The 445,995-nt window shown below is 45.5% G+C and overlaps 21 protein-coding genes and 5 long non-coding RNA genes across 60 annotated transcripts; 15 read left to right on the top strand and 11 right to left on the bottom strand.

Moving 5' to 3' along the window:
• Positions 1-19,945: 19,945 nt before the first annotated feature.
• On the bottom strand, positions 19,946-32,661 carry MYADM (myeloid associated differentiation marker). Its single transcript, XM_083584088.1, has 2 exons — positions 32,200-32,661; positions 19,946-23,031 (listed from the first exon to the last, which is right to left on the bottom strand). The coding sequence occupies exon 2, from the start codon at positions 23,018-23,020 to the stop codon at positions 22,115-22,117; it is 906 nt and encodes a 301-aa protein (XP_083440214.1). The 5' UTR covers positions 23,021-23,031; positions 32,200-32,661; the 3' UTR covers positions 19,946-22,114.
• Positions 32,662-36,520: 3,859 nt separating this feature from the next.
• ODAD1 (outer dynein arm docking complex subunit 1) lies at positions 36,521-59,897 on the bottom strand. The gene is made up of 15 exons (XM_083584093.1): positions 59,839-59,897; positions 56,951-57,033; positions 53,914-54,013; positions 52,331-52,520; positions 51,792-51,914; positions 51,591-51,704; positions 50,741-50,808; positions 49,236-49,423; positions 47,179-47,304; positions 46,881-46,963; positions 46,067-46,235; positions 43,528-43,691; positions 42,796-42,899; positions 39,584-39,662; positions 36,521-37,975 (listed from the first exon to the last, which is right to left on the bottom strand). Exons 2-15 carry the CDS (start codon positions 57,015-57,017, stop codon positions 37,868-37,870), a joined length of 1,683 nt encoding a protein of 560 aa, XP_083440219.1. The 5' UTR covers positions 57,018-57,033; positions 59,839-59,897; the 3' UTR covers positions 36,521-37,867.
• Positions 56,943-80,462, top strand: EMP3 (epithelial membrane protein 3 (MAM blood group)). 3 transcript variants are annotated; one of them, XM_083584120.1, is made up of 7 exons: positions 56,943-57,073; positions 69,048-69,172; positions 69,828-70,167; positions 74,428-74,520; positions 77,944-78,046; positions 78,154-78,294; positions 78,945-80,462. In XM_083584120.1, exons 4-7 carry the CDS (start codon positions 74,443-74,445, stop codon positions 79,112-79,114), a joined length of 492 nt encoding a protein of 163 aa, XP_083440246.1. In that variant the 5' UTR covers positions 56,943-57,073; positions 69,048-69,172; positions 69,828-70,167; positions 74,428-74,442; the 3' UTR covers positions 79,115-80,462. The 3 variants fall into 3 exon arrangements, with proteins under 3 accessions (XP_083440246.1, XP_083440247.1, XP_083440245.1); XM_083584121.1 differs by lacking the exons at positions 56,943-57,073; positions 69,048-69,172; positions 69,828-70,167 and adding an exon at positions 73,840-73,976; XM_083584119.1 differs by lacking the exons at positions 56,943-57,073; positions 69,048-69,172; positions 69,828-70,167 and adding an exon at positions 74,029-74,057.
• A 3,515-nt stretch (positions 80,463-83,977) lies between these two features.
• Positions 83,978-96,768, bottom strand: TMEM143 (transmembrane protein 143). 6 transcript variants are annotated; one of them, XM_083584099.1, is made up of 8 exons: positions 96,674-96,768; positions 95,425-95,620; positions 91,012-91,119; positions 89,931-90,125; positions 88,701-88,838; positions 87,379-87,654; positions 86,136-86,325; positions 83,978-85,973 (listed from the first exon to the last, which is right to left on the bottom strand). In XM_083584099.1, exons 2-8 carry the CDS (start codon positions 95,617-95,619, stop codon positions 85,807-85,809), a joined length of 1,269 nt encoding a protein of 422 aa, XP_083440225.1. In that variant the 5' UTR covers position 95,620; positions 96,674-96,768; the 3' UTR covers positions 83,978-85,806. The 6 variants fall into 6 exon arrangements, with proteins under 6 accessions (XP_083440225.1, XP_083440228.1, XP_083440224.1 ...); XM_083584102.1 differs by lacking the exon at positions 96,674-96,768 and adding an exon at positions 96,014-96,625 and having other exon boundaries at positions 87,379-87,658; positions 88,705-88,838; XM_083584098.1 differs by lacking the exon at positions 96,674-96,768 and adding an exon at positions 96,014-96,624.
• On the bottom strand, positions 91,568-92,224 carry LOC310748384. Its single transcript, XR_014541313.1, has 2 exons — positions 91,814-92,224; positions 91,568-91,781 (listed from the first exon to the last, which is right to left on the bottom strand). It is a non-coding gene; the product is annotated as an uncharacterized lncRNA (long non-coding RNA).
• A 23-nt stretch (positions 96,769-96,791) lies between the features above and the next one.
• On the top strand, positions 96,792-115,652 carry SYNGR4 (synaptogyrin 4). Of its 3 annotated transcripts, none has more exons than XM_083584112.1 (5): positions 96,792-96,985; positions 98,854-98,995; positions 100,449-100,686; positions 106,301-106,437; positions 115,392-115,652. In XM_083584112.1, exons 2-5 carry the CDS (start codon positions 98,900-98,902, stop codon positions 115,605-115,607), a joined length of 687 nt encoding a protein of 228 aa, XP_083440238.1. In that variant the 5' UTR covers positions 96,792-96,985; positions 98,854-98,899; the 3' UTR covers positions 115,608-115,652. The 3 variants fall into 3 exon arrangements, with proteins under 3 accessions (XP_083440238.1, XP_083440237.1, XP_083440239.1); XM_083584111.1 differs by having other exon boundaries at positions 96,792-96,997; XM_083584113.1 differs by having other exon boundaries at positions 96,975-97,087.
• Positions 106,490-109,665, top strand: LOC310748383. Its single transcript, XR_014541312.1, has 2 exons — positions 106,490-107,049; positions 107,265-109,665. It is a non-coding gene; the product is annotated as an uncharacterized lncRNA (long non-coding RNA).
• KDELR1 (KDEL endoplasmic reticulum protein retention receptor 1) lies at positions 115,653-242,587 on the bottom strand. Of its 4 annotated transcripts, none has more exons than XM_083584116.1 (8): positions 242,195-242,587; positions 240,414-240,488; positions 197,257-197,320; positions 125,334-125,475; positions 123,440-123,540; positions 122,007-122,165; positions 119,799-120,051; positions 115,653-118,480 (listed from the first exon to the last, which is right to left on the bottom strand). In XM_083584116.1, exons 4-8 carry the CDS (start codon positions 125,422-125,424, stop codon positions 118,446-118,448), a joined length of 639 nt encoding a protein of 212 aa, XP_083440242.1. In that variant the 5' UTR covers positions 125,425-125,475; positions 197,257-197,320; positions 240,414-240,488; positions 242,195-242,587; the 3' UTR covers positions 115,653-118,445. The 4 variants fall into 4 exon arrangements, with proteins under 4 accessions (XP_083440242.1, XP_083440240.1, XP_083440243.1 ...); XM_083584114.1 differs by lacking the exon at positions 242,195-242,587 and adding an exon at positions 241,782-241,954; XM_083584117.1 differs by lacking the exon at positions 197,257-197,320 and having other exon boundaries at positions 242,195-242,562.
• GRIN2D (glutamate ionotropic receptor NMDA type subunit 2D) lies at positions 137,136-195,671 on the top strand. Of its 3 annotated transcripts, none has more exons than XM_083584091.1 (14): positions 137,136-137,152; positions 138,224-138,294; positions 165,279-165,700; positions 166,307-166,899; positions 168,565-168,679; positions 170,096-170,292; positions 170,763-170,916; positions 171,352-171,505; positions 172,494-172,619; positions 172,777-173,006; positions 178,590-178,750; positions 182,738-182,925; positions 190,036-190,268; positions 193,002-195,671. In XM_083584091.1, the coding sequence occupies exons 3-14, from the start codon at positions 165,302-165,304 to the stop codon at positions 194,442-194,444; spliced, it is 3,993 nt and encodes a 1,330-aa protein (XP_083440217.1). In that variant the 5' UTR covers positions 137,136-137,152; positions 138,224-138,294; positions 165,279-165,301; the 3' UTR covers positions 194,445-195,671. The 3 variants fall into 3 exon arrangements, with proteins under 3 accessions (XP_083440217.1, XP_083440216.1, XP_083440215.1); XM_083584090.1 differs by lacking the exon at positions 137,136-137,152 and adding an exon at positions 137,402-137,589; XM_083584089.1 differs by lacking the exon at positions 137,136-137,152 and adding an exon at positions 142,262-142,359 and having other exon boundaries at positions 137,625-138,294.
• A 1,199-nt stretch (positions 242,588-243,786) lies between the features above and the next one.
• On the top strand, positions 243,787-248,944 carry GRWD1 (glutamate rich WD repeat containing 1). Its single transcript, XM_083584096.1, has 7 exons — positions 243,787-244,099; positions 244,943-245,060; positions 245,314-245,479; positions 245,561-245,774; positions 245,888-246,030; positions 247,373-247,570; positions 248,055-248,944. The coding sequence occupies exons 1-7, from the start codon at positions 243,802-243,804 to the stop codon at positions 248,364-248,366; spliced, it is 1,449 nt and encodes a 482-aa protein (XP_083440222.1). The 5' UTR covers positions 243,787-243,801; the 3' UTR covers positions 248,367-248,944.
• A 1,253-nt stretch (positions 248,945-250,197) lies between these two features.
• Positions 250,198-256,045, bottom strand: TSEN34 (tRNA splicing endonuclease subunit 34). 4 transcript variants are annotated; one of them, XM_083584105.1, is made up of 5 exons: positions 255,966-256,045; positions 254,583-254,855; positions 254,027-254,189; positions 252,209-252,454; positions 250,198-250,744 (listed from the first exon to the last, which is right to left on the bottom strand). In XM_083584105.1, the coding sequence occupies exons 2-5, from the start codon at positions 254,829-254,831 to the stop codon at positions 250,557-250,559; spliced, it is 846 nt and encodes a 281-aa protein (XP_083440231.1). In that variant the 5' UTR covers positions 254,832-254,855; positions 255,966-256,045; the 3' UTR covers positions 250,198-250,556. The 4 variants fall into 4 exon arrangements, with proteins under 4 accessions (XP_083440231.1, XP_083440232.1, XP_083440234.1 ...); XM_083584106.1 differs by having other exon boundaries at positions 255,760-256,034; XM_083584108.1 differs by having other exon boundaries at positions 254,583-254,839; positions 255,964-256,034.
• Positions 256,046-256,186: 141 nt separating this feature from the next.
• Positions 256,187-269,978, top strand: MBOAT7 (membrane bound acylglycerophosphatidylinositol O-acyltransferase MBOAT7). The gene is made up of 8 exons (XM_083582135.1): positions 256,187-256,508; positions 261,995-262,075; positions 263,417-263,546; positions 264,439-264,565; positions 264,655-264,811; positions 265,594-265,954; positions 266,168-266,353; positions 268,282-269,978. The coding sequence occupies exons 2-8, from the start codon at positions 262,000-262,002 to the stop codon at positions 268,661-268,663; spliced, it is 1,419 nt and encodes a 472-aa protein (XP_083438261.1). The 5' UTR covers positions 256,187-256,508; positions 261,995-261,999; the 3' UTR covers positions 268,664-269,978.
• Positions 269,979-271,145: 1,167 nt separating this feature from the next.
• On the top strand, positions 271,146-286,839 carry TMC4 (transmembrane channel like 4). 2 transcript variants are annotated; one of them, XM_083582108.1, is made up of 16 exons: positions 271,146-271,590; positions 272,637-272,871; positions 273,746-273,894; positions 273,995-274,156; positions 275,126-275,211; positions 275,300-275,445; positions 275,540-275,687; positions 277,250-277,423; positions 278,582-278,745; positions 279,503-279,629; positions 279,985-280,082; positions 282,167-282,353; positions 282,538-282,668; positions 283,924-284,079; positions 284,621-284,699; positions 286,056-286,839. In XM_083582108.1, exons 1-16 carry the CDS (start codon positions 271,542-271,544, stop codon positions 286,107-286,109), a joined length of 2,145 nt encoding a protein of 714 aa, XP_083438234.1. In that variant the 5' UTR covers positions 271,146-271,541; the 3' UTR covers positions 286,110-286,839. The 2 variants fall into 2 exon arrangements, with proteins under 2 accessions (XP_083438234.1, XP_083438235.1); XM_083582109.1 differs by lacking the exons at positions 271,146-271,590; positions 272,637-272,871 and adding an exon at positions 272,912-273,341.
• Positions 286,840-287,791: 952 nt separating this feature from the next.
• LENG1 (leukocyte receptor cluster member 1) lies at positions 287,792-293,837 on the top strand. The gene is made up of 4 exons (XM_083582154.1): positions 287,792-288,008; positions 290,732-290,905; positions 291,668-291,921; positions 293,061-293,837. Exons 1-4 carry the CDS (start codon positions 287,877-287,879, stop codon positions 293,272-293,274), a joined length of 774 nt encoding a protein of 257 aa, XP_083438280.1. The 5' UTR covers positions 287,792-287,876; the 3' UTR covers positions 293,275-293,837.
• Positions 288,015-289,914, top strand: SPOUT1 (SPOUT domain containing methyltransferase 1). The gene is given in 3 exon segments (XM_083582141.1): positions 288,015-288,330; positions 288,332-288,626; positions 288,629-289,914. Coding segments are annotated over 3 exon segments (1,107 nt in total). The 5' UTR covers positions 288,015-288,171; the 3' UTR covers positions 289,282-289,914.
• A 949-nt stretch (positions 293,838-294,786) lies between the features above and the next one.
• On the bottom strand, positions 294,787-317,898 carry CNOT3 (CCR4-NOT transcription complex subunit 3). Of its 4 annotated transcripts, XM_083582106.1 has the most exons (20): positions 317,775-317,872; positions 315,696-315,728; positions 311,213-311,270; positions 310,283-310,357; positions 309,730-309,797; positions 309,394-309,468; positions 308,611-308,700; positions 306,499-306,627; positions 305,335-305,430; positions 304,871-305,090; positions 303,390-303,523; positions 303,151-303,207; positions 302,216-302,531; positions 301,686-301,791; positions 300,591-300,768; positions 300,241-300,340; positions 298,949-299,150; positions 297,594-297,726; positions 297,284-297,409; positions 294,787-296,139 (listed from the first exon to the last, which is right to left on the bottom strand). In XM_083582106.1, exons 4-20 carry the CDS (start codon positions 310,305-310,307, stop codon positions 296,041-296,043), a joined length of 2,154 nt encoding a protein of 717 aa, XP_083438232.1. In that variant the 5' UTR covers positions 310,308-310,357; positions 311,213-311,270; positions 315,696-315,728; positions 317,775-317,872; the 3' UTR covers positions 294,787-296,040. The 4 variants fall into 4 exon arrangements, with proteins under 4 accessions (XP_083438232.1, XP_083438230.1, XP_083438231.1 ...); XM_083582104.1 differs by lacking the exon at positions 315,696-315,728 and having other exon boundaries at positions 317,775-317,898; XM_083582105.1 differs by lacking the exons at positions 315,696-315,728; positions 317,775-317,872 and adding an exon at positions 312,211-315,614.
• On the top strand, positions 309,418-311,851 carry LOC310747611. Its single transcript, XR_014540955.1, has 3 exons — positions 309,418-309,499; positions 310,348-310,443; positions 311,655-311,851. It is a non-coding gene; the product is annotated as an uncharacterized lncRNA (long non-coding RNA).
• A 2,686-nt stretch (positions 317,899-320,584) lies between the features above and the next one.
• Positions 320,585-324,150, top strand: LOC310747515. Its single transcript, XR_014540934.1, has 2 exons — positions 320,585-322,665; positions 322,771-324,150. It is a non-coding gene; the product is annotated as an uncharacterized lncRNA (long non-coding RNA).
• PRPF31 (pre-mRNA processing factor 31) lies at positions 323,704-334,863 on the bottom strand. The gene is made up of 14 exons (XM_083581967.1): positions 334,721-334,863; positions 333,267-333,451; positions 333,014-333,074; positions 332,712-332,795; positions 332,160-332,257; positions 331,757-331,863; positions 330,572-330,741; positions 329,786-329,943; positions 329,593-329,682; positions 329,335-329,462; positions 328,454-328,526; positions 327,294-327,422; positions 326,522-326,620; positions 323,704-325,180 (listed from the first exon to the last, which is right to left on the bottom strand). Exons 2-14 carry the CDS (start codon positions 333,438-333,440, stop codon positions 325,052-325,054), a joined length of 1,500 nt encoding a protein of 499 aa, XP_083438093.1. The 5' UTR covers positions 333,441-333,451; positions 334,721-334,863; the 3' UTR covers positions 323,704-325,051.
• Positions 334,864-335,253: 390 nt separating this feature from the next.
• Positions 335,254-340,027, top strand: TFPT (TCF3 fusion partner). Of its 3 annotated transcripts, XR_014540933.1 has the most exons (7): positions 335,256-335,565; positions 336,713-336,946; positions 337,834-337,904; positions 338,190-338,259; positions 338,373-338,609; positions 338,952-339,483; positions 339,525-340,027. XR_014540933.1 is itself a non-coding variant. In XM_083581969.1 (6 exons), the coding sequence occupies exons 2-6, from the start codon at positions 336,722-336,724 to the stop codon at positions 339,084-339,086; spliced, it is 738 nt and encodes a 245-aa protein (XP_083438095.1). In that variant the 5' UTR covers positions 335,254-335,637; positions 336,713-336,721; the 3' UTR covers positions 339,087-340,027. The 3 variants fall into 3 exon arrangements, 2 of the variants coding, with proteins under 2 accessions (XP_083438095.1, XP_083438094.1); XM_083581969.1 differs by having other exon boundaries at positions 335,254-335,637; positions 338,952-340,027; XM_083581968.1 differs by having other exon boundaries at positions 338,952-340,027.
• Positions 340,028-340,552: 525 nt separating this feature from the next.
• On the bottom strand, positions 340,553-345,077 carry NDUFA3 (NADH:ubiquinone oxidoreductase subunit A3). The gene is made up of 4 exons (XM_083581970.1): positions 345,002-345,077; positions 343,451-343,525; positions 341,564-341,641; positions 340,553-340,775 (listed from the first exon to the last, which is right to left on the bottom strand). Exons 1-4 carry the CDS (start codon positions 345,015-345,017, stop codon positions 340,684-340,686), a joined length of 261 nt encoding a protein of 86 aa, XP_083438096.1. The 5' UTR covers positions 345,018-345,077; the 3' UTR covers positions 340,553-340,683.
• Positions 345,078-348,410: 3,333 nt separating this feature from the next.
• Positions 348,411-357,933, top strand: LOC310747285 (T-cell-interacting, activating receptor on myeloid cells protein 1-like). The gene is made up of 5 exons (XM_083581635.1): positions 348,411-348,903; positions 349,392-349,676; positions 351,875-352,162; positions 354,822-355,082; positions 356,261-357,933. The coding sequence occupies exons 1-5, from the start codon at positions 348,867-348,869 to the stop codon at positions 356,398-356,400; spliced, it is 1,011 nt and encodes a 336-aa protein (XP_083437761.1). The 5' UTR covers positions 348,411-348,866; the 3' UTR covers positions 356,401-357,933.
• A 1,211-nt stretch (positions 357,934-359,144) lies between these two features.
• LOC310747601 (uncharacterized protein) lies at positions 359,145-372,694 on the top strand. Of its 9 annotated transcripts, XR_014540945.1 has the most exons (5): positions 359,574-359,779; positions 361,404-361,580; positions 362,809-363,039; positions 367,050-367,147; positions 372,465-372,694. XR_014540945.1 is itself a non-coding variant. In XM_083582156.1 (4 exons), the coding sequence occupies exons 1-4, from the start codon at positions 359,620-359,622 to the stop codon at positions 372,536-372,538; spliced, it is 642 nt and encodes a 213-aa protein (XP_083438282.1). In that variant the 5' UTR covers positions 359,145-359,619; the 3' UTR covers positions 372,539-372,694. The 9 variants fall into 9 exon arrangements, 4 of the variants coding, with proteins under 4 accessions (XP_083438282.1, XP_083438284.1, XP_083438283.1 ...); XM_083582156.1 differs by lacking the exon at positions 367,050-367,147 and having other exon boundaries at positions 359,145-359,779; XM_083582158.1 differs by lacking the exons at positions 359,574-359,779; positions 367,050-367,147 and adding an exon at positions 359,851-359,899.
• On the bottom strand, positions 367,373-395,835 carry FAM83E (family with sequence similarity 83 member E). Of its 2 annotated transcripts, none has more exons than XM_083582130.1 (7): positions 395,737-395,835; positions 388,462-388,788; positions 384,509-387,195; positions 382,863-383,030; positions 382,161-382,285; positions 373,129-373,735; positions 367,373-368,122 (listed from the first exon to the last, which is right to left on the bottom strand). In XM_083582130.1, the coding sequence occupies exons 3-7, from the start codon at positions 384,959-384,961 to the stop codon at positions 367,883-367,885; spliced, it is 1,593 nt and encodes a 530-aa protein (XP_083438256.1). In that variant the 5' UTR covers positions 384,962-387,195; positions 388,462-388,788; positions 395,737-395,835; the 3' UTR covers positions 367,373-367,882. The 2 variants fall into 2 exon arrangements, with proteins under 2 accessions (XP_083438256.1, XP_083438257.1); XM_083582131.1 differs by lacking the exon at positions 395,737-395,835 and having other exon boundaries at positions 384,509-384,964; positions 386,979-387,195; positions 388,462-388,731.
• A 10,041-nt stretch (positions 395,836-405,876) lies between these two features.
• Positions 405,877-437,994, top strand: SHISA7 (shisa family member 7). 3 transcript variants are annotated; one of them, XM_083582132.1, is made up of 6 exons: positions 405,877-406,195; positions 421,245-421,886; positions 423,717-423,871; positions 427,012-427,077; positions 434,628-434,780; positions 435,248-437,994. In XM_083582132.1, the coding sequence occupies exons 2-6, from the start codon at positions 421,339-421,341 to the stop codon at positions 435,862-435,864; spliced, it is 1,539 nt and encodes a 512-aa protein (XP_083438258.1). In that variant the 5' UTR covers positions 405,877-406,195; positions 421,245-421,338; the 3' UTR covers positions 435,865-437,994. The 3 variants fall into 3 exon arrangements, with proteins under 3 accessions (XP_083438258.1, XP_083438259.1, XP_083438260.1); XM_083582133.1 differs by lacking the exon at positions 405,877-406,195 and adding an exon at positions 413,441-416,509; XM_083582134.1 differs by lacking the exon at positions 405,877-406,195 and having other exon boundaries at positions 420,591-421,886; positions 435,251-437,994.
• Positions 429,632-430,163, bottom strand: LOC310747248. Its single transcript, XR_014540911.1, has 2 exons — positions 430,036-430,163; positions 429,632-429,661 (listed from the first exon to the last, which is right to left on the bottom strand). It is a non-coding gene; the product is annotated as an uncharacterized lncRNA (long non-coding RNA).
• Positions 437,995-445,995: the final 8,001 nt, after the last annotated feature.

Raw genomic sequence — 445,995 nt, 5'->3', positions numbered from 1 at the left:
GAAGCAGAACAGAAGGATGATACGAAGATCTTGTTGCAAAGCAGAACCCACCTCCTCTTTGCTACTCTTGCAAACCACAGTCAATGGCAGTACATTCCAGACAAGAGAAGGAACAGTAAAATTGCAGACGCGGGTGGCGCTGTGGGTTAAACCACAGAGCCTAGGACTTGCCAATCAGAAGGTCGGCGGTTCGAATCCCCGCAACAGGGTGAGCTCCCGTTGCTCGGTCCCTGCTCCTGCCCACCTAGCAGTTCGAAAGCACATCAAAGTGCAAGTAGATAAATAGGTACCGCTCCGACGGGAAGGTAAGCGGCGTTTCCATGCTCTGCTCTGGTTCGCCAGAAGTGACTTAGTCATGCTGGCGACATGACCCGGAAGCTGTATGCTGGCTCCCTCGGCCAATAAAGCGAGATGAGCGCCGCAGCCCCAGAGTCAGTCACAACTGGACCTAATGGTCAGGGGTCCCTTTACCTTTACCTTTACCTTTACCTGCAGATGGTTTAAGCCAATAAGTGGAGCCACACAACGCAGGGGGAGAGAAATGCCCAAACAAAACCAAGGTCACTTGCTAGCTAAGCTGACCTAGAGCAACATGTTCTCCCAGCCCAAAATCTGAAATAAATCAGACTCTGAATTTCAGAAGGACTGAATCTGTCAGTTTCTATTCCTCTTAGTTTCTCATTTTTCTAGCCTTAAATTTAGTCTTCCACATGTCAGAATGAAATTTATTTTTAAACTCCTTTTGAAAAATCATCTACATTTTAGTGTGACATTACCCTAATATATACATTTTTCTATGCAATTTTGCCAAATATACCTCTTTCACAAAGCAATTTTCCCAGACAGAAAGCATTTCTGTATAGTATTCTTTCACTAATATATGAGTTTCTATGCATACTTTACCCTAGTAGATGCATTTTTGTAACAATTACTCGGTTTACTTGGCTGGAGAATTGCACCGTAAAATCTGCAGAAGTGCAGAGTATTGTTTTTGGAAACTGCAAATTAGGTAGTTCCACCTTTAAATGCAAACTTAAACAAACCTCTCCCCCATCCCTACTTGGGATATAGCTTCACAAAAAGGAAGTTTTAATGGAGGACAATTCCCTGTTGCATAACATCCTAAGAATTCCTATCACCAGGCAGGTGATTTGCATTGTTAGGTCACTTCCTGTCTCATTTAACAGCAATAGATTTCAGCTGAGGCGTCTTTCACCTCAGCCTTCCTAGAGTCCAATTAGCTACCCTTTCCACCCTGACTCTTTTCCCCACAGCATTTGGAACATTTAGGATGTAGTTTGTGAGCATTCCGTTGTTGACACTTTCCCCATCAACAGAATACAGTGGTACCTCGGGTTACATACACTTCAGGTTACATACACTTCAGGTTACAGATTCCGCTAACCCAGAAATATTACCTCAGGTTAAGAACTTTGCTTCAGGATGAGAACAGAAATCGTGCTCCGGCGGCACGGCGGCAGCGGGAGGTCCCATTAGCTAACGTGGTGCTTCAGGTTAAGAACAGATTCAGGTTAAGAACGGACCTCCGGAACGAATTAAATACTTAACCCGAGGTACCACTGTACTAAGTAAGGTATTTGGGGCAGTGAGTGAGGCCCATTGTTTAATGGCAGGGCCTTCTAAGCTCAATAGCACTGATGAGTGTTGACAGCAGGCAGAAGCTTCTACATGGTGAAGAAGAGTCTGCTCCTAGCTAGGAATGGAAAGATCTGTCGGTTTCGGTCCTCTCCTTTTTCTCATCTGGAATTCAGTTCTCCATATTTCTGCAATTTCTTTGAAAATCCTCATGAATTCTTTCTAGTATTATAGCACATATTTATCCTACTAAACACAGTTTTGTATGTAATTTTGACTAGCATACATATTATTGTCTCCTAATATAAGGCATTTTTAATACTATTTTCTTTCTAATGCACATTTTCCCCTTCCATATGCATTGTTGTAAACACTGGTTGGTCAGAGAACTGCATCACAAAATGCAGATAAGCCAAAAATTTCAAAGGATGGCTGAGATTCAGCTCTCATATTGCTTCAGAAAGTGCAATATAGTTTAGGCTTTAAATTCGAACCGAGTCTTGCACTTCAGAAAGTGCAAGATAGTTTAGGCTTTAAATTCAAACCGAGTCGGGGTTTTCCTCCATTGCTGCTCCTGGCTCTTGTTGAATTGTCGTATGATGGCTGATTCTGAACCTTCCGACAGTTGTCCTATCTGTCCTGTCCTTGGACCTATTAATGATTTGCAAGCCATGAGCAAAGGAACAGAGTGTGAAGTCAATGGCAGGGAGGAGTGGGCGGAAAAGAGGTAGGGTCTTGCCCAAGAGCAGAGAACACAGTTCCCTGTCCATAGTTTTCCTAAAAGGTACAGGCTGGCCTCTAGCGAGGGATTCCTGGAAAAACTGCCACCCTCCACTTTGGCAGCAGGTATGTTCCTAGATTGTCTGATCAGAAGAGCCCACAGCACTCAGTGGTGAGACAGTGTCCTTGCAGAGTCAGTAAGAAAATCTAATTCCAGTTACACATAAACACAGAGGAAACACAGCTTAGCCTGGAAGCAGATTCAGTCAATTATGGAGATGACTTTCACGCATAGCATTAAAAGTGCTCTTTGCCTTTCCTTGTGTTTGTAATACAAATGGAAAATTGCATTTGTAAATAGCACTTGCTTGGTCACCACAGGCAAATACACCAAGCAGCTAGATAAGAAAGTGTCACTTGTACTGGGTTTCTCCCACAAAAACCCTGGGAACTAGTTTGTGAGTGCTGAGAAGTCTTTGTTTTAAGATCCCTTATAGCCTCTGTGTACATCTTTGTACATTGGATTGAGTTCAAGAGCCTGAAACTGGTTTAAATGTGCAGTGGAAATTTAAGTTGCAGGGATTTAAGTTGCAGATTCAGGGCAGGAAAGAAGGTGGGAAACTGCAACAAAATGTTGCAGTATGGAGTGCACCTGTTTGGTGTTCCAGGCATGCCTTCTTCCATGATCTGACACTCCATTCCCCTCCACTTCTCAATTTTTTTCCTCCCAGCAGCCACCCAACATTCCATAGTTACTGAGAATATGCAATTCCCCCCAGGCTGTTTTGAGGATTTCCTCTGCTTAGGGATTTTTAAAACTAAAAATCTTCAGCAAACCTTGCAGTTTCCTCAAGCCTACCAATGCTTCTCTCTTGTGCATGGGTGGTGCTGTTTTGGCTGTATAAGGAAAAGGAGTTTGCTATTAGTATACAGGACAAGTAGGACAAAATTGGAATATATTCTCACTTTTCAATAGGAGTGCTCTTATTTCAGGTTCCCAATAGCAATGCCATTCCATTTCCCCTCGCTAAATACACTTAAAGCTCTTCCAAACTGTTACTATTTTCAGGTGGGATTCAATCACCAGCAAATTCAGGTTGTGCAATTAAATGTTATTTGGAGCTCTAGTACAAAAAAAAAAAACCACATCCCCTCAAAACCGGACGTTTTTGCAACAAGGAAAGCGTCAAGAAGATGCAATGGAAAGTGTGGCAAAACAATTGCTTGAAACGGAGTTGGAGAACCAACCTGCAAACAAATAGGAGTGTATGTTCAATACATAGCCAGTCTCCCCACAAGCAAATCAAGTTGCTCAATAGGCAAGTCATGTGAAAGTAACACACAGAGTACTTGCCCCACCCCAAACCTGGATTTGGCATCCAGGGAATTATCCTTTCTGTATACCTATTTTTCGCCCTTGCACCAACACAATCCTCATGAATCCATTTAATGTGCTGATACCTCCCTAACTTATTTCTCAGCAACCCCATTTTAAAGCTTCATTTCTGTCGATAGCACTTACCACTTGTGTTTGCTATTAAAGGGAGTGATGAGAGAGTGGAATTCTGACATTGTAGGTGACCTGCTGAGTTAAATTGACTCCTCTCCTTAATGGGATTGTGCAATAAACTAAGGTACTAGCTGTCCCGAGACTGCAGAGCTGAAGGGAACAGACTCTGCCCTTGGCCACTGACCAGTGGACTAAGGGCTGCTAGGTTGTATGCATGTTTCATCCTTTGTCAACCTGGTGCCAACAGCTTTGCCAATCATCCGGAGGGCATCAGGTCAGTGAGGACTGGTGCACTTAAAAGCAGGGAGGCCCACCTGTCTAGGTCAGATAATAATGCTGACCAGTTACGCAACTTCAAGAATTGGGGCTTGAATTTGTTTATCATAATTGTTCCCTGCCTTGTAAAAAAGGTAAAGGGACCCCTGACCATTAGGTCCAGTCGTGACCAACTCTGGGGTTGCGACGCTCATCTCACTTTATTGGCCGAGGGAACCGGCGTACAGCTTCCAGGTCATGTGGCCAGCATGACTAAGCCGCTTCTGGCGAACCAGAGCAGTGAACGGAAACCTTCCCACCGTTTACCTTCCCACCGGAGCGGTACCTATTTATCTACTCGCAGCGGTACCTATTTATCTACTCGCAGTTTGACGTGCTTTTGAACTGCTAGGTTGGCAGGAGCAGGGACCGAGCAACGGGAGCTCACCCTGTCGCGGGGATTCGAACCACTGACCTTCTGATCAGCAAGTCCTAGGCTCTGTGGTTTAACCCACAGCGCCACTCACGTCCCCCTCTAGTAATCCAGCCTTTTAGATACTGAGCCTGTGGGCAAGGACTGTCTTTTATTCTCTATACGGTGGTTAGAAAAGATCATAAGTTATAGATAGATAAATAAATAATAGTAATAATAGTTCATAAATGGGTCTCTCTGAAGTAATACAGTCCAATAAGTCTAACAGCCTTCTTCCATCTCATTCTGCTGCACCGATAAACTAGGCCTAAGGATGTGGCATAGGAGAGATTTCTCTTGCCAAACGCAAGGCACATGCAAATGGCTTCCACATCCACACATATAGTGGTGCCTTGGTTCTCAAACTTTAATCCATTCCGGAAGTCCATTCCAAAACCGAAGTGTTCCAAAACCAAGGCGCGCTTTCCCCTAGAAAGTAATGCAAAATGGATTGATCCATTCCAGACTTTTAAAAACAACCCCTAAAACAGCAATTTAACATGAATTTTACTCTCTAACGAGACCATTGATCCATAAAATTAAAGCAATAAACAATGTACTACAGTCACACAATTAATGAGTCAGTATCTGAACTGGGTTCCACACAGTCACAAAAACAAAACAAAAAAGAGCCGCAAAATAAATAGCAAAAACAGACAGACCTCAGTGTAACACTCAAAACGGAGCATGCCCAGCTTCCGAAAAAAGTTCGCAAACCAGAACACTTATTACCGGGTTTGCAGTGTTTGGGTTCCAAGTTGTTTGAGCACCAAGGTTTTGAGAAACAAGGTATACACAAACACACCACCATTCAGTGAATGCCTGACTGGAATTACAGCTACCCCACTACCCCCACCTGATGCACCCACTAGCCACACTTCTAGCAGCAGAGTAAAATGAGTTTACATGTAGGTATGCAGATGTCTGCATACAGGGCTCATATATACCATGGAAACCCAAATCTGAATGTGCAGAGATCTTGTTTCAAACCACTAGCAAATGAACTTCCACTCAGCTTGGCTTGCAAACATACTGAATATGTAGTTAGCAGGCACAATCCCACTCCCCACCCCCCCAAAAAAATTACAGCAGGCTCCTCCAGACAAACTGTTCTTTTAGCATTCATACCGATTTGCTTGCCAGAACTTACACAAAGCTTAGACTGTACCCAGCTTTCATTGAGTATTGAACATCTGATTTGTTTGTGGGGAGTTTGGACGACAATGAGGGGGAACTAACTTTGCCTTCTGACTTGTTGGCAAAAATTCAAAGTTGCAGTTTACAAGATACTACAGTAACCACCAGATGGTGCTACTGCCACAAGTTTCAAGATGTTGGCTGGATAGTAAGTATGTACTGGGTAGGGTTGCCATATGTCCGGATTTTCACTTTGTGAAATATTGGCAACCCTATACTGGGGGAGTATTCTTTTTAATATATATTGTAGTGATGTCATATTATTTCAGCTGGATAACAGATTTTGGGGGGCAAGGAGCTCAACATATGACGAAGTTCCATCCTTTTGCAGACAGAAGCAAGGGCTTAATATAACAAGTGGCAATGTAATATATAAGAACATATGAGAAATAATAGCAGGGCATTTAAGAGTGCTGTGATGTATTGAAGCCAAGATTGTGTACAACATATTGTTTATTTGATGCAATTCTCCTAAACTTTTATTTATATAAAAAAACCAAACAAACAATTGTATTAAAAAGTAGGCATCATCCATCATGTTCTGGAACAGCAACTTTCAAGATTATGCTTACCCATCAATATTTTTCTCTAGGTCTTAAGGTGTGTTTTTTTTTCATAGAACACCTTTCCTTTTCTCTTGTTGATCTAGCCAAATCCCAGTCACTGATGTGAATGGGAAATTTTGTTCCAAAGGCAAATTGCAGACACCAGGGCCCAATCTGGATCAGGAACACAGCAAGGGTAAAGGGTTTAAATCCCCTATTTCCATGCATAGGTTCCCAATCCTGATCAGAGCCCCTCCTCCGGCCATGTGTGAAGGATTCAATCCAGAATCTTATAACCTGGGGCAGGGACTTGGTCCAGTGATTGCGAGTTCAGGCCACAATTCCCTTGAGGTACTGAAGGAAACAGTGTCTAATTAGTGGTATGAAGCCCTTGGATTGACTAGGCTTCAAATAAATACTAAAAGGGAGGCCCAGGAGCTGCAGTGACCCCAAAACTCAAGCAGGGGCCACCAGTATCAACACCTCTCCCAGCCCCACCATACTGGATGGTTGAGAACATGCCCTTCAGAGACATTCCCAGAATTACAGAAGCCACCCCAGCTTCTGATCTGATCTGATCCCTTCCCTGCCCCGCCACCACCAAGCTCAGGAAGGAGGATGAGCTGATTCAGCTGGCTCCCACAAGTGCGACATCAAAAAACACACATCCCGATTTTCATCAGAGGAATGCTGGACAGTATGTGAATATGACAAGCCACCATTTAAATTTCCCACAATGCCCCAGAGTGGGAATACATTCAAACAACATTCAAAGCCCCTTTGTTATCCTCAGGAGAATTCTGGGCACAGCAGTTTATCCCACATAAATTACAGCAACCCTTAACAAACTACACGGCCCAGAATCCTTCAGGGAAAGCTGGAAATATGCTTTGAATGTGCTTTTGAAGTGTAGAGAGTACACAACCTACATCTGGTGCTTGTTGTCCATTTTAAATGGCGGTTTCCAAGGCACCCAGCATCAGGAAGGATGCTCACTGAGGAGGAAGTGGGCCTCTAGGTGGCAATTTTCCACACTGGAGATAGTCCAGCTTCCCGCTGGTTTTCCTTTCTGCCTTTGCCTGGCTATCAAAGTAGATACTTCTTCCAGCTACTCCAGCGCTGTGGCTCAAGCCCCAGGCACCAGCATGGTGTCAGGGATCATGAGTTGCAGAACATACCCTTCTGGGCCTGGATTTTGTGCATCTGGCCACAGCACTGGCATGACATATCACGTTTGATCTCTTGGCACTTAATTTCCCTGCCAGTGTGTGACGTTAGAAGCTTACAAAGGGCTGCTGCTACGTACAGGAACATGCACTCCATGAGGAACGACTCAACATTCGGACCTGGCCTTCCCATGTGGCAGAATGAGGGGGCTGGATGTCTGAGGGGGCTGTCCCAATCTGACTGCAAGGGTGTGCACCACATTTTTAAATGCCCCCTCGTGAAAACTACACCACAAGTTTAAATAATAAGAATTAACCCATAACTGGGGGAATGTTCTGTCCGAGCATACTCCCAGCCATACTAGATATCTTAATCTCTACGGTTCTATGTAGACAGAGAGATTGCTAACATTACAATCCCCACATTTGAAACCTGAATGTACCATCTCCTCAATAGTTTAACCTCGAATTCCTAGCTCAGTATGTTGAACCTGTAAATCAGAACTGGGGGCCATGGGTGTAACATTTAATCAATAGATTTACTAAAAATGTGTCTCTGCATATATTACTACAAACACTTATAAAAACTGCAGGTGGCTAGACACCATTGTTAAGGAGTTTGGGTTGTAGTGTGGGAACTGATTCATAATTCACAATGGTTCATTTTACTCTGGAGTAGATGGTTCCAGCTTGAAGCAGAACCAACAAGACATTTTTAAGAAGTCAGAGTAGAGATTACGCAGAGATGTTTGTAACATTGAACTCCTATTGGTGTTTTTAAGCAGGAAAAGCCAATTGTGGGAGGGTGGTCCAAATGGCTTCTAAGAAACCATTTTGCAAAGTTCAAAAATGTGGTCAGTTTCTCGTTTTTTGAAAAAGCACCTGGGGGCAGTATGAGGAAGTTTGGGAAAGGGTTAAGCGCCCTCCCCCTTCCACACTTTCAATCCTAGCTGCTTCTCCAGAAGTAACCTGTTCTGGTTAAATAGCAGAAATCTTACCTGCATCTTTGTGTAATGTTTACTTTTGCCCTCCGGCAAACCAGACACACATTGTATTCATTTAGTACACAATGCTTATCTCTTTACCCTCCTGGTAGTTTTATTTCTTACTCCTAATTTAAGGTTGGGCTGACAGCAGTCTTGCATTGCCTACTTCCTTAAAGATAATTCCCCCTGCTCCACCCGTGTGTTTTAAATGTGCAAACGAATAAAAAGTCAGTGAGGAAAAGGAAAATGAAAATAAGCATACAAAGCAAGCAGCCTTTACAAATCTCAAGATCTCTTCAGAGTTCAGGCACAACTAATCTGGGTTAAGAGATCCTGTTGTCTTGCCTAGAAATATATAGACCTGCCCCCACAAGGTCAGACCAAAGTACACCCATCTGGCATTCTTTGCAGAAATCCCCAATAACCAACAGACACTCTGTGGTTCAGCAGAAATTGGCCAGCGGTCTACCACAATCTACTTCAGGCTCACCCCTGTGCAGACTTGTGCAGACGTCTGTCCCTAGTGTAGTGGCTCCCTAAGCCCAAGCTAGACTTCTGGTCATAAAGGGGTTTTTTCCCTCTCTCTCCTGTTTCTCAATCCATTAGCAGCTCTCTCGGAAATGACTTCTGAATGATTCATCGGAGAGAAGGAGGGAACCACCCTCTTAGCTCATGGCCGGACCATCCTCACCCCACCTCTCCAGGGATCGAAAAGCAATCCTATTAAGCCATATTTACAGAACAAGGCAGGAGCCTGGGAAGGAAGCAATTTATTATTGCAGGGAGGAAAGAGCTAGAAGGAACAAAGAAATGGAGACACTTTCTGCACAATCCTCCTGTCTACATGAAATTTACTAGTAGGTTAATTTATTGTTTCAGCCTGGGGGAAAGCAGGGGACGCTTGGGGGCGGGGGCTTCCATTGTCAGACGTTCATAATAAATGCATTTTATTTCACCGTATCCACGTGACACTGTTGGCATAAAAATGGCAGCCCATATTTCCCCCTCTCCCATCTAATCCAGATTTACTCTTTCCGGGAAGAATCCAAGTACAGTAAAAAAAAAAATAAGGAAAAAATAAACCCTGTTACCAATACCTTTCTTGCAACATCTGAACAACCCGTTTACAATATTAAGCTCCACCTTGAAGCACCTGGAGAGAATAATTCCTGCATTTACATTACATTTCACATCAATCAATATTGCAGGGTGGGGGAGAGGGAAGAAAAAACGGGTAGCCCCAATTTTATATATTGAGTCTTAAACTGGTGTAGGAAAGACTAGTCAGTCAAAACATCCCCACCCCACCCCTTTCTACCACTAGTTTGTTTTTCAGATTAAAAGAACAGATAGAATCAGAAACAGGAAATATGACACATTGTACAGGGCAGCCTGTGCGGTATCGGTAGATTACACACATTTAAAAAACCACAACAGTATGCAAGATAAATAACACAAATAAATAACCTTCATACAAATTTGTTCATTTGGCTGAGTTTGCGCAGGGGTTGGGGGGCGGGGTGTTGTATCCTTTGAAATTCAGAGTTGAGCTTCTGGGATTGGAACCAAATAGCAATGTCTCATTCAGCACCAGCTTCCCATCAGAATTTACATAAAACTCAATATGTTGGTCCTCACTAGAACCATCACAGGACTTGCTTGCTGTTTGCAGCCATAATCATTACAAATTACTTTTGTCCACCTGAACTGGAACCTGATAAAAAGGCAGGATCCTTCACATGGGCAGAAACACATATTGCACAAGAAGAGCCTTTACTAGATCCAACAAATTGATCCATCTAGTTCCACATCTTGCTTCCCTTAATTACTCAACCAATTTCCTCCAGGAAGCCTCTGCTAGGACAGCAACCTCTTCAGAGGTATCCAGCACTGCTTCTGAATCCAGAGGTTCCAATTTGCCATCACCATCATCTTTTTTCTTATTATTTATCACTTATAAAGTGTCTAGAATTTTCTAAGTGCTGTACAAAGAATAAAAAATAAGACAGTCATGGCTGATAGCCATTGATTAAGACTACTCTCTGTAAAGTTATCTAATCCCATTTTAAAAATTGCCTAAGGCTATTGTCATCTTGCAGCAGTGAACATAAATTAACTGATGTCCTATGAAGAAATTTTTTATTTTGCCTGCCCTGAATGACCTGCCCATCAATTTCATTTGGTGACCCAGAGTTTTAACTTAGAATTTTGAGACTGGGCGGGTGGGGTGGGGGGATGGGACTTCCCTCTATCTACTTTCTCTATACTCCCTACCTAATTTTATAAACCTCTAGCTCATGGCTCCCATACATCATTTTATTATATGAACAGGTCATTGGATGACTTGACATTTACCAAATAAACTCCATCCGCTAACTTTAGCCAGGAGAAAAGGGCATCTTTAACATTTTCACTTAATCTTTACTGGGGAATAGATAAGGAATAGAAATAGCTTTTTAAAAAAGCAACTTCAAAATGCAGCTGTGTGATGAAAAGACCAAAATTTAATAGATGCACGGATGCTGATTTTAAGTGAAAAGTGACAAAGACACAGGACAGAGAAAAGTAAGTACAGTGGTACCTCGGGTTACATACACTTCAGGTTACAGACTCCGCTAACCCAGAAATAGGGCTTCAGGTTAAGAACTTTGCTTCAGGATAAGAACAGAAATGGTGCTCCGGCGGCACAGCAGCAGCAGGAGGCCCCATTAGCTAAAGTGGTGCTTCAGGTTAAGAACAGTTTCAGGTTAAGTACGGACCTCCGGAACGAATTAAGTACTTAACCTGAGGTACCACTGTACACTTCTCCATACAGTGCTGTTCATTGTCCCCCATTACAGAGGCCAAGCTGCCTGCGTGTACAATGTGTGCCAAAGTAAGGGGGAATGAGACAGCAGAATGGGCTTCACACTGCAGGTATCAGACAGATACTGTACTTGAAAGCTGCCCCATGAAAGTCAGCCAGGACAACAGAGAGAAGTATTTTAGTCTAGTTTGCATACTGTGCTATTTTTTTTTTACTCTGCTCTGGAGCTGGAAAGTGGATTTTGTTTCCCAAGCTGACCCCATTATAAAGCTATTCCCTCTCACCCAATTTAGCAGAAAGGACCTCACAGCTACAGATCACATATTTTTATTTTATAAGAATATTTGTAACCCTCCAACTCATTAAAAAAAATATAAGATGAGGTTCAACAAAAAAATGATCACAAAACTGAAAAATTATGAAATCCTGAAGTACAGAACAGTGGTACAGCAATAAAACAGCCAGCACATTTGCATAGCTAAGCTATGCTTTCAAATTGGATGGGAGACTGTATGTTGAGATTCCTGCATTGTTGGGGGTTGGACTAGATGATCCTCAGTGTCCCTTCCAACTCTACAGTTCTCTGATTCTATGAGTCACATGCTCAGGCATCACATGCAAAACCACAAAGAGAAGCTTATACTGTGGGCTTTCTACTTCCTAAAAAATTCTTTTATAAATAACATTTGACATATGGAGAAGAAGCAAGAGCTCTGTACAAGGAACATCATACCAAGTTTGGCCCTCAGGGGCTTTAACGTCTACAGACCTGGCAAAATAGAACTCCCAGCATCCCTGACCCTGGTACTGTTGGCAGCTGGAGTCAAAGAAGATCTGTAGGGCCACACATTCCCTAAACTTGCTGAAGAACAAGAACACGGCTGACTCAAGCATTTGAGGAAGATGTACCCAGGAGGCGAAACTAGAGATAGTAAATAACCGAAGACAAGACTAGGTCCAGAGAGTTGGGAGTTGCCCTGAGAAATAAGGATGGACGGTTATATGCCGTTTCCTCGTTGCAAGCAAAAACGTTACAACATGTTGCTTAAATGTTGGCAGGTCACGTCACTCCCCACCCATTGCATGGGTTGGCTAGAACTACTTTGGTGCTGGATACAACTCATAGGCTTGTAGTACCGTAGTTGCCTATCCCTGCTCTCAGGCCTTGGTTAGCAACTAGTTTTGGTGATGGGTCATTTTTTAGACGAGAGCTAATGACTCACTGGAAGTATGTACACACACGCTCTCTTCCAAATTGCCGCCTTGTCCCTATTGCATCAGCTCATCTCCTTCTTGTCTCCTTCTGAGCTGGAGACATGGGAGTCAGGCTTGGCCCAGAGACCATGAGTTGACTAGCCCTACCCCAAAGCATTTGCCGCCTGCTCCACAGTTTAGTGCAGCGCTTCCCAAACTTGGGTCTCTGGACTACAACTCTCATTATCCCTAGCTAGCAAGACCAGTGGGAAGGGACGATGGGAACTGTGATCCAAAAACAGCTGGAGATCCAAGTTTTGGAAATGCTGGTTTAGTGGAAGGACACATTTTAACCTGTAAGTAATGCTATAAATTAGATCTATTAAAGCGTATAGCCCTACATCAGGTGCAAGAGACCTTTGGCCCTCCAGATGTTACTAAACTGCAATTTCCACCATTCCTGATCATTGGCTGTGCCTGCTAGGGCTGATGGGAGCTGTAGTTCAGGAACAGGTGGGAGACCAAAGGTTCCCCATTCCTGCCGTAGATCACAGGTGCAAACTGGACCACACTATTTGAGGCTGTGCCTATGTTGCTGAATCCTCCCCTGCTCCGTTAATGGAATTTGGGAAGTCAAAATCTCTTCTGCATGAAAACAAGTCTGTGCATGAGAACTGGCTCATCCTCAAAAATGTTGAGGAACACTGTCTTGCAAGCCCTTAATTTAGCAAAGCCAAAGGTGGAGGTGCTGGTTTGCTTGAGGAGGAGAGCTAGGTTTAAAGGTTACAAAAAAAAAAAATCAGAGTTGTTCTAGGTCAGAACATTCTTCTAATCTAAAGTACCATTTTCTCCTGCCCTTCCTTCAAGGACAAACTCGGGGCAAAAGATTTGGTTCTCTTCTCACCACCTCTTTCATAACTCTATGACGTAGGCCAGGCTGAAAGTTAGTGATCAGCTCATAAAATTAATGGTTGAAAAAGGTCTCCCATGTACAGTATCTCTGGCTCTAGATCTGAAGGTGGCAGGGACACTATTCACCCCAAGGGCCTCCTTCCCTCATGGCTACTCTTTCAAGGTCTGCATGCCAGAGGTGGGCGGGCTGAAACAGAAGGGGGAGGGGTCACCCCAAAATGGGCAGGATTACACCCACGTCGAATGTCTAGTACACAGCCATACATTTAAAGCACATTTTCCCCACCTAAAACAAACCCAGCAAGCTTGTTAAGGGTGTTGTGAATTATAGCTACAGTTCCCAGGATTCTGGGGGTATGTGTATACTTTAAAAAATGTACGGTGTCCATGCAACTGTAGTCTAGATGCACCAAAGAACTCTCTAGACCAGCATTCTGTTTCTGACTTTTAGCTGGAAAGATGCATGTGGGCTCTCAAAAGCTACTAGGCCAAAAGGCAATGACCTTCCCTAACTGGGTGCCCTCCAGACATTTTGAACTAGTATTCTCATCAGCCCCAGCTGCCTAATAACAAAATCTATATGTGTATAACTGCTCTGGCGAGAGAGAGGGTGGGGTGGGGTGGAGGTAATGCAGCCATACCCATTTTGCTTTGGCCATGGCCACCGCTGGCATGTGCCCCTCAGAGGGTTTCAGTTTTTGTTTATTTGTTTGATTTTTATACCTCCCTTCATCCAAGGATCACAGGGTGGTTTACAACATAAAAACACAAAAATACAGGGTGAGTCCTTTAAAAGAGACCCCGTGGATACAGAGTACACATGTTCCACGGGGCCTCTTTTAAAAGACTCACCCTGTACATACCATAGGTAAAGGTAAAGGGACCCCTGACCATTAGGTCCTGTCGCGGACAACTCTGGGGTTGCGGTGCTCATCTCGCTTTACTGGCCGAGGGAGCTGGCGTACAGCTTCTGGGTCATGTGGCCAGCATGACTAAGCCACTTCTGGTGAACCAGAGCAGCGCACGGAAACGCCGTTTACCTTCCCGCCGAAGCGGTACCTATTTATCTACTTGCACTTTGACGTGCTTTCGGACTGCTAGGTGGGCAGGAGCAGAGACCGAGCAACAGGAGCACACCCCATTGTGCGGATTCAAACCGCCGACCTTCTGATCGGCAAGTCCTAGGCTCTGTGGTTTAACCCACAGCGCCACCCGCGTCCCCTGTACATACCATAGTAACGAGCAAAAACAATATCCCCAACCGGTGTTTTCCCCCCCGGGGGTACTCAAGGGTACGCAGTACCAGCAGGGAATGCTGTCCTCCTGCTGAAACACATTAGACACCAGGGAATGCTGTCCTCCTGCTGAAACACATTAGACACCCCTACTCTAGGGAAAACCTTAAGCTGTTTCAGGGGGGCTTTTGTTGTTGTTGTTCTTTCCCAATTTTACTCTGCTTAAAAAAAGTTTGTTTTGGGGGGTTTTCTTAATGGCACTCTATAAATATTCTAAATAAGTATCGAGAATGAGCTGGAAATGGTGAATGGGAGGTAATGCCTAATAATAGCTGCTGGACACACCCAGCTAGCCGGAGTTCGAGGACTAAACATAGAAGACTCCTTATGTATTATTCCACAATGGGAGCGATGAAGAGTCTCCCTCTCCCTCACCCACACCCATAGACCTGGATCCTGCTCTCAGCCTGGGCGTGGATTTAGCTTCAAGGCGAGCCACAGTATTGGGAAAACACATTCCTGCCAGATACACACACGCAAAACACACACACACATATTACGATGACCTCATCCCAAGGCTGAGGCACAGCCAGAACTTGCCACTGGAGTGGAAGCAGCTGCAGCCGCAGGAATTCTTTGCACAATCCTCGGGGGGCAGGGGGGCGGAGGCGGACATAATAATCATAGCGGCTAACAAGAATAAAACTAACACAGCATTCTAAAATCAATTCATTCTAAAATCAATTCAAAATCAAATTAACGGCAACCATTGGGCTAGAGTTCTGTGAGGATTACCAAAGCAGGGTGGTCAGACTGTGCCTTGGCGAAAGGCCTGGTGGAACAGCTCTGTCTTGCAGGCCCTGCAGAAAGATGTCAAGTCCCGCAGGGCCCTAGTCTCTTGTGACAGAGCGTTCCACCAAGTCGGGGCGAGTCCTGAAAAGGCCCTGGCTCTGGTTGAGGCCAGCCTAACCTCCCTGTGGCCCGGGACCTCCAATATGTTTTTGTCTGAAGACTGTAAGGTCCTCTGTGGGACATACCAGGAGAGGCGGTCCCATAGGTATGAGGGTCCTAGGCCGTATAGGGCTTTAAAGGTTAAAACCAGCACCTTACACCTGATCCTGTACTCCACCGGGAGCCAGTGCAGCTGGTATAGCACCGGGTGAATGTGATCCCGCGGCGAGGACCCCGTAAGGAGTCTTGCTGCTCCCACTGTAGTTTCTGGGTCAGTCTCATGGGCAGCCCCATGTGGAGTGAGTTACAATAATCCAGTCTGGAGGTGACCGTTGCGTGGATCACAGTGGCTAGGTCAGGGCAAGAGAGATAAGGAGCCAACTGCTTAGCTTGGTGGAGATGAAAAAATGCCGCTTTTGTTATACCTGCAATCTGTGTCTCCATGGAAAGGGAGGTGTCGAAGATTACACCCAAACTCTTAACGGACGGTGCTGGCACTAATTGCGCCCCCACAAGAGATGGTAGTTGCCCCCCCCCCAATCCCATATCATCCCAACCCGGCCAAAGGACCTCTGTCTTCGAAGGATTTAACTTCAGCCGGCTCCCACATAGCCATCCAGCCACAGTTTCCAAACATCTGATCAGTGTGTCTGGGGCCGAGTCAGGATGGCCACCCATCAACAGATAGAGTTGGGTGTCAACGGCATACTGATGGCAGCCCAAACCAAAACTCCGGACAAGCTGGGCGAGGGGGCGCATAAAGATGTTGAAAAGCATCCGGGAGAGTATCACACCCTGTGGCACTCCACACAACAAGGAGTGGTGCGATAACAGTTCCCCCCCAAGCGCCACCCTCTGTCCCCGACCAGAGAGAAACGAGTGCAGCCACTGAAGGACTGTGCCCTGGATCCCCACGTCGGTGAGGTGGTGGTCCAGGAGTTTGTGATCGACTATGTCGAAGGCTGCTGTCAGGTCTAAAAAAAATCAGCAGCCCTGACCTGCCTCTATCCAGCTGCCTATGGAGATCATCTGTTAGGGCGACCAGAGCCGTCTCGGTCCCATGACCAGAGCAGAAGCCGGATTGGAATGGATCCAGAGCTGATGTTTCATTCAGAAACCCACCAAGCTGTTCAGCAACCCCTCTCTCAATCACCTTATCCAGGAACGGAAGATTTGAAACTGGGTGGTAATTGGATAGAGCTAAAGGATCTAACGATGTTTTCTTTAAGAGCGGGTGCACCACTGCCTCCTTCAATTCCCCTGGAATTGAAACATTCAGCCAGAGATCCCTTCTTGCTCAACAAAGCTGCCTCCCAAGTTGTGGGCAGCCCCATACAAGGCTCTCGGACCTAGTACTGAGGAGAGGAGAGTGTGCATGTGCAGTTTTGGCCCAGGGTCACCAAAATTGGGGTTTTCCTCCAGTGCCTGGCTGGGTTACACAGGCAGTCCAGGCAGGGCTGCGCATTGGACAGGCACAGTTTGATCCAGATATGTGAAAGTGGTTTTGCACAATTAACTACACGTCCACTGTGCCAGTACCTTTCTTCACCGCCACTCAGCTAACTTTGTCCATGCTCCCAGCACATCCCGTGAACAACAGCTGTGTTCAGTCAGCTTTCCAAAGCGGAAACTCCTCAGCGAGTGAGTGAGAATTTCCATCGGGTGACATTGTGCTCTGCTCCTTCTCTCTCTCCCAACTCAGCCCTAACCTCAAGCTCCAGAGGCTTTTCGCTTCCCACTGCAAGCAAGATTGTTCCTTTTCCCTCCACCCTGCTCTGCTCGCAAGGTTAGCCAGCCAGACTGTGACCCAGCATAGAAGAAAACTGCTGTCCTGTCCCCTAAACAAGGGGTGCATGTTTGTAAGGCCTGTTCATACCATCACCAGAATCAAGTGGTAAAGCTGTGTATGGACCATACCACTTTCTGATTCAGGCCCAAGGTTGCAAGTTTGAATAGTCTCCCAAGTTGGGGGCAGAACTCCACACCTATAGGAAAACAGAGTATCAGAGACCGGAGGGGGTTTCTCGATGAAAAGGAGTCACATTCAAGCATGCAATTCCACCCCTGCCCATAGACTAAAGTGGCTTAGCGCAGAAGAGACCTGCAGGATCAGGCCAATGGCCTATCCAGTCCAACATCTTGTCCTCACAGTGGACACCCAGGTGTGTGTTGGAAACCCACAAGCAGGTAGATTTCCCAGGAGACGAGGAAACTGTTGCCCTCTGGATCAGGGCAGTGCAACACATGGCCTGGGGTCCACATGTTATAAATTTTTTGGTGGCCCTCAGAAACATTTGATGCTCCCCCCCACTCCTTGTGCTACCTTTCAGGAACTGGGTAAAGGAGGCGCTGGGCTTTGTGAAGAAGGTGTGACGGCCCTGACGGGTTCCTAGAGTCCTCTTGCCTCCTTCCCGAAACCTGGTTAGCACTTTGCCAGCTTTGGGGAGGAGATCAGAGGTGCTGTAGGACCCTGCTGGAGCCTTGCGCCTCCTTCCCAAAGACCGGTGCCTCACTTAGCCAGCTTTGGGAAGGCAGCATGGGGTGTGTGTGTGTATGTGTCAAATTTTGGCCTCGTGTTCCACCCCCCACCCCCACCCCCCGCCACAAAACAAGGCAGTGTATGAAAAGTTGGGCCGTCCTGCTCTAGATGCTGCTGGACTCCAACTCCCAGCTAGCACGACTGATGGTCATAAATGATGGGAGTTGTAGTCCATCAACATCTGTCAGGCTACAGGTTCCCCACCCCCTTGCTTTACCCCTTGTTTCTATTGAATGTGCAAAGCATATTCCAGAAAGAATGCTTGACAGGTGGACCCTGCCATGTTACTAGGCTGAAGGACTGAGGTGTACTCACCTAAATTCCCCTTCTCTGTAACTTTCAGAGCCCGGCCTTTCTCTCTCTCCCTCTCTCTCTCTCACACACACACACAGCATTTCCAGGCAGAGTCCTCTGATGGGCTCCTTCTCTGTCAGTGGTTCCTGGCAGATTTATCTGGCTACAGTGGCAGCACTTCCTGCAGTGCTGGGACATTTATTTAATTCCCCACAATGCCTTAGCAATGCTAGGTCTGGGGAATTGTGGGAAACTGGAAGGTTGCTCAGATCCAGCCACCTGTTGTGGTGCAGAGTGCCAGGCCAGGGGTGGGTGGGTAGGGTAAGGCCCAAGGTAGGCCTGTATTCTGTCCAAGCATTACCAGATGCCAGCACTGCTCCTACACATAATTGCAGGTGCAGAATGACAGAAGATCACTCTGCTCACAGCAGGAGCCCCAACCTGTTTTGTTTTGTGTCCAAGAAGCACATTTGGAAACTGCGGTGAGCACCACAGAATACCCACTTCTCAGAATCCACCCATGACAAGCAAAACACACAAATACACACACACACACCAAATACACGGAGACCAAAAAATAAAAATCAGGCACAACTCCCACCCCCCCAGCAACAACAGGCAATCCACTCAAGCAAGCAAGCAACCCATGTAAAAAATAAAAGAAATTCAATTAAGAAAATTTAAGAGAGCAGAAGGGCATCTGAGAGTGCCATGATGCTGGTGGGTGTCCCCTTGAGGACCCCAAGCTAAGAGCAACGAAATGCAAAAGATGAAACGGCTCCTATAGAAGAGTACATTTCGGCAGGTAAGCGTAGCTGGTCATAATAATAATAATAATTTATTTATACCCCACCCATCTGGCTGGGTTTCCCCAAGGACTCTGGGTGATTTCCAACAAAAGATTAAAAATACATTAAAACATCAGTCATTAAAAACTTCCCTAAACTTCAGATGTCTTCTAAAAGTCAGATAGTTATTTTCTTGACATCTGATGGGAAGGCCCTCTGCCTGGTTCCCCGTAACCTCACTTCTCACAGGGAGAGAACTGCCAGAAGGCCCTCAGAGCTGGACCTCAGTGTCTGGGCTGAACGATGCGGGTGGAGATGCTCCTTCAGATATACTGGGCCGAGGCCATTTAGGGCTTTAAAGGTCAGCACCAACACTTTGAATTGTGCTCAGAAATGTATTGGGAGCCAATGTTTGTAAAGGTGTAGTGGGTTTAGGAAAATCCACACCAGATGAAATCTCTTAGCTTATCTCAGAGGGTTGTTGTGAAGTTGAAAAGGGGAGGAAAACCATGTAAGGCAATCCTGTGAGGTGGATTCAGCTGAGAGGGAGTGACTGGTCCAAGGTCTCCCAGTGAGCTTCATGGCCGAGGGAGGATTTGAACCCTGGTCTCCAAGGTGCCCGTTCAAACACTCTTAACAACACAGGCTTCACCATATAACTCTGAAGACAGACCCACCTGGTGGTGGTGGTTCCCCCCTCCCCCAGTTGCTCCAACTCTAAATGTCTGAATGTATTGTGAGCTTCTTTGCAGACACAAAAGAAAGGGAAATCGCCACTGTTTATTATATCATTGCTCCTTTATTTTATACACATATATTTACTTGCATTTAAAAAAAAAAAACCCACACATTCACAAACAAGAGCACCGCAGTTAGGGTGAAATGGAGCAGGGAGAGCCTATATTTCTGTCTCTATGCTATATGACATCTAGAAGTATAAAAAAGGCAAATTATGAAAATAATATTGTAAATTCATTTCTTTTAAGTACATGAAACTAAACTCTAGTGCTGAGCAGAAAGGAAGAGAACGTTGTTGTCTTTTTAGGCTGAAGGATGTGTCCCCTGGTATATATTCTCTTTTTAAATACTGGTTCAGCAACCAAAACAGAGGCAAAATAACATATTTAACACTCCACTGAACATGTATGTTCAATTTTTCTATCCACCCTCCCCCTGCCATAAGAATATCTTGCTATTTTTTTTCAGCAAGAACACTTAAAGCAGATTATTAGGCACTCAATAGAAGGCAGTTTTCAAAGAAGTGTAAAAAATAATAATTAAGCAAGCTTATTTTTCAGGAACAATATTGCCCTAAGTGTAATGTTTTGCTTTTAAGAAAAATGCAGGCAAGGATTTTTAATCCTTAGGTGAATAATTAAAGGCGCTTTTACAGCGTAGATGCTGTTTTTCAGGATAGCAAATTGTTGGCTTTAAGCCCCCCCAATAGTCATTTTGCTTTCAACCTCCAAGAAAATACTGCTTATTTTGCTAAAGGCAACTAGAGGCAACTTCTGAATGCAGAGGAGTGAAGTCCCCTTTAGAGATTCAAGGCACTGCGATGGTCAACAGCTCACACACAAGCACTTTTGAGAACGGTGTGCCTTTCTGTCACCAAAAACCATCAACCAGAAGCAAGCACGTTGCCTTTAATCTCCCACCAAGCAGGATGAGAAGTCTTTACTCCCCAGACATCAATAAGAATAAACCATAGAATAAACTCTCCATGGAGGTGGCAGAGGCAACTTCTGGAGAACTAGCCATGCAGCCCTGCTTCTGTGCAGCTCCTGTGTGTTCTGACATAAGCCACATGCAGCAAATTGCCCCTTTGTTTCAGAGACCTCTTCAAGCACATCTCAACTACCTTTCAGGCATCTGTGTTCATTAGCAGCCAACAGCCCCCAAGTGACATCTTGCAAAGTGAGACAATGCCTTTAAGGCTCATCAAAAACTTTTCTTTTTTTAAACTGCCAGGCAAATATGTTAATGAAAGGAGAGGTCTCTCAACCCTTCCTGTCTGCAAGCAGAGAGGTCTGTTCTCTCAAGACTCCGGCACTTTTAAGGCCCTCTGAGCCCCGAACCAGGATCCCCTTGCCCTTTGAAAAGAAGATGCTGGTTATACACATTTGAGTAAGCCAGGGTCCTCTCTCCCTACAAACACGCACACACACCCATGCAACTTTCAGAAATGCAAGCTGGCAGCCTGGACAGAGAGCAGTCATGAAGGTGGAAGATTTCGTGGCTGGTGAAGGAGCATGCATGCAATGGAAAAGAAAGAGGTGTCTATGAACTGTGCAAGAAGAATGCAGGAAGGTCTTGTGTTCATATAAAAACATCTGGCCGGGGATCAACATGGGAATATTCTGGCAATCTCCTTCAATCAAGGATAATGCCCCCAGTGCAATTCCCCCCTCACAGGGATGTGCACCTCCAGTACCACCATTAGAAAACAAACAGAAGCACCCTCAAAACCCTGAATATTGGAGCTCTTAGCTAGCCACGCCTTGCAAATGTACAGGGAGTGGCAAAGGACAAGCATGCAAAAAGGAAACGATGCTTGTGCAAAGGGCAGGGAATGAAGGGGGCAGAATGAGCATGGGAAACGTGAAGCGTGTGAGGTTTTGAAACAGACACACTTGTGCAAACAGCGGGGGGCGGGGAGAAAAGATTGAGCGTGCAACAAGTGACGAGCACAAGGCAAAACCAAAAAAGGTTAACTGGGAAGCAGGAATGTAAAAATGTGAAAAGATTAATGGAAAGAAAGAAAAATAGAAGAAAAGAGTGGAAGAGACAAAAGCAAAAAAGAAGAGGGTGGGAGCATGGAAAAAGATGGGAAGGCAGTGCTTAAAAGATGCCTTTGCTTTCCCCTTCTGCTCCCCTTCCCCATCTCTTTACATCCTCCCTCCTTCTTGACCTTCTCTGTCCTGACTCGCGTTGCCACCAGCTGTTCTCTACCCTTGGATGAATATCAGCCGTGCGGAATACACCAGGTCAGCCACATACACCAGGAGATTGATGGCTGTCAGGACAGCTATAGCAACAAGCTTGTCCCAGTTACACGTTGTGGTTGAACTGCAATTAGGGGGTCGAGACGGACGGCCATTATGCTTGCTGTCGAACTTATAGATGGGCCAGATGATGGTGGCTGTCGCGTACATGAGCACAGCCAAGAGCGTATAGCCACTGAGGAACTTGTTGAACGGACACGGCAGCCAGCCAGTGCATTCGCCAATGCAGAGGATGATGACCAACAGCGAGAGGATGAAACAGATGCAGTAGACAGCCATGCACCACTGGAGACCTTCTGGGCTATCGTAGGAAACCGGATCGCTGATGAAGACGAAGATGATGCAGGCAATAAAGGTCTCCACCACCTTGAGCAGCCCAGGGACAGTGGCCATGTAGCCAGTGACTTCTCCTGGTTTGGCTTTGGTTATGCCAACCTCTGTGGAGTATGCCAAGAAGGAGAGACATGAGAACACAGTGGCAGAAATGAGGTACGGACGTTCTCTGCGGGAGGGAGTTTGGTTCTGAATGTAGGTGACCGGGTAGATGATGGAAGCCGAGAGGCACATCAGGGTGGCATACATGGCGAATGTGATGGGGAAGTTCTTCCAGGAAACTGGCATGCGGTGCTGGAGGCCGGCAAACTCCACCACCAAGATGACAATAGTGATGGCGAAGGAAGCGCACCACGAGAACATGCACCAGTTGCCATTGTGACCATTCCACTTGTCGATGTGGACCACCAGGCTGAAGGTGACACACGTGAAGAGGACCTCCAGCAGACGGACAATGCCCAGCTGAGAGGTCAAGGCGGAGGTGTTGCCCACGGACTTTGAGCGGGTTACCGGCATCGTGCAAAGATCTAGGGGAAAGAATGCAAAACACACAATGCAAGATTACGATGGAGCAGTTCATGGCCCAGTAGTCAGGGTGATGATCTGGAAAGTATCTCATTACACTCACTGATTCACGTTAGTTCAGGTTTGAGGAACCTGTGGCCCTCCAGATGTTGCTGGGTATGGCTCCCATCACTTCCATCCCTGTCTGGATCCCTACAACATCTGGAGGGCCACTGGCTCCCCATCTCTGCCTTCAATGTTGCTGTCTCTCGGAAAGCCAGTGTGGTGTAGTGGTTAGAGTGTCAGACTAGGTCCGGGGAGACGCAGGTTCAAATCCCCACTCACTGAGTAAACTTGGGCCCACAAGAGTCTAATAAAAATAAAAAACCTGGGAAGAGGACCACATGCACCATTTCTGAGCTCCTTGGAGTAAGGATAGGATATAACTGCAATACATACCTGTCTCGTCCTGTTACCCAATCTGTGACATGTATGTTCCCAGTAGTGTTACTGCCCCTCTCTCATGATAGAAACCGAGGTAACCCCCACAAAGCAGAGAGCAACAGTTTTGCTCTTGCCATGGAATAAATATTAATGAGAGATGAACACCTTTAAATAGGTGCCTAGAGTCTATCAAAATAAACAATGGCAGCTGGATATATGATGCCAGACACAAATTGTGATCCACCAGTGTTCGCAGGAGATATCTGAGCTGACTTCAGAGAATCCAGATCGGTATCAGATGCCTGGCCAGATATTGCAAGCCTCAGAACCACCACTCGCCTACAGCAAGAAAGAAGTGACCTCAATAAGGTTGAGGTAGGAAACGCTTGTGGTATAAAATAATGCTGGGGGGTTTATCAGCATGGCTGTTGCCAGGACAACAAAACTGTTTAGCAACGCATGAGCAATGAGGAAGCAGATGTGGGGGAAGAGTGCAAGGGGTCTACCAAAAGGCGGGTCCTCTCACATCCGGAGCATCACCACAGGAAGTGCAACAGGAAGCACCTCAAAGAGGTAGTCGCTCTTGCTGCACGGTCTTATCGTTTCCATCATTGTGCTGTCTGTGCCAATTCTGCTGGCGTGTTTGAAAGTTAGCAGCAATCGCAACAGGGGTCAGCAGTGCACAGGCATGGCGAGGCTTGCAGAGGCTGGGCGCAGCCTCTCTCTCTCTCTCTCATATACATACACTGGTGTAGCCAGAAGCCACCTCCAATTCACCTCATGGGGACATGGGTGGCGCTGTGGGTTAAACCACAGAGCCTAGGACTTGCCGATCAGAAGGTTGGCAGTTTGAATCCCCGCGACGGGGTGAGCTCCTGTTACTCGGTCCCTGCTCCTGCCAACCTAGCAGTTCGAAAACACATCAAAGTGCAAGTAGACAAATAGGTACCGCTCCGGCGGGAAGGTAAACGGCGTTTCCATGCGCTGCTCTGGTTCACCAGAAGCGGCTTAGTCATGCTGGCCACATGACCCGGAAGCTGTATGCCGGCTCCCTAGGCCAATAAAGTGAGATGAGCGCCGCAACCCCAGAGTCGGCCACGACTGGACCTAATGGTCAGGGGTCCCTTTACCTTTAACCTTTTATCCAGAAGCCACCTCAAATTTGTTAATTGGGTGTATTTGTCTTTTAGGGTACTAACCCTTCCAAGGCGGCTAGCAAAGAGTCCATAAAAAAGGTGTAACAAAATACTTAGACCTTTAAAACTACCAAAACCGGCAGCAGTTAGGGCCAACATAAAAGCAAAGGTGGAAAAAAGGTGGAAGAATTCCCCCCTGCCCCAAATCCAGTTAAAAGCTGCCAGTGAGGGGACTCAGAAATGGGCAGCATACAAAGCTGCCTTCTTTGGGTCCATCTGGCTGAATATTCCACTGACTGGCAGAGGCTCTTCTGGGTTCTCCCAGTCCTACCTGGAGATGCAAGGGATTCAACCTGGAACCCTCCTACCTGCAAAGGAGATGCTCCACCACTGACTTAAGACACTTCCCCAGGCAGGAATTCAAGCACACACACTCAAAATAATGTAAGAGTTTTAATCATCCTGTTCTCCTACTCCCAATCAGCATGGTTAAAGAGCATGCCTTTCCCACCATCTGGCTTTCAACTGACTTTCCAATCTCCCTTAGTGATTGTGTGCTATTAGAAGAGGGGCTTGCCTTCAGCAATGCGTTTGTTGGGGGTCCCAAGACTACTCCAGAACCCACTGCGCCAACAGCACTGCCCTCCGGACGACTGGTGTGGTGCCACAGTTAAAATGCTGGCCTAAGATCAGTGAGACCCAGATTCAAATCCTCACTCATCCAAGAAGTACACTAAAGTAACACTTGGCAAGTCATAGTCCTGCAGTCTAACCTACCTCACAGGGTTGTTGTGAAGGATAAAAGGGGGGGTGGGGAGAACAACATACCTAATCCTGAACTCTCTCAGAGGAAGGACAGGTTTAAAACCACTGCATTTTCAAGTCCCCCAGAACGATTTTGGAAAAATGGTCAGATACTAGAGAGCAAAGGTGTGTGTGTGTGTGTGTGTGTGTGAGAGAGAGAGAGAGAGAGAGAGAGAGATTTTACTTTTGCATGGGGGGGGGATACATTTACTTCACTGCATTCACACTTCCTCCAAACAAATATACAAACCAGAGCACAGCTATCTTTCGAAATTCATGTTTCTCTTAATTTTGCAACGCCGTTCCAAAAATAACCATATAAAAAGGAAAGCGTACAAAGATTACATTAGAGAAAAATGTACAGAAATTGCTTATATAAATGAAAACAATATGCAAAAAAATGCCTGTTTGGGTAAAATGGCATACAAAACTGCTCACAACAGATGTGTATAATCTGGGTCTTTGCACGTCTCTTGAAAAAAATACAAGCTGATGTGAAAGCCTGGCAAACTGTACTTAAAATTATAAAAATGAAAAGTGGAGGGATGTATTTTTTTTAAAAAACCCAGAATCTTTATAGACCACAGACATGTTGTTAGAGAGCGAGATAACTCTTATTTATTTTTAAACTACTTCAATGTTAAGTTCTCCTGAAGACAAAACAAGACGATGGGGAAAGCCACGGTTGCATCTCCTGAGTTTGTTTGAAAAATAGCTAATGCAGCCACAGGATATGAAGATAATTTGGATCATGACTGCAATGCAGAGGAAGGAGGATTCTGTAGTCTCCCCTCGTCTCTCGTGGGGCTAAGCATACAGGTATCCCACTTGGTACCTCAGCCTGCTTCAGTTAAGTGTAGCTACGAAGGACTTAGGAGAAGTTCTTCCTAAATTTTAGGGATCAAACATAAGCTTAATGAGATGGGAACAAAACACACAGAACGTTACCATAGGGATATGTTTTAAGGGATAGGAATTTATTTTCCTTCTCCCTTGGAAGAAGAAAAAAGGCTATAAAGTAGCCTGGCATCAACACCAGTATCTTTAGGCGCCAGGCAGAAAGATTATTATGTACCCAGGCATTTGAAATGTTAGCATTAGTCCCTTTTGAGGTTTTCTCCCCTGGCTTCCTGCTCTTTCGCCTGTTTTCATTATTATTGAATTGCTCAGCTTTTAGATTTTGCACATCACCCTGAAATCTACCGTGGCAAAGGGTGGCATATAAATGTTTTAAAATAAATGAGCATAAATAAATAATATATATAAACATAAACAAATAATAAATTAGCATCAAAAAGGTGTGGGGGGGTGTGGCTAACCCAGCCTTTGCCACTGAGGGCATCCCACGTGGTCCTTAACCACTAAGAGCAGTGTTATGCAGGCATAACCAAGTATTCTGCTTTACAGAAGACGTCCTCTCTGTCTGGTTTAAAGATAAAGATATAAATAAACACATATAAAAATAGAATAAATGCAATGCAATAAATAAATGCAATGCAAAAATTCATTTCTTTTAAAAAAATCAACAGTGAGCATCTGGACAGCAGATTGAGCAGGACACACAGGAGCTCACAGTGTTTCCCACTAGGGCAAGACATCTCTCAGACCAGCCTACCTCACAGGGTTGTGGGGAGGATGTACTGTATTTTTCGCTCTATAAGGCACACCAGACCACAAGACGCACCTAGTTTTTGGAGGAGGAAAACAAGAAAAAAAATATTCTGAATCTCAGAAGCCAGAACAGCAAGAGGGATCGCTGTGCAGTGAAAGCAGTGATCCATCTTGCTGTTCTGGCTTCTGGGATAGCTGGGCAGCCTGCATTCGCTCCATAAGACGCACACACATTTCCCCTTACTTTTTAGGAGGGAAAAAGTGAGTCTTATAGAGCAAAAAATACGGTAATTCGAAAGGGAGCAGGGAGAAAAACCATGCACACCACCTTAAGCTCCTAGGAGGAAAGCTGGGATATCAATGTAGTAACAAGATGTACAAATCAGTAAATAGCCAGTATATGCAAATCTTATGCAAACCTGCACCATCTCCTTTTATCCCATTTTTAGCGATGCATTTCTTTTCATTTCCTCTTTTTTGGCAACGCAAAAAGTGGCCAGTCCTAACTGTGACTCCCAAACAACTGGGCGAGAGCAGATGGGAATTCCTAGGGGAGGAGGGTCTGGAAAAGCACCTCAGCTGGGTTAAAATTAGGTTAGAGGCATTGGGAGCAACATTCTCTCTGTGTGTCTGTCAGACAAAGGCAGAACTGCTCTTGGCCTTTCGTCAGGGGAAGACACTTCCTCATCTGGATTTCCTGCAAGGGCCCAGGCAAGGCCAGCAGGCAGAGATATTTGCCTGGAGGTGGGGGGTGGGGAGGTGGGAGCCATTTGCACTGTTATCCATATAAGGCCAGGAGAAAATCCCGCTTTACCCAAAGTTGGACATTTGGTTTCAATCATGCGCTGCTTCCCAGCTGGAAGGGAGGAGGGAATGCTCTGGCTGGGCTCACAGCCATCTCCTCTGTCTCCCTTCTGGGCCATCTCTCAAAAAATCACAATTCCCTTCCCTCCCTTTTAGAAGCTGAAGACAGTTCCCCCCCACTACCACCACCCCACCTCCATCAGCAGCTACAACTTCCTTTCCTTGTTTGTGTTTGGGAAGCCAGAGTCCCTTTAGTCAAGATGCTGGTTTGGGTGGGCGAAGAGGTGGAAGGGAGGAATGGCAGAAAGAGAAGGGAAGCAGCTGTGGAAGGAGAGAGGCGACAATAAAAAGGCGTTTCAAACCCTGCTTGGCATGTCGCAAGAACCTCTTCTGAGCTACCCACCCTCTTCGCATTTGGGTCACTGATTGGGCAAAGGGGTAATCAAAGCAGTTGTGCAAGTCGTGAAACAAAAGTAGGGTTGCCCAGTAAAATCTAACCAGCCTGCCCAGACAAATGCAGCTATGTCAGTTATTTGGGGGAAGAGACCAAAGAAGTGAGGGGCGGGGAATTAAGAGAGAGGACCAGTTCCTGTGACACTTTCCTGTCCGGTTTTCCAGCAGTAATGCACAGGTCCAGTTTATACATAACAGCAGAATCAAGGGGGTGGGGACCTTTCTTGGACAGTGCCACTTCAGGCTGCAAGGAAGGACCTGCCACTGCCACACACACCCTGCATTCCTTGCATTTAGAAAACTAATGCCTTGTGGAGAGTTTAACCCTAGCAGGCTGGTTTACTGTGTGCAGGGGGCCTTCCCCCCTTCCAAAGCAGCAGCCTAAGATGTTACTCCCTACCTGCAACCTGAAAAAGTAGATTCCATATTATTCCCCCGTGCATATGAACTGAGCAACTATTCACAGTCCCAAATTATTCCAAGAGCATTATCAAAACCCACCACTACAGCTTTCAAGGCTTTAAAGAGGGAAGAGTGCCCAGAGCTCTTTACATTATCATCACATGGACAACAGGGAGTGGCTAATCTTTTTTTTTATGCTGAAGGCTGCATCGCCTTATTGCAATGTTTCTGGGGGTTGCATGTCGCTGGCGGCCATGCTCAAAGAGTGGGCATAGGCAGCTCATGCCCATCACACACTGAGTCCCCCATCAGCTGATTTATGCAGCTAAAAATACTGAAGCACCTCAGCAGTGCTGTGGAAGGCTCTTCCAAGAACAAGAACCGGGTTATAATCTCCATTTGGCAAATGTGAGGCAGCTGAGAGGGCAGCAGGTTACTTAAGGCTGCCCTCAAAATCCATGAAAGAAGGAGTGTTTTCAAGCAGGGTTGAGGAGCCTCCCTCAGCCGGGGGCCACACTGTCGCAAGGAGAAGCTTCCTGGGGCCGCATCCCAGTGATGGGTGTGGTCAGAAAAAGGGCTGTGATGCTCAGGGATGTGAAAACTAGGCTACATTCCAGGCATGCAAAGCAGGACATTTCCAGCTTCCCCGCCCAAGCAAGTAAAAGGGACTAGTACACCTCAAGAACACATCTCAAGACAGGCAAAAAGGCATTTGAGGAGGACTGGTGTGGAGAGCAGGCTGAGGAGAAAGGTGTGGCCTCAAGAGAGCCTTGAGGACCAGACTGAGAAGACTTGAGGGCATGGGCGTGATCAGAATTTATGTTGGGGGGAGGGCAGAACCTCAGTTAGTTAAGTATTTTTATTGATTTACTTGATTCGGGGGGGCAGCTGCTCCCCCTGGCTATGCCCATGCTTGAGGGCCACATTTCACCCTTATGCCTGAGGCTCCCCACCCCCAATTTAAGGCAAAACTTTACATGATCCATTATCTATATGCAATGAAGCATGATGCAACCTCACACAGCTCTTTAATGCTACTAAAAAGGCTCTCTGAAGAAATGGCTCTGCGGATCCACTAAGCAACACAGATCATTATCAAGAAAGTATTAGCTAACTCTTAGCTAGAAACCTTGAGCGTACAAGGAGGAAATGCCCAAGGTAGGGAACTAAACATGTGGCAGAAGAACAGCCACCACCCCCACACACACTCATGCCCACTTCAGATAAGGAGGCTGGAAAATGGTCAAGCTGTAGGAGAGGTGTCACCCAAGGACAATAAAGAGCTAGGTCTTCATGACCAGATTGTCCAGAAAAACTCAAATCCCGTGAGCAGGATGAGAGTATAATGGGAAGACAAGGTTGGGAGTTTGGGAATCTCTGGACAAGGCATCTCATGAGGTGAAAGAGATCAAGAGAGTATGGGATGGGGGTGATTCGAGGTTTGCATAAATAAGGCTCTCTGGGAACCTCTCCTTTTTAAGTACTAAAAGCCATGAGACGTTCTGGACATTTCATCCTATAACTTTCCAAACATGATGATTTATTGATCAGCAAATCAAGACACCGGATTTGAAAAAGGAATCTTTCCATGCAACTGGAGGAGAATGGAAGAAAACCAAAGGTTAATATTTTAGAAAGTTAGTTCCAAAATCTGTCAGTCCAGGCGGTTTTCTTTTGCACTAAAGCGTGTAAGTGGAGCTACAGGTCTTCAGTACGTGCCACAAGTAGCTAACAACGGGATTCACTGGCTAGAAAAGTCACTGTGCATTAAAACAGCCTGCAGGCTTTTGTGAAGTCTCCTTTACAAAAATGCATCGCACACTCTGAGGCATGCTCTCTCACACTGCAAAGCATGCAGTACTGTCACAAATGCACATCACACATGTATTCCCCCCCAAAATGGCATAAGCTATCAATCGAGGGAAATCAGCCAGCCTGCTGTGCGCATCATGCATGACATATGCAGCACACAGACGCTGTGAAACATGACTTCCATCTTGAGAAACGCAAACACTCCCATTGTGGCCGCACCCCGTGGACAAACCTGGGAATTAAATAGACGTGTCTGGTACAGTTTGTGCAGAAACAAGCCCCACTGCGACCAATGGGGTTTGCTTTTGAGTATTTGGGATTGCAACCTCTCAAGGATAATTTCCTGCATGGGTTCCAGAGAGACAACCATGGTTCTCTTTGGTTTCTTCCCTTGCTAATAATAGACTAAAAGCCTTCTGGCAACAAAGGTGGACAAACTACCCCAGAACAGTGGCATAGCGTGGGTTGTCGGCACCCGGGGCAAGGCAAGTAATTTGCGCCCCCTAACCCGTGGATTTGTGCCCCCTAACCCGTGGATTTGCGCCCCCTAACCCGTGGATTTGCGCCCCCTAACCCGTGGATTTGCGCCCCCTAACCCGTGGATTTGTCCTAACCCCAGATGTTGCGCCCAGTGCGGCCGGCCCCCCCTGCACCCCCCACGCTACGCCACTGCCCCAGAAGGAGCACGGCAAATCCCCCACCAGAGGTACTGACCCTCCCCTTCTGCATGGACTTGAGTATATTTATTTGCCAGGCTTCTTCCTTTAATGGTTTATTTTATTTTGCCCCTGAAGTGTTTCTGGTGTGAATTGCGTTTCACTGTCAGAGCCCTGTGGCACCTTAAAAGTCTTGTTGTTCTTACCGATAGTCACACCTTCCAGAACACACCCAGGCCAGCATGCCCTGCCCTGGCATCCCTACACACAAACAGCTGCCAAAATTAGGTTCACAAGGCATTCCATTGTTTCTATTATTGCTACTATTTTTAAGGGAATGAGGAAGTGGAATCAGAGGTATCAATCAAATCCCATTAAGTTCCAGGTCGGCCACAACTGCCCCTCAAAACTATATATAAGGGTCTGGTGACTTCTGCTTCAGTGTATCTGAAGAAGTGTGCATGCACACGAAAGCTCATACCAATAACAAACTTAGTTGGTCTCTAAGGTGCCACTGGAAGGAATTTTTGTTTGTTTGTTTGTTTGTTTGTTTCGACAAACAGTAAGTGGATCACTTAAAAAAATAAAAAAAAATCAAGAGGGAGAGGTGTTACTGGCTTGGTGTGGTACCCCAAAAATGGTGATGCACAAAAAGTTCATAAACAGAGCAACATCCTAAGGAAATCTCACGGCGGTCACGCCCTTTTCCCAAGTTGGCAGAAGCTGGAATACACACCATTCCTCGGGAAATCCAGTAAGCTCCCAGCCACCCACTCCCCACAATATCCTGGCTCTCAGCGCTTCTTGGGTTTAACTTCCCACGGACTTTCCTAATGAACCAGGAGTCCGGACGGGTTCCCTGATGCCCCCCCCCGCCCCTAGTTTTAACCCTCTGGAACCTCCTTTCGGCTCCCCAACTCTCTCTCTCTCTTCACTGTATTCTTCCCTTTCTCCTACAGAGAACCCAGGAATTCTGGCTCGAACCCCTTCGCCCCCAGCGCAGCAGCGCGCCTCCCTCCCTCCCTCCCTCCAGCACCCAAGACTTGACTTTCCTGAAGAAGCGACTTACTTCCAGAGCGGGGTGGAGAGTGCACGTCTGGAAGGAAGCCTGAAGGTAGGTAGGTGGGCACGCACGTTGCAGCAACCGAGGCTGGGAGAAGATGCTCTGGTCTGATCACGGGAAAACGGCGAGGCGAGGGACTCGTGGCTGGGACAGGAGGAGAGAGGGGTGGGGCGAGTCCCCCACCCCACAGACAGGCAGGCAGGCAGGAGGTTGGGCCGTGGGCGGAGACAGGGAGGTAGTAGAGGAGGCGGGGGCGGCGAGGAGGAGGAGGCGGGCTAGGTCGAGGGGAGAAGACCCGGGAAGGCGGAGAGTGGACTTTGTGTTATTGCTGTTGCCGGGAGCCAAAAAGTACACAACGATACACACACCACGGCACCCGCAAGGAGGGTCCCCCCCGCTGACTCAGACAGAAACGATTCACGGTTCTCGACTACTCATTACTCAAAGCGGCCAGCCAGATGCGTGCAATACGCTGGTGCAGCAGCAGCAGGGCCTGCAGGCTCGTTGCGCGCCCGGCGCTCAAAGCAACAGGCGTTTTGCACGCACGCTGCGCCTAGCCATGGAGGTTTCATTTATCCCGCGCGGTCGAGAGTTCCAGCCCTCCCTGCATTTTGCTTTACTCTTTAATCACGTGGCAGTGAGTTCCGTAAGCCAACTGGGCACGCGAGACGCAGAGATGACATTTCCCTGCTTTCCTCCCCCCCCCCCACTTTTTTATTTATTTTTACGTGTCCTGACCCGCTGCCTTTAACACCGAAATGATTTAGCCGGCGGTGAAAGCCCCCGACACCCAGCAGACCGTGGAGACAGAAGTACTGAGAGGAAACTTCGTCTACCAGATCCAGGCGTGCGAAAGGCTGGAGGACCCCTCGCCGCGCTACAATTCCCATCACCTTCAAACCACAGCTCCCAGGATTCCTTCTGGGGCGTGTGTGCTTTAAATGCAGGGTGCATGCATAGTCCAGAGATCTACCTTGCCTATAAACAGATGCCTCTAAAACGCACCTAAGGTCAGGAAAGCATAAGGCAGTAGCCCCTTCCCCTTTGCATCCACACCCGCTACCAAAAGAGCTTCTCTGCAGAGGGAGACTGAGAGATCGGTGCGATAGGGAGGACCACGTTTAAATCCCCCCTCTGTAGTGAATCTTTTCCTTCTATCTAAGCTAGTGGCTCGTCCCCCTCATATCCTGCGGCAGTGAATTCCATCAGTTACATATGCATAATTTAAAGACCTTTCTTTCTCTTGTTCTGAATCTGCTGCTGTTAATTCCACTGGCTGGTCTCGAAGCTCTTACGTTATTATTTTATTATTATTGTTTTATGAACTTTTCTAATACCTCCCCTTTTGGTAGTCTTCCCCGCTACCCCACCCCCTGCTCATATTTATATCCTTTCTCTTTCATGCTCCAAAAAAACCCCCGTGGTTATTTTCACTGGCATTTTCTGTTTCTTCTCCAGCTTTGGGCTTCTTAAAAAGTGCCTGCTGAAGGTCTGGCTAGGCTGCCACTCCCCACTGTTACAGGCTGATCCCATTACAGCAGACCTGTCTCCTCCTCTTCTTCCTGTCGTATTTCCACTGCCCATCTCTGCAGAACAGAAGGTTCTTTCACACCTAACCTCTCCCCTCCTTTTATAAAATGGGAAAATCAAATTAGATGGCCTCTCCCATGTAAACACAAAAACAAAGAACAGCCTTTTTTAGGGCTCATGCAGCATAGCGGCAAAGGGAGTGCTAGCATCCCATTTGAATATCACCTCTGCCATGAACTCAGTACAGTACACCACAACAACAACAAGGCAGTACAGCGGTACCTCGGGTTAAGTACTTAATTCGTTCCGGAGGTCCGTTCTTAACCTGAAACTGTTCTTAACCTGAAGCACCACTTTAGCTAATGGGGTCTCCCGCTGCCGCCGCGCCGCCGGACCCTGATTTCTGTTCTTATCCTGAAGCAAAGTTATTAACCTGAAGCACTATTTCTGGGTTAGCAGAGTCTGTAACCTGAAGGGTATGTAACCCGAGGTACCACTGTATATAACTGCAATGAATGAATGAATGAATGAATGAATACAGTGGTACCTCGGGTTACATACGCTTCAGGTTACGTACGCTTCAGGTTACAGACTCCGCTAACCCATAAATAGGACCTCAGGAACGAATTAAGTACATAACCAGAGGTACCACTGTACATGGTGTTAGGGCAAACTACCCTTGGCTGCCAACACTCCATACATTTAAAGCACATGGCTTTCATTCAAAGAATATTGGGAACTGTAGTTTACCCCCCAAGCTACAGATCCCAGTACCCTTTTTTTTAAAAAAAAACTATGGTTCCTAGTATTTTCCTTTTTGTGTGTGCTTTAAATGTACGTGGCCTCAGTCCTCCCCACACCATTTGCAATATGGGGGATAATAATACTACCTCATGAGACGACTCCGTGGAAAAGACCCTGATGTTGGGAAAGATGGAGGGCACAAGGAGAAGGGGACGACAGAGATGGTTGGGCAGTGTTCTTGAAGCTACCAGCATGAGTTTGACCAAACTGCAGGAGGCAGTGAAAGACAGAAGTGCCTGGCGTGCTCTGGTCCATGGGGTCACGAAGAGTTGGACACGACTAAACAACTATAAATAACAACAAAATCTTATAACACTGGTCTTCCACTGGTGGGGCAGCCTGATCCAAGCTGGGTGGCCACAGGAGCATCATGCAAATAAAAAGTTAGAGCATTTGGAATCAGAGCCTTTTGCAAATCGCCTAGAAACCTACCTGTAAATTCCTAATCTGTCTTTTATTCATCCTTGGTTTCAACCCCCACCCACAGTATGCAAACCCCACTGCAGTGCAGGTTCATCTAAACACAGATTAGTTACCACCATAACTCAATTCAGCTACCTTGCCAAAGGTCTCTCCGCACCTATCCCCAAAACACCCCTATAAGCAAAAGTGAGGCTTCTAATCTGCAATAGTCCAGAACAAACAGGTAGCACTTATTCTGGATCAGTTCATCCAGAATTCAGCAGGGCAATTACGTATATGCAGCATTACAGAAAATCCAGGGGTTTTATCTACTGGACTTGACCCACTTTGCCTTCCCAGTAAACCCAGTCTCCCCAGCTCCTTGCCTTATTTATTCCAATCCCCAGCACCCCGCTATCCTCCCATAGCTCTTCCCATAATTGTATGCTTATCCTCTTTTTGGGACACTGCTGACACCTTGTGGCAAACAAATGGTTCCTTAAAAAGCTTGAGTAGGACTTCCATGACGGCTGGTTGGGCTTTTTCTCCCACAACCAAGTCTCCAAGGCCAGCTCTACCATTAGGCAGCATGAGGCAAGCGCTTCAGGCATCCCACTCCTAGCTAGTCCTCCAAAGTCCACTGGCTGCATCCTTCTACTGAAGGACAGAGTAGTCTGCTATATGTCCCAACCTGCAACTTAATAACTTCACAGTGGAGGACAGTATCTCATTGCCGGTTATGATACTAAGATTCAGCTTCCAGGCTTGTGTGTACACCCGCAATGGCTGGAGCAGGGACATTCTGTCTCTCACCTCACACTGAAAAATGTATTTGGGGAGTGTGGTGTAGTGGTTAGAGCATAGGACTATGCGTAACCTGGGAGACCAGGGCTCAAATCCCTACTTGACCATGAAGCTCACTGCCTCTGTTTAATCTACCTCACGGGGTTGTTGTGGGGATTAAATGAGGAGGGGGAGAACCATGAGCATTACTTTGCGCTCCGGGGGTGGGGGGGAGTTAGGCTAAGATTGCAATAAATAATAAAACAACAAATTCCCAACCATATTGTTTACTTCCACACCATAGCCCTTAAACACAAGAGGATTATAGAGGCACAGCTTTTCTGTGCTTAGGTTGAACGTGGAGTTTAAACTACAACCATAAAATATAGTGTATGTTGTTGGACTACAACTCCCATAAACTTTTGGCTGCTGGCCAGGCTGGCTAGTTCTGATGGGGTTGTAATCCAAAATATTTGGAGGACATCACATTAGCTACCAATCTAGCAAAGAATTTTCCTGTGACCAAAATCTTCTGCTACCTTTACTCACACAAGGAAGGCCTGTTTAGCAAAGTTCACCTGCAACGTTAATGAAAAGATTATTCCTTGGAGGTCCTGTTGCTTTACTGTTTCTTGTTGTGTTTCCCCTCCCACCGTCTCAAATTTCTGGGAGACGAATTTAGATAAAATTCTTTAAATTTGGATGGATGGTAGACCTCTGCCTCATCCAGAGGCACATTCAACCTGCATCACACTATCTCTGGGTTCAGTTCCCTCTCCCCCCCCCCCCCACAAAAAAAATCCAGTCGTTACCTCACCAGTTAAACATTTTAATCATTTTAGTTTCCAATTTACACTGATAATCAAAAAACGCGATAGTTTTTCCCCACTTGTCACAGGGACTGTGCATGAGTTGCCCCCATCAGAGGGCAGGCCCCACCCACTGCTGTGGCCTCCCCAACACGCACCGCTCCCACATTCCACACCCATGGGAACGACAGAGATTTTTTCCATGATGATTATCTTTGGGAGAGGAATGGATTCCCCAAGATTATTCTCTGGCGACACTGTAGGAAGAGGGCACTGCAGGGGAGGGTTTGGGTGAGGTGAATATGATGGGAGTATCACTCTTTTTGAGGATTAAAAAAAAACACCACTCATTCTAAAATCAGGGCTAAAAGAACTTAAAAAACAACAACCCACACCTTGAGGAAACTGCTCCTCACCATAAAAAGCAGAATTTTTGCATAGACGTTTACATGTAATCTTCAAAACTCAAGACGCTGCAGTTTAGCAGTGGTAAACGAGTGCTCTGGGTGGAACTGACACAGTCTCATTTTAGATACCCATGTGGTAAAAAACACACTCTGAGGAACAGGCTAGTTGGTTTTAAAAAAAAGAAGTTAAAACATGTGGCAAATGCTTTGAACACACCCAATTTCCTCTCACACAGCAGAGCAGACACTTTATACCCTTCATGGGCCTCAACCACTCTGTCTAAGACAGCGAACGAGACTTCATTAGACTCTGGCAATTCATAGCATGAGGGAGCTAACATGCCGGTTTCCTGACACAAGATGGCTGCTGGGGAACAGAGCTGAGTTTTAGTCACCTACTTCTAAGCCCAATGGTGAATCCTGTTAGGACAGGGAGCTGGGCCCCCTTGCTCCAGAAGGCTTCTAGAAGTGCCAGCTCACTAAACCAGAGACTCCTTTATCAGAGAGGTCGCAAGTCAATGTACCATGACAACAGCCAGAGGTGTGTTTTTTTTAAAGACGCATTCTCTCTTTGCAAGAGGATCTAGAGTCAAATTATGAAGAATTTAAGCAAGTGGGCAGCACGGGAGTGAAGAGCGTTGTTGATATGGTGGACCATGTGTTATGTATCATCGGCACAGTCCATCTGTCCTGATCGAGCGAGCAGCCAAGAAGAGGGGCGTTGCACCAGGAGGAGGGAGATCTTTGGAGATCCACGGCAGGGTGGAGGCTACATCCAAGCACGCCGATCATCCCAAATGGGAAGAAGGCTGCAGAGGCTACAGGTGTAAAGGCAGTGGCGCAGGACCACACCGTAACACAACCCTGCCAGTGGCAAACTTGGCTTCCGTCTTTTGCGTGGCACGGGACACAGACCGCGTATATAGCTTCCTACTCCAGTCAAGAGGCCTGAGATTGTTTCTTGGCCGAACTTAACCCACCACGTTCATCCGCTAAATCAGGCTGTGTGTTCCTCTTTATGGAAAGCGCTGCTGTCTTGCTTGCGATCTGGAGGCCGGGAGAAGAGAAACCTCAGTTAATTTTGTGAAATGGTTTCGTAACCGCATGTATCTGTGGAAAAGGCTCAGGGGAAGACTCTTCGGCGTCACATACAAGACTCTTGAGATCAGAATACCTGGATCAGTAACTTATTGAATGCCTTAACTGCTACTGTATGGTGTCAGAGGTTGGCATCTTGGGTTCCCTGCAGGGGACCCTCTGCCAAGTCCCATAACCTCTGGAGACCTCCCGCTCCTCCTTTTCACTGTTGCTGCCAATCCATTGCACCTTTTTGAAGATGCAAGTAAGGACAAGTGTAAAGAGAAGGAAAAGTGTCCATCTCCACTTGCCCTGTGCTCTTTCTCTCTCTTGACAGAGAATAGAATCATAGAACTGTATAGCTGGAAGGGACCAAAAGGACCATCTGGCCCAACTTCCTGCATTGTGCAAGATGTGCCCATAGGAAGGAGAGGGGAAGCTGCAGCAGTAACAGTGGCAAGGAGGGAGGTGGGCCCACACAGGAGGGGGGGATGCTGAGAGTATCTTTCCCAAGGGCTCCCCAAAACCTGCTACTGACTAGATGGCGAAATACAGCAAAATCCTGAATTTGTGTTTAAGTGTTGCTGTTATATGAAGCACCATCAATCTGCATGGCATATACGAAGTACAAGTGGGCAGGTCCCTGCCTTCAGGAACTCACTATCTAAAAGGTGGAACAGGGGAGACAATAGAGGAAGGGAGGGAAATGGAGGAGTTGATAAATCCTGGGAGCAGGACATGCATTTATTTTAGATATACATACAGTGGTACCTTGGGTTACATACTCTTCAGGTTAGACTCCACTAACCCAGAAATAATGCTTCAGGTTAAGAACTTTGCTTCAGGATGAGAACAGAAATTGTGCTCCGGCGGCACGGCAGCAGCAGGAGGCCCCATTAGCTAAAGTGGTGCTTCAGGTTAAGAACAGTTTCAGGTTAAGTACGGACCTCCAGAACGAATTAAGTACTTAACCCGAGGTACCACTGTATTACAGTGGGAAGAATAATTAAAGGATAAGACTGTTGTTGATAAATGTTCCTTCCTTTGCTTCTTGGGGCCATAAGGGACACTAAACGTTTGTATCCAAGCACACCCATGATTGCTTTTAGGGCAGCCTGCCTTGATTTTGTGTTGCCCTTCGGATTTTATTTTTTAAAAGCTCTATGGATTTTGTTGTCTCCAGGCTTGTTTTATGACTCAAGTTATTTGCATTTTGCCATGACCTTTTGGCTTAGACAAGTAAACTAATAAATATGCCAAGAGGTAGGGAAAATATCTGCCCCTGTGTGAGGATTGTTTACTCCGACTGCCAAACTGCTTCTCCATGAAAATGTTTTTAGAGCAGGGGCCTAATCTACTCCCCCCGCCCCAAGAGGCAAGGAGAGTTGCAGAAAGCAAAGCAGAAGAGGAAATTATTGTATGGCTGTTCGGAATTAATTTTGCTGTATATAAATATACTGCAGTCACAAAAGGTATGTAAATAATAATCCAGTAAGGAACTTGCTTCAGAAGACCCCGATCTGAGTAATAGTAATATTAGCTCTGCATCCAGGACTCTGTCTGGCCTTTTGTACTCACATCATTCATAATTTTTTGCTTGAGCTCTTCATGAGTTAAGGGTTTCTCGTCTTCTTCTGTTATTGGCTCATGGCCAGTTCTGCAAAGAGCAAACATTAAGATGATAAAAACGAAGAGTGTCTTTTGCACTAAGTACTGCAAACCAGTCCTTTTAAAAACAGGGTTTTTTTTCAGGGCTCCTCCCAAGACCAGTTTTTATTCAGCATTTATTCCAACTTGTTCATGAGGCATTTATATGACAATAAGCAATCATCCTGATGTACACATCTTCCTGTTAATCATTCATTTACCCCACAATTTTCAATGCATTTCCCCACAACTTTCTAAGAAGTCCAGTTTTGTGGATTTGTTGTACTAGGGTGACGGAGTGCTTTAACCTACTTTAAAGGCACAAACCTAAAGTTTTGCACTTGAATCCCTCCTGCAGAACACTGGCAGTCTGGAGGCACCCAGAGAGATGGAATACGCTGCATCTGTTGAATGTTCTGCCTGCTGCCAAGTTATTCAGAGTAAAATATTTCCTGGGAAGAGGGCAGCTGGATCTAACCCATTGCATCCCAGTTCCATCCTAAAATTTCTTCTATGGGTTTAACACAGTAAACCTTTCTGCTCAGAAAATCTGCTACTATTCTCCTCTGCATGAGTGCTTTTCCTACCGTGTGTGTGTGTGTGTGTGTGTAAACCAAGGCCTCTTATGGCATTTAGTCTTGATTGCATTTTTTAAATATTTATCCAACATGGGTCTCCAAGGCAGCTTTAAACATAATTAAAACCATCCATTTCAATATAACAATTAAAAAATAATTACAGAATCAGCAACACACAAACATATACACAAAACAGAAAGCAGGAAATCAGTTAAATGTTTCAAAACAAACATGTCTCTTGAGCAAACAAGAACACGCAGAATTGGCAACTACAACTTAATAATGTAGGCACCCAATGACAGAAGCTAGACAGGGTGCATCAAAGAGCAGGGGCCATCCTAGAAAAGGCCCCGTTCTCCATTTCTTCTCCTTTAATGCTGGAGGTGGGAGCAGCCAGAACAGAGCCGCAGCAGAATTATTTGTTTCCCCAGCTTTTAATGTGTCTTATTTTATAGAAACAAAAATAAACTATACATTCTAACTAATGATCCTCATGTCATCTATCAACATTAAGACACTGCGAATTAACATTGTTTTATAGAAATCCACAAACGATCTTGATATTCTACCAGAGGCTTTCTCTATATAAATAATACATTCCTATACAACATAAAGACATAATTGCTTTATAATTAATTAATTCTTACTACTGCAGTTCTTTCTTTTACAAATTAGGCATAATTTGAATCTTATATTAATTTCCAGTAGTGCTTTCCAAATATTTTATATTGAGTTTTACAATTCCAATACAAAATACATTCATGCAAACACTTTAAGGACTTTATCATCATCATCATCATCATCATCATCATCATCATCATCACAGTACTATTCCAGATTGTTTTATAGTAAAATATTTTATGCATTAATATTCTATGCCAAATATCTTTTGCTCAGTCCCACACAGATGGCATTTGCTGTTTCTTCCGGTGTTTAGCTATCCGTATCTGGGGACACTGCCAACATATTGCCCACCATTTTTCTTTCCTAATAGCATAATCATAGGATCCATAATTTATTCATATCCTATGATCTCATCATTTTTCCTTGTAATTTTTTTTAACTGTAAAACATTTTCTGCAATAACATTCCATACCAGATATCTTTTTCTCATTCCCTTAGATGTTTCTTCCAGTGTTTAGCTATCTGTATCTTGGGGTGTTACAAACATAATGTTATGCACAACCCCAATCTCTAAGCAGTGAGAGATTCCAGGGGTTCCAAGCGCTCACTCGGGGTTTGGCTTCCTTGGAACAGGGGTGCTCACTTGAATAAAATGGGCAACGCCAATCAATATTTGGGGGGGGCTAGCTCCCTCAAATATTTTATGGGGGTGCAAAAGACCTTTGGTCCCTAGGAGTTGGCTCCTAAGTCTTGGAATGAAGGTCAGTGGAGACTGAGGTGTCTTTAGGGTGTATGGTTTTATATGCACATGTGTACAACCTGGATATAGGATTTGGGGGTTCACAACATTAACACATGGGTCCTACTTCCCCTTTAGGTTTCCAGAGAAGCCTCAAAGTCCACGACATGTTTTTGTTTCCCAGCTTCCAGCTCTGGCACACAACAACTATTTTGGCTATTGTTCTTCTGCCTAGGCTCACATGGTCTCCAGCCAGTTGAGGGGAGTGCAGGGGGACACCTGTCAGTTTGCATTTCTTAGTGCAGAAAGTATTGATCTGATGTGTAGAGATCTTTCCTATTCTACTTAGTTCAAGAGTGTTCTGGAAGGTTTCTTTCTATGTGAAAGAAACAGGCAGGTTTCTGATGTTTGGGTTATTCCTTCTGGGAAGCTGAGTACAGCTGGTTTAAAACTGGTTCTGTTATCTTTCTGTCAAGGTCATGCTGACTATAATAGTCAGGTCAGGAGGAGCCTGGGTTTCACACACTTCCTTTTCTATCTCTTTGCTCTGGTGTGGTGTTCCGTTCTGTATGCTATAATGTTAAGGTTTAGTCTTATTATAAGTTCTTTTTAAGTTTAAGTTAAGTCTGCTACAACTGGATTTCTTATGGACTGTGCCAATTCTGAATGTATTGGATTTGTGACCATTATGCTCATTTGCCTTCAGTAGCAGTAAAGCTCTGCTGGGTGAAATACAATTGCCTCTAGTCTATTTTTTGGGAACTCTGCAACGTGTTTAAGTCCTCCTCCACATGCACGACGACACCTACCCCATTTTCCCAGACAGAATCATCACTTAGCTCATTCTTTGAGATGCTGATGAGCAGTTAAACTGGACAGCTAAAGCCATTACAAAAAGAATACACACTCATAACAATATTCTCTAACATCTTCCCTTAACATATGCTAATTCAGTTTTCCTAATAACATAACCATGAGGTCCCTTCATAAACTCATATCCTATGCCCTCCAATTTTCCTTGTTACCGCAACCCAAAATATCTGAACTTTCCATGATCTCAGTATAGAATACCCTTTGCCAACCCAGTAACCTCCAGCTGCTGGGCTGGCAGGAGCTGATAGGAACTGTAGTCCAAAACAGGTTGATACAGAAAATCTTAAACATACAGGCAGGTTCATGTGGGGTTAGGCAGGTCTCCTTACCCAGCAGTGGGTGGCCGAACAAGCATAGGCTGTGCCCGAATCTCAGGTTTCTGCCCCAGAAGCAGTTGCACTGTCTCCAGAGTGTCGTAGGGCCGATCATATTCCTGAGAAAAGAAGAGGCAAGGTTTATTGATTGCTTCCCCTCCCAGTAGAGATTTAAAATAAAACAGCCTGAGGTCAACCACACTGCCCCACCTATTAATCCAGATCTATCTATTCTTCCTACTAGATCAATTAAAAACCGAGTCACTTCGCTAGCTGCAGCTAATATGAGAATTTTGGTTTTCAGTTTTTTTAAAAGGTTACTAACCCTCACAATTGCAGAAATGCATTTGATAAAATAAAAGTAAATGTGTTAAGGGATTTGAAATGAGGCTGGCAAAGCAAAAGTAATATCATGCTTTCAAGCCCTGTGGACTCCATTGCAGAGTTGCAAAGTAATTTCCCTCTGTACCAGGACATTTTGAAAGGAACACATACGAACAGTTATATCAGAATGGGATTAAAACCCTAGACTATTCAACAGGAAAGATTTGCAAGCAGGTTTGTCCTGCAAAATCGATAAGGGTTCTCACTCTCAGTAAAATATTTTGCACACGGTAATTGCAGCAGGGAATTGGACTCAGAGAAGTGAGTCAAAAGGTTGTCTTCTCCTCTCCCTTTCTCCATGATCCCTGAGCCATCCTTTTCTCCTGCCCCTGTTGTTGTGTCCTGCCCATCCACCCTGCATACCTCAGCCTTGGCGAAAGAATACATAGCCAACAGCTGGTTGGTCTTTTGTTCAATCAAGCCCAGGTAGATCGCAACGTTCTCGTCCTGGGCAGTCGTCGACCCCCCCAGCTTCTTTTCCAGCACTGAGTAGTCACACTGCAGTTTCCAAAAGAGAGCCTCGATTGCTTTGAGAGGAGGAAAGAAAGCAAAATGAATGAACCCCTGCCCACCCACACAGCTCTTAACTTCAAGCACTCATTTCCACTCACTTCCTAGAGAGCCTGGAAGTCTTGAGGTCAACCTGGATAAGTGTCTGGGGGCACCCCTTCCCCAATTCAAGGTGCCCAGTACCTAAGGCTCGCCAAATTATTCTGCACATGAGACAACACCCCATCCCCCAAAATAAACACCTCTCCCTGGGAGCAGAAATATAATAATAATAATAATAATAATAATAATAATAATAATAATAATAATAATAAATGATTTATCATTTTTCTGCTCTTTCATGACACACAGAATTCGCTGCCCAAGGCAATGGTAGCTCCAGCCCTCCTAAGAGTCAACTTGATAAATGGTGGCCTGGTTTGCATGGTCTTATCTTGGCATTTAATAAGCCAGGATATGCATGAGCTACTGCTGCTCGCAGGTGCCAGGCAGCTCCTTTCCTCAGCCCAGCAAGCAGGCGGCTGAACAAGCCAGGACCCAGCTGTCTATCATAGCTGCCCATTATCTGAAAACCCAGAAACTATGGTGAATGGCTTACAAACCAGCCAGGGTCTTAAAATCAACTTTAAGCCATGGCTTAATATCCTGGCTAGTTTGTAAGCAATCAACCATAGCCTCCAGGTTCGCGCATGTCAGGAAGTGAGAAAGAAGCCATCGATTTCTGTTCCAACCTGCGTTTGCTGCATGCAACGCTGTTTCCATTCCACTGCAGTTTGGCTTCTGACAAGCAAAAAAACCAACCCCTATGTTATTCAGCTCACTGTCCACTGTGGTGGAACTTGACAGAACTTCTGGCATTATTTCACACCATTCGCTGCACTGCAAAGGAAACATGATGCAAAGCGGGAGGGAGAGTCATCAATTGTGTATCTTTTGCAAGCTTTAAATGGCAGCAACAAATACCGCTCATATTCGCGAGATTGCTTTCCATCCCTGGCATGGGATGTATAAATGAGCACTGGCAATTTCCACCCCCATTCCCATCAGAATTCCTCAACAACCCTATGGGAAGCTATAATTGATAGCTGAGTCCTGGCTTGTTCAGCTGCTCACTTGTGGGCAGAGCGAAGCGGCAGATAACACTCATTCACATCCTGGCTTATTGAGCCAGGATATGATAGTGCAGATTTGCCCTGCATGTTCTGTACTTTTTGTCTACATGGCTCTTTGGAAGCTATCTTCAACTGGCCAGCCATCAGCCCATCTTGTGACTATGAATTCCAAGAGACAGGCTGGAGTCAGGTGACAGCTTTCTTTTGTCTGTTTTCCCAGAAAGCTGAAGGCAATTTGAAAGAAGGGTCCATTGGGAAAGGAAAGCCTCTTAAAATCACTCAGCTTTCTTAAATGCTGCAGTTTGTCTTCAGTCCTAATTACACATTGCATGGGAAATAAAAATAATAAAAGAATTTTTTTCCTTTGTCCCACACCTACTGGCAACCAATTCCACAGGATAAGCCTGAGTATTACTGTTTTGACAAAATGATATTCTCTCCCTCTTCCAATTTTGCCTTTCAGACCTCCCCCCGCCTCAAGCTTATCTGTCTGCTGAGGATGATACAGCCAGGATCTGTGCTATTTTCTGTGACTAGCTGTGCCTGTTGGCTGATCATCCTGTTCCTCAAGGGAGTCTATGGACTGCATCAGGCCCATACAGCCTTTTCAAACCAGAACACAGAGCTATTTCCCTCCCCACCACTATCCCAACTACTGGCAAGGAACCACAACCGCATCTTCCTTTTTTAAAAAAATAATGGTGCTGAACGTAACAGGGCCTGGTGACCAGGGCTGGGCACTGGCATTCGCTGTTAGAAAGTGAAGCCTCTCATCCTCCACTATCTGTGTAGTGCTAGCCTAGCACTCAAACCTGCCCAATAGTGAGAGCCAGTGTGGTGTAGTGGTTAGAGTGTCAGACTAGAACATGGGAGACCAGGGTTCAAATCCCTCCTCAGACATGAAGCTCATTGGGTGACCCTGGGCCAGCCACTGCCTCTCAGCTTAACCTACCTCACAGGATGTTGTGGGGATTAAATGTGGAGTGAGTGAACTGTGTATGCCACCTTGAGCTCTTTGGAGAAAAAGGTGGCATGTAAGTGCAATCAATCAATCAATCAATCAATCAATCAATCAAGCGCTGGCCAGATTCCTTGCTGCGAGAGCTCAGCAACTGCTATGAAAAGGGGCATCCCGAGAATCTACATTTTCAGTGCAAAGACAAAACCAAGCCCCAAGTTCAGCAGGTTGCAAAGGAAAGCTTCAGAACATGTTTCCAGTTCCTACAATGGTGCCTCCACCATCTTTCTCTTCCTGGCACACAAACACAGTCCCTGCTTACCGTTCTTGAGCTGCTCCCAAATCTTGTGGTGACCCTTCAATGCCAGCTCAATCCGGTTCGCCTCTTTCACAGCTTCCTCCTGCTGCGCTTCAGCCTCCTTGAGCCGCAACAGCTGCTCTCCCTCGTCCTGGGCACTTTGCTTTTGCGCCTCCTGTATCTCATGGTAGAGCTAGAAGAGTGGAGGAGCAAGATGGAGAAAGCGGGGGGGGGGGGTCGTCATTAATTTCACTATTACAGGAGGTTGGCAAAAACAAGGCGCAAATAAGAGATAAGAGGGTGGGAGGGCATCGTTCCTGAAAGAAGCTTGTGCAAAAATAACACTGTGGTGCTAGGACATCTCAAAAGGGAAAGAGCCCTGATGCAATGTGGTGCAGCCCAAGGTGTATTTGGGTAAGCAGAGGGCAGCCACAGCATACATTTAAAGCAGATTCAATGCACATAGCTTTCCACAAAGAATCTTGGAATTCTAGTTTGCCCCAGCACCCTTAACAAACTACAGTCGTCGTCCCCAAGCCGCATGCTTTAAATCTATATGGTGGGGACACATACTACTTGTTTCTGCACTTCTGTTGAATAAGGAACTGGGAACCAGGAAGCAAACTTCAGCCTCGTTCAGCAAGATGCGGCAGGAATCCCTGCTTGCTAACAGCAGCAAAGGTTGGAAGAATTGGGGAAGAGGGTGGGGAAGTATGGGCTGGCATTGTGATGATGACAGCATTGTGTAGAGACTTCAAAAAAACTTGCTTGCACGAATATCACTAATTCTATGATAAATTGTAATGGGGGGGAGGGGAAACCAAGACACAGCACTAACCTCAGTGATTTGTTCCCATATCTGCTCCTTCTGATCGTTCTGATCATTGACGTAGTTGAACTGAGCAAAGTTCCGTTCCTCCTCTGAAGTGGGAAAGAAAAACATCGGTAGCAGATCTTAACTCGCATCCCACTGCCTGAACCAGCCAGTACCCAAACTGATTCAAGGGAAGTCCCTATAAAGGGTAAGGTCCCAGATCTCATTCTGTTCTTCCTGAGCCAAAAAGACCCAGAGGACAGTCATGGTTCAAAAGGAAAATGGACCCTCTCCCATTGCAGCCCCCTGCCTTGCCTATCACCTTGCACGTATATATTCAATGCAGCATCCAAGGTTGGCGCGTCGGTGAGTTCCAGGACTTGATCCACGGTGGTGTGTAAAGATTCAAGCATCTCCTCCTCGGGGTCTTTCCGTTTGGACTCTTCCTCTGATTGAAAATAAAGAGAATCTAGGAGCCCCGGTTCCTAGGGCAACCTCAAAGTCATGTGAATCCCCACCTCAATCAGAGACATGCATTAAAGGAGTGGAAAAGCCGCCCATCTTTTTTAATCACTTGTCTTGACCAAAGCTGCAACATTTCAATTATTATAAACCGCAAGAGGAAGCAAGATGTGACGTGTAAACCAGCGCTCGTGGCTCGATTCTCCTCCAACAAACCACACGAAGAAAGCAAGGTTGATGTCCCCTATGACAAGGTTGCAGCACTGGGGGCTTTTTAGCTTAGAGAAAAGGGGCACAAGAGGCGGCAAGACAGACATTTATAAAATTATGCGTGGCATGGAAAAAAGGTTTTCTCCTTCTCTCACGGCAAGAGAAATAGAGAAATCCCCATGAAGGTGAGCGTTGGAAGATTTGCATGGAGAGAAACAAACCATAAGTGGTGGTTTGTTGCTGCTTTTCAGTAAGCTATAGTCTGTTTAGCAATGGCTTGCCGTTGACCCAATTACTGTTAATAATTGCTATGCCAAAGGAAGTAGGCAGATTGCTTTAGAAATACTGTTTTACCCACATGCGAATTTAAATCAAACTCACATGATAATTTATTAAAACTCACATGATAACTTATTAAAATGTTTTAATTGGGCTGCAGCCATACTCTTTAGCCAACTATTTCTCTGAATACAAAAAAGTTCATTAAAATGTGTGTGTGTGTGTGTGTTTTGGGGGTTACTGAAGATAACACAGATTGATTAGGTATTAACCCCCAAGATCCTCTGCTTTAATTCACAAAATTCTTCCCAGAGAAGCCAGAAGTCCTGGCTCTGAGCTGTTCCACTATAAACCACAACACACGCTTGCCTCCCAAAGGCCAAGGGATACTTCTGGCACCAGACAAAGAAGCAAAGACTGGCCCTTTTCTCACAAGCGTCTGATTGTGCAGTTCTTGGCTGCTGGTGATATCTGCTGTTGGTAAGTTATACTGTATGGTGATTTTGCTTCTGTAGATCCAAACAGATCTTGCTATTGTGGGGGGAATTTACTACAAGCTTTTGTGGAATTTAATACATAACTTTTAGTTTTGCTCATTACGTATTATTATTCAGGACATCTTGATTTTCTAACTGCCTTTCACCGTGAGTTCCCAGGGCAGATTACAACAATTTAAAAATATAACATTAAGAACAGTTAAAACAGAATACAATTAAGAGAATAGGGTGGACCCTGAGATATGTATCTCAGGCGTCAGAGGCCAGGATAAAGAGGTGCATCTTCAGCAAATGATGAAAACCACATGGTGAAGGTGCAAGACACACATCTGTGGGAAGGGAACATAGTCTAAAACTGCCACAGATAATGCCCTCTCCTGGGCTGTCCCCCTCAACTGTTGAAGATGGCAGAACTACCCTACAACATTCTAAATCCTGGAGAAGGTCTGTAGGGAAGCAAGCGGGTCTTACATACATTTGACGCCTAAGTCATTTAAAGCTTTAAATCCTAGCATGAGCACTTTGAACTGAGCCTAGAAATGAATTGGCAACCGATGCACCTGTTTTGAAACTGGCTATGTGAGTTCTAAATGGATCCCCAGCCAGTAGCTGTCTTTTGGACGTGCTGAAGTCTCCCAAGTCATCTTCAAGGGCAGCCCTACAGAGAACATGTTGCAATAATCCAGTTCTGAAGTTGCCAGAGCATGGGTAACAATGTCCAAGTTATTTCTGTCCAAAAGGGTCCATGGCTAACAAACGAGCCAGAGCTGGAAACTGGCACTCCAAATCACTGAGGCCACCTGAGCCATTGCTTAGTTTCTATTTGTTCTGTACCTGTTTTGTCTTGCCACAAAACCACTTCTGGGCATGTGGGAATGAATGAATGACTCAATAAATAGCCCCTAATCATACATGACACACACAAACAAACCTTTCTTTTGCTTGGCCTTTAGTGCCTCCTCCGTCAATGTCCTCTCCTGCAGCTTGACGGAAATGAAATCATTCAAGCGCTGGTCATTCTCTATCTGGCGGCATAATTCTTTCATCTCCGATTCATACTGCGCTACATCTTTCTTTGCCTTGTCCTGCAGCTGGCCTAGGCGCGTATGTGCCTCATCCCTATAGTTACCCCAGTGGACAAATGGGATGGGGACAAGATTTGGATATGTGAGAGAGAACCACCAGCAATTCCACTTCCCAACTTTTCTTCATGCTCTTATCCCCATTCCTTCACCACCCCTGAAATCTAGCTTAAAGATGAAGAGCGTGAGTGACAGGCAGGAAGTCCTTGTTTCAGATATTACTTCACCATTTAGGAGAGGCCACAGCTCCCCCGGCATAAAACATCTCTGCGTGCAGAAGGACCTGTGCTCAACTGCTGCCATCTCCAATTACGGAATCTCAGGTAGAAAAGGCTGGGAAAGGCCTCAGTCCATGATACTGGAGAGCGGCCGTAAGTCAGGACTGAGAGTGCATTGTGTTCAATGGGCTAATGGCCTGGTCCACTCTAATGGAAAACGCAGGTGCCGATGTGCAATCAAGAGCCTCAAAGTGCACTCCTTGATGCACTGGAAAAGGAAAGCAGGCTTTGGCTCTACCACCCCATCACCTGACGGTTTGGTAAAGCCTCGCATTCTTTTAAGCACTGTGCAACGCTCTTTGCAAGCTTTGGGTGTTGCTGTGAAGTCCCAACTATGTGACATCAGTAGCCATGCCTGCATGTCAAATTTGGACTGTGTGGCTTGGATCTGACCTACAGAGCCAAAAAGGTTCCTCAGGCTTGCTGCACAGGTCACAGAATCCTGCTTTTCCTGGTGCAGAATTTTTGTTTCCCTGAAGCAGAATTTCCATTTTAGTCCACAGGATATATAGCCCTGTCTTTTATATTAAGGTAAAGGGACCCCTGACCATTAGGTTCAGTCATGGCTGACTCTGGGGTTGCGGCGCTCGTCTTGCTTTATTGGCCAAGGGAGCCGGCGTACAGCTTCCGAATCACGTGGCCAGCATGACTAACCCGCTTCTGGCGAACCAGAGCAGCGCACGGAAATGCTGTTTACCTTCCCGCTGGAGCAGTACCTATTTATCTACTTGCACTTTGACATGCTTTTGAACTGCTAGGTTGGCAGGAGCAGGGACCGAGCAACGGGAGCTCACCCCGTCACAGGGATTCGAACCGCCGACCTTCTGATCGGCAAGTCCTAGGCTCTGTGGTTTAACCCACAGCGCCACCCGCGTCTTTTATATTAGAGTGATGCTTAGAAGCTAGGACTTGGAGGGAGCATGGCTATTGCTGATTAAGTTGTCACAGTGCATGAATGGGTGGAGGCAGCAGGACAATGGAAGAGCAATGAAGAACCAGGGTATGAACATGAGCAAGGTTTCTGCAGGGACACTCCTCCCTGCCCCACCGTGCTTGAGTACTCCCCTTCCCCTAACCTTGCTTCGTAGGCTGCAGAGGATGTGCTGATGACTGCGCCAATGGCTCTACGAGTTTCCAACAGCTCCTAGAGGGAGAGAGAGGAAGCATTCAGATCTAGTCCCTAATTGCAACACAGCTGTACTATCCTGTTCACAAAGTTCTATCTCCTCACTGTAGCCCAATCACAACAGCTCTTCCCTTCTTTCCTAACCATTGTCATCCACACCATAGCAGAAGCACAGTCCATAGATTTAAACTCCACATGAATCTGCAAGTGTTAAAGAGGTCCTGTGAATTGGCCTTCAGACCCTGCCCTGTCAAACCCAAGAATCAGAAATCCTTAGGTCCAAGAGGATAGGAATAAGGCAGGGGGCATCATAATTTTTGTTGTCAGAATCTAGTTGGTCAGTTACAATCCCTAGTTTAATAAGAAAAAACATACCGTATTTTTTGCACCATAACACTCACTTTTTTCCTCCTAAAAAGTAAGGGGAAATGTCTGTGCGTGTTATGGAGGGAATGCCTACGGGTGGCATGCCTACGGATTTTCCTCCTCTAAAAACTACGTGCGTGTTATGGTCGGGTGCGTGTTATAGAGCGAAAAATACGGTACTTTCCAAAATGCATGGTTTAGCTTTGTGATTCTCTCCCAGCCAATAAAAAGCCTTGATATATTTTTTAATACCACTCTCAACAGTCAATCATATCCTTCCATTCCATGCTGGAGTTCTCTCCAAGCAACCAGATCTCACAATTCTATAACAGAACCTTCATTAGTCTATATCACGACTCCAGTCCCTCTCAGAAACTCTCTTGGGCAATTACATCCTGTCAACTCTCCTCAATTTCCTCCTAGTGTGAATGTACCGTCTCTAGACGTTTATAAAGCTGTTCAAAGCGATCGTGTTCAAGCCGGAGAATTTCTAGATCCTCACGTAGCTGTGAATTCAAGACGAGCTGAGAATTGAATTCTGTGGTGGTCTGGAAATAGAAAAGTGGAGTGAGAAACTAAAGACAAGCCAAGAATCCTGGCTCTCAGAAACCCTGGGCACTTGCAACCATTTTTACCCGGTCAAGCTGATTCTCAACTGTTCCTATCCGCTTCAGCAAGTTGCCCTTCTGTTCCTGGATCAGGGTCCCAGTGCCCACCACCAGCTTCTGGTCAGTCAAATGCTTGTTCCAGTTTTCGATCTGTCAGAAATGAAGAATGAAAGCAGGGAAATGGGATGAGAAACTAGTATTTGGGATAGGACTAAAGAATCCTTGGCTCTTGGATCTCCTGTTCTAATGAATTCAACCCTCAAGTCCTAGCTGCCAATTCCCTCTGCATTTTTTAAAGCCCCACACCCATTTTTAACCCAAAAGTTCCTCCTCTCCTTTCTAGAGTTTCTCTTTGCCTGTTTTTTTTGGGGGGGGGCAGGTGAAGGAAAAAATCTTTTTCTTAGAGACTTCCATTCTGCTCTCAGGGCCTCACTTCACGCTACTTGTTCTCTGTACCTGCTATTATACTCCCCTCCCCACCTGGAAAGCTTCAAAATCCTATCTCAGGACACTACTTCACATCAATAAATGCCAAGCAACTTGGTACTTAGCTCCCTTCTCCATACCTCTTTATCAAGCAGGGCTACCTGCTTCTTCTCTTGAATTATTTGCTGCTTCACTTCATCCCGCTGTCCCAACAAGGAACGGAGAGTGTCACCGTGGACCTTTTCCTGCTGTGCGTTGGCCTTGCTCTCAGCCACAGCGTGCCTCTGTAGCAGCTCTTTGTTATCCTTCTCCAGGCGCTTTATCTCTGCCCTGTCCAAGAGAAGAGGGGCAGAGACTCTGAGGGGCGGCAGGATGACACGGCGAGACACAGCTGCGTGGGCACGTACGGGAGCGCCATGGCAGCAGGTGTGCTGGTGAGTTTTGGTTGGGATTGGTGGCAGCGCCAGCTCAGAGGAGCTTTTGAGACACTGCTACAGAAACTCCTGGAAAGCTGGCGATTTGAATCTGAGCATGCATCTCCCCAACTCTGGATGGGACAAGATGGAACGGGGAAGGGGGGGAATCGGGACAGGATATACTCTCAAAAGAGAGCAGGCTTCAAGAGTTAGCAGCTCTGTGTAAAAAGGCACAATAGATTTCAGGCCTTAGGATGACATTGTGCCTTTTTTATCCCTATGAAACAAGCAGTGTTGGGAACGCAGAATTTCTGATTTCCCTACAAAGAGAGTACTATGTTTTGTAGGTCAGGGTAGAAGGCCAGAACTTCAAGGTTCTCAGGGGCAGGGATGATGAGTAATGTTCATTAAGTGATCTAAACCAGAGTACGAAGAGAGAGAAGAATCCTAAATTCTCTGGGAACATTTTATACTAAAGGGGCAGGAAGAGGTTGGACACACAGAATCATAAGTAGAAGATCTGAAACCATGTCAGCGTGCAAAAGCGCATAATGGCAAAAAATAAAATGTTTGTACATGCATGTACACATATGTGCTAGATTGTGGGAGATGGAATTTGGCCGCATGTGCTAAAGAAAGGCAGGTTATATGCACAAACATGTCCACACTTGATGTGACCAAACCAATTGTCAGCTGTATGTTGCCAGGAGCATATCAGTTGCTATGTGCCCTTGTGTTAAGTCAGTATCTGCTTCAGTACATGAGGTGGGGATTATTTCTTAATGCTCAGCTTACAGCTCTCTCCTTGCAGTAGGATGTACAATATTCAAATGCTCCCCAAATCCAAAACTGGATGTTTCAGAACAAGAGATGACAGGCTGTGCTCTGTGCCAAGAAAAATGGACAGGAGATAGCACCCCTCAGTGCGATTATATACCACTCTCTCATCAAATTGTGGCACAACTGAAAACTAAAGATTAGACAACTGGTCCAATGAAAGCAATTTAAGGCTGGTGATGGGCAACAGGCTTGTTTCTATTAGAAATCTGAATATGATGTAAAAGAGGGATCAGCTCATTCTTGCCCCCAATAAAAATATTTTGCAGGATTTGGTATAGCCTCCAAAACCCAAATGCATACACTGTGATGGTCTCTCCCAGACTATTTCCAGCTATCTAAAGAACTATGTCCATCTCCAGCGTAAGAGGACAGTACAACCATGACGTTCCTGCTGTGAACAGGGAAAAACAAAAGGGATCTCCAAAAGGGATCCAGAATTTTAGCAAGGGTATGAGATGAATACATACTTCTGCCTGCGAATGATTTCATGGGATTCGAAAGCGTAGGCATGACGGTTGCCTTCAAGGAGACGAAACTGGCGCTGGAGTTTGGCTAACTCGCTTTCGGCTAGTGGAACACAAAGCCAGTGAAGCAACAGGTGGTTTGGGGAGACAGAGGAAAGAAAGGTGGTTAGAAAGTCCAGCATGATGGCCTTCTCTTAAAGACCCCACCTATCACACCTGGCGCAAGAATTAGGGCAGAGACTAATGTGGTCCAGGATTACAGAAAGAAGGGAACCTCCCTGCTGTGTTTGGCACAGATTTGATGAGCACAATCATGAGCAACTTAATGACTACCAGTGGTATTCCATTTATATAATGAGCTCCAGTTGGCTTTGCTAGGCTCGAGACAAACAGCTGTTTTTAAGAGAGCCAAAAGGGGTTTGAGAGAGGCTTCACTTTCCATGAACATGCCCACAGGTTTTGTCCCAATGTCACTTCTAAACAAACAGGTTTCGCAGGTTCCTGCAACAATAAAAAAGCCTCTAAGACCTGCCTGCCAGAGAACATGCTTTTCCTCATAGAATTCTGGGCAATGTGGTTAGTTAAGAGTTGCTGAAAATTATAACTCAGTGAGTGTGGACCCTCCAAGTGTCCCTATTTTCCAGGGACGCCCCTGATTTAGAGAAGCCATCCCGGTTTCTGATTTGATCCTGGAATGTCCCACTTTTCCTTAAAATGTCCCTATTTTCACTGGAGAAATGTTGGAGGGTATGGAGTTATCTGACCCCCAAGCCATCTGAAGGCAATCCTGTATAGGGAAGTTTTTTAATGTTCAATGTTTTATTACCTTTTTATGTATGTTGGAAGCTTCCCAGAGGTGCTGGGGCAACCTAGTCAGATGTGTGGGGTATGAATAGTGAAATTATCATTAAGGAATGGGACATCCCTATTTTCATTGGATAAATGTTGGGCGGTATGCAAGTGCCCAGAATTCTTTGAGGGAAAGAATGTGCTTTAAAGGTATGGTGCATACACAGCCTTCATGTACACAGCAATCCTTCTTTCAAAGAGCCTTCAATTCTCTGAAGAAACAACACATACAGTACACAAGTGTCAATAACCTCCATGTAGCCAAATGATAGGTCTCTTTGATCACTATCAGGTTCCTGGACCCAGGGAATCCTTGAGTCTTCAGAGCTTGGGAAGACGCTGGGAGGAGTTGGTAGAGCTGCTTTTGCGCTCCTGATCTAGAAAGCCCTGATGTGTGGCATGCTTTGATCAGTGCTGAGCCCAATCATTCAGTGCAGTTTATGAGGAAAGGACTGAGGAACAGAAGAGGCTGTGCTGTCTTTCAGGGGAGGCAGCCAGGGGAGCGAGGAAATACCTGTTCCCTCCTCATCAGGACATGATTGCTTTTCTAATCAGGTGCTAATAGTGCCAAGAACAGACAAACCTTTATTCTACACTCCAGCCTTATGGACTCCTGGTCCCTTGGCGACAGACAGGCTCTTGTTTTGTTCCTCGACTGCCATTTTTTGTTCACTCTCAGCAAAGCGAATGACTCAGTCTCTGGATCCTCACAAAGCCACTGACTCATGCCCACATGTGTCCCCCGTATGCTAGCAAGGATTTGGACAATTTGTACCTCCGCTACTTTAATTTAGTCCCTGCTGCTTTTCAAAGCCAACATTCACTTAAGAGGCCTAGTTCAAAGAGTAATTCTTACAAGCTAACCAAGACATGTGGAAAACAGCCAAGGCGCCCTGGTTCTGTCTCTTTGGCCTCATTCTTTGGATACAAAGGCCTTATTTCTCATCCCTCTGCTCCCTTTCAAAAGCAGTCCCCTTTAGCAACATTTTTGCTTGGCTTGAAAAATATCCCCCAACTCCTTCCTAGTCACCCTGGCAAAAACTGAAAGGAAATATATATTATTTCATGTAGCTGTCAAAGAAGGAGATACCCTCTTAGCTTTATTTTGCAGAACTGTCTGGTACCTTCAGTTTGCTTCAACCTGGGATCAGTTTCAGTGAGTCTGATGTAGTTATACACATTTCACTGCAGACAGTGAGCTACTAGCATAAATCTTCTCAGTAAAAATATTTATTATTGCTGGTTTCATAGCTTTCTACATACATGCACTGGCCTAAGACCACAGCAATATTGTCCATGAAAACCCTTTATAAAAATGCCAAATATGTATGTGTATATGTATGTGTATATGTATATGTATATGTGTGTGTATATATATATATATATATGATGACATGGGGGCTTTATAGCAGAGACTTAGGCTAAGAAGTGTCATGGGAAGTTCCCTAACCACAAGAACGTTTGCCATAACGTCAGCTGAATATCCACATGTTGTCAATGCATTAAAGCATGCAGCAATTCAGAAAAGCCTGCACTAACCCCAAACTTCAAAAGTTTAAACTGCTCTGTGAGACAACAAGAGTGCTCTGCTGATATTTCACAAAGTTTGGGGGTGGAAGGATGCTGTGAGGGAAAACAGCAGCCGCTAAAACACTATGGGAAGAGCAAGAATATATATGGATTTCAGCCTGGAATAATCACATTGGTGGAAACAATATTGCAGTGAGCTCAGCGAAATCAGGGCAAGCCCTCACCAAATCCAGACTTCGGCCATCATCGTTAAAGGATGTCTCCCTGTTCAGAGAAAGTAGACCTCTAAATACCAGATGTTTGAGACGAAATGGGGACTGTCACTTCCATGTTCTGCTTGTGAGTTTCCAAAAGCATCTGGCCAGCTGTCAGAAACAGAATGTCTTGGATCCAGAGAGACTTAATCCAATCCAAGGGGACTTTTATGTGCACAGCAAACTGAATGGAGAAAGTGGGCCAGAGAATGACCTTTCTGTTTCCCTATTCCAATGTGTGTGTGTGTGGGGGGAATTTTCCATTCAAATGACACTGGGATCACATCACAAGCTGCATCCAGGGACTCTAGTGTTACAAGCTTCCCACAACAATATTCCCAAATGCAAATTCTGGCTATGCAAGTGTTCCTACAGCGCTATCCTCACTTCCCTCCATAGGAATTTACCAAGGCCTTCCAAGTCCACGTCACTGCCATCTGAGCGGAGGCTTGAAGCAGATTTGAAGAACGGCATCTTCAGTTTCTTCCTGCTGGTGGAAAAAATGATAAAACAAAGTGGGAGGCTAGCAGGTGAGAATCACTGTCATAAAATAACTCATTCATGAAAAACAGTGCAGCATACTGCATAAAACATTTGAACGGGGAGACCCAGGTTGGAACACTGCTCACCATGACCCACCATTTCCCAGTCTGATCTTGGGCCAATCACATGAGCTTAACCAAGGGGGGCGGGGGGGGCAGCTGTCCCCCCCAGATCAAGTAAAACAATAGAAATACTTAACTGACCAATCACATCAGTTCTCCCCCCCTAACAAAAACCTGGCTACGCCCATGGCCAGTCACTACATCTTAGTCCAGTGGTTCTCAAAGTTTTTTTTTCTGGGCCAGGCTTTCAGAATAAAAATTTGCTTGTGCCACACTGATTTTTTTATTGATAAGAAATACAATGGAAAACAAAAAGAACTCCTAGCAGTGCTTGATTTATAACAATGAACACAACACTATGAAAAACTATCCATCCATATTCTGCATATTCTGCAAATAAAAAAACAAATATTTTGATACTAATCTACACTACGCTACACTGAATAATGTTTCTTTGATTGTCCACAAATCTTTCCACCACACTTGCCATCATCTCTTGCCACACCTCAGGGGTGCTAGGACAATTAACGGCAAGGGAGCAAGACACCTCTATTCTGTATTCTGAGCTCCCTGAATAAAAACAGAAATAAATCCAAATTAAAGCACACATATAAAATGGCAATCCAACATTTTCTCCCGCCAACTGACATTCATTCTACCAGCGTGCACGACGCCACAAAAACCTCTAACCAGCTGCGTGCATCTAAATCAGGGCTCTGCTTTGTTCCTGGCAATTATATTTTCATGTATTTTAGAGTCTGGCAAACGGCCTTGCGAGATCAATGCACCTTGAAAGGCAGGTTTAAAAAAATAAACTTCATTCTAACTCAGTACTTCATATGCAGTCTCTTCTGCTGCAATAGCCAGGATACTTCTATCCATTACACAGAATCATAGAATCATAAAGGGATCCCAAGAGTCTTCTAGTCCAGACCCCTGCGATGCAGGAATCCTGCCCACAGCCATCATTGGGTGGGTTCAAACCACCAAGCTTCTGGTTAACAGCCAGGTACACTGGCCCATTGTGCCACCTGAGGGACAATTTGTGCCTTCAGTATTTCACCTTTTAAAAACTCCCATCCATCTTGAATTATCTTCTCTTTGAGTATTTGTGACCATGAGACTTCACCTAATAGTTCCTTAAGAAGTATTGAAAGACTTCAAAAGGTACCAATAATGTTCAAGAGCCCAGACTTATAAATATAATCATTTCCCTGCTTGCCTGAGGTGGCAGAGAACTGCCTCAAGATGCCTATACCCAGGAAGCTTTACAAGAGTTCCCTCTTTCTTTCAGTGTTAAGACATCAAAACTAGGGGGGCTTTGGGCTAAAATGGCAATATATAAATTACTTAAAACAAATGATTAACGTAGGTGGTGGTAGCAATTAAAAAAGTTGTGGGCCAGAAACTTGTGCAGACTTATCTGCATATCCTCCAACATTTCTCTGATGAAAACAGGGTCAACCTGTTAAACAGCAGCAGCAACAATCATTTTATTATTTATACCCCACCCATCTGACTGGGTTGCCCCAGCCGCTCTAGGCAGCTTCCAACATATATAAAAATATAATAAAATATTAAACATTTAAAAACTTCTCGATGCAGGGCTGCCTTCAGGTGTCTTCTAATAGTTGTATAGTTACTTATCTCCTTGGCTCGGGGGTCACATAGCTCCAAAGAAGATAGGGACACCCTACCACACCCTCCAATATTTCTCCAATGAAAATAGGGACATCCTAAGGAAAAGCAGGACATTCCAGGATCAAATCAAAACTGGAGTGGCTTCTGTAAATCTGGAACTGTCCCTGGAAAATAGCAACACTTGGAAGGTCTGTATTTGCAAGGCTGCAAAATACAAGAAAGGGGTAAGCCATACAGTGTGAGTGATATGAACACTGGCAAGGCCACGATACACGATACAGCTGCAGAGTGAAAACTTTTTAAGCAGTCTCTAATGAAACAGCCAACTATGTAACAACAAGCCCTTAAAACTAGTGTCTTAATAGATCAACTTCTCAGTAACAAAGAGGATGTACAAACCTTGTAATGCCCACGTCTTTCGCCTCACATTTTATTGGCTGAAAAACTATGAATGTAATTAGCAGAGCTGGAGGGTTTTGTGGTTGTTGTTTTTTAAACAATTCCACTGTGGGTGCCTTTGTGGTGAAAAGGACAATCCACTTTTCATTTTAAAAATGAACATTTAAACTAAAATCAGGTGTGCATGCAGCATTTCCCTTTGTTGCCTTTATTGCTTTCTTGTGGTCCAGCTGAATGACCACAAAAATGCTGCTGCTGTAAGTAACATCTTAGTAGAACCACCCTTCCTGAAACAGAATAACCTCTGGTACTTAGCACAAGACACACAGAGACACACACACCATGTTACTTCTTAAATATATCCCATCCAATAGTTTTACGACCACAGCAAGCAGCATAATGCATTAGCACTCACTAAATTTTGCCCACACTTAAATCCGCTCATCTCTTTTCAAATCACACATCTACCTCATCCTTCTTCATATACATACCATTCTCCCCTTTCCATCCAAATTCATCCCATGCCCGTTTTCCCACTATACCTAAACACCCTCTTATCCAAAATCTGTATAAAAATGCAGCTTTCTCAGCATCTGTGAACTGGATTAATCAGCCCCACCTCCCGCTCCAAAAGCATTAAGTAGAAGTACCTTTGCTCTCTACTGGAGAGCCACTCTGACAGCTATGCACTTTATGTATAGGCAATCTGTTTGGGGGATGCTGTGGTGCAAACTCCTGGGCTCTCCTGCCAGCAGCACACGTTGCCTTTGTCAACTCAGTTGTTAGCAACCGTCTCCAGGAAATGCATCAGCTCTTCACCAGTCCTAATGAATGAGGAAGGGCAAGAGGAGAGTAAAAAGAGAGCAGGTTACATACAACTGATTAGGAAGGCATTATGAGGATTCCTGGGTTCTCTAAAAGGGTAATCTAGGGGGCCAGCTAAAACAGGGAGCAAAAGTAGAAGAGGGCTCCAGGGTTTATTTGATAAGGTAAAGCAGGGGTTGAAGGATATGGTGGACCCGAGATCCAAATGAGCTCAAATGAGACTGCTGTCTTAGAGCCCAAGAAAGAGCAAGTTATTTTGAATTCTCAAAGATAAAGGGAGGTTAAATTTGTATGAGTTATAGAGCAATAGCTTCTGAATCTACTGGGAAGGTAGTAGGGTATAATGAGTTATAAGTCATGAAAGTCAAACACACAGAGAAAAGGCTTATCTAGGAACATCTGGTTAGTTTAGACACATTTTTCTCCTTTTCCTACCCTTCCTTATACTTTGCAATCCCTGCCCCCCAGCCCTACATACAACAGTCCTTTAACTTTCCACCATGCCACACAGGGTCCTAATACTTTGAGATGTACCTAAGGCTCTACCAGGACATAACATCGTAATTGTCAGGTCATCTTGTTCCATGGATTTCTCAGGTCAGAACGTCAGCTGCCTACAACTACTGCTGTGTGCATTTCTAATCACAACAGCCCGAGAAAGCAGGAATTTAGTAGCTATATTTCCATTTACTGTCCCCGCCCCTTCTCCTCAGGAAGTGCTTCATCTGCTTAATTTCTGTGTTCCATACCACAGCGACAGTTAGAAAAAGAGATGGCAATCCTAACTAGCATTGTATATTGTTGGTGGGCACCAAGTAAATGCACCAAAGCTCCTATCTGCTTCCATGACCAACTGCCAGCATGTTATGCCAAAGCTTTAATGTACCAGATCCAGGACATGAGAGTTCAGGTATCAAACAAGTGAAGGGTCACAGCTCATGCCAATATCACTGAAGATCATGCTAAGACCCTGTGAGGGCATATGATGCTTAGCAGCTCCAAGGACCCTAACAGGATGTGGCAGTGCAGTGTAGTGGTTAGACTGTAGGACCTAGCAGGCCAGGGTTCAAAACTCCACTCAGCTGTGAAGCTCACTGAGCAACCTTAAGCCAGCCATTGTCTTATCAATCTAAACTACCTCACAGGGTTGTTCTGAGGATTACATAGGGGCAGGGAAGAGCCATATACACCACCTTGAGCTCCTTGGAGGAAAAATAGGATACAAAGGTAATACTAAAATCCCAATACTAATGTGTTTGGAGGTACACACCTACTCCAAAGACCCAGCAGGTGACCCCAAAGCCTGACCTCACCAAAGTTCTCTATAACCATGCCAAGGCACCTGAACCACCCCCTAGGTCCTGGTAGATCATGCTAAACCCCCCATGTTGCCATGCGGCTATGGGGCTCAGTCACACTGCAACCCCTACAAGTCATGCCAAATTCCTTTGAATGTGCTAAGTCCCCCATGTCCTGGAAGGCCACACTGGAAGTCCTGCAAAGTCACGTGACTCCGAATTATCATCTCACAATCACACAAACCCCTCAATGTCCCCCTGCTTCGCCCTCTCCAGATTTACTCAAACCATACAGAGGATCCCAGCAGTCCCTAAGCCCCACCCCTTCTGGTAAGCCCATCCCTTTACCTTACAGGCCTGCATTCCCACTGCGCATGTGCGAAATTAACAGTTCCTTCCTTTCTCCCCCCCTCCCTCTCTAGCCTCTCGTTCTACCACCTTCCAGATTAGTTCTAGGCACATGCGCAGTGTGAGACTTCGTAGCTGCCCGGCGCGGGGCGGGCGCGGGGCGACGTACGTAAAGGATCGACGACGCGGGAGGGTTGCCATGGCAACTTTCCATCGCCAATGGCCCTTGCCAAACCACATCCCTCCCTCAGTTTGTCCCACTGCTGCTGGTTGCCATGGAGACTGTTTCAGAAAGGAAGCTCGCGAGGGCTGCGAGATAATGAGGCACCGCGAAGGGAAATATGACAGGCTTTGGATGGGGCAGGAAGAGGGCTGCTTCGGAAAAAGGGGGAACTTTGCACCAGCCCCTCGACTGAGGGGAAATTTTGTATGGAGGAGAAATGACTAGTAATTTTGAGTATTTTTTTTGCTCGACTGGCAAATTATAAACTTCCCCCGCTGCCTTCCAGTTATACATTCATAAACTAGAATGTTACGTTTTTATTCAATATTCTTTTTGTGCCTTTTTAGTGAAGGGCAGGATATAATTCCCATATTGATATGGGGAAAATGCAGGGTTCCATGTCAATTTTTACTTATAATTGTATTTATAGCCCATCTTTTCCTCCAAGGAGCTCATGGTGGCTTACATGGTCTCCTCATTTTATCCTCATAACAACCTTGTAGGCAGGTTAGGGTATACTACTGAGCTTCAAATCCTCACCATACATTTAAGGCACTATTATACTACTTCAACTGTAATGGGGAATCCTAGGAACAGTTTTCTTAAGGGTGCTGACCTCACAGAGCTACAATTCCCAGCACACTAAAAAAAAAACCCACTACAGTTCCCAGTATTCCCCGTAACTGTTAAAATGGTAAAATTGTGCTTTAAATATATGGTGTGGGTTTGACCTTATAGCTGTGTGGGAATTTGAACCTTGACTTCCCAGATCCTAGTTTGATACTCTTAATCAGACAAGTTATGTTTCTAGCCTTCATGGTTATGGATGAGGAAAGGGGTTGCAAGGAGGCAATCTTAAAACAGAAAGTGCACACATTCTTGGGAACTGGGAGATGCAATAGCATTATAAGCAAGCCCTTTCCTGTCACTTCTTACCCTCCCACAGAATAAATCAGGTTAACATAAGAGGGCAGCCTCAGACTATTCAGATAGCTGGGTTGGTGTACATCACTGCACTGAAGTTTCTGGTTGTGGATGACAGCTCTGCTTGGGGAACCTCACAACATTGCAAGTCTCTAGCTCTCCCTTTATATGTGTGTGTCATTCAATACTTAAACCCATGTTCCAGTCAAGGTGAATGGGCAGTATTTATATTTTACTAGCACACTTTCATTAGGAGTCACACCTCTGATGGGGTTGATCTGTCAATACTCCAAAATGTGGAGCTTTGACTGAATTTTGCCATGGCTTTGCTTGTGTGCTCAGAGCTTGGTTTTGTAAAGTGGAGTCCTGTAATTTTTTTGGTGTCCAAGAATCAGGTTGGGGGATCAGCTGAAATAAGGGATAGATTAGTTCTATGATAGTTTTGCTCTGTGTATGCAGAGTAGCTGGCATTCTGAGGTGGAAGAATGGACTATATTACATCTGAATGCTGATGGAGGATCCTGCGCATTGTCAAAAAATTCCTGCAAGTAGAAAAATAGTATACCAGGAAGCAGACATGGGGTGGCCCCATGTCCCAGGTCTTGTCTGTCAACATGAGAAGACCTACCGAGTTCATCATTGGCCGTTCCCACAGCGGCCAACCAGATGTCTATGGGAAGTCTGAAAGCAGGACTTGAGTCCAACAGCACTCTCCCTCTCCAGCTGCCTTCATCAGTGGAGAGAGAACATACTGTAGCCATTGATCTACTGTGGGGCATTGGATCTGGTCACCTCTCCTGAAAAAGGATATTGTAGAGTTGGAAAAAAATTCAGAACAGGGCAACCAAAATAATCAAGGGAATGAAGCAACTCCCCTATGAGGAGGAAAGGTTACAACATTTGGGGCTTTTTAGTTCAGAGGAAAGGTGAGTAAGAGGTGACGTGCATAGAAGTGTATAAAATTATACACGAGAAAGTAGAGAGAAAAAGGTTTTACTCCCTTCTCTCATAACGCTAGCAATGTACCTAGCAGTGCCCTTGAAGCCTGGACTATAAGCATTCTCTCTAATATGCTAATAGTTTCCCTTTACTTGTAGGGAGATTTTTGGTTGGTTTTTGTTTTGTTTTGTTTTTTGTTTTAATGTAGGAGAAGATAAAAAAATTGTACACACACCCCGCCACTCCTTGCAGCCTGAATTCTACTCTACCACTTGCCTATTCATTCAGATGCCTCTTTGTAAACCAGGCAATTAGTGGGAATCCGTCTGGGACTATTTTTAAACTTGTGCTATGATTTCCATTTTTGCCCTTGAGCTTCACTTTACTTTCTGGATAAATAAATACTTTCATTGAAAAGGCAATTAATCCAGTCACTCCCTGTTCCAACTCTTCTCTTGCCAGTCCTTCCCTTCCCCGTACCTCTCATCCACTCTACACCAGAAGAACATATATACGTGATCACACACTCTTGTACTCGCATGTTAATTATTCTGGAATAGTTAACAGACTCTGGTCCTGTAACCATGGCTATCTCGAGTGCATATGCAGAAAGGTGAAATAGATACTTTACAAAAGAATGTAATATTTTTAAGTGCCCAGCAGGATAGAAGCAATAATGATTTGCTTATTTATTTATTTAACCCCTGCTCTTCGGGATCCTTCTGGATGGAAAAGAGGGGTTGAACTAAAATAAGTAAACAAGCTATTATAGTATTGTTATGGTATAAGAGATAGAAGATAGGGTGTGGCAGAGGGGGAGAAATAAAAACACCGTGGAAAACAGAGTATATTCAAGTGTATATGTTAAACTTCTGAAAATTTAATTAAAAAAATAAGTAAACAAACAACTGTCATAAATAACTTCATCCAGAAAGGTGCACTAAAAGGCAGTAGAAAATCCAACCTTTTACCAATCTATAGACACCATGACTATAAATATGGCAGGGAGGTAAGTGGGTATGAGCAGGCCACTAATCTGGATTAAGTGATCTTGAAGATGTACTGTGGAAAATTTCCCACAGTTTTAAATCTTAAATTGTTTATGGATTGTATACTTTGCATTAACAGTAAATTTAAATATTGCTATAGGTTCTGGGTGCCAGAGTTTGTGAGTGCAAGTCACCCATAATTTTTGAATTCAGTAAAAGAATTAAATTTAGATCCTGCTAATGAGCCAGGCCAGCTCCTGCAGAGCTAGCTGGATGGGGGCTATTGGAAGAACAGGCTGATGATGGCCTGTCATTAAGTCTTCTTTGGCGATCACTTGTAGCTGAGTAACATTGTCTTCCATAAACACGGTTTTAACAATGAGTCCATAAGTGACTGTGGAGGCCAATTTTCTGTATCCACACGTCCTTCCATAGTGGGGATATTGGTTTCCAAGCGGGAGTTGATCACAGTGTGGATTTGCGAAGAGTGCCTTCCTCTTAGCACGTTTCTCCCTTGCATCCTGAGTTCGAGTGTCTTCAAAGCCCATGACACCTTTGGTAAAGGCTGTTCTCCAACTGGAGCGCTCGCAGGAAAGTGTTTCCCAGTTGTCAGTGTTTATACAGTACTACATTTTTTTTAGATTTGCCTTGAGACAATCTTTAAACCTCTTTTGTTGACCACCAGCATTAAGCTTTCCATCCAGTTCAGAATGAAGAAGTTCAGAATGGAGTAGTTGCTTTGGAAGACGATCATCAGGCATCCGCACAATCTGACTAGTCCAACAAAGTTGAAGAATCATTGCTTCAACACTGGTGATCTTTGCTTCTTCCAGTACACTGATATTAGTTCACCCGCCTTCCCAAGTAATGTGTAAAAAAATTTCAGAGACACCGTTGGTGGAATCTTTCAAGGAGTTGGAGATGGCGTTTATAAGTGGTCCATGTTTCACAAGCATATAGTAAGGTTGGTAGTACAATAGCTTTGTAAACAAGCGTTTTGGTTTCCCTGCGAATGTCCCGGTCCTCGAACACCCTGCACTTCGATCGGGAGAAAGCCACACTCGCAGAGCTCAGGCGATGCTGGATTTTGGCATCAATGCTGGCCCTTGTGGAAAGATAACTGCCTAGGTAGGAGAAGTGATCGACATTTTCCAGTGTTACACCATTGAGTTGGATTTGTGGTGCTACAGAGGGGTTATTTTGTACTTGTTAGTGCAGCAGTTTGGTTTTTTGAATGTTGAGTGATAGGCCAATATTTTTGTAAGCTTCTGCAAAGATATTTAGGATGGTTTGGACTTGGTCATCCTCTGAGCGTGCACACACTACGTTGTCATCAGCATACTGAAGCGCTATGACGGAAATTACGGTAACCTTACTCTTTGCTTTCAGCCTGCTCAGATTGAAGAGCTTTCCATCTGTTCGACACATGATTTCTACTCCAGTGGGGAGTTTCCCTTTGACAAAGTGTAGGATCATCGCAATGAAAATAATGAACAGAGTTGGGGCAATAACACAACCCTGTTTAACACCTGATCCCAATTAAAACCATCAACAAGGCAAAATACTCTGATACAGAGAGGAAATACTCCACTCTGATCTCTAGGTAATTAACAAAAGATAGTACCAGAGTTGGGAGGAGAAAGTTTCCAGGGTTGTAGTGGGCAATAATATAAGCAAACAGGAAAAAAGTGTCCCTTTTGCAAACTGGGGGGGGGATAGGGCAGAGCATGAGGTGGGTAATCTGTTTTCTGCTGCAGAGAGAGTGAGACACAATGTTTAGGGTCTCTTGCAATCAAAGGCTGCAGCAATGGAAGGAACAGGGCTCTTTTAGGATGTGAATGTTCTGCACTCTCTCCAGCTAGGCTTAGGTTGTATATATGTGTAAATAAACCATATATCATAAAGACGCCACAGTCTCTGCTGTGTCTCATTGTCCAAAAGAAAAGACAGACCCTAGTAAGCATGCCTGGTACCCCTGGAATCTCACACCGCTCAGACATTGGGCGGTGTGTAACAAGATGTTGAGCCATTTAATGTGAGTGGGAGGGAATCTCCCCCCCCCTTTTAATTTTTGTTTCATTACAGAGTTTTCTGCAAATAATTAGCTTCCCATACCTTGGTCGCTTCCAGATTACCTATTTATTGAGCACTCATGCTGATTTGTGTGTTATTGAATCTTGAAGTGCCCATCCTACAGTCCAGTTTCTCACCTCAAGGGTATGTTAAAAATAGTTACACATTCTGGAGTAGTGAATATGCTGCCAGAACAGTCCTCCCTTTTCCTTTTTCCCTTTTGTGGAAAATAAAGTACCCTAAACTGCAAATAAGTTGTCATAAGTAATCTGAGCTTTAATTTCTTCGTGATTTTTTTCTACCATTGCTAGGAACCATAAATTGGATTACAACTGTTGATACTATTAATCATGCAGCTATCAACATACAAGAAATGAATTACTTGTGTAAATGTCTTTGTTAACGCCTCACAAAATATTTAACAGACTGTGTACACATTGTGTACACACCATACATTTAAGGGCACACACACAAATTCTGGGATCTATAGCTTATCCCTCACAGCTTCAATTCTTAGCACTCTTTAAAAACTATGGTTCCCAGGATTCTTTGGGAGAAGCCATGTGTTTTAAATATATGGTGTATACACAGCCTTATGCTGATGTAATATTTACATTTTGTTGCAGGATACAATTTATTCTTTAAATGTCAGTTCACAAAACAAATAATTCTGCCCCATTTGTATATTTTCTTGCTCTCCCTTCAATAAGCTAACAGCTATGTACTTAGCTTTCTAGTGCAATCCCATGTATATTTAAATAGAAATGTTCTACGGTATTCAGGGCAGTGTACTCCCTAATAAGGGTATTTACTATTGCTACTCTAGATGTGTGCTTGGATTCCACCTGATTTTGGTGCCCCATTGTGGAAGTTGTTAATGTGAGGCAGAGAAGTATCAGACCTGGATAGAATGACCCAGTGGTGAAAGAGAGGTAGTCTACGCATGCTTGGGGACACATTCATTTTATGAATACTTTGGGGCTGGATCACCATAATTGTTTTTGGAAGGAACTGGGCTGAGCCTTGGCTCAGATACAGCCCTTGTTACTTCATTGGATTGATTGATTGATTGATTGATTGATTGACTGATTAATTGATTGTGAGGCCCAGGCCCAGTAAATTTTAGACTGTCCTAGGAATACAATAACCCAGATAATTGGACTAATGGTAGAATCAGGACCGACTGGAGAAAGCACTTCTTTATACATTTTATAATTATTATATAAAATGTATAATATCAGGGCTTTTTTCAGCCGGAACTCACCGGAACTCAGTTCTGGCACCTCTCATGTAGGCACCATTGCCATTATAAGAGAACAAGGGAGGCGTTCATGGTGAGTTCCGGCACCTCTTTTTCCAGAAAAATAGCACTGTATAATATGTATTATTGATTGTCACAATAAGCAGTGATGGCCGCTTCACTGTCTTAGGACATTTCCAGAGAGTCACTGTGGGACTCCATCACATACCAGCAAATTCAGGTTGTTCAGTTAAAGCTTATGTGGTGGAGCCCTTGCACAACAGACCCCAAACTCCAAAAAATCTGATTGTTTTTATAATAAGGAAAATGTGGGGGAAATGCACAGGATAGTGTGGGGCGAGATTTGCTTAACATCCCCATAGTAAAGGCAGAAGAGTGCTCAATCAACAGATTGTCTGGAAATGACCTTACGTGCGGGTTAAACCACAGAGCCTAGGACTTGCCGATCAGAAGGTCGGCGGTTCGAATCCCCGCGACAGGGTGAGCTCCCATTGCTCAGTCCCTGCTCCTGCCAACCTAGCAGTTCGAAAGCACATCAAAGGGCAAGGAGATAAATAGGTACTGCTCCGGCAGGAAGGTAAATGGCATTTCCGTGCGCTGCTCTGGTTCGCCAGAAGCGGGTTAGTCATGCTGGCCACGTGACCCGGAAGCTGTACGCCGGCTCCCACAGCCAATAAAGCAAGATGAGCGCCGCAACCCCAGAGTTGGTCACGACTGGACCTAATGGTCAGGGGTCCCTTTACCTTTACCTAGACAAGTAAACTGAGCATAGGTCTGTCCATAGTCATTAGTAATGAAAGCTGCTCAGACACAGTGGAGAGCCAGCCTCCTGCTTGTGGTCTTCTTAGGGGCCTCTGATTGGCCACACTCAGAAATGGGATGCTGAACTAGATGGATATTTGACCTGACCCAATAGGAGTCTTCTTATATACTTTCTAGCTTTTCTTTCCTATTCCAGTAAACATATTTTCCTTCCAAGGCTCCAAGGTTGAATATGATTGCAGTACTTCATTAAAGATTAAACGGAGGCCAGGTTTTCCTCTCCTTCTACAAGTAGCATAGCAAAAGAAGGAAGATGGAGTTGTCTGTCCACAGTTACTACAGGTATGGACAGTTATTATATACTTTAAAGCTTTGTACAGGAATGCCAGAGTGTACCTCTTTGCCTTTTGGGACTTTTTGGCCCCTCTTTACATTTCTGACCCCTCTGTGGGTGCTTCCAGACTGTCGCTAAAACAAAATTTAATCACAAATTCAGGTTGTGTATTTATAACTGAATGAGAGGTCCTGTGCAGCTTCTTTGAGTCCAATCACCCCACCTTTTCTTTCCAGTAAGGTGAAAGGGAAACGTACTGGAAAGTGTGGGATAACACTTGTTTTTGCACAATGGCCATCCAACCTCTCCTCCATCTAACTTCCCTGCAAACAAATCGGGATGAATGTCCAAAAGCTGGTCTGGCAAGTCCACACAGAGGATAATTCTGAAGATCATTCATTTGAAGAAGTGGGTTCCAGTCCACGAAAGTGCATGTCACAATAAACTTGTTGTGCGACACGTGTGTGTGTGTGTGTGTGTGTGTGTGTGTAGGGGGGTGGTTCAGTAATAGGAAAAGACCCCCCTTCTCACCTGGCAGCGCTTCTGTGTCTTAATAGTTTCGTGACAGGCAGATATAGGTTCCCCCCACCCCACCCCACCTCCCTTTCCGGACAAGAAAGTGAAATGGTGAAAAAGACTGAGTGGTTTCTTCCTTCCGTGCAGACCGAGCCCTTGTCAGCCAGGAGGAAAAGAGGCAAAAGAGACACGACACAACTGGAGGAGGGGCGCTACAATTTTCAAGAAGTCGGGCCCCTCCCAAATGAGCCACCCTTCCCCAACTCCGTTCTTCGGGGCAACTGGCCAGCCACGCGCTCTCTGGTCCCACCCACGTGGACCTTTGCCAAGGGCAGGGCTGGGTGAGCCTGGTGCGATGTGGATGAGCTAAACTGGGGGATTTTGTGTGTTTTTTTAATCCAAGGAGGGGGTGAAGAGAGGAAACTTCAGGAGCAACAAGAGCAGCAGGAAGCTGCCTCCGTCCTAGACCCTCCATCAGCACCTCCAGGTACCTATCCAACGGGTCAGGGGGAAAGTTGGGTGCCAAAACTCCTGGGTTCTCGAGGGAGAATTTGGGAAACGAGACCTGGGGAAAGGAGGGGGGGGTTAGAGCAGGGTGCTAGGTAGGATCCCATAATATTCCCGTTTTGGGGGTGGAAAGAGAGATCGAGAGATCTTGCCAGTTAGGCTGGGAAGAGCTGACAGCCAGATTTTTTATTTTTTTTAGGAAATAGAAAGGGATTTGTGAGAATTGAACGGGAGAGGCATCAATTTGACGCCTGGGGCTGGGGCTGGGGGGAGGAGAAGCCTTAGCAAACCACTCCCCTCTGTCAGATTGCCAGCCCCTCCCTCTGCTCTAAGCCTCTGGACCCCGCGTCCTCTCCCCAAAATCCTCTCTTTTTCGCCCGCTCGTCGCTACGATCCATTTCCTTCCCCAAGAGAATTCAGGGAGCCTTCCTTCGGACACACGACCCGATCGCTCCAAGCTCCCTTAGCAGCGCTTTTTAGATGGAGTCCGATCAATACATTGCTTAGGCCGATACACGAAGGTCGTTGTAAAAGGCAAATTTTGCAAATGGAGGGTAGCCCCCCCCCCCAATAAAGCTCACCCAGCTCCACCTCCTGAATCGTCCACGTTTCAGCCAACTCACGGTGCACCGTAAAAGGGTAGCTGCGAAACTTAAAACAAAAGCCGGGGGGGGGCGGTGTTCCCTCCCCCGCCCCCCCCACTGAGACTCCTGCCTGCCTTGAATAACAAGGTACTTGAGGTGTTGGAAATCAGGGAACCTCTCAGATCCCCAGATGCTGCCCCTTCTCCAAAGCAGTGGGTACTGCATTTTGGGATAATGTGATACCTTATGGGGGTGCGTGCTTCTTTCAAAATGGGTTTCCTAGCATCCTATATACTTCAGTTATTTACCCTAAGCTCAACAGACTCTGCTACTACAGCTGACAAAACCCAGCCTAGGTTTCTAAAGGGCCTTTTCATGTATGAGGTTTAAGATTAAACTGGATGGTGATAATGGAAAAGTAAATGCTGTTGTTGGTCTCTCTTCCAGTTTTTATTCCCCATTTGCAATTTTCATGTGCAGCAGAAATGAGATGCTGAAATGCCTTTAATTGTGTGAAAATTACCCCAGGCCTTAAACTGATGGAGATATACATTCCTAAAAGATATATCTAGGACAATGATTTTGTTTTTTTGGTATTTGTTTAAAGTATTTTGTATCTGTTTAAAAAGTAGACTAAGGCCGCAATCCTAAGCAAGACTACGCAGAAGTAAGTCCTGCTGAATTCATTGGGACTTATTCCCAGGCAAGTGGGACTATGATGCTGCAGTCCTGTGCACATTTGGAAGTAAGTCTCACTGAAGACTTACCCTGCTGAGTAAAGTTATGCAGGATTGTGCTGTACTCCTAAACAACTTTTCTTGGATTCAGCCCTATCAAACTCAGTGGCGCTTGCTTCTGAATGTGCATACTTAGGACTGTATTGTATTGTGCCCTCCACATTTTGTGAATTCTAATATTTTTTTTACACCCTTTATTTTGTGGATGCTTGTTTATTGTTAACATTGGTTTTAGTATCCTTTTAGTAAGTTATTCTAAAGAGCTCTTCTGTGATCAAGCAGTTTAAGTTGCCTATCCATGGATTTTGACCTCTCTGCCTAGGAGCCAGATGTTAATTGCCAGTGTCAGAAAATTTTAGTGACATATGTGTATGTGTGTTGGCAGTGTTCAAAAGAGGAGTGCCTTTTCAATCTGGAATGAGTCATTTGCAAATGTTATTCATAGGAAACAAAAAGCAGAAGAGAAGGTTTTTTTCTTTAAAAAAAACTCCCAAATATAAATTCTAGTCCATATAGCTTTCGTATTCAGTTCACAAATTAAGGGCATGCACACACAATTTAAAAAGTTGGGGGAAGCTAGAATAATTTTACAGTTTTGTAGAGGAAGCAGAATAGCGTGAAAACCTAGTCATGTGGTGCATGGTAAGATACCCAGATAGCAGAGAAACAGATCAACCCAAGCAGATACCAAAAGTCCTGTCTCTCACAGCTAGCATATGTTCTCATGGCACTGCAAGTTGCTTTGAGTTTACATTTTAGTAAAAAAAGAGCAACTAATAAGTGCAATACATAAATGATAAATACCAGTAATAATAGGAGCCACTTATCCTTCTATGTATTATTATCCTAAAATGAAAAGAGTTCTTTTTCTGCCTTTTTTTTGTAAGGCAGGCACTGGGTTCCTTATTTTTCAAAGCTAGGAATGGCCTTAAGTTGGCTGCTGTGGGAAAATTCAGAGGTATGCAGTGGCGTAGCTAGCCGCTCGGGTGCCTGGGGTGGCGCACACCCCATTTGCGCTATCAATTTAATGCAGTGTTATTCTACTTCAAACAGTCATGGCTTCCCCTGAAGAATCCTGGAGACAGTAGCTTGTTAGGGTGAGGAGAGTACTTAGGAGATCCCTATTCCCCTCACAAAACTACAATTCTCAGCATGGTTTAACAACCCAATGCCCTCTTCCCATGGAACTCTGGGAATTGTAGCTCTCCTAACAAGTGCTCTTAACAAACTACAGTTCTTTTGTGGGACTCCTTGTGGGAAGCTGTGACTCTTTAAAGTGCTACTGCTTCAAATGAGAGCATTGAAGTTTAACTGGGAACTAGGAGCTAGAATCTGTTAAGTTTTCTGCGATGAGACAAAGACCAGGAGGCAGAATTTGTGGATCCGGAAGGAGAATGGACTGTGCTTAATTTGAACCAGGATTCAGCCCAAGCACTTGTTTTCAGTACCAGGCCATGATATAGGACTTCAATACTTTACAGTGGGGTGGGAGGGATGTGTGTGTCAGACTTGGAGGCCAAAGCTCACCTTCCAGACCTCTCTATCTGGCCCCTGTGACTTTACCTAGATAACACCCTCTTACCTCAGGCCACACCCTCTCACCAACTTTGCTTCACATCCCTCTTGAGAGTTTTTGCCTGGCTGGAATGTGTCATTGATAATGCCTCTTGATAATGCCTCCTGCTTGCCTAGGTGGAGGCTGGAGCAGGCTGTGAGGGTCAGTGTAGAAAGTAGTTTAATGTACACAGGTAAAATTTACATGAATTGCTCAGCCACTTTTGCTTCTGGTTCCACGTGGCACTGGCATGTGGTCCCCAGAAAAGAATGTGGCCTGGCGGCTGAGAAAGTTCTCCCATCCCTGTTTTATGGTTAAGCCACTCTAGGGATTGTAGCTCCATGTGGGTCTCCTAAAAACTCACAGCACCCTTAGCAAACTAAAGTCCCCAGGATTCTTTGGGGGAAGCTGTGACTGTTTAAAGTGGTATGATCTTGCCTTAAAAGTCAATTTAAGAAATTAACTACTGAGAAAATGTAGTCAGAAACTGTAGGTTTGTTGCTGCTGCTGGCTTATATTATTATTATTATTATTATTATTATTATTATTATTATTATTATTAAAAACCAACCTCATGTTTGCAACTTCCTTTTGCCTTTCTTGCTGCTCTGCAATTTCTGATGTATACCATCAGGATTCCCTCGCTGCTATTTGAAAGGCAGGGCCCCTTGGTGGGACTGAAGGAGGCGGCAGCGACACAGCCAGGCTGTTGCTACCTCCACCCCTGGCGTGCCCAGGGCTCACATGACTCTGCAACATCTGGATCACATTAGGGCAAAGCCTAAAGCCACAGGAATGTGAGCTGGGTGGATGAGCCCAGCTCCTTGCTTCTCTGGGCTGGAGGGGGCTGGGAAATACGGCGTGTCCAAGGAGGGGCTCGGAGCTCTAGATATCCCCAGACAGACCCAATGAGGTGTGGGCAACAGCTAGACAGAAATGTACAATATGTGCTTAGAAGCTGGGGCTTGCGATTCCTCTGGGAGTGATGCAGTGGGTGAGAATAGTGGGCCTGAGCCTCAGGACTCCTCCTGGCTTCTCTCAGTGGGTTGTGGCAGGGGAGACAGGCCTGCTGCGAGTCAAAGACTTTGGGGGAATGGGATCTACTCGTTTGAGCGGGGGAGGGAGTTAGAATGGGAAACCAGGGGCCCTTACATTCCGGAGAAGGAACAGAGTGGTGTCTAGTTGCTCAGGCTGGAGCTGGAAAGATTTCTGAGTGAAGAAGGTGGGAGGTCTGGAGTTGGAAACTCTGCTAAGATTTAATCAGGTTTTGGACACCCTCACCTATCCCTAATATTAAGTGCGGAAAACAGGTTGTTTTCGTTTTGCGAGGGTTTGTTTAATGCTGCCCAACCTTCTCTCTCCAGCTTCCAGCTGCCAAGATGAGTTTCCTTCTCTTCGCAGTCACTGCCCTCCACGTCCTCATTCTCATCTTACTCTTCGTCGCCACGTTGGACAAGGTGAGAGAACACAGAAGCTGTCGCTCCCGGTCCATCTTGTTTTCCTCCTCTGTTTTAGGTTTGTTCAGCTGGTAGCCTGTTGTGAGCCGGATCTGGCCCTCGGAAGCAACTTTTCATTGGCCCCGTGCCTCAGTGGGCATGCCAATCCTAAATCCAGGTGTGGTAAACAGTTTCATTCACCCTGGAAGCAACCAATCTCTCTGTGTGCCTGTCATGTGATTCTTACTACATTGTTCTTGCGCACTGCCTATCCGGGGAGATCTTTCATAAAGCCCATACTGCTAGGTGGCGCTGAATTTATTATTACGGAGCCTACCATCTGTGATAGACCCTGGAGCTGGTCTGGAGAATAGAGAAGCCCCGACTGAAAGTATTGATGCCGGCTGTCTCTTCCTGCTCTGGATCCCGAATTCTCCAAGGGCCCAGACCAGCCCTTAGGCTTCTCCATAGTCCTCCCCTGCCCCACCCTCACAAAAAGGGACAGTCAGTTTCTGAAGGTGCTAAAGGAAATTGTAGATTCACTGAAGCTCTCCAACTTATTGCATAGTAGCATGTTTCAAGTACATGGAACCCATCAGAGGGTTGTAGGCCACCCAGAGTGGCTGGTGAAACCCAGCCAGATGGGTGGGGTATAACTAATAACTGTATTATTATTATTATTATTATTATTATTATTATTATTATTATCATCATCATCATCATCATCATCATCATCATCATGTTATCACATCCCTCCTGAATGAGGCAATTAATCTTTGGGAACATAAAGTTAATTTATTGCAGAGGATAGCTTTCTTTAGAATGGGATTTCTGCCTTTGACATGGCATATAATAGGCTGCAATCCCAACACCATTGACTTGCAGGCAGTGCTTTTTTCTGGGAGGACGCAGGGGCACGCATACACATTTTGTGAATCTAACTTTAGCCTCATTGAGGGGCAGTATTTCATTCAATATGAGTAGGAAAATGAGAGTATCCCTAAACATTTTTTTTAAAAAAGCACTGCTTACAGGTATGCCTCACTGAATATAATAGGATTTACTTTTGAGTAGACATGGTTAGGCCTGTGCTGCTACGTGAGAAATTGGAGCCAATTTTCTTTAGTACTTTTTGTGCTTTGCCTCCTTTATTTTGATCTCAATATTGATTTTTATTTTTGGTTCTGTACTGCTTTATTCTGGTCCCTGGAGACAAAAAAAGGAAAGGGAAGAAGAGTCCTAATTTTATTTTGGTGTGTCTTAATTTGGCAGCTGTAGCCTTGGAATATTTTTGACACTTCTACTCCTGACTCAAGGTGTTTTGTTAACTTTTTAAACTGATAATTGTGCTAGAGCCTGTGTCTTCAGCCAGTGTTGGGGGTGCATACACAATTTATTCACCAACCGTGTCTGTGTGTACTTCATTGTCTTCGTTAAGTCCTGACATGTGTTTCCCCGAGATGACAATTTATTGAAAATGAAAATGGAATGGCACACCCATTAACATAAGTTATGGGCTGTACTGCAAGTGTGGATGTTTCTTCTGCTTTGCACAGACTATTTACATTTGTCATTATTCTTTTATTTGTGCAAATACTTCAGATTTGATGCCATACAATATTCTCCTTACAAAAAAAGGAACAATTAAAACTCAGACCTTGTGTAGTTGAATCCCAAGGGTTTTATGGTGTATCTGGGGGTGAAACAACACATTATGAGGCTAACTTTGCATTTGCTTCATCATAGGAGTCAGGGGTTTTTTCAAGGGAGAATCTGTAGGTTAGATTCCTAACCATTCCCCAATCCGTCCACTCTCCCCTGCAGCCCTTTGGCTGCCCCCCTCCCACTCCTTTGCCTTAGAAAATAAGGTCCTGCTGGGGTGGGAAAGAGAAGCAAAGATAAATTATGGAGGAGAATCAGCGAATGAGAGAACAGTTAAAAATGCTTCCCCTCCCACTCACTCATTTTCCTTGCCCCACTTCTACATTACTTTTAAATAGAAAGCATGGGTTTGCAATCATACATATATATTTATTTATTATATATGCAGTGTAGCTTATTAGGATGTCTCAGGCAAGCCACCCTCTCTCAAACTTGGTCCCCAATCTGCAGTAGGGGGATAATAATTCACAGTAAAGAAGGGCAGTACCATTAGCCCTGGGAATTTAGGCACAGTGAGTTACTGACCCCATAAGTACAGTGAAGTCTGCAGCCTCTCCACTCCTCTTCCTTGGTCTGGGGCACACCCTGCTGCAGGCCTGCATTAGGAGCCCTGCTAGTGAGTTGTCCAGGAAACTGTTTAATAAACCACATACCTTTCCAATACCTATGTAGAACCCAAATCCTCAAGGCTCAACAAGCAACGCAAGCCCCCGGTTATTCATGATGGTGCAGTACAGTGGAACCTCGTGTTACGTACCGTCATCCTTGCAAATGCTTCGGGTTATGAGCTCTGCTAACCTGGAAGTAGATGCTCCCGGTTGCAAACTTTGCCCCAAAATGCGAGCAGAAGTTGTGCTCTGGCAGGGTGGCAGCAGCAGGAGGCGCCATTAGCGAAAGTGCGCCTCATGTTATGAGCGGTTTCTGCTTAAGAATGGACGTCCGGAACGAATCAAGTTCGTAACCAGAGGTACCACTCTATAGCGGTGAAGAGACATAAGATACATATCAGAAAGTCTCCAGTTCTGCTCCCACCTCTGCCATGCTCATTAAGATGAGTTTAAACCTCCACTCTCTTCCACACTCCCTAGCTTTGACTCCCTCCCACAACTACAAAATGGGGATAATAGCATTGACTTACCTTATAAGGTTGTAGCCCTTTACTGGACTACAACTCCCAGCATCCCTATCAGCAGGGCAGGGGCTGATGGGACTTGGAGTCCAACAACATGTGGATGGCCACCGGTCAGCCACCTCTGCTGTAAAGATTGCTAACAACAGTGTCTATGAAGTGCTATAAACATAGTGCTATATCAGCCCTGTGTGTGTTTACTATTAATTGGTGCACCCATGAAAATGTGCTATATGAATGACACAAACACGTTTGGAAACACACATTCATGCAGATACACTTGAGAGCCATGATTAATGCTAGTTCCCGCTTATGTGGTCCCAAACGCATGTTTGTTGCTATGTTAGGTGTGGAAAGGCCTTGAGAAAGCCATTACCTTGGTGCTTATAACGTTCAAGTTTGCTCTCAAAAGTAAACTCCCTTTGAACTTTGAAAACTAGTCTTCCAAGCATGTCCAGTAATGTTATCAGCCCACTGGCCACACTGACCTGTGCAAGCCATTTGTGGTGGGAAATAACAGGCTTTTCTAAAGTTTTGCTGACTGCTTGGTTGGAGTCAGTTCTTACTTGGCTTCCCCAATGGAAAAGCTCAGCCAGCCAGCCAGCCCTCCTTGGAGGCCTGCTTCTAAAATCTCCGTTGTAATTCTCTTCCAGTCTTGGTGGGTCCTGCCCGACAAGGAAACCGTGAACATCTGGTATGAGTGCACACTTAATAACCACACCAACACCTGGGCCTGCAAAACAGTCTCTGACAGTGGTGAGTACAGCAAAGGCTATTGCACATCATATTAACTGCTGCTTCTCTACTGCATGTATATAGTCTCCTCCTCTCTCATCACCCCCATACTTATCTTTCCCCCACAGCATGGCTTCAGGCAGTCCAAGCCTTCATGGTTTTAAGTCTTCTCTTCTCCAGCTTAGCCTTCATTATCTTCATGTGCCAACTCTACACCATGAAGCGGGGAAGCCTGTTCTACGCCACTGGGATCTTCCAGATACTTACATGTAAGTATGGTGTGGTGATTTGCTGTTTAGAGACCAGTTTAATTAGCAAGTGGCGAGTAGTAAATATCACAGGGAGAGATGCAGCATAGGAGCCAGAAAGGAAGTAATACTTTGGATGGGGAGAAGTATGAGTGCAGCCCGGGATAAAGCAGTGTGATGGGGGGGGGGGCATGTATATCTGTAGGAGCTGCTCTTGTGAGGAAGTGGTGAGGATATATAGGAGAAAGAGCCACGCAGGTACACCATAAGACCCAGGAACACCAAATTGCTAAGTATACTACCACTTTTGGGGCAATTCTACTGGATAAATCTGAAATATGTTATAGTTCTCTTCTCTTCGATGTTATCATAAAATATGCCAAGATGCAAAGTGCAGATTCCAATATGGATGCCGGTGAGATTTATGCCTTGGGATTTCATTGTCACGTTGCAAAGGGATCATACATTTAAAGCGCATGGCTTTAATCTATGGTTTACATCTCAAAGAGCTACAATTCCCAGCACCCTTAACTACAGTTCCCAGGATTCTTTGGGGGGAAGCCAGGAGCTTTAAATACCTGGTGAAGATGTGAGCATTGAATGCAGCTTTAGGCAGTAAGATGTAGCTAACAGGGATCCAGTGCTAATTGTCTGCTTGGATCTGTTTCCAGCTATCTCCGTGTTCACAGCTGCCGTGATCTACACCACCCACGTGGAACAGTTCCAGGGTGGCCGACCACCGGGTGGGTCTTTTGGTTACTGTTTTGTGCTGGCGTGGCTGTCCTTTCCTTTGGCTCTTATCAGTGGAATCATTTACATCCACCTTCGGAAAAAGGAGTGACCATCAACTGGATGATCTCTCCCATTTGCCTTGGAAGGAGCCCTGTTCTCCTCTGAATTTAGCTATGTATTAACTCTTTGCAGTTTTCAAAGGCAGTTATGGTACAAAATCCTATGCGATACATGGATTGGTCCACTGGGGTTCTGCATTGTGAGTGTATCACCCCTTGTTTGCATGTTATCAGGTACTTCCACATAATACAGCAAGTTAAAGGGGTGTCATCTTGCACTTGGCATTTCCCAGGGCTCTTCGATTTTTCAGATTTGGCAAAAATGGAAATATACATTAAAACTCAAACTTGCAAACATTTCTAGCATTCTTTTTTCCTTTTAATCCCCATTTTTAAAAATGGAGGGTTGAATATGTTGAATTGTGGTTTTTTTTTTAATAAATAAAAAAATCAGTGTTCTTTCCACATTTGCAGCTTGGAAGCTAAAATATCAAACGGGGGGGGGGGGGGGACCCTAATAAATTCATTGAAAGAACTGAAACCACAAAAATCGTAGAAAGTAGGACTTAATCACGTTGTCCATACAGAACTGTTTGTCATGAATTGAAAAATCTGCAACTCTCTCTTGTTTCTTAACTGCTGGGACATTATGCACAGAGCCTGATGATAGCAGAGTTTGAAACTGGTCATTGAGATCACCATGAAAAATGAATTTCATCTTCTGAATTTCAACCATGAAACATAAGGGCATTTTTGCATGTGATGTTAAATCATGTATTTTTAGGTTTTCACCTAAGACATTTTAAGCAACAGCCTAAAAATGCGAGGCGTGATTTGGACAAAACCATTTGCTAATACTTGCAAAATACCTGCCCACTGTTCAGGGAGTCACAAGTGATTATAACTCCCCCTTGAGGTCAACCTTCAGTAACAAACCCCCGTTTTTCTGCAGAATGTGTTAAAATGACCCTGGTGAGAACTCAGATAGCATCATTTTCCTCTTCCCCTCCAGCCAGTAACTACTTTAAAGGAGTATCTCATCCCCCCGCCCCCCAGTCTGAGGGTATACTCTGTACATTCCCCCAAAACAGCATAGGGTGGGGGATTTAAGCTAATCATATCCACCATCCTTCTAAAGCTGGGAGGATGAATCCTGCCTTCTTGCCCCATAGCAATTACGCACAAAATATTTGGAAAACATGGGAAAGATTTTGCTTCTCCAGTAGCCTTACCAAGCAGCCTGCTTGCAAGTTATTAAAAACGGGTTCCTTCCAATGATATTTCTGTAACAGTATTATATATGTGCTGGCTCCCCCAAAGTCCCCTTTCACCTTCTTGACCTGGCCTTTTAATATTTTATACGCATTTTAAGAATAAAAGAAAACCTAATAAACAAAATTCAGCAGAGCCATGTGTTCCTTTGCGGACTACAGTGTTTCACATTCTTGTCTCACATTCCCGCAGTCTTCACAAGGAAACTTTCCTTTGGCGAACAGAACACTGCAGACTTAGAGTATCTTTTATAATAATCTGTTTATTTACAAACAGTGCAGGCTGACTGGATGAGAGTGCAGAAGCAAACATGCTGTTCCAAATCCACAACACCCGACATCATTAAAAAGCTTTCCTCCTTGCAGAAATGCTTGTGGCCTCTTCCAGCCAACTCCGGACTGCTGTTATTCATTCAGTCCCTCCTTGCCCAAACTCTCTGCATTCCGACTGAGCAAACTTGTTTTTATTGCATTTCAGTCTCCCCTTCACAGAAGCTTCCTTCTCCACCCATGTTATTCTCAAAACAACCTGTGATATCAGTAAGGCTGGAAAAGATGTGCCAAGGACACTCAGGGATCTGCATGGCCGAGTGGAGACTATGGTTGGAATGCAGCAAAGTTTTACTCCGAGTAGACTCAGTGAAATTAACGAACTTGGCCAAGTTGCATCATTCACTTCAGTGGCTCTGCCCCGAGTAAAACTTAGTTGAAAGTAAGACCCTACGAACCTTGTGCTCGCTGGTCCTGATCTGCCAGCAACCCCACCCCACCCCAGTTCTCTAGGTACAGCTGCTTTCCATCCTCACTGTGCACTTGGGCTGAGATAAAAGTGCAGCTTAATGCCTGCCAAGAGCACTAATATACCATCTGGTGGTGCAGAGATCTGGGCACGTGAACCAATAAATATTTAACCTAATTGAAATCTGAATGTTTAACTATCCACCAGCCACCCTAAAGCTTGTCTTTTTACAAGAGTAGAAGCAAGGGAATGCAGCTAGAAAAAGGCAGCCGACACCACGGCAGGTAGGAGCAAGCTAATACCGTAGAACGGGTGTTGCTAAACTACGACTTCCACGAGCCCCAGCAAGTCAGTGGCCAGGGATGGAAGCTGTAGTTCAGCAACGCCTGGAGGGCCAAAGGCTCCCCACACCTGGCTTAGAAGATAGTGGGCTCTGCTTTGTTACAAAGTTTTTAAGCAGAGGCTGGACGGCCACCTATCAGGGGTGCTGTAGTAGTGGATTTCCTGCATCAGCTGGAGCTTGGATTAGTTGACCTTTGATGGCCCTTCCGATTCTGGTTCAATGGGTCTGTCCTAAGTAGAGGAAACATAGCCGCATCTCCCAAGTACAAAACACTGCTTTGTATCCCATGGTTCATCTGACGCAGATTGTCAGCCTTTTCGAAGGCGTGCTTCTAGTCAAGTTAGTCATGAAGGCAACTGGGAAACAAGCAGGCAACATTAAGGGGTAGGAGGGTGGTCCATTCTGGATTTTGCATACTCAGCGGGGATTCTCTGTTGGGGGAAAAGAGGGGAACTCTTAACAATATTCTGCTACCAGCCACAGTGGCTGTGTTCTGCCTCCACTGTCAGAGGCATAATGCCTCTGCATACCTGTTGCTCAGCATCACAGGTGGGCAGAGTGCTGTTGCACTCCTGCCCTGCTTACAGGCTTCCCAAAGGCACCTGGTTGATTGCTGTGGAAACAGAATGATGGACTAGATAGGCCTTTGCCTGACGCAGCAGGTTCCTTAAACTGTACGGCTGAGATGATTACCATAACATGCAATCTGTCTGACCTGTAATCTTCCATTTTAATTAAAACAAATGTAGAATTACATCAGGGGTGGGGAACTTGCGGCCCTCCAGATGTTGTCAGACTACAACTCCCTTCATTCCTGCCCTTCAGTCCTGCTGGCTGAGCCTGGTGAGTCTGCCAACATCTGGAGGTCCCCCATCCTTGAATTAGAGGCTGTGCAACTGCTAAAAAGATCCCATAGCCCAGGGATGGAGAATATGCTTAACTTAGGGGAAATCAGACTCAGTACCCTGCACCTCTAATTGGAAGGGGGCAAGGCTGGGAAAGATCTCTGCTCAAGGCTAAGGAGTGCTGCTGCCAGCCCATGTAAACAAAACTGGTCTAGATTGACCAGTGAGCCGACTGCCACTAAACAATGTCCTGTGTAGCCCCTTTATCAAGGAGACAGTTTATTAGTTCCTCTCAAATATCATGTCAGGTTGTTGGCATCTTAGATGAGGGGTTGGTAATCTGCAGCCTGCCCACCTCATTTCAGAAGTCCTCTGCAAGCTGTGTGTCCATATCTGTCTCTCTTCTGGCAACCGGCTGACTGGGGAGACAGGAAGAACATGGCTTCAGCCCCACCTCGTGCTAGTATGCTGCCTCCAACTGGTTAGCACCTCCAAAGGAATATGGCCTTTGACAGGGGGAGCCCCTTCCCCGAATGTTTTAGGTGGTACCTCCACCATTAGGCAAGGCGTAGGATCAGCAATCCTGTACATTGCTCAAGAAGCTATATGACTGCATCAGAACCTCTCCGGCAACTTTCTTCTTGAAGGAAACCTCAAGATAAGAGAGCTCAAGTAATTTTTTGTGGGGAGCCCTTGTCAGCAAGTGGCAGGATACTAAACAATGAAGCAGGCTGTTTTATTGTGTCACTTGTGCTGGTTTTCTTTTTTAAAGCCATAATTGGCTTTTTCTAAGTTTATCACTGCTGGAAAAGTGATATATTAGAAACAGAATCTCCCCTCCACTAATCTGCCATAAAATGTTCAATGAAGCCAAGAAAGTCACTCAGGGGGTGGTAGTTTCTCTGCCCCCCCCCCAAAATATAGTGTGTCTGCCCCAATAAAGTGTCATTTGTCAGGGAAGGGGAGCTGTGTGCTCATTGGTCCCATAGCAAAACCCAGCAGCATGAACATCTCCCACAGGCCACCTGCTCTAACAGCAGGCATCTCCCAACAAAGAACACACAAAAACCGTCATCGGGGGCCATGATCACTGCCTAGGACTGCCGAGCTTCCTGTCTTGCTTGCTGCAGGAACAAGTGGGTGCCTCACCATGATGTATCTGTTTGTTCTGTAATGTCCTAGGAACTCATGGGATACAAGTGAGACACATAGCTACAGGGAGTCAGGGAAAGCCAGAAATAATGATGCCGTCGTTCAATGAATGTTAACGGTTTTCAAATACCTGGCTGTTATTTGCTCAGTCAAGTATCCAACTCCAGTGTGCAAAATATTATAAATAGGGATTGTTAAAGAGGGGCTCCTGGTGCCCCTATTGCACACAGGATACTTTGAGGGTGTGGAGCTACAAGGAAGCTTTAGGGGATTGTGGGATGTTTCTAATGTATTTCTTTTCTCCTCTTAGTTTTAATGCATCTATGTGGGTGGGTGGGGTTGTCTGTCTTTAGGTTTGGGTGTAAGGTGCTTTGGGTTGCCCTAGGCAAGAAAAAACAACTAGCAAATAATATAATAATAATAATAATAATAATAATAATAATAATAATATGCATCCAAGCATAACTAACCACTGCCCTCTTGGCTGTTCAGTTCAGTGAAGTTACTTTAGGACCAAGCAGTGCAAAATAAAACAGAATAAAAAGTAGGAGAAAACTTGTCAATATGGGAAAATATTTTTTTATTGCGCCGAAGATACAGACATTCATGCAGTTTCCCCTGAGCCACAATGGCTTCCAACATGGGTGGAGGGTTAAACAAAAACAAAAAACCCCCAACCACTGCTATTTTAAGACTAAGAGCTCACTTTAGGCATGAGAAGCTCAGAACAAGCTGTTGTTAGAGGGCCTTCTCACACCACTACACACCTGTAGGTAAGAGACATGTTACAAGAGACAAAAACTTCAGGTAGCACTCTCTTGGGGAAGGGAAGAAATCAAAAGCGAAAATCCGGGCAATGCTACCATGTAAAATATCACAGAGGCATTGCCCTGTTGTAGACTGAAACAGCAGACCAGTGTCCACAAACAGCCTCCACTTTGCTCCTATTTGCGTCAAGTTCTCTGTCTGAGGTTTTGCTGGCAGGTGCTGCTTCAAAGACAGCATCATGGCTGATGGGAGACTGCACGGGAGGGCACGGCTGGTACATGCACCCCATAAAAAAAAGGACAGGAGACCGCTCAGGGGGGCCAGCTGGCCCCCAGTCTAACACAACAAACAGTGAACAATATCACATCTGCTCAGTTACAAGGGCATTCATTAGGGTGAAGTAGTTCCCCCTCAAGCACACATACATACACTGAACACACATGCACTATTTAGAGATGGAGGCAGCAGAAGTCAGGTACCCTCCATGAGGGTAGAATTAAGACCTTATTGCATGCATCAAAAGGAGGTAGCAGATGCCTCAACTTCAAAATCCATCAGCAACAGCCCTCCTAATAATTCCTACTACTTGTGCAAGTTTCTGAACTCCAAACCTCAACTGTAGACTGATGACCAATTGACAACCAGAAAACAAAAAACAGCGTGGTTCAGTGAGTACAATACTGGAACTTAAAAAACACATAGGAGCTCATTCATTAACTCAGAGCGTAAATTTGTTCCAAGGCATCCAATCTGTTCTCAGTATAGCAGCCTGAAGCTGGAACATCTGGGGGCAATAATATGGAGAAGTGCCTCTAGAAACGTGCCGAGTGGCCTTCCCTAACAAGTCAAAGCACTGCATGAACTTACTGAGTTGTCCAAGACCATGCAGTGTGTGTGTCGTCTCAACCTCCGTGGTCTCTACAAAACAGGCAAAACAAAAACCAAGTGCGTAGTAGTCTTCAAATTCCTCGTAAGCGTATACTGTGAATTTCAAAGTGCTATAGAAGTGATTTAATATGTTTTTTTAAAGCCCCCAAGTAGCAGAGCAAAGGAATATTTCTAAAACCCCATCTTGCCCTAAACGCAAGCAATTCATTGCTTTATGCCATTCTCATTTCAAATGTAAACAGCCCTGCAAGAAACTTCGCCCCCACATTCCTCAGATACAAGAAAAAGCAGGCAGCCCCCCCTAAAGGCAGCAGCATATAATAAAAGGGTTTTTACAAAAACAGGGACACCTTTAAAAACAAGCTTCCCCCGTCAAGCCTTCCAAATAGTTGAGTCTGAGGTGTAACATGCCCCCCTTGTAATGAGGTTGAATGTTGTATGCCGGGTGATATTTACACCTCTTATGGTGTTACATGCTTGAGTTTCCTCCCAACATGGATTCCTGGAGGAACATACACATCCAGGGGAGATACAGCAGTGGTAGAAGCAGAAACCCTGAGGCCTCTGGGCAGCATCGACAACTGCAGCCCTGGGCACTGCTCCCATAATGCCCCGGGAAGGCAAGAATTCCCCTGCCTGCGCCTTCAAAGCCTCACATGCTCAGCGTTAGGGGCCTCAGCAGGTGGCCTGACCACTAGGAACCAAACGTGCTGGCCAGAACAATCCTAGGAAGCTCCTAACCAGTCACAGGATGGGTCCCCGTTGCAGGAGAGCCCCCTGCCCCAACTCCCAGTTCCCTGAGATGCCTGCAAGCACGGTCGGCACAGAAGGTTACATCCAGACCAGAGTGGAGGTGCAGCCAAGCCTGAACCTCTTCCCTCATGCGTTCAATGGTTTTGGAGTCTGGGGGACAGAGAGAGAGAGAGAGAGAGAGAGAGAGAGAGAGAGAGAGAGAGAGAGGTCAGAGAAGAACCTTTCACAAGTTCAAACCCATCCCAGGGGATGGCTTAGTTTTTCATTGCTTCAACCCTGCCCCAACCCAAAGAACCAAGGCCAGGCAAATACCTATGTCCAGGGGGCGATAGTGCTGGTGCAGCTGGAGGAGGAAACTGTGTGCCAAGATGACCTCCTTGGCATGTTCTTCCTGGGCACGCAGAGCAAGGGCATCCAGTAGCTCAGAGTTGTTGGACGTGCTGCGGTAATACAGCATGTGCACCAGCTCAAGGGAGTGGATATTCCGGCGCTGGCCAAAGACCTTTAACAAGAAGAAAGTCCACAGGAAGCAAGACTGCTAAGAACAGCCCTCCTGGATTTGGCCAGTGGCCCATCAAGCTCAGTATCCTGTTCTCACAGCGGCCACGCAAGTGCCTGTCAGAATCCTACAAGCAGGAGCTGAGCACAAGAGCCCTCGCCCCCTTGCAGTTTCCAGCAACTGGTATTCAGCGTAGCCATCACAGGTAGTAGCCGCTGCTATCCCTATCGATTAATTTTGTCTAATCGTCTTTTAAAGCCATTCAGGTTGGTGGTGATCCCTGCCTCCTATGGGAGCGAGTCCCATAGTTTAACTATAGCAGTGGACAAGTTGGGATTCAGGCCTCCTGGGTTTACAGCCACAGTTACAGCAGTGCTTTTGAGCAAGGTTGACATGTATTGCGATTCCCTAGCAAAGTGTCCATCAATAGGAGGGACAGGGCGTGAGAGGAGGAAGGAGGACTTGTAGCCTGCAAGTACCCACATGGGGAGAGTAGTGCATTTAGAGGTGTGTATTACAGGTTTTGTCCTGAAGGCAAAGGTATCTTTAAGTGCATCTTCAATGGGTAATTCCCCCAACTACCCCACACAATGGAATAAATGGTAGATACTTCTATTTGAGAAAATGACAGGGTGCGTATGACCATGTGGGCCTGTTCTGTCCAGAAAAACCAGACAATTGTTCCAATCTGTCTACCTGACAGCAGCTCTCTGGAATCTCAAGGAGAGATCTTCATCATAACAGTTAAATTATGAGAAGTAATAATTATGTTTGGCTTACTGGCTTTGTGACCAATAGATTGGGAAATGCTGCCCCAAAACAGTGGCAGAAACCTCCAGATCTTGCTGGACTACAGACTCTGTTATTTTATTTTTATTTTAATCCCTGGCCATTGACCATGCTGATTGTTGGACTCCAACTCCCATCAGCCCCAACGTCGGAACTGTCCGCCCCTTCCTTAAAGGCTATGTTACCAGAGGTCACATGGCTGGCAATCTGTTTTAAGAGGCAGGGCCAGTTTTCTAGAAATAGCGGCGGCAGCATCATCATGCATACCTTCCAAGCCCGGAAGGCCATAAAGGCAGCGAAGAAAAGCAGCAGGGAGGTGGTGCCAATCTTCAGGTCAGAAAGCACCACCATGCCCACGTTGACGAAGACGGCCAAGCCGCTCACTATCAGCATGCCGTTGAGGAGGGCCCTGTAGAAGATGGAGGTGCGGACCTTGACGGCGGGCAGCAACTGCTCCAGGCCTTCCAGGGGAATGTCCTTAAAGCATTTTAGCATGAGGTGAGCATTCTTAATCCGGGCAGCCACCACCACCCGTTTGAAGTACTGTCTGGTTTGGGAGGAAAAGGGGCAAAAAATAAAAAAAACCACAGAGGAGAGAAAGCATTTTCATTTTATTTATGGATAAATAAAATATTTCTGTACCAGTATATCAAAAAATATCAAGGCAACATAAAAGATAATTCAATTAAAGATATAAGCAGATAGTCATTAAGGTGACTTCCCCTAAATAACCCTAGGAACTGCAGAATGTTAAAGGCGCTGAGGGATGTTAGGAGATACCAACCCCCCTCACAGAGGTACAGTTCTCAGAGTGCTTTAAAAACTGGTCCCTCTTCCCAGGGAAGTCCTAACAACTCTCGGCACCCTTAACAAACGACAGTTCACAGGACTCTGAGAGAAGCCCTGACTGTTTAAAGTGGTATAATACTGCTTTAAATGTATAGTGCAGATGGAACCTGAGGTACAATGTATAAGCACTCATCAAAACCCTGCAAAGTTTACTCAGTACTGTATATTGTTAGACATGTATCATTTAAAATTATAAAGTATTGAACAAGAACCATAAAACACAATGTTGACTGAAAGGCAGAAGAGATTATCATTAAATAAACTGAGGTGGATAAAACACCATACTAAGTGGCCAAACACATTTTGTCCATGTGGAGGCAAATACCAATAAAGCATGGATGCAGCAGACGAACAGTACTGAGTTTCCTTTTCAAACAGCGATCATGCTCACATAACTTTAAAAAAAGTTAAGAAATTCCTTCAGTCTCTAAACTATTGGAAACTGCTTTGATTAAAAAGTGCCCAAGAATCCACAGTACGGTATGTCCCTGAATTATCCATCCGCATATGAACAAAACGTATTCACTGCCTATCTTCCTGTCCACTTAATGCAGAGCAGACTTCCCCAAGCTGCTGCAATCCAAATGCAGTTGGTCTCCAACTCCCAATAGCTTCAGCCTAAGGCCTAGATTTATGGGAGTCTGAACAGTGTAACAAGCTGGGAGAGGCAAATGTAGAGTCAGGGGAATAGCTCTCCCCAAAAGGATTTCAGGGTGGGATCTATTTTTATTATTTTTCACTTGCCTGTCTGGTGGAACCCGAGGTGTGCCAAAGAACCCCCTCTGATTCTGAAGGGTCGTCATCACACGCAGTGGTCCGAACCGTTGGCCAAGAGCCCAGAATCTTATGTATTCATACTGATCCAGATTTACTGACACCTGCAAAAAGGAAGGCATGAAAATACATTTACTTTTTGGGGCAGGGGGTCGTGTTGCAACTACAGCTAAGGAGCATTCCATACCGACCGATAGCGTGAATGTTTTGAGGGCATGCGCACTATTTTTTATTTTAAACATTTGTACATAAATGTTACTATGTGATGTACAAATTTAAGAAATAATAATAAATAAATAAGGCCAACCTGCCTATAAAATAAGGAACCAAATCTACAATGGTGGCAAAAATTTAAAAAAAAAAAATCAGTGCCAAGCATGTTAAGTAATCTGAGGAAATGGATCACCACGGAGAGCACTTTTCAATGTAAAAATGAGACACAGGGGCTGAAGTCACAAGGCTTTCATGTAGCAGTGCATGAAATCTACAGCCCTCCAGATGCTGTTGGGAGCTGGAGTCCAATGGGTTCACCTGCTCTAAAGGTGTGCCTTTAGCTTCACATCTGGGGATGCTGTGCTGTTGATCTCTTCAACAATATTCTGTACATTTTAATAGGAATTTCTCATGGTTCTTGTATGAATTCTATTGCTTCAAGCCCTAGGATAATAAACTGATGACAGGAAGGCTAATAGAAAGAAGAAGAAGAAAAAGAAGGAGGAGGAGGAGGAGGAGGAGGAGGAGGAGGAGGAGGAGGAGTAGTTTGGATTTGATATCCCGCTTTATCACTACCCGAAGGAGTCTCAAAGCGGCTAACAATCTCCTTTCCCTTCCTCCCCCACAACAAACACTCTATGAGGTGAGTGGGGCTGAGAGACTCCAGAGAAGTGTGACTGGCCCAAGGTCATCCAGAGGCTGCATGTAGAGGAGTGGAGACGCGAACCCAGTTCACCAGATTATGAGACTACCACTCTTAACCACTACATCAAACTGGCTCGTATAATAATATACGAAGAATATACGAATATATGAAGAAGCTCAGACACAGGGAAGCTGAAGGGCCTCTGGTGGAGCTGTGCCTGAACTTAATCTCCGCAGTGAGAAAACTCCCATAACATGTATGTACAGAATCTGGCTTTGTTAAGAGTCACATTGTGTTACGGGGAGGAAAAATGGCCCTATCCTGGGACAGGTCTCACCTGGACTTCATCTTGAGGATGGTGAACCACAAGGGCATAGGCCAGGGTTTCCTCTGACAAACTGTTGAAGTTGGCCTGGTCCAGCAATGGATCCATCCTGGCCAAAACTTCCTGTTCTTTTGCTAACCGCTCAGCATCAGTCAGAGAGAACTCCTGCAGTGTGTCCTGGTCGGGATTAATAGGAGCGTAGAGAGCCTGGGAAGGGGAGAAATAAATAGCCAGTATTAATGCCATCAACAGTGTTATTATTATTTACTGCATTGATCGGTCATTTTACACAATAAAAAGCCTGGAAGCAATTTGTCAAGGTAAAATGGAATGCATAAACACAACTTAATACCATAAGAAATACAAAACAATGGGCCCTATAAAATTCCTTTGACGCTCCTCCTACAATATACAGTGGTACCTCGGGTTACAGACGCTTCAGGTTACAGACTCTGCTAACCCAGAAATAGTGCTTCAGGTTAAGAACTTTGCTTCAGGATGAGAACAGAAATCGTGTGGCAGCGGCGCGGCAGGCCCCATTAGCTAAAGTGGTACCTCAGGTTAAGAACAGTTTCAGGTTAAGAACAGACGTCCTCCAGAATGAATTAAGTTCTTAACCTGAGGTACCACTGTAGTAAGGACAAGTCCTACCCATCCCACTAGATGACCACCACCTCAGCAGACCACACAAAAAGGCCTTAGCCTGCCAGCTAAAGATTGACAAGGATGGTGCTAGGTACATCACCCTGAGGGAGCATTTAACAAACAGGGGGCCACCACTGAGAAGGCCTGATTCACAATCTGTACCTACTTCAGGTGCAGCACAGCAAGAAGGGGTCTGTGATGAAAACCACAGGGTCTGAGCTGGTTCATATGGGGAGAGGCAGTCCTTGAGGAATTACAGAGCTGTGGAGTGCTTTAAAGATCAGTTCCTGTACCTCTGAGCCCGGAAACTAGTGAGTAAGCCAGGATCTCATCACAATGCCTCCCACTAGCTTCCGGCACATGCTGTTCCCCAACCCCTTCTGCATTTGGATGAGCAATTCGTTCAGAAACAAGGCCAGTCCCCACAAGGAGCGTACTTTGTCATTACCTGTAATTGCTCTAGGATGGAGTGGTAACGGTGAAGAAGGGACGAGTCCACTTGAGAGACAAATGCCAGGAAAGTAGCGCGATCTGCTTGACTAGAAGAGTGGAACTCCTGAAAGAAGGAACAGACAAGGTTAGTCCAAAGGTGGTTTAGAACCAAATGACCTGTTTACATACGTTTGTTGTGATATGCTGAATTGCAGCAGATTATTAAAAGGATGCCTTACTTTGTCCTGAGATATTGTTATAATTGAGGCAACAGGCTGACAGATTATTCCATGCTGCTACAGCAGTGTTATCCTTAAGCTTCCCTATCAATCTGAAACAACTTTTTAAAAACTTAGTCCCCAACTGGATTGATAAGAATTAAATCAATTTTGCAAATTTGGAGCCCTCTGGGCATTTTTGACTACAACTCCCATGATAGGAGTCCTAGTCTAAAACATCTGGTGCGCACCAAATTGGTAGAAGCGCCAGGCAAAAACATTCCTTTTCAACCAGGCCTTTGGCTGTTAACAATCCATGGCCTTATAAAGCTTGTGTGTGTGTGTGTTTTAATGTTTTTCTTTTTTATAAAGTCGCTTTGAGTTGCCTGCAGCAAGAAAAGCTAATAGATTTAATAAATAATAGGCAATAGTAAAGGTTGGATTAAGTTGTTGTTGTTTACAGGTTTGATCTACATATAATTAAGAACATGTAACACACATACATGCACGCTAATTACTAAATTCACACCCTGCATACATAAACAAGTTATGAGCTTCCACTGGAGAACTCCACACACACACACACACACACACACACACACACACACACACACACACACTGCCACCAGTTCTAGGCAGATCCAAGCTTTTGTGGTGAACCAGGCTCCCAGAAAGCTCCTTTCAGCATTTGTGGCTTGTTTCATTTTTAGCTGGGGTGCTTGGCGTCATTATGAGCAAGGCTTCCATGTTCCAAGCTTCAAGTAAGACAACGCACGTCAGCTTCCTATTACAAAAGGGACCACAGTCCATTGGCCGATCCTGTGCTTTGCACATAGAAGAGATCAGGGATCGTAATGACCAGATTACGTTTGTAGGTTTGCAAGAAGTTTTGTGAGGTAAATTATTTGAATTATTGCAAAAATGGTTAAAGAGGTGGATTGTGAGTTAAGATAATTAACGGCAATAGGAATTTAAGAAATGCAGAAGAAATGATAAAAATGGTGGATCATCAGAGGTCTGATGGAAGTCCAAAAAGATTGTATAAGAATTGGTATGTTGAAATTAATAAAAATTATATATATATATATATATATATATATAATAAGAGATCAGGGATCAGGTGATGTGAAGGGACTTGCTGCCTGAGACTCTGGAGAGCCACTGCTAGTCAATACTTAGGCTTCATATACATCATACATTTAAAGCACATGGCTTTCTCCAAAGAATCCTGGGATCTGAGTTTACCCATCACAAAGCTACAATCCCTGGCACCAGTGCTATTTTTCTAGAAAGATGTCACTGTGACCACCACCCTCATTTTCTTAGAATTGCAATGGCGCTCACCAGAGAGGAGCCGGAGCTCACCTATACTGAGTTCCTGTTGAGTTCCCCCTGAAAAAAGCCCTGCCCAGCACCCTTAACAAATTACAGACCCCAGGATTGGGGGGGGGGGTCATGGGCTTTTCATGAATGGTGCGTACATAGTCTTAAGCTAGAGGAACAAATAGTCTGACCTGATACAAAGCATTTTCTTATATTCCTATGACTATAAACATGAATGAGTGAAGCTCAAACGTTAGGTAATTTATAATTGGCTTTTGTATGTTTTACACCTCCCACAGGGGAGGGGGAGAAAGGAGAAGATAGTCTTCTAGTCCTTACTTTATAAGTCTCTTGACTATAGCTGGGGTGGCCAATTCAGCAAGAAAGAAATCCTGGATGGAAATAAAAGAAAATACAAAAAGATGCTTGCTGCAGGTTCCATACACCGTTAACATCAAGGTGGGAAAACATATAGTGCTCTCTCTATTTATATATACACCCACACCCCACATACCTACTCGCAATGGAACATGATCTCATTGCACACTTAGCACTAAGTCTGCTCCATATTGTTCAGTGTCGCCAGCCCAGAGGGCCACCAGCTATCCCTATCTGGTTGTCAATGAAATGTGTCAGGAAGGCATTCTCTTGACCTAGCTTCTGAAGTTGATGCTCTCCAAGAACACGCAGCCACTCTGTTCTTTCCTTCCTTCTCCCAATTCACAAAGGGGGGCTTTTCTCTCTGACATAAAGCTCCTATCAAAATATTCCATTCACATACTGAAGATAAAAATATGTTAATAAGGTTGACAATAATGTATACAATGGAGTTCCCAAGGGTCTCCAGAGTAACATTATACAATTTCTGAACCGCAGGGAAATCCTGGAATGCTAGAAGTTCTTAACTATAGCTTCTCTTTTACCTCTCCTTGTATCCCTTTCTTCCCTTTCTGCTCTGGAACAACAGCCCTCTTCTCAATAATCCACATCCCCTTTCTGCCTTCACTTCCCTCATTTTACACTTGTTCAGCAAATAGTGTAGTGGCTTCGGAGCTACAGAAAAATCCCCTTCAAAAAACTCATTCACTTCCCCCCGACTCTTTTATTATTCTTTTATTATTATTTCCTATTACAGGAAGCAACCATTCTAGGCACATCCAACTGATGCATGATCACCAATGCACAGAAGGCAGCTTAACAGGGGCATAATGGGGGCGGGATGTGCTTATACGCACTCTGCCAACATATGCAGGGGTTGGGAATCGAATCCCCGTGTGAAATGGTCACCCCGCCTGTATTTATTTAATTTATATCCCACCCTTCCTCCTCAAGGAAGGAACTGATGAAGATATTATTATTATACCAGATATTTGGAAATTAGTTGAAGTTTTCTTACTGCGGATTTTATTCTATTAATATTAATTTTTTAGTGCTTTAACTGAATGTATTGTATACGAGCAGCCTCATACTTTTTGCTCAGAAATTCCAAGAAACCAAAAAATCAGTAGTTAAAATCAGGCTAGTTTTGAAATGTTCAATCTGTCATCTTCGTTCAGAAGAACACCCAACTGTATCCAAACACAGGAAAAAACCTGCTCCTTGATCTCAGGAACTATCATGCAAAGTTTGGTTACTATACTTAAGTATGCACAGTGATATACAGTTTAGCAGCTTCTGGCATTTCTAATCTTGCTCAGTACCTTATGATTGTGTGTTGAAAGTCAGCTTAAATACTCTTAAATTATTAGACATAAATTTTACCTGGCCCAGCCATTGTCATTAAGTTTTCCCACACCCAAATATTCATTTCTTAATGTCTGTGCTCTTCACACACCCCTACTTGGGCCATCCTAGTAGAGTTTAAACTCTCTAGAAGGGCCATCATCGCTTGTTAGATTCAACACCATGCACTCTTGTAGAATGCAAGATGTGTTAAAGGGCAAAAGTTTCGTACTGTTTCCACACCAAGCATCAGGATGCAGCAGGCTCTGGGATTGGGGTGGGTGGCTGGGAGGAGCAGGCTTCAATATAGAATGAGTTGCACCCAAGAACACATACAATCATTGTAAAACAAAACATCTTCTGTACCAAGGTAGCCCAAGTTACTGGGCCAATAAATGTGATACAGTACAGCATCCAAGGATCTGAATGCCTCATGCAAAAGTAAGCAAATTGCCATATGTATTCATTTAAGTTTAGCTTCAGCTTAGCTGTACAATCTTAAGTACGACAAGCTAGCTGAGAAGAGGATTCTGAGTCTGACACGCAACATATTGTTGCACACCACCCCAATTTCTGAGCAGTGTGAGATTTCCAGGGGTTCCAGGCACTTCCCCAAGGTTTGGTTTCCTTGGAATGAGAGGCAGTGGAGACTGTGGTGTCTTTAGGATATCTGGTTTATTTACACATATATACAACCTTAGCCTACGATGGAAGGGCTCACAGCATTAAGACTGCAAGCAGTCTTGCTTCTCCCAGCCACAGCGTTGGATTCAAGCATGGTTGGATTCAGAGATCAAGCATGGCTCTCACTCTCTGGCTTCTGCCTGCACACTGATTCCAACCCAGCTTTGACACAGAGCTCTGGCTACTGTCTTTCTCACTACCAGTCAGGTGTGGAAGGGGGCCCACCCATTTGCCGTCTGGCACAGGGCAATCTCCTGTTATACTAATGACCATACTTATATGGTATTTAGGTGGCAACTACGACCTTTGCTGGACTAATTTAACAATGGAATTCTCTATTAGCTTTTAACCCTTGCTGGATCCAGGGGATCAGAAGGGGCTCAGGCATCATACAGACTGACCCACCCCAGCAAAAAAAAAAAGCCCAGTCATAACACTATGTTCATAACTTATTATGAACCCATGCAGAGCCCATGTTATACCTTCACTAGAGCATCAACCAGGTAGTCCTTGGAAAAGGGGATGTATCTCTCCCGATAGTCCACCGCCCAGTTCTCTGGCTCCACTGGTCTCCGCATCTTCCGGTATTTCACCATCTTGGCAGCGAGGGAGGCCTTGCCACGGGATGGCAACCCTACAACCCCAGCCCCTAAGGCTAACCGCGCTGCGCACAGCATTCTAGGAAAGTTCAAGGTTTACCAGTCAGGCATGTTCAGCTTCCTTTCCAAAGGCTTTCAAAAATGGCCCTAATTTGCAAGTGGGATACAACAGGCATTAGCCAGTAACGGGGCACATCTTTCTTCAAAGCAACAAAGTCAAAGACTTTCAAAGGCTTGGCCACACCATGGAGGCCAAAATCTGTCCCTGGACAGGGGAGGGAAGGCTCCTTGCGGTCAGAGCCTTGGCCAGAGCAGCCAGGCCAGAGGTCTTCCGCACAACGGTGCCGCCACCACCACCTGTGCAACTGGGCCTGGTCCAAATCAGATCAGCCAAACAGGAGGTGAGGTCACTGCCCCAAAACGCATTAAGTTGGCTGAACTGATGAGAATAGCGATACTCTCACCAACTTACAGACAAAGCAGTGATTCCTTCCGCCTGCTGGAAGAAAAAGCCTTTGCATTCACTTTGGGCCCGTTTCAAACGGGACGGAGGGCGGGAAGCCCACCATACAAGGCAGTAGGTTCCTAACCTCTGGGCTGACATTGGTCTTAGTGCGCACGCGCAAGCTTCTTTCCCGCCCTTCGTTCCTTATTTGTGCCCGGGGGGGCGGAGCCTCCTTTCCCCCGCAAGCGCATTAGCGCCTTTGACTTCAGTTCCCCTGTACGTCAGGCGCTTTGCTTAGCTGTTCAGCACTGTGCTCGCGAGTTTATGCTACAGATCTAGAAAATTTGTAGAAGGGTATCATGCACAGGGTTAATTATGCACAGTTTAAAAACTGGCATTTTACTCCCATTTCCTACACAGTTTTATACAAGAGTCTCAGCATATCATTTCTATGATTCAGAGCGACGCCTTTCTACGTCGGCAAAAGGCAGATTTCCTTTCATTTTTTATTTGGAAATTCGATCGTTTCATCACTCTACCCCTTTCTCACTCTATCTCCATGACCGAGTCACGGTCTATGTTGCGGACCGGCAAAAGAATCCTTCAACTTCAGAAACACGCAGGCGCAGAGAATCGTTCTCCCCCCGCCTCCCCTCTCCTTTGCTAAACTGAGCGCGCAACACGTACTCGTTCCTTTCCCCGCACCCGCCTCCACTTTTCGGGCTGTAGGTGCAAACTGCGCACGCGCAGCTTTGTCTGCCGTCTGCACCAGCATACAGAAATGTAGGATCCTCGCGCACGCCGTCGCGCGCTCCTTTGGCGCCCCGCCCTATATCAACCGTTCTTTTCCAACTGCCTTGCTGAGGCGGCGGCTGTCCGACCAGTCAGGCTTCGAGTTCGCTCACACGCTCTATTTGCTTTCCCCACCCTACGTGCGCGGGGACGCAAAAGGCGGGAAAATAACCTCCAAGTCTAAGGGAGTTTCTGAAGGGGTGGGAGGTGAGGAAGAAGGTGGGTTTATGAAGGAATTTTTTTAAAAAATAGGAACTGAGATGTGGTAATACAGCGAGTTCCTCATCAGTTTTTGAGGAGGCTCAAGTGGTCAGTCCCGTGATGCCAAGGAGCATATTTTTTTATTCCTGTCAGAAAGGGCCATAATTGGGCTTTCATAATATCTCCTCACACCAATCCTGGATAATAGTTTAGGTTGAAAGATAGGCACTCTTGCACAGCAATCCTCCGAGATTAATAGCCAAGCAGGGATTTGAGCCCATGTCTCCTTATCTAAACCCAACACTCATTAAGCACCGCACTTGCTGGCTCCTGCTTTTGATGGAAATTGCCTCAATGAGTTTCATATTTACCAATGAACGTTTAAGATACAGGCCACTTTGTTACTTGCCCCACTACTGTGGTGAATGGGAAATGTCCAAGTAGATAAGTTCTGATTTTGATTTTAATGGTGAAGGGAAAAAGGTCAAAGGATACAGCCAGGTTCACACCAAACCTATTTTGATGAGAAACAGTGAGAAATAAACTGCAGACATGCTCTTTATGTCGGGGGTCAGGGAATATATCCATGCAATGTTTCATCCTGTTTTTATATGATGTGTGAAGCAGAAAATGTTTAAAAATACAGGAAAGTTAGAAGTCAAAACAATTCTCGAGTTTCGTTTACTTGCTTGGAAAATCAATACATTAATTATGTGCAGAAAACAAAGACAGAAACTGGGGGAACACTTGTCTGCCATACAAAACAAGTTCAATTTTTGATCAGTGCTAGTTTGGCTGTTGGGGCTTCATGATGGTGCGGTGTGCTGTGCAATAAACTATTGCCCATGATTTTACTGAATAATTTCAAGAAGCTTGCTCAGATTCATTTTGTAAAATAGAACTTTGGGGTAAATTTGGAGAAATGTTATTCAAGCCCATAATACTTGTACAATGCATGGGTAGTTCCAGTACATTAGGCCTGGAGCACATGCTAGATTGGTCTAATCCAAAATGTTCATAGCCTGTCCTTAATTTAGGCAATTATTTAAAGAGTAATTGTCTTAGAAGAATTGCCATATGATGCTTGTGGAATCAAAAGACAGCAAGTATCAAAGGTTGGAATTCAATGTCTTGCTTTTTCAGTCAATTCCATCTGTGCAACACATCCACCCCCCATTCTTCTGCTGTGTGTTGTTCTGGGGGTTCCCCCTAACTTTCCCCAGAACCAATTTCCGGGGGTGGAGGGGAGAGGAGAAGGGAAAGCCCTGTTGTGCAAGTGGAAGCTCTTGTTTCTGCTAAGGGCCTGGTTAGGTGAATCCTTCCCAACATCTGTAATAAAACTCCGTAGTTCTCATTGAAAAATAAAAATGCAAATTTCTCACTACTGCAGTTTCAGGGCAATATATATATATTGGCAATTAAATTAAATTTGGTCAGTCTCATCCCAATGCACTATTACTTATTGCTTCATTAAGGTTTCCCAACCAATATTATGGGCTTTTTAAAAAGCAAATGGAGCACTGCCTGAACTGAACCACCCAATCAATTTAATCTTTACAAAACTTCAACTACATATCAGTTAAGATTATACATTTGCTTTGCTTCTTAGTAAATTCTAATCTAAACAGATGTAGAGAATAAATTTAGTAAGTTAATTTTATTGGCTTTACAGTGCTTTTGGCATGACAGTGGTCAGATACTCACCTTAGAGTTTGGTGATTGGGCGAGACCCTTGTAGGTCTGGGAAAGATGCCTTGATATACCGTACTACTTTTGAATTTTCAGGTGTTGGTAGGTAGAAACTTAGTAGTGTTTTCCTGCCTCATGCTTATTTTCTAATCTATTTCATGTTTCCCAACTTTTGTTTCCCGCAGCTCTCAAAATCCATCTTTGTTCTAGTGACAAAAAGGAAACTACAGAATGAGGAAAGTGATTACAACTTTGCGGGAATTCTCAGACCATGACCTGGTGCACTTCTTCATAAGACCTCAGATCATTGCTCGGATGCTGGCAGGGGTGAGAAAAAGTACAACAAAATCAAACACCGGTTCCATGACTTCTAAATTCAGGATCATATTTAGACATTGATTTGGTTTTGAATCAAAACAATCCCTCCAGAATTACTTTCATTTTTTTTCTATTACAAACTATGAAATTCTAAAGAACATATCCCAGTACAACATGCATTGTTTGGACATCACCAGACACTTTCTGGGGCATTTATGCAAAGGTTGCACTATACCTGTGGAATATGCAAGTGTAAAATGCACCAACACCAACTTGCACTCACACACACATGCCATCCATCTACACAAAAGATGTACACAATTTTTGTTACCAACTAAGATCTAGTTCTTTGGTTTTATAAGCAGGGCAGCTTTTCCTAACCCCATGGCTAGATTGCCTCTACATGGACAAGCTTGAAGCACTGAAGTCAAGTGTCTCACAGCTCTCACATGGATAGGAGCAGGAGAGCTCCTGATATTATTTTCTGTCTCATTGAATCTTTGTTTAGCATGAGGTATGAACCAGAGTCCTGATTTCAAACACACTCTGGTCAATTTCTAAATAAGCTAACTTCAAACCATAGGTTATGATGCTGATTTAATAAACTAGCTGGGGTTTGTTTCAAATCAGAATTCCTTATTTGTACACAACACTAAGCCAAGATTCAGTGAAACCGATACTAAACTTGGCAGCTCTCTCCTCAGCTGTGGGGGAGTACAGGTTTTTCACTCAGGTTTGCTAAGTCTCATTCAAGTTGCACTAAACCATGCAAATGTAGCCCATGTTCTTCCATCAACCTCATTTACAGTACAATTTCCATTATATGAACCAGAGTTATGTACCAGTTGTGTTCCCATGGGCGTAGCCAGGTTTTTTGTGGGGGGCAGGACTTTTTGGGAAGAACTGACGTGATTGGTCAATTAGTTAAGTATTTCTATTTTATTTGATAGGGGGAGCAGCTGCCCCGCCTTGGCTAAGCCTATGTGTGTTCCCCATGATAGTTTTGGTTTGTGTAAGGAGTTTATACAAATCTCTGACTTTTGTATATTTTCTATGCTATTAGTAAGAGTGATGTTGGTACTACTTACATTGCTATTTTGTTTTTTTTTAATAGTAACCAGCCTCTAGCATCTAGGCAGTGTAGTATGTTTTGGATTTGTCTCTAAATTCAAAAGCTTTATATGAACAGCATGATTATTTTCCAAATATGTAAGCAAAAACTGCCCATCTGCTAAGAACCTGAGACTTTCACTTGAGATATATGTGGGCCATGGTTAGGAAGAGCAGAGAACTAGACTTACTCATCTTCATCTCAATGCATACACTATGGGATTTGATTATTGGAGAGGACACAAAGACAAGATAGCTTGATTGTAAATATAGGCAAGAGTTTTACATGAGACATAATATTGTATCTCAACAACAATCATACTTAACTCTTTCTTGCTTTCGCCCTTCCCAGGTTTTATCCCTGACTATCTTTGCCTCCTTGGTGACGGAAGGTTATCAGAACCTGACAAATTCTTCCCAACTACACTGTGTTTTGAATGATAATGGGACAGCCTGCTGCTACGGCATCACAGTTGGCATACTCGCTTTCCTCCATTGTCTTCTCTTTTTGGGTTTTGATGTCTATGAACCTTCCATTACAACTCACAAATTCAAATATACCATCCTTGTCCTGGATGTCACCTTCTCCAGTGAGTTGACTTCCTTTCTTCCAAAGCCATGGGATAGAGTTTTGATATATGTGATTAGTAGATTTGTGAAGCCCTGACACAACCAGATGCAAAGCCAGCATAATCATATATTCTAACCCCTGTTGTCTCCCAAAACTAGTTTACATCACTGTAGCTATTATTTACTATACCTCCTACCACCACTTCTTGTTGTGTCTCAGCAAACCAACCAGCAGTTTCCCCAATGTATCAGCCTCAGTTGCTTTCCCACTTATCCCACTGCAGCTCTTTGCCAGTTGATAGTGTTTAGTACTCTGCTTTATCTGTCCCAATGGCCAAGGTGGTGGAGCCAAAGTGACAGACCTAATTATAAGATGCCATTCTGAAGCACTGTAGCTTGTTTCCTATATAAATCAACTCAGTTATTGAAATCTGCTCCAGAGACCCTGCTTTGGGTCCCCTTGCTGTTAAAAGTGCAGAGGAAGGGGGTTTATCTAAGACCTCCTTAGTGAGGAGGAAAAGAAATGAAACTTAAGATCCAAATTATTCTATATTCACTTTTATCAATATGTAGTATGTATCAATATGTACATACACATTTTCCATAAGAAGCAGAAGCTATCCATGGGTGGGTTACACCTTCCATTTTCTGGTTAGACAAGGCTATGTAAATACCTTCAAGCTTATTTGTTTGGTGGGAAGAGATCTACCATTTACAGTCCTGTCTGCTTTGCAACGATGAACTTCAGATGGTTGCTATTTTGCAGTGGGATTCACTTGGCATATCTACAAATTCAGTAAAATGGGTTTTGTGCTCTTATGCTCTTATGCAGTAAACCTGCTTTTGAAAAAAAATCCAAACTTTCTGGGTTAATGGAAGTGATGGGAAAACAAACAGGAATATATGAGGTAACAGTTGCTTGATACAGCACTATAACCTCCCTGCAAACAAATCAAAATGGATGCTCAATAAACCGGACTTTGTGTAACATCTCCACAAATGTTATGCAAACAAATCAGGATGAATTATCAATAACTAATTCATCTATAAGCAACCTCTGGCAGGAAGTGCTAATCACCAGTGGTTAATAACCAGCTGCTCAGAAAAGTTACCTCAGAATACTGAAAGCTAAAGCTCTGCAGTCTTCAATAACTAGGTTGGAGCAGTATTATCTGATTGTCAAGGGCATGGAAAAATGGCTATGTCTCCTCAAGGTGCTCGTGGAGATCCAACAATAACTGGATTTATTGGTTAGTTTTTCTTGCCAAATGCAACTCAAAGCAACTTACAACCAGATAAACAGAAACACACAAGAGATACATTAAACAAAAAAGTACATTAAAACAACACATTAAAAATACCCCACTACCACAGTTGTCTTATACTCCTTTCCCCATCTCTTTAATAACAGTCCCTCACATATGTGCCTTACCCTAGCAGCATTTTTTTGCACAGGTTTCCACTTTTCCCCACTCCCACACAGAATTATCAGAATCACATGTCAAAGCTTAACTACATCTGCAGGAGATTGAGGCGTTCAGGTACTCTGCCATCATATTCAGGTAGGGAAGGGGAGGAGTACCTCTGTGAAACCCTAGAGAGCTGCTAGTAGAAATCATGAGCTGGATGAATAAATGGTCTTAGTGGGTGAGGAAACCTAAGACCAGGGAGCCAAATCCAGGCCACAACCCTCACTAACCCTGTTCTGCACCCTCAAGTGTTTTTGCCTGGCTGGAATATGCGTTTCCATGAACCTATAGTGCTTTTCACTTGCTTGGGTTATGGGTAGAGAGGCGTGTATATGTGTAAATAGTTGACGTGTGTGGTTGAAATGTAGCCTATTGTATAAAGGCAAGGGAAGAGTCGCATATGTTACTCTGGCCACTTTTTGCCTTTGTCCCCACTCACAACTGGTCCCAAAGGTTGCCCATGAGGGAATGTGGCTATTGTACTACAAAAGGTTCCTGTAAAATATGTGAAAGAATCCATGCTGCTGATGGGCACTCTGACTGCCTTCTTTTATACTGATTGAGTATTGTATTGCCTTCTTGTACCTCTGCCTGTTGTTTCATTTCTTGATGAGCGAATCCCTGTGCTGGGGAGTTCACAAAAGACAACAGACAAAACATGGAGACAGACAAGGAAACAATAAGAAAATACCATTTCCATACAAAATGCTGTCATTTCCACATGCTGTCTTATCTGTTGCTGTCAGACTTATTGGACAAGCATGATCACAGAAAATGAGTGCTTCAAGTAGGGCAATGAGTTGGCATTATATATCTGAATGAAACATTTTTCAGGCCCTGGCTTTTGGCAACTCATCAGTGCTCAATACAGCTCCAGAAATGCCACTGAGCCATCTCATCTGGTTTTTTTGCCTTCCATCTGTACTGCCTGTCAAAGATCTCCACACCTTCTGTCAGATTAAGCTATTGAGTACATTTCCTTCCCACCCCACTGGGTATTCATTTTAGGCCCTCTTTATCCCTAGAAAACATATTGGTCAAATTAATTACTTTTGCCCTATATGTTGTTCTGTGCCTGTACAAATCTAGCATAGTTTCTTTATCTCGGAACCAAAGAATAAAGTTGAGTTCACTGAAATGGAAAGGTATAGTTTAAAATATAGTTAAACCACATCAAAAGGAAATACATTTTACTATGCAAACATAAAATCCAGCAAAAGAAAGGTCAGATGTTTCGGTGATTTCCTCAGGAGTGCAATAGATAATACTACCAAATTTGTGAGGAAAAGCAATACATTTTTGCCTCTGTGTTTAAATCCATATCTCTAATAATTAAAGATTAGTAGAGACCAGATTATCCCACACCTGCTTATTATGGGGCTCTTGCCTCTAAAACATCTGGCACAAGTCTTATTTGAGATAGGATGTTTGGCTGGCTGGACCATAAACAAAGCTGATGCAATCTGGCAGCTTTCCTTTTCTCCCTTATTGTTCATCAGCTACAAAGGCAAAAGCTCCTTTTAATACACCTGTCAATTGTGCAGTGTTTGTTTTAGGGAATGATTGCCCTTCTGATCCCTGAAGGCAGTTGGTTTATCCATGAATGCAGGAGCTTTTATTAAATTTAGATTTTGCTGACTTAGTTCTGAAGCTGCTATAATGCTGCTGCTGCTGCAGTTTAGAGCCACCTTCTCAATTTCTCACTATGAGATTGGTCAGATTTTGGAATGTAACAAGAGCCCAGCTGGAACAAATAAAAGGCCCATCTAATCCAGCACCCTGTTCTCACAGTAGCCAGCCTATGGGAATCCCACAAGCAGGATAAGAGTGCAGCTGTGCTCTCCAGCAGCTGATATTCAGAGGCATGCTGCCCCTGATAATGCAGGTAATTCAGTTGCCATGGCTAATAGCTGTTGATAGAGGTCTTAAAAGGTAAAGGGACCCCTGATCATTAGGTCCAGTCGTGGCCGACTCTGGGGTTGCGGCGCTCATCTCGCTTTATTGGCCGAGGGAGCCAGCATACAGCAAACAGCATACAGCTGTGGCCAGCCTGACTAAGCCGCTTCTGGTGAACCAGAGCAGCGCACAGAAACGCCGTTTACCTTCCCACCAAAGCGCTACCTATTTATCTACTTGCACTTTGACGTGCTTTCGAACTGCTAGATTGGCAGGAGCAGGGACCAAACAACGGGAGCTCACCCTGTTGTGGGGATTCAAACCACCGACCTTCTGATCGGCAAGTCCTAGGCTCTGTCCTAGGCCACCCGTGATAGAGGTCTTACTTGTCATTAATTTGTCTAAACCTCTTCAAAAACCATTGAAGTTGGCGGCCATTGCTACATTTTCTGGTAGTGAAACACACTATGAGATATGTAAAAAAATACTTCCTTTTGTTTGTCGTGCTGAATCTTCCTACAGTCAGTTTCATTGGATGACTTTAGGTTCTGATATTATGGGGTGGGGGACTTCTCTCTATCCACTTTCTTCATGTAATGCATAATTTTATACATCTCTATCATGTCCCCCATACCTTTTAAAAACTGAACAGCCTCAGAAAATTTAACTTTTCCTTATAGGAGAGTTTTTCCAGCCTCATGATAGTTTTGGTTGCCCAAAGCTTTTCCAGCACTGGAATATACCTTTTGAAGTGCACCAAGCAGAACTGTACATAATATTCAGAGTGTGGTCACACTTGTATCACAGCACTACATATAATATTTATGATTTTATTTTCAATCCCTTTTCTAATGATCCCCGACATGGAATGTGCCCTTTTCACAGCTACTGAACACTGAGGTGACATTTTCATTGAGCTGTTCATCATCACTCTGAAGATCTCTTTCCTGGTCAGTTACCAGTCACCACCAATTCAGTTTCCATAAATCTTTATGTGAAGTAAGGATTTTTGTCCCGGTGTGCATCACTTAAACTACTTTACTTTGAATTGCCATGGTAATATTTATTTAGTTACTATTTTATTTATTACATTTATATACCACCTTTTTCTTCCAGGGAGCTCAAAGTGGTGAACATGGCTCTCCTCCTCCCCATTTCATCCTCACAACAACCCTGTGAGGTAGGTTAGGCTGAGAGTCAGTGGCTGGCCCAAGGTTACCCCGTGAGCTTCATTGCTGAGTGGGGATTTTAACCCTGCTATCCCAAGTCATAGCCCTACACTTTAACTACAATACCATTCACAGAATTTGGAGAGATTATTTTGGAGCTCCTTATAATCCATTTTTGCTCTTACTACTCTGAACATTAGGGTGTCATCAGCAAATGGGGCCACCTCACTGCTAAGCCTCTAACTGCAGTTCATTTATGAACAAGTTGAAAAGCATCAGTCCCAGTATAACTTTTTGGGGACCCTACTTTATACATCCCTTCAATGATAGAACTATTCATTTATTCCTGCTCTCCATGTCATGTTCCTACTGATCCAAACAGGTCTTACAGTCTGCTTATTGCTAAGCTTACTTGGTAAGGGACTTTAACAAAAGGTTAACAGCTTTGTGTGTTGTTTTTGTTTTACAATCAAGCAATATATAATTTTTATGAAATTACATAAATAAAGACATAAATAATCTCTATCCATATGCTTATTGACATTTTTAAAGAACTCTAAAATGTTGGTTAGAGGGAACTTACATTTATGAAAGCCATGCTGGTTCTTCTTGGGCAACATTTGTTTTTTATATGCTTCTATCTTTAATAATATTTTCTACCAGTTTTTCTGGAAAAAAACGTTAGCCTAATTAGTCTGTAATTTCCCTGGTCCTCTCTGGATTCCTTTTTTTTAAAATTGAGGCTACATTGCCCATTTCTCAGGGTTGCCATATGTCCTCTTTTTCCAGGATATGCCCTCTTTTTTATGAGTAGAGTCGTCATAGTGAGCCATAGTTAAAAGTGGAAGTTGGCAAATGTGTCCTTTTTTTGCTCTTCAAAATGTGGCAACCCTACATTTGCTATATTTTACAGCAAAGATATCCAGAGAGAAGAACTTTTATCAGTTAGAAAGAACAGAGCAGTACGGTGAATACCAGAGGCTACTGAACCTTATATTATCTTATTCACCAGTTAGCACAAAAAGTCCTGCTCTAAAATGAAGCTTCATTTGAGTTTTTAACTGTTTGTATTACATTCTAACCTCTTATTTTCTCCTCAGTTATCTGGACATGCCTGTGGTTTGTTGGGTTCTGCTTCCTAGCCAATCAGTGGATCAGATCGACAAGCCACTACCTGCTGGGAACTGGTGCTGCCCGAACCAGCATCACCTTTGCCGTCCTCTCCGTTCCATGCTGGGTGAGTCAGTCAAGTACTCCCCTTTTATTTCAGAGTAATGAGAAAACCTGCTGAGTCAGCCACATAAGGGGGGTCCCTCCCTGCAGAGTGTCAATAGAAAAGACAAACCCATCTTATCAAAGCCAAAGTTGATCCCTTCCAAGAAGCAGGTGGCACATACCCTAGTTATTTAAGGAGAAGAGGGTGATGCCACAAGAGGCACTATTTTTCCTTCTATATAGTGAATGTTATTTATTTTTCTGAAATGTTGTATGATAAGCCTAATTCTCTTTAGCATGTACACATATTTTTTTAAAATCAGAGAGTGTTTGATTATGAATCAAGAAACAGGCAGTGAAGCTACATTTTAGTTGGCATAAAGTGGCATATAACAAGACACACAAGTCCTTTCTGGGGAGGAAAGGTAGGTGGCTAGTCAAAGTTCAGTTAATACTGAGAAAGTGAGCTCAGGGCAGAGTCAGGCCTAGGCCAGGCCAGTTGTCTTTTGCTAATTGCAGCCTCCAGTTGTGGGTCCTTGGCAGCGGAAGTGCTTCTCTGAGACAGGTGTGTCTGTCGTCCAAAGGTGTTCTCTGCAGTGGTTGCTGGTGTGTTTGACATAAGGTAAAGGTGAAGGTACCGCTTTATAGCGGGAAGGTAAACGGCGTTTCCGTGTGCTGCTCTGGTGCCGGTTCGCTAGAGCAGCTTCGTCATGCTGGCCACGTGACCCGGAAGTGTCTGCGGACAGCGCTGGCTCCCAGCCTCTAGAGTGAGATGAGCGCACAACCCTAGAGTCTGTCAAGACTGGCCCGTAAGGGCAGGGGTACCTTTACCTTTACCTAAAGGTGAAGGGGACCCCTGACCATTAGGTCCAGTCGTGGCCAACTCGGGTTGTGGCGCTCATCTCGCTTTATTGGCCGAGGGAGCTGGTGTACAGCTTCCGGGTCATGTGGCCAGCATGACTAAGCTGCTTCTGGCGAACCAGAGCAGCACACGGAAACGCAGTTTACCTTCCCACCGGAGCAGTACCTATTTATCTACTTGCACTTTGATGTGCTTTTGAACTGCTAGGTTGGCAGGAGCAGGGACCGAGCAACTGGAGCTCATCCCATCACAGGGATTCAAACAGCTGACCTGATCAGCAAACCCTAGGCTCTGTGGTTTAACCCACAGCGCCACCCGTGTCCCTTAGTGTTTGGCATATGGCATATGGCATTTGACATATGGCAGTGTAAAATGTGTGAGAATGTTGTACATAGTACTTCCTGGAGTGCAAGGCCTAATCCCTTTAAGCATATACAGGTATACTAAAGCTGCATTAATGCAAACTAGTGCTGTATTACTGCTTAAATGCACTCAGTTTAGAGTTTGTGCATTAGAATGGCTGCCAAATTGATTTACGGTGGCAGAAGAACATTTCAAATCATTCCCAGGAAATGAGAGAAAAAAGAGTGTTGGTCTAACGTCAGCTTTTGGTAACATTGACATTTTTAGAACCATACAGTAGGCAATTCAGATTAGCAGTTTATTGACTGGACTAGCAAATGGAAGAAGCAAGACAAATAGATTGTTAGCAAAGTTAATACAAGAAAAAAATCTTGAAGCAAAAAAAATTAGGATTATGCAGGTCAGAAAGTTGCAAGTTTCTGCCACTGGCTGCCAAGGCAATGTAAAGAAACTAATCTTTCCTGACATTTCCTCCTTCAGAATCATATGGTTAGAGATGGAGTACTTAATTACAAGTGTTGCTAATAGAAACCCACTGCTGAATATGGCTAGAGTAGCTGGTGAATTATAGCCACAGCAGCAGTAGCAGTAGCACCATTTTCTTTTAACTCTTAGTTGATAGCAAGATTTACCGTTTCAATCCAGCTTTGGGGTTAAATGCACCATAAGTTGGCCATAAAATTAAAATACCTTGGAATAGCATTAAGCATGGCACCACTTGCAAGTAATAAATAAATAAATAAAACCTTCATTGAAAACCTTCATTTTTCAAATAAGTAGTATAGTTTAAAAAAATCAGGATCAAGAATGAACTTCAGTGTATAGTGCATAATACCTACAAGAAAGGGGTGTGTGTGGTCTATTTGACCCCCCAGTTGTTGGTTTTTTAAATGTTCCATTAGCATACAGTTATGTTAGTATAATAAAATACTGCAATAATGAGTTGTTAATTATCTGCAACAACAAATTTTGCAGAAGGTGCAACTGTAGCTCACACAACCTATATATTTACCACATTTTACAACTGCATGGTCTAGATAAAATCTTGAAGCACATGATTTCTGCAATTTTCTGTCATTACTTCAATCACAGAGGTGGCATCTGCCCCTTTTGTGGGTGTCAGCCATAGCAAACCATATCAGGTCTGAAGCTGCCTTTTTTTGAATAGTCCCAGACAAGCTGGCTATGTTTCTTGATTCAATCACGGTTTGTTAAACTCCAGGCCCAAGTCTACTACAAAGCTACATCTTTCATCCCATCCACTGCATTGTTGGTTGTTCAATTGCTAAAGAATGCAAGCATTTAAATGGGCATTATCTTCTGTATTTGAAGGGGACACTATTGGCCACAATTTGATTATGATTTTTAATATTAAATGCAGCCCATGTGGTTATACCAAGATTTGTCTTAGGATTTGATTTGTTGTCTGAGATAGCTGTATCTATGGATTTAAGAAAGGTGGATCACTGTCATTCGTTTACTTGGCAGATAACTTACAAATGTCAAATATTTTGGAAAACCAAAAATGCTGCTGTTGATATTTCTTGATTTATGGACAAGGAATAGAACCCTGCATAAGTAGGGATTCCCCTGTATGTGTGAAGGGATATGGAATGGGCCACACACATCACCTTATATAATCTCAAGAACACAAATGTGTCTCAGTGCATGGGAGAAAACTTGGTTTGCAACTTTTCTGCAGAATGCAGTTTTCACAATTAACTGTGTTGTATGAGCAAGGTGCTACCTTAATGCCATTTGCTCTGAAGTATGTGTGTGCTTGTCAAAGAAGAAGAATTATTGTAATAGACAGTTATTGACTCACACTTGCGTTCATGAAAGGGTTAACCTGAGCTCAAGTTGCCAGTACGAGTTGAGCTTAGCCCCATTCCTTTCCTCAACTTTCTCTTTCTGCTTTCTGGAACAAGCAAGAAGCTATGCAACCCATGGTTCCCAGTTGCAAGAAAAACCAAGTGAACAGAATCTCTCTAAAAATGGATTTATAAAGCCTGCATCTTTCAAATATACTGGTAACCAAGTTTTAATGTGCTTTGAGCAATTGCCATTGTGTTCACTCTGCTACAAGACAGTATGGATCTCTCTTCCAAATCTCTATCTCTTAACAGAAACCCTTTGCCCCAACCAATGTTCATCACTATCTGAGAACGGGCCATCTGAATGGACCCACTACCCTTACAGGGGGAAATTGCTGTTACCAGTCCAGCTTCACCAAATAATGGTTCAACCATGACAAGGGAGTGCACTGCACCCCCTCCTACCTTCAGACAATCCCTCAAATCACATGGGGGAAAGACAACATCAAGGGTGTGTCCTGTCCTGTATGTTGGACCAATGGTCATTTGAGACAGCCCCATGGTTGAGGCCACAAAGTCCCATGCCAGATCAACAGTAGCCTTTGCTTGGATGTTGAAGTCACTCAGAAGTATTCTCTAGGGGTCCTCCAAAAACGTGGATCTAGAAAACTTGGTATTTGTGGCCCTAGAAGATTAGGAGAAATATCATAGGCAACTAATCCTTCCAAAAGATATATAGCAAGTATATGTACATATAAGAACTAAAATTATGATGCAAGTAGAACAGTTTGGGTCACTTTGATTAGGAAACAGTTCCTTGCTGCTGGTATCTGAAGTTGCTGGTTCATAATTAAGGGAATCCAGCTCATACTCTAAGCCTAATATAGTTTACATAGGGGGTGCCTAGTATTTAAAGCACATAAAGGGAAAAGAAAGCTCTTGCCTACTCTGCTTTAGTCCTGAGGACTCAATACATTTCTACCAATTTTAGTAGTGAAGAAAACTGCCTCAGGACCGAGCTCTTTGGTGCATGTTTATTCCTTCATTCCTTGTGGAACTGAGTGACTCACACTTCCCATCAACAAGCTGTAGAATTAATCAGGAGGAGCCTTCATATAGAAGCAGTTGCAGCAGGCCTTCATTTACAATCTGGCACAGAATGAGCCCAAGCAATTCAAGACCCAGTCCAGCCTGCGGCTGGAGTTTGTTAGATCCGGAAGGCTGAGCAGCTAACAAAGATTTTAACTCCAGCAGGGACCATTGGTAATGTCTAACCTGACCCCCTGTCAAGCATAGGGCAATTGAATTCCCTCTGCTAACCGTAGCAACCCACTAAGTAGAATTTGCAGAAAGCACACCTTTGACCAAAGTCGTATTTTACAACTGCAATGAGAAACTGGAGGATTTGCAGTCAGTTTTTTTTTTCAGTAATGAGGAGAGGTGATCACAATACCAGTAGATTTAAGGACAGTTACCAAAACACTGGAAACAGACTACCCCATTTTGAATCTTTTTACAGTGGAAATATAAAATTTCATTTTAAAATATTATTTGTTTTCCAAGAAAAATCAAACTTGCATATTTTTATAAGATTTTATTAACTTTTTATTGAGTTATATTGCAAATACATACAAATCAAAACTTTTAAACGTGAAAAGAAAAAAGATTTTAAAAGGTTGCAAAGAACAAAAGAAGAAAAGCAGAAATTTAAATAAATTACATAAACTAATACAATTAAATCTTAATGAAGAAAAAAATCATAGATGGAACAGCGTTAATTCATTAATTATTAAAGTAAGACTTTGCAAACCAAATGCATACACTTTAAACAGTTACCTCTTACATATCGTCTGTTTTCCTAAGAAGCTAACACTTAGGTGTTTCATTTTTCATATTCTTTTGTTCTTTGGACATCCATCAGTCTCACAACAGTTCATTATTCCTAATTAAAACCAACTTATCTGTATTTCAGTACATCCCTCATCTTGGTATCAGGGACCTTTTTACCTTTGCAGCGTTATTCTAGACACAACCAGATCTTCACTGCTGAACCTTGACTTATCAGATATTTATTTAGGTACTCCCATTCTTTCTTAACTGTGTTGTTTGACTTGTCTCTTATTATATCGGTCAGCTTCGCGAGTTCCAAGTGCTTGCTCAGCTTACACAACCATTCCTCTTTGATGGGTATGGGTTCCTCCTTCCAATATTTAGCCACCAATACTCTTGCTGCTGACGTAGCATAGAGAAATAGTCTTATTTTATCTTTAGGGAAATTGTTTGTCAAAATTCCCAGAAGAAATGCTTCGGGTTTTTTTGCAAAAGAGTTTATTAATACTTACACTGCATTAAAAAACAAGCCTAAAGAAACAGAAGAACGCAAAGTCCTGTCTCACAGGTAGATCTTAACTCTTGTTCAGCACAGAAAGAGGTAAACCCTCCCAGCTCTCACCTGGTTTCCCTCTCTTCTCCCAGCCTTCCACCCTGGGAGATCTTCCCTTCCTTGCTTTTCACACAGGGTCCTTCACCAACCATCCATCACCGTCATCTGCTTGCAATCCCCTCCTTACCCCAGAGTAGACAACAAGAAGCAAAAGCACAAAAGCAAAGCAAATAATTGGGTTGCCATATTTTGAAGAGCAAAAAAGAGGACACATTTGCCAACTTCTACTTTTAACTATGGATCGCTATGATGACTCTCACTTTACATGAAAAGAGGACAAATGAAAACCCTAAGAAAAAGTAACAAAAAGATAAAAGTAATAAAAGAATGAGAAAATAGTAAAGGAATAAAAGATAAAGATAAAGAAATAAATAGGACTTCCAATTTTCCAACTGTCAGTTGTATGTATAAGAGTCATTCAAAATACTCAAAATGTTTACTCCAGGCTGGTATCTAACTGTTCCTCCTTCTACTAGGCGATGTTTTCACAGTCTTCGGGCATCTGGAATGCATTGATTTTTTTCTTCCACACAAAATGTCTAAAAGAGGTTCTCCAATTACTATTACGGATAAAAGTCAACAATAAGTCTTCCTCCAGTCCAACGTAACAACTTTACCTCCAATACTGAAAAACAATAAATCCTAGATCTTTATTCCCTCAAGAATCTATTCGCTGTGGCCATATATTGAGACAATGATTCATAGTTATTTACTTCTATTTTATTTTCAGCCTTCTAGTGCTGCCTCTTCTTAAGTCAGCAGTAGGGTCTTATTTCAGATGTGCCTTTTAACCATTTAATCAGCAAACAGAAAACTTGTCATACTTTATAGCTGTTTCAGAAGTAATTGAAGGAAGGAAGGTTTGCCCTAGGGACTGATCCCTAGGGTTATTAAGTGGTGTTTGGGCAAGATTTTGATTCTTCCACTCCCTGATCACTTACCTGTCCAGGTTCCTTGAAGGTTCCTTGGTCCCATGAGGAGACAGCAGGCCTTCCATAGCATTGGAAATTAATCAGTTATCTCTGTTCCCCCAATGACTTTCATTAATCACTATCTAATTATCACTGTTGATGGAGTTTTCACAGGAGACGTCTAATCAGCCATGATTCTGATCCAGAAGTCCCAGTCCTTCCCCCAAAATTCTAATACTGTAGGCTTATTGAGAAGCAAAATAGTACAGCTGTTCTCTTGCTTACCTAACACAAACACTGTACTAGAATACCATTTTGTATTCTGATATTTGCCTCCCTCAACTGTTTACTTCCTCAAGGCTCACCCACACATCCCTTCCAAGCTTCCTTCATCTCCCAAAACCCGCTTGCCAGTTCCCTGAGAATATAAGAAGCACTCTGCTGGATCAGACAAATGACTTATCTAACCCAGTATCCCATTTCCTGCAGTGGTCAACAATATGAATTTCTGTAATCTCATTTTAAAGACATTAATTTAGAAGCCATCATATCTTGTGGTAACAAATTCCAGAGTTTATGCATTGTATGAACTTTGCTGTATCCTGAACAATTCAGCTTAATCAGGTGACCTCAGATACTAGTATAAAAACGATTTAAAACTTATCTCAAACAACTTTCTTCACACCATGCATAATTTTATACACTTCTCTCATGCCTTCTCTTGCCCTTTTCCAACTCTACAATACACTTTTTATGTTATGGATTTTGTATGTGATGCCAATAAAAGGTTTGATGATGAATATACTTGTTGAGATGCAACGACCAGAAATGTACACAATATTCAAGTGTAGCATTAAAATATTAGTAGGGAGGCGTTTTATCCCTTTCCTAATGATTCCTAGCATGTACCACCTTTTCCCCAGCTGGAATATTGTGTAGATTTCTAGTTACCACATCTCAAAAAGGATAGTGTAAAGCTAGAAAAGGGGGAAGGGGGAATGACTAGGGGGTCCTAAAGCTGCAGCAACTTCCTCAGGAATAAAGGTTACCTTTTTAGGGCTGTTTGGTTCAGAAAAAGGGTTGTTTTAATTGAGCTATCATCATGACCCCAATATGTCTTTCCTGGTAAGTCATTGCCAGTTTATATTCAGGTTTTTTGCTTGAATGTGAATCACTTTATAGTTGCTTGCATTGAACTGTGCTTGCCATTCTGATGCCGTCACCAGGTGTGGAGAATGCCTCTTTGTTTTTATCATTCTGAGTAATTTGGTGTCATCCACAAACTTGACTACTTGGCTGTTCACCCCTATCTCCAGGTTATTTATACACAAGTTAAAAAGTACTGCTCTCAATACTGGGGGCTTTCTACATCTCTCTATGAGACCTGTCCATTTATTCCTATCCTATTTCCTGTTCCTTAACTAGTTACTAATTCATAACTGAACAAGTCCCCTGATTGCTAAGTTTACTCTGGACCTTTCAGTGAAGAACTTCTTAAAACCTGAAAATCCAAGTACACAATGAGCACTGGAATCCCCATAAATATTTTCTTGTTTGCACAAAGAACTTCAAAAGATCAGTGAGATAGGACTTACCTTTGCAGAAATCATGTTGACTCTTCAACTTGTTATTCAATATGCTTGATAATTTTATCTTTAATAATGCTTTCCAGCAATTTCCCCAAAGCATATTAACCATGTAATTTCCCAGTCCTCCAGTATGGAAGCCAATCTTAGGGACCAGTTACAAAATCAGTACTTCTACATTTGATTTTTAAAGATATTTTAGATGGATAGAATTTCCTCTGACAAGCCAGATACAAAAAATTCATTCATCGGTTGCTTATCCTCCTGAAGCATACCTCCAGCTCCCACCATCCTGAGGTTCAGCTGCCTCCGTACTTCGTTTCCTGCTTCTGATGTATTTAAAGCATTTGCTATTGTTGGGATCAATATTCAGTCATGTTCGGCAAATTATTTCCCCCACCCCAACCCTTATTGTCTACTTGCATTTCTTTTGTCAGTTTGTCTTTTTCATTCTCCACAATTTGGCAACACTTTCATTTTCAGAAGGAAGCTTTCCTGTGGCTAATGGCTTTCATGATTATGTTTGTTAACCACACTACCATCTTCTTGAAGTTATTGGTATTTTTGTAGTATATGCATTTGAGCCAAGCTTTTATTGTTGAAGATTTGTATAAACTCCCAAGTGCTTTGGAGAGGTCAAACTTTCTTGACTTTTGCTTCAACTTCCTTTTTACCCTCCTTTTAAAGACATTTCTTCTTTGAAGTCAAATATTACTTTTGCTGGACATTTCTGGCAATTTTCTTTTTGCATACATGTTGTATTTGATAGTGCTGCAGTCAATGTTCCCAACTGGTTGAACACTTAGAATGTCTTGCACCATATTGTCCTCACAAGTTACTTTCTAAAGGCCAATACATTTCAAGTCCATGACTGTGCTGTGGTTTTAATCCACATCTTCTGGAGCTAACCATTGCCCTTCACTTGCTCTTTAAATAGTTTGTGCCAATTTCACAGTTGCATACAAGTGCCTGATCCACCACCTATTCTCTCCCACAGGTGTACCTGGCCTATGTGGCTCTGAAAAACCTGCAGGCTGAGCCACCTGTTCCTTACAAGCGGACCTTGGATGAAGGATCTGTTGCATTGACCACCCTTTCATCTTCCACTAGCACTTCCCTTCCAAATATGGGTTACCCTGAAAATGTGGGTGTAGCCTCCTACCCATCCACTCCTGTACCCCACCGGCTGACATTAATGAATACTGATGACTAGGCAATTATTAATTTCACAGTAAATAAAAAGGGGATAGAAAAAGAATTTATTGCCAAACATGAACATTTATTTTATATGTGTAAATCTGTTTCCGCTAAAGTTGAGCACCATGAAAAATAGGGAGACCAACCACCTCCTAAGCACAATAAGAACATGGGGCCACAGCTTTACAAAAGAAGTGGGTGCTCACCAACTCACCATTCCCATTGTCTAGGCTTGCCCAGCTTCTGCAGCACTAACTGTTATTTTTAGCCCTTTAAAGCCAGGATTAATTGTAAGAATAGTCCCACACTGCTGCTTCTATATGAACTGCTCTACTATGGCAGCTGTGCACATGTGTTGTTTTCCAGTCACAAAAAGCCAAAGATATTACAGCTAGGGGAGATAACAAAAAAGGGAGACAATCTGCATGTGCAACTGCCACACATTTTTTTCTCAACTGGATATAGCAAAATGCAGCTATTCTGGCTGCCAGTCTCAGCTTTAAGAAATCAAGGAAATAATGAAAGCACTGGAGTGACATTTGCCCTCTGCCACCCAGCTGGTGTGCAGCACTTCAGATACAGTCCTTTCCACATTGTACTGGTTCAACGCTACTTGTTTAAGCCTTGTGAATGTTAATATATGGACTTGTGTGAACAATTTTATACATCCTGAAGTTGTCATCTCCATAGCCGTTGTTGCACTTTTGCTAGCTACTGTAATCAAATAGATGCTAGCCACTGAAGGCTGTATCAGTATAGAACCTAATCCAGTAAAGTTTCTCTGTGATTCTGTGAAAGATATAAATGATTAGCTTATATGTGTATGCTGCCACAGACTCAAATTTACCTAGTAACGACTACTGAATGTTTCAAGTAGCTACTAGCTTTCTGTAGCAAGCAACAGCTCCTTAAATATCACAAATATCTGGAAAACAACTGGCTATTTATGATAACCAAAACAGAAACCTAATGACTGCTACTGGATAATCATATTAAAGGTATAGAACTTAAAACATTACTAGTCATTGCCCTATGACTAGTCACTCAAACTATGGCAACTCTTAGGCTTTACTTCTATTTGAAATAGTTTTCTGCCTTTGATGCTGAAAGAAGTTTAAGGGGAAATGCCATCTTGCTCCTGTGCATGTCTGCTCAGAAATAATTCCAACTGAGTTCAATAAGACTTACTTCCAGTAAAGTATGCATAGTACTGCAGCATGAGTGCAATTTTTTATATATCTCAATTCAAGAAGAGAAATCATCCATATGTAAAAATCCATCTGCATGTGGGTGCATGTCCTCATCTGCAGAGATAGAAGCGCTCCCTCCAAGCAACATGTATGACATGTTCGCATAGCATTTCCAATAAAGTAGAAAACTTCTCATACCATTACTTGCAAGCCAGTAATTCTAATTATTTCCCAAGCAGCTTTCATACATGAGATTTATAGCATTTTTGCTTAAGACTCTAATCTTTACATATTCATACATGGGAGTAAGCCCCACTGAACTTGGCAAGATTTACTTTTGCATCAGCACACTGTAAATCGGTCTACAATGCAAACTGAGAGCTTAAATTGACTAGAACATGCTTTCAATTTATCTTCCATATTCCATCTCACATTAACATTTACATCTAGCCAGAATAGCATTAGAGAGGCTCAAAGGCCCCTTTTAGTGTCATGTGGAAACACATGACATTTTGATTGGCTAAGATAAAAGGTAATTTTGCTGAGACAGCAGCGTCTTTTGAGAACCAGAGAAAAGTGGCAACTACAGAAAATGTGTTTTATCATAACAAATATTAAGGCTACAATTGTATGCCTGCTAACTTAGAAAGCCCCACTAAACTCAGTTGGTTATATCCAACTAAGCTTTATTTAGAGCAGGCACACTGAAATGAACTAATCGAAGTTAGTCTTTTCCATTAATTTCAATGAATCTATTCTGGTAAAACTTAGTTTGATATAAGCCAATGAGTAGAGAGAGCTTCAAGAGATGGGGGAAAGCAGCCACTGTTTTAACAGAAAGCAGCAATACTGTACAGGAGAATAGTATGGGAAATGAGGATGAATGTACAGGAATGGGAAACACAAAGATTTCAATACAAACAGGCAACAAAACAGATTTCTTTTTATTTAAATTCCCATCCCTCCCACAAAGGCACTAATTAATTGGGATGATGGTTGTTTGTTTTATTTAAAGTAGATGAAGAATTAACCATCAAATAATATTCAAAATGAAGCAAGTGTAAGAATGTATTAGGGTGGTCTTTTCTTGCCAGCAATATTTTTTAAAAATAGAGGAAAAATAATCAGTATCTAAAGAAAATAGATTAAATTTGTAAGTGCTCCTGTTTATCTGGATAGACCCACGGCACTCAGATTTCTTCATAGCTGTGGTCAACCCAAACCCCAAAACATGAGCACAATGTGAAAGGAGGGAGATGTCCAGTTGTTGTTGTAGTTGTTGTTTTAAAAATATTTCCTACCTCTGGCAGTTCATTACCAAAATAGAGTCAGGAGTATAGAAAGTGAGGTCAATGATAAAAAGGGCCCTTGAGAAACCTACCACCTATATATCACCAGGAGTAGTCATTATAAGCTTGGAGTCCAAGCTGTTGCCCACCTCACCCCTTCTATATCAGTCTCTTGAGCAGAAGGACAATCCATTGTTTTGACCCAAATCACACTCAGGTAAAAGTTCAGGGTGCAAGAAGAGATCAACAGGTGACTTAACTTCGTTGGTAAGAATAAAAAAAGAAAAAAACCCAGAAACTTTGTTTTTAACTTCCTGTGAAGGATTCCCCTCATCCTTCTTGGCCAAAGTATCTTTGTCATGGGCTCAGTGTGAACTATGCCGGCAAACTCAACTTCTTGCCTTTTAGAACTGAAGAAAGAAAAGAGAAAAAGTAATGTATGAGAATTTTGTCTTGCTATAGCTATAGAGCTGTTGAAAGTACAAAAATACAACCACCTCTGGTAAGGGAAAAATACATTTTCAGCAACCTCTCAGGAAAAAAAGGTGCATCAACCAGGAATAGTAATTATAGCCTTGAAAATAAAGTAGCACTATAAAATGCATGGTCACATCTGAAAATTCTGCTCATTATATACATATAATAAAAATGCAAGTGTCATGCTGCAGTTTGCTTGAACACAGAGCTCTGCAAACTACAGTGTGACAAGAGGTGGTAGATGGGAGGCTAAAATTAGCCAGAGGTAGAGTCAGAAAGTCTGCAGCCCCCACCCAATCAATTGCCCTGCTCCACTGTCTGTTGTAGTAATGCAATTTGTAATGCAATAAAACACAACGTAAGAAAAAAGAAGCAATAATAATACAATCAAAACCAATATACTTAATGCGATGGATATACAATCTCCTGTCTTCAATCAAAAATCCATGGAGACACTGCAAATCAGAGGGAGGTAGCAGGCTAGGGAACCGTGAGATTTGCAGAAGCAGGAAAAAAATATTTCAGGAAGGGAATCCATAACAGCCCAATGGGATCTACGCATGTGCTCAATGACCACAATATGATGTACATGAAGGGAACAGGACCATTCCACACTGCAATATTTGGTGTGCAAATGTGTGTACACATACACTCAGCCCAAATATACCCTATCATTATCTTTAAAAAACAACAAATGCCTAAATTTTCAACATCCTACAAGATATATTCCAAGTCATTTTTGTTCTTGAGACAGAAAACCCAACAGGCACCCCTACATAAGTAAAAATACCACAGTACACTAAGTAACTGACAACCAGATGCCTGGTAGGCCAATTCACTTGGCAGAGCTGGACCAGATGTGCTCACAGTACTGTATTTGGATAAGTTCCTAGCATTTATACTTCTTCGTGTGGGAAATATTTATCTGTATCATCTCTTCCCAGTTACAAGGAGAAAGAACTAAGAAGCTAATTAATTTGTTGCCTATTTACAATAAGTAAAACGTCAATAAGTCTTTCCAAGCTACAGAGGTGGAGGCCTGATACTAGCTGTACAGCACCCTCTAGTGATCTTTAAGACAGCAGCACTGCTCATTCAAGATAAAATATGCATCTTCTTGAGATAGACTCCCAACTCATTGTACTAATTCCACTCCACTCTAGAAGCCTTGAATCCTAGCCTCCCATTTTATCGTATATACACATGATCACATAAAGAAATTAGTTTCCACCCCTGTTATTTCCAAAATACCTTTTGTAATGTAGAGGTAGAAGAAATCACAGTAGAGTATGGTTTGCACCAAGCCAGCCACAATGGCAATGAGGTCGAAGAAGCCCTCAAACTGGTAACGCCAAATCCAGTTGAACAAGTAGAGGGCACGGTAGACACCCAAGGCGAAGAGATAGTGACTTGTGATGGTCTCGGCCTCACCTGTCTTACTGACCATGAAGAGCTGTGGCAAGATAGCCACCGACTCCAGATAGATGGAGAAAGTCCAGAGAATCTGGAGGCATCCAAGAGAGATACAATATGATTGTAATTTACATATTACTGACAATGAAGCACAGCTCTGGGCCAGTCCATAATAACCTCAAAGTTGTGCTGCCATCCCAACATTAGCTTGAGGATTTTAAGAAGGGAAAATTGAGAATTCTAGATGCTGAGAAGTGAATTATTTGGACTTTCTACTATTACACAGCAAGATTCAGGACAGAAATTAAGGGTATATCTGCCCCAACTCATTTTTACATCATTAGCCACTGGAAGTACTGCAACGAGTAGATGCAGCCTGCATTAGATTGCCTGGAACTAGCATTTGCTTTGGGTGTTGTGTGCAAAACCTTGTACCTCACTCAAGAGATACAAACCACTCCCTAATTCAGAAATAGAGACCAGATATCGCTGGACTCCAACTCCCATCAGTCCCAGCCATCATGGCCAATGGTCAGGGATGATGGGAACTGTAGTCCATCAACATTTGGAGGACAAATATTCTAGTCCTAGCCATTCTGTCCCTCTGCCCTTCCAATTATAGGAAATGTTTTCCTTTTTTTAACAAACTGCATTTCTTTTTTGGCAGAGCAGCATATAGTCTCAGCTACATCACAATCCCATTTGAATGCCATCCACCCCTCACTGGAACAAATTTTGAATAATGAACTTCAGGTTTATTTGTCTGTGCCTAAGCACACAAGTGCAGTTGAACATATTATTTGTTGCTTTAGAAAACAAAACTAAGCCCAATCCTATAATCCTAAAAAGAGAAAACAAATATATAGAGAATTAGTACCGAGACAAAATAAGACAAAGTGCAAGAAGTCAATGCCAACACATAAGATGGAAAGATATCCCTTGGCCAGAACACTAAATGATGCCAGAAGTTGGTGATCCCTGACTGCTCCCTGTGTAGCTTTGCTCCAGGAAACACTGCACTTTCTCCCACTGCTCAGCTGATCACCCAAGAAGTGGGGGATAGATTAGATTAAAATTAAAAATTGTTGAGCTTTCCTTTTTTAAGGAAGCCTCACCCAAAAACAGTGACTTTGGTGCTGTTTCCGCAGCATTCCCCATCACATTGTCATACATCCAATTTAGCAAAATTTCCCCCTTACGCCATTTTACACCCCAAAACCATGACATCAGGAATTTTCCTGACATATGGCAAGCCTAGACTAGAGTGAATTTGGTTGCATAGGGTGAAGGGCTTCAGACGCAGCCATCCTAATGTAGAGAAAGCAGCACCGGGACGGTCACCTCTACATGCCTTTCTCTGCATTTTAAACCCCCTGCCTTCCAAACTTCCGACTGGGAGGCTCAATTACGCTGGGGGGTAAAATGCACAGGGAGGGACAACCCTGCATACCTTTCATCTCCATGGGTTTGTGCATTTGCGCACACGCAACTAGACACTGCTGTATGGATGCGTTACTATGTGGACAGGCGGGACTGAATCTTGCTACGGCCTCGGCCCAGTATACCTGAAAGAGCGTCTCCACCCCCATCGTTCTGCCTGGACGCTGAGGTCCAGCGCTGAGGGCCTTCTGGCGGTTCCCTCATTGCGAGAAGCAAGGTTACAGGGAACCAGGCAGAGGACCTTCTCGGTAGTGGCGCCCGCCCTGTGGAACGCCCTCCCATCAGATGTCAAAGCGATAAATAACTACCTGACATTCAGAAGACATCTTAAGGCAGCCCTGTTCAGGGAAGTTTTTAATGTGTGATATTTTAGTGTATGTTTGGTTTCTATGGAAGCCGCCCAGAGTGGCTGGGGAAACCCAGCCAGATGGGCGGGGTACAAATAATAAATTATTATTTTTATTATTGCTACATTTGCCAGCGTGTGGCTCCTACAAACCCCTGCATGCGTGGAGCCAAAAAGATTGCCTTCCCCTGTTTTATGAGACAGCCGTTTGGGGGCTTGGATCTTAGTGCAAAACAAGACCAACCTATACATTAAATTACCTCTAGGGGAGTGAAATCATGATTCACTAGGAAAGCTAACACTGCTGTGGGAACGACCAGGAACTCCACTCGGAAGGTGTCATGGTTGCCATCATAGGTGGCTTTGAATTTGCTATAGATCATCCACACTGTGGCATAGGAGCATGCAATATAAACCACCTATAGGAGACAAAATAGATCAAGAGGGATTACCGAGATCAACTATCACCCCACCACCCCAAGTCTTAATGTAAACTAGCCCTCCTATAGTCTACTGTTACAGAGAATCCCTAGGAAACCTGTCTTAAAAATTAAATAGTCCCTCTCTTATTTCTAGATTAAAAAGCCCTCTTTAGCATCCAACCAACCTCCCCCATGCACCCCAAGTCCCTTATAACAATGTATTTCCCCCCTTTTCCTTAATTCTACTAGCCTCACATTGAAAAGTGGTACACCATGCTTGTAGATCTTCTCAGTACGTTCTGTAACTTACTTTTCAGTACTCTTTTTCAGAGTTTTAGTTCACTGTTTTGCTTTTAACCTTCTGGTATAATAATATGCTGTCGTTAAGCTTGTCCAGAAATATGGGGCAGAAAGACTTCAAAGTCTTAGACTATAATTATTCTGCTTGATGAAGTGCCCTGCAGAACTCAAAAGTTTGCTTCCTCTTATATCAACATTTTACAACTGCATCCTGCACACACATACCTGGAGATAAGCTTCACTGAGCTCAGCAGGACTTACTTCTGAGTACAAAGGCCTGCACATGTCACAGTTGAACAGTGCAACTCTACCTAAAGGTAAAGGTAAAGGTACCCCTGCCCGTACAGGCCAGTCGTGTCCGACTCTAGGGTTGTGCGCCCATCTCACTTAAGAGGCCGGGGGCCAGCGCTGTCCGGAGACACTTCCGGGTCACGTGGTCAGCGTGACGAAGCTGCTCTGGCGAGTCAGCACCAGCGCAGCACATGGAAACGCCGTTTACCTTCCCGCTATAAAGCGGTACCTATTTATCTACTTGCACTTAGGGGTGCTTTTGAACTGCTAGGTGGGCAGGAGGTGGGACCGAAAGACAGGAGCTCACCCCGCCGCGGGGATTCGAACTGCCGACCATGCGATTGGCAAGTCCTAGGCACTGAGGTTTTAACCACAGCGCCATCCGCGTCCCGGCGCAACTCTACCTAGTCAGAAGTAAATTGTATTGAGTTCAATGGGGCTTACTCCCAGGTAAGTGGGCACAGAATTGCAGCCCGCCTTATCCTATCTCCTACTACTGTAACTGACTGTGGTGTCAAGGTGTTTCAGGCAGAGTGAGGGGTAGAAGCTGAGAACAAGGCCTTCTCTCCTACCTAAACATTTCCCTTTCTCTCTGATTTATGCTAGACCCACACTTCATCCAAGCCTGTTAATGCTCTCCTTCCACCCAGTCCCATCTAACCCACGGTCGAAGCCAGTACCTTCATGGAAGTGTTGTACAAGGAGATGTAGTTGGTGAAGAGGTCTAGGTACCGAGTGGTGAAGACAATGGCAAACAGAATTTGGCTCTTCCCAGAAATCCCTGCACAGAGAAGCACAGGGCAGTGAAACTCACAGATAACCACAAGGGTTCTGTGAAATAACAAACGTTTAAAGTAGCCATGTTCATTCACAATAATTTTACACACACACACACACACACACACACACACACTCAAAAGCAATATAGTAATCAATATGTTTATTAGGATCAACTAAAAGATAATGAAGAATTCAGCAAACTCTTCAGGATTTCACCATCCAGCCTCACAACCGCTCAAGCCTCAACACAAAAATACATAGGCATACCACACATAGGCACAGAATAAAAATAATCCAAAAGAGCTACAGAGGCAGGATGGTAGTGTGCTGGGATGCATCTCCGACTGGGCCTAATGCATGATATAATCCACGGCCTTTCCCTGTTCTGCCCAGCAGGAGGAAGTTTCCTATTCAGGCCTGAGGAAATCCACACATGTGCAGGGCCTCTGGCTTCCGTCCACCCAAACCTTTTACTCTCTACAGACCACCCAGACAACTAGAAAACCAGATTCTTTTTTTTTTTCAGGAGGAGGAGACCTAATAAACTTTGCCAGTCTAGTCTGAACTATCTTCCACGTCATCATCCAGCCTCTGTCAAGTTCCATGCAACCAGCTTCTCCCCACTGAATTCCACAAAGGATAAAATTAAAACTTCCACTTTGATTCCCCCTCATTATAGCTTTCTTCCCCACCCCAAAGGCCAATTAACCCATGCCTGGCCAAGATAACTATGCTACTTTGGCAGGGGGAGGTAACCTTTCCTAAAAGCAAGCTTCCTATACTATGTTTTAGTTATAAAGCATTGCTATAAAAGATGAATGGTAATCTTTTAAAGTACAAGTTGAATTCAACACAGATACATAGATCCTACACATAGAAAAAATTATTCCACAATCAGCCACCACCTTTAACAAAATCATTTTTTTTCTGTAAGAAAAACTCCCAAACACATTTAGGAACATAGGAAGCTGCCTTATATGGAGTCAGGGGCATCGTTCAAGAGAAAGCAAACTCACAACATTAGTAAAGTTCCTTAATTACTGAAGTTTATACGAACTCTTAAGATGATATGGAAATGGATGTTTAAATCTATTATCTGAAAACTTTTAAAATGATAAAGGGGGGGGGGCATTTTCATATCTTTAAGGTTGCAAAATTTATGCACAGTTACCTAAAAGTAATCCTCACTGAGCAACGTGGGGCATGACTTCAAGTAAACATCCATAGACTCAAGTGTCTGTAGTTTGAGAAGGTACTATTTAGCAAAGGAAAGGTTTAACAAATAATAACCAGCTATATGGTTCTGCATTCCTTATGAAAACAGATTTCGTTGTGCATGATGTTTCAACGACAGGCAAGAAATAACTTTTCTATTATCAAAACCCAGTATCACATTTTTAAAAATCACATTTCATAAATCTCCAAGTCAGGAAAAAAACAGAATTGCAACAGGACTGTCTTTCAGTTCCTGAAATAGAAACCTGGAATAAATAAAGGGAAATTGCTTAATTTTAATAAACCAATAGCTAAAAAATAAAGCTAAGTTGTCACTATGCAATCCTGTGGCAGGTTACTCAGAAGTAAGCTCCAGTGGGGCTTACTCCCTGGTAAACGTGCATACGATTGCAGACTTCAAAGGAAAGGAGAGTAAGTAATTGCATGAGTAAATTACAAGCGTAAACTAGTCAATTACAGGTTGTCTCCCATTGTTATGTGATCACTTTCAGGCCGGAAATAAATAACATTTTCCATTCCCACGTAAGAGAGTGAGCAGCGGAACGCCTTCTTTCTTACCAGCACATGATCTTGTCTTCCAGATCTTCAGCAGCAAGATGATTATAGCTAATAGATGAGAGATGTCTCCTAGGAAGCGGAATACATTCATGGTGTTCCGGGTGTGTTGTGGAGAGATTTGCTTAGCTGCCTAGCGGGAAATCTGCGGAAAGAGTAGACGAATATAACCTTTGGGAGCAGGAGCAGATCCCAGGAGGATGGGGGTGGGTAGTGCGTGATCGGGAGGAAAAGATTCTTTTGTTTTTATTTCTTCTTCCCTTTTGATCTAAGTAAGCTGGCGTGTGTGGATGTAAGGATTCCTGGGAAAGAAGGCCACAAAAGGGGGCGGAGGAAGTCTCGCCACACCCACAGCTGGGCTGGGTTAGGGCAAGCTGGAGGGTTGGGACTCGACTGAAGAAAGCAGCGAGACTTCCAGCTCCTATTTCTGGCTTCCGAGCCGAGGGGCGGAATCACTAGCTTAGGAAGGTCAGAAGGGTGTTCCAGAGCCTAGAACGGAAACTTCATAATAAACACCAGCAGATAATAGCTTGCATGCATACTGAAACGGGGAGGAGAGTGGACGACACACACACTTTTGGTAATCTCCAGGCATCAGTACTGGTGACGACATGCTTGAGGTGGTAGACGGTTTTGTCTACCCGGGTTCCAGCATAACCAGCAACCTCTCCATCGACGCTGAGCTGGACAAGCGTACAGTGGTACCTCGGGTTACATACGCTTCAGGTTACAGACTCCGCGCTAACCCAGAAATAGTGCTTCAGGTTAAGAACTTTGCTTCAAGATGAGAACAGAAATCGTGCTTTGGCGGTGCGGCGGCAGCAGGAGGCCCCATTAGCTAAAGTGGTGCTTCAGGTTAAGAACAGTTTCAGGTTAAGTACGGACCTCTGGAACGAATTAAGTACTTAACCCGAGGTACCACTGTATTGGCAAGGGAGCTATGACAATGGCTCGCCTCTCCTAAAGGGTGTGAGAGAATGTGATGCTATTACATCCAATACCAAGATGAAGGTTGACCTGGCTTACTTGTTGAGCATGCTGCTTTATGGAAGTGAGTCGTGCACCACTTACACATGACAGGAGCAATGCTTCAACATCTTCCACATGCACTGTGTCAGGAAGATTTTGGCCGTCACATGGCAGGACAGAGTCTCAAACAAATATGTGCTCTCCCAAGCTCACATTCTCAGCGTGTTTGCACATCTGTGCTGGCTTGGTCATGTCCACAAAATGGAAGATGGCAGGATCCCGAAGGACATGTTCTGTGGGGAGCTGGCTTCAGGTACTAGATCATCTTTGCATTACAAATGTGTCTGCAAACATGACGTGAAGGCTGGTAATATCAACCCCACCCTGTGGGAATCCCTTGCAGTCGACTGCAGTGCCTGGAGACCAGAGGAGAAATGACCACTGGGAGGAGCAACAGAGAGAAGAAACACCGTGGTGCATCTGCAATAGCACAACTGGATGCCTTCATCTGCGTCAGATGCAACAAAATATGTCTCTCCTGTATCATTCTCTACAGCCACAGCATTGTAACTGTCCAGCGGTTTGACTTCACCCCCAAAGGCGGTGGTCTTTCAAGACAGACGGATGCCAACCAACCATCTGATCCACCAGAACAGGGACTGGAAACCTGTTGCGCTCTAGGGGTTGCTAGACTACCACTCCCATCATCCCTCACCATTGGCCATGCTAGCTAAGGATAATAGGAATTGGGAGTCCAACTGGAGAGCTACGGGTCCTGTCCCTCCTGCACTGCAGCCACTTCCCATCCCAGTAATCACAAGAGCTCGTTCCAATCCACTCTCCAGAGTTTGTGTTTGGTAGCATTCTGTCTTTCTCTTCCTGTGCTGTGGGGAAGGGGTGGCAGCTCAACTAGGAGAGGGGTACATACTGCAATGTTACTGGGTATGGAGTCTCAATAAGTCTTTAGGAAGTGGGCAGAAAAAAGCTTGGCTCTGGTAGGGGCAGCTGTGCTTCGTAGGAGGCCCTGGGCCCAGCCGAGGGCACTGTTACTAGCTAGTGGAATTTCTGCAAAACTACAAAGCTCCCCAAAGACCTGCCCTTTCCCCCTCAGTTATGATGGCATATTGGTAATAAAAAATTAAGCTAGTTTAATTGTCTTGGTGTAGCCAGTTATTAAGGGTGATGCACACGCGCGCGCACATTAGATATGTCTGCATATATCTGTTCCTGTCCTGTTGGATGTAATTTTTGCTGCCCCCTCCCAATTTTCAAATTTAGATACTTGATGTAAAATATAATAGTAAAAGTGGTTTGGAACAAACAGTTCAATGAAAATTACAATCATAATCATAATCATATGTATGCAATGCAACATATCTACATGTAGTGGGAAGTTGCAGCGAATCATGTCTTCCCACAACATGTGCATATATGTCACATGTTTAGAATCATAATGCATGACAACCTATGCACACTTCACAGAAATGCCTAGGCAGCAGTGACTCCCATGCAGGAGTTTCATCATTTGTGAAGTGTTCCTCACTGAACAGTGCCAAGCAGAGAGGGTACCGCAGGGGGTGTCAGAACAGTTACTTAAAACAGAAGGCAGGGGGTGTCAAATTTTGGTGTTGCACAGGACACCACTGAAATTTGAAAGCCCACTGCTGAATCCCACCCCAAAATAATGAGAGTCTGAAAGCACCCCTAAAGAGTGAAAAAGTGGTTTGTCTTTTCTTCATCTGCAGTCTCCTTTGTGGACAACAGAGGGCAGTGTAACCTCAGGATTGGTATTTAGTCCCTTCCTGTTCACACTGGGTTTTTTTTTTAAAAAAAAAAACACTTTATCCACAGGTGGACATAACTCCCTATCAGTTGAAGAGTGTTTAGGGACATGTTTAAAAGCTTTGTAGACAATTACAGCTGTGGATGATTTCTGCATTTCTCACAGTGCTGTGAGACTTTCTGGCCCAGACTTTCATAAAACAGGCAGCTAGGATAAGTCTGCTCTGAATCCAGCGAGCGCTTTCTTCCTCCCCAGTTTGTACTGTCAGGTTTGTGGCTGCTGAGTCTGGATTTGACAAGACCCTGCCTAACTTGTGGCATCTCACTAAAGTGCTGTGGCTCCACGTTTGATCAGTTCTACTCCAGCGAATTGGGGCAAATCTTTCACCAAGCCAGGCCACTGATCCATCTAGCTCAGTCTTGTGCTAACTGCCAGTTGCTAGTTGGGATTTCTGAGAGCAGGGTCTTTCCCAGCCCTACCCGGAGCTGCCAGACATCAATGGGACTAGGACATTTTATATTCAATGTGTTTCTTCTATCGCTGAGCTACAGCTATTTCCCTCCCCCTGCCCCCCATTGCTTCCCTTGCTTTCTTCAGAGGCGCCTGTCTGACCAATAGTCTGTGCCTCTGGTTTTCCATTCAGGAAGAATGTATTCAAGGTCTGAGTGCGAGTTGTGGTAACCAGGCCTGTAGTTAGCTAAAGTGGGAGTCATTTGGTCTGCATGCAGATTCAGCTTTGTCTTCTCCAGAGAAAGGGTGGCATGTTTTGTGGCCTCCAGCTTGTTTGAATCCTGACAATCCCATCTCTTTTTTGAAGAGACAACATGATTCTAATCGGGCTGTTGAAGCATTCAGGCAAATCAAAAGACTCAGGAACACAAATCTCTATTCATATGAGGACAATTCACATTAAAAGCGTCCTTTTTTCTCTTTTTTCATTTAGAGGGTTGCAAAGAAATCTCCAGAGAATGGGATGGTGCCCTCCCTCCCCGCTGTTTCCCCTGTCCAAGTCACTGACCTATGGCCGCCTTACATCTTTTTTCTCGCTGTTCAACTTATGCTATTTCCAAGATTAGCATAGAATAAGCACAGCACCCCTGTTGACTGCTGCTTGGCACCTGCCACATCCACATAAACTGTATGAAAATGATATGCATTTAAAATGTGCTATTAGCAGTGGCTTTCCAGCTCACGGCATGTTGTTTTCCATCTGGTCCTCAGAGGTGAACAAACAAACCAATTCCACCCTTCCTGTGGAACTGCACAAGGGGGAGAAAGCTTGGAATGGGGGAAAGCCAAGAAGCCCAGCTCCAGAGAAACCCTGTCCCATCTATAGATTAATTAACAAAATGCTATCCTTCCCCTTCTGATCTTCCAAAGAGCCAGGCGCCCCCTTTGTGCCTCCTCCTGCCAGTCCCCCTCCCCATGTTCCGACTCAGTAGACTGCAGACTCTTGCATGGCCAACCCCCAACTCTCCCATCACTGTATAGCTCGCTAGGTTCTTCCAGTGAACCCAAAAATCCTGCTTCCCAGGGCATAATAGTTATTCTGGCCTCATTCGTGAGGAGCAGAGCGTATCCGAAAAAGCAATTAACAAAGTATTTAAAAAGCAGGGAGACATGAATTTCACTAGGCAGCAACTGCCAATGGCAACCACCATGGGGTGGGGAAGAGGAATAAATGAATCACTCTCTTTCCCATTCACTGCCACAGAGACCCCCAAGGCCAGATGGTACCACTTTCCTCCTCATATAGGGGCAATAAACATAATGGGCTTTCCTTCCCTTCCTCGGGAGCCAGCTTCCACCTACCACATCCAATACCTCCCAGGAAATGCCGCTGCCAGGTGGGGGTGGAAGAGGAGAACACACCATTTGGAGGGAGGGACAATTCAGGACCTTCAGGGGCTTATGAGGGCTGCCTTCTGCATTAAAGCAAGGGGTGCCTGGAATCAAAATATGAGGGGTTTTCTGGGATTGAGTCAAATTTGGTGGGCCAAAGCAGGGGAATTTTGGGTGCTGGACTTCCAGGATTTATCTTGTGACAGGGCTCAGCCAAGCCTCAGCCCTAGAGCCTGCTTTCAATGCAAGGTCCATCCTGGAAGAGTGAACAATAGAGAAAAGGGCCTCTAAATGTGCACAGGGTGTCTTCCCTAAATCCTGAGCAAATGCAGCCTGCCTTTACACAGCCTGCCTCAAGAAGTGAGGCTTCTGGGGAAGATAAAAGTGCTGAGGCTCAAGTCATGTCAGGTTAAAAAGAAAAATCCTGAAGGCATGCAGGTGAGAGCATGTCATTTGGATCAGCTGGAAGCCTGGAATTCCTGAGTGGAGAGGACAAATCAAAACAAAGAAGTCAAGCGATGCACACATCAGGAACAAAGTCGATCCAGATAGGTTTGAGTAGTGTAACGTTTCATTACACTTCCAGGTGTCGTCTGGGATGTACATTTTCTAGCTTCTACCTTGGTTGTAGGCCTGGCTTTTTTGATGGTTGTTGCACCGGCTGCTGCTGTGGCAGTTTTAATTGCGTTGGAATGATTAGGGGGCTCAAGTGATAATTTTGCACATCTTCTGTAACATGATGTTCCCACATCTACAAAGAACACACTGTTCCTGCACAAGCTCCCATACTGGAGCTGGAGAGAGAGAGCATGAGAGAGACGGAAGAGGAGTGGGGTGCAGGGAGAGAGAGAGACTGAGGAAAAATGTGTATGCAGAAATCTCTGGATTCAAGCACCTGTGTGAATGGGGAGCACCTGGCAAATGTGTATGAAAACACGTGCAGATTAGTATATTTCTCTTCACACTGTATACACACCTGCTTGTGTTTTGTTTGCCCTGGGTGAAATCGAGAGCCTAGAAACATACTTTCATATCAACTGTATAATGTGTGTATCACAAACCTGTGGATTGTTCTGGTGAGCGTTTGCTTGTGAAAAAGTCATATCTGCAAGCAAATGTTTGTGCACAGAATGGAAAGTGTATGATTGTGTAGCTCTTGGTGGTAATCCCACAAGAGAATTCTTCTTACATTTTCAGCTGGGAACTTTTTAGTTCTGAAAAAAGGAAGGTGGGGTAGGACATGAGAGAAATTCATAAAATTATTAACTGTGCAGAGAGGAGGAAATTCATTCTTAAGAACAGAATTCAAGATCACCCAGTAAAACTGTTCAGAAATTGGTTCAAGACTGGTGCCAGGACATCCTTTTTCAAAGAGCTCATCTTTCACCTATGGAGTTCACTACCATATGAGGCAGCAATGGCTGTTACCCTAGGGTGCTCTAACAAAAAGTCTGATTAGACAAAAAAGTGGAGCTGAGGGCCAGCAACAGCTTATTTGTCACAGCAGTGAAATGGAACCTCCATATATAAAGTATACCTCAGAAGAACAGGGGCTGGTGACATCAGAGAGGAAAGCCACTGCCTTCATGTCCTTGTGAGCACCCAGCAGCCTTTGGCTTGCCTGCTACTGGAAGCAGGATGCTAAACAGAAAGGATGCTGGTTTGATTCAGCCGGGCTATTCTCCTCCTAGGATTGGGGCATATTCAGCCCTCAATATATACACACCTGAAAATGTAAAAATAAATAAATATGTGTGTGTGACTGTGTGTGTGTTTCTATATCAACATTAATTTCCTCCAGGGATGTTTTTTTAAATGAGTGGCTTAGTTTTACACCTGTGTGTCAGTAGATATTTATCACAGCATGTACATATGTGTTGAATGGGTGGATCTGTATGCCCGCACAGCATCTTAGACACCCACCTTCTTAGACACCGATCTGCAGTCTTAGGCACACCACTAGTCTCAGCCATCTCCAGTGTTAAGACACCCCACTTCCCCTCTCTTAATGACTCTCCAGTACCTCCACTTTAAACCACTAGAATATTCTACCATGCTGTCAACCATGATTCTAATGTGGGCTTTTTCTCTTTGTCTGTAAAAGAATACATATGGGAGGGAAACACCCAAGTGGGGGTGTGTGGAAACGGTACGTTAGAATACAGAGAATCCACAGGGAATTTCCAGGAAAGATCTGTGAGCAAACACAAGCAGGAATTGTGTCTCCTACTCATGAATTTTGCCTGCCAAATGTACTTGAATTTAAAAATCTGACGTAAAAGTATCTCTGCTCCTGCTGGCCCCTGATCATGAATTTTTCCTTCATGTGGATTTTTAATTCTGATGTCAGGCTCTTCCTTGCCCCCACCCCTACCCCGAATGCTCAGAACCTCAGTTCCCAACACCCCCCTGTTGCTCTAGTCCCCTGTCACCTCACTGCTCCCACTTAGAGAACCCAGGAGTCCTGCCCTCCTTCCCTATGCTATCCCATTAGCCCCCATTCCTTTCCCTGAAGGGAGGACAGATCTCTCTCATTAAAGGCAGCTGGAATCCTGGTGCTGGACATTTTCATTCTCTCTTGTGTCTATTTTTCTCTCTCTTTCTTCCTCATTCCCTTGTTCCCTGCCAGCAAAAGTCGAGTGTCATGAATAGAGAAGGGTTCCTTTGTTCCTCTGAGCTGTTCTGCTTTCCCACTGCTGCTAGAAGGACTCAGCCAAAATGCTCCCCCTTTTGTGGTATGTGTGTTTCAAACTTCCCAGCCCTAATTCTATGGTTGCAGCAGAAGCCGTGCGCTGTGGAAGAAGAAGTGGGGCAGGGGGACACAAGTGGGAAACAGGCATCTCTCAACAACCTGGAGGTAGCTGCATCTTAGCTCAGTGGTGGAGCATCTTCCTTGCATGCAGAAGGTCCCAGGTTCAATTGCCACCATCTCCAGGCTGGGAGAGAGCCACTGCCAGTCAACTTGGACAACATTGAACTAGATGTGCAAATGGTTTGGCTCAGTATAAGGAAGCTAGAGGGAAAAATCCCTGGAGAAATAGCTGATCCCAGCAAAAGCTGCATCAAGGAATGAGGGTGACACCTCCATACTATTGTGAGTTTGGGGAATTCCACATTTTTTAATTAGCCAGGCAAGGGCCATAATGGCCCCTGGGTATGGGTCCTTAGTGTAATAAAGGAGGTTGCTCCGTGCCAGAGGGCAAATGGGTGCCCCCCTCACCTGGCTGGGAGTGAGGAAGACAAAGGCAGAGTTGAGTATGTGAGCTGGGCTAGAGGCAGAAGCCTGAGAGTGAGAGCCATGCTTGATTTCTGCTTGAATCCAAGGCTGTGATGATGGGAGAAGCAAGATCTCCTGCGCTGTTAATGCTGTGAGCCCCTCCATCATAGACTCAGGTTGTATACATGTGTATATAAACCATATACCCTAAAGACAGTCTCTGCTGTCCCTCATTCCAAGGAAAACAAACCCTGGGTAGACCCCTGGAACCTTGCACCGCTTGGAGACTAGGGTGGCGTGCAAACTATAAACAGCTGCCCCAGCCTGCCAACAAAAGCTTCTGGGTTCAGTGAGTATTTGGATATAGGGACTGGACTAGAGCCAAGCAAGGCTTGGTGCTAGAGAGGAGGTGATAGGTGAGTTTCACAGCTTGTAGGTTTGGGTGAAGGGAAGGGAAGCAAAGGTTGGGTTGTTTTGATTTTTTAAAAAGTTTTTAGGAAAAAGCATTAAGATGGTAACTTTATGTAAACTTTATGTAAACTTTATTGCTCCCAACCCAGTATTGATTGGATTGCTGTTTATCCTACAAACTATTCTAAAGCAGTGGATCCAAAGTTCAAAATATATTCCAATCTCAGGTTAGGGTACGTGTATTTAACAAACTCAAACAGCAATATGTGAATTATCTGAAAGGAACACCATCTGCACATAGACACAGATATACTCTCCTCCCAAAACAGATGAGGAATACTTTCCTCCACTGAATAATTGCTATACTGCACCAAAATTGTGCCACTTTTTATAGCATGCTGCTTCTATTAACATGCCAAAAGAGTGGCATCTTGATTTAGGAAGTAGAGAGGTCTTCCACATCCACCCCTTTTATTCCATATGAAGAGTTAACACTGGAGTTTTGAGCATCTCTGGTACACAAGGGCTCTGCCCCAATGCAAGGGAGGTATTTTTATTTATCCTTACCATTATTTATGGCATTTATATACCATCCTTCTTTTCATAAGAGCCCAGGTTAGGCTGGATCCCCCAAGTTCCCTTCCACCCCACACATTTTACGAGTCAGATATCAAACAGCTACAACCAGTAGGAAAGTTTTAGAGGAATAAATTTGTGGTCTGAGCCACAAGATAAGTAGAGACGGAGGTGGCTAATCAGGAGGACTTCCAAGTATGATACTCTTTCAGAATCTCAGGGGGCAAAAGCGATGGAAACTCGGGAAATCAGAGACCTGGATTATTTCAAAAGGACTCGCTTTTATTCATATTTGCCAAAGCAATATTGGCTGTTGCAAAGTTCTGGAAAGCCCCCATCTCCAATATGTTTGAAACCTGATACCAACAGATTTGGTTTTTAGCTTTAATTAAACAACTGGCCGTACATAGAACTACACATATACATAACACCTGGACTGACAACTTCAATATGTATTAGTCTGGTTTTATTACATATGCAGCTACTAAAGAACGCAACCAACCACTCTCATGGGCGTAGCCAGGATTTTTGTGAGGGGGCAGAACCAACATGATTGGTCAGTTGGTTAATTAGTTCTATTGTTTTACTTGATGGGGGGCAGCTCCCCCCGTCTCCCTTGGCTATGCCCATGACCACTCTCCACACACGGATTGCTATGGCAAGACACCTTGAGATATCAGATATTTTCAAAATCTGATCATTTCACATAGAAAACAGTTTTTGCATTGAGTGGGAGTTGTGATTTCTTTGTTGGTGTTGTTTTTGTTTTGTTATGGTATATACAAAAATAAACAAAGTACATATTTAAAGAACCATAGACAGAAAGCTCTATAGGGCAGGGACCTATTCTCTTTATGTTTCACACTGATATATATAGTCATATAATAATTCAGCTATTGACTAGCAGCCTGCCATGAAATGATTTTGAAAGGAAACTGTGACCCAGAAATTACTATTTTCAATTTTCAGTGGAGGATTTTGGGGTGGAAACTGTGTCAAAAAGGAAACAGGGATCAATGAGAACAAGAAGTGGGCCTTTCTAGCACTCCACATAAAGTTCCAAAGGGCAATTGCTCTCCAGGCCTGGAAGCGGGGGAGGGGGAGGGGGAAGAGGCACCCAAAGAGATTTTGCAACTAGAGTGAGTTACTGGGTAGAACAGACCTGAGTTCCAGTAAAATTCCCCCAGGGTATATGATATGGGTGAATTTTGCATGGCACCCACGCCTCTCTGATCAACTCACCTGGGTCCAAAGAAGAATGTTTGCTCCCAGGTCAAGATAGTCAGGGAAGCTGAAGGTGTGTGTGCCTTCTCTTAGTGTGTGTTTTGGCTCACTAACTTGATTCACCTGGGGCTCTCCTGCAAGCACGTTGGCAAGCAATCTTGGCAAGAAATCTCCCCTTCTCTCTTACTCTCTGCTGCAGCCTGAATTATATGGATGAATCTTGGAGGACTGAAGGGTAGAGCTCAGCTGGTAGAGCACGAGACTCTTAATCTAAGGGCCATGGGTTACAGCCCCACGTTGGGCGAAAGACTCCTGCATTGCAGAGTGTTGGACTAGATTACCCTTGTGGTCTCTTCCAGCTTTCCAATTCTACGAATGATGTGTGTGCACGCATGTGTGGAGGGGAGAGTTGCACTTCAAGAGTCTTTGCTATCTTCTTGATCCTTAGGGGGCAGATGCTGAATCACATTACAAATGGCAGGTGGGAAGAGCTTAGAACAGTTTTGTGTCTGTAGTGCTGACTGGGTTGTAAAAAGGGACGGTGCAATTCTCTTGGGCAGAGCCAGGGAAGCTGATGGCTTGGAGGAAAGTCCACAGCTCAGTGGTGGAGCAGTGCAGAATGTCCCACGTTCAATCTCTGGCATTTCCAAGGAGGGAAATACTGGGAAAGACTTCTGTCGGATTCTGAAACCCTGGAGAGTCAACGGCAGAGCCATGTTCCTTGCGACCCACCATGAGTCTTTGAAATATGGCGGGCTATAAATCCACTTAAATGACAGCAGGGCTTCCCCACCTTCCAACTGTTACCGCCAAAAGATCCAACACCAAACAGGATTCTTTTGCTCCCTCCCCAACTTGGACTAAACCTGCCTTTGTTCTCAAATGGCTTCCCCGCTCTCCGTGGCTCCTGCACTTCCTCTTATACTCCGCCCCCATCCCTCCCGCCGCGCTCCCCAGGCTGCCAACAGAGAACCAAATGGCAGGTGGGGACCTGGCCCGTGCAGCGCCCTCTAACGACGCCCGGCCTGTACTACCACAGCCATTGAGTCGTTTATTTGACTTCACTTCTCCCACCAGCGGCTGTGTGACAAGCTCTCCCCTGCTTGGCTTCTCATAGCCCTGTGGTGTCTCTCTCTCCATCCTGCATGACGCTACAGGGACAGAACCAAAAAACCTGTTTTTACTGCCTACCTTTGGTAACACGGGAGCGGGATGCACGATCTTTTTCACTGCTTTTTAAAAATGCCTTCTCCAGTCTCCATCCATCCTAAGCATCTCTCTACAGTCTTCATGGCAGGGTGGATGGCAGCCAAAGGAAGACTGGCATGATCCCTCTCTACTCCGCCCCCCCTTCCACTCTTCTGCAACCCGGCTGGCTCGCCTTCTGATCGATGCTAAGCAATGGGCAAGCTATATTTGCATACATCCCAATGATCAACCATATGCAAATGGTGTGGTCTTTTTACCTCCCCCGCGGGGGTCGCCTCTTTCTTTCTCGCTCTGGGTCAGTTCGCACCTCTAATGCTGTGGGCACGTTGGGAAGGCAGAGGGAGGGAGGGATTTTTGCAGGCAAGTAAGCGGACACTGTCAAACTTCACCTTTCTCTCTGCGTTGCATTTCCGCCTCGACCTCCTCGCGTGGCCGTGGGAGACAGACCACATCTCCCACGCAGAGGGGGCGAGCCCCCTCCCCGGGTGTGGGTCCCCCCCCAACAACACCCCTTGATTTCCCCCCTGATGCCGGCCTCTGCCAAGAAGACCCAGGGCTCCCAGCCTCACTTCAGTCGGAGGAGCCAGGTTGGTGCGTGCCGGCTCTCTCTCTTTTTCGCGCGCGCGTGGATGTGTGTGCGCCCCCCTTACTTTTGAGAAGGGATCCGGGGAAGCCAGGGATCCGATCCAGCTCCCCCCCCCCAGCGCCTAGGACTGCAGCGCTGTGCTTCGCCTGCTCTGCCTCGCTTTGCAACCTGCCTCTGCCGTGGTGCTGGTGGGGACGTGGTGTTGGTGCGGAATGCTAATGACCCTCTCTGGCGTGTGTGTGTGTGTGTGTGTGTATGTGTGTCTGCGTGTGTGTATCTTTGCTTTGCGCGAGAGAGGGGAAAAGAACAGACGACGTGGTCTGGTCTGCGTTAAAGGAATAAAAATATATCAGCGCCCGCTCGCCCCCCCCCCTCCTCCCCATGCGCTTCTCTTCACCTCCCCCTTTTTTCCTTTTTGCACCGCCGCGTGTTTTTTAGAAAGGTGACCCGGGAAAGGGGGGGGAGAGGAAAGGAAAAACCGCGGGGGGGGGGGCGTTGAAATAAATAAATAACTCAACTCTCCGAGCGATGCGGAGATTTCTAGGCTCAGGGCCTCGGGGAAAGGCAGCCTGCGAGGGAAGAAGGGAGACTTGGGCTTCTTTCTTGTCTTTCGCGCGAGCCCTCCCGGCCCAGGCGACCCTCCGCCAGCTCGCCCACCCGCCTCCCCGGCGCCGGTTTCTCTGCTTTAACTTTGGGATGCAACATGTGTAGCGCGGAAGCTGCAACAACCTTGAACGGAGACAGACGCGGAGAGGGCGCGGGGGGGGGCACGGGGGGAAAGGAAGGCAAGCGGGGCGGGGGGGGGGGGCTGAGCGGTGAATGAAGATCGGGAAGAAATTTTTGGAAGGGAAGGGAAAGGGGGGGGGAGAGATAAGAGGACGAGGTGGGGGGAGGAGGAGGAGGAGGATGCTGTTGCTGCTACTGCTGCCGCCGCTCCTGTGGCTGGTTGGATTTAGCGCTCGTTTGATTCCCCGCAGGAGGAAAGGAGATTAAAGCGAGGGGGAAATGGGGATGATAAATAAAATCATTTTTTTGCAAAAACGAGAGGAGGAAAAAACCTCTTTTTTTCTCTCCAGACGCGGAGAAATTTTTGCACCCCTTCCATTCACCTCTGGCTTATTCTGTCCTCGGGAGTTGTCATGAAAAGGTAAGAGCGGCTCCCTTTATTTATTTACTTAAGACACCCCCGTCCGTCCGTCCCCCCCAATGCCGAGACAAACGTCCGTCCGGGTGTTGTTGTGCAGGGTCACGGGCAGAGGGATTGGGGGCTTGGAGGAGGTGGAGGGAGGAGGGGGCTTCTCTGGCACCTCCCCCCCAGCACCTTTCTCTCTCGTGTGTGTGTGTTTAAAGAAAAGTGATGGGGGGAGCTTGAACTGCCCCTCTCCATCATATGGATGATCTCGAAACACGTCGGACTAATGTGCAAGCCGTCCCTAGTTGGAGAGAAAAGCCCGCACCCCCTTGATTTTAGGATTTTGCCCTTTTTCCGGGGGGGGGCGATGCCAAGGTTTGACTTCAGACTTCTAACAGCACCCTTTCTCTCTAACACTCGCCCCCCCCCTCGACTGGGTTGCAGGGAAAATAATAGTGAGTGACACCCCCGTTTCTCTTTCCCTCCCTCCTCTCTCTCTCTCTCTCTCTCTGTGTGTGTGTGTGTGTGTGTGTACACGCTCGCGCGCGATTTGTTTGTGGCATTAATCACCCAGACTGCAAGAGTATGAGATGCAAAAAAGAAAGAAAGGCTTTTTGTTGTTGTTGTTTAAAAAACCTTCCTTCTTATTATTCTGAATTAATTCCAACCTATGCAACTGCAAAAGAATATCAGAGAGACAAGAGGCGTACAGACTTGATTGCAGCGTCTGGCTTTTCTTAGCAGTCTGTATTTTTTTTTTTAAGAGAGAGGGAGAAAAGAAAAGAAAGCCAATTGAAGGGCATCTACCTTTTTTCCCGTTGAGAGACAAAAAGAAAAGCTAGGAAAGCGGGGCCGGGGGGGGGATCCCTTCTTCCCCCTTAGAGCGGAGTCTTTTTCTCGTTGTATTGAACGGCCTCCGTTAAAGCGGCGTAAGGGAAGGGGGGGAATCTAGCAGGATCGGGTCCCGCGTTCCCTTGGGAGAGCGGAAGGGTCTGGAGGGGCGAGTGGGAGGAAGACTCCCCAGGGACCCTCTGGGAGCGGAGCCTAGGCAGTCGGAGCGGATAGGAGCCAGGAGACTTTGGCATGAGAAGAGCGCCTAGTGGTTAGTGGGCCCGGGCAGTACTAACGAGGAGCATGAAGGGGTGCGGTGGGAAAGAGCCAAGGCTCCTGGGTCTTCTAGGAGGAGCGCGGGGCTGAGAGCAGGAGGGAGCCCAAAGCAGGAGGGAGCCACTCGATCTTTCAGGAAGGGAGTGGATCGCGGTGGTTCAAGTGAGGCAAGGAGCCAGACATCTTCAGATTTCCACTGGGGGCTGGAGGACTGGAGCAACAGAGCCCCACCCCCCAAAAGGATTCTCCCACAAAGGGGAGGGGCGCTGGAGAACCTGGGGTGGGTGGGCGACAGTGTGTGAACATTGCAGGGTTGTGCCCATTCCCCGAACGAACACACACACACACACACACACACACACACACACACACGTCCGTCTGGGTCCTAGACGCCAGCGATGCCACGCGCCCTCTAAAATTGGGTTTGGAGGTGTGAGAAGAGCCAGAGTCAGGCCCCCGCTTGGGTCTGCCAGAGGATCTCGCTGGGTGTGAGCTGCAGGACAAAAGGAAGCCCAGCCTGGCCTGCCTGGATCAGAAGCTAGCTGAGGTGAGAGCGGGGTTGAAAAGCCTGGTGGAGCTGGGGAGGGAAAGGAGACTTTTCCCCAGCGCGGTTTGGTCAATGAATGATCATGGAGGGACCACACCTCTCATCATCAGCAGCAGGAAGGCAGCAGAGGGAATCTTAAGATGGCAGTTTGCAAGACCAGGGACGTGTGAATGGAGGGGTCCCAAGCCAGACCATGCCAAGGAAGGGGCTGCCTGAAGACGCTTAGGAGGTATTCAGGTTCCCCACCGGGTGGCAGGCTGGCTCTTACAGAGGTAACTCTCCCTCGCAAAGTGGGGCGGGGAGGGGGCGTTGATAGGAGGCTTGCCTAAACTGGCCTCTTAATAAGGGTTTTGACAGGTAGGATGGGAGTTAAAGAGGATTTTATTTGTGAGCGGGTGGAAAGGCTGGGATGTTGAGACAGAGAGTGATTTATCTACTGGTCATTAAAAGAAAAGAAAAATCTGCCATTTGAACGCCAGGGCTGAAGCACAGCAGAACCCTTTCTGAGTCTGTACTCTGCCCAAAATGAGTTGGGAATGGATGTATCCAAGATCTAGCAGCAGAGGGGGGAGAGAACCCAGGCATCCTGGTTGGCTCAGGCCCCTCCCCCTCCCAAAATGACAGAGGGGGCTGGTTTCCTAATTCTAACCCTGGATGCAGAGGACTGGGTTCCCCACCTTCCCCGTTCTCAACCCAGGAGCCTCCTCCTACACCACCCCAAGAGTCCAGATAAGGAGCACACTTCCTTCCCCATCCTTCCTTGGCTCCATGTGCCTGAGGAAGAAGACATCTCTTGGCCTGCCACATCTGCCTTCCTCCCCAGCATGCATGTGTGCACGTGCACGCATGCACAGCAGTGGCTCCATGCTTCCCATGCACTCGTGGGCCCAAGGAGGAGGTAGGTGGCTTTGCTGGGTGCCAGTCAGTCACTGACTGAATAGTGGACTGGGAACTGGGAAGGGCACAGAGGTAAGAGAGAGGAACAGAAGGGGGGTGTTGATGACCAGGCCCCTGAACGCCTTCAGAAAAGGTTTGGTCATTAAGAATTGGATGCAGAATCCCCTTCCAGCACCTTCTGCTTTTTCCAAAGAATTCACAAGGTGATTCCTCACATTCCCTCCTAGTGCAAAATTTACTGGGCGCAGTGGGGGGCGGGTGGGTGAGAGGTATACTTTTTGTGATGCCTCTCTTTAAAAGGCATGGTTTGGCTAAAATGGGAGGAGTCAGGAGGTGGGGCTTGTCCATTTTATTAAGGCCCTCTACCCTTACCCCCATAGTTCAAACACGGTGCCCTCTCTCCCGCGTATGTTGGCATCTGGGCAACTCTTTTCATACGTAAGGTCTCATGCCAGCCCATGGAAACAGCCGTCTAACAGAAATAGCAGCAAGGTGTGAGTGTGAAAAGGAATTGAAGGGAAGGAAAAGAGGGGGCCAGGGAATTTAGGGAGTTGCCTGGCGAAAGGCCACAGATCCCTTCTTTATAAGAGGATTCTTGCGATTCAGCATGCAAAGCACTTGCACCACCTATGATCCCTCAACAAGGCAGAGGGGCAGAGGCTTGGCTGGAGAACGTGGGCCACAATCTCATGACCACTTGCATGTCAAGCAAAGGGTGAGGCAGTAGGTGAAGAAGGTCCACAGGGTGCTGTTTAATAGAGAGGAGCAAGGCAAGAGGTGCTGTACCACAGGAAGAAAGGTGGGAACCATTATAGGACCTTTGGCGCTTGAGTAAAGAAATACTGGCTTGTTTTTGTGTGTGTTCCATTCAGTATTCCCTTTTCTCTGTGCTGCTGCCTTCTGCTAGGTTCAGGACATCCTTCTCTAAAAAGCTCTCCTCACACTTCATGCACAGTCCTTGAAATACCTATGGAACTCATTGTCACTGGACAATGCAAATAGGTAGGGATTCAAAGTGGGTTTTTGTTTTTGAAAGGAAGGGAATCCTTAGAGAGAATAATGGAGAATGGGGTAAAACTGATAGCAGCCAGCAAAGATGGGTGCAGGAACCAGCCTCTTGCGGAAGATGACTGTGAAGCTGAATGCAAGGCAGAGGATAACATCACTTTGTAATTACTACTGTGGTTTCCTCAGGAAACAATGTTTTCCGTGTGGGGAGGTGGGGGCGGAATCCCTAAGGTGATGCTGGCTTTTCCGAAAGGATGTGAGAGCTCCGGCTTTTCTCATCCTTTTTCCAACCCAGTTTCTTTTGCAGGTGGGTGTTTTGCTACAGCCTGCAGGCTAGCTGGACCACTTTTCATCTTTTGTGCAATCTTGGGGGCAGTCTGTGGCTGCCGGTCACAAAGATGTTTCTGCCCGCTTTTTCCCTAGGATTGGAAATGGGGCCACGCAGTGGGCTCCGCAGCTGTGGGGGCTGAAGCGCTATTTTCCTTGCCGGATTCTGGAGACTAGATTAAGATGGATCATTGGTATGGCCCAGTCTGACGGTGACTATGACCTTTGAGTGTGTGCATCTTTGTCTATGAGTATCTGCGCTTGGGACCCCACATCGTTGGGTGTGTAGTATCTGAGCGTGTGCTTCTTTTCATGTGTCTATGTGGGCTTTTCACACCTGGAGTCTGGCCGTTCACATGTGAGATTGCTAGCATTTTACAAAGCAGGTGTGTCCTTGGCTGTATCAGTGGCTGTTTCTGCCTTTCCAATTGTGCATGTGTGTCAATGATCCTCTTTGCTGCTGTTTCGGGTGCATCAAAGGCTGCCTCTCTTTACTGATCACTGTACTGGGGTGTGTGTGTTAAATCTCACCTGCTGTGTGAACCTGTATCAGAGGCTGCCTCTCCCTTTTGTGCACATGGCTTGTTCTCTCCTCTCTGACTGTGCGTGTGGATCAGTGGCTGCCTCTGCCCTCTGACTGTCTGCTTTGCCGATTGCCTCCTCTCTTGATTGTGTCTTGCTCGGGTGACTCTTCTGGCATGGGTATAGCTCAGTATCAATAACTGTCTCTCTTCAGGTTGTGTGCGCGCGTGGCTGTTTTAGTGCATCTAAGCAAATCCCCCCTTTCCTGACTGCCAGCATTATTTAGCATGCAGGGGTTGGCCACAGTTCAACCTCAACGCCCCCCCCCTCACCCCCGCCGCCTTTCCAGCTCAGCCATCAATTCACTCAATGGACTTGGACCAATAAGTCTCAGCCATTCTCAGCATGGCAATATTAGTCATCTACCTCCAGAGGATGGACTAGGTAAGAATGGTTAAGCACATTTGCCCTCTTGGTCTGCTGTGGATGGTATTACAAGCAAATGAAGCTGTATTATACTGAGCCAGACCACTGGTCCACTTTGCCCATTTGTTTACCCTGACCAGCAACAGTTCTCCAGCCTTACCGGGAGATACCAGGGATTGAACCTGCAACCTCCTGCATGGAAAGCAGGTGCTCTGCCACTGAGCTACGGCCTTTCCCCTCTCCATCCTTGGGTCAAGGCAACTGTCTCTGCTGCTTGAGAAAGAGACCACATGTGTGGTCTCTCCCTCCAAGCACACAATCGGAATGGCTTCCTCTCTCCTCCTGCCACTTGTAGATTTTTCTCACCGGTTGTGCCTTTTCTCCCTTGAAGAGGCGTTGGCTGCTAGAAGAGCCTCCTAGCAACAGATTAGCTGGTTTGGGTGTGGTCAGTGAGAGATGCTGAGGCACACGACTAACTCTGCTGCACAGATTTAGTGCCCAGAATGCATTAGAGTGCCTACAGCAATGTTATTTGTTGAGATTTTAAATTATTGAGGTTTGAAAGGTTGGCGGTTTAATTTATGTTTTAAATTTTGCTTATTGTAATTTTATGGTTATAAGCCCTTTTGAGACCTGCATGGTAAAAAGTGGGATATAAATTTTTGAATAAATAAATGGTATACAGTGCAGCACTACTAATAGTATTATTACTAATAGCAGTAGTACTGTGAACTTGTATGAGGAGGCACACACAACCAGGAATACACACTGAATACAGTGGGGTCAGGTAAAAATTTGACACTGCCTGTGGCAACAACAGCCTTCCACCTATATTCCCATGTTTTTCCCAAATATACAATGAAATTGCAGCAACACAGTTGCATAGTGAACCCATCTGTCTTTATACACCGCGGTAGCTTTATCTGCAGGCCTTGAGACAGAATCAATAGTTTGCCCCCACCATTTTGCAAGCGGTTTTCATCAAATGTACTTCCAGCAACGTAGCTGTGTTCTTTTAATTATTGATATGTATGCTCCTTGGTGATTAGTAGTGTGAGTTGAATGGAGAACACACATGAGCACTGGTTAGTTTGCACATTCGCTAGATGTACTCAGTGTATTCAAATGAAGAGCATAAACAGGGAACTCTGCATATGTGCAAAAACTCAAGTGATGCTGGGAAATGTGTGCAAACTTGACGGCATATTTCACACACACGCTGGTCATGGTGAGTTCACCACTTGGAAAACATGTACGTTCTCTGGTCAGGTGTGAAATGCTCAGATTCACTAATATCCCTTGGAGGGCTATACACATTGACTGGTCAGTGTACACAATTCCCATTTGTTAAGATATTCTCCACATTGTCCAGGGAGCGTGCACAATTGCCAGCATTTGTCAGACACATTTTCCCATGTTAACCATATTTCTGAAATATAGATGCTTTTGTGAGTAGGGTTCTATCTCTACATATCTTCCCCATGTGGTTGCTGGAGAATTTTAGGTACATGATTTATCACTGCTCCTTCTTGCAACAGCTACAGTTAAGTATACTGCCATATCTATTCCCTTGTGCAAATATGGACTACTTACCTGCTCTTGGGGTGTTACTTCATGTTCTCAAATGCTCTGCCTACCTTCATTCAAGGAGATGTTGCCATCCTACACAATGTGAATTGACACCAGTGTGATTCTGCCCTGTCGCTACATAGCCTCATGGCTTGTATGACACAATTTTTGTCATGCAGGATGCCAACATCTTTTAAGACAAGGGTGAGGAAACTCGAGTCCAACAACTTTGGGGTCGGGGGGCGGCAGCAGAGGACAGGTTCACCATATGCACATCCTTTATGTCATTTTACCAACAGGTCAGTAAACTCTGCAACAATGTTCTACTGCACACACTACTTACACAAAACAACATGGTTGCATATTAGCACACACACCTACTTAGTCATGCCATTGTGTTTTGGGGCCATAAATACACTTTAATGTAGTACTTTAAATAGCTCCTTTGAGATGATAGTCCTCACACTGCACCATTGTACCTATATGTTAATGCGCTTTTAGATAATACCTGCCCGCTTTCACGTTCTTCAGGCCCATATTAAAAAATCTATCTACAAGACAGTAAGCTCTAGGAAGGCCTCAGCTCAGTAGTAGAGAACATCCTTTGCATGCTGACGATCCCAGGTTAATCCCTGGCATCTCCAGGCAGGGCTGGGAAGGATCCCTGTCTAAAACCACAGAGAGAGGCTGCCACTCAGTGGAGGCAATACTGAGCTAGATGGACCAGTAGTCTGACTAAGCATATGGCAGCTTCACTTGCCGTCTAATGTCTGCAATTCCACAGCCGACATCGTTGCACACTAAATTACTCCAAATCTGCAACAACTGGGCTGTCAAGCTGTACGATACTTTAGAAATACATCCCCTAATTTTTGGCCCTGTTTCTCACACATTTCATCAAGGGTACTGTTTTACTCCATAGCTACACCTTGCTTCTAGAGAGAAGTGTCTTTGCCTTTTAATGCCCAGGTTGAAATAAAGGAAACTGTCATCCTTCCCACCCTTGGACAGATTCTTTTGACTGTAGCTGCCAATATTGATCTTGTGTGTGCAGCCCATCCTATTACAAAGCTCATCCAGGTCACAGTTTATCACAGATACACTCACAACCAAGCAAAACCCTTCTCTGGTTGCAATGTTTTCCATGCTGTCCACAGGGATCCTCCTGAATCTAGTTTTGGGCTGTAGCTCTTACCCCTTCCCCAGACACACTAATTCAAGCTGCAAGCAAATACATGGGAATAATTCTATAGATAACACCCATTCAGAAAGAGATGCCACGATTGTAAATGGCTGTATGAGAGAAAGTGCCTCCTTTTCAACACACTCTGCCTACCCTCCTCTGCATATAATCCATGGTGTTGTTTATTAATACCATTCTTCAGCCAAACCTACAGGCTCTTTCTGGCAGTGCCAACACTGATTCTCACCACCGGCCACTTTTTTCATACATGCTGTCTCTGTGTTCATTCACACCCTCTCTCATTTATCTCTCACTGCCTGCTGCCCGCACCCTTGTTCCTTCCTGCAAAAAGCAGAGGATTCTGGGACCATTGCCCACCCACCCCCTTCCTCCAGGTGCTCCAGTTTCCAGATCAAGCCATTAATGGATACTTATGAAAAGCTCCCCCCCTCCACCGCCCCATGCCCAGCTCATGCTCCACTAAAGAGCAAGAGAGTGTGTGGGCTTCACAAAACTGCCAGGCACAGCTGTGCTAGCAAAAGTGGCCTGTTGTCCGGGTTCCAGGAAACAGAGGTGATCCAGCGCGAGGCAGAGGGTTTTGGCAGCTTTGCATGGAATCTGTGCACACACCAAAACAGCTGGGAAAGGGCCTTGCCAATGGAGGGAAGAAATGAAAGAGAGTTCGGGAGCAGCTGTTTGGGCAGGGATTCTCCTTCACCTGGCACTGAGAGGCAAGTGCTATAAATTAAGAATGGAGTGGTTTAAGGTGGTGGAGTTTGGGGGGGAGGTAGATTGCAGAATCCAGGAAGATTTAGGCCACAAACACCTCACCTATTAGAAGTTAGTAACTTAGGAGAAAGGTTTCTAAAATGAAAGGTAATGTGACTCAAGCCTCTTGTTAGACCCTGAGCCAGAGCAGCCAAATTGAAGTTTGGCTGCAATTATACAACTGAAACGCACTCTGCACATGCTTTATCACTACTTCACAAACTGAATAACAGAGGCTCTGGCTAATCCCTGACTCGGCTTAAAAGTTGGGTATGGTGAGGTGTGTAGGGCTGCATAAAAGTAGCAGGTTAGAACTGGGAGAGAAAAGCCCAAAATGGAGGTGGGAGGGAGGAGTATTAACCTGGGATTACCGGGCATCAGCAGGGAGAGATTTTGTGCGGGCAAGTCTTGAGTGTGTGCGCGCATGTGTGGCTTCCAAATTAATTACAGTCAGAGAAGAGCCTGTGAGCGTCACTTGATGGGATTAAGGGTTTGTGGGAGGCGTGAAATTGACGCATGAAACCCTAGACCCTCTCATCTCCCCTCTGGCCCTGGGAACCTGGTGATTGGTTCCTCTTGGCTAATAACTCCCCCCCCCAATTTCCTTCCCTCGCAGCCTTTCTTGGTCCCCCACTTTTCCTCCCCAAAAAACCTGTCGCAATCCAGGGGGATTTTGCTCCTGCAGGCAGCTGGCAGGTGGAAATGAAACCTGCCGACTTTGATTAAACCTCTCTGAGGCGTGTGTGTCGTCTCATCGGTTGTGTGTCTCAAAGAGAAGCAGGGGCTGATCATCCCAGCATCACCTTCCCTCTTCCCCAAATTAGGATGCCTCACAACTTTCAACACCAACTGTTTGGATTTATTTATTTATAGTTTAGAAAGTGAGGGGGATAAACAGGCTTTATAAATATGCCCAGTGGGCAGAGAAAGTGGATACTGATGAGTTTTTCCTCACTCTCCCCTAACTTGGGGTCACCCAATTATGTCAGTTGGTAGGAGGCTCAGGACAGAATGAAGAGTTGCCTTCGTGCAATGCATAATTAACCTGTGGAACTGCTGCTGCAAAAGGTGTGAGCAATGTGTTTAGAAGGCTTTAAAGGGGGATTAGATTAATTAATGGATGGCAGCCTTTGTGTGGAGCTTCCAGGTTCAGAGGCAGTGCCACTGAATAACAGTTGCTGGGAAGTATAAATGTGGTGAAAGCTTTGTTTGTAGGCTTCCTGGCAGCATATGGCTGGCCAATGTGCAAAATGGGAGACTAGAGTAGTTGAGCCTTTAGTCTGATCTAATGGAGCTCTTTTTTCATTTATTTCTTGCTTAAGAGAATCATAGAGGGGAGAGTGGGACCAAAAGGATGTACAATCCACACAGGCAAATCCCCCCCCCCCGTTTTTGCCCCATTATATGGCAAGCAGACGCACCCACAAAGTCACATCAAGGGGTCACCCAATATCAAACTGTTCATTCATTCATTCATTTCATAGCATTCATACACCGCTTGATTGTAAAACAACAACAACCTCAATGTGGTTTATAAAAAGATAAAACAATAAAATTGAAATAAAATCATGGCTATACTTAAAAACATACAAAAGTTAAAATGCTGAAGCAGATTAAAATCGCTTCAACTTCCTAGCATCTGGGTAGACTTGTCTAAACAAGAATGTTTTCACCAGGTGCCCAAAAGATTACAGTGAAGGCACCTGCTTGATCTCAATAGGCAGGGAGTTCCAAAGTGCATTAAACAATCAAGTTCTTATCAATGTAGAATGGGTATATGTGGCACCTGTGGTAGTGCCAATTTTGCTGATCAAAGTGGTTGAGTGGGCACGTGGAGCAAGATGATATCCTAGGTAAACTGGTCTCAAGTTGGTAAGGGCTTTATATCAGGGGTCAGAAAACTTACCACGCCTCGGGCTGGTGTCTCCAGTGCCGATCGTGTGGCGGGCCGGAGGGCGGGGGAGTGTGTGCCCATACGCGTGCGCACACACTATTTCTGGCGCACTTCCGGGTCGGAGGAGCACCGGAAATAGCTTGTGTGCACGTGCACGGGCCTCCTCCGACCCGGATGTGCACCGGAAATAACTCTTGCGCATGTGCAAATAACGCTTGCGCATGAGTACAAACTGTTTCCGGTGCTCCTCCGACCCGGAAGTGGGCAGCTGCGCAGCGCAGCACCGGTAAGCGCAGGCGGTGGCAGAAGGCGGCGGGGGTTGCCACGGGCTGGATAAACGAGTCCCTTGGGCCTTATCCAGTCTGTGGGCCTTGGTTTGGGGACCTCTGCTTTATATGCTAATAGTAGCACCTTGAATTTGGCCCAGTAGCAAATTTGCAACCAGTGCAGATCTCTGAACACATGTGTTATATGCTGACAAGGCCTCACCGATGTCAGCAATCATGCTGCAGCATTCGGCACTAACTGCAGCTTCTGGATGAAGCGTGAGGGAAGCCCCACATACAGCGCATTGCAGTAATCCAGTCTTGAAGTAACCAATGCATGAACTACTGTACTGTGGCAAGGCTTTCCTAGTCCAGGAATGGCCACAGCTGTCAAATCAGCTACAGTTGGTAAAGTGTACTTCGAACCACTGAGACTACCTGAGCCTCCAGTGACAGAGCCGAATCCAGAAGCATCCCCAAACTGTGAACGTGCTCATTAAGAGTCAGTGCAACCCCATCCAGGGTAGGCAACTGACCAATTCTTGGACACAAGAACTACTCTCACACAGTGCCTCATTGCAGTAAGGCCCTGTATCCTATTGTGCTCCAACCTCACCCCAGACCCGTTTTTCCAGGGACATCCCTGATTTAGAGAAGCCATCCCAGTTTCTGACTTGATCCGGGAATGTCCCACTTAGGATGTCCCTGTTTTCATTGGCAAAATGTTGGAGGGTATGGAGTTATCTGACCACTGAGCCATCTGAAGGCAATCCTGTACAGTTGTACCTTGGTTGTCGAATACCTTGGTACTCGGATGTTTTGGCTCCCAAATGTCGCAAACCTGGAAGTGAGTGTTCTGGTTTGCAAACATTCTTTGGAACCTGAACGTCCAACGGGACTTCCGCGGCTTCCAATTGGCTGCAGGAGCTTCCTGCAGCCAATCAGAAGCCGCGCTTTGGTTTCCAAACATTTTGGAAGTCGAACGGACTTCCGGAACAGATTCCATTCGACTTTCAAGGTACCACTGTATAGGGAAGGTTTTTTCCATGTTTAATGTTTTGTTATGATACTTTGTATGTATGTTGGAAGCTGCCCAGAGGGCTGGGGCAACCCAGTAAGATGTGTGGGGTATAAACAGTAAAATTATCATTATGGAGTGGGACGTCCCTATTTTCATTGGAGAAATATTGGAGGGTATGTCACCCCACAATAAGGATGCCCATCAACTCTAACCCATAGATGCCTCACACTATTTTAGCCTTGTTCTATACTCAAGCTGGACCATATTTCTATCTGTTAGAAGGCTCCAAAATTTCAGGAAAGGTTCTTTTCAGCCCTGCTATCTGATATTCTGTAACTTTGGGGAGAATGGGAGCTTCAAGATGGTGTGACAGAAGGAAAGAAAGAGCGAGTGCTAGATGAAGTTGCAATGCTGCTCTCTCCGCCCACTTTTGGTTCTGCACCCACCCATGGCCCCCAAGTTGTCTTTTCCAATGGCTCAATGGCCCTTCACAGGGCCCACTTGTTTCAGCCAGAGGTGCCAGGGGGACACAGCCAGGGTCTAGGTTGGACCACTGAACTATGAGTCTCAGAATGTCTTTTGGATCTAGCAGCCCTCCCCTCCATCTGTACCCTCCATCCCTCATGTTCCCCAGACCCTGTGATTCTGCCCCTCAGACACACGGACCTCACAGTCTTTCCAAATGCGAATGCGGGATCTCTACACCAGACTCAGCTGCAATTGCCTTTGATTTAAACAACAAAAACGGGGGATTCAAGAAGGTCTTTCAAAGCTTTTCCTGCAGAGGACTTGGACGCCTCTCTTGCCCTCCCTCAGCCTTGAGGTGCTTGAGGGTGTCGGCTTCATTCCTCCAGTACTTCAGCAGCATTTGTGTTTGTCATGCCAGTGAAGAAAAAGTATGTGAGCTTCGCCAAGCCAGTGTCCCTGTTGTATCCCAGCTGTCCTTGAGTACTAAGCAAGGGATCCCTGTGTTAACAGCCGCCATCCCAAGAGCAGTTGTAGAGGATTGCTGTGCCCATAACGTTTTTGTGTTTGTAAGTCCTAGCATAGAGGCAACAATGGTCTAGTCAATGCAACCACCCACCTCCACCCCAGAAGCAGCTGCCTTAGTCCCAGGCAAAAGTGTGTTGTCTGCTTGCGGGGTGCGGAGGCTGTTTGCCCTGGTGTGTGGCATCCACCCGGCGATGTCAAACACCCGGGGGCCTTGTTCGTTTCTGTGTTCCTCTAACTGAGATGCGCGGAGGAAAGAAAAAGCGAGAAAAAGGACAAAAACGCAGCACGACTCGGGGCCCCGAGGGGAGAGAAAGAAAAGGCAGGAAAATCAATAACTCCGGCAGGAACCAAAGAGAGAGGGGAGAGGAGGAAGAAAAGGGAAAAGAAAGGAAAGCTCATTGAGGGAGTGGGGAGAAGAGGCAGTGCGAGGGAAGTGGGGGCAGAAGTCTTACAGCAATGGGGGCAGAGCATTAGGAAGGCCTCTTGCGGTCTTCTGGAGGATGTGGAATGCAGGCGAAAGCGTCAGCAATAGCCGGCTTGCTTTTATGTGGTGTGGGTGTAAAGGCAGGAGCTGGCTGTTTGTGTGTGTTATTTCACATGCGTTTATTTAAGAGCTGAGACTTTGTCCATTCTATGGACTGCTTTGCAACAGTGAAATTCCTACATGCAGGGGGCCTAGGAACATAGGAAGCTGCCTTTTACAGAGTCAGGACCCAGATGACTATCTAGCTCAGCACTGTCTACACTGACTGGCAGCAGCTCTCTAGGATTTCAGGCAGGGTTTTCTCCCAGCCATATGTGGAAAGGCTGGGAACTGAACCTTCTCTGTGCAAAGTGGGTGCTCAACCATTGGGCCAGGGCATATTAATTCCTACACAGAAGTGGTATCTCTATAAGAATTTATTCTTCTTATTATATATTTACCCTGTTCCTTGTCCAAAGAGATCATGGTGGTGTACGTGGTTCTACCCTTCCCTGTTTTATACTCACAACAACCCTGTGAGGGAGTGGGGAAAGAGAAGGGGGGCAGGCACGGGGTCCATGGGTTTAGCGGCTGAGCGGGGATTTGACACTCTAGTCACTAGACCTGGCTCTTCACCCTTCACATCTTGGCCAATGTGAAGGAGTCTCGGGGGGGGCGGTTAGGGGAAGAGGGCAGCTATTTATTCCTAGTCCCCATGTGGGTACATTGTGCACTGCTCACTATTCATAATTTACAGAGCACTTAAAAAAAACCGACTTTGCAATCTACATTGCTTTCACAAACAAGCCCACAAGGAAGCAGATTATCAGTAGTCCCATTTTACAGATGGGACAAATAGGGCTGCAGGAAAAACAACTTATCCAAGGCTGTACTAGTGATCTGTGGCAGAGACGCCTCTTGGACCAGCTCTCTAACCACTAGGCATTGGCATATCTATTCACCCACCCTTATTCTTTTCCCTCTTTGGGGTCTGTAAGATGGTAAGGTCTCCGTGTCTGTTCCTGATAGTGGTAGGGTGACAGGAGCATGAAGGGGGGAAGAAGGGGGGTCTTTGCTTGCTGAAGGCCCTGATGAGCCGGGCAGAGCGCCGGCTTCTGATTGCACTCCCAGGAATAGAAACACTTCTGTGATTGCGGAAATTACTGTCTCCTCAGCAAAGAGGCACAGGGGATATATGGGCTTAACCTCCTCTCTTCCAACTGAGATCATACTTGTATTCCCACTTACCCTGGTGTCAAGCCTTGTTTTCATGTGGCCCCAGGGTAGACCAAGAAGCCCATGCGTTTCAGTATTTAGCCTTCTGTGGTGAATGTGTGGGTTAACAGAAATGGTCTAAATACAGACATATGTGTATGTTTGCTTGCCTGAGTGTTGCTAACATCAGGGCTTTTGACTATGTATACGGTATTGCAGTTTTAAAAACCCTGGTGTCAAAGAAAAAGTCATCGTTCTGTTTACTAGCAGATGTCTGCAAGCCAACCTCAAAGCAGGGTCACCTGAGGGAAAAGAAAGCCAGTGGACTAGCAGAACCCTGCCCCTAGTATGTGGGGAAAGAAGGGAACTATCCGGGATATAATCAGCAATTACTAGAACACACTGGGTGCTCAATACGGTGTGGCCATCAATATACTTCCCAGCAGATTTGTGCCAGATATTGCTAGTAAGAGGTTCCAATCCTGGCCTGACTGCACTGGCTGCCAATTAGTTTCCAGGCCCAATTCAAAGTGCTGGTGTTGACCTATAAAGCCTTACACTGCTCAGGACCTCAATACCCAGAGAGGCTCACCTGGTCCCATCATTACATGTCTTTAGGCACCAGGCAAAAACATTCCTCTTTACCCAACCCTATGGCCATTAAATAATCTAGGGACTGTTAAAGCAAGTTTGTGTGTGTCTGTTATTGTGATTATATGATGATGACGACGATGATGCTATCTATTATTATGCTTTTTATTGTGCTCCATAAAATATATTCTTAATGTTGTACACCACTTTGGAATCTTTTGATAAAGGGCGATATATAAGTACAGTGGTACCTCGGGTTGAGTACTTAATTCATTCTGGAGGTCTGTTCTTAACCTGAAACTGTTCTTAACCTGAAGCACCACTTTAGCTAATGGGGCCTCCCGCTGCTGCCACGCCGCCGGAGCACAATTTCTGTTCTCATCCTGAAGCAAAGTTCTTAACCCGAGGTAATATTTCTGGCTTAGCGGAGTCTGTAACCTGAAGCGTATGTAACCCGAGGTACCACTGTAGTAGTTGTAGTAGTAGTAGTAGTAGTAGTAGTAGTAGTAGTAGTAATGTGTATGCATGGGAAGAAGCTACAGCTCAGTGGCTTTGGAACATAGTGTGTGGTGCCAGCTAGAGGGTAGGGGGCAGGGTGTTTGCCCCCAGTGATCGCAAGATCATAGCTTTGTGTTCCAAATTAATTAACTCAGATTGCTTACACAGCAGCCCTTTTATCTGGAACTGCCATCTTTGGATCATTCACTTTTCACTGAGCATCCAGACATCTTTGTCTTTCTGTTGCATCCCGGTGTTTTCTTCCCATGTTTCTTCAGACCTGATCTGTGATCATCATCATTATTTTTGGTAATAAAACTTAATTGTAGCAGCCGCCGCTGATCTAGTTTGTCAGGCAAAGCAGTACTGAGACTTAAGCAGCAGTGGAGCCCTCCTGCCACCGGAAGCACCGCAGCTTACCTTGAGGGAGCTGGGACGGGGGGGGGGGGCTTAGCATGGGCAAGACTAGGGCTACACAGATGCACTGGCAGAACCGGACTTGTGCTCCTGCTGGTGCGTCTGTGTGACCTGGACCTTCTCTTTGCCCCAACTTTGCCCAGGTAAGCTGCAGTAGTGCCAGAGGCACAGCGTCTCTATGGCTCTTCCCCACCACACCAACTGCAACTGCTTTTCAGTCAAGGGATGGGGAACCAATGGCCTTCCAGATGTTGCAGGACTACACCTCCCATCATCCCTGGCCATGCTGGCTGTGGTTGACAGGAGCAGTAGTCCAGCAACATCTGGAGGGCCACTTGTCCCCTGCCCCTGTTTTAAGTCCCTATTTGTCTTAAATTAAAGGATTCCTATTTACAGGTTCATCCTGTTTTATTGCTTCCTGATGTGCATAGGAGCAGATTAGAGGTGAATAGCCTTTAATGCACCTTTAATCTGCTCCCATGCATCGTAATTGCCACTCGGATAGTCTCTTGGATTTGCTCCAGTGCTAATTTCTGTTCTGGGGTGGGGTGGGGGGAGGCTTTATATATAGTTATTTCACTATAAAAATGAAGTGGGGGGAATAATGAAAGGAAATCAATAATTAAGGTCTCCCCCATCAGAACAGACTCTGACACTGAAGCAAATCAGAGAGGATATTCAAGGGACAATTAAGAGGCTATTCATCACTACTCCCCCATCAACCCTCATCAGGAAAAAAAAATAAAGCAGGCTGAATGTACAAGGAGGAAACTTTTAATTAATGTTGCTGGTATCCTCTGCTGAAGGGATGTGAAGCCTGTGCCGTCCTCTCCCCACCCCCAGAGATGCTGCTGGACTACAACTCCCATCATCCCTGACCACTGGCTTTGCCGGCTGGGGCTGGTGGGAGCTGAGAGTCCAATGATATCTAGAGGACTTACTGAATAGTACTTACTTGTGAGCAAACATGATGGGAGGATCTTAACCATGGAGAAGTGCATTCCTGCATAATACAGTGGTACTTCGGGTTACATATGCTTCAGGTTACAGAAATAGTATCTCGGGTTAAGAACTTTGCTTCAAGATGAGAACAGAAATTGCGTAGCAGCAGTGGGAGGCCCCATTAGCTAAAGTGGTGCTTCAGGTTAAGAACAGTTTCAGGTTAAGAACGGACCTCCAGAACGAATTAAGTACATAACCAGAGGTACCACTGTACAGTGCTACACTGTCCTGAGCTTTGAGCTGCCATTCCACCCGGCTGCAGCAGAGGAAGAGAGTGGCCAGTGCGGTGCTGCTGCCCTCCCAAGAGTGGCATTACCAGGATGGGGGTGGCAAGGTTGGGGCCGTGCAGGCCCACTGGTGGTACCAATCCGATGCACAGACCTAACCTTGCCACCCCATGCCCATCTTGGCCTGTTAAATGGCAGCAACACTGCTGTTGAGAGGCCCACGGGGCAGAGAGGCCCACATCATCGGTTAGCCTGTGGGGCCAGCTGGCATTTGGTTCATTCTCGCTCTGAACTGTTTCCATTCAAGCTGGCAATTATAAGAACAATTATGCGACTTTAATAACTTGTCCCTGAGTTTGCTTGTTTCAGATAGTAAGGCTGTGTGGGGAGAACCTGCTTTATTTTTAATTGGTGATTAGTATATTTTAAGCATTTAAAAATAATGTGATTGAATGGAGCTTCTGTGGAAGCTGTTTAAAATCTGTTTCTATCCAATTGCGGAAAAGCAGGGCTTTTCAGCTGTGCTAAGCTTAGGGCCCTGGCATGGAAGCAACCTCAGAATCATGATGGTTGCTTGGCTCTCTCCTGCAACTAGTAACGCAGATTGGCCTGGACATTCCACATATGATCTACTGCAGCAGCGGAGGGAAAACTTCTCATTTCGCCACATTTCAAACCCCTGCAATGAAGTATGTAAAAAGGGGGCAGCTGAGAAGAGAGATAAATTATCCATATGAAGTGATCTTACGATTGTCGTTTGGATATATGAAGAGAGATGTTACTGCATAGCGGCACTGTTGTGCGTTTGCACCTATGCCTCCTCAGAAAAGTGTTTGGCTGTCATGCGTGGCGTAAAAATGCACTGTGTCTGTGTGTTAGTCTGAGGTGTGGTTATAATTGGGTTTGTCATCTGGCGAGCTGTGATGTGTTAGGGAGCTCAGCATATATGTAAGAAGGGTTCCCTGACAAGTAGGCATAAAGTGTTCTTCTTTAGCCGTGCATTTCCAAACTGGGAATTAAGCACTATCTGACCTGCTTCATTCCTGCTTGTTTTAAGGTGCTGGTTTCTATTTTGGTCTTTATGGTAATTATTTACTGTTTTATTGGGAGTTGTATAACTTCGTAATATGTGATTTTTGTGACTGAAAGTGGCCTGGAGCGGTTATGCTGAAACAGGATATAAATTTAATGAAGAACAATATTAATACACAAGTGTCAATGCTTGGATGCCTGCTCCATGGGAGCCTGCAAAAAGCTTCACTGCTGTTTGTGGATGTTTGGAAAGCTTCACCTATATATATTTACTGTCTGGCATGTGTATAACACATTTAATGTTCCTGATGGTTTTTACTGTTTCCACCAACACCCTGTGAGCAGTGCTGCAAATAATTCTCAATACTGGAGCTCCCTGTCCCTCTCTGCTCCCCTCCTATCCATGCCTCACCTACTGCTCTTTGCTGCTGCTTCTCTTGCCCTATCACAGCTTCCACTGTGAGCTCGTATTTGCAGCTTCAGAAATGATGCCCCCTTGTCAAGTGAGACAGAGTTGTTGCTGTGCTTTGCTATCTTCCTGGCACAAGGAGTCAATGGGAGGCTCTCTTTCCCCTCTTCAAGCTACAGAGGAAAGGGCACCAATCCGGGTGTGGGGGGAGAGGGAGGGAGTGTGCCCACTCCATGAGTTAAATACTGTTCTATCATTGTTTCCTCACTAACATTATATTGCCAGTAACTCTTCAGGATAAGAATGATGGTGAATAAAGTCACACGTAGCCCTGTCCATACAGCCTGTGTGCATTTGCCTTGTTAACAATCTGGAGGCAACCAGGCAAGTGGATAACTGTAAGCCTGTCTGTGAGGTCGATCCATTTGACAGAAGGCAAAACTGAGGACAAAAGGAACTTGCCCAGATACTTTTGGTCTAAGCAGGAACAGGCTGAGGACTCCTGAGTCCTGTTCTTTGTCCACTGGGCCACATGGGCTGGTGTGTGTGTGTGTGTGTGTGTGTGTGTGTGTGTGACTTTCCCTTGGTACGAGAGTGTGGTTTTCTATTTTGCTACAAAATATTGCCATTCCACCTTTCCATTAATAATGCTCAGAACAGCTAGTGTGATTTTTAAAAGAGATGATCAAGGCAAAACCGAACCAAATAATGGTATCCCTGGATGCATGGGTCAGTCTGCATGAGTAGGCAAGGGTGGTGTTCATGTTACTGGGTGCTGATGGAGATGGCTGGGGCCACACTTGCAAAATTTGCATTGCTGCAATGGAGGGAGCCTGTGTGTGTGTGTGTGTGTGTGTGTGAGAGAGAGAGAGAGAGAGAGAGAGAGAGAGAGAGAGAGAGAGAGAGCGCACCCATGTATCTATATAGTCATCTGCAGTATGTGGGGCTCTGTGTATGCTTGCATCTACATACAGAGTGTGCCTCTCTAGCTTCCTCCCCAGTCACCAGTCATGGGCATTTAGCACCTGCTGTCCAGGCTCTATATCCTGGTACTTCCTGCCTTGGCACCATTTGGTTCCCCTGCTGGTATCACAGCTTCTCAGGTAGATCAGAGCCCAGAGGAGATGGGGATGACAAGCTAGCTCTGTGCCAGGGATTTGTGTAATGTTCCCTTCTCAGCAAACACCTGGTAGGAATTATCCCCACATTTCTGCCCAGTTCAGCAGCTGCTATATGCCCCCCTTCAATCAGCTTGCCCTAGGGAGCCAACTGATGATCACCATGCTATTGCCAGGATTACAAACAGGGCTATGGGAGGAGCATGTTGGGATGGAGATCTGTGCACTGGTAGCAAGGAAGTCAGGCCTCTAAACTGACCTCAAGCAGGTTACCTGTACAGGGCAACCTCCACCAGTAGGCTGGTGACAAGCCACAGTTGGAAAACCCATCTCTATTGGGTTTAGGGCAATCAGGCATGTTCAGAGTCTGATTTCCAGGTCCTGTCTAAGTCCAGGAATGCAGTCTATACAAAAAAGAAGCATGAGGTGGTGAACAACAATGAGGCATGTATGGATGTGTAGACCTTGAGACCCAACCACTGGTGCCAAGAAATGCCTCTTCAGAACCAGAAAGGAGAGTAGTTTGGAATCAGGATCCCAGACAGATGAAGCAGAGAACCACATGGTGTGTTCCATTCAGGATCAGTCTATTATCTGTGCTTTGGAGAAGATTAGTGCCCTGATCAGGGAAAATATGGAATTCTCAGTCCTTGTGATACAGGAAGTAAGAGGAACCCTACTGAATCAGTGCAAAGGCCCATCTAAGTCCAGCATTCTGTTTCCCCTAAAGGCCAAGCAGATGCCTATGAGAAGCCCACAAGCAGGATGTAAGACCAACAGCACTCCTGCTGCTGTTCCCTAGCGACTAATAATCAGAGGCCTAATGCCTCCAATTCTGGAAGCAGCATATAGCCATCATGACCGGTAGCCATTGATAGAGGCTTTGCATTTCAAAGGGGCAATGACCAGGTTTGGGGAGCAGGTGCCTATTCAGCTCAATGAGGAGTGCGAGGGAGGACTTTGATGGTTTGCCTAGTGGTGCTTGGGATACTCAGATCAGAGGATGCTTCTGGGCATGAAGGCCAATTTAGGAGGATAAGTCATAGCAGCAGCCTCTAAGGACCAGCTGACTATACACTCCAGGGTGGTGGGTGGTGGTGGGAGCCTTGAGCCAATGTGACACACATTAACATAAACCAATAGTGGGCACTCTGGAATGTATGAGAAATCCAGACTGGAACTGGCAACCACAAAAGCAGGCAAGGGCAGACAGGGGACAAGGTGGGGAAAGTGGCATTAAGGTGGCTGGAGAGGTCCAGGCAGTGGTGTAGTGAAACAGGAGTGGGAGGAAAACAGAGCCTTTTTTCAAAGCAGGAACAATAACATCATCTGCCAGACTCCACACACACACCCCTCCAAGAGCAGGAGGAGTAACATCATCTGCCAGGGTAACTGACATCTTCCTTGATCTGCCAAGTGAATGAAGCAATAACAAGGCTTTCAGCTTTTACTATTGCTTGTGAAAGATTAGTCAGGAAGGAATCAGGACAGCAGGTAGCATGGAAAGTGTGAGGGCATATGTTATAGATTTTTGGGGTATAGATTATGACAACTTCCCATGGGGCAAGCGTATCATTAAGGGGAAGGAGAACTAGTGGAATCCAATCTTGGCTTTATAATCACTGAGTGGGAAGAGCTCACATGGGTTTCGGGAGCCATTCCCGGTGCTTCTCCAAACTGCACAGCCAGAAGCCTACAGCCATCTGAGGCCATCACCCGAAAGATGGTTCACCTGCAGAACACCAGGCCTTCCTATTATCCTTTGGGTCATAGAGACGAGATAGTCTGGCCAGAGGGAATTCTGGTCTGAGATCAAATGGTAATTCACTTTGCATTTCCTGTTTCAGGTTTGTAGTCCCTTATTATAGACTTGGGGAAATCAACCATACCAAGGGCTGGCCTTACCCCAAAGCAGCAAGAAGCAGTTGCTTTGGAGCACAAATGGCAGGAGAGGCAGCATTCTAGTACAAATCCCAATAAAAGAAAATATCTGACAGATCCAGCATTCTAGGCATGGACACCAAAGCAGATTGAGATCCGTTTTCAGATAAGCTTGGACAAAACCTCCCTGGTTAACCTTCTGAATTCAAAATGCCTGGATTTGGCAAGAGTCTGATGCAATTTTGCCTATTTTACTGCAGGGAAATATCTGTTGGCGCTGTTGTCCTCAGTGGGGCTTTAGCCTGTTGGTTTTTCTCCCTACTGTGACCAGCGAATTTGCCAGGTGGCAATAGACCAGGAGCCAGAAACTTGTTCAACACTGCGGACTGCATCAAAATAATATCATGAGCCAGAGGGCCATATCTAATTTGCATATTAGAGCGGCACATAATTAACATACTTGGCATAGGATTTTCCTAAATGTGGCAGGTGGTGGCCATATTATTATAAACTATAATCCCCATAGCACTTAGTATGTGTGAAGGGTTTTGCAGTTATCTGTCCATCTCTTTGATCCTCACTGCAACTTGGTGAGGTGTCCCATTGGCATCCTTGTCGCAGTCTGCTTTGGGAAACAAGGTAACTTCTGAAAGTGAGGAGGGGATCTGGCTGCCACTTTTCAATGTACAGTAATGATTTCCAGAAGGATATCTGTGTTGGTCTGTCGCAGCAAAAAACAACTAAGGTTTTATGGCACCTTAAAAGACCAAAAGATTTATTACAGCATAAGCTTTCATGGACTAGAGTCCACCTTTTAATGTGGACATTATGGACAATCTTCTTGACCATTCAACTCTTCAAAAAAGAGCAAAACATACAGCCTCCAGGGACTTAACTACAATTGTATCTGGTCATGTTGTTCCAATTGTCTCAGTACAAATGTTAGAGAACAGGTCTTTACTGCCTCTTATTATCCTATGCAGCAAGTTTATTTCTCAGAATGGGTATGACAAGCAAAACACCACTGTGCACTGCATTGCTTCTAAACAAATCACCCTTATTATTTCCCCCCCTTTTGTTTGTTTAGAAAGCATCCTTGCTGTTGCTCTTTCTTGCCTCCAGTAGTTTTTGCTCCAGCCTAAGTACCATATTTTACCTTCACATCCATCTATAAGAGGTTTTCTGTGGTTTTTTATAGAGAGCTCCTAAACTGTGAAGAATCTGTACATTTTTTTCAGGGAAGAAAGACAGACAGGTTCCTCTCCCTGACCTTGAAGGTTCCACTTCCTCGTCCCAAGTACTTGACTCATAATTAAAGTAATGTAAAGAATCGCCAAGCAGAAAAAAGTGTGTACCTCATTCTAGCTGGAATATGACGCAATCATTTTATTTTAAACACTTGCACTTCATTTCACACATGCTGGAATACACATTTTTCCCTATGCGGGTTTTATCTTCATGGGGGTGGGGGACTGTAATTTATGAAGGGTCTCTTGAGGTTGCCAAGCGTGCTAATGATTTACTTCAGGGGATTGTTTTGAGACAAAACATACTAAAGATTTAAAGCAAGTTAAAACATGCTGTTTAAATGATAATAAATATGAAAAGAAACTTGAGCCAGTCCTGGGGGAGAGAATCTAATTCAATAGACTCCTCTTAGGTGAGCTACATTAGTTGGTAAGATGGGAGGGATGTCATCACCTTGCCCAGAGTAAAAGGTGAACAGAATAAGCAGCAGCTTAAAGGTTTCTGACATCTCAAAATGAGCATTCTGAGAGAGCTTTGATGTTGAAAGACCAAATAAAGTGGTCTAATGAGCGGTGTAAGCCCTAATTAAAATTAGCATAGGCAAAATAAGACTCTTTCTTTGTAATGTCTTGTCCTATGATAAGGGTTTGTATGGAGTGGTTAATTGTTTAATTAGTTTTTTAAAAGATGGTTCTCTGAGGGTGGAACCACATGTTAGAAGGCTTGCTTTGTAACCATACAGCATCTAGCACTGCACATTACAATTGCTACAACAGGTAGAAAGATCTTTAAGTGGTCCACCAAGGCTCTCAACAATTTTCAAGTGGTGCATGGGGGGAAATATTTGAGAGTCACTGCTCTGAGCTAACTTGTTACCCCCCAGCGCAGTGGAAGATGCTGCCCTACCACCTATGTTGAAGTCAAGAGACAACTGCCATTGGCGTCTACTTAGATTTTATCTGCAGAAGGGGCCACCATCTTATCCCTTGCCTCAGGCAGCAAAATGTCTTGGGTGGCCCTGATGTGGGGATAGAGCATCAGAGGGGAAGGAGGGGGATGTTGAACCTAGCCTGCATCCCGCGTTCTTCCCATCAAGTGCACCCCTGGCTATTTTTACATTAGTTTATCCTAGCTGGGTTCTGGGCCTGAAAGTAAGACCAGCTGGGAGAGTTGCCGGGGGGGGGGGGGCATCTGTAGGCATGAAACGTTTAAGAACCCCCACTCCTTGTGATTGTTTAATGCTGATGCCCCCCCTGGCCCTCCACATTCATATTGCTTTGGCAAATGTGGGCTTGGAAACATACATGTGCTAAGGTGATCCAAAGTCCCTGGAAGTGTGGACAGTGTGCAAGGGATTTCACTGCTCACTTTAGAGGCATAGTGGGAGACTAGGTAGTGGAAGGTTTTATTTTGGTTGCTGAGAGTATAGATCTTTATCTCCTTCCCTTCCCTTCTCCCTCCCACCTCCACCTCAATTCCTTTGGGGCATCAAGAATTGTCCACCTGTCCATAAGGAATGTTTGAATGGGGAACACCCCACTAGAATTTATCACCGAGGTCCCGCTCGATAGTTTTTGCATGGACTTATGGTCAAAAAGCCAAGCTATATAAGCAGCAGAACTGTATATGGCAGCTTTTGCTGGACTGTGCCACTTCAGCCTGCGAGTGGGGAATTGCATATCTGAATACTCACTGTCCCTCCTCGGAAATATTATTCCCTCTCCCCCTGGAACATAAATAATAAACATGCTGGGAAAGAATAGGCTAGAGCCGTTCTCCTTGACATGCTCATTTTTTTTATATGCCAACAGATTATTATGGATGGGAGCATTCAAAAGGCAATCACACCCTTCAATGGGAAGGATTCCACTTCAGCAAGAAGTGAACCACATGATTCTCCTGGCCACACAGTTCATCATTATCACAACACATGCTTTTTATGCAGCCTTTGGGTCTGGGTCACACCCACAATACTACCATAAAACAGACAAACCAGGAGTCTAATTAAAGAGCCATACAGGAATTCATCTCCTCTCCAGCTGATTGACAAGTGCTCTGAGGAGGCTCTGCCTGCAGCCAGCAACTTGGTTTGATTCATTGAGTAATTTGGAACTCTCTTATTGCATGCTGTGATTGTGATTTTTTTTTTTTTTTGTAGTGTGTGTGTGGGGGGGGACGCCTAGTGTATAGATTTGTATAGCCACCAACCAATGAATAGATCTGTACTGCCAATGCTGGTGGGATTTGGAGTGGGATTTGGCTGCTCGTGCCTGACAGACAAATAAAAATGAAATGAAATGAAATGGAAATAGTGCCAGTCACAGGCAAAGAGGGACAGGACCACGCACATGTGTTGGAATAATCTCCTGAGGGTAGTGTGGCAGAATGAGGGTAACACACCCACCGTACATGAACCTGTTGCCTTGTGTGATGCTACTGTAACCAATGACAGGTAGGGAGTCAGGCTCACTCTGATAAATAATTTGGGAATCTGCCCTAGAGCTGGCCAGCATATAAATAATAATAATCTGAGTGGGTTTTATCAATATGTAGAAGGACTGTCTACATATTACATATGTATTATTGGGCAAACCTGATGTATCCAAAAAGGAAAGTGTGTGTGTGTGTGTGTGTGTGTGTGAGAGAGAGAGAGAGAGAGAGAGAGAGAGAGAGAGAGGGAGGGAGAGAGAACTGGAATTATAGCAAGTGGAGAAAAATAAATGCATTGAGGGTGCTGGGTGAGGTGAAACCAACACATTAAGTCCACTGTATCTGCGACTGGTTTCATTTAGTGCCCACCTCTGCACTTCACTCACTTGTCTATTCTGACTAATAATTGGCCCATGGAGGATAAATGGAGGGCAGGATGAGCTCCTGACATCTGGCTCAGCATAGTGACATCTGGCCAAACCAACAGCTGAAATCCTGGTGTTCTACTGGCTGGTGTTTGGGGAACTTGACACGTTTTTCCTGGATAAAATGGCCCTTCCCGTTCCTCTACATTTTCAATTTAAAGCTTGCTGCTGGGAAGAGTCATTTCTTTGGCCAAATCATACAGCGTTCTCCCTGGGTCAAACATCTCCCCTGCTTATGTGGAATGAAGAGGGCGGAGAGCATTGACTGATTAATGGATGAAAAGATTAAAGACATTGGTTTTCTGAGATAATGTGCATCCTATGAATCTCTGTCCAAATGCTTGAATGACCAAGATGTGTGACTTTGCCAAGTCGTTCCTGTTTTCCTTGACCCTCACCAGAGCCTCAACTCTTCCTCTTCAAGACCCCAATATCTCTCTTCCAGGGGTTAAAATGTTGCCCTCCAATGACCTGTGGGACCCTCCCAACTCACAGCACTGCCAAAACTCAGTAAAAGTAATATTGGAAGGAAAGGGCATTGCTGATATGTTTCTGTTGTCACAGAGAATGTGTCTGGATTGGGCAGGTGTTGAATACGCTGGAGAAAAGTGAGGTATTGAAAGGCAGGAATGTGTAGAAGATGGTCTGTTATTCAAAGCCCTTGTTTAGGTTGTGAGGCCATAACAGCAAGCAGGGAAGATGTAGGTGGTGTTTATGGGGGTTGTCATGGAAGAGGTAACCTCCTGCTTAGGGTTGTGACTTTTTCTTGAGGTGATCTGCCATCCCATTCAGAGGCTTCCACGGGTTTCATACCACGGGGTGTCTTTAATCTAATCTGTAACTTTCTTGGTGAACTTCACACAGCTAATAAAAGAAGCATGTATTGTGGCACATACCATGATAATTCTAAGGCATACCTGAGCAAAGATGCTGTTCTGCCCTCTCCTCCAAAGATCAACTCCAATGACCTGCAGCTCAGGCAGAGCTCTGGCTGCCAAAACCTAAACCATTGGCATCCAAAAAGCAGCAGATGGGCCTTCCCACTGGTTGACAGGAGCTCTGTCGAAGCAGTGCAGTACAGAGGGTTCGCAACTAACAACCCAGACACCATATGCAGCCCCCTGAGGTGAGCCATTTGCTCACCTATAGTTGCTCCACAAGCTCTGATCTTGAGGGGATGAGAATGTGGGAAATATGCAGGCAGGAGAGAGAATGGTTTCCTTCTACAAATCCAATGGCTTCTCACTTTCCTTCTTCTCCTAACCCTGAGCTAATCCATGTAGCAAGGTGCATGGGGTGGCAGGAAGAAGCAGTGTGAGTGTATTTGTGCACAGGTGAGCATGTTTACACACAGGTGAGCAACACCTTAGTTTGCTTTCAGGCCAACTGGGGAGGGAGACTTGATTCTATGCTACTCCCTCTGCCCTGCCACCAAAGTGGCTCATCACCTGATTTGCTTTTTAAGCCTCCCTTTCTCTTTGCCTGTTCTTTCCTTCCTCTCCCAACCACTTCCAGGGGGAACGTAGAGGCCCTGCGAGATGAGCCTGCCCCCGGGCACCCCCGCTGCTAGGATGCTCTTTGTTATGGCTCTGGCCTGTGCCAGCCCTTTCCTGGACCTGCGGCGGCGGACCATCAACATCCCCATCATTTTCAGTGGCTCCACCTACACGCAAGAGAGTGCCCGGTTCTCGCCCGAGGACTTCCGCAACTTCTCAATGGAGATCAACCCCATCCCTGTGGTTCTGAATGACACGAACCCGCGCAGCCTCATTGTGCGGCTCTGTGACGTTCTCTCCTCCCTGCACATCCATGGTGTGGTTTTTGAGGATGATACACGTACAGAGGCTGTGGCCCAGATCCTGGACTTCATCTCAGCACAGACCTCTGTTCCCATCATTGGCATCAACGGAGGATCAGCCATTGTTCTTACACCCAAGGTAAAGTGATTTATTCTGTCTATGTTCACTCTCATATCCTGTGTTTTTCTCTGCCCAGATTATGTATAACTATTTTAAATTCTGCACTTCATAAAATTATACAACCTGAATCTATTACAAACATTTACTCACTGATGCTAATCTGCTTAATTTGCATACAGATAGTGCAGAACTTGCCTTTATCTTAGTGCAGAATTTTGGATACTTTGATCAAGATTTTTTTTTCATTAAGTGCAAGGAAGGCACTTAATTGAGGGGCTTTGGTGTAGGGACACTGGGAGGGCTGAAGATAACAATAGATATGTCACACAAGCTCATACTTTGACCCCTTTTTCAAGGTTAGATGGGCATCAGCAGTTCAGAGAGGAGGACAATTTCAGCATAATGCTTTTCTGCATGCAAGCACTTTTGGAATTATTTGTATGGTGTACAGAGGTGGAAAATGTTTTGCTGGAACTAAAAGCCAACCTTTATTCCCCAACTAAAACTATTCTGAAAGCTCTCCCATGACAGGAGAGAGGTAGAAATCAGAGAGTAGACCTATAATGGGATGGCAAATAGGTAGCACTTATCACCCTTGTGTCTTTTGCTCCCTCCTAAATCCAGGAGAAAGGATCAACCTTTCTACAATTAGGTTCTTCGACCAAACAGCAATTGCAAGTGATGTTTGAGGTCCTGGAACAGTACGATTGGACGGCATTTGCTGTCATCACGACACTGTTTCCCGGCTATGAAGACTTTGTAGATTACATTGAGGTCCTGACTGACAGCAGTTTCATTGGTTGGGAGCGCCGCAGCACTGTGACCCTTAATCTCACTGATGACCCAGACGGGGCCCGCCTCAAACGCCAGCTCCGGGAAATAAATGCCCGCATCTGCCTTCTCTACTGCTCCCGTGAAGAAGCAGAAAGCATCTTCCGTGCAGCCCGTGAAGTGAAGCTCACAGGCCCCGGGTATATCTGGTTCATGGCAGGTGCCAACTTTGGTAGAACTGAGTACATGCCGGAGGAACTGCCCGAGGGTCTCTTCATGGTGCTTTCAGCAGGATGGAAAGATGATCTCTACCACAGGGTTCAAAATGGTGTAGCCATCATTGCCAAGGGGGCAGAGGCCCTATTCCAAGTCTACGGCTCAGTTCCAAAATTCAACAATGATTGCCGGGCACCCAATCTCACCCAGATCAACGAGAACCTGCATCGGTCAGCAGGGAAAGAGGCTGGGGGGATTTTGCCTGGAAGGGGGGTGGAATCAAGAGCAAAAGAAAGTGCTGTTGTCCACAAGGGATGTATAGCAGATCTGACTTATCGCCATACCCTTCTCCCCTCCCATTCCTTTCTTCATTTGCAAATCTGTTCCTCAAAGCATGCTTCCTACATTCCTAACTTGTTCCTCTTCACATCCATTTCAGCCATTTTGACTTTCACCTTGCTTCCTTATCTCCATTTCTCATGAGCCCTTATGCGCCACTGGGCGCAGGAGTGGAATGCCAGGCTGAGCATGAGGAAGAGAGGGAACAGGGGGTGACTTGGCAGGGGGCTGAGACCGGGGCAGGCGGGATGACAAAGGCAGGAGGAGGCAGGTACTTCTCCCAGGATATGGCTGCTCCAGATGAGGAAGCTGGACTCCTACGTCCCTTCCTGGGAAAAGGAGCACAACGATTGAATCTGGGAAGAGTGTTAGCCAACCCAGTAGTGGTAGAGAAACCTGAGTCAGGTGGGGAGGGCATAACCTGGTCACTGAAGACCCAGCAGCACTGCTGTCACTGGGAAAAGGGAAATCCTCCCCTATGCAGTGAGCATCTGCACAGCCAACAGTTCTGCAAGGACACCTCTTCCTTTCTCTCAAGTAAGAGCCTCTGTCTTCATCTGAGCAGGAGCCAGGGATTCATGAATCCCTATATATCCACTCACCCTATGCACCAACATCCAGCCAGTGCTGGATTTACACAAAAGCTATATATCTATTTCTTTACATTTATATACCACCTTTATATTCCAAGGATTGGCCCAAGGTCACCAGTGAACTTCATGGCTGAGTGGGGATTTGAACCTTCGTCTCCTGGGTCACAGTTCAGCATGCTAACCGTTACACCACACTGGTTAATCTACAGTTAAGGGCCTGGCAACTACAACCCCCCAATTTCAATGACTCTGCCTTTAAAAAACCCCATAAATGGTTTAAATTTTATGTCCCATGCACAACACACACAACACATGTTGTTTGGCTCCTCCATTTAGAAAGGGCTAAACAGTGTGTGTGAGACCACTCTTGCTAAGTCAGAAATCAGAAGGTGTTTTCATTTAAATAAATTACATATGCAAATAGGCTTATTGCAAGATAGATGATTAGTTTTCAGTTGTAATCTTGCCTATGTACGGGTTATATATGCAAATATAAAAGTTTATTACTTTTATTTTCATTGTCCTTTCTGTTAGAATAATACACAGTATTATGGGGCCTTTTCAACTTGACATAGCATAGGCTTCCAGCATGTTTTTAATCTGGCCTGCATCCAGCTCTTTCGCTAGCTCTGCTTCCCACTAATTGCATACCATCCCTTCCTACCACCTCCCCATATATCCAGTTACACCCCGCACCTCATCCATATTTACCTACCTTCGCACACCATCCACCCTCACTCAATACCCTGCCTCCCCTTTCAAAATGGGCCTGATTCCAAAAGGGCTTTTCCCTTCTTGATTTCCAAGTCCTGATCCACAGCTGCATCTGAAATACTAGACCAGTGCCCTGTGGGTCAGGCTTGAGGGGGATGGCAAAATGAGGGGGAGTGAAGCTGCGATGGCAGCATATGGAAAGTGGGCTCTAGACTGACACTGAAGAGCTTCCATCATGCCTCTTCGCAGGTACTTCATGAATGTTACCTGGGGTGAGAAGGATTTCTCCTTTAATGAGGATGGGTACCTCATCAATCCATCCTTGGCTGTGATCTCCCTCAGCAAAAACCGAACCTGGGAGGTGGTGAGTTTGAGGGAGGTTTGGGGGGAAGGTGGTTGGGTTGGGGAGGAAGGTTGATGAGTCAAGGGGAGGGGGTGAAAAAACGTTTGGACAGGTCGTAATCCGGAGTCCATGTGAGTTGGTGGAATTGTGGCAAGGTTGATGTTTGGGGAAGGTGTACTGTTATCATGGGGTAATTATGGGGCAAGTGTGAATTCAGGAGATGGAGTGTGTTTGGAGAACTGTCCAAGGGCTATAAACAGAAAGAGCTGAGAGGGCGCTGAGTCTCAAGCCCCTGCTATAAGGCACAGCCGTTCACATGCCAGCACCCCACAGAAAGCCTCTCACAGTCCTGATGGCACCATGAAACAATCAGAGATTGCAAGTGCCCAACAAAAAAGCAGCCAGAAGAGCAAAGTAATGTAAATTTCTTACACATCAAGCCAAACCCTACAGGGAAAGGCAACCAGTCTGGCAAGGGTGGTGGATTCATTCCTGAATCTCATTTTGGCAATTGCTGAGCCCTTAGCTGTGAGCAAAGCCCATCCACCGAGTCCTCACACAAGGTATCTATTTGGCTAATTTTGTTTAATTAAAAGTATTTATAAGTTGCATATTTTACACATGTCCTCCCAAAGTAAGAACATCAAAAGAAACGATACAAAAACAATAGCTATGTGGGCACATGATGCTACTAAAGAAAGCTGCTCTGGTTAAGTCATTCAAAGCCTTAGTTGAGGGTCGTAGTCAAGGAAAAGGTCTAGAGGGCTTCCTTAAATGCCTGAACAAGGTGTAAGTCATTTGGGAAGTGACTTCCACAGCTGTGGGCCACCACCAAAAAAGCCCTGTCTTGTGCTCGCCAGCTTCACCGTTTTTGCCAGTGAAGCAACACCTCCCTAGCCTATCAAAATACATCCTAGTTTTTAACTAGTTTGTTTTTATCACTCTGTATTTTATCACTGATGTTTTTTAAATGTTGTAAGCCACCTTGTATTCCAACTTGGGAGAAAGATGGGATATAAATATCAAATAAACAAAATATAGGCAAGATCATCTGAGATATGGTATTGGCTACCCAATATCCTGACTCCATGCTGGTCATGGATGTCCTCAGTGGATGTAGGAAGCCGAGGAATAATGTGAATGGAGGATGTGATTTTTAAGACAAGAGTTTGTATTTCTTTCATGTAGTAAGCCACCTTAAGCATGGTTTGAAGTGGCATACAAATTAAATTATGTATGTATGTTTGCATGTACAGTATGTCTGATGTGAAGATTCAGAAGTTGGTGCAATCCTGGAGATGTTAGTTGTGGGAGGGGGCTTTCAAAACTGAGTTTCTTGAATATGGCATAAATTTGGGGCCAACACTGGTGGGCTGGCAAGAGTCTGGAGAAAGGTTTGGGGTGTATCTAACCTCTTCTCTATGCCCCGGGAGGCAGGTGGGAAGGTGGGAGCGCAGAATCCTGAGCATGTCACGCTACAGAAAATTCCTGCAACCTGTGGATGACAACAAGCACCTCATGGTGGCAACACTGGAGGAAAGGCCCTTCGTTATTGTCGACAACATTGATCCAGCCACAAAGACCTGCATTCGTGATTCAGTTCCCTGCCGCCACCCACTCAACCATACCAACAGGTATTCCGTGAGACACTGGCCAAGTTTACCACAGTTGAGTTCAGTGTTATCAATTTTACATTTAAATCTTTCTCTTCCTCAGGAAAGTTCAGAGTGGCTTGTGTAGGCCTCCCAGTGGACACCCATCCAAGCACCTATCAATCCCATTCTTGCTTATTTATTACTTAACCCATTAATATTGCCCCATTCCTCCAAGGTTCTCAAAGTGGCACACATGGCTTTCCTTCTTTCTTTCTTTCTTTCTTTCTTTCTTTCTTTCTTTCTTTCACAGCTTTGCTGTGAGGGTAGGTTAGTGAATGGCCTAAAATCAGCCAGTGAGTTTCATGGCTGACAGGGGATTTGAACCCTGTCAGCCACCGCAGGCCTAGTGCACTATAATAACTACGTCATGCTGGCTCTGTGTTTACCTTCCACAGTGCTCCTAAACCACTTGCTGAGTTCCTTTCCCCCCCTCCTTGTGCTGTTCACAGCCATCAAATGGTAAAGAGCTGCTGCAAAGGATTTTGTATCGACATCCTGAAGCGTCTGGCTAAGACTCTGGGTTTCACCTACGATCTCTATCTTGTCACCAATGGCAAGCATGGCAAGATAGTCAACGGCATGTGGAACGGCATGATTGGAGAGGTAACTCCATCCCCTCCCCAAGGAACTGGGTGGTCTGGACTCACGCACAAATTCTTAGAACTCTCTGCATTTTGTTCCTCTTAAAAGAACTCAGGAATTCTGGTTTCCCACCCACACATGTGTGACTCTCAACTCCACTTGAGAGGACCCACAAGTCCTGCTCCAGGCTGTTTGGATTGTATCCTTGAAGTAAAGGACTATTGAATAGTGCAGACATAAATAGTAGGGTTAATCTGCTTCAAAGGATATGGGAGGGTTGCCCTAGGCAATATGGCTCTGCCCATTCCTGGATCTGATAGGCAAACAGAATTTTACATCCTCAGGGTGGGTTACACTGTTTACTCGGAAATGCTGGACTCTCCCCTTCCTTTCCAGAAAACCCAGGATTGGTGGCTATTTGTACTTTATCCATCTCTCTCTCTGTGTGTCTCTCAGGTGTATTACAAGCGAGCTGACATGGCGATTGGATCCCTGACCATCAATGCGGAGAGAGCTGAAGTCATAGATTTTTCTGTGCCCTTTGTCGAGACAGGAATCAGTGTGATGGTGTCTCGTAGCAATGGAACTGTTTCACCTTCTGCCTTCCTAGGTGAATACCCAGCCCTGGGATGTGTCAAAGTAAAAAGCAGGGGGGAGCGTTGGCATGAGATGTGGAAGGAGTCTTCCAGGTAGTCTGGTTTCAAAGTAGGGTTCGTTATAGTAGAGAAGTCAGAAGTCCTAATCTTCCCCCATCCTGTCATCTATTGGATCTAATGTAGTTGTGCACCCAATCTTGGGGAAACAGTCCCACTAAGGACCTGCTTTATTGCTGAGGTAGAGTTTTGAATTTTTTATTGTTAATTTTATTTTAGCATTTTTAACCCACCATGTATGCTGGAAAGGTGGGGTATAGATAAAATAGGAAAATGTTTAAAACAATTGTTAAAATGGACATACAAAATGTCCTTGGGCTGAAGGAAAATGGCCTGAGAGAAGCCATAAGCAGAGAAAGAGAGAGAGAAAAGAAAACTTGCCCATTTGTGGGTATCAAGTGGGCAGCTGCCAATATGTATCAATGGGAGTTACATAACTGCAGTTAACACAGTACTTAGGATCACAGTGGAAGTACCAGCAGACAGGTTTTTCCAAATCCTGGGAAAAGACAATTTCACCCAAATAGACTCACATTAACAAATGTGCATTTTTCAAGGAAGACATTTTGATCTTTCAGATCAAAATAATAGCTTTATTTTTTTGCCATGGAGGGACTTGTGTAGCACCCTCCCAAAGCCACTATTCCCTCAAGGATGGTGATAATGGTAGATCCATTTTTTTTCCTGCTTTGGGGTTCATCTGCATCATACTCTTAAATCAATTCTGACAGACTATCTCAGAGTCTCCACATGACCACAACTCGCACAGCTCCTCAGGAAAAGCCAATTTAAAGAGGCGGCCTTAAATTATACCATTTTTAAAAGCGTTACTCGTGATTTAGGGTGCCTCTTTTATGCCAAAGGTTCAGAACCCCTGCTTTCACCCACTAGAGCCTAGCTGTCTCGGGCATACCACCACCGTGGTCCATGTTTCTCTTCCTGCAGAGCCCTACAGCCCTGCTGTCTGGGTGATGATGTTTGTCATGTGCCTGACTGTCGTTGCGGTGACCGTCTTCATCTTTGAATATTTCAGCCCAGTAGGCTATAATCGCAGCCTCAGCGCCAGTAAACGTGAGTGCACCAAGGATAAGGGAGGGGCATGTGTCTGAAACTGGGGTACCTATGGAGATAAGGAAGGGCAGCAAGCATGTGCAGCCTGTTGCGCTCCAGCCTCTACGGCAAAGTTCAGACTCTGATTCATATTCCCCCATCCCATCCTGCCTGGTAGGCACTGGAGGCTCCAAGTTCACCATTGGGAAATCCATCTGGCTGCTCTGGGCTTTGGTGTTCAACAACTCTGTGCCTGTGGAGAACCCCAGGGGCACCACCAGCAAGATCATGGTGCTGATCTGGGCCTTCTTCGCCGTCATCTTCCTTGCCAGCTACACCGCCAATCTGGCCGCCTTTATGATACAGGAGGAATATGTAGACACGGTGTCTGGGCTCAGCGACCAGAAGGTGAGAAGAAGGGAGGGCTCCCAGAGGGGGGGGGGGAACAGAGGCATAGTACCCAATTTGTGGAATTCTCTCCCCAGGGAGGCTCGCCTGGCACCTTCATTACATATCTTTAGGTGCCAGGTGAAAACGTTTCTTTATAACCAGGCCTTGGGCTGATTAAACATTCTATAGCCTTTTAAATGTTGGGGGAGCGTTATTGGTTGGTCTGTTTTTGTTTTATTATGTATTTTGTGTTCTCATTTTGTATTTTTATGTTGTGAACTGCCCTGTGATCTTTGGATGAAGGGTGTTATACAATTTTAATTAATGATAATGATAATAATAAGTTCCACTCCCTCCCTCCCTCCCATCATAGCTCTCCCTACCAGACAAAATTCCCCATTCATTCCTTTGCCACAGCTCTCATTTTATTTCCCCTTTCATTTTCTTTTCCACCACCAAAAACAACATGCCAGGCACATTGTTTTCCTTCAGACCAGATTAAACATATCCCCATTTCCACTAATATAAAAAAATTAAGTGACCACCACTGCTTCCCCAGTGTTTGACAAACGATGAAAGGGATGCAAGGAAAACCATGAGATGTGTGTATAATCATGGCCACATGTTAAACCAAAACCAAACAACCCTAAAATCAAAAAGATGTGTACCTTTGCTACACTTTAACACAAAAGAGTAAAATTGAGTCTCTGTTATTTGCTGTACACATTTCCATCAAATCACTTTTAGAAGCCATGGTCCTACAATGTCTGCTTGCAGTGCCTTAGATCTCAGCTGTCTTGACTTCACTTGCATAGTCTTGCAAGGGCATTCTTTTTTGACTGAGCAGCTCAGGTTTTGCAAGGTTTATTTTAAATTGCTTGGGGAGGAGCTACCTGGCTGTGACCACTGCAAACTCAGCAACTGGAAAGTTTTGCCTTCGGTGCCAATAGTGCTGTTGGGGAAATGTCAGTGAAGGTGAAACTGCCCAGAACAAAGGCAAAGCCAGAAGATCAGACAGGCAGGCAGACAGGCAATTGCACATCTTTGTCTCCTACTCCAAAGTACCAGACCTGCCACTGAAAAACCTCTGAATCCTAGGGAGCTCTTAGTAAGGATCTGGCTGAAACCCACATACCAAGTGTGTGCATTCGTATTACAGTTCACATTATCTAGCATGAGCTCACCGCCACTAATCTATAGCTCTTCCTCTGGAAAAAGTGCTAGCAGAGCCTTGTAGATTACCCACCTGCAGAGCAGGAGAGCTATTCACGTTGATGCACTCACGGCACACTTATCATTTTTAGAAACTAACGGTGGCACTGAGAACAGATTCTAGCTCTTACCTTCAGCCCTAATTGCTGTTTAATTTTAAAATGTTACACTTGCTTGTGCTGATAGGCTTCTGGTGGGCAATGCTTGCTTTCAGAAAAGCCACACATACCCACAATCAGACCAGATCCATCACACTCCCCTTAAGACAACTGCAACAGGAAATATGTCGGTGTGCCTGTGCATGCATACATGCATGTGGTCAAGATTAAAGGGTGGCTGACCTAAGCAGTGGAACTCATACCCTTGGTAGCTCCACATAGCCCTCCACTGGGATACTTTGCTGGTGCCCAGCATGCATGGTGTGTATTTATAAACCAAAACGTGGCTGATTATCCCCTGGCAATTAGCCCCTGACGAACAACCACAGCTGTGGGGAAGGAGGGGGCCACACAAACCGGACCAGCTGTGGCAAGGCAGCCTCACTCCAATTGAATCCCTTTCGTTAAGAACTAACGAGCTGGGATGTAATTAATGGGCGTAATTAACGTCCAACATGAAACACAATCGCAGATAAATATTAAACAGCTCAGATTAACCAACTCGCACTGAGTAGGAAGCGGTTTGAGGGAGAGGGTAAAAGAAGAAAATCCAGGCAGAGGAAAAGAATAAGTGTTTCTATAGTGGAATCATAGTAACATCTATTCAGAAGTCCCACTGAATTCAATTGGACCTTACGCCCAGGTAGAGATGGGGGAGAAATTTGATTCAATTCACCTTTAAAGATGAACTTACTGAATTCACATTTTCTGAAAAAGTATGTGAGCTGAAACACAGCTGTCCTTCGGACTTACCTACATTTTGCATTGCAGTTCTCCAGTAAGGTAATGTGTACAAACATGTATATACAATGGTAACATTTGCCTATAAATGCATATATTAATGAACTAACATACAAAAATGCATCATAGTAGGGGAAACTGTTTTCCAAAATGTGTATATTAGGCAAAACTGCATATAAAAATGTGTATCAAAGGAGAAATTCCCACAAAAATGGTGACAGATTTTCACTAGGTCTTTTTTTTAAAAAAATATTCAGCTGATATAACCCTAACATAAGATTGGAAAAGTGAGAAACTAAGAGAAACCAAAACTGATATATTTGCCACCCATTCCTAGTCTCAGGTTAAATAGCAATGCAGCCTTAGTCTTGTGAAATTCAAGAGAGGGAGCCATGTTATCAGGTTGCAACAAACACAACCAAAAGCCTTGTGACACCTTAAAAACTAACAGATTAATTGCGGCATCAACTTCTCTGGACAAAAACCCACTTAACACGGCGACCCCCTCTGGACTTTGCCATTAGAGAAGGCACTGCATTTAGCCATCAAAGTGGAAAGCCTCATTCTGTGCATCTGACAAAGCAGGTTTGAGCCTATGAAAGCTTCCTGTACAATAAATGAACATGTCTTAAAATGCTACAAGACTCTCGTTTTGTTTCTAGCTGTAGAAACGTTTTCCCCTCCCCTCTCCATCCTGATGGTTTTCCCAGTATTCTCTTCTACCTCTATTTGCCTCTTTTCCATTAATTCTTTCCCCCATTGCTTTGTCATACACATTCCTCTGTCAAATTCCAGATAATCTCTACCAATCTCCCATCTTCTTTTCTCACTTTCCCCAGCGCTTTTGTCTGCCTAATGGCTTCTAAGCTTTAGACACCTAGAAGCCTCTTTCCATTATCCCCATTTGCAAGAAAACCATCGCTCCCCCTTTCTTCCTCCCCGCACCCATTGCTGGCACTCTGTATTTTGTCCCCAACCTGGGATGCATTTCATTTTTGCTGTTTCTTTGCTTCCCATTTCCATGTCGAAAGGCCCAGTTGCCCCAGGAATATCAAGGAGGGACTGAATTTGCTCAGAGAGCTCTTGTGTGAAGCCAATTTTGTGATGCTCAAAACAGACCAAAGATGTTTTTCTCCATCTACAGCCTTCTTGAAGCAGACTCTTGTAATAGAACAAGCAGGCTGCCTCTGCCCTTCATACTTCTAAATGTGTCCCCGTCTATTTCAGTATCACTGATCTCTCGGTGCACCTCTCTGTCAACAATCCTGTCTGCCAACTGCTGAATCCATCTATACCCAGAATTACCTGTTCATTGTGTCTTCTATTTATGAGTCCATTCCTGGCCTCTTTCCACCCCGCCCTGCTTGCCCCTTTCCATTTTTCTCATCTGACTCCTTTCTGACTTTGGTTGCGCTAGTCAGTGGCGTAGCGTGGGTTGTCAGCACCCGGGGCAAGGCAAGTAATTTGCGCCCCCAAACCCGTGGATTTGCGCCCCCTAACCCGTGGATTTGCGCCCCCTAACCCATGGATTTGCCCTAACCCCAGATGTTGCGCCCGGTGCGGCCCGCCCCCCCTGCACCCCCCACGCTACGCCACTGGCGCTAGTGTCACAAGCATCTCTTCACTAGGGGCCACAATGTAGTATCAGAAGAGCTACACTATTCCCTTTTTTCCATCACATCGTATGCACTTCTGAGCCCCCTCCCCACCAAAAAATAAAATAAAAAAAATTACCAGGAATTTTACTTGGTATAGGGAGCAGAGGCTATGTTTAATCTGCTGCTCAACTCATGCAGAGTACTGCATATCCACTGCAGTCGCCCCCATCCTCTGTATTTCTCCCCTTACCATAACAGGCAAACAGGAATAAATGTGATTGTTGCTAAAATGCTGTTTGTAAGAGCATTTTAAAATGGAAAACATAGGGCTCGTCTATGCCTTTACTGATCATGAAGAAAGGCTCTCTGCAGCTTGACAATAAACAAACAAACAAGCACATTAGTTGAAGAGGGTGTGTGTAAGCATAGGAAATGTGCAAAGATGGGTCAAAAAAGGACAAAAAACAAAATCAACGCTGCCTGGGTACTGGTACAAACACACCCTCAAGGTGTTTCATCTTGCATGGCCTTCGAGTTCCACATCCCACTGTTCCTTTCTCACTCTGCTTCTCCCTTCGCTCTATGTCTTATTTCCCAAACTGCCTGTCTCACCCTCCTGTCCTTAGATAAATCTCTAAAAAGTTCAGTTTTCTTTTCCTTGGCTTGGGCACTGGTCTCTTGGCTGGATTCTAGAGGACAAACTCAATAATCATACATGATGTTTCTTGCTCGTATCTATTTAGTCTTCTCTTCCATCTCCAAATACTACTGTCTGTCTGCTTTCCTATCGTGTCACGGAACTGTTTGAGAAGGAGGAGGCTACAAGGCCCTTAGTCTAACCCCTGCCACCAGCTGGGACAGACCACCCGCCCACCCACCCACATCTTCCAAATTCAGTGTCCATCTGACATTACAGGGATGGAATTCCCTTCAAACTCTAAACATCATGAACGATTACACCCTGTGGAGTTGAAACTGACCCCCAAAGCCATTATTAAATGAAAAGCAGGTTCAGGAGAGGAGAAAATAAGAGTGGCAGGAGGATGGACAGGAGGAAAGGGTGTACATAATCCCCTCTCTGTCTGCCATTTTTCTGCTTCAAGTCACGCACAAAAACACAAATTTTCCGTCTGCGGGAATCCAAAAGCATGTTGGAAACACAGAATCACAGAGCTGGATCTGCCCCTGCTGATACGGTGTTTCCTCTAGCGGCTTCTAAATCCCCCTCTCCTAAGCTGCTCTTTCTAAAAAAAATGTGTGACATGAAGGTCAACCCTGAGCATGAGCAAAACTTGTTCACTCAGGTTGTGGCAGTTCCTGATGCCCAGAGAAAAATTTAGAACTTCCAGATATCAACCCTTCCTGACTATCCTCTTCCCCAATCCAGCCTGTTTTTCTAACTTACCTCACAGGGCTATTGTGAGGCTAAAATGGGGAAGCAGAAACCATATGCTCACCCTTAGCTCCAAAGAGGATGGGGTTAAAAATGGAAGCTCATAAATAAATCTGTTGGCTCATTTATTCATCCTCAAATAAACATGGTATTTACCTACCCATCCATCACTATATGCATCTCTCCATTTCTTATCCATACCACTCTGCTCGTCTGTCTCATCCATCACACACAACAGGGTGCTTCTCCATATCCAGAAATCATAATGCTTGGGAAGGTGAACTCTGCTCTAATTGATGCCAGCCAAATTTCCGTTTTATTTCTCAGCCAACTGAGCACAACAATACACTACTCCAAAAGTAGCACCAGCAAATTTAAGAATCTCCCTCCTCCTGTCCTTGCTCAGTTTTCACATTTGGGAGGAGAGCAGGGAAGGGGTCGGGGCAAGATCCGCAGAAGCACTCTTCACACTCCAATTTCCCTTTACCTCCCTCTACAGTTCCAGAAACCACAGCATCACTACCCACCTTTGAGATTTGGCACTGTTCCCAACGGGAGCACCGAGAAAAACATTCGGAACAACTATGGGGAGATGCACGAATATATGGGGAAGTACAACCAGCGCAGCGTGGAGGATGCACTCCAGAACCTGCAGACAGGGTAGGTGGGGGGAAATGGAAGCAGCAGTGGTGGCAGCAGGAAGGACAACTCCAAGACCCTTAGTTCTCAGCATATATTTTCATCCTAAGCCTTTCTGCTCCCTGGGGCACATGGCCTGCAGCAGCCCCTACAGTGGGACCACATGTGCCCTATGTTTCTCTCCACATAACCCATTTTTTTACACAACAGATGTGCAAATGCTTCTCATTTATGTCGCACACTCTCGTCGTCATTCCATGAGGCCACACTCCTGTTGTAGAGAAGCCACCATTTGCTCACACTTGGAGTAAATATTCAGTGAAGTATATGCAGTTTTCCCCCTCTGCAACATCCTCTCCCTCCAGCGGTAGTACATTAATTGCTGTGGCAATTGCTATGTGGAATGTGACTGTGTGAGTGACACAGGCTGCTGCTGGATGTTGCTTGTGACATGGCCAGCTTTAATGCCCATGCTGTTTTGTGATCCTTTAACAAGTTTATAATTATAATTAGTCAATTTTCATTAGGCTGTCATCTGATTAAAGAAATCTTAGCCAATTTAATAATAATATGAGTTTGGGTCAATTAATCAGTGAATTAATTAAATCTGCAGAAATGTGCATATGAGCAAAAATTACTCTCTTTTTTTAAAGCATACTTTGTTTTTAGATGATGCACTGCAGACATTAGAAGAGGCATCCCCACTTCTCTCTCATATAGGAGTGAAGGCCTGGTGCAAAAGCTGTGCTTGCCATGTGCTGTTAATGCAAGTAATTGCATTAAAAATATTTTTTTTAAAAGAAACTGTTGCCTTGCTCATTGGGGACTCCTTTTTAGTTGAATGAATCTAACCAATTAATTAAGGCTGCAAGCCTATGCCCGCTTACCTGGAAGTAAGCTTCGTGTAAGATCTGATTATAGAAACTGCAGTCCTAAAAAAAACCAAAAAACACCTTTAAAGGCTGTGCACTCCTTCTGTGTATAACTCTGGTGAGCAAGTGCTTGTCTAGCCTTGGTAGCTGCACACACCAGCAAGAGTGCCTCCCCACTGTTCCCCACAACAACACTTCTGTGAACTTCTATGAACTCCTGCTGGCTCATTTCATAAATAAACCAAATAAGACAAGTCCACAGTGAGGCATTCAAGTGCAGGATTGAGCTGCGCCATCATGCTGTTAACTAGACTTCGATGTGGGGTTTTTGTATGTGGATTTTGGATTTGTGAGCATTTGTGACTTAAACGCTAATTTTTTGCTGCTGTAGGAGTGCATTGTAGCTCTGCCTGTTTGAGCGCCCTTTCAGGGTGGTTCCCACTGCTGTTGGAACTGCTGCCAATCCTACTAACAATTTTTTAAAAGCCAACTGGCAAGGTTATGGGTGCGTGATTCACCATTTAAACACCCACATACTCTGCTAATTAACCCAAATTAACAACCACCTCCCAATTCTACAGTCACAATCATTTATATATGGATTAGAATTCCTACTCTGTACATATATGTACTTAAGACAGGCACCTCCAACTTTGGGCCACCAAAATTTATGTGACTTCAGTTCCCTTCACTCCTGACCAATTTGTCAAGCTGGCTGCAGGTGTTGGGGTTGTACTGTAGTGATGGGCTGGATGGGGGCTAATAAACTGAGTCTGAGTCCTGGCAAGATTGAGGTTTGTAGGCTTGGGAAGTCAGTAAGTTGCCAGGCCTGGATGGGGCTGCTCTCTCCTTGAAGGAGCAGGTGCAAAGTCTGAGGATTTTCCCAGATCCAACTCTACCACTGGAGGTGTCCTCAGTGGCTAGGAAGCTTGGCTGAGAAGACAGATACAGTTGTTCCTGGATCAGGATAGCAGTTATCCATGCATTGCTAACCTCACAGTTGGATCACTGCAACGCACTGTTTGTAGAACTACCTTGGCAGTTGATCTGGAGGCTGCGGCTAATGCAGAATGCAGGGGTCGGCTTGCAAACTACCACCAGCAGATAGCAACTTGATTTCTGGATTTGCACTGGCAAATCCCTCCCTGCATGTTGCCTGCATCGACGTGGTGACCTGTGGATGTGGGTCTCTGATGTGGAGGTCTGTTCCTCAGGAGGTGCAGGCTTGGAAAGTACAGATTCCTGAACTCCTGCCTTGGGTTCCTGAATGCTTGATTTGCTGGGCTCAGGCTGTGACTCAGGCTTGCATAGGATACCAGGGCCTGTGATCTTCCTTGTAGCTGCTGGACTGATAGTGGCCCGCCTTGTCTAAATTGGAGCTGCTCTGGCCAGGAGTTCTGGCACTGGGCCATTTCAACAGTGCTGAAGATTCTAAAAGGATGATTTTGCCACTATTGCAGAATTCAACTATTCGGTTCTTGCTGCTTTCCCCTATGCTGTCCCTGTCTGGTGCTTTGTGTGTTTACTGCTTGTTAAGTTCTTCCTTCTCTTTTTAATCAGTGGCCTGCATCTACTCTTCAGGGTTAGTTTGTTCTTGTTCTTTAAAGTTCAGAGTTTTTTTGTTTTTAAACACCACCATGTACATTCATGGCCACCAAAACTTTGCCGGTATGTGTGAATGGTTGCATGGGGATGGGTACAAGGGGACAGGAAGGAGACACCTAATAACCCAATCCTATGCGAAGTTAAAGTTATGGGCGCTGTGTAGGGTCAGCCGGTTTTTAGGACTGTGAAACAGAGGGCATTAGAAAGCAAAAGACTGAGAAGAAAACTTGGAACCAAGATATCTAGATAGAAGTGGCTGAAGAGGTGAGCCTGTCTATAATAAAAAATAAATAAAGGGGGGGGAGCGAAGATAAAATAGAGTGGGACAATGGCTGACGTGCAATTCTAACAGTAAAGGGCACCTTTTCCTTATGGGCCTATTAAAAGTATCTCCTATGCTATATAACTATGGCTGAAAACTTTAACAGCTTTAATGGGAAGATTAATCAGGCTCATAATAAAATCCCTGCACCCCAGTTAATTGGTCAGGCTAAGCATACGGAAAGGTTCAGTCATGTTTAAAGGCACGCTGCCGGGCAATCATCTAGTTTCTAGCTCCTACCTGTGACATATTTGATGACAACGAAGAATAAACGTAAAGGTGTTCTATCTTTCTAGTTTATTACCCAAAGGTGGCCACCTTTTGGCTCTCAGGAGTCGTATACTTTCATGTAATACTAAGAACCAGTTTTTATTTAACTGATTTTTATACTGCTCTCCTCTCACATTCAACTGAAGGCAACAGTGCTCTGTTGAATTAATTCTTAATATATTTTAAAAAGCCTGACCCTTCCACAATATTGATGGGCCTTCAATGTGTTTATTTTTTGATGCCGTTTTGACTCTGGTGTGTTACTATAATAGGAAATATTCACATATGGGATCAGAAACAAGCTGTGAAAGTCAGCCTCTCCATCTAACAATGAATATTACTATTTGTTTAATAGGGACGCGGGTGGCACTGTGGTCTAAACCACTGAGCCTCTTGGGCTTTGCGATCGGAAGGTTGGCGGTTTGAATCTGTGCAACGGAGTGAGCTCCCGTTGCTTTGTCCCAGCTCCTGCCAACCTAGCAGTTCGAAAGCATACCAGTGCAAGTAGATAAATAGGTACTGCTGTGCAGAAAGGTAAACAGTGTTTCCGTGTGCCCTGGCTCCCATCATGGTGTCCCGTTGCACCAGAAACAGTTTAGTCATGCTGGCCACATGACCCAGAAAGCTGTCTGTGGACAAATGCTGGCTCCTTCGATCTGAAAGCGAGATGAGCACCACAACCCCATAGTCACCTTTGACTGGACTTAACCGGCCAGGGGTCCTTTACCTTACTATTTGTTTGTTAAATGGTAAGCTGTCTCACACTTAAAGAAAGCTGTCCCCTTCCCTCAAAAATATCTTTAATTGCAATATGAATGTCTGTAGTTCTAATCAATAGGTCTGTGCAAAGGTGGACAAATAATAAATGGAGGCATTTTTAATGCGCTAAATGCTGCATCCATCTGTCCTTCTCTGCCTGCCTTTCTTATCTGACTGCAGGAAGCTGGATGCCTTCATCTACGATGCAGCCGTCCTCAACTACATGGCCCGAAAGGAAGAAGGCTGTAAACTTGTCACCATAGGGAGTGGGAAAGTCTTTGCCACCACAGGCTACGGCATTGCGCTGCAGAAAGGTTCCAAGTGGAAACGGCCCATTGACCTGGCCCTGCTCCAGTTTCTGAGTGATGGTAAGGCTTAGCTACATGCCAGGTTCTAGGGAGAGCACTGGGAAGTTGAGAGATGCCCAGGTTTTTGGGATGAGAACAAACTTAAGTGTGAGTAGTTGGGAGGTGGGGGGGGGATATTTTCTGCAACTTCTGTGTGAGTGGTATTGTTCTCTCTCTGTCTCTGTCTCTGTCTCTGCCCCACCTGCTCTTCCACTAGGCAATGATTGCTGGGTGCGTATGCGTAAGGTACTTTGGAGCAGGGGTGTCTGAAATAAAGGATATTTATCACTTGCTGTGGACACTCCTGAATAATTTACACTGGAAAGGAATCTATGCATAATCCTACTTCCTGCTGCGGGGCAAGACCACCCCATTCTATCCATACACTATGAAAAAGCATGAAGTTGAAATATGGGGCAACTGGTCTCCTTCTTTAGATACTCAGCCCCCACCCCACCTCCGCACCCATTTCTAGTAAGCTCAGAGCCCAGAAAAGTACCAAACTGCCAATCCCACTCCTTATGAATGGGTCATGTTCTTCATAGTGATTGGTGAACAGGACTTTCCCTCACATGTTTGCTGGGGCAGAAGGCTTAGTCAGGTAAAGGAATGCTGGTCTGCCAAGATGAAACATTCATTACCCTTTGCAATAAAATGTGTTATCTGGATTCTGAAGTTCAGTTAAAACAGATTAGTTTCCTTTAACACACTTTTACTATGTATTTGGTTGAATTTATTGTTGTGTGCTCCTTGAATTTTGAGAAGTCATGTGGCAGTGCTATATGGGATAGTTTCCTTTGAATGAAAGAGTTTTGTATGGTAAACCGCCCTGTGATCCTCAGATGAAGGAGGTATATGGTGTCATTGTAATAAAAAATGTTAGCATAATGGAAGCAAATAGGCACCCCTACAGCACAGAACAAATCCACTAATCCCATATCAGATGTTCAGAGAGAGAGACACCTTGCATTCCAAGCTGTTTCACCTTCAGCTAACTCACAGCTCCTTATCTGTCTGTCCCATTAAAAAAATGAAAATGCTTTCTTGCTGTCTCCCTTCCTCCCACACCCCAATTCTGATGGGTGTTGCATTTACAAGCTAGAATGAGATTTGATATCATTAAGGGCAATTAAAGCCCATTTGTCAAGTCCCTGATCAACGGTTGATTTGTCAGGCAAAACCAATGTGACAGGCCCATTCATGTTAATCAAGTGAGCAAAACTCATATTACCAGCAGGAGTGTGGATTTCTCCAATTCTTTTAGTGTATGTTTATCCATGGAGATGGGGAGGGGTTTCTAACTCAAAGGTAGAAGTTTGCTGAGAGGACTTATGGGCCCTGGAACTGACATGGCTCCCTCATATACACTAATGCCCCCACACCAGCCTGCACACCCTCCCCCATTCCAATGCTCCAGATAGCTGTCACAATGCACTTCCCTGACTATCTCCTAGCAGACCTGCAGACTGATCAAAGTGAACATGCAACCAGATCATGGTATTTTATTTTGGATTAATTAATCCAGGCTGAAAGGGAGTAGGAATCCCAAGAGAGGTGTGGAGCCCACTCAGTTCATGCAAGGAGGTCTGGAAGCCAGGACTCCTGCGTCTCCTGGGAGAGCAAGCAATTCCTAGTGGGCTAGACTCAGAGCAAAGGCGATGGGAGACAGACATCCTGCTTTCTATTTCTAGCTCCAGGGATAATGAGCAGACACAGCTCTGGTGTGTTTGATCTGAGCAGAGGAACCTGGATTCCGTCTCTGCTGCTGCTAATGGGCTCAGTCTGAGGCTCTAATTGCTGTTAGCCAACAATCTTGCTTCTCCTAATAGGCCTGACTGACTCTGGGGATATCCTAGAGAACAGCACACGGGGCTTTCCCCGCCCCACCAGGACATATAAGCAGATGTTGGGGACGGGGCTGTGTTTCAACTGGGCCACCCAGTGTCCATGACACTTGAATCATTTTGCCTTCCCTGCATCTATTAGGCTGAATGAAAAAGCTACATGGTTTACTCTCCAGCTCTCTCTGCTGCGATTAACAACATTCAGAAGTGAAGCATTCCAGACAGAGAGGCGTTCTTTGCTTCACTTGTGAAAAATGCCCTGTGAGGATCATGATGTGTAAGAATTGTGTGTGGGAGAGAGGCCGACAGATGGCTGCTTTGTAGAGTTTGGATGCGTTACAATGAATGTCCAAAATGTGGTGAATGTCAACTATTCACATGTAAATACTGACAACTTCAGATGAATTTTATGAATGCCACAAACAGACAGACATACTCCCATTTTGGGGACAGATTTATTGCATAATGATAATCACTATTTGACTGTTGGCATTCGCCAGGGTATCTCCACCTTAATTAAGCATTCACAACATTCACCTGGGATTGCCAACATTCACAAGTGACAAAATTCCAGATATATATATTAGAACTTCTATTTGCTTGCAATTACTCTATATTCCAAGCATCTGTGCACAAGAATAAAGCATGCAAACTAAAAAAATGCATGTATAATAATCAATGTTTAAAACTTACTTTAATTGCAGAATTTTCACTTTAGGTTCACAGAATATCTATAACTTTGTTGGTATATAATTCCACCAGTATGAGGGTATATAATATATACAGGGGAGATTTCATCTGTTTGGAATCCTTCAGTGTATTGATGCATAACTTCATATGTTGAATATGTACATGCTGAAGGGTGCTGGGTATTTATTATTTATTTATAGTTATTTTTTAAAAATATTTAAATAATATCCTCTCACAATACATCAGGGCAGTGTACCACAACAATTAGACATTTAAAAGCAATGCAAAGTAATCATCAATGTGACTGGCTACTCAAGAGACCTTTTAAACAATTGCTAAGGCCTGTCAGCATAAAAAAGTCTTAAAGAGACACCTGAAAGTCAAAGTTGCCTGCCAAATCTCTATTGGAAGAGCATATCATGATCTTGCATGGATGTATGCATTTAAAGGAGCCTGTTGCTTGGGTATGAAGGAACACACATGCACACCATTGTAAGCTTCCAATTGCTTATTAGGGGAGAGGGAGGCAAGGAACAGTTGCCCAGCAACCCACCCATCTGTCATATCATACAACTGAAACCTGTACTACCTTTTATACCACACACACACAATTTTAGTCTGCAGCATTAATCAGTCCTGAAAGACTACCACTGCATAGCTCCATCCTTGCAATCACTCAAGTAGATCAGGATTCATAGGATCAAAGAATTGTAGAGTTGGAAGGGACCCAAACACCATCAAGTCCAACCCCCTGAAATGCAGGAATCTCAGCTACATCATATATGGCAGACAGCCAACCAACTTCTGCTTAAAAACCTCCACGGAAGGAGAGTCCACCACCTCTTGGAGTTTGTTCCACTGTTAACAGCTCTTACTGTCAGAAAATTATTCCTAAAGTTTCATCTGAATCTCCTTTCTTGCAACTTGAATCCATTGGTTCAGGTCCTAGTTTCCAGAGCAATAGAAAACAAGCTTGCTCCATGTGACAGCCCTTTAGATATTTGAAGATGGCTATTATATCTCCTCTCAGTATATTTTCCTGGCTAAATATACCCAACTCCCTCAAACATTCCTCATAAGGCTTGGTTTCCAGACCCTTGATCATCTTGGTCGCCCTGGTCTGCAATAGTATTAACCTTTTTTTGCTGCTTCATCACACTGTGAACTCATGTTAAACTTGTGGTCTACTAAGACCCCTAGATCATTTTCACACCTACTACTGGCAAGCCAAGTGTCCCCCATCTTATATTTGTGCATATTGGTTCTTCCTGCCTAAGTGCAGAACCTGACATTTGTCCCTACTGAAGTTCATTTTGTTAGTTTTGGCCCAGCTCTCCAATCTGTTAAGGTCATCTTAAATCCCAATTCTGTCTTCAGTGGCATCTGCAAATTTGATAAATATCCCCTCAATGTCTTCATCCAAGTTATTTATAAAGATGTTGAACAACAATGGGCCCGGGGCAGAAACCTACAGCACCCCACTTGTCCCCCCTTTTTTTGCAGGATGACTAGGAACCATTAGTGAGCATTCTTTGAGTATGGAAATGAGCTACAAACCCACCTAGCAGTTATCTCACCCAGTCTAAATTTTACCGGCTTCTCTGCAAGAATATCATGGGGGAATTTGTCAAAAGCTTTACTGAAATCAGGATACACTATATCCACAGCAGTTCCTGATCCATCAAGCTTGTGACTCTATCAAAGAAAGAAAGAAAGAAATGAGATTCGTCTGGTACGGCTTGTTTTTGAGAAACCCATGTTAGGTCTTAGTAATCACAGTCACCTTTTCTAAGTGCTCACAGACTGTTTAATTATCTGTTCTAGGACACTGGTAACAATGTCAAGCTCACCAGTCAGTAGTTACCCAGATCTTCTTTACTCCCCCTTTTGAAGACAGGGACATCATTTTGCCTGCCTCCAGTCTCCAGGGACATCACTTGTTCTCCAAGAATTCTCAAAATTATAGACAGAGGCTCTGAGATTACATCTGCAAGCTCTTTTAATACTCTTGGGTGCAGCTCATCAGGCCCTGGAGATTTGAACTCATCGATGTAGCTAGGTGTTCCCTTACCACCTCTTTTCCATCTTGGGCTTTAGCTCCTTCCTTGCATCATTTATTCTGTTATCACCAGGTTGGGCACTGCTTTCCTTTGAGGTAAAGACAAAAGGCAAAGTAGGTGTTGAGCAGTTCTGCCTTCTCTCTGTCACCCAACAGCATTTCTCCATCCTCTTCACACAAGAGACCTACTACTTGCTTGGTCTTCCTCTTGCTTCAAACATAGCCGAAGAAACCTTTTTTTATTAATTTTAATCTCTCTTGCAAGCCTGAGTTCATTCTGAGTTTTGCCCACCTAACCTCCCTGCAACTGTTGGCTACTCATATATGTTCTTCCTTTGTGATTTCTCCTTTCTTCAATTTCTTATTCATGCCCTTCTTAAATCTCAGTTCACCTGTAAGCTCCTTATGCAGCCACACTGGTTTTTTAGGTGTCTCCTACTTTTCTTTCTTGTTGGAATTTTCTGCCTTTCTGCCTTCACCTTTAAGAAACTCCCATTCCTCTTGGACTCCCTTCTCTTTGAGTTTTTCTGATCATGGGGAAGTTCCTTAAGCTTTTTGAAATCAGTCTTCTTAAAGTCCGGAGTGCATGTTCAACTACCCTCAGCTTTCCCTTGCTTATATACAATGAAACCCAATATTACATTATCACTTTCTCCCAAGGTTCCCTGTACTTTCACTTTGTTGACCAGCTTCTCCCTGTTGGTGAGGACCAGGTCCAATAAAGATGACTCCTCTGTTGCTTCTTCCACTTCTGGGAAATGACATTGTCAGTGAGGCAATTGAGGAAGTTGTTGGAGCTTTCATTTTTGGCAGAGTTTGTTGAAACTCAAACTCTGCCAAGAATCAAAGGTCCAATCATTTCTTCAATTGCCTCACTGACAATGTATCTGAGTAACTGAACTCTTCTATGACTACTATCTCTCTTCTTTATGAATGTTTGGGAATCTGCTGTAGAAAGGCATCATCTGAGTCCTCCATTTGGCTTGGAGGTCTATAGCAGACACCCACAATAAGGTCACTCTTGTTTCCCTCTCCTACAATTTTTATCCACATACTCTCAATCTGTCTTCCATGCTCCAAGTTATGGATCTCTTCACAAATGTACACGTCCTTTACATATAATCCTACTCCTCCCCTCTGTTTGATCTACTCCTTTTGAACAGGTTGCACCTCTCAAGTTCCAGTCATGAGTCTCATCCACCAGGCTCAAGTAATGCCTACTTAGGTCATATTTGTACTGAGAGCTCAAATTCTTTTTGCTTGTTTCCCATACTCTGTGCATTTGTGTAGAAACAACTGAAACCATGAGTCATTCGTCCACACACTGCTGCCTCTGTCCTCTTCCATGGAGAATCGCCTGCCACCACCACACATCTCATCCTTCTCTGGGGAGCAGAAGGAATCGTTCCATACACTGTACTTTCCACTGCTACCTTGATGTATTTTAAGGTCTGCAGCTGCTGTTCTTGCTACGCTGGCTGAGAACTGGTGTCCAAAGTGAGGGCATGGAGTCAGTTTTGCAGCTGCAGAGACACAGCATGGCTCTTAACACGGCTCCTGCTTTTTGTGTCATGTTCCTCCAGGAGTTTGTCTCCTGCACTGCACAATCTTCTACCTCCCTAGGGACATCCCACCTGCCTCTCTGTTCCAGGACAGTCCACTCTCTAGCAAGAATTTCCTCATCTGCTCAGTAGCTCAAAGTGTGGATAGGTGGGCCTCAAGTTGCTGTGCCTTCTCTTCTAGCTTGGATTTGCTGTAGGTGTAGTAGGTCACTGCTGCAGCTCCCTTGTCATCCATGTCTCTTGGTCCATGAGACAACACTCCAGGCTTCCCCCTCAAACTCCGCCACTAAACACCCTTGCAAATGCCCCAGTTTACAAGTCCTAGTCACAAGAGCTTGACCTGCTAGATTTCCTCCTGTAGTGCTTGTATTAAACGTGCAGCAGACCCGCCTTCCTTCACCAGCATGGAGGTGTAAAAATAAGCAGATACAAATAAGTCCAAGCTGGCAAATTGGCTTAATGTTGGCCAGTGCTTTTTTTCTAGAAAAATAGGAGCTGGTACTCAACATGAAATTGTTACAGTAAGTGTCACACTTTTAAACCAAAAGAGAGAGGTGCCAGTACTCACCATGAAGCTGTTACAGTAAAATGCTGAAGGTTACCCACCTATACATGCCTGGAAAGACAGGACGAGAACAACCTCTCACAACTCTAAGCATGAAAGGATAATTAAATAGTGTCAATGGGTAAGTACTTTGTGATACCTGACCTTTAAGTATGTACCTAAGCTCAGAATGGTTCTGCTCCCTTGTCTCCTGTTTCCACAAGCTCCCACACTCAGATTCTATACTGTCACTAGATAAACACAGCTTATTTCATTTGAGACCTCAGAACAAAATCCCTATTCCCTACCATTGAGCAAAAGGGCTCCTGCATTTTCTGGGACTGATGCCTAATGGACCATACCAAGGGAAGGTTGTGAAAAGGCACATTTCTTGTGTTCCATCTCTTCTTCCCATCCCCTCCTCTGTTTCAGATGAGATTGAACTGCTAGAGCGCCTGTGGCTATCAGGGATCTGCCACAATGACAAAATTGAGGTGATGAGTAGCAAGTTGGACATAGACAACATGGCGGGTGTCTTCTACATGCTCCTGGTGGCCATGGGACTAAGTCTGCTGGTCTTTGCCTGGGAACACCTAATCTACTGGAAGCTGCGTCACTGTATGAGACATACAGGGCGGCTGGACTTCCTGCTCGCCTTCAGCAGGGTGAGGTTGCAAGATCAGCAAGGGACAGTTGGGTGCCCATTGATCCTCTCACCCACTAAGCTATTTTCACATCCATTACTGTCAATTTCTTTGTCCAGAGAGTAAGCTCTTCCCTCCTTCCACATCACTCTCCTTTCACCCAGGACTGTGAATAATCTATGATCACACCACACCTGTATGCAGAAATCAGCATCCTTAGAATCTCACCATTCTTTTTCCCCTCAGAAAGCAGCAACCATTTCCAGCCTTTATGGCTGTGAAGGTAAGCATGGAAGTGTATGTGCAGAAAATGACTTATACAGTCTCAAAAGCAAAAGGTGGGGTCTCTGCAAGTTTTCTAGTGGTCTAAAGATGGGGCTATAGAGCCTGCATCTTTCTTTGCCATTCTGCTGTGACTAAATTATGCAAAAGAAGTCAGTACTGTATATGCAGGTTTTCATAGTACAAATCATAGACTTTGGGTTACCTTAACATGGAAAATAATGTATACACCCGCCTACATTTTCCCCTTTCCCTAGCTATTAATTTATGGTTGTGTACATACAGGTGGTGACCATTCTGTGTGGTGGTTCCATTCCCAGCCCCCATGTGCATCAGCGCAGCGTTCATCAGCATGCCTGGCCCTTTACGCCCCTGGTCTTCCCTCTTCTGGATCCAAAAGGACCCATGTGTCAGCGATCGCATGTCAATTGGATGAGCCTAAAGTGGTCACCACCTGTACATGCCTAGCCTGAATAGTAGGGGTCACTGTGGGACTGATATGAGGAAAACCAGTTCTGCCTGTCTGCAGCAGAAGCTGGATGCACAGAGCTAATTAGCTGGAACAATTTTTCAACTTTTAAAAAATTGTGTTGACGGTCTTTTAAAACTAAGGTGAAAAATTGATGTTCAGGTGAATGAATCTATTTGCTGCACTTCAAAAAATTAAAAGGGAGGTTGGCACTGTACCTGAGCAATCAAGTAGAACAGTACCAGAGAGACTAGCATATTTGCATTTTATTTGCTGGTTACTACATCCATCAAACAAAATGCGATATCTACTGGTAGCTCACTTGCAGAAGAAAAAAATGCAGGAAGTCCTATTTCAGCATTATGTCCGACTCCATTGCTGTCTCTATATCCCTCTCATTTCTATGCTGGATTCTTAGTGACTAACTCCTAAAGATGGGTGTTGAGGTTTGAGCCATACTACTTTATTTTAAAGCCCTGCTTTCTGCCACCAGATTGGCTGTGGTTACTAGGTAAGGAAAGAGGAGCATACTCATCATGTTATGTCTATACTACAAATTTAAACTGGTGTCAAGCCTTTTAAATGGTTCTGGCTTACAGAGGGAAACCTGGGGCACGGTATTTCTATGATATGGCTGGGAAGCCTAACAAAGACTTGCTGGCACACTACAGACCACATTCCACAAGGAGGAGGGGAAGCCCGGTAGTTAAGAGATTTCAAAATAGATTAAATTTGTAGTGTAGTGATGACGTTAACAGGCCATTCCCCTGGCTTTCAAAACAGATTCTCATTGCTAAAGCACAAATTGAGTTCTTTATAGTTCTCATTTGCATATGTTGATCACTTTAAATGCAGATTAAAAATTGCTGCTGCCTAGCACTGAGGCTAAGTTTGTTTTGCTTTTAATCACTCAGCCAGGTGGCAAAAATCCCACCCTACTCTCTGATTCCTCTACCTGGAGAGTTTCCATTGTCTCTTTTTTGATCTTCACTATGTCAGTTTCTCCACTTGTATTTATCTCCTCCTCCTCTCACTGTATCCTCCTCTCTGCTTCCCTCCATTCACTGCCACAGTGATCCATCTCTGAAATAAATGACCTACTATGAAGGACAGGCTCAGGGCTGGTGGGAGGGAAGTGCACTCTTTGTTAATAGCAGAAGGCTCTCCATGGTGGAGAGTGATCTGGAGTAGCATTTGGGGTGGAAGATTGTATGCATGTGAAAGATAGAAGGGAAAGAATTCCAGTTCCCTGGTGTTTATCATTACCTGGTACAGGAAGACGGTCTTATAACAAGAGGCCCTTCACAATCGAGGGATATGGGATACCATCAGGAATATGAACACTCCAGGGTTTTCCAAATTGTGGGCTGTGACCCCATGAATATCACTGAGATGGAGAAATGGGGTGAGGAATCTGTGAGACTAGTTACCTGTACTCAGGGGAGAAGAGTTGTGTAGCAGCAGCCAGGATGGGGCAGGGTGAATGGTGCGTGTAGAAAATCAATCATGGGGTGAAGTGACACAAGGAGCTGGTGAGCAGAGAAGAAGTGATGTTGTAGGTGGTGCTAGAGCTAATTACCCCCAGTGAGATTTCTAGGCTATGGGTTAGAAAGTAACTGCACTTTCATGGAACTGGAGAAACCGTTCTTTATGATATTCTAGAAAGAACTGCAAAAAGAGCACCCCCAAAAAAGAGAGAGCATTATGCCTGCAATACTTTATCATACAGAGGAAGTCCTGATGGGTTTCACAAAGAGCATGCAATACAGATGACTTTTACACTCTTCTTTGTGGATCCCCTCTGCCCCTCCACCCCCCCCCCCCAGGGAAGGAGGGGTAGTATGCACTGAGCCTGCCCCCAGGCTAGTACTCGGGTTCATCATGGTCCCCACCATATTTCCCATGCAGGTCTTACAGCAACAGTATTCCTCCCTGTAGTTTGGCAGTTGTGCTACAGTTCCAACAGCCCCCTCATTTATCCCTCTTTCTCCAATTCGCTCCAGGGCATGTACAGCTGTTGCAGCAGTGAAGACCCCAAAGTCCCAGATCAGCAGCAGCTACCCATCCTTAACCACACCTACGGCCCGTCGCGAGGTGCAGCCCCAGCGTTGCCCAGCCCCCCTGGCCCTCCACTTCCCTGTTCTAGCTTCCTGCCTCGCGAACGGCGCATTGTGGAACGGTGGCGCCACGCTCGTAGTCCCAATTGCTACAAGGATCTGTACCCTCCGACACCTACAGAGCTCCCCACAACCAAACCCCCACGCCATAGCCTCAAGAGCCCTTTCTCAGATGGCTTCCACCGGTTCTATGGGCCCATTGAACCAGAAGGGCTGTCCGATCATGTCAGTAGCAAAAAGATGGCGCCCTGTCAGCTGTCTCCGCCACCACCCTCCCGGGGGCTGGAAAATCCTCCCTCATATTTTGCCATTGTGCGTGAGAAAGAAACTCCCGACATGCCACCGGTGGCATCGGGCTGGCAACGCAAATCCCTCCGTGGGTTGTATGAAAGTTTCCAAGCCGGGAAAGCGGCGAGCCGAGCCCCAGAGGTGAAGAAGTATGATGGCTCCTCCAGTGGCTATGCGACCAAAAGCCCTTGTGAGTTGGAACGGGGCAGCAGTCGGCCTTTTGGGAAAGAACGGGGTCGGTATGGCTACACACGGCTGTCCTATGAGGACGAACGCTCCCCACCTGTTTCCCGCTACAGACATGCTGAAGAGACGTCTCTGCCTCGAGCCGAGACAGAAGTCAAATGCCCGACGTCATCCAGCCGAGAGAGGAGCTCCCGGGCTCACATTTGCCGCAGTCATTCCCACCCGCTTGCCGTAGGTGCCAGCTTGCGCAGCCAAAGTCATTATGTGGATTTTTCTGACTCTGATTCTGACATCTGTGAGAGGGACAGTGATGGGCATAGCTGCTGGTACCAGTCGCCGGATTATTTCTGCACATACCCGTCCCGAGAGAGGCAGCTCTTTGCCACGCATAAGCCCCTGCACTACTGGTCAGCCGACAAGTTGGCCAAGTGCCACGGATGCCACGGTCCCTGCCAGCACTGCCTGAGCTTAGAAATGCTCCCGCCACCCACCCCACCATGCCGCAAGGAGGCCTTGCGCTACTTGAGCTGTTCTGAGGAGCGTCTGGAACGCCGGCTGGACTGGGAGCACCGCCACTGTAGCCTGTATGGATGCCTGGCTCCTCGCCACCGCCACGGCTTTCACCGACGCTGCCATCACCATTCCTGCGAGCTGGGGCCAGCTGGCGGAGTTCTACATCCCACCTCCCGCAGCCTGGAGGACCTCAGCTCTTGCCACATGGTGCGCTGCGGGGCCTCCCATCGACACCAGGGCGGCTTCTCGCCGGAGTGGCTGCCACGCCGGGTGAGCAGAAGCGGGGAGCTTTTTGCCCGCCGTGGTTCTGCCCATTTCTCTAGCCTGGAGTCAGAGGTATGACCAGCAACAGGTGGGGTGGGGGTGGGGGTGGGGTGGGGAAAGAGGCTTCAGATGGGACAGCAGGAAAAAAAAGACTGAGCTGTAGTTGAGCTCACACAGTGGGGACTGAGGTGGTGGAGATGGCGCTGTGGTTCAACCCAATGGAAAGAAGGGAGGACCACGAAGATGACTGCAGAGAGGGGGAAGCAGAACAGTGCCACAAGTGAACCCACCAAGACAAAGGGCATGCCACCAGGATGCCACCAGGAATATATGTGATAGGACCACATCTCCCTGCCACAGAAAAGGGGAAGTGTTCAACCAAAAGAGTATCACAGATAAAACAGTGGGGACTGGAACCACCAATAATCCCATTAAAAAACCCAGGGGAGTGGAGATGATATGTCAGAGAGGGGTAACACCCTGAGACTGCTACCCCAAGTGCCACCAGAATAGCTCCCTGTGTCAAAACACCCAGTCCCATCCACCAGCCGATTTACAGCAGGGGGTAGAGGGGAACTGGTCTCTCCTGTGTATCCATAACAGACCTTTTATATCCAGAAAAAGGGCTTTTCTGCCACCCTGTGGCACATTGATGGGGTAGGTTCCTGTGGCCAGGGGCAATTGGCTACTGCAACAGCAGGGCTGTTACTCTCTGAACAAAACCCAAGAGAGTGCCAATGAAATGAACCAATCATGAACCTGGAGAGAGTCTGTGTCCCCACGTAGACTGGCAGCAGGGGGGAAGTGCCATCAGTCAGGCTCCGGAGGGGGTGGGGAGGGGCTTGGACAACAATAACCACAAAACTGTCTGGACTTCTGGGTGGGAGGGGATGTTAGGAGACAAAACTGTGACTTTGTTCAACAGAAAACTGTGATATTTCCCCCCCTGCACATTTCCCTCTTCTCCCTTCTTGCTTTCTTTGCTCTTCTTAACCACCACCTTCTTTCTCCTTCCCCCCTGCTTTAATCTTGCAATCATGCACCCATTATGATAGAGATAGCAACACATGCAAACATCATGGATGCTGAAATGAAAAAACATACACACACTTGTGCGCTGTAATGGGCAAAAGCAATCACTGCCCCCAAACCACATAGACAAACCAGTCCCATGACTGAAAGTGTCTGTTTTCACAAATCCTACATCAGTGCACCAAAGCTCTCGGTATTAAGAGAGCTATTGAAAATGACAGAAAACATGACTATATAAACTGAAAGGGCACCTGCACTACAAACCAAACAAAATTAAATCTAATAGAATAAAAACCTCATTCAACAGATAATATACTGTATATTCTCATCACCAAAATTACTACACACCATCTTAATGCTGGTTGCTCTAAGCTGGGAAGCTGGAACACTGGAGTGATTATAAAACTTATTTCCATGCTTCCTGCTTGAGGGGGGAACTGTGCATCCCCCATTGCAGGGAAAGATAAATGTGCTCCCAATGCAGCTACATCTTGCGCACCTTTCCACAGAGAAGATACACAAGTTCTCGTTTTGCTGGAGACTGCTGATGAGTGGGAAGGCAGACCTTAAAGCCAGCTGAAAGCCCAGTCTCTGCACTATTCTGGAAAATGCCCAGCCTTAGAATTTTGCAAGTTTCTAGGAGAAACTTTTGCAAATATGAGAAGCCAAGTGTACTTAAGTAGAAGGTCTGAAGGAAAGGGTTTTTCACTCAGCTTGCAAATGATCTGAGATCCATTGCAACATGATGTGGCTATTAATCGGCAAACTGAGCTACTTCTTTTTTGAAAAAAAGGAAAAAATAATGAGACAAAACTCATGGAAGACAGGAATATAAATGGTTAGTAAATAAGATGGGAGTCTTGGCATGGTTCTAAATCTTAAGACAGCAGGAATCCAGAAGAGAAAAGGGGGAACAGGGTATTCTTTTATTATATTTCATCTCTAGAATGTTTGGAACTTTCCCTAAAGCAGAGGTGAGTAACATAAAGTCCATGGGCAGCATTACAGATTAACTCAAGTTTTGGGGGCAAACTAGAGTTGAAGGCAGCAAACCCATATGATACAACCAGGTCACTGCCAAGTCCAGCACCACAACCACTTCTCCATAAGTAGTGTTCCCCTGATGGGGTGAAACCAGAAGTAATAGCTACCAGGAAAAAGGCAGCTTAGGAGAAGTGGTGGTGGTAGTAGGGTCATGGGCAGGAAAAATGTTCAGCATCCACCTTCCCCCTGTGCTGCACTCTTTTTCTCATCCTGCCTCTGCTCTATGGGAATTTGGCACAACCCACATTTCAACACAAGGGTCATGGCAAGAAGCAGTCGTGTCATTTTGCCCCTTACCCAAGGCTCTCAGTCTTCTCCAGAAACCTTGAAAATGAGGATTCTGGGGAAATCAAAAAGACCATGCACATGAAACAAAGCCTCGCCAGGGCCACGGGTGGCTTGTAGACTGTGTGTCACCAGTCCCAGCCCCTCTCGGAGACACAGCCAGTGCTGTGTGTGCTACAATTCTAGGCAAGTGTCAATTTGGTGTTAGGGACAGAATGTTGCACTCTGCAAATCTAATGTTTGTAAGATCAATTTGAAGTGCTCAGCAGGTCTGAAGGCAGGTCTGGCTACAGGCTTTAGAGGGCCCTCAACAAAGTGTCCTCTGCTGGGGCAGAGGCCATGCATTGGTGGCCATAGGCTTCCTTAGCAAGCATCTACAAGGCACCATTTTAAACTTCCCGTAGTGCTCCTGTTGCAGCAAAGCAGGAAGTTTAAAATGGCAGCCCACAGACCGAGCCACTTTACGCTGGCGGACCCTGCCAAAGTGCTAGACTGCTCAAAGGACGCCACAAGGTGAGGCTGGGCTTACCAGATTTGTAGGCATCTCCAGGGCCCAGAGGGTGGTCTCTAAGTGCTCTGTGGCACTTCTCTTTCTGTGAAAAGCAGAAACAGAATGAAGCAACAAAGCAAAGAAAGCCACTTGTTTCTTTAATCTGTCAGCTTTCCTCGGCACTGTGCAGGAGCTACCCTGGCACGCAATTTCAATGACACAGGTCCAGGCCACCACTTTGACCAAGTAAAGCAGCAGCACCTCTCCTCTCATCCATCCTCCCCTAGCCAAGTGAGGCTTGTGCTCAGCAAGGCCTCGTTTGAAGTGCTGTGTTTGGTTTTGAGCACCTCAGTTCGAGCAGGATGTTGACAAATTGAAAAAGATTCAGAGGAGAGCTGCAAGGATGATCAAAGGTCTGGAAGGCAAGTCATATGTGGAGATGCTGAAGTAACTGGGTCTGTTTAGCCTCGAGAAAAATAAGATGAAGGGGGCGGGGAGAGAGAGAGAGAGAGATGTTGACAGTTTTCAAATATTTAAAAAGGCATTGGAAAGCAGAGGGAGAAAACAGCAGATGGAGAGGACATAAAACAATGAGCTTTAAGTGTATAGATCTGGCCACATCCTGTCAGGCTGGCATTACTGAGCTGCAAAGGGAGAAAGAAGCAAAGATCCTCACCGTGTCTGGTCACAGGAATTGTGAGGGAACTCTGGTGGAACCAGTGAATCCTCTTTTTTACTGAGGTGCTAGCATTTTTGCGGAAAAAGTCCAGAAATGAAGTCCTGATGAGGGGGGCAGTACTGGGATAAGGCCCAGACTGCTTCTGGGAAAACCAGCTGGTGCTGGCACACCCCTAATTATTCAGCCACCAAACAAACCGGCAGGTCTCCTATTTGCTGAGGAGACTTTAAGTGTACAGGATGTCCTGTCTCAGGGCTGGAGTTGGATCCAAGGGTCTCTAGAGTCCCTCGCAACTCTAAAAGTTATCCAATACAGTGGCAAGAAGAGTGGCACGGTCCCAGGTGCCAGAGTCACATACGGTCACTCCCAAAATGGTGCACACACTGCCAACAGTGAACTGCAGGGAGGGGAGGGGGAACACACTCCCAATCACACAGCCACAGTCAAGCACAAAGGCATACAAGCACACACCAAACAATCACGCCTGCAGGTAGAGAAACGAGCCTCTGCATATAAAACCCACCATTGCGCAAAACAGACTTAATGTGCCGCTTAATGGAGCTTGCACAGCAAAAAAAGGTACCACAATTTTTTTAAAAAACAAACAAACATTGCAAGCACACAGCCTCCATCTCAGATACAGGTAGGCAGGATCGAAGCCACACAAGCATTTCAAAGGAACCCACAATCACACATGTATACAAATCACACCGACAGAGGCGTTTGCAAAAAGCAGCCGTGCCAGGACTGCGGCACACTTGACGTTTTTTCCCGGCGTGCAGATAAGGGTAACGTTATTGCTTGCCTTGTGGCAGGACTGTGGGCCTAAATGGTTTAGGAAGCGACGTCACGTGTGAAGTGGCCCCTGAGTCTATAGCAGCAAAAGGTGGCGCCAGGAAGGGCAATGTGTTTGTTGAGACGCGCATCTTTTGTAAGCAAAATCTGCTAAAGATTTCACTAAGTGTGCACAGGACCCACCGACATGGAGATAGGAAAACCATAGGAACTGTAGCATACATGAAAATGTGTGACATAAAATGCACCACAGAAGAGGTGCACCCCCCAAACCTCCAATAAATGAACACTGAGATACAACTACATGTGCAGAATCGGGACCACATGCAGTCTCCCTCACAAGTAAACTAACAACCATAAATAAACCCATAATAACCTCAGACTCACACTCCCAACCTTGCTTTCTCTTTCTCTCTCTTTGTGTCTCTTTGTCCCTTTTCCTATTTTGGGGGGGCAATTTAGTAATAACTTTAGAACTGCTGTTTTAGGGAGCGGGCTATGTGGGTGGGGGTGGTCTTTCTTGGAATGGGTGGGGTTTCGCTGGGGTGGGGTGGGGAAGTGGGACCATGGGGCAGCGCCCCACGACAGAATGGGGCAGGGTTTGGGTGGGGCAGGGACCCAGGCATCCGGATGGGGGGGAGGGGCTAGGGTTTTCGATACTATTTTAGGGCGTTCATAAGAAATAAAGGCTTTTTTAATCCCGCTCAGACCTTGCCCCAGTGTGGTTTCTCTGCGTGTGTGCATATTTGGGGAAGCTTTCTTATTTAAGGTTTGCGCTCCTTTCTTTCTATACTGATGAGTCACAAAAAAACAAGGCTCATCCTCTCTTCACCCATCCTCTCTTCACCCACCTCCCTCTAACAAACCGCCAGCCTTGTTTCAATCTCACAAAACAGCAGAAAACAAAAATAAGAAGAGGAACCAAGGAAAAAGAGGGAGCAGGTAATTTGCTTACATTAAGAACCAAACTATAGGTGGTGTTGATCACATACATAGTTTGTCCTTGAGTGCACAATTTTTATTTCATAAATAGCCAGCAGGAGTTCCTCCACTGCAGTTCAATGCAGATTGGGCCCCTGCAAGGCTTTCCCCCACTCATGTAAATTGCAGCCATGCCTCCCCCCTTCCAATTGAGACTGCAGTGAGCTAAACAGCACTTATGCCCCACTCTCCAGAGTCCCAGTCTTGATTTCTGAAAGAAAAAATCATGCACTCAGGGGCAAATCATGTGATTAATGTCATGGACAGTTTGGCACTTCGTCCCCAAAAATAAGCAAAGATAATACCAGATTTTCTTAATGTGGCTCTCCTTGGCACAAAATATGGAGTCTGGAATTTTTAGCTGTCCAGTGTCACAACTTTACGGTTAAATGTTTCCCAAGTCCCCATTAAGAAGTCTAGAGGAAGAGCCATAGGGTGGCTTGCTTTAGACAAGGCAGCACTGGAGACTTATGACATCTATTTAACATCTGCTTGTTTATAAGTATGCAAGCAGACCCTCCAGACTCGTGTTTTATTGTGGATGTATTCTGCAACATGTCCTTAACACAATAATAGTAAATTAACGGTGGATTTTGTCTGTTTTGTTGGTTGTTCTGTGATGCTTTCCCAGTGTTATGGCTGTCTGAAAGGGCTACAGAGCAATAGAAGTGGGACAAAAATAACCAGAAGATTTGTGGAATAAAGTTATGAGATTTCAGCAGGATGTTACAGGGCATGCACTGACTGAAAATGAAGCAATATGAACACTCCAAAACTTTTTGCTGGCATAAATAGTATCGAAAGCAGGATCACGCATGACCACCCTGAGAGCATCATGAGCACAAATTACCATGAACGCACAAGAAAAGGGATTTTTGAAGCAGGCAGCTCTACCACCAATTTGGCATGAAATATCCAAAGAGCAACTGTACCTCTCTTAGCCATGCCCCAGCTTTAAAAAACAAATAAATCTCACAGCTCTCTCTGAGGGCTTATCCACACTTACCTTTTGCCCCAGAGCTTTCATGGAGATTCCCTATGAAAAACTGCTCTTTAGCGCTTAATCAGAACAAACAGCAGATTGACGTTTGCTACGATTGAGCGCTAAAGAGTGGGTTTTCACAGGCAGGGGAAAGCTCTGGAACAAAAATAATGATGCCTAGACACGTAGCTTTAAAGTGCAGACCTTGCCTGGAAAGAGCGGGGAGAAAGCTAAGTGTGGATAAGCCCTGTCTCTGTTCCAGTTCAAACTTGCTGGTTTCCCTTTCCCTGCCAGGGTGTCACCTTCCAACAGAAGTGGGGGAAAGACCTTTCCTGTCATCAAGCAATATATATTTTAAAATTCAGTTCCTGACCATCCATAACCTGCCCAGTGATAATAAACAAAAATTTCCAAAACCTTAACAATGCAGGCTGGCCTCTGACAATACATGACACTCCACTGTGTACCTTGAGTGTGTTGATTTAACCTATAACAACACATAGCATTGACAGAATCATAGAGTTGGAAGGAGTTGGAAGGAACCCAAAGGGTCATCTGGTCCAACCCCCTGCAACCAAGCAAGACTGGATTATCCATGGTGCAGTTGGAACAATGGCACCAGGGCCCATGTCTGCAAGGCAGCACAGAGTTTGAACTCCCCCCCCCCAAAAAAGTACATCCCTAGTCCTTTGGGAAGAGACGTTATAAATCATAATGTTCAGGGTACCAACATGATTGAAGATAATATTTTACTGAAGTTGGGGGCGGGGAGGGGAAACAGGTTTCATGTGGAATATATATTTGTAAGCAGTGTTTGTGTGTTTGTTGGTGTGTGTGTGTGAGAGAGAGAGAGAGGGGGGGGGAAAGAAAGAAAGAACATGACTGTACCAGAATGCACAATGAAACTCATTGCTAAACGTGGGTTTTAAATATTATTTGATGGAGATGCCTTTGATCAGGCATGTTTATACCCAGTGCAGAACATTGGAAAGCGGGAGCAGGCTTTGTTTTATTTTTTAGGAACATAGGGGTCTAAAACTCAATAATCAAACCAGACTAAAAGTGGTTGAAGCCTCGGAGCTGTACTAATTAATCTGTGATGTGTGTGTGCAGAAAAACACAACCCCTTATTGAACAAAGATGCATCAGTTTAGTTAAAGGCACCAACATTTGATGTCTATGATACAAGCACTAAGTTCCCTTTTGCAGTCATTTTGCACCACCTAAATCTTCACAACCACCATTGAGGTATTTTAGGCTGAGAGTTGGTGACGGGTCAAAGGCAGAAAGTGAGTAAAAGCAGTGATGAGTTAAGTACACATGCCCAGAGTATTTTCTTTTTGTTTATCAAGATTGGCACACACAAACAAACAAACGTGTTTGCAGTTTGCTGACAATTGTGAAACTGCATATGTTCAGGATTGATGTTTTTTGTAATCCATGAATATTCAACACCATTGTAAATGTGTTTATCTTTAAGAGACCACAATATTTTTTGTGGTACATTATTTCAAGCATTCCTTTTTTGGAAGTAAAGGGCCCCTATTTTGGGAATTGCACCAGGGCTCCCAACTACCTTAATCCAGCCTTGCAGCTAAGCCATATCTCTGGAGGCTAGAGACTGGATAGGAGGATGAACCTCAGCAGATGTAGCATTTAATTCCCTGGCTTGAGAGCAAGGTGGAATCTCAGAGTCCAGGCTGTCAGCCTCAATCTCTTCTATTTCCAAAGTGAATTCCAACTTTTTTTCCTAGCAGGGATTTTTGCGTTTTACCAGCCGAAGTTCAACAGCTGTAACTTTCCAAGCATGGAGATGCAGTGATGGGGAAAGCTTCTCCTGAAGTATTCTAAGGTGTTATTTACTATTATATTATATTATATTGATCTGTTTTATATTTTATCCTGCCCTTCCTCCAAGGAGCTCAGGGCAGGGTTTTACTCTGTCTACTGTATCCTCACACTGTACCCTGCAAGGTAAGTTAGGCTGACAGACAGTAACTCACTCACTGAGAGGTCACCAAGTAAGCTTCATGGCTGAGTTCACACCCAGGTTTTCCAGTACTAGTCTGAGACTGTAACCACTGCACTGCATTTCCATGCACAGAAAATGAAGAAGAAAACTTCAGTTTGGTTGTTGTTTAGAAAGCACTTAAACTCTGTCCTGCTCTGTCTAGCATTTAGGACTGGAAATGCATTTTCGCCTATAATATAGGAATAGCTCATGACATGATAATTGTTGGTCTTTTGTGTAGGTATTATATCCCAAAAGGATAGCATTTTTAAAACAGAAAAACTAACCATGGATTCAGTGGCCCTGTTTACATGGCACAACCAAACTGCAGTTTCCCCACCAAGCTTTGGGGTTGTGTGCTCTGCCCTCACATGCCTCTCTGCCCTCTCTTCTCATCCAGTGTCCCAACTCCCTCTCTCACTTCCTAGTTTGCAGTATTGCCTGCCATGAAATCTGAATTGGGCAAACTACAGCAACCACAAATCCCAGTTCCAATTTTTTTTGAAGGCAAAATACTGCTTGCAATAGGCATTGTTTGCCTGATCAGGACATTACAGCAAGCTAGAGAATATTGCAAAACAAGGAAATGAAGGAAGGAAATAGAGTGCACCAACCTGAGGCGCTGACCGCCAAACCATATTTCAACATTTGAACTAGACCAGTGGGTAAAGCTACTTTCTCCCTAAGAATGCAGCAGTCCTATCTCCCCACTTTTTCTTTCTCCTCACAGCTTATAACCACTAGGATCCCTAGGATCTGCTCTCCTTCTCATCCTTGTGATTGTCTGTACACGTGGAAAAAAAGGGGATGTGGAAAGCATAAATCAAGAAGATGAACGCATCAAGGGACCCAAGGAAAGGCAGGGGTCAGAAGGGGGCACCAAACGCTTCTCTAACTGGCAACAGAGGAGGCCATAGGATGGATGGATTAAGCCTAACTCATTATCCGTCTTCGTCCAGATGCCTCGCTGCAAAAAGCAGCAGAGCCATTGCTTTCTGTTAATAAAATGAAAAATGTGCTTTTTTAGCACCCCACCTCCCTATCTGCTAGCTAGGAAAATTTATCCTCCCCCACCCCCGACTTTTTATCTGCACCAAAAGCACAGATGCTCATATTGGTTGTCTGCCTGCCTGAATCTGCAGACAGCCCGGAATAATAGCAAGAACAGGAAGGGAAATGAAATGATACCCCCACAGATATGCCTGGAAATGCAGGCCAGGGTTGAAGGATACCACCTAAGGCAATGGGAAAGTTCGGTTGCGGTGTTTTCCAGTATGCAGCTTGGAACGTGTGCATGCATAGACAGAGGCTGCGTGTCTGTCCTAATGTGATCTAGCATATTTTGCCCCTGTGTGTGACAGCACAGTCAGTTTCCTCCTGGCCCTGTGCCTCCCTCCCTCCCTCTTTCTCCCCCTCCCCTTCCTCCTGGCCCAGCGTCTTGTTAATCATATTTTCCGGCTGAATTACACATTTGCACTAATTTAATTTTTCATTTCTATGTAAATGAACTTTCTCCAAAGTTCCAGACTGACGCTGCGGTGACAGAACAGCCCACAGAAAGGAAGAAAAAAGAGTGGCGAGAGAACAGCCAGCAGGGACTGGCACTTGCCTCCAACCCACTCAGCCCCACGCTGCTCTCACCACCAGCCTAAGGGTTTGAGCTCCCAGGGTTCCCCTCCTTTGATCCATGGGATCCCTCCCATTTAGAGTTGCCAGCTTCTGAACTAGCCCCTGCTCCTATTCCTTTAACCATGTAGTGATCATTTTTGACTCTGTACCCTGAAAAGCTCCACTTCATGACTCATGCAGATTAAAACACTGTTAGAGTTGCAAGAACAGGCCAGGTCAACATTTTCTTGTCAACTCCCATTCTTGGGAACCCAGAGGTTTTGGTTAATAGGTGTCCTATCAGCTAATAAAGGGGATGTCACTCCTATCACCTCAGAACTCCACCAGAAAACCCAGAAATCCTGCCTTCCCACACAGGCCTCTTTTATTCTAACCTCCCAAACTCTGTCCCATCTACTTAGGTCCCCACTCCCTATCCTAGCTGCTTCCCTTGGGGCCACACACTCTTTCCTTGAGGGAGGGAGGGTTAATCTTAAGTGCCACATTCAGAATTGATGCATTTTCTGCCCTGAGCATCCACTTCCAGCTTGAGCCAGGCTTCAGCAGACTCAGCCCCAGGATCTGTTTTCAAAATTTTCTTCAAGACAGAACTAAATCAGGTAAGTCACTATTCTCTTCAGTCTGAGTTTGCAGATGGGGAAATCAGGCTGAGGCAGCAATTGGGCCAGAAGTGGGATAGGAACCCAAGTTTTCTGCACTTCATCGTCTCTATGCTCAACTATTCTAGACCACCAGCCCCACCCCACCCCGTTGCTCAAGACTGCAACTGGTGTTTTGAGGGGGGGCTATGTTAGGATCAGCATCTTTCTCCCCCTTCTCTCAGAGGACAGATACCTTTCACAGCATGAACAGGTAGACTTCCAAAGGGACATAGCGTCATGGAAGAGTGTTGCCTGCTCATCCTTCTTCTGTCGAAGGGACAGACACCTATGTCAGGAGGCGGGAAAGGGTGTCTGGCAACCCAACATCGCCCAGGCTGTCCTTGGCCTCAAAAAAAGCATATGTTACAAGGCAGGGCAACTCCCGTCCCCTCAGCATTTGGCTGCCTCCACCCTCTCAAGCTGGCAGGCCCCCAACAAGTCTCACTGGAGCAGAGGAGCAACTTGTTGTGTTTAAAGATTCATGTTTGGCCTCTGAAATATTCAGCAGATGTCAAGCTGACAGCAGTCGCCATGCAAAAGGGGGGAGTGGACTAGAAAGCTAAAGGGATCTTTCCATTCAGGAGATAATGGGACAGTGGAGCACGCAGCCAGGGTTGTAGCGGGGAGAGAAACAGGGAAGCCAGATGTGTGTGTGAAGGAAGGAAGTTGCGAGTTCAGGATGGAAGGGTGTCAGCAGCACATACTCCGCAGAGGAGAGAGCGAGAGAGAGAGAGGCTGGCTCAGCTGCTGGCTCAGCACAGCCTGCGTCTCTGCTTAGAGGCCCTCTAATATAGGGTAATTGCCAGTAATCTGCGACAGAGCCATCCATCCCTCCATCTCGTTATCGCCTAAGCTCGTCACCTGCCTCTGAACTTGGAAAGTGATGCTGAGCGAGCAGAACCGGGCCCTGCCTGCACCGCTGGGAGGACTCTCTGCCTCCCCTCCTCTGCTTTAACCCAACCAGCCCTGTTGCTCTTGGAGAAATCCTGGCCAGTGTCTTTCCCACTTCCCCAAACCACCAGGGCAACAATTGCCAAAATGATGCGCTGTGAAAGAAGAGCTGGCAATAGCGGGCATCTGGTGGGCGAAAAAGTAGCCATCTATGCATGAGGCTGACTGCTGCACCTCTGACTGGTCTGGCATATTTTATTTCATTTTACTTATTTATTTATTGCATTTACATCCTGTCTTTTCTTCCAAGGATCATGTACACGTTCTCTCCCTCATTTAATCCCCACAACAACCCTGTGAAGGAGGTTAGGCTGACTGGCAGTGACTGGCTCAAGGTCACCCACTGAGCTTCATAGCCAAGTAGGGATTTGAACTTTGGTCTTCCAGGTCCTAATCCAACACTCTTATCACTACACCACACAATCAGCCTTCATGAGGGAAGGGTAATTCTGTCCCACCACTGCCTCTGACACAATTCAGTAACAATGCAAAGATTCTGCAGATTTACCAGCCCTCAAAGGAATATGCTTCCTAGATTTCTGCATGAGTCACTGCTCCGGGCTTGCTTCCTCATAAGAAGGAAAGCATGCTCAGAAAAAAAATGGCCTTTTGCAGAAACACAGGGGAGGAGAGGGGTGGCTAACCTTGAGAGTTGTACGCATGCAGTATACACTGGGCCATTTCTCTCTCCCAGAGGTCCAATTTCCATACCCTCCTAACCTGCTTAGAAGGCACCAAACTTCTTGCATCCAGTCGTCTCCCTTTCCAGACTCATCCACTGTTTAAATACCTGGGAGAACCATTTCCCAGCTCCTACGGTTTTACCTCTCCCCACAAAAGCACAGAATGTTCTCAGAAGGGTTGTCAGAGCTAGACCTTGAGAGCTAGATCCTGCTGTACCCTTACAAATTGGCTAGAAGGGGAAATTCCACCACTGCTGCAATGTCTTGGGTGGGAGTGAAATGGCACCTGCTGAAATCCTCCCTTTTGAAAGGTCTGGCAGCCAGACCGGGCAATCTTGTTTCCAGTCTCCTACCTCCTCTGTCTCCTGGGAAAAATAACAATACCTCTTTCTATTTATCACCCCAGCCCTAATTCCCCTCCTGGAGAACCCAGGAGTTCTGGCACCATATCTCTGCTCCTTTCCTATTAGGCACATGGCATCCTAGGTTTTGTTCCTTTAACAAGGGTCAGGAGGAAATAGAACAGTTGCACCTTTTCCAGAGACGGCAAAGAAAAGATGGTGAAATGTGCAAAACATATGCCTTGAAACAGAAGGGGAGACTGGTGTGAGCCTTATTGCACCCTTCCTTGTACAACCGCTCGCAAAGTAGTCTAGCTGCGCTTTTCAAATTATCCAGTAAAGCCACCACCTTGTAACATTTACAGCCCCCAGTGTAAATCACCACCATGATCTTCCATCTCCCTGCCGGAGGGTTTAATCTATAACTTGTGGATCAAAGAGGTTTAGCGGGAAGGACAGGAAGAAGGAAGGAGGGTGCAGCTCTCGCTCAGGGAAAATGGAGGAGAAGGAGATCAGACTTTGTCACATGCCTGCCGTGCAGCTCTTCAAGGTTGTGGTGGGGGGGAGGTATCAGTACAATTCCTATAACAGAGAATCTTGGGGAAATCCTGGCTCTCAGTCCCTACACAGCTCTATCCCACTAGACCTCACTCTGCTCACAACGGATACAGCAAGAGGCAATGTTGTTTTCATTCTTTCACACGCACACACACAGCATCACAAACACCCCACATGGATGAAGCCAAACACAATCTGTCATCTGCCTTCTGGAACATATGGAGAGAAAGCGCCTTTCTCATCCGGCTCTTTTTCTTGCTCTAAGTGCTTTTGGCTTCACACCTTCAGAGCATGTAAATATTGTAATGATACGTGTAGTCCAAAGGAGGTCCCTTGAGAGAATTATTGGGCCCTGGATAGCCCACCATAGGAACCTCTTCCCCTGCCCCCAACCCCAGCCAGACAGCCAAACAGCCAGGTCTCCACCTGCTCCCCTTCCCCAGGCTTTTCGCCTTGCTTCGGATCTGGAAGCCTTCCATCCCATTTCCAGATACAGGGGGACTGGATAATTACATTGCTGCACAATGTAGATCTTGGCACTGGGGCTGGCTATGCATTCTCTTGTATCTGGAAGGGGGCACAAAATAATCAAAAGTATCTCTTGATTATTTAGATAATCAATACACTCTTCACCCCTCCTGGTTCATCCCCCCTCCCCACCCCCCACACTTGGTGTTGATTTTCTATTTTCTCCTCTGCCGCTGTTATTTATGATGGAAGATGATTTGCTTGGTGCCTTGGCTTGCGCAGCAAAAATACAGAACGGGAGCCGAAGGCATGCCACAAAGCAAAGAACACCCAAGATCTTCCTTCCCCACTCAAACCAACCAGACACCCCACCCCCCGCTGCCGCTCCTCTTCTAGAGAATGCAGATGTCCTGACTCTCAGCATGCACACATATATGTACATGTGCACTCACACACGCACGTAGAAAAGATTATAACACGTTAAACATCACCCCCCTCTTTCAGCAGCCAGATCCTGACACCTCCCTTCCTTTCCCTAACCCGCTACAGAACCCAGGAGTCCTGCCTCCCAACCCTTCTGCCCACATACTTAACCCCCAAGCCTAAACACACAGGCAGCCAGATTTGCATAATATACAAATCAGCGTCCTAATTATGCAAACTACATATGCTAAATGTATTTAATTTAGAATCAGTCCTCCTTCATCTGCCAGGAGAGAGACAAAGAACGGGTCTTTTCACTTAACAGTTCCCCAGTGCCAGGTGAGAGGATCTCCTTATGCCGTAAGACCAGCTTCTAGACTTCAAGGGCACAGCACAAAAGCAGGCAATTTGGGGAGGACAGGCTTTTCCATGCCAGAGTTCTTTCTTCTCCATCTCCTCCAGTCTGTGTAAATCAATTTAGTTATGAGATGTGCTAGCCAGGCCCTGAGGTCCATCGCCACTTCAGCTCCCAGTGGCTGCTGTCACAACCCAACTAGACCTGCTCCACACTTAGACAATGTTGGTGCCCAACTCTAAGCATGCACATATATATGAACATATATATGAACATGTGCATTATCTCAAACACACATACATAAAATACTACACCTCTCATCCCGCCCCAAGCAGCCTGATCCTGACACCTCCCTTCTTGCCCTAACATGCGCTAGAAACCAGGAGTCAGCCTGCCTTCCAGCGCTCTTGCAATGTTTCATAGAATTATAGAATCATAGAATTGTAGTTAGAAGGGACCCAAAAATCATCTAGTTCAACCCCCTGAAATGCAGGAATCACAACTAAAGAAACCCTGACAGATGGCCATCCAACTTATGTTTAAAAACTTCCAGTGCAGAAGAGTCCACCACCTTCCAAACAAGTCCATTCCACTGTTGAAAAACGCTGTCTGGAAATTCTTCCTAAAGTTTAGTCTGAATCTCCTTTCTTGTAAGTTGAATCCATTGGTTTGGGTCCTACCCTCTGGAGCAGCAGAAAGGAAGCTTGTTCCATCTTCCATGTGACAGCCCTTTAGATATTTGAAGATGGCTATCATTTCACTTTTCCATCTTCTCCAAGATAAATGTACCCAACTCCCTTAACCGTTCCTCATAGGGCTTGGTTTCCAGACCCTTGATCATCTTGGTCACCCTCCTCTGCACACGTTCCAGTTTGTCAATAGCCTTCTTAAAGTCTGGGGACCAAAAATGGACACAGAACTCTGCCTTCTGACCAAGGCAGAATAGAGTGGTAGTATTACTTCCCTTGATCTGGACCCTAAGCTTAAGGAAGCATAGTGGTCAGAGCTGGGCAATCAGCAGTCATTTAGAAAAGCAGAGAAAGATACACAGACTATGCCAACAGAAGATGAAGAAGCTTATCAGGCCTGATATGGCCCCCTGTCAGAAGTAGAAGGAGGGACAGAAGTTTAGGGCCTCCTCCACATGCTTCAATTGTACCAATTTACTTGGCAGAGGGCCTGGCTTTAGGATCCTGTACCAGAGAAATTAAGGACTGTTTTATGTACATTTTCGTGTGCATTGGGCACATTATGATCTCATGCTGCTTCTGCCCTGGGTGGCCCAAACTCAGAGGTGAGCCCATCTTTGTGATGGTGTAAAGGATTCTGAATTGCACATTCAATCAATGTCAGCAAGACCACAGGATGGATTCACAAATTGTTTGTTCCCTAGAATCCTTGGCTGCCCTCACCCCACCTCCACTGCTCTCTGCCCTGCCCTCTCCTCCCCATACTAATCTGGCTTCCATTGGTGCTGGACAGTGTGCTTTCCCTGCTTTCCACAAATGCAAGCATTTTAGGGATATTGTTTGCTTGTTCCAATTTCAAGCCAAGTGAAAATAGCCCAAACTCTAGATGCTTTTTAGTTTTAATTTTAAGCACTTTTAAGGTGGGTCCAGTAAAATCAGGCAAGAAAACAGGAATGAGAAGCAATCTCAACATCCAGAGAAGCTTAAGCCAGTCAAAGTAGAAACAATAATAATAATCAAACAGCATCATCAAAATAATTACTGAAAGTATGCCTGGTATCTAGGTCATTCGTGGATTTCTGAGCAAAACTGCACCTCCTTCTCCACCATATATCTCCTGTTACAACCACCACAGCCCACTTAGGATCCCCTCCTTTTCCACAGGATCCAGAAGCTCCTACCAATATATTTGCTCTAAGGAGCCACACCTTCCTCTCCAAGGGCTTGTCCACACTTCTGCTTCTCCTGTGATTTCTAGGCATGGATCTGAGAGGTTTTTCTTTTGTCCCGCCACTTTCTCTGGGAAAACCTGCTGTATACAGCTGAATTGGAACAAACGTCCATCCGCAGCAAACCTGAATGACATTTTTTTCGGATTCAATAGTAAACAGTGGGTTTTCCTGGGGAAAGCAGTGGGACAAAACTAAAATCTTTCAGACCCATGCCTAAAAGCATGGGACAAATGAAAGTGTGGGTGAGCCCCAACTCATCATTCCTCTTACTATGGAAATATCCTTCCACAAAAAAAAAAGCAACTTTCAGCCTCCATGCTCTGGAATTCTGACTTTCTGCCCTGCCTATATTCTTATGCCGCTAGTCCTCACTCCCCTTTAAGAGCTCCCCAGAGCCCTGGCCTAGTGGCTGCCCTGAGTTCTAACAAGTTCTCTTTCGTTCTCGCCCTGTCAGTGGATTTTCACTCCTTCCTCTGGATTTAATGAACACCTCCAAACTGCACGACAGGTAATTTAGTTTTGTCCTCGTCAATGTCAGAACTGGGGCCGAGATCCAAGACCTCATGTGGCTTATCAGGCAACCAGGAGTCCCCTTTCCTGGGCTTTAGCTGCATCCCAGAGCTGGGCTAAGGAATTCTTGTACAAAGAGCAGTTCCTTCCCTTCCCCACTCCACCCCAGAGGCAGCTGCATCTCTCAGTAATGCCATGCAAGAATCACGTTGTGTTAGGGCTCGGCCTGCTTCCATCCTTTTTGACCTCAGCTGTCACAGAGTCTCTTTGTCTCCCGAAGAGGGAAAAGTCTCCCAGGTTTCCATCACTTGAGGGACTGGCCTGGTGCCACTGGATGCAGACGGGGCTGGGGATGGCTGTCGGCTGCCCCAGGCCTAGCAGGACAAAGACACAGCGTATCTCATACTATTAAAGGGCCTGGGCTTCCTGCTGCGCGTGTCACTTCCATTCAGGATCAGATCACCGAGTGTGGGAGTGTTTGTTTATGTATGATATGCGAATTCACACTTTTTCTCCTCCAGTGTACATGCGCACAAACATTTCCTTCTAAGAGCCATTCACAAGATCACATTTTTAAAAAAAATTAATCCATTTAAGTCCATCTTGATCTAATTTCTGTTCCTAGAGACATTCACTGCTCTCCACTGGAATGCAGGGAGAACACTGTCCTTGTTCATATGAACACTTACTTTGATTTAGCCACTCTCACGACTCTTTACTTCCGGTTCTGTTTTCATAAAAGGAAGTTAAATCAAGAACAGGGCAGAAATACACCCTCCCCTTTGGAACAAACACCAATGTTTACAAATAGCTATTCTGCTTCCATAATAGGAATGGCTGCCCAAACATTCATCTTCTGGAGTGAGATGGAAGCAGGATTATAATGGTGCTCCCACAAGGCACTTGATATAGCACTATATTCCCCATACCAATTCAAAAGTCTATCCCCACAGGCAAGAACATGGCCACATTCACACTATACATTCAAAGCGCTATGATACTAATATAAACAGTTATGGCTTTTGCCAAAGAATTCTGGGAGCTGTAGTAAGTTAAGGGCGCTGTTAGGAGATCCTTATTTTCTTCCCAGAGCTACAGTTCTCAGCTCTCCCTGTGAAGACAGATGATAACTGTTTGACCACTCTGGGAACTGTAGCTGTGGGAGGGGAACAGGGGTCCCCTAACAACTCTCAACAGCCTTAATAAACTACAGCTCCCGTAATTCTTTGGCAGAAGCCATGACTGTTTAAGGTGGTGTCATAGTGCTTTAAATGTGTGGTATAAATGTAGCCTAGGTGTCCTCAGAAGAATGTCTTGTCCAGCCAAGGTCTTGCTTCTCCTAAATACTTTAATTATCCATTTTCGAACCTCAATTGGCCCTCTCATTAGGTGTTTCGTATTTGTACCCTGAGCAATCCTACTACTGCTGTGTTAATTTTCTTTAAATCCCCTTTATTACCCTTTCATCAGCCCTTTACTTACCTATTTCATAGGCTGAGCCATCTGTGACAGAGCAGCCTTGCTTGTTTCTTCATGTGCCTGCCTTGACCATTCATAAAGTGAGAGACCATCTTGCTTTGACATGAAAAGTGAGGCCCATGTGAAGGGAGCTGAACGTGGCCACATCCTCTGCCTGCCCTCACTGTGCTCCATTCACTTTAAGCACCAGCAGCCTGGTTCACTTCCGGTGTCCTGGAGAGAAAGGTTTCTGAGGTGCCAGAGGGGAAGGAGAGGAGTCAGAAGATGCCGGGGTTCGGCTCTCCTTACCTGTGCATGCCTTTTCTTCTAAAATTTAGAGCCACCCTCTCCCTGCTTTGTATATGAAGGGGCAAAGACGTGAACAACAAACATGGCCACCTGTCAGGCTTACTTTGACCCTGTTTTTGTGCATTTAAACCAGGGTGCCAAGAAAGCAAATGTGCTACTGTGGCTAGAGGGTTGAACTATGACCAGTTCCAGTGTGAAATCCTAAGGATAAAGGGGAAACAAAAACCATAAAGTCTTTGGAAGAAGAATGGGATTCAAAATTATTAAATAAAATCCATTAAAATAACAAGCAAAGTTGTATTTGTATCCCAGCAGTTGTCTGGAGATGACCCTTTCTGGAGCTGCAGGTACCTTTCAGCATGCACAAAAGAGGTTTTGTTGTTGTTTGGAAGGGGGCCTTCTCCCACCCCCCGCTCAAGCCATGCTTTCAGTCATAGGCACAGCGGGTGAAGAGGACAGTCTTTCTCTAAAAACAAAATAATCAAAGAAAGCCCCTGCGACTCGTGCATAGCACAATACTGGCAAATGCTGAAAGGCAGCCCTTTGGCTTTCTGTACTGGCCACTGCTATGCCATGTGCATGCTTGAGTGCCAACTTATTTCTTGAGGAATATTTTTTGAGAAGAATTTTCTCCCTCCTATGCAAGCTGACTCCCATGGCTGTATTGGAGATGCTTGATGATCAAATCAGCCTACAGGCCTTATGTTTACTGCTCTTGATTTAGGCAACCATTTAGGCAACTACCATGTGCAGCCCCCATTCACTACATGCAAACGGCATGGGCTACGGTAGCAACAAATTCTGTAAATTAATTGTGCGTTGCATTAAGAAGCATTTTCTTTTGCCCATCCTGAATTTGCATCTCATCGATTTCATTGGGTGATCCTAAGTATAGCAGAGAAATAGAAAATGCTACCTCCCTTTTGCATACATTTCATACCCTCCTTTATTCATCTTTTTCTAAACTAAAAAGCTTCAGATACTCAGCCTTTCCCAAAATAAGAGGTGCCTAAACCTCACCAAACCCTCCCGGGTCTAAAACTTCCTGACCATTGCAGTATGATCTGAAACTTTTTCAACTGTTATCTATCACCCAAAGCTCTTCCTGAGTGTTTCACTTTTCGATAGAACATGCCATTTCAGGACCATGCTTAGCTAGAAAGTCTAGAATAGATAGTTAGTTGGACACATTGAATATGATTGAGCATTTTCCGGGCAGTTAAGTACCATTCAGCAATATCTCGTAAAGGATATCACAGAGCTGGATAAGGTTCAGAAAAGGGCAAATAAAATGATCAAAAGGATGGAGCATCTTCCTTATGAAGACAGTCTTAAAAGGTTTAGAAAAGCAGCGACCAAGCCAAAGGGGAATTGAGATGGAAAATTATAAAATTATGAATGGTATATGCAGACGGTGGAGAGAGGCATCATTCTCAGAACACAAGAACTCAGAGTTTTCAGCAAGAGAAACTGCGGCAGAGAACAATGAGGCTGCGTACACGAGAGTGTTAATGCACATGTGGGTGCTCACTGTGATCAACTCCCACCTGGAAACCTATGTCCCCACTGTGGAAGGACGTGTGGATCCAAAATTGGCCTCCAATTACTTACAGACACACCGTTAAAAACAATCTTACTTGACGATGAGTGGTTGCCAAAGAAGAGTCATACAGATTAATTTTTCCGTGTGAGCTTTTGTGCACATTCATTAACAAATGAGTGCTTTCAACTGAGTGCAATCTCAATGTTTCCCAGTGGGTGGTGCTTAATGGGATGTAGTCACACTGAGTGTTGTTGTCTCCTCCCCTCAATTAGTACTCCCCCAAGTTCCCAAAACCTGGTGTCCATTGTGGCCATGCACACAGGTATTTGTTTAGCTATGTGCATGGCCTTTTTATTTCTCTCTTTGAGATGCAAGTTTTCCAATATACCAGACTTGCACCAAACATCAGGTTCTTTTTTTAAAAAATAGCATGTTGATCCTGTTCCCACCAGCAACCCACTGAGGAGTGCCTTACCAATGGTGGTAGTAGGTGGCATGCAGCAAAACATCACAACACACACACACACCTGCCTATGCAATGCATTTCAGTCCATCCACAGTTGGGTAATGTAAGTTCTTAATGTTAACTCTTTACTCTCAACAGAATTCTCATTGACTGCTGTAATCTAAACAACCACACTCCACCTGCTTCTCCACCAACCCATTGTATGGTTGAATATCTTCTCTACTGAAATCAATTTTGTTGATTGCTTTTAGCAAACAATTCATGTACTTTTCCCTCCACCCCCATCCAGATCTAAAATCCTCACTTGTTCCCAAGCATCTTTGGGCTCACCCACACTTCGTTTGTCCTATGATTTATTCTGTTTGTCCTGTGATTTCTAGTCATGGGTCCGAGACGTTTTAGTTTTGTCCCAGCACTTTCCCCGAAAAAAACCGCTGTTTACTACTGAATCAGAACAAACATCAATCTGCAGAAAACCCGACTGACACTTGTTCTGATTCAGCAGTAAACAGTGGCTTTTCCTGGAGAAACCGACATGCCGAAACAACCTCTCAGAACCATGACTAGAAATTATGGGGCTAACAGAAGTGTGGATGAGCCCTTTGTTCTTTAGGGGTGAGGGCAACTGAATTTTCAAGCAGCTCTGTGACACGGCTGGTGTGGATTCAGGTGGGTAAAACCAAGCTACAGTTCCCAGGGGTCAATAAAATAATGTGCATGGTGTGGTAGCCATAAACTGCTTTGATATTTTATGAGAGGGCAGCATCTAAATGCTTTTTAAAACAAATAAAAATGTGTCAACATTAGATCTGGGAAAGAGTTTTTGAGAAACAGACTAGCTTTTTCTAAGTGCTTGCAAAGTTTTTGGTTGAATAACTTTCTTGTAAAGAATTTCATTTATTTGGAACAGTTAGATATTCTTGGCTAGTTTGCTTTTTTCCTGTTTTGGGGGATAGGCATTTCTTGGATGTCAGGTTGCTACTGTGGTATTTCAAGAGTACTCCCCAAGAACTCACAGGTGGACTTCCTAGAACCTTATCAGAGGTTCACAGAAAACAAATTTGGTAATGGAAGACAAAGACAGCTTGTTCACCGTTATATCTTCCATTTCAAGGAGCATCTTCAGGAAACCTCTCTGTTTGCACGGGGTAGCAGTCGCCTGGCGGGCTCCCTATATATAAACAAACAGCAGGTCTTAGAACATCCTTCCCCAGCCTGCTACCCTCCTGATGTTTCGGACTACAATTTCCATTTGCTCTAGCTAGCATGGCTGTGCTGGCTGAGGCTGAGGAGAGTGTTAGTCCAAAACATCAGGAGGGTACCAGGTTGAGAAGGCTGCCTTAGAATGTGCCCCAGAATCCTTTGCAACACACAAGAGTTCTGGCAGAGAAATGATATGGAAAGAGTTCCTGAAGAGAAGGAAATGTGGAAGCTACTGGGCTCTTGCATAGCGTTTTCCCTCACAGGAACAAAAGTCGGGGCAATTTCCCCCCATGTTGAATTGGGTAGTGCCCAAATTTTGATGGGTTTTCAAACACTGATTCCCATTCCTGTTCCCTGTGTGTTTGAAACCAGTTCTCCATCCCTCAAAGTCCAGAAAGCTTAGAGAGAAAAGTTCGGTTGAAAAAAAGTCTAATAGTCGCATAATTTCTGTGTAGAGAACAAATCAAATTCAGTTCAGCTTCTCTTTGTCAAACTCCATCTCTCACCCCCCCCCCCCCGCTTCTTCCACCCTCCTGCGGGTGACTTCTCTTTTGAATAATTTACACCCGCACTTAGCATGACAGAAGGTTGCTAGTCTGACAGTTCGTCTGAATGAATGATGACTTTCATTATGTCAGGGTGGATGGCAAGAAGAACATGCCCCTGCGAGACCTCGGCCTTCTGCACATAGGCCAGCAACACTCCGGAGCCCCCTCCCACTCCTGGTGCCCCTTCTGGGTCCCTCCTCCTGCTTGTTTGCGTTGTGTGGCTCCTGCACGCAGCCCCTCCCGGCAGGCGGCGTGACAAGTGCTGCTCTCATCTTGCTAGAAAATTTCTAATTAATTAGGTTTATTTATAACAAGAAACAAACAAACATCGTCCAGAGAAGAACAGGGCAGGGCACACAAGATTTGACAAACTGTACTAAGAAGCAGATGGTGCTAAGGCTGAGAGCCAGGATGCCTGATTTCTCTTGGGATGGGACTAGAGACAGAGACAGGGGGAGGAAGAGGGAGGGGATACTTGGGGGTTTGAGCAAAAGGGAGCTCCTGGGTTTGTGGGGAACTGGAGGATCATGCTTTTATAGAGTTGAAAGGAACTTGGTGGTCATTTAGTCCAACCCCGGCTCAGCACAGGATCCCTGCAGAAACACACTCAGAGAATTAGGGCTTGTCACCTCCCGAGTCATCAGGATCCACAATTAAGAAGTTCCTTTTAATGTTTAGACAAAATCTGCTTCCCAGCAATTTCCACCTATGAGTTCTAATCCTGCTCACAGAAGTGACAGAGAACAAATCTGCCGAGTCTTCTACATGACAGCCCTTCCAGATATTTGAAGACTGCTATTTATCATGTCACACCTTAATCTTCTCTTCTCTAGCTATGTGCATCTCAGTGGGGAAGGAGTGCCATAGACCAAAGGCCACCACAGAGAAAGCCCAGTCACTCTCACCTGCCAATCAAATTGACCTTGTGGGGAAGGCTGCAGCTCAGTGGTAGAGCATCTGGCTTCCATGCGGAAGGTGCTGGGTTCAATCCCTGGCACCTCTAGGTAGGGCTGGAAGAGACACCTGTTTGAAATTCTGGAAATCTGCTTCAGCCAGTGTAGACAGTTCTTAACTAGATCGGCCAATGGTCTTACTCTGTATAAGGCAGCTTTCTAAATGCTCCTTGCATGAAGTCTCTGTGTTGCATCTCCTGTGGACATGCTTATTTGTTGGACACCTTAAAATGCCATGCTGCAAACTGGACACAGTACTCCAGAAACAGCTTAACCAAAAGTTAGGAATCTTATGGGGAATACAGGGTTAAAGGGTATAGCAGCCACGAGCCCCAAGCTCTCTGGAATGGTAGTGGAGCCTAGTAGTTAGGTCTAGCCCATATTTGTGGCAGAATGGGGTGGTAGAATGCTGAATGCACTACAGTGGTACCTTGGGTTACATACGCTTCAGCTTACATATGCTTCAGGTTACACACTCCGCTAACCCAGAAATAGTGCTTCAAGTTAAGAACTTTGCTTCAGGATAAGAACAGAAATTGGGTTCCAGCGGCGCGGTGGCAGCAGGAGGCCCCATTAGCTAAAGTGGTGCTTCAGGTTAAGAACATTTCAGGTTAAAAACGGACCTCCGGAACGAATTAAGTACTTAACCCAAGGTACCACTGTACTTCAGACTCCAGGTGGGTGATATCATTTACGACGTCTTCTTTGAACTTAACTGCAACAACCACCTCCCCCCTTGAGAAGAAAATTAGCACAGCAAAAGTGGTAATCACTTGGACCATTTTTCATTGTACTTGCTTGTTGGTTTACTTGCAGAAAATTCTTATACTCTAATACTTCAGGATTTTACCACCTCATGCTAATGCATGGATAGACAGGTATACTGTGAAGGAGCTAGGAGCTGGGATTTCTGGGTTTTCAGGAAGTGGCGACACTCCCATTTACAACCGTGAGGATGGAAAGAGGTTTTAATAGTCACGACTCCTGGGTCTTCCGGAGGAAGAGTAGGGCCCAGTGCTACAGAAGGAAGTAGACTCTCCTAGGTTCTTTGCAGAATTGCCACAAACAGGTCTCTTACACTTTAAAAACTGCATGAAAAGTGAGCATTCAATGTGTGAATTTCTATACTGGGGAGGTGAGGAATGTAGGAAGCTGCACCTGTTCAATTTCTGCCTGTCACACAGGTTAAAGAGACAAAAATAAAATGGGGAAAAATTAAAAGTGAACCCACTCTTTCCAGAATAGTTAAAATTAGAAAATGCCCTCAAAAACAACTATAGAGCTTGAAAGTATTTAACTATTCCTCACTACCTGCCCCTCCCCATCTTCTTTCCTCTTTGTTTCTGTGGTGAATGGGCACAGCTCTCTCGTTCCTTTTTTAAAAAAAAAAAAAATAATTTTTATTAACCGGCCAATCAAATCAAATTAAATCACATCACATAAATTCCGAATTACAAAGCCGAATTTTTTTTTTTAAATATATATATTTTTTATTAAGGGTTTTCTTGTTTTACAGTGTAAGTGTAATGCCTCGTGTTTTTTTTTTTTCTTCCATGTAACAATTTTACAAATCTGTTTCATTTGATGAGGCATTAGGGAGAGAAGAAAAGAAAAAAGAAAAAAAAAAGGAAAGGGGGTGGAGGGAGGGGAGATGGATGGGGGTGGGGTCGGGTAGCGGTGTTTCTGTTATGCTTAATGTATGTAGAGTTTGGTGTCAGCGTGCTTGTGTTGTTCACTTGTGTTCCTTTGGTGGTGAGAGAGGTTGGGGTTGGCCTAGGGTGTGATTGTTTGTTTGTGATTGGCTGTGGTGATCTTTGTTTTCGTGTGTGAGTGAGGTGGGTGGGTGTTTTGGATCAGGTTAGCCATATTGATTTGTATGCTGTTGGTGGATTATTGTCGTTGTCCTGTTGGGCTGTGTATGTGATAAAGGGGAGCCTCTCTCGTTCCTGGAGAAACAGGATCTCTGCCCAGGAAAGTAAGGTGGCTACCAGAATGACGCAGGATGGGGATTAGGCCTGGTGGGCTGGCCTGAAGAGAGACTGTGGGACTGGACTCTCCTGGGTTTTGTTTCCCAGCTCTGTAGGTCTTCATCTGACTGCACATTCCACAGCACAAGACCCTTATCTCTTTGCTACACAAAGCCAGTGGCTGCTTGGGCTTCCCCTGGGCAGTTAATACATAACCTGTTTCCCTTTCTGTTGTTTTTTTACGGGAGATTAGTGGAAGGATTAAAATAACAGCACCTCCTACCTGCTGCCATCCCATGTTCCCTTAACAGATTAAAATGGCCCAAACTTGCCTCTCCTTAGCCACTGCTGTGAGTTTCTGCACAGCACTATCCTCAGTCACATGCTGTCCACTTCTCCCTTAGCGCAGCACCCATTGGGGGATTTATCCCTATTTTCTCTTTTCTCATCCAGCATCTTCCAGTCTCCCACGGGACTTGCACTTTTCATGTGCACCGCAGCACTCCCCCCGCTTTATTTGTTCCCATCCAAGGGGCAACGGGTCTTGTTTACTCGTCTAGGAACAGAACATCTGGAGCAATTCGGCACTTAATTACCGCACTTGTCACCGGCATCACCACGGATACAGCGCACGGGAGGGGAGACGGCCAAGAGGATGAGATAAATAGATTAGTGGGAGATGGAGAGGGGGAAAATAAATGGAAAAAAGAGGCCAGCAAACAGCATCCTATCTAAATAGTCGTTGTAGCCCAGATGTTGGGTGCTGCTTGACACCATGTAACAAATACCAGTTGAAGTCCCTCTCAGTCTCTCCAACCCAGAAAAACCCACCAGAACATTTTGCAGATAAGGTTCACATGCTGGCAATCAGAACTCACAACTGCTTCTGAGTTCTCTGAAAAAGGAGATGGAACAGAGAGTTTTGGGGAAAGACGGAGCCAATTAGATGCAGGACTCCTGGGAGCCAACTGGAAAGGACTGCAGGAGAGGGAAAAGACTAGTAGGTGTCATGGAATTCTACTCAATACTGATCCAGAGCAAGGATCAACCCTGCTAAGTCTAAACCTTAACAGTAGGAGTCCTGGTTTCTTTGTGATTAGGTTTTGACCTGCTAGGTTAAGGCCTATCTCAAACTTTAAAAATCACCCACCCACCTTTTCTACTTATTAGATCCTTTTTGTCTTCCCTCAACCCAGGAACCTAATTTGGTTTATCTGTCTGGTTCCTACATCCTTTGGGCTGCTTCTTCCCCACCTACCTGACTACACACGCCTCCACCATGTCGCCTCTGGCTCTCTTTCCCACATACATAACACCACCTGAAGTGAGTGGACGGCCACATTTCTCCCTCTCAGCAACCCCACTGCAGTTGCAGCCCTTACTTTGGGAGGCTGAGATAGCTTATGGCAGGAGTGGAGAACTTTTTTCAGAGGGCTGCATTCTCTTCTAGGTAGCCTTCTGAGGACCACATGCCAGAGATGGTGGGGCAACAAGCAAAAGTGGACAGAACAATTAATGTTAATTTTACCTTTGTGCAGTAAGCTTGTGTTTATGTCCACTCAAACACATATTGTGTTTATGTCCACTCTCTATCTCCCACTGAGATAAGCAAGAAGCATTATTAGGGTTCAAGGACATATTGCATCTAGGCCAAAACACCCAAGGAACGTGCAAAGAAGGGCTGGTGAAGGGTGTGGCCCAGAGGGGCTGTATCCTGACAACCAGATAAAGAGGCCTGGAGGGCCACATTCAGATCCTGGGCAGAAGGTTTCCCATTCCTGGTTTACAGGCACAGTAAGAAGTCACAGAAAATTGAATGTTGTACCATACCCCTTCCCCCACCCCCTGCTTTTTCATATTTTCTTAGGAGAGGCTGAGAATAAGGAACATAAGAACACAAGCCTGTAAGAACAAGCCAATGGCCCATCTAGTCCAGCATTCTGTTTGCGCAGTGTCTGACCAGATGCCTGGGGGGAAGCTTGCAAGCTGGACGTGAGCACAACAGCACTCTGCCCACCTGCGGTTCCCAGCAAGTGGGATTAGAGGTATAATGAGAACAGAAAGGCAGATTCCTCTGGAAAGAAATCCTTGTGGGTTAGAGAGATGGGAAACATTGGGAGCCAGGATTCCTGATTGTAAACAAGCAGGTTTGCCACTTTTTATTTTCTTGCAGGGCTCCTATCACGTAACTGTCACATAACAGGCACAAGTTCAATAAATGCTGCCTTTTCCTGTATGGAGCTGCCCTACTGGCATATACTTAACCTGCTGCCTTCATGCCCTAAAAAAAAGGGGCACAGCAAAGAAAGAGAGAGAGAGAGAGAGAGAGAGAGAGAGAGAGAGAGGAAGGAAGGAAGGAAGGAAGGAAGGAAGGAAGGAAGGAAGGAACCAGCCTACCTACCTACCTACCTTTGGATGAGTTATATATGGTTCAGTGGGTTAGAGGGGGAAGAAGAAGTTGGGACTCCAGGGTTCTCCGTATGCAAAATGTGGTTTAGAAGGTTCCAAGGATGGGGGAAGCTGAATTTTCAAGTTCTCTTGAGAGAACTGGAACCAAATGGTTTAGAAAAAGATTTTTTGTGGGGTGGGGTGGTGTTATATGTAGCATTCCTGAGTTCTCCAGAAGGAGAACAGGATGTGGCAGGCAGTTTAATCTGCATTGTGCCTGGAGCTGTTGGGGGTCCCACTGGTGTTAAATGGCTAACAAGGGACTGACGGCGCCATAGCAACCACTACCACCTGCCATTTGGGCATCTGACACTGTGCGCTTATGCTTAAGTGTGATGGTTTACATTATAGGCACAGATCCATGTGTATCTGTGGGTGAGCCACAATATCTGTCCTCAAGTTTGTGCAGAGGTGTTCAGGTCACCACTATGTGCCCATGTGTACACAGGGAGGAGAGTGCAAGCAGAAACAGAAGAGATGTTCTGCAGGTCACTGTGCACCTCTACATACGAAGGCACCAAAATGGCAGCGTACATGTGCCTATGAATTTAGGTATATGGTGTGTTATTGTGTGCATGCAACTAATGTGGGCACATGCAGAGAAAGGCAGAGTATGCTACATGAGCTGCAATGTGTTTTTTTCTCCATGTCTGTAGAATGATTCCCTTGTGCTGCGTTGATTAATTGGTAGTGTGTAAGTGTGTGAGTGCATGTGTGTATGGCAGAGAAAGAGACGGAGGGTACCTGCACTGGACAGTCTGCCATGGTTATATGGCACTGTGTACATGATGTACACAAGCCAAATTTAAATATATATGCTTTATAATACAAGCAGATTTATATGTATTCATGGAGGATAAGGCTATCTGTGGCTACCAGCCAAGATAGCTATGCTTTGCTTCCATTATCAGAGGCAGTAATGCTTCTGAATACCAGTAGCTGGAAGCCACAGGAGGGAAGAGTGCTCCTGTGCTCAGGTTTAACTCATGGGTTTCCCACAGGCATTTGGTTGGCCAATGTGAGAACAGGATGCTGGACTAGTTGGGCCATTGGCCTGATCCATAAGGCTCTTCCTATGTTCTAATGTTTGTTTACATCAGATCACTAAAAGAACCTAAATGTGCAAATTCAGGCATCTCTAGCCCCAAGTCTTCACCACCATTGATTTTAACCCAGTAGTACCTATTTTCCACAGAAATACGGAATGACTGCCCGCACCGATTCACCCACCTACCCATCCATCCTGGAACTATTTGTTAATACTGCTTAATTTCCCGTCTTACTTAAAATATTCCCCCGCTGTCTCATAGTCCTTAGTCTAGAACATGGCATCACTGTGAAATGTAAAAATGTTTGTGAGCAGGAAGAAACAGAAATATCCAGCAGTCAGGCCTAGCCTTTAATTGTGCTCTCAAAGGCTGGTCAAATCCTGCTGTTCCAAGGAGGAAATCTCCAAGAGATTCATCCGAGAGCTTTCCCTCCACATCCCCAGGATATGGGGGGATTTCCAGAGGCTGAGATTTGCTTATTAAATGGTTGGTCAGGGACTGGCAGGATGAAGGATGTGGGAATCAAATTAGATGTAAAGGATAAGAGCAGGGATGGAGGGTGGGGGGAGAGAAGTGAGAGAAGGTATAAGAGAAAAGGCCTTAGGAATCCTAGCTCCTGGCTGCTACTGGAACATGGGAAGCCAAATTATATACAGTCAGCCCATTGGTCCATTGATCTCAGTACTGTTTACTCTGACAAGCAGCAGCATTCTCAGGATTTCAGACAGGAGTCTTTACCAGTCCTAACTGGAGATGCCAGGGATTCAACCCGTGGCCTTCTGGATGCAAAGCATATGAATCAACCCAGACCCTGTGATCATTCTCTTTTTCATGTGCCTCCTCCGTTAGAGGTCCAGAGGGTGGCAACACAAGAACAGGCCTCTTCTGCGGTGGCTCCCCATTTGTGGAATGCTCTCCCTAGGGATGCTCACCTGGCACCTTCATTACATATCTTTAGGTGCCAGGTGAAAACATTCCTCTTCTCCTAGGCCTTTGGCCAATTAAATAATCTATGGCCTTTTTTAACTATGTGGGGTTATTGTTTTCATTTGTTACTATGTTATGTAGTTTCGTGTTGCATAGAAATTGCATAGAAGAGGGAATTATTGCAGGCAGTGTTTTTCCCAATTGTGCATGAAAAGCTATACCTATCCAAGTTTTCTCTTCTCCATAGCTACTCAGGAAAGAAGAGTCCTGTCCTCCTTGGCATCTGGTCTATCCTACCTTTTATATGCAACTTAGGTATCCTGATCATTGGCACACATTCACAAACATGATTTTCCTTACAGATGTTACTTTCAGACTACTGCCTGTTAGTGCTGTTGAGGTTTTAATTTTTTGCAGTTAGGTAGACATGGAATTAAAGAGAGGTTCTCTAAAAACATGATTCAGCAGTGCCCTTTTCCACGGCCAAGATCCTTCTATCTGTATACTCAAAGCAAGTCCCATTTAGCAAAGATCATCAGCAACATTGATTAAAAGTTTTCTCCTCAGTCTATTTTATTTCTTCTTTTGTTAGTAGATTGGTTGTTAATTTCCATTTAACTCTGTTCCCCACGGCGGGATGGTATTTTCCCCCTTTTATCATTCTGCTATTTTGTTATAAAATAAAGAAGAGGAAGGAAAATAATGGATGAAAACCAGTAATTCACACATAAACAGGCACACAGGGAATTTAAGGTGAATCAATCACTAACCATGCTGTACAGGATACAATAAAACAGTGACTGCAATCAGGAAGCTTTACATTAAAGGCACAATAACCCTTAAAAGTCTCAATAGCACTTTGCCTGTCATTACTGGATTACAACCTGGCACTGCAATTATATTTCATTCCCCCCACCCTCCAAATCACCACAAATCAGGTCTGAAGGGGAAACAGGGGAAGGCTTTGCAAGAAAAACTGGCATGTGACAATTTAAAAATGACATTGGGTGGACTCCTTACCAAAAGTGAGTGAGGAAAGGACAGTGATTCCACAGAAAATTCTAGTGTGAATGCCACTTCTGTCTTGGGTGCCAAACAAGAGTTGGGCAGGAGATGACATTACGATAGGTGCAGGTTCTTTTACCCCTGCAGCATGAAGAGCTGCACAGCCCTTAAAAGTACAGGAGTACCACCTTCCTTTGCATCTAGTCATCCTGCTCCAGCATCATTCTGTCAGTGAGAGCTTCTCACACCTGAAAAGAAGCATCTCTAACCTGCCAAACTCCACCTATATTCCAGAGAAGCCTGAAATAATGGCCAGCACACATGCACACAGCTTTCTCAATTGTGACAAATAAATAGATAAACCTACTAGACCTCATTCCCCTTCCACGAGATCCCTGCTGACCTTTCTCCCAGGTTACAACTCAGAACCACTATTTCTCTCACATTCGCTGCATTTTTCTCCTTCTCCAGAATGCTCACTAGGTCTTATGCTTGTCAGTTAAGCACCCTGAGCCTTCAGCATCCCTCTCCTTTGCTGCAACCACTAACCCTCTCTTTCCTCCCAGAAGCTTCAGAAGCCGTGGCTCCCCTCTGAACTATAAAACAATGCTGGGGTTATGACATGCTGGCAAAATGCCAGGACTAGTCGCCCAGATAAGCTTCCCTAGGCAGTGGGATTAGAGGCTTCATTAGGGATGGATTTCTTGCCCGAACCAACCAAAGTGACTCGTTAGAAATAATGAGAAAGCCAGCCAGAGCCCAGAGAAGAGAGACACATTCAAGAGAGAATGGTTTAAGGGAGGGTATTTTCTTCTCTAGGGAGCCCCTGTTCTAATCTGGGACCAGCTGACTTTAGACTCCCATCCTCCAGCCCCATAACTGGTCACCTGGGTCAGGTCGGAGCAAGATAAATTGGTAGCAGCTCCAACATGACACCCAAGTCCTTGAGCCCTGGCAATTTATTATTCATTAAAAGCAGTGCGAGGCAATCACCTTGGATAGAGACATCTGTCTGCATTTATGAGGCAGCCCAGCAGTGGAAAGCATCCAGCACCTGGGAGAAAGAGTGGGTGGGTGGAAGGTGCAGATGGATGGATGGATGGATGGATGGATGGACTCAGTTGTATTCTTAGTAATAATAAGGTTTAACCATGATAGAGAGCACATTTCAAGTGTTCAGTGTATTTCCCATATACATGATCTCAACATTCCTTTAAAAAGCTTTGCAAGACTGGCCAGTCTTATGATCCTCATATTGTAGACCACAGGTTTGAGGCTGAGGGAAGTGTTGCTCTCATGAGGTCACCTAGAAAGTGGGGACCTAAGATGGCACTGAACTGGGATCCTCCTATTACTGCCCACCAACTTCACGAATGTAGTTCACTATGCGGCAACAACAATCACATGGAGCAACTGAAAACAGTCATTGTGTAACATATCAAGTGGGCATCAATAAGATGACTTGATATTTCACAGGACTTAGCTCCAGAGTCTGTTTTCAGTGGCTGGGTTTGAACCTAGACAAGTATAAAGCCATCAGAAAAATAAGTGCATTGAAACATGCACAGAGTGCATTTTCTTCCACAGCACACTGAGCAACAACAAGCCACAGATCTGGGATTAGGACTTCCAAGACAGAGGGCATGACTTCTACTCTGGCCCTGGCCCAAGAGTCCTTCATTTTACGAATTAAGCAATGAGATGGATGGCTTGGATAGGCGAGTGGAGAAAGAAACACAAGGTTAGGCAGTTCTGAAAACGGTATGAAATGGAGTAGGATGCAGGGGTGAAGACACCTTCTTTTCACCCCACTAAAGTTTGCTAATGCACCCTGTACATTCCCCAGCTTCTTCCCGGATAAGCCCTAGCCAAAAAGCTTGCCCGGCCTGTGCATAAGCAGGGCGTAATTACTTGTTAATTAAGAGCCTAACAAGATGAGCAGATGGTTTGAGAGAATCCATCACAAGCCCTGCCGCTCTCTGAAGAGAAGAAAAGGTTACGCTGTGAGAGCTGGAGGGGGAAGAAAGACAGAGGGGAACCCAGGAGTCCTGCTTCTCACCATCCTCTCTTATAGTTCACTAGATCTGCCTACACCTGCTCCTTGATGAACCCTCAGCCTTTCCCTGTTACGTAAACCAGTGGCAAGACAGGAGTGAGCCTGAACAGACAGGTATGGAGGTCTAGCAAAACATTTTTTGCCCATTTTTTGCTCACTGAGCTCAGAGTTGCAGTATAATAGTAAGATAATCCCATTAATTCTGGTAAGGAAGGGGGAGACCATAACTCTGTTTTTAGTTCTAAGCTACTATACCACATTCCTCAGCCCCCAAGAACCCACGGATCCAGTTTCGGCCAAACTATTCCTGAAAACCCAGAAGTCCCAGCATCTGGTGTTCCCCAGTTCTACTCGTTCCCTCTTTCAGAAAACCCAGACTGGCAAGAGAATAAGAGTGTGTGTCAATAAACTCAGGTTAGGGAGGAAGGCGTGATCTGCTCCTAGTGGCCCCTGCTGGGCTCAGTCAGACACCACCGCTTTGCTTTTCAACTTGTCAGGGGCTTTATTTTTTAAAGCCAGGTTGACTCCTTGCTCCCTGAGGATGGTTTTGGGATGGAGAGATAAGCTTCCCTGCTGGGTAGGGGAAATGAGGGCTTGGAGAGAGGTGGGGGGAAGAGGAGGTGTTAAAGAGATCAGAGCAGTGACAGACCCATGGCACTGTAGGCACCCTCATTTAAAAATGAATGTACAACCTGCTGTTCAGGTCTTTAAAATGTTCTTTTACTTCATAATCCTGCCCAAATATGCAGGTTTTGAACCCATATCTAAACCCCATGGTCTCTCCTCTGCACACAGCACCACTAGTCTGTGGAGCAAACACCTCGTAAGGTAAAGGTAAAGGTACCCCTGCCCGTACGGGCCAGTCGTGTCCGACTCTAGAGTTGTGCGCCCATCTCACTTAAGAGGCCGGGGGCCAGCGCTGTCCGGAGACACTTCCGGGTCACGTGGCCAGCGTGACGAAGCTGCTCTGGCGAGCCAGCACCAGTGCAGCACACGGAAATGCCGTTTACCTTCCCACTATAAAGTGGTACCTATTTATCTACTTGCACTTAAGGGTGCTTTCGAACTGCTAGGTGGGCAGGAGCTGGGACCGAAAGACGGGAGCTCACCCCGCCGCAGGGATTCGAACCGCCGACCATGCGATCGGCAAGCCCTAGGCACTGAGGTTTTACCCACAGCGCCACCTGCGTCCCTACAAACACCTTGTACCTGACCACAAACCCTCCTTGTCATTTCTCTGCCCCTTCCCAGCTCCTTGTCTTGGTGCTCCCACAATGCCCCCCACTCTCCTAGCTCTCTCCAGGACCCTTCCTTGGCTGCCATTTACTAAGGTGAATAATGATATGTGTCTTTGGAGTCATTCAAGGTAGGAGTGCATGAGCTTTAGTATTCCTTGTTGGACAAAAGGGAACATCAGTGATGTTGCTTAAAACCTCGCATACTCTTATGCACGTCAGTCTAGACATTGTCATCCTGTATCCTAGAGTTGAAGTGCAGAAAAAAGCATCAAAATTCATTAGGAGGTTAGAGCATCTTCTCTACTGGGAAAGGCCAAAGCGTTTGAGATTTTTAGTTTTGGAGGGAAGAACTATGAAGAAGGGACAGGAAAGAGGTTTATAAAATTAGATGCAGTGTAGTAAAGTACTGTACAGTAACTGGATAGAGTGAAGTAATTGTTTTTTCCTTCCTCAATCTTATAATACTAGTTCACGTGGGCCATCAATGAAACTGATGGGCAGCAGAGTTGGGACAGACAAGAGAAAGTGGTTCTTTCCACAATGTATAATTAATTCATGGAATTTGCTGCCAGAGGATGTGGTGTGATGGCCACTGGCTTGGAAGGCTTTAATGGGGGATTAGACAAATGCATGGAGAATAAATCTATCAATGGCTACCAGTTACGGTGGCTGTATGGAACATATTCCGAGGCAATGTGCCACGGCATAAATAGTTACTGCCTGACAATGGCAGAAAATATCTACTGCCTTCATGCTCAGTCTGTGAGGCTCCTGAAGGCATCTGATAGGCCATTACAAGAAGCAAGATGCTGGACAAAGTGGATCTTTGGTCTGATCCAATAGGCTCTACGGGCAGCCAGGGTCAGAGGTGCCTTAGTGTGAAATTCCAAGATTTGATGCCCAATAGTCACATGAGCCATGCCAGGCTCCACCCCTTTCAATGTCTGTTAATTAGTAACTTAAATGTGCCCTTATGTGTAGGTTTGCTCATCAGCCCGATTCCCTCTCCCCTTCATTTATCATGGTCTGATATAATCTTCAACCTGCAAAGGATATATAAAGCCAGGGAATGTTCAATTACCAAGGTAGGCATGAGATGCAGAGGGGGGACTTCACACAGGAGAGACCAATGATATTCCATGCTGTTGTTGGGAAAGGATGCAGAGCAGTGTAGAAAGCAAATCTCACAAATTGGTCCAGAGCCAGATCTTTGGCTTCAGGGCTCTGGTTTGGGTTAATTAGCATATGCAAACTAGCAACAGGCAGATTTTTTTCTCAGTTTCCCCAAGGAGATACAGCAAAGATCTTCCTCCACTCTCACCCGCCTCACTGTAGCAAGGAGTCACTGAATTTTGTCTTTGTTTCTGAATTTCTTGTAAACATCCCCCTGGGCTCACAGCAAGCCACTGATCCAATCTTCGCCTTAAAACAGGAATCTTTCTAAGGCAGACAGTGACAGCCAGGCCAGGCCTCGTCCTACATTCAACTCAAGAAGAAATGAAGGTGACGGCAAGAGGAGACAACAGAATATGTCTGGTTACTTGCTGAAGGCAGAAAACTCCTACAGGGGACAGCGGCTCTGGCCTGATACTTGTAAAATTAGACAGTACCAGACCTTCTACCCTAGGAGGTACCAGCTCAATCCAATTTGGCACCCTGTTTGTTAGCTGGGGGCTGATCCACAACCATAATGAACAGTGCTGGCTTCCTCTTTGTGCCAGATCACTGGCTGTTTCCTGCTTTCTGCTCTTGGGTCAAGGCATAAACCTTTGGCTTCGACCACAGAGCCATGATCTGGGCATGCAGTGAGAAATCTCCCAATGATAATATTACAATGTCAGGGTGAATACTGTTGCTATTCACCCCAGTCAAGAAAAAAACAAACCTGGAAGAATATGTGCCTCAGCTCAGGAAAGGGGAAGCAAACCAGTTCCAAATAAATGAAGTAAATTTGAAATCAAATAAATCTAAAGGGAAGGTTTACAAAATGTTAGAACACCACTATGGGGTGAGGTATGAGTGAAAACAGAGATAGCCTCATTGATATTAGTCACTATATGAGCATTTTACACAGGGGCTGTATAGCTGAGAAGTATATGCACAAACTCCCAATATTTTTTTAAAAAATGATTTATTTATTTTTAAAACCCATTAACTTTTAAAGTTCATGATGGTAGGGTGGTTTGCTGGGAGAGTTGTATGCCATTTGTCACTAACTACGAGACCAAAGCAAATTCCAGTAAACACCATGAGACTCCACAAGCCCATTCCACAATTTTTATTTTTATTTTGATAACAGGAGTAGATGCTCTCTTTGGTTAAACCACTGCATTTTCTCCAGGCAAAAAGTAGTACACTTGCTCAGAAAAAGCAACAGAAGTGAAACCTTGGGGAAGATGTCTGCAAGGACAAAGGGGTGTTTACCAAGTACTGCAATGACTGTGTAAGAAAAGCTCTGAGGGACAACTTAGAGGCGTGTATGCATCAAGCTGCAAATCATCTCATGTGACCCTGCACTGCGTAGATCATTCATCCCCAACCTGGTGCCCTCCAGATGTTTTGGATCACAATACCCATGGGCATTGCCCACAATTCATGGGCATTGCCAAGGGAGGGCAGGGGAACAGCTGCCACCCTAAATCAATCAAAATCAATACAAATCTGAGGTTCTGCACCCCCAAACAAAAGCCTGCCCCCCCAACAAAAATCCTAGCTACGCCCATGCCATTATCCCTCACTACATTCAGCCATTCCTTCTTCGCCACAGCTTTCCAACCAGCAATTGTTCCCTCGCTTTTTCATCCATCCATTTGTCTCTCTTTCCCTCACTTGTCCAGGCATCCACACAGAAGAAAACATTAGGGTTCAGAGATCCACCTTAGGACTAACAGTTCTCATATACAGGCTGCAGGCCTGGAGTGCAGTAAGATGCAGGTGAAACTTGCTGCTTCTCCTTGTCCCTGCTATGTAGTGCTATGTAGTGCTTTTTCATTGCTGCTGCAGCAGCATGCTTCTTCCTGATTTCAGATTGGGACACTCAGCTGGATTCAGCAAAGTGAAAAAGGTAGCCCAACACCAGGCCTCTGGAATAGCTTGCCCTTGAGGCATTCTCAGAGGAACAGAAATTGAATTTCGGATGGCATGAATCTGCTTAAATTCCAAACAAACAAACAAGTCCTCCAAGCAAACAAGGCAGCTACATGTGCTCATAGGCCAGGATCTGAGCTTTTATATTTGAGGGCAGAAAACAACTTCACATACATATACACGTGGCAGTTTACGAAGACCAGTTATTGATCCTGTAGGATATTCCTCCTGTAGGATCTTCAGCTTTACCATATGACAGAGCTTGCTGGCTAGAACCACATGGAGCTATCTGGCCTATTCTCTAATACTACATGTCTACTGCGGAAGCTGTCCACGTTGCAGAGGATTTTCAGTACATCCTATGACGCACAATCAGTTCACACAGTGCATTAGCCAGGCGTGGGGTGGCCTCACTGGTGGTGAGCCTGAGAAGAGAGCATGACCAAGAACACAATCCATATATCTTGTGGCTCTGCATGGCAGGAGAAGGTGGGCGATGATGGGCAAGCTTCACAGAAAGACACGCCTGCCCTTCCTAATCTCCTTATGTGAGAGAATCCTGACAAACTTCTGGAAAGAAACGACAACAGAATACAATCTGAAAGAAGTTTCTCTACGATGGCATGTTGCCCATACATATGTTTAGAGATAGGTGTGAGCCAAGGGGCTTCCAAATTCACTGTACTCAAGGCCCCAGGAAATATCTGGACAGCCTGATGACGATCTGCCTATATAGCGACATCATGGAGCATGGTGCTTCATAGCACAAGAGAACAAGTCTCTGCCCCAAGTAGCTTATAATATAAAATCTGACATAAGGGAGAGGAGAGCCCTTTTACTGCAAATGTTAAATTGTGAGCCCCTTGGGGCGGAAACCTGTCCACTTCAATTTTGTAAAGCGCCATGTATTTAGGTTTCACCACAGCAGGATATGGAGGCTAAGGGGTTATGCCAAAGGCTTCATGGGAGAGGTCCTCTGCCATGTCTCCCACTAACCATTCCCTAAACACCCTTCCTTTCTTTCGATCCACTTATTCCAATGTTTACAACCAGCCAACAGTCCTTAACATGTAAGCACACGTGACTCCCACTAAACAGGTTCTTCTTCCCTTGAACCCCTTTCCTGCTTTCTTTTCTTTTGCTCTCTGTCTCGTCTCCCCCCCCCCTTTCTGATTTAATCTCCAGGATCTCCACACTTCTTGGCTGCATGATGCCAAGTTATTATCAACTCAGAGACAGAAAATGATTCCCTCAGTCATTCTCTCCCTGCTGATGCAGCTGAACATTGCAGTTATTTCGTAGAGAGCCTGACGATGAGGGGTGGGATTCCCGTACAAATAGCTGCTGCCGTCTCCCCAGAGTCAGCTGCATCTCAGCTCCCTGGAAGCCTCCAGGTGCAAATGAGAATGAAACTCAGCTCAGTTACACACTAGTCTGCAACACCACTAAAATCACACACATTTGGGTATAGTGGCACCTTAGTCCCATCAGACACATACAAAGAAATCACAGCAGACACAATGATGTACTAGATAAGGTCTCTCTTTGAAGAGGTGTCTACTACGCACTTCAATGTGACTGCGGGAATATATGTAAACACCAACACAAACATGTAGCACACATGTTCCCAGTGCCTATTTCATGCCTAGAAAATGGCTATGGAAATGACCATATGCAGTACACACAAATACAGCCTTCGAATATACCAGCCGCATAAAGACATCATCCATCAAAATTACACAATACGGGCACAGAAAATAACTTTGGGGAAGAACACACTCACACATCAGTACTACTGCAAACATTTCATAATATACCACAAATACCATCATAATGGTCACACACGTTTACAGCGGCATGGTGGCTATAAGAAAACAGCCAGAAATGCATCACAGCCACGCAACACCACCAAGACACACAATGACACCTAGACAACATACATGCCACCAATGTAACAAATGCACAGGAATTTATAGCAGAACACACAGAGACATAAAATCAAGCCATAACTCAGCCCTCGTGTTAAAAGTATGATATCAAATCAGCCACTGTGTCAGGATCCAGGATAGCTGTTGAGAAACAGGACTTTACTTGACACGTTACTTCAAGGAAAGCTGCTCCCAGCGCCTTCCATTTTTGCATTAAGAAACTTGGTTATAACCCAAGATTGCGCTACGCAACCTTTTGACCAATGTTTCAAGGCACAAAGACAGGTTACAAAACTGTAAAGCACACAAAAATACAATTGCAAACACACACACACCAACCAGCAGCAGCTAAAGATTTTTTTCCACGTACAGCACAATTGAGCCAATGCAGACTTGAATAAATGAGGCTTCAGAGGTTTTGGGGAATTGGGTGAGAGAGACCAGCAGCAACGAGGCTCTATGAATCTCTGTGGGTGGGAAGTTTCCAAGGTGTGGGATCGCCACTGAGAAAGCCCTCCCCCTTCATATTAATCAGCCTGATGGGTCTCAAGCACTGCTCTTAAGGCTTGGTCAGGCTGTAGGCTGCAGGTGTATAGCTAGCTCTGCAAGGGCTAATGAGCCTTTAGGACAGAGAGTGGATGAACTGTCTCCCCTATGGCTTGATGGTGCCCTTGCCCTGTTCCCTCTCAGACCTTCTCTTTTGCCAAGTAAAGGCTTTGACCTCCTGTGACAGGACATCTAGAACAGCCTTTCCCAACCCGGAGCCTTCCAGATACCATTTGTGCCCAGGCTGGGGAAGGCTGATGCAGAAAGAGCATCTGGTGATGTAGCAGTGCCAAAAGCAGATGGGCTGCCCCTGCAATCTGCCTCTGCTCGTTTTGCTGGCTCACAGGCCATGAGTGATGCCTTTTCACCTTTGAGCATCGTCCTATGGACTTTTCTATGGCAGGGTAGCTCACTCAGCTGAAGTCTGATTTTTCTTCCCCCACCTTTTAAAAATCCCATGCCTTTTAAAGTCTTCTGATGCCCTCAAGCCCATAGCCCTCTCACTCTTCTCCCCATCCTGTCATGCGCTACCCTGAATCAGGGCGGCTCCTTTTCATTTTCCCCTCTTGCTTTCGGAGCGTTCAGTGACTAGCGTTAATTTTCATGCTGACTGCAGCCCTGACAGGTGGCAAGTCCCATGGGAGGCCTGCAGCAAACCCACGAGGTGCCAACGCCTCCCTGGTATGCAGCGGGCGAGACCCGCAAGCCATGCCACTGCTTAATTTAGCTTTCATATCAAATTGGGAAATCAGCGGAAAAGCTACAACATAAACAGGCCCGAAGTCCCAAGGGGAGCCCGTTAAATTAACCCAGTATGCTACAGGCTGGCTTCTGTAAAATACCCCAGGCTGAGATAACAGAGGGAGGCTTGTGGGAGTTGAAGGAGGGGGAGGAATAACTCAGGTCTGGGACTATGGCAGTGGGGAAGGAGGAGGAGCTATGATTAGAACTGGCCCATAATCTAGACGGATGGGACTTTTGTCCCGGACGCACTGGCTCTGCAGAGGTTCCAAACCGCCAGCTGCCACTGCTGCGGCAGGCACAGGGCTGTGAGTTCAACCCTTTTCAGCCGCCTTGCAGTTGTGAAATTAGAGTGCCACCCAGTGGCTGCGACCTGCAGTGAAGTCCCTAATTTCCATTCTGCTCATTGCCCCGTATTTTCCAGCACCACAGAGAAAGAATTGCCACTTCAATGGAGATGGTGAGGCTGGGATGGGGCAGAATCCAGGACAGCTTCTCACTGACACAGATCAGATTGTTTAGATCCAATTACTGACATGAAAATGCATCTTTAAACGCAATAAAACTGAACAGTGAGCTAGTTTGGAGTGCTACCCATTCACGTTCCCCCATAACATGCCCTTGCCCTACCCCCACCCCAAACAATGAATTGGCAATGGAGCAATCCCAGGTGGCTGGATGAATCCAGCCTTTCTCCTTAATTGATAAGGTTCCTTGCCAACGCAGGTGGGCAAGAAGCCTGCATTTGAACAACAAGGGTGAAGTCATTGTCTGGCCTACACACCGGGAATGGGGAGAAAGGCATATTTTTGCCCTCTGGCAGAAGAAGGAATGCTAGATTAAACAAGTTAAACAAGGGAAATTCAGAAGGAGAGTAGCAAAGGGGGCAAAAGGAAGTCCACATGGCCAACTTTGGAGGGGAGAGATCTCCTGCAGAGATCATGACTCTGGAGTGGAGCACAGGCTTGGGAAGACCTTCACCAGAAACCCTAAAGAGCCACTGCCAATCAGAATAGAGAATACTGGGCTCGATGGACCTATGGCCTGATCTGATATAAGCCAACTTCCTATGTTCCTACTGAGATGGAAGCAGGAGCTGGAGCCACTAGCCTGCTGTCAGCACCTGACATCCTTGGGCAGCTGCCAGGTCCCCTGTGCAGGGATCCCAATGTAGATGTCCACCCTCTCAGTGTCCTTTGAGGGACTCTGAGCAACAAAAGAAGGCTAGATCGAGCCACTCTTTTATTTTTCCACTCTGCTCTCAACCCAACGTTGCTCTGGAGCATTGTGGGAAAACTAAAGGGCTGAGAGACCCAGTTGCCCGCAACTGCTTGGAAGGGATACAGGCTCCTAAGCTTGCCAGGGCTCGCTGACAGAGGAAGGGGCTTACCAGAGGATTGTTTGCCCAGGACACTCCTCAAAGCTAGCGATCACTCATGTGTGAAACTGCCATTGACTCATTTAGTTTAGTACTGTATACTATTGACTCCCAGCAGCTTGCCAAGGTCTCAAGACACTAGGAGCTGAACCGCAGAACGTCTGCATGAAAAGCATGAGTTCTACCACTAAGACATCACCAGCAGTCCTCAGGGAAACCTCCTAAATTAACTCAGTATGTTACAGGCTGGTTTCAAAAAAACCCCACTCTAGGTTGAGATAAGTGGGGAGGGCTTTTAAAACTTGGAAGGGATGGATCTTTACCTTAAAAGAGGGAATTGGGGTCCCACTCACACCAGCACACATACACAAATCAGTTGCGTTGGAAGGTAACTACTGGAACACGAGTATAAACTAGAAATTGCATTTGTATTTTATTTTGTTCAGCAACTTTGTTCTGTATTCCTCTTACTCTTTATCCAACCGGTCATTCCTATCCTAACAAAACTCTTCTTTGGTTTACCCTAATTGGACAAAAAAAGCGCATTGTGCTCATGAAGTAGGACACTGAGGTAAGCTGTCAGCTTTAGGGTACTGACTCTACGGAGATACCGATTCTTTATCTAATGGTCACATGCTTGAAAGGGCTCTGGGACTGAGGCAGGCACTGCTGCAGTTCCCCACAAGTACAAATTTCAAGAGAAATTTGCTTGCAGCTTGGGATAGATGAGGCTGGGCACATACCTGATGCCCAGGTGTGAGTGAGTGGGAATTCACTGGTGCTGATTTGGCAATACAGAAAGCCTGGCCAAGGGTATCAGAAGAGTTTGTCACATTTGTGCAGCAGTGGGATTGGAGCTAGTGTTGGGAAAGACTGCTTTAAGAGGAAAGTCTCTCTCTCTCTCTCTCTCTCTCTCTCTCTCTCTCTCTCTCTCTCACACACACACACACACACGATTCTATGAATACACACAAACACACCCCTACACCTGCTCTTCAGGAATTATTGTTTGCACACAGCCTTGGGTGTGAAGCACTATTTCAGCTCCTTGCTCTGCCATGAAGCTCACTGTGTGACCTTGGGAAAGACACAGTCTCTCAGCCTAACAACTTGGCTTCACGGGGCTGTTGTTATGAGCTGACAACTGCAAATCCCATCCTACGTTGAAAAGTGTTACAGGCATTATAAATAAGAGAAAGCTGAGGCTGAGCTGTAAGGAAAAGCCCAAGATGGAAAGCAAACCACCCTGGCAAATTATTTGTGCAGGTCTTTTGACTAGCCAGGTGGCTTCTAACCAAGGAGGAACTGCCCCACTCCACAACTATCTTTGCTAACACTCAACTCCTTGCCCCCACCTGCATCTGGCTTCAGGACCTGGTTTGTTAGCAGATATAAAGAAGCAACTTCATGAGTCAAACCAGTGGACAGTCCAATGCAGTAATGTCTGTCCCGACATTTTAGGCAGGGTTACCCAATATTTTTGACAAGAGATGATGGGGACTTTACACAAGTAAAGCAGGTGCCACAACCACTGAGCTATGGCCCTTCTGGAAAGTTAGGGTTGCTGCCTTACTCTGGCAGTTCCTGGAACCTTTCTTAGCTGCACCATAGAGAAAAATTCATTAAGTAAAAGCATTCCTCATGCTGAGAGGAGCCTCACCTATTGAATTTCTGGCTGACATGCAGCTGTTTTAAGGCACCAGAGCCTTGCCAGAAGAAATGTAAAAAAGGCTGCAAGACTTCCAAATTGTTGCTTTTTTTCAGCATTCAGGAACTTGACACCTCTCAACCTGCCAGAAAGGTTCTTCACCTCTGTTCTCAGAGGCAGCTCAAGACAGACAATGCAAAAATGCCACCCAGGCAAAAATCACATCAAGTAAACTAAATCATTGCCAGTTTCATGCCTTTTAAAGTGTGGCACAACCTTGGACTTCATAACTGTTGGGTTATCCCCATGTGCTGTAACAAACATATAGTAGCACCTGCCCTTGTTCAAAAGGTAGGAGTCTGGTGCCACGTTGATGTGACCCTGAAGTGCCATAGCCTGTGATGCCTCTACTGTGGTGCCCCCTGCTGATGCCCTCCAACTTCTCAAGCTGCTGTTTCTCTTCTTCCTTGCCCTTTCAGCGGTGGCTTACTATCGTACAGCATCCAACTGTCACTGTCACCAGCAGCCAGCAGCTTCAGCTGCCCGCCACCAGAACCTGCCGGTGCGCTGCCTGCCTTGTCACATTATGGGATGCGACCCTCCCGCTCGACTGCACACAGCAAGTTTCTGGCTGAGCCGTGGCAGCCGGCAGGCTTCGGGACATGCTTGTTAGCAATTTATGATCCTGCTGAGGATAGATGGCAGCCTGCAGGGCTGGGATTCAAAGGAAACTGGGATTGCTGTAATCTCAGAGACACAAGGCGGGGGTGGGGCAGCGGAGAGAGCGCTGTACCAAGGCCAAAGCAGTAGGGAGTCCTGTAGTGTGGATATCTGGCCAAGGCGAAGCACTGGTGCAAAACACAGGAGCTGCTGGGGTTGGGAACTGGTTTCCCAGGGAGCAAGTTTTGTCTCTACTTGGCAGCCCTTGGATAAAAGTTTCAACAGATTTTAAGAACTCTTTTTGTTTGTTTCTTAAGCAGGCTTGTAAGTTATTTACCAAGTTGCTTATGGCGAGTTAGAATCCCCTTCACATTTGCAAACGAAAAGAAAATGGTTGGTGTTTGTTATTCTTAACAGAACTAAATCTAGCTATGCCTGGACAGGCAGATTGCAGCAGAGGGAGAGAAGCAAGGCAGGATCACCCTATCAACTCTGCTGAGAAACCAATTCCATCAGGCTTCCCCTCTCCCCCATCTATCATTCAGTCACATCCATTCCATCAGGTTTCAGCAGAGGGAGAGATGGGTTTGGCTCCTCTTCTGTTTCAACCATTTCTATTCCAGCTGGTTATTGTAAGAACTTTGCAATTTAGAAATAAAGTCTGAGTTTGCTTTTTTTTTTTTTCCTTCTTCCCTCTTCAATCTCTTCTTTCGTGCCATGACTTTGTGCCGTGACTTTGTAATCCTGAGATCAGGGACTCTCCTATTTCTGATCTTTGTAAGCCACTCTGGGAACCTTTTCGGCTGAAAGTCCAGGTAAATATGTGCTGATTAAGTCATTAAATAAATAAATATTGTTCATATCTAGGAACAATTACGGGCTTTTTAGCAAAACTGGGTAGTGGTGTTATTTTAAAGAATGGCATGTGCCACTGCTGAATGTCGGGTTTTCCCATGAATATTTTAAATTCAGTTTGTAATAAAATGAACGTAAGAAGAGCCTGGATCAGGCCAATGACACATTGAGTCTAGGAGCCTTTTTCTCATAGCGGCCAACCAGATGCCCGAAAGGAGCAGAGTGCAACAGCACTCTCCCACTCCTTGGAGTTCCAGCAATTGGCATTCAGAGGACTACTGCCTCCAACAGTGTACATTCAGGTTTCTGTTGACACAAGGCTCTGAACTGAGACCTGAGTGTACGCTGTTTGTACAGTGGAGAGGGCTCAGTAAGTATGAAAATTGGGGAACTCAATTGGGAGTTTCAATTTAAAATGTTGGGAGTGTATGCAAGAATAAGCAAAATCCACATGAATATAATGGACTAGGGTGGGTGAAAGGAGCTTATGCTGTGATTGAAGTATTGCTTTTGCCCTTTTATTTTATTTTCACCTAGTTGAGTATGCACTCAGTGACACAGGAGATTGCACAGTAAGGTTGTCACCTTTCTTTGTCTCGACAGGGACTTCTCATGTGTTTGACAGTAAAAAATCCAGATATTCTACAGTGGCATTGCCATGCAGCTGTTAAAGGCATACACCTTAAGGCGGTGGGCCTTTTGCTGCTCTCTCCTGCCATTTTTAAACCACTCAAGAGCAAGAGGATTTTGCTATTTTATCCTGTGTGTGTGTGTGTGTGTGTGTGTGTGTGTGTTTTGCTTTACACCTTAGGATCTAGAGGACTCTGACAACTCTGACTTGGCCAGATTAACCCCCCAAAACTTGACTCTGCCACTGCCAGATCTGTACTTAGCTCCACATCCAGCCACCATTTTTTTTTTATTTCAAAAGTTGGCGATGCCAAAAACTTTGTGTGTTCCCACTGCCCCTGACACAAAAGTAGGGATTTTATAGTTCAAATTGTCCTCTCCTTGAAAGCTTCTTATATTTTCTCAGCCACACACATATCGGCTGGGTTCTGGGGAAATCTCTTTCAGTAAAAGGATATTACATATAATGACATCTCATACTTCTTAAATTCCTTGAGAGTTTGGTCAAAAATCCAAAATACAGAATTAGTGCAACTTTGTCAGCAGAATCTTCTACAGTTCTCTACTCACACAGAGGCATAATTATTCGTAGCTGACTAAGTGAGCTGCTTCAATATAAACTCACCATGTAAGTACAGTACTCTTCTCTAGCAGGCAAGTCACGCCAGTCCCTATGTCCCGCTGAAATCCAGTGGATAACCTTTTGAATAAGAAAAAGGGAGAAAGGTGAATGAGGTACTAACAAGCGCACTCCTATGTATTCCCTCAAAATTGAGCCCCACTGGACTCAATGATGATTACGCTCAGGTAAGTGCAGCATAAGCTAGGCAACTGTAGGAAAGGAGACTATTTGCGACTCTTTTTATTTGGTTTTGTTTTACGTGGTGGAAAATGACATAGTTGAGGTCATACTGAATTCTGTCTTCCAAGAGCGGTTGGGATTAGAAATCATAGAATTGTAGAGGCAGAAGGGACCCTGAGGATCATCTAGTCCAATCCCCTGCAATGCAGAAATATGCAGCTGCCCCATATGGGGATCAAACCTGCAACCTCTGTGGTATCAGCACCATACACTAACCAACAGAGCTATCCAGGCAATTAATTCCTAAGAAAATAAAGACTGCAGTTCGCACCTGCTCAAAAAATCACCTCCTTTGACATAGAAATCCTGCCAGAAATCCCAAATGTTTGAGAGCTAGCTGTGGCTATTCAGGAACAGTCTGCCCATGCTCAGAGACACAAGTACTTATTATGCATATGCCATGGCTAAGGTCTAGTGCTAAAAATAAACTAATGCTCTAGTTTGCTTAGTATGGCTGGCTGCTTTTGTTCTTCTGCGTATATAAACTCCTATGTTTGTAATAAAAACCTTTAAACCACTTTCACGGATGTCTTACTTATGTACGGTGGTACCTCGGGTTAAGTACTTAATTCGTTCCGGAGGTCCGTACTTAACCTGAAACTGTTCTTAACCTGAAGCACCACTTTAGCTAATGGGGCCTCCTGCTGCCGCCGTGTGATTTCTCTTCTCATCCTGAGGTAAAGTTCTTAACCTGAAGCACTATTTCTGGGTTAGCGGAGTCTGTAACCTGAAGCGTATGTAACCCGAGATACCACTGTATATATTAAATAAATCTGTCAGCCAATAAACTGGCCCTTTGATTGATGACAATGTTCCACTTATTGCCATATGAAGGACCATAGCTCAGTACAAGCCAAAGGTCCCTGGTTCCATCTGCAGCATCTGTGGGTGGAGTTGGGAGACTCTTGCCTGAAACCCTGGAGAGCAGCTGCCAGTCAGTGTAGACAATACTGAGCAAGATGGACCAATTGTCTCACTCAATATAAGGCAGTTTCCTATGTTCCTATCTCAGTAGTAAAAACTGTGTATTTGTATGCATTTTAACTAGATAATTAATTCATTGAAAGTGAGGAGAGAACGAGAGGATAGTGATTTTTAAGTGCTGTGAAGTAGAATAATTTATAGAATTACCGCGGCTGGGTTTATGGGGAGAAAAGCAACAGGCGCCTGAAATGGAGGATACCACTGAGCCTTTTAGTAGCACTTTAAAAACAAAATTTAAATAAATCAATAGGGCTGCGGTGAATAGTCGGTTGCCATGGTAATGGAACCAATTGCCCTTTTCTGAAATGGCGCTTCGGGATAGCGCTCTTTGTGGGGGAAGGGAGTCCTCTGCCCTGTTCCAATATGTCCTTTGATAACTTGCCCACACTTAAAATGGCCGTTTCGGGGGAAAATTAATAGGTGTATCAGTATGCAGTGCACGGCCTCTTTAGAGACAGCGCGGCTGCCGACTGCCCTTTTCTAAGATGGTGGCGGTCCGGGAGTAGCGCCTCTCAAAATGGCGGCAGGCATTCTCTGCCCATACTCAAAATGGCGCTCACTTTTTACCGTGTTTTCAAAGAGTAAAGCCGCGCAAACCATAAAAATGGGCTACCGCCATTCCATCTTCCCACAACTCTGATTTCCAGCGCTGACTTTCAGAGAGAAACTTCTCTAAGACTGCATTTATTTAAAACAGCAGTTTCCCTTAATAAAGATGGCGGCATTCTTCTCTTTTAAAAAATGTGACAGGGTGCTAACGCTTAATACGGCTTCTAAACTCTCTTACCTAAAATACAGTATCTTAATTTGAATTCAAAGTGCGGAAAGAAGGCTTTGACCCGCTGAGTTACTAGGGGCAGGTTTTTTGAACCCCAACCGTGAGAGGGAGAATGACTAACGTTTTCCAATATGGCCACCTGCTCCTTTTTCCTTTTAACTGAATTAGCGTTTCCCTTTTGAGAAACGTAGACTAAAAATCTTAGAGCGATCATTCCAATAGTCAAACACGGGACAATGATCGTTTTGACGTAATTTTCCCTCGGATGTCGAGTGAAAGTGATAGCAGCCCAGAGGACACAATGCAGAAATTCACTAATATGTAGTGTAGCTATGGTTGGGCAGAAGCGTGCCCCAAAGTAGAATCTACCTGAAACGGGGTTTTATACTCTTAAGCTCTTGTTTTGTGTGACGAATGTGCGTGTCTGTTTGTATAAAATCTCAAAACATTTGCAAATTGTGCCGCAAATGCAAATCAAATACTCAGCCTTCTTTTTTATTCCTAACGGGTAGGATGGGGCGCTGAAGCTGAATAAATTACAAGAACTCTGCAATTGAAGTCCAGGGATTTTATATTTAAAAATTAACGCTACACCGCATCCAGCCTTTGGCACAACAAGCACCCTTTTAAACGGTGTTTAACAACTTTATTAATAATTTAATTTATTAATCACTTCCTATGAAACATCCCAAAGCGATTGATGATAAAAAAGGTATAGCTTCATAGGGACAGAACTACCTAAACCGTACAGAAACTTATTCTTGTATGCTACTACAGTGGCAAGAACGTTAATTGCCATAAAATGGAAAGAAGCAAAGGAAGAATGGATACAAAAACTTACGGAATTTGCAGAAATGGCGAAACTTACCAGAAGAATAAGACATCAAGATAACACAATTTTCATAAAAGAATGGAAATGGTTTATTGAATATTTAGATAAATTGTAAACAGATAAAAACATTGGCAGGATTATTGTAATAACCTGCAGTTTCATATATTTAAAGATGAATAAATGAGCAAATTAAGTTAATTCGGACATGCAGAAGATATTAAAAATAAATTTAATAAACCGTAGAAAGAGGGGTTCTGAAATGTCAAAATGATTGCAAAATTAGTGTATAAACTTGAAAAGTAAATCTTTTTTTAAAAAAAATAAGGAAGGTCTAGCTTCTCACCTGACCAAGTTATTTTGAAAATTGAAAATCTTCCATACAAAATACACCTCAGCGGTATTTAAAGTTTAAATCAATTTAAAGTGGTCTCTGGAATGCCCTCGCAACTCAAAAGTCAGAGCTTTACATGCAGTGAAGTCCTGCTAACGAGCTCCTCAAACAGAAATGTGGACACTGTAAATCGAGGTGCTCGCGGTAGTCTCCCATTTCTGCGTCTATGTTGAGTATACGTCATCGAAGGAGGAAAAGGGATGCCGAGCCCATAGTGGGGCGTGGCTATGGAGAGCAGCTGCCCGCTTTCAAGATGGAGGAGCCCAGCACATGGGATGAGCCGAGCAGCGGCTCTAGTAGCAGCAATGAGGAGGATGAGGACATGGAAATGGAGGAGAAGGGGCAAGAAGAAGAGAAGGGTCGAGGGGGAGCTTATGTGCCAGGACAGGGGGCTCCTCCAGCACCTGGGGAAGAACTGGTGATGGACGAGGGTGCCTATCGCCTCTATCATCGCGCAGGCACAGGTCAGATCATGTATTGGAAGGGGGTGGGGTCTGTCTTTTTGGACTGGAAGGTAAGGGGACGCTTGCTAAGGTGAACGGGAAAGGATTCCAAGATTGTAGACAGAGAGGAATGGAGGTGGGAATTTGTCAGGGTATAGATGCATTGGTTCTTCGACGTGGACCACACGGGTTAGTTTGGTTGTATAGACGAGCCTGATTCCTAAAGACCTCAGCCACAAATATTATGGGAATGTGGCATGGCATGTGATGAGTGGCTGTAGGTTAGGAGCATCCTTTAGGGGCAGGAAGATATGGTGTGTGTGTATGTATATATATATATATATATATATATATATATATATATATATAGGATAGGTTTAAAGCGACAAGGGGTATGCACTGAACCTCATTTGTAGCAAACCCATGACCTCTTAACCCTCACCAGCCACTTTGGTAAAGTTGCAAGAGCTGTGGCTAAATAGTAAGATTCAAAATAGATTCCACTGCATGTTTTTCCACAAAGTTAGTAATTGTGAGTACAGAACTAGGAGCTGAGGGCTGTGCCGGACCTCCTGTTGTACTATTTATATCAAAAAGGTGAAACAAATATTAAAAACACCACAAAGCAATTTCAGCATAAATATTTCTGGCAGAAAGGCCTAAAACTAAATCCGCAGTAAATTTACATACCACGTGTTACATATGTGTATATGTTAAGATACGAACAATTGTTTGCATACGGCAAGGAAGGTTATGACTGTAAATCAACGTGATGAAGAAAACTCACAGTAGATATGGGGGAAAGAGGGGAATTGCCACAGAAAGGAATGCTGATGTCCCTGTGTCTCCTTCAACCCTGTGCAGGTTCCCCTTGCTTGAGCTTTGACATTTTGCGAGATGCCCTGGGAGAGAATCGAACCACCTACCCGCTGAGCCTTCTCCTTTGTGCTGGAACTCAGGCTGAAACTGCCAATGCCAACAGGTGAGTTTGTGAGGAGCTTGGCTTCCAGCAAGCCAGCCACACTTGTCCTACTGAAGCCAGGACAAGAGGGTCTATAGCAGGGATGTGGGACCCCTGGCCTTCCCTTGTTAGACTCAGCTTTGCAGTCAGTTGTCGGGAATGCTGGGAACTGTAGTTCCCACCATCTGGAGGGCCAGAGGTTCACCATCCTTGAAAACACCTTCTTATAGACCACTGAAATGTCTCATTTTCTCTCCCCCCTCCCTGCAAATAGGCTGATGGTGATGAAGATGCACCACCTCTATGGGACCAAACGCGCTGGCAAGGATTCTTCAGGGTCAGAGAGTAGCAGCGACAGTGAAAGTGATGAAGACGAAGAGAAAAAACCCCAACTGGAACTGGCCATGGTCCCCCATTATGGGGGTATTAACAGAGTTCGGGTACGAACCATATTTCCTGCTGGTCTCTCACTCTGCTCTGGCACAGTTCTCTACCTTAATGGTCTGTTGTTGTTTTGATAGGTGACAGAATTAGGTGGATCACAGATCGCAGCGGTTTGGTCTGAGAAGGGGCAGGTGGACATATACGACCTACAGCGCCCCCTCGTGGCCCTGTCCGACTCTCAAGCCATGGCAGCCTTTCTGCGAGAAGAGCAGGCCAAGATCAAACCTGTCTTCTCATTTGCTGGGCATATGACGGAAGGATTTGCTGTGGACTGGTCTCCCAAGAAACCAGGTAATCAGCTGGGATGGAATGGGAATGGAGTTGGCAGAGCTGGGAACATAGGCACAGGAGACCTGGACCGGCGGGACTGCAGTTCAGAATAACTTGTGCCTCACCTATTCCAGGGACTCTTTTGACTGGTGATTGCAACAAGAACATCCATCTGTGGACACCCAAGGAAGATGGATCATGGCTTGTAGACCAGCGGCCTTTCACAGCCCACACTGCATCAGTGGAAGACCTGCAGTGGTCCCCAAATGAAGCTACGGTGAGGAAGTGGTTTGATGGGTGCAGCTTGCTTTACAGTGAAAATTTCTGTGCTTGAGGAAATGTTAATGTGCTTCCTAATTACCTGGGACTTAATCAAAGTGTTTCAAATCAGCTAAGGCTGCATTTTTTATTTTTTAAAAAGGCAGTTGCCTATTATTTCTCTTGCATATACTTGGCCACAAGATTGGTTGAATGGAATCTGAAATCAGATTAGCCTTGATTTATATTTTTAAAAAAGCTAAGTCGAAGATCAGATCCTGGTGTCAGGTGAAGTTTTCCTTTCCAGGTGGGCTTGAATTTAAGCTGGTATTGTAAAGCAAAAATGTTCCTTTGCCCACACGGTTTTCCTTTCCTCACATGCTTTGAAATCAAGAATTTTCCTTTATGCTGCCTTTGTGGTTTGAAACCAAATTGTGTGGGCAAAAGAAGCAGGTCTTGTTGACACTTGCACCTGCAAGCCCCACTTTCTGTAGGGGTTGGCTCTATAACTGAGTGGTTCCTGAGTGGAACCAATTCCAGGGTAGCTTGCATTTGCCACTACATTTCAAAGGAATTGAATGTAAGCCCCGCTTGTCAAAGAACAACTCCTGATCCTCTGCAGCTGTATTTTTACCTGCACCCAGCTTGATAAGACATCGGGTGGGGATTTCTTAGGGGTGGGGACTGCCTTACAGCGGCCATATTAAGACCCCTGCCAGGCCTAATGCTATGCTCTGCCTTTGCAGTCAGACGTAGTGATGCTTCTGACTACCAGTTGCTGAAAACCACAGGAAAGTGCTCTGGTTTTGCTTGCAGGCTTCTCATGGGCATCTGACTGGCCACAGGGAGGACCGGAAGCTGGGCTTGATTGGCCTGATCCAGCCGACTCTTCCTGTGGTCTGAATTAGGCCTGCAATACAGAGGTTCTCCACTGCATCACTTTGCATGGCTTTTTCCACATTTCCTTTTACCTGTGTTCCACTGCACTGGATATACCTGTGCCTTTTCTCCTTCCTATTCATTGTGGACAAAATCTCAAATTCTGCAAAAGCTTGACACGAACAGCACAGAATGAACGTATTTATTATACGAAGGTCAATGTACCTAGGCACTGCTTTGCTAACCCAAGCACAGGTCGTTAAGCCAAGATTTGTAATTACCAGGTAACTGGCCAGATTCAGAACATCAGTGCACAAGTTTTGATGCTAAACTTCGACAACAGTTCACAGGGGAAAGGCCGATTTATACGACTTCATAAGAGCATACTGGAATTTGCATAGGGAACAAGGCCTGATGCAGGGACGTGAGAGTTCTCTGCTATATTTAACCATAACAATTCTTTGCTCTTGTACTTGGATCAGGTTTTTGCTTCCTGCTCAGCGGATGCCTCCATCCGCATCTGGGATACACGGGCGCCACCGGGGAAAGCCTGCATGCTGACTGCCAGCCAGGCGCATGATGCAGACGTCAACGTCATCAGCTGGAATCGAAACGAGCCCTTCATCGTCAGTGGTGGCGATGATGGGATCCTCAGGATCTGGGACCTCAGGCAGTTCCAGGTTAGAAATCGCTGTCAAAATATGTTAGGGAAAACCTTTAGATCAGGAGTTGACAACCTAAGGCCCATGGGCCACAAGTAGCCCACGGGAGTCATTTAAGCTGCCCGCGAGCCGAGCCACTCGCTCAGCGAGTCCCCGCATGCTGCGCTAAACCAGCAGCGGCGCAGGGACTCACTTCTGCAGCACTGGAAATCGCAGTCGCGCTCGCTCATGCTCACATGTGATTTGGCCCACGGAGGTATCTCTGCTGGAGTGAACTGGCCCAGGCGAGGTAAACCTTGCCGACCCCTGCTTTAGATGTTGCTGAACTACAACTCCCATCAGCCCCAGTGAGCATGGCCAGGGATGATGGGAGTTGTAGTTCAGCAACATTTGGAGGGACAAAGGTTCCCCACACCTGTACACATTATTTCCCCTTCAAATCTTCTTCACAAGCAATAGCCCTCAAACTGAGCCCTTCTTTTGTCCTCCCCTTTCTCTGCAGAAAGGGTCAGCTGTCGCCACCTTCAAGCAGCACACGGCACCCATCACGTCCGTCGAATGGCACCCTACAGACAGTGGCGTATTTGCAGCCTCCGGCGCCGATGACCAGGTGACGCAGTGGGACTTGGCTGTGGAGCGAGACGAGGAAGCAGAGGCCAAGGACCCAGCTTTGGCCTCCATCCCACCCCAGCTACTGTTTGTTCACCAGGGAGAGAACGACATTAAGGAGCTGCATTGGCATCCGCAGTGCCCTGGCACCCTCATCACCACAGCCCTATCTGGCTTCAACATCTTCCGGACTATCAGCGTCTGAGGGAGAGCGAGGCTTTCAAAATGGCCGCCTGGGGTTTGCGGACCTGTTGCCAAGGGAGGTGCTAAGCCGCAGTACCCTTCGTTGCTTCTTTCAAGATGGCTGCAGTCTCTCCTCCCTGTGGACTCTAAAACCTTCTAAAAAATTGGTTCTTTTGTTGGTTTAATAACTAACTTTTGCTTTTGGAATAGGTCTTCACAGCTGCCCCGATTAAGCTTTGCAGTCTTTTGATGAGGTCATCACCTCTCCCTGTCATCACGTTAATGAGTGATAATGATTAGAATAGCCTTTGCTCTGCTTTATCTACACTCATTCCTCGAACAAATCGGATGATTCAGGTCTCATTGAGATGTTTCCACTCCGCTATGGGAAGAGTTCAAAACAGACTTAATGGCTTTTTCTGTGTGTGGAACCATCCAAACGTACCATGTATAAAACAGTTTGCAAGCATCTAATTAACTGTTCATCAGAGCCTACCACTGATGCTATGGGGGGCGGAGAGGAAATTGTTTGTAAAGAATAATGTATTTTAAATAAATATAAATTATTTTGGAGGGAAGGTGGAAACCCCGTCAACATTTTGACAGGCTGCATTTTTCTAGTTTTACCTCTGCACAAGCTGGGACATACTAAGCCCGCGGCCCTGCACCAGCCATGCAGAGAGAGCCCAGCAGGGGCTCTCTAAGCCTGATCCATTTGCCACTTACTGAAAACAGAGAAGAACTGGGGGGCAGCATTACCCTACAATAATTTCTCTGATCATGTATAATACGGACTACATGATAAGGCAGGGCTTTTTAATAATTGTATTTTTTATGTCGTGAGCTGCTCTGAGAACCACGAGTGATACACAAATTTAATAAAAATTAATTTTTTAAAGTGGAAGCTAGGAATTCCCTTTGCCCCGTGTCGCTAAGAGCCAGTGTGGTGTAGTGTCAGACCAGGATCTGTGAGACCAGGGTTCAAATCCCCACTTGGGCTTGGCGCTCACTGTGGGTGACCCTAAGCCAGTCACTGCCTTCCAGCCTAACCTACTGCCCAGGGTTGTTGTGGGGATTAAATGAGGGGGAGAACAATTTATGCCACCTTGAACTTCCCGGAGAAAATGGTGGGATATAAATGCAAGAAACAAATAGGCCTGTACCTCCCTTAGCCTCTCATGCCAGAGAGGAGGGTGTCCCTGCTTTCTTAACTGGCCTTAGGAAATCTGCCTAGGTCACATACCCCTTTCCCTAGGTCAGATCCCATCACCTTTACTCCACACCTTCCTTGTGTGGCTGATGTGTTCTTGAAGTATGATGCCTCTTGCTCACCTGCGTGGGAAGAGGGGTTTGTAGTTGCAAGCAGAGAGGCCTCTGCCTGAATGTAAAGGTAAAGAGACCCCTGACCATTAGGTCCAGTCGTGGCCGACTCTGGGGTTGCAGCGCTCATCTCGCTTTATTGCTGAGGGAGCCGGCGTACAGCCTCCGGGTCATGTGGCCAGCATGACTAAGCCGCTTCTGGCGAACCAGAGCAGCGCACGGAAACGCCGTTCACCTTCCCGCTGGAGCGGTACCTATTTATCTACTTGCACTTTGACGTGATTTCGAACTGCTAGGTTGGCAGGAGCAACGAGAGCTCACCCCGTCGCGGGGATTCGAACCGCCAACCTGATCAGCAAGTCCTAGGCTCTGGTTTAACCCACAGCACCACCCGCGTCCCCCCACCTGAATGTAGCTTTCAATAAATAAAGGAAGACTCACAGCTGTTGCTCTGGCCCCACCAATTCACCACAGGCTGCTCACCCCCCACAAAGGTTGCCTATGGAGGAATGTGGCCTTTGGGCTGCAAAAGGTTTCCCCTGATAAGGCTCGAATCTCTTCCCTTTATTTCTGAGCACGCACAAACCTTGTCTCCGGGCAGCTGGAAAAAGACAAATTACACTACTGCAGAAACGCTGCCAAAGTCAGTCCAAGTATTTCTCCTTGGCCATCTTATTTATGTACACAGAGATGCCCTCCACGAGACATTCGCACACGGAGATGTCTGCTGGGAGACCACACACACTGACAGTCATTTGCACAATTGTAATGTGGAGGGTGAACTGTAAACGAAGTAAGAGAACAGCCGGAGCAGACTGTGCTATAATAGCTTAAGCCCAGCCCCGCGCCACTGTCGGAACAGCAACCCTAAATCACCACTGGCATCCTGTTCTCACTGCATCCCACTCCACTGCAAGGACGTAAAGACTGCACTCCCATCCTGGTCCACCGAACACAGCAGCACCGTCTTCTTCACGTTGGTGCCGAGGCGTCCTGCGCTGACAACATCACACACGGAGAGAGGGGTGTCTTTAGAGACACACAGGGCAATGTAATGGGCATGGAAACGCATGGGGTCACCTGTAGGAGGGAGGGAGAAAGGCGACGTTAGAAGAGGGAAATAGCCCATTGGCTTCCTCCCTCGTTAACAATCGTTCTTCATTCTAGAACGAAGCCGTTTTGAATGTTGCCATAGCAAAAAATGTCCTCGAGTCAAGGAAAGGGCAAGTCTTTTTTCCTAAGGTTAGCAGCAACCACTACCTGCCCAGCAAGAACCCTGGGAGCAGCAGCGCTGCAAAAAAAAGGGGGGCTAAGTGCTTGGGATTTTGTAAGTTTGTGGCAGGCGGGCAAAGTCCCTTATACCATCAGACCACTGTCAATGGGGAACTTTTCGGCTGTGTGGGTCAAATCTTTCAGGCATCAAATCCACCTATCACGTGATGACATCATCATGATGTCACCCACGTGTTAAAAGCATAGCTTTGCAAGTCTTCCTACTTTAAACACTCAATTTCAGAAGACTATGCTGGCTGGCAGTGGCTCTCTAGGGTTTCAGACAGAATTTCCTGCCTGGGAGGCAAATGGAATAGCATGGCAAGAACCTTGTACAGAGACATTCAACCCTGCCATAATTTGTTGTATAGTCCCACTTCAGACGCGGGTGGCGCTGTGGATTAAACCACAGAGCCTAGGACTTGCCGATCAGAAGGTCGGCGGTTCGAATCCCCGCGACGGGGTGAGCTCCCGTTGCTCGGTCCCTGCTCCTGCCAACCTAGCAGTTCGAAAGCACGTCAAAGTGCAAGTAGATAAATAGGTACCGCTCCAGCGGGAAGGTAAACGGCATTTCCGTGTGCTGCTCTGGTTCGCCAGAAGCGGCTTAGTCATGCTGGCCACATGACTCAGAAGCTGTACGCCAGCTCCCTCAGCCCTTAAAGCGAGATGAGCGCCGCAACCCAAGTTGGCCACGACTGGACCTAATGGTCGCGGGTCCCTTTACCCACTTCAGAGTTCTATCTACATACACATGTTCTTTAATTTCTGCACTTCCCTTCATCCCAAGGAGATTTCAGGGCAATGCACAGCAAACCAAGGAAATGCAGTATTTTATTCTGTAGAGATTACTCCTCAAACCATTAGAGTACTCCTGCCTTCCCCATTTTCAGCAGACCTGTATTCACTATATAAAAAAGGAAGGCTGTTATTCATTGCAAAGCAGACCAGGACTCTGAATCCCTGTGTGCAAGGACAGAGGGAGGCATTTATTTATTCAAGACGGGGCCAGGAATCCTGCCTGCCTCTTTAAATGCCTCTCACCCTTTCAATAGAGGGCCAGCTAGGCCTTTCAGCAAATATTCCATTCACTCCTGGGCTAAGAGGCAAAAACGCAGGATAAGATTGCTCAGCTTTTTATTATTTGTATTTGCCTTTGTGACACAGGGGAGTTTTGATATGATCTCTGCTCAGAGGGGCAGACTCTAAAAACCATAGCATTTGTCACTCCGCCCCCCGGCTTGGATTCCCCAAGATCCACAAGCCTGCCACTACCTGGATAAACAAGGAAGTCGCCCCCAAATTTGCTCCCACTGGTGACGTAGTAGCCCCGTTCCCAAAGATTCTGGAAAATGCGGTAACGTAGCTCGTGGTCCTCCTGTCCAGCATAAGGCCAGTCTTGGGATTGGACATGCCAGTCCACCTCTTCTTCTGGGCCTGGATGTACTCGTTCTGTTGGGAGCTGGACCATCATAGATTGTCGAGGAAGCACAAAGGTGGATTCTGGTTCTGCAGGAGGATCTGGAAATATAATACAGAGTGGCTTGTAACCGGGCTACCTTAAGGACTACCTTCTTCCATGTATTCCCTCCTGTGGCTGTGGTCCTTGTCTAGTCATTACCACCAACAGCCTGAGCTATAACAGATAAGTACCAGGGCAGGTCCTTCTTGGTTGTGGTGCCAAGCTTAAGCAAAGCTCTCCCCAAGTGAAACCCACCTATAGCCTTCCTTTAAGTATTTCCTTATTCAGCTAAGATGTGGTTAGACATCTAGTTAGCCACTGAGAACAAAATACTGGACTAGAGGAGTACTGGCTTGATGCAATAGGCTCTTCTTTTACAGAGATGTTTGGGGAAAGCTGGCTATTATGGTTTTCTTTGCCGGTGCTCCAAAAAAGCAAGCAGGTTGGTTTCCCCTTGCTGCATCTTGAAAACAGCCCTGCTGGATCAGGCTGAAGGCCTAACTAGTCCAGCATCCTGTTCTCACAGCAGCCAGCCAGGAAGTGGGAAACCAATAAGCTGGACCTGAGCACAACAGCCCTCTCCCCTCCTGCAGTTTCCAGCAACTGGCCTCCAAATGTGGAGGCAGAGCATAGCTCTCCTGACTACAGTAGCTCAGTTGGTAGAGCATGAGACTCTCAATATCAGGGTTGTGGGTTCAAGCCCCACGTTGGGCAAAAAGATTCCTGCATTGCAGCAGGTTGGACTATTTATTTTTAATTTTAATTTATATACCACCCTATACCCGGAGGTCTCAGGGCAGTTCACAGAACAAAATCAAAATATAAAATCACAATATATAATCAAAATAAAAACAACAACCCAATAACACCCCCCTTGGGGTGTCTTCACACTCCACAATTCTATGACTAGTAGCCACAGGCAGTCTTACTCTCCATGAATTTGTCTAATCCTCTTCTAAAGCCATCCAAAAATCTGTCGTTATTGTGCCCTGAGTGCTAGTGCCACAACTGAGGTGAAAACATTTTTCTCTGTCCTCCATAGGTTCTGGGACTACCACTCCCATGAGCCCCAGCCAGCACTGCCAATAGTCAGGGATGATGGGAGTGGAGTTCAGGAACATCCGGAAGGCCACTGTTTTCCCACCTCTAACCTATACCAGTCATAGTTTAGTCCTCCTGCAAGGGACGCGGGTGGCGCTATGGTCTAAATCACTGAGCCTCTTGGGCTTGCCGACTGGAACGCCAGCAGTTCGAATCCCTGCGACGGAGTGAGCTCCCGTTGCTCTGTCCCAGCTCCTGCCAACCTAGCAGTTCAAAAGCACACCAGCGCGATTAGATAAATAGGTACCACTGCGGTGGGAAGGTAAACAGCGTTTCCGTGCGCTCTGGCACTCGTTGCAGTGTCCCGTTGCACCAGAAGCTGTTTAGTCATGCTGGCCACATAACCCGGAAAGCAGTCTGTGGACAAACGCCGGCTATCTCGGCCTGAAAGCGAGATGAGCACCGCAACCCCAGAGTCGCCTTTGACTGGACTTAACCTTCCATGAGTCCTTTAACTTACCTCCTGCAGCTTCCTGGGGCACTTCCAAATAAAGCAAAATAGTTGCCACATAGCAAACGTTGACGCTCACCTCCCTCTTCCTGCCGCCGTTTCTTTGCTCGGCCCTGGGCTATACGTTCCGCAAGAGTACCCAGCACAGCTTTCCTCTGTTCAGCCGCCAGCCGAACCTGCTCCTGATAGCTCTCCTCTTGCTCGCTTTGGTAGGCGGCCACCTCCTCAAGGGCTGAAGGATCCTGCAGACACAGAGAAGCAAGTTCAGCGCTTCCCATTCTCTGACCGCATCCACACCATGCATTTAAATCACCCACGGGCACACACATGTCCACAGAGACCTTCCCTGGTGCCCACTGGGTCCTCATGCCACCCCAATGAAATTAGGCTTGAAAGAAGTATTCTGTTTTAGCCAATATAATAAGTTGCAGTGTGCGCTCAGTTGCAGCGTGTGTATGGGGCCCACAACAGTGCCTCTGGTTTGCAAATGTGCCCTGGGGTTCAAAAAGGTGGTGGCCCATGATCTACACTGCACAATTTGCAGCAATTAAGCAGAGCATCCTTCACTTTGGCTCCTGGTTTGGGTTTTTTTTTGGGTTTTTAAGAGAACTAGCAATGATTGGTTGAACCATCACCTGGCTTTTATCATCTCGAAGGGGTTGGGACGCTGCGTTTTTGAACAAGGCTGCCAACCCCTTTTCTGCGAGTAACCGGACCTCTTCCGGGAGCAGCTGCAGGGGCAGCCCCAGCCGCACATTCTGCCGCGGCTTCCGAGCTAACGCTCCAACCAGTGTGCCGACAATACGATGCTCCTCCCGCAATCTCCGCGCATCAGCAGCATTCCACACAAAAGCCTTTCCCTCCAAGATGTGGATTCGGATCATGCCTCGGCCTGTACCTGTGCTTCCCTGAGAAGATGGGAAAGGAACCACAAAAATACTATAACAATCACTTGACTTCAAGATTTTTTGGGAGGGTGGTGGGATCCACTCCTCTGAAAGGTTTTGCCAGCAGCCTTTGGGGTAAAGGCAATTGGTTGTCGGAGGTTCTTATACTAAGCACTGAAATGTACCTAAAATGGCAGAGGCAGGTTACTTTACATATCACCTTTTTAAAAAACAAGTGGGTTGGCTTTACTCTGCTCTCTCCACTATTTAATAGGTTTGTAATTTATGTAAATAGTTTTATTGTTTATAAGGCTTCTCTTATGCTGATCTACGGGCTACTTTTAAAATGAGGCTGCATTTTAAATTGCATTTTAACCTGTATTTTAAATTGGGGTTTTCCCCCTATTATGTTTTTACTGTAATTTTACTGGTGTTAGCCGCCCTGAGCCCAGCTCTGGGCAGGGAGAGCGGGGTATAAATAAAATTTATTATTAAGCAGCATAATCTCTCTGCTCCCAGAACCCAAAAGGATATGTTGGCCAATCTCTTCTCTCTCCCCGAACAGAAACACAGCAGCAATACAATGACTGGTACAGGAACATAAATAAGAATAAAATGGGTGGCAGGGTGGGGGGATGCTTGGGGTGCTTGCAGTGGATTGGTTGGGGGCACCTCTCTGGAATAAACTGTTTTATGCAAAGGGAAGCAAATACATGCAAATACATGCATATTGCACCGTAAGTCTGAAACTACACACACACTTAACTAGGCAATAAGCTTCAAGTTTCAGACAACAGCGATCATTATGACCAACGGGCCTTACGTCTGATCTTCGGATGAAGGGCGGTATACAAATTTAAGTAAATAATAAATAATAATAATAATAATAATAATAATAATAATAATAATAATAAAATAAATATACCAGATGAAGAGTAGGCTGCTAATAAAGGTTGGGACGATGTACTCTCCCTCCCCTGGCTGACACAGGCTCTTCGTTTCCTGCAACATCACCCCAAAATCAAGATCCTTCCCTAAATCACCAGCACCCCTGCCCCTTCCTCCTTCCCAGGACCCAGGAGTCCTAGCACCCTCCCCAACCCGTTTTAATCCCATAAACCACTTTCACACCGGGTCGCCTTTTGCTTTTAAGCCATGAGGTTCCTCTTGCGTGAGAATCCCGGAGATATTTTCCTCCCCTTAGTCCCCGCCCCCTTGCTCTAAATGACCCTCCAATCACTCTTTCGCCACAGCCGAAGAGCTTGGAGCGATGGCTCCGCTGGCCAATAGACGGTCCGAGAAGGAGCCAATGGTTTGGTCTTGGGAAGACAGAGGTGGTGCAGAGGAGGAGGAGGAGGAGGAGGAGGATGAGAAGGAGGGTGGGGAAGCATGCACACATCGCCTCCCCTTCCATCGCGCACAGTTCATCCTGCAAAGCAAAGGAAACTGTGCAAGAGGGACAGGAAGCGCGCACCTAAGATTGAGAAATTGTTTTGCAAGGCTGCTTGGAGGCGAAGGGGGAGGTGGGGCAGCCATCTCAGAAATGGATTTTGCAAGGAGCTGAGCTCTTTGCATCGCGCTCCTAGGCTGCCGCTTCTTGCCCTTGCCTCCTTCAGCCCCGCTCTCGATTCCCCCTTTGGGCAGCAGCACGTGCTGAAAGGGCCCTCCGAAGAGGTGAGTGCCGGGCGGGGTGGTTGATTTGGGAAATCTGGGTGGTGCTGGGAAGCCGGACTCCTGGGTTCCATGGGAAAGGATGAAGCGGGTTTTAGTGGCTCACCAGTATGGGGCCTAAGGCTAGGAGCCAGGGCTCCAGGGTTCCCTAGATCGCTGTCAAGCATAGATGGGGCAATTTTATTTAATTTTTTGCTCAGGCATAAGATCTAGATGGGGAACAGATGACTTACCCAGGAGTATAGCGGGGATAAATAGGAGCCAGCACGTCTTGGTGCTCTATTTTCAGGTATTATACAGTGTAGTTATAGCCTTAAAATCACCCACCCGGGGTGTGCAGCGCCAGTCTCCCCGAACCCTGCTTTTTGATAGATCTCTTCCTCACAAGGGCTACATCATTGCATTCAGTGTTTTTCTTCCCATTTTAATCTGGTATGTGCGTACAACACCTACCTGAGGAATGACGCTAGCACTCTTTCCCCCTCTAGTTTCCCAGAGGATTTTAAAAAATATTCTTCCTTACATTCCTCATCAGATGAAAAACCCCACAGAAATATGCTACCAAGAATTTTTTTCCCCTTTCATTTTGTGGTTGGTGGAGCCCTGGAAGTTGACAAGTCGTTGTGTTTTGCTCCTAAGCAGGCAGATGATTAGCTCATACCTGTAACCCCAGATTTACTGGGGTTGTTTAGTGCTGTTAACTGGGGGAATGCATTCTGCACATACCCAGAGGCTCTAAAATTAGGGCTGAATATTCTTCTTGCTCTACTACAGGAATTCTGCTGAAGCTTTTCCACTTTGGGTATCCTAACCCAGCCAACCTGGTGCCCTTCAGATGATGGAGAGCTGTATGGAGAGTAGGCAAGGAAGTATTTGACAGAGGTTAAAGGAGCATTGCCATGATGTTTTCTAGAAAGTCTTCCAAGCACAATTATAGCTGTACACAAGGGATAAATTAAGTAGGTGTCATTTCTTTTCCCAATGGGAAAAGAATTGGCTCAAGTTGTGCTTTGCTAAGAAATGAACAGATGCAATTACAACACCCCTGGCATGTGGGCCTCTGCTGAAGCACCTCCAGCCTGCTCCACTGCCCAGCTGATACTGTCAGGAAGTTCCTCTTAATGTTTACCTGCTTCCCTGCAGATTTGGATAGTCTTGCCCCCGGGAGCAACAGGTAACAATTCTGCCCTGTCTTCTGCATGGCAGCCCTTCCATGTATGTGAAGACTGCTTGCTTAATCTTATATTCTCTAGGTTAAACCTCTCTGGCTCTGTTGTCCCATCTTATTAAAACAAAAAATAAAACCTGTAGCTCCACTCCAAATTCCTTGGATGTTTAAGAAACTAGTAATTTCATATCAGATTTTTGCTTTAGAAAAGTTCCTTAGGCAACTTTAACTCAGAGTTGTTTTCCTTTTCCTTTTAGCCCATGTTAACTGTTTTCATTCCTGCCTCCTATAATGTGCACTTGCCTCTGCACCATCAAGTCTCTCTGAACGCAGCACTTTCTCACCTGTAGCAGGGCATGTCAAGACGTCTGTTCACTCCCTCTCAAAGGATCATGGGAACTGTAGTTTAACACAGCTACAATTCCCAGCAACCTTAACAAACTACAGGTCCTGGGACCTTTCAATGTACGGAGCCTTAGATTCCCTCACCCTCTTCAGTGTCTCTTCAGCTTAATATCTTATCTACTTCCTATTTCCCTGTCCTTTGCGTAACACTCCTGTCTATATACCTCCATCTATTCCTCACACAGAAAACCACCCAACTTTCCAGGATTCTCTGCACTTTCTTCACCTAGCAGGGCTTCCTGCACCCTCTACCCCCACTTTAGTCCATGTCTTTGCTCTCAGCAACAATACCCTTGCCTAGTTCAACAGCACACATGGCTTTCCCTCCCCCAGCAACTCATGTCAATGAAGGAGCCTTTGATGGAGGTGGGCCACGAAGCTGCCAATTTGCAGGGGGAATTGGAGTCAGCCCCAGCATTTACCTCTGAATCCAGCAAAGGGAAGGAGATGTGTAGACATTGCGATGCAGGGATTCTCTCATCCCTACGTCGGATGGGCTTGGGTGGCCATTAGCTGTTCCTCCAAAGGTTTGGGTAAGGGTTGCAAGTAATGAGTATTTGGAATTCTCCCCCTACCCAAGGGATGCCAGGCAAAGTGGGATGGGCTGCGGTTGGCCTGCAAAACTATGCATGGTACAGGCCTGCTGCAAACTCTCGTCTAGTGATTCACTGGAGGGGAAGAGAGTGTGTGTGTGTGTGCGTCTTGCTGGACTCCTTAGATAGACACTTGCTTTTAATCTAGCTGAAGGATTCCTATTTAAATATAGAAAGCATGGGGTGGAGGAGTGAGGCGAGGGATTATAGGGAGACAAGGACATCAGCACAGAGGAACGGGGAGAAAGTGGCGGGGGTGGAGTGTGTGGAAACTGGTCTGGGTGTGTTCAGCTACAGTCATCCCCAGCGGGGACAGGAGGAAAGGGGGGTTGCCTTGCAATCTGTCTTTGTAAATGAAGCTCAGAATGTGGAAGGCTGGGAGCAAGGTAGAAAGAGAGCACCTGTACTTTTCAGAGTTGCACAAAATTGGTTTTTCCCCTCTTCCCTCCCTGTCCCTTTCCCCTTGTGTGTCGTGTTTCCCCCCAATATTATTACTGTAAGCCTGCAGACAGGGATTGTCTTGTTTTAACTGATTGTACATAAGCCACTCTGGGAGCCTTTTGGGCTGAAGAGTGGGATACAAATACCATCAAATCAATCAATAAAAAGAGGGGGGGGTTCTTCACCCAGTGTGTCTTCTTGTTTTGTGCTGTGCAACTCTGAAAGGTGTGGTAGCCTGCAGCTGACAGTTCTTTCTGCGTGTGACTCAGTTGGTAGAGCATGAGACTCTCAGTGTTGTGGGTTTGAGCCCCACGTTGGGCAACAAGATTCCTGCATTGCAGGGGTTGGACTAGATGACCCTCATGGTCCCTTCCAACTCTACAAGCCTATGATTCTATTTCTTGTTCCACTCTCCTTCTTAGAAGAAAGCGAAGAGACCTGGCTCATACCCTTGACCCCTGTTTGGTCCCCACAAGCTGCCCCACCTGTCAGTAGCCTGGACAATCCATAGGGAAGATGCTTAAGAAAGCATGTGCGTAATATCCTAAGGCCCCATCTGCATGATATGTATGATAATTGCTTTAAATGAATATTGTAGAAGTAGCCTTAGAATGGTATAAAGCTGGACTACTCCACCTGGGATGCTTTGCGTGGGGATTCCAGTCCCAAAATAGAGTTGCCAGCTTTCTCCCCCTGGCAGTGCTCCTCTGTGCCTTTAACACAGGGATGGGGAGCCTGTGGTCCTCCAGATGTTGATGGACTACAACTCTAGGAACTCCTGGCCACTAGCTACATTGGCTAGGAATTGTAGTTCAACAACATCTGGAGGGCCACATGTTTCCCACCTAGCAGGCAGAAGTTGAACAGGTGGTGTCTTTCCTGCCACAGAGATGAAGTGATAGAATAAGCATCAGCTGTTATATTTCTGCTGGCTGGACATCAGGCAAGGGTGGCTAACCTGCAGTTCTTTAGGTGTTGCTGGACTACAACTCCCAGCATCCCTGACTATTGTTTATGGTGGTTGGGGCTGATGGGAATTGCAGTCTCAACACCTGGAAGGCCACAATTTACTCCTGTGTTAAAGGCATAGGAATGCTGTTTGAGGGAGGGCCATGATTAGGGGTGATGAGTTGCATTCCAGTAATTCCACAAGCTCCCCATCCCTACCATAAATTTGCAGAAGTACAAAAAAACCCACCTTCAAATAAGAGACCCTAAGATCCTTTCTGGAAACGGGATAAAAGAAATTGGGGACATTATTGGGGAAACTGTGACCCTAGACACTGAATATTTTTTATTATAATTGTTTGAAAGGGGTAATGCTTCTCTTGCTGAGAAAGTTTACTTGCTGGTTGCAACCAGACGGATCATCTCACAAGGCTAGAGGGAAACGTCATATGTTGCTTCAGATGGATGGTATTCAGAAATGCTTTTTATTGGTGTCTCACAAAAACTCAACTCATTACTTAAGACTTCTTTGAAGCCAAGCTGCACCAGAGGACTTTGCAGCAGTCTGGTGGAAGTTTATAATCTGTATAAACAAACCGCCACATCCAACTATTAATCCTTCTACGTATGAGGTTATTTGGTGGAATTTGCAAACTTTCATCGTTAGTTTCCATAAGTTTGTCTCTCCAACAACCTGAAACTTGGGTGGGAATGGAATGGAGCAGTGTTCTTCAACCTTGTGTGCCCATTTGTTGTTGGACTACAACTCCCATCATCCCTGCCCCTTGGCTAAGCTGACTGGGGATGATGGGAGTTGAATGTCAACAATATCTGGAAGGCGACAGAGCACTGAGGAGAAGCCGTCCGCACAGGCAAGATTTCCTTCCAGGTCTCATCCTGTCATGACTGGTAGCCATTGACTAATACACTGAGAGCCAGCATGGTGTAATTGTTAGAGTGCTGGATTAGGAACTGGCAAACCAGGGTTTGAATCCCCAGGCAGCCATGAAGCTCCCTGGGTGAGCTTGTGCTAGTCCCTGTTTCTCGGAGTTGTTGTGAGGATAAAACAAGGAGAGGAGAACCATGTAAACTGCCTTGAGCTCCTTGGAACAAAATAAAGACTCGGGTGGTGCTGTGGGTTAAACCACAGAGCCTAGGACTTGCCGATCAGAAGGTCGGCGGTTCGAATCCCCGCAATGGGGAGAGCTCCCGTTGCTCAGTCCCTGCTCCTGCCAACCTAGCAGTTCAAAAGCACCTCAAAGTGCAAGTAGATAAATAGGTACCGCTCCGGAGGGAAGGTAAACGGCATTTCCGTGCGCTGCTCTGGTTCGCCAGAAGCGGCTTAGTCATGCTGGCCACATGACCCGGAAGCTGTACGCCGGCGCCCTCAGCCAATAAAGCGAGATGAGCACCGCAACCCCAGAGTCGGTCACGACTGGACCTAATGGTCAAGGGTCCCTTTACCTTTACCTATAAATGTAATGAATAATACACCTGCCCTCTCTGAATTCACTTTCTTCCCTAAATTGCATAAATTAATCAGGCATTGTGTGTGAAGAGGTCCTGTCTTTCCTTTGTCCTGAATATATTGCTCATCCGTTTCATTGGGTGACTATCCCCTCCCTCCCAGTCCCACCCCCACCCGAGTACTAGCATGCTGCAAGATTATTGCTTTACGCCACCATCCCTTAGGTTTTCCCTCCTTTGATACAAGAATCCAGGTGCCTTGACAACCTTGCTTTTACCTTTCTGGTATCATATTAATATGCAGCCCCAAGCATCTGGGTCACTTCCTTCAAAGATATTCACCCTACCTCAAACCAGCTGCTGGACCAGTAGCACAGCCTTCTCCCTGGTTATTTCCAGTATTCCCAGCATTAATCTCTACAAACCATTGTGCACAGCCTGTTCTGACTCTCTGCATCTCTTGCCAGCCACAATGTCACCCGATGAAGTCATCTACTTGGCAGTCCTTCTCGTTTCCATCCCCATCGGCTTCCTCTTCAAGAAAGGGGGTGAGTGCTAAATCTGGGTGGCCAAAGTGAGTTGGAGGAGATGACGTCATGTCTGGGGGGGGGGGGACAACTGTTGCAGAGTCAGATTTAAGCAACCCAGCATTGCCCAAGGACTCCTAAGGCCCTGAGATGAAGTTCTTTCTTTTGATATGTTGCATTTATATAGCTGTCCATTTATGCAACGGTGGTCTATGTGTGTGTTTTTAATGAAGTGATACAGAAATCTTGCTAGGTACACAGGTAGCAGGCAAACAAAACAGACAAAAGCAGTTCTTCAAAATACAAAATATCATGATTAGAAGTCAACAGTAAAAGGCCATAAAGCATACCAGAGCAAATGAAGCAGCCCAGATTTAAAACACAATTTAAAAGCCTGGCTGAGTAAGAAAAGATGTTCACCTGGTGCTCAACAGATCACAGAGAAGACTCCAGGAGAGCCTTTTTGGGGATCACATATTGCATGGTCAGAGTGGCACTACCAAAAATACTCTCTCCTTGGTAGGGACACCTGTTGCTAGATTTCTGAAGGGGATCTTAAGGTCCCAAGCTGTTTTGGGCTCTATAGATTAAAATCAGCACTTTAAACTGTGTCTCTAAATGGACTGGGAGGCAGTGTAGCTGACAAAGTCCTGGCATAATAAGATAAAAATGCCCAGTTGCGGAGAATGCAGTATTCTGCTCAGTGTGGATTTTACTATTCCAGAGCTGTAATGACAGGAGAATCTGCAGCCTTAGTAGAATTTTGTGCACCTTTAAAAGGTACAAGAGTCTGTACTGGTTGCTAGTATGTTTCTGCTCTGAATTCAAGCCTTTATCAGTAACACATAAAGGTGTTGAATGTTATTCATTGAGGGTGTAGTGTTCTCCAGCCCAGGGTCCTTGGATTAAGGGCGGGCTATAAACTTATAAAAAAGATAAAATAATTAATAAGAATGGAATATTCTATTTGGGGTTTTTTTCTGGAGCTGAAGGATTGCCGGGGGGGGGGGAGTGGAAACAAGAAATGGGGACTCCAAAAAACTGCCTTATTCGAGATAAAAGTATTTCTCCCTTTAGTTTAATGTTCTCTGCTTCGGAGCAGCTCTCAGTGGTCTTGGGCAGAAGTCTTTTCCATCACTTATTATCTGATCTTGAACAGGAAGTATTGTAATGGGAATTGACTGAATGGTTGTGCTGGGGGGTGTCCTGTGCATGTAAATACTTTGCTTTAACACTAAGGTCTAATCTCTCTTTCCCCGCATTCTCCTTTGTTGAACTGACTTGCAATCCCTAACTCCTGAACCCACTGGGTTGGATCTGTTCACAATTGGGGAATTTTTTCCATCTGCTTATTCCCCACAGACCTGAGGATCAAGCAGTTTGGAGGGGCAGCTGCGGGGCTCGTGCTCACGCTGGCCACCTGCCACATCCACACCCTCCACTCGCTTATCACCATCTTGGGGACTTGGCTGATAATCAACATCTCACCAAGGTAAGGAAGCTGGGAGGTGGTGGAATGGGAAACATGGGGGGGGGGCGCTTGTAGTCCTGTGTGGCGGGCCGGGAGGCCTAGTAAGATGAATCAAGACACCTTGCAAACGTGGTTTGGTTGTTTGCAGGTGGCTACAGTTTAGCAGGCAAGGTTGAGGTTGTGGGAATCTGATCTCCCGGAATTTCTACCTCTGAGGTTTGAAAAGTTGAAGCAATGTGGGGCTTAAGAGCAGGGCAGATAAGCCAGTGGTCATCCAGAGGTTGGGCTACCACTGGCTATGCCGGCTAGGACTGATAGAAGTGGCAGTTGATTATCACATAGTAGGCCACAGACATTCCCCAGGTTTAGAGAAAAGAAAGTTTTGTCCCTTTTGACACAGAGACATAGAGCCAGGACCCTGAAAATGGGACAGACGTCTACCAGATTATTACTTTACTGTCATTGTTGTTGCTATATTTATTACCTGCCCTAAAGTCACAGGGCAGGTTATAAGAATTTTAAATTCAACATTAAAAACACACAGTTTGAAAAAAAATACAGTCTGAGGAAAGAAATAGGGCAGGTCTTGAAAATGTGTATCTTCAGTAAATTTACAACATTAGGATATTGGTCAGTGAGAATGGAACTATTATTATTATTATTATTATTATTATTATTATTATTATTATTACCCTAATGTCGCAGGATGGATTACAACAACAAAAGCACAGTGTTAAAAATATACACCTCAAATGTCAAAAGCCAGGTTAAAGAGGTGTATCTTTAGCATTTGCCGAAAGCTGCATAAAGAAGATGCCAGACACACCTCTGTGGAGAACAATTCATTAAAGAATAATGAATAGTTCATTAATATTTACAGCCTTTTATCTGCTTCTCCCCTCTCACACACCAGGGCCTGTCACTACCTGACACTTGGCTGGACCTTTTCCTACCTTCTCTTTTTCCGCACAATCGCCTACTTTGGCTTCCCAGAGCCAACACCTTTCACCAATGCAGTGCAGCTCTTACTCACTCTCAAGGTAAGAGGGGCTGCGCTTTGGACGGGGGTATGGGGAAGTTGCTCCCTAGGAAGCTCGTTTCCCATGATGCCTTAATCTGTGTCTCCCAGATGGTGAGCTTAGCCAATGAAGTACAAGAACTCACTTGGGCGAAGAAACAGGATGTGACATCATTTGCCAAGAGTCCACTGATTGGCGTGATCCCTAAAATGCCCGGACTGGTGGAGATACTGTGCTACAGTTATTGCTATGTTGGGCTCATGACAGGTACCTGAGTTACCTAACAGAAAGCAGTGGTCAAACTGGCTAGGGTGAAATATGTGTACAGCACCAAATTCTAGGGATGGGTTTGTTTGTTTTTTAAATCATGGTTACCACAGCTTTAGTCTGTATCCCTTCACCACAAATATGAAAATTGATGACAGGAGACAGAGGGTCTGGGGGTTCCCATTTTCTGTTTCAGTTTTCTTTTGAGGAGAAAGCAATGTAAGAGATAAGAACAGGAAGTCAAAAGAACCAAGCATATTTCACCTTTGCCTGTTGTTCTAATCGTCACAGCTGCTGACTTTTGGTTTTTTGTTTTGTGGCATGATTGTGTGTGCGTGTGTGTATCCGTAGTAGGACTAGCATGCCTCTGACCCTTGGTGTTTATGGAAATAATATGCTTTTCTTCCTCTCTCCATTCATTATCTTTGTGTGTCTTTCCAGTTCATGTGTGGTAACGTTGATTATTCTTTCCTTTTCTGCTTTGTGAGAACAGCACGAAAATATCCAAACGCTACTTCTGCGACAGATAATGAGGGCTTGGAATGAATGCTGAGATCCTGCAGGTTCTGCTAATGGCACCAGATCCTGTGAGAAGACATAGGGCTAGGCTGCAGGGCGCATCAGACTCTTACCCAGCACCCAAGCTACACATCCTCTTAAGACTTAAGTTATTAAGATGTGTGCTTGCATGAGAGGCTTTTGTGTGTCTTGGTTTTTCTGAGGAACAATTCATTTCTGTCTGCTCATTGATCTCAATTTCTTTTCTTTTCTTTTGCACCTAGGCCCGTTTTTTCGCTACCGCACTTACCACGATTGGCTGAACCAGCCTAACTCCACAATCATCCCTAGCTGGAAACCGCTGCTTTCGAGAATGAAAATGATCCCCATCTTTGGGGTCTTTTTCCTGGTGGCATCTCACTTCTTCCCCCTCCAATATGTCCGGAGCGACGCCTTCTACGAACGGGGACTTCTGTTCCGAATCTTCTACATGATACCCATCTTCTTCGTCTTCCGCATGCGCTTCTATGTCGCCTGGCTCTGCGCTGAATGCGCCTGCATTTCTGCTGCCTTTGGTGCCTATCCAACCACCGCCAAATCACGGTCAGGCGGTGGGCCCACTGTGGAATATGTGCCGATCAGCAGGTTAGTCAAGGAGATGTTCCCTGTCTGCAGTAGAAGATGGGCTAGATTTAGAGAGTGGCATGGAACTGTCCTGCCCCCAGAAGGCAAGGTGCCATATTCTGACACTAGCTAAATCTTCTATATAGTCTTCAAGGGTAGCCCAATGTAGAGAGCACTGCAGTAGTCAATTCATGAGGGCATTAAGATGTTCTTGTTTTGTTTACATTTCTAAAGCAACTCGGATGAAGGGGGAGCGTCCAGCATCACCTATGATTATGAGACAATCAAGAACATTGATCCACATGGCACTGACTTCTGTGTCAAGGTGAAGGATGGCATGCGCTACTGGAACATGACTGTCCAGTGGTGGTTGGCGCAGTACATTTACAAAAGCGCACCCGTCCGGTCCTATGTCTTAAGGTGAGCAAAGCCGTACCATTGGGGGGTATGGGGGAGATAGCCTGTTGGGGTGGATTGGTGTGAAGGTGGACTCTGAGGTTCTGAGGTGAATTGCAGGGAAGGTTCTTCTGGGAACAGCCAGTAAGCAGGATTCTAGGATACATGGTTGCTTGGTTGGTTGGTTGATTTGAAGACAGGTAGAGTAGAGAAATGCAGGCATGAGGGGGAGTAGCATAAATATGCAGGTGAGAGTTAGGTGAGCAATAGTGAGTAAAGAACTAAACATTGAGCCAAAAATATTATTGCGACCTTGGATGGTGCAGTGGAACATTCTGGAATACAGTGGTACCCCTGGTTGCGAACGGGATCTGTTGTGGAGGTCTGGCTGTATCCCGAAGGTTTCGCAACTGGAGAGACTGCTTCTGCGCATGCACGCACGGTGATAGAACGCTTCTGCTCTTGCGCAAGCGGCGAAACATTTCCGGGTTTGCCGCTTTCGGAACCCGAAGTTTACGTTACCCAAGGGTAACATAACGCGAGGTTCCACTGTAGATGGAGAAAGCAAGGCAGTTGGCATGAAATGGTGGGAGTTGGTATATTCCTCCCCACCTGCTCCAATTGTCACCCAAGTCCCTCCAAGAGTTGCCCTCAGGGGCTTAAGGGCCCAGTCACAAGTCTTTCCCCCATGTTGGCAACCCAAGAGGGCAGGGCTGTGGATGCAGCAGGGTCCAAACAAACCAAGGTTCAGTGCAGAGAATCCATCTAGGTCCAAACATGAACCAGGGACAAACTCAGGCATGTCCCAGATCAGCCTCACAGGGAGTCCAATTAAAGTACAAAGCAGTGTTCACACATTAGAAGTTTATGAAATTATGCATGGCATGGAGAAAATGGACAGAGAAAAGTTTTTCTTTCATGACATTGAAATCATGGGTGCCCAACAAAGCTGAATGTTGGAAGATTCAGGACAGGTAAAGAAAGTCCTTGTTCACACAATGCATTGTTTTACTATGACACTTGTTCCCACAGGAGGTAGTGACAGCCAGCAACTTAGATGGCTTTAAAAGAAGATTAGACAGATTCATGGAGGTTAAGCGCCTATTGTCCACAATGGCTATTCCTCCACAGTTGGAGGCAGTACTGCTTCTAAACAGCAGTTGCTTGAAACCACAGGAGGGGAGGGGATATTCTTATAGCAAAGCAAGGAAGCTAGAATCAGTGCCGTGAGCCAGAGACTTGTGCCGTTTCCAGCAGCTGGAAGATTCAAGAGGGAGGCCTTATATACTTCAACCTCCTAAACCACACTCCTGAACAGCAGTTGGCACTGAAGGGCCTACGCATTGATTTCAGGGGGCCCTGCCAGTTCCTCAAGGTCCTCAGTCTCTGGTGTTCTGCTTCATCCTCTGCAGGTCTGCATAACATGACTTCAGGATGTGAGGCTGGTGTCAAGTAGCTCTAGTGTTTTTGCTTTTGTGATGCCTATCCTGGCTCCATCACTATATTTTGTCAGGCGATTGGTGAAAACCTGGCTTTTTGAAAAGGCCATTGGGTTAATTGTGTCATCTTGCTGACTCAGTTCTATGTTTCAGAATAGAAAATAAGAATAAAAAAAGTATCAGACATAGTATTGTTACTGTTCTTGGCAGAGTATGAATAGCTGGTTGGCTGTGGGCCAAGAGAGGAAGAGCTGACAGAAGTGTAGGAGATCAGCAACTTGGTTGTAGATAAACTGAACTAGGAAGGCAACAAAATGTAAAGGGAGGCTTGGCTTGAGAGCTGCAGTGAAGGATTCTGGGATTGACTTGACCAATGTGTAACAACAGCAATGGAGGAGTCAAGGACTGCTAAGTGGGGAAGTGTGAGGAGAAATGGTGAAGGGTTCTGGGATATGTGCTGGAATTGGCCTGAGGGGAGGATTCTCGGACTGAGAAGGCTCTCTTTCTTCCTAGGAGCGCCTGGACCATGCTCATCTCTGCATACTGGCATGGGATTCACCCCGGCTACTACCTCAGCTTCCTTACCATCCCACTCTGCCTAGCAGCTGAGGGGGCGATGGAGAGCGGCTTCTTGAGGCACCTGACCCCTGCCGGCCGTCTCTATGGCGACTGGGTGCAGTGGTTCCTGAAGATGAGGGCCTACGACTACATGTGCATGGGCTTTGTGCTGCTCACCTTCGAGGACACCGTCCGCTACTGGAGCTCCATCTATTATTGCATCCACGTGGGGGCATTGGCCATCTTCCTGCTGGGGAAAGGGCTGGGGCTCCAGAGAGGGCAAGCCTCCCAGAAGGACAAAGATGGCGCTTTGGAGAAACCCCAGCGGCAGGAGTGATGTGGCTGAGGCAAGGCCGACATAAGCCCGCAATGTGGAGTGCTGCCGAAGGCCCTGGAGGCTGAGGGAGCAGATGAAACTCAACATAAGACTTGTTTTTTTAACGTGTGTTTCATCGTTGAAACCATCGTTGAGGATCCGACTATAAGGAACCGGGAGTTGTGTCTCGAAAACTCAGCTCCTCACTACCTGAGGACTTAGGAATACCATAACCCAGTGCCACCTCACTTGGCACCAGTGTTTCCCTGGGGCGTGTGTGGGGAGGGGACTCCCAGAAATCTTATCTTCTAACACCTTTGACTATTAGATTTTCCTACTGGCTTTTGTTCACCTTCCAAGAAAGGTCAGAAGTCCTGGCTCCTAGCATCTCTCCAGAACTTTCTTCCTCTTTCTTTTCTGTTTTTTTTATAAACCCCAAAGACACCCATGTTACAGGAAGAGAAACTGGGACTTTGCAAGAATGAGCAGAGCTCCATCCCTAGCCTCATTCCCATCCGTTCCCAGCTCTCACCTTGGAAGTGGGGGTTTACTGCCACAATTGTACCTTTTAAAGTGTATGTGGCAGGGGAAAGAGAATATTGCAGATTTGCTTCTGGGTAGTAGGTCATCTGAGGATACTAAGGTAAAAACACCGGCTCCCTCGGCCTGAAAGCAAGATGAGCGCCGCAATCCCATAGTCACCTTTGACAGGACTTAACTGTCCAGGGGTGCTTTACTTTTACCTTTTACTAAGGTAAATGAAAGCCCCAACTTCCTTCAGGGAAGGAAAAACCTGTGAGGCGGCTGTTTTGCCCTGAGTCAGTGATTTCCACCACCCCCACCCCCAGAAAAAAAACAGGGATGAGATTCTTGGAGGTGTAAGGACACCTCTGTGTCAAGGAGTTTAGCACAGTAAGGCTAGTGCTTTAAGTACTGTGGAATGGGAGAAGCCGAAACTAAGAAGCAAAATGAAATTTTGCACGCCACATCAGCCACATTTAAAAATGTATCAGTGGTGATCTTCAGTTATAGGGAGCTGGTTCAAAGTGCAGCAAATTTAAGTTTGTGGCTTGCAGAATTTGCTTTAGGGGACACAAATTCTTGTCTCAAGGTTCTAAAACTTTTTTATGTATGTTGGGTTGGGAGTCCTGTGGGTTTTACACTGCAGAACCCATGACTTGACTGTATTTTTTGCCTGCCTCATGGATTACGTCTTTGCATTCTGAAGAAAGTAAGGTGTAAAACAGCTCATCTCTATAAACATTGTGATCCAGGTCTGATGCGGCTTTATTGGAAGCCTGAATGTGAAATAAAAACCTTTTTTTATTAAAAAAAAGAACCATCTCTTATTTATTCAGCTCCTTGCTTATCCTCCAGAGGGCAGTAAATGACAATCCCCAAGCCTTGAAAACAGTGTTCTCTTTATTGCTGTTGCAAATAATTGGATTTCAGCAGTTCCCAGCATAGAAATAATTGCCACATGTAATTTGAAAGTGGACTTATATTAACTGTGCAAGAATCGTTCCCTGGATATATAAAGCAACTCTGATTTCCTGCTGCTGTCTCAGGTCCAGTGCTGGCTGGTGCCCATTTGTGATTGGTAGGATGTAAGGCAAGGAGCCCAAGTGGTAGGTAGAGCCAGGGAACCAGTGTCTGCCAGTGTGTTTTATTGTTTTTCTTCCCTGTTATGGATGCTTTGAGATCCTTGCATTTCAGGGGGTTGGACTAGATGACCCTTGGTGTGCCTTCCAACTTTGCAGTTCTATGACTTCTACAACAGTTAACATTGAGACAGAGGAGGAGGAAGCTGGCAGACAATACTATCCCCTGTACTGGGCTGTAAGTAGGAAGACAGGCAGGTGGGGCTGAGGGTAGACTGAAGATGGTGTAGCAGTGCCCCATTTGCTCTAATGGTCCAGCCCTCGCTGCAGCCAGATCTCACTTTTTATATGCATAAGCAGCAGTAATCCCAGAATCCTTTGCTGTTTTGCCTTTCCAGTTCAAATCAGCTCATCACAAGTCTTACTGTTCAACCAAATCCCCACAAACTTCTATCAGTATCAGAAGCCTCTGCAGCTTCACCTTTTCCATGTCAGACGATGCCGTGTGGATATGTGTGCTTTTTAAAGGACCCTTCTGGTGACTTTACTATTAAAAGACCGAAAGCGGCTGCGCACATTATTTGATTAGACATAAGCCTTACGACATCTTAAAGAGTATACAGTGGTACCTTGGGTTACATACGCTTCAGGTTACATACGCTTCAGGTTACAGACTCTGCTAACCCAGAAATAGTACCTCGGGTTAAGAAATTTGCTTCAGGTTGAGAACAGAAATCATGCAGCGGCGGCGCAGCGGCGGCGGGAGGCCCTATTAGCTAAAGTGGTGCTTCAGGTTAAGTACAGTTTCAGGTTCAGTATGGACCTCTGGAACGAATTAAGTACTTAACCCGAGGTACCACTGTATACACACTCAAGTGCGTCATGTGTGAATGTGACAAAACAGCAAACAGATGTATTACAAACACATGCTTGTCAACTTCCTGTGGAGTGGTACACCCAGGTTTGAGACTGCATAGCACCTCAAACGGCCTGATTTCTATTTTGATCAAATTTTTAAAAAAGTGTTTCCAAAGGGTCAACATACACACACTATTCCAGAGGCAATTATACCACTTTTAAAAGGTATTGTGGTAAAGATAAACATCTCTTTGCCACTGCTACTGCTTCTAGGCTTCAGGTCTGTTTGTTGCCAAGTTACTGCCTTTGTTCATGGGACAAGCTATCCGGAGAAATCATTAATCCATGCCCAGCCTTGTCTTAGTTCCTTGTTCCTTGTTCCTTCTACTGGCAAGAGTAAAGTGCACTGAACAGAAACTAGAGAAATACAACCTGCAGCCATGGGCGATAGCCAGGAAAGCAGTTATGAGAGGAGAGAATACAAAGCAGGTACGTGGTGGGCTTTTCCCCCTATAGATTGCTGGTTTGATCTGGGACTGACTGGTCACAAAAATCCTCTAGCTTTTGAAATCTGTTGTTACTCTACCACTGTCGCCGCCTGATCTGGAAGCATTGTGTGCTTCTGCGATTTAATTAAAAGTGTATTTGAAAGTGGGAGAATGGAATCAGCTTCCATTTGCAGGGCCACTTTAAAAAAAAAAGACTTCTGAGGAAAACTCATCAGCAGTTGGGGAACCTCTGGTTCACTATGATCGACTTTTGAGGGAGGGGGTGGTATAAACATATCAGGCCCTTTTAAGGAGAGATGCTGTGGAACTTGACAACGAGCATATAGATAGAATCTGGGACCTTCTAGTAAAGGGCATGTAATGGTAATAATAACAGCCCCAGAGCTACGATTCCCTTAGTGGTTTAACAATCCTCCTTCACAGGGAACTGGGAACTGTAGCCATGGGAGGGGAATAAGGTGGTCTCTGAACAATTCTCAGCACCCTTAACAGTTCCCAGAATTCTTTGGGGAAGCCATGACTGTTTAAAGTGGTGCCATAATGTTTTAAATGTATGGTGTCAGTGTGGCCTAGAAGGGGTCAGCAAAGTTTTTCAGTAGGGGGCCGGTCCACTGTCCCTCAGACCTTGTGGGGGGCTGGACTATATTTTTTGGGGGGCGGGGGAGTGAATGAATTCCTATGCCCCACAAATAACCCAGAGATGCATTTTAAATAAAAGCACACATTCTGCTCATGTAAAAACACCAGGCAGGCCCCACAAATAACCCAGAGATGCATTTTAAATAAAAGAAGACATTCTACTCATGTAAAAATACGCTGATTCCCAGGCCGTCCACGGGCCAGATTTAGAAGGCAATTGGGCCGGATCCGGCCCCCGGGCCTTAGTTTGCCTACCAATGGCGCCTAGATAGTATGTTGGATTTTTCTATATGCATGCATTGATATCTGGTGCAGGGTGCATTGAAAATGGGCTGCTGCTTCCTGAGCCATGAATGCCTCCTGTCTTATTCTGCTTCCTCTCTCCAGGGTCCAGCTGGGGTCGCCATGGCCCACCATCTCTCTATCTCCAGCTGCCAAGCAACCAGACACTGCGTTTCCGTGGCAACAAGGCAGCGGCCTGGGGAGCTGCTTGGGAGGGGGCATCCGAATCTGAGGTTGACCCTCAGGAACTTGTCCCAGAATTTGTAGGAGGGGAGGAAGAGGAAGACAGCAAGCCACTGAAAGAGCTGCCCCTCTGCCTTGAGGAGAAACGGAAGCTCAGGTAGTGCCAGGATGCCTGGGTCCTTGAGAAGGGGGTGAGGGCTGATACTCAGAAAACCCGAGGTGCTGCAGGCTTGGGCAACCTGTGGCCCGAGGGCACATGCAACCCTCAGCTTAATTTAATGTAGATGTTGACCTTATCTGCATACACACCATAACATTTAAAGCACATTCCCCTCCCCAAAGAATCATGGGAACTGTAGTCTACCCCCTGACAGAGCTACAATTCCCAGCACCCTGAATAGCAAATGGGGGTGACAGAAAAAGAGGGAGAAAAAAAGGAGATGGCCCCGCCCACCTGTGGTTCTGACCAAACCTTTTTTCTCTGGCCCTTCCCCACCACCTGTATACAGCCCCTGACAGGAAAAGAAGACCCCAGGTTTTCCAAACATTCTTATGGGGTAGAGAAAAGGGAAGCAAGAACATCTGGGAAAGAGAATAAGTGTTTGATGAATTTCTTCTAAAAGACAGGTGTGCCCAGTTGTGGGGGACACGGGTTGCAAGGGGAGGGGCGTGTTTTGACTGGAGGGTGCTGCACAGCAACTAACGCTTAATCTATAGGTCACAACCACATCCATTTGAAGCACACGGCTTTCTCCAAATAACTGTGAACTGCACTTTGTTCACTGGGAAATGTTGGGAAGTGCTTTGTGGAGGAAACTACAGTTCCCAGGGTCCTTTAGGAGAAGCCATTTGCTGTGTGGATGTGGCCTCCGTGTCATGTTTGTGTGGAAAATTAATTAACATGTAGAGAAGCTGAGGGGCAGCGTTTTATAGCATTTTGAGATATGGTGTTGTATTAGTTCATGTCATGTCAACGCTCTGAGGTTCCCTGGACTCTTTTCCTCCTCCCTGATCCTCCACCCCTTTTCAAGAGTTCTGCAGGAGCAAGCAGCCAGCAGGCTGAGTGGTTATGAGCTCTGGCATGTGTGGAAGCGGAGGACGCTCCGGCGTGTGAGGAGCCAAGCAAGCTCAGTGGTCGCCTATGGGGAGATGTGGAGGAGCACGCTTCGCCACATTGGAGGTATGGGGAAGGGGCTCTTAAATGTTTAGTGGCGAGGGGGACAGAGTAGGACATGTTTTGTGTTTCATGGGCTCCGACTTGTCATCTTCTCTCCGCACAGGCCAGTTTGGAACAGGGATCCAGTCCTACTTTAACTTTCTCCGTTTTTTGGTCTTGATGAATTTTGTTGCCTCCCTGCTGGTGGCAGGGTTTGTGATTGCTCCGAATGCGGCCTTTGAAGCCTTGTCGCTCAATCGGACAAGTCACCAGAACAGCAGTTTAGGTAAGCCATTGAGTAAGGAGGGATCCTGATTAAGGTAAGGAGTTATTTAACTCTTCAGCAGGAGCTGGGCTTCCAAGGTTTATTGAGGCATGACATTTCTCTTCGAACAGGACTCCTGTGCTTTGGACAGCTGTGTAGGAGGCAGAAGTTAAACAGGTGTAGCTTCTCCATCACAGCATTTCTGTGGTGTGTGACCTGGTGTATTTCTAAGCCTGTCATGCTTGTAAAAAAATAAAAATTTAAAAAAATTACACCCCACTGGGAAGGGGAATGGAGCTAAGAGGGTTGAATCACAGACTTTAGGAACCAATTCTGTAGAAGGGAAGGGAACTAATTTTATTAGAAAAGGTGTACCACAAGCTCAAATATTTTGGTCCTGGTCTTGTTATTTATTTATTTTTTGAGCCCCTAGGCAGGAATGCGTTATGCTGCACTCAAATAAAACAATCACCCCTCAAACTCTGTAACAAAGAGACCTTATTTTTGCATTCAAAAATATATTATGCAAATGCTAATTAAATTTCCACATAGTTACCTTGTTCTCCATTATTTCTTGAGTTTTTCTGATTTAGATCTGAAATAATGGAAGCAGACATCTGTTGTGTGTGCATGTGTGAAGGTGATGACATAGAGGAAAAGGAGTAGTAGGAAAGTATGGAAACATCTCTGTGACACTAAGGGCTAGGCACTTATATCTAAAAGTTTGAAGCTGAGCTTCTCCAGATCCTCCGTCCCCAGGAATATATGTGAGATATTGCACTTATCTACCAAATCCACAGAAGGTACAGCCCTATTCTTAAAGCAGATCGAAGTATCTCCCTTTCCACCCTGTCGGATCCCAGGACTCTTGGGTTCACCAAGAGATTAACAGGGTCTAACAGGCTAGAGAGAAATAGGCTTCAGGACTCCTTGATTCTGTGGGAATGGGAATGGAACAGGGACAATGATCTCTTCTTTCTTCCCTTTCAGTGAATGAAGCTTGTCTGGCTTACAACCCCACACCCAGAGGCTTGGTCAGCTTTTTTTCCTACGTAATGGACCTTCTGTCGGGCAAGGTGAGAGGCTGTATCCCCAAGAAGAAACTGTGGGAGGCGGCAGCAGTGACCCATTTTCAGACTTGGTGTTCATTTCTCTCCCTGACAGAGTTTCATGGAGCTCACCTACCTCTTCTATGGCTACTACCAAAATTCAGCCGTCAATTTTATCGGCTTCTCGTACAACTGCCCCCTGGCGTATGTACTGACAGCACTCTTCTACCTCCACTTCTCCCTGATGTGGATTGTACGGAGGTGAGGGCAACTTCAAGTCATCTTCCACACACCCCAGACAGAACTACAGCTCCAGGAATCACCTTTTTCTTTCTCTCCTATCCACCTTCCATAGATCAGTCTATTGCCTCAAACGTAGCCTGGTTAGTGAAGATGCTTCCCTCGGATCCTACAGCAACAAAGTCTTTGCCGGCTGGGATTTTGGCCTGGTAGAGCACAAGGCGGCGCAATTAAAGCACAACAGTATTCGCTACGAACTGCGGGTAAGACAAAGCAGGCAAGCCAGAAAAAGGAGCTTGAGGCGTGCTAGTTGGCACTTAGGATTTGATTTCAGGGGTTTAGTACAAGGTCTACTCATGGCCTCAGGCAAAGATGTAGACAAGGATGGGGAACTGGATCTGGCCGTCAGGATAGATCAGGCATAGGCAAACTCAGCCCTCCAGATGTTTTGGGACTACAACTCCCATCATCCCTAGCTAACAGGACCAGTGGTCAGGAAAGATGGGAGTTGTAGTCCCAAAACATCTGGAGGGCCAAGTTTGCCTATGCCTGGGATAGATCATTATCTCCTCCACCCACTGTGGACCAACTTTGACAGGTGAGCAGCACCACCCATCTGTCAGTCACCTGACATCACAGTGATGTCACACATGATGTCAGACACAGGGCAAGTAGGGTGGCTTGGCTGAAACGGCCTGGTGTGCCAAATGGGGAACCTGGTGGGCTTAATTAGGTTTTCTCCTCCTTTGGCTTAGATCCTCCCTCACCTGCTTTGCACCAGCTCTAATGGGAGGAAACCCAAAGCTCATCTCCCAGAATTCCCACGTCACATGTAGCTTGATCCTATCTCTTTCTAATTCCAGTGACAAACTGTTCTTTGCCTGCTACCCTCAACTAGAGATTTGTCACCTTTCCTGAAGTCTGCTTCAGGGAACCTATGCCACCACCTCCGTTTTGTTGGATTCCAACTCCTGTCAGCCCTAGCCAGCATGAACAGTGGCCAAGGCTGACGGGAACTGGGGTCCAATGACATCTGGAGGGCCAAAGGCTCCTCATTCCTGGTCTAATGGGTGCCTCCCCAGACAACTGGAGAGAGATTCCTCCCAGAGTCACTCGAGCTGATGAAACATCAACTGTTCCTTCTGGGGTTATTTGCCTAACAAAGCTGGTGAGTAGCCACCAACTTTGTTAGGCAAAATAACTCCAGTACTACAGTAATTTGGTCACTAAAAATGGCAGCTAGGGTTGCCATCACCCACCCCACATCCCCTCAAGCTCCAGTGCTTTTCAGCAGCTCTGTCAAGAGGGTGAAATTCAACAGGTGCAGTTTTCTACCCAGTTCTACTTTGCATGCTGCATACTATGCTTGTTGAAATTTCTGCCTAGCTTGCTGTTGTTTAAAAGCTACCAGAGCTTCACCAAAAAGGTGGCAACGTTAAGTACATTTGCCTTCTTAACTCCCCATCGAAGCACTGCTTTTTAGCAGTTGAATGGCAGGCAGAAATTCAACAGAGGCATCTATCTTCTTCATCTGCATCTGGCTTTGTTGGATTTCAGCCTGCTTTTCCCCCCTGTGCTGCGGGGTGGGACAGCTGAAAGCTGCTAATTGCATTTCAGCTTTTGACAAGACTTGCAAGCAAAACAGAGAACAAGCGCTTTGATGACTTTTTTTTTTTTTTGGTCCCTGGAGTTAACTAATATCCAGAACAAATGAAGATTTGGATAGGAATAATCTCACAGGAGATGCACACTGCTTATCCCTGCCCCACCCAACACCCTAGGGTGCTCAAGGGTCTCTTTCTCACCTCTTCCTCCCCATCTCCAGATGGATCTAGAAGAGGAGGCAGTTCGCAGGCGCCAGGCAGAGATGACCACGGCACAGCGCACCAGGCTCTATGTCCTCCGGGGGTTGCTCAATATTCTGGTTGTGGGTCTGCTAGGAGGATCTTTCTACTGCATCTACCTGGCAGCGACATATTCCCAGTCACTTCTGGGCGGGGTAAGGAAATGGCTCTCACTTCACATGCAGGAGGCAGTGACGGTCACTAACTTGGATGCCTTTAAAATAGGTTTAGGCAAATTAATGGAGGAGAGGCTATTGATGGCTATTAGCCATTATGGCCATGCTCTGTCGCCACGGTCAGAAGCAAAAATGCTTCTGGATACTCGTTGCTTTAAACCATAGGAGGGAAGACACTCTTGTGCTTAAATCCTGCTCGCTACTTTCCCACAGGCTACTGTGAGAACAAGATGCTGGACTAGGTGGGCTATTGAACTGGTCCAGGAGGCTCTTCTTATGTTCTTAAGCTGAGGCATGTGGGTGATATTCCTGGGTTGACTCAACACCATAGCTGTCAACTTACAGATTTGAAAATAAGGGACCAGCAGCCTAAAAAATAAGGGATCAGCAGCCAAAATAAGGGATTTTTCAGGCACAGGTATGTTCAATTTCTGAGCCCCTCCGAGCCAAAGGCAGAAAGCCCAGCCAGCAGCCAAATGAAGCCTCAAGCAGTGGTTCCTACAGCGCAGCAACCCGGCAAAGGGGATGCAGCAAGGAAAACCACCGTCACCTCTCTGCTGGGAAGCGCTGAGCAAAGGTGAGTCCCCAGGCAACGCGGCCGGGCACAAGGCATGCAAGCTCCACCCCCCAGTCGTTCTTAGACTCCTTATTGGGTGAGCAACGCAGCCAAGCAACACAGTTGGAGCCTCTCTTCTCCCTGGCCGGCAGGGAGGGAGGGAGAGGAGCTGCTTCCTTTGAAACATGGGATATTTAAGGGACATCATCAATAAGGGACAGCAGTGGGACATGGCGCTGGGATAAGGGAGTTTCCCGCCAAATAAGGGACAGTTGACAGCTATGCTCAACACTAGCCTTCCCATTATCTAGATGAGCATTCCAAGTACTGGGGTGGGGGGGTGGGGGAATGGACTGAGATTCTGCTTGCAATGGCTCTGTGTCTTTAACAGCTGCACAGCAGGCAGAAATTCAGCCAGCATAGCTCTGCCCATCGGTGCCTCACTACCTGCCTGTTGAAGTTCTGTATGTATGAAGCCCGGTTTCTCACTCTCGGAGAAGGCAGATACAAACCTTGTTCCATTTCTCACTGCAGCCATCATGCCCCCAGATTAACCTCTCTCTTTCTCTCTCATTCTGCAGACAGACTCTCAAGTCAAAGGCCAATTTGTCCTGGAGCTTCTGGTGGCTTATCTCCCGTCGGTTGTCATCACAGCTGCCAACCTCATTGTCCCAATGATCTTTGAGATCATTGTTCAGCTAGAGAAATACCCGCTCAGCTTCCAAATCAAAATCACGCTTCTCAGGTACAGGAAGTGCTGAGTCCTTGGGAGTGCCTGGGACACACCAGCCTCCTCTTGCAGAGGCACCTGTAGCTTCCACCTCTGAGTAACGGACAGGACTGGATTGAGCATCATGCTACGCAGGCTATAGGGTGGGAGCCAAGGCCATCAGTTCCCCTTAGTGAACAGTAGGGAGCCTGTCTGGATCACAGTAGCCCCTGAATTATTTTCAGCTCTGTTCTGAATCATAGCCAGGGCCAGATTAACAATCATGCTAAGTAAGTCACAGAATGGGTGCCATTTACAATATTTCTGTGAGATCTCCATTGTCAGCCATTGCTTCCTGCAGTTCCTGAATTCTCTTTGCAGGAACTGTGCCATCATAGCCCAGGGATCATGCCTGGCTAGTGAAGTCAGGCACTAGTTGAGGGCTGGGTTGGCTTCAGGGGCCTGAGACTAGGCCCTGAGTGGGGCAGACGGTCAGTTCATGCTCTCATTTTGCATCAGGCTCATTCAGGCTGCAGGCAGCAAGGGCCAACAGAGCTGGAACATAACAAAATTGCATCATACTGTGAGTCTGACCATGGGTCCATCTAGCTCAGTGCTGTCTACACAGACTGGCAGCAGCTCTCCAGGGTTTCTGATGGAACTCTTGCAGCTTTACCTAGATTTGCGAGGCCTTGAACTTTAGAAGACCAGGAACAGGCCATCTCTCCCCCACCCACCCCCCACTTTCCCTGGTCACTTGGCAAACCTACATATCAATCTTTCTGACTGATAGGAGCGTCTTCCTCCGTCTTGCAAGCCTGGTGGTTCTTCTCATTTCTCTCTGGAGCCAGATCACCTGTGGTGGAGATCTACAGAACCCTGAGTGTCAGAAATGTGGCTATAACAATCATCTCCATCCGGTGAGGTTAGAGGGAGACAAGAGGTTTGGAGCCAAGACTCCTGAGTTCTCTGGGTGGAGAATGAGTGGGCTAGAAATCGGGATGCCTTCGTTCCCTAAGAGGAGCTAGAATTCAGCTGGCAACTGCAAGAGGTGGTCGTTCCCTTGCGGGGGCAGAATTTTGTCCAGCAGGGTAGGGATCAGGAACCATGATATGAAAGTTTAGGTAGCTTAGAGAAAGGGCTGTTCTCAACTGTGATTCCTCAATTACTGTATATGGGAGAGAAATTGTGGGGCTCTTTGAATGGAGCAGAGGGGAAATAGATAGTTATAAAATAAGATAAAAATATTGAGTGTTTTCCCTCCTGTCCTTCCAGTGCTGGGAGACCTCTGTGGGGCAGGAAATGTACCGGCTGATGATCTTTGACTTGCTTGTCATGCTGCTTGTCATGCTGTTTGTGGAGTTTCCAAGAAAGTAAGTGTTTGATACACCCCATGTTAGGTTTACTTGCTTTCTTATATCCCACCCTTTGACTAGAGTCCTCAAAACGACTCCCAGTGTTTATAAAATACCATTGACACACCATGGACCATATGCTAAAAAAACCCCACTACAACCAGCCCCAATGGAACAAGTGCCTCCCCATCTGATGTGCTTTCCCACAGAGCATTGGTATAATAACATGGCCAGCATTAAATCACTTGGTTTGGAGATTTGTTTAATTTGGTGGTGGGGCTTATAGCTTACAGCTTTTGTGTTTTTCCTTCCTTCCTATGTATGCGTTTAGTTTGGCCTGCCAGCTAAGAACAGATTGTTTCCACACCAAGAATTCCCATACTGTCTATTATTCCCTCACTTGAATCCAGTGGATTCACTCTGTGGAATCAAGTCAACATTGTTGCCCTCTGACTGTATTACATTGCTTTTGTGCTGTTCTGTCTTTCTTCAAACCTGCTTTTTCTGCCTTTCTTTCATTTAAAATGCAGTTACAGCACCAACCTGTTCTATGTTGACTAACAAAATGCTATTGAAGCTCTTCAGGGTTACTGTGGCTTTAAGTAGCAACTTCCTCCTTGCCCCCCCTTTCCTATTCAGCATGGTAATAACATTGCCCGATGACAGCTTTTTAATTGCTTCCTAATTATAAGGGGAGAAGTGGGGGAGCTTCCATTACTGATTTCCCCTCATTATTATTTTCTTTTCATGTTTAAATTATGAGATAGAGCTCTGTTGAAATAAAACTAGCAATAATAAAGTCTGCTACATCCCAAGACAGGAGTCAGAATGCACCATCAGACTTGATGTCATCCCTGTGTTTGTGTCATGTAATAAATTACTTTGGCTGCAGTCCTATACCCTTACTGGGAGTAAGCCCTGCAGAACCCAGAGGGACTTGCCTTTTGAACACATGCGTTTAGGATGGCGTGATTTTCCACACAGAGTAATTAAAATACAAACAATAATGTTGGTTTGTTTTTGTTTCTTCTTCCCACTCCCCACATCTGTTATGCTGATGTTTAGGCCCTTCTATCCCACACTAACCTCATCCACTCAGGCTCCGAAAATCTGAAGCAAGAAAGGCTCAAAAGCAATTTTAGTATTTTGTATGAAAATGGCGTTTTCCTAGCATGCATCCCTGCCTCAGTTCCTGTACCCGCCAGTGCTGTTTAAAACTTGTATACATTTCAGAATAATTAGCATACTATATAATAAAACCATTCCCCACCACCACCCTTGGGAAGATGCAAGCCTAGCTGAGTGTATAGCAACCAAGGGTGCCAACTTGAATAAAATATTTGGGAGGCTCACCTCACGATCACAATACTCTGTGTGCATACATCATTTGAATGGCAGTGCCCATTAACTTTGCGGGAGCTCAGCCCCCTCAAATGTTTTTTTTTTTTAGGGTGCTCAGAGGGAACTTGGCCCCTAGGAGTTGGCTCCTATGATAGCAACAGAGTCCTGGGCACCAGTGGTGTAGCAGGTAGGATGTTCTACCTGCTAGGAAGACCTAGGAAGACCTAGATTCCTATCCTACCATGGCCATGACTCTCAGTGGCCTTGGGCCAATCACACAGGTTGTTATCTTCAACTTAAGTTCTACTCAAGAGTAGGCCCACTGAAATGAATTAAGTTATTCATGCTCATTAGTTTCAATGGGTCTCCTCTGAGTAGGACTAACACTGGATACAGCCCTTTCCCAGTTTTCTTCAACCTTAGGTTCCCAAATATTGCTAGACTTCAACTGCTGTCATCCCTGACCATGGGCTATACTTACTGTGGATGATGGGTGTTGTTGTCCAACAACATCTGAGAGACCCAAGGTTGAAGAACACTTGGACTTAGCCAGACCTACTTCACAGGGTTGCAGCAAGAATAAAAGGAGGTGTGGGGTGGACCATTATTTGCCACTTTGAGCTTTCTGGAAGAAATCTGTAGTATAAATGGAATGAATGACTGGAGGAACAGAAGAGCACGTATTTGTGGCTGGGCTGCAGGTGTCAGATGCCGCCTGTGGGATCCATGCCTGCCTTCAGCTTCTTTTCTTTGCCTTCTAGGTTGCTGGTGACTGCCTTCCCTACCTGCCGCTTGCTGAAATTCTGGGGGCAGCAGGAGTTTGTGGTGCCTGGCAATGTCCTGGACCTGGTGTATGGGCAGACCCTGTGCTGGACGGGGGTTCTTTTCTGCCCCCTGCTGCCTGTACTCAATACCATCAAGTATATTGTAGTCTTCTACTTGAAAAAGGTGACCCTCATTTAAAAGTTATGAATGTTCTCTGGCTATGAACTGGGCAACCTTAGTTGCAAAGGATTCTGGGACATGTTCTAAGTGGCACACTTAGTTCAGTGCGCCATCTGGTCAGGCCTTCAAGGATCACAGCGGGAGGGTCTCCTGAGCTCTTTTACATTTTCTTCCATCTTCCTTCCAGCTAACCCTCTATGCCAATTGTCGTCCGGCCGAACGGACGTTTCGTGCCTCCAGCTCCAACTTCTTCTTCCTGTTGGTTTTGCTTTTGGGTCTGGCTATTTCCTGTGTCCCTGCCCTCTACAGCATGTTTGTGTAAGTATAAATGCACCCCCTCTGAACCCAACCGCCTCCCAATAGCTATTTGCAGCCACAATTGTTGTTCGCTGCTGGCACATCTTGTGTCTTAAATCTGACTGTGGGGACTTAATGTGCTCCTTTGTGCAAAACTGCTTGCCCCCGCCTCTGGAAAAGGGAAACCCAGAAGGGCTGGCCAAAGTATAGTGAAAAACCAACACTATGTGGCTTACAAGATATGCACATGGGCAGTCAATGACCAAGGTCCTTGCAATGAAGGACATGATGACAGAATTAGAGAATTAAGAGCCTAAATGACTGGCTGCTCCATAAAGAATGGAGGGCTAAGTAGAGAGTTTGGAAACCATTAACGCAGTTGGCTTGGTAGGGTCTGCAGCTCAGTGTTGGAGAATGTGCTCATCATGCCTGGAACCACCAATTTAAAAATTATTTTGCGATGGGAAGAACTCTGTTCATCTAAAGCAGGGGTGAAGAACCTGTTGCCCTCCAGATATTCCTGAACTACAACTCCCAGCATCCCCAGCAAAGTTAGCCAAAGGCCAGCAATGATGTTGTCCTCCACTATCTGGAGGGCCAAATGTTCTCCACACCTGATCTTGGACAGCTTGGTGTCAGTGTGAGTAGGCAGTTCTGAGCTAGAAGGACAAATGGCCTGGCTCTGTAAAAGACAATTTTATACTGCTCCCTCATCTGAGTGAGAGAAGTAACTGAGCAAGGATCCCTTTGCTGTTAGATCTGAAGTTTCCCATCCCCCCCCAAAGATCTTGTTATGGGTTTGGAGGGTCAGTATGGGTGATACCCATGGGGTCCTTTCAAATCTTATGTCTGTGGTCTTAGAATCTATGAGAGGGAACCTGCTGAATCAGTCAGATTAGTCTCTTTCTTAAAGGCCTTGGTTGGACAGTTAAGTAGTGCAATTTGCATAGGATAATAGAATCATAGAGTTGGAAGGGACCCTGGGGGGTCATCTAGTCCAACCCCTGCAATGCAGGAATCTCAAGTAGATCATACATGACAGATGGCCATCCAGCCTACCCAAAGAGGAGACAAATGAGTGAGCCTTTTCCAACCTCACCTTGCTGGAGGTCATTGTTATCCTTGTAGCTGTTTCAACAGACAACTGGCCCTGCAGAAGCTGGCAATATTTTCATGGAAGCTTTTGATGCTTTTCATTTGTGTTAACCTTGAAGTTGCCCTTCACACCGGCCGCTGCCAATTCTTCCGCTTTATCCCTGCTCTCTCTCTCTTCCAGTTTGCCTCCTTCGAAGGCCTGTGGTCCATTCCGGGGGGAGCCCACTATGTGGAACACTGTCAGCAGTGCTATCTCTGAGTTACCCCGCACTGCCCGGGACTTCTTTGGATATGTGGGCTCCATAGCATTTGCTGTGCCCTTGTTCCTGCTATTGAGGTGAGAAGGAGCAGGGTATCGGAATGGGATGCTAGTGTGGTATGGATTTGAGGAGTAAAAGAGAGAGGTCTTCTGAGTCCAGAGTCCGTCTTGTGGAATGGAAAACACTGATTTATTTAAATTCTTTTTACCCCATTGTTAAGGTGCAAAAGACACCCAGCATGGCAGTTTACAATGATCACTAGTAAGATGGCCCCTCCCCTCAGGTTTACAGTCTAAAGAGCACAGCACAAAAGGAAATAAAATTGGGAGGGAGGAGGAAAAAAACAAACACAGCTGCTAGTTTTAAGTTACAAAGTTCTTTGGGGTTCTTTTGCTGTGTGGGGAAGCAAGCTCTCTATGGTTGATCCTTCTCTGGTTGATCCCCTCCTTGCTATTCTTTTTTTTTTGGGATATGGAGGGAGCAGCCTCACAGCGCAATGGTCCCCTGATGGCAGAGACCATTGTGTGCTGTCTTTCACCTGTATAGTCTCAGGGGAACTGCAGTGCCATTGCCACCTGTCTCCTCTCATCTGTCTCTTTTCTTTTTAAACCTTCCTAGCATCCTCATGTTCTTCCTCAAGGCACTGGCTGACTCCTACAGCTCTGTGGTCAAAGGCCTTAAATGGCAGCTCCGTTTGGTAAGTGGTTCCTAACAGGTTGGGATAGCCAGTGTGATGCCTTTCAGGTGGTTTGGACTGCAACTCCCACCTTCCCCATCCAGCGTGGTCAATGGTGAGGGATGATGGGAGTTGTAGTCCAACAATATCTGGAGGATCCCACATTGTCCACATCTGACAAGGGTCACAATTAAAGAATGGGTGGGTAGTGCAATCCACTCTCAATCAATTTTATTCTATATAGCCAAAGGTCTTTACAATGGATGACAGAGAATAAAAGGAAACTTTCATCTAAAATCATAAAATGTAACCTGCAGCAGTTTACAACATCAAAAGAAATTTACAACATAAAAAATTAAGATTGGAGTGCATTCACATAGCTGGAACAGAGCTTCTTGGCTGCCAGTGCAAATTTGGCTACCTGGTGTGTAATATATAGATGTTTATCTGCTATGAGTTCCACTGTCACTTCCTGTGCGGATCGACCTGGAAGCCAATTAAGAATTGGTGATATAAATTTTCCTCCAGGCATTGTATACAAGGGGCAAATCCAGCGTTGACAGGTTCAAATTGGCAGACTCAGAGGAGGAAGAGATTAACAGTGTGGTGCACACATTGATAAATGTTTTGGAAACTGAGATAATTTCCTCTCTGTTAATTCTGTTATCAGTGGCCACCAAAAAAGTTCAGTGGGAGAGATTCAGTCTCTGGCTTCGTTGATAGTAGGGCTGGGAATACAACGGCCACTTAAGCATCAGTCAAAGAGAAGACACTGCTTTGCATAAAGTTTACACATGCATAGATCAGAGGTGAAAAATATCTGTCAAATGCAGCCCTTCAAGCCTCTCTCTGGTCCTCAAGTCTCTTCCCCAGGCCACCGCACACACTTACCCTGGCTTTTGACACTTGAGGTGTATGCTTTTAGGACTCAACTTACTATCTTCTGCCAGTATCAGGAGGAAACCTCTGCTGCCAGCCACAATAACCAGTGTGATGCTAGAATAATCTAACTTGCTATTCAGCAGTTTCTTTAAAGATGTCCGTCCAATCACTATCCTGGTTGTGTGTTGCGGGGGGGGGGGGAGAGATGGGGGGGAGAGAGAGAAATTGTGGTAGGTGAACTCCATCCAAAATGGAGGGAGAGGGGAAAGGAAACCTAGTAGCATCCTCTCACCATCATTTCCAAAGTTGAGGGACGAATTTTATTTCTTCTCCCTCTTAGAAGAAAGGCAGATCTCATTTTTTTTTATTTTATTAAAAAGGAAGATTAAATCCTGAAAAATGTTAGTGATTATATGGGCTCCTTCACTCAGTGCAGTATAGGAGAGATGGTGAGATAAATGCCATTGTTTTTAATTCTCTCTTTCTGTCCCTCAGGAGGGTCAGGACAAACTTTTCCTGGTGAAACAGATCTCTGAGCTGAGCCAGTGAAGCAAATGGATGCATAATGAGAGATCTCTTCTTCTCATCAGAAAGAATGTTAGGATATCACTGATTTTGGCAGTATTGATTCTGCAGATTCCATCAGCTCTGTTCTTCCATGCTGGATCCCCTGGCTTTTTCACCATTCTTCATAGACAGGACTCTGACCAATTTTGCTCTACGACAAATGTATTGTTATGTTTTATGGGTGCCAGAATGGTCCCATGTACACAGATCCTTGACCCAGCTTTGAAGTGAAATGCTGCTAGATATGTAATTGACACAAGAAACAAACACCTGTTGGGAATTAAGACTTCAATGCTGCAATGAACCAGAGAACCATAGCTCAGTGGTAGATGCAAAATATCTGAGGTTCAATCCCTGGCATCCCTGGTAGGACTGGGGAAGAGCCTGGTCTTAAAACCTGGAAAGCAACTGCCAGACAGTGTAGACATTACTGGGTAGATGGATCAATGGTGTGATCTTGCCTTAAATCCTGGAAATAGGGTTGCCATATTTCAAGCAGTGAAAATTTGGACGGAAAAGTTGGCAAAGTTGTTGGACATAGGGCAACCCTACCTGAAAAGCTACAGTTCAGTCAGTACAGACTCACTAGACTAACTTGGAAGAAGGCCGCTTCCTGTGTTCCTAGTAGCTAAAAAATATATGCCCCCCCCTTGGAACAATGTTTCAATATATGTAAATGTTATGCATATTCAATAAAATTTTATGCAATTTCTTAATTGGGCGACAGCCTACTAAGAAAGGAGACTTTGCACATTAGTTCAGGAAGAGTTGGGACATATTGAAATTTATTTGTTTACCATAATGTAGTTATTATGTAGTTATTATGAGTTCACCTGTGTTTTCTTAATGTATTTATGAATGGTGAGTGGCTTTGGAATACTGGTGCTGAGGACACAACTGTGGCTGAAGTAGGGGAACTGCCTGCTTGGTAGGTGCACCCACCCTGTGGAACGGCCTCTCATCAGATATCAAAGACTTTTAAAAAAATATGCATTTTTGTAGACATCTGAAAGCAGCCGTGTTTCTGGAAGTTTTTAATGTTTGATGTTCGGTTTTGTCCCTTTATATTTTGTTGGAAGCTGCCCAGAGCAGCTGGGGTAGCACAGTCAGATGGGCAGAGTATAAGAAATAAATTCCTCCTCCTATAACTACACAGGGCCTCACATGCAATTGATGGATTCAAGTACAGTATAACACATAATTGAAAACGTTTCAAAAAGTGTAGCTTTATGCAATGTGTGTTGAGGCAAGAGGGAAATGACTGTTTCGAATATATGAAGAATAAGCGGTAGTCGGTTTATGCCGGAGACTAAAATGGGGGTCATTTTCCGTTTCTGATGTAATCTGGGCACACGTGCAATAGAAGCTATTATTGGAAGAAGACTTGTAACAATGTGTCGCAAGAACGGAGCACCTCCCGGGAAATCGGGGGTTTGATTTAGATGCAGTGACGCAGAGCCTAATAAATTCTCAGGCGCCGTCGCGGAAACGACCGTGTGTGACTCTGCACCAATCAAGCCGCGGAACCAAAGGAGCACGAGCCAATCAGAACAAAGTACGAACTCAACATTCCGTCAGATTGTAAGAGCGGCGCGAGATGATGCAAGGGGCACGTACAGAGACGGCGCGAGCACCCCACCAATCAAAAGCAGAGGGCGGGACTAGATTGCCGGAGAATAGACTGACACCGGAAACGGAAGCTGGGAGGGAGGAGGGCGGAAGCTTCGGAAAGAAACAGCAAGAGCCAAAATGAACATTCTTCCCAAGAAGTCATGGCACGTGAGGAACAAAGACAACGTGGCCAAGGTGCGGCGGGACGAGGCGGAGGCCGAAGCGCAGCGGCAGAAGAAGGAGGCCCGAGCACTACTCGCTGAACAGGAGGTACGTTGTCGTCAAGGCGCATGCGCGAAGATTTGCGCGTGCGCTTTTTTCTAGTCTGCGCGACGTCTCCATTGCGCGTGCGCGTACTTTAGGCATCTACTCTACCAGTTTAAATTGATGTCAAAAGGCAAACATATGAGGATGGTGGTTGGGCGAGTGGAACATGGCGGAGAAAAGCCAGGCGAAGCGCTTACGGGTGGGAGAAGACAGGACAATGGACTGGCGCAAATGGAAGCAGGAAAAGAAGAAGGAGAAGAAGAAATGGAAGGAGCTGAAGCTGTTGAGGAGACTGGAGAAGAAGATGATGCAGGAAGTGGCAGAGGAAACAGAAAGAGAAGGCAGAGCCCATTGAAGATAAAGGATGCAACTACACAGTCAGCGTCGCCCTTCCGGGCTCCATTCTCAGCAACACCCAGTCGGCAGAGTTGCGGACAAACCTTGCTGGGCAGATCGCCAGGATTTGCGTCATCTTCTGCATGGACGTGTTTGATGAGCAAGGGGAGGATTCAAAGACGGTGGAAGGTGAATTTGAAGGGAGCAAGAAGAGAGGTCAGGCCTGTGTGCAGCTGGCCCGGATTCTGCAGTGCCTGGAATGTCCCCAATACCTTAGGAAGGCTTTTCCCCCAAACACCAGGACCTCCAGTTTGCAGGGCTCTTAAACCTCTTAAAGAGCCCCCACCACGTGTGGATAGGTGAGGAATCAGAGTATCGGGAAGGAGTGGTTTTGTCACGGCCCACCAAGCCTGGCCGGGGATCCTTTGTGAACTGTGGAATGCAAAAAGAGGTACAGATTGATAAGCAGCTGGAGGCAGGCCTTCGTGTTACAGTGCGTCTCAACCCACAGAAAAATCCAGAGAGCCAAACACAGAAGGGGGTGGTTGTTTCATCACACCAGCTTCGAACTGCTGGGCTCTACTGGGGCTACGGTGTCTGCTTGGCATCCTGTCTGAGTGTTGTGTTTGCTGAGTCCCTGTATAAAGAAGGCTACGATCTCTCCATTGGAACCTCTGAGCGAGGGACCTCTGTGGACCAGGCAACACTGCCTCCTTTCAGACATGCTTTGATAGTTTTCGGAGGCTTGCAAGGCCTGGAGGCAAGCGTGGACATGGACCTGAACCTGGAGGTCACAGATGCAAGCACCTTGTTTGACTTTTATTTGAGTACCTGTCCAGGGAAGGGCAGCATCATCAGGACTGAGGAAGCAATTCTCATCTCTCTGTCGGTGCTGAGACCTCATATCAACGAAGCAGTGAAGAAAGGCGGTGGCCTCTGAATAGAAGTAGAAACTCAAGCATCCAACACGGGCAGACCATCATCAATCTTTACCTCTTCCAGCCAACTTAAGACCGAAATGTGAAGCCGGACCATCTTCTCTCTCTGTTGGGAGGTCAGGAAACTCACCTCCCTGTTGCCACTGGATGATTTGAGAGTGGAACAGGTTGGAGCATCCAGACACAAATAGAGGGGGAAAGGGGGAAGGACTTTGAGACTAGCTCAGCTGCCACTTCTCAGAATCATCAAACTTGGGAAACAGTGAAGACCTAAGTGTGGCGATTGACTGGGGGATGATGCCCTCTAGCCCAAATGCAATCTGCTGCAACCACATTCATGTTTAACACAGGAGCAACAACTTTATCCACAAAATTAAGACTGCTATACCTACAGTTTAAGAAGAAACGTATCAAGTGTGTGACCTAATGTGATAATATTCCAGTAGTATCTTGATCAATGAAATGGCCAAACCTTTTTAGGTGTGAACCAGTGGTTCCCAAAGTGGGCAATACTGCCAACTGGTGGAGGGCAGTGCAATTACTTAGAGCAAAAAGGACTACCAGGTGTTAAAAACCTGGTATCACTGGATCAAGTTCATCAATTTTGTTGAATTAAATTAAATAGTTTTAATTGGGGGGGAGGCAAATAAAAGTCATATAACATATAAAAGTCAAGTATAATGAAGCACCTGAATTCATACACACTATTTTCAAAACTTGCTATATTAAATAGTTAACCACCAGTTACCATTGTTGTGAATGTCACTGTGCTTGATCCTGTATACATTTGAGCACGGAACAGAAGTGTTCCAGACATAAGATACCTCTTGCATTTCATAGAATATTATATATTTTTTTCTATACCCAGGAATGTGTTGTTGTTGTTGTTGTTTAGTCGTTTAGTCGTGTCCGACTCTTCGTGACCCCATGGACCAGAGCACGCCAGGCAGGAATGTGTACATATATGCTACTCTGCCAACTATGGATAACATTTCATACATCAGATTTAACGGGCCGTAGTCCACAGAAACGTTTGTCACAATAAACCTGATAGTCTTAAAATGCCACAAGAATTTGTGTTGCTGCTCTTGTGTTCGTATTGTATATATACCATGTTGCTGCTTTTTTTGTTTATAACACTTGCTCTTGACTTCTGTCCACCCAGTTCTTTGTGAAAATACATGAGTTTAAAAGTGGTGGACTTAGTGGTTCCCCAGTACATGCACACACTTAACATTTTTGCTTCGTCCCTGTCTTATTCTATCATAACTCCTGTCTCCAGTAATAGAATAGATTTATTGTTAATTTGACTGCAAAGTGGCTATCTTGCAATTAGCCACAGGCTTTTAGAGAATAATGTAAGAGACTGGGAAGGAAAGGGCAGGGTGGCTATCGTAGCAGATGGAGGGCAGGGAATTGCACCTTGGACAAATTCTTCTCCTTTGATCCTAGGCCCGGACTGAATTCCTACGCAAGAAAGCACGCCTGTCAGCTCCAGGAGGTGATGACAGCAGCTCGGACACCCTCGCTTTAGGCTCAGAAAGGCCCTCACGCCATCTAAATCTCTTTCAAGAGTTGGAAGAAAGTGGCAACAAAGAATATGAGGAGGAGAAGAGGCAAGAGAAGGTAATGGGAGGAGGGGAGCTTGTTGTGGAGGCTTTCTTTTCACCAGCTGCAAACTTGGTGGTCTAAAGGGCTCCAACCCAGCCAGGGTGCAGCATGAACTCCTTTGCCCCACTTGCAGAAAATAACTCTGGCAGAGTTGGTGTGGGGTGGTTTGGGTTCTTGCTACCCTCTGGCTGTGCAAGGGCAAAATGTGGAGGGCTAGTAGCATACATATTCAGGGGTTTATTTATCTGGCAAAGAATTTTATTTTTGAAGTATCTGTTCCCACGTGCCTGTCATACATATGGAACCCTGGTTTGCCATGTCCTTTGTGCTCGGTGTGTTTCCCCTTCCAGAAAATATAGGCTTCCAGCTTCCACCCTTTTGGGTTAGCCTTCATTGAGTACTTGTAAGTGCCGGGTAAGTACTCACTGGAAGGAAAAGAATATACTGCAGTGAGGGCCAGTGAATGGTCTGGGAGCATCCAATGCTGTAACATTGTTGAAGCTAAGTGGATAGAGTAGTATCTGGGTTGGGGATAGCCAATACAACCCCCTCCATATGTTGTTGGGACTCCAACTCCCATCAGCCTTAGCATGGCCAATGGTCAGGGATGATGGGAGTTATAGTCAAGCAGCACCTTTGGCTTCCCCAATATAGATGGTCTGAATTTTGTTAAAGGGGGAATAGGGATGTAAGTTGACAGTCCATGGAGCAATCTCACACAGGCAGCATTAACAGTGCTTCTAGTAACACTGCTTTGGGTTATTTCACTCCTCCCAGGAGCGTCGGGAAAAAGCTCTGGGTATCCTCACGTACTTGGGCCAGAGTTCAGCAGAGGCCCAGACGAGTCGTCCCTGGTACCAGGAGCTGCCAGAACGCAGTGAGGCCGTCGCCAAAGATGAGAAGCTGAAAGGGAAGTTGGATCCCCTGGCCGAGATGGAAAGGCACTTGCGGAAGAAGAAAGGATCCCACAAGAAAGATGGGAAGAAAGACAAGCGGGAGCAAAAAGGAAGCGGAGGAACTCTGGCTTTCAGGTGCGTTCCTTTAGCAGCCTAGGCCACAGCACAGGACACTGCTGCTTCTTCCTGCTGGCTGAGACTGGACGCCCCAGACAATAAACACCCACCCTTAGGAGGGGCGGGAGAGGGAAGCCACACATGTGGGAAATGCAAGGTGTGCGTTTCAGGTAGCACCTCCCAACTGTAGGTGGCTGCTCTGAAAAGAGGAAAATGCTCTTTTGTATAAAGTAAAGGGGAGTTTTACAGAGCAGCAGTTACAGCCAAGTCTTAAGAAATAGGTCAATGAGTGTGAGGGGGTCGTTTGCCTGCTTTTGTGCTGCTTCAAAGAATCCAGCTCTCGAAGATAAAAGACTTAATAGTAACTAAGTTAGTTCTTGGTATAGTTGGTCTTTAAGGTGCTACTGGAAAGAATTTTTTTTTTTTGTTTTGACTATGGCAGACCAACACGGCTACCTATCTGTAACTGAATAGTAATTTGTCAAAGTAATAAAATTGACTCCTGCTCTGTTGCAGGGTGGGATATTGGTCCTAGAAAGGTGGTGGAGGGGGACTGGAAGTTCAGCCTTTAAGTATTGCCCCCTACTGGTCAGGCAGTGCTCTTTTGTCAGGTGTTGAAAGGAGAATATAGGGCAGGTGTGGGGAACCTTTGGCCTGACAGATGTTGCTGAACCTCAGCACTACCCCTAAACTTACGTCCCCTCCCCTACATTTTATTGGCAATAGCCTCTGTCGCCTCCCAAAACAGCAGGACAAGAGCACAAAATAAAGGATTCCTGTAGGCAGGATGGTGAGGATTACAGACATTTGCAGGGTCCCATCAACACTTCAGTTTCTAACCCAGGCATGCGGAACCTTAGCCCCAGGTGTAAACTCATCCTTCTGGGGCTCTGTTTGGCTCTTGAGACTTTCCAGGCTGCATCCTTCTCCGTCAGCTCCGCTTTGCACCCTTAAACTCTGATATTTTTTGCTGCCTCAGATGGATAGAGGATATGTAAGTGTAAAAAAAGGTAGTCTACTGTGTACAAAGGTGAAATTCATATTTTTTGCTTTTGGCTCTGGGCCTGCCTACCACCAGAATGCCCTCTGCCAATACAGCCTCTGGGCTGAAAAAGGCTCCCCACTCCTCTTCTTAAACCCTTTTGTTTCCATTTCAGGCTTGCCCCTTCCTCGGCATCATCGTCATTGGAGCAACTGCGCCAGGAGAGGTTGCGCCGCGAGAAGGCAGAGCGAGCCCGGGCTGAGAGCCTTCTAGCCCAAAGGGCAGGCACCCTCCCACTCCAGGAGGAGGAAACGGATGAAAGAAAACGCGGCTACAACTCTCAGTTTAACCCGCAACTGGCAAGAAAGAGGGTCTGGGAACCACAGTGAGGTGTCGTGCAAGCGTGATATTACCAGACACTGCAATGAGACAATAGCAGTAGCAATGCTGTCGGGGAAAGCATGTTATCCTGCAGTATCAAGAGACGGATACTGTCAATTTTCCTCAAGAGGAATATGCATAATTTTCTTCTTGCTCGATGCAACATATTATTTATTGAATTCATACCCTGGCCTGGGGCGTGGACACGTTCTGGTCAATGTACAGTAATCAGGATTAGGCTGAGGAAGACTTTGGCATGTGGGCTTCAGTAATACGCTCACCTTATCACTATCGTTTTCTAGATTAGGGCTAGGCCAGAGGCTGCTCCACCAGCTATGCAATCAATCAGTTGCCTGCCTTGGGACCATTATGTACAATGGCAGTTGGATAACAAGTTCTGCCTATTTTCACCCCCGCCCCCTCCCAAGACCTCACCTCTCCCTATTCATCTTCGTTTTCCTCAAGGAAACTGGTATAGGCCAAAGCCTGTCAGTATCTATTGTGCAGGATATGCGTCAGTATCTACTGTGTTTTGAAATGGATTCTGGGTAATAAAGGACGCAGAACATCTGGTGCTTTGCGTTCATGAGTCTCCACAGGAAGTAGTAGCAGTGTCATCCTTCCACCAAATTGGCTCAAGGACCTGGAGGCAGTAACAAAAACATCCCTCTGTAGGGGAAGACATCTGTATGCATGCTAAAGTTCGTGACAAAAAAGGCATGGAAATAAGCTTCCATCCATTTTAAAAAAAATTAGTCTATACTTTTGTATATGTGTGAACGTGTGTCCTAGGCAATGCAGGCCAGAGTCTCAGTTAGAAGCCTGAATAAGCACTGGAATAGAAGCACCAACTGTGAAGGGGGAACATTAGAAAAACCCTTGAGTCAGGGTAGCTGCCAGACTGGCCAGGGCTGCTGTGAGTTGTAATTCAGCATCTGGAGACAGCACTGTTTGCTGCTGAACTCTAGTAGGGGAAGCTAATTTCAGCGTACACAAAAATCTACATTCCCTCTTGTCACCCAAGTAGTACTGGGGGAAGATCTCTTCTGTTGTTTAGTCGTGTCTGACTCTTCGTGACCCCATGGGCCAGAGCATGCCAGGCACTCCTGTCTTCCACTGCCTCCCGCAGTTTGGTCAAACTCGTGTTTGTAGCTTTGAGAACACTGTCCAACCATCTTGTCCTCTGTGGTCCCCTTCCCCTTGTGCCCTCAATCTTTCCCAACATATTTCCCAAGAGAGTGTTGACTAAGCGTGATCCACCTGGAGCAGGAACCGGCAAGCCACTCCAGTATCCCTGCCAAGAAAACTCCATGGGCAAAAACAACAGGCATATAAAAATATCTCTTCTGGGCAGCTTTTAAACATGTGGCACATCCCACCTTAAACATACAATCACTACCTTGAGTCACTGCCCCTTCTGAGAGGCACAAAGAGAAAGCAGGGTTATTGGATTTCTTCACACCCCTTTGTTCCACCCCCCCCATTTTATCTCCCCTTTTCTCTACAAGAGAAGAAGAACATTCATATAAAACTATTTATTCATAAATATTTTCCAAAACGAAAATAGGCTTACGAAAAAATATCTTAAACAGCGGCATGGGCGGGGTGCTCCAGTTCAGGGGGCTGCATGAGGAGGGAGATGGTGGGACACAGCTGTCTTTCCATCTCTCTCTGGGTTTCCCCAAGTCTTTCCCCTCCAATCAGGAATAAATTGCAAGTCATCAGGGGGGAGGGTCTCTCTGTGGGAGGAGCAGCAGATTAAGATATGAGCTCAGATACCAAATTTAGGGTGGCAACAAAATTTTGGAAAATGGGGGGTGGGGTGGGGGGGTTAGGAGAGAAGCAGCAAAGGGGGTGGGGGTGGGGATATACTCCCTTAAGTCAAAGTTTCAGTCAGGAAAGGGAGCTTTGGGAATTTTTCCAAACTGAACTGATGAGGACAGGTGGCGTTTTGTGTCCTTCGACAAAATCACCTGCAGAAGCAAGTGAAAAAATACGGCGGCCTATAAAATGTTAACAGAAGGTACCAGTCCACAAAATACTTTGTACTGGGATCCTTTCTGGCAGCCGGCTGACTTCACTGGTTGGTAACATGTTGACGTCATTTTGCTTTTTGCCATTTCCAGCAGTGACAACTAGGCAGAGGTTGGAGCAAAGTCACCCTGAACTGTTCCCAACACTTCTGACTATTGGGGATATTTATAGAGCCCTGCGCCCTCATCTGTCACACACTTGGGCATAAGATGGCAGCCAAATCGGGGGTGACGTCTGCACTTGAGAGGTTGGCGAGGAGGGCAAAGGAGGACAGGACGTTGGTGTTTGCTGCAATTGGTGGCGGACGGGGCATAATAAATTCTCCAATTTAGAAGACACACAAAAATGTAGATTGGGGGGAAGTCACTCTTTTGGTGGGATTCTCAAATTCTTTTTTAATCTCCACTCTCTCACCCGAACCTGGTGCACATGAAGAGCATTTCCCCTTTTTTCCCGACCTCTTCTTATGCATTACAGGCAGAAGAGAGCAAGGAAAAGGCAGAGGAGAATCCCGCCACTGCCGCCCCTCCTCCTCCGTCCCGCGGTCACTTTTAAAACTTGCATGCATTTTTTTTTTTAAAAAAACGTGCAGCTCGCCCCGTTCCCCCACGGTTGTGACGGGTGGGGTGTGTGGGGGGTGTGATGTGGTGTTATTGGTTGGTCTTCCTTTGCTGCTGCCCCAAGCGCACCACAGTTGTCTCTGGAAGGAAGGCTTGGCACCCCCTGCTGGCCCCAGGTCATCACTGCAGGTCCCGGTCTTCCAGGTAGCGGTATTCAAAGGTGAAACCCTCCTTTTTGCGCTGGCCCCATTTCTCGTAGTCAAAGTAGATGTAAGTGCCCTGCACAGAAACGAGAGAGACAAAGTGTATAGGAGAACGAACTTCCTCTTACCCAGCAAGGAAGAGTCAGAGAATTAAGAGCTTAGCAACTCCGCTCTCATGTCAGATTAAAACTTGATAGCAGGAGGCAAGGACTGGGCTACTTCCCAGTGAGGAGGAAGGGCTTTGGGGGCCCTCAGGATCCCAGTTTCATCCTCTTAAAACATTCAGACCTGCTGAACCCCAATGCCATATAGCTATGTGGTGAGAAGAGACATCAGAATACCCATTTCCGGGGTAGGTATACAGCAGAAGAATACAAACCTCCCTCCCTTCTCTCTATTTTCCTCGAAGGGAGAAGTCACACTCAGGTAACTAGCTGTCCCTGCGGACAGTGGCATGAACCACAACTCCCGAGAACCTCAAAACCTTTTCTGCATTTACTAAATGCAGAGAGAGCTGAAGCAAAGCTGTATTAGAAGCGACTCTTATTCAAATCAACAATGTCCACAAGAAAACTATGTAGGACCTTGAAAATGGGAAAACTGTCCTTCCTGCTTTCTACTTTCTCCCCAACTCTCTGTTACAGAAGAAAACCAACGATTATAAAATTCCCAGTGGCATCGCACAGTCATTTTGTACTCTTAAGCCCTATCCTCAGACATTCAAGCCAAACAACATCCTCATGGGAGTTACAGCGGAATTCATGCAGACTGGAATCCTTAAAAAAACCCAAAAATTTACAATAAGGGTTTCTAGTTTTCATGACACTGGAATTAACTGGCTCAAAACTCAACAAGAAGCTCCAGGGCTTAGCAGGCAAAGTTTCTATGCTTCACCTGGCTACTTACTCTGGTCCCCTCATTATTCCCCCCCCCCCGCATTCTTCTCTTCCAGTAAGAGAAGGGCCATAGCTCAGTGGCAGAGCATCTGCTGTGCCTTCAGAGAAGGTCCCTGGTTCAAATCCTAGCATCTCCATGTAGGATTGCATAGGAACCTGTCTGAAAACCTGGGAAAGCTACTGCCAATCAGTGTAGACAATGCCAAGCCTGATGGACCAACGGTCTGGTTCAGTATAAGGCAGCTTCCAGGGGGGTTGGGAATCCATGTGCTGGGCCCATCCCCATCCCCACCCCCTACATAGGAGCTTCTGTGGTCCCCTCACCTGCTCAAATTCATCAGTGATGGTCTTGGGTTCTTCGTGCCGCTGGAACCACATCATGTACTTTGTGTGGAAGCGCCAGGACTGCTTCTTCAGCGCCTTCGCTGCCAGGTATTGTGCCTTCGTGCCCTTTAAAGCATAAGGGGACAGGTGAGGGCTGTGGGATACACACATTGGTACCAGTTCCAAGCGATGGATGCTACTAGCACATCCGCGGAGCACTTTTAGGCCCCAGTGGGTGGCGGTGGTGGTGGTGGAGAAAGGGTGGAAAACCTGTCCATCAGAAACCACCGACAGAAATTCTACTTCTTACCTCCAAATAGTAGAAGATGAAGAAAAGGGTCTCTGTAGAGAGGCGCTGGTAGAACTCCACCGTATCGGAGTGTGGGGGAGGCATCTGGTGGTGGTACGGAGGGGTCGGGCAGGGGTTTCGCGGCAGATATTGCCTATGGGGTTAAGAAGATGAGAGTGTTCAACTCCAGCCTGGTGGCGGCAGCGGCGGCAGCAGTCTCCCCATCCCTTCAAACCCCACAGATAAGCTGACTGGAGGGTTAAGCCAGTAGTTCAAGATGGCAACTGGAGTGGAATGGAGGAAGCGAACCAAGGAAAACAGTTGAAAACAATGTCAGCAATTCCCACCGGATTGTGCCAAACTCTCCCTCCATCTGCCACTGTTTGGTGACTGGTGGGCCTCCGTAATTTCCAACCATCTCAAGGTGTGGGTGGGTGTGCAATCTCAGGGTTTGGGTCCCAAGTCATTAGGGACATTATATGCTAGTGTTATAGACTGAATTCAGTCTGTGAGGACCGTCAGCCAGTGCAGATCTTGCAGGACTGGTGTTACGCTGCGTGGCCACAACCCTCCTGAATAGTTCAGCTAAGGAACTTGCTTCCCACAGGAGGCAGTGACAGCCTTGGATGGCTTTAAAAGAGGAGGGGGCAAATTCAGAGAGGAGAGGGTTATCAATGGCTACTAGCCATTATGGTTATGCTCGGCCTCAATAGTTGGGAGGCAGCAACACTTCTGAATACGCGTTGCTGGAAACCACAAGAGGGGAGACTGCTCTTGTGCTTCCTGGTTTTGCACAGGCAACTATGTGGCACCATGAGGATAGGATGCTGGACTCGATGGGCCTTTGGTCTGCTCCAGCAGGCTCTTATTTTCTTACGAACACTTGCCCCCCAAATACTGGAATTGATGATCTAAATCCTCAGGGTCCAGGGACGGTGTCAAGGGCAACAGCAATTGCCAGAGTGGCTCAGTTGGCATAGCCTGAGACTCTTCATCTCAGGGTCATGGATTTGAAATCCCACATATGAGCAAAAGATTCTTGGGTTTCGGGGATTGGACTAGATGATGCTTGCAGCCCCTTCCAACTCTACAATTCCTTGATTCTAGGATGGCTCTTTTCCTCACCTAGCAGGAGCATCCCCATGCGTTGTGTCTCCCATGTGTGACAGTGGGTTTTTGTTGCATCCTTACAAGCAAAGGGAAGATTTTGAGCTGCGCTGGCGATATGAAAACTGGACCGACAATTTACAGTTCAGAGAACTCTTGAGGATGTGACTTGGACTGTGAAAGGCAACACCACTCGTGGCCTTCTGTTCCCAGAGGGAGCAAAGGCCCTTGACACACACACCCCACCAGACCAGGGCAAACCCTCTTACCGGATCCTTTCTGAATCAGAAGGATGAGGCATGTGGTGCCAGGCAGCCTCCTCCATGGCCTGTTGGTAGAGCTGCTCCTTGGTGAGAGGCACAGGCCCCAGGGGGCACACCCCGAGCGAAAGGGGGATGTTCACCTCAGATAGCTGGATGGGGGGCTGGTTGGAGGCTGGCTGGGAGGTCGTGCTCGTAATTAAGATATCAGCTGGAGCAGAAAAGGGGAAAGAATCACTCAGCGGGGACTTGACACACGCTCTCGGGATACAATTCAAGCGAGCCTGGACTCTGAAGGCTGTATTTTTAAACGCAGCTCCTCCTGCTTCTCACGACAAGTACTTTGATTCATCAAGAGTTATTATCCCTGCTACCATCTCTTAAAAGGTGGCTGCGGATTACAGTTCATGTCGATCTCATTTCTTGCTATTGCATGTATAAGCAAAATCCTGTAAAGGCAGAACATCCCCTAGCAAGCTAGGGGAAAAGAGAAGCAAATCTCCAACTCCTCCACAAATCTCTCCGGCCTCCTCTGATCTCTTTCCAGCAGCCTCCCAAATGTTCTGCAACCTCCTCCACTCTCCAACTTTTCAACTACACCCAAACGTTCTCCCAATGGCCAATGGGATTCGCCAGCCATTTTTTTCTGCTCCCCCGCGCCCCATTTCCCACCACGCTTGGCATTTATTTATTCGTGACCTGCATAAAGCTGTGATCGTGTAAGTGAAATCAGTGATCTACCTGTACTACTCAGAACTTGGGAGACTTCATTTTCTCCTCCAAAACGTCTTCCTTCTCTTGCACAGACCCACAGCCTCAGAGAACACTTTCATTTAATTTTTTATTATTATCTCATTTTAAAGCAAGCTTGACTCTGTCACAGATTCTTGGCTTAAAATATAAAGCAATGAAAAGCTCCAGGGACAACATCTGGGCCAGAAAAAATTGATTATTGTGTACCAGATGGCAGCCTGCTCAACTGCCAACACAAATGGTGAATGGAAGGGCTGAGATCTATAGCAGAATGACTTGCCTGTAGGCCAAGGGTTTTTGTTGTTGTTGTTGTTGTTGTTGTTGTTGTTGTTGTGGGTGAGTGTAGAATAGAGCAGAGAGAAAAGAGTGGAGACTGGTGGTCTTAGAAACCACCACCTCTCATCCAAAGTAGCCACACTTCAATTTCTGATCAAGGTTGTCAGGCACACTCAGGAATGCCACAGGATTCAGAAATGTGCACCTGAACTGTGCTGACACTATTTGGCCTCCCCCCGAGGCAGGGGTAATGCCTCTCTCCCCACACTTACCCCTTTCAGCGAGATGAAGCGATGGCACGGGGTCCTCTATGCTAGAGCCGATAGCTGCCCTCTCAGCCATTGACTTCAATGTACTTAGAGGCTCAGGTGCCTGCAGGACACACAAACGTAGCAAAGGAGGAGTGAGAGAAATCTGTTTTTATGAAAGCTGCTGCAGTGATTAAGACTCACAGGGAGAACACAGGTAGTTAAGTCACCTTCTCTCGGGCAAACCTACCTTCCAGGGTTCTTTTGAGAGGATGACGTGGGACAAGCACAGCCACAAACACCAGCCCAAATTCCTTGGGAGGAAAGAGGGCTGGAAGCAGCCTGTTGCGTGCGGAGCACAAGCGATCGCTCACCTTGATCTCTGCTGCGGAGCTGAACTGGGGTGGCCCGTTGAGCAGGGTCTGGGCAGGCTTGCTGTCAGAGAAGCTGGGCGTGGGTGAGGCAGGAGGGTTGGCAGTCAGAGGCACCAGGAGGCTGGATCCAGTGGTGTTGCCACCGCTCGGTGGCTGCGAAGCTGCGCTGGGCTCTTTGCTGCCAAAGGAGGCGAGAGACAGAAGTCAGGGTTGCACCTCCTTCAAAGCTAGAACACTTTAGACCTCTCACCCAAACACAGGAAAGGAGAGAACCTGTCAGATCTCCCCAGGGAGGATGTTCCAAAGTATAGGTGCCATCATCGAAAAGACCCTCTCTGGTTGCATCTCTGGCAGTGACGGGAAGCCAAGGAGGGGCTCTGATTTCAGACAGGTTTATGCAGACTAGAACACCTTTCTTGAGAACATCCTGGCATAGCCTGAGTCTTTATAAAAGTCTTTATAAAGGCACTCTAAACTGAGCCCGGAAGTAAATACAAACATAAGAAAAGCCCTGTTGGGTCAAACCAATGACCCGTCTAGTCCAGCATCCTGCTCTCACAGTGGCCAACCAGATGCCCCAATGGGAAATCCACAAGCAGGAGCCAAGCCCAAGAGCCCCCTCTCCCTCCCTGCAGTTTCCAGCAACTGGCATTCAGAACCACTGCTGCCTCCGACCGGAGCTAAAGAGCCAAATTGTATTTTATTTATTCATTAGCAACATTTACAACCCAGCTCCTTGTGTGCCCAAATACCAAGATACACAGAAGTTTTTTATAAAAAAAAACACTGCCAAATAATGCACTTTGCTTTGATATTTTTTGTAGTTTTGTATTCTTTTCTATTATTATTGTTATTGTTATTGTTGTTGTTATTATTATTATGGATTTCTCTTTTGTAATTTTGGTTGCTTATATTTACCTGTATTTGTTTAAAGCAAAATTAAAAAAATGCACTTTGCCAAAAGAGGGCAAAAAAAAAGAGAGCAAAACACCACTTGCAACCGAGTAAAACTCTATGGTCTGCCCACTTGGAAAAGTGGACCATGGTGGGAAGAGTGAGAAAGGACAGCCCGGGAGGGACAAGATAGAAACTCACACAGAAGCGCTGGGCGGGTTGTGCGACGCCGTCTGATTAGGCAATGCCTGGTTGCCGCTGCTTAGCGTGGAGTCTGAACTGCTGTCCGCTACCACAGAACTATAACCTAGGCAGGAGGGATTGAAAAAAAAAAGAAGCTCTGGCTTGACTTCTGGGCTAAACAGTCACAATGCTACACAAACGAGGGGAAACTGAGCTTCCTGGCCTAGGTGTCAATGGAGCAGCTCCTAACTTTGGCTTCGTCTCAACCCTCCCCTCCCGTAGCCTATAAAACAGCACCTGCCGGCCTCGCTACATTACAGCCTGGCCTTTAGCTATTGCTGGATAGGAAAGAACTGGCAGGCGACACTTTCCGGAGCATGGAGGATTATCCCCTGCGGGTTTTCAAGATGCTGTTGAAAAGGCACAGCTACATAAGGCAACATCAGGCGACCCTGCTAAACACCTGGCATCTGCAACACAGCAGCCATTCCTAACCCCCCAGGAATCTTTTGGGAAACTTGAAGCAATGGCCCAGACCCCAGACTCACTGGTTGCCCCGTTCTGCTTGCTGGCGTTCTGCTGGGTGCTTGGAGGCCGGGGTTGAGAGGCATTGGTGCTGGTGGGCGGGGGCGCCACAGCCTGGGCGTAAGGGGTCGGGGTGGTGGGTGCGTGCCCTGCCGGAGGGTTAGCTTTGCCGCTCGCGTTCCCACTGCCAGCCACAGCCCCGTTGCTGTTGGAACCAGGCCCGTCCCCCAGCGAGGACGAAGTGCTGGAGCTGCCGCCCATCGGGTAGCTGGTGGGGATTGTGGGAGGCGGCTGGTGGTGGTGGTTGTGGAGGCTTTTCGAACCATTCTTCGCTGGGGACTGGGGGGAGAGAAGGATGGGAGAGGGGGGAGAGAAGATTTAGGATCATAACTGCTGCCTTTCTACTCAAAAGAGGGCAAAACTAGGAACCATTCATGTCTCGGTTCACCCGTCCCTCCACTCTTTTAAGAGCTGGCCTAAAACATACCTTCCTTACGGCGATGGTACAGTCCTCTTATTGGGCTGTACCACCTCAGAAAATGCTTTTAGAGAGGGGAGCCCATGGGAAAGCAAACTCACACGGACAACTCCTGGCCTGTAAAAGCTAACTTTTTAGGAGGTGGCCATGATAGAAACTGTTCCCCTCTCACATGCAAGGTGTTTGTACGTTAAGGAGATTGTAATGTGGGTGTTACTCTCAAAGCAAGCGGCTCTGCCCAACCCCCCTCCCCCCAGCCCTACTCTTGCATGCATTCTGGAAGTGGTACATCCTTCACAACAGAACTGAACCAGATCAGAAGTAACATGCTGGAAATGGCTCTACCTAACTAGTCCTGATGCCCCTCTGTCCCAAGAAGCCTGGGCTCCTCTTCCCTTGCCCAAATCACCAAGGGAGTTTCTAACTCGTCTTCCAAAAGCCGAACCCTTGAGAGGAATGAATTCTGGGCTCCAAACTCACTTGGCTCACTTCACTGTCTGTTGATCGTCCCCGTTTCTTGTCATCTTCAGAGTTCTCCTAAAGGAAGGAAGGAAGGAAGGCCTGATTAGAGGAGCTGTTACCCGTGGAACTAAGAAAGCAAGCTGGGTTTCTAACAACCTGTAGAAGCATTCAGTACTATTCGCTCAAGTTGATATAAACCCGAAAGGTCCCCTTTCCTACCCCCCACCCCTGGCATCGTAACAGGGGAGCCTCCTTACTGTTGTGCAGTTCGCAGGGCTGGGAGGGATTGGGGAGCTGGACGTGGTGGAGGTAGGCGTGCTGCTTGACTGGTTGAACATCTCATCCTCCATGTGACTGTGGCTGGGTGGGGAAGTGGCAACCAGGGCCTGTGCTGTAGAGTCAAGAACAAGGAGATGCTTATGAACCCAAAGAGGCTACAGTTCGCAGGCGCTGGCACAATCCAGCAGGTGGGTACTGCTGTTACAGGGTATGATCCCACTGTCTGGGCTTTGCAAGAGTTCACTGCTGTGCCACTTTATATTTGAAAAGTATACTGATATCCTGGCAAGCATCGTCCTCCCAAAAAAAGGATTAAGAGGAAATCAGGGATCAGTACGCCCAATTCTTTACACCAGTGTTTCCCAACCTTTGTTCTCTAGCTGTTTTCGGACTACATTTCCCACCATCCCTGACCACTGGTATTGCTAGCTAGGGATGATGGGAGTTGTAGTCCAAAAGCAGCTGGAGACCGAAGGATTGGAAACACTGCTTTACACCAAAACCCACCACTACAATGCACTGAAGTAAACCAGCCTAACAAGTTTCTGGGACACAAAGACCAGCATACGCTCCTGGAGTTTTGAGAAGGGTCATGACGCAAACTTTCAGTGTCAGTAGCCCAGGTGAACAGATATAGTTCAAGCAGCAACAAAACAAAACCAAATCTCAGAACAGTTAATGAGCTGTCTAGCAATAATAAAATGCACAGAACCACAGCAGACTCTCACCAAATGCTGAATCTGCGACAACAGGCAAATGGCAGCGCCTACCCAGTAAAAGCCCAAACTTCTAATTATTATTAGGAAGAACTTCCTGACAGTAAGAGCGGTTCAACAGTGGAATTTGCTGCCAAGGAGTGTGGTGGAGTCTCCTTCTTTGGAGGTCTTTAAGCAGAGGCTTGACAACCATATGTCAGGAGTGCTCTGATGGGTGTTTCCTGCTTGGTAGGGGGTTGGACTCGATGGCCCTTGTGGTCTCTTCCAACTCTATGATTCTATGATTCTATTCAGTGGCGTAGCGTGGGGGGTGCAGGGGGGCCGGCCGCACCGGGCGCAACATCTGGGGGTTAGGGTTAGGGGGCGCAAATCCACGGGTTGGGGGCGCAAATCCATGGGTTAGGGGGCGCAAATTACTTGCCTTGCCCCGGGTGCTGACAACCCACGCTACGCCCCTGATTCTATTATTATTTATTGAATTTATATACCGCCCTATACCCCGAGGTCTCAGGGCAGTTCTAAGGGTGGATGGGTATCAAGCTAAATGCTAAGCTCAAACTGACAGTTGCCTCTAGGCCACAGGTTTTGTTAGGAGGGAATAACTCGTTGATTTAAAATGATTTGAGGTTTGCTAGCGCTGCAATACTACTTCTTCCCCAAGTGAAGGACCTACTGAGTCTCAAGGCTGCTTTGGCTTCCCCCACCCAACAACCAGAAGCAGCCCACCCAAAGGAGACACTTACGAATGTCTTCTAAGTCGAGGTCATCATAGAGGAACTCGTTCTCCTCAAAATCAGGGTCCTGCGAGGAATCCACATAGTATTCCACGTCATCCTTGATCTTGCGGATGGAGTCCACGTTGATGGAGTCATTGTCCAGCATCCGCAGGATGGTCTCCAGCATCCGAATGTGGTACCGGTGTTTCTCAATGTGCCGCTTCAGGCCCTCGATCCGGTCTTGCTTCTGTGTGGTGAGGAGGGGAAGAGAGCCAGGTTCAAATCCTCACCCATCCAGGAAGCTCACAGCATAGCACCCAGGCACCACCTCTCAGCCTGACCCCCAACCTCACAGAACCTTGTTTCTTGTGAGGTCTCAGAAGTCCTAGTTCCCATAGATACCTCCACCTTGGCTTTTGACCTGTGAGGTGATGCCATTTCCCCAAACACAGCCCTCCGTCCTCCAAGGAGGACATCATCCATCGACTCACATCCTTGTCTCCTTTCTTCTTGCGCGTCTGGACAGACAGCGACTCCACTTCGCTCTCAAACTGATCCACCTGCATGTTCAAGGTGTCTATTGTGTTCTGAAGGAAGTACAGACAGAAAGAAACATGTTATTCTCCCCAGTCCTCCCTCACCATGGAAAAGAGGTTCTCCCTCTTGCCAATGAGTGGCTAACCGTGGTCATCCAGATATTATTGGACTAAAACTCGCACCATCCCCGGCCACTGGCTGTGCTTGCAGCACCAACGGTATCTGGATGGGCATAGATTTCCCCTACAGCCCCAGACCAGGCCTCATGGCTCTCTGTTTCCTAGCATTAGAAAACAAAGCCTGGCAGGCAGAAGCTCTCGGGTTCAGGTGAAGTGACAAAACTTTTTTTGGTGGGGGAGAGGGAGGAATCTGTCTCCTCCCCCCCATGTCTGAACCTCAAGCCTCCAATGTCAACTATGAGTGGAAAGGGAGGACCACCTGTATCACATGGCATAAGGTCACAGCTTACATCCAGTACTATAAAAAGAGGAAGTTTTAAAGCAAGAAGAAGAAGAAGAAGAAGAAGAAGAAGAAGAAGAAGAAGAAGAAGAAGAGGAGTTTGGATTTGATATCCCACTTTATCACTACCCAAAGGAGTCTCAAAGCGGCAAACATTCTCCTTTCCCTTCCTCCCCCACAACAAACACTCTGTGAGGTGAGTGGGGCTGAGAGACTTCAGGGAAGTGTGACTGGCCCAAGGTCACCCAGCAGCTGCATGTGGAGGAGCGGAGACGCGAACCCGGTTCCCCAGATTACGAGTCTATCGCTCTTAACCACTACACCACACTGGAAGGGGTTATTGGTGGTCCTCTGGTTGCTAACAGAGTCTATAACCTCCATCAGTCCCAGTCAGCACAGCCCAGCTTCAGCTGGGGAGGGCGGGATATAAATAATTTATTATTATTATTATTATTATTATTATTATTATTATTATTATTATTAATGGTCAGGGCTGATGCCAGTTGGATGTAGTCCAAGGGTATATGGAGGGCCTGGGGTTCTCCTGCTCCTGCTTTAAAGCCACACCCCTTAAAAACCAGAGCTTCCTTCTCCCTTCCTCTGCTAAAAAGCAGCTCCTCCTTCCAGGCACTTAGCAGCCAGCCTCCACTTGTCCTCACCGTCAGCCACTGCCCGACTTCCTCCTTTTCCTTCTGGGCTGGGTCCACCTTCTGCGCCAGGCCCAGGCCCTCCTTCGAGTAGGCTTTCGTCTTGGTCTCACGTTCCACTACCTTGAACCGCTCCATTTGCTGGAAAAGACAGACCAGAGGCAACTAGATGAGCTAAGGGCCGCTGAGAAGTCCAAGCTATCAGCATATATTCCCCGCTCAGTGAAAAGGCAGAAATCCTCAGAAGCAGCAAAGGAGATAAATTGCAAAAAAATAAAATAAATCTAGATTAATTACTCCCAAGTATGTTTCAGCCCCAGTTTTTAATCTTCAATCAGGGTGGGGAAAGGGTAACTCTTCCCAGGCTTTTCATCACTGGTGGACTGAAAATTCTATCTGCAGTAGGCATTTAAAGGATACAAAATGGGATCTTACTTTGTTAAAAGGGACCATTCAATCACACAATTCTCCCACCTAAATCCTGAAGCAAACCCCTACGGGGAATTGGTACTTTTCCTGAACATGGAGACTGCTTGGTTCTGGCCTTAAATTGCCCAGCACGCTTCCGCTGGGCAATTCTTCATCACAGAGACTGCAGATCCAGCCCAAGAACCACAGGCAGCAGAATGAAGTGGCAGAATCCTCAGGTGGTAGAATGGACTGTTCTATTTCAGACAGCAATGGAGGGATAACCATTTCTAAATCATTCTTGTGTGTTTTTTTAAAAAGCCCACTGCAAGTAAAAAAACCAGCGCAGTAGAAAGGATGTGGTTGGATTAGAATCTTTCTACTACTGTGTTGCTTGTTCCCTGGCAGAGGCATTTATTTTGGTGGGTAGGTTAGGGGTGGAGGTCCTTTAGGGACATTTAAAAACAGCTTTGCCTCATCTGTAGTTTGAAGTGCTACCTTCCACCCCAAGATCCTACCACCCCAATTCAGCCGCCACGTTTAAACTGGACCACACAGCTCCATGCCCTAACAGAGCTCTGCATCCCATCCCCTGTTAACTAACGAATCCTGGCTTCCTAACCATTAGCTGGAATTTACCAGGATCCCTTCCTACCCAGGAATCCCAGGCTTCAGGTCTATTTTTGTAACTTCGCCGACAGCTTTTTCAACCATCCCATTTTGTCTCTGAAGCTTTTTTTTTTTAAAAAAATGAGACCTTGTGAATATAGTGTGTGTGTGTGTGTGTGTGTGTGTGTACGTGTGTGTGTATGGAACTCAGAAGAAATGGCTCTGCACACATTACCTTGCAAAAGGAGATTTAAGGCAAACTCATAAAAATGTGTATGTACCAATGCATTTTCAGTCACACATCACATGCCAAGAAGCCAGTGTCAGCTGCAAGTACCCACAGCAATAAACATGTAAGCAGCCATTTAATACACAAAGTTGCCCTCAAGTTTGAATGATCCAACTAATATGCAATTTGTGCCCCCATGAATTGGTCAGTGATCACCCTTTCTTTGCCACAGTGAACACACAGCACTTGGGCTTGATGGTTCTGCATTAGAAGATAACAGACGAGATTTACAGCAGTGTAGAACCGTGCAGAAAAGAAAAGAAAAAGTTAAAATCTGAATATGCATCATGCCAGTCTGTGCACATCATCATGGCAAATACAAAACTCTGCTTGCCCGTTGCAAAACAGCTGTCCAAGTGTTAAACTCCTTTCCAAAAGGCCCCAGGAAAGTCTTGGCTCACAGCTCAATAGACCTTTCCCTTGGGTGTCTTTAAACCATCTCTAAAACTTTACCATCTATCCCATATTGTCTCAATCAGAAGACCTGCTCCAAAGGGATCCTGGGCTCCTCACAGAACCCCTTTCTGCAAAAGTCTCCCAGTCTATATCTGGACTGTAAAGGCAAGCTGGCTCACCTTTATGAGGTCACACTACTTACAAGCCAATTGCAATGCTGTGGGGGAGGAGCTAAGCAAATTAAGCCCACGTATAAACAGGAGATCCTCAGCAAAACTAAGAACCAGTATGAAAATAGCTGAAGGCAATAAAATGTGTTAGTTTTATACCTTTGGAAGACACATAATTTCCCAAAATAAACCCCCAATTAATTAGGTATCTTGACAGGCACCAATATGTAGCAGGTAGCGGATTCTTCTTACCGTCTCAATGAGTTTTCGGTTGTCTATTAGCTGCCTTTTGTCCTTAATCTCATTGGATGCAACCCACGTCTTGATCTGGTCCCTCAATCTCTGCAGAAGAAGAAGAGCCAGTTAAGCAGGTAGGTGGGATCAGTTGGGGGGAAAATGCCAACCTACCTTTCCTCCGATGAATGAAGGCTAGTGGTCAGAGGTATGAGCAAACAGAAGTAGCAACCTCTAGATTGTTCATCATATGCTATCACTGCTAGAATTGGCAGCTAGCCTTTCATTGCTCCAACAATTAGAATTCACTTTCTTTTAACAGAATCTAAACTCACTAAACAGGCTGTCCTTTGTGAAAAATCTATGCTTTTCCAAGCCTCATTCTTACTCAAATTCAGCCTTGTCTGATCCGATTGCTCCAGATGTTTTAAAGCTCCAGCAAATGGTCAGGGATGATGGGAGGTGTGGTTCAAAACATCAGGATGACAACAGGATGGAGAAGGCTGATCTAATCTATACATCCTTGCTACCCCAAGGCATTCTCACAATGAAGCTATGACACCCGCTCCCCAAACACCTAGGTTCTTCCCCCTTCTCAGTGGAGCTATACCTGTGTCCAGGCCACCCCAACCTCTACTCTCTAACTATAAACCAGCAAGCCCTGTGGGGAAAGAGTGCCCCATCTTCCTCTGCTCCTTCCAAAGGGGCCCCTAGAGTCCTGATACTCAGATCACTCCAAGCCCAACATTCCCTAAATTTGGTAAGAAAAGATCTGGAAACAAGCCCAGGCAAAATGTTTACCTGGAGTTTTTTTATTTCTTTTTTCAGATCGGCTTCATATTTCTCCTTCTGGTTGGCATTAGCTGCATTGTGGAGCTGTTGCATAGGGAGAAAGAGGAAACAAGAGGTGGGGTGAGAAAGATGGGAGACCCCAGGGCTCAGGGTGCAGATCAACCCAGAGCAGAAAACAAACAGGGAGCTGAAAAGATTCCAAGCGGGGGGGAGAGGAACAGAAACCTCTGTGGACATAGCAACAAAAACAATTACAGGGCAAAGTGATGGTCTAAAAGGCTAGTGTGGGGCGGATGTCAGAGAATAGGGCAGAACCTAGGAGGAGAGGCCACTGCCAGCCCTCACCTTCTGCCAGATATCTTCAAACTGCTCCACGCCTTCCGACACCTTTTTCAAACACCGATCAATCTCACCTGGGGAGAGAAAATCCCTGCTGAGAGCAATCGTAAGATCTACCTTGCCCATACCTGGCCATTCCTTCCTCCCAGTCTGAGAGGAGCATTCTGGAACGGTGGTTCTCCTCTCCCTCAGCTTCCCACAAGCCTGCCCCTCTCACCTTACTGAAGTGCAAGATCCGTCCTTTGACCAAAACAGAACCGAGCCACCTCTCCCCTTCCTAAACTCCTCTCTCCCTTCAGAGCATAGTTACTGCTTTCTAATATCCCAAGTCATTCTCCACTTCTAAAAAAAAGAGGGGGCCCCTCTTGCTCCTTTAGTCAACCCTTCCCTTCCCTCCACTCTAACCAACGAGACCCCACCCTCTCCAAGAGAGCTCAGAGGAGTCCTGGCTCTGGCCCAGCTGTTCTGATGAGCAGCCCCGCCCTCTTTTGCAGGCCAGCCAGGTGCCTAGCATGTATTAGTAGCCCTGAGCTTGGAGAGTGCAGGTAGGCTCCCTTACCTTGTAGCTTCCTCTTGTCTGCCATGTTTCCTTCACTATAGAGGGGCTCTCTTCATACTTTATAGAGCGTTGACGCTTTAAGAAAAGCCAGCAGAAAGGCAAAGTTATGAAGCAAGCCCAGGACAGAAGTAGCACCTCCTGCTGGAAGGTGCTAAATGGAGGTAAGCAGGATGAGTAAGATTTGAGCTACTGCTTTGTTTTAACCAACAGAACATTTACTGCTTTCAGCAGCTGGATATATAACAAAGTAGAAGCCACAGGTAAGGCTTTCTTCAACACTGTGCTTCCCCCTGTTGATTTCTACCCGTTAAAAGCAGAGAGTTTCTGTCCAATGAAAAGTAAAGGCCACAAACTTGGCTGAATCACAGAGATTATCCCAGGAGAAAGTGGGCAAGTGGGAGGTAATGCTTTGGGGGAAGTATTCTATAGACAGGGAAACTGGACCCAGTGGAATTAAAGAACTCCTTCCCACCGCCCCCCGGTGACCATGCAACAGGCAAACGCTCAGCGTGTGGAGCTTTACTCAGTATTCAGGTGATGCAACACTAGGGAAAGCCTCATCTGTCGAGTTTGGGTTTTTTTAATCATGCAACTCTTAAAGGCACCCAGTCTTCCAGAAAAACGTAAAACACATTGATCGTCCAAGGTGGAACAGATTTGGAGCAGGGATTTCCCCAACCCCATAATACCGTATCCTTATCTGCCACACTCTCCTACAGTCTTTTCCAGACTATGAGCCTTTGGTGCACAAGACAGTTAGGCTTTTTACAAGGCCCTGAAGACTTGGGTGGTTTCACAAGCCAAGCAGCTTTTTATTTTGTCCATTTCAAAAAAAAAAACAACTGACTAGGTGCCAGCTTTTCTTTGCTCTGTTATTTGACAGTGTTGCTTTAACCAGGCTAGGGGATGCATTGTAAGGCTTGCACTCACCTAGTGGCCCCTGGGCGCTTGTTGTCTCTCTCTCTCTCTCTCTTTTCCAGCCAGGTTCCTATGCAGGTGAGAAAAAGCACATGACTAACGGGGGAAAGAGCCCCACCTTTTCCTCCTCCCCCATCTAGCTGCCCACCATGTCAGGCAGCAAGCTGGGAAGCACAAGATGCACCTATAAAGGCTCAGTGGTGGCTGGCTAAGGCTACTGCAGTCTAAGGGACTCAGGCCTGGAATAAAGCAAAAGTACAGGGCTTGCAGATGGAAGAAATGGTTTCTGGCTCCCCAGACAATGGGGTTGTCCTAGACTAGCAAAACCCCAGCACTAGGGGTTGGTAACATTTTTTCCTGGCAGGGAAACACCTGCCACCCCATCAGAAGTTTAGTGGGTTAAGCTTTCCTCATCTATACATCAGGGAAAGCTGAATTTCTCCTTGTCACACAGGTATTAAAGGCACAGGAGCCCTGCTAGGGGGAAAGCTGGCAATCCCACCAGTCACTAGTGCAGGTATGTGAAGAGATGCTTGCAAAGGTGTCTGCAAAGCAGGATGTTTGTTTTTTCTTCCCAGACTGAAAATATGCCACAAACAACATCCATTGTTAAGCCTGTGCAATTTGAACGAGTAAATGTTTATGGGTTTATTCACATGTCTGAACTAGTCCCTATTCTCTCTCCAAAATTCTCAGCTAACGCAACACATTTTCCATTCTCCTCTTGGAAAATCATGCAGCAGAATTCTGAGGTAGCAAAGTGGACTGGACCACTTTAGACTTGCGGGCAGGGCAAAGGGGAGAGGGAATGCAGTGGTTAAGAGACAATGAAAAAAAGGGGGGACCATAAGGAGGAGACAGATTCTAGCCTAGCTTGGTACCTGCTGATGGATACTAGTTTCCTACCATTTTGAAACAAATGTAAAGGAGCATTCAAAACTGTGATCCACATCTGCAGTGGCGCAGCCCAACTTATCACTTCCTTGTGCTGCCTGAGTTAGACTACATACCTACCAGGTTCTTCACCATTTCTCTCCCAAAGATTCCATACTCTGGTAGGCATCTGCCCTTCAGCTTCCTAACCTCCAGAAAACTTAGGAAGTCTTTCCTTGCCTGTTTATCTACTGCAAGATCCCATCATACCCCCCCAAAGTAATTGTGAGTCTGGGTCTCCCACCTCACCCCTTCAGAAACAAAGCTTTCTTCACAAAGAGGCATCAGTAGATCAACAATAAATGTGAATTTGGGGTGACCCAGGAAGTTCCTAACATTTTCCTATTCCAAGCAGGGGACCTGGGTCAAAAGCCAGCTCTGGAATAAACACAACTTGGTTCAGCGCATGTCTACTCAGAAGTAAGCGCCACCAAGTTTGAAGGGAATTATTCTCCAAGTAAGCATGCACAGAATTGCAATTTTTGGAGTTTCCAGGTCCTCACTTGGAGATGGTACCTATACCTCTAACATGCTGTGTTCCTCTTACCTGCTGTGGAGGGAAATCAGAATCTCACAAGAAGCTGGGGAAGAGGGCAGGAAGGGCTTCACTGGAAGAACTGAGCATTTTAAAGAAAATTAACCAGATGCTGTTCCAGTGCCCTTAAAGGCAGGTTCATCTGCAAACATCAGCAGGTGGCTATGCTTCTTTTCACACTACGAAAAGCTTCACCTGCCGATTTCTGCATATCAAGCTGCCATTAAAGGCACAGGAGTCCAGGCCAGGCCCTCTGATAACCTTAGACCAGGGGTGGGGAACCTGTGGCTCTCCAGAGGTTGCTGGACACCAGCTCCCATCAGCCCCAGCCAGCACAATCAACGATAAGGGAAGATGGGAGCTGTAGTCCAACAGCCTGAGAAAGAAGAAAAACAGTAGTGACAGGAACAGCTTGGTGAGCAGAATCAAAAGTAAAACAAAAGCCTTACACTAAGCAATGGTGACACCAACATCTAAGATGGCAAACTTGGGCTTTTACTGAAACTATTGTAAGTTATAGGATTCCTTCTGGGTTTTTGTTGTGGGTGTTTCTTTTGGTTTGTATTCTGTTCCTGTGGCTGTCATAAAACAGATATTTACAGGCTCATGTCGGTTACTTACATCTGGCATACTGATACAGCTCAGGGTCTACATTTTCTACATTCAAGGAACAACCCCAGTTTGCCAAGGAACCACTGCAAAAGATTGTGGGGCATATTCTAGAGTAAACAATTCAGTTAATGTGAATCACTGCATCTTGAGCAAGGGATTCATGTAGAAAGCTGCCCTATACAAAGTCACACTACTGGCCCATCTAGCCTAGTAATGTCTACACTGACTGGCAGTAGCTCTTCACAGTTTCAGACAGAACTCTTTCCCAGCTTGGAGACGTCAAGCCTTGAACATGGAGCCTTTCACATGCAAAACATGTGTCCTACTGATAAACTACGAACCTTGTGTTGTATATAAGCAACACTTTCTGTTGTCTAGCCCAACTGATTTCATTGCCTGAGTAACCGAGTTGTACTGTTTTGGGAAATAAAACTCTCTCGAGCTGCACTGTACATATCAACCTACCTAACGCAGCCCCAACAGCCTTCTGACTTGCTGCAGAATATGTCCTACATGCTTTGCAAAGGTCTGGGTTTTGCTTGATGTGGAGTGACAGGGGGTTGGTGGAAGGAGGCATATCTGGAGAAGACTTACAGCTGGATCCCATCCTGTATCTGACATGGAAGTGATTCCCACTTTGCCCAATAGGACTGAAAGCATGTTTAGAATTTCAGCCTTAGAGGCACCGCCCTCATGAATAGTGACCGCTGCAAGTATCCTGAGGCTTTCGCTACATTTATGTCACAGTTCACTGGGCTTCAATTCTGGAGTGTTCTAAAGCTATCTCTGCGTTTATGCATCCTGTAAAGTGCACCCCCTGGAAATATTTATTTTTATATACCCTTTATATTATTTTGTAAAACTGCTCTGTGCAATCCCCATAGGATATATATTTCTGGTGGGGGAATTGCTGCAGAGGAGACCAGAGTTAAAAGAAAACCCTAGACTGACACACAGTCCAGAACCTCTGGTACCCAACCGAAAGGTCCCATTTGCAGAACATGGTGGCAACATGGAATGCAGCCATGTACCCAGTGTGTGTGAGTGGCCCCCACTAATTTGTGACGGCCTGAAGGAGGCAGCCAAGCTAAATGCAAACAGCCTTGCTTCTCTAAGTGTGGTGTAGTAGCTAAGAGTCTGAGCTGCGATTCAGAAAATTCAGGATTCGAATCTCGATCTCCATTATGAACTTGCTAGGTGGCCGCAAGAAAGCTACTTTCTCTTTGCCTCACCTGGCATCTGCAATATGGGGATAATAATATCAAAGGAATTGGATGAAGTGGGCATGGCTTGTTCTTTTTAACACATCCGGGGGGGGGGGTTAACCAAAGTAGAGGGGAACACACAAGTCTTTGTAAAGTTGAAGAAAAATCAAGGAAGGCAGGAGATGGTTCACAAAAAAAAAAGATTGGAGATGCTTTGGCATTGTTGCTTTCTTAAAGGGCTAGATGAGTGCTACTGCACTTGAATGATGAGCAAGCTCAGAGAGAGAACTTTTACTGTGATTTATGTCACAGGTAGTGACCAATAGGTAGCTAGGCCCATTAAACAACTCATACATAAATGCAATCGATACTCTATATGGAGGAAAATGGCAATTTCCCACCTATAGTTTTGAATGCTGGGTAAATGCAGTTCTCCTGCAAAAGGACCACAATTTTTTTACAGGGACATCTGGATCCTGTGCCTTAATAACTTCTGGAAAGACCCCTTCCCACCCACTGTGAGCAATAGGGAACACTGTCATCAAACTGTTCAAGATTAACATTTACTAACAGATTTGATATATTAGCATTTCCCAGAGTCAAAGGTTTAAGGACAGCCTTGCCATCAGGTTACCATAAGCTAATGTGGTCCAATCCACCTAGGAATTCAAATCCCATTTCAGTTGCGGCCTCAGAGTGTTCCCCACAGATGAGTCATTACCTCTCAGCCTCTAGTCCCTGACCTGGTACTGTCTATTCTAATGGGCAGTAGCTCTCCCAAAGCCTCAAGCAGTGGCCTTTCTTAGCCTGGCTATTAAGAGATAATTTGACAGTCAGAATTGAACCTGGAACTTTTATGAACTTGCACATCCATTTAGATCATTTGGAGAGGCCCTTTTCCATCTCCTGCTGTCATCAAGAGATTGGGCTGGTGACAATATTGGAAGCAGTTATAGAATCTCCTGCTCCAAGAAATGTTCTTTGCTCCTACACTGCTGGTGTTTTAAGACCACCTGAAGACTTAATAAATATTTTAACAAGCTTTTCAATTTCTGCTTTTTTTTTCCTTTTTAAAAATCTGGTGTATTGCATTTTTTAAAACTATGTTGTGTTTGATATTTTTAAATATTTTTGTTGTAATCTACTGGACAGCTTTTATAAATATATAAACAAATGCACATATACTGTATAGGCAAAGTGCATTCTCTACCTTCAAGCCTTCAACATGTCCTGAACCCAAGACCTGAAAAAATAATAATACAGGGATCCCACCTGTGCACATAATCACTGAGCTATTTACGGTACAATATTAACAGTGTGCCTTACAGAACAGAAGAAATATTCCAAGTTCCTAGGATTTTTAAGCATCAACACTGAGGAGAAAGGGGAAATTCAATATCTTAGGTAGTAGCCTCAATTTGTAAGCAGCTTAGTAGTAAAGCACACGTTCTGCATGCAGAACATCCAAAGTTTTGTTCCCAGCATCTCCAGGTAGGACAGAGAAATACCCCTTTCTGAAAACTTGGGAGAGCTATGACAGGTCAGTACAGACAATACTAGACAGACCAATGATCTGTTTTTTTAAAACATGGCTTCCTATGTTTCTGCCAAAGTACTGAGATTTCACTAGGTCTTGACATATTCTACATAACAGCTGTAAGGCTGACAAAGGTGTGACTTGTAATGTACTTTTTACATTACAGTCAGTGACTGGCTATAAGGTAAAGGTACCCCTGCCCGTACGGGCCAGTCTTGACAGACTCTAGGGTTGTGCGCCCATCTCACTTAAGAGGCCGGGGGCCAGCGCTGTCCGGAGACACTTCCGGGTCACGTGGCCAGCGTGACGAAGCTGCTCTGGCGAGCCCAGCACCAGCGCAGCACACGGAAACACGTTTACCTTCCCACTATAAAGCGGTACCTATTTATCTACTTGCACTTAAGGGTGCTTTCGAACTGCTAGGTTGGCAGGCACTGGGACCGAACGACGGGAGCGCACCCCGCCGTGGGGATTTGAACCGCCGACCATGCGATCGGCAAGTCCTAGGCGCTGAGGTTTTACCCACAGCGCCACCTGCGTCCCCATGTCTCTAGCCTTAAGTCTGCAAAGTTTGCAGGTAAAGGCCAATGAAATCTCAAAAGCCAGCAAGCCATCCCATAGATAAGAGGCTGCAGCTTCATTCCTCTGCCTACTTACTGCCTTGTCTCTGCCTGCAACTAGCAAAAATCAAAACCAGTTAAGAGAAAAAAAGCAAATAGATATGCAGACATGTTGACAGCTAGCTACACATTCCTCTAGTAATTCATTACGAATTCTTATTATCACTCTAAAGTTACTTATGGTTAAGAGATGCACTTATATGCTAATAGGGGTTTTCCAACCATTGAATGCTACCTTGAGAGAGAAATACTCCAGATCCCTCCCCAGGTGCACAGACGCCCCTACAGGACCCTGTAACACACATCCACACACACAAGCGGGGGTAGGGGGGAGAGGTGGCTTTATGAAAGCAACGTTTTTTTTCTAACGGGTTCCTTTATTTCTTTTAGATACTTTAGCAACATAACAAGCATTGTGGAACCTTAAAGACGAACACATTTTATTACGGCATAAGCTTTTGCAAACGAGAATCCACTTCATCAGATGCCACAATGCTTATACTATAATGAGATCTGTTAAGTCTTTAAAGTACCACAATACTACTTTGTTGTTTCTGCCTAAACAGACTACCCCCTATAGGAATCGTTTCAGTAATAAAGATCTCTCTCTCTCTCTCATACACACACACACACACACACGCGCGCCTCTCAATGGACCTCTCCAAATCAGGTATAAACTATATGTGCAAGTTTTCCAGGTGATCACAAGGACCCACAACCCTCCTTGGCTCAAAGTAGCCCTCATCACACGGCGCCCGCCCCACATCCTCCTGCCAGAGGCTCTCGCTCCACCCCAGGCGCCTCTTCCCCACAGAGGCATGTGGGCCTCACATCCTATAGGTGCAGGTCCTACCTGTGGAACCGCATCGCCCCCCGCATCCTCCCCAGCAGGGCGCCCTTCGTGGCCCCTGCGCCCCGCTGCAACCCCAAACACCTGGCCCCCAACAGAGGCCCCCTCCGCCTGCAGCCCCCCGCGCAGCAGCGCCTACGGAAACACCTTCCCCCTATACAGCGCCCACCACCTATAGAGCCCCCTATAGACCTCCCATTGGCCACGCCCCCTACGGAGCTCCCGTAGGTACTCGTAGGCCCCGCCCCCTAGGCTAGGCCCCGCCCCTTCTCGCTCTCTCACCGGCGGCTCCGGAGTCTCCGGGTCTCTCTCTCTCTCTCTCTCTCTTTTTCCCTCTCTCTCTCCCTCTCCCCCCTCTCTCGGCCTCCGCGGCATCCAAGATGGCGGCAGCCTCCCCCCCTCTCCTTCCGCTCGACCCGCCTCTGGCTAAACTCCATTGGATGAGTCACCCGCCCTTCAGGATAGTCTCTGTTTCTATTGGGTGGTGGGGAAGGGGCTGGTGGAGGGAAACCGGGGCGGGACGACGCGGCGCAGCCGCAGCTGTCATTTACATAAATACCTTTAATTTATTGGTTAAGGGGAAAAGTCCGTCAAAGCGTATCCGTATACTGATTGGCTCAGTAGGTACGGATGTAGCCAGTGTGACCACGCCTACCAGCCCGCGGAAAACAACCCGAAGGGGCAGGGCTTGTGGCAGAACAGATCGCCTAATGGTCATAAAAAACGTCCCTCAAGTCTTATTCGTTCATGATTGGCTATACTTCTTCCAACGCGCGCACTCGTGGGCATAGAATCATTTATTGGATAGCAGTTCTGCCACTCAGTCTAATAGTATTGCTGTTTGGCTGCTAGAGGGATTCGGAGGCGAGGGATATTTCCAAACGGTAATTCTCTATTGGCTGTAGCGAAGCAAGCCTGCACACGTTGGCCTCCCATTGGATGGCTGTTCTGCCCCCAAAAAACCTTCTTCCTTTGTACTGGCTTTCATAGTTTGAGGCGGGTCACAGTGAAAAAACGTGAGGCGGGGGCGAGGCCAAGGAGTTTTCCCAGAATCCTGATTGGTACAGGTAAGTGAGGTACCCTGTCACTTAAAATCACAATAGCCAATAACACAGGAGGTAATGAGCTCACTCTAAGGTGGGTATTGATAGACTTCTGTCTCAGCCAACATTTGCCAACCTGGCGCCTTCCAGATTTGAACTACAGTTCCCATCAGGCCTTGGGAGCCTTGTAGTCCAAAACATCTGGAGGGCGCCAGGTTGGCGATGGCTGGTCTAGACATCACTATTTTCACTCCTAGCTGCAGCTCACCTCTTTTAGAGGGATAGTTGTAGCCTTACTAGGATAACCTCACACCCTTCATCATTCACTGCCATGCAACTGAGACGAGTCCACCCCTCACAAACATTTCTCTGATGAAAATAGGGTGTTCTATTAAAAGACGCCTGCTCCTTGGGAGAAAAGCAATGACAAACCTAGACAGCATCTTAAAAAGGAGAGACATCACCTTGCCAACAAAGGTCCGTACAGTTAAAGCTATGGTTTTCCCAGTAGTGATGTACGGAAGTGAGAGCTGGACCATAAAAAAGGCTGATCACCGAAGAATTGACGCTTTTGAATTCTGGTGCTGGAGGAGACTCTTGAGAGCCCCATGGACTGCAAGAAGATCAAACCTCTCCATTCTGAAGGAAATCAGCCCTGAGTGCTCACTGGAAGGACAGATCCTGAAGCTGAGACTCCAATACTTTGGCCACCTCATGAGAAGAGAAGACTCCCTGGAAAAGACCCTGGTGTTGGGAAAGATGGAGGGCACAAGGAGAAGGGGACGACAGAGGACGAGATGGTTGGATAGTGTTCTCGAAGCTACCAGCATGAGTTTGACCAAGCTGCGGGAGGCAGTGGAAGACAGGAGTGCCTGGTGTGCTCTGGTCCATGGGGTCACGAAGAGTCGGACACGACTAAACAACTAAACAACAACAACAAATTCAATAATAATAATAATAATAATAATAATAATAATTTTATTATTTATACCTCGTCCATCTGACTGGGTTGTTCCAGTAACTGTAGGTGGCTTCCAACATATCAAGGAAATAAGAAAACATTAAACAGGGCTGCCTTCAAATGTCTTCTACATGTTGAATAGTTTGGCTCAGGGGCCGCATAACTCCATAGCCTCTGATGAAAATAGGGAAACCCTACTATACCCTTCAACATTTCTCCGATTAAAATAGGGATCTCCTAAGGAAAAGTGGGGTATTCTGGGATCAAATAAGAAACCGGAACAGCTTGTGTAAATCTGGGGCTGTCCCTGGAAAATAGGGACACTTGGAGGGTCTGTAATCGCTCCCACAAGAGCCAGCGGTGGTCACCAACTTGGACTGCTTTAAAAGATGAGTCAAATTCATGGAGGATAAGGCTGTCGGCCTCCATGGCTATGCTTTGCTTTCACAGTCATGCCTCTTTATGCCAGCGGCTAAAGGATACTGTTGTGCCAATGTGCTGCTTGCAGGCTTCCACAGGCATCTGGTTAGCCACTCTGAGAACATGATGCTGAACTATATTATTATGACCGGCAGTATTGGCCAAACTTGGCCCTCTAGCTGTTTTGGGACTACAACTCCCATCATCCCTAGCTAACAGGACCAGTGGTCAGGGATGATGGGAACTGTAGTCCCAAAACAGCTGGTGGGCCAAGTCTGGCCATCACTGTGTGAACCCCAAGGTCCCGGGTTGGATTACAACAATTAAAGCACAATATTAAAATCAGTTAAAATGACGGAAATAAAAAGAGGGTCCTAAAAATATACACTTCACATGTTGAATGTGGGCTGCTGGCCTGATCCAGCATTCTCCAATGTTCTTTGAAAGAAGCTTCATAGTATTAAGCAAATGCATTGGGGGTGCCTGAACCATTTACCTGAAGAAAGAGAAGGGGGCGTTCACACTTGCACCTCTTAACACCTGCTTGCCCCACTTTTGTGAACACTGCAGAAAGGGGCCTTGCCTGCGTATCTGAATGCATAAAGCTGCCTTATACTGTTGGAGGGCACCTAACCCTTTCACAGCCCAGCTCTTTCCGCTATCCAGGGGGTTAAGAACAAGAAGAGAACCCTTCTGGATTAGACCAGAGGTCTGCCTTGCCTAGCATCCCGTTTGCCATAGTAAAGCAACCAGATGCTTGTGGTAAGGACGCAGGCAGAAGATGAGTGCGATGAGCCCTCTCCCGCTGTTGTTCTCTAGCAACTCTGCTGGTGGGGGGCGGGGAGGTAGGAGGGTTAAGCACATGGCTTTTTCCTCCATGAATTTCTCTAATCCCTTTAAATCCATCTAAGTTGGTGTCTGTCACCCACATCTTACGCCAGCAAATACCATAGTTCTAACTATCTGCTGTGTGCAAAGTACTTTCTCTAATACCACACGTAATTCTATAAACCTCTATAATGTCTCTCCTTCCTGATTTTTTTAAAAAAAACAACCTAAAAAGCCTCCAGTGTTGTAGCCTTTCCTCATAAAAGGGAGCCGCTGCAGCCCCCTGATCATTTTGAATGCACCATTTCCAGTTCTGCAATATCCTTTTCAAAGCTGGCATAATGAGCTATACACACTATATCAAGTGTAGTCACACCATAATTTACATCACGGTATTATGATATAGGCAATTGTATTATCTGTCCCTTTCCTAATGATCCCTAGCACTGAATTCATAACTTTCACAGTTGCCATTCACTGGGTTCAATTTTTTGTTGAGCTTTTCCCTACAATCCCAATACAGTACCAGTCAGTGAACATCTATGTGGTTAGGATTTTTTTGCCCCACACATTTGCTACTTTAATGTTCACCCCACCCCCCACAACCTCTTTATGAACTTTAACATCACTGGTTCTAATACAGATCCTTAGTAGATCCCACTTATACCCCTTTTGTCAGAACTGTCAATTTCCCCCCCAATTATCTGCTTCCTATTCTTTAACTCAGCTACCAGTCCATCCAGTCCAAGGCCCTTGGTGAGGGGCTTTGTAAAAGCTTTCTGGAGGTCCAAGAATACAACATCTAGTGGATCACCCTGCCCACATAGCGCTTTCAAAGAACTCCTAAAATATTAGTGAGACAACTTACACCCACAGAAATCATGTTGATTCTTCTTCAATACTTGTTCTTCTAAATGCTTGATCATTTTATATTTAATGTTTTTCACCAGTTTACCCTGAACAAACATTAAGCTAACTACTCTGTAATTTCCTGCATCCCTCCTGACTCTTTTTAAAAATTAGTTTTACCTTGATTGCTTCCCAGTCCCCTGGTACAGAAGCTGATCTTAGGAACCAGGTAACTTTTGTTGTTGTTAAAAGACTAATAATTTCCACATTTGAGTTCTTTAACAACTTGGGAGGTGAGAGAATCCCATGGTAGCTTAATTTTTTAATTTGCTATTAAGGCCTAGAACTTTGTCTCTCGCCACCACTGTTGCGCTTAGTTCTTCCGACTCCCCTTCCTGAGGGAGTCAGCTCCAGCCCTGCAGTGAAAACGAATGCAGATACGTAATTGATTCAGCTTCTCTGCAACCTCCTCGCCTCCCGTTTAAGAGCAGGAATGAAAGTTGTGAGGTATCCCTTAGGGTGTTTTGTGGGGGGGGGGGTTGCATCCCTTTATTACCTGCTTGTGTTTCTTTTGCCAAAGTTTATGTTCCTTTTTGTGTTCTCATTTGGACAAGGCTTCTATTTTCTGAAGGGAGCCTCCTTGCCTCTCACAGCCTCCTTGCCTCTGCTCATCAGCTATTGCTTGGGCATTCTTGCTGTGAGGACGTTATGGGTGCAAAGCAGGGATGGAGAACCTGAAGGCTACATGCCCTTTTGGGCACCTTTCCAGCTACCACATGCCTGTGGTAAGTGGAGCAGTATATTATGTTTTCCCTTTGTACTGTAGATTGGCTTCTACACACACACCCCTTTATCCTCCACCCAGACACCAGAGTTCAAGAACACATTCCAGCCAGACAAAAACACTCAAGGAGATTGTGGCTGGGTAGGGAGCGTGGCCTGAAAGTCTAGAGGGCTGGGTGGAAAGGTCTGGAGCGCCACACTCAGCCTTGATGTTACCCATGTGCTCTAGCACTAACTTGTGGCCTATTCCTTCCCCAGGGAGCTCAGAATACCCAACGAAGTATGATATGTTGTTGTTGTTTAGTCATTTAGTCGTGTCCGACTCTTTGTGACCCCATGGACCAGAGAACGCCAGGCACTCCTGTCTTCCACTGCCTCCCGCAGTATGATATAGTCATGACAAAATACCAAGTTAGGAGGAGCTTGGTGCAGGACAAGCACAGCAATAGCAAAGAGCTGATTTAAATCCACAAAGGCCTAGTCCTCCTCCTACCTTTGTCCCACCCCCGCAGCTGCTGGAAACTTTATGTAGGTCCTTTAGGTAAAGGTAAAGGGACCCCTGACCATTAGGTCCAGTCGTGGCCGACTCTGGGGTTGCGGCGCTCATCTCGCTTTATTGGCCAAGGGAGCCGGCGTACAGGTTCCGGGTCACGTGGCCAGCATGACTAAGCTGCTTCTGGCGAACCAGAGCAGCGCACGGAAACACCGTTTACCTTCCCTCCGGAGCGGTACCTATTTGTCTACTTGCACTTTGACGTGCTTTTGAACTGCTAGGTTGGCAGGAGCAGGGACCAAGCAACGGGAGCTCACCCCGTTGCAGGGATTCGAACCGCCGACCTTCTGATCAGTAAGTCCTAGGCTCTGTGGTTTAACCCACAGCGCCACCCGCGTCCCATGTAGGTCCTTTACCACCTAGCAATAAGACAACTACTTAACAGGCTGTTGTCTAATAGGCATCACTAATTCTTCTCTAGGCAAGCAGGGATTAAACAACAAGCCTAGAAAAAATAGCAAAGAGGCAAACCCTAGAATGCTTTGCGGTTACTGGGCAGAGCAACCACAGCCTCAGCTCTGGATTGTTGTGCTATGGAAATGTAAACAACCTGTTTAGAACCAAAAATAAGCTTGTTTTAGAATGGCAAATTCTATGCCCAACACAGGAAAGCAAAGCCCTGCCTGAAAAGTAGAGGTGTGGTATGGAAAGGGGTGGAGGAGGCCTTTCATGCTGCAAAGTTATAAAAAGCAGGCTCCTGCAAAAAGAATCAATATGGAGAGTTTCCTTAGGAAGTACTACCCTCCCCAACCCAGAAAGATCACAAACACAGACTCCAAAGGTGCCATTCTATTTTTTCCAAAAATGTACAGGTTACAGACAAAGAAGTTTCATGCTCCCACTGTCAAAACAGACACCCCATAAATCCTATATGTCTCTCCCCACACGCAAGGCATCCAGAAATCAGCATGAATTTAGAGTTTTTTCTAGACTGCAGAGAGAAAACATGGCATCTATACATCAAGTCTTCCTCGACTGTGCTGGCTAGGGTTCATGGGAGCTGTCCAAAACATCTGGAGGGCATCAGGTTAGGGAAGGGTGTCCTACATGTAGCAAACATAGGGCCAGATCTAATTTACCCTCCAGCGAATTACATCTCCCTCCTGCCTCCCTCCCTGCAGTCCCTGCAGTTGTCTCACCTACGGAATCAACCAGTCACTTCTCTCTCATGGGAGAAAAAAGTGTCTTATTCTTTAATAACTATTGCTTTTTCCTACCACATCTGAAAGTCAGACACCACGAGAAAAGTGTGATTCCCTTAATGAGCCACTCATTTCCACAGTAAGAAATGGAATCAGTTACCTTCATATCCCCCAAAGTTGCCAGTCCTGCACTCACAGTTCCATGTAACTGCAAAGCTATTTATTCTACCACCCCAGCACATTCATACATAGATATAACCTTCCATAGAACTTGAGCATAGAGCATTTTGAAATTTCAGTTCCTGCCAAATGACAGCGCACACACAGCACAGTCCTTTTACAGGACAAACTTGAATCTACTTGTATGGGGAGAGAGATACACGCACTATAACCAGTAAATCTGTTGTTTAGTTCCAGATCGTGAAACAGGACGAAGGGTTAGTAACTCCTAAACCAACACAGCAAGGGAGAAGTGCTCTGGTAAGCATTACTTGTATTCATGCTGGTATTTTTACAACCTCAGTTTCATTTAAAACTTGGGCTAACAATGAAGAGGATCGTACTCAGGATGATATAAAGCCATGGTTGGGATGTTGTAAGTTCATTCAAGTTACTCCTTTAAGCTAACCACTCCATGCCCTTATAAACAGCTCACACCTTCAGTAGCCTGCTTCTGAATACTGCATGAGACCAGGGAAGAGAACTCAATCCTCTCTACTGCTTGCCTCCCCCTGCTGCTCCGCCCCCCCCGCCAGAATACTAGGCTCCCTGACAATGACGTTTCTCAAGAAAGAAAAGCAGGGTAGGGAGAGAACCACAAGGCACCACTTGGGCCCGGGAGAATGGAGAGTTCTGAACTGCCAGGCCATCTTGGAACACCAACAAAGGCCTGTTTTCTGTGCAAAGGCTCCTCTTCTTGAATTTGGGTCATGGTTCAAACTGCTAGTCAAAGGGGAGGGACAGCGTCCGTGGCAAGAGGGCTATGTGGTGGACATGATGCCACTTTTCTCGCTCTTCACCTTCAAGAATTCAGCCATGCTGGAGAAGTACTTCTGGTTTGCTTCGGCTACCTTCTTCTCAGCTGCCTGAGGGTTCACAATCTCCAGACCCTGGAAACAAGAGGAGAGGGGAGGTGAATATGAGAGAGGGAGGCTATTTTAAAAAAATGCAGGGTCCAGAGATCTTGCTGCCTTTAGAAAGTAGGAGAGGCACTGAATTACGACAACACGCGCCCTCCAAATCTCCAGCTTCTACGCCTTGGACAGAAGTAAATTGTTTGGTGTGCTCCTAGTTGGTGGAACGCTTTCCCAAGAGAAACCTGCCTAGCACCATTGTTGTATTTTTTTAAGTGCAAGGCAAAAGACATTGTTATTTACCCAGCTTTCAGTTTTTCACTGGGAGGGTAGTTAGCTATGTCCAGGGCCATTTTTGCACTCATCCATGCGGTGGGTACGATTTCTTCCTTGAAATAAATTTACAATACTGTATTTAATTTTTTCTGTATTGCTGTTTTTATATCTGGCTTTAAAGTCCTGGTCCTTTCTGTTTTTACTGAGACACCTTAGTGCAAAAATACAACTAATGTTGTTGTTGTTATTATTATACAATAACAACCGATATTGCACACATGAGCTTATAATCTTTCCTCCTCAAGTGCTGCAAGCAGAACAGTGAGGGTGGGGAGACAGAGAGGTATTAGGGTTTCAGCCAAGAAAAATGTATTCTAGCATTCTATAAAAAGGTAAAGGGACCACTGACCATTAGGTCCAGTCGTGACCGACTCTGGGGTTGCGCGCTCATCTCGCTCTATAGGCCGAGGGAGCCGGCGTTTGTCCGCAGACAGCTTTCGGGTCATGTGGCCAGCATGACTAAGCCGCTTCTGGCGAACCAGAGCAGCACACAGAAACGCCGTTTACCTTCCCGCCGGAGCGGTACCTGTTTATCTACTTGCACTTTGACGTGCTTTCGAACTGCTAGGTTGTAAGGAGCTGGGACCGAACAACGGGAGCTCACCCCGTCGCAGGGATTCAAACCGCCGACCTTCTGATCGGCAAGTCCTAGGCTCTGTGGTTTAACCCGAAGTGCCACCCGCGTCCCCATAGCATTCTATAACCCTCATTAAAAAAACCCTAAAAACTACAGCAAACAAAAAGTATTTAAGAACCAAAGAACCCTGCTGGATCAGAGGAAAGAAACATAGCCCAACATCCTTTTCCCAGTGTAGCCATCCCAACGCTCGTCTGGGAAGCCCCAAGCAGAACATGAGCACAACAGCACTCCCCACAAAGGTTCTTCTTTCATCCGTTGGGACTTCTCAGCATCTTTGCCAGGCACACACTCAGTTCTCCAAAACTCCTGGAGCCCAGCACACACAGCTCTTTGTACACTCAGCCCCTGTCAGTGCCACTTACAGGTAATTCAGGGAATGCAGAGCCAGGTGTGGTGCTTACCTGCAGCGGAGTGAAGGCCACGCTGGACGCAGTGCCCGAGGAGCGGTCCCGGATGGTGGACTTCCCTCCATACACCATGCTCTGCTTCTGGAGTGTGCGCTGGTTGGGAGGACAAATGCAAAAAGTCACGGGTGTTAGGCCTTTCATAGAGGAGACAGTGAAGTGAGAGGGAAGTGATGCTAAAGCACGGGGCAGGGGAACAACCAAATGGCTGGCTGTCCAAAGCCATGCCTTTAATTTGTTACCTTCCCTAGTACCAAAAAGCATGTCAAACGCATGTGACACTCATATCCTGCCCTCCCTGGCTCAGTAGCCGCTCCAGTAGCCCTGACACATTATTTCTCCAACCACAGACAAAACCTAGTGTGGCACCCTTCACCTCAACATTAAAAAGCCACTTGGAACAGGGAAATTGCCTACCCTTATCAGAGACTAATGGCCAGCAATGTGACCATAGAATTAGTCTAATTCTGTGCCTGCTGAAGCTCTCGAGGGCTGCTCCACACAGAGCTTGTTGGCCTGGGAGTATTTCCTGAGCGCTCTGAGTAACAATAGGACATACATGCTCGGCATAATTACACTGCAGTAAGAGCTCTGATCTGGTTGCTCAGTGCAGCTGTTTGCCGAAACCTCAAGAGGACAATGTGATGCTGCCTTCAGGAATGAACAGCCCCAGCCCAGGTCCAGAGGCTTAGAAATGCAGCCTTGATGGACCCAGTCATAAGATGATTCACAGCTCCCGGCACTCCACATCCAGTCCCCATTTCCTTACTTGCAGCGTCTTTGAGATGCGGGCCTTCGTGGCCTCGTTGACTTGCGTCTGCCGGACTCGGCCGCTGCCTGACTTCCCTAGGTGGCCCAGACTGAAACCAAGGTCTTCCTGGTAAGCATCTTCTTCAATCTAGCAAAGGTGTGGAGATAAGAAGCGTAGCACAAAGAAAAGGCCAAGTTTGGATTAGATAGTACAGGACTGATGACCAAGTTGACAGTTTCAATGAGAATGCAACCCCTCCCCCCCACCCCAAGTGGCTCAATAAAAGACAACAGGTGCTTTTGAAATTCCCTTTTTTATTTTAGCCTATAGATCCAAAAGACAGCCCCACCACTAACCCTGCAATCTAGGAAGAGGCAAATTGGTCCCTATATTTATATCCAAACTTTCTTCTAAGGTGGTAAAGTTGACATAAATGGTTCCCTCCCTCCATCCACACTTTGTTCTCACAACAAGCCTGTTGTAGGGTGATCGGCACAAGGTCATGTGATGCACTTTATGACTGAGCGAGGATTTGAATCCTGGCCTGAGCCCAGCACTCTGATCACTACACGAGAGCGACTCTCCCTGGCCACAAAGGTAATTGTGTGCCAAGGTGAGCCTCCCTGAAATGGCCTGGGTTGGGTCACATGCAAGTACATCCAAAGCAGAGGGGACAGAAAACTTATTATTTGTCAAGGCTATAAATACATCTAGTTATCCGTCCGTTCCATCAGCCTTCTCAGAACCACTTCTCATCCTATTTATCTAATTTAAATTAAATTTATCTAATCTGTGCACACATAGAAGTGTGAAGCCTGCATGTGGCCATATAACACATAACCGCTACCCAAAATATTCCTGCATGTAGATGTGGGCAGACGTGCAGCTTCTGGACACAGCAAAATGCACATGTGGCTTGTCAAATTTAATGCTTTGTATTACTTGGAAGTGCTTATCTTACATAAAATGTAAAGCAACCCAGAGATCCCTGCCCCACAAAAGATTTCTGTTACTTCTCCCATTCCATTGTACCAGTTAAAAAGGCACAGTTGGGGAACAGAGTCTGAACCGTCCGAAACTCCCAGTTTCTACTCCTGCCCTCCTGAGGGATTAGACAGCCCCTAACACCCAAAGACCAAGAGAAATCCTACACAAGGAGACTATGCAGGACTCCTTACCTCTCCAAAGCTCATCCGGTTTGCCTGCTTCCGGATTTCCGTTAGACCGAGACGCTCCTTCATCTTGCGATATCTGAAGGAGCAAGGAAAAGCACTTTTAAGATTGGCAGCTGAGAACTGAATGATGCAAGGACAGAGTGTTGCTGCCAAGAATGAAAGCAGTGTTTGGCATAGAGACAAAGGGCTGAAATGCCAGGATTCCTGCGTTCATCTCAACGAGACACGCAAGTTTACAGAATTCTGATACAACCTGACCTGACCCTCTCCTACCTCCACTAATGTGGAAATTGAAACTTTCTTATACTCCACACCTCCCCAATATTCTGGCATAATTCTGGGCTCAAGAAACATACCAGTGACTGTATTATGAGGAAAAATAAGTTTTAAAACTAATGTTTTGAAAAAGCAAAATGAATTGTTGCATTAAAATCTTTTTTTCCATGAGAAAAGAATATTTGATGGAAAAGATAAAATGCCATTACTCTGGTTTGATTTTAACAGGTGTGTATATATTAAAAGTAGATCAGGGATTCCCTAATACAGACATACCTTGGATCTCAAATGCCTTGGCTCCCAAACGATCGAAAACCGGAAGTGAGTGTTCCGGTTTTCGAACGATTTTTGGAAGCCGAACATCCGGCGCGGCTTCCGATTGGCTGCACGAGTTTCCTGCAGCCGATCAGAAGCCACACTTTGGTTTCTGAATGTTTTGGAAATCGAACGGACTTCCAGAACAGATTCTGTTTGACTTCCGAGGTACAACTGTACTTATTTCCTAGCACGCTTAACACCACCCTCCTAGCTGCCTCAGCCAGCTCAGCCAGGTCTGCCTCCCACCCTGCCCCTGCCGCAAGACATCTCTTCAATTCTCTCCGCCGCACCTGCGTCCTCCACGTTTCTTCCTTTGTCCATCCAAGGGTGCTGGCAGTGGCTTCACTTGCTTGACAGGAGGTGGCTCCTGCCACTTGTCAAATTTCCTTTCAATTTCCTCCTTGAGGTCATAGCCAACCTGAATGGTAGCAGAAGGATAAAAGAGCAAAAAGTGCTTACAAAGCAGCCACCCCCTTGGGGCCCTCCTTTATGCTTCTCACACCAGCCACTCCCCCAGGATCCCGGAGCTTTTGCCTTGTACCACATACCTTCCCTTCAGAGCTCTCGTGAAAGCTGTCCACACGCGCTGCCAGTGTACATTTTGCTGATACCAAGCGAGCTGCCTTCCTTCGCAAGTCCTGCAAGGAAGGAATCAAAGGCACAGGTTGGCTGGTTGCTGTTAGGAAACTCATGCATCAACTCAACAGAGAAAGGAGGAGGGGCAGACTCACTCACACCTACCGGAGGCAACGACTGTACAATGTCGCTGTGATAGATGTAGCCAGTGTGAGGCAGCACCGAAGTGCTGGAAAATCCAGACAGTGTCTTCCTCTGGGCCCCCAGAAGCATGATGTTGCAGGCTGGCATCTTGGAGAGGTTTGTGAGGCCACCGGCAATGCCTTGAGAGAAGGGAAGGCAATATGGAATGAATGCTAGTTGTGGGACCAAGGGCCAAGGTGGTTCGGGGTTTTTGATCAGCCAAACCATGGCTTCTCCCTGGCCTGTTGGGATTTGTAAACAAAGTTCCTCTCCTTGTGTGCAAGGAGAGCTCTTTGCTGTTCCTGGCCACAGAGACCTGCCAGAACTGATCATACATCAACAACATGACAGATGCTGCTAAATTTCTTGGACCATTTAATTCATGGCTTCAAGTTTATAATTTTTTACATTAGCACTCGTGTTCTTTTGTGAAATGCAGTACTTTGGCAGTCTTTGGATTTGGAAAGATGAACTGTAAAAATTAAATGATTTCCCCATAGTATCCAATCAGGACGGGTGTTTGACCCTTTCAGAGAAGGCTTTACATTCCTTTCAGAATCTAGGGACCTTTGTGTCCCTCTCTGCCAATGACAGACTTACTTATACATTCAACTAAATTACACTAGAATAGACCCATTTACATTACAAGACTTAAGCTAGTCACATCCATCAATTCCAATGAATCTACTCCAATTCTGATACAATCCCAAGTTTCCATATTCTGATACACGAGGACCCAAGCCCACAGAGCTCCACTGAGAGTCTCACCCATTATTTTAGCAGCAGTGGAGGCTCCCACAATGATGGACAAGTTGGGGGCGATGAAGGACATGCGGGACTCCACATACTCGTAGATGCGGTGTTTAGACTGGTTCAGCTCCAGGGCCATGTCGCAGGCCTCCTCAATGCGCTCCAATTCTTCCTCAGTTAACTGCTGCCTGCAGCAGGAGAGAGGCAATGCTTGAGGCCGAGATACATAGGTCATCAGGTCTGGTTCACTATATCCGCACCATCGCTCCATGCCCAGAGCGTGGCATTTGTTTCAAAGCTCTCAAGACCACCCTATATGTTAATATTCTATCTCTGAGCATGGATCCTTACATAGCCTTACATATGGCACTATCCACATACACAAAATGGGAGATATCTGTGGATTTTGAGAGCCCCACAGTTTGCAGTCATACAGCAAAATTGTTGGAAAGCCCAAAGGCAGGGGAGCCCCAAATGCAGCCCTATAAAGACTGAGCATGCTTAGTGGTCAGGGAATGCTGGCTAACAGTTGAGGATGGGAAACAGATGGCTGAAAACCTGAATGGGAGCAATTCAACTGCAATGTTTTGCTGCAGGTCCCCCTTGCATATTTTGATCTGCAACCCCACACCCTATCTCCACCAGCATATGTAAGCCGTGAGTCATCAATAAGTTAACTCATACCATTTATCATGTGATCTGCCAGGTGCCTCCTGTCTCTTCATGTGATAAGACAGACCGTAATTGTCTGAAGGCCACTCTCTTGACAACCAAGCAGTGACCTAAAAGCCACACTCTCTCATCCAAAATCTATTCTCTGTGGTAAAATCCCATAAAGGGAAAACTGCCATGATTCTGGGCCTGCTCTATAGACAGTGGAACAAGTGGTACAGTAGACTGTAGTACTCCATGCTGCCAGAGATAAGATATTATTTTTCAATGCTCCCCTATATATCAAGAGAAATCTGTAAAGGGAGGAAAAAGCACTAGCACACCAAGGGGAAAAGGGCTAAGCTAGACACTGTCCCTTCAACATAGGAGTATTCTTCTTACAGGGAATTTTGGAAAGTAATTCCCTCACCTGCAGCCTGGAATGGTACAGCACCATTTGCAAATCCAGTCTATATCCCTCTCCCAGTCCAGATGCCCTCCAATCTCCCATACCCTTCCAAAAACCTCCTCTTTTCCTGTGCAGAGCCTTACCCCTGGGTAGTGGATGCCGTGACACTGACCACCATGATTGTAGCGTTGGTGAGGATCTGCTGAAGATTCTCATTGTTCTTGCATTTGTCCAAACTGTTCCCTAGTTCCTGCGAGGTTCAAATGTTTTAAAACAGAAGTTAGCCATTGAAGAAGACAGAAAGCACCCCCCCGAAAAGCACAGGTGGGAGGCACTGTAACCATGTTTAACTGAAGCCCCAAGCTTACTTAGAGAATCCTGGTCTCATAATACAGTATGTATTATCTGAGTTACAATCTTAATAGCCATTTGAACATAGAGCACCTCCGCTAAATGTGGCAAAAGTTATATGAGGGTTGGGCTAGTCATCGATGCAAATGTAAAGAATTGACTTTGCAAAGTTCAAGACACGGACAGACACAATACCTTGACAGTCCGGATGTAGTCCAGTGCATTTGGAACAAGGGATTCTAGTTCAGGAAACCGCTTGGAGTACTTGTCTCGAATGAACTTGTGAATAATATCTGAAAAGAGAGAGGCAAAGACGACCTTTTACAAAACAGACAGAAACGTAGAGCGTCATTACACTAGTGAGAATAAAAGTAGGCCTCCCAGAATATACTAGCTCAGAGACGTTTTAATGCTGAGCCGTATAGCGTATTCAGAGATTGGCCAGCCTGAACCTTTTCTCCTGCCCAAGAAAGAAAGTGCTCTTATCAAAACAGTCTGTGTTCTACTGTGACACCAACACACAAATGTCCTCTGCATCCCAAAACTCCTGTGAAGGTTTGTCTGGCCAGTATGTGCCCTTCTATTTACTAGATCGCACCCCCTGGTCCAATGAAGCCAGCCTTTCCCAATCTCACTACTTCCCTAGCTCATCATCTGCCACCCTCACAGGGTAGCAGCTACTGTATTGTTTTCAAAGCCTTCTCAACCTCCCTCGCCCCAAAGCGAGTGGCTAAGGTTAGCACTTACTTAGCTCGTTCTCAATCTCCACTGTGAGGTTATTGGCATCCACAATGACTCTATATTCGGGAGCAGCCTCTACTGGACCTAGAACTAATAAGAAAGGAACATGCAAAGTCAAAATCCATACAGGGCACCTCACTATAAGGTAACAGGGGGATGAACATATGGGTTCATTAGCTCTGTACTGCAGGACAAGGAAGTCCTGTAGCAGACTCTATACTGCAGGAATCAGATTGGGTGATGTGTGCATACACATCTGCTGGGTGACCTCTTTTCCAAAGGAAATCTCAGCCAGAGACTCTCAGTACCTTCAGATGCTTTGGGCTGTTTGCTGATGTATTCCTCAATCTTCAGCAGGATTTCAGCAAACTGCACAAGAGAAAAAACAAAAAGTTGAGTCTTACTTTTTGAAGAGGGTACCTTTAAAGGGTTAACTTCCCCAGACTATACCCAAAAAGGAAAAGACAGTTTATAGAACCATTGGACCCCAGGTTGAACACTATTTTGAAAACCATCGCTTCTATACATATTGGCCCGGCAGCCAAGCTCATTTTCTCTCACCGTCTTACTGTCCCAGAGCTTGGCAATACTCTTGACTGAATCAGTTGCCAGATCCACTTGCATTTCCTCCTGGACATCCTCAATGGGAGGCTCGTCCTCTTCATCTGCAAAGCTGCCATCCTCTTCTTCTGCTGCCTCTTCGAGGTCAGCCAAAAGCTCATCTGCCAAAGACATGATGGATCAGGCTGCAAAGGAGAAAAAGGGAGGGGCACAAGAGAAAACCATAATAAGTGACATAAATATCCAGAGTCTTATTGATTTGTTATTTCCCACAGTACTAGACTAGGAGAAAGTCTAACCACTATCTAACCCAAGGGTAGCCAACACAGTGCCCTCCAAAGGTTGTAAACTGTGACTCCAATCATTCCCACCCATTAGCGAAGCTGGCTGGGGCTGAAGGCAGTTGAGGTCCAACAGACTGCTGGAGGCCACCACACTGATCTAATACAACACTTATGAGGTAGCAGCAACCCCCAGAGAGCCACACACATTTGCTAGACACCCATCAACACAAGATCCAGATCCACTGTACCCCTCAGTTCAAATGTGTCCTTTCCTTAGCCCCCTCTCTAAAAACATCTCTCCCTTTCCACAAATACAAGTGCCCCATTGGAACCCCCTTCAATTTAAGAGACCTAGAGTTAGCTCTTCAGTTTCCAACTAACCCACCTTTTGCCTTATAGAGATTTTTAAAAAATGAAATCACAATGAAATGCTTATAATCTGTTAACGAAGTATACATTCTCAAACACAGGATACAGACAGAAGAGGCAGTGTAGGTGTAGTGCCAGAAGGGTCCTCAATGGAAGAAATATAAGTGTTCCATGACTATGCAGAACACAAATGAAAAACAAGATACTGCCCAAACAGCAAAAGATCCAACTAGAAGGAAGAGCCATAATGTATTCCCAACCGATAAGAGTATGGAAGAGAGTATTACTTTTGTTATTTCTACCGTATTGTTGTTGTTGTTGTTGTTGTTGTTGTTATTATTGCTACCACCACCAGGATAGGCCAAACACTACACTGTAGTGTAGTGACTGGGGAGACCAAGGTTCAGATCTCTGCTAAGCAACCAAGTTACTGGACGACTTGGGGATAGCGGTTATCACTGAGCTTGACCTCTCTTACGGGACCCTGAGCTTCTCAGGGAAAAGGCAGCACAAGTGCAGCAAACAGACAAACCTTCCTCCACCTTTTCTGCAACTACCGAGAAACCTCAATCTACAGCGCAATCCTCACCGCGTTTGTGTAGGAGGAAGTCCTATTGACTTCCATGGTGCTTACTCCTAGGTAAACGGGGTTAGGTTTGCAGCAATACTGTAGCGTCTCTCTCTCTCTGCCCGCCCCCAAACCTTACACTTCTCTTTACCCCTTAGGAAACCAAAGGCCAGGGCTCCTTTTTGGTTGCTCCCCAGTTAACCTCTCCCTCCCTCCCTCCTTTCCCTCCTCACCTTCTTTTTCTTTCTTCCACTCCTCCGCCGCACAAACGAACTCCTCACGTTCTCTCTTTCAGTCTCGCAAAAAGTACGTCATGCACCTGGCGCCCTTGGTGTCGTCATCAACGAGCGCCTTCGCTCTGCCAGGCATTAAAACGGATAGAGATAGAGAAAAAGGAGAGGTCACGAAGAGAGTTCGCGTTCGGCTTCAGCCCAAGTGCCGCCATATGCGTGGCACCAACCTAGGCCAGAGTTGGGGTGCCGTTCTAACTTATGTCTCTATGGCATTGCCTATTGCGTCATCTCTTCGCACTGGGTGACCCACGCACATGCCAAAGGGAGCCGGAAGTGTCTTAGGGTTTCGAGTCAGTTTCCTTTGAAATAACAGTACTATTTATGGCAGCACCCCAACCGTAGGTTTCTAATACGCTATACTGAACTATGTCACTATGTCAACTGACGCTTCCGTCAGTTTTTCATAATTTTTCCTCTGACTTACCTATTGGTCATAGAGCTAAGAGAAAGGCAAAGAATCACCAACGGCAGCTTTCGATTTTTACCGGAAGTTTAGACTGTTACGTTACTCTATTTTTCCTATCTCTAAGGCCACGACGCATCCAAAGGCGTGACGACGCAACCGTATTTCACCGCGCCAAGCGATCCTGTCCCCTACCGGAGAAACGGTATCAGGGACGCGACCACTGTTTACGTTAACACGGCGCGACGAAACGCTAGGACATTCCACAGTGGGCTCTTCTATAATACGTAATAAGCGCGCGACACCTTCTCTTCTACCGTGGTTCACTGTAACCGAGGCGTCTCGATAACTCAAACGCTTTTGTTGTGGGCTTACGTCACCGGTAAGCGACCGTCCATCCCATTACCTTCATTCAAGGGTTGCTCATTTCGCCTATAGGATCTGAAGGGTTAAGGTACGTCTGATGTGCTAGGAAATCCCATTGCAAAAGGAATCGGGCATTTTAAAATCGCCAATTGCCATCCTCCTCCTTATTGGCTCTGGAGCCTTCTTTCCCTGGAGGTTCGTCAGAAGCAGAGCCTGAGCTCCTTTAATTGAAGTCGAGGTGCTAGAACCAAGTTTTATTCAGCTTCTTTTAAGCCTGTTCATGTACTGCATTGCAGTCTTTTCTGAACCATAGAGATGGATAAACGCGGAAAATAGTATGACCAAAGTATCTTGTATTCTCTAACTGAATAACAGGAACAGTTGTATCTGTTTTCTGGCAGGTATTCGCCTTTGCCTGGACTTAACCATCCAGGGTCCCTTACCTTTTACATTTACTTTCTGGCAGTATATTGGAAGATTGTGAATAATACATTTTTAATTTTGGTGGGACACCTACTCATAAAATGGATTGTGGCAACAGCACATGGCACAGTGTCTACCCATTTAGAGGACATGCTGTTTCTCCTACTTGGAAATTAGAAATCTCAATATTTTATGGGTTGATGAAATGATTTTTTAAAGGAACTTTAGTATGTAAGGAAAATTTAAACTTCTGAAAAATTGAGTATTTAGGAATATAGATTATAGAACATTTAAATACAAATTTGTGCATCCACAGAGAGCTGTAAGAAAATATATTTCACTGTTTGCTTTTTTAAAAAAATTGCAGGTGGATTATGCTCCCAAGCCCATAATAGTGGCTGCCCCTTTGGTCATCTCTTGTGATACTAATACCCTTGTCCTTGTTAATCAGCAGTGTGGAGCCTGTGGCCCTTCAGATGTTGCTGGACTGGAACTCCCATCTTACGCAGCCAGAATGACCAATGGCCAGGGAAGATGGGAATTGTCATCCAGCAACTTCTGGAGGATCACAGGTTCCCCATCCTTTTTGTAAATGTACCTGTTTCCTGTCTCACATGACATAGGAAATTGGGGTGTAAAGGGAATGTAGCTTTTTGAGTACCACCATTAGATATTCAGATTGGGGAGGAGGATGGTTAATATTGGTTAGTATGTCAGTTTCTTTCTCTTTACATCTCCAGAACGCAATCATGGCTGGTGTGGGCTTTGAAGAATTCTCTGTGCCCCCTGGATCAGAGCTGGCACTGCCTCCTCTTTTTGGTGGCAATATCCTCGAGAGTGAACTGGAGACAGAGGTGGAGTTTGCCGATGGTGGAATACCAGAAGAGGAGGAGGAAGAGGGGGCATTGAGGCAGCAGGAAATGACACGGCGCAAATGCCAGGCTCTTGCTCGGCGCTGCAAGGAGTTAGAGCAGGTAAAGGATTGGCTGAAGAGGGGGAATCATTTTAATACACCAGTTGGGGAAAAATAACAAACAGCTGCCACAGTGGGTTGAGCTCTGCTTTGACTTCAGGTATGAGCTCATGGAGCTGCCTTTTTATTCATTTATGTAGCCCAGGACTGTCTGCTCTCATTGTCAGGAGCTCTCATTCTTTCCCAGCCAGGGACTGGACCTGGGACTTTCTGCTTGCCAAACATGTGCTCTGCCAAAGTATTTGGAAATCAGTGACACCTTGGGTACAAAGATCATCCAAAGATCACAGGGTGATTCACAACATAAAAGCACAAAATGAGAACACAAAATGCATAATAAAAGAAAAACAAACCAATAACCCCCTCCTACAAACACATTTGAAAGGTCATAGAATGTTAATCAGCCAAGTGCCTGATTATAGAGAAACATTATCACCTGGTACCTAAAGATATGTTATGAAAGTGCCAGGTGAGCCTCCATGGGGAGAGCACTCCACAAACAGGAAGCCACCACAGAAAAGGCCCATTCTCATGGAAGAGGCACACGAAGAAGGGCTTCAGATGGTGATCAGATGAAGATATTAAATATATTCCCAAGAATCCTCTGAGCAAAGTAAAACGAGACAAGCCCTAGCCCAATGTCCCCCAGCATCTTTGGGGGCTGAGTGGAGTTTTAAACTTGGGTCTGTACTCTACCCACTATGCCATACTAGCTGTAGGTGGACAAGAAGTAAGAGATTCTTGGCCATGGGGTGGTAAACTGGACCAAATGAAGACCCAAACAGTGACCAAGGAGAAGGGACCACTGGGTGGGTGAGTGGAATACAAGGCTGGGTGTGGGAGAGGCAAAATTCTGATGTATTCTGGTGACATTACCCACAAATACAGGTGAATGAGAGGATGTTAAACCGGCTGCATCAGGTCCAGAGAATAACACTGCGGCTTAAACAGGAGAGAAGGTATGTCTGGTAGTATGTCATGGGAGTGTGAGGGGTGGGGAGATTTAAATACCTTTCCCTGAACAAGGAGGGTCTATTAAATTTTCATGCTCAGCAGACAAATTCTCCATGAATTCATCAGATCCCTCATTTAGAGCCATCCAAACTGACAGCTGTTACCACATCTCATAACAGTGAATCATCTACATCAACAACACCTTGCAAAAGAACAGAGTTATTAAAGAGGATTAGTGGGGATGTCTTGTCAGCAGATTATCTTTGTAATAGACTCTTACTTCCCTTCAGGTTCCTCATGAGGGTCCTTGATTCTTATGGTGATGATTACAGGCAAGGCCACCTTGATATTGTCCTGGAGGTAAGAAACACACAGCTGGTCTAAGGAAATAAGGACATGTCCATGTTACCTTCTTATGGGTGGAAGGAATGTTAGGATGGAAGAGTTATAGCTGAATCATTTTCTCTGACTAGGATGAAGGTAGTCACAGCACTGATGCTCCAGCTCCTGGCAACACAGAGAATGAGCCCCCCGAGAAAGACACCCCCAGGTGTCTCTCGGGTCCTTTGCCTGCCCCAGAGGCTGAAAGTATCTCACCTACTGAGGGCCCCACCAGTAAGAAGCGGCGGCGCCACATGCGGGAGGAAAAGGAAGTGAGGTTACGCCGAGCAGCCCAAACGTTGCTTCCTATGGAAGAGTTTCCTGTGCAGGTACGGGAGAACATAAAGGCTTTCAACTTTGAGAATATATAGATGACCATACAAACTTAACCTACACACTACCTTTGGGGGTTAGGCAGGGAATGTGGCCAGATATAATTGTAGACTGGCATATTCCTGGGTTATATATACTCCAGCCGTCGGCTACACAGAATCTGCTACCATAATACAAATTCAGGATTTTGTCTTCTGTTTTTAAACAAGCTTCTAGTCCTGCTGGTTTATCACACATAAGAGTTTGAAAGCATCCCCTTTCTTCCCCCCTCACGCAGAGCGCTTCTGTTTGGCTTGAAACTGTGTTTTGAATCACTGCTTTGGTTTTTGTGGCTGCAGATAAAGTCTGAAGAGGATTTCCAGTGTGAGCAAGAGGATGTCCTCACTCCAGCCTGGCAGCAGTCTAGTCCTCAGGATAAGTTACTCCATTATTCAAAGTTCTCTAGCCCAGGGGCCTGTTCTGATTTCGACTGAGGCTGGCCACTCATGAAGGAGACTCTATATGTATATCTGAACGTCAGTTGCCTCCCTCCTGGGTTAAAGAGGCCTCTGCGCTGTCCGCTGATCAGTCATCTGGGGACGCGTTTTGGACTGAAAGGAGCACAAGCACATTTTAAGAGCTAGCAAGAGACGGACTGTGGAACTCTCAGCTACTTGGAGTGCACTCGATCTGAACTGACACTGTGCGGCTGAGGGGCAGGTGCTGGAAGACAAAATGGACTGCGCTAACTTAACAAAATTTGAAAGCCAATGTATTAATAGTGTTCAAGTCTATCTGCATTAGGGACATGAATGGATTCTGCTACCAATGTCCAAAAGCTTAAGTATGGGGTGGGAATGGGTATGTATGTAGAATTTGTATGTCTTACATGTCTTGGGCCGCACAATTTGTGAGTTTCTGAAGGAGTTAAGTGATCTCTGACTGAGGCCACATGGGCACCATATGTTTATAAGCACTTTTATGCCACTTTAAACATTCTTGGCTTCCCCCAGAGAATCCTGGGGACGGTAGTTTGGTAAGGCTGTTGAGAGTTGTTGGGAGCTCCCTATTCCCCTCCCAGAGCTACAATTCTCAAAATTCCCAGAGAAGAGGGATTTCTAAACTACCCTGGGAATAGTAGCTCTGTCAGGGGAATTGGGGTCTTTGGAGGAAGCCACGACTGCCCCCAAAAGTGGCATAATACTGCTTTAAATGTATAATGCAGATTGAAAGTGGTGTGCAGGAGCTGGCTTCCATGCACCGTTCAAGAAAGGAAACAGAATTAGCTGCTGTTTTGTGTGACAAATGTTCTCAGTGAATGAGGAGTCTTCTTACAGCTGCGAGAGAACTCTGCTGCTTTGCTTTCCAAGCCAAGATTTTTATGAGTATCTTAACCGTGAGGCACAATATATTAAAGCCAATTCTGTACTAAAAACAGTAGACTCCTACAACATGTGCAAATTATGCAAGATTAGCAAATTTGTCAAGTGTTTGCTTATTTTCTCTGCCAGTCAGAGAGAGGAAGGCACTAAACCCCTCTCCCCCATTCTTCTTCAAAGCCATAAGGACTAGGCACTTCTTCCAGATCTACTGCAGAGCAGTGGTGCCTGGATTAAATTCTGCCCACCCGTTAAGTTTATTTTCATGTTTCTTTGAGGGCTGCAGAATACTGCACACTTCCTTTCCTTCCCCTTCCTCATTCCCTCCCCAACTGATCCATTTCAAGGGAGCTGCCAAACCTAACAATTGGTCTCAGGGCACACTGTCATTGCTTCCCTTCAAGTCTCCTGGGCCAGGCAGTTTTGTAAAGGTGCCAGGAATTACTCTCAGGTGAACTGCAATACCCAGTGTCCCTTGAAAGAGGAAGCTGTGATACCTAAGCTTGGTTAAGTGTCCCAACCCCTTTAGCAATGCTTTGTTTTGGGGGAGGGGGGTCACAAAGAGAAAGGTTGAGGAAGCCTTCTTTTAAGTTAGCAAGTTTATTATATCCTGAAAATGTTACACATGTACACAAAAGAGCAGAGAGCAGTGCAGGCCTGGGTTGCCCCTTCAGTGTTGGTTCTCTAGGCCTGTTCATCACAAGGGCCCGTCTCAGAAGTTCTTTAGCCATTCAAGACTTGGTCCTTCCTTGTCACAAGGGTGGGAGGGAATATCTGGCATATTGCCATCATCCCGAACTGGAACTGGAGAGAGGAAAAGAACAGAAATCAAGTGTGTCTATCTCCCAACTGCAGCTTGGATACAATCAAATACTTCTGTTAGGGAAGGACACAACAAGCATTTGACTAAGAGACCCTGTACAGAACAAAATGGTGCCTCAACACAAAGTAGACCACTGGCTTGTCACCTCGCCACTGCATCTCCACCCTCATTTTTGGAAAGTGTGTGCGGCCATCGTTGACGTTTTTCTTCCTGACAAAAGCTGTGCTACAGGGAGAAATGCTAAGGGAGAACCATTTCCTCCTAGAATAGAGATGCAATGATGGGAAAACTATGCCCATTCTGGTTTTGCCAGCCAATCAGCTTGCTTTATAGGTGCAGACCCTCTGCCCACAAATCAGTGTGTAGGGTGGTAATATTCAACGGTACACTGGTAACTATGGATTCATTTTCAAGAATGTGTTGGCCAACTTTCAGTTCTCCTGCAAGGAGGCCAATTGTAGTGAAAATTTGACTTTTGTTAAAAGGTGAACAATATGACAATTGAGCTATTTGGGGAGTTCTCCAGTACATGCCTTCCAGACCTGGCAGTCAGTTATTTTATTTGGGTGTGTATGCTTTAGTTTTTTATTTGTCAAGTATCCCAACAACAACATCACAGCTCACTTCTATTAGATCTTCAGTTGCCTTGCTCCAAAGAAGTGGCTCAGCCATAGATTCCTGTCTAACATCAGCTGCACTAAACATGGAGTCAAATATTTCATGCTGCTCTTCTGCTAAGGAACTGCCTTTAAAGGGATAGGTGTTATACCTGGATATGTATATGGTACAGCCTGGGTCATCATGGAACTGTATTTTGTTAACGGACTGACCCACGGTGCCACCAAAGCTGAAATCGGAAAGGAAAAACACAGATGTGAGTCAGAAAGAAACTGAAAACATAAATTGCACACCAAGCCACTAACAACAAAAGAAATAAACTCAAGAGTACTGCTCTCTCTCAGTGGCGTAGCGTAGGTTGTCAGCACCCGGGGCAAGGCAAGTAATTTGCGCCCCCTAACCCCCAGATGTTGCGCCCGGTGCAGCCGGCCCCCCCTGCACCCCCCACGCTACGCCACTGCTCTCTCTAGGTCAGTATAGGGATGGGCAAGACTTAAGCCTCGAGGACCTGCTTTGTTTTCTAAAACTCAAGAGATCCGCCAACCAGAGTCCACTGCAAAAGGCTTCAAAGTCAAGAATTCTGAGTCCAGGAATTGGTTTCTAGTTCCAGAAACGAGCCCTTCCATAGAAGAGTTACCTCTGGTTACCTGTTTTCTTGGCTTTCTACATTTCAACAGTATTAACTTGGGCAGGAGGTTATCTCAGAGTTGTCATTTTTAAGCAACTGGGAGTAAGAAATAGTCGCCAATCTACTTCAAATTACACAAAATATCCACCAACAAATCCTAATCGTATCTTCTGGCTACCCTTTGTCTATATCAGGGGAGGGGAACACCCATAATAGAGCATACTGATTTTAAATACAGAGATAAACACCGGCAATTCTCTAACTGGGAGAAAAGGGTATCTATAGATTATGTGACCTGCTGTCAATGGTTTATTATAAAAATAATAAACCATTAACAGACAAGCTATGCCAAATACTAGATGATAATTGTCCTAATTTGTTTCAACTATACCAAGTGTGCTCTTTTGCTCAACAACAACTCAAATCAGGCATTAATACTTGGCCACTAACATCGTCATGGGCAAACACCAACTCCAAAAGAATGCTATCTAGCATTTATAAGGCACTCCAATCAGAATGGACTGGTAATACACTAGGCTTGAAAAGAGTATGGGAAATTGACTTAGGACAAGAGATACATGAGGACAAATGCTCTCTGAGGCAAAGCTCCATTTAAAACTATGCCCACAAAAGTTCAAGCATCTACTTTTAAAATAATACATAGATGGCACTGGGTTCCAGTTAAATTAAAAAGAATCAACCCAACATCTCTCCAGACTGCTGGAGAGACTCTGGGAAAAGGGGAAGAAGTTAGCATCTATGGTGGGAATGCTACTATGTGAAGGAATTTTTAGTTGTGTTTTTGAAAAAAATATTTAAAAATCACAAAGCAACAAATTTTAGCCCTTAGCTCTTAATGACATCATCCACAAAGGCCCTCATTTGCTACACCAAAAACTTATAACCCTACTGCTAGAAATTGTGTGTCATTGGAGGGCCAAAGGTTCCCTGTCCCTAGCCTACACAAAGGATTTCTTCCAGTTTTCTGGTACAGATGCAGTCCCAAAAACATCCCCATTGCACTCTCTTTGATCTGGCTGCACCTTTCTGAAAGTCTGCTTGATATCTCCAATACCTGAAAACAATCGCTACGAATTAGTCCACACATGGTATAAATTCGGTACGTTTCTGAAAAAGTACAATTTGACAGTGATGCCACTGAAGTATGGGTTGTATGCTGCAAATTGTGTAAGGCCAGAAATTGGGGGCTAGGTCAATAACATACCAAGGATGTGGTCTGAAGACCCATAGTGCAGCACCCTTTCTAAAGCTAGGCAGGACTGGCCCTGGTCAGTGTCTGGATGCAACAAACTCTGGGACCCCATACACAGCACCCACGAGCAAACTGCAAAAATGTATTAAGTAAGAAAGTGGACTCCTGGGCCACAGGGAACAGTAATGCAAACTCACCCATAAAACCAATGCCGAAAGAGAGAACGACAACTGGATCCTTTCCCCATGCATTTTTCAGAAATGGGATAATTTCTGTGGGATAATGAAGTATGCACACTTATTAGAACTGTTTTGAATACTTGCTTCTCTGACAATGTTTGGAGGCCTAATAAGTTAGAACAGGAGAAGGCTATCAGAGTATTTGGGAGGATAGGAATTTTTCACATCTAATATTTGCTTGCCCCTGCAGCTTACCAACATGGCAGGACCAGCATCTCCTTTTAAAAAACAGTGTCTTCTTGCTAGTGGCAAAGTAGGGAGTTGGCTTGTGCAGGCAGATCTACAAAGAACAGACTTTGGGCATCTTTTACTCATAATTTAAGAGGGTTGGGAACCAGGAGTTGCACGAGGCACTAATTAGTGAGCAGATCTGTCATTCAGCGCCTCACTTTTCCCATCTGAAAAATTGAAACAACAGTGGCGTACACTTAAGACTGTAATAATAGAGGCTCTGTTCCAGGTACCCCAACTTTTCTAAGGTGGTGACCAGAGTTGGGGCCTTTTCTATGTAGGCACTGCATCTTTGGAACAACCAGATACTTGCTTGGTGCCTACACGCCAGATGAACACTTTTATTTCCCCGGAGCTATTCTTGCTCCTGCTTCCAAGGTTTGCTCTTGGTTTTTCTGATCATTTATAATACTGCACACCGCCTTTGACACATTATTAATGGGAAAGCCGAGACATATTTTTTTAAGTAAGTAAAAATAATGGATGCACAGTGGAACCTTACGAAAATCTATTCAGAAGTAAGTCCCACCAAGTTCAATGAGACTTAACCCCTATTAAATATGAAAGGGGTTGCCACCACACTTGGCTCACAACATAGCTGAGAGCAGTGGCGTAGCGTGGGGGGTGCAGGGGGGGCGGGCCGCACCGGGCGCAACATCTGGGGTTAGGGCAAATCCATGGGTTAGGGGGCGCAAATCCACGGGTTAGGGGGCGCAAATTACTTGCCTTGCCCCGGGTGCTGACAACCCACGCTACGCCACTGGCTGAGAGAACAGGTTTTGTAACGTGTCGTGCTCAGGACTGAGTGGGCACCTACAGGTCGCTTTTCCTTCATTAGGGGTTTAAAAGCAGAGGAAAGGTGGCTGCCTATCAGAAATGTTTCTGTAGCGGATTTTCAGTATCTGCAACGGGTTGAGCTAGATGCCTCTTGTGATCCCTTCCAACACTACGGTCGTGGTAGACTGAAAATACACAAAGTACTCGTGTACCACCTGGCAACCCTCCCCCGTGCACACAGTTTGCACGTGCCCTAAGGGCTCCGCCAAGTTCGTTCTCCACCGACCCACTTAAGAAGGTCATCCTCATAACAATTTGAATGTCCTTGTTTATCTTTACAATCCGCCCAAAAAGGGATCCCCACTTAACATTCATTGCCATAACCCTGGCTCTCTCTAGCAAAGGGGGGAAACCACGAACCCCGCGCCACTCAAAAGACACGGACCCACCAGCCGAATAAGTAGGAAGAGAGAGAGAAAGAGACACTGCTGGGGCACTTACTGCTCAGCGCAGCCATCTTGAAAGGAAAGCGGAGGAGGCGCAACGCATTGTGGGAACTGTAGTTTTGTAGCGTCTCTCTCTCGCGCGCGCTCTCTCTCTCTCTCCCCCCCCCCCACTGCCCTGCATTTCCAATGTGATTTTGCACCCTTTAAAATACTTCTTCTTCTTCTTCTTCATTATTATTATTATCGCTACTTTGTTTCTTTCAAACTGTTATAACCTGTTTCTCTTCGACAAGACTGGACGTTTGCAATACAGGATAATGCATGCCGGCTTTTTGTCATATCGTTAATGGATTTCTTACATCTCCGGACATTTTCATGCAGGTGTTTGCTTTGGGTTGTAATATGAATGGAGAACACGGTGGGTGAGGAGGAACCCTAGTAAGTTGCCCAGTGCATGCGTGCAATTTTACAATAGTTCAAACCCTCGGCTCCTCCACCCCGCGTTTCTTTGCTGCAGTGCGTTCACACGTGCATATGAATAACGCCAGACGGCCAATCACGCCATCCTGAAGGTGCTTTGCTAGGGTAAAGAAGGCATAGGGGATTTCTTTTCACTTGGTGCACGTTTGCCCTTTAGTGGCTGTCTGTGAATCCAGGTGGCTAGAAATGCATACACACATCCCAAAAATCCTGGGAATCCTGGTATGTTAGGGATGCTGGGAAATGTAGCTTTGTGAGGGGTAAACTACAGGCCCCCAGATTCTTTTGCAGGGGGTGGGAGATGTGCTTTAAATGTACAGTGTGTCAGCTGCAGAGAAACCCTGCTGAAGTTAATAAACTTAAGTTAATCACATTCATTGGTTTCAATAGGCCTGTTCTTGTGTTGGCTTAGATACAACCCAATGGGCATTTGATTGATGGCAGGTGGGTGGGTGGGGGGAAGGCAAGTAGCGGAGTCAGATGCTATACTTACTTTGAATGTCCTGAAAAATGTGAAGTTGCATGACATTATCATTGCTAATGTAGCGGGAATTATTTGATGACTTAAAAGAAATAAGTTGCAACAGGACACTCAGAGCATGTGCAGAGTGTATTTCCCTGATCACTGCATAATCCCCTTTACAGCCTTGGGGACAGGTTGAGCTGTGGGTGTCGCATCCTTTTTAAAAATTTGCTGCTGAACTTCTCTGCAATTAACCATTCGGGACCAATTTCCTTCCAAATAGCGATATTTCCACCTCCTCGGTCAATGCCAAAGACACTGTCAGCCCTACTAACACACTGGCAGCTGCTTCCTTTTGAGTCACCTCAGGGACTTTCTGGGTCTAAGATAAGGAAGCTTTCGACCTTGTTTGACCGCAAAACTCCAGTTTTTGACATACTGTCACGTTCAGTTCCCCTTTGAAATGACCAGTCTGTTGGATAAAAATATTATATTCTAGAGCCAAACAAAAGAGGGGTGGGGGATCTTTTTCAGCCAGTAGGTCACATTCCCTTCAGAACAAACTTCTGTTCTGAGAGCCACATGCTAGTGGTGGATAGGGCCCGAGACCAAAGGCGGGGGGGGGGGGGAGCAACCATCTTAAAGGAGGCTAGTTTCTATACGCACACATGCCTCCCTTTCTATTACTCATCCATTATGAGATTTGCCAGTTCAGGCAAAACCACTTGGGAAAGGAGGCAGATACTGGGAGAGTCTACATTTTGCATCTTGAGAGCTCTGCTGCTGTTTGCCAGATGTGTTACACAGCTGGCTCAAGTAACCAAGAGGCCCTTCCTTATTATCACTTCATTTATTCCCAGGTTGAAGGCCTGGTCTGGCCCCCAGCCATCAGGCAAACTCCAGGTTTCACATGTGACATGCTTCATAACATGTTTGTAATGCATTTGATATTGTTACATGCTGCCTCAGTCTCCACCGACGGCTGCACGGGGTTTGTGTTTCCTTCAGAAAATTGGGCACAAGGGAGGCTATAGTGTCTTATTATTCTACAGTGGTACCTCGGGTTAAGTACTTAATTCGTTCCAGAGATCCGTTCTTAACCTGAAGCACCACTTTAGCTAATGGGGCCTCCTGCTGCTGCTGCGCCGCCAGAGCACAATTTCTGTTCTCATCCTGAAGCAAAGTTCTTAACATGAGGTACTATTTCTGGCTTAGCGGAGTCTGTAACCTGAAGCGTATGTAACCCGAGGTACCACTGTACCACACAACCTAAAACTGTTGCTGGAGGGGCTCACAGCTACAAAACGGCAACAAAACATTGGCAGAGGTTGGGAACGGATCCCAAATTCTGGGGTTTGTAGTTAATGAATCTACCCCTGACTTGAGTATCAATTACTCAGTTGTGGGGGCACAACAAACTGCGGGGTTTGAAATGACTCTAAAACATTGACACAGGTTTGGAGTGAATTGGACAATGTTGGATTTCTGGGTGTTAACTACAAACCCCCATTTGATGTTTGCTGAGCGGAACAAAATACATAGATTGTTCTACAAAATGATTACGAAACCCTACAAAAGTTTGGAGAGGATCCCAAATTTTGGGGTTCATAGTTAATGATGCTCTCTCTGCCTCCTGGTTACATTACTTCCCCCCTGCTTTATCTACAGAGGGAGGACTCCATTCATTTGCGTTCTAACACCCAAGGAAGTTTGTCTGACTTCATTAACACTTGTCAAATTAGCTAGGATTACACTGTCCAATACACAACCCAGGAAGTGTTTCTACTTAACTAGCTTTTAGTGTACTAATAACACAAGCTTATCAGTGGGTCCATCACACCTCTTACTACCCCAATGCACACTTGGGTCTAGCTCCGTGGTTCCCAACATGGGGCACATGCCTCACAGGGGGGCAATTTGATTTTTAAGGGGGGGGCAATGCGAGAATGAGTTATTAACAGTTAATGGCCTTTTAGGCTTCCTCCACGTGAATAGGAGTTTACTTTTTGAATAATAAGAATTACAGTATATGTCACGGCTGGGGGGGGGGTGTCAGGATTTTAGAGATGCTTAGGTGGGAAATGGCCAAAAAAGGGTTGGGAACCACTGTTCTAGCTATTTCCCAGTTCTAACATACCAGTTCCAATTAAATTCTAACATTTATTAAATACAAGCATTTAGCACCCACAGATCTATAATGAAATATGAAAGTCGGTGTGTGTACATAGGTAGGCATGGGTTTATTTTTAGATAGCAGTCCATACTGCATTGTGTGAACAAAAGTTGGCAATAGTGCGCACAAAGGCAGAACAAGATATTTGTTGAAAGCAGACTGCTGCCAAGATGTTGCCTTCAGGGATGTGCAGCCGTGCTGTTGTTGAAACAACAGACAAAGGAACAAAAGGCTGAGTGTGTACGATGTGTGGCAAAATTATTGCAGACGCATATGGCATGAAGTTTCCCTTATAAAGCTACCTTGAAGCAGAAGCAAGTTGGGGAGGAGGATACTGCAGCTACAGAAAGGAGCCAGTGTACTTTTACTGAATCTCTGGCTTCCAATTTTTTGCTGCCTCCAGGCCACACAAACCACACACTTAAAGCACTTCAAACAGCCATGGCTTCCCCCAAATAATTCTGGGTGCTAAAGTTTGTTAAGGGTGCTGACAGTTGTCCAGACGCCCCTATTCCCCGCAGACAACTACAATTTCCAGAGTTCCCTGTGAAGAGGAATTGACTGTTAAACCACTCTGAGAATTGTACCCCTGTCTTTAGAGCAACTGAAAACATCAAACGAGAAGCCATTTATTGCTGCCTTTGTCAGAAAGGGAACTGTCCTTTTCCTTTTCTCTCTCTCTCTGTCTCTCTGCCCCAACCCAACATTATGACTGATGATGGATCATCGTTTCCTGGGCATCATATTTATATACTGAGATGTCCAGACACTCGGATTCTTATTTGAAGACTGCATGTTTTAAGGATGCCTGTTACTCTCCCCTTCTTACTGCTTACGATCTGTGAGTATAGTTTAGCTTAATGGGGAGGGAAGTAAAATCAGAGGGGCATTGAACTCTGGGACTGCAGCAGCATCAGCAAGGAGAAGAGAAGTGGCTAGGGCTATCTGAAGATGTTTCTTGCTGCCTGATGAAACCCGGGTGGGTGGGTAGTTAGGTGAGAGTGAGGATTTGAGTTGCATAGACACAGTGGCGTAGCGTGGGTTGTCAGCACCCGGGGCAAGGCAAGTAATTTGCGCCCCCTAACCCGTGGATTTGCGCCCCCTAACCCGTGGATTTGCGCCCCCTAACCCATGGATTTGCCCTAACCCCAGATGTTGCGCCCGGTGCGGCCCGCCCCCCCTGCACCCCCCACGCTACGCCACTGCATAGACACCATGCATTTAAAGCGCATTCAAAGCCCACATGCCTCAAAGAATCCTGGGAACTGTAGACATGGGATCTTGAATCAGCATTCCTGGGTTTTGGCAGTCGGCCCTTCTCTCTTTCAGCCCTGCCGAAGCCCTCCATCTTCTGGCTCCAGGCTCCGGATGCAGATGAGAAGCACCACCTCCGATGTACGGCTCAAGGGGCATATTTCGGCAGCTGGTTCTACCTGTACCAGGGAGGGAGCCCGGAGGCCGTGGCTGAAAAGAAAGCCTTGCCCACCCAATCTGAAGTGACCTTTGAGGTACACAACTTTGGGCCCAGGGACCAATTCCGCTGCAGCTATGAGATCTGGGAGGCAGGGAAGCCCGTTCGCTCCCCGCTCAGCAGCCCTGCAAACATCACAGAGGGTAAGTGTTGGGCCGTACAACTCAGTGACCATACTGGGAAGGTCATGCACAGTAATAGGCCCAAAGTGGTGCATGCAAGGAGGGTTGGTGTGAGAACCAATGGGACTGGGACTGGCCTAGGAATAGGACTTTATGGTAGTGAAGGACTTAGGGCAATGATGCTGGCCTTTAGCAAGGATGGAGAACCTGTGGCTCTCCCAACAGTGTTGGATTCCATCAGTCAGGATCTTGAGCCTGATGGAGATGACACCCTGTGAAGAAGGCTGATGAGAAGGGGTTGATTTTTTTGAACACTTGTTATGATTATTTAGGCTTGCCATACGTCAGGAAAATTCTTGACATGTCCTGGTTTTCGGGTGTAAAAATGGCATCGGCAGAATTTTGCCGAATCTGCAATGACAGGGAAAACCTGTGTGTATGGCAACACGAAGGAAAAAGCAACAGAAACAGCTCCAAAAGCTTAAAATCACTATTTTGGGGGGAGGTTTCCCTAAAAAACCTCAACAACAAGGGTTTGTTCCCCAAAAGCTGAACAATTTTGGGTCTTCCTTAAAAAAAGGTCAACTTACTTTGTGAGTGTCAGGAAAATAGCAACCCTAGGATTGCTTATACTATACCCTATACTTATACGATCAAGCTGCTATGAAATGTGTGCACTTTTAGTATTTACAAATCATTTGTACACTTTACAGTATAGATCTATTTATTACTATGTATTTTATAACATATGTTCAAGCTTCTGGTCACTATGGAAACATAAACATTTAAGCCTCTATGAAAATTTTCACATACATTGCTAGTTTTTGTACCATTTGGTCCTGCCATGCAGCAGCTGCTGGTTATATTATTATTGACATGCAATTGCACTGGAATGTGCATTATATTTGTAATTAATTGATATCTTTAATGATTGACAGTTCATTTTATGATGGCTTTAAAATGTTGCAATGCTCATATAATCACACAGAGTTATTTGCTGGATTGTCATACTATATTTTGAAGAGATTTAGTATTTGAGCTATTCTAAACATATACTGTACTGATTTGCATTTTGTTGTTCTGCTGCAAGCTGCTTTGAGCACATTTATAATATAAATGTAAATAATAAACAGAGAAGCACACAAAGGCAGTATGTTTGAACCCCTTCTCTTTCCAAAGGTTTGTCGCGACTGTTTTTACTGTTGTAATTTTGCAAACACACTATGTACCTTTAAAGCACATTTGAAGCACGTTCTTAACCTACAAGAATTCTGGGCACCTTAGTTTACTGCTTACAGAGTTACAATTCCCAGCACCCTTAACAAACTACAGTGCCCAGACTTCTCTGAGGGTGTGTGTGTTTCAAACATGCTTAAAAGGTATAGTGTGTATCGTGGTACCTTGGTTCTCAAACTTAATCTGTTCTGGAAGTCTGTTCCAAAACCAAAGTGTTCCAAAACCAAGGCACACTTTCCCATAGAAAGTAATGCAAAATGGATTAATCCCTTCCAGACTTTTAAAAACAACCCATAAAACAGCAATTTAACATGAATTTTACTATCTAACAAGACCATTGATCCATAAAATGGAAGCAATGATCAATGTACTGCACTATAAGATAAATATGACAGTATTGTAGATGATAAAAATTAAAATTATTTCCCCCCCCCCTTATCTGCACTGATGATAGTCATTGTTTGGATGGGGGCAGGCTTTTTTCCATTTCCACAGTCACACAATCAATCAACCAGTAGCTGAACTGGGTTCCACATAGTCACAAAAACATTAACAACCTCCCTAAACAGGGCTGCCTTCAGATGTCTTCTAAAAGTCAAATAGTTGTTTATTTCCTTGACATCTGATGGGAGGGAGTTCCACAGGGCAGGTGCCACTACCAAGAAGGCCCTCTGCCTGGTTCCCTGCAACTTCACTTCTTGCAGCGAGGGAACCGCCAGAAGGCCCTCGAAGCTGGACCTCAGTGTCCGGGCTGAACGATGGAGGTGGAGATGCTCCTTCAGGTATACTGGGCCAAGGCTGTTTAGGGCTTTAGGGCACCTAGTGCATCTTCTACAAGTTGGAGAGTGACAAGGAATGCAACCTGGGAGTTGAGCTAGCCACCTTGTATTACTATGCAAAAAGAAGCAACCTATTATTATTTTTATTAACAGCAGAGAATAAGGTCTGAGGCCCAGTAAACAGCTTTTCTCTCCCACTCACAGACCATTACCCCAAGCCATCCATCTCTGCGAGTCCCAGTACTGAGGTCCTTGCAGGGCAGGACTGGACTGTCTGTTGTCAGGCTCCATTACTAGGGGTCAACTTTGTCCTCTACCAGGCCAGGGACTTTCGGATAGAGGTCACTCCTCGAGGGGACTCTGACACCGCTGAATTCTCCTTGAAGAATGTCACCATGGCCGATGCAGGCCGATACACCTGTTATTACCACAGCATCATAGAGCCCATCATCTGGTCAAACGCCAGTGACCCAGTACAGCTGAGAGTTATCGGTGAGGAAACCTTTTGCTATCTTGGGGGCAGAATTTCCAACTTTCTTTTTCTGTGCCTTCAGCAGACATATGGTAAGCAGAAATTAAATTGGCTGGGTTTTTCTTTCTTTTTCTGGCATGGGAAAAACCAGAACCCATTGAACTTCTGTTTGTTGTGGAGCTGCTAAAGGATCCCTGCCAGGAAAAAAAAAGAGAGAGAGAACCTTGTTAGGTGGAGGAGTGGTTTTAGGGATGGGACTTGCTGGTTTGGGAGTGAAATACACAGTGGTACCTCAGGTTAAGTACTTAATTCGTTCTGGAGGACCGTATTTAACCTGAAACTGTTCTTAACCTGAAGCACCACTTTAGCTAATGGGGCCTCCTGCTGCCGCTGTGCTGCTGGAGCCCGATTTCTGTTCTCATCCTGAAGCAAAGTTCTTAACCTGAAGCACTATTTCTGGGTTAGCGGAGTCTGTAACCTGAAGCGTATGTAACCTGAAGCGTATGTAACCTGAGGTACCACTGTACTTGGAGTCAAGTGTGGATTTCATGCTCTTTATTCATCTCATAGTAGTGAGGAATGCCAGTTCCCCCAAAATGTCTGATTTATATACATTATTTACACAATGGGCCCCTTGTGATTGGCTAATTCCAGGATTCTTCTGTAGGCCAATCAGGTTGTGAATTCACTCCCACCTGGAGCTGGATTGGGTGGCTCCTGCGGACCAATCAGACTGCTGCATTTTGGATCCTATTCAACTCAGTACAGTACATAACAGTAGACAGCAGAAGTTGAGAGGAAGGGAACTGAACTGATGCAGATATGGGCCACCATCCTTTCTGGATTAAGATTTAAGCGATATATTCACAGTCAGAAAGCCAGTGTGTTGTGTTGGATAGAGTGGCAGATTGGGAACAAGAATGCCCGGATTGAAATCCATACTCAGCCATGATGCTCACTGATAATAACTCTTGGCCACCCACTTTGTCTCAGTCTAATTTACCTCACGAGGACGCCATGGGAATAAAAGGCAGTACAATGTGCATCAGCCTGAACTCCTTGGAGGAAGGGCAACACTGGGCTAGCTAGACACCTCTCTTCAGGCATTATAATTAATACATGAATGTGGGGTACCAGGGATGAGCACAATGGTTCAACCTCCACACACACCCATTACTGTCCCTGTTGCCCTCCAACTAATGGAGAGTGCACTTCTGAAGCAGAAAGCCACCCCCCTCCCATGGAGGTTCCTCATGTGCTTTAGGACATTACAGCAAGTTCCTCCCCACCTTATATAATAATAATAATTTACTATTTATACCCTGCCCATCTGGCTGGGTTTCCCCAGCCACTCTGGGTGGCTCCCAACAGAATATTAAAAACATGATAAAATATCAAACATTAACAACCTCCCTAAACAGGGCTGCTTCAGATGTCTTCTAAAAGTCAAATAGTTGTTTATTTCCTTGACATCTGATGGGAGGGAGTTCCACAGGGCAGGTGCCACTACCGAAAAGGCCCTCTGCCTGGTTCCCTGCAACTTCACTTCTTGCAGCGAGGGAACCGCCAGAAGGCCCTCAAAGCTGGACCTCAGTGTCCGGGCTGAACGATGGAGGTGGAGATGCTCCTTCAGGTATACTGGGCCAAGGCTGTTTAGGGCTTTAGGGCACCTAGTGCATCTTCTACAAGTTGGAGAGTGACAAGGAATGCAACCTGGGAGTTGAGCTAGCAACAGTCGTCTTCAGTGCTCCCCCAGCTTGCATACTTAACTCCTAATTATAATGCCAGCAGAGGACTTCTCATCTTTCTGTCTGGAAATATTTTCCCAATTTCCCACAATCAAGGCACAGGAAGAGTTTCAGCATTAAAACTCATGGACTTGTTACTTTTTACATAGTTTGGAAATAGAAAACTCCAGAGAATTCCAGTAATCAAGAAAATAGGTCTGCAAAAGCATTTCTTGACAAAAGCTACAGCCACCTCATTTGTCCACTGACATTCCAGGACTCCCAAGCCCGAAAAGCAGATGACAGCTAAAAATAAATTATGAGTTGTATTCAGCTAACTTTTACTCAGGATAGGCAACCGAAAGCAATGGAACTTAGGCATGGTCATTAATTTTAATGGGCCTTTGTTGAGTAAAAGGCAGTTGAATGTAGCCCTATAACCCAAAAGTGAAACATTAATATTAATTGAACTGTACTCAGATTTTACTAAGATGTCTGAACTATCCTGATCCTACAATGGAGATTTTGTGCGTTTACATTTTTTGTATCATTTAGTGTTGAATTCCCAATTTTGCACAAAGTGCCAAAGGTTGCAGGGGAGGGAAGGATAGGTTAGGGAAAGACTGGACTGGTTACATTTTAATCATGCCCATTCTTTTCTATAAAGAATTGCAATTTATTTTGCTTATGCATTCCTTGCCCTTCCATTTATCTGTTGCATCCTGGGGCATTCTGAGAGTCCTGCTTGATTCTCAGCCATCAACCTTGAATTATGGGAAATTCCCATAATCTTTGCGGTGGCTGTAAAGTACTAATCTTCTACTTAGAATATGTATCTATGGCCACAAGGATTACAAATGTGTTTTTAAAAAAAGAAAAAGAAAGAAAGCCAGATCAACACTGAGCATCCCTTAAGCTATATCTTTTCGTTTTCACACTTCTCCTCTTCCAGATGCAACTGTGGTCCCCAGTTACCTGGAGGTGTTGGTGGACTCTGCAGGAAGATATCGAGTGAATTGCTCAGTCCCTTCTGCTGCTGAGGGCTGGCTTTATCTTTACCAAGGTGGGCAGCTCTTTGCTGAAACCAGAGCTTGGCAAGATGGGGCGATTGCGAGCTTCAACCTCACAGAAGAGGCCATTAACATCACCATAGGAGAGCTGAGCTGCCAATATAAGGAATATCAGCTCAATGACACTGAAGCGTGGACAGAAGGTGAGTCCAGGGGGGATGGGAGAAGTGTACACTAGCAGAGAGCTAGCCTGTGTACCTTTGAAGCACATTCCACACACATTCTGCCCTCCGAGAATTCTGGGCACTGTAGTTTGCTGGGAATTGTAACCCTGCAAGGGATAAACTACAATGCCCAGAATTCTTTGAGGTAAATAAAAGTGGTTTGAATGTGCTATAAAGGTATCGTGCACAGCCTTAGGTGATGATGATAATTGTACCATTCATGGTGCTTTACAGAGCAAAAGAGGATAAGTTCCTGGTCCCAAGGAGCTTCCAATCTAAAAATGGATTTGAATATGGAAGTATGGAAGATATTGTGAGGTTGAGTGGATGCCCACAAAATGAATGACTGGCTGGAGAATCAAACACAAGCATATTCCCACAGAAAATAACTTGGATGGGTGTGGGGTGGGTGGGACGGACAACACATACAGTCCTATGTAGCAGCAAAACAAGGTTTACCACTCCGTCCTTTGGTGCTACCCACAGCTGGTCATTGGTATGCAAGCTGATTGATAGGTCATGCCGCATGTCTCCTTTAACGTCACTATTTTCCCTACATGGAAAACTCTGTAGGAAAAAGCAACATACAGCTGTATGAAAATTTTCATCTGTGGCAATCACATGGGCATGTGTGTGGTTGAAAGGCTTACAGGGGACGCACAGTAAGAAGCCACCATTAGTTGCTGCTTTTCCATAAAGGAACACAGCACTGGAATAATTTCATGTGATGTTTCACATCTAGACGTCACGCCACTTCTCTTCCCCCGCCCCCCTGCACTCGACAAGTGCTTTCCACGTATGTAAAGGATTGCTGTGCGATGGTTCTGGTGGTGTCATTGTCGCCACTGGAATGTTGCCCTTTTCAGATTATATTAGCACAGATGATTCAGGCTGCAGTGATAAGCACACTTAGCTGGGAGAAGCCCTTTGAACAGGATGGCACTGCCAGTTAATGGCTGCCAAGGAAACCAAGCACAGGCAAATGGATTCAAGGAGGCTCCTGTAGTGCTAATGCCCCATTCATTTGCCGCCTGCTCAGGGGCAAATCCATCTTCATGGGGACAGTTCTCAGGCTGCGTAGTGATTGATGAAAGAAGAAAACCTGCTGTATACCGAAAACTATTTTTACATTGATATGCGTTTTCTAATTTCTCCAGACTCACATTCCCAGGCCACGGATTTCACCTCAGCCAACTCACTGCGACTTGGGATCGGGGCCTGCGTCCTCTTATTAGCCCTGTTCTTCATAGCTGAAGCATGGTGGAACGAGAAGCATCAGGAGAGCTGGGCCAAATGAAGGGATCCTGGATCAGCAGGATCCCGCTAAGCTGACCAAGTCTGGTTTGAAATTGCAAGTTCCAGTGACTGCTTTGATGGGAAGGAACATAATGATGGATTGGGAACCACACACAGAGATTGTCAGACTGCAGTCCTCAACCAATTTACCTCACAGTCACCACATCATGGCTCCTCTGAAACAGGAGCTTTGGCCTACAGGAATAAGGAACATGCAGGCCACCAGATGTTGTTGGACTCCCATTGGCCCCAACCATTGGTCATTGGTCAGGGATGATGGGAGCCGTAGTCTGGCAACATCTGGAAGGCCACAGGTCCCCTACCCCTTGCTGAACCTGAGGCAGAACTCAGAACCAGTTTTGACCAGCATAATTCAGCATAATTCAGCCCTAGATCATGTCCAGTAATTATCAAGAAAAATTTGCTCCTGGGCATGCACAGAATGCCTTTGCCTCACCAGTGAGTAACCACAATCTCGGCCTTCACACAACTGATTTCCAGAGTGACATAGACACTAGCACCTCAGGCCAGTGAGAGGAGCAGAAATTCTTATTTGTTCAAGTGTTTTCATCATGAAGTGTATTGCTTTCATGCATGATCCTGTAGTTATATACAGCTTCTGTTCTCTTGCTTTTTTTTGCTGTAACTCTAGATGCTTTATTCATTTTCAATGTTGTTCAACTCCTGTTTTATAATGTTATGCCATCCAGTGCTCCAGAATAGACAAAGGGCAGGATATAACAATAAATGATTGAATGAATATTAACTGAAAGGAGGGACAGAATGAAATGTGTGTTCTTTGTTGTTCAGAACTGGTCCTTTGTCTCCTTTTGGAATGCTAGATAAACCATAGTGTTGGCACAATATGAATTATGTGATCATTTTTTATCATGTTGTTAATAAGAACCATTTAGAAAAAAGGGAGCAACTCCAGAAGAGGAGAGTTCTCTGCCTGAAGGTAGGGGGGCAGAACAAGAGAAGGGGCAGCTGCAGCATATTAAAAATGACTGCCTTCTCAGGTAAAAATCTGTTAGCCAGGTTTGCCTTTACTGTTTGAGGGGGCTGGTATAAATTGCTAGTTAGGGCACACTGGTGGATAGAAATACTGTAATGATTGGTTGAAATCACGACTGTGCAAGTGAGAGGAAGGAAAATGCCTGTTCTGTCCTTTTAAATGCAAAATAATGGTGTGTCATGCCAACTTAGACAATTGCCTGTTGGGCATTTGGGGGAGGAGGATGGAAGATAAGAACTAAGAAATACATGCCTTAACAGCCAGCCTTGCTGTGAAGTAGCCTGCTTTGGCACCACTGCGTGGGGAAGGGCATGACTGGTATCAAGGGTTTGTCATGGTAGGGCCGCTGCTGAGGGACCACGCTCCTGCAGGGAACCCACTGACAAAGCCTCGTGGAGTGGCTGTATTGTGCAGGTAGACTTAACTGAGTAGGGAGCAGGGAGGGTCACCTGGAGGTGACCTGTAGTGGTATAAGGTGAAGGCAGGAATTAATATCTGAATTGTACAGTGGGATTTTTTTTTTAAGTAAGTGTTGGTCCTGGAGGCAGAGGCACTATTTGGACTCTGCTTCAGGCGGGATATTGAGCTAAAAGCTGTTTTAAGCATTACCTGCACCTCTGTGCCAGTTTGTGAGGTGGCACTTATTAAGCACACTTCAAAAACACTGCCTCCTCCTTCCTAAGCTCAAATGTCCAGAACTCCCAAACATTTCTTCCAAAGGTTAGAATTGAACCATCTGAGAATTCCCCATCTATCCACAGGTCTTGTATGACCTATAGCTCCCTCTTCAAGATTTCTCCTCCATAAAGGGGCAGAGGCAGAAGAAACTTGCTTTAGATCTCCCTGAACCGGATTCTGATTGCAACTCTTTTTTTAGACAAGCCTATCCAATTTTATAGACTGCTGATATGTGTTTAGTTTGTTTTCTGAATGTTTTAAATGTTTGTTTTAACTGATTTTACTGATAATTTTATTCTCTTTTTTCATGTGTGTGTGTGTCTACCATCAAGCGGTGTAGTTTCTTTTTCCAAACGGTATATAAATTTTGTAACATATATAAATAATTATGAAGTCCTTCTGGTATGTCCTGTAAAAATAAATATGTATTAACCTACTAATGAAAAGAATGATATGACAGCACCAGTCGTGCCTCTTTGGAAAGAGTGTTCTAAAGTTGGGATGTATGCATTGCAAACTTGTGGTAGGGAAAGCATGCAGAGAAGGTCTTCAAACATATGAATGCATTAAAATGAATGACAAGTGACTGGAACATCAATTGATAGTAATATTTGATAATAATTAATTGTACATGACAGCAAACGACTGGACGAGGTAACTTTTAGGTGGATTTGTAGCTGGTTGACTGACCAAACCCAAAGAGTGCCCACTAATGGTTCCTAGTTATCCTGCAAAAAAAAAAAAAAAAAAAAGGACAAGTGAGGTGCCACAGGGTTCTATCCTGGGCCCATTGTTGTTCAGCCTCTTTATAAACGACTTTGATGAGCATCCCCTCAATCCCTTCATCCAATTTCCAAGTGACACCAAACCGGGAGGGGTAGCCAATGCCACTCAACATGGAATCAGGATTCAATATGACCTTAACAAACTGGAGAACTGGGCCAAAACTAACAAAATGAATTTCATTAGGGGCAAATGTAAGCTTCTACACTTAGGCAGGAAAAACCAGCTGCACCAATATAAGATGTGGGACACCTGACTTGCCTGTAGTAGATGTGAAAAGGATGCTCTTTTTTCCCTGTAACAGCAGAGGGCTCAGCTGCTTCCTATCAACGTAGCTATTGCTTGTTATGCAGGTAAAGTGCCCCCTCTATTGCAATGGGCTGAGGAGGTGAGGCTATGGTTTTAAATAAGTTGTGATTGGGTCTGAGTATGGCCCTTTTTCAAGCTACACCCTTTTGGGTTAATTCACTCTTGCCACACCCATACAAATGCAGGTTTATGAAAGGGGCTTCGGTAGTGAAGCCCATCCCCCGCCCCTTTAATTGTTTGTGGTTTTCTTCAGCTTGAAAATATTTTACTTTTCTTTGCTTTTAAAGAAATAGATTTGTCTGGCTTGGAGGAGAATGCAGGTGGGCTTTGTGCTCCCCTCCCAGTACCCTGACTTGCAAGGGTAGCTGAATTTTCTGGAAAAGTGTTGAGGAGGGAGGTGAGAGGATGTTATGAGCTGAGGCCCAGATTAGGACCATGGAAAAACCGCTCCTGGAAGTTGTGGTGAGATCCACAGAAGAAGACCTCTGTCAGAAACGCCCAGCGTCTGAGGAAGAACAACCTGTTTATAAAAGATTACGGATGGATTCGCCAGTTCATCCAGTCCAGTCAGAGGCCTCTCTACCACCAGAGAAGAGTATGTGGAGCTATTCTAATTGTGGGGAAACTGTTTTCCCCCCTTTAAATTTGATTTAAAGATGGGGGGTGCAGCAGGAGTGTGATATGGGTGTTGCAAAGAAGGATTGTCTCCATGGAGGTGGTAACTCCTATTGATTAACGTGTATTCAAGGTTACTTAACATTAGGCCCCATCTGTGCTAAACATTTAAAACACTTTAAACAGGTTTCCAGCAATGACTCTTTGAGAACTGTAGTTTGTTAACTTCTCCTTCTGAGCTACAATTCCCAAAGCTCCTTATAAAGGGTGAATGCTTATTTATTATTTACTTGGTACATTTATTATCCCGCCTGTTAAACCACTTTGGCTTTGTTAAGCCACTCTGGGTTTAAAGCAACCTACTACTGTGCAAATGGGGCCTTCGATTAGTTATTCATAACAGCAGCCTCTGGCTTAGGGGTCAACAGACAAAGGCCTTGGAGCCAAATCCGGCCCCTGAGCTGGGACACCTGCAACTTCTCCAGAGGTAAGAGAAGTTGTGGGGAGATGGGTTTGCGTGGCGATGTTTCTGTCGCTGATTTTGCTAGGTGAGAGGAGGGCCCCCAGTCCGCATTTGCTCCTCACATAAAACTGGCTGTGCCCTTTTCTCATGCTATGTCCCCTTTTCTCATGCTTCGGGTGGCTTGGATTAATTTAAAGAAGCGTGAGCGGAAGGTGAAAATGCATTTGTGCTCCTCCGGGAACAATTGTGCCAGAGTTAATGGAAGGGTACTCAGGCTGTAGTGCCATAATGTATGGGGGAAAGCAGGGTTGCATTTTGGTATGAAGGAAACGGTGCATGAGGAAAACATAGGCCGTACTCTTTGCTTCCAGGTCCAGTTCAAGGGTGCTCGCATTAATGTTGAAAGCCCTAAATGACTTAGGCCCCAACGACTGCTTCTTTCCCTACAAACCCTCCAGGGGTATTAAGATCAGCAGATGGGGCCCTCTTGGTAGTTCCACCTCCCTCAGAAGTTTGGGGTGGCTTTCAACATGGAAAAATAATAAAATCTTATTATTGAATAATAATACTGTAATTAGTTTGGGGTGGCGGCTCAGGGAAGGGCATTCTCTGTGGCAGCCCCAAGTTGTTGAACTGTCTCCCCACAGAGGTGTGTCTGGCTTCTTCACAATTCAGCTCCTGGCAAATGCTGCAGACACACTTTTTTACCCTAGGCTTTAGCTCATGAGATGTGTGTTCCCAGGGTCCACCCTATTCCTGTAATTTTAATCTGCTTTAACTGTTGTTTATTTTGAATTTTAAATAGTGTAGTTGTCATTTGCCCTGGGATCTGCTGGTGACGGGCGGGGAATAAATTTAGTAACGATCATGATGTTTAATAGCGAGCAAGATGTAGAAGGCCATAAAAAAGGTCTTGCTTGAGACTAAGCCTGTGTGCAGTTGGAGGAACTCGTGGATTTGGTGTTGGTTTTCCTCATACAGCAGTTTTCTGCTAAGGAAGAAATAGGCCTCCTCTGACAGGAATAGGTTTTCTGCTAGTGGAAAGACACCTTTAGGATCCAACTCAATACATACGTAATGTGAAAATAGGGATTCCAGACATTCTTGACTTTTTAATGTTTTGTATCCAAATGATTTGTAGTTTCTACTCCAGCCTGCCCCAAAGCGCCCCCTCCAGACTGCTCCACACCTCCGCCTTTGTCCACACACCAGTGCAAGAAACCTTCACGCAGGGCTGCTTATCATCCCTTTGATTTCACCTCAGACGAGCTGGACCCTGCCTATGAGTGGCCAAGGGAATCTTCTTCTGCAAGGCAAAGTAAGATGCATGGAGGAGCTGACTAGTAATGTTTGTATGCTCTTTGGAAGGGACCCTGGTATGTGAGCATGGAAAAATAGGAGATCTAAAACGTGTGGTTTTTATGCTAGAATGGGAGAGATGGTGAAGGTAAGAAAAGGAGACTGGTCTGTTTGAGAAGGTGTGGCCTACTGCTACACATTTAAGGGAATGAAGTGGGGGAATGGACTGCATCAGATTACAGGAGGGTGGGGTTGGTTGTCCACTTTTGCATACTTATCCTTTAAAAAACACCCACCCATCCCAGGAAATAGAACACATAGACTCTAGCTGTGTGCTACCTCAGCCCTTTCCTGCTATGCTGAATTTATCATCATGTAGAAATCTTAACATGAGGAAACTTTCAAAAATGTGATGATTTACTTGCAGTGTGAAGAGGTACACTTTGTCCTCCCTGTTCAGCACACTCATTTATCACCTCGTTTTGTGTAGAGCAGGCTGGCCATACCTTCCCCACCTTCAGCAGGAAGAAAATCATCCAGCTTTCTGAAGAATACCCTCATCCTAATGAAGCCTGTTTCAGTTTAATATCTGATCGGAGGTTCTGTAAATACTTCCTTAACTGGAGAGAGGCCTTCAGCAGTTGCAACGGGAACTGAAGCCTAATGAGGCTAAGGGAAAAGAAATATAATAAAAGTCAGGAGTCCTGTGACTTTGACAGTTTGTAGTATAGTCGAGAAATAATCAAGAGGAATTTGGCATGAAGAGCACAAAAACTTGTGTGCAAGTAAAGCACTGGTTCCACACTTAGCACCCACTGACAAATGGGCTAGCTGTTCCAGGTAACTGAGATCCATTCCAAACAACACTAAAAAGTAGGGCTGTGGGGCCACTCTGTCCGAATTCTAGATCCTGAGCCAAATTGGGCTGATTGAGGCAGACCCAGGTTAGGTCCACCCAAAGTGATCTAGAGCTGTCCAAAGGGGTGGTAATCGGGTGGCAAGGAGCAGGATGGAGGAGAAGAAAGAAATGCAGGCAGCCTGTCTGTGTCTCTTCCCCTGCCCTTGGACCATCTATAAAATAGGGTTTAAAACCACAATTAAACAATGTGCTAGGGCCCCAATTTGGGGCCCAGATCCAGGTCAAGTCTACTCCAGAACGTATCTGGAACAACGGGTCGGGGGTGGGGCATGCACAGTCCTACTTAAAAGCCTTTTCATCATCATCAAGGCCTCTTTGTATCTTTCAGGTGGTGTGGATGTGATCCCTCTCCTCCGAAGCACTCTGGGCCAGTTTCCTTTAGGTTTGCGTCTGGATAAGCTGGAGGCCCTGGTGTGGAAGGAGCACAAGGTCAAGCTGTGGAAACTGTGCTTGGAGCGAGGTTACAGTGACAGCCTGAAGTTCTTGGAGGTGTTACCTGGGATCAGGCTCAAACCCTCCGGCAAAGGGACTTTCCGGTGCCTTGTGCTGTTGGACCCAGGTGAGTGTTTCTCTCCTCCAGGCTGACCTTGTGTTCTCTCAGGAGAGCTACAGGACCCACAGCCTGGCAAGCTTTGGCCTTAATTTTATGCTTTTCTAGGTCATTGAAGGTTTGTATCTGATCTCCAAGAAGCAACTTGCAAATCATCTACAGGCCTAATTTTATTCAGAGGTTGTCAGTGCGGCACCTGCTCGCCCCATGGTGCCTGCCATAGCATCATACGGTTCCTGCAAAATGTCTCAGTAAATATCATCTCACAAAATGTCTCAGTAAATATCACCTCAAAAATCCATAATGCATGAGAGCCTGATTGCTGTACCTGCTCATTTCCTGTTTGGGTTGGCTTTGTTGCTCTCTTACTTCGAACACACACCCTTAAATGTGCCCATATTTTTCGGGATGCCAGGATTGGACACCCAACTTCCCATCCATTCTGAGCAGAGGAGAGATTCAGTGAGCTTTTCACTGTGAGTGTATATGGCAGTGGCTGATACACATTCTTTTGTGAGGCATGCCCACTGCTTTTTGTGATCCGGGCTGATTTTATGCTCCTTTGGATGTGGCATCCCTTTCATGTTATACCACGCCGTGACAGCACTTCCTCATAATTCCACATGTGCCCCCTGGCCCTAAAAGGTTGGTGACTCCTGTTAGTTTGCCTGATTTAAAGGGATCTGGGTGGGAAGCAGTGGCTGGAGCACATGCTCTAAATGAAGAGGGTCCTGTGATCAGTTCCCCAATATTTCTAGCACAAAGGAATCAGATAGCAGCTGATGCAAAGGCCTCTGCCTGAGATGTGGAAAGGCCACTGTAGGCAGTGTAGACAATAAAGGGCCTGTAGTCTGACCTGCTATAAGGAGGCTTTGTTTTGATTTGATTTGTTTTTTGTTTTGTTTGTTTTGTTTTGTTTTTTTAACCCTCCTTTTGAACAGCAGGAAAGGGCAAAATAAACAAACCCCAATATTTAAAAGCCCTCCTATTCCCCAAGATTAAGCGTACTCTGTACCACGCCTCACTCCACTTGCTTTTCAAAAGTCTTGCTTTTATATCCTGCCTTTAGTACAGAATGGAGCTCAAAGTGGTTTGTGTGGGGTTTCAAAGTGGGCTCCCATCCAGGCACTTCCGAGACCAAGGTCTGCTTAGTTCCAGAAAAGCTGCTGTTGATGCTGTCTGGAGGTGGCAATATCTTTCTGCTCAGCTTTTGTACACCTCCAGGCCACTTCTCTCTGCTGGTTTCTCCACTCTGCTTCTCCCATGTTGCTTTAGTCTTCAGTAAGTAACTCTCAGTCCCAGTGGATTTGCACCGCCCATTTTGGGAAACCCCTGAGGCTTAACTGTACGTGGGCAGGAATGCATTTTATTCCACTGGGTATTGTTGTTGCAAAGGCTGGCTTAAAAAAAAATGAGCTTGGTGAAATCTCCAAAGCTACTGGCTGTGTACATGCTATATACATTTAAAGTGCTTTCGAAGCACATTCTTTCCCTCAAATAATTCTGGGCACTGTAGTTTGCTAAGGGTTGCTGGGAATTGTAACTCAGAGGGGCAAACTAGAGTGCGCAGAATTATTTGAGGGAAAGAATGTGTGCCGAATGTCTTTTAAACATTTAGTGTGTGCATAGTTGTCAGGAGGCAAGGCTTCACTGTCCCCCAGGAAGGAAGCTGCCTTAAACAGAACCAGACCTTTGGTCCACCCAACTCAGCATTACCTGCACTGACTAATAGTTGCTGTCCATGTTTCAGTCAGGGGACATTCCCAGCGCTACTTGGTGTTGACTTCTAGAACTTCCACCTCACGGTTGGCCTTGTTTGCTGCATGGCTCTCGGATGAGCTGGCAATGTTTTGAGAGTTACAGTTGCACAGAAGGAGGTGACAGAATTCTGGTTATTCTTCTTGATGTAGTTAAGCTAGCACCGGAGGGAGAAACTGTGTATATACATATATACACAAACATGAATTATTATTTTGTTAATGCAAGGGGAGCGTTGAAATTTGGTCCTCCCCCACCTGCAGTCTGAACTGGTGTAGTCCAGAAAATTATACCATCTCATTCTGTGTTGAAAGGCTGTTCTGGTTTAAAGGATATAGTGCATCCTCAAAGAGGAATGGTTGCAACACAGCATCACAGCACACATTTTACATGCAGAAGGTCTCAGGTAGACAGTCCTGGTCTAAAGGTAAAGGGACCCCTGACCGTTAGGTCCATTCGCAGATGACTCTGGGGTTGCGGCGCTCATCTTGCTTTACTGGCCGAGGGAGCCGGTATAAAAAGCAGCTTCCTACACGGGTGGATCACTAGTCTGAATGAAGGTAGCTTCCTATCTTTGGATTTCTGTTTTATGGCCCTTGGATATCTTGAGTGTGTTGTCTTCTGCCCCTCCCTTTTATAGCTGGTCCTTATCGTTTGTCCTATCAGCCTGCAAACACAGCAAGCAAGGAACTGTGTGGCACTGCAAGAACCGTAACGAGTTCTGCTTTGCCTTTGCAAGGATCCTGATGCCGTGAAAGAAACTGGATTCCAGCATCAGGTGGACTTTGTTGAACGGTGCTGGTTTCATTATAACCAGCTTCTCCCCCCCAAAAAGTGAATGCATTGGGTGCCCTGCATTACTACTTTGATTCGTCAGACTTGGGAGTTGTTGGTCTTGAAAAGAGGTGCCTTTAGGGATCAAACCTCTAGAGGGAGCAACTTCCATATTTTTGTGTGTAAACCGCCCCCCCTTCCTTTGGCATGTTAATAACCTAGCACTTTTATGCCTGGTGTTAATAGCTAATGGAGGAAAGTATTTAAAGGAGCTTTGGAAATGGATTCCCAGCACTGGAGCACACCAAACATTTATTTAACAGTAAGGGAAAGGAAGATAACTTGAATTGTGGAAGCCTGTGTAATTTGTGCTACTTTGTAAGGAACACTTAGTATGCAGCCGGTGGGCATCTTCCCTCGGGGCTGTTGGCTTTATCAAAAGGGTGGGGGAAGATAGTGTCTCTGATTAGTGATGCAATCATTGGTACTAGCCAATTTGTGCAGCCACAGTCTGAACTGCACTAAATACTCGAATTGGTGCAGTGATGGGATGGGGTAGACGTGTTGCATGATAAAATATCCTGCATCTTAAGTGCTGGAGAACTGCTTTCCCTTTGATGCAGACATTTCTTTGAAAGGCGGCTTCTGAAATCCTAGGACTGGGCCACACACTGCCGCAAAAAATGTGGACTTGTACCTGCCTGTCTCCCCAATAATGGGAGGGGCATCCAGATGAGACCCTTCCCATCCCAGTGTTGTCTTAGAGGGGAGAAAGGCAGGAAGGTTGTGTGTGTGTGTGTGTGTGTGTGTGTGTGTGTGTGTGTTCCTTGCAAAGTCCAAAACAGCCAGGATCGAAAAACCCTGCATTTAAAGTGGGAAGGATGCAGGACAGCATCATGTGGGAGCCTCTTCATTAGTAGAGAGACGGGTGCAAGTCCAGTGTAAACAAACCCTGAGATTCTTATTGGCGTCTTGATTTCCTGACAAATATGAAGCTGGGGGTTCTACCTGCAGGATACAAGATTCAGGCCCTCAAAGGACTCACCTGCCTTTAAAAGGGGCACAAGAGCGAATATTTTGCTGCCTCAAGCTGCTCTTCCACTATCAGCATAGACGAAGCAACTGGAGAATCTGCACCTTGCTGGAATTTTCCCTTCTCCACAACAACTGAAGAGATGAGAGCTCTCTTGAATCTGGATCCTAGCAACCATAATTCACTTCAATCCATGCTGATAAATTGTTCTATGATGCAACAGTATGTTATTTTTTCCCTTTGTCAATGAGTCTCAGGCATCTCTTCCCACTTGCTTTAGGACACTGCAGTGGCAGAACACTGGAGCCTTTGAACAAATGGGCAATAGTCACAGATGGACCGGCCTTCAATAAATCATCTGGGTTGTGCCTGTTCTCCGTTTTTGTAGCTTAGGTTCAAGCATGTATGAATCTCTTTCCAGTTCCCTCTTTTAATTTCCATTTCCTTTTTCTAGATCCAATGAGGGAGGGAAGGGTTTCCTTGCCTTACTTTACTTTACAGAAGATGTCTTTTGCATGCTGATTATCATCTGCCCTGGGTCAAAACCTCTGGGTGTGTATAAACCTTGGAACAGTCACTCTTCCTTTCTAAACTCTTCCCTTTACCAAACCAGTGGGGTTCAGTGCAATTAGTCTAACCTCTTAAACGTCAAAGCATTTCCTGCAGGCTGCTTTGATCCAGTGCCGAAATACTGTTTTATTATCATGGAAGGAGATTTTTTGTAATACAACCTAGTGTCTATGGTTCAATTTAAGGAAAAAAAAACACAGCACGAACTGTTCTGTATGAATGTCTTATATTTTTACAAACATTGATTTGAGGGCTGGAGAAATGTAATTCCAGATTCTGCTAGTATAACCGTTTATATATTCTTTAGTGTCTCAGTAGCTGCACCCAGCATCCCTTGAGCAGCTCATCAGTGTAAGTTTACAAACCTCCTGCTTGTTCCCAGTTCATCCTACACCAAACTTGAATTGCTCTAGTGTAGTTGCATTGAAGGAAAAGTGTTTGGCTTCCCTCATTGGCAGATGAAACTTAAAATCTCACTAAAATATGCTTGTCACAGTTCAGGATCTCATTCTGCACTCCACTGGGGTGGGTGTTTATCAGACAGAAAAGTCTCCTAGTATATTTTATTAAAAGCTAGAAACCAGTCTTATAGCCATCCCTGACTATTGTGTCCTGTCACATGAATAATCTCTCTATAAACTCTAGGAAATATTCCAGTCTGTTCCAGATTATCCTCCCAGTATTTTTTTTTCCTGCCTTGAGATTTTCAGAGAGGTTTCAGTATCGTAGCTGATGGCCGTACTGGAATTGTCCTGGGTGTGGCCAAGCCCGGGATAGACCTGTACTGGCAGGATTATGATACAGCTGTCCTTGTAGTCTTCCTAGAGGCAAGTAGCCAGAGGAAGGGGTCATACGCCCAGGTGCCAGGTAAACGGGCATCCTTGGTTCTTCTGGGGCATAGCCAGTCCCTCGCTGTTTCATCAGCTCTCTTGCTGGTGTGTCCTGGTAACCCCATTTCTGTGGAAAGGTTGGAAAAAAACAACACTTCAGACTTAAGAACCAGTGTGATGTTGTGTGCGCAAGCTCATGTACAAGTAAAATAGGCAGTACCTGCCATGCATTGTAGAACTCCTCTTCAGACATAGATTTCTAGTTCTTATTGTTAAGAGCACCTGGGTTTGCAACATGGCCTAGGTTCTTTCATGTTGTTCTCCACAACCTTCAAAAATATACTTGCTGATACAAATGAAATGAACATCTTGGCAACCCACATGAATTACAACCAGGTCTTACCAAGGAGTCCCTCCGCCCCTGTATCTGTTCTGAACTATGTGAAATAGTAGAAAGATGCAGCTTCTGAGCATGTACAAAGTAATTTCTCCCACTACCACCTGCATCTATAGATCCTAAGTTGAGGGGCAGGGCTTCTGTTTCACCCTGTTTGGCTTCCAGGTATGGTTAAACCCTAACTCTTCTCTACTTAGAAATTTAATCACTGCCTATGAGAATCCTGAATTTGAGGCAGAGTTCTAACATTTATGGTGTTGATGTTCCTAGATTCCCTGTGGAGACTGCTAGGCACAATAGCTGCAGGAAAGAGGAAGCGAATTTGTGGTAGATAAGGAAGCTGTGGGGGAATGGATAGGATAAATTTGTTATTTTCAATATTGTTGTGCTCCTTTCATGATTCTCTCTCCAAAGCATTTAATATTAAAGCTATTAAAGTTACAAGATGTAGCATTATAAAAACATGACTTCAAACATACTACAGCACCTAAAAGAACTATATCTACAAATAGTGTGAAGTTCAAGTGGAGGAGAGCAACTTCTTTTTTTCCTGACAAGGTGACTGTGCCTTAACAGTTCCTGGTACAAGGCATGGGGAAAGCCTTACCTGTTCAATGGCTGGCTGCCCTGCATAAAAACATTCAGGGTATAGGAGGGAGGAACCTAGCTGATAAGTACAGAGGGACCTTCATGCTTCTAAGGCTCGTCATTCTAGAGTTCTCCCTCCCTATCGTAGGTGTAGCCTTGATCAATATTGACCGAAGGTGCTGTCTACAGCAGTTCACCCAAGCTCAAAGCCAAAGGAAGCAGAGTTTTCTATTAATCTAATTTGTCAAAAAACTCCAAAGGTAGGCCTAATGCTTCCTCGAATCTTCTGCTCTAGGACCTGCCTCCTGTCCTGTGCCCAGCTGTTGCTGGTGGCAACCAGGCACCCTATGAAAACAGGGACATAGGAGCTGAGGTCTGGGTACCACCAGCAGGGTCTGCTCAACACAATTTAGTACTCAAGGCAGAAAATGCCTGTGATGCCCATTACCCGCTCTCATTATGGAGTATAATCAGTCATCCTATAATAACCAGGCATTTCCTTTTCAACGAGGTTTGTGGGTCAGATTAATCTGCCTGCCACTCTTCCCTCTTTAATAGTACTGAGATGATATCTGCCACTTCTCTGGCCACCAGAAAGTGCTAAGAGCTAGTGTTTGGTCTGTCTGTGGGACTGAAATCTAAGATTGCCAGATTTTAACAGGCCAAGCATTGTTAATTAAAGCAAGGCCACACCTTGTTTTTACCACCTGTTGGCCAGCTGTTAAAGTCACAAAGTCTGTCAAATAAAACCGTTGTGGTGCAGAGGTTGAGCCATGATTCAGGAAGGCCCCACTTTCAAATATGGCCTCATCAAATGGCTCTGGCCAAACCCCATTCAGCCCCACCCCAATCCCTACAATCTAAGGATTTCAGGGCCATTGAAATGATTACAAAAATGTATGTGACATGCTTTGAACACTTGGAAATGCTATAATGCCAAGGACAAAGTCCCATCTCAGCCAGAGGCTTACAGGTAGGCCTTGGGGAAGTCATAACCTTTTAGGGCTGTTTTCAAGCACCCTGGCTCTGTCCTTACACAATCACCAAGTACCTACTGGTCCGCTGGCCTCTTCAGAAACTTGATTTTGGTTAGGAAATAGGGACATGCATAATTTATTTTTCTGTGACAAAGTGTAACCTCAGGGGTGTTCTGACAACATGAAAATGCTCTCATGTAAGGGAATTGATATCCTCACTATCCTGTAAATGAAATGACTGGGTTTGCTTTGTTTTAAGGGAACAGTATTATTTATAATTTTCCAACCTTATTTGGTACCTTTAAATTTATATATTCAACACCCCTTTGATTGGAAATCAAAATATTGATCCTACCCAGCCATGGGAAGCTTGGGGGGGTTGCGGGGCGGGACAGAACAAGTTGGTTCCCACAGTAACCAGGACTCAAGATCAGGAACTGGTTTCTGTAGCAACTGGAATGTCTGAGGGAATGTTGAGTGCTGGAATTGATGGAGAACAAAACATCTGGAATTGATGGAAAACCAAAACTTTTTTTGTTTTAAAACCATCCAGACTTCATGGGGAAAACAGTGCTCGAGTCCCCAAAGTGACTAGAAGCGATCATCACGGCTTTTTCCAGGGCGTGGATTTACAGAAATGTACACTTTGACCTCCTGCAGCACAAAGCAGGATCAGAGAATATTGAATTCTTTTGTTCCCATGGAAACCTAAATTACTACCGAAATGTTGATTCGCAAGGGAGTCGGAGTTTAGACTGCACAGCAAAAGGAATGTCTTGAAAACCAAATGTGTTTTCTCTCACAGAAAGAAACACTGGGGAGGGAAAACCAAATCTCCCTCTGGAAATTGGTTCCTGCATCTTTCCACAGTGGCTGTTAACATGGGGGGGGCAGGTGTCTGGGTTTTGCTGTGTTGCCCCTGTGTGAAAGTCTTGCAGGCAGACCTGCAAGCATATAAATGTCTGGTGCAGGTGGAGGTTGCAGAGACAAATGGGCAGGTAAGAGAAAGGTGCTTAATCCTCCCCCCACAACCCCTCCCCCAGGTTATTCTCCCCTCCCCACAGCTGCGTTTATCCCTAATCTTAGAACAGATCTGGAGAAAAAAGGAAGAGACTCAGGATAATCAACAAGGGGGGGGGGGAGAGAGAGAGCTAAGTTCCTCTGGCACCGACCCCACCAAGTCTCTCCCTGAGAGACCCTCTGCCATGTAATGCTGCTGTAGGTGCAAACGTGCATTTAGAGGGCCAGCTAGAACGAAGACCGTAGCGGCCATTGTACGTACTGCCCTCTTGTTCCTGCTGCTGAGAGCCAGTCGCTGGCCAGGCTGGGTTCTGAACGGAATGTGAAGGTTACTCACAGTAAAAAGTCATGAAATGCATGTGGCAACAGAGAAGTTTGTTGCGACATCTAAAAATAGGTCTGCCGGAAAAAAGGATCTGGCTGAAATGGACTTGGGCTGCCGCCAGGCTCACTGCCCTCTTGTATTTTCCCCTTCTTGTCAAGCAACATGCAAGAGGGATCAAGCACCTGCCTAATTACTATGGCTTCTTACCCGGCTGCTTTAGGAGTAGATCTGCTTACAAGGAAGAGCTCCAGTCTCTTAATTTGAAAGACGGGGTGGGGGCAACTCAAGGCAGTCCCTTATTGAGTAGGCATGCAAGCCTACCAGTGTGGTATAGTGGTTAAAGTGTTGGACTAGGACCTGGGAGACTAGTGTTCAAATCCCTGCTTGGCTGTGAAGCTCGCTTGGGTGACCTTGGGCTGGTCACTGCCTCTCAGCCTAACCTACCCTGCAGGGTTGTTGTGAGGAGGAGGAGAACCACATGCGTAGTCTTGATCTTTGAAAAAGAAGTGGGATATAAATGCAGTTTATAAACAATACCACTTGATGTGTTAGTCCGGGATACCTACTTGTGAGTCGCATGCCAACCCTCTGTTTCAAGTGCCACATAGGCAAGGCAGATTTTTATTAGATGGTTGGGGTTGGGGGGTTGGGGTGCAAAGCCTGTCCAGCCATCAAAAGGACAGGTGGTGGAGAACGTACAATACAAATGCAATAGTACTGCGCTGTAGGGCCTTCAGCAATGACAGTGCCCACTATCAAATGTGGACTACACTTCAGATATCTCTTGGGACACAGAACAGGAAAGATGGTGTAGATGAGAATTGGATGTACTGCGGGATGGAGACGGGGTTCTTAGGAAAGGAACTTGGAAATAATTGGTTTGGAGCATATGTACTAAATGGGGCTGTGCAGTGTTCAGTTTCTAAGATGAGAAGGCTCAAGTGAAGAAAGCCTTGACCCCTAACCCTAATGATACAATAAACACACTCTGCACACGCCTAGAAACACCCTCTTCTTATTCAAGGATATACTTGAATAGGATATACTTCTGGTGTTTTTATTTAAGAGGCTTAAAGGATCCCAGGATCCTTTCCTCTAATGCACAGGACATCCACTTCCCAAAGAACCCTAATCTCCTGTCTTGTTTCTGTCTTGTATCCAGGGGAGAAATGGTGTGGTGAAGCGGACAGAGGATCGGACAGAGAGACCTGGCATCAAATCCCCAGTCAGCTATGAGGCCCCTCTCACATGGCTGCAGTGCTCTGTTTTTAATGTTTGATGCTTTATTATGTTTTACATATTCTGTAAGCTCCCCAGGGTAGCTGGGGAAACCTAGCCAGATGGGCGGGGTATAAATAATAAAATTGTTGTTGTTGTTACCTTAGAGACAAATGGGTGACCCTTTTCTGTGTACAAGAGAGAGTGGTGGTTGTTGTGTGCAAGTTGGGCTGATGCCGGAAGCTGGGAATACAGACACAAAACTGCTCTGTGCTGGGCTTGGTTTCCCTACTAACCTAAAGGAGAAGCAGGATCAGTTGAGGTGTGGGGTCTGCAAGCCCCTCCATCCTTTGCTCAGGTTGTATATATGTGTAAATAAAACCACATATCCCAAAGACACCATAGTCTCTCCTGATCTCCATTCCAAGGATACTGAAGCCTGGGGAAAGCGCTTGGAGCCCATGGAGTTTCTTGCCACTGGCCAATTGGGGTAACGTGTAACAGTATAATGGATAGCTTTATAGTATTGGCTGCGTTTCCCTCCCAAGATATGTGGCCACTCTAGAATGTACCGGGTCCTAGAGTTGGGAAATATAGGTGATGCTTACCTTGGCTTCTTCTGCTGAGTCTATCCCATTCCATCCCCTTCCTGTTGTGCTGGTTCCGGAGATCTGGCTGAGGTCCCACAGGGACTTACTAGCGCGAGCCCCTGTGGTCTTGGCTGCTGAACGCTGAGTCCGCTGTACGCTCCTAAGTATATCGCTAAGAGCATTCTGCCCATCGGGGGATCCGTGCAGGCCCCCTCCTGAAAGGTCTGTGCCACGCCATGCTGCCAGTCTGTTTCGAATAGACACCTCTGGAGGTGGGGTGGGTAGCACAGGGTCTTCCGCTGTAGCAGGGGAGGCCAATACTAACTCCCACTCTCCAGCGTGGCTCTTGGCCACGGGTTGAGGGGCCACGGAGCGTCGCTCTGCAATGCGGTTGGACAGCTGCACCCCATCCAGGACGCTGACGTACGGAGTGATATCTGGCCCATTGGTACTTGGTAATGGAGCCAGGCTCGAAGCAGGCTGGAGTCTAGGTGAAATTTCTAGGGCTGGCAGGGGACAAGAGGCAGCATATAAGATGCGGAACTCCCGGTCAAATGCCCCTGTCACTTCTCCTGTAAGCTGAGTGACCAGCTGGCGGTTCAAGCGAGCATCTGTCCACGTGAAGCTGTTGAGAAGAAAGGGGTTTGGGGGGGGAGATAGGAAAGGGGTTTTAGCCATGGATCATGTGCAGTGTTAGAAACTGAGATATAGAAGCCTGGAGCTAAATGGCCCTTTAAAACTAGGTTATGGGCACAACAACGAAATGTCTAGGCGCGCTTTTTTATAGCAAGAATACAAAGCTGAAAATGAATGAACTGCAGCTAAAATATTATGTTCATTTTTCACATGCTCCAGTCCTTCCCCTGCCCACCCCCTAATATTCTTAAGAGGGTCTTTTCTCTAGTCTTCAGAGAGTATCTGGAAGTGGAGAGGCAGAAAAAGGTCTTCCTTTCCTTCCACTCAGCAGTTTCAATCTGAAATCTTAGGCGCAGTACTGCGCCCATAACTCAAACTGCTCGTGCTAATGAAATTCCCTGCCACAAAATGCGCCTAGAACAACAGGAGTTTCGAACACTGATCATGTACATTTTGGGCAACTACTGTCTCTTTGTGTGGAATCATGAATATAAGAAAATCCAAAAAGCTGAGATTCCAATGACACAATAATGGACAAGCCATGCTTACTTTGTATCCATGTGGAGCTCAACAAGGACATTTCTAGGTCCTTGAAAGACCTGGGAAACAGGTCTCTGATGCAAATTTGTGTATGCTGATTTATATATGGTAATTTAGGCTGTCTTTCAGAGGGAGAAAAACAAGCTCTGGCTGTCTGAGCTATGAGCCAGCAACAGGATTTTCTGACCTCAGTGTGTGCACTGAATGCTTGGCCTCACCTGCAATCGATTGGCAAGAAGGTTGCTTCTGTATGTACTGCAACTAAAATGAATGCCCCTGGGCAAATCAAGAGGGCAGGTAGAATGGCAGGTAGAAAGGGGAAATGGGGAGGAAAGCCAGACCTCAGCACAAGAGACTTGCAGCTTGGACAGACCCCCGGGGCCATCGTATAACAATGCTACTTGAGCTCAGTCTGGAAGCTAGGGTGGCTTTATGTCCTGCTGTGTCCAGAGGAGAGTCCTCTGCTTGGAAGTGCTGTCTGATGTAAGTCTGGTTTAAGGAGAAAGAACCCTAAGAAGGGAGAGCAGGAGGGCCCTTGAAGTATTTCATCCACAGTTTTAGCAACCCTGCTCAGTCGTCCCTACTACTGTACAAGGAGATGTGTTGTACAGTGGTACCTTGGTTTAAGAACAGCTTAGTTTATGAACAACTTGGATTAAGAATGCTGCAAAATCTGGAAGTAGGTGTTTTGGTTTGTGAATTTTGCCTTGAAAGCAGAACATGTTCCGCTTCCTATTGAGTGTGTTCCATTTGTAAATTGAGTTCCCCACTGCTATGGAAAGCACCCCTTGGTTTAAGAACGCTTTAAGAACGGACTTCCGGAGTGGATTAAGTTCGTAAACCAAGATACCACTGTATTTTTGTCTTAATTACAGTAATTATTTCTAAATTTGCATCTAAACTTATACATTTGCATATGGTATGCTTTCTTTTTTAGTGTTGCATTTTCTCTTTTTGGGGGGACATGTGTGACCAAACTAGAGGTGCCCTAAGGGCATATCTACATCTCAGGATTTCTCAGTTTCATGCCAGTTTAACTCTCATCGCTTAACCCACAGAATTCTGGGTATTGTAGTTTGAAGGTGCTGAAAATCTCCACCCCACCCCCCAATGCCTTACAGTTCCTCAAGGAGAACTAATGACTGTTCAGCCAGTTGAAGTTTGTAGTGAAGATAATCTGGATTCAAGATAATCTGACTGGATTCAAGAGGTGCTTGACTTTGTACATGCTTGTCATCACCCTGTAGCAAATTTATGAAGTGAAAGGTCTTTTGTATCTAGGCCCAGAACACCTAGCACCACCTAGCACCACTCTAATTTATAAAGTGAGAAAACACTTTCTGGATTATACCAGCAACCTCAGAACTGAAAGCTCTCATATATATATATATATATATATATATATATATATATATATATATAAAATAAACAGCAACAGGACATGGAAAGTAGATGTCAGGGAGAAGGGTTGCAGCCTCTCTTTCCTGACATGCTGGTTTTCTACAGAGAGATATTTTAGCATTCAAACATGTTCCGCACCCCAACTCAACTGTGGTCTGTAATGGTTTCACTAATACTGTTTAGGAGGCAAAAAGCTTCTAAAGTATTGTGACAACATACATAGAAATTCCTCATTTTATCTTCAAAACAACCTGTGAGGTAGATCAGGCTTAGGTATCAGCCTGCCAAACCATGAGCTTCACGGCCAAATGGGAATATCTTAGACATGTTTTTCCCACATCCAAACCCAGCGTTCCAGCCATGACACTGCATTCATTTTGCTATACCGAACCTCAGTGCTACAAAGAGCTATAACTAGCAATACAGAGATTAGAAAAAAGATGGTTAGAAATGAGAAGTTAGAAAAAGAGAGGTTAGAAAAAAGGTAACTAGGAGGAACATAGCAGAGATTTACAAAATTATGTATGGTGTGGGTAAGAATTTTTCTCCCTCGTGATGCTAGGACTCAGTCACCCAGTGAAATGAATGAGAAGTAGATTCAAGACAGACAGGCATAAGTATGTCTTCACCCAATGCACAATTAATTTGTAGAATTCAGTGCCATAGGGTGCGGTGATGGCTATTAGCTCAGATGGCTTTAAAACAAAGAACAGCCCTGTGGCCCTCCAGATATTGTTGGACTCAAAGTCCCATCAGCCTCAGCCCGAATGGCCAATGGTCCAGGATGATGGGAAAGTAGAAGGAGCCAATGGGCCAATGGCCAATCTGGTCCAGCATCCAGTTCTCACTGTGGCCACCCAAAAAAATCCAGGAATCGTAGTCCAGCAACAGTTTGGAAGGTCACTGCTTCCCCACCCTGCATTTGATAAATTCATGGAGAAAAGGTCTACCAGAATTATTAGCAGTCACAGCTGAATAGAACCTCAATGTTCAGAGGAAGTATGGCTTTCAATCTGCTTGGGGGAAAACAGGTGAGGGCTGTAGCCTTCATAATGGGTTGCCAGGCTTCCCAGAAGGGTTTGACTTGCCCCTGTGGGAAAAGGGATGTGAGATCAGACACACCTTTTGTCTGATCCGGGAAGGGTTGTCTTTGGTCCCTAGGGAGGATTAACTAAAAACCAACCACACATCTCATTGTTTATCCAACTCATTGTTAAACTGCCCATGAAATGGGGTGGAGACTCTGCACCTTTTCTGTGTAACTTGATCCTGCCCTTTCACACTTATCTTCGCATCTCAAGTAATTTCCCAAAGGGTGTATTGTGTGCGGTGCTCCCTGATGCACGCCCAAAACTTTATCCTCAATTCTGAGGTGCTAGTGTGGAGTGGACCCATGTGAGTGACAGGCGCCCACTTAAAATGCAGTTGTGTTTTTTCTTAGTATGATCCAGTTGTGCCCAGAGATTGAAGGAAATTACCTTCAGCACAGGTAAAATTTTGGACGAGAACAGTAAATTTATCAGAAACAGCAAGCAGAAGTCCTGTTTGGCCAGATTCAGTACTGTATATCTGCTTGAAGAACCAGGTAGCAAGTGATAGAAATGTCTTGTGCCTGAAATGTTGTAAAGCAGCTGAGCTGGATGAACCAATGGGCTGAACGTGTTTATAAGGCAAGCTTTTCCATTCATTGTCGTCTCTGCTTCTTAATGTCGTTGTCCGTTTTGCCATTTCAGCATATTCCATTAATTTAACTTGGCAATCTTCTTTAACTTATTGCATATATACAGAAGCATTGTACACAGGTTAATACATTAGCAGGGTTTAAAAAGTACTTGTAATTTTACAATGAATGGATAATAGTGATTTAAATATATAATTTAATAATGGACATGCAGCATGTTGACAAATAATGGAACCAGGGAAGGGACTGGAGGGAAGTCAATTTGTTTTGCTTTGTTTCTGTATTGTTGGGTTTTTGTTTTTTGTTATATTGTTACTTTTGGAAAACCAATAAAATATTATTTTAGAAAGGCAAGCTTTTCACTGTTGTCTTGCCATCTGCTCACATAGGAATTAGAGTTGCACACATGTATGTCTCCTGAGAGACCCTGCCCCATGTGGTACTCCAATCCCATGTATTCTAAAAAGCAAGGGACTTCCTCCTTCTCGTGAGATGCGCAGACCTCAATCAGACCCTCACGGAAGGCTGCATACAGAGAGGTTCAGAGTGCAAAACAACCCAGGGAGGAAGAAGCGCACAGCTGATAGGGCAGAGGATAAATCCACCAAGCCAAACTCTGGGAGGCAGAGAATTAGGATTATTGCAGGCTGCGTGATTCATTGCCATCAAAAAGCGACGAGGAGAAATTGTGCCTGAACTTGGGAGACTGCAGAGGTGGCATCGTTCCACACAGCAATCTGCTGCAGCCACCACAGGGAACAAACTGTGATGTCTTAATGGACACAGAGGACCGAGCCATAAACATGGTATCTACATGTTCAGGATGGATTGTGCTGTGCTAGAGAATTCTCGGGTAACTCTTTTCGACATCCCAATAGTGCTGCTGAATTATTAGTGTAAGGGAGAAGTGAGATACACCATTATTTTTCACACAACTGCCTAGATGCAGTCATTTCTGGGTTGGGACGCACCATCATACCACAGGCACAAGGACTCAACATTCAAAAGCATGTGAAGGATTTTATTGTTTGCAAAGTCAGAGGAGACCCAGCACAAGAATGGCGGGGAGGGCAAGCTGGAGGAAAAGAGGAGGGGCTTTCAGGAACTGAGCTGCATTGCACAAATTCCCCTGGCAGCAGTTGGTGACCAAACTGTAGGTTACCCCCATGTGGGCAACAGGTTGCTCTTTGCCACAGTTGATGGAGCGAGTACAACCCTTGTTTTGGATCATTGATACCCCCAAAGCAGCTCCTTGGCCCACAAAGCAGTCTTCATCTTCGGCACAACTCATCTTGGTGGCTGGGCATTTGGCTGAGGCAGTGATGTCACAAAAGTAGCATTCCTTGGAAAATATGGAGGGCAGCACACAGACCAGAAGATATACAAGGCCCAAGTGCACAGGATGCTTCATCACTTGCTGCTTGAGAATAAGAGAGTTATTTCCTAAGTAACAGAAATGAAGATGATCGTAACCTTCTAAAATCCTCTCCACCAGCTGATTTATTTTATTTCTCCACCTCTCTTTTTTGTGGCTTCAGAAAATTCAGAAGTAGAGTTGTCTTGTTTTTCAAGCCCTGTTTTCCAATAAAATGAATAGTCTTGATTTCCTGGTCCCAGAAAAGAAAAAAATTCTCAGCTGGTGGCTGCAGGTTTTCTGAAACGCAGAAACTTGTTTTTTCAACAGGTTGGATCCCAGCTTTCTCTTCTTTCAAAGGAAGCTCTTAACCTGGGTTTTCTCTACCATGTGGTTTTCAAAAACCAATAGTACTACTACCCAGCTTGACTTTATTCATCACTAAACCAGATTCCTTACATTTTGTAGATCTGGCTTTTCTTGAGATACAGGAATCTTACACAGAGGAAGCTTATAGCTTTGGAAATGAGCTACAATGTCAGATCAGTCTGTGCTTCCCAAATAGCAGCTTTCTTTCCAGGAGCAAATCACAAAGACAGCTTTAGATCTCCTAGTTCCAGAAATGAAAGTCCTCACTGATGAACTCATAACTCAAAAGTCCTTATGACTGTTTGGCCTCCAGTGGAGATACTCCATGCCCTGCAGCTTCAAAACAAATATTTTGCTTGATCTGCATGGGATTCCCAGAAAGTCAGTGTCAGCTGGGGTTTTTGTGAGCTTCAGTAACTCAGTACACAAAGCTCCAAAACCAGGTCCTAACTCTTGTGTTTCTCTGTCTACGAAGCACGTGGTACCAATAAATCACCAGCCCTGCAACTCTGACCCACTCAAGGGATAGAATGAACGTTGGGCATCAGTCTAGCAGAATTTGATGGCTGCTTAAGCAACAGCATCACAATGGATGCCAAAAGCTCATTGGCAGATTCCATGGAGGACTTCCAGTTTAAGCCTCTTGAGGTCATAGGTGGTGACATCACTTTGATGACGTTACAGAAGGAAGGAGAACAACACATTGCGGAAGTATCACCATATATAGAAGACCAGGCAGCAGTGTAGGGCAAATGTGGTACTGCTTCACCGACCTCAGCCTCCCCTCAGCCAGTTCCCCACTGTCTGCCTGCCTATATACAACAACCCCAGATGTTGGTCCTGACTGTCAGCTTCCTTCTCTTTAGTAAAAGGTAAAGGGACCCCTGACCATTAGGTCCAGTTGTGACCAACTCTGGGGTTGCGGCGCTCATCTCGCTTTACTGGCTCCCTTTTACTGGCCAAGGGAGCCGGCGTACAGCTTCCAGGTCATGTGGCCAGCATGACTAAGCCGCTTCTGGCGTATTTAATGCTTTGGAACTGCTAGGTTGGCAGGAGCAGCGACTGAGCAACGGGAGCTCACCCCATTGCGGGGATTCAAACCGCCGACCTTCTGATCAGCAAGTCCTAGGCTCTGTGGTTTAACCCACAGCGCCACCCGCATCCCACCCTCCTCCTCTTTAGTTTTACCTAAATTCAGCAAAGCTAGAATCATTTTGCTCTGCTTGTTGCTGGCTCTGCCGCCACCTGCTGCTGGCCTCCTTGCCTTCTGCGCAACCAGCTCCAATGGGCAGCAGCCACCACTGTGTCCTTGAGAAATGAGATACAGTGCCTTAATTCCTGGGCTCTTAGGGCTCTTAAGCTGAGTGGAATGTGGAAGAAACTAGGAAATGAATCAGTTTCTGCTGAAACTAAAGATTGAACTATGGCTGAGTTGTCACTCTCTAGGAAATCTGCTAATGGATGCCAGCAAGTCCTGGAACCAATTAGGAAGGAGTCCTGTCAAGTAATAATCCCAAATCCCTGGCCCAAATCCAGCTGAATTTCAGCACCGTCACAGGCTCTCTCTGCTGACAACTGAGAACTAAAGCAGAAAAGGCCGTATTTCCAGTCACATCAAAACAAATACTAAAGTTGCACTGAAACAAACAATAAATCATATGATGTAATTTGAAGTCCCTGGGAGAAGGACACTTTGTCGGTGGCAGGTATTTTGTGCCCCAAGACATGCATCAACCCCTCGTGTGGGAGGTTGTAGTCGCAGAGATCCATCTCCTATATGGGATGCCATCTTTTCTGCCATGCAAAGAGAGGCTCTTTAACACATTAAACATGTGTATGACAGGCAGAAACGGAACAGAGGCAGCGTTCCCCAGCAGTGTGCTGTCAAAAAGCATCGCTTGTTGTATTCTTGCCTGTCATGTGGCTCGTTAAAGACACAGAGGCTGCCTCTACAAAAGGTGGCAACTCTAGTTTTCTACCGAGTCTGGCAGTCTTCACTGTGAGTAATTATAGGGGGATCAGGAGCTGAGTATGTAGCATGAAAATAGAATGAGATGCAATTATTCCAGGAAAGAAATGGGGGAGGGTGCAACATCCATGCCAGCTCCAGATTTTAAGGGCCCATGGACAAGATGTACTCTGTGGGTCCCCTTAACTTGAAAGAGGCAAAGTGTGGAAGCCAAAACATGGTCTCAGGCAGCTTCCAATCTTGGGGTAATACACTCAGAGCAGGTGTAGGAAACCTTTGGCCCATACAACTCCCATCAGCCTTAGCAAGCATAACCAATGGATCAGTAGTTCAGGAACTTCCGGAGGGCCAAAGATTCCTCACTCCAGAGGCATGATGGGGACACTTTCTCCAGTGCAGCCACTAAGGCCAAACCACCAGGCACAGGTGCAGGACCTTGTCACCCCTTCCCTTTCCCAAGCAACAGTGCCAAAGTAGCCTTCAGTCCCCTCCATGCATTTTCTATAGCAGGCTCACTTCTGCAAATGGAGCAAAGCTCGGAACAGCCGCAGCTGCCAACTTTAGCTTCTCAGAGTGGGGATGGGTGAATCTGTCAGCCTCTTAGTTTACAACAGTTTATTATGTTTATGTTTATTAAAGTCCTTGTGAAGATTCATTAGAATTTAAATGCAAATTTATCTCAATATACACATTTTTGTATGCAATTTTGCCTGATGTACACATTTTTGCAAAAAAGTTTTGCCTAATGTAATGCATTTTTATATCTTATTTCCCCAAACACCTGCATTTATCTACACACTTTGCAGTACAATGTGCAATTTTTGTATACGTTACTGTCTGGAGAAAATTCAGAGGAGTGTGAATTTTGAAGGCTGCCTGTGTTTTGGTAAGGGCAAATTAGGTAAGTTTGACTTTCAATGCAAACTGAATCAAATTCCCTCCCCCACCCCTTCTCCAAAGTGCCTCTGAGTCCCACATGGGTCCAGAGGCACCCTGAGTATCAAAGAGTGCAGGTGTGACTCTTTAAAGCTTTGCTCCATTTGCAGCAGCTCACGCACTGCAAAAATGCTCTTTAAGAAGAGGTAAGGAGAACTCCTTACCTGTAGCTGCCAGTGATCACGACTTCCCCGTCAACCAGGACAAATTTCTCCTTCACGGTCCCTGTGACCTGCTTCTGCTGTCTGCTTTGAAAAGTGCAACCCCGGATGACTCGGACTCTCAGATTCTAAAAAGGGGTTGAACAATTATATAGAAACAGCCACTACATTTTCCCTGCACTTCATTGTTCAGTCGTGTCCGACTCTTCGTGACCCCATGGACCAGAGCACGCCAGGCACCCCTATCTTCCACTGTTTTCCTGCACTACTTCTGGGCAAAAGGAATGCTTGCATCCCACTTACAAAACTTGAGTAATGAACTGGTGCTAGAATTCCCCCCAAACCAATTAAAAGATACCTGCTTTGCTGCTGCTGCTGCTGCTTCTTTTGAGGCTGCAATCCTGTACCCAGTTACCTAAGCGTATGCCCCATTGAATTCTGCATGTCTCACTTCTGAGTAGACTATACAGGTTTGCACTGTGTATCTAAAGAATAATAATGGTGGTATCCCTTCTGATGCACCTCCTTGGGGACCTCATTCCAAAGGCACCACAAACCAACCTTTGCCCCTATTATTTTAGCAAAGTCTGCTAGTGATTCCTTGTTTTTTGGAAAGCACAGAAGGTGAGAGTCAACTGAGATGCAGCTGCCTCTGCCTCTGGGGGTGGAGAGACCTGCACAGAACCAAAGCCCTCCCCATCTCACCTCTGTGTGACGGACATTAAGGCACGTTTTCTCAGCCATGGTGAGGAAGGAGGCAAGATGCTCTCTGCTGAGAATGATGTAGACGGGGACTCGGCGCCTGAGTGCTGCATCATACAGATCTAAGAGGATGTCGGGGTCCGTGAAAACATCCATGACAATGGCAATCACCTGGAGGAAAAAAAATTTGGCTTGTGGGATATATAACTAGACAGAAGTCATGCAATTTTGCTTTCAGAATTAAATATCCCCAAATCAACAGTGATGAGAGCCAAGTCAGGTGTGTGTGTTGTATGCACAGTGACTCGATTTGCATCCTTACTGTTGAATGAGCAAATATATCGCTGGCTTTTGTTCTGAGTCTTCTCCCTCCCTCATGAGCCTCCCCTCTGGTTGCTTACTGAATAAGGAAATTTGAGATTTCTTTCCAAGGCGGGCTTACAAAGAAAATGGTTAATTCAAGCATCTGGAATGCAAGTTACATCCATTTGTACTGGTGTTGCAACCCTTAAGTGATTGATCGATCAGATGCATATATTAAAAAGCATTCCCCTCTTCACTCTCACACAGGAGAGAATATCTCTTTTAAGATGGTGCCTGCTGCAACATATATGTACATTGCCTAAAGCAGTGTTGGGGAATCTGGCCCTGCAGGTGTTTTTTGACTCCAGCTTCCATCAGCCCAAGTCAACATGGCTAATGATGGGAGTTGTGGTCCATTACCATCTGGAGGTCAACAGGTTCCCCATCTTGAATCTAAAAACAAAATTATAATTTCTTTCACTAAACTGCCATTTTAACCTTGTACAAATTTGTATAGATTTGATTTTTGTATTTAATTTAATGAGATTTCAATTTGGGTGATAGTATGTTGGTACTGAAATTGATACTGTGTGTGTATACAGCTGGAAAGCAATACTTTGAGATTTGGATTGAGGACATAAAGATAGATGTGATTATAATACTAAGATGGACTGCATGTTTGCTTCTGACCTCTGTCCTACTTGCTGAACCTGTAAATCTGTAAATACACCAGTAAGAGAGCACCATCAACTCCCATCCTCTCACTTCCAAGGAAATTGATTAGGGTAAAAATGCTCTGAATTTCCCTCCACTTTGTGAAGGGGGAACACAAATATAGGAATGATGACAATAAATAAATAAAACCCTGCACAAACAAAAATGGCTCTCAGCATGTTTTGAGGAAACTCTCTAGAGGTGGAGTGGAGTGGAATTTAGAGCAAAATCCTGTATGTGTCTGTTTGGAAAGTAACTTTACCAAGTTCAGTGCTGCTTACTCCCAGGTTAGTGATTATAGGATCACAGTCTGCATCTGCTCAGTTGAGCTGCAACAGAAAAGTTCTCCCAAGTGGTGGTGTTTTAATTTAATTTCCCGAAGACAGAGAATCAATACTATTTGTGCCATTGTTTTTGATCCTTTTTTTATTGTGGATCACAAATCACACTCGCAATAGAGGGGGGGCAGTTTTAAGAGAGATGAGAGATAAAAAGAGAAACAGAGCGGGGGTTGTTGTGAAGTACGGTAATTATGTGGAAATGTATGTTTTAGAAATGCACCTTTGGCTAATGTGGCTATTCTCCTCCATATCCACAACATCTAGAAGGATGTTGCTACCTTTCCTCAGTACCTTGTTGGCTTGCTGGATGTATCTTCGCACCAGCTCCTTGATGTGGGGCGCTCCCTCTCCTGGTGGGTGGGTATAGACCTCCACACGGGTAATCCCTTTCCAAACGCTGTTCTCCGGCCACCCTAGCTCCAGCTCTGGAGTAGGCTCGTCCGAACGTCCAGGCCAGTAGCTGAGGCTTGATCCCTTGCCCCCGCGGCCACCATTGCCAATTCCACCTGGCGAGGGAGCCCGCGAGTCTGCTGCAGCTGCCTTCAGTTCCTGCAGCTCTCCATCTGACAGAAAGGGGCGCAGCTTTTCCTGGGAGACGCACTCCTTAAACGCCTCTTCGCCTTTAGCGAGCAGCGCTTCGAGGGCTACCCGCTGACCCTCACAATAATAAAATTCAGGGTTCGATTCCGTTACTTTAGCATACGGCTCTTCGCTCTCCAAGCAGAGGACCTGGGAACCTGCCATGGCCTTTGGGGAAAGGGCATTAAATTATACAGTACCCACAACTCTACCCTGTAACCAGAGCGGGCCTTTCCAAACCCTCTGGGTATGCAGCCATATAATCTTGCATCCTTAACCTAAAATCCTTCTGTCATGTCGAAAAAGAAACAGCGTGCCCTGCTCCTGCCTCTTTAACAGAACTTCTGTGTGTGGATTTTAGCCTCTGCAGCTGTTGAGGGCATAGAAATAAGAATGATCATTGTTCATGGGACAGCCCCAGTGGCTAATTCAACCATAACTTTCACCGTTTTCAGGTGACCTAAGCGCCTTAGTTTCACTTTCTAAACCCTGATGGCACACTGGATTATTCTAATGCTGGATACCAGGACTCAGGACCTCCTTCCACCCCTTGTCCAGTGAAGCCTAATGTTGACACTGCATCTCAGTTTACCACATCCATAACTCCTTATCACCTGCTCTCTATTTACATTCATATAGGCAACCCGTTTTCATGGTACGTGTCAAAATAGAGTTGGTGCCTCTAGATTCCAGATCTCAGCCTCACGAAGAGTATAATTTGATTCTAAAACCCTTTTAACCCTAAACACAATATGATCTACATCCAAAGGTATGAGTAACAGTAGTTATCCTGGTAATCACTGCTCAAAAAATATGTCCGGGGGTGGATGGGGAACAGCCGTAAAATACAAAACAAATGCCCAAAGTACTAGTTGTACTAACCAGTGCTAGAGCTGGTGGCGACACAACTGTTTGCCTGTTACTCTAGCATCCCCTTGAATCATAATTCAAGGTTGTGCCACCTTTACACAGGACACAGGACATTTACAAACAAAAATAATCTACTAGAGCTGTCACCCACTTCAGTTTGTGAATTGTCTTCATTCCCACTGGTGGAAATTATGGGAAATTCATTTGAAACTAAGAGCCTATGGAACAAATCTCTAGTTGGGCTATCAGCTCTCTTGTATGCAACTGGACTCCGCAATCTTTATGGGGGATGATGAGATTAGCAGAATGTGGGGCAGGAGGAAACTCTTGCTTAGTAGGCAAGGACTAAAGGGAACCAGCAAGCTGTGTGACACTTGGGTGGGCAGGGAGGTCTAGAAGGTTAGAACAGTGAGAATAATACAAGCTGGGCTCTCTGGTTGGGAGTTGAGCCTATTGGGTTTAAAAAACAGCATCCAAGAGCATAAATCTCCTAGGTTCTCTTGTTGAGTTTGTGGAACAGTGCATCAGCTGGCACATTATCTTGTCTTGCCAGGTAACCTTTTAAGGCACATCTCGAGAACAGTTCTTTCTCTGACGTCTTCTGCCAGTCTGTGCAATCCTCTTTTTTGCAGCTTCAGACGATTTTTTTTTACAAAAAGGAAATACACCTCCTACACATTCACAAAGCCAAAACCTTCTTCCCAGAAGTTCATTTGGAAAAACCACTACTCGTCCTTCCACTTGCAGACACTTTCCCACACTTGCAGAAAATGGCTGTGTGAGAGTGTAGAAACATCTCAAAATGATTAATCAAAGAGTTCCAACTTTCCTAGATGCAGTTGTTTCTGGTGAGAAGTTTCGTCTTCTGTTACAGGCCAGAAGTCAGAAGTTATCCTCACCTAGGCAATGAGAATATTCTGCACCAGTTATCTGCTAGGATGATTGCTATTTTCTGTGAATAAACAACTGGGTCTAGGTCACCCCAAAGGTGGAAATTCCCACAGTCCTTGACCAATGGCAGTCTGTCAGTTCCTGGAACAAGTGCCTTAAGCAGACCCAATGAATGAAGAAGAAATTAAAATCCCATGCCGGCCAGACTCTCCAGCCAATCAACCAGTGAAATAATATTCTGTTCTTAGCCTATGAGGATGAAGAGTGCATCCCTGCTGACTGGTGAATTAGCATTATGAAATCTTTCCTCCTTTTATCCAAGGAAGAGTTTAAGGCTGCCGATTCTTCTTAGCCAATCAGCTTTCAAGATTCAGCACTGGGATTTCCATCCAATGAACAGGAGCACATATCCTCTTTTTACCTGCTCAGCTTCTTAGATCTCAGCCATTCAGATGTGTGACAGGTTCACAACTGAACATATCTTCTGCAGGCTGATTTTCCTGTTATGCAGTGGGTGGGAATTGCTTTCCCAGGGAGGTGAGGAGGAAGCCATCAGTTTAAAGAAGGATGTCCTTTCACAGCTGCAGGTGCATCTCCTCGGCTGAATCGGGGGCCATCCCTTTGTACGGCCACAGTTCCTAAAGCATACAAGAAGAGTGGAGGAATAGTATAATGAGATTGTTCTGCTCGTGTTTCTCCAGAAGAGTGAAGGAAATAGTACTTTACAAGACTGTGGTGGACTTCCTTGAGAAAACAGCCACTCCTGTTTCACTGCCTGTCCAACCCAAGCCTGCCAGGTACATTAGGTGCCACACAGGAAATTGCAGATAAGATTATATTGCGTTGTTTATTTAGAACCCCACCTTTATGGTGAGTTAGAGGGCTCTATAGAAACCAAAGGAAGCAGGGACTCTTGGGTCCTCTACAAAGAGAGGAGGGTGTAACACACAGTGCAGTGGTTAGACTGCTGGGCTACAATCTGGAAGGCCCGGGTTCAAATGCCCACTCAGCCATGAAACTCAGTGGCTGACATGGGGCCAGCCACCATCTCTCAGCTTATCCTACCTCACAGGGTTGTTGAGAGGGTGAAATTAGGTTGGGGAGAACTTGGCACACCACTTTTTAGCTCCTTGGAGGAAAGTTGTGATATGAAAGTAATGATAAAATAAATATTAATTAAGGAGCCGTAAGTCAGGATGATTTTTTTTTTTAAACTGTAAGGCCATCAAACCATGTTCCCATGCCACCCATTCATTTCCAGAGAAAATCCTGGACTATGTCCACCCGCTTTAGAGACGCCACACTTTTCAGTCAGGAGTTTTCTCGTAATCTCTTTCTAAATGTCTGTGACAGGAACTGATGCAGTGATAGGGAAAGTTTGCCCAACCTGTTGAATTTCTGCCAGCTTTAAAAGCACAAGAGCCACCCAAGCAAATGGGGGAATGACAGGGAGGGGGGAAGCTGTGATTCTAATCCATTAAAAAGCCTCCCCCCAGGGTGACGGATTATAAGAAGTTGTAGCATAGATGCCGTTTACAATTGCAGAGAAGGCCAGCAACACAACTTCTGCCTTTGACACAACTATTAAAGGTACAGGGTCCCCTACCTATTTTACAACTGGGTCACATCACTTTCCTCTCCAGCAGCCTGTATTCTTCCATCCTTCCTTCCTTTCCTTAACTCTGTAGGACTCAAATCTCCCTTCTCCAAAAACACTTGAGACCTAACTTAATAGCTACTCCCCCAAGTTGCTTAGGTGTTGTTTTTCGCCTTTACCAACACAGCAGACAGCAGCTCCTTTGCGAAGGAGTAACAAGCAAAAACCTCATGCTCTCCACCTACCCTTTCTTCTAGGAGACCTCGCTAAACTATCCAGTTCATTCTTCCTTTTTCACACCGCATACCTGCTTGCTTGGGAGTTCCGGGTGTATATCCTCTTTTAAGTCCCCTGTTTATTGCTCTTCCTCATGAGAGAGCGAGAGATGCTGTATCCAGGACTGTGCTCAGAGGGTAGCCATGGAATGCCCAACCCTCTCCCTCTCTGTGTCCAAACCGACTTTTGGAGTTGTCTTCAGCAGCTGCCCTTCCTGAGCTTGTTGCCAGGTGGAGAGTAGAAGCAGCTCACCGATCCCGGAAGCCCAGGGATTGATTATTTGCAAAGCACCTGTTAGGAGTCTGGCTGCCAAGGTAGCTTAGAGGAATCGCCCTCCCCTGTAAGCAAACAATGCAGCCTGCGGAGAATTTTAATTAATGAGACAATTGCATACCAAGCAGGGGTGGGGTGGGAGAGAGGTGAGCTCTGGTTGTCCCCTTCATTTGCATGACTAGGAGTGTAGGCAACACCCCCTCTTTTCTCCTTGGCTCTTGGGATATCTGCATGATCAGATCACACTTGGAGCCGTGTCTCCAGACACAGGACATTTATGCACAAACATTGCTTTGGAGTGTGGGTGGTAATACGCATTTAGTTCCCATTTGTTGCACCTGTATGTACTGTATCCCTCAAAGCTGCATGAAGGTGATTGTCCGCTTCTCAAGAGCACTGATTGGCTGATTTCCGTGACGTCATTCTTTGTGAGTGATATAACTTCCCCTTTGTCCAAGTACCCATACGGTTTTGGAAATTTTTAAAATTTAATTTACATATCCTTAATTCTGCAGATGTTGTGTTTTCTACTAGTCAATGATTTGGTGGTTGTGCTCATCTACCATTTCATTATAAATTGTGAAAGGGCAGTAAATCGACCTCACTCCTATGCTCCACCAGTTTGGGAATTTTAAACCTCTTTGGAGATTGTGAACAGGCCATAACTTAATAGCAAAGCATCTGCTTTGCTTGGAGGTCCAGCTCTGAGGGCCTTCTGACAATTCCCTCACTGCAAGAAGTGAGGTTACAGGGAACCAGGCAGAGGGCCTTCTCGGTGGTGGCACCCGCCCTGTGGAACACCCTCCCATCAGATGTCAAGGAAATAAACAACCATATGGCTTTTAAAAGACATCTGAAGCAGCCCTGTATAGGGACGTTTTTAATGTTTGATGCTTTATTGTGTTTTTAATATTTTGTTGGGAGCCGCCTAGAGTGGCTGGGGCAATCCAGTCTGATGGGTGGCATATAAATAATAAAATTACGATGATGATGATGATATTGATGCAGAAGATTCCAGATTCAATTCCTGGCCTGCAGGTAAGGCTAGGGGACCACCCCGACTGAAATCCTGGATCGCTGCTGCCAGTCAGTGTAGACAGCACTGAACTAGAATGAGCAATGGTCTGGCTTAGATTAAGGCAGCTGCTTCCTATGCCCTGCTGTGCTGGAGTGCACATCTAGCCAGACTTTGTTTCTACATAGAAGAAAGGGATGAACAGTAGCAAAGCAACCAGCTTGCACTAATATGTCACTTATATGTGCAGATAGGGATAATGTGTTACGGTTATAAACAACTTTTGCAGAGACCTTTGCAAAGACAATGACAACATTACCAGCATTCTGGTCTCTCATGGGGCCTCCCCATTTCCCTTCTCAACCGTTCTGTCTGCCCAGGGAGATGTCCTACTACATAATTTGTTAATCAAATAGATCATCCTTTAAAATTTCTCTCTATCTCACACACACGCCTGTGTTTTGAATATATTTGGGCTCCATCTCTCTTCTACCTCCCTCCCACCCATCCCTTCTACACACAGGGTCCTTTCTCAGAGGGAGGCCACCAGGCTTCTTGCTTGGGTGCTGGCTATGTTTGCCCATCCCAGCAGATAGCATTCTGCAATAAACTGTGAAAAATTACAGCAATTTGCAAGAGCCCATCTGAGCCCAAGCCATGAATAACTTGAATGGGAGCTGGCTTTTCTGCCAATGTTCCTGGTGTTGAAAAAAACAAAAATTCTTCACATTTGGGGTTACTCACTGGCATGAGGAAGCTATGCCCTGATCCTAGTAGAAAGAACATGAGACTCTCTGTTTGTGGCTCCAAGGAGGTGGATAATTGTCAACACTGCATATCAGTTTACTCTCTTTGGAAAGAATTGCTTATAGATCTTCTGCTCAAACAACCACCACAGTCCTGAGCTTTTACTAAATGGCAAACGATAATGTTCAAATTGGGTCTGTTTGTGGTGGCAGCTGCAAAAATCAGATGCAATTTTGTTAAATTAAATCTGTGTTGCTGAGAAAATCATCTAAAGTAATCAGCTGCCTATGTTATTCTTCATTTGTTTTTCTAGTTGCGGTTATTTGCATCATTATGCCACCTGTCAAAACTGGATTCTTTCTATTTATTGTTTTTCTGTCCGAGTTATTTGTTACAGCAGTTTTTGCCATTTAAAACAAGGTGTTTGTACAGGCTGTTTACTTTGGGATTATTGCTCAGGTTTAATTTTATTTATTTATTTATAAATGCACTCCTACAATCTGTTTGTTTTCTGATCATTACTCTGGTTTAGATTGGTTTTTTTATTTATGGATGTATTTTCTGTCTGCAATCCTACAGGTGCATGGAGAGTGTTCATTGCCCTTGGGAGAGCGTTAGAAAGTTCAGGTTGAAAGTGTGTTTTGACTATATGCAATTTTGGTTTTATGCGCTATTCCCAGAACGTAACCCCTGCGTAAGCTGAGAGTTGACTTGTTTCTTTTGAACCAGCCTGCAATAAAAGCAAGGCGCAAGCATGGTTGTCGTTTACACACCTTAAGCAATAACATGCCATTATACTAGTTTTTGTCTTTCCCCCACAGATAAATGACACTGAACTCCAGTCCAGGCTCTCGTGGTCCCAGAATATTTCACATTTACATTTCAACCGTTTCCTTTCCTGGTACTTACTGGGTAGATATACACATGGCTGGGGAAAGGGGCGGGGATTGTGAGGTTAGACTGAGGGAAAGGAAATGCAGAAAAGTACAGACATTGTTAAGTAACTAATTAGCAGCAGCAATTTGCAAATCATAAAGTGGAGTGGCTGTACATGTCCCAGAATACTTTGCAACTCTCTAGGGCAGATGGTGTATAAGTTCCTCCACAATGAAGTTGATGGATGGCTGCAATGATAACTGGTTTTTCTGAGATGGGCTCCATGATAGTTATATACACAACATCCAGGATTATAGGCAGCATGCCAGAGAATACTGACTGCTGGAACAACAGGCTTCTCATAGGCATCCACTGACCGCTGAGGGAAGATAGATGCCCAGTTGGCTGGATCTTTAGTCTGATCCATCAAGCCTCTCCTTAAGTCCTTACGGCTTCCCCAAATGAAGTCTGAAACTCACAGACCTAAAGCACTGACTCCTTGCCAATGCTATAGGGGCAAAGAAAGCAGCATGACCTGTTCCGTAGAGATAATCTAACCAGGAAAATGAGAAACGACCAAACCCAAATCTGACCTTTAATCCTAGTGGTGGTGAAACAAAAATGTAAAACTATCTGGGAATCTGGAAGCATTTTTATTGAGTTTTTTCTTTTTTAACCAGCACCAGGAAGCAAACTGCACCCCCAGCAAAGGAAAAAACACACACTCCAAGGCAGGTAGAACCTGTTGTGTGAAATCTTTTCCTTCTACGGCCCCTTCCTGAATCTTCCAAGGAACTCTAGTGTTGTGGTTTCAAGTCATACATGGCCACTTACCATCCATCTTGCTGGACTTGGGGACTCTCTGCAAGGACTCACAAATCCAGTGGCCCCGCATTTGTTGCAGGATTTTTTTTGCGGAATTAAATTTATTTGGACAGCTGCATATTACTGCACAGCAGGGGTTTGGACTAGATGATCCTCAGAGTCCCTTCCAAATCTATGATTCTATTATTCTTAGTAAATCTTTTAGATGGATATTGGCCATTGGGATGGACGCTGCCATATAATATAATGCCATATAAAATGCTTGTACCGAACCACCATTTTAATTTAGAAGAAGAGGAGTTTGGATTTGATATCCTGCTTTATCACTACCCGAAGGAGTCTCAAAGCGGCTAACATTCTCCTTTCCCTTCCTCCCCTACAACAAACACTCTGTGAGGTGAGTGGGGCTGAGAGACTTCAAAGAAGTGTGACTGGCCCAAGGTCACCCAGCAGCTGCATGTGGAGGAGCGGGGAAGCGAACCCGGTTCACCAGATTACGAGTCCACCGCTCTTAACCACTACCAGCAAATTGCAGAAAAGCAATGCATCAGTAGCCCTTAAAGGCTTTAGCCATGTTAATAGGCAGGGAAAAGTGCATGACCTTTGGTGTCTAGCTATCTGGCACCCAGATTTAGCACATCACACACACACACACACACACACACACAAAGTATAATTAACTCGCAAAGGAGCCCAACTTGCCAGCTGCCTTCCTTTGATCTAGCAGTTCAGGTGTGGCAGGAGTTATTTTCATGAGTTTGCAGCAAGACTGTCCTAATTATGAGGCGGGGTAAAGGCACTGCAGGTAGAAGACTGTAGCAGCAGTAAATTTTATCTCGAATATGCATCTCCTGGGCCCTAACTTTCCCAACTCTAGTGGAGGGGGGGCATAACATTCAAAATAGCACCGTGGGCATGCTTACTGCTCAGCACTCCCAGGTTTCCTAGAGCAGTGATTTTGTTAAAAAAAGCCGCTTCCTTGAAGCAAATATAAGAGATGGGCAGGCAACAAGGTATGGGTGGGAGCAGTGGCGTAGCGTGGGGGGTGCAGGGGGGGCTGGCCGCACCGGGCGCAACATCTGGGGGGGGGGCGCGCTCACACTTGCAGCTCTCTGTCCCTACTAAAATCCACGGGTTAGGGGGCGCAAATTACTTGCCTTGCCCCGGGTGCTGACAACCCACGCTACGCCACTGGGTGGGAGAGTGAGAATACGAGACAGAGGAAGCTTTCAGACTGTCACTATTTCTGGGTGGGATTCAGTCACACACCAGCAAATTCAGGTTGCAAAATTATAGCTTATTGGAAGGGCTTGTGCAACAAATCCCCTTCTCCAAAAGATCGGTCTTTTTGCAGTAAGGAATGTGAGCGGGAAATGCACTGGAAAGTGCGCAATAACATTGAACCTCGAAAACAAATCAGAATGAAAACTCATTAATTAGCCACTATTGTCTCATCTCCCTGAAAACAAATCAGAATAAATGCTCAATAAAGCAGGTTGTCTGGAAGCATCTAGAGGCTGGCTCGGAAGAGTCAGGACAGAACAATGAATGGCTGTGGCTGTACCCAGATCTAGATCTGAAGCTTTCTCTGGAGGGATACTCCTAAACATTTTGTGAAACTAAATTTGGCCTTATTGAGGGGCAGTATTTCAATATGAGTAGGAAAATGAGAGGACCCCTCAACATTTTTTTAGAAAACACTGCAGCTCAAGCCCCAGAGAGACCAATTTAGGCCCAGTTCATGTTTTACCGGTGCAATTTGGCATTGGCGGTGGAAGCAACCTTGCTGTTGTTATTGGCGGTGGTGATGATCCGTCTTTACTAAATTTGTACTTTCACCACGAAGGGCTTGAGGCGATTTAGGTAAAGGTAAAGGTAAAGGTAAAGGTACCCCTGCCCATACGGGCCAGTCTTGCCAGACTCTAGGGTTGTGCGCTCATCTCACTCTAGAGGCCGGGAGCCAGCGCTGTCCACAGACACTTCCGGGTCACGTGGCCAGCGTGACAAGCTGCATCTGGCGAGCCAGCGCAGCACACAGAACGCCATTTACCTTCCCGCTGGTAAGCGGTCCCTATTTATCTACTTGCACCCGGGGGTGCTTTCGAACTGCTAGGTTGGCAGGCGCTGGGACCGAACGACGGGAGCGCACCCCGCCGCGGGGATTCGAACCGCCGACCATGCGATTGGCAAGTCCTAGCCACTGAGGTTTTACCCACAGCGCCACCCGCGTCCCATTTACAGAATTTACAGAAGGGTAAATCAAAACAACATTAAAAGCTATGAAAACCAACCCAAATAAAACAAAGAACAATGAAAACACAAAAAGGGACAGAAAGACAACAGTGACAACAGACCCAGACTAGCAACATGAAAGTGTCCATGTCTGTGGAATACCAGAAGGAAAGGAGCCAAGCACACAGCTGATGGAAGGACATCCCACAGTTCTGGGGTGGCAACCGAGAAGGCCTTGTTTATTTGCATGTAGTAGCATGACCTACTGCTGCAAGATGGATCCCCTACCAGACAGCAGAAGTTTGGGGGACTGCTGTATGCTCAGCCACCAAGTCCTGAGAACCAGACCTCTTCTTTTTCACCTTAGGGCGTGTTTTCATAGGGCTATTGACACAGAAATGTTGAGAAACAGAATCAAGGGAGTAGGCAGGCCTAACCAAAAAGGGTTCAGTAATTGACGATGGGATTATGCCTGTCTCCTTAAGCATTTTAGCATGTCGGTAGTGTCTGTCATTGAAGCAACACAAAAACGTTTCCTCAGGGTAAAATATTGTGTGAACATAACCAGAGAAAAGATTGGCTTCTTGGGCCTCCAGAGGGCTGCTGAAAGGAGGAGGAGGTGGAGAAAGAGGAAGTGGAGAAAGAACTGGCACTAAATCCAGGGCAGGCGCTACCTAGCTGTCAAACGCCCACGTGCCCATGATGGCAAGAAAATTGTCCTTTCAATGGCACTTCCTGCTAAGACCTGCCTAATTTACTTCTCGCTACAGGATCTGAAGACGTGTGCTGAAATTTCTTGAGATGAAAGGGGAGAAGGGTGGGGGGGAATTGATTTCCCCTGTGGAGGCAAACGAGCTAGGCCCAGCCCTGTTCCTGGGGTCTCTTCCCACTCCTGTCCTTGTGCAACTCCTCATGCCAGCATGGCATGGGGAGAAGTAGGTAGCGAACAAGAAAAGAGGCCCTGTTGGTTACCGTGGCACTCCCATCACCATGGAAACTGGATGATATTGCACACACTGGGAAACATCAGCTAATTGAGCAAAATTACCAATACCCAGCCCCCCTCCTCCAGGCGGGATAAACTCAGGGTGGGAGTGAGGAATCCAATGTGGAACTTGCGAAAAGCAGGGATCCCTCGCCTGGCATTGCCATGTGGCTGCCTCTGGGCTGGGGGCGGCTGTTTATATGCAGAAAGAGTGTCATGAAATGCGATCTGGGGCCTTTCCTGTCTCAGAGAGATGGCTGCAGTCCAGGGTTGGCAGAGAGGCAGCCTAGGAAGAGCAGGGAGAAAGCCTCGGGTTGGAAGATTGGAAGGGGGGGGCAGTGGATGTTGCTTACATGTCATATTTGAGGGTCCAACGGAGAAGGGCAGGCATGGCGACTAGGCTGCAGCCTTTCCTACCCGGGCGCCTCAGCGGATTCACTCTGGGAGCCCTTGACCTGAAATGTTGCAGCTGCCCTGCAGCCTGGAGCTGATCAAGAAGAGATCAACGCAGTGCATTTTCAAAGGTTACCCAGGCCCCCCAGGGGCACAGAGTCTCTCAGTGCAAACAGCCGATTGTAGCTGCCATTCCAAAAGACAGTTTTGCAAGCGGGGGAGCGTTAGGGGAAGTTCTCTGGACAACACTTGTATGTTGGGGGCCATCTGTAGCTAGGAGAGACAATGTTTTTCAGCAGATAAATGTACTTCCCTCCTTATGCACAGTCTGGATGGGGTGGGGAATCGCACAGCAGCTCAAGGCAAGGAGCTGGCAACATCTGTGAGCATCAGATGCCATTTTGCCCTCTAGACTGGCACCATCCCTATGTCAAGCCGGTACCAGGATGTCAATTGACTTATCTTTATTGGCCAAGTCTCAGCCACCTACCAGAATGGTGACCGTGTGAAGTCCTTTCTCTGCACTCTGCTACTTCCCACTGTCACAACTGGGATGAAGCTGCAGGAGTAACACACGGCTGCCTGCGGTTGGCTTTTCCTTTAGAGGAGTGAATGACTACATTTGGACAACCCAGGAAGCTAGAAACTTAGTAGGAGCAGTAGCCGTGCAAGTACAAAACCAGTGCTCAGTACTTCTTCTCCTTCCAATAAACACAGTCTGAAGCCAAAGTTTGTTCTTGGCCTTCTGATTGATCATGGTTTGTTTGAGAGAAACAAAGCATAAGCACTGGTTCAGAGGCCACAGCAAACCCAAGGCTCATTATGTTTTGCTCCTGCTCTTGCTAGCGGAGAAGTGAAGCAAGACCATTCTGGCACATGCAATAGCACTCTGCTTGTTCACAGTAAACCATGGTTCATGGCTTACTGCAACCTTCCCCAACCTCATGTCTTCCAGACGTTTTGGACTACAACTCATATCCATTCCAGCCAGCATTGTGCCTTTGTAATCCAGTGGTACCTCGGGTTACATACGCTTCAGGTTACATACGCTTCAGGTTACAGACTCCACTAACCCAGAAATAGTACCTCAGGTTAAGAACTTTGCTTCAGGATGAGAACAGAAATCATGCTCCGGCGGCGCGGCAGCAGCAGGAGGCCCCATTAGCTAAGGTGGTGCTTTAGGTTAAGAACAGTTTCAGGTTAAGAACGGACATCCGAAACGAAATAAGTACTTAACCCGAGGTACCACTGTATGTATCTCTCAAATATTGGCTTTATTTACATATTTACATGTATGTATTTATATACAATGCAAAGCACAAACAGAAAAAAGCAATATGCACACTCCTACCAGTTTGTAGATGTGCCAGCTCATATAATATCTCCAGGCAGAAGCATCTTGTACTCTAAGATGCTTTAAGAGACTTCAGCTCACACTCTGCCTCTTTTCTGCCTGTCCCTAAAACTGCTTCTTTTGTTCCTTCCTTATGCACACACACAGCTGGATAGGATGTGTCACCTCTCCCAAATTCTATGGCTTTCCCATTCCAAACATTCTAGAGATATACCAAGGAAACAGATGTTGGCGGTCCCAACTGTTGGGTTGAAATAAACGACAGACGAGTGAGGAGTGTCATATGGGAGGCATCTCCCGAGCATGTCTCGGGGAGTCCCTTTTATTGAATATTACAGCATTGCCACATATGTGCTTATTGCTGATTGGTTAACACAAGTACAAAGCAAAGGTTGCATATAAGCATTAACCATGAATAGATTAAAGTGTGGGAAAGGGAACACAGAACTAGACAGCCATGAAAACCTCCTTACTAAACTATAACTAGTGACTGATATAGCAAGACTTAAAAGGACATAACAATTACGTTCCGATAAATGTGGTCAACTATTCATTAAGAACAGGTCAGGGTATAATGTTTTCATGAACTCAATGTGAACTGAACATTCTAGGGTGATGAGGGAATGTCTTAGTATTAGAACGGTTTGTGCAGAATCATGTGCAGAAGCCAAACTTCCCATCATGCCAAAGTCATGTGCAGAAGCAAAGCTTCCCTTCACCCAACAATAGGGGCGTGTGTGTCCACACCTGCACAATGATGTTGTGGGTGGATGTCTACCAAGATCAGTCACCACCTCCTTCTTCATTCACCTGGAGTATGTGCAGGGAGGAAAAAGCGTGGATAACTTTATAAAGGGGAAGCTTTTCAAATAAGTATCAAGTAACCTCACCCACCCTTGTAGACGGTAGGACCTAAATCTAGGTTGAAAGCAGCCTGTTGAGGATGAGCATGAATAATTCTACTGTAGAAAAATTACATTTTTGTACTACAATAAATAAGCTGTGTGTAAACAGCCTAAGATGGGGAGGGGAGACAAGTACAAATAGTACCAAATAGCTCTTACCACCCCCCAGCTTGTCTCCATGCCTCTAGGCTTGTTGTCACTTGCCATTTTGGGGGGCACGTGTCCGGCTATTGTAGAACACTTCTGCTGCATACGCAGGCAAAACATTTTGCCAGATTCTTCCGCTTGAATCAGTCTACGTGCGCCTGAGCACAGGTGCTTAAAACTTGAGATTGTCTCTGTGTTTGTGAGAAATCCTTTTCTTTTGGCGAGAGTTATTAGCAATGCTTTCAAAATGTACTTCTCAACATAAGACTTAAGAATTCAATTCATCCCCTCTACCTGGAACAACCAGAATTAGATTTCTAACTCAATAGCACTAGCCAGCCAGCTTACTAGAGTCCTAATCAAATCCAGATAATGGTTTGCATGCCTATGAATGCCATATGATGTGTCATATGAGATGCATCGCTACAGGAAAATTAAGTGTGTAGGAATCAGTGGCCCAATTGGTTCTTGTTTTTTGGCACCAATTGAAAATGCAGAGGTTGATAGCTTTCACAGGCCACGCTCACGCCATACAGTTAAATCCCTATGATACCATACATAGTAACGGCTTCCGGCAAAGACTTATGGGAGTTGCAGTTCCTTAAGGGCGTTGAAAGTTGTCAGGCTACCCCTGTTCCCCTCACAGAGTTGCAGTTCCCAGAGTGGTTTAACAACCAATGCCTCTTCCCAGAGAACTCTGGGAATTGTAGCTCTGTGAGGGCAATAGGGGGTCTCCTAGCAACTCGGCACGCTTAACCAACTACATCTCCCAGAAATCTTTGGGGAAATACCTGGTTGTTTAAAGTAGTATCATACCGGTAGTTTTGTCAACATATGTGGTGTCAATGTGGGCACAGTTCTATGTCACAGGTTCCTCTCCCTGATTAGGAATGCCACCATGTTTTCCCCCCAAGCAGTGCACTTGTACTTTTAATAGCTGCAGAAATTCAACTGAGGGTTTTTTTAACCATCGCTGTATCTCAGTTTCTTCTGCTTCGACTGCCATTTGGAGCTACCCTCAGTGCTCGGTTCCAGAACTAACTGTGTAGCAATAATAAAGAGAAGGTAGTCTCTGAGCATGCACAGTCTGCATTTCCCTCCTCAATGAGTAACGCACCCAGCAGCCCGCATGCATCTGGGGCAGGGGTTTTCCAGGCAGATTTCAGCCTCAGCACTGCGTTTAATTACGACTCATACAAGTAAGCATTGGTTGACACTGGTTGACAGCCCACCCCACCCCAAATGTTCTGCAATGTTTTGATTCTAGCACCAGGGAGCTTCTGTGCCCTCCTGCCAGATTTCCCTAATTACCCAAAGAAGCCAACATCAATTGGCAGAAATTCTGATCTGTTGCCAACCGGGAAATGGAGGGAGCCAAGAGATATTTATGCCAGTCACGGAGTTGGCGTGAAGACTTAGAAAGTGAGAGAGAGAAAGAGAACACACATGTAGAAGGAGCAGATGGGGACACTGGGGAATAGCGAGGGAAGAGGGATACACCACAGGTCGTTCCTAAGAGCCATTATTTGTTCCCTTGATCTCCGCAGATGCTATGAAACAGTCTCCATCATCGACAGGGATGTCACAGGGCTGGGTACCTACAGTGTACTGCAGCCTTCACAGAAACACTCTCCCCCATTTTACAGGCCAGGAGGTAGGAGTCCACTTTCCCACACAGAAGTCTACCTTATACAGATGCAGACCAATGGTCCAACTGCATAGACACCATACCTTTAAAGCACCCCTCCTCAAAGAATTATGGGAACTGTAGTTGGTTAAGGGTGCTGGGTGGGTAAGCTGCAGCTCCCAGGATTCTTTGGGAGGAAGTTATGTGCTTTAAATGTCTGGTGTGTACACAGGTGGCATTAACTGTTGAAGAAGAAAATGCGAGAGTCAGAGGCTCCCTCTATTGGCCTGGCTGAGACACCAGTTGTCATTTGGCGCCTCCTCCCGCCCCAGAACAGCCCCCCATTTCAACCATTTTTTAATAACAGTTACGTAACTTTATTAGGAATTGATATCTGAAGTTGAATTACAAGTCCTTTGGAACCTGGCAGAGGGGCAATTTAACTAAAAGCACTCAGGCTGGCAAAATGTCTAACGCTTCAATACTGGAAAGTGAAGTCTACCTCCCTGATGGAAGGTTTTCCTGTTTCTTGTTGCAAGGTTAATTGGTGTTCCTAACACATACCCAGTGTGATTGATGGGTATTTTGTCATTTTGCTACTTTGTATTGTATTATATTGATGGATAGATGGAGTGATTGTATGTGTTGTACATTTATCATACCTTTTAATCTTTTGTATTAACAAGTTTTCCATAGCTGTGGGAACATTTGAGCGAAAAAGCAATATCCAAATAAACTGTAACACAGAGCTTTCCAAACTTTTCATGTTGGTGACACACTTTCTAGACATGCATCATTTTGCAACACAGTAATTCAGGTTTACTAGCAAAGCGGAGGTTAAACTAACCCCTTTCCAGCCCCGGGAGGAGCGCGGGGAGTGTTTGCATGATACACCTACACACTAATCATAATAACAATAACAATAACAATAACAATAACAATAACAATAATAATTTTTTATTATTTCTACCCCGCCCATCTGGCTGGGTTTCCCCAGCCACTCTGAGCGGCTTCCAGCAAAATATTAAAATACAAAAACACTGCAGCCGACACACTAACGTGTTGCGACACACAGTTTGGAAAGCTCTGCTTTAACATGGCTCCCCTGCTGTAAGTGTGCAAATGATGAAGTGTGCATGTATACTTGTTCATTTACTTGTCTATCCTTCCTCTTTGATCTAGAACAGCTTTCTCCAACCTGGTGCTCCCCAGAACATTTTGGACTACAATCCAACCAGCATGACCAATGGTTGGGGAATTTGATGGTGGAGACTAGACTCCAAAACATCTGGAGGGCACAATGTTTGGGAAGGCTGATCTGGAATGATTTCCAAGGTGATTAGGTAACATCTAATTACATTAGGGCTGTGTCCAGTCCTCTGAAATTCATTACAGCGTAAATCAAGGGTGGGGAAGCTGTGGACCTCCAGATCTTGTTGGAACTTTAACTTCAAACAACCTCTGTTAGCATCCTCTTAAGCATATGCGGCGCCAAGGTGCAAAGATCTGCCTGGCACCCCCCCCCCCCAGGTTGCCCAGTCCCAGGCAAGCAGGAGGGCGGAGCTGGCCGGCCGCCTCAGCGTCTCGCTGGCTTGGTCACTGAACTCACGGCGCAGCAGAAGAGCCCACCACGGCACTCTGACCAATGGGTGGGCTCTTCCCCAGACTCAACTCTTGGGCCCCGGACTCTCGGCCTGGCGCCCCTGAGAGCCTGCCACCCAGATGCCCCACACCCCTAGCGCCTATGGGTAAGATGGCCCTGCCTGTTAGCATGGCTAAGGGTCAAGGATGGTAGGAGTTGCAGTCCAGCAACATCTGCAGGGCTACAGCTTCTCCATTCCTGTCAAAAAATACCATTACAAAACACCCCTAATCTCTGCCGAGCAGTGACATGATTCCAGAGCGTTCCAAGTGCTCACCCAGGGTTTGTGTTTAAATTGGAAACTAGGCACAGCAGAGACTGCAGTGTCTTTATGAAATATGGTTTATTCACACATATTTACAACCTGCGTCTAGATGGAGAGAGACCTTTGTTGCTCCCCTAAGAGCAGACAGTGGAGAAATCAGCCATGCTACCTGTGCCCCTGCGTCATGGCTTCTCCTCAGCCCCGCATGGCGTTTTCTTACTTCCTCCTTCTTCCCAGAACTACTTGCTGAAATATCTCCTTCCCCTTCCAGCATTGCCCACTGTTACCTTGGCAACGTCCCCCTTTGTGCTGAGGAGAGGGTCTTACTTTTTTGCAGCTGGCTTATCACTATGAGGCTAGCTAGTGTTATTTCCTGCCCTTGCTAAATTCATAAATTTATGAGTTTGCTCAAATTGTAACCCTTTACTGAATCTAGAAGTTTGGGGGGCCTTGTCTGTCGTCGTCCCCCCCCCAACGTATTGCAATACATTGCAAGGACATTCACCCTGTTGTTTGTGGTGAAGCAGAGGAATCTATACTCTAGACGACAAGCAGGGTTCAGGAGGCTAAGGAGAAACTAAATTTCATAGGAGATAGGAATTACAGGTTGGGAGTCTGGGTGGTAGTATAAGTTTGTTCCGATACATATCCATAGTTGTATTTCTGTATCATGCATCTTTATTATACTTGACTACTGTACTCTACACTAGCTGCTTAGGAAGCTGAATGTGTGTTGGGGAACTACTGTTGTCTATGCTCTGGTAAACTTAGGGTTAGATTACTGCAATGCGTTATACGTAGGGCTGCCTCTAAAGATGGTTCGAAAACTTCAGCTAGTGCAGAATTCAGCAGCCAGGTTGCTCACCTGAGCAAGACGGTTTGAGCATATTACACTGACCTTGGTCCGACTGCCCTGGCTACCAATTAGTTTCCGGGCCCAATTCAAAGTGCTGGTTTTGACCTATAAAGCCTTAAACGGCTCAGGACCACAATACATCAAGGACTGCCTCTTTCCATGTGAACCTACCTGGACCCTGAGATCATCTTCTGAGATCCTTCTTCGTGTGCCTCCTCCTCGACAGGTCCAAATGGTGGCAACACGAGAATGGGCCTTCTCTGCAGTGGCTCCCCCTCTGTGGAATGCCCTCCCTAGGGGAGTTCCCCTGGCACCTTCATTATACACCTTTAGGCGCCAGGCAAAAACATTTCTTTTTAACCAGGCATTTGGTTGGTTTGATTGCCATCCTATGCCCTTTTAAAATGTGGGGGTTTTTTGGTGGGGGGGTTATTGGGTTGTTTTTATTTTGATTATGTATTTTGTGGTTCTATGATTTGATTTTATTCTGTGAGATCTCTGGGCATAGGGAGGAATATAAATTCTATTACTACTACTAATAATAATAATAATGGAAGAGTGATAGCTCAGTGGTAGAGATCTGCTTTGCATGTAGAAGGTTTCCAACTTCAATTCCCAGCATCTCCAGGGAGGGCTGGGAGAGTCTCCTGTCAAACTACGGAGAGTCGCTGCCATTCAGTGCAGACAGTTCTGAGCTAGATTGACAAATGCCTTGATTCAGTATAAGGCAGAAGTCTGTGAAATGATTCATAGTTTGTATCCCATATGAAGTATATGGACCATCGTTGGAGGCCTCAATGTTCCCCTGCCTTCTGAAGTGAGGCAGGTGGTTATGCGGGACAGTGTCTTTTCTGTGGTGGCACCTTGCACATTCCCCCCCAATGAAGTTCATGTAGTCTCTTCTCTGCTTCTGAAGGCAAGTGAAAACCTTTCTTTTTAGGAAAGTCTTTGGAAGAAAGTCTGTTCACTGAGCTGTGTTGTTGGCAGAGTATTGTTGTCTATATACTATTATTGTTTTCATACCGTTGGTACTAATTGGTTAAGTTTTATTGTAATTGAAAAACGTTGAAAATTGTCGCCTTTTGTACACAAATACATAAGAAGAGCCCTTCTGGATCAGTCCAGAGGCCCATCTGCCCCATCATCCTGTTTCCTAAAGTGGAACTCTAGACTTGGGAGAGGGTTGGAACATTTTTAAAATGTAGAGAACCAAGGCAGAGAAAGTGGAGCAGACATAAAACATTTAATTGCTTAAAACTATAATCCGCCTTGGATATGTTGAGATCTAGAGTAGGTTATATACTAACGGAGCGGTGGGAAGCCAGTGGCCATGGGCATATATCAGAGGGGCAAGGGATCTACTCTCCCTCCTTGGATAAAACCTATAAAGCCTTAAACAGCTCAGGACCACCGCTTCTCCACATATGAACTGCCCCAGACCTGCAATCATCACCTGAGGCCCTTATTGGGGTGCCCCTCCCATGAGAGGTCCAGAGGGTGGCAACAAGGAAACAGGCTTTTCTGTGGTGGCTCCCCACTTGTGGAATGCTCTCCCTAAGGAGACTTGCCTGGCACCTTCATTACATATCTTTAGGTGCCAGGTGAAAACATTCCTATTCAACCAGGCATTTAGCTGATTAATATTCTGTGGCCTTTTAAATGTGTCTGTGGGAGAGCAGAGGGCTTTGTTTAGTTTTTGTTTCTTTACTCATTAGTGTTTTCATTTTGTATGTTTATGTTGTGAACGGCCCCGTGATCTTTGGAGGAAGGGTTGTATACAAATTCAATAAATAATCTCCAGGTCCCCCACTTTCATGTGAAGACGAGAGATATTTTTTGTTTGGTATTTGGAGAACCTGAGATATAAGGCAAAATGTACAGGCACTATTTTTCTCTTTTTTTGTGGGTAATTAGCCGGCTCCCCCTTTTTGCTCTTTACTCCCCACCCCAGGAAACATTTCTGTGGACACCCATGCCTATAGCCCTCAAGGTGTGATTCAATGGGCCCCAGCCAGCATGTTCAGGGATGTGGTTCTGCAACATCTGCAGAGGAAAGGGCTGCCCACCTCTGCATTAGCAGGTAGGCAGCTGTGGAAAGAGCCCATACCTGACCCTGGTGGCAAGCAGTGTGGTCCAGCACAGCATCCTTCCAGCTAGAACTGTTCGAGGATAAGGAGGAACAGCAGGACAGGGTGGGACATTTGTTGTTTAGTCGTTTAGTCGTGTCCGACTCTTCGTGACCCCATGGACCAGAGCACGCCAGGCACTCCTGTCTTCCACTGCCTCCCGCAGTTTGGTCAAACTCATGCTGGTAGCTTCAAGAACACTGTCCAACCACCTCGTCCTCTGTCGTCCCCTTCTCCTTGTGCCCTCCATCTTTCCCAACATCAGGGTCTTTTCCAGGGACAGCATCCCTGAACCCAACATCAGGGTCTTTTCTCTTCTCATGAGGTGGCCAAAGTATTGGAGCCTCAGCTTCACAATCTGTCCATCCAGTGAGCACTCAGGACTGATTTCCTTAAGAATGGATAATGATTTCCTTAAGAATACACTATGGTAAACTCAGCCCTGGCTCTCCCATATCATGGGAGCCATGGGCAGCTGCCGCCCGCCCCCTCAAGTAAAACAATAGAAATACTTAACTAACTGACCAATCACATCAGTTCTGCCCCCCTAACAAAGTCCAGCCCCCCCCCAATCCTGGCTATGTCCATGCATCCTGCTCTCTCTTCTTGTACCTGCTTAAAAACAGGAGCTTTTTTGGGGGGGGTGGAGATCACAAAAGGAAAGGAAGACAGCCCTGCTGTCCTCCTTCTATAATTCCTACATGTACAAAAATATGATGAGCAGCTTAGTCTCTTCCTCCTACTGGAGCAGAGTTACAACTCCTGAGTTACTTTAGGAAGCGCAGGGCAGTGAGGTCTGTCAGCCAGAAGGACTCCTAGGTTCCCTGAGCAAAGCGCCCTGGAGTCTAGTGTATTGAACGGGACAGCAACTAGGAGGCACTGCACAAACTTTGCCCCTCCTTTTCTAAAGCAAAAAAAGAGAGAGAGAGAGTCAGAAAGAGAGAAGTGGATGAAGTAGTGTCTTTGATTGACAGCCTTTCCAGTCCAATCCCATGCTCCTGCATCCCACTCTCTTTGCCCCTTCTTGGCGCTGGATGCTCGCTCTTTTTGTTAATGAAAGCTCTTCCCACTCACCCTCTTCACTCTTCTGGGACTTGAAAGCAGTTTGGAGGGAGGGGCACAGGTTTGGGTGAGGGGCTGTAGTCACCCACCGAGTTCATCTCCTCCGCCAATCAAAACAGCTCCCTGCTTGCCAGCCAGCCAATGGAATTCCTCAAGCATCATATCTAATTCATCCATTGCGTTTCCTTTCCCAGAGTGGAATTCTATTTTTTAATAGAAAGTACCCACTTTTTGAGGTGGGGTGTTTTTTTTTTTCTATGAAGGAAAATTAAATATTTCCTTACTGAAGGTGGAGAAGAACATCTGGACTTTCAGGTGCTCCCTTCACGAACAGAAAAAAAGATTTTACCACTGACGTCTTGCAGCAATTTTTTTTTTTTAAATCAGCATCAACAAGGGAAGTATTTTGTATGGGATTTTTTAAAACAGATCAAGGTAAGCAGTGGATTTATGCAACTTGCTATGAGGCAAGCTGTATATTTTAGTTACCTGGGCTGGGTGTTCCAGATGAAGCTAATGAGACTCCAGAAGGTGGTGCTGGCAAGTGCCTAGTGATGATGGATAAAAAAATAAGAAGCATCTTTTGAAAGAGTATGTGCATGTATATTATATATAGTTATGACTTTCAGGCTCCCCCCCCCAAAGATTTAGGATTATGCGCATGTGTGTGTGTGTGTTTTGAAAATAGACATTTTGGGCTCAGAATTTTACCGCATGTACCACATCTGTGAAATATGAATAGATCTGTTGTTAAAATTTATCAATAGGGTTTTTTGGGGGGTGGAGTGGGGAGAGAGTTAAGCATTCCATGCTGTAAAAGAGCTGTTGTGTTCTGTAGTTTGTTCACCACCCCCTCTGCCCCAGGCAAGTGCACCCTGCTTTGAGTATCAGGTGGAATGGGTTGTGCTGGAATTCAGATGAAAAATGGCATTGCTCTCAGGGTGGTGTGGTAGAAAGGTTTGTGTGTGTGTGTGATGAAACACTCACTTTGCAACTGAGTTTAGCTGTACATATGGGTTGTTGCAGCATGCGTGTTTTGTGATGCTGCTGGCTTGTGAGAACAGTGTTTTCTGCCCCTTTAGTTGAGTTTGTGTATGAGCGCACACATGCTTTGGACTCTTTTGGTGCAGCTCTTCTTTGGTTTACGAGCCGAGCCTGTGTATGTGTGTGACATGGAGGATTTTGTGTGCTGCTGTTGTATGCTGAAAACTGTGTGCTTCCGTAAGGGGTGTGTGTGTGTGTGTGTGTGTGTGTGTGCTTGTGCTTTACTGCTGCAGCTCTGGGCATGTGACAGTGCCTTTGTGTGTATGTGCGTATCAAGTCATAGACTGTGCATTACACTTCTTCCTTCTGCTTCTTGAGTGTGGCAGCTTCTGAGTGCGTTACTCTGTGTGTGCGTGCGTACAGCTTCCCTTCTGATTGCTTCTGTCTGAGTGGGATTATGTATATTCCTATCACATTTATACACGAGAATTACTCGCCTGCTTCTTTCTCGCCCTCCTTTCATATCTATCTCTCTCTCTCTCTCTTACATGCACACTGAATGAAGATGATATAAGCTGACTCTTCTGATATTTCACCGGCTGGCAAAGCCAGCACAAATTAACCACAACGCTCCCTTTCTTACCAATCCTCTCCCCGCACCCCATCCCAGGCTGCCGCACTGCACTTCTGCCTGGATCGACAGAGGACAGATCCAGCAGAAAACAGGTGTCGGGTGCGAGTTTGTGATGCGCATATGAGGATGTGCACATGTGGGGCAAATAACGACTGTGCCTTTGTGCGTCAATATGCGTTTTTCTGGGTGTTTTGTTGGTTTGTGTAAGGATTAGCTTTATATACGCATGAGATCCAGTAAGGACATGTGTGTATCAGGCGTATATGCTCATAAGTCTCTCTGTGTGTGACAGAACAAATATATGTATGTGTGAATATGGGTTGGATTGCAAACGCATGCATGAAAGTACAATGCACATGAAAGGAGCTTGTTTATGTGTGAAGTGCTGGTTAGGTGCAGCACTTCACAACTAAGTGGAAATGTACATATGTTTCTGAGCCTGCATTCTGAGGGATGTGGTGTAGCTAATGTGTGTGGATGAAAGGGAGAGTGGTGTGTGTTTGTGTGTGTGTGTGAACACAGGTGAAAAACCCACACAGAAATGGCAGCCTCTTCCCCACGAGGTTCCAGGGAAGCAGACAATGAGTCTAGATAGGCCTGTGCCCACTCACAGGTGTCTGGTGGTGGTGAAATCTCATAGTCGGCGGTGGGGGTGGGATTGTAACAGAAGGTACATGGGGGCACTCCAGGTAGTCTGCTTGGTAGGGTGCGTGTGAGGAAGGATGGGTAAAGAGAGAGAGAGAGAAAGAGAGATTGAGGCTAGATAGGAGAGGGTATATGAGGAAGGGAGAGGGTGATATGATGCGGTAAAATGATAGAATGAGGCACTTTAAAAGAAAGGAGAAGAGAGCTAGCTTGCTAACAGAGACCAAGGAATTGAGGAAGGCATGGTAACATGCACAGAGTTTAGCTATGCCTTTTAATTACACACACATACACCACGGACAAGGTGCAAAGGATGAGCTATGCTAAACAACCATTTCAGCGCTCGCTCCCAGCCCCCTGCTCTTTAAATCTTCCTGGTGGTATTGCCCCAGGAAAGGGGGGGGGTGTGGTTTTGAAGGAAGGATGGTGATAAGGGGGAGGAGAGAATGGTCTCTGCAGTTTCCATGGCAATGTTGCCATGGAAACAGCAAGGCTGCCTGGATCCCGTCAGATGAATGAGGACCCGTCACTGGGGGGGAAAAGGAAGTGGGGAGAAGGTTAGATATGAGGGGCTGCCTGCCGTAGCCAGGCATTGGTGTGATGAGACGTGTTTCGTATAAGATATGTAACCTTTAGGCTCAGAAGTGAATACCTGCACACTCTAGGGAAGGGAAGTGGATCATGGGGTCTTGTGGGTTTGAGCAACTTCTGGATCTTGGACTCTGAGGTCCTGGGGTGCTGGGGAGTATCCCTTCGGCTGGAGCTGAGCACTCAACAGATAGGGAGTCATGACAATGCTTTGTAACTGCTTCCATTTTTTAAGCCATGCATTCCAATATTAGGTGTATTGACGATGTAAAAGTACAGTTGGATGCTGGCAACATGCAGGTGGATGTTGTGTGAAAGAAAAAAATCGGCCATTCATTACAGACAATTTGACCGCAGACACTTGTGGGTCATATGGTCAGTATCATGCACAGCATTCTGGGTAGTTTGCTCATAAGACATTGGCCCCAGTTCAGTCATAATGCCTGCCTGACAGCAAATGCTACCTCACCTCCCAGGTACCTCAGTATATATGAGTTAAATTCATGCTAAGCAATTCCTCGTTTCATCACTTTCCTATATCATTACAACCATCTCAGGGGCACAGGCCTGTGAGCAATTGCCCACTGTCGCTCAGTGACCAGATTTAGATTTGTGAAGAATTACGTATTCTTTCTGGCAGCATGTGTGGAATGTCAGCCATGACGGAAGCAAAGATTTCTGGGTAACTGGTTCTGACAACAGATGACTTCCCTTCCAGGGCTATGTTGAGAGTCATTCGTAGGATTTACTTTGGACTTGCTTTCGGTAGAGAAACTACCAAAAAAGCTGGAAAGCAAAACTGCAGACTTTAATTAATTAAATTAGTAGATTAGATTAATCAACTAAAGTTTTAGTTGATTAGGTCCATTTTAATCACCATGGCTGCAAGTTAAAAGCATTGCTGTTTATTTTTTTGAAGCTATTGGTTCTGCAGTAATAAAGAATGAAAAAGAAGGTATTTGAGGTGTCTTACATTATAATAAGGAATTTTAGCTTTTCTTATTAAATTATTAGTTATCTTCCTTCAGAACCTAAAAAATGCAACTTCAGTATATTGAGATGTATTAAAATTAATGGATCAAGAATATAAATGGAAGATTATTAATGAAAAACTATTGAATCTTTAAAAAATTATTGAATATTAGAGAGTAATCCATTAACTTGTATTTTTAATGTTAAAGAGCAACTCTTAGCTGTGATAGTACCTGACTCATAGTGGACATGTTGGCCACAGAGGATTGTGGGAAGCTATGACCCGGCATTCTGGGTCATTTGCTGGCCTTGAATCAATACCCCTTTATGAGTGTGTTTCAGTAATTTGCTGCTCTAGTGTCTGTGTACGAAGTGCACCCTAGGAGTAATTGTTCTAGCAGCTGATCTTCAGCACCTTTAATCATCTGGGCCTGATCCACATATGCACACATTAATATGGCAGCTGCTTACAAGTCCAGTTCCAGCGTGCAAAAAAGATTGACCATTATCTGAAGTTTCTGGTTGGATAAGGATTCCATTTCCTCTGTGTTGTTGCTGAATAAATAACATAAGTTGGAGAACTCTACGCTGGTGTTAAGTAAGTGTGGTATACTGAACATATATTGTACTCAAATACTTAACACTGTTTGGGAATTTGTTAGCAACTTAGACTCACTCTTTGGTGCTCGATACCGTGATTTCCACCCTACTTTTTAAAGCATACTTGTGGGTACAGTGGAGATTCTAATATGTTTTAGTGACAATGAGTGTGGAATGAGTGGTTGGTAGTTACTCTGGATAACAAAGATCACAAGATTATGATCTTGTATGCATCTTCTCATCTAATCTAGGCCAGTAAATCTCTTACTATTTTTCAACAATCCAACCCCCCACACTTGCATCTGGCTATCATTGCTCTTGTATGTACAGCCACGAAAGTAATTAGCTAGCCTGCCTGCATATATCTAAGTTGGCCTAGAATATTTTTTTAAAAAAATGCTTTTGTAAGATGCCTTGATCGCTTGAAGGCACTTCTGACTCGCCACAGGCGACCAGCTGAGCAGCTTTTTACCAGCTTGAGTTAAACCCCTCCCCCCGCCCTGAATAATGCATCTTAATAGAACTGACTCCTTTCTATAAAAGAAAATTAAGGGATGTTCTCTCTGCCTCTCTCTTAATTTCTCATTTGAATAACTCTGACTTACAACCAGATGGAGAGGAAAAGATAGGCACCTGCTCCATGAAGGCAAAGGCACACAGTGAACTGCACAAAGGCAGACACATGTTTCCACGGACACACACAGCACATGGCTACACAGGCGAGGAAGAGAAAGGCAGGAAGGAAGTTAAGGAAAGATCACATATTGCGACGGACAGAAAGTTGGTATATAAAAATAGGAGGAAGTCCTTGAAACTGGGCAGAATCTTGCGCATCCACGCAATCGTACTGAAAGACAATAAATAACACACACTCCTAGGAATACCTGCAGAGTCGTAGTGCACGATGCAATGTAAATTTAACATATGCATAAGATGGCTAGGATCATTCACAGATATGCAAAACAACCTCCATCTCTTTCTTGCATACACACAGAGACTTCTATCCTCACAGGCACTGAACAGACTGTTATAAATGCAAACTACAAAAACCCCTACACAGCCTAGCTGAGGGGGATTGGAAATCTGCATGGCTGTCATCAGACTGTAGAGAACAAAATGCAATTGAGCTGGGTGTTGGGGGAGAGAATTAAGTAGTTTATTGTGGTCAAGGGGGAAAATCTTCAAAATAACAAGACATTTCTGTTCAACAGACCAAGGTTGGGTAGGCTAGACCCTGTGCATGGGACTGGGGCTGGGTGCAGGATATTGCAGTACCCTAAGCCAGAGATCCTTGGTAAGGCAAATGTGGGATGAGGTACATAATCTAAGAGTGCCCCAGAGCCTTCTGAGAAATGCTCTAACCCTTCAGTCAGCACACCTTATCCTTGCACGCTCCCAGAGTCCTTGGCATGTGATATTGCATTCAGGAATGCAAATTCACTCTTGAAAATTTACTCACGTAACAAAATACAGCCTTTCCTGGTACATAGTATTAGGTTTTATTTATTTTCATTCTAAGCACAATAGTGGTCACAGTCTTGGCTCTATAGGCCGGGCCGGCCCTAACAAAGCAGAATGAGGCAGCTAACTCAGGCAGCTGGTTTTGGGTATAATGAAAGGGGAAGCAAATTGATTATTTTTACTGCATTTTTTACTGTATTTTTACTGCCAAGCAGCATGAGAGGGGCTTGAGGGATGTTTTGCCTCAGATACCAGAATAGCTTGGGCTGCATACACACCATGCATTTAAAGCACAGAGAATCCTGGGGGAACTGTAGTTTTCCTCTTCACAGGCCTGCAATTCCCAGCACCCTTAACAAACTTCCCAGGATTCTTTGCAACGTGCTTTAAATGCGTGGTGTGCGTGCAGTCTTGGATTGCCCTGGGTACTTCTGTGCACTTTCATCTAGCACCATTACGCCTCACACCATTTGCTGCCCTGTCTCTTCAGCCTGCCCAGTTCTCAGTATCCAACTGTGTAGACATGCCCTTTGGTCGCACACAAAATCAAATCAGCATTTGGCAGTGGGAGAAACAGGAAGTCTTCTAAAACGATGCCTGTTGCAAATGACACATGCATGCATCATATCTTTTCTTCTTTAAAAGTATTGTTGTGAGACAGCAGGTTCGTTTCAGGGTTATAGGAAGCTGCTGCCTTATACCAAATTGGTTTCTTGGTCAATCGAGCTCAGTGTTGTCCACACTGGTTGGCAGCAGCTCTCAAGGGTTTCAGGAAGGGGGTTCTCCCAGCCCTACGTGGAGATGCTGGGGATTGAAATGGGCTCCTTCTGTGTGCATAGCAGATGCTCTACTGCTGAGCTGTGGCCTTTTCTCTTTTTACCCTACTGATGATGTGTTGTTGCACCCATAATCTGGCTCGCTGTGAAAAAAGCCATAAGAAGGGATGGAGGTCAATAGCAGAGCACAAAGTCCCAGATTCATGCATCTCCAGATAGGGCTGAGAGAGACTCTAGTCTGAAAGCCTGGAAATGTTGCTGCTACAGTGGTACCTCAGGTTACATACGCTTCAGGTTACAGACTCCGCTAACCCAGAAATAGTGCTTCAGGTTAAGAACTTTGCTTCAGGATGAGAATAAAAATCGGGCTCTAGTGGCGCGGCAGCAGCAGGAGGCCCCATTAGCTAACGTGGTGCTTCAGGTTAAGAACAGTTTCAGGTTAAGTACGGACCTCCGGAACGAATTAAGTACTTAACCTGAGGTACCACTGTACTAGCATTTTCAGCACCACGGTTGAGCATTTTTCTTCCTAAACGCATTTTTGGACATTTGCTCTATGTTCTTTGCTGAGGAATCGGTGGGAAGAAGCTACCATCTGAGGGATTAGGACTGAATGCCTCCAAGTCAGAATTACCACTAAACATCATGAAGGGGGGGGAAATTAAGTATCATTTTTCTTATTATGCAAATCTATACAGATTAGGCTGCAGTCCTGTACACATTCATCTATGTCCTACTTAGAGGGTTTACATCTGAGTGCTCTGTTGCATCGATGAATTAAGTTGATCAGTTGACTAAAACAAATGCGACTTATTGAGACGCTGGTGACAGGCCTACTGTTTAAGCAGGATTTTCTCATATATGGGGGGCTGCCCTCAAAGACTGTAGGCAGCTGAAGTGAAAAGCTGCTACCACCCCAAAGAAATCAGTACAGTATCACGTTAGGCTTTAACTGGATATATGATTTCAGTCAGTTGTGTGCGTGTGCTTAGCTGATTTTTAGTTTTGCGTTATATGGCATGCTTTGTACCATGGGTCTTGGGTGAGCTACACGCTGAAGTGAAATAAACACCAGAAAAACCCCTACCCCTGTGAGTGCTAAGACGAATAGGCAAAATCCGTGCAGGAGACATGCCCCAGGTGGCCACAGCGGGGAATATGAGGTTTTATTCCGTTTTCATCCCCCACCATGCTGCCCCCTCTTTATTCACCCCGCTAGGTACCTGACAGGCCAGACAAATCCCCTTGAACCATGTCAGATCATTTTGGTTTCTGATAGCAAGAGACAGAGCCGCGTTCTCCCCTCGCCACAAACACACATGCACTTGCTGCTGCCACAGGCCTTTCACAGGCCTGTTACCTTGATGAAGTCAGTGAGACCACATGTTCCAAGCACACTGCAGTGTGTCACTGCCCCGGGGGGCTCCCTCACGCTCTGTCGAGGAGGTGGACAGGGAGACAAGCAGCGGTTACATGAAAAAGGCCCCGGGGTTCAACAGAGAGGGAGATGTTCGCTGCACAGAGCGAAGTTGTGATGGTTGTAGCGAGGGATGTGTCATCAAGTCTCTGGGGTGGCCGTTCTCTGGCAAGGGGCTAATATACAGCAGGGTGGGTCTGTGGGAAGGTAGCGTTAGTATAGTATGTATGTATGTATGTATGTATGTATGTATGTATGTATGTATGTTTGTATTTTTACCCTGCTTCTTCCCCTGATGGGCTGAAGGCGGTTTACAGATTAAAAATATGCTCTTGGTGAGCGCCCTCCATTTTTCATTTAACACAGATTTCTTCTCAGCAAACTCAGAACAAAAGGAAGAGGCCTGCTGGATGTGGCCAAAGGCCCGCCTAGTCCAGCATCCTGTTCTCACAGTGGCCAACCAGATGCCACAATGGGAAGCCCACAAGCAGGACTTGAGTGCATCAGCGCTCTCTGCATTTGGGATTCCCAGCAACCAGCATGCGGAGAACATTGTGGATGTCACTGAAAGCCCGACAAATTCATTCGCCATGACTTTGTCTAATCCTCTTTTAAAGCTACTGAGGTTGGTGGTTATCGCTGTATCTTGTGGGAGCAAATCCCATAGTTTAATTATGCACTGGAATTCTTTCTTTCGTCTGTCCCGAATCTTACAACATTCAGCTTCATTGGATTGGCCTTGAGTTCTCGTGTTACAAGGGAGAAAATCATCTCTCTCTCCAATTGCTCCACACCCTGCAGTTTATACAGCTCTGTCATGCCCTTTCTGCCTTTACAGTGGTACCTCGGGTTAAGAACTTAATTCATTCTGGAGGTCTGTTCTTAACCTGAAACTGTTCTTAACCTGAGGTACCACTTTAGCTAATGGGGCCTCCCACTGCCACCACGCTGCCACCGCATGATTTCTGTTCTCATCCTGAAGCAAAGTTCTTAACCTGAGGTACTACCAGGTTAGCGGAGTCTGTAATCTGAAGGGTCTGCAACCTGAAGTGTCTGTAACCCGAGGTACCACTGTACCAAAGTAAAAAGCCCCAAATGTTTTAATTTTTCCTTTTGGTTACTCCAACCCCTTGATCATGTTGGTTGCCCTTTTCTGAGAGGATTTCTGTGAGCTCAGGCTGGCACAGGAGGACCTCCCAAACTGAAGTGCCTTTAGATCCCTGCTTAGAAATAAAACCACCTTTTCTATAACAGCTTTTGATTTTGGAGCTACTAATCAATGGTGTGGCTGTGTTTGGAATGCTGTGTACTTTTCTGCTCGCCTCATCTAAAAACGATATTGTGGTGCTAGAAAAGTGCCACCGAGATGATCAGGGATTTGGAGCAGCTTCTCTACCAGGAAAGGCTGTAGCTCTGTGACAGAGCATCAGCTTCGCATGCAGAGAGTCCGATCCCTGGTATCTCCAGGTTCAGATAGAGTTAAAGCATTCCCACCACATGCACCATTACTCTCGTTACAGAGCTGCCTCATAGTTTCTTGAGAAATAGGGCTGTTTGATGCATTTCCCCCTCAAACAAAACTTCACTCCAAAAGGCAAAACTTCAAAAGGTGCAGTGAAATAGCCATTGCGCATGCATGGATGACATAGCAGCTTTTTGGATGCAAGTTCAGGGGTGTGTGGGTAAACCAAACAGGTCATGTGCATCAGAGGAAGACATTGCCGCCCTCTCTCTGGCGTGTGCAGCAACGTGCAAAGGCGACTAGAAATGGGGAGGGAGGGAGGGAACGCCCTTACTGTGTTTGAAAACACCAGTGTGTTCGTAGTCTTAGTGTCTGGCGGTATTCTGGGTGCAGTGGAGGGGTGGGCAAGGGTCCCTTATCTCCACCCCCCACATAATGTAACGTATGCTGATGACCATTGAGTGATTTCCCAGCCCCATTTTCAGAGGAGGGATGTTCCCCAGGACTAGAGCCAGGGAGGAAATTGTTAAATTCCCCACTCTGCACATTCTGCTGATCGCAGTAATTATCACCTCCAGCTCATCCTATTTACGTTTTTAAAAAAACAACCTGCATGTTAAATGCAAAGACATGTTGTGATGCGGATAATTACTATGGTGAGGGCATTTTACGTAGTGGCACGCTGGGTTTTGAAACAGACGTCCATGGCATTCCAAGGTGTTCCTCTTCCAGTCTCCACCCATGGGTTGATGCTCAGTGTGCAGGTGGAAGTGCCACCAGCAGAATGCCTGCCAGTGGCAGCCCATGGAAGGCTTTAGAAGGGGGTGCTCTGGCAGGGAGGAACTGGGTCAGCCTGGGATCCACAAGGTCCCAAGCCAATCCCTCTGCCATCACATGAGAGCATCAGACTTGATCTCTGAGCCTGAGTGAGCTGCCATAGCCATTTGCCTCTCCCCATTCCCACTACCCAGCCTGCAGAGGTGCGCATGCGGCCATGGCCCTGCCATTTAACGAGCTATGTTAAACTGATTTTGTGTTTTGTGTTTCAGCTTTTAATTAATTCTCTATAACTTTTACTGTTTTATATGTAATATTGAACATTTGTGTGTTTGTTTTCTGCTTTTCCGGCTGCCCAAAGAACCAAGGCGATTATATAAATGCAGGAAATAAAGGAAAGAGTATTCGGCGTCACATCTAATTTGGCCCACAGGTGCCCAGTTCTCTTCGTCTTCCTGATGCTTCTTCCCATTTGGGCAGAACTTCTTTTTCTGCCACCTGTAGCGCTAACCATAACCTGTTGCCTGCTGGGCTCTTTTGAACTACAATACTATAATATTTGGGGTAGAAGAAGCAGCGTTTGAGGGAGCTTTGGTAGAATGTTGCCTTGGAGGGATGCCCTCTGCTTCGAAGCACCACAAAGAAGGCTACCCAGCTTATTGCTTGAAGAGAGTGGTACTCCTTGTTCTCTGCTCAAATGTGAAAACAGATTATTGTGTAGGAGAGCAGAATCGTTAAGGCTAGCTTGAACACGGGAAAGAGCTGAATAGAAGGGAAAGTGGAAAGAGGAAGCTAAAATAAAAATCCCTAGTAATTTAGTATGGTTCTGCTGGCCGAGCATGATTGAGATGAGGCCACTTCCCTTAGGCGACAGGTTTGGGGATGCCATTCAGTGGGGTACCTGCCATTAGGTGGAATTAGTTGGTGGTGGCTGAGGCAGCTGATTTTGATACCACAGAAGGAGAGAACATTTATAGCTATTTCATTTATTATTACTGTATATTTATTCCTCTGCAGCTGTCGTGTGTGAAATGTTAGGCCGAGCGCTGTGTGGTGCCTTAGTATTCATGTGCACATTTTCGCATGCATGTGCACTGGAGACGAAATGTATCCATTTGAAGACTGATGTCTGCAGGACGGCAAATCGGTCAACTCACGCAAACAGAACTTTAACCCACCATCTCTAAAATGCAAAAAGGGGGGACGGGACAGATTTATCAAGAACAGACAGCAGAAAATTGGAATGCTTCTTCATAAAGAGGGATAATTGGAACATGAGAATGCTGCTGGATCAGGCCTGTGGCCCATCTAGTCCAGCATCCTGTTCTCACACTGGCCAACCAGATGCCCATGGGAATCCCACAAACAGTACCTTAGGGCAACAGGCACCCCTCCTGCGTTTTCCATCAACTGGTATTCAGAGTCCTAGGGTTGCCATACGTCTGGAAATTCCTGGATGTATATGGAATACTGCAGTCAGCAGCAGTGCCTGGGCGGAAATCGTTAAAAATGACCGGGGAAATCCAGACATATGTCGGCAGACATATGCCAATTTTCCATAAAGATAGCTCAAAAAAGCTCAATAACTTTTCTGTCTGGATTTTTTCACTGTTTGAAATATGGCAACCCTAATTCAGACACATGAAGGCAGAGTATAATAGCCATTGACAGGACAGGCCAAGCTCCAGGTTTTGGGGGCCCTGATCAAGCTGCCCTTGGTCCGTCCCCCCAGGACTTATTAGTTGGTGGGCAAAATGCCTGTGGCAGCGTTGTCTAGCAGAGATCTTCATCTTAATGATGGCTGCCAGCCTCTTTCCCAATCCACATTCATCTGGGTGATGCCGGCATAAGATGGTGGTTCCAGTGAATTCAGTCATATGCATGCCTCAGCCACCCTGCCCATCCCACCTGAGTCACATCAGCAGCGGTGGGGGCAGCAGTCCTGTGGGGATGGACTCTGCTGGGGTCCCAGAGCCCCAGCATTCGCCCAAGTATGACACATTGCTGACGCTGGGCTTGTGTGTGAAACGGCATGTAGTAAGGACTGGGGGGGCGGCAGCGGCTAGTGGGGGAGCTGTTGGGGAAAGGGAAATTTTTGCTCAATTCAGCACCAAACTGCTTTGCATTTTTCCCTTCCCCAGGCGGTGGCAAATTCCAAGGAGCCCTAATGGGGTCATTTGCTCTTGAATAAAAGAGAGAGCACCTGGAGACTTGGAGCCCTCATTGTAACAATTCCGTTTATTTACAGATGTAGAGACTGAACAGGCATTACAGGGGGGCAGACTCAAGCACAGGGGCAGCTGGCAGTAGCCCTAAAGCAACCACGGCACCATGCCAAAACCAGCTTCCTGTCTCAGCTTCTGATTTAAAGCACCAACAACCTGTTTTTATTGTGGTCCAAGTGGAGCCTAGAGCCCTTTTTAGCTATATAGGGAGCTGTCCTGGAACAAGTCAGGCCTTGGCTCCATTGCCTCTGTATTTCATGCTCTCCCCTCTGCCAACCTGGTATTCTCCAGATGTTTTGTACGACAACGCAACATCCGTGCCGGCCAGGGATCATTTACTTTACTACTGCATGGAATTTGCACATCAAATTTATTTGATGCCTCGTGTTAATCCCACTAGCACACGCTATTCATTTACTTGATATTGGACTATATATTATTTCTGTTACATGAAGTTTTCATGGTTTGTTTATTACTTCTGTCATTTATAGCCTTCATATTGGTTGTTCAGTTTCACTGAGACTTAGTTTTGCATTAGTTTTGATACACAGGTCTTCCATTGTTTATTGGTGGTTATCTATAACTGTATTATGTAGGGAGGTTTGAGTCCATTGCCATATACATGTTTTATCATCTATTTATCATTTTTGTCCTTTATTGGTTATTTTGTTTGTGTTATTGAGAGACCTCCTCTTTTACGGTTTACCAAGTCATAGTCTGAAAACATCTGGTGAGCACGAGACCCTTCTCCAGGGCTTCTCCTCAGGCAGAGATTTTCACCAGCACCTGCCACCTGCTCGTTCCAGTTGGAGACGGGAAAGAATGTGTTTGGCCATGAAGCTGTGGTCCTTCCTGGGTGGCTTTTCGTACAGGCTCAGCTCATCCCGAAACCAACATTCTTTCTCATCACGCCACAGCCCTCTATGGCAGGGATTGTGAATCCTTTTCAGCCCAGGGGCTGCATTTCCTTCTGAACCGCTTGCCAGTGGTAGGTATGGCCAGAGGGAAAAGTGGATGGAACAATTCATATAATCTTTTTTTAGTTGGGTAGCCTAGTTTCTACACATACTCAACACGCCGTTCTCTAGCCTCCATTCAGGCAAGCAAGAAGCATTTCCAGAATTCAAGGACACATTTAAGGCAAAAATGAGGGTGCAGCTGGGGGTGGTGTGTGGATTAGGAAAAACCTTGTGGGCCAGATAGAGAGGTCTGGAGGGTCACATCCCCCAGTGCTGATCTGTGTGATGCGATTCTGCATCTCTGCCTTTTTATGTGAATCTAGTAACATTTCTCAGAATGCTAACTTGGATGCTTTGGGGTTCACTTTCTTTGGCTTCCAGGACCTCATGACTCTCTGTCCTATTATCATTGGCGCAGACACATCTCACAGTCCCTGACTCCTCTCTCACACACACTGGATTACGTGAATATTATGCTTGATTTATCTCTCTCTCTCAAACGTAAGCTAGGAAACAATTATTAAGAATTCATCTCTCTGAATCAGTTTCATCTTTACTTTCAATAAACCGGAGTACGTGCTGTTTTTAGGGGCTCGGAAGCAAAAAAGAGGGGGCTTTTGGAACTTTTCAGTTGTGACAAAAATAAATAAAATACAACTAAGGGGGGGTGAGGGATGGGCTAATCTGCTAATTTTGGTATCTCTCATGTTTGCAACCTTAAATTCAGTTCTCTACATTCCAACATCAGTTTGCAATTTTATAAAAAGAAGTCCTCATGAAAATCCATCAGCTTCTTAGTATGAATTTCTCATTTTATATGCATATCTAGACAGCAGTGGGTGAATAAAATTTGGGAGATTATGCTTAAACACAAACAAACTCAAGGAAGTGCAGCAGGCAGTTAATCCTTATTACATACACAGCTATCCATCTATTGATAGTTCAATTATGGTGGCATAGTTTCCATTTATTTCTTATATGGAAGCCCTTAAAGCTTCTGATCAAATTTTAATAAAGTGCCCATATTTTCATGCATCTTATGAAGTGGGCTCTAAGTCTACAAAACCTTATGCCATAATAAATTGGTTAGTCTTTAAGCTGCCACGAGACTCATGTTTTTTTCTGATTACAATGTATATATGTATTATGCATAACTTATATAGGTATTGTTAGTGAGCTAGTTAGTGAGCTAGTTATCTCACTGGCATTATATTTGGATTATCAGAGAGTTTCTTTAGTCTTTTTAGTGATGTTGTTACAGTATTATATTCTGTGTGTGTGTGTGTGTGTGTGTGTGTGTGTGTGTGCCAAAATGTTGCCAAAATTTTGAACTCTAGTTCAAAATAAAATTCTATTAATTAAAAAAAGAAATTAAACCAAACATGATGCATAGTTAAATTATGAAATTCACTGCTGCAATAGTACTGTTTATCTTTATTATTTACATTTTAGTTCCCTATTAACCTAGTCCTCTAGGCAACAATTAATGCCTACAAAAACTAAAGGACAAGTCAGAACAGGTATGATGCAGCGTTGACACATGAAAAATACAAGCACATAAAAGGGGCTTCTCAATCCCAAATGGGTAAAAATAGATTTAAAATATGCCTGAATCCATCCTTCAAAACACTGGCAGTCTGTAGAGCTCTTAGAAGAGAGCATTACACAGCTTAATGCTCACCATGGAAAAGCCATGAGCTAAGATAGTTTTTAGACAAATTCATGATGGATGGCTCTATCAGCAGCTATTAGTTATGAGAGCCAGATGGAACCTCCATGGCCAAGCAGTGTATTTCTGAATCTCAGATGCCCATGGTGGTGGTGGGGGATATGACTATCCAGCAGGGATGAGAGTGTTGCCTTCACGTTCTTCCTGGGAAGCATCTGCTTGGCTACTGTGAGAAACAGGAACAGATGGGACCTCTTGTCTGATGCAGCAGGGCTTCTCTTCATGTTCTAACAATCTCATTTGCATCTTTTGCAGTGTTTCTTCCTGGATCTCTTTTATAAGCTTTTTTTAAAAAAAAACATCTATCTGAACCCCAACGTTGGAGCTCCTCGGCACTCTTCCACCCACCATGTACCAGTTGCTGACAGTAATGCTGTACGCAGCCCTGGAAGCCCTGGGGGGACGCACCGCTTTGGCCGTCATCCAGGCCCAACATCACACAAACCAGAGCTGGGGCCTGCCCAACTTCCTGGCCCACCTGAAGCGCTTGACGTCATCCAGCAGCAACGCAACCACCGGCACAAGCCGGGTGCGGCCCTCGGAGACCTGCCAAGGCTACTACGATGTCATGGGGCAGTACGACGCGGCGTTCAACTGCACCACGGGGGGCTACCGCTTCTGCTGCGGCACGTGCCAGTATCGCTTCTGCTGCGAGGACCGGTCCAGGAGGCTGGAGCAAGGGAAGTGCCGCGACAGCCCGCAGTGGTTTGCCACCACCGTGGCCGGCACAGCCACCAACGGGCCCGATGTGCCAAACGGAAGCAAGCAGACGGGCAACAGCACCGTGTACGTGATCTGTGGGGTCATCAGCTTCACCTTAGCCGTGGGAGTCGGGCTCAAATTCTTCTTCAGCAAAGCCTCAAGGAGACCGCATGGAAGGGAGCTCAACGTGCCCAGGTAAAAAATGCAGGCTGCAAGATGGGGTCAAAAGTTGTTCTTCAGCCCTGTGGCGAGAACCTGGCAGCATTTCAGCTGGCAGTGGGGCTCAGAGCTGGACTGGGATTCTGTCCACAGAATGGCTCCAGATTGGAATTCTGTGTGTCCTCGGAATTTTTGTAACAATTACTGTTCTAACACAGCTGTAACATTCTATTGATAGACCAATTTGCTTTAAAGCTTTATGTTCATGACCTTTTCATCGCCGTTGCAAAATCATGAATTACCTCCCCAAAGTCAGTTTCTTTTGCAAATTCACACTCAACAAACAAAATGGGTGGGTGACTTAATTGCTCTTGCCCCATAGTAGAACGCCTGCTGTAAATCCTACCAGAAACACCATCTCTCTCTCTCTCTCTCTCTCTCTCTCTCTCTCTCTCTCTCTCTCTCTCTCCCCCCCCCCCCCCGGGATCAATGTCTTCAATTCCTGTGGCGTCTGTCCCTCTCACCACCAGCTGTCTCTCTCTCTTGCCTAAGCAGAGAGAACTCTTGGACTGGTAGTTCTTTAGAGGATGTTGTCTAGGGAAGAACAAACCTCTCTGATGAACTACAAGTCCTAATTTAACTGTACAAACACATATCCTCTGTTCTAGAGAAGGACCCGGGCCAGTAACTCTCTGTGCTCTAACACTGCATTGCACTAAAAAGGGATTGCAAATAAAACTCCGTATCAGAATGCCGCTATACAAATCTATGGTGAGGCCACACTTGAAATATTGTGTTTAGAGGACATTGTAGAACTAGAAAAGGCATGAGTTTCGTTACACAATAATAATAATAATAATAATAATAATAAAGAATCAATTTTTTAAAAAAGAAATAAAAGAACCTGGAGTCATCAGATGAAGCTCAGAAGATTCACAACAGACAAGAGGAAGTATTTCATACAGCACACAGTTAAACAATGGGGTTTGCTGAGTGATGTGGTATTGGCCCCCAATTTGGATGGCTTTAAAAGGGGTTTTGGGACGCGGGTGGCTGAGCCTAGGGCTTGCCGATTGGTAGGTCGGTGGTTCGAATCCCCGCAACAGGGTGAGCTCCCGTTGCTCAGTCCCAGCTCCTTCCAACCTAGCAGTTCAAAAGCATGCTAGTGCAAGTAGATAAATAGGTACCACTCCGGCGGGAAGGTAAACGGCATTTCTGTGCCCTGCTCTGGTTTCGCCAGAAGCGGCTTAGTCATGCTGGCCACATGACCCGGAAAAACTCCCTGCAGACAAACATCGGCTCCCTTGGCCAGTAAAGCAACATGAGCACTGCAACCCCAGAGTCGTTCGCGACTGGACTTAACTGTCAGGGGTCCTTTACCTTTACCTTTTAAAAGGGGTTTAGACATGTTTATGGAAAGCTGTCAACGGCTGTTAGCCACGATGGCTCTGTAATACCTTGAGTATCAGACACAGTATGCCTCTGAACACCAGTTGCACAAGTGGGGAGAGCTCTCTTGTACCCCCGCCAGCACCTGGGGCAGAGTTTTTTTGCCGTAGGGGCAACACTGAAACTAAGGAGAAGCAACTGCCACCCCCTGGACAAACCTTCACTGAATCATGCTATACTGTAAATATACTAAGGTGGGATGATAGCTCAGGTGGTAAAGTATGAGACTTGGGGTCGTGGGTTCGAGCCCCATGTTGGGCAAAAAGATTCCTGCATTGCAGGGGGTTGGACTAGATGACCCTCGGGGTCCCTTCCAACTCTACAATTCTATGATTTTATGAATGAAGTGCCTCAATCCAGCCCAGACACGTGCCTTGTTGTCCCTTTCACTAACACTTCCTTTCTTTTCCTGGCCAGGGCACTGGTTGACATTCTCAGGCATCAAGCAGGCAGCAGCTCGTGCTCTGAACGCAACAACAGCCTTGTCATTAACTCAAACTTCCAAGACAACGGTTCAGCTCGTCCCCCGAAGAACCTGTACAACACAGTGAAACCGTCCAAAAGCAGCCATGGTAAGAGAGGCAGCGAACTGCAGGCAGCCTGACAAGGCGAGTGATGGTTTAAGATTGCTAAATCCTGGATCAGCTACCAACCTTCCCCAACAGCTTGATCTGCATAATTTTTTATTAGAATTCGAGGAAGGATTTATTTAATATCATCCACCCTAATCAACACTGTCCCCATCTCCGAAAAAGCTTCACCCTGATTGAGTTGCTGTTAAAAGCACAAGTACAGGCAAGGATCTGTGCTTCTTTCTTTCTGGTCACTTGGCAGCCTAAGTGGCGCGTGGGGCTCAACTGCCAGGAGGGTGACTGTGCTAAAGGAAAGAAAGTAAGGGACTCCATGGGGGGGTGCCATGGGGAGTAAAAGAGATGGGTTCTCTTGGACTGTATAACCAGGTACTTGACCTCCAACCCCTTTTGATGGCAACATCATGGCTTAAAAGAGATAATAAGCGAATACCTTGGCTTAATCCAGTCATAGGCAAACTCAGCCCTCCAGATGTTTTGGGACTATAACTCCCATCATCCCTAGCTAACAGGACCAGTGGTCAGGGATGATGGGAACTGTAGTTCCAAAACATCTGGAGGGCCGAGTTTGCCTATGCCTGGCTTAATCAATAGTGTGTGAGTGCACTGAATATCTAAGTGAGATTATTTGGATGTAACACCAAAACTTTGGTTTGTAGAATCCCAACCAAGGCTTTGTTATACTGTATGAACCAGCGCTTTCCAACAAATCATGGTTTGTGAGTGGCAGCCAGATCAGAACCTGAAATCATAAGTTTGCAAACCAGTGATTTGGTGTCACATCTGAATCAATGACCATGGTTACGGTGTTCCGCTCTCAGAGGCTTCAGTGTCGGATAGCATCCAGAAAGAGGAAAGTGGAGGAGGGAAGGAAATTGCACAAACTATGGTAAATCTTGGAACACCAATTATGGTTTGGAGTCTCAGCTAAAGTTAGCACAAACCATGGTTTCATGATAATGTATGTGCCAACCCCCATGAGGAATCACTTGGGAACTCCCCTTCTCAGCCCTCTGAAGCGAGGAATGCCATATAAATGTAACAAAAAAAATGTCCTCCCAAGCCAGCAAAACTGGGATCAAGAACAGGGCACCTTTAAACGAGGTGAAGGCCTCACACCCCATTTTCCAACAGCAGCCTGAGCTGGCCTCTCCATGGACCCCAGGAATCTTCCTGGAATCTATCGCCTATTTTCTCTGTGATCCACTTCTAGCCCCTTCTCTTACTATTTTTGTTGGAATATGTTAACTCCTGCTCTTTGGTGTGTGTGTGTGTGTGTGTGTGTGTGTGTGTGTGTATTCTCAGCAGGAATTAAGCTGCAAAAGCTTGTGGGGAAACAGCCTGTTTGCCATAGCAACTGGTTCTAGCTGTCTGGCTGTCTTTGTGTCGGCTTGAAGATTAATATTAGGGTTGGTGGGGGGAGGGCCTTATTGAGACATGAACTGTTTTATTTCCAGGTAGAAAGAAAAGCCTTCAAGTGCTCAGGAGGCGCTTTTGCAGTTTCCCTCTTCCCTGCTAAATGCTCCCTTCTCTCCCAGGAGCCCAGACATACCTGGCCTCAGTTATTGGTTTTAGTAGCAAACTCAGGGGTGGTGAGTGCCAACGAAGTTGTAGGCAAAACCAGGGTCACTGGCATACAAGGGGGAGATGTCAGCATGCTGGGGGTAACCTCAAGGTTTGCAGAAGTACAAAAAATATTTTGGGGGTGGGGAGCCCAAAGGCTGCACTTCCACTGACCTCAACAGGGGGTAGTGAGAAAAGCACAATGTCCTGTGTGGAAGGTATGGCTGGCTGAAACCTGAAACAACACAACTCCTTTTAGGAGGGAGGGTACACTGCAACATTTTGCTGCAGACCCCACTTGCCGTAGTAACAATGTAGTACTATCTTAATTGAGAGCCAGAGTGTGTCGGACTTTGACTGATTCAAATCCCAGCTCAACCTTGAAGCTCACTCACCTTTGGTCAATCCTACTCTCCCAGCCTCACCTATTGCCAAGGGTAGAAGTTGTAAGCGTTACAATGGAACAGATGGCATGGGTCCTCCTTCCATGGCACCTTCATGCCTAGATCCTCAAATGGCTGCAGAAACAGAGAGAAGGGGTTTGGCAGTCCCCAGATCCATCTCCTAAATTTATTGGGCTCCAGTGCCAGAAGCCAGGTTGTCCTCTTCGACCTCTCCCTCCCTCCCAACCCTCAAATAAAGCATGGTAGCCATGTATGTTCTATGAGAGGGGTGGGCAATTTTCAGGCTTGTAAGATCTCCTTTGGTCCTTTCACTAGAGACCTAAGGTCCACCAGGGACAAGAAACAGGCTGAGGATTAAGGAACAGGGTGCCTCTGAGCACATCACTCAGTCCCAGGAATCTATTAACGGTATCAGCAAGACCAACCGTTCCACAGAAAAATCCACTCTTGGTTTCCCCCCAAGCATTCTTTTTTAGTAGCTTAATTGGAAGGGTTTTATTTTTTAAAAAAGGTTTCTTGCTATTATTTGTCAACTGGGAGTCAGAGAGCCCTTGCTAAACTCCTGCAAAACCTCCAGTAGATCCTGATCTACCTTCTGCTCTGCCTTGCTCTAGTTGCGTACATAGCAGGTGGGGAGAATGCGGTTGCGGTCAGGTTCAGCTGGGAAGAGGGAAGTTGCAGTTGGGTTCTGCTTTTAGCACCTTTGAGAACCTTTGAGAACAGGCACCTTTGAGAACAGGATGCTGGACTAGAGGGGACTTTCACCAGAACATAAGCAGGGCCCTTCTTACGTTCAGTATAAGCATGCATCGTTCATCCCTTTCAAATGATGGTGTGATCAATTTGCATGCCTAGTTCTGATCACAATCCCAGCCTGTGCTGATATTCTCCCAGCCCAAACCCGGTTGTGAAATTTCCCAGCAACAAATAAATAAACTAGCTAATGTTAATGCAGCCACACTGGCCCTGCAGACCAACGTTGCCAGAATTGTTTGCAAGTTTGGAGCGGACATTTTTAGTCTGTGTTGGGTGACCTCTAGTGGCTGCTCGAGGCAGATAAGAATGATCTCCAGCCTTAGCAGGTGAACGTTGTTAACATGGTCCTCTCCACCACATACACACACTTCTTTCTCTCGCTTTCTTTTTGCCTTGCAGATAACATGCACCATAATTACATCCACCTGAATGTCAACAGCCCCAAGCATCACACAGCCACTCTGGGTAAGTGCTGGGAGCAGCTAGGCAGATGTCACTAGGCAGAGTGACATCTTAGCAACTTGCTGGTTCTCTATTGACTTATTTATTTGTTTAAATTAAAAATAATAATGATGATGGACTGCTTTTTGGATAAAAAGCCCTCCTGCCCCCGAAGTGGCATGCAACAATTTTTAAACCCTGAACATTATACTTTTGAGCACCATAAAACAGAGAGACAGAAGGCATACAGCATAAGATCAACAAAGCTAATCAGGGAAGCAAACCAACTTTAGTTGGAAGCTCATTGAAACAGGATAGTATTTACTGCTTTCCCATAAACTGTCAGGCAGGGGGGCTAAAGAGACCTTCCAACAAGGGAGGATGTTCTGGAGTGAATCTGGGTGCCCTACTGGAGAGGGACCATTGTTCAGGAGTAGAATATGCAAAGTGCATGTTGTACCCCTGACCACTGGTCCCTCTCCAGTGCAGAAGGCCCCAGATTAAAAAAGAATCAGGTAGCAGGTTATGTGAAGGGCCAAGGATGGGGAACTTGTGTGTCTTCCAGATGTTGTTGGACTCCAACTCCCAGTCAGCGGCAATGGATAATGGGTGTTGTAGTCCAGCAACATGGGCACCCTGGTTCCCCATCCCTGTGCTTTCTAGGTCATATGTACACCTTATATTTAAATAACTCTTACACTACTGTAACAGTCTTGGATTCCCGCAAATAATCATGAGAACTGTAGTTTATTCCTTAGCCACAGAGCTGCAATCCACAGCACCCTTAACAAACTACAGCTCCTGTGATTCTGAGAAGTGGTATAAGAGGTAAGGTGTGGCTGTGAAAGAGAGTTGTCTTCAGTCAGAGTAGCCAATACTGGGCTAGGTGATGGATCAATAGTCTAACCTTATATAAGACAGCTTCCTGACAGGACCGGCTGCAGGTCCGAGAGGGCCCTGAGTGCCCTCTGGTAGGCCCTATCCTCTGTTGGTTGGCTTACCTGGAGGAGGGCAGCAGTGGTCTGAGAAGTACCAGGTAGCTGTGTCTAGCCGCTATTTTTATTATGCACAATGCCCCCAATTAAGTGTCACTCTACAGCATTGTGGGAAATTTAAAAGGCAGCTAGACTCAAACACCTGGCATTGCCAGGCCATGAAAAAATACATTTTAAAGGGGTTCAGGGCAGTTATTAGCAGTGGACCCTGCTGCGGTGCTGTTTCCTTGGTAGCTGCCCCAGGATATTGGCGCCATACCTGCTTTCTGTGTTGCACAGCTGAGAAGGCGCTGTCTCATATACACACTAGGGGATTTGGAGTCTTCCTGGATAATCTCAGTGGGGGAATCAAAAGCATGGTGTGAAGGGGGGGGCTCATATCCCAGGGCTGTGTAGGCAGGTTGCCAAACATCTCGTCCACCTGCTTGGAACTGCCAGCACTCATTCTTAGGGAGCCTAAGTTGTGGTGACTGAAGGTCTTGCAACGTGCTGGTTTTTTATCTGGGAAGGGGGAGGCTGCAAACCACGTGCAGAGTCTGCAACAGTCAAACGTCAGGCCCATCCTTCCTCCTGCTTTCCATTAACTTAAAGGCTATAGGGTAATTCCAGCAGTCAGGGCAGCAGGGAGAGCGCTCTGGTCACTTCAAAATGAGCTGTTTAATTCAGCCTGATTTGTTTGCGGAAATGTTAGACGATGTTGGTTAATTTATGAGCATTCAGTCTGATTTGCTTGTGGGGAGGTTGCGTCAAGCAAGTGTTACCCTGCACTTTCTTCTGCCTTTTCCTGCCACTTTCCTTATTGCAAAAAGCCTGATCCTTTGGGGAAGTGTGTTTGTTTCACAAGAGCGCCAAATCAGCTTTAACTGCGCAACCTGAATTTACCGGGAGGTGATTCAATCCTACCTGAAAACAGTGACAGTCTGGAAGTGGCCTCTGTCTTTTGGGTCTTACAAAATCCAGTGATGCCCCAAGTTCCAAAGTTTATTAAAGAAGATTATAAAGGGAAACGAGCAGACAGGCAGTGAGTATATAAAATAAAATAAAACAGCTTACTGGTTTACCTAAATATGTATTGAGCAGGATGATATTTCAAGCCGACTTACTTAAGGTGCTTCCAGATCTGTCCATCATCACTCTGTCCTGTTCATTCAGACTTCTCAGAGTGTCCTCATGATGTTGTCCAAAATTTGCACTTACCTTGGGATTTCCCCCCTGTATTAAACTACTTTGAGCTGCTTAATTTCCTGTCGTAGAAAATCCAGTACAGTGGTACCTCGGGTTAAGTACTTAATTCGTTCCGGAGGTCTGTACTTAACCTGAAACTGTTCTTAATCTGAAGCACCACTTTAGCTAATGGGGCCTCCCACTGCCGCTGCGCCGCCGGAGCACGATTTCTGTTCTCATTCTGAAGCAAAGTTCTTAACCTGAAGCACTATTTCTGGGTTAGCGGAATCTGTAACCTGAAGCGTATGTAACCTGAAGCGTATGTAACCCGAGGTACCTCTGTATGTGAGAAAATGGGCATTTCCTTGATCTGCTTCCTCCATGCAGATAATCTGGCAAACACAAAGCAACACGTAGGCTAATAGTATACTAACAATATTTATATAACACTATAACTGTTTCTTACGGGACGTGGGTGGCGCTGTGGGTTAAACCACAGAGCCTAGGACTTGCTGATCAGAAGGTCAGCGGTTCGAATCCCCGCGACGGGGTGAGCTCCCGTTGCTCGGTCCCTGCTCCTGCCAACCTAGCAGTTCGAAAGCACGTCAAAGTGCAAGTAGATAAATAGGAACCGCTCCGGCAGGAAGGTAAACGGCGTTTCCGTGCGCTGCTCTGGTTCACCAGAAGCAGCTTAGTCATGCTGGCCACATGACCTGGAAGCTGTCTGCGGACAAACGCCGGCTCCCTCAGCCCATAAGGCGAGATGAGCGCCGCAACCCCAGAGTCTGTCATGACTGGACCTAATGGTCAGGGGTACCTTTACCTATAACTGTTTCTTAATTCACAGTCATAAAACATACAATATGTACATGGAGTCACGAACTAATAAGAGTCAAGTAGATATTCCATGAAAAGAAATGATCAGATTAATATTTGGCCATAAAGAATCACTGAATATTGAGGCTAAACGCCTTCCAGAGTTAATATCCTATACAAAATTTTGCTGAGAGTGAGCTGGTGCAAGATGGTGCTATAAGCACAGCAACACAGAAGAATGATGGTAGGTGCTCCAAACACAGGAACAGAGTGCTCTATACAAAGCAACAGCAGCAGAACAGTCCTTCCAGGATAATAGAATGTTTCAATAAAAGTTCTTCATCCGCTGGCAATAATATAAAATAAAATCCATTACAATAAAATACAGTGATTGAAATGACATACCTGCACATTCTATAATGGGTTGTGATACAATAACAGATACGTTACCAAGTCAAATATCCACAAAGGTACACCAAATAACCGTGGATCAGCTGTCACTCAAAAGTGTAGTAAGCTGATACTGTTGGCTAAAACCTAGTAGCATTGTGAAGGCCACTAGCAGGTGCATTGAATTACACAGAATTATGTAGAATTTAAAGGTACAGCATCCAATATATAGCAAGGAGAATACAAACAACAGCCATCTTAACAAGAAACTTAAACAGAACAATTAAAGTCTAATTCAGTATTTAATCCCCCGGGTGCAGGGGTGGAGGAAGGGGGGTGCGGGCCACCCCAGGTGTCACCACTGAGGGAGGTGACAAAATGCTGGGCGGCACTCACCATGGGGCCTGCAGCATGCCCAAGCCACACGTCTCTCCTGGGAGAAACACGGTGGCTTGGGTGTAAACAGGGTCCGCGCTGCCCAAATAGTCCGCCCACTGCCTCCCCCTCAGCTGTTTTTAAATCAGTTGGGCTGACATTACAGTTGTCCACTTAAAGTGGCCACCTAAATAAGCCTCAGTTGAGCCTGTACTCATTCTATTGCTTTTCCAGTAATGCTACTGGGGAAGCAGAACAGACATCCCATAACCATTCTGGGATTCTGTGCCATGTTCACCTTATCCGGAACTCAGATCGGATAAATGGGATTTTATCAGATGTGTCTCCCGCTTCACATAGGTCATCCTTGCAGTTTCCTGGGAAAACAATAACAAAATCTATGGCTGCATTTAAGATGAAGTTTGAATCTTGTGTATCAGGGGAAAGTGGTATACAAAAATGTAAATAACATCACACTAAAATGCTAGTGGGTTCTCATTAAGACAAAACTACAAACTGACATGGAAACGTGGATAACTGAATATAAATTGGGGGGTGTGTGTGTGAAATGGATGGATTCGCCCATCTCTAGATACAACACAGAAGGCAGAATTGAGTTGGGAACAGAGTGGGAGAGGACGGCCAGGTGGAATCTCCCCTCTCTCTTTCCAGCACAGCAGACAGAGGAGAGGGGAGGAATGAAGGGAGAGAGGAGAATGTCAGTTTCATCTCAGGACTGCTGATCCTGGCAGCCACTGTGCTTTGGCAGATGGAAGTGAATCTGCTCAGTGCTTAGCCAAGTGCGGAGGCAGGAGATTTCCCAGGCAGGCTCCCCGTCTCCCAAGCCTCCTTTGCTTTGCTACGGTCTCTCGCTGCCCCTGCTTGAAGTAATTGAGGATGGGGCTTTGTCAGGACACCGCTTGACTTTTCACACAGAATCCAGCCCTGCATGGTTCACATGAAGCTGCTGATACGTTTTTAAAATCAAATTGTCAGCTTAAAGTTTATATGTATTTAGCAGAGTGGAGGAGTGGGGAGCTTGGAAGCTGGAGCTAACCCACCACCCGTCATCTGATTTATTTGTACATCACTGTCAAAGTGCAAGTAGATAAATAGGTACCGCTCCAGCGGGAAGGTAAACGGCGTTTCCGTGCACTGCTCTGGTTCGCCAGAAGCGGCTTAGTCATGCTGGCCACATGACCCGGAAGCTGTACACCGGCTCCCTCGGCCAATAAAGCAAGATGAGCGTCGCAACCCCAGAGTCGGTCACGACTGGACCTAATGATCGGGGTCCCTTTGCGTTGCCATGGTTTAGAAGGGTAAAATAAAATAAGACAGGACTCCGATTGGTACAGAGAAAAGGTTATTTTCTTAAGAGTTACTTCCTATCCACAAAGATGGCTTTTGATTCTAAATCTACATCATGAGAGACAGTTTCATGGCTGCCCCGTGCAGAAGGAGAGCAAAGACAGATAGAAGCATGCAGAAGGAAGGGTTGCAGCTTAGGTGTCAGTGGGAAACCACAAAGTGTAGTTGCCCTGTCATCTGTTAGACTCAACACTGCCCTCTACTGACTGGAGGAATGCAAGGTCGCTCATACCCAATAGCTGCCTTACACCGAGTCATGTGCCTCAGTGAGACAAGTGCAAGTGGCTTGGCCATAATAGGCGTATGTTTAGTGCAAAACAAATTAAGAGTATTTTTTTTATTGTTACTGAGGCGTTATTTTGTGTTTTACAAATTATTTAGCTATGACAATAATGGAGGATAAATAACAAAAGAACAAGCAGTTCTTCGTGCGGAAAAGAGTAAACGAGTTAGTAGAGAACCTGGTGTGAGGAAACAGGAAATTGCCAATTAAGACCAGTTAATAATGCTACAGCTGGGAAGGAAATCAACTCATGGAAAAGCAGAATACCTCCTTAACAGGAGAGGGGTGTCTAACAAAACAACCTGTGGTGGACTCCCATCCATGTCAGTGGTCCCAACCCTCTGCTCACTCACCCACCCACTTGCTCCCCTTGTTGTGGTTTGGCCCTGAGAGAGGGACTGAGGCAAGGAAATAATCACATATCATTTTCACGTTCCAACAATGCTCTAGGGCAGTGGTTCCCAATTAGCTAAGTACTGCAAACTCCTCGTTTTTCAAAAGCCAAGCCATGGACTTTTGATAATTTTGATGTCTCTATGGTTCCCAACTGGGGGTCACGTGGACCCCCAGTTGGGAACCACTGCACTAGGGCATTGTGGGAAAACCAAAATGGTGGGTAGCTTCCCAGCCTCTTGCCTCCATGGCAACACTGAAGAGCCCTGGCAGGACACATGGACCCCAGCAACTGGCAGCCCCAACACATATCCATCACATTTTGCGAGCCCACACTAGAAAGACTGGTGCTGCAATTATGTTTTAGTTGGAAAAAGCCACTCTGAGGGTGAGGGAAGAAAGAGCAAGGTCAGCTGCTCTTGGTTATCTTGGTGTCTTGCAGCTGACTTGATTGTAATCAGGAGAGGAAATGCCAAGGTCTTCTTGGTGGATGAGGTTGTCATGGAGGATAAGGCAATTGGTGGCTACTAATCCTGATGGATATGTTGTACCTGCCCTGTTGAAGGTTATATGCCTCTGAATATCGGTTGCTGGAAACCACAGGAGGGAAGAGTGCTGTTGTGCTCAAATTCTGCTTCTAAGCTCCCCATAGGCACCTGGTTAGATGGGCCACTGGCCTCATCCAGCAGGGCTCCCCTTGTGTGTGTTTTTTAATTTTTATTTATAATTTTCATTATTACCATTTCCAAAATCACATTCAAGTACAAATTTCCACCGTTAATATATTTCTTTTAATAAAAACATGCAATGACTTCCCTTCTTCCCCATTCCTGGTTCCTTTAATTTTCCCACCATTCCTGCATATTCTTATATATCCATTTAGATCTTTTTCTCCCCTTTCTTCCTTTATTATATATTATACTGCTGAATTTACCTTAATGCTGCCAGCGTTTTCACTTGTTTACAATTATTTTCCAAATACTCCACAACGTTTTCCCACTCCTCTTTACATACTTGGTCTTCTTGCTCTCTTATTTTACCTGTTAGACCTGCTAACTCTGCATAGTCTACCATTTTTAATTGCCAATCCTCCTTTTTAGGGACCTCACTCACCCGCCATTTTGGGGGCTAACAAGATCTGAGCTGCACCCCTTGTGTTCTTATGTCCTTAAGGTGAAGGTGAATCAAGGGAGAGATTCCAGACAGCAGGCGCCATGAAGGGGAAGCTGTGTGTAGTTTAGGAAGCCAGCCCAAGACATTTTGGCCCTTGAGGCAAACCCCAAAATGGTACCCTCTCCCCGCCAGGGAAGAAGGGGTGAGGGAAGATCTACATCAGGAACAAGGAGGCAGGAAGAAAGATGAAAATCAGGATTTGCAGTCCGGTAGATCCTGCCGCCTGAGGCAGTCACTTCACCTTGCCTCATGTGTGGCCTGGCCCTGAGTTGAGGATTAACTTGAATGCTGTTTGCAGAGCCAACAGGAGAAGCCTAATGATGAGAAGGATCCTTGCCTTTCTCAAAAGTTAGGGATTCACCAGGTACTGTCTGAATTAAGCACATGCTCTGGGGAACAGCCATCACTAACCATGTCCACAAGAGTGTAGGAGGACAGAATAATATATATGGGAATGCCAGAGGTTGTCAGCATTGTCACTTGGATGCTCAGTAAAAAATGACAAATGACTAAATAGCTAGTGTGGAAGCAACTCGTCTTACTAAAACTCCAAGTGCCCTGGAAGTCAGTCTGAGTTGAACTAATATGCTTTCTCTTCTTTCTCTGTCTCCTAAAAGATTGGCATGTGAACCACACGCCCAGCCACTCAACCACGAAGTACAACACCCTCAGCTGCTCTCGTTCTTTCCACAATCTTTCCCATCTGCCCCCGTCATATGAGACAGCCGTCAAGTCAGAACTTAACCGCTATTCTTCACTCAAGCGCTTGGGTAAGCTGGAGCATTTAGGAAAGGAATACTGGGAGGATGTTGTTGCTGATCTTCTCCAAAGGCTAATAACTTGAGCCTTTTTCCTCCATGATACAGCTATCTCTCACTTTCTTTACCATCATCCCTGACCCTGTTTCCTCTATACTGAAAATTTTCAAACGTGGGCTTACACTGCCATTGAGCCTTTCTTGGGCTCCTTATGTGACCTGCCTGGCTGTTGAAGAAAAACTGTCTTTATAATGCAAATGAGAATTTTAGCCAATGTATGTATTACAAATTGTTTGAGGGCCAAATCAGATGTGATTTTATTGCTTTATCAGGCCATTTCACATACCGATCATGAGGTGTTTGTGTTTTATGGGAGTGGAGGTTGTCTGTTTCCCCCTTCTCTTTCGTAATCTTCTCACCTCCACCAGTCCACCTTTTCATCATTCAGTGACATCTTACTTATCTCCCCTATCTCCCAGCAGCTGAGAAGGACTTGGATGAATTCTATGCCAAACGGAGGCATCTTGCCGAACTGACCCGAGGGACTCTGCCCTTACATGCCATGAAGATGAACTACGACACGGATGCTTACTCCGAGAAGTCCCACAACCCGCGGCGCGTCATGTCCCAGGAACACATCCTTTCCGATGGTGGCGGTGGAGGGGGAAGCTACCGCCCATCTCACTACGACTACACCATTCCTCGAGAGCGTGTCATATCTCACGAGCACCTCCTCTCCCGCGAAAACTTGCATTCTCAGGAGCGCCTGCTGTCTCCTGAGCGTCTTCATCAGCGCACAGGTCCCTTCCAGGAGATGCATTTGGGCCACCAGAAGGCCCTCTCTCAGACCAACGTCTGCGCCAGCAGCACTCCCATGCTTGAGCACCACCACGTGATGATGAAGAACTCTCACCCCACCTCCAACAACTCCCCCAAGGCATCTGCTCCTTGGGAAGGCAGTACTAGCCAGGCTGCCACCCGGCGCCAAGGCTTTGCAGCCAAGAGGCAAAGCACCATTGATCAAGTCCAGTTCATCCCTGGGCACCACCCAACCCAACACCTCCCTACTGGCAGCAAGAACGAGGTCACCGTGTGAGAGGCCCCTAATCCCCAACTCAGGTTGATTTGACTTTTCAAGGCCATATTTCTCTACCCTTTTCTGCTCCACCCCACCCTTTCTTTGGTGCTCACCATCTTGGGGCTCCTTTTGTTTTTTTAAAGCCCTATGGCCTCCATCCTGGTTGATGTCAAGTCCTAGTCTGGTCTTTGATAATGATACCATCTCAGTCTTCACTGGCTTTTGATGGTGTCCCACCGACCTGCCAGGTCTTGACAATCTTTGATGATGACATTGGCTGTCAGTATTTAATGACATCAACACTATGGCTCATGGTCAAGATGCAATGGTGTCAAGGCCAGCTTGGTTTCTTAGAGGAAACCTACTGCACAATCTTGGTCAGTTTCTGAAGATGTCAAAATTAGTAGGTCTCATGTATTAGATTCTGCTGCTATCTCTTCCCATAGTCTGTTGACATCACTGCTGTCCAGATCTGATTACATCAAGGCTGAAAGAGACTAGGCCTGTGGATCCTTCACAGCATCAATAACGTAGCCTTGGTGATAGTTTTGGGTCATGTTATAATTGCCAGGTCCCATCAGTCTTTGATAACAACTAGTGTTGTCCGTCAACATTTGATGGCATCATTTCTGTGGGCTTTGTCTCAGACTTTTGAAGACTGAAGACAACCGCTGTGGATTTATTATGAGGTTGGCAAACTCTGTCTCTGGTACTCCAAGCGCTGTGAGCATTGCCAACCCTTGTGGATGCTCCATTGACCAACTGACACCATCAACACCATCAATGGTGTCAACACTGTGGACTCTGTCAGCTGCAGATGATGTAAGCGCTGTGGGTCTTGTTGACCTCTGATGCCCACACCATCAACATTTGATGGTGTCAACCCTGTGGACCTTTGATGACATCAACATTATGTGACTTGTCAGTTATAGATGATGTCAACGGAGAGAACGTTTTGTCAGTATATTGATTGTGATATAACCCATCAGGGCATCACATGGACTGATGACGTCAGATGTGTAGGTATTGTCAATACTGTATGATGTTGGGGCAAAACAGTTGTACCGATGTTTGAAAAGGCCTTGTCAACCATTTGATGATAGTACTGCCAATCCTGATGATTAAGAATGATGTCAAAGTTCCTGTGCCTGTCACCTATTGATGATTTCAGCACAATGGATTCAGCCAGTAGCTACCAATATCAAAAGTAGCCAGGCTCTGCAATGATGTTGACTTTTAGTGACTTCATCACTGTGGGCCTCATCCACCTTTGTTGACATCACTGACTGCTTAGAGCTCATCCACTTTGAACGAAGTCACCTCCTTGGGGCTTCATCTGTTTTATGGCTGGGATCAACACCTTGGACCTAGTTCATGCCAGCACCTTTGTAAGAGGGCCAGGGGCATCTGGCCCTACTGGTGCACAACATGAGGGCATAAATGATCTGATGGCATGGCCACACCATTTGTTCATGCCGTGGCAAAGGAAACAGATGTGAGCCCCCTCCCTGCTCCTTCCTGACATGCACTCCAAGACAAGAAAAGTGGGTCATGGTGGGCAGCCCTCTTGTCTTGTTGCATCCAATATTGAGTTTGGTCACTACTTGAAGGTGCAGGAAGTGGAGCTTTACACACACCCTTTGCAACTCTCATCCCACACATCCCATCCTTGTTTTATAACCTTGCCAGGACTCTGCCCGTAAGGGATCTAGGGCAGGGTCAGGTCCACCCTCTCCCTGCTTCTGCTGTACATATCTTTATATATCGCTAGCACTCTGTCAATTTTTCTAGTGATTTTTATTTACCTCCCAGTTACTGGGGCTATCCATCAATGCCTGTTCTTTGGTTCTCGTGAGCGTAGCTTTTAAAGGAATCTCGGCTCTTTCAAACATTATTCTAATAAACAAACTTCCCACTATCCCTCCCTTTCCTTGCCCCCAATTATGCTCAGGACTCTTAAAAAATCCACTTTTACATCTTCTTTCTAGTAACTTTTCTGAATATTTTTTGTTTTTTTTAATTAAATGAGGAGATATAAAGAGTATGGCCAGCATTCAGCAGATGATGAAAGATAAAAGTATTTTTAAATGGAATTGGTTTTATTAATAGTATCCTCCCTCCTGAGTCTTAAATTTCATTCTTGAAATATTTATTTCACATTCTGGGCTGTTTTAGCTGAAATAAGTGTGCCTAGATTGAATTTTTATTTTCAGATTCTACAATCCTATGCACATTTACTCAGAAGAAAGTCTAATTTAACTCAGTAGGGTTTACTTCTGAGTAGACATGTACAGGATTTAATGTAAATCAGTTTTGTTTCACCTACCTCTGTCAATGGGTGGAGTTTTGCAGGGGAACCTAATTTTCTTTTTTTTTAAAAAAATGATAGAAAGTATTTTTAAAATAACATACTTGATAGTGGAAATATTTTTGTTTTCTTTTCCCCCCCCTGACTCTGAATGACTCTGCCCATTCAGACTGGGGCAAAGAAAGGGACACCATTTGATGTAAGGAAAAAGGAAAGGAAAAAGGAAAGGAAAAAGGAAAGGAAAAAAAGTGAAATACTGAATTTATATCAGCAGGTTTGTATACCTCAGAATTAACAAGCTTGGCAACGAACTTTTAGTCCGAGGGACAATCAAGTTTTAGGGATAAAATTCTGGGCAGTATATCAAAAAACATCGCTGCCGAGATCAGAAATATGTGAGATGTTGAAGATTTTGGAAATGTCATCCGTTTCCAAATACAGGTGGATTTTTGTTTCAGCACTTGGTTTCGATCACTTTATTTTCTCTTCATTTTGACATTACTTTAGCTTTCACTCTTGCTCCTTTGTAACTTCTTAGAGGTCCTTCTCCAATTCAGAAAAAAGCTACAGCCTGTCTCTATTTCTCCCTCTAGCTGTCCCTGATGGGCCCTGTATAACTTGTACATATAGCAGTGCCAGGCTGTAGTTTAGGGTACTGTAATTCACCCCAGTAGCCCCTGGAGGGGCAGATAATGATTCTCTTGCAGTCTAAAGCCATCTTGCGCACATCTCTGCCTCTTTTCCTCCTTGTTCAGTACCATACCCCTTTTTCTTCCCTACCAAACTCTAATCAAGGGCTAATGAACCCCCACCTTCACCCCGTTCTTCTTTCTGGGGCTGGCGGGTTATATTTTTCGTTTGTGAACTTCTCAATGCAAAACCTTGAAAGAGGCAATGGTGATGGGTACAATATTCTTCCGAGAGAGAGAGAGAGAGAGAGAGAGAGAGAGAGAGAGAGAGCGCGTTGTTGGAAAGGGGCACTTGGTAGGTAACTAATTTGAGGACTTGCAACTCTGGAGCAGGATATGGGCTGAATCAGAGAGCAGTCCATTTTGTTTTCAGACTTACAGCCTTGTGGGAATTCTTTCCACATGGACTAATCTGTAGGAGATCCCAAGCATGTGGCAAAGGATGGTGTGCAGCAGTTTTGAATTCCTACTGCTTTCACACTAGGGCCCTTTAGTGCTAAGGGAGACACTGTTTCCACACAATTAGGGCTTGACCACACCAGAGTTTATTGTGTGTTTGCATTTCCTGTTTAATTTGCATAGTCCACATGATGTTACCTTAAAATGACACCAGCCTTGATGCTTCTGCTCTGTAAATTCAGGTTTACCTGATGCAGAGATAATTAAATAAGTTGGGAGAAATCAGACTCCAAACAACTCCACTCAGGATCACAAATGAATTGTTTCAGTGTTTCTGGGTGGGTGGATCAACTGTACTTTCTGCTGCTCCCCTTTCTATGCCCACTAGTTCCTCAAGGATTTCGTTTCTTTTTTTGTTTTCCTCCTGAATGGAGGAATGTATATTTTTCTTTTGATCTCTCAGATTTGCACAAAACCAGAAAGCTGCACGAGCAAATCACATGAACAAATTCAACACCCGATGTATAGAGCAGCTATCTGGGGAAAAAATGTGCTGAGAGCTTACAACTGCTTTCATGTCTTTTCTAGCCTGCTAGTAAGCACCACTAGGAGCTTAACTTTATATTTCTATAGCTTTGGATCCCTCAGATGTTAACAAAACTGGAAAACTGCCCAAGCAAATGACACTCGCCATATTTCTAGCTAGCTATGTGTATCTATTAGATATAGATGTTTTCTTTTGATTCCTCAGATTTGCACAAAACCAGAAAATTGCACAAGCAAATTTACAATTGCCTGTGTGCTTTTGTACACTTCTTGGGCAGGGAAATTTGTGTGCATGCCCTGTCGGCATTTAGTTGGCATTACAGAATCAGCAGATTAGAAGGCAGGGACAAACATTAAAAGGGACGCCTACTGGTGTGAACTGGAAAAACCTAAGTTTCTCCTCATATACAAATTCAAAAGTATGCTGGTGTGGACCAGTTTGGTATAATTTGAATGTGTGTGGGGGGGGAGTGGAGTAACAGCAGAATAATGTTCAGATGTGGACGAGCCCTTGGAGCAGGGGTCAGCAACCTTTTTCAGCAATGGGCTGGTCCATCAGACTATGTGGTGGGCCGGACTGTATTTTGAAAATAAAAATAAAAATGAACAAATTCCTATGCCCCACAAATAACCCAGAGATGTATTTTAAATAAAAGCACACATTCTACTCATGTAAAAATACGCTGATTCCTGGACCGTCTGTGGGCCGGATTTAGAAGGCGATTGGGCCGCATCCGGCCCCCGAGCCTTAGGTTGCATACCCCTGCCTTAGAGGAAAGTAGAATTATGGTAAAATGGCACAAGCATTTAATATAACACAATATATTATCCATAGTCAAGATCTTCCTATTGTTAGTCATAAGAAAGGCCCACCAACATTAAGCGCAAGTTTCCTTTTGTAGCTTCAGCCTGCTTTATTTCTTCCACCTGATGAAGCCTGTTTGGTAATTAGTGAATAACAGCCTGTTAATTGCACCTTGAATAGCCTCTCTTGATTGCTCCGGTAGACTTTAATTGCTGATTTTCTCTTGCTATTTTTATAGTGAAATTGCTTTATTTTGCAATATGTATTTTTAAAAATAAATAATAATAATGAAAGAAAAGCAGTAATTAAATCAACTTTCCCTTTAGGAACCCAAACTGACACTGAGGCATATTATTGAGAACCCCTTATAGACTTCTAGGTTTTAAAACTTCAGCACACACACAAACCAGTTTATCATAGCTCCTAGCCCAAGAGAGGCAGAAAGGTCAGGCTGCTTTCCTTGGTTTAAAGCTTGCAGGCAGCTGAAAAGAACAGCAACAGAAGTAATCCTAAAAGCAGACAGATCTCACTTATAACCTGATTGACATAATGTTGGATTTTTATTTAAGATTTTTAGCAGCCAGAAGGCTTGGGTGAAGGCAGCAGGAACCTGAGGAAACTGTTCCCACATAATGAGGCTTTCAATATCAGAAGAATTTCCAACCCACGATCTCTTGGACTGGTTCCAAGAATGGGCAGGGGGACACAAACTTCTGAAAGGTGAGAGCCCCCTAGCCCCATAAGTGCCAATACCTTATCAGGTCAGCTATCACAATTGTGCTTGAAATACACAGGGGTGCATTTTTAGAAGCTGCATTAATGTTTAAAGATCCATGAAAACATTGCGAGCCATTTTCTGAGGTTTGGAGCATTTTTTGATGAGGTTCGTTCTGCCAACATATATCACTTCTGCGTTTTTCTTACAAACTGATAGGAGTACAATTGTACTCCAAGAGAACTGTGGGCAGCAGCTGGGAGGTGTCCAATTTGGTAGTGGAATTAGAGGCCTAGGAAGACTGGGAACGCGATGGAAACGGCAGGATTAATGTAGGGAGTAATGTTCATTTAGTTGCTTGGCCTTCCCCTGCCGCTGGCCCTCAGAGAAACCAGATCATTATCACTAAACCGGAGCAAGTGACAATCAGGTTTTCTCTGGATTGACGTTTGCTCCAATTTATCACTGAAAAGCAAGTTGTCTGGCAGAAAGCAATGGGCATATTAATATGTGTGTGAGAGAAGTGACTATTCAAAGTGTGAGAGGCAAAGCAGCCAACTCCTAGGGGTTGAGGGGTCTTCGCCCCCCCCATAAAATATTTGAGGGGGCTGCCCCCCCCAGTTGATGGGCATTGCCATTTCAAATAGTGTGTGTGCACTGTGTCATGTGACCTGGCCCCCCCCCAATATTTTATTCAAGTTGGCATCCCTGGTGTTAGATAGGTGTGACTTATTATGGGGAATGTATGGGAAGCGGTTCAGACAGTCCTTTCTGTTATGGGAACGCAGGAGAGAGTTGCAGAAAACAGAGTGAGCAGGGAGTGTGTGTCTGTGTGTTCCTGGTTTTGAGGAATGAATGGCTAATCAACAAAGATTGCTTCATTTATTTTTCTGCTGGCTGGTTCTAGCTAGCCTTGATTACGACTTCCTCAAAACGAGCTTGTAAAGGGGCCTCTCCACCCACCATCTTGGTCACCTTCCGCTGCTGCTTTCACTGCTCTTCTTGTAGTGTGAAATCTAGAGAATGTAGGGTATCTTTTGGGATGACCTTTTCCAAAATTGATTTCCTTTCTAAGATTGTTCCTTTAAGGGGAATCTCTTATTCTAAAATTTCACTGGAAATTTCCTTCCTTTTGAAGCTGAGCTGTAATCTCCCTCCCTCTAGAGTCCGTGTGGAGACTTCTTCCTTCAGCAGGTGTGTTAGAGAGTCCATACTTTTTCTAGAAAAAAGTTGATGTATTCCTGTTTGTATAATTGACCAGCTCTTTCATCAAATCACTGTTAGGTAGGATTCTTTCTGTTCCTAGAAACGACTCCCTCATCATAAAATTAGGATGGAAGTTGCTTCATCCTAGGGATGGGTACTCCTTCCCTCTAGAATGAAACTGGACAACTTCTAAATTTGCCAACAGACCCCTCCTTTTTGTGTTGGATTAGAATCTTGCACTTTAAAAAGTTGGTTTGTTATAGCCCTTCTTCTGGGGTTAATTTTCCTCCTTTTTAGAGTTGGATCCAACCATACTCTTCCAGCTGCTTCCAATGGCAGGCTGAGGGGCCCTTATTGTGTGAAAAAGGAAAAAAAGTTATGGAGAACTTCCATTGCCTGCTGGCATGCATACTCATCAACCGCTGTGATTTTGGTTAGGCTTTTTGTTTTGTTAATAGGAGAAAAAGAAGAACCGTGTATTATAAACATATATGTATATGTATTGAACGGAGACTGTTTGGGAACCACTGATGTCTCTTTCGCTCATGAACCATGTGACAAAATATTAAAATAAGCCATACACACGGTCATACCAGCAAGCCCAGACCTGAGAGCATCAGGTGCTCATCCCAGTTCACCAGTGGGATGAGATAGACTCAATCATGGGTGGGCTGGGAGGTATGTTGGCGAACCCAACAAAGTTGTGTGCAATTCTATATGTGTTAGTGCCCTGGATCTTCCTGCAGCATGCTTCTCCCAAACATGTGGTACAGGGCCACTCCCCACCTAACTAGTTTTCTTTGTGGAAAAGTTCATACAAGAAAGTAGAGGGTTACAGTAATGGGTGAACCACAGTGTACTGGTGTGTCCCATGGCTGCTTGAACAGTCTCTATTCAGTATGCAAATAATGTGTGGCGTGCTTCTAGCAATAAGGTACAGGGGTTATCTTAGAGTAGGAAAATAATAATATATGAAGCAGCCCACAGTGGCCCTTCTGAATGAGAGGGAGAGAGATCTCATCCCACCCCACCCCACCTATGTACCTGAAGACCAGTTGAGAGACTCTGCAAAGCCATTGAGGGTTAGGAGGTCCTAACAAGCTACATGATGTGATTAGCAACCCCACACATGTGGGAATTAGCATGTTGGACGGTGGGGAGAACAGGGAGAGGTTTCATTGGCACCAGTACTCAAAGCACCTGGTGTTTAATTTTGTTAAAATCATTATGTGATTGGTCATGATTAGCAATCACTGCATTAACATAGTATTCAATTGACATAATATATGCAGTTATACCCTTAGAAAGAGTGTCCAAAACAGTATGGGGTATTCGGGGGAGAGAAGCATGAACTGCTTGGCCTAGGGGGCCTGTCCAGGATTAAAAGGTCTCCTTCATACACTAACAGCAGATTTACATTCAGTCTCGTCTCTGTTGCAGCTTGGTCTGTTTCAGGAGTTGTAAAATATGAGCATTTTCCTCTGAAAGAGCTGCGTAACTTTTGATTAATTTTCACAGATACTGGGTATCCAATGAAACAGTTCTGCTAGCACAAGAACTTTTATGTGCTCAGTGGAACTTCTCCAGTCTCTCATCTCCTCATGTGTCACCTCCATGACCCCAAATTCTGTCCTGGAGGCTTTGGGGAACAGATTTAGTGGAAGTATGGGGTGGTGGTGGGGAAGAAAGAGTGGGAAAGTTCCATTGCATAGCAAAAAGCCCCTGTGCTAGTGGATCTGTTTTGTTTGATACCAACCATTATTTGTGAATACTAATCAAAAGTGAAGCAGCCATTTCAGAGGAAAATTCTAGTATTCTGTTTTGTTAGGTGCATGGGGAGGAGAGACGTACTGGAGAATGTGGGTGGTACCTATTTCACTTCACTGCTTGATCAACAGAGATCATTGCAAAGTTGTTGCTCTGTAGGTTGAAGCCAACCACATTGCCACTGCAACCCTGCTTCTTGGAAAACTCTGGATTGAGACCACAGCACATTGCGGGGGTGGGGGTGGGGTGGGGCCAACTGTACACATGGGTAATTCCCTGGCTTTGCTTCTGGATATTTTAAACAAAAAGCAGCCACAGAAAGCTGAAATTGGGAGTGGAGGACAAATGGAGAGAAAGGGAGCTTCCCACTGGTCCTTCCCTTCCTGCCCCTGGTCCATTCAGAATGTCCCAGATGTTTTTAAGAATGATGTGCAGTGCCTGCATCATTTTCCATAGAAATGGGGAAGCAGTGGTAGAAATAGTTTTGAACAGAAGAACAGGCGAAAAGGTTCAACAACCCCTCCCTTCTTCCCAGGTCACAGACACACCGTACATTTAAAGCATCCTTATACCACTTGAACAATCATGGCTTCTCCCAAAGAATCCTGGGAACTGTGGTTTGTTAATGGTGCAGAGAGTAGTTAGGAGACCTCACAAAGCTACAATTCCCTGTATCCTTAACAAACTACAATTCCCAGGATTCCTTGGAGGAAGCCATGTCTGTTAAAGTGGTATAAGAGTGCTTTGAATGGATGATGTGGATGTGACCACTCTCTTAATTACGATTTCTAAGCCTGCTTTGCATTTAAATTAACATGTTGGGAGGAAGAATAAAAAAACTACCGATCATATGTACATTCCCATTCCACTGTCTTTCACCTTCACTGTCCCTTAAAGAGTAGATGTCTCCTCAACCACCCCACTTCCTCTCAACGTTAAAAAAAAAATCACATTGCACACAACTTTCTGGGTGCCAGATTTACCATGCAATCCAGTGCATCATTACTCAGAAGTAAATTCCATTATGTTCAGTGGGATTTACTCCTAGGGAAGTGTGTATAAGACTGCAGCCTTAATCAGGTAAAATTAAATGCTATTTAAAGCACCAAACAAACAAAAACAACAAAACACACATGACCATTTACAAAAGTGTACAAAATTTAACCGAAACAGGTTTCATCTGGTAGGAGTTATAAGCAAAACTCCACAGTATCTGGGCTTATTTCCCCCCGGTCCAAGAGTCGATGTTGTTTGAGGGACAGATCCATTTGTTATAAAGTTTCTCTAGAATTGCTGTAATTTTGTTTTTCAATAAACTAATGTTTCCAGCTGCTCCTGGTGGATTTTTCCCTCCTCCATTGATAGACAATGTTGCTGAAATACAGATGGCTCTGGAATGGCTAATTAAATGGGGATCACGTTTTCTGGGGGCAGATGCTTCTGTAGAGATCTATCATAATTTTGCACTAAATACCACACTTCTATACAGTTTAAACACCCTTTAGCTTCAGTTACATTCTAATATGCATCTGGCTTCACCATCAGGGAGTTGCTCCAGGTGGTAGATTTCAGGCAAGAAACTCAATGAATTGCTTTTAAAACTTTTTTTTGGAAAAGTAAATCTTGTGTTAAATGTCTTTGCACTCAGTTCTGTAAACTGTAGTGATACTGGAGTTATAAAGCTGGGTTTGGGAGTGCCAAAGTGATGGGGAAG

This window comes from Podarcis filfolensis, assembly GCF_964270895.1.
Source record: "Podarcis filfolensis genome assembly, chromosome: 13".
Classification (NCBI taxonomy): domain Eukaryota; kingdom Metazoa; phylum Chordata; class Lepidosauria; order Squamata; family Lacertidae; genus Podarcis; species Podarcis filfolensis.
The sequence above is the reverse complement of the archived record's forward strand: the minus strand, read 5'-3'. Positions and strand labels throughout refer to the sequence as shown.

Excerpts from the sequence above, each read along its gene's own strand:
- MYADM (XM_083584088.1), bottom strand. The coding sequence starts at position 23,020 with ATGCCGGTAACCCGCTCAAAGTCCGTGGGCAACACCTCCGCCTTGACC.
- ODAD1 (XM_083584093.1), bottom strand. The coding sequence starts at position 57,017 with ATGCCGTTCTTCAAATCTGCTTCAAGCCTCCGCTCAGATGGCAGTGAC. Across the intron at positions 49,424-50,740 it reads TCTGCAGCCTACGAAGCAAG|GGATGAGGCACATACGCGCC; the intron begins GTTAGGGGAAGG and ends GGGTAACTATAG. Across the intron at positions 47,305-49,235 it reads AAAGGCCAAGCAAAAGAAAG|AGGAAGAGTCCAAACGGAAA; the intron begins GTTTGTTTGTGT and ends ATTTTCAATCAG.
- EMP3 (XM_083584119.1), top strand. Across the intron at positions 74,521-77,943 it reads TCGTCGCCACGTTGGACAAG|TCTTGGTGGGTCCTGCCCGA; the intron begins GTGAGAGAACAC and ends ATTCTCTTCCAG. Across the intron at positions 78,047-78,153 it reads CAAAACAGTCTCTGACAGTG|CATGGCTTCAGGCAGTCCAA; the intron begins GTGAGTACAGCA and ends TTTCCCCCACAG.
- TMEM143 (XM_083584099.1), bottom strand. The coding sequence starts at position 95,619 with ATGCTGTGCGCAGCGCGGTTAGCCTTAGGGGCTGGGGTTGTAGGGTTG. Across the intron at positions 87,655-88,700 it reads GGGTTCCACCAGACAGGCAA|TACTTCAAACGGGTGGTGGT; the intron begins GTGAAAAATAAT and ends CAAACCAGACAG. Across the intron at positions 85,974-86,135 it reads CTATCGCCCCCTGGACATAG|ACTCCAAAACCATTGAACGC; the intron begins GTATTTGCCTGG and ends TCTGTCCCCCAG.
- SYNGR4 (XM_083584112.1), top strand. The coding sequence starts at position 98,900 with ATGAGGAAAGTGATTACAACTTTGCGGGAATTCTCAGACCATGACCTG. Across the intron at positions 98,996-100,448 it reads TTGCTCGGATGCTGGCAGGG|GTTTTATCCCTGACTATCTT; the intron begins GTGAGAAAAAGT and ends CGCCCTTCCCAG. Across the intron at positions 106,438-115,391 it reads TCCTCTCCGTTCCATGCTGG|GTGTACCTGGCCTATGTGGC; the intron begins GTGAGTCAGTCA and ends TCTCTCCCACAG.
- KDELR1 (XM_083584116.1), bottom strand. The coding sequence starts at position 125,424 with ATGAATGTATTCCGCTTCCTAGGAGACATCTCTCATCTATTAGCTATA. Across the intron at positions 123,541-125,333 it reads GAAGACAAGATCATGTGCTG|GGATTTCTGGGAAGAGCCAA; the intron begins GTAAGAAAGAAG and ends TTCTCTGTGCAG. Across the intron at positions 122,166-123,439 it reads TGTACAACACTTCCATGAAG|GTGGTTTATATTGCATGCTC; the intron begins GTACTGGCTTCG and ends TGTCTCCTATAG.
- GRIN2D (XM_083584091.1), top strand. The coding sequence starts at position 165,302 with ATGAGCCTGCCCCCGGGCACCCCCGCTGCTAGGATGCTCTTTGTTATG. Across the intron at positions 165,701-166,306 it reads CCATTGTTCTTACACCCAAG|GAGAAAGGATCAACCTTTCT; the intron begins GTAAAGTGATTT and ends TCCTAAATCCAG. Across the intron at positions 166,900-168,564 it reads ATCAACGAGAACCTGCATCG|GTACTTCATGAATGTTACCT; the intron begins GTCAGCAGGGAA and ends GCCTCTTCGCAG.
- GRWD1 (XM_083584096.1), top strand. The coding sequence starts at position 243,802 with ATGTTGAGTATACGTCATCGAAGGAGGAAAAGGGATGCCGAGCCCATA. Across the intron at positions 245,775-245,887 it reads CTGGTCTCCCAAGAAACCAG|GGACTCTTTTGACTGGTGAT; the intron begins GTAATCAGCTGG and ends CACCTATTCCAG. Across the intron at positions 246,031-247,372 it reads GGTCCCCAAATGAAGCTACG|GTTTTTGCTTCCTGCTCAGC; the intron begins GTGAGGAAGTGG and ends TACTTGGATCAG.
- TSEN34 (XM_083584105.1), bottom strand. The coding sequence starts at position 254,831 with ATGATCCGAATCCACATCTTGGAGGGAAAGGCTTTTGTGTGGAATGCT. Across the intron at positions 254,190-254,582 it reads TTCGAGATGATAAAAGCCAG|GATCCTTCAGCCCTTGAGGA; the intron begins GTGATGGTTCAA and ends CTGTGTCTGCAG. Across the intron at positions 250,745-252,208 it reads CGACTTCCTTGTTTATCCAG|GTGACCCCATGCGTTTCCAT; the intron begins GTAGTGGCAGGC and ends TCCCTCCTACAG.
- MBOAT7 (XM_083582135.1), top strand. The coding sequence starts at position 262,000 with ATGTCACCCGATGAAGTCATCTACTTGGCAGTCCTTCTCGTTTCCATC. Across the intron at positions 263,547-264,438 it reads ATAATCAACATCTCACCAAG|GGCCTGTCACTACCTGACAC; the intron begins GTAAGGAAGCTG and ends CTCACACACCAG. Across the intron at positions 266,354-268,281 it reads GTCCGGTCCTATGTCTTAAG|GAGCGCCTGGACCATGCTCA; the intron begins GTGAGCAAAGCC and ends CTTTCTTCCTAG.
- TMC4 (XM_083582108.1), top strand. The coding sequence starts at position 271,542 with ATGGGCGATAGCCAGGAAAGCAGTTATGAGAGGAGAGAATACAAAGCA. Across the intron at positions 272,872-273,745 it reads GAGGAGAAACGGAAGCTCAG|AGTTCTGCAGGAGCAAGCAG; the intron begins GTAGTGCCAGGA and ends CCCCTTTTCAAG. Across the intron at positions 280,083-282,166 it reads TTTGTGGAGTTTCCAAGAAA|GTTGCTGGTGACTGCCTTCC; the intron begins GTAAGTGTTTGA and ends TTTGCCTTCTAG.
- LENG1 (XM_083582154.1), top strand. The coding sequence starts at position 287,877 with ATGAACATTCTTCCCAAGAAGTCATGGCACGTGAGGAACAAAGACAAC. Across the intron at positions 288,009-290,731 it reads CACTACTCGCTGAACAGGAG|GCCCGGACTGAATTCCTACG; the intron begins GTACGTTGTCGT and ends CTTTGATCCTAG. Across the intron at positions 291,922-293,060 it reads GGAGGAACTCTGGCTTTCAG|GCTTGCCCCTTCCTCGGCAT; the intron begins GTGCGTTCCTTT and ends TTTCCATTTCAG.
- CNOT3 (XM_083582104.1), bottom strand. The coding sequence starts at position 310,307 with ATGGCAGACAAGAGGAAGCTACAAG. Across the intron at positions 308,701-309,393 it reads AAGAAATAAAAAAACTCCAG|AGATTGAGGGACCAGATCAA; the intron begins GTAAACATTTTG and ends CTTCTTCTGCAG. Across the intron at positions 300,769-301,685 it reads AACCCGCCCAGCGCTTCTGT|CAAAGAGCCCAGCGCAGCTT; the intron begins GTGAGTTTCTAT and ends CTCCTTTGGCAG.
- PRPF31 (XM_083581967.1), bottom strand. The coding sequence starts at position 333,440 with ATGTCTTTGGCAGATGAGCTTTTGGCTGACCTCGAAGAGGCAGCAGAA. Across the intron at positions 331,864-332,159 it reads ACTACATCCGGACTGTCAAG|GAACTAGGGAACAGTTTGGA; the intron begins GTATTGTGTCTG and ends TGAACCTCGCAG. Across the intron at positions 328,527-329,334 it reads AAGAAACGTGGAGGACGCAG|ATATCGCAAGATGAAGGAGC; the intron begins GTGCGGCGGAGA and ends TTGCTCCTTCAG.
- TFPT (XM_083581969.1), top strand. The coding sequence starts at position 336,722 with ATGGCTGGTGTGGGCTTTGAAGAATTCTCTGTGCCCCCTGGATCAGAG. Across the intron at positions 336,947-337,833 it reads GCTGCAAGGAGTTAGAGCAG|GTGAATGAGAGGATGTTAAA; the intron begins GTAAAGGATTGG and ends CCACAAATACAG. Across the intron at positions 337,905-338,189 it reads CGGCTTAAACAGGAGAGAAG|GTTCCTCATGAGGGTCCTTG; the intron begins GTATGTCTGGTA and ends ACTTCCCTTCAG.
- NDUFA3 (XM_083581970.1), bottom strand. Across the intron at positions 341,642-343,450 it reads TTTCGGCATTGGTTTTATGG|CTTTGGTGGCACCGTGGGTC; the intron begins GTGAGTTTGCAT and ends TTCCGATTTCAG. Across the intron at positions 340,776-341,563 it reads TGTACCATATACATATCCAG|TTCCAGTTCGGGATGATGGC; the intron begins GTATAACACCTA and ends TCCTCTCTCCAG.
- LOC310747285 (XM_083581635.1), top strand. The coding sequence starts at position 348,867 with ATGCCTGTTACTCTCCCCTTCTTACTGCTTACGATCT. Across the intron at positions 349,677-351,874 it reads CCCTGCAAACATCACAGAGG|ACCATTACCCCAAGCCATCC; the intron begins GTAAGTGTTGGG and ends TCCCACTCACAG. Across the intron at positions 352,163-354,821 it reads AGTACAGCTGAGAGTTATCG|ATGCAACTGTGGTCCCCAGT; the intron begins GTGAGGAAACCT and ends CTCCTCTTCCAG.
- LOC310747601 (XM_083582156.1), top strand. The coding sequence starts at position 359,620 with ATGGAAAAACCGCTCCTGGAAGTTGTGGTGAGATCCACAGAAGAAGAC. Across the intron at positions 361,581-362,808 it reads ATCTTCTTCTGCAAGGCAAA|GTGGTGTGGATGTGATCCCT; the intron begins GTAAGATGCATG and ends TGTATCTTTCAG. Across the intron at positions 363,040-372,464 it reads CCTTGTGCTGTTGGACCCAG|GGGAGAAATGGTGTGGTGAA; the intron begins GTGAGTGTTTCT and ends TCTTGTATCCAG.
- FAM83E (XM_083582130.1), bottom strand. The coding sequence starts at position 384,961 with ATGGCAGGTTCCCAGGTCCTCTGCTTGGAGAGCGAAGAGCCGTATGCT. Across the intron at positions 383,031-384,508 it reads ACATCCAGCAAGCCAACAAG|GTGATTGCCATTGTCATGGA; the intron begins GTACTGAGGAAA and ends TTTTTCCTCCAG. Across the intron at positions 382,286-382,862 it reads TTAATGTCCGTCACACAGAG|AATCTGAGAGTCCGAGTCAT; the intron begins GTGAGATGGGGA and ends ACCCCTTTTTAG.
- SHISA7 (XM_083582132.1), top strand. The coding sequence starts at position 421,339 with ATGTACCAGTTGCTGACAGTAATGCTGTACGCAGCCCTGGAAGCCCTG. Across the intron at positions 423,872-427,011 it reads ACCGTCCAAAAGCAGCCATG|ATAACATGCACCATAATTAC; the intron begins GTAAGAGAGGCA and ends TTTGCCTTGCAG. Across the intron at positions 427,078-434,627 it reads GCATCACACAGCCACTCTGG|ATTGGCATGTGAACCACACG; the intron begins GTAAGTGCTGGG and ends GTCTCCTAAAAG.